General features: G+C 43.0%; 1 protein-coding gene, 5 long non-coding RNA genes and 3 other non-coding genes across 37 annotated transcripts; 4 read left to right on the forward strand and 5 right to left on the reverse strand.

Annotated features, from left to right (window-relative positions):
- The first annotated feature begins 19364 nt into the window (after positions 1–19364).
- LOC129635311 (uncharacterized) lies at positions 19365–20087 on the forward strand. The gene is made up of 3 exons (XR_008706219.1): positions 19365–19484; positions 19756–19830; positions 19983–20087. It is a non-coding gene; the product is annotated as an uncharacterized LOC129635311 (long non-coding RNA).
- An 18112-nt stretch (positions 20088–38199) lies between these two features.
- Positions 38200–43099, reverse strand: LOC129635312 (uncharacterized). Its single transcript, XR_008706220.1, has 3 exons — positions 43002–43099; positions 41200–41371; positions 38200–39331 (listed from the first exon to the last, which is right to left on the reverse strand). It is a non-coding gene; the product is annotated as an uncharacterized LOC129635312 (long non-coding RNA).
- PDCD6IP (programmed cell death 6 interacting protein) lies at positions 41577–110948 on the forward strand. Of its 2 annotated transcripts, none has more exons than XM_055558202.1 (18): positions 41577–41940; positions 57734–57788; positions 59180–59249; positions 67669–67796; positions 70050–70203; positions 71388–71488; positions 73753–73884; positions 82351–82573; positions 83926–84049; positions 89831–90008; positions 95687–95798; positions 96885–97054; positions 101218–101466; positions 101832–101966; positions 103087–103181; positions 107625–107748; positions 109170–109378; positions 110292–110948. In XM_055558202.1, exons 1-18 carry the CDS (start codon positions 41732–41734, stop codon positions 110464–110466), a joined length of 2643 nt encoding a protein of 880 aa, XP_055414177.1. In that variant the 5' UTR covers positions 41577–41731; the 3' UTR covers positions 110467–110948. The 2 variants fall into 2 exon arrangements, with proteins under 2 accessions (XP_055414177.1, XP_055414178.1); XM_055558203.1 differs by having other exon boundaries at positions 73768–73884.
- Positions 110949–126629: 15681 nt separating this feature from the next.
- Positions 126630–164300, forward strand: LOC129635545 (uncharacterized). Of its 6 annotated transcripts, none has more exons than XR_008706361.1 (3): positions 126630–126924; positions 135151–135368; positions 163912–164300. It is a non-coding gene; the product is annotated as an uncharacterized LOC129635545 (long non-coding RNA). The 6 variants fall into 6 exon arrangements; XR_008706358.1 differs by lacking the exon at positions 163912–164300 and adding an exon at positions 148803–149023; XR_008706359.1 differs by lacking the exon at positions 163912–164300 and adding an exon at positions 144603–145224.
- A 23322-nt stretch (positions 164301–187622) lies between these two features.
- Positions 187623–189062, reverse strand: LOC129635547 (uncharacterized). Its single transcript, XR_008706362.1, has 2 exons — positions 188694–189062; positions 187623–188062 (listed from the first exon to the last, which is right to left on the reverse strand). It is a non-coding gene; the product is annotated as an uncharacterized LOC129635547 (long non-coding RNA).
- A 30879-nt stretch (positions 189063–219941) lies between these two features.
- LOC129635544 (uncharacterized) lies at positions 219942–448353 on the forward strand. 23 transcript variants are annotated; one of them, XR_008706346.1, is made up of 8 exons: positions 219942–220196; positions 242046–242169; positions 261157–261311; positions 261428–261583; positions 261690–261754; positions 280585–280752; positions 287426–287484; positions 289266–291688. It is a non-coding gene; the product is annotated as an uncharacterized LOC129635544 (long non-coding RNA). The 23 variants fall into 23 exon arrangements; XR_008706349.1 differs by lacking the exon at positions 261428–261583 and having other exon boundaries at positions 219943–220196; XR_008706345.1 differs by lacking the exons at positions 261428–261583; positions 280585–280752 and adding an exon at positions 268843–268938 and having other exon boundaries at positions 219944–220196.
- Positions 235936–236040, reverse strand: LOC129635657 (U6 spliceosomal RNA). Its single transcript, XR_008706414.1, has one exon. It is a non-coding gene; the product is annotated as a U6 spliceosomal RNA (small nuclear RNA).
- On the reverse strand, positions 303137–303209 carry TRNAE-CUC (transfer RNA glutamic acid (anticodon CUC)). The gene has a single exon. It is a non-coding gene; the product is annotated as a tRNA-Glu (tRNA).
- Positions 331792–331864, reverse strand: TRNAG-UCC (transfer RNA glycine (anticodon UCC)). The gene has a single exon. It is a non-coding gene; the product is annotated as a tRNA-Gly (tRNA).
- Positions 448354–576716: the final 128363 nt, after the last annotated feature.

Below are 576716 nucleotides of genomic sequence, written 5' to 3' on the forward strand. Positions count from 1 at the left end.
CACTTTAAATATGCAAATGTTATGGTATTTCAATTATGTATTCATAAAGCTGTTATTTTGGAAAGGTCATATGTTATGTGACTCCATGTATATGAAATGTCAAGATAGGTAAATCTATAGAGATGGAAAGTAGATTAATGTTTGCCAGAGATCAAGGGAAGATGGAACCAGGAATAATTGTTAAAAAATATGGAATTTCATTTTGAGGTGATTTAAGTATTTTGGCATTAAAGAGTAGGGATGGTTACACAAATTGTGAATGTGTTCAAGACCACTGAGTTGTATTTTTTTTTAAGATTTTTTTTTGAAGTGGACCATTTTTAAAGTGTTTATTGAATTTGTTACAATAAAGAAGTTTCTGTTTTATGTTTTGGTTTTTTGGCTACAAGGCATGCAGGATCTTAGCTCCTGGACCAGGAATCGAACCCCTATCCTCTGCATTGGAAGGCAAAGTCTTAACCACTGGACCACCAGGGAAGTCCCTAAACTTTAAAGTAATGAATTTTATGTCACAGGAATTTTATCTCAATAAAAAAACTAGCTTTTTTGGCTTGTCTGTTTTAGATACAGACAGACTAGTGATTGCATACACTTCTATTTAAAGCGCTAGTGGTAAAAAACCCGCCTGGCAATGCAGGAGACACAAGAGACACAGGTTTGATTCCTGGGTCAGGAATATCTCCTGGAGGAGGGCATGGCAACCCTCTCCAGCATTCTTGCCTGGAGACAACCATGGACAGAGGAACCTGGGGGCTACAGTCCATAGGGTCACACAAAGTCTGACACGACTGAAGTAATTTAGCACATACACTATTCAAGATAAGCTCATTGAGTAATTGATCCGTTCACTAAATTGAAACATATTATCTCAGAAACTTTAAGTAAACACTCTAGTTTTCTAACTTTCCACAGCTCTGACTTACACTGACTATAATTCGCATTACTATGCGTTCTTTAAATGACCATGCTTACTTATAGGAAGAATAAGAAATCCAAGAACTATTCTAGGTTCATGGTTTTAATTACTGTAATTACAAGAGTCTGACCAGAAAGTGAAGAGGAACTAAAAAGCCTCTTGATGAAAGTGAAAGTGGAGAGTGAAAAAGTTGGCTTAAAGCTCAACATTCAGAAAACGAAGATCATGGCATCCGGTCCCATCACTTCATGGGAAATAGATAGGGAAACAGTGGAAACAGTGTCAGACTTTATTTTTTTGGGCTCCAAAATCACTGCAGATGGTGACTGCAGCCATGAAATTAAAAGACAGTTACTCCTTGGAAGGAAAGTTTATGACCAACCTAGATAGCATATTGAAAAGCAGAGACATTACTTTGCCAACAAAGGTCCGTCTAGTCAAGGCTATGGTTTTTCCTGTGGTCATGTATGGATGTGAGAGTTGGACGGTGAAGAAGGTTGAGCGCTGAAGCTTTTGAACTGTGGTGTTGGAGAAGACTCTTGAGAGTCCCTTGGACTGCAAGGAGACCCAACCAGTCCATTCCGAAGGAGATCAGCCCTGGTTTTCTTTGGAAGGAATGATGCTAAAGCTGAAACTCCAGTACTTTGGCCACCTCATGCGAAGAGTTGACTCATTGGAAAAGACTCTGATGCTGGGAGGGATTGGGGGCAGGAGGAGAAGGGGATGACAGAGGATGAGATGGCTGGATGGCATCACTGACTCGATGGAAGTGAGTCTGAGTGAACTCCAGGAGTTGGTGATGGACAGGGAGGCCTGGTGTGCTGCAATTCATGGGGTCGCAAAGAGTTGGACATGACTGAGTGACTGAACTGAACTGAACTGAACTGAGGGTTGTGTCTGATGTCAGTTATTTCTGTTTATTCTTATTCATTTTATCTTGGCTCCTTTCATGTCTAGTTATATTTGATTGTGTGCTGAACAATGTATTTCAAAAATTAGTTATAGAAATAACATCAGGATTATGTTATCTATATAAGAGGATTTTCACTTGCTTCTTCAGGCTCCTGGTACCCCCTGGTAACCTAGGATCACTTTAATCTGACTTTAAAGCTTTGGATTTGGTGTGTGTGTGCTCAGTCACTCAGTCATGTCCAACTCTGTGCGATCCCATGGACTGTAGCCTGCTAGGCTCCTCTGCCCATGGAATTCTCCAGGCAAGAGTACTCGAGTGGGTTGCCATTTCCTTTGATTGGGGGCCACCCATAATTAGAAGCGACTGAACTGAAATGAACTGAATATCTGTATCTATATACCTATGTTTTTCTGGCTGTGCTGTGTGGCTTTCAGGACTCTAGTTCCCCAACCAAGACCAAGTGTGGGCCCATGGCAGTGGAAGAGCCAGAGTCTTAACCACTGGACTACCAGGGAAGTTCCCTTCCATTTACATTAAAAAATAATAATTTATGTATTTATTTTTTGGTTGTGGTTGGTCTTCATTGCTGTGTGTGGGCTTTCTCTAGTTATAGCAGGTGGGGGTTACTCTCCATTGCAATGTCCCTCTTGTGGAGCACAGGCTCTAGGTGCTCAAACTTAGTTGCCCTGAGGCATGTAGCATCTTCTCAGACCAGTTGAGCTATTCCAAATCCTGAAAGATGATGCTGTGAAAGTGCTGCACTCAATATGCCAGCAAATTTGGAAAACTCAGCAGTGGCCACAGGACTAGAAAAGGTCAGCTTTCATTCCAATCCCAAAGAAAGGCAATGCCAAAGAATGCTCAAACTACTGCACAATTGCACTCATCTCACATGCTAGTAAAGTAATGCTCAAAATTCTCCAAGCCAGGCTTCAGCAATATGTGAACCGTGAACTTCCTGATGTTCAAGCTGGTTTTAGAAAAGGCAGAGGAACCAGAGATCAAATTGCCAACATCCACTGGATCATGGAAAAAGCAAGAGAGTTCCAGAAAAACATCTATTTCTGCTTTATTGACTATGCCAAAGCCTTTGACTGTGTGGATCACAATAAACTGTGGAAAATTCTGAAAGAGATGGGAATACCAGACCACCTGATCTGCCTCTTGAGAAATCTGTATGCAGGTCAGGAAGCACCAGTTAGAACTGGACATGGAACAACAGACTGGTTCCAAATATGAAAAAGAGTACATCAGGGCTATATATTGTCACCCTGCTTATTTAACTTATATGCAGAGTACATCATGAGAAATGCTGGACTGGAAGAAACACAAGCTGGAATCAAGATTGCTGGGAGAAATATCAATAACCTCAGATATGCAGATGACACCACCCTTATGGAAGAAAGTGAAGAAAGTGAAGAGGAACTAAAAAGGAGAAGGGGATGACAGAGAATGAGATGGCTGGATGGCATCGCTGACTCGATGGATGTGAGTCTGAGTGAACTCCGGGAGTTGGTGATGGACAGGGAGGCCTGGTGTGCTGCGATTCATGGGGTCGCAAAGAGTCGGACACAACTGAGTGACTGATCTGATCTGATCTCAGACCAGGGATTGAACCTGTGTCCCCTGCATTGGCAGGTGGATTCTTTCCCACTGAACCACCAGGGAAGTCCCCTATACATTTTTAAAAAAGTATCACTGGTATCTGGGGCTGGGAAGATTCTTAACATTTTGAGTAAGAAATTAATTTGCTAATTTAAAAAATGATAATGCCCACTATATCACTATTTTATGTATAAAGTCACTGTATGCAATCTACATTTCTATCAATAGGTAGTATGTTTGACTTATTTGTACAAGGATATACTCTGGCCATAGATTTATATTCATTATCATGAACAGATGTCCAAAATATATTCAGTTCAGTTCAGTTCAGTTCAGTCGCTCGGTCATGTCCGACTCTTTGCAACCCCATGAATCGTAGCATGCCAGGCCTCCCTGTCCATCACCAACTCCCGGAGTTCACTCAGACTCACATCCATCGAGTCAGTGATGCCATCCAGCCATCGCATCCTCTGTCATCCCCTTCTCCTCCTGCCCCCAATCCCTCCCAGCATCAGAGTCTCTTCAAATGAGTTAACTCTTCGCATGAGGTGGCCAAAGTACTGGAGTTTCAGCTTTAGCATCATTCCTTCCAAAGAAAACCAGGGCCGATCTCCTTCAGAATGGACTGGTTGGGTCTCCTTGCAGTCCAAGGGACTCCCAAGAGTCTTCTCCAACACCACAGTTCAAAAAGCATCAATTCTTCAAAAAGCATCAATTCTTCGGCACTCAGCCTTCTGCACAGTCCAACTCTCACATCCATACATGACCACGGGAAAAACCATAGCCTTGACTAGACGGACCTTTGTTGGCAAAGTAATGTCTCTGCTTTTGAATATGCTATCTAGGTTGGTCATAACTTTCCTTCCAAGGAGTAACTGTCTTTTAATTTCACTGCAGATGAAATTAAATCACCATCTTCAGTGATTTTGGAGCCCAGAAAAATAAAGTCTGACACTGTTTCCACTGTTTCCCCATCTATTTCCCATGAAGTGATGGGACCAGATGCCATGATCTTCGTTTTCTGAATGTTGAGCTTTAAGCCAACTTTTTCACTCTCCACTTTCACTTTCATCAAGAGGCTTTTTAGTTCCTCTTCACTTTCTGCCATAAGGGTGGTGTCATCTGCATATCTGAGATTATTGATATTTCTCCCGGCAATCTTGATTCCAGCTTGTGTTTCTTCCAGTCCAGCGTTTCTCATGATGTACTCTGCATATAAGTTAAATAAGCAGGGTGACAATATATAGCCCTGAAGTACTCCTTTTCCTATTTGGAACCAGTCTGTCATTCCATGTCCAGTTCTAACTGTTGCTTCCTGACCTGCATACAGATTTCTCAAGAGGCAGATCAGGTGGTCTGGTATTCCCATCTCTTTCAGAATTTTCCACAGTTTATTTTGATCCACACTGATGAAAAAAGTGAAAATGAGTGAAAGTCACTCAGTCGTGTTCAACTCTTTGTGACCCCCATGGAGTGTCGATGGAATTCTCCAGGCCAGAATACTGGAGTGGGTAGCTGTTCTCTTCTCCAGGGGATCTTCCAAACCCAGGGCTCAAACCCACGAATCCTGCGTTGCAGGTGGATTCTTTACCAGCTGAGCCACAAGGGAAACCCAGTGAAAAAAGCAGGTCATCGGTCAGTATTTGTCAATTAATCCCATTAAAATTCTACAGAGTTTATACTTTCCAATATTTTCTGAATTTTTGCAATGAGTAGTAAACTACTTTCTATCTGGAAAAAAAGATGCCTTTCTTTGTCTTATGCTCTTGAACTAGTAGATGGCATTCATATTCTGAGACTCCTCTGAGCTTACCCACTACGCTTTCCTGCAAGGAAGCTGAAGTAGTATCTCCTTCCTCCATGGCAGCTTTAGAGATGCCAAGTCGGACTTCCCTGGTGGTCCAATGGTTATGAGTCTGTGTTTCCACCGGTTCGATTCCTGGTAGGAGAACTAAGGTCCTGTATACCGAGTGAGGTGGCCAAAAAAAAAAAAGTCAGGCCCAAGGTCACACCAGAGAAGGGCAAAGATGGTCAATTCCAGGGTCAGTTAGCCTGTTGCTAATTGATTAATTCTTACTAGTTCTTATTAATTAACTCTTACTTAGCCCATTCAGGGTTCTTAGGTCGAGGATTGCTACCATGTTTCAGAATTAAGTTTGGTTGACACCCTCTCAGGAGCTAAACACAGGTCACCCCACTGACCTCACTGAGCCCTATGCCCCCCTCAGCCTTGGGGACTCTCTTCATCCCCCAACATCAGTCTCTGCTAAACCAGCCCATCCCACCCCTTCTGTTCTCCCTCCAGGAGAATCCTGCATAGGCTTCCTTCAAGGAGGCTTTAGTAACAGTATGTGGAGTTGGGGGGTCAGGGAGGAGAGCACATGACTCTGTTTCCATCACGGTGCATATCACGGATACCAGAACCATGTATTAAATGCATTTGGTCACCTGGATAAAAAGTTCTTTTCACCTGCCTATTCTCAAGAGGAGAAAGTCCCATCCCTATGATGGTGTTCTGGAAACTTCCAGGATGATAGGGGTAAAGGGTAAGAGGATAGGACATGGTTGAGCTTGACTTAGCTGTGTTAGTCATAACTGTCCCTCCTCCCGGGTGGGGGGTAGGGGGGATGGAAACAGAAAAGAAACGAAAAAAAGAGAATAGAAGGGATCAGATCAGAGTCAGAAATGCCATTTGTCCAAGAATTGTGTGCAAGTCCTCTTATCACTGTTCTTATCCATTGTGGTACCCCTGCTGCTCATTTTCAATACATGTGTATTAAATGTAAATGGAAGTGGGACTTCCCTGGCGATCCAGTGGTTAAGACTCCTTGCTCTCAATGTAGGGGGCACAGGTTCCATCCCTGGTCAGGGAACTAAGATCTGGCATTTCACATCACGCAGTCAAAAAATAAAAATAAATGGGGGTAACATTGACAGGGACTTAACATGAGTTTCCCATACTCAGTTGTGCACTACAGTTAGATCTTGATATACTGAATGTTTGCAAAAAGGGCTCTACTGTAACGAAGTCAGATCCTAATCTGTAAACAGATTGGCCAAATTCATATGTATTAATATGAAGAGGAAAATTGCATCCTACAGAGAACACCAAAGTCCATAATTCTGTAATGGAAGTCAGTATTTATAAAAGGGAAGAAATGTTGAGTGATCAGAAGACATGAGAAAGTGTAATCTGTAAACAGATTGGCCAAATTCATATGTATTAATATTAAGAGGAAAATTGCATCCTACAGAGAACACCAAAGTCCATAATTCTGTAATGGAAGTCAGTATTTATAAAAGGGAAGAAATGTTGAGTGATCAGAAGACATAAGAAAAGTGTGAAGTTTTTTTGTCTCGAAATAGCCAAGCCGGCGCATATTTCACAAAGCTTTGTTACAAAGTGGAATTTGGGTTACAAAGCTGAAAATTAATGCAACTGAGTCCTAGATTATAAAAATGAGGCAAATCTCAAATGATCTATTTATAAGCAGTGTGTGAGTGTGATTTTTCACACTCACTCTGAGGCAGGCTGAAATGAGCAGTGTCTCACTTCAGCTGCTCTGGGTGGCCCACCCAGGTATCTTCCTAGGACTGTACCTGCCATGTGACCGATCATACACTCCTTTCCTATTGCCTCTCCTGGTTAACCTGATATACAGCTCCAGAATATTGCAAAGCAGCCTCTTTTCAACGTAGTGATTAAGTGCATTTGAAGTTTTTGTTACTTTCAGTTTGTTTCTGGGCATGGGCTCCCTCTTGTGGTTCACAGGGTAGGCCTATGCGGTACAAGATCTAAGAAATTTTCCTCAGTGTGTATGCCCAGCAGTGGGATTGCTGGATCATAAGGCAGTTCTATTTCCAGTTTTTTAAGGAATCTCCACACTGTTCTCCATAGTGGCTGAACTAGTTTGCATTTCCACCAAAACTAATACAATTATGTAAAATTTAAAAATAAAATAAAATTTAAAAAAAAAAGATCTAAGAAATTTTATTTTCATTTTTGCGGCTGCAAGATTACTTGGGCCCTGGTAGAAAAAATGATTATAGCTGAATGGATTGATGATTTTTAAGGAAGCATTGCAAAGACCTAAGTTAACTTATTTCAGCCAGAATGATACATGTGTAAAAGACCCAGGGTGGGGCTTCCCTGGTGGCTCAGCGGGAAAGAATCCACCTGCCAGTGGGGAGACACAGGTTCCATCACTGGTCTGGGAAGATTTCCCAGGAAACTGAGCCCGTGCAGCGGGACTGCTGAGCCCACGTGCTGCAGCCACTGAAGCCAGCACACAGAGATCCCCTGCAACAAGAGAAGCCACTGTGAGAGAAGCCCGAGCAACAGAGAGCAGCCCCCGCTCGTGGCGACTGAGAGAAAGCCCGCGCAGTAATGAAGACGCAGCACAGCCATAAAAAAATAAAATACCCAGTATACAGAGAATTATACAATTGAATACAGAAAAAGCTAACTTATTTATTCTCCCCAAAATAATAACTAGCATTTTTTTGAGTGCTTAGGCTTCCCAGGGGCTCCGCGGTAAAGAATCCACCTGCGGTCCAGGAGCTGCAGGAGACGTGGGTTCGATCTCTGGGTCAGGAAGATCCCCTGGAGGAGAGCATAGCAACCCAATCCAGTTTTTTTGCCTGGGAAATCCCATGGACAGAGGAGCCTGGTGGGTTGCAGTCCATAGAGCCACAAAGAGTCAGACACAACCGAAGTGACTTAGCACTGTTTACTAAGTTTTGGCTACTGCTACAAACATTTTATGTCGAGAATTATGTAACCTTTTATTATGGGAAATTTTAAGCTTAAGAAATGAAGAGCATGAAAAAAACCTCTATGTATGCCTTGCACACCATTTTTTATTGTTCTTTTTCTAATTGGAATATAGTTGAGTTACAATGCTGTGTTAATCTTTGCTGTATGGCAAAGGGACTCAATTATATATACATTCTTTTTTACTTTATTTTTTTTAAAGATTTTCCTTCTTCAAAATATATATATATTAAAAATATAGATTTATTTATTTTAATTGGAGGCTAATTACTTTACAATATCGTATTGGTTTTGCCATACATCAACATGAATCTGGGGAACACATGTACACCCGTGGCGGATTCATGTTGATATACATTCTTTTTTAAAATATTCTTTTTCATTATGGTTTATCCTAGGATACTGACTATGGTTTCCCGTGCTATATAGTAAGACCTTGTTGTGAGTTTGCGTCTGCTACTGCTGCTGCTGCTGCTGCTGTTTAGTCGAGTCAGTCGTGTCCGACTCTGTGCAACCCCAGAGATGGCAGCCCACCAGGCTCCCCCGTCCCTGGGATTCTCCAGGCAAGAACACTGGAGTGGGGTGCCATTTCCTTCTCCAATGCATGAAAGTGAAAAGTGAAAGGGAAGTCGCTCAGTCGTGTCCGACTCCTAGCGACCCCATGGACTGCAGCCCACCAGGCTCTTCCGCCCATGGGATTTGCCAGGCAAGAGTGCTGGAGTGGGGTGCCATCGCCTTCTCCAAGTTTGCATCTACCAACCCCAAACTCCCAACGCATCATTCTTGCTCCCCCGACTCTTGGCAACCACAAGGTTGTTCCCCCTGTGACTCTGTTTCTCTTTTGTAGATAGGTTCATTTGACGTAGCACCCGTTTAAAATACATCATTAACATTTTAACATTTTGCCCTATATGTTTTATCTACCACCACTGTTCTCTCTCAAATTTTTTCCTGAAGTATTTAAAGCCAATGCCAGATGTCCTATAACTCATTCATAACTATCTTAAATATATTATTAGTTTTAAAAATATATTAGCTGTTTTAGTCCTTAAAAGCAGATAATCTTATTATTCCCATTTTCCATATGCATAAACTGAGGCAAATGTGATTGGATGACTTAAACCCTGGAGTCTGACTGCCAGCTTCCCCGGGGCCCTGTGCCCTGCCTCCTGATATTGATCCTCTGTGTAAGTTCCCTCATACGTTACACCAGGGTGGATCTGTGAGACCCATGGCATACGGCGGAAAAGATGCTATGTCACTTCTGTGATTGGATTGTGCCTTCTGTCTTGGGTGACTCTCCCTTTGTTGAATTACCTGCCTCTAGGGGAAGCCAGCTGCCACGTCCAGCAGTTCCATGGAGGGTCCCACATGGTGAGGAATGCAGGGCTCAGGTTCGCCAACAATGGCATGAGATAACTTGAAGCCAGACTCCCCAGCCCTATTTGAGCCTTGAAATGATCACAGTCAGAGCTAACAGCGTGCCTGCAACCTCGAGAGGGACCCTGAGCCAGGACCACCCAGCTAAGCCACTCCCAGATTTCTGACCCACAGAAATTATGAGAAAATATTTATTGCTGAAGCTTTCGTGTTTTGAGTAGCTTGTTACGTAGTGCTAGATTATTAACAGTCTGTGTTCTCAATCACTGTTGTATTCTGTCCCCAGATACAAGTCTGTGATAGCTTTTGCTTTGCCACTACTGTGATACTTAAATGACAATGCTGAGGCAATGAACTGAAAGGATATACTTAGGGAGCTTAATATCATGCACACATTTCACTGTTACTCTAATCTGTGAGTGGTGAATATAATAATTAAAAAAACTAGTTAATTAAATCAAATACTGCAACCATGAAATTAGAAGCCGATTGCTTCTTAGAAGGAAAGCTGTGACAATCCTAGACAGTGTATTAAAAAGCAAAGATATCACTTTGCTGACAAAAGTCCATATGAGTCAAGGCTATGGTCTTCCCAGTAGTCATGTACAGATGTGAGAGTTGGGCCATAAAGAAGGCAGGACGCCTTTTGAATTGTGGTGTTGGAGAAGACTCTGGAGAGTCCCTTGGACAGCAAAGAGATCAAATCAGTCAGTCCTAAAGGAAATCAACCTTGAATACTCACTGGAATGACGGATGCTGAAGCTAAAGTTCCAATACTTTGGCACCTGATGCAAACAGCCAACTCATTAGAAAAGACTCTGATCCTGGGAAAGATTGAAAGGCAGAAGGAGAAGAGGGTGATAGAGGATGAGATGGATGGATGGCATCACCAATTCAATAAACGTGAACTTGGGCAGACTCTCAGAGATGGTGAGGTACAGGGAGGCCTGGCATGCTGCAGTCCAGGGGGTCACAAAAAGCCGGACATGACTTGGCGACTGAACAACAACAATCCCACCATTCACATCATTTTCAATTTACTTCCTACTTTTTAAAAAAATGACTACAAAGGAAATCCCCTGACAGTCCAGTGGTTAGGGCTCCATGCTTCCACTGCAAGGGACCCAGGCTCAGGGAACTGAGGTCTTGCAAGCTGTGTGGGGAAAAAAAAAAAAAAAAAGACTGCAGAGTATTTTCTATTAGTTATTACACCAATACCCTATTCATATCCTATTAATTGCAATTTGACTATTTCCAGGTTGTCTCTTTTTTTGCAACTATAAATGATGCTTCATTAAACACCTGTATACATCCTATCTTGATGAACTTTGGCGGGTATGATCTTATGGAATATTTCTAGAAGTGAGCTTGACTGCCCAAGCATATGGGCATTCCCCACTGACAGCAACCCTAAATCACGTACACAAAGGTCCAGCTGTTATAATACTACCAATCCCATGTGAACATCCCCGCCTTCCCACACTTTTGTTAGAACTGGATACCATTAAACTTATCAATTTTGCCAATCCAAAAGGTGTTAAATGGCTTCCATTGTTTAGATTTGCATTTCTTTAACTGTGGCTGAACTTAAGCCTTTTTTTTATGAGTTTATTGATCATTAGTATTTCTTTTTCTCTGAACTATCTGCCGTATAAGATCTCTTTGCAGTTTGGATGTTAGCTTGTCAAATATGTTGTTAATATTTTTCCCGGTCATTTGACCTTTGACTTTGTTTATGATTTATGGTTTGGACTTTAGGTACTACTTAGTAAGGCTTTCTTTATTCTACAATAGCAAATATATGTTCCCATGCTTTCTTTTAGAAGTTTCTGTTTTTCATTGGTTGCATAACATTTTTGCTCCTTCTGGAACTTATTTTGGGTTAAAGAATGAAATAAGGATTCAGTATTTCTCCCCCAAATATATATATAGTAATCTAGTTGTTTTGATGCAATATGTATAATTTCTCATTCCTCATCAATTTGACATGAAACCTTTATGACAAACTAACTCTCCATGTGTATTGGGATCTATTTTGCACCCTTTATTCTGTTCCATGGATCTGCCTATTTCTTTGGAAGTTTTTAAGTACTTTCATTATTATAGTTTCAGTTTGTGGTCGGACCAGTTCCCATCCATACTTTGTTTTGAATGTTCCTGGTTACCATGAGTTATAGAATTGTTTTTCAAGATTAAAAAAATCCACTGTATTTTAATTGGGATTGGATTGAATTAGGATGACAATTTAGGAAGAATTTCTATATTTAACATATTTAGTCCCTTGATCCAAAAAATGTTATGTCTTTCAATTTACTTATCTTCTTTCATGTCCCCAAATAGAATTTTGAAGTTTTCTTCATTCAAGTTTATACAGTTTTTATTTGTGAATGCTAAGACAGTTGATCACTTTATAGTTTTTAAAATAAAATGGCTTCTTCCACTAAATTTTCTCAGAGTTATTAGGGATATGTTGCTCATTTTTATATGCAAAGTGTATAACCTATTTTCATGAATTCTACAGTTGCTTCTAATCAGATCAGATCAGATCAGATCAGTCGCTCAGTCGTGTCCGACTCTTTGCAACCCCATGAATCGCAGCACGCCAGGCCTCCCTGTCCATCACCAACTCCCTGAGTTCACTCAGACTCACATCCATTGAGTCAGTGATGCCATCCAGCCATCTCATCCTCTGTCATCCCCTTCTCCTCCTGCCCCCAATCCCTCCCAGCATCAGAGTCTTTTCCAATGAGTCAGCTCTTCGCATGAGGTGGCCAAAGTACTGGTGTTTCAGCTTCAGCATCATTCCCTCCAAAGAAATCCCAGGGCTGATCTCCTTCAGAATGGACTGGTTGGATATCCTTGCAGTCCCAGGGACTCTCAAGAGTCTTCTCCAACACCACAGTTCAAAAGCATCAATTCTTCGGTGCTCAGCCTTCCTCACAGTCCAACTCTCACATCCATACAGGACCACAGGAAAAACCATAACCTTGACTAGACGAACCTTTGTTGGCAAAGTAATGTCTCTGCTTTTGAATATGCTATCTAGGTTGGTCACAACTTTCCTTCCAAGGAGTAAGCATCTTTTAATTTCATGGCTGCAGTCACCATCTGTAGTGATTTTGGAGCCCCCAAAAATAAAGTCTGACACTGTTTCCACTGTTTCCCCATCTATTTCCCGTGAAGTGATGGGACCAGATGCCATGATCTTCGTTTTCTGAATGTTGAGCTTTAAGCCAACTTTTTCACTCTCCACTTTCACTTTCATCAAGAGGCTTTTTGCTTCTAATAGTTTTTAGTAATTCTCTTGTTTTTTTTTTTTTTCCTTCTAGATATATATTATAAGCAGTGTTTTTTAAAAATATTTATTTATTTTGCTGCACTGGGCCTTAGTTGTGGCATTCAGGATGTAGTTCTCTGATCAGGGATTGAATGTGCCCCCTTCCCGTCCCCAAAGCCCCTGCACAAGGAGCATGAAGTCTTAACCACTGGACCATCAGGGAAGTCAACATTATTGGTGTCCCACTCAGATTCCCTTTACAAGCCCAGCACACCCATCCCCCAGGGGCTGTGAATGTTGATGACTAACTACTGACAGGTGCCCCCTTCTGTGGAGATCTGGGGGTTCCCAGGTGGCTTAATGGGTAAATAACCTGTCTGCAGATGCAGGAAACACAGGTTTTATCCCTGAGTCAGGACGATCCCCTAGAGGAGGGCTTGGCAACCCACTCCAGTACTCTTTCTTGGAAAATTCCACGGAGAGAGGAGCCTGACAAGCTACAGTGCATAGCGTCACAAAGGGTTGGACACAACTGAAGCGACTTCGCACGCTTGCTGGAGAATTGCCTTTGGATGGATGGGAATTGAGTTGCCTGGGAGATAACATTCTCCTCCACCTCAACCAAGCAGGTCGTAGTCAATAACTAATGACTTTAATTTGGGTGAAAAATATAAGCTTACTCCCTTGTTTCAAAATGGTAGCAACTCTGTGGTGCCATTCACGCTCCAGAGCTCTCCAGGGCAGGCCAAGTCTCGACTGCAGCTGAGACCACATCCCTCCTGAGTTCCTCTCCCTGTCTTACCCTGCTGCCCACGTTACCTTTCTCCAAAGAGCACGCCTTCAATAAATAACATGCCTGTGCATCCCTGTCTCAGGCTTTTCTTCCAGAAAACTTTATTGAAGACCATATATAATTCTATGGATTAAACAAATATTTACTAAACCAATATTAATGGGCATTTGTAATGTGCTAGAACTTCTAGACAGGCATCTGAACAGACCAAGTTCCCTGTCTCGTGGAGCTTATATTTTAGTGGGAGACACTGCCAGTGAACAAGTAAACAAAGATATAAATATATAACAAGGAGAATCAGGGTGCCTGCAATAAGGTAGGAGCACTATTTTTAAAAGAACAATGAGAGAAGTTGTATCAGTTATCTTACTTTTGGTACAAGTAAACAGAAAACCCAAGTCAATGTGGTTGAAGCAAAAAAGGAAATTTATTATACCACATAACAAAAATTCTAGAGGCATGAGGGCTCCAAAGTTAGTAAAATAAAGACATCACCAAGGAACCAGGTTCTTGCTGTCTTCTTGCTAAGCCATCCTTAGTGTATCACTTTTGACCTGCCCCCCAAAGAAACAAACAGGGACCTCCCTGGTGGTCCAGTGGTTAAGACTTAGCCTTCCAGTGCAGAGGGTAGGGGTTCAATCCCTGGTTGGGGAGCTAAGACGCCACATGCCTAGTGGCCAAAAGAGAACAAACATTAAAAAAAAAAAAAAGAAAACTGTAACAAATTCAATAAAGACTTTTAAAAAATTGTTTTAAAAAATGAAACAAAGATCCTGAGACAGAGTGAGGTGTTCATACTCCAAAAATACTTTGGAGACAAATTTAGCATGAAGTCATCAGGACTTACTTATCTATCAGGTATAAAAGAGAGAAAACAGCCTTCTGACGACAGGGTACCTTGTCTCTCAAGGGCAAGGGCAGAACCTATAAAGGCAGAAGTCACAAGTGTTCACAGAGAATAATGATTTCTTGGTTTTAACAACTCCTTTGATTGCAAGTTCTAAGTTAGTTATTACAGGAGAGCTTGGCACAGCTGATTGTTATGCCCCAAGTCAGTCTGTTGAGTCTAAATAGTACAGTCACAAATTCCTCACAAGGTAGCTTTTCTACTGATTGACTAGTTTTCTGAAAAACAGTTGCTCTGGTTCCTTCTTCTGGGGAAGCAGTTGCTCTGATTCCTAGCTAATATTACAGGCTCAGGGGTATGCAGTGAGCAAGTCTGAATACATATATTCAAGATTCAGCAAAAAAAAATTTTTTTAATCCCTTTCCTCATGGTCATAAGGTGGCTGCAGCAGCTCCAGAGGTCAGATCCAGGCATACACACATAGTAAAAGGCTGTCTTAGTCATGCTGCAGCATTGCAATTTATCAAGCCTTCAATAACTTGTTTTAGTAGTATACTAGATAAACTGTGCTGGATTCACAATGCAATACTCATTTACCTCCAAGCAATGAAGCACAAAAATACTGGTCAGAATGAGAATCATGGTGACTCATAGTTTTAAAAAGGGCAGGTTGACTCATGAAAGGACCAAAGATTCTAAATAAATTGCCCAAAGAAATACCCAATTATGTTTGCATCGGATTACCTTCTTGACTAAGTAAATGTTTTTTTGGAGCTGTTGATTACATACCGAAAAATCCCTGAACTCAAAGACTTCTTGTATGCCTGAACATTTTAAAGAGCTATACTTCTCTGTGCTGCCTCCCTTAACCAATCCATGTCAAGTTCTAACTACACTACTTAAGGAGGAAGCTGGGCTTTCAACAAGCAAACTTCTGGAAAACAGAGTAGGAAATAAAGGCAAGAAACCCCATCTCTTCTAGGAAAAATACTGGATTTTATTTCAAATCATTGGTGATGCCTTCACTGCTTATAGCCTGGGAAATCTGTCCTGAGGCCAGTGCAATACAGGAATTACGGGTGTTTGGGGAGCTAATTTCAACCTACCACCACTGTATTTTCCTTGAAACGTAAAAAAATAGTCGGGGGGAAGGGAGTGGAGAAAACTTGAGGGATTGTCAGCCTGGAAAAGGGCTGAAGGAAAGAGCTGAGGTCTAGGGATCACACAGACAGACCAATCCAGTTTCACAATCTTTCCTGGGGCCAGGTGGAAATGGTTTACTTTAAAGCTCCTGAAACTGGTTGAACTACCTCGTCTCTGTCTTAACTCCATAATTTCTTTGGCTATAAACTTCATTCATAATTACCACATGGCTTGTCACTAACTAATTCAATTTTTAAACTTCTTAAAAGTTTCTTACTACCTCCACCTTCCTAGTTTGGTTCATGTTTTTGTCTTCTTTTCACATAAACAACACTATTTTTTCAAAAGATATCAGAGCTTTCCAGTCCAGTTCCAATTCTGGTAAACTAGTTATGGAGACTTCCTTGGTGGCTCAAACACTAAAGAATCCCCCTGCAGTGCAGGAGACCTGTGTATGATCCCTGGGTTGGGAAGATCCCTTGGAGAAGGGCATGGCCACCTACTCCAGTATTCTCACCTGGAGAATCCATGTGGACAGAGGAGCCTGGCGGGCTATAGTCTATAGGATCTCAAAGAGTCGGACACTACTGAGTGACTAAGCATGGCACAGGACAGAACAGTTGTGGAGACTACTGGCAGAGCAGAAGAAATAGCTGGCCTTACATTTATTCATTCAAGAAATGCTTGCTGAGTGCCTGCTGTGTGTCAGCAGGGAATGAGATGAAGAAGACAGCCTTTTCTTTAAAGAGTTTAGTGATTATTCTGTATCACTACAGGCTTCCCAGGCGGTGCTAGTGGTAAGGAACCTGCCTGCCAATGCAGGGGATGTAAGAGATGTGGGTTTGATCCCTGGGTGGGGAAGATCCCTTGGAGTTGGCCATGGCAACCTACTCCAGTATTCTTTCCTGGAGAATCCCATGGAAGAGGAGCCTGGCAGGCTACAGTCTATAGGGTCGCAAAGAGTCAGACTTGACTGAGCTATTTAGCACACCTGGGAGTTTATAGATACTAAATCATTTAGGTGACACCATTTTGTAGTCAGTATCCATCCATTAATAAGCTTCATTGTTTGGGGGCTAGAATTCAAAAGAAGAAACATCATGCCAGCTCTTCAGCTTTCCAGGAGAATGTGATACTTTTTCCCAAGGTATTCACCATCATACAGATGGGGCACGGCATCAGGAAGCTTGGGTCTGAATGGAAAGACATCAGGCTGATACCCTGAAGAAATCCGTATACATATCCTTGCTTGACTCAGTCTCCCACCAAATAATGTAAAAACTTCAGTTCATATGTGGGTACTTTCGTTCATTATTTTATTTATTCATCTAAAAATATCTATTAAGCACCATTTGCAGATGGATGAGAACTATCAGGATTGTTCCCAAGATAGAGGCTTTTGGGAAACTGATCATTTCATTTCTGGTTCCTCCACAGGCTGACTGGCTTTAGCTTGAGAGGCTGTTTGCAATAAATGTCATCTCTGCAGGTCTGAGATTTGGGATGGGTCCCCTCAGCTTCCTGCGAATGAGGATTATGGTTGTAGAGAGGAAAATGGGGTGTATCTGACGAAATCTTGAAAATAGGAAGACAATATAACTATTACAACTAGAAAGACATTCATAAGGAAGAAATGATGTGCTGGTTGTTGTGTATTTTCAGGTATTGTCCCTTTTTAAAAATATTTATTTATTTGGCTGCACTGGGTCTTAGTTGTGGCAGTTGGGATCTTCGGTCTTCATTGCAGCATGTGGGATCTAGTTCTCTGAAACGCTGTAACAGAAATGAAGTGTGCCTTTCATGGGCTCATTAGCGGACTGGACAGGGCAGAGGAAAGACTCTGAGCTTGAAAGAAAGTGAAAGTGAAAGTCGCTTTGTCGTGTCCAGCTCTTTGCAACCCCAAGGACCATACAGTCCATGGAATTCTCCAGGCCAGAATATTGGAGTCGGTAGCCTTTCCCTTCTCCAGGGGATCTTCCCAACCCAGGGATCGAACCCAGGTCTCTGGCACTGCAGGTGGATTCTTTACCAGCTGAGCCACAAGGGAAGCCCAGGACCTAGCTCCCTGACCAAGGATCAAATCTAGGCCCCCCTCCATTGGGAGCATGGAGTCTTGGCCACTGGACCACCAGGGAAGTCCCTCGGGTATTACCTCTTGACTGTAATGTCCCTGGTGTCCTCCAAAGACCATTTTCCTTGATTACCACACCCCAAGACCGAAGTTACCAGGTGCTATGGAGACTTTCTGCCACATCTTCCTTCTATTTCTCCTTAGTGTACAAACCTTTGACAACCATCTTCCTCACTCCTGCTGACCACCATCCAAAAGACACAGATGGCCAAACTGTTCATGGGAACCAATCGGCATCCAAACTCAGACAAAAAAAAAAAAAAAAACAAACGATTTATTCACTTAATTGTTTTCTTTTTAGGTTATAAGAGTGAATATCTATTCAATTAATTATTGAGCATCTTTATGTACAAGGCAAAACGCTCTGCTTTTAGAAGCAGTTTCACTGTTACAAGCATCTCTTCAGAACATTTGCTCCTGTATGTGTGGGAGGGTAGCAAGCATCGAAGATGGCCTTCCAGTAATGTTCACCTCCAGGTATTCCCACCTTTGTGTTGCCCCCTCCCATAGTATATCAGGATTGGTCTGAATATGGCAGAAGTCAAGATGGTGTGTGACTCCCACGGCTCAGTCTTAAAAAAAAACATGGTGACTCTGCCTGGCCACCCATAGGAACTATAAGATAATCAGTTTAATTGTTTCAAGCCACTAAATTTGGGGGTAATTTGTTATGCAGCAATAGTTACATCAATATGGAATATGAGGCCAGGACTGATCCATCTGAAGCTTTAAAACAGGGTTTAGTGGACTGACATGATTTGTCATAATAGAATAACAAGTTGATAATTGCTTATCACAAAAATAGTTTAGCAAACTATAGCTTTGAAAAGGTAATTTACCTCTTAATGCTAAAGATATCATGAAAAATGATTTTTTTCTCATAATAATCAACATACAGGAAGTACATAATGAAATTATATATGCCAATTTTATAGGGAAAATTACCTGAAGAGTTTAGAAATTGTAATGAATGGATCCTGCTTTAATGCATTTTTAGAAGATTTTTAAAGCAGTTAGTAGTAAATATGAAAGACCATCAAAAAAGGGAATTTAAGAAAAGTGATTTTCAATTTTTCAAGATTTAAGAATCTATTTTCTTCTCTTAATAATAGCTGTCATTTTAATTAAGGCCTTAAAATAGTCTTGTGAGGAAAGTATTTCTATGCTCAAATTTTAGCTGAGGAAACTGAGGCTTGGACCACTTAAATAAAACCTGTTTAAAGTCACCCAGATAGTAGGCAACTGAGTTAGTATTTGAACCCAATTTTGCCTGTCTCCTAATCCTATACTTTTTCCATTATAATGGACATTTTTCTATGATTAGGTTTAAGGTTTGATATGTGTTGAATATCATCTAGGCTACCACTACATATGGAAAATGACTAGACTTAATTTCTTATAATTTGGGTTTTTAAGAAAGTCTTTACTCTTAAAGACTTCTCTTAAGGGCTTCCCTGGTGGCTCAGAGGTTAAAGCGTCTACCTGCAAAGGGGGAGACCCGGGTTCAATCCCTAGGTCGGGAAGATCCCAGGGATTGAAGGAAATCCCTGGGATTGGGAAGAAGGAAATGGCAACCCACTCCAGTATTCTTGCCTGGAGAATCCCATGGACAGAGGAGCCTGGTAGGTTACAGTCCACGGGGTCGCAAAGAGTCGGACACGACTGAGCGACTTCACTTTCTTTACTCTTACATGAAAAGAAAGAGGTTGGTCTTTTCAATTATTCAAAATGTCTCCATTTTTTATCCATTCCTTCCACTGGTTAATTGCTTATTTTCTTGTTCACTATGGTCAACTGCAAAATTGATAAGAACTTGTTACATAGAGAGGAATTAACCCCTAATTAACATTTAGTTGATAAAGATTCTCTTATATAACATATATAACAAATGACCTATAACTTGCACATAACAAGAAATTATTTCCCAGCTAACATTTAGTTGTTACAGTCATGCTATCTGCTTTTTTTGGTAGCAGATGTGATCTTCGATGCTTGGTAATCCACGCACAAGGAAACCTCAGAAGTGGCCACCTTAACCATGACATATTCATGTAAAGTAACAAACTTTCTCTTGCTTTTTTAGTTTTTCTACTCCGAATATAATAAAACAATGTCCATTCTGTAAATATTTTTGTCCGTAAAATTGTCTATTTAATAAATATAGCAAGACCGTAGTATATATTTTGTGATTCTATTTCTACAGAGATCTTCTCCTCTTTCGATAACGATGAAAATACCCGGAAGATGATGTGCTTTGCTGAAATGTTTCGGTTTGTGCTCACGAATAAGCCTTTACTTTCTCTCAGTGTGTAGCACAGTCTTCTGTATATTTTCCCCACACTACTTTCTCTATAGGAAGAGCATGTATTTTTGCTTTGTTTACATCAGTCACAAGTAAGTACTTTGAAGTACAATATTATAACATAATGTTACTAAAGTTTCGAGAAATAATGCATTTTCACCGTGTTTGAGACCATAAAATGTAATTTAATGGTTTTGTGTTGAATAATTAGAACGTTCATTTAACATGAAACTCTTTTTCTTCCTTACTGCATACTTGATACCTTCTACACGAATCCATCCCTTTCTGCCAGCCTCAGTAGAGGTGCGTGTTTGCTCAACACACAGATCTTTGTGCTTGACCTCCCTTCTCCCTGTAGACTTTGGTTCATCAATTATTCCTTTCATTCCTTTGGCCTCCTTCTCTCCCTCTCTGCTAACTTTTGGCCTGCTGCTTGTAGTTGAGCTCAAAATTCCCAGCCTGATATCAAAATCAAAGCCCTCTTCAAAAATTAACCCAAGAAGATGTAAAAAAAAACATTAACAGGTCAATAACTAACAGAAGAAATTGAAAAAAACCATTAAAGGAAAAAAATCATTAATTAATCATTAATCACAGTAGCTACATTTAATGGCCTTGCTAAACATTTACTATATTTAAGTGCCATGCTGAACAGTTAATATAAATTATCTTATTTAATCCTCAACAACAGTATTTTTAAGATTTTTGTTAAGATTTAAAAAAAAATTTTTATGACTTTAAAAAAGACTTTTTTAAAGTCTTTATTGAATTCATTACAATATTATTTTTATGTTTTGTTTTTTTGGCCGAGAGGCATGTGGGATCTCAGCTCCCCAACCAGGGGTCAAACCCCTACCATCTGTATTGGAAGCAGAGTCGTAACCACTGGACCGCCAGGGAAGTCCCTGAATTCTACTTTAGATATTATCTACCAACTTCCATCTATTATGGTACACGCAAATTTATTCTCTGATAGTATTCCTTCTTACTTATTCCTTACTTATTCTTACTTATTCCTTCTTACTATCCTTCATCTTCTGAATATAGTTATAATATTTGGTCAAATCAATATTCAGTATTTATATTATTAGATATATGCAAATGTAACTCCCAGCAGAGTGTTGTCATGTTTTATGATTAGGTTTTTAACATGTCTTCCAGTTTATCTGCTTGTAAACTCATTCATTTATCTTAACTTTGGTTTATACAGTATTTTTCTCTTGTCAAATTTTATTTGGTTCTTTTATAAATGTGGTTTCTAACATTTTAGAGTTTCCTGTTAAAAATTTTCAGTGTGAGTTTTGCACTCTTTAGCAGGTACACTTGTTTCACTATTTGTGTTTTTTGTCATTTTTATTTTTGTCTTCATTTTAATATTTATTTCTGTGTGTTTATTTATTTGGCTGTGCCGGGTCTTAGTTATGGCACTTGGGATCTAGTTCCCTAACCAGGAATCGAACCCATGTCCCCTGCATTTGGAGAGAGGAGTCTTAGCCACTGGACCACCAGGGATGTTCCATTTGTTTTGATAATTCCAATATTTGGAAGCCTCAGCAATACGTGAACCGTGAACTTCCTGATGTTCAAGCTGGTTTTAGAAAAGGCAGAGGAACTAGAGATTAAATTGCCAACATCCGCTGGATCATGGAAAAAGCAAGAGAGTTCCAGAAAAACATCTATTTCTGCTTTATTGACTATGCCAAAGCCTTTGACTGTGTGGATCACAATAAACTGTGGAAAATTCTGAAAGAGATGGGAATACCAGACCACCTGACCTGCCTCTTGAGAACTCTGTATGCAGGTCAGGAAGCACCAGTTAGAACTGGACATGGAACAACAGACTGGTTCCAAATAGGAAAAGGAGTACGTCAAGGCTGTATATTGTCACCCTGCTTATTTAACTTATATGCAGAGTACATCATGAGAAACGCTGGACTGGAAGAAGCACAAGCTGGAATCAAGACTGCCGGGAGAAATATCAATAACCTCAGATATGCAGATGATACCACCTGCCGGGAGCCGGCGAGAGACATTCCACTCGTGACAAAGGTCATGAGGAAGGGGGCTCGGCATACGCAAAGGTGGGATCGAGCCTCGGGAGTGCCCCCGGATATTCTCGAGCATCTACCCCCCCAAAAACCAGAGTCTGCCTACTTTATTGCTTTGTGCTCTCACCTCTGACTTTACTGGGGGCTGTCCCCCACCACCATCTCACTCTCTCTGTCAAAGAGTTAACTTACAGCTCCAATTAATAAAGTTCCTGGGCAATTAGGAGTGTTTAAATCCAAACCCCTCAGATGGCTCTCTAACTCGCCTGACAAGTTTACCCGGACACCTACAGCTATGCATACGATTGTTTACAGTCTCCCAGCCTCCAGAGGCACGGGAAGCTTAAGATATTCAAATAGCTTAGAGCCTCTCAGAGAATAAGAAACTGTCAGAATAAAACTAGTAAAAGATTTCATTGATGAGCCAATGTTTGTTGCCAAGTTTTCACATCCCCTGAATTGTATCCTTGAATGTGCATTAATTAATATAGTTGGTATGTAGAAAAAATAAGTAGTGGCCTTGGTGTTAGTAACTTTAGACCCTTAAGGTAGTAAATTCTTTTCTTTGTAAACCCATTACACATCCACCCTATAGGAACGTAATCTTATCTTCGGAAGATGGCGCCAAACCTTAAAATAATTACTCTTAGAGAAAATAAGTCTTTGTTGATAAGTCCTTGTCAAGAGTCATAAAATGTTAATAGGCCTCTGGCCAGAAGATGATGTAAATCACCTAAACCATTTGTATACGATAAATTTGCAGGAAAGAAACCCTGGTTTTTGATAAGCATCAAAGACTGCTGATTTTGCATCCCCTATTATCCTCTATGTGTAACTTAGGGTATAAAAGCCCCTGTTGAAAATAAAGCTATGGGCCTTGCTCACCAACGCTTGGTCTCCCCATGTCATTCTTCCCTTTAACTTCCAGCTGAGTGTCCATCTGGAGCGCGGATGTCCTCTGCGACCATTTATTTGCCTGGGCTTCTAAGACCCACTCGAGAAGGTGTCTAAGGTGGGGCACCTTCCGCTATTCGAGAGGGCGCCTGCGGCCTCCGTGGTCAGAGCTAACCTGGTGTCACGGGTTATATTGATTTTCCGCGTAAACCAAGCCACTCAGCTTCTTTTCTCCACTGAATTTTCCTACTGAGCTATCCTCATTCTATTACTCTTTATTATCTCTAATTAACATTTGAATAGGTCGCCTAGCCGTCTCTCCTTCGAATACCCTGGATCAGCTGGGGCTGGACCTCGGCAACCACCCTTAGGGCAGAAAGTGAAGAGGAACTCAAAAGCCTCTTGATGAAAGTGAAAGAGGAGAGTGAAAATGTTGGCTTAAAGCTCAACATTCAGAAAACAAAGATCATGGCATCCAGTCCCATCACTTCATGGGAAATAGATGGGGAAACAGTGGAAACAGTGTCAGACTTTATTTTTTGGGGCTCCAAAATCACTGCAGATGGTGATTGCAGCCATGAAATTAAAAGATGCTTACTCCTTGGAAGGAAAGTTATGACCAACCTAGATAGCATATTGAAAAGCAGAGACATTCCTTTGCCAACAAAGGTTCGTCTAGTCAAGGCTATGGTTTTTCCAGTGGTCATGTATGGATGTGAGAGTTGGACTCTGAAGAAAGCTGAATGCTGAAGAATTGGTGCTTTTGAACTGTGGTGTTGGAGAAGACTCTTGAGAGTCCCTTGGACTGCAAGGAGATCCAACCAGTCCATTCTGAAGGAGATCAGCCCTGGGATTTCTTTGGAAGGAATGATGCAAAAGCTGAAACTCCAGTACTTTGGCCACCTCATACGAAGAGTTGACTCATTGGAAGAGACTCTGATGCTGGGAGGGATTGGGGGCAGGAGGAGAAGGGGACGACAGAGGATGAGATGGCTGGATGGCATCACTGACTCGATGGACGTGAGTCTGAGTGAACTCTGGGAGTTGGTGATGGACAGGGAAGCCTGGCGTGCTTCGATTCATGGGATCGCAAAGAGTCGGACGTGACTGAGCGACTGAACTGAACTGAACTGGACTGAGGGATGTGTCTGATGTCAGTTATTTCTGTTTGTTCTTGTTCATTTTATCTTGGCTCCTTTCATGTCTAGTTATATTTGATTGTGTGCTGAACAATGTATTTCAAAAATTAGTTATAGAAATAACATCAGGATTATGTTTTCTCTCTAAGAGGATTTTCACTTGTTCTTCAGGCTCCTGGTAACCCCTGGTAACCTAGGATCACTTTAATCTGACTTTAAAGCTTTCGATTTGGTGTGTGTGTGCTCAGTCACTCAGTCATGTCCAACTGTGTGTGATCCCATGGACTGTAGCCTGCTAGGCTCCTCTGCCCATGGAATTCTCCAGGCAAGAGTACTCGAGTGGGTTGCCATTTCCTTTGATTGGGGGCCACCCATAATTAGAAGCTCATGACAAGCTGTTTGAAGGCTGGTTTACTGTCAATCTACTCTGACCTCTAGGGTGCAATCCTTTGAGGTCTTAATCCAAAGCAGGAGATTGTTTACCAGGGTACCTCACGCTCAATGGGTGGCCTCTAGCTCTGGGAACCTTTCAAAAATGCAAACACTTAGCCACTCCTTTAGATGAGCAAATGCCCACAATGTAAGTGACATGAATACCGTGCTCACCTTCCAGGTTCCATTCTCTCCTGCATCTACCTTGGTATCTTGTTAGCTCTTTAGTGCCTTAAGAAGGGTTGGTCAATATTCTGTGCAGCTGTTTTATTTCTCTTTGGTGGTAGGGTTGGCCTGAATAATCCAGTCTCGCTACTATCAGACAGTGAAGTCCTCATCTGGTTTCCCTTCTTGGCTTTTTTGTTTGTTTTGGCTGTGCCATTTGACTTTCAAGAACTTAGTTCTCCAATCCTGGGCCTCCCGCAGTGAAATCCCAGAATACTAACCACTGGACTGCCAGGGAATTCCCTCTAGGTTTTTTTCTTGGATATGTTAATTGCTTGAAAATGTATTAGTTTCAGTCATTCGGGAAATGTTTCCTCAAAACTTCCTTTTCTTGTCTCTGTTGGTTGCTCTCTGGATGTTTCTGTACAATCATTATCCTAGGACTTTCTTCTGATGTCAGTCTTGGAATTCTCTTTGTTTTTCTTTTGGGTTAGATTCCCTCGGCCCTTGATCTGTATTTCTATATTTAGATTTATTCTCTGTGTAGTGAAGTTTCATCTATTTAAAAGTAAGTTACATTGGCAGAACCATGGTGAAGACCACCACTGATCCACCTGTCTCTCCTGTCATTGGGTCAATGGGTCTCTTGTGCACTTATCTGGACATTGTGGCTTCATCATCATCATGGAGACTTCTTTCCTTTGCCCTCCTCTGTTGAATCTCTTATTTCCTGTATTCCAAGTCTCCCTCTTTCCCAGATCACTCCCTCATTTTAGTGGAAACAAGGTGAATGGTATAGTAGGCAGAATAATGCTCCTCCCCGCAGATGACCACATGCTTATTATATATAAATGGGATGTTACTCAGACATATACAAGAAGGAAATCTTGCCATTTGTGACAACATGGACCTCGAGGACATTATCCTGAGTGAGGCAACTCAGACTGAGAAGGACAAATACTGCATGGAACCACTTATATGTAGAACTTAATGCTGCTCTTCTCACCATGTCCTTTTGGTACGAGGAGTTTGAAGGTTGAAGAGAAAGGGTCAGCACATTTCCCCAAAGGCTAAGGAGTCTTCTGGGGAGGAAGTTACTGAGATCCTGACATTGATTCTTTGGGAGGATCAGTTTTACTATTTCACCTCCGATGCTCTGAAGTATCCCCAACCTGGGATGGCAGCAAAAGACACCAGGGCCTACCCAGAGGAAATTCACCATGGAGGATGGGGAACCTGGGCCACTCACCCATGCTTAACGTTGCTGGCGAGGAGGACAGGCTCTAGCTCAGCCCTTATACATTTCCCTGGAGCATCAGAGGTGTGTCCTAGGAAAAAGAGCCCTTTGCCACCTCAAACTATTAGAGCAAGTTAGGTTTTAGTAACTCCATCTTGTGACCAGGCGTGATATAGCAGATCATCTGTGTTTCGATAGTGACACCTTGTGGGGCAGAGGTGGGACACTGGGGTCTGTGGGCACTGCAGCAGTTTTATTTTGTCCTTTTACAAACAAACAAAAAAAGTATTTATTTTTGGCTGTGCTGACTCTGCTGCTGCGCAGGCTTTTCTCCAGTTGCAGGGTGTGGGCTTCTCCTGTTGCTGAGCCCGGGCTCTAGGGTGTCCGGGCTTCAGTGGTTGCAGCACGTGGGCTCTGGTGCGCCCCTGGGCTCCAGAGCACAGGCTCAACAGTTGTGGTGCACAGGGCTTAGCTGATCTGTGGCATGTGGGATCTTCAAGGACCAGGGATGAAACCTGTGTCTCCTGCATTGGCAGGCAGATACTTTACCACTGAGCCACCAGGGAAGCCCAATTCTGTCCTTTTTTAATCTCTTATTTTTCAGTGTTTCCAGCCTTATTGAAAAATGACAAAATTGTAGTATTTTTAAAGTGTACAGTTTGATATACATATACACTGTGAGAAGGTTTTCACCGCCTAGTTAATGGTCATCCTTTTTTGCAGGGTGTGGCGGGTGCGTGAACACCTTAATTTTTACTCTCTTGACAGATTTCAATCATACAATACCATACAATTAACTATAGTCACCATGCTGCACATGAGACCCTCAGGCCTTACTTTATAACTGAAATTTGCATCCTTTACCAACCTGTTTCTACTGTCCCCTTCTCTCTTAGCAACCACCATTCTATTTTACAAGCCCAACTCCTGTTAAATTTTTTAAGTTTACATTTCACATAGGAGTGGTACTATGTAGTATTTGTGTTTGTCTGGCTTATTTCACCCTGCTTGGCTATTCAGGGTTTTTTGTGGTTCCAAATTTTAGGATTTTCTATTTCTGTGAAAAATGCCACTGGAATTTTCATAGGAATTGCACTGAATCTATATCTCATTTTGGGCAGTATGGGCATTTAGCAATATCCATTTTCCAACCCATGAACACCAAAGAGCTTTCCATTTATTTGTGTCTTCCTAAGCTTCTTTTATCAATGTTTAGTAGTTTTTTAGTGTACAGATTGTTCATCTCCTTCATTAAATTTATTTCCTAAGTGTTTGTCTTTATGATAATCGTAAAATTAGATTCTTAACCCATAGTTCATTGTACAGAAATGCAACTGATTTTTATATACTGATTTTGTATATTGCAACTTTACTGAATTTATCCACTTTCATTATTAAAGCGAGTTATAAGCAAGATTAAACCTTTGGACTTTTCCTGAGCCTACCATGAAAGTGAAAGTGAAAGACGCTCAGTGGTGTTTGACTCTTTGCGACCCCATGGATTGTAGACTGCCAGGCTCCTCTGTCCATGGAATTTTCCAGGCAAGAATACTGGAGTGGGTTGCCATTTCCTTCTCTAGGAGATCTTCCCAAGGGGATTGAACCCAGGTCTCCTGCATTGCAGGAGGATTCTTTACTGTCTGTGACACCAGTATACATAATTACTGTGTACATCTGCTTTATATGTGTATTATTAAAGACCACAGTACCGGCTTCCCTGGTGGCTGATTGGTAAAGAATCCGCCTGTCAATGCAGGAGACACAGGTTCAATCCCTGGTCTGGGAAGATCCTGAGGAGCAACTAAGCCCATGTTGCCACATCTACTGAGCCTGTGCTTTAGAGCCTGGGAGTCGAAACCCCTGAGCGCCATGGGCGGCAACTGAAGCCCACACGCTCTAGAGCCCACGCTCTGCAACAAGAGAAGCCACCACAATGAGAAGCCCACCCATGGCAACTAGAGAGTAGCCCTTGCCCACTGCAACTCGAGAGAAGCCCATGAAGCAACGAAGACCCAGCACAGCCAATAAAAAAATACAAGTATTAAAAAAAAAAATCTATAGTACCAGACATTCCCATGCATGAAGTGACCAGGCCCAACCCTGCTTAGCTTCTGAGATCAGGTGCATTCAGGGTGGTGTGGCCAAAGACACACCAGTTTAATTTGAATATTAAAAACAGAAACATAGCAAAAGACAAAATGATAATGCAAAACATACAACAAAAGAATGATTTTCTTAATAAACAAAGAATCATTATAAGTCAATAAAGAAAAAGATGAATAAGTCAATAGAAAAATGGCCAAAAGATAAAAATCAGTATCTAACTTAGTTTTAATTTTACTTATTAAACATAAAGACTATAAGCATAATGAATGAATGCTACTTTTCATTTAACAGGTTAATAAATATTTGAAAGTAGGATAAAGCTAGTGTTAGTGATGGTGTGAAGAAATTCTCATAAACTGTTAGTGGAAATAAACATTAATGTAAAATTTTGGAAGGTAATTTATTAACATACATCCAAATGTAAAAAGCACATACCCTGTAATCTAGTAATTCCATTGTTAAATATTTAGGAATATTTTCCAATTATTTTTGTTTGTACATCATTTTGGATGCATTTCTTTGTAAGTAACATGCAATTCAGGTTAAAGAATCCTGGGGGTTTACTAGGCCATGGACCTAGATCTCAAGACACAGAGTGGGCTTATCTCTGGTTTGACTCAGCATTTCAGTGACATCACTGTGGACTCAGTTTCCCTCTGGCTCTCTTTTCTGACCTCTGGCATATCGGTTTCATCTGAAGGTTGATTCTCCATCAAGGCTACAAGACAGTTGCCAACAGCTTCTAAGGTATAGTGGACATATGCTTTCTTATTGGCTGCAAGGCACCTTTGAAACCTTTCCTGGGGTTGGGAGGAATCTCTCCATCTCTTGATTCCTGCTTCACCAATGCAGAATTTAGAAATTCTGTTTCCCAGCCTTTCTTGTAGCTCTACCAATATATTCAAATGGTTCTTGGTGACATGAAGATGCAAAACCACACAGAGACTCTTCTGGCAGAGGAGACAGTACTACCTTCAGAGGCAGCACTGGGGGGATGGGGTGGCATTCAGCTGGGGTCCCTAACGGTCCCACATTCTCTACCAGCAGGGTTGCGCACAATGGGGAAGCAGTAGTGCTTTCTCTGGAGCGATAGGACATATTCTGCCTTGTGTCCTAGGGTTCTCTGGCTTTTCCAGGATTCCATGAAGGTCTGGATATTAAAAAAAAAATTATGTATATGGCTGCACTGTGTCTTAGTTGTGGCATGTTCATCCCGACCAGGGACTGAACCCAGGCCCTCTGCATTGGGAGCTCAGAGTGTTAACGACTGGATATATCCTTCAATATATCCAGTAGAAAGCAATAGAATGGGAAAGACTAGAGATTTCTTCAAGAAAATTAGAGATACCAAGGGAACATTTCATGCAAGGATGGGCACAATAAAGGACAGAAATCATATGGACCTAACAGAAGTAGGAGATATTAAGAAGTGGCAAGAATACAGAGAAGAACTGTACAAAAAAGGTCTTCACAACCCAGATAATCATGATGATGTGATCACACACTTAGAGCCAGACATCCTGGAATGTGAAGTCAAGTGGGCCTTAGGAAGCATCACTACGAACAAAGCTAGTGGGGGTGATGGAATTCCAGTTGAGCTATTCCAAATTGTGAAAGATGATGCTGTGAAAGTGCTGCACTCAGTATGTCAGAAAATTTGGAAAACTCAGCAGTGGCCTCAGGACTGGAAAAGGTCAGTTTTCATTCCAATCTCAAAGAAAGGCAATGCCAAAAAATGCTCAAACTACTGCATAATTGCACTCATCTCACACGTTAGTAAACTAATGCTCAAAATTCTCCAAGTCAGGCTTCAGCAATACGTGAACTGTGAACTTCCTGATCAAACTGGTTTTAGAAAAGGCAGAGGAACCAGAGATCAAATTGCTGTATCATCAAAAAAGCAAGAGAGTTCCAGAAAAACATCTATTTCTGCTTTATGGACTATGCCAAAGCCTTTGACTGTGTGGATCACAATAAACTGTGGAAAATTCTGAAAGAGATGGGAATACCAGACCACCTGACCTGCCTCTTGAGAAACATGTATGCAGGTCAGGAAGCACCAGTTATAACTGGACATGGAACAACAGACTGGTTCCAAATAGGAAAAGGAGTTCGTCAAGGCTGTATATTGTCATCCTGTTTATTTAACTTATATGAGGATGAAATGGTTGGATGGCATCACCGACTCAATGGACATGAGTTTGGGTAAACTCTGGGAGTTGGTGATGGACAGGGAGGCCTGGTGTGCTGTGGATCATGGGATCGAAGAGTCGGACATGAATGAGCGAGTGAACTGAACTGAAGTGATATCCAATTTAAAAGTAAATATTAAAAAAACTAAGATCATGGCATCCGGCTCCACTACTTCATGGCAAATAGAAGGGGAAAAGGTGGAAGTAGTGATAGATTTCCTCTTCTTGGGCTCTAAAATCACTTTGGATGGTGACTGCAGCCATGAAATCAGAAGACGTTTGCTTCTTGGCAGGAAGGCTATGACAAACCTAGACAGGGTATTGAGAAGCAGAGATATTACTCTGCTGACAAAGGTCCATATAGTCAAGGTTATGGTCCTCCCAGTGGTCATGTACGGTTGTGAGAGCTGGACCATAAAGAAGATGGAGCGCCAAAGAATTGATGCCTTCAAACTTTAGTGCTGGAGAAGATTCCTGAGAGTCCCTTGGATAGCAAGAAGATCAAACCAGTCAATCTTAAAGGAAATCAACCCTGAATACTCGCTGAAAGGACTGATGCTGAAGTTGAAACTCCAGTATTTTGGTCATTTGATGCTAACAGTTGACTCATTGGAAAAGTCTCGGATGCTGGGAAAGACTAAGGGGAGAAGGAGAAGAGGGCGTCAGAAGATGAGATGGCTGGAAGGCATCACCAGTGCAATGGACATGAACTTGGGCACACTTCAGGAGATGAGGAGGGATAGAGAGGCCTGTCGTGCTGCAGTCCATGGGGTCACAAAGAGTTGGACATGACTGGGCAATGGAACAACAACATATCCTTTATTACATTCTTTTCTGCTTAAACTATACACAGTTCATTTCTGTTGCACACAAGAACGAACCCTGACGTACAGAAACATGCTTCCTCATCCACATCTAGGGAAGGAAAGGTCACTTTCAGAAATTCTGTCAAAATAGCAAAGACATTTCCTTTTCTGAGACCTCTGACAAACCTCTTTATATCTCAGCATCCAGAATTGGGTCAATTTTTTTTTTTTTCTGAATTACTGGGGCTTGAGGATGGGATTGCAGTGATGAGCTAAGGCCTGAGCCACATCCTTATCCGTTAAGGCCTAAGACAAAGGACAAAAGAAAAAAGGCACATAGAGAGAAGTGAGGCTACCCAGGTGAGGACTAGAGTACTTAGCGAAGGGGAATGGGTGAAGATTTGTGAGAAGCAGGATAACCTCAAAGTCCACCAGATTACAGTGCTCTTTCAGTATCCATGGAGAATTGGTTCCAGGACCCCCATGTATATCAAAATCCAGAGATGATCAAGTACCTCATCTAAAATGGTGTAGATTTACATATATCCTGTGCACATCCTACCATATATTTTTAAAAATATTTATAAATTATTAAAAAAATTTAAAATGTATTTGTTTGGCATCAGGTCTTAGTTGTGGGATGTGGGATCTTCTTTGGGGCACGCAGGATCTTTTCAGTTTTGGCATGCGAACTCTTGGTTAATGGCGTGTGGACTCTAATTCCCTGCCAGGAATCAAACCTGGATGCTCTGCACTGGAGCACAGATCTTAGCCACTGGGCCACTAGGGAAGTCCCCTACTATATACTTTAAATCATCTCTGGATTATTTATAATACCTAATACAACATTAACACTATGTAAACAGTGGCCATTGTGGTAAATTCCAGTTTTGCTTTTTGGAACTTTCTGGAAAATTTTTTCCAAGTATTTTTGATCTACTATTGGTTGAATCCATAGATGAGGAACGCACGGATACAGAGGGTTGACTGCATGACCACATGCTTTTCAAGAGTGACTCTCGCCCTGGGTACAACTGACGTTTTGGGCAGGACGCCTCTTTGTTGCGTGGGGCTGTCTTGGGTGTTGGAGGTAACATCCCTGGCCTCTACCCACTATCCGGCAGTAGCACTCCCCTACCCCCAAAGCTGTGACAACCAAAAATGTGTCCAGACATTGCTAAACGTCTCCTGGGGGCGAAATTACCCGAAGTTGAGAACCACAGGGCTAGAGGAAGACCCTGGGAGGGAGTGTGGTGGGTGAGGGCAGGGTGGGGAACTTGGACTATTCAGATCCTACAAAGTACAAGGTAGGGGAATTAACTCCAGGTTACTCCGAGTTGTAGATGAGATTCTGTTTCCATGAAAGGTGCTACAGGGGACTGTTGAATCACCATCTCCCAAAGGCAAATATTACTTTTTATAGAGAATACAGCCTAACCACAAAGTGGAAAATATATACTTTTTCATCTGCCCTATAATTTTCAAGGCCACATCTCTTATAATGAGGTTACTTTACATTACATAGTATTACCTATTATTCAGAGTGGATTTAACCCACCTACCATGCTTCCAAATGTGTCTTTTTTGCATCATCCCTGAGTGATATTCCTTTTAATTCTCTTAACTACTCAAGCATTTGACCAAAAGATTGAAATTTATTAGTTTGATACATAGATATTTTGGGCTACCTGATACACAGGTATTAAAAAGCTATATTGTAGTTTTAGGTACATTTTTTTTTCTGGACAATTTTATCCTTTAGCATTATGAAGTGTCCTTAGTCATATTTAAATCTTTTTTTGGCTTCAATTGTCTGATATCAAGATAAGAGCTTCTGCATTTTTATTGTTCTCATGTGGCTGGTGTATCTTTGTCTATTTCTATTTATCCTTTCTGAACCACTTTGTTTTAGGTGTACTGCTTGTATGTGGCATGTTGGTGTATCAGTTAGCTTTTGCTGCACAACAAACTGTAATGAAACGATGGGTTAAAACAAGTCTTTTGTTTAACTCATGGTTCTGTGGGTTGGGCATTTGCCATCTAGGCTGGCTCAGCAAAACTGATGGGCTTGGCCATGTAACTAACATCAGCTGGGGGTTGGCTGGTAGCCAAATGATCTAAAAATACCCTAATTCACCAGGTGGAGCTAATTGTAAAGAACCTGACTGCCAATGCAGGAGATGTAAGAGACTGGGGTAAGATCCCTGGATCAGGAAGATCCCCTGGAGGAGGAAAGGGCAACCTACTTCAGTACTCTTGCCTGGAGAATCCTATGGTTTGATCTCTGGGTCGGGAAGATGCCCTGGAGGAGAAAATATGGTAACTCACTTCAGTATTCTTGCCTGGAGAATCCCATGGACAGAGGAGTTTGGCAGGTTACAGTCCATGGGGGTCACAGAGTCAGGCACAACTGAAGTGACTTAGCACATCACACGTGATGATTAGCACACCATTGGTGAGGGCTGGGGGATGACTGGGCCGGTCTTTCATAATCCAGCAGGTTAGCCTACACACAGGGAGGACATGTTTCTAGTGCAGTCAGAAAGGACAAGCTCCAAGGGCTCAAGTGTCTGTCTGCGTCACGATTACTAATGCTCTATTGGCCGAAGCAATTTACATCAACAACGCAGACTTAAGGATAGAGAAGTGAAGTGAAGTGAAAGTCGCTCAGTCGTGTCTGACTCTTTGTGACCCCATGGACTATACAGTCCATGGAATTCTCCAGGCCAGAATACTGGAGTGGGTAGCCTTTTCCTTCTCCAGAAGGATGGAGAAACAGACTCCAGTTCTTGACGAGATGATCTATAACATCACGTTGCAAAGTCATAGTCGAAGGGAGAAGTTGTAGCCAGTTTTTACAATCTATCACATTTGGGTTGTCCTTTTGACTCAATCTAAATTTTTTTTCTTTCAATGTTGCTTTAAACCCAATTACATTTATTACATGACTGTTAGGTTTGATCTCAATTTGCCATATAATTCTGTGCCATATTTATTCTGTTGTTATTTTTATTGTTTCTGCCTGTGCAGTTGATTTGCTCTTTTATTAATTTTTTTGGCTTTAGGAAAAAAATACATATTTTTTGGTCATGCCATGGGGCTTGTGGGATCTTAGTTCCCTGACCAGGGATCGAACTCATGTCCCCTGAAGTGGAAGTGATGAGTCTTTATCTCTGGACTGCCAGGGAAGTTCCCTCCATCCTTAGTGTTATTGATTTCAGCAAGTCTATTTGAACATTTCTACTCCATGCCTCTTTCCCTCTAAGTCACCTCCTGTGACCCCCTGCAACACTTTAAATTTACCCTGAGAGTGTTGAATAAGGAAGTGAGGACACCTCCCTTGCCTTCTGTCCTTTACTTTCTTAGACTCTTCCTCTCAGCAACAAATAGGGCATTCTCTTTCTTGCATTGCATGGGCTTTCCTTACATCAAATCCTTGTCCTATTTACTCTCTCATTTACTATAAAAACTCTTTTCTTACAGTCTTCTGGGCTTGGCTTTTATAAGCTTCTTTTCTCCTCCACAAGGCTCCCACTGCTTCCAAAAACCACAAGCACTTACTTTCAGGCTATTGTTTCAACAAAGACTTGAAAGACTCTATTTTGAAACTCAAAGCTTTTTTCAGCAGGATTCTGTCTATCCAACCAGGATGATTTCCATTAGTTCAGCAGTGGGAGTAATGATGGGCCAGACGAGAACCAGGGATTATCAGGGAGGAAAAATTTATTGATTTAATATTCCCCAAAATGTTACACTGTGGATACACTGTAAGAAATTGTATGGAGTTTCATTACACAGAGGGCTTCCCAGGTGGCACCAGTGGTAAAGAACCTACCTGCCAATGCAGGAACATTAGAGACAACCGGTTCGATCCCTGGGTCGGGAAGATCCCCAGGAGGAGGGCACAGCAACCTACTCCAGTATTCTTGCCTGGAGAATCCCACGGACAGAGGAGCCTGGTGGGCTACAGTCCACTGGGTTGCCAAGAGTTGGACATGACTAAAGTGACCTAGCATTACACAGATGGAAAATCATTGTTATCATAAGTGAGTTTGGAAGCAGTGAAACATCTTCGGAAAGCATCATTAGGGCTCCCTAACATCCAGTTTTCTGGGCCCTCATGGGCATACAAAAGACCACCGCTCCTGGTGTGATGGAGTCATGTGAGGCGTTCTAGCCAATGAAAGGTAATGGAAGTAAAAGGGCTGAGGCAGTGAACAGCTGCTGATGTGACAAGTCCCTTCTGCCCCTTTGAAACGAGTTTCATGATGAGACGGATGAACCGCAGGATCAAACTAGTCTGAACTAAAGAGACACTGCTTAGAGGACAGCTACCTACCCTGGAGAGTTGCTGGTCCCACAGAAGACTCCAAATGAGCAAGGAACAAATGTTTATTATGTTAAGATGCTGAGATTTTTGAAATTGTTTATTATCATGGCCTATGCTTATATACCCTCCTTCTTTGGCCATTGGCCTAATGCCTAATAAATGAGGGTACAAGCTATTGAGGGGAAAGTGTGTGTGTGTATATGTTTAATATGGGCCATTTTCTAAGTCTTTATTGAATTTGTTAAAATATTGTTTCTGTTTTATGTTCTGGTTCTTTGGCCAAGAGGCATGTGAGATTCTTAGTTTCCAGATCAGGGATCAAACTTGCACCCCCTGCATTGGAAGATGAAGTCCCAACCACTGAATGGAAGTCCATGGAAACTGTGTTATTTTGATAGTTGACTTTTTCTTTCTTTTTTTTTGCAAGCAGTGAAACTCGTTCACTCACTCAAAAACATTCAGTGAGTTGCCTGCTGCTGCTGCTGCTAAGTCGCTTCACTCGTGTCCGACTCTGTGCGACCCCATAGACGGCAGCCCACCAGGCTTCCCCGTCCCTGGGATTCTCCAGGCAAGAACACTGGAGTGGGTTGCCATTTCCTTCTCCAATGCATGAAAGTGAAAAGTGAAAGTGAAGTTGCTCAGTCGTGTCCGACTCCTAGTGACCCCATGGACTGCAGCCCACCAGGCCCCTCCATCCATGGGATTTTCCAGGCAAGAGTACTGGAGTGGGGTGCCATTGCCTTCTCCGCAGTGAGTTGCCTACCAAGTGCTAAGAGCTGGAGATTAATAGTACACAAACAAACACAAAAATTTTTTGCCCTTAAAGAGCTTATACAATAGTCAGAAAAAATTAAATCAAGTAACAAAATACTTGCTATAAGTGTTATGAAGCGAATAAACAATGGCTGAGTTGGACCTTAACAAGGGGTGGGGGTTCTAATTTCGATGGTGAGCTGGAGAGGAGGCATTTCTTCCAGCGTACGAAGAAAGGGGTCAAGTATTCCAGGTCACATGAGGAAAGAAAGATCTTAGAGTTTGAGGAACTAAGACCAATGTGACTAAGCAGGAATAAATGAGGAACAAGCAGCAAACATAAAGTTGGAGAGATACCCAGAGATAGATCAGGTTCTATCAGATAAGATCACCTTAATCTTCCTGGGATCAATGCCAGACAACAGCACCAATGTTCATTTCCTTTTTCCCTCCATCTGCCTCAACAAAGGACACATCCCTCATCTTTCTGACAGTTAATCCCTCTTCTTAGACCCTCCCTGCTCTGGTCACAGGGAGACCTTCTTCTCCTCTTTTCATGCACTTGGCTCCTTTGGTCATCCTCTGCTCTTCTGAATCTTCATCCTCTCCCCAGTGTATCAGTCCTGTCAGCCAGTGTACAAAATACTCTTTCTGTCTTAAGAAAGACATAATCTGGTATTATATTTCCTGACAGCTTCTGATCTATTTTAATTTCTTTCATCTTCCTTCCTGGGCTTGCCTGGTGGCTCAGACAGTAAAGAATCCGCCTGCAATGCAGGAGACCTGGGTTCAGTCCCTGGGTTGGGGAGATCCCCTGGAGGAGGGCATAGCAACCCACTCCAGTATTCTCAGCTGGAGAATTCCCATGGACAGAGGAGTGTATTGAGCTACAGTCCATGGGGTCTCAAAGAGTCGGACACGACTGAGCGACTAAGTAGAGCCCTGCACAGCTTCCGATCTATTTCAATTTCTTTGTGTTCCTTTCTAGTTCCAGAGGTTTACAATTAATTTGTATGCTCACTGTTGATTCCTAAATAAGATGTCTTCTTGGAGCTTGAATCTCACATACCCAACTGTCAGTTTAGGGACTCCATTTGAAGGCTTGGTATAAACACTTCCCATCTTCTGAGCCCATCAGTGGATTATCCATCAGTTTTTTGTTTTTCTTTTTGGTCACGTCATGGGGCTTCTGGGATCTTCCTTCCCTAACCAGGGAAAGAACCCGGGACCTAGGCAATGAGAGCAGAGTCCTAACCGTGGGACTGCCAAGAAATTTCTCATTTATTTTTTGTTTTTTTAATATATCAGGAAATGATCCCACTGACAGCTCAGAGGTTCAGGCCCCAAATCTGGGAGCCTGGCTCACTACTGCTGATGCTAGTTTTCATGATCTCGTGTCTGAATTTCTGAAATGGTCTTATGATTTGGCTCCTTGCTTCTATCATGCCTTCCTCTAATGCATTCTCTACATGGCTATTTTATTTATTTTAACCTAGAATATTTTAACTGAAATAAATTTTAAAAAATTAAAGAAACTGTGGCCAAACAAACTTCTATAACAAAAGCAGGATATATGCTGTAAAACTTACACAAAAAGGGGACCTCCCTGGTGGTACAGTGATTGGAAGGAAAATTTCCTTGGAAGCAAAGTTATGACCAACCTAGACAGCATATTAAAGAGCAGAGACATTACTTTGTTAACAAAGGTCCATCTAGTCAAGGCTATGGTTTTTCCAGTAGTCATGTATGGATGTGAGAGGTGGACTATAAAGAAAGCTGAGCACAAAAGAATTGATACTTTTGAACTGTGGTGTTGGAGAAGACTCTTTCAAGTCCCTTGGACTGCAAGGAGATCCAACCAGTCCATCCTAAAGGAGATCAGTCCTGGGTGTTTATTGGAAGAACTGATGCTGAAGCTGAAACTTGTTCAATACTTTGGCCACCTGATGCGAAGAGCTGACTCATTTGAAAAGACCCTGATGCTGGGAAAGATTGAGGGAAAGAGGAGAAGGGGACGACAGAGGATGAGATGGTTGGATGGCATCACCGACTCAATGGACGTGAGTCTGGGTAAACTCTGGGAGTTGGTGATGGACACGGATGCCTGGAGTGCTGCGGTTCATGGGGTTGCAAACAGTCGGATACGACTGAGTGACTGAACTGAACTGAACAGTGACTGGAACTCTGAGCTTCCAGTGCAGGACGCCTGGGTTTGATCCCTGGTCAGGGAACTAGATCCCACATGTCACAACTAAAACTATGCATGCCACAACTAAAGATCCCAAAACTAAGACCCAGCACAGTCAGATAAATCAATGAATTTAAAAATATTACACAAAAAGATAGGCAAAAATAAAGAAAATAAAAAATTAACAAAAATATATAAACATTTTCACTTCCAAAGAGCACAGCTGCTAATGAAATTGTGTACAAGCCCGTGCATCATTTTCTTTTGAAGTAAAAGGCTGACTCAAGAGTTAACGATAGGGAAATGTGATAATGTAGAAACAAAGAATAGCTATTCGGCTGGGGAACTGGTAACAATTTAGACTATAATTCAGCCACATGGCAGAATCACTCAACTCACAGTTTCCTGAAAGATATAGATAAAGGCCTGACACATATTCCTAAAATTTGTAACAGGAAGCATACCCCTTCTAGATGAAAACTGCTGACCAGGAGAACATGGGCTCTAGACTGAACTGATGATGCTTGAAATTTCACCTTGATGTCAACTAGTCCAAGAACTGTCCACGAGCTGATCACACCCTGCTCCCTGGCCACTATCAAACTCCTCACTACCCCCTCCACAGTGGGTCACATGGTCTTGATGACAGAAACCCACTGTGGCTCCCTTTGCCTGGCAAAGCAATAAAAGCTACTCTTTCTGCTTCATCCAAAACTGTCTCCCTGTCTCTGTGAAGAGCTGGCCAAGTTTTGGCAACACAAACAACTTATGTAAAATCCTTCTAGATATTTTTTCATACTACATAAATATACATATGTGCATTTTGTAATCAAAATGAGATATTGTAACATACGTATTGTTTTGTGACTTGCCCTTTTCAGTTAACAAACTCCACCTTTTCATGGTACTGTGTTTCCAGCTCATATTCAGTCCATCTATATCCACATTTCTTCAGTTGTTCTGAAAAGAAATTTCATAGGTAGTCTGTACAAATCAGGATTCAATCCAGACTCTATGTCCCTCATATTTCTTTTAATAGAGGCAGGGGCTTTTTTTCCCTCAACTCTAAATTTTTAAAGAGATGGGACCAGTTTTTCTGCGCAATGTTCCACCTTCTGGATTTGCTTGCTTACTTTGTATGGTATCATTTAGTTTGCTCTTTTATCCCCTGCATTTCTCATAAATTGTGTTAGATGCAAAGAACTGACAGAGTCAAGTTAAACATTTTTGACTGGACTAGATCACAGATGATGATACTGTATACTTCATGACACCCCACAAGGTTGATGCACAGGGTGGTCTTTTAAACACGAATGGTATCATGTCACCATTGCTTAAATGCCATTTATAGCTTCCTACTTATTCTATTAATGGTCTGAAAGATTTGATGCCTTCAGTTCAGTTCAGTTCAGTCATTCAGTCATGTCTGACTCTTTGCGACCCCATGAACTGCAGCACACCAGGGCTCCCTGTCCATCACCAACTCCCAGAGTTCACTCAAACTCATGTCCATTGAGTCGGTGATGCCATCCAGCCATCTCATCTTCTGTCATCCCCTTCTCCTCTTGCCCCCAATCCCTCTCAGCATCAGACTCTTTTCCAATGAGTCAACTCTTCACATGAGGTGGCCAAAGTACTGGAGTTTTAGCTTTAGCATCATTCCTTCCAAAGAACACCCAGGACTGATCTCCTTTAGAATGGACTGGTTGGATCTCCTAGCAGTCCAAGGGACTCTCAAGAGTCTTTTCCAACACCACAGTTCAAAAGCATCAATTCTTTGGCACTCAGCTTTCTTCAGAGTCCAACTCTCACATCCATACATGACTACTAGAAAAACCATAGCCTTGACTAGACGGACCTTTGTTGGCAAAGTAATGTCTCTGCTTTTGAATATGCTATCTAGGTTGGTCATAACTTTCCTTCCAAGGAGTAAGCATCTTTTAATTTCATGGCTGTAATCACCATCTGTAGTGATTTTGGAGCCCCCATAAATAAACTGTGTCCCTGTTTCCACTGTTTCCCCATCTATTTCCCATGAAGTGATGGGACCGAATGCCATGATCTTCGTTTTCTGAATGTTGAGCTTTAAGTCAACTTTTTCACTCTCCACTTTCACTTTCATCAAGAGGCTTTTAAGTTCCTCTTCACTTTCTTCCATAAGGGTGGGTCATCTGCATATCTGAGGTTATTGATATTTCTCCCAGCAATCTTGATTCCAGCTTGTGCTTCGTCCAGCCCAGTGTTTCTCATGATGTACTCTTCCAATATAATTTCATCCAGTCTCCACTTGCTTTTTAAAATTGTTGCCACACTGTTTCCACTCCCTGAACATGGGAAGCTGAAGTGCTTGCCTTCTAGGGCCTTTGTCCCTTGGTCTGGGAGAGCCTCCCTAGCCCCTACTTTCTCCGCTTCTCTTCCTTTCTCCTAAGGTCAAGCATCTTATCAAACTGTAGCCCCCCTCCCCTTGTTAAAAATACACTTCATATAACTATTATTAACTTTTTTTGCCACTTAATTTGGCATCTTCCATCCAACCTGAGCCCCCTGCAGTGGAAGCATGCAGTCTTAACCACTGGACCACCAGGGAAATCCCTCAAACTGCAGATCTTTTAAAGTTCACTTCCTCAGAAAAGCTGTCTCTAATTATTTAATAATTGTAATTATTTAAACTAGCTTCGTTGGAGGGACCCTCATACCCTACATCCCAAGCACCCTGCTTTTTGTACCAAGATACTTTTTCACATTCGCAGGTGATTCTTTACCACTAGCGCCACCTGGGAAGACCCCCAAGATACTTTTTTGGTCCACCTTAGTATCTGTGTCCATACCTGACAGTACGCTGCACAAGAGCAAGGGCCTTGCCTGTTCGACTCACTGTGAACACAGCATCTGTGCACAGCACCCCGCCGAATCAATCACCATAGGTCACAATAGCCCTGAAGCAGCCAGGTCTTGGGCAGGTGGCCGCAAACTCGCGCCAGTGCCAGTAACAGTACTTCCCTGGGAAATTGTTCGAATGCAGGAAGTCATTTTTATGCAAGCGCTCGGCCCAATTGCCGAAACAGTAGAAGGAAAGAGAAAAATTCCACAGGTGGGGCAGGCTGGCACCTCAAGATTCAGCCCAGGACGAGTGGGGCCCAGGTGAGCAGCCGGCTCCCCGACTCCCTCACGTGACCGCGGGCGGCGCGCCGAGTGCGCCTGCGCCGGAGCTCCCGGAAGTGGCCGGACCCGAAGCGCAAGCGGAGCGCACGTCCGTCAGCCCCTCAGTCCGCCCGTCCGCCGGCCCGGTACTCCGCGGCCCTCGGCCCTCGTCGCCGTCCCGTGGTGTCTTTGGCCCGAAGGGCGGCCGAGGCGCTCGCCATGGCGGCGTTCATCTCAGTACAGCTGAAAAAGACCTCGGAGGTGGACCTGGCCAAGCCGCTGGTGAAGTTCATCCAGCAGACGTACCCGAGCGGCGGGGAGGAGCAGGCCCAGTACTGCCGCGCGGCGGAGGAGCTCAGCAAGCTGCGGCGCGCCGCGCTCGGCCGCCCGCTGGACAAGCACGAGGGCGCGCTCGAGACGCTGCTGAGGTGGGCCTGGGGCCGGGTAGGGGGAGGCTGTCGGCGGCCTGCCGCTTGCCCTGCTTCCTCCGCCCTTCCTGACTCCTTCACACCCACGGCCTGGCCGGCCGCCCCACCCCGGCTTGGCCCGGCGCGTAGGTGTGGTCTGCATTTCTTCCTGCTGCAGGCCCGGGTGACCCCACCCGCTTTCCCTGTCTGCCCGCCGCGGTCCGCCGTCCTCGGTCGTCCGAGGCCCGGCCGACCGGCCACCTGGGAGGAACAGTCTACCACGTATTCAGTCTCTCTTGTCACATTTACCCAGAACTAGTTTTCTTCACTTTTTTTTTTTTTTTTTTGCGGGGGGTGGGGGTTGTCTGTGAGACTCCTCCCTTCCTCCATTTTTGCATCACCGCAAAACTTTGTTGGCCAGGTTGGAATTTCATAATAGTAATTTGCTTGAGGGAAGTGGCAGAATTGGGGCTCTGGAACTCATGTTTGTTACTTACTCCATACTGTCCACTTTGAAATGAACCCTCTTCCTAAGTTCATCTCAACCGAACGACCGATGGAGAATTCCATTGGTTGCTAAGTCACTTCAGTCGTGTCCGACTCTGTGCGACCCCATAGACGGCGGCCCACCCGGCTCCCCCGTCCCTGGGATTCTCCAGGCAAGAACACTGGAGGAGGTTGCCATTTCCTTCTCCAATGCATGAAAGTGAAAAGTGAAAGGGAAGTCGCTGAGTCGTGTCCGACTCTGTGTGACCCCATGGACGGCAGCCTACCAGGCTCCTCCGTCCGTGGGATTTTCCAGGCAAGAGTACTGGAGTGGGGTGTCATCGCCTTCTCCGTCCATTGGTTAGGAGCTGCCATTATTTAAAATTTAAACTTGAATGACAGAACGTTCCAGATAGGTTCCTTTTAATCAGTTTGTTCACAAACAGGTATGAACATAATGGAGTAAATTTGTTATCTTAGTAAATGTTTAGTGAACTCAGGATGTATTTAATGAGTTTTTTCTGTAGAACTTTCCAGTTAGGATGGCAGGACATTTTTATAGTACTTTATAGTTAAAAAAAAATTCTTTCGCTCACCTTTTTAATGATCACATTTTCTGTGTCTAATGTAGTCTCATTTCACAGGAAAAACACAGCTATATTAAGACGCAAGTAGGAGCCGCTCAGGTTAAACTAACTGAAAAGGCAACGAATATTGCTTCCTTAGGCATTCCTGGAGATGATTCTGCCTCCAGGATGTTTTCCTCTTAGAAGAGCTTTGTTCCTGTAATCCGGAGAGATGGCCACTGGCTCTCCTGTAATTACGGTGGTCTTAACAGTCAGGATCTTACACAAGAGTGCTTTTCTTCTGTGCCCTGGCAAAAGTCCACGGAGGCCTCTGATTGGATTGGCTTGTGCCCATGTGCAGTGGGAAATGGCCTAATCGCCCTCCTCTGAGTCACTCTGCTGGTTTAACTTCTCGGTGCAGCATGGATTAAAGTAGCATTAGTATGGAGTCAGTTTTCCAGGAGGAGGGTACTGAATAGATTACGACCCCTTGGTGGTAAATTTTAAAACATAAGACTTGGGTTTCAAAGATCATTAGCTTGATACTTAGTATAAGCTTTTTAAAAAGTTAACCTATGAATACTTAGACATTCTTTATATTAACGTGCTCTTACCTAGACTTGAGTCGCGTTCAGTGAGGATTTTTCACTAGCAGTATTTACAAAGCATGGGTCATGGTATGAAATGAAAACAAGAATGCATTGGGTTTGGTCTCAACACTTAAGGAGCAGTGGCGTCTTCAGAGACTTGATAGACAAGAAAGGATAGTGAATATTGGTAATATGAGGTTTAAAACTTTTTTAATTTGTGCATTCTTTTAGTATTTTCCCAGGCGTAAATGTGAGAACTGTTGCTAGGTTTTAGGGCTCTTGCAGACACAGTTTGTTTGAAACTGTTTCTTTAGTCCTCTCTGCATTATCCTCACATTAGCACATTCTTGCTTTTTGGGTGGAGTTAGGGTAAGCTGATAGATATTAGTACAGTGTATTACATTTTGATAATGGAGGTATGTACAAAAGTATTTTTGGTATGCATCCTGTTATGGGGGGGTTCATCCAATTATGCAGAATATTTTACTGTTAATAATTATATTTCGATAATTGTATAAACAGCATTAATTTACATATTTTAACTTAATGAACTTTTTGAAAAAGAAGATTTAAGTTAATTCCTAAAGAATAGAAACTAGCTTCGTAAGTACTGGCACACAGCTCTACACATATAGGTCCAGTGATGGACTTGCCTTTTTGTTTTTAGACGAACTTTTAAAATTTCCTAAAATACACGTTTATGTGTTGTAATATTAAAAGTGAATGTTATCCTTTGTAAAGTGACTTTAAGTACAAATTGGTCAGGAGTGTCTTAGTAAATATTGAATCTGATTACTAGGTGATCAGATGGGATGGTTTTTTGGGCAGGGAAGCTCCAGATAACCAGCTTATACCAGTCTTTTGTGGTGATTAATTTCTTTGTAGAGAAAGCTTAGTCTCCTTCCATGAAAAAGCCTGGTTGTCAGCTTTCTGAAATTTGATCGAAAAAATGGAGGATGAGCAGCATTCATGTATGGACTTTTCTGTGTCAGCCTGTTTTAGTTTTATATCATCTATGTTGCTGTACGAGGGTTGAATTCAGCTGTATGTGGGAGATCTCAGATTATCAGTGAGTTAAATTATGATTTTGGTCTTGTGTAAAAAGTTGGTAGAGGGATAGTTTAGATAGCTTAGGGATGGTATGGGCTTCCCGGGTAGCTCAGCAATGCCGGAGACCCCGGTTTGATTCCTGGGGCAGGACGATCCCCTGGAGAAAGGATTGGCTACCCACTCCAGTATTCTTGGGCTTCCCTGGTGGCTCAGACTGTACAGAATTGGCCTGCAATGCAGGAGACTTGATTTTGATCCCTGGGTTGGGAAGATCCCGTGGAGGAGGGCATGGCAACCTACTCCAGTATTCTTGCCTGGAGAATCCCCAAGAACAGAAGAGCCTGGCAGGCTACAGTCCATGGGGTCACAAAGAGTTGGACATGACTGAACGACTAAGTACAGCACAGCAAAGGGATGGTGCTGTGAAATTTATCAGGCTCAGGCTCCTTTCAGCTATCCGCTCTGTAAAAGCTAGAGTCCTCGTTCCCAGGGTCCAGATAGCAGTTATACTCAACTTTTAGACAAGAGAATGGAGGGAGGGAGGGGGGAGGCAGAAGGCTCAGCCTTTAGGATGTTACCTGAAAACTGCCCCACAACACCCTGCTCGTATGTTATTAGCCATTATGTATGTCCACATCTTGGAAGGGTAGGAGAGGTAAAGGAATTTTTATTAAGGGCATGCATATACCCAGCTAAAATATGTGATTTTCTTAGGAAGGAAGGAGAGGTAATGATGTAGGCAATTAGCACCATCAGTAGGCTCTCTGGTGGCTTAACCGGTAAAGAATCTGCCTGCAATATGGGAGACCTGGGTTCAATCTGTGGGTCAGGAAGATCCCCTGGAGAAGGGAATGGCAACCCATTCCAGTATTCTTGCCTGGAGAATCCCATGGCGAGAGAACCTAAGAGAACACATCTGAGAAACTCACACTTTGTCACTTTGTCTTCACTTTCAATAGGCTCTCAGTTCCCTTTGTCCCCACTTAGCTGCGCTCAGTGCCCACCTGAGCCGCGCTTGCTGTCCTGAACATTTTCCCGAGAGTGAGCCTGTCCTCAAGATTTCTTGCAAAGATCTTCAAATGACCAGGCATGGAACCCACATCCCCTGCAGTGGAGGCAAAGTCTTAACCACTGGGCCACCAGGGAAGTCCCCTCAAGTTTCCTGTCTGGCTTCTTTGCACAATTTGCCTGCTTTCTGTCTAGGCAGTTAGATTTTTCAGCTGTGTCTGCTTCATTTATTCACTTTTCTTTCACCTTTTAGAAAATTTCATTGGAAATTCTTGTATGCTGTTGTGCCCTTTCCCATTCTTTTTGTCCTAGTGCAGTTACATCTTTTTAATTTTTATTGCCTTTCCAGTGGAAGTTTGAGAGAGGGAGCAGAGAAGGTTGTTTATTCAGATCTCTTTGTTTAGCAAATAGCGTATTTGCATTTTCAGCTTTCTTCTGTGTTTATATAAATTTGCATTCTCCTTGGCAAGTAAATTTTTTTCCCTCCACATCCTCAGGAATACTCACTGATTAGTAATCTAAATAAGTTGCTTTTTGCTGAATAGATGGGTGCAAGATGGTACCCAGTTTTAGGTTGCATTGCCTTGATATCTCTGAGAGCCAGCATTTTCTGTTTGCTGGCTGGCCACTTTCTTTTTCTGTAAATTGCATGTCCTTTTTTTGGCCCATTTTCTACATTGTGTTTTCCTTACTGATTTTTAAGAGTTCTGTACATTTTCTGGCAATTTATCCTTTTTCTATTATTTATAGTACAAATATTATCTTTAAATCTGTTTTTTGTCTCTTATGTTTATGGTATCTTTTGTCACACAAAAGTCCTTGCAATTTTTTTTTTTTTTGGTCTTGCCTCCTGTCATGTGGGATCTTAGTTCCCCAAATGGGGATCAACCCTCACCCACTGCAGTGGAAGCTCAGAAGCTCAGAGTTTGAGTAATGAAATCCTGAAAAGTGTTTTATTCTCCTCAAAATCTGTTGTTACAATTTTTTTCTTATTTCTGATGTTGCGTATAATTACCCCCCACCCCCCAATCAGATCTCTTGAAAGTGCAGAGCCATCTTTTTTTTTAAACCAAGTCTGCTTAATCTTTGGATTTATGCTGTCATTCACTTGTATCTTTTTCCTCTTTTTGTATAGAATGATTAGCTTCTCATCTTTTTTTGTTTTTCGAATACATCTCATTTAGGACTGTATGTTTTTTCTGAATCTGCTTTCAGTTGCATTCAACTGGTTTTGGTATGTAGTATTCTTGTTGACATTTTTAAAATAATTTTTAATTTTAGTTTTCTTTAATGTGAGTCTTTTATATAGCTTTTGTAAAATTTCTAAATTTGTGTGTCACTTTTTTGTGGGTTAATACGTAGTTTGCTGCATTATGGTACTCTTTTTCTTTGTAAAATAAAGTTGATGGAACTAGTTTCATAATTTCTGGAAATTTTCCCAAGCACTAATGTTTTATAAATCAAGAAAGAAATATTGCTGTTCCATTTTACTTCTCAGCTGTTGCTTACATTCTGATTGGTGGTGAAGATATTGAGATAATATTAGCCCTAACGACATTGCTACAGTTTGTTAATCAAATAGAGTATGGTGGATATAAAGATAAATAATACTTGACCTTTGATCTCAAGGAGTACCTGTAGTTGCCAGACCTTAGTTTGGCTGAGTTAATTTTATTTATGCTACATAAATGAGTAAACACAAATTTAACAGGAAAAGTTAAAATCTTTGTTTGATAAATAAAGTGGCTTGTCAGGACTGTCTTCATTATTTGTAATCCTGGAGGGAATTTGCTGCCATACTCTACTGCAGCAGTGCTTCTGTGAGTGATTCTTCATGAGATAGATTGGGCAAAGAAGGAAGTGTGAAGATAAGGTGCAGGAGGCATCCACTGGCTCTAATTGATACCTGGCCCAGCGCTCTGGTCTTCTGTATCTGGTTGGTGGGCTTGGAGTTGCCCAGCCTTCAGTACTGACTGGGACTGGATGGCTTACGTGAGTTGTGTTGCGGTATCACTTTCCATGTGGATTGGTTATTCTTGGTCTCCATACCATCCCCCTAAAAAGTTTTTTTTTAATTAGAATTTTTGGAGAAGACTCTTGAGAATCCCTTGGACTGCAAGGAGATCGAACCAGTCCATCCTAAAGGAGATCAGTCCTGGGTGTTCATTGGAATGACTGATGTTGCAGTTGAAACTCCCAGTACTTTGGCCACCTGATGCGAAGAGCTGACTCATTTGAAAAGACCCTGATGCTGGGAAAGATTTAGCAGGAGGAGAAGGGGATAACAGATGAGATGGTTGGATGGCATCTTTGACTCAATGGACATGGGTTTGAGTAAACTCTGGGAGTTGGTGATGGACCGGGAGGCCTGGTGTGCTGCAGCTCATGGGGTCGCAAAGAGTTGGACACGACTGAGGGACTGAACTGAACTGAATGGAAATTTGTTTTATCTTTGGTATATTAAAATAAATATATTCGTTTGCTATTTTTTTTCCCCATGAGATTTAAAAAGTTGAGTTCTTAGTTATTTGCTCTACAGCCATTGAGTTCTTAAAGTACTGCTGCTCCTGCTAAGTTGCTTCAGTCGTGTCCGACTCTGTGCGACCCCATAGACGGCAGCCCACCAGGCTCCCCCGTCCCTGGGATTCTCCAGGCAAGAACACTGGAGTGGGTTGCCATTTCCTTCTCCAGTGCATGAAAGTGAAAAGTGAAAGTGAAGTCGCTCAGTCATGTCCAACTTTTCGCAACCCCATGGACTGCAGCCTACCAGGCTCCTCCATCCATGGGTACTAGAGAATATAAAAAACATTTCTGAATATTTGCAAAATAAGAATCTGTAGCTCCTGTTTTTCCAGCATGTGCTGTGTGTCTGAAACTGTTCATCTCAGGTTGGGACTAGAACCCATGTGCTGGGCCTTGAACCCAGCCAAAACCCACACTACCTGGTTTCAGTTTCGAATGAAGTTGAGGTTCTTCATGTCTCATCGCAGAAAGAATAGAGTGAGAGACAAAGTGATAGGTAAGAAATGAATTTACTGGGATTCAGAGAGAAACACACTCCACAGACAGAGTGTGGGCCATTGAAGAGAGCAAATGCTGCAAAATGTGGCGTGGTTATTAGTTTTTATAGGCTGGGTAATTTCATATCCTAAAAGATGATGCTGTGAAAGTGCTGCACTCAACATGCCAGCAAATTTGGAAAACTCAGCAGTGGCCACAGGACTGGAAAAGGTCAGTTTTCATTCCAGTCCCAAAGAAAGGCAATGCCAAAGAATGCCCAAACTCACACACATTTGCACTCATCTCACACGCTAGCAAAGTAACACTCAAAATTCTTCAAGCGAGGCTCCCAACAGTATGTGAACTGAGAACTTCCAGATGTTCAAGTTGGATTTAGAAAAGGCAGAGAATCAGAGCTCAAATTGTCAACATTCGTTGGATCATAGAAGAAGCAAAGGAATTCCAAAAAAACACGTACTTCTGCGTTATTGACTACACCAAAACCTTTGACTGTGTGGATCACAACAAACTGGAAAATCCTTCAAGAGATGGGAATACCAGACCACGTTACCTGCCTCCTGAGAAATCTGTATGCAGGTCAAGAAGCAACAGTTAGAACAGGACATGGAACAACAGACTGGTTTCAAATCGGGAAAGGAGTATATCAAGGCTGTATACTTTCACCCTGCTTATATAATTTATATGTAGAGTACATCATGAGAAATGCTGGACTGAATGATGCGCAAGCTGGAATCAAGGTTGCTGGGAGAAATCAGTAACCTCAGATATGCAGGTGACACCACCCTTATGGCAGAAAGTTAAGAAAAATTTAAGAGCCTCTTGATGAAAGTAAAAGGGGAGAGTGAAAAAGTTGGCTTGAAACTCAACATTCAGAAAACTAAGATCATGGCATCTGGTCCCATCACTTCATGGCAAATAGATGGAGAAACAATGGAAACAGAGAGTTTATATTTTTGGGCTCCCAAATCACTGCAGATGGTGACTGCAGCCATGAAATTAAAAGACACTTGCACCTTGGAAGAAAAATTATGACCAACCTAGATAGCATATTAAAAAGCAGAGACATTACTTTGCCAGCAAAGGTCCATCTAGTTAAAGCTATGGTTTTTCCAGTAGTCATGCATGAATGTGAGAGTTGGACTATAAAGAAAGCTGAGCACCAAAGAATTGATGCTTTTGAACTGTGGTATCGGAGAAGACTTGAGAGTCCCTTGGACAGCGAGGAGATCCAACCAGTCCATCCTAAAGGAAATCAGTCCTGAATATTCGTTTGAAGGACTGATGTTGAAGCTGAAACTTCAATAGTTTGGCCACCTGATGCGAAGAACTGACTCATTTGAATATACCCTGATGTTGGAGAAGATTGAAGGCTGGAGGAGAAGGGGACGACAGAGGATGAGATGGTTGGAATGTATCACCGAGTCAATGGACGTGAGTTTGAGTAAGCTCTGGGCTTTGGTGATGTACAGGGAAGCCTGGCGTGCTGCAGCCCATGAGGTCCCAAAGAGTCAGACACAACTGAGCAACTGAACTGAACCTGTGGTTAGCAATGTCTCCTTTCTTTTGAAAAGAGTTAGTTTCTTCGTGGAGTTTACTCCATACTATGAAATCAGGTATTAATGATTTCCGGTGACTACTGTACTTACGTTTCATTTTTTCATGCTTACATTTCATGTTATATAACCTATCCTAAAATGAAAGTTGCTCAGTCATGTCTGACTCTTTGTGACCCCATGCACTATACAGTCCATGGAATTCTCCACGCCAGAATACTCAAGTGGCTAGATCTCCAGGGGATCTCCCCAACCCAGGATCGAACTCAGGTCTGCTTCATTACAGGCGGATTCTTTATCTGCTGAGCCACCAGGGAAGCCCTTCCTCCCTTACCAGAGAGTCCAGCCATCTCAACCTGGACAGCTGGCAGAAGATAAGGCAACTTTCTGAGTCACTAATTCCTGGTTCATGTCAGAGTCATGTCACTCTTTGCGACACCATGTACTGTATCTTGCCAGGCTCCTCTGTCCATGGAGTTCTCTAAACAAGAAAACTGGAGTGGATTGTCGTTTCCTTCTCCAGAGCATCTTCCCGACCCAAGGATCGAACCTGGGTCTCCTGTATTGTACGCAGATTCTTTACCATCTCAACCACAAAGGAAGCCAACCTATCCTAAGACACTTATTTTACTTTGAGAATTCCATCACGTAGCTTTTAGGCATTTAAATGTAGGATATAAATGTACTGTTACCCCACACAAGTCAAATTTTGAGCGTTAACACCAAAAGCTTTGGAGTAAATAGATACAAAGAAATTTGGTATGTTCTGTGTAGCCTTTCTTTTTTCCTTGGTCCATTTGCAGAGCAAGTATTTTCATTTCCTCCTACTTCCTTCCGGTTTAGAGCAGAGGGCAGCAAATGAAGGCCTGCCCAGCTGCCTGCTTTTGTGTGGTCTGGGGCACTCTCTAGCGGGTTGGCGCTGGGAGCCTTGGAGAGCTGGGTAGGGTGCTCCCCTCTGCTCCGTCCTCCCTTTCATTTTCAGTGGCTGCCTCCCTGGCTGGTAGCCAGGCCTCACTGCTGCCCAGGACTTGCTTAGGTGTCACTACACATTGGATGTTCTGCTTGGCAGTGGCTTGGCAGTGAATGATGTAATCTTGAACCAGGAATTGGTGACTCAGCAAGTCACCTTATCTCTTGCCAGCTGTCCAGGTTGAGATGGCTGGACTCTCTGGCAAGGGAGGAAGGCGTGCCGGAATTTGAGTGTCACCGGGGCAGAGATCAAAACTGACTGCGTTGACCACTACCCATGTCTTGTCTCCTGGACTTCTCACTGCCTGACTGAATACTCTTTCTTCAGAGAACTTCAGCTGATGGTAGTTAGATACCTGTCCCTAGCGATCCCATCATCTGAGGTGGCTCAACTAGGTAGAAAGGGTGCAGGGCAGGGCAGATGTTTTCTCTTGTTATGTTGTAACAGGTACCTGCATGTTATCCTTGATTTTTGCCTTTGTTCTGGCAAGGCCTAGGATGTGCTCAGTCATGTCCAACTCTTTGCAACTCCATGGACTGTAGCCCATCACGCTCCTCTCTCTGTGGAATTCTCTAGGCAGGAATACCTGAGAGGGTTGCCATTTCCTCCTCCATGGGGTCTGCCCGACCCAGGGATCGAACCCACGTCTCCTGCACTGGCAGGTAGATTCTTTACCACTGAGCCACCTGGGAAGCCCAAAGACTAAGTGTGGGGATCCCTGCTCTGTAGCCCTGTTGGCCCCTTTGCTATGCTGGCTCGCCCTTAGGGGCTGTGGCCTCAGGGTCTCTGTACTCACTTGTCTCTCTTTATGGACACATTCTTTAGTAGTTCCTATTTGTTCTCAAAACAGAGTCTCAGGTTTTACGTTTCAGAGATAAAAAAGTTGCTTTTTGAAAACTTTGCATTTTGCTGATTCTTTTGTTTGGAGCTAGCAATGAAGCTTAGCAAATAAGATCCAGTTCCTGCTCTCAGGGAGTTTAGAACCGATTAATACATAACTGACTGTGGTAAGTTGTGAAGGGAAAGTTCCGGGCCCTAAGTGATTGTCAGTGGAGAGGCGTTTAGAAAAGGCATGACATTGACTGCTGCTGTTGCTTCTGCCACCACCATGCCACCTCCTGACTGCTTCAGTGTAGTAGCTTCCTGACTTCTCTGGACTCCTGCCGTTTGCACACCTGTGAGTCAGTTTTCTACAGAGGGTCTGGGGTGAATCTGAAAATTGATTAGCTCGTGTTACTCTTGTCCACACCCTTTGGTGCTTCCTCCTCTTAAGCAGTAGTAGAAGCCAAAAGTCTTACAGATTGCACTCGAGGCATCATTACTTCCTTGATTTCATCTGCTGTTTTCTCCTGTGCTTGCTCTCCAGCCATATCCTCCTTATTGTGCAGAGGTATTTTCAGGCATACGTTTTTCTCAGATTCCTGGCACTTGTTCTCCCTTCCACTGGTGATGGTTTTCCCCACATCCCATCACTTCCTTCATGCCCTATTATACATGACATTAAAATTTTTTTTTTGTTTTACTTTTATGTAGTCCAGTGACCATGTTATTAAAAAAAAAACTGTAGCCTTCTCACGTCACCCCATACACATGACCTTATCCCTCTCACCTCTTTATTTCTCCCATTGCATTTAGCGCTATGTGCTATTCTGCATTTTTACTTAATTTTGTTTTGCCTCCAGCTCTAAAAGTAAGCTTTACAAGGGTGCAGATTTTTTAATATTTATGTACTGCTGAATTCCTGTTGTAGAACTGTGTTTGGTGCATGGCAGACTGTTAGCATGGGCTTCCCAAGTAGTGGTAAAGAACCCGCCTGCCAATGCAGGTGTCATAAGAGACTTGGGTTCGATCCCTGGGTTGGGAAGATCCCCTGGAGGAGGGGATGGCAATCCACTCAAGTAATCTTGCCTGGAAAATCCCATGGACAGAGGAGTCTGGCAGGTTAGAGTCCATAGGGTTGCAAAGAGTCGGACATGACTCAAGCGACTTAGCACGCATGCAAACTGTTAGTATGTCTTTGTTGAAAGAGTGAATGAATGAGGACGAGAAAAATGGGAAATTGTGATGGGAAAGTTTCTGGGTGAAGGGAAAGAAAATGGGTGAATGCCCTGAGCCAGGAGAGAGCACAGAATCTTAATGCCTACAGTGTGTAGTGAATATTCTTAGTTGAGGCTGGAAAATTGGGTAATGAATGATATCACAATTTTTGGATGGAATTATAAGTATAGTGGGAATCCAAGAATACTCTCCTACATAACCACAGTACAGCTTTCAAAGTCAGGAAATTAACATTGATTAAATATTACCATTTAATCTGTTGTACTCATTGAAATTTTGCTGACTTTCCTATTAATGTTTACAGGTCCAGTATCTAATACCAGATCTTGCATTGCAATTAATTGCCTTTTTAGTCTACTTCAATCTGGAACAGTTCATCAGTTTTTCGTTGTTTTTCAAGACTGGCATTTTTGAAAAGTAGGTACAGGCTGCTTACTTTGTAGACTGTCCCTTAGTAGAAGGGCTTGCCTCTTATTTTCTTGGATTTTATGCATGGTGGGGCTGTTGTACAAACCCAAGTGATGCTGTGTTTTTTTTAATGCACATTAAGAAAAGCATGAGGTTGATTTGTCCCATTGCTGGTAACGTTTGATGTTTATCACTTTGTTAAGATGGTGTCCGCCAATTTTTTTGACCTCACAGTTAATGAGTTATATTAAGTAGTAAGTAACAGTTAGAACTGGACATGGAACAACAGACTGGTTCCAAATAGGAAAAGGGAGTTTGTCAAGGCTGTATGTTGTCACCCTATTTATTTAACTTATATGCAGAGTACATCATGATAAACGCTGGGCTGGACGAAGCACAAGCTGGAATCAAGATTGCTGAGAGAAATATCAATAACCTCAGATATGCAGATGACACCACCCTTATGGCAGAAAGTGAAGAGGAACTCAAAAGCCTCTTGAGGAAAGTGAAAGTGGAGAGTGAAAAAGTTGGCTTAAAGCTCAACATTCAGAAAACGAAGATCATGGCATCCAATCCCATCACTTCATGGGAAATAGATGGGGAATCAGTGGAAACAGTGTCAGACTTAATTTTTCTGGGCTCCAAAATCACTGCAGATGGTGACTGCAGCCATGAAATTAAAAGACACTTATTCCTTGGAAGGAAAGTTATGTCCAACCTAGATAGCATATTGAAAAGCAGAGACATTCCTTTGCCAACAAAGGTTCGTCTAGTCAAGGCTATGGTTTTTCCAGTGGTCATGTATGGATGTGAGAGTTGGACTGTGAAGAAGGCTGAGCGCCGAAGCATGGATGCTTTTGAACTGTGGTGTTGGAGAAGACTCTTGAGAGTCCCTTGGACTGCAAGGAGACCCAACCAGTCCATTCTGAAGGAGATCAGCCCTGGGATTTCTTTGGAAGGAATGATGCTAAAGCTGAAACTCCAGTACTTTGGCCACCTCATGTGAAGAGTTGACTCATTTGAAGAGACTCTGATGCTGGGAGGGATTGGGGGCAGGAGGAGAAGGGGATGACAGAGGATGAGATGGCTGGATGGCATCACTGACTCAATGGACGTGAGTCTGAGTGAACTCCGGGAGTTGGTGATGGACAGGGAGGCCTGGCGGGCTGTGATTCATGGGTTCACAATGAGTCAGACACGACTGAGCGACTGAACTGATCTGATCTGATCTTGTGGGGAGATACTTTGAGATTCTGTAATACCCCGTTTCCATCAAACTTATGTTTTATTTTCTGTTAATGATTTTACCTGAATCAGATATTATGAAAGGGGCCACGTCGTGACTTTGCTCACCTCGTTGTTTCTTCTAGATTCATTGGTTGGCATTGTATATCAGGGTAGAGTTTTCCCTGTTAAATTGTTCTGTTTACTTTAGAATGATCTTATTTTCCTCAGTGGAGTATGATTTGCTATTTGTTTGAATTATTCTGGACTTGGCTAGTGGGGAGCTGCTTTCAGCTAGTTCCTGTGTACTTTTGACATTTCCTCCTCATGTTTTAAGTACTTCCTTAATTTTCTGGCATAGCTGGATGTTTAGGCTTGACTTGAATTTTCTCATTCTCATCCATGGGGTCCTTCATTTCTCTAAGGAGCTCTGTTTATTTGTTAATTATTAATTAATTCATTTATTTATTGGCTATACCTCGCAGCTTATGGGATCTTAGTTCCTGGACCAGGGATGGGACCCGTGCCCCCTGCAGTTCAGTGCAGAGTCCTAACCACTGGCCCACCAAGGGAAGTCCCAACGCTGGCTCCATTTAATGCAGAGCATAATTTATCTGGACTCTAGGTGTGCTTTTTGCTACTTAGTATTATTGTTGCTAGAACCTCTCAGCATATAAATTTAGGAAATACACATACCCATTTATATGACTTTTTGTATCTGTATTACACTGTGTTAAAAATGAGTTCACACTGATACCTCCAGTTCCAGTCCAAAGCCAGTTTCTTCTAGCTGTCCACTATCCCATATTTGTAACTCTTTTTTTCCAAGGCAGTTAGAAACCTGACTCCCATTATCTTCAGTGTACTTATTTAATTGTTCTGTTCTTCCTGTTTGTAACCAAACTTGTAGCCATGGCAGCCATAAACTTGATCTCTGATTTGTCCTATCTGCTCCCACCCCTCCTGAAAACTAAGCTTCAGAAATAACAATTGCAATCAGCCCTGATGACTCGTGGGAGGGGATGGGCAGGGAGGTGATAAGGGGAAGAAGAAAGATTAGAGGCCAGTTAGAAGCTTGGCCTTGGACACCCTCTAACCCCCACCTTGCTAGCTCAAAGGTCACGTTTCATGGTCATTCTGGCTGCTCTATGGAGAACAGATGGAAGAATGAGAAAGAAGAGACAGGGTGACTGGCTGGGGAACTTGTGGATTAGTCTGCTTTCAGGGGAGAGGGGAAATGTTGACAAACTGTGTAGCATTGGTGGAAATGGATGGGGCGGACATACTGAAATATTTGAAAGCTGGTAAACCCGGGCAATGGCACCCCACTCCAGTACTCTTGCCTGGAGAATCCCGTGGACGGAGGAGCCTGGTGCGCTGCAGTCCATGGGGTTGCAAAGAGTCGGACACAACTGAGCGGCTTAACTTTCACTTTTCACTTCCCTGCATTGGAGAAGGAAATGGCAACCCACTCCAGCACTCGTGCCTGGAGAATCCCATGGACAGAGGAGCCTGGTGGGCTGCCGTCTGTGGGGTCGCACAGAGTCGGACACGACTGAAGTGACTTAGCAGCAGCAGCAGCTGCTGCTGCTAAGTCACTTCAGTCGTGTCCGACTCTGTGCGACCCCATAGATCAGTAGTTTACCAGAGGTATTAATTTGTCCAGTGGATGTAAACAATAACCTTAATAAAAAATAGTATTTTAAGAAATGCATTGGTTACCTAGGCAGAGGTTAGTTTGCTTTTAGCCAATAATAGTAGACAAATATTTTTCTTTGGTGCTCAGAGTATTTTGTTAACAGTTTTTTCATTGCATGCATTTTAGCTATAGGTTTACACATTTTAAAAGACTATGTTAATTAATTTTAAAATGGCTGATTGAAATCTAATTTGTGGGCCACTGAAAGTAAGCATGCGTAATTTTAAGTATACTCTTAAACCAGTTGTATTTATATAAATGTGTGTAATATTTAGCTTTGGTAATTTTAGGCTTTGACTGGTTTTTATATTGATCAATTATTTTTTATCGTTCTTTTTTCTTCCTGATTTATGGAAATGTAATTGACACTTAGCTCTGTGTAAGTTTAAGGTATAGTACAGCGTAAGGATTTGATGTTAAGTCATGAATTGGTGAGTACTGTAAGTTTAGTGAATATCCATCATCTTATATAGATACAAAATTAAAGAAATAGAAATCTTTTTCCTTGTGGTGAGAACACTTAGGATTTACTCTCTTAACAACTTTCATATATAATATAAAGCAATGTTAATTACATGTATCATATTGTGTTTGACAGCCCTGGTATCAGTACTTAGTTACCTTATGATTAGAAGTTTGTACCTTTGACTGCCTTCATCCAGTTCTTCTCCCCTCAAGTCCCCACCTCTGGTAACTGAAAATTGGATCTCTTTTTCTGTGTTTGTTTGGTTTTGAAGTAGATTTGACCCACAACACTGTGTTAGTTTCTGTCACACAGCATAGTGATTTAGTATTTCTCTACATTTCAAAGTAATCCCAATATGTTCAGATGCCATTCGTCACCATACAAAGATATTACATAACTATTGACCACATTCCCCACACTGTACGTTCCATATCTGTGGCTCATTTATTTTCTATTAGATATTTGTATGCCTAATCTCCTATACAATAGGGAAAAGACAGCTTCTAAAGTAAATGGTGTTGGGAAAACTGGACTACTTCTCACACCATGAACAAAAATAAATTAAAAATGGATTAAAGACTTTTAGATGTAAGACCTGAAGCCATAAAACTTCTAGAAGAAAACAAAATACACTGTTTGATATGAGTCATATCTTTTTATGTCTCCTCAGTCAAGGGAAACAAAAGCAAAAATAAACAAATTTGCTCTTTTTCAGATACTATGATCAGATCTGTTCCATTGAACCCAAATTTCCATTTTCTGAAAACCAGGTAAGTCATTAATTTTAATTTGTTTTAAAGTTACATGTGATAATGGTAAATCACCCATTTCCTCTTACCCATGGTATTTTATTAAAATAAATGGTGCCTCTTCACTCTCTAGGTTTTTATAACACTTTTAAAATGAAAAACTTTTAAGCCCATCTGTTATGAATCTGTGCTGCTTTGAAGTGTCTCTTGAAATTCTGTTCATGCCGTTCCTCAGTCACTTCTGTGATCACGTAGTGCATTGGATTGCATTTTTCTTCCTGCATTTTTTATCTGTAGGAAGTATGGACCAAGATAATCTGTGATGTCCTTTCCTTTGGTTTTTACAGAATAAAGTAGGAAACTATATGATTCAGGACGTATTTAGTTTCAGTTTATGTGCTTTAAAAATTATTTGCCCAAGTTGCGTTTGCATATAAACTTGCAAATACTGTTATGATTAGGTGTTACACTGTAGGCATGTCAGTCTTTCTCTTAAAAGATAGATATTGAAAGTGCTGATGATTTTGTGCAGTTATATTTGGGAGACTTGTTAAAAGTTTTTAATTTTTGTGACATTTCTAAATGTTAAAATAGTTTGTACAAAATACTTTAAGCATAAAGTTTTTACAAGTCAAATGATGTGGTGAGACTTGTTTTAAAATACCCCAGGAGAAAAAGTATGTGTGTGTTGGTGTTTGGATTGGAAAGTGTGGGTAGATGAGTGGAGAAGGGTAGAAGACTGATGTGTGTATGTGAGTTCCTTGTGTTACTGTCTCTACTTTCAGGTGTATTGAAAATTTCTCTCAGCCATAGTTGAAAAATTTTGTATTGGATTGCAATACATAATTTAAAAGAGGCTAAATTCTTTTAACCTTCACATTGTGGAATAGTTTAGAGTGAGATGCATTTTTTAATTAAGTAAACTTTTTATTCGTGTATAAAACACACAACAGTTAACAAACAGTGTATAGCCTGAGTCATCACGAAGTGAATATACACGTCTGCTGCTGCTGCTAAGTCACTTCAGTCATGTCCACTAGCCATCACCCAAATCAAGAAATAAAAGTTTATCTCATCCTGGAAATTCTCCTACTTAAGTACCTGTTCTGTTCAGGTCACTGTGGATTTGTAAAGATGCGCAAGACCATGTTTTCTGGAGAAGATAGTGTGTGTATGTGTGATTACTGCGGGAGAGCGACCTTGCAGATATCCTACTGCCTGGATTTTACTTTCAGAAAAGAACATTTCATGGTTCACAAAAAGGAAAAGGAGTAGCTTGGTTAGAGAAGATAGTGTTTTAGACAGATTGAAACTTTTGTCCTTTTCTTCACTGTGGATTTTTTTTTGAAAGAGACTTAATGAGATTCAGGAAGGTAATATAATTTTCTTTTTCCCTCCCTCTTTCTATCAAGATCTGCTTGACATTTACCTGGAAGGATGCTTTTGATAAAGGTTCACTTTTTGGAGGATCGGTAAAATTGGGTATGTAATTTTAAAATAAAAACGACAGGAAATTTGTTCTATTTTGGATTGTTTTAGTCTCCAAAATTGCTCTCCTAATGACTCTTTGTAAATAATGAAAATTTTTATGTTTCATTTTCTTTTTAACTTCAATTTCAAATGAAATTTCCAAATACTTGTAGAGAGCCTATGTCTTGCCAGGCACTGTCCTAGTTTTAAAACTGAACAAGATAGTTGTATTCAGTCTGGTTGGAAGATAGCTGATCATTTTAAAGTATAGTGGGAAGTATATTAACCTCTGAAGAAACTTATGGGCACGTAGACAAGGAAGTAGTTAATTCTGCTCTTGAATGCACGTGATGTTTGAATGAATCCTTGAAGGATGAATTTGTTTTTTTCCAGGTAGAAAATAATGTTACAGGTAAAATAACCAAAAGTCAGAAGAGTGAAGGCTTTTTTTTATCTACCAGCTCATCATGTTAACCTTTCTGTGTGTTAATTTTCTCATCTCTGAAGTGGGATTATTAAATGAGTGGAATACATGTAAAGTCCTTAAAACAAGACTCAATAAATATTAGCTACAATGAATAATATTAATATTACATATAACTATAATATATATAATGTGTATGCATTATAGGAGATATACTATATAACGTTATATAACATTATCATATAGTATAAGTTACCATATTAACACACATTAATATAATTATTGGTAAGAGTTGAAACTCTGGGTGATGTGGGAATTTTGGAAGGTGAAGCCATTGGAGAGTAGATTGTGAAGAGTTGCAAGTGTGCTATCAATTTGTGTTCTTCCCTCATAGCTTATTCCGCCTGGGCACTGTGAAAGGTCTTTATACATGTTATCTAACTAAACTCCCTCTCAGCACAGTGAGAAAAGGCACTATTCTTACTAAAACTGGTTTAGAAAGATGAGTGACTTTCTAAGATTTAATGAAACTGAATATGACTCAAAAAGCCTAAATCCAGAGACTAGAGAGAAACAGACCCATTAAACTGGTGAGAGATGAAGAGATTAGACCAAGTATCGTGTCTGTGGGTTGGGGAAAGGATGGTTTTGAAAGAGGGTTCAGAGGTGAAAACCAATGGATCTGCTGGCTCTCTGTCAGAAGGAGTTGATGATTGACTTTAAGATTTGTTACTTGGTTTGACCTGTGGATAATTATTCTTTTCAATAGACAGGTCAAGTTTGACTTTTCTGTGTTATATCTGGGTAGAAATTTCTCTTTGGCATTTAGATGTAATGTATTTAAAACTCAAAAGAGGTGGAGACGTAGATTTAGAACAGTTTCCTTAAAAGATAATAAATTTATCTTCTCTGGTAGACTGTAGGTTGGGAAAAGTATGAAAGCCAAACTAGGGAGTATAACTTTCAGGGGAAATAAGAGGAAGAGTTTCCTGGGAATGAGGTTGAGAAAAGGCTTTCAGATCTCGGAAGAACCAGGGGAAAATAGAGATGGGATTGAATTCCAGAAGAGTTTCAGAGGTCGTGCAGAAGAGTTTCAGAGTTGTGCAGAAGAGTTTCAGAGGTCGTGCAGAAGAGTTTCAGAGGTTGTGCAGAAGAGTTTCAGAGGTCGTGCAGAAGAGTTTCAGAGGTTGTGCAGTCCAGTGGTTCCCAAACCTGGCTGCATGTTGCAGTTACCTGGGGAAAATGTTAGAAATACTGATTGTATTTACAGACAAAGATACAGTATGCCAGATGTGAAAGGAGGACATTGCAGGGTGGGCCACTGGATTTCATCTCTTTGAAAATGCCTGCATGTGACTTTGATGTTGAAACATCGTTGACAGAGTCCAGGTGGAGGTCAAAGAAGGTTGTAAAATTCTCTAGCTCAGTCGATAAAGAATCCACCTGCCATGCTGGAGACCTGGGTTCAATCCCTGGGTTGGGAAGATCCCCTGGAGGAGGGCATGGCAACCCACTCCAGTATTCTTGCGTGGAGAATCCCCGTGGACAGAGGAGCCTGGCGGGCTACAGTCCATGGGGTCACAAAGAGTCGGACACGACTGAGCAACTAAGCACAGCGCAACACAGGAGGAGAAAGAAGTTTCCCTAGGGCAGGCTGAAGTCAGGTTGTGTTGGGTTGAGAGTGGACCGGAAGTTAGGAAATGCGAACAACACATGTGGGTGCTGAACAGCTCAGTTCAGAAAACATGCAGTGACGATTTGGGGACAAAGGGGTCATTATGCTGAGAGAGAGGCAAGATCAAGAAAAGGACTTCCAGTGCTGCTGTGACAAACAGATTCTTTGGCTGGGAGTAAGGAGCAGGTATCCATAGAACTAGGAGGCACTAAAGTGAGATAGTAAAGTTGATGAACTGAGACCCTAGAGGAATTGGGATGGAAAAGAATTGAGCGCACATATAAAACAGGAGGTAGAGATCATCAAGGCATTTCTAGTATCAGTTATGGGGGATTAAATGTCCATCAGTAATGTTTAGGGTAAATGAAGCATGGGCTGCCCATTCCTTAGAATATTGTGTAATTTAAAGTATTAGGAATGATATATATTTGTTGACATGTAGACCTGTGTCCACTGAATCTGAATATCCAATAAAAGACATGTTACAGGTAAGAGCTGCTATATAACTCGGGGCCCCAGAGTTGGTCTCCTTGGGACACCTTTTGTATAAAACCCAAGGTGATTGCTACTTCCTGGATGAGAAATTGTCAAAATAAAATGGCAGACTACGACCTGGGATGATAATGTTTATGGGAAATATAATAGGCTGGGATATATATTTGGTAAAAAAAAGTTTACTTTTATCTGTTGCTTGGAGTATATTTCATTGTTCTTCAAGTCTGCTGATTCATATATTGGATGAGCTGTTGTCATATTTACACTGTCACTTTCTTGTACGGCTCTGTGTGTACATTTACAAGTTTTAATTGCTCTACCAACACATACATTCTGTGCTTTTATCATAGTCTCAAGATTTCCCAAACTCTCAGTCTCATTATTTGTCTCTCTCAACTCCCCTCTTCCAGAGTGGCTCTTCTGTTCCCTTGCGTCTTCTCTTTCTTGAGTGTGAGCCGTTTGCTGTCTAAAGCTTCTCTATGATGCACGATACTGGATGCTTGGGGCTAGTGCACTGGGACGACCCAGAGGGATGGTATGGGGAGGGAGGAGGGAGGAGGGTTCAGGATGGGGAACACATGTATACCTGTGGCGGATTCATTTTGATATTTGGCAAAACTAATATAATTATGTAAATTTTAAAAATAAAATAATAATAATAATAAAAAATATCCTTTAGTTTAGAATCATTGTTTTCTGAATATTGTGTGTTCCTCCTTCACTGGAATATATTCTTTTGTTTTTGTTTTATTTTTAGTTTTGACTGTGCTGGGTCCTGCTGTGTGTGGGCTTTTTGTAGCTTGGTGGGCGGGGGCTACTCTCTGGTTGCGTGCACGGGCTTCTCCTTGCCTTGGCTTCTCTCACTGTGGAGCACCAGCTCTAAGGTGTGCAGGCTGTAGCAGCTGTGGCCCCTGGGCTTAGTTGCCCTGTGGCATGTGGGATCATCCCTTCTGATCACTAAAAACTTTTAGTGATCAAATTTTCATTTCCAGGGGCTTTTTCTTACTCGAGGAGTATTCTTTTTTAATAACATCCTGTACTTGTTTTATGGATGTACTGTCTTTGAATCTCTTTTAAGGATGCTCATGAGGATCTTGGAAATGTTGCTTTCTATTACTGAAATTGTTTTTGTTTATTCTGGGTTCAAATTTTCAGTTCACCTTGATCTTAATTTTTTTGTGTGTTCTGCTCCTGGTTATTGTAGATTGTTAATACATTTATTTAAGAAAGTAGGTTAGAGTATTCTTGAGTATTCTTGCCTTGAGAACCCCATGAACAGTATGAGAAGGCAAAAAAATATGACACTGAAAGATGAACTCCTCAGGTCGGCAGGTGCCCAGTATGCTACTGGAGAGGAGTGGAGAAGTAACTCCAGAAAGAATGAAGAGACAGAGCCAAAGCGAAAACAATGCCCAGTTGTGGCTGTGACTGGTGATGGAAGTAAAGTCCAATGCTGTAAAGAACAATATTGCATAGGAACCTGGAATGTTAGGTCCATGAATGAAGGCAAATTGGCAGTGGTCAAGTAGGAAATGGCAAGAGTTGATATTTTAGGAATCAGTGAACTAAAATGGACTGGAATGGGTGAATTTAAATCAAATGGCCATTATATCTACTACTGTGGGCAAGAATCCCTTAGAAGAAATAAAGTACCCCTCATAGTCAACAAGAGTCCAAAATGCAGTACTTGGGTGCAATCTCAAAAATGACAGAATGATCTCTGTTCGTTTCCAAGACAAGCCATTCAGTATCACAGTAATCCAAGTCTATGCCCCAACTGCTAATGCCGAAGAAACTGAAGTTGAGTGTTTCTGTGAAGACCTACAAGACCTTCTAGTATTAACACCCCCAAAAGATGTCCTTTTCATCATAGGGGACTGGAATGCAAAAATAGGAAGTCAAGAGATACCTGGAATAACAGGCAGGTTTGACCTGGGAGTGCAAAATGCAGCAGGGAAAGGCTAACAGTTTTGCCAAGAGAATGCCATTGGTCATACCAAACACCCTCTTCCAACAACGCAAGAGACCACTCTACACATGGACATCACCAGATGGTCAATACTGAAATCAGATTGATTATATTCTTTGCAGCCAAAGATGAAGAAGTTCTATATGGTCAACAAAAACAAGACTGGGAGCTGACTGTGGCTCAGATCATGAACTCCTTATTGCCAAATTCAGACTTAAATTGAAGAAAGTAGGGAAAACCACTAGACCATTCAGATATGACCTAAATCAAATCCCTTATGACTATACAGTGGAAGTGAGAAATAGATTCAAGGGATTAGATCTGATAGAGTGCCTGAAGAACTATGGATGGAGGTTCATAACACTGTATAAGAGGCGGTGATCAAGACCATCCCCATGAAAAAGAAATGCAAAAAGACAAAATGGTAGTCTGAGGAGGCCTTACAAATAGCTGAGAAAAGAGATGCAAAAGGCAAAGGAGAAAAGGAAAGGTATACTTAATCTGAATGCAGAGTTCCAGAGAACAGCAAGGAGAGATAAGAAAGCCATCTTAAGTGAACAGTGCAGAGAAATAGAGGAAAGCAATAGAATGGGAAAGACTAGAGATCTCTTCAAGAAAATTAGAGATACCAAGGGAACATTTTATGCAAAGATGGGTATAATAAGGACAGAAGTGGTATGGACCTAAGAGAAGCAGAAGACATTAAGAAGAGGTGGCAAGAATACACAGAACTATATAAAAAGATCTTCATGACCCAGATAATCACGATGGTGTGATCACTCACCTAGAGCCAGACATCCTGGAACACGAAGTCAAGTGGGCCTTAGGAAGCATCACTACGAACAAAGCTAGTGGAGGTGATGGAATTCCAATTGAGCTATTTCGAATCCTAAAAGTTGATGCTGTGAAAGTGCTGCACTCAATGTGCCAGCAAATTTGGAAAGCTCAGCAGTGACCACAGGACTGGAAAAGGTCAGTTTTCATTCCAGTTCCAAAGAAAGGCAATGCCAAAGAATGCTCAAACTACCACACAATTGCACTCATCTCACACACTTAGTAGAGTAATTCTCAGAATTCTCCAAGCCAGGATTCAACAGAATGTTGAACCGTGAACTTGCAGATGTTCAAGCTGGATTTAGAAAAGGCAGAGGAACTAGAGATCAAATTGCCAACTTCTGCTAAATCATCAAAAAAGAGAGAGTTCCAGAAAAACATCTACTTCTGCTTTATTGACTATGCCAAAGCCTTTGAATGTGTGAATCACAACAAACTGTGGAATATTCTTAAAGAGATGGGAATACCAGACCACCTTACCTGCCTCCTGAGAAATCTGTATGCAGGTCAAGACGCTTGCTCCTTGGAAGAAAAACTATGACCAACCTAGACAGCATATTAGAAAGCAGAGACATTACCTTGCTGACAAAGGTCTGTCTATTCAAAGCTATGGTTTTTCCAGTAGTCATGTATGGATGTGAAATTTGAACCATGAAGAAAGCTGAGCGCCGAAGAATTGATGCTTTTGAACTGTGGTGTTGGAGAAGACTCTTGAGAGTCCCTTGGACTGCAAGGTGATCCAACCAGCCCATCCTAAAGGAAATCAGTCCTGAATATTCATTGGAAGGACTGATGCTGAAGCTGAAACTCCAATGCTTTGGCCACCTGATGCAAAGAACTGACTCATTGGAAAAGACCCTGATGCTGGGAAAGATTGAAGGCTGGAGGAGAAGGGGACGACAGAGGATGAGATGGTTGGATGGCATCACTGACTCAATGGACATGACTTTGAGCAAGCTCTGGGAGTTGGTGATGGACAGGAAAGTCTGGTGTGCTGCAGTCCATGGGGTCCTAAAGAGTCGGCCATGACTGAATGACCGAACTGGAATGAGGCTAGAGTAGCTGGTGTATATGTCTGCTTTATGCTGCAGAGGCTAGAATTAGGTTGGGGACAAGCTAAAAGCTGGCTGTAATTACAGGGGAGACTACTAAAGTGCTCATAACAACAAGTGTTTTACTTTATGACACTTCTGTATGGCACAAACACACAGCTATAATGTTATTCTGGTTTTCCTGGGTGGTTTTTTCAGTGGTTTTGTCAGAAGCCTTATGATTATTTTGCTTGGTTTTCAATATCTGGCACATTATGTGAGATCTTGAATGTGACTATGATTGAATTTGTTCTTCTGTGTGTGTGTGTGTGTGTATGTGTTTAAAAAAACCCATAACATAAAATATACTATCTTAACCAATTAAAAAAAATTTTTTTCCCGCCTCATTGCGTGGCTTGTGGGCTCTTAGTTCTCTAGCTAAGGGCTGAACCTGGGTTCCAGCAGTGAAAGCACCGAGTGCTAAACACTGGACTGCCAGGGAAGTCCCCGTCTTAACCAACGTTAAGTGTATAGTTCCGAGGCGTTAGGTGTATTCACATTGTGAAACATCTCTGAAATGCTCTGATCTTGCCAGTCTGAAACTCGGTGCTCTTTAAATAACAGCTTCCCTTTTCACCCTTTCCCCAGTACTTGGCGACCACCATTCTACCTTCTGTTTCTAGAAGTTTGACTGCTTTAGACACCTTACGTGGGTGGGATCATAGAGCGTTTGTCTTTTTGTGACTAGCATGTTCTGCTTAGTGTAATGTCGTCAAGGTTCGTCCATCTTATGGTATGTGATCGGATTTCCTTCCTTTTTAAGCCGAATGATACTCCGTTGTAGGTTTATACCATGTTTTGCTTCTGTTCATGAACCAGTGAATTGCTTCCTCCTTTTGGCTACTATGAATGATTCTGATATGAACATGGATGTTCAGATATCCTAGAGACTAAACCCTGCTTTGATTTCTTCTGGTTTTATACTCAGAAGTGGAATTGTTGGATTATGCAGTAATTTTATTTCTAACTTTTCGAGGGATCTTCATATTGGTTTCCACATGGCTGCAACATTTTACATCTCCACCACCAGTACACAACGGTTCTAGTCTATCCACATGCCTGCCGACAACTGTCCCATTCAGTTTGTTTCTCTTTACTCAGTTTTGGTTGTGCTGGGTCTTTGTTGCTGCGAGGGGGCTTTCAGTAGTTGGGGCACGCGGGGGCTACCCTCCCCTAGGTGAGTGGGCTTCTCATCGCGGGGGCCTCTCTTGGGGAGCACAGGCTCCAGGGGTGTGGGCTTCAGGAGCTGCAGCCCGCAGGCTCAGTGGTTGTGACTCATGGGCTTAGTTGCTCCGGGCATGGCATGTGGAATCTTCGCGGACCACGGATTGAACCTGTGTGTTCTCTGCATTGGCAGGCGGATTCTTCCACTGTACCGCTAGGGAAGTCCTCTATTTGGTTTGATAGTAGCTATCCCAATTGATGTGAGATGTGTAGATTCTTAGTCAGAATTGTATTTTAACCAGATAGTCTTCTAGTCCTCTGAGAGATACGTTATTAACATAAGGAAGTGAGACACAGAAGGCCAGGTGGGAGGTACTTCAAATTGGCATAGGTTTGTAGCAAGTGAGAAGCTGGTTTGAATGTCATGGGAAGGTGTCATTTTGAGAGAGCTGATGGGAGAATGGGAAGAATTTATTTGAATTGAATTTGAAATGATGTGAGAATGACTTTTCATTTTGAATCTAATAGTGTGGATGTAAAGGGAAGGAAAGATGAATTTAAAGTCCTTGAGTTTTAGGTGATGAGAATATTGTTGTGGAAATAGATGCCTGCTAGGGCAGCTAGAAATATGGGAGCAGATTATGGGTGAGAAATCAGGTCTGGAAACTTGTTTTTGTGAGAGCCAGTGGGATAGAGGTCATAGTATTTCTCTTTGAAACATTCATTTTCTTTAGAAAAAAATATAATCTGATGAATTTTTCCTTCTCAATCTTTTACAGCTCTTGCAAGCTTAGGATATGAAAAGAGCTGTGTGTTGTTCAATTGTGCAGCCTTAGCTAGCCAGATTGCAGCAGAACAGAACCTGGATAATGATGAAGGATTGAAAATCGCTGCTAAACATTATCAGGTACGCAGAACAGTAGTTACTACCTAACTGTCAACACTGAGTTGGATTGAATTGAAAATCATTTGCGTTTAGGGTTTGTAAATGTTTCATTACATACAGATGCTTCTTTGAAAAATAATGTACTTTTTAATGAATTGATACATTTTTTTGAAGTCCTTAGATAAAAGAACGGACTTGTAAACCCAGCTCTGTTTTCCTCACCATTGTACACCTGGCACCTAGCACAGTGCCTGGCACATAATAAAGGCTCAGTAAATGTTGGGAGAAAAAATGATTAATTGTTTGAGATAAAATCTTTGGCGAGTCCCTTTTAAATGCATGACCTCATTTAAAATATTTGTACATTATTTTTGCATAATTTTTCTTAGTGAGATATAGTTAAAATTTCACCAGTGTCACAAAAATTAAGACCTCTTGGCAAGAAAATTTTACCTCTAAGACTTGTGAAGAGGTCATAGTTAAATGTGGTCAGATACGTAATGTTATTAACTAAATGTAGGTTTTACATACAGTCAGTTACTAATATGGCATCTTATTTGGTGACAGTGTATTGTTGACTCAGCTTTTTTTTGCTTCAATTTAAGGGAAAATAAGTGATTATTGTGAAATGGTAATCTATAATTATGTTTTCATGTTTTCTGTTGCTTTATCATTTACAGAGTACGTTCATGTTCTCTTGCACACTTGGTGATGCACGCTGCATGTCATTCTTGTTTTCCAGATGAGGAGACTAGAGGGCAGAAGTGTTAATGCAGTGGTCCCCTGGGGTTTCAGGGGTTCTAAATTTTAGGGAATCCCAAATGGTCCTTGTACTGTCTCTCATGGTTCTGAAGTTTGCTTGTTTCAGAGGTGGAGTTCGGTCTTTTCCACTGTTCAAGTTTAGGGGAGTTGAAGAATGCTGTTCTAAGAAAGTGAGAGGAAAATGTACTTTAACCACACAACATGCTCCCAGTTTTGGATGGGCACAGGTGACAATCCTGATCCAAATACCTTTGCTTTGTGAGGCTATAAGTGGCAAGTTTTTTAAAATAAGAAAATGAATTAAAATTTTATTTAGTTGTCTATGCATTGTAAACTCCACTTGTTGGCATGTGAGATCTTAGAGGGCATCCTGAATTACTGAGGATACATTCCACTCTTAGACACAGCAAAGTCCCTAGTGTGAGGGAAAGAGATTCTAAGTCTCTTTCCAAGCCATTTGCTGCCAGGACACTCTGCCCTTGGGTAAGTGCTTTAATCTCTGTAGCTCTCCAGTCCTTATTTGTTGAATGGGAGACCAGATCCCGTGCGTTTGTAGTGTGTGATTCTGTTAGTGTACTCAGCGTGTCAGCTGATCGCTCCTTGCAGACATTGATCTAGTTTTATGGTGCTTTCTGACTGCAGCAAATGTGATGTTCACTTCGGTACAGCTTAACCTTGAGTTGGCTCTGTGTAGCTTAACTACATAACCCACAGCTCCTTTTAATCCCAGATTGATGTCTTTCTTTCTCCCAGGGTCAGTTGTTTCATAAACGCAGTTATTTTAGTGTTAACCTCAGTGCAGTGCTTAGTTACGTCTGACTCTTTTGTGACCTCATGGCCTGCAACCCACCAGGCTCCTCTCTCTGTGGGATCCCCAGGCAAGATATACTGGAGTGTAGCCATTTCCTTCTCCAGGGGATCTTCTGACCCAGGGATGGAACCCATGTCTCTTGTGCCTCCTGCATTGGCAGGTGGATTCTTTACCACTGTGCCACCTGGGAAGCTAAGCAAAATATAATTGAGAAGAAAAATCTGATGGGAAGCGTTTTACCAGGGAGCTCTGAAAGCCAAATGAAAGATCCTTAGCCAGGGATCATCCTGCTGTTCCCCAGAGGACTAGGTATCAGTGCTCTTTAATTATCTGAGAGATGAATTTGGAACCAAAGCAAGAACATTTTAGGGCTAAAAACATTTTAATAATATCCCTGCCTCTGTTCACATGTTGGATTTTGAGGAAGTATTTGCAAAAGTTGAATCAGTTTGTCACATCAGTTTACTTTGTTGCTGTTGAATGTCTAATGCATGTTAAGTCTTATTCTGTAGTGTTTTTAGAAAAACATTCTTATTGTTGGTAGGTGAGATGTCTTAGGTCTGTTTTTCATAATATAAGAATTTAAGTACAGTAACTGTTGAACTGAGTTAACATTTGAAGTGGTTTTGTGTGTAACAGTAGAAAATTGTCTTGCTGAGTTCTTACAGATTTTAATGAAATTTTCCTTTTCCTTCCTCTAGTTTGCTAGTGGTGCCTTTTTACACATTAAAGAGACCGTTTTATCTGCCTTGAATAGAGAGCCCACTGTGGACATATCTCCAGACACTGTTGGGACCCTCAGCCTTATCATGCTGGCCCAGGCCCAAGAAGTGTTTTTTTTAAAAGCTAAAAGAGGTAATTCCACTTTGTTCTCCATTTTGTTGCATGGGAAAGAAGTGACAGGCTTTTAAAATAAGGTGATTATAATATGTTCAATGTAGAACTTTCATCTTTGCATCTTTGACCCGTGGTTCATTGAAAAATTTCAACTTTCCTTTTCTGACCTGAAGGTGGTACAAACACACAATTCAGAATGTAGGCTGTTTTTGAAGTCTTTTATGAAATGTGTAGTTACTATCTTAAAACACTGAACCCTGGAGGAGTAGTTATGTAGGTTTGTAACATCTAAAATTCACTCATTCATCAGATATTGTAATTACTGGGTACAGCTGTATGCCGGTCCCTGTGATAGGCTCTAGATGGAATCAGCAGACAGAGAAGATTTCTCTTTTTAGGAAGCTTGCAGTTTATCATGGGGGAGATGATAAACAAGAAAGTAAGTAGCCAAGGTCATTTTAGAGAGAGATAATTGCTATAAACAAAATAAGATGTGATGATGACTGGTGGTCTGGCTGTGGGATAAGGATGTAGGGCGAGTCATGCTGTTTTTAGATTTTTCAGTCAAGAAGAATTTCCTTGAGGAGGTCTTGTTTAAACTAGACTTCAACTAACAAGGAGGAGCCATCCCAGCAGAGTCCCTGGCCCTGTGAATGAGGGGATAGGGACACTTGTTCTAAGGCATGTACATTAGTGTGGGAGATCAGAACAAGGACTGAACGTACAAGTATAGAGGAACGGAACATGAGAGCAGTCCAGCAAGTGGAAGCTAAACAAACTGGAAAAGGTTTTCTTTTAAAATAACAGCTTATACTGAGATAGAATTCATATACAATAGCATTTACCCTTTTAACATATACAGTTCATTGGTTTTTAGTGTATTCAGAGTTTTGCAGCCATCCCTAACTGTCTTACTTTAGAACATCCCACCCCCAAAAGAAATGAAAGAAATGCCACAGGTACTGTCGGTCACTCTCCACTCCTCGTGTACCTTGGCTTCTGACAGCTGCTCATTTATTCCAGCTCTCTGGATCTGCCTATGGAATAATTAACTTGTACACAGGAGAATTAGTTTCATCAACAAGGATTTTGTAAGACAAATGTATAAACTTGTGATCTCAATGTCTTCACTGAGTTACCATGACATCAGATTATTTTATATTTATTTTCATTGAAATGATCAGTTTAATATTTTATTCCAGATAAAATGAAAGATGCCATCATAGCTAAATTGGCTAATCAGGCTGCAGATTATTTTGGTGATGCCTTTAAACAATGTCAATACAAAGATACTCTCCCCAAGGTAAGTTATTGTTTTTTGTAAATACTTGGTTGTTTTGCATGTGGAACTATTCGGACATTTTTGTGTCTTAAGCAAGTTGAAAATTACAATTTCTAAAGAAATTTGAAATTTAAGGGGAGGCATTTGAAGAATATGTTTGTAGAAATAGTTTTTAATTTAAGATGCATGACACTTTCTCTTTCATATTTAGCGAATGCCTTTGCTTCTGTTCTTTACTAAATTTATTTTTCGAAGCTAAAACTCTTTCTGGAAAATTGTGAATACCTGTCTCCAGTAATTTTATCAGATCAGGGCATTGTTTTGAATCATTGGTCCTTTGGTACAGCATGATACTTGAGCATGTTGATTATTCACGCTTTTAATTATTGTCCTGTTTTCTTAAAGATGAATCTTAAAGCACACAAACAGACATAAAGACAAAAGGAAAAGGAAACTTAACAAATTCACCCCGTACTTTGATTAGAATTGAGTTTTGCCAACAGGGACAGAGAATTGGCCTGCTGTTGTACAGCTCAGGAAAACCGTCGTCTAAAACCTCGTGTCACAGGAAGTATTAATTGTTTTGATGTTAACCCTTCTGAAGCAGCATTTGAAGAGACTAGTCAGTGACGAGCATTTGTAAATGATAAAGCAGACAATTAGACTGAGAAGTAAATTCAGTATGCTTAAAAACAGAAGTTTAAGATTGAAATGTCGTAAGAGTCAACTGCTTTCTTTCAGAAATGTTCAAGGAGTTCATTTTGTCTGTATGCTAGCAAATGGTATTTGTTACGTGCTTTTTTTAGGGAGAATGATTTATAAGTCGTTCAGGAATCTTTATAAATTATGAAATTGCAGACAATTTTGTGGCAAAATAAAAAAGCATGAAAGTACATCAACACATGAGTGTTGAGAATGAGCAGAATATGAGCATCAAGGAATTTGAAGTGTGCTGGAGATTTAAAATTCACCAAGAGATCAGTAGAAGAATTTGCCTAGGACTCTTGAGTAGTAATAGTGTTGCTGTTAAGAGACTTGGGATCTCCTCTCACCTTTTCTTCATCTGAAAGACCTCATGATCAGCTGCACAGTGTACTGTTAAATCCTGTGAGGCCGTTAGTTCAGCCCTGTTCTGGCGAGAAGACAGTGTCACCTACAAAGACTTGGAAACTACCTTTGCACCACTCCTGGTATTCCTTGAAAAATCTGTTTAAGTACCCAGTTGCTCCAGACTTAACCTTGAGAACTGGCATGAGTGCAGTTTGAGATTTTAGATGTCTTTTATTTTTGCCTTTTGACTAATAAAGCTCATCAGGTATTTTCATATTCTAGTTATAAAACTGGAATATCTGCAAGTAGTGACCCAGGAAGCTAGGAAATTATTCACTGGGAGACAGGAAAGCAAACAAGGTAGTAATTCAGTTTTCATTTCTCTTATTATTTTTTTTGTCTAGACAGTGATTGTCTAGTATATTTCTTGGATATTAAATGGCATGTACTTCCTAAAAACATTGAGCTTATAGGGTAGGATTTGATATTTTGGAAGACCCTCTACTGCTTTTTTGGTTCATGTTTTTGGATCTTCTAAAATCAGTTTTGGTTGGAACTTCTTTCAAAGCAAATTAGGGCAAAGTAACACTTTATCATTTTAGTTATTAGCTCAGTGCGTTTGTCTGCTATGTGTTTTTGAGTGTATGGTATTGAAATGTTAGTCTTTATGTGATGCTGAGTAATTTTTATATGGCTAAAAATCATTGTTAATAAAAGTCGCTTAGATTGTGAATTTAAGTGGGAACTTACTTCACTGTCTTTTGTCTTTTAAACATGATGAAACAGTCAGCTATAGAGCAGTTTCATTAGTATATGTGAGTAATGGTGTCTTAGTTAACTGAGAGCTGGGTAAGGGCTCACAAGAAAGCTGCTAAAGCCCTGTGCTTGATGTTCCTCTGTGAATGTCCATTCTACTTCTCTTTCTAATGCATGCTTTCCTTTTTTCTTTGTAAACAAAATGTTGACTTCATGGCTTAAAGAGAATTGTAAAAACCTAAATTGGCTACATTTAACAGTTAAAAAACCCAGTTGTTAATTGTAATTGGAAGAAAAAAACCCTGAATTCATTGAATCCAGTCCACGCAAAATCATGTGGTCTTCTCTGTTTACACCTAATGACTAACCTATCTCTAAACTATTAATGGGGTGATTCTAATTTCTGTCTCCTTTTCCTTTTTCTTCCTGCATCCCATGTTGTCTGTGGTGGTTTGTGTGGTTGGACTCTCCCTGGTCAGTATTTTTATTTCCAGGAGGTGTTCCCTGTCCTGGCTGCAAAGCCCTGTATCATGCAGGCCTATGCTGAGTACCACCAGTCTATCCTGGCAAAACAGCAGAAGAAATTTGGAGAAGAGATTGCACGGCTACAGGTGAGTTTCTTAGAAATAAATATTTAAGTCACTTGAATACTTGGATTTCCTTTTTCTTCTTTTTTTCAGTGAGATTCCAACGTTTGCTCATAAAAAGCTTTCCCACTGACTTCACCTGTCCATGAAGATGGGTGATTGTTTTTATTTTTCAGGCTATGAAGGAAGTAGCAACCCACTCCAGTGTTGTTGCCTGGGAAATCCCATGGACAGAGGAGCCTGGTGGGCTGCAGTACATTGCGTCACAAAGAGTTCTGTGTGACAGAGCAGCTGAGCACAGCACAGCGTACCTACTGTGTGCTTTTTGAAGCTTCCTATTTTATCTAAAAATTTCATGTTAACTTTGCATTCAGTTCTCTCTTATTTACTCATGTTTATTTTAGTATAAAATACTCTAAATTAATTGTCATGCTCCAGAAAGGATGTGGAGTGTTTAACTTGTTGCATAGCCTTGGTCTATAATTGGGTCATACAATTCCATAGTTTGAGAAGGACAGTGGTAATCTATATAAATAGATTGTGTAATCTGCAGACTACCTTCTATGCTGCTGTATCTGCCCTAGGTATGTGAGTAACTTGCTATGATATCTGGGTCAACTTTGCAGCAGGGGCGAGCGCTGTTATACAGATTGTATTTTGAGAGTTGGTCAGCAGATGGTAGGAAGAGGACTGTTAAGGAAATTTAAGTATGAACTAGTATTAGAAGATACAATGCAAATCTTACTTAGGAAGTTCAGTGTAATTAGTCTTTTCATGAGAAGAGAAACCCAAGTTCTATAAAAAAAAAAATAAAATATATGCTTGTATTATACTCCACACTGACAAAATCAGAGAAAGGCACACTCAGATTATCAAACATTTATATGTCCAGGGATTCACTTTGATTGTAGTAACTTAGCATCATATGAAAGCAGATGAAAACATATGCTTCTGAGAAAGGGATTTCTAGGGGAAAGTTTTTTTCAGGGTAGTGTATTTAAAGTATCAGGAGTACCGACTGAAAGAAAAGCACACAGCATACGAGTTGGAGTGTAAGTTTTATTCAGGGACTTTACTGAGGACTGTGGCCTGGGAGCTCCAGTACTCTTGCCTGGAAAATCCCTTGGGTGGAGGAGCCTGGTAGGCTGCAGTCCATGGGGTCGCTAAGAGTCGGACACGACTGAGCGACTTCACTTTCACTTTTCACTTTCATGCATCGGAGAAGGAAATGGCAAGCCACTCCAGTGTTCTTGCCTGGAGAATCCCAGGGACGGGGGAGCCTGGTGGGCTGCTGTCTGTGGGGTCGCACAGAGTTGGACACGACTGAAGCAACTTAGCAGCAGCAGCAGTGGCCTGGGAGATGGCCTCTCAGTAGCTCCGAGGAACCTTTCTGAAGAGGTAGGGGAGAAACCCGCTCATATTTGATTTTGATGAGAGAATACCTCCAGTCAAGCATACCTTTCAGTAAAAGATTACTGCTAGTCACAAAGAACAGATATCTCAGGTTAATGATTTTAGTGCTTTTCTGTGTATGGGAAGATACAGGAATCTGGATTCATTAAAATTCTTCCTGAGATATACATCTGTCTAAGGGGCCTGTTTTTCCAGAGTGTGAGGAGTGCGTCATCTTGTATTTTATCCTGAATTCCTCTCTCAGGGTCCACTGTTGGTAAACTGGTCTTTGTTTTACAGGAGTGTAGCTTCTTTATTTTGGGGGAATTCTGGAACTTTTATATTCAAATGACTATTCTCTATAAACCAGTTATATAAGATCTCCTTTTGAAATTTTAATCTAATTTTTAAAACCTCTTTGGAAAAAGGAAGCTATTTCAAACTCACACAGGAGATAAGGACTTCTTTCACTTTTAGACACTTTTTTTAGCTTTAGTCATAGGTCAGAAGTTAACAACATAAATACTTTGATTCATGTCTCCTGGGGCTGTTCCTCTTTCCATTAGGCATGAAATACATTTTTTTTTACTTGATTTGAGCTGAGACATAGGCAAAGAGAACAAAACAGACAAAAACGATGAACAGTAAGTCATAGTCTCTGCAGTCTTTTGCTCAGAATGCCCCATGCATCTGATGGTTGCACCGTTCAGTCAGTTTTGCAGTCATTGTTAACAGTAATGGGGGAAAGCTTATTAGTCATGAGCAAGCCAGAGATAAAAAACAAATCACAGGACTCAGGAATATCACAGCAATACGTAAGATAGCAAAGGGAAAATTGCTGTGGGTAATTCACTTCTGGGGCTGAGAAAAATTGTACCTGGGCTTACACAGCTCAGGAAGTGCGCTTCTTGGACAATATAGTTCATTAGGCTCCAGGAGGTGGGTCTACTTGATCGTCCTGGTGAGTCTCTAAAGCTACCAAGGCTCAATTTTAAAAAAGACATAAACATACAGTTTACCCTTGAACAACACAGATTTGAACTGTCCAAGTCAACTTACATGCAGGTGTATTTCAATGAATAAATACTCGGCTCTCCATACTGGCAGCTTCTGAATTTGTGGAGTCAACCAACTGCTGGTCGTGTACTATGTTTAATCTGCAGACACAGAATCTGTAGGTCCAGAGGGCCAGCGTTCAGATTTTAGTGCCTGTGAAGAGTTCTGGAGCCAACCCCGACAGATACTGAGGGATGCCTCTGTATAGATGTAAAATTGTGACTCAGATAAAATGGATACATATCAGATATTTATTTAATTCATTAATGAGGAGTCTAATAAGATGATAAGACTGACTTTATGAAAGTATTGCTTTTTCTTTGTTAGATACTAGTTTGTAGGTATTAAGGAGAGTGTCCTCATTAGATACATGCTGAGATATTTAGGGATAAAGGGTTGTGATGTCTGGACTTCAGTTTCAAACAGTTATGTAAAAAGAAAAGGTCTGTGTATATGTGGGAAAGAGCAAATATGACAAAAATAACAGTCGTTAAACTTGCCAGAGGAGGCGTTTTTTCTCAATTGTTTTGTTCTTTTAATTATTCTGTGAACTTGAACATTTTCAATATAACAATTGGGGAAAACAGGCATACACTTAGCCGATCTCTACCTTTTCCCTTCTGTTTTATTCCCTACAGCTTCTTCCCCCACTGCCTCATAGGTAATTTTCATTTATTTCTTATTTAATCCTTTCAGTGTTTTTTTTTTTTTATTCTCTTTGAAAATATAAGCAGATATGTACACATGTGCATGCACACTTAATGCATATTCTTAACTCTCCTGTTCTTTATATAAGAGATCATATGCCATGGGTGGCACATTGGTAAAGAATCCACCTGCCAGTGCAGGAGACACAGGAATTGCGGGTTTGATCCCTGGGTTGGAAAGATCCCTTGGAGTAGGAAATGCCAACCCATTCCAGTATTCTTGCCTGGGAAATCCCAGGGACCGAGGAGCCTGGCAGGCTGCAGTCCTTGGGGTTGTGAACAGTCAGACGTGACTGGGCATCTGAGCACATACATGCTCTGTGTAGTGTGCATCTTATTTTTCTCACATTGCATATTGAACGGAGAAGGCAATGGCACCCCACTCCAGTACTCTTGCCTGGAAAATCCCACGGACGGAGGAGCCTGGTAGGCTGCAGTCCATGGGGTGGCACAGAGACAGAGTCGGACACGACTGAGCGACTTCACTTTCACTTTTCACTTTCATGCATTGGAGAAGGAAATGGCAACTCACTCCAGTGTTCTTGCCTGGAGAATCCCAGGGACGGGGAAGCCTGGTGGGCTACTGTCTATGGGGTCTCACAGAGTTGGACACGACTGAAGTGACTTAGCAGCAGCAGCAGCATATTGAAGCCCTCTCCATTTCATACAGCAGCAAAGAGACTTTTCTCATTTGTCTTCAGAGCTGCATTGTACTTCATTATATAAACCACACGTTATTCCTGGATACTTGCGTGTTTACAAGATTTGTTATTACAAACCACACTGCAGTGATTAATTATGTGAATGTGGCATTTTGTAATTCAGTAGTTGTCTTGGCTCAGGTTTCCATAACAAAATACCATAGACTGGGTGGTTTAAACAACAGAAATTTATTTTCTTATAGTTCAGGGGGCTAGAATTCTGAGGGTGTCAGGATGGTGAGCTTACATACTGCTAGCCTGACTTCTTGCTGTGTACTTTTATGGTAGGGAGAGACAGCATGCTTTCTGGCGTCTCTTTTTACAAGGGCACTAATCCTTTCACCAGGGCCTCACCCTCGTGACTTCTCCATGATCTCCCGAAGGCCCCATGTCCAAGTACCATCTCTTGGGAAGTTAGAGCATCAACATACACATTCTGAGGGGGTGGGGGTGGAGACACAGTTCAGTCCACATTAACAGGTATATTTTAAATTCCTGGAAATGGGATTGCTGATATCAGAGTATAAGTACATCTGTAATTCATTGTATATTATATTCAATTCTTGGATCTTTGATTCACTTGGAGTTTATCCTGATAGGTGATGTGAAGGATGGATGCAATTTTTATTTTTTCAAATGGCTACCCAGTTGTCTTCAGATTGGTTACTGCAATGACTTTCTTTACCCCATTGCATTGAGATTTTGACTTTATCACTTACTAAATCCTTCATATGTATTTGGGTCTGTTTTTATTCTGCTACATTGGCCTATTTTATTTGTTCATGTTCCAGCTATACCATTTGAATCATTGACACTTTAGAATGTTTTAATACCTAATTGGTAGTGATCATCTCTCATTCCCTGAATTTTCTTGATTGTTCCTGCTTATGCATCTGTATGAATTTTATTTAAGTATTTATTATGGAAAGCTTCAAACATATATATAAAAATAAGAACCATCAAATATCTATTACCCAGTTTCAGTGATTATCAATATTTTCTCTGTGTCTCATCTGTTCCCCCTTCCTCTTTTTTTTTTTTTGATGTATTTACAGCTATCTCACGTATCATTTCATCCTTAAGTTACTTAAGTATATGCCTCTAATAGATAAGACTTTAAAAAATTAAAACCGCAATGTCATCTTACCTAGTACAGTTAGTACTAGTTTGTAAGCTAGTAACCTAATATTACCCAAACCTGGTTTAGTTTTCTTTGATTTTTTTTCTAAAATGTGCTTTTATAGTTTGTTCAAATAAGGATTCATGTACAGTCCTCACATTGCATTTGGTTGATTGGTCTCATGAATTTTCAGTTTGTAATGGCCTCTGCTCCCCAACTGCCATGTAGAATTGTCTTTACTTTTTCTTGTTTTATATGTTTCTTACAGTGGTTTCTGTGATACCTATTATCCCTTTCATGTTCTTTGCATAAATATTTCAGTCTTTCTTTTCTTAAATGATTTCATATTTTTCTTCACTGAGTTCTTTGGGTCTCATTTCACATTCTGTTGCTATCAGAGTATCACCCACTGTTACCTGAGTGTTACCCGCTGTTATCTTGCTATCTGAATAGCATCTCTGTTCATATTTTGTGTTCTTTTGGTACTGTGATTGCATCCTTATGTCTTTTAGCTTATTTTACCTTTTTTAGTAGGCTGTGTTCTTTGGTTTGTGGCACCATTTCTTTTTCTTTTTTCTTTTGGCTGTGCCGCACGCCTTGCGTGATCTTAGTTCCCTGACCAGGGATTGAACCTGGGGCCACAGCAGTGAAAGTGCAGAGTCCTAACCACTGGATCACCAGTATTCCCTGTGGCAACATTCTCTTTGGTGAATTTTCGTTATCTGTTGAAAAGTTACACTGCTCATTTTCACCCTTTTCCTTGTGGTTTCTTTGTGTTGAGACAGATGGAATGCCTTTTTGGTTACTTGTGTTTGAATGAGCTTGATTTTAGTCAAAGAGGTTCCTGGGTAGGGGAACACCAGGTATCTTTCCAAGCCTTCTTGTGTAGGGCCCTTCCCCTCTGGTTCTCAAAGCCTGGTGTAGGAAGGATTCCACTTTTGTGCCTTTGCTTTTCCAGGTGGTTTATCTGCTGTAACAGTTTGTATTCTGTGGATGTTTTCTGAGTGCTCATCCCTTTTCCTCCTCCCCACTTTTCTGCCCTCTTTTCTGCTTACCCAGTAACCCTGTTCTTGTCGTTTTCTGCCTTGTTGGGTCGAGGCCCCTCAGTATTCTGTTTTTCCATCAACCCTTGTGTGGTTCCAGGAGGCCATTTGGCTTTTCCTTTATCATCAGCTGGCAGCTGTCACCTCATTGCAGTTCATTGTTTTCAGATTTGCTTAACTAAGCACTTTCCCCTCAGGGTGGGCCCTTAGCCTTCCCTTGTTTGTCCTGCTCTGTTGCTTCTAATACCAATTTTGCTATTTAGGAGAATGTTTGATCACATTTACAAGTCAAATTTGATGTACAGATTTAAAAAGTGGTTTAAATTTGTGTGTTTTCCCATCTCCTAGTTTACACTAAAGATGTAGCTTTTGTTTGTTTTGGTTATCCTTATTTCTATTTCATATTAATCTTGCACAAATATTTTAAGATTTCTTTCCATTGCTAGTAACTGGATTATTAGTTTTTGGTTATCTTTTCAGATTGGTGGTGGTTCATCTGTATTTTCTATGTTGATTTTGTATCTAAACTACCTCTTACTTAGAATAGTTGGTTCTTTTAGATTTTTCTGGCATGCAAATAAATATATCACCTGTAAATAATAAATTGTTCCTTTTCTTTTCTAAATTTTACACCTCTAATTTCATTTTTTTGTCTGGTTATTTTTACATGGTCAATGTTCATGATGATACTGGTGATCTTTGTTTTATTCCAACTCTAGGAATATTTTATTTTTCTGCTAAGCATGATAGCAGCATTGAGGGTTAAAATTTTAATGTATTAAGGAACTGGATATTTATTTTTATTTTACTAAGATTTAAGAAAAGTCAAGAGTGAATATTTTATTAAATGATTTTCAACATCTATGAGATAATTTGATTTTTTAAAACTTAAATTTATTATTTGGAGAATTATATAAATAGATTTTCTAACATTAAACCATTCTTATAATCTTGTAATTTTGATGTTTTTACTTTATCTTTTGGTGTTTTTGCTTTTATGTCTTCATGTGGTCACTACAGATGTTCTTTATAAGCCTGAGACTATTATGTATTCTCTAATTGTGGAGTCCAGGATTCTCCATGTCTGATAAATCAAACTCATTAATTGTGTTGTTCAGAACTTCTGTAATCTTAAACATTTTTGGTTTACTTGGTCCATTTATTGCTGAAACAAAGAGTGTTAAAATCATCCACTCTAATGATAATAAAATGGTTAGATTTATCAGTTTTTTATTATAATTGTTTATATAGATGTCAAGCAGTGTATGCTTCTCCGTTCTGTCTCGTCACAACAAAGATTTGGAGTGACAGACATTAAAGCCCTCGGCGTTGCACAGCTCTTGGGTGTTGGACAGACTGTGTTATAGCTCTCAGGTCTCAAACAGACCGTGTTGTAGCTCTTAGACAAATCAGTGTTACAGCTCTGTGTTACAGCTCTATTTTATTTAGATAATAGGAAAATCCATCCTTGAGGCATGAGGTCATGTCGAGACCTCATGAGAAGAGAGGGAGAGAGCCCTTTGGCTCCTTTTTTTATATGTTTTTTCCTCCCCCTGGGCCTGCCCTATGCAAATTGGGCTAGCCAGAGGTTTATTCTACCTGAGGTCCTCACTCTGAACCTTGGACCTTCCTTTGTTCTATTTTTGCGGGCTTTTCCCTTCCTTGTCTTTTAGCCACCGCCATTCTGGACTCCTGTTTCCTATTCTAACTGCCTAACATAAAGGCTTTCAAATACAACATTTGTGAAGTTTATATCTTTCTGGCAAATTGTCAGATGTTAAACATTATATTACTGCATTTATCCTCAATAGCTTTTGACTTGATTATCAATTTTATTTGGTGTTACTGTACCCAATATCACCTAAGTAATTTGAGCCCTAAATTTATATAAGGCTATGTTCATCTTTTGCATCACAAGGGCAACTTTTAAAGAAAAAATTCTGGTTTTTGCTGACATGACATGCTTCTTTGTTGTTTTCCTGTGTTGCAGAGTTTTTTTCTGACCCACCATTTTCATCCCACATGTAGCCCTTTGAGGTTTCTGCCTTCATATAGGGGTGGGGCGGTGAAGGGGATGTTTCTTCTTTCTAATTTGCTCTCTTAGGTAGTTTCAAGAACCCTGTCTTAAGTCTCCCTGAAGGCTTTTAATGCATTTTAATTGCTAGTCCTTTGGATACAGAAATACCCAACAGCCAGAGACAGCTTTCCTCGATGTCAGTTTATAATTTTGATTTCTTTTATTCTCTTGGTAATTCATTCATGTCTTAGAGGGGTGTCTGCTATGTAGTCTTCATTTTTGATATTTTGGTTTTTTTTTGATAAGAGAATTGCTAGGTTGCATTGCTAGGTTGTTCTGTTGATCACAGTGCTAGTAATGCTAGTCTTTAAAGATTTTTTTAAAAAACCAAAGCTTGGATATTTGTTGGAAAAAAAGAAAACTTTTTTTTTCTTTTTTAACATTTTCTTGCTAGCATGCAGCAGAATTGATAAAAACAGTGGCATCTCGCTATGATGAATACGTCAACGTGAAGGAATTCTCTGACAAAATCAACCGTGCCCTTACTGCAGCAAAGAAGGATAATGACTTCATCTATCATGATCGAGTTCCAGACCTTAAAGATCTGGACCCTATTGGCAAAGCCACACTTGTAAAATCTACTCCAGTCAATGTACCCATCAGCCAGAAATTCACTGGTATGTCAGCTATTCAGAGGCACTTTAGTGTTATGTATTTTTTCTCCAGTTTAATCTATTTTTTGTAGCTAAAATCACATAGTTGCAATTGTATGCTTTGAATATAATTTTATTCATGTTAACAGTGAAATTTTAAGATGGACAGTAAATGGTAGTAAAGCATAAAGTATTCAACAGAGTCAGAAAACTTGAAACTGAGTATAAAGACTTAAATGAGCGCTTGTCTTTTGTGCTGCGATTCATGGGGTTGCAAAGAGTCGGACACGACTGAGTGACTGATCTGATCTGATCTGTCTTTTTGTTAACATTTGTTATTTAAGATTCTGGTATTAAGAATAAATGTATATAAGTATGACTTTAAGCATATAAGCTTCTGGAGTCATGGTTGTATCAGATAAGTAAATGTCATAATATCCTTGACTATTGTAGGTCTATGCAGTCAATATATGGTAGCCTCTAGCTGAGACCCCAGGGATCTAATATTTCTAAGTTATTGGATGGTTGTTTTAGAGTTGGCCATCTGTATCTGTGGTTCCACAGCCATGAATTCAAAGCAACTGCTGACTGAAAATATTCACAGAAAAAATTTCCAGAAAGTTCCCCAAAGAGCAAAACTTGAAATTGCAATACTCTACAACTGTTCACATAGCGTTTACATTGTATTAAGTATTATAAATAAGCTAGAAATGATTTAAAGTGTATGAGAGAATATGTGTAAGCTATATGCAAACATTGTGCCATTTCATGTAGGAGACTTGAGCATCCTCAGAGTCTGGTCCCCACTGAGGGTCCTGGAACCAGTCCCCTGAGGACACCATGGGACTACTGTACTTACTTCTGTTTAACAAGCTCAAAGTGTTTACCGTGTGCCAAAAGCTCTTTTAAGCACTTTAAAATATTAGTTCATTTACTTCTCATAGCAGCTACATGAGGCAGGTGTGGTTATTGTCCCCATTTGACTGCTGAGTATACTGATGGAGAGTGGTGAAGTCATTTGCTCAAGGTTGCAGAGCCAGGAAGTGGTAGAGCTGGAAACCATGGTACTATGGTCAGTTTTATCAGTGAGTGAGTATTGTTTTCTCTTGTGTAGATCTTCTTCACCAAAGATCCCTTAAACTTAATGATAAACACATCTTTAAGAAAATTAAGTTTGAGGAAAAGCCTTCATTATCATTGCCTGTGAATACAGTGATCTAAAAATTCTCTTTATCATTGTCCTTTCAATAGATTTAGTTTTATTCTTTAAATGTTTGAAGACTTTTAATGTGAATATTGGAAAGGATATATGAATAGTCACTTTATAGTTTGAGTTTTTGTCTTAAAACTTTATTGAAATTGATTCCTCTTTTTAGATCTGTTCGAGAAGATGGTTCCTGTGTCAGTCCAGCAGTCTTTGGCTGCCTATAATCAGAGGAAAGCTGATTTAGTTAACAGATCAATTGCTCAGATGAGAGAAGCCACCACTTTGGCAAATGGGTAAGTAGGGCTTAACTTTCATAAATTTATCTAAATTTCTGATGCTTCCTGATGGATTATTTATGAACATTGTACTTTTCTGAGCTTAGAACTGAATGTTAAGGATATTTGAAATAGCGAATATAGACACACACACATTTCTTGGGGACACTATATTTACTGAGCCCCAACAACAAAGCAGATATAACTGGAAGAAATTTAACTACTGAAACAAAGTGAAAATATGTGGCCACTGATTTGTATTTTGGGGGTATTTATTTGAGGGAAATGAGAAGTAGAAATGAACTTTTGAAGTTCAGATACATGTACATTCAATATTCTGAACAAGTTCTTGTTTTTGGTGGATTGAAGACAAAATAATTTATCATTTAAAAAAATATATTGAGTATAATTTTACACAACAAAATAAATCCATTTTAAGTGTATAGTTGTTTTTGATAAATGTGTGTGGCCATGTAAGTACCCACCATGATCAAGTAGAGAACATTTCTATCACCTGAGAAAAATTCCCTCACGCCTTTCCATTCAGTGTCTTCTCCTCCACCCTCTAGCCACTTCTGATCTGCTCCCTGTCACCATAGGTTAGTTTTACCTCTTATATAATTTTAATATAAATGTAATCATTATAGTGTGTGCAATATGTAGATTTTATAGTGTATTATATACAGTAAATAGTACATTGCATATATAGTATGATATATACAGTGTATAGTATTGTTATAGTAATGTATAATATATAATATAGCATGTACAGCATGTAACAGTATGTATTAAAAATATCTTAGGCTTCTTTCACTTGGCATAATCATGGTATATGTATCAGTTTGATCCTTTTTATTACTTAGTAGTATTCCTTTTGATGGTCAAATAGTTTGTTACTTTTACCTATTGATGGACATTTTGGTTGTTACGAATATGGGTGTACATATCTTTCTGTGGACATGTTTTATTTCTCATGAGCAAATAACCTAGGATTACAGAATTGTTGAGTTGTATGGTTAGCGTATGTTTACTTCACAGGAAATGGCCAGATGGTTTTCCAGAGTCATTGTTCCTGCGCCGTTTGAGAAGTGCACTTTCTTGGCGCCTCGTCAGAACTTAGCATTGTCAGTCTCTCTGATTTTAGCTATTGTAGTGTGTGTGTAGCAGTGTCTCATTGTGGTTCAGTTTGCATTCCCCCTGATGACCAATGATATTGAGCAACTCTTCATGTGCTTATTAGCCCTTCATGTCTTTTGTCAAGTGTTGAAATCTGTTGCTCATTTTTCTTCTTAATATCTTTAAAGAGTTCTGTAGATATTCTAGAGGTAAGTCTTCTGTCAGATATGTTACTGAGTTTTTTTTTTCCCTAGTCTTGTTTGCTTTTTCATGTTCTTAATTTTGATGAATGAATATGTTTTGACCTCATTTTTCTTTTTCTAGCAGGAAGGCAGCATAAGTTTACCCTAATATTCCTCCCATTATGTAAATGAAATAATAATAGTTACTGTGCCACAAAACAAAACAAATGGAAATTCTGTATTAATATGTATATCAACTATGTCCTCTTGACATTATGCCTAGATGATGTGAAATTGGGTGTTAGTTCTAGAAGGTCTTGTAGGTCTTCAATGAACCATTCAACTTCAGCTTCTTCAGCATTAGTTATTGAGGCATAGACTTGGATTACTATGATATTGAATGGTTGCCTTGGAAATGAACAGAGATCATTCTCTCATTTTTGCACTTGCATCCAAGTACTGCATTTCAGACTCTTTTGTTTACTATGAGGGCTACTCCATTTTTTCTAAAGGATTCCTGCCCGTAGTAGTAGGTATAATGGTCATCGGAGTTAAATTCACCCATTCCAGTCCATTTTAGTTCACTGATTCCTAGAGTGTTGACGTTCACTTGTGTCATCTCCTGTTTGACCACTTTCAATTTGCCTTGGTTCATGGACCTGACATTCCAGGTTCCTATGCAATATTGCTCTTTATAGCATTGGACTTTACTTCCATCACCAGTCACATCCACAACTGGGTGGTGTTTTTGCTTTGGCACCCTCTCTTCATTGTTTCTGGAGTTATTTCTCCACTGATCTCCAGTTGCATGTTGGGCACCTACCGACCTGGCGAGTTCATCTTTCAGTGTCCTGTCTTTTTGCATTTTTATACTGTTCATGGGGTTCTCAAGGCAAGACTACTGAAGTAGTTTGCCATTCCCTTCTCCAGTGACCACATTTTGTCAGAACTCTCCACCATGACCTGTCCATCTTGGGTGGCCCTACAGTGGCATGGCTCATAATTTCATTGAGTTAGACAACGATGTGGTCCATGTGATCAGTTTTGTTAGTTTTCTGTGATTGTGGTTTCCACTCTGTCTGCCCTCTGATGGAGAAGGATAAGAGGCTTATGAAAGCTTCCTGATGGGACAGACTGACTGAGGGGGAAACTGGGTCTTATTCTGATGGGCAGGGCCATGCTCAGTAAATCTTTAATCCAATTTTCTGTTGATGGGTGGGGCTGTGTTTCCTCCCTGTTGTTTGACCTGAGGCCAAACTATGGTGTAGGTAATGAAGATAATGGCCACTTCCTTCAAAAGGTGCCTCTGACCCTGAAGCAGGCCACCGCTGACCCATGCCTCGGGTGGAGACTCCTGGACACTCACGGGCAAGTCTGGGTCAGTCTCCTACGGGGTCACTGGTCCTTTCTCCTGGGTCCTGGTGTGTAAAAGGTTTTGTTTGTACCCTCCAAGAGTCTGTTTCCCCAGTTCTGTTTAAGTTCTGGTGTAAGTCTCTGGGTCCTGGTGTGCACAAGGTTTGTTTGAGCCCTCTGAGTGTGTCTGGTGGGTATGGGGTTTGATTCTGAACTCGATTTTGCCCCTCCTACCGTCTTGCTGGGGCTTCTCCTTTGCCCTTGAACGTGGGGTATCTTTTTTTGGTGGGATCCAACATTCTCCTGTCGATGGTTGTTCAGCAGCGAGCTGTAATTGTGGAGTTCTTGGGGGACTGGAATATAAAAGTAGGAAGTCAAGAGATACCAGGAGTAACAGGAAAATTTGGCTTTGGAGTACAAAACAAAGCGGGTCAAAGGCTAACAGAGTTTTACCAAGAGAACGCACTGGTCATAGCAAACACCCTCTTCCAACAACATAAGAGAAGACTCTACACATGGATATCACCAGATGTTCAATACCAAAATCAAATTGATTATGTTCTTTGTAGTCAAAGATGGAGAACCTCTATACAGTCAGTAAAAACAAGACTGGGAGCTGACTGTGGCTCAGATCATGAACTCCTTATTGCCAAATTCAGACTTAAATTGAAGAAAGTAGGAAAACCCACCAGACCATTCAGATATGACCTAAATCAAATCCCTTATGACTTTACAGTGGAAATGAGAAATAGATTCAAGGGATTAGATCTGATAGAGTGCCTGAAGAACTATGGATAGAGGTTTGTGACACTGTACAGGAAGCAATGATCAAGACCATCCCCATGAAAAAGAAATGCAAAAAGACAAAATGGTAGTCTGAGGAGGCCTTACAAATAGCTGAGAAAAGGAGAGAGGTGAAAAGCAAAGGAGAAAAGGAAACATATACCCATTTGAATGCAGAATTCCAGAGAATAGCCAGGAAAGATAAGAAAGCCTTCCTCAGTGATCAGTGCAAAGAAATAGAGGAAAACAATAGAATGGGAAAGATTAGAGAGCTCTTCAAGAAAATTAGAGATACCAAGGGGGAACACTTCATGCAAAGATGGGCACAATAAGGACAGAAGTGGTATGGACCTAACAGAAGCAGAAGATATTAAGAAGAGGTGGCAAGAATACACAGAAGAACTATACAAAAAAGATCTTCATGACCCAGATAACCCTAGTGGTGTGATCACTCACCTAGAACCAGACATCCTGGAATGCGAAGTCAAGTGGGCCTTAGGAAGCATCACTATGAACAAAGCTAGTGGAGGTGATGGAATTCCAGTTGAGCTATTTCAAATCCTAAAAGATGATGCTGTGAAAGTTCTGCACTCAATATGCCAGCAAATTTGAAAAGCTCAGCAGTGGCCACAGAACTGGAAAAGGTCAGTTTCCATTCCAGTCTCAAAGAAAGGCAATGCCAAAGAATGTTCAAACTACCACACAATTGCACTTATCTCACATACTAGCAAAGTAATGCTCAGAATTCTCCAAGCCAGACTTCAACAGTACGTGAACTGTGAACTTGAAACTGTTCAAGCTGGTTTTAGAAAAGGCAGAGGAACCAGAGATCAAATTGCCAACATCCGCTGGATCATGGAAAAAGCAAGAGAGTTCCAGAAAAACATCTATTTCTGCTTTATTACTATGCCAAAGCCTTTGACTGTGTGGATCACAACAAACTGTGGAAAATTCTGAAAAAGATGGGAATACCAGACCACCTGACCTGCCTCTTGAGAAACCTGTATGCAGGTCAGGAAGCAACAGTTAGAACTGGACATGGAACAACAGGCTGATTCCAAATCGGGAAAGGAGTATGTCAAGGCTGTATAGTGTCACCTTGCTTATTTAGCTTCTATGCAGAGTACATCATGAGAAACGCTGGGCTTCATGAAGCACGAGCTGGAATCGAGATTGCTTGGAGAAATATCAATAACCTCAGATATGCAGATGACACCACCCTTATGGAAGAAAGTGAAGAGGATCTAAAGATCTTCTGGATGCGTGTGAAAGACGAGTGAAAAAACTAGCTTAAAGCTCAGCATTCAGAAAACTAAGATCATGGCATCCAGTCCCATCACTTCATTGCAAATAGGTGGGTAAACAGTGGAAACAGTGGCTGACTTTATTTTTTTGGGCTCCAAAATCATTGCAGATGGTGACTGCAGCCATGATATTAAAAGATATTGTTCCTTGGAAGGAAAGCTGTGACCAACCTAGACAGCTTATTAAAAAGCAGAGACATTACTTTGCCAAAAAGATCTGTCTAGTCAAATCTATAGTTTTTCCAGTAGTCATGTATGGATGTGAGAGTTGGACTGTTAAGAAAGCTGAGCGCCGAAGAATTGATGCTTTTGAACTGTGGTGTTGGAGAAGACTTTTAAGAGAATCCCTTGGACTGCTAGGAGATCCAGCCAGTCCATCCTAAAGGAAATTAGTCCTGAATATTCATTGGAAGGACTGATGTTGAAGCTGAAACTCCAAAACTTTGGCCACCTGATGTGAAGAACTGACTCAATGGAAAAGACCCTGATGCTGGCAAAGATTGAAGGCAGGAGGAAGAGACAACAGAGGATGAGATGGCTGGATGGCATCACCGACTTGATGTACGTGAGTTTGAGTAAGCTATGCAAGTTGGTGATGGACAGGGAGGCCTGACGTGCTGCAATCCATGGTGTCACAAAGAGTGGGACACAACTGAGCGACTGAACTGATGTGAAATTATTAACTATTTAGTGTATTATTTCTTTTATCACTGACAGTATAAGAATCAAGAGTGTGATAAAAGATCGCATTTTTAAAATAGAATTTTTGACTTTTAATTACTTAGAGTAAAAGAAGTAAAGTTTAACCAGTGAGCCAAAGGTATCTAGTATATTTTAATGTAACTTTTAAACATTTTGGCTCTCAGTTCTGAACTGTGAATCTAACTTAATTCTCTAATGTTTTATTTAATTTTCTCAATTCCTGATTTTCTGTTTTTCCTTTGTCTTTGCTTTATGTTTCCATTTACAGGGCTTATCCACATTTTTGGAGTGAGAACTCCGCTGCTAGTGTTTGAAAGAAGGATTAGACCTTTAGATGACATAGTATCTCATTTTTTCAGGGTGTTAGCTTCCCTTAATCTACCAGCAGCAATTGAAGATATATCTGGAGATACCGTACCTCAGTCTATATTGACCAAGTCCACATCTGTGATTGAACAGGGAGGCATCCAGACCGTTGATCAGTTGTTCAAAGAGCTACCCGAACTTCTTCAAAGAAATAGAGAAATCCTCGATGAGGTATGTTTTAAGAGGTTTGCTTTTCAGGTAAATAAAATACTCTTTGGCCCCTTGGTGTCCAGCAGGGATTGGGACAGGAGGCTTCTTCCTGCTGCTTCCTGTGGTTTCACAGCGTAGCACTCATCATTCAGGTTAATTTATTGTGGCCCATAGTCTGCCCTTCAGTTTAAGAGGAATTCTGAGTGAGAATGGGTTCATATGTCTTAAGGGTATATAAGTGTGCATTATGACCATTGTGTGAAACTAGTATACTGTGGGAAATCACCATCACACACACTGTTCAGACTTTTTCATTATTAAGGACTTTTTTTTCCTGTGAAACATTCAGTCTGTGGCGAACAAGGAATCAGACTAAGGAAGTTAGGCCATCATATGTTTTCCAAGCCCACCATGCTCATCTTCAAATGGCAAGGGCATTTTATCATGAGGAATGTAGCACTAACGTTTGTTGGCTAAAGTCAACTATTTGCCAGTGTTATTCTGCTTTTAAGGTGCTTTCGCCTCTTTCTACTAACTGATACATTTGTTTCTTTAGCTATAAATGTGTTCATACTGGTTATTTTGGTTTTTGACAGTTTAGGAGTCATGTCTCTCTTAGGTGACTTCTGTTATCAATGCTTTAATCCATGATGTTTCAATCACTGTTTCCAAATATTTTGGGGCAAAGACAGAGTACTTATATACTATGACAGTGTGAACCTTGGGAAGGAGAATATATACCTTTCAGGGTTACTTACTGCTGCTGCTGCTAAGTCACTTCAGTCGTGTCCGACTCTGTGCGACCCCACAGATGGCAGCCCACCAGGCTCCCCCATCTCTGGGATTCTCCAGGCAAGAACACTGGAGTGGGTTGCCATTTCCTTCTCCAATGCATGAAAGTGAAAAGTGAAAGTGAAGTTGCTCAGTCATGTCTGACTCTTTGGGACCCCAGGGACTGTCGCCCACCAGGCTCTTCCGTCCATGGGATTTTCCAGGCAAGAGTACTGGAGCGGGGTGCCATTGCCTTCTCCGCAGGGTTACTTAAGGGCTTAACTAAAATAAAACAAATATTAATGTGGAAAAATCTCATCTCATAATTAAGGAATAACTGGCTTTATTAGTGTGTATGGTATGTCTGTTGTCTGCCTCTCTTATGAGGTATTTTTATTTTATCTTCCTAACAGCCTGATGAGTTAGACTCATTCTCTTGGTTGTACCTGTAGTTTCATTTTAAGTAAGTTATTAAGTTGTGAAGCTGATACTGTTTTTGAGTGTTTATGTCTCTGGTAGCAAATTTAATTCGAGTCTTGGTTTTCAGATAATTTGAAGTGTCCACTAATTTATTTTTTAAATGATAAATTTATCTTGCTTGGAATCTGTTGGATCCTTTCCATCTTAGATTCATGGGTTCTATTTCTTCAGTTATTCTTTTTTCTCCATTCTCTCCTAATGAATTCCTGTTAGATTGATGGCAGTGCTTCTGAGTCAGTTCTTCACATCTCTTAACATTTCTATTACTTTTTCTCTATGTGGGCAACGGTCTGAGACTGGCCTCCCAGCTCATTGATTGCCTGTTTAGCTCTGCCTTTTGTGTTCTTCAGCCGCTCTATGCATTTTCCCCCCATGTTTTTCATTTCCAGAATAAGGATATTTAATTGGTTCTTTTCATAAATCACCTACATTTATCTTACATGTGTCTTTTTTTCTTTTTGAGGTAAAATTCACATAACATAAAATTTCACCATTTTGATCTCTTTTATGATCCAGTTGTTTTTAGTACATTCACAATATTGTATGAGCACCAACACAGTCTAATTCTGGAACATTTTCATCACCTCCAAAAGAAAGCCTGTACTAGTTAACAGTCAGTCCTCTTTCTCCCATTCCCCTTGCTCTTGGCAACTACAAATCTGATTTCTGTTTGTATAGATTTATTCATTCTGGACATTGCAGATAATGGAATCATGCCTTTGAAGTTTGCCTTTTTCACTTAGCATCTTTTCAAGGTTCATTCATGTCACAGCATGTGTCAGTACTTCATTTCTTTTTGTGGTTAAATATTCCATTGTGTGGTGTATCATTAAGTATTTTATTTATCCATTCATCAGGAATAGATACTTGGGATGTTCCCACTTTTTGGTTATTCAGAATAATGTTGTTATTTGTGAACAGGTTATGTTTGAACAACTGTTTTCAGTTCTCTTGGGTTATATACATAGGAGTGGAATTACTGGGTTGTACAGTAATATTGTGTTTAATTTTTTGAGGAACTGTGAAACTGGTTTGCAAAAGTAGCTGTGCCCTTTTACATTTTACCAACAGTGTATGAAGGTTCCAAATTTCTCCACATCCTTGCTAACCCTTATAATTGTCTTAAAAAATAAAAAAGCCATCCTTGTGGCTATGAAATGGTATCTTACTATGATTTGATTTGACCTTATATGTAGAAAATCCTAAAATTAGTAGGAGTTTAATGAGAATTGTATTGAATGTTTAGATCAATTTGAGGAATATTACTGATCTTTAACAGTATTACGGCTTCCAGTCCATGGATGGAGGCTGTCTTTCCATTTAATTTATTTCATCAGTGTTTTATATTTTTCACTGTACAAGTATTTTACTTCCTTGATTAAACTGATGCTTAGTTATTTTATTCTTTTTGATGCTGTTATAATGGAATTATCTTAATTTCCTATTTGGATTCTTCATTGCTAGAGTATAGAAATACAGCTGATTTTGTGTGTTGATTTTGTTTTCTGAAACTCTACTAAATTTGTTTATTCTCTCTAATAGTTATTTTATGGATTGCTTAGGATTTTTCATATAAAAAGTCATACCATTTGCAACTATAGGTAGTTTTTCCTTTCCACTTTTGGATGCCCTTTATTTCTTACTCTAATTGTGCCAGCCAGTTCAATCCTGGTTTAAGCAGTGAGAGTCCACAGACTTGTCTTGATCATCAGCTTAGGGGAAAACCTTCCAGTTTTTCACTATTAAGCTATTAAGTTTTTCATAGATGGCTGTTCTCAGATTGAGGAAGTTCCTTTCTGTTCTTAATTTGTTGAGTGCTTTTATCATAAAAGGGTGTTGGATTTAGTCAAATATTTTTTCTGTATCTCAAGATAATCACATGGATTTTCTCCCTTCATTCTGCTAATACAGAGTATTACATTAACTGATTCTTCACTGTGAACCACCCTTGCATGCCTAGGGTATCCCACTTTGTCATGGTGTGCTGCTGCTGCTGCTAAGTCGCTTCAGTCGTGTCCGACTCTGTGCGACCCCATAGATGGCAGCCCACCAGGCTCCGCCGTCCCTGGGATTCTCCAACCCACTGGAGTGGGTTGCCATTTCCTTTTCCAACGCATGAAAGGGAAAAGTGAAACTGAAGTCGCTCAGTCGTGTCCGACTCTTAGTGACCCCATGGACTTCAGCCCACCAGGCTCCTCCGTCCATGGGATTTTCTAGGAGTACTGGAGTGGACTGTCATTGCCTTCTCCTGTCATGGTGTAGAGTCCTTTTAATGAGCTGCTAGGTTTGGTTTGGTAGTACTTTGTTGCTCATTTTGCAGTTATATTCGTAAGGGATACTGGTCTGTAATTTTCTTGTTGTGTGTGTGACTTTCAACTTGTGTGTTTTTGTGATTGTGTCTTTTGTAAATAGCATATGGTAATAAGATTTTTCCTTTACTTTTAGCTTGACAATCTTCATCTCTTCCTGGAGGGTTAAGTTATTCATATATTTGGAACCATATTTTTGTACAACAGTTGTCTTACTCTTTTGATTTCTCTGTTTTCTTTCTTTGGTTCCTCCTCACCCTCACTTTTTATGGTTTTATTGAGTTCCCTCCATTTTTTCTCTCCCCCCCCCCTTTAACAGCATGAAAGTTGTATACTTACTTTTCTTGTTTATAGTTTATTATAATGTGTCTGGGTATGGGTTTTCTTTTATTTAAGTTGCTTGATATTCCATTGGATTCAGTGAATTTAAGAAATTGTGTCTTTCATCCATCCTGGAAAGTTCTTAGTTTTCACTTCTTTGAATATTGCTTTTCCCCAATTCTCATTATTATGTCTTTCTCCATCTCTGATGTTGAATCTTCTCAGTATTTTTCTGGGTCTTCCAACACTTGTGTTTTCTGTTGCTCTGTGCTTCCTTCTGCCTGATTTCTTCTGGTTGGTCTTTCAGTTCACTAGTTCTCTTCAGTTATATCCCAGCAGTTTTTTAACTATCCATTAGCTTCCTAATTTTATAATTTCTTTAATTTCCAGAAATTTTATTTGGCTCTTTTTCAGTTCTTCTCATTTTCTTTCTCCTGTCATATTTTTACTCTAAAACATATTAAATATGTTTAGTTTATATTCTTTATCTTATCTCAGGGTCAGTAGTCTTTGTGGTTTGGTTCTGTGATTTGTTGTTTTTTCCTGATTTTTTTCTCATACCGGTTTGTTTCCTCTTATTTCAGTGTTTTTGTTTGTGTGTTTCCTGTATTTTAAAACTTTTTTGGAGGGTTTTGTTTGTGTGTGTGTGTGTGTGTGTGTGGTTAATCTTTTATTATGAAATTCATTTTAGGAGTTTGTGTCATACAGGTAAGTCATTTCCAGTCCTAAATTCAGGCTTTTGGTTAGGAATCTTAAGGTGATATTTTTCTTTTCTTTTCTGTATAGAGCCATGGTTCAGATGGTCAAATTCCCTTCAGTTGGTCAATTTTCCTTTAAATACTCATCCACTGAGTGTCATCTATTTGGAAGTCCCCATTTGAGGGAAGATAGTGCCTTTGATCTGATCTCCTACTCATATCGGCCCCACCTGTGTTTCTTGTCTCCTGTTAAATGCACATTCTGAGCCACTAGAGAATGTGTAGTTGGTGCACTATGGATGGTAGGCCAGCTCCACCTTGTGGCCTGTTTTATATGGTTCACTAGTGAAGGATGATTTTTACCACTTGTAGGAAATGGGTTTGTTTTTTTTTTTAAAAGAATATGTGAGACTGTAGTCCCCAATCCTAAAGCATTTACTCTAACATTGGACACCAAGTTCGCCGATCTCCGCTCTACACTGTCAGGTGTTCACAAGTGCCATTGGCTCTAGCACTTGAGTCCAATGGTGGATTAGCACTTTCTGCCTCTGCTGCCTTGTTTTCTCAGCTCTGCGTTTGAAAGGCTTTTTTTTTAATGTTAATTTTCAGTTTGTTGTATTGGGTTGACATCTAAATCTTCTATTTGTATGAATTAATCAGTTTTCTCTTTGTTTTGTTTATGGCTTCAAAGTTCTAAAGGCTTTCTGTTTATTTAATCTTAAAAAAAAAACCTTGTTTAAAAGTAGTTTTGGTATATGGATGTACATAATTTCTTCAGTTCAGTTGCTCAGTCGCTCAGACTCTTTGTGACCCCATGAATCACAGCACGCCAGGCCTCCCTGTCTATCACCAACTGCATAATCTCTTAGTCATCTTAATTTTACTGAGTACGGTAATGGCTAACTTAGCCTTAAATTTTGCAAGATGTTTTGTTAAGTATATTATGACTTGGATTTCTGCAATGGAAATTATTGTACTAATTTATATTCTAATCAGTACAGTAGGAATAGTCCTAGCTCACTAATTCTCACCTATATTGAGTATGATCATTTTAAAAACGTTTCAAAGTTTTTTACACCAGAAATGATAGTTCACTGTTGCTTTGCCTCCTTTTTAAAAGTCATTAAGGTTGTTGGATGAAGAAGAAGCGACTGACAATGATTTAAGGGCAAAATTCAAGGAACGTTGGCAAAGGACGCCATCCAATGAACTTTATAAGCCTTTAAGAACAGGTAAAAATGTCCCTAAATGACTTTCGCTTGAGTAAGTTCTCATTTTGCTTGATTGAATTAGGCTCCATATGAAAATCCAGGTGTTTTTCTTCAGTTCCATGTAAAATAAAAAATAACAAGGATGTTCATCATGATAAGTTCAGATTCTTAAGAAAGTGAAAATTAAAATGATCCTGTGACTCTGACTTCCTGTTCCAAGCTTTCTGCATGTTGTAAAAAAAGATAAATGAGATATATATAAATATATGCTGTTGTGATTTCATTTCATTTAGTAGTAATACTACCAGGTAGTAAAGGATGAGTTTTAAAATTAACCTGAAGCCAATTATTTTTAAGACTTTGATTATAAAGATTTTGTGCTTGTTCAGATAAACAATATCTGCTGCTGCTGCTGCTAAGTCGCTTCAGTCGTGTCCGACTCTGTGCGACCCCATAGACGGCAGCCCACTAGGCTCCCCCGTCCCTGGGATTCTCCAGGCAAGAACACTGGAGTGGGTTGCCATTTCCTTCTTCAGTACATGAAAGTGAAAAGTGAAGTGAAGTCGCTCAGTCGCATCTGACTCACAGCGACCCCATGGACTGCAGCCCACCAGGCTCCTTGGTCCGTGGGATTCTCCAGGCAAGAGTACTGCAGTGGGGTGCCATCGCCTTCTCTGAAACAATATCTAGACTTGCTTTATTTCTCTGTAAAAAGTATTTAATACTATTGTGATTTTTCTAAAAATGTATCTGCTTTTCTTATAAGTCAGATTTAAAGAGTGATCCTTTGAGACAGGAACTTTTTTGAAATAAGTTGTAACAGTTTTTGGAGTGAATGTTATCTTTCTATATTCATGAGTTGTAGAAAAAGATTAATGTCAATTGGCTTTTATTTAGTGGACTGTAACCACAAGGGTGTTTTAAGGTTATAAAACACTAAAGATGCAAAGACTGACTGACAGGAGCTCAGTTTCTGTCATCTAGTGCTTTGGGGCTGACAGGGAGACAAGTAAAATTGGAGAACAAAATTGAAAGTACAACCAGCTTATGTACTTCACTGTTAAAATCGTTACTGTGCTCAGGTAACATTTTTTTCTTCTTCCACAGAGGGAAACAACTTCAGAATCACTTTGGATAAAGCCGTGCACGCAGATGGACAGGTGAAGGAGCGTTACCAGGCTCACCGAGACACCATTGTGCTTCTGTGCAAGCCGGAGCCAGAGCTGAATGCTGCCATCCCTTCTGCTAACCCGGCGAAGACAATGCAGGGCAGTGAGGTGAGGACGTGTGCTTTGGTGTGGGTGGCCAGCCGCTCTGACAACTATGTTCAAACCATTACATACAGTGAATTGCCCAGTTTTTTCTTACTTTTTTTTTTTAAATGATGATGTACATTGAGGTGCTTGTGTTTAGAGCAACATGATATATATACACTGTGAACGTTATATTACTGTCCATTTATTGAATGCTTACTCTGTGAACTCAGTACTGTATATATTCACAGTGTTTAATTCACATTTGGTAAAAGGGAGCAACTTGGAAGTAAAGGCGCTTCCTTGAGGTGGAAGGACTGGATTGGCCAGATACTCCTCTGACCACAGATTCTTTGTTTCTTGCATCTTTCTATACGCCACCTTCTACCATATTCCTCTGGGACTACCTCTGAAGGGAGGGTTGTCAAGGTGTGCATATTAATAAGTGGATCACATTGGCATGGTATTTCTCCTGGCTACAGGCTCATGGGAGCGTGATTGGCTGAGACCCTAAGGGGATGGGTGTGACTGATCACTGTGAGGTGAGATAGGGGCCCTGAAGCACACAGGAAAGTAAGCCAAAGGGCAAGAGATACTGCCAAAAGCTTCTTGAAAAAGGTGAATTTCCTGTGACAGTAGTTCTCAGAGGTTATCATTGTCATTTCTTATCTGTCTTTGCTCAGAAGCATTTCATGTATCCATTCAGCCAAGGCTTAATGGGCAGCATCCACTGTGTAAGGCACTACGCTCGGCACACACGATGGCCAGCCCGCACTCCCATTCACAAGCAGGCGTAGACCAGGAGACATACACAGAGATAACTGGGGCACGTGGTAGGAACTGAGAGGTGTGAGGGCTTTAGGTGACGGAATTCTGAACGTTCCAGCATTTGGAGCCCCTTGCCTAGGAGGCTTCTTAGGACACTGGCACATTATGAGAACAGTGGACAGGCAGAAAGGTGAACAGGAGTAGGATCCGAGAATATTGAATGAGTGTGTGCAGAGCAGCTACCAGAGGTTGAGTGGAAACCAGCCCCTGAAGTGAAGGGAAAACGGCGTCAGGGATATGCACAGAACCTGCATCTCTGGTTGGGGGCCAGAGAGAATGACCACTGTGAAGTCAGATGCTTTGAGGACGTCGAGGAGAAAAGGAAGGTGGTTGAAAGATTAAATTTGTAAAGAAGAGACTGCACACCCATAGAACAGCAGCATGTTCTGGCTTTTGATTTTAGGAGAACTCTCTTTAATGTCCCCCCTTTTTTCTTTTTAGTGTCACATACATGACTCGGAACTTACATGGTTTTCGTTCTTTGATTCTGCTTTCTATAGAAAAGCAAAAAATTTTTTTTTTTTTTTTTAAATTTGTAATAGCTGCTCTGTTAATCCAGAACGGTATTACATAGGGGAAGAAAAGTTTGACAATCAATATGAAGTTATTTTATTGAAACTAGATTTTCTGCATGGAGGTAACCAACAATTTCCAGTGCTCTCTATATTCATTCAATATGTGTCTTTATCAGAAAAGGCAAGCATCATGTATTAAAGCTCCTTCAGATAGTTGTCACCATAGTTGATGACACTTGAGCCAGAGTTTTTATGAGAAACAGCCATTTAAATTGCTGATTATTAACGTGATACAAAGTACATGTTTTATTAAGAGGTCCAAGCATAATGGGTAGGGCTGTTTTTTTCTTTAATTCTGAAGAGGCTAACTATCTAGTTATTTATCTTTGTTCTGTTTGGGCAGCTGTTTTTAGGTACTGAGAGGATGTTAGTTTCTATACTATATAAGACAGTCTGTTTCAAGATAGTCCTGACTTTCAGCTTTGTTTACTAGACTATTTTTTTTTTTAATTAATTCTGCATATTCCTATTTCTCCCCTAGCTTTATTTCGTTTCTATAAAATTTTCGAACTTCTGTTAGGCATAATATACATATAGAAGAAAATGACATTTCTTACTTTCCTAATGGCCAAGCAACCTTCACATAGGGTTAAAGTCAAGGTTGAGATTCCATTATCAATTTACCAACAGGTAAAGCTATCAAAACTTTTTAAAATTTATATGCTACTGTATCCCCCAACACAAACTGTGTTACGTGATTATAGAAATTCAGCAGAATAAAGGATACTTTAATTCTTGGTCTGTTCCTCATTTTTCCTCTGTTCTTGTCTGAGTGCTTATATGCTTAAGACTCTTTAGTCCACAGTGCATGCAAAGTAGAGAGTTAAACCATGAGACATAACCAACAGTTAATAATAATGGCTCTTACTTACGGAGCACTAGTCATTAGCTCCCTGACAAGAGGGTTAGAAATTGTTAGAAATTACATTAAGCATTTATATGGACTTACTTCAGTCTTTACAACTGTCCTGACATATAGGTACTATTATTATTCTTGTTTTGCAGATGAATTTTCCAGGTAAACTGCCCTTGGTTATATAGTAACTAAGCCCATGATACTCACTAAGGGAGTATAATCAGAGTTGAAGTATTTTTTTCTATGTCGTCATGTTTCACTGTGCTGGACAGCTAGATTCCTTCGTTTCTGTATTGAAGTTTTGATTTAATTTTGTGTTTTGGATGGGTAGAAGAATGTTCATGGTTCAGAAGATTCCTGCAGAGAACTCTCATCCCTGTTCTTCCACCTTATTCCCATCTGCTCTGTGTACGTAACAGTATTCATTGTGTCTGGTCTGTGTTTAGTGCTTTTCTTTTTGTGAAAAATACATATGCACACAGATGTACATAATACGTTATGTGTGTGTATAGCTTTATATTCTGATTTCCCTTCTCATTGAAAATGCGACATACAATGTATATGCTTTTGTACCTTTTTTCATTTAACAATATGTCCTGGAAGTCATTTGCAAGCAAGACTTTGACCTGCTTGTCTAACGTCAGATTCTACTAGGCCCCTTTAATAGACTTTGCTGTGCCCATCCAGCCGTGATTCTTTGTCCTCTTCTTCCTTTTAGAGTGTCTGTGGTTTGATGCTTCTTGGACATCTGTGAGTCACGTTAGAACATGTTAAGAGACTCTGCATTTAAGATAGGATGCCTAGGAGATGTGGTTACCAGAGGCTGAAATGTGGAAGAAACTTGAAGCTTTTCCTCAGGTTTTGGTTTTCACATGGGAAGGTTGCTCTGGACCCTCTTGTCATGGAGCTAATGACTAAGGCCAGGGACTGCAGAGCAGGGCAGAGCTTCTTAGGCATGGGCAGTAGGTGAGGAGATCTCTGGAGCTGAAATTGCTGCTGGTAAGAAGCGAGTCAGGGGTGGAGATGGGGTTCCCTTCTTTGCCCACTTTCTTGCTCTGAGCATTCTTGGTCAAGCAGAATGGGGGCTTGGGGTCGCCCAGGTGAAGTGTGAAGAGCTGTGAGTGAAAGGGAGCAGCTCACAAGGGTCTTAAAGGACACTTGAACCCTGAAACACTGTTACTACATAGGGGTGTTAGGCATTTATGAATCATGGGGCTGTTAGGCAGAGACTGCCTGGACTGAATGAGAGGCAGAACTCATGATGTGAAGAGAGATAGGACCTACCCCTTCTTTCTCTCCCAGGATTTAAAATCAGCGTATGACTTAGAGCTTTCTCTCTCTCTCTCTTGAGTGCTGTCTCCATGTATCATTATCTCTACTTTTATCTCAATGTCTCCCTCTCTCAGTCTATGTTGGCAAAATAGGGTATCTCTTGACAAAACACACCTTCCTCTACATCATGGTGAGGACGCAGTGAAGTATAAACGTGGTTAGAGAGTGGTTTGGAGTCAGGCAGATGTAGGTCTCAGGTTTCACCTCTGCTCCTTTAGTAGCTGTGTAACCTCAGGCAGGTGACTTAATTTTTCTGAGACTCAGTTTCTCCATCTGTGGAGTAGAGGTAATAAATACATACTCTGGGATATTGTAAGGAGTACATTAAGTTTAATCCGTGAAATGTTTAGGACAGTGCCTGGCGCATGATAAATGTTCAGTAAATCTGTTTTCATTATTGCTGCTGCCATTGCAGGCTGAATCCACTGGAAGGTACAGCAGTGTCTCTATGTAAGTAAACCTGCTGTCTGAATTACACTTGGCTCTCTGAGCAATCATCTCTCCCTGACCCTGGTGAACCTTTGTATCATTCCCTTCTGGTAATTGGCTTCTGGTTTTTTGGGCAATTCAGCTAAAAGTTTTTTAAAATTGTATAGGTGGTGAATGTCTTAAAATCCTTATTGACAAATCTTGATGAAGTAAAGAAGGAAAGAGAGAGGCTGGAGAACGACCTGAAATCAGTGAATTTTGACATGACGAGCAAGTTTCTGACTGCTCTGGCTCAAGATGGTGTGATAAACGAAGAAGCTATTTCTGTTACCGAACTGGATCGAATCTATGGGGGTCTCACAACTAAAGTCCAGGAATCTCTAAAGAAACAGGAAGAACTTCTTAAAAATATTCAGGTAAAGTTTATATACTTCAGTAAGATTTTTATTTAAAAAATTACAGAAGGGATAATCGGTATACAGGAGGGATAGTCTGGACTAAATCTATCCATTTAGGATTGTGTTTTTGGCAAGTATTCCATATTAATAGAAACCTGTAAACTGTTGGTTATATTTTCATGCCCACTGAATTTGGGGTAATTTTACTAATGGAAAGCTATAAAGTACTGTGCTTTATAAAGGGAATATATTAGATAAATATCTAATAATAACTCAATATAATCATAGGTGATTTTCATAGTTGGAAAAGTATCAATAAAAATGTCATGAGCTATATTAATTTCATAAATATATATAACTGCATAAATCTTCCTTTTCACAAGGTCTCACACCAGGAATTTTCGAAAATGAAACAATCTAACAATGAAGCCAATTTAAGAGAAGAGGTCTTGAAGAATTTAGCTGCTGCATATGACAACTTTGTTGAACTTGTGGCTAATTTGAAGGAGGGCACAAAGGTATGAAGCACAAAAAAAATAAGAGCTAACTGACCAGTGTGGACATGAGGATATAGTTTGAGAAGTTAATTGGTATTTCCAGTTGGACCAAATCATTCTTCATCTTGAATGCCTTAGCTTTCATGACTTTGGCCCCCGAGAGCTTTGTTATAAGTGGGAGAAAGCTTAAGAAGGTGGTGGATTTCATGGGAACTTTGCAGAATGAGTATGCGTAGACATTCATTTCAGGTAGCAGGAATTAGCAAGAATCAGCAATACTTTGTTACATGATAGAAAGTCAGCCAGTCTGAGTGAATTATGACGGAATAGGAGTAGTAGTCAGAGCTGATACGTGATGGGGAAGGGGGCTGGTATGACCTTCATAGCCTCTGCTGATGGTTTAGATGATGATAAATTTGTGATATGCTTGTGTCTTAGAGTGCTTACTGAATATGTTTCAGTATTTTCTAGACTTTCCTTTAAATATTTTTGGGGAAATGCTTATATTTGGTTTGACCAATTTTGGGGAGCAAGTGATTTTTTAAGTTTTTCAAATACGTAATTCCTTTTGGTACTTTAACTCCACAATGATGACTGAATAAAGTTATCTTGATTTTAATACAGTAGGTATGATGTAAAACCATCTAAAGAGAGCACAGAAATACTGCCGAAACCTTCCAAAGAGAGAGGATAGTAAAATGCCATTTAAATTTGATTTAAAATGCTTTGTTGAAATAGGTAAGCTGAGAAAACTCTCCAGAGTGCTTTTGGGAATCTTCAAAAAGTTTCTGAAATGATGCCTGCGTTTCTGAAGTGAATGTGCAAATCTAATGTTTCCACTTAAATAGGTTGTTTTTATTAAGTAGTTGATTTTTCTCTAGGAATTGGGAACTTGTTCACGATCATGAAACTTAACTTGTCACTGAATTTTTGGTGACAGCACTTTCTAACAATTATTTATTTTTTTCAAAATATTTTAGGTCATATTTAACAATAAGTTACTGGACTTAAGTGGTATGACTGTCTCTCATGCAGAGGGTTTTAGTTCTTTAACTGTTATTGACAAATGAGCTTTACATTGTATTCCTCTTAGATTAAAAATTGTTCTGGTTTATCACTTATGTTTGTTCTTTGCTTGTAGTTTTACAATGAGCTGACTGAAATACTTGTCAGGTTCCAGAACAAATGCAGTGATATAGTGTTTGCACGGAAGACAGAAAGGGATGAACTCTTAAAGTAAGTTTATTTTCTGTATCAAATTATACTCTTGAAGTATTTTTCTTAGGAAAAAAAATCATATTCTTGCTACCTCTTTTAGAAAAATCACATGTGGATACTCTTGTGGTGGGTTGGCAGTGTGAGTTAATTTCCTTCATTTCCTCTGCGGTGGGTGGTTTACAAAGCAACAAGCAACCAGCTGCATGCTTCAAGAACAACAGGATGTAAAGGAGCACAGACTCGATGAAGGGAAAATAGTGATGTCACAGAAGGGATGGCAGCGCAGCTCCTGGTGGCAGCGCTCAGGGAGCGCCAGTAAACACGGCAGTGTACCTTCAAGGGGCAGATGGCTTCCTTAAGTGAAACTGCAGGCACAGCGCGAGGGAGAGAGGATTTATAGCTCAGAAAATGTCAGCAAAATCACTTTCTATAGGGGCCTTACTGGGCAAGCAACATAGGACTCACTCTGTGTGGAGTAATGGAGCGCTGACTCAGCATTGATACCTATTAAGATGAGAAAGAGAGCAAAATTTAACAAAACTGATAGATGAACATTCACCAGAATAACATTGTCATAGAACAGGTGAAAATGTTACTGTGAATTTAAAACAAAGGTTAGGAAAGACTCACTAAGGATTACCACAAACAAAGCCAGTACTCAAGGAAGATGGTAGGAAAACAAGAGGTCATAAAATATGAAGTGTCAGACACAATTGGAAGAGAACAAAACCATCACGAATGTGAGATGAAATGAGAAGGAGCCAAAGCAAGAAAAGACAGTGAAGAAAACACAGGAACAAAGAGTAGCAAAGAAGAAATCAAAGAAAATGAAACCAAAGCAAGGAACAGGATTAAAAGTAGAGAAGGTGGGCAAAGAAGATCTAACATATGTAAAACTGAATTCCCTTCAAAGAAGAAAATCCCAAACAGTGAACAGAACAAATACTTAATGATATTACTCAAGAATATTCTTAGAATAAGTCCTGTTGAAAGGGTATGCATCATTTGGTCAGGAAAAACGAGTAAGAACTGTTAACACTTATTTGTATTAAGGCATATACATTATTAGCCTTCAAAGATAATGACAAAACTTCCCTGATGGCCCAGTGGTCAAGACTGTGCTCCCAACACAGGGGGAATGGGTTTGATCCCTGGTTGGGGATCTAAGATCTCACATGCACATGGTCTGGCCAAATAAATATTCTTTAAAAAAGAAAATGAAAAAAAAAAAAAATAAATAAAAAAGAAAATGGCAGAATCCCATTAAGGCAGTCTGGCAGACAGATCAGCTCCGTTTATAAAAAGGTGAAAAAAACTTATGCTGGCAGCACCGCATGCTGGAAGAGAATGGAATGATTGCTGTTGAAACTCAAGGAAAGCAAATATAAGACAAAGATTTTATATCCGGCCAGCCTGTCCTTCAGCTATATTCAAAGTCAGGTGGTCATTAGTGATGAACATGAAGAACCCAGAGACTATTATACTCAGGAGCCTTTCTTGAGCCCCTCAGATGAGCTGACCATTATTCTCTTCTGTCCATGCTTAAACAGTTTCCTGTAGAAGAATGGGGAGAACTTAAGAGCTACTTCCTTCCAGCCCCAAGATAGAAGGGCCATTTGTTACCAGTTTTTCTACTAAACCTTTAAAAAGCAAATAATTAAAATCTTTAAAAAACGGTTTTAGAGGCTAAAAACAAACCCAAATTAGTTTTACTAGTAGGTAAATCTGAAAAGAGTAAAACAGAGCAGTCTTCGGACCAGTTTTATTTATCAATATGGATGTGAAAGTTCTAAATAAAATGCTTGCTGTTCATATTCTCCATATTCTCCAGTATCTTAATTAATGAAGGAACATGACTTTGACCAAGGAGGAATGGCTGGTTATTCCATGAATACAATGATTGGTTTAGTATTTTTACATCTAAGGAGAAAAAGATGATCTTCATAGATGACGAAAAAGTGTGAGAAAGTTAATGGAGAAACTATAAACATTCCCCCTAAAGATAAGTGCCAGCTATCAGTGCTGTTTATTCAGTATTATATTGGCAGTACCAGCCAGCACCATTAGACAAAGGCAATTAGAGATACAAAAATTGTAAACTGTCACTACTTAACAGACTTTATGATCGTACATCTTGGAAACCTAAAAGAATCAGCAGCCAAACTCTGCAAATAATAAGAGAATTGGTGATTATAAAAATAATTTGTAGCAATCAATAGCTTTCATACAAGTAAAGACATAGAAGATACAATGGATGGAAAGACCTCAGTTAAATAGTCACGAGAAAGCAAAATACATAAGAATAGATTTGTCATATATGAGACCTGTATGAAGAAAGCTTTGAAACACTATTCAAGGACACAGGAGAGGATTTGAGCAAGTTATAAGACATATCATGTCCTTAGATAGGATGAGACAGCTTCATGGAGATGTCAGTTCTAAATAAATTTATCCATTCAACATAATTTTGATTTAAAAAAACCACATTTTCGTTTAAAAGTAGACAAGTTGTTCTAAAGCTCAAGGTGAAAAAAGTCAAGCAAGAATAGCCAGGAAAAACTGCATAAAAATAACAGTAATGGAAACTAATTTACCAGATTTTAATATATGTAATAATTGTCTCTAATTAAAACACAGTGGTACTGGCACATGATTAGGCTAAAGACAGAAGATAGGAATAGATTTAAATCCTTATGTGAATTTGGTGTTTTAAGAAAAAAAAATCCTAAATCATAGAAGTTAAGAGACAAGTGCCTAGTCATTTAGGAAACAAAAGTTATTTTTACAACAGAGTAAGTTCCAAACAGATCATACTTGAAATGTATAAAATGAAATGAAAAGAAAATGAGAGAAATTTTTAGTAAAGCTGAAATAGGAAAGGTCTTTGTAATTCTGACGTAAAATCCAGAAGCCATTAAAGAAAAAAGAGTAAGTTCATCATAACATGATCAGCAGAGTCAAAATGTAATAAGCTGGTGGAAACTGTTTGAAACCTGCCCGGGACAAAAGGCAAATTTACCAAATTTATAAAGAACTCTGAGATACTAATGAAGAGGAAAAAAAAACCCAATAGAAAAATTGGCAAAGGATATGAACAGAAATTCTGCAGATGAAATAAAAGTGACTGTTAAGCATATGAAAAAATACCTCCCCTCATTCAATATAAATATGAGTTAAAATTACTCTGAAATGGCATTTTTCAGACTGTCAAAAATTTGGAAGTTTGTTAGCATGCTTTATTGGCACACTTTGGGGAGCAAGTCTCATTCTACTGCGGGAGTGCACAGTGGGGCAGCCCTTTTGTGAGACCCAGTAAGGTCCGAATTGCAGACCCATACATTATTTAATCCAGCTTTTTTTTTTAAAGGATGTTTTCTATTTACCAATATACAAAAATCTCTAAGATGAATAATTTATGTTAAAAAAATAAGATTACAGACTAGTGTAAAGTATGCTTTTTGTGTAAAAAGGGAGAAAATAAAAATGAATATTTGGATTGGGTTATTTCTGATCAGGAAGCTCTGGACAGGTTCATAGGAAAGAACAGTATAGTGTCTGTGTGTTTGTGGGCCTGATGGTGGAGTGAGAATTTGTAGATAGTGGTCTGTCAGTTTTGTGTGTCTAGTTTATCTTTCACCTGGGATTGTTTTCGAGAGTGAAAGTGTGGTCTGGGGACACTTGCTGGAGTTGTTCCATCAGGACAGCAGGGCCTGCCACAGACACTTGAGGGCATGTCGTGTGTGTTGTTCCGTGCTTGTGAATCAGCACAATAACAAATGTTTCATAAGAGTGTATTTTACTTTAGGGTTTTATCGGGATTTGGGGATAGATTCCAATTTACTGTCAGAGGAGTCTTTAAATTTTTTTAAAAATTTTGATACTGTATTTTAATGGTGCTTTCAACATCTGTCTTTAATGAGATTACCTTATGTGAGGTATCTTTTAACATAAAATATCTCAGTGCTATGTTTTGGATATCTTCAGAAAATTTTCATCAAGAAATATCCATTGTTTTCTGTAAACACTGATATACGGTGATTAAAATATTAGGTAGGTGACTGAACAGTTGTAGTTTTCTGATCATTTTTAGATTTTTATTAGGAGTTTCTCATCTAGGGGCTGACCTCTTACTAGAGGGAGGGCAGTTTCTCAGGGCCACTTGCTCGGTTTAACGTGTCCCTTACTCTGGCTATAATTATGGGCTCTGGAAAAGTTTACCTTTTCCCCTTGTCTTCAGAAATAGAACAAAAACTAACTATTTTACTCAGTAGTAGGAAGAAAGATGATTTCAATTAGTTCTTGCCGAGAGCAGAAATATATAGTATATTTTAAAATACTATCATTGTTTTGATTCTATTTTCTGTGTTTCATGCATGAAGAAAAGAAAGAAAAATATCTGGTATTTTGCAGGTGTTGGTTTTCAAAATTGTGTTAATTTCTAATGCTTCTGTCTTTAATAAGGGACTTGCAACAAAGCATTGCCAGAGAACCTAGTGCTCCTTCAATCCCAACACCCACATATCAGTCCTCTCCAGCTGGGGGGCACGCACCAACGCCACCAACTCCAGCACCAAGAACCATGCCGGTCAGTAAGCAACCCTACCTTTTAAGATTGAAGTTTTACGTGTTTGTGACATTTGCTAGCTGTAAAGGGTAACACAGACTTTACATTGTAGAGGTCTGGTGGTCACCACTTTGATCAGGTGACCAGCCTTCTGATGTTTTGCAGTATAAAGAATATGCATTCTTTATTCATGGACACTTCTGAATTTTTGCTAAAAAATGTTTACCTTGAGTCTAATGAAGTCTTTGGAACCAACTTCCAGTTTATAGCAAAGACAGTGATAAAACCATAAATTAAATCGTGCTGTTAGGAAACACTTGGACAACCTAGAACAGGAACATTCTTTGAGACACTTGGCTTGGTTTTCTAAAGGCGAATGTTATAGAAAGAGAAAAGATAGATGGAGAGGGCTTCTAGATTAAAAGAGAGGAAAGACTCATAGTAATCAAATGCAGTACATGAACCTTGATTGGATCTTGGTTAAAACTCTTATAGGTGTTTTTATGAAAAATAAGGACACTTGAATGTAGGGTGGATATTCAGTAATACTACTACTACTGAGTCGCTTCAGCCGTGTCCGACTCTGTGCGACCCCATAGACAGCAGCCCACCAGGCTCCCCTGGCCCTGGGATTCTCCAGGCAAGAACACTGGAGTGGGTTGCCATTTCCTTCTCCGATGCATGAAAGTGAAAAGTGAAGTCGCTCAGTTGTGTCTGACTCTTTGTGACCCCATGGACTGCAGCCCACCAGGTTCCTCCGTCCATGGGATTTGCCAGGCAAGAGTACTGGAGTGGGGTAATACTAGGGAATAATTATTAATTTTGGAGTAACTGTTAATTTTCTCAGGGTGAATTGGTAGCTTGATTATGTAGGAGAATATTAGGACTTGTATACTGAAATCTGTAAGGCCAGTGTCCTTAAGTTTGCAGCTTAATTTTCAAATAGTTCTGTAAATATGTAGAGATAAATATAAGAATATAATTATAGGTAAAGCAAAAGTGGCCAAATGTTGATAATTAATTAATTTAATTGGTAATTATATGATTATTTATGATAGTACTCTTTTAGGTTTTCTGGTGTTTGAAATTTTAATATGAAAAATCATGGGGCCAGGAGGAGAGAAGAGAGAAAAACACTATCTGACCCATTCCTTCCTCCTCCCTCAAATGTGTGACCACGGATGGGAGCAGTAAATGATTAAACATTGGGCATCAGGAAAAGAGCAGTGCTAGTGTGGATATTTGTGGAATATCCACAAATTGGGGAATTATTTTTCAACTACGGTACATTCCTGGAATGGTGAGCCCACATTTAAGAATGGGAATTAGAAATACATTCAGTTGGATTCTGGAGTTTCTTGTACGCTCTCATTCATTTTAATTGATAGCAGTTTGACAGAAAGCTGACATGTGTTGTAGTCAGTGCCGACTTTTTCTTACAGCCTACTAAGCCCCAGCCCCCAGCGCGGCCTCCACCTCCTGTGCTGCCAGCAAATCGAACTCCTGCTTCAGCTCCGGCTGCAGCTCTAGCTCCAGCCCCGGCTCCGGCAGGCTCTGGGACCACTGTACCAGCTCCATCACAGACTCCTGGTTCAGCTCCCCTGCCTCAGGCCCAGGGACCCCCGTACCCCACCTATCCAGGGTATCCCGGGTAAGACTGAAACTCTGTATGTCCCAGTGAACTGGCTAATGTTTCTAACTCTAGTTAGTCTTTTAAAAAAAAGGTCACCCATTCTCTGAATGGAGGTGTCATATAGGCTACATTGTCAGCTCACATAGAAATATAGTAAGTTATAGTCACTTTGAGCAGTTAAATAGCCATTTCCCTGGTTTATTTAATTTGTTTTTAGTTTTTACATGTTGGGTTTATAGTAAACCTGCCTTCTGTATGGAATTCAGAATGTGCTTCCTTGGTCATCTTTATTTAGGTGATAAACAGATAGGTGCCTTTTCTGGACTTAGCAAGACTGGTAAAGCCTTCTTCACATACCTGTACTCTGACATCTTGACATTCCGATCAGCTCTTGAACCAGGAATCTATCTAATTAGGGCATATACTTAAAGATCAGCTGTCTTTGTTATTTTTGTAATCTTAAAAATCCAGACTTTAACTTCTTTTAAGATGTCTTCCAGACTTAGTAAGTAAATTGTATCTTCCAAATGTTAAAACTGTGAAAACAGTATAAATCTATGAGCATTACAGTTAACATTGAATCTTGTAAAACAGAAATGTACATAGATTGCCACAGTAAAATGAAGAGTCTCTGTTTTTATTCTTGGTAATGGTTGATTATTTAATCTTATTTCCTTCAAGAATCTTTACTTGGATAGTATTACATACTTTTTTCTTTCATTTCAATTAATAACAGGATAGAACTCTATTTTCTAGGAAGTACCTTGGAACAGCTGTTTTTTTCTCTCTCCACTGTTCTGTAATAGAGTGAGAAATAGAGGAAAACGTGATTTTCTTGAAAAAAACTTCATTTTAGAATAATTACTGAATGGTTCATTTTCTAGTATTTGATTTACCAATCTAGCTTTTTTTTTGTTCTTCTTCCCATCAGGTATTGCCAAATGCCCATGCCCATGGGCTACAATCCTTATGCGTATGGCCAGTATAATATGCCGTATCCACCAGTGTATCACCAGAGCCCTGGGCAGGCTCCATACCCGGGACCCCAGCAGCCTTCATACCCCTTCCCTCAGCCCCCACAGCAGTCTTACTATCCACAGCAGTAATATGTCAGCTCAGAAGCTCAGCTGGTTCAGTTCAAAGGGAAAGAAATACCAACCCTGCAATAAGTGTACTAAACTCTACGCTCTGGTCACTATAACGTCCTCTACTGCGCTGAATGCAGTGTGTGAGTTCTGTCTGCGGCTAGAAGCCGTGCCCAGCTCCACACTTGATTGTACTTGGGTGATTTGCTGCTGTTGCAGTGTAAACACTAAGTATAATAGAATTTGAAGTAAATTACATTACCGTTCATAAAAGTTGAAAATGAGAAATTAAACCCACCGGTGAAACGTTTGAAATTATTACACTTAAGTATGTGATTGGAACATCAGATGCTTACAACGATGGTTTAAGTACGGATATACAAGAAAACTAAGTTATCTTTCTCTTTTGGTTTATTGATTTGGTTTGATTTTCCTTACACTATTTTGCATAATCAAAACACTGTAAATCTTTTAATTTAAAAATAAATTCCTTAAGAACAGTTGTCATTGTTATGCTTTGTCATTGATTCTCATTGCTGTCTAATTTCTTCCTGGTACTAGTCTCTCATTTTATGTGTACATAAGTTAAACAGGTCCTGTGTTAAGTGCATGATTAATGCAAGTTAATAGTCAGGTTCAATATATCTTACAGGAAAACCAAAAGAATAATAACCATAATTTATCTTTCATATGCTGATTAGTAAATTAATTTTGACACTTATTTTGAAAAATCTTATAATGTGGAAGAAACACAATTGCTACCAAAGATTCTTCAAATATTCAAGTGAATATGTATAATGTTTTATTACTAACTTCTCCAAGAAATCAATACAAATTCGGGTAAAAAGTTTTTTCTTTTTTTCATAATCTGGTTAAAATAAATACATGTCATTAACAGTACTGTCTAATGTAATAGAATTGTTTAAAGAAAATTTACTGTACCCTTCTGTCCTTTTTTTTACCTTACTGTCTTAACTTAGTAACATTTAATGCACAATGTGTATGAATAGATATGATAAGCCCTTTCATTTTTATGCTCCTAAAAGATTGGACTATTTTATAATTCAGGGAGTACACAAAACAATTGTTGGGAGCATATGCCAATTCTGGAATAGGCTGTGTATTTAATACTAGTCTGTGCTGTTCGGATGACTAAGTGCTGTATAAACCTCAGTGAGACTTGCCTGGTGGAATGCACAGACGTGCATTGTGGAATAAGAAAGTGAGAAAGGAATGAGTTGTCTGACATCCCAATGGGGTCTGTTCTATGTGAGGCTCATATCTGAACATACCAGACATCCGAGCAGAGTTCCAATGAATCTGTTTATGCTTATTTTCACAGTTTTAATGCTAACCTTTTCTTGAATTGTTGTTTCATTTAAATGATGCTGTCAGTTGGTCCATTGTTGTTTTCATTTGACAGTTTGGGTTTATATTTTTAAATGTGGGGCTGAAGGTGTGATTGTAAAGGGAGCTAATTGGTTTAAAATATATGTATATTTAAAAAAAATCTTACTTTGTTGTTGTATGTAGAAAACATGAAGGCATGTTACTTCAGTATAAATGACTTTTACATGCAATACTGAAATTGCTTTAAAGTTCAGTAGTTGAAACCTTGGCAAAATAGTTTTTTACATATCACAGCTGACTTCTATTAATATGGAATCATCAGAATATGACATGGACTTGTTTGACTCTTGTGTAAATGGCACTTAAGTTCCTCCTCCTCATCATTCAAGGTACCATCACCAACAGAAGATACTCAGTGAGATTAGGGGAATCCCAAATTGCTAGTTTATAATTCTCACTAATACAGAAAAAAACAAAAAACAAAATTGGCCTGAATATTCTCTTGGGGAAAGAAGGCACTATTAGAAAAGAGTTAAGTGTGTCAGAGGGCCAAAAGAGAAGTTACAAGGCTGTTTAGCTCATTTCCTGTGCTAGGTGGGCTTGTTCTCAGAGCCACAGGAAGATAGTTCAGAAACTTTAGGAAAGGAGCCTCCCTATACCCTCGTGGCAGCCTCCCCAGCCTACCCAACTCCCTCAGCTCTGTTAGCAAACCCAAGGCTCTTCCCTCTTGTCTGTCCCCTCATCCTTTACAGGATGCAGATGCTTTGTTTAGGTCACTTGTGTCCACAGATGACCAAGTTTTCACAGTCCTTCATTGCTCGATGTGTCTTCATGGAGCTGTCTAGTCCACTAAGGTGACACATGGAAAGTTTTTCTTTCGTCTATTTTGTAACCTAACCTAAGAAGGAAGCCCTCACTGGAATTATTTTTGTTGCCAAACTTTTTTATCCTTTGCTTTCTATGTTCCAGAAAATACCCTACAAAGTTATGGGTAATGCTTTTTATTTAAAGGAAGGAGAGTGTCACTCTGGTTCAGGTATGTTGTACCTATGTTTATAGTTAGGCTGTTTGATTTCCTAAAGCACACTATTCCTGTTTAATTTATTTATATTGGGCTTTGGAATGCTATTTTAAAATGGACTGTAATGATCTGAAAAGCTGATCTGAAGTGGGGAAAAAAAACTAACTTATTTCATACTCTTAGTTTGAGACAGATGGCTTGATTTCTGAGTCTGGTGTCAAATAATGGTGTACTCCTGTGCCCCTCCATCTTTATTCTCATTTAAGAATAATAGTCATATGCCATTGCAAGCCACTCAATCTTTGTGGGATCTGTGTACCCAACTTCTTTGCAATTTCTAGTCTCCCTCTCCCCAAATATAAGTAGAGAAAAAGAGTCACTGATTTTCTATGCCAGTCAGCAACCTTTCTAGTCAGATTTAAGAAATGTTTTCCATTAGAGCTTTACAGTTTGGAAAAGTGCATTGTACACAATTTCTAGTTTCATAAACATGGCAAAATGCACGTCGTTAAGTAGGTTTCAGTTCGTTAATGGGGAGCTTTTTTTTTTTTTTTTTAATGATCAGTATGTCTTAGAAGAATCTGGCTACAACCTAGTGCCATCTCTCTTTTTGTGTGTGACACTTCTGCAGTTAGTAGTTGCTTCACAGTACAGAACAGGATACAAAGTAGGAGAAAAACTGCATTTTAGTTACAAGTTTAAAAATAGAATTTAGAACTAAATGGTTGGTTATAAGATTTACATGGAAAGGCAAAGAAGGAAAAATTATATTTTTAAAGAAAAAGAGAATATTCAGGCTTTATTTCTGGTATGAAGTTTATATTTTTTAAAAAAAATCCTATATTATCACGCCAGAGATTTTAGATTCTTTTCTGGTTACAAACATTGCTGGTAGTTGGATTATATTTTTTATTGTATTCATTTCTCTTAGGGGGAAAATTGTAAAGAAAAGGGTCCAGATGAAATGTATCTTAGAAATAAAAGTTGAAAGATTTTTACTTCCTTGTAGTATGAATTCTTATTTAAAATATTTATCCTTCAGCTTTTATATTTCTCTTAATTTCTTCATTGAACAGTGGGTTGGGAAATTAAAAAATAACCCACTTGAACTAACCACATGAGACTTACAAAAAAGACGACAGTGTTTAAGTGTTTTCTTACAGCTGTCAACCTTGTAGATGATCATGGTTTTCAAATGTCCCTTAGGATTGAACCCAGATCTTTCAGATGAGTAATCTCTTCTTCAGGCTTCCCTGGTAGCTCAGCTGATAAAGAATCCTCCTGCAATGTGGGAGACCTGGGTTTGATCCCGGGATTGGGAAGATCCCCTGGAGGAGGGCATGGCAGCCCACTCCAGTATTCTTGCCTGGAGAATCCCCATGGACAGGAACCTGGCGTGCTGCAGTCCATGGGATCGCAAAGAGTCAGACACTACTGAGCGACTAAGCACAGCATAGCACAGTCTCTTCCTCAGGTGTCATTTTGGGGGTTACTTTTTGGAATTGTTTGGCAAGATGACCACGGTCAATTGGTCAGGGAAAAGGGGATGGTGAATGTGTTCATCTTTGAAAACATTTCTGTTTTCTTACTTTCTTCCCGCTTCTTCCCTGTTTCGAGATCAGATGTAGCTGTTTTACTGTGAAGCTCGGAATACGCAGTTTATCAGAGGATGTGTTGATTTTGTATGTCTCTCAACTATGTTGGAGTTGAACAAACTAGCTCCAGGAATGAGTCGAGAATCTGAATCCCTAATACGTTTAAAATCTTTGTTGGTTGGTTTTCACTTACCTGGCTTCTAGGTTGGAGACCACCAAGTTCTCACTGAGGGGCTTGGGAACCTAGATGCATGGGGTGGGAGGACAAATGGGGATCTAACGGACCCTCCCTGGAACTGGGGTTCACCTGCAGCTGAACGACAAGCAGCTCTGCGCTGCGGCTCTTACGACTGCAGGGCGGGTGGGCTTGGCCTGAGCACTGCCTGTGAGCAGGCGTGAACTTGGCTGGAGCCAGTGCCCCAGAGCGCTCCTGGCCCCTGCTAATGAGGGTCTGCATCCACTGACTGATCTTGCCTTTGTAGTTAATCATCCATCTGGGTCACATCCAAGTCGTCTGCCTCAGCACTCTGCCCACAAGGGACCCTGGCTTGTGTCAGCTCTGTGGCTCCTGAAAGCCTTCCTTTTTGCTTAAAAGTTGCTTATGTCCTTTTTAATCAATGACACCAAGTGAAGCAGGGAAATAGGTCAAGTCTATTACCTTTGTGTTTCTTTTTAAGTTTTCCTGTATTTATAACTGTTTTAGTTTCTACACATTTTTAAGCCATGTGATTCATATGTAATGACCATCTTCCATCTTCACTTTTTAATATATTTTACTATTAATACCACTGTTTTTTTCTTTCTGGATGTATTAGTTATGGTGTTTTTTTTTTTTTTTGGTAATCCAAGAGGAAAGTTTACTTTATAATTTGGTTAAAGTTATTAATATAGTTATGTGATCTTCTGACATTTTGTGTGTTTGGAGTAAGTATTTTTTTCTGTTTCCTTTTCCAATCTTTGATTGCTTGGATTATGTTCTCTTTTTTCTAGTAATTTGGAACACTCCTACTATTTTCTTCCCTCCCATCCCCAGCCATATTTTTTTTTTTTAATATATGTTTGTAAGTAGTGTTTGGACTTAGTGTTAATGTAGTAGTATTCTTACATTATGACCTTTGGATTGTTAGCTTGGTTGCTTCTGGTTTTTGATGATGATGAATACAGCTGTTTCGTGCTCAAGTTTGTTTTCCTCCTGGATTTTGGCTCCAGTGGCTTCTGCTCCTAGTAACCTGTGATGCTGTGTCTTCACCTGTGTCTCCAGTTTGGAGAACTTTGTCCCATGATTTCAAATCTCATCTTTTCTTTCTGATGCACTCTTTAGTAACTCACCTTTCTGTCTCTAATCCACTGCTGCTGTGTTCCATCGATGTCACGGTTGCCTCCTGTTATTTCATGTATCAACTTGCTCAGCATCAAGCTATGTGCTTATTGGTTCTAAGGACTGTACTGAGTCTTTAAGAATTCGTTTGTTGCAGAAGAACCCCATGAAATTAGTATTTTTATTCACACTCACTCTACACAGAGAAGTCACCTTGGAGAAGTTGGGCAGCGTGCCTGTGGCGACACGGCTGCCGAGTGGCTGAGCTGGGGCTCTTCCAGCAGCCGCCTGTGACCTGAGCGACTAATGACGGCCTCTTCCTGTGCTGTCAGTGCTGCTAAAAAGAGCTCACGTCTGCTGAGTGCTCGCCACGATCCAGGCCCTCTTCTCAGCAGTTCAGATCCACCAACTTACTCTAGCTGAGCAGTCAATATTGAGGTGGCCACTAATTTCATTACATTTTGCAGGGCAGGAGGAAACGGCACAGAAGGATTGAATTCCTGGGGCTGGCTGGTGATGGAGCCGGGATCTCACTGAGATGAAATGTTAAAGGCAAAAACAAAAAACAAAAACCCAAAAAACCCACCAAAACAATCCACAAAAACGGAAGGGGTCATATAACATTGTATATATGTGCCACATCTTTACCCATTCCTCTGTTGATGGATGTTTAGATTGCTGCCATGTCCTGGTTATTGTAAATAGTGTTGCTATGAACACTGGGGTGCATACATCTTTTTGAATTGTGGTTTTCTCTAAGTACATGCCCGGGACTGGGTTTACTGGGTCATACAGTAGAAACCAGCACAACATTGTAAAGCAACTATATACTTCAATAAGAATTAATTTAAAAAACCCCAAAAAGTTAAAGGCTTTCTAGAGTTTCTCCTGTCCCTTGGAGTCTTTTTATTTTTAAATTTCTTTATTTGACTGCACTGGGTCTTGGTTGCGGCACTCAGGGTCTTCAGTCTTTGTTGCGGGATCTAGTTCCTTGATCAGAGATGGAACCCGGGTCCCCTGCATTGGAGGGGCTCAGAGTCTCAGCCACAGGACCATCAGGGAAGTCTGGCATCTTTGTTTTATAGGGCATTTGCTCTCATTTCTTACATCCATCTATCCATTGACCTATTCATTTTTTTCTCCCCAATAATTAAAAGTTAAATATCAAAAGGCTATTGACTATGTGCTGGGAATACAGCTGTGCTCTCAAGGAATTTATATTCCAGGAAAGAGTGAAATTGAACTGGGAACAACTATAGGTTTAAGTGTGAATTTGTGGGAATTTTCCCATTTCCTTCTTCCTCCTCTCAGTGCCACAAGGTAGCTTAAATGCTTTGCATGTTTCTGAGCCAGGGGTTGTTTGCTGGGTGGGGAGCAGAAGCTGGAGTCTCTGGGGCCAGGAGTTAAAGGAAGCAGCAACATCCCCAAGGGGATAGGTTTTAGGACAGCATTTTTAGAAGGGTCACAGAGGGCCCAGAGGGTATCATGCTGTAGATGAGGCGAAGCTTCCGTATTTGAAGGGACCATGAGGCTGGACAGCATGGAATGGTAACCCAGGACCTGCCACTGCCTTGGGTGTTAGTGTGGGAAGTCAGTAGTGACTGAGACTGAATTTCTCATCACCCTGTGGGATGGGCCTTAGAGTCGGAAATGACTGACTTCAAACAATAGGCATTTCTTCTGTACCTGTCCTGCTCAGCCTCAGTTCATAGCTGCCTACTGCATTTGGGCCATCTCTGGGAAAGCAAAGGATGTTGATGCCACTCATACTTGCAGCCATGGTCTGAGTGTCCAGGTTTGTGAAGTCTAGAACTCTAGGAAAGGCCCTTCTGATAACACTGCATTCATTTGGTTGGATTGGCCAAGGCCCCACTGGAGAACTGGTGAGCAGAAATATCAGGGCTCCTGGAAGCTTCTTGTTCAATCGTGTCTGACTCTTTGAGACCTGCTGGACTGTAGCCCACCAGGTTCTTCTGTCCATGGGGTTCTCCAGGCAAGAATACTGGAGTGGGTTTGCCATTTCCTCCTCCAGGGGATCTTCCCGACCCAGGGATCGAAGCTGCATCTCCTTCTTTGGCAGGCAGATTCTTTACCTCTGAGTCACTGGGTTCGAAGCCTCTATTGGTGTTCAAAAGAGGGACCTATCTGAATGCTTTCACCTGCTGGTCAGATACGGTTGGCAGGATGGAGAGAAGGTAAAGCACCCATGAGACAGTGCTGAGGATGGATTCATGTTTCTCTGCTTGAATCCTAAAGTGGCCTCAGCCCAGTCATGCCATGTAAGGCCCAGGCCAGGGGGTTGCCTCAGCTGTGGGGAAGCCTGTCATGCTATGGTAGAAATGAGCCCACTGGAAGCTGTGTATGTTGAAGGATGAAGCTCCAACTTGGTCCCAGGAGAAGAGTCTGCATCTCCTTGTGGCTCATTCCTGTGAGGCAGCAGGTTGGTGGCTGAGAAACCATAGGCTTGAATGCAATCCAGGGCCCCCAGGGCCGTGCTCTCAGAACAAAGGAGACTCAGTGGGTGAGGCAGACTCCCCATTAACTTCCAGGGGCTGTACCCTTGCAAACACACAGCGGGCTGCTGGAAAGTGCCCACACCCACCGGTCAGGAGAGGTCAGAAGGGCCTCCGCAGAGCGTTCTGGACTTCACAGACAAACCTGGACACTCAGGACAGGTGCTGACAGATGTGAGTCTGTGTGACCCACGCTCGCCCTCACCCCTTCTCCAAGCACTGATGCTGTAAAAGCTGGTACTAGTGAGTGCGGGGAACCAGGCTCTGCCAGAGGCCAACACACGGGGATGTGTTCAGAACCTCGGGAAATGGGATGGAGCCTGCATCCCAAGTGTAAGAGTGACCCTCGGTCCATCCTCATGGGGTGGCCTGGGCACCCTGGGGAGAGACCTGCTTAGGAAGGACAGCGAGGTGAGGCAGGTAAGGGACACCCTGCTTCAGAAAGAGTGTCCTGACCAGTCCACTGCATGCTGTGGGGGAGACCTGGGACATTAAACAGGTTTTCAGCCATAGACAGAGCTTGCAGTTGGTGAGATGGCCGAGGAGGGCTTGGAATGGTCAGGAATCCAGGAGGAGCCGTCAGAGCGGAGGCAATGGGACAACACTGCTGGTTCTTCCCACTGTGTTCATCCGAGATTTCGGCTCAGATCTTTACGATCATTGCTCTTAACTCTTTGTCAGGTAGATTGCCTGTCTCCATCTCACTTAGTTCTTCTGGGGTTTTATCCCGTGCCTTTGTCAGGAACATACTTCTCTGTGGTGTCTTGCTTCACGTCTTGTGTTTGTGGTCTCTGTTCTGCAGGACGCAGGACTGGAGCTCCTCTGGCTCTGGTGACTACCCCGGAGTGGATGGGCGTGGTCTGGGGCTCCTGCAGACTTCCCGGTGGGCGGGGCTGGTTTCATCCCTCTGGTGGGCTGGGCCAGGACGTCAGATATGTTTGTTTAGAGAGAGCTGCGGGGTCAGGACGACTTTAGGCAGCCTGTCTGCTGATGGATGGAGCTGCGTTCCCGTCCTGTTGGTTGTTGGGCCTGAAGGGTCCCGCACCGGGGCCTAAGTAAGGGCTGTGGGTGCCCGCCAGGTCTCAGCGCCCAAACGGCGGTCTGTGGAGAGCTCACGCTGAGGAGCCTTCCCCGTGGCTCGACCACCAGTGTCTGCTTGTGCCTTCTCAGGACACCCTCAAAGACCCGAGGTAGGTGCGGCGCAGGCTCCTGTGGAGTCACTGCTTTGGCCCTGAGTCCCAGCTCCCAAGACGCCCCGTATGCCCTCCAAGTGTGGAGTCTCTGGCGACTTCCCTGGCCGTCCAGTGATCAGGGCTTCTTGCTCCCACCGTAGGGGTTGTGGGTTCAATCCCTTGGTTGCCCTGGTCGTCGGGGAACTAAAATCTCACAAGCCAGGCAGTGTGGCAACAAACAAACAAAAAACCTCCATAAAAGCAAAACCAAGAAAACCCCACAAAAACCAATGAAGTCTTTCAACCTGCTTCCCCTAGCCCTGTGTGGCACTCAAGCCGCACTGGCCTTCAAAGTCAGGTGCTCTCGGGGTTCCTCCTCCCAATGCCAGACCCCCGGGTCCCTGGAGCGTGACACGGGGCCCAGAACTCTCACTCCTGTGGGAGAACCTCAGCGACAGAATTCTGTTCCAGTTTGCAGGTCACACATCCCGTGGGTGTGGGATTTGATTGTATTGTGGAAGCACCCTTTCTACTGTCTCATTGTGGTTTTGCCTTTGGAGTTAGGGAACTTTTTTGGTAGGTTCCAGTCTTTTTTTGTCTGTGGTTGTTCAGCAGTTAGTTGTCACTTGGGGGTTGGGGGTTTTCCTGACAGGAGATGAGCTCAAGTCTTGCCATCAGCCATTTTATCTCCTCCACCCCTTTCCCGCTGTGTCTAGATGGCCAAGGAAGACCCCTCTTCACCTGTGTGTGTCTGTGTGTGTGTGTGTAGCAGGGAGGCAGTGGTGGGGCCGGTTGGGCAGTGAAGTGTTTATTTATTCATTTTTTGGTGGCATGCAGGATCTTAGTTCTCCCACCGGGGATCGAACCCATGACCTCTGCAATGAAAGCCCGGATTCTTTTTTTTCAGATGTTCTTTATTTCCTTCTGAATTATATTATTCCTCACTATTCTTTTCTTTTCTTTTTGATTTGGGCTGCGCTGAGTCTTCATTGCTGCACTCAGGCTTTCTCTAGTTGCAGCGAGAGGGGACAAGTGTTGTGCAGACTTCTCACGGTGGTGGCTTCTCTTATTGCAGAGCACTGGCTCTAGGCACTCTGGATCACTCGGTGCGGCTTGCAGGCTCTAGAGCAGGGGCTCAGCAGTTGTGGCTCATGGAAAGCCCAGATTCTTAACCGCTAGACCACCAGAGAAGTCCCAGCAGTCAAGTGTTTAGACAAAGGTCATGTGTGGGGAGTCCAGGGGTGTGAAAGGGTGGCAGCGAGAGAGCCCCGCTGGCAACAGAGGTCCCAAGAGGGTTTGGGTAAGAGAGGTGCAGCCATGTGAGGTTTGGGGAGCCCAGCAGGGAGAAGGGATGCATCTGGACGTGCTGTGGAACTGCTTGGTAGATGAGAGGCTTGTGGAAAGTGGGTTGGACACTCTGGACTAGGGGTCCTTTGTTGTCATGCTCTTGGGTCGTTCTCCACGATTGGTTGGGGGAGTCCTTGGCTAACCCGTGGGTCCTGCTCACAGCTGCCCTTCCCAGAGGACAGGCTTCCCCTTCAACTTTTCATTCCAAGTTGGGGTGCTTGACTAACCCCTGGGTTCATTCACTGGGGTCTCCTGGGGTCAGGGGCCTTCTCACAGTGGCTGTTGATTTCACCCCGAAAGTCCCCAATTTACAAACCACCGGCAGCACTGAGCGGAGGTTGAAGGCTGGTTGGTAGAAGCAGCCTGACCTGGGCTGGGTCCTGTGTGATTCTGGGCGGGACCCTGGGCTGTAAGCCTCTGCTTCCCTGATGGCAGGAAAGGAGCAGCGTCCCCAACACCTGCTCGGGTAGGTGCTGCTGGCTGTTGTAATGGTTTCGAGCACAAACTCTCCATCACTTGGGGAGAATTTGGTGAAAGTGTTGGCACTTCTATGGCTTCAGGCTTATTTCTAGTTGGCTGTAATTCACTTCCATTTCTGGCATGTTTAGCCAGGATGCAACAGGAAGCTGGTGTCTTGCTTTTCAGAGTAGTGTTGTTTCACTGGCCATTTTGTCCAGATTCCTCAGTTCTCACACCCTGGAGCTAACACTAGCATTTCTCCCTGAAATACTACAAAACTGGTAAACTCCATGCCTCCTGAGGGTAAACTACTCCATGAATAAATTAAGGTAGATAAACTAGTTGGGCCCCATAACCCCAAAGGGTCCTCAAGGGGATGGAATTCAGGAAATCGAATCTACTAGAATGAGAAAAATTTGGAGCTTTGTATTTACTAAGCTGTCACTGAAATATGGCTTCCCAGGTGGCTCTATAGTAAAGAACCCACCTGCCCATGCAGGAGATGCAAGAGATGGGGTTCGATCCCAGGGTCGGCAAGATCCCCTGGAGAAGGGAATGGCAACCCACTCCAGTATTCTTGCTTGGAGAACCCTGTGGACAGCAGAGCCTGGCGGCTACAGTCCATAAGATAGCAAAGAGTTGGACACGCCTGACTGACTGAGCATGCACACAACTGAAATACAGAATTTCCTTCAATTATAAATGACAAAAAAAGGTCAAATCCTGACCAGTGTGGTGTTACTGGTACCTGTGATATATCTCTTCTCGAAATCCTAGGTATTTGTATATCATATTACAGTTGCCACTGATTTTTCAAAATGTCATTTATACTCATCACTACTTTGCCCTTATAATAAATAGACCTGCCATGAGGTCTTGTTATTTACTGTCAAAAAAGCACATATAATATTAGTATAGACCCCACTTGTTTATAATAATTGGAAAATAAATCTAAATATAATTGGTTCCCTTTGTAATTCTATACATTTTGCTTTATGAATTTAGGAAGAGGTCCATAGGCTTTACCTGACTGCCCATTTGGTTCACAGCAGCACAAGAAAATGTATTAACCTCTAGAGACTGGAAAGCTTTCTGGGTAAGAGCGGCAATTTCCACTTAGACCACAGGAGGGAACTATTTCCCAACAAATGCTTTAAAAGATCACAGCAGGGATTTTTCTCATTCCTCTTTTAACTCTTGTTCTAAAATTGGTTCCAGTTTTTTTCGTAACTGTTAACAATGTAATTGAGGCCCCGTGATGAGGCTCTGAAGCTGATATCCGGCCATGAGCTGAGGCATCTAGGCGTTGTGAGTCTAGGAAGATGTGATAAGAAAAACCGAGTCTCCTACAGATGAGAACTTGTTTAGTGCCCACAGCTTGTTTGCTGTCTCTCCCTATTCCCAACCCTGAAAACAAAACAAAACAAAACACACAACCAAATTTATGAAGCAGAGAGTATACTTGTCTTGTTGTTCTGGTAGGAACAGACCCTCCGTTAGGACAGAAGCAAAGCTGAAGGGTTTTCATTAAGTCAGCGGCTGTCGGAAGTGGCTGCACTTGTGTGTGTCGGGGGAGGGCAGAGGCGGGAGATGGAGTAGGAGGGAGGGACTTTATTATTTATTTCTTTTAAACTTTTTTATTTTATCCTGGAGTAGAGCTGATTAACAATGGTGTGATAGCTTCAGGTGCACAGCAGAGCAACTCAGCCACACATAAACGTATATCCATTTTCCCCCAGACCCTGGGAGGGTCTTTATACAACCAGAACTTTATAGGCACAGAGAGACTGTGATTCTATAACAAATCCCAGGACCCAGCCAGGCCTACAACTTGGTGACACGGTGGTTGCCCCAGGGCTGATTTTAATGGGAACAATCTTACACTACGTCCTTTGACCACACACATCAGCACATAGGTCACTGGATGTATTTAAGGGCTCAGAATGGAGGTCTGAGAGTGTCTCATTGCAAAGCGCAGCAGCCACTTTTACAAATGAGCCTGGGTCAGAGGAACAGCTATGCGAACCCTCACTTGCCCCCACACAGAAGTAGGGTGGGACCGGAGGAAAATGATGTGGTGGGCGGGGTCCCTACCACAGAGGCTGGTTCTGGGCTCCAGCCACCTGCCACAGTGACTCTAAAATTAACGTGTTTGCTCTCTCTCCCTGCTCTTCTGACCTTTAAGGATTGTTGGCTGTTATTACATTTTTAAATTATGAAATATTGCTGTTCTGTGCAAAGTTGCTTCAGTCGTGTCTGACTCCTTGCAACCCCGCATGGACTGTAGCCCACCAGGCTGCTCTGTCCATGGACTTCTCCGGGCGAGAATACTGGAGTGGGTGGCCTTTCCCTTCTGCAGGGGATCTTCCCAACCCAAGGATCGAACCCAGGTCTCCCACATTGCAGGCGGATTCTTTACTGTCTGAGCCACCAGGGAAGCCCTATAAAATATTAGCTTTATTTAATATCACAATATTGAGTAATCTCTAGGAATATGGGTACTCCGTCCCTTTTGGTTCAGTATCAGCACGATTGAAAAAAGTTTTTTTGGAGTATAGTTGATTTACAATGCTGTTAGTTTCAGGTGTACAGCAAAGTGAATTAGTTATACATATACACATAACCACTCTTAAGAGTCTTTTTCCATAAATGTAATTACAGAGTATTAAGTGGAATGCTATACAGTAGGTCCTTATTAATTACCTGTTTTATTTATAGCAGTGTGTATATGTCAATCCCAATCTCTCAATTTATCCCTCACCCTCCTTTCCTCCCTGGTAACCATAAGACTGTTTTCTGTAACTGTTTCTGTTTCATAAATGAGCTCATTTGTACCATTTATGAGGTTCTGCATATGTGATACCATATGCTATTTGGCTTTCTCTGACTTCACTCAGTGTGACAATCTCTAGATTCATCCATGTCATTGCAAATGGCATCATTATTATTTTTTTGTAGCTGAGAAATATTCTATTGTCTGTACATACCACACCTTCTTTATCCTTTCCTCTGTCTGTGGACATTTAGGTTGCTTCCATGTCCTGGTTCTTGTAAATAACGCTGCAGTGAACACTGGGGTGCATGTGTCTTTTTGAATTATGGTTTTCTCTGGGTATCAGTTCAGTTCAGTCGCTCAGTTGTGTCTGACTCTTTGCAACCCCATGAACCACAGCACGCCAGGCCTCCCTGTCCATCACTAACTCCCGGAGTCTACCCAAACCCGTGTCCATTGAGTCGGTGAAGCCATCCAACCATCTCATCCTCTGTCACCCCCTTCTCCTCCTGCCCTCAATTTTTCCCAGCATCAGAGTCTTTTCCAATGAGTCAACTCTTCACATGAGGTGGCCAAAGTGTTGGAGTTTCAGCTTTAGCATCAGTCCTTCCAAAGAACACCCAGGACTGATCTCCTTCAGAATGGACTGGTTGGATCTCCTGGCAGTCCAAGGAACTCTCAAGAGTCTTCTCCAACACCACAGTTCAAAAGCATCAATTCTTTGGCACTCAGCTTTCTTTATAGTCCAACTCTCACATCCATACATGACTAATGGAAAAACCATAGCCTTAACTAGATGGACCTTTGTTGACAAAGTAATGTCTCTGCTTTTCAATATGCTATGTAGGTTGGTCATAACTTTCCTTCCAAGGAGTAAGCATCTTTTAATTTCATGGCTGCAATCACCATCTGCAGTGATTTTGGGGCCCAGAAAAATAAAGTCAACCACTGTTTCCCCATCTATTTGCCGTGAAGAGATGGGACTGGATTCCATGATCTTAGTTTTCTGAACGCTGAGCTTTAAGCCAACTTTTTCACTCTCCTCTTTCACTTTCATCAAGAGGCTCTTTAGTTCTTCTTCACTTTCTTCCATAAGGGTGGTGTCATCTGCATATCTGAGGTTATTGATATTTTTCCTGGCAATCTTGATTCCAGCTTGTGCTTCTTCCAGCCCAGCGTTTCTCATGATGTACTCTGCATATAAGTTAAATAAGCAGGGTGACAATATACAGCCTTGACATACTCCTTTTCCTATTTGGAACCAGTCTGTTGTTCCATGTCCTGGATCCATTTGGCTGTTACTTTGATTACGAGCACTGCTGTTTCTTTCAGTCATTCCTTCCTTCAGGCGTGCATGGGGTGTCTTCATCTACTGTAGCTGGCCTTTCAGGCTCCAGCCTGGATGCTGAAGCCACAGCAGAGACCCAAGGGCTGTGGCTTCTAGTTTCTTACAGAACTCTGCACACTGGGTCCAGGTGACCACTCTGGACATGGTTCTTTCAGATGTATTGCCGCATGCCAGTCAGATAGGTTGTAGATTTGCTCCGAGACTCAGTTTCCTCTTGTATAAAATGAGAAAGGTATTATACCTACCTCAGGAGATTCTTGTGAGAATGAAGAAAACCAAGGGTGTACATGGCTAGCATCATGCCTGGCTATTATCACTAAGGACCATAGCTTTGTCCTCGAGTGTGTGGTGTACTTGGGGTGAGCAAATGGCCCAGAGTATGAACGGCTGCAGCTTCAGCTGGGCTTTCTGGCCCAGGTACTCCAGTAACCCAGGGAACTTAACCAGTGCCCTTCACTAACGTGCCCTGTATTTATTTTGTGGGATAACAGTGTGACACGGTGGTCATGGGCCCTGGGTGGGTATGACACTTACTAGCGGTAGGACTTGAGGCAAATCACTTGGCCTCTGTGATTCAGCTCCCCCAGATGAAAAATAGGTCCAGTAACACTTCCTGCATGAAGTGATTATGAGCTGACACGTGAAAAACTCTTAGAATGGTCTCTGGTATGCAGTGAGTACTCAGAATTATGAGCTATTATGATTATTACTGTTATTGTCCTAGGCGATTTGCTAAATATTCTCTGATGACAAATATAAAGGTTTGCGTGGATCCATTGGGTGGTCTTGACCAGTAGTCAGCTCTGTGGACTCTGTCTCCTTGCAGGTTGACCTGAGAGCTGCCACCCTCTCCCAACTTCCCCTGTCCTTGGGATGTACCTTCCGCCCATGGCCCCACAGGGGAGCCAGTTTCAAGGACACAGCCTTGAGAGAGAGTAAGGTATGAGGATCATCTGGACGGTATATGTGACCGAAGCCAGTTAAGGCCTCTGTTTAAACTTGGAAGATTCTGGCAGGTGGGTGGGGAGATGCCCTCGACTGTGGTGCCCCAGACCAGCCTCATGTGTAAGTTCCCTGGCTTGTCACACCTGCCTCCTCCCCACCTGGAGTGGCTGCCTCTTTCCTTGGTCTTTGTCTGCCCTCTGTGTATAGGGTTAGTTTTTGAAGCAGGGAGACAGGCCTGGGACCCTTTGCTGCAGTGTTTGCACCTGGTCGGGCTTCCCAGGTGGCGCCAGTGGTAACGAATCTGCCTACAAATGCAGGAGACGTGGGTTTGGTCCCTGGGTCAGGAAGATCACCTCGAGGAGGAAATGGCAGCCCACTGCAGTATTCTTGCCTGAGATAGCCCATGGACAGAGCGCCTGGAGGGCTACAGCGCACGGGGTTGGAAAGAGTCGACAGGACTGAGCGCACTTGCACATTTGTACCTGGCCACACCTCTCCTCCAGCATCAAAATACAAAGAAACTATATGGGGCTAAAAATAACTGTGTTGCACATGCAGTTAGGGCAAATTCTGGATGAAAGATACAAAGAGACTGAAAAACCCAACCGCCTCTTTGGAAGAGCCTGGAGCAAAAGCAGGTACTGTGCATGCCCCCTGCACACACCACCTAAAGGGTAAGCAAACCATCTAAGCACCCCTCTTTTCTGACCCCTACCCTCACGCCATGTAAGGAATGAGCTCACCTCCCCCCGCCACCCCGCCGCCCCACCAAGGGAGTGAGAGAGCAAGGGACTGCTGTTTGTTCTTGCCCCACCTCTTCTGCAGCAGGAGCCCCAGTAGAAGAACCTCGCCTGAACTTCTTATCTGGCCTCCGATCAATTTCTATTGATTGAGGAAGGCCAGGAACCCTGGCTGGTAACACTAGCACATGCTCATGGGGATGGGAGGGTGATGCTGGTCCGGTGGGTGGTGATGGGTGTGAGTTGAGTGATGGAGGTCTAGGCAGGGAATGGTGATGAGTGGCTGGTGATGATGGTGGGGCGACGGGTTGGCAGTGATGGTGCCTAGGCTCCAGGAGGGCTGCGTGGTGGGGTAGGAGGGCTGACCCTTCCCTCTGACTCCCTGGAGGCCCTCCACGCTGTGCGATAAAACAGGACCAAGTTCAGGAACCAGGTGTGTCCCCGATTCCAGTGCAGATCAGGTGCAGAGAAACCACACGACACCGGGCAGTTCCCACTCAGGAGCCCGGGTGCTCCCCCCGCCACCATCAGTCCTGGCCGGGCTGGCATTCTGAGCAGCAAGGCGAGTGTGGTTTGAGGGCTAAGACTTGTTTCACTCACTTTTGGACATGCCTACATTGAGAGTCTCACCTCATATTCAGTTTTTTTTTCCTCTGAGAAATCACAGGGACTTTAAAGATATTGTATGAATGTTTCTTATAACATCCCTTTGATGTTAAGGTCAGGTAAGAGAACCCTACTTTCCAGGTGACAAAATTGAGGTGATTCTGCAGGTCACATGTTTCTTAAACTATTGAGAGGCGGCATCTGGTTTACAACCCTTTCCTGTGGCTGCAGAATTAATTTTCGTTGGAAAAAAAAGAGAAAGGGGCCATTTTGTTCTATTTCAACCTCCCCTCAACTATGGCAAAAGAGACGACAAGAAAAAGTCTCTTCTCTTCCAGCGAGTCCTGCTGGGCCCCTTCTCTCCTGTGTGTGTCTGTGACCCTGTTTCTTTTCTGATGAGAGCGAGGTGCTGGGCTGTGGGGTCTGATATTGTACGAGGGAGTGGGGAAATGGGAGCAGAGAAGACATTTTCTTTTTTTAAAAAAATTTTATTGAGGTGTAGTCAATTTATAAGGTTGTGTTAATTTCAGGCATACAGCAAGATGATTCAGTTATACGTATATAGTCATATCCTTTTTCATACCCGTTTCCATTGTAGGTTATTATGAGATCTTGAGTAGAGTTCTCTGTGTTATACAGTAGGTCTTTGTTGATTATCTATTTTATATATATTAGTGTGTATCTGTTAATCCTAACCTCCTAATTTATCTCTCTTTCACCCTTGGTAACCAGAGTCCATTCTCTATGTCTGTGAGTCTCTTTCTATTTTGTATATAAGCTCGTTTGTATCACCCTTTTAAGATCCCACATATATGCGATGTCATATGATATTTGTCTTTCTGTCTGACTTAAGAAGTTTTCATTTTTAAATTTTGGTGAGTGAGTGGTGTTTGTACTACCCTTGTCATCTAGGGAACCATTTCAGAGAGGGGAAAAAACCCCCACCTAAGCTGTCTTTGAAAAAAATATTTGCTCCACATTCCATAAGGCTGAGCAAAATCACATTTTCCTTGTGAAAGCAGTTTCAGTTTCGTGCAGAGAACCTTGGAAGATGGACTGTGGCCGCCTTTCCTGGCAGTGTCCTGTCGAGCCAGGGCCAGGAGAAGTGAAGCTGGCCTGCACGTCCATGTGTTTAAACTGGAAAAGAAATAGAAAGGGGCACTTCAGCAAATGCTGCTCTCCACAAGCCTGCTTCGTGGCACTGCTACTGTGCGTGTTAAACCTCAGCCCTAGGCTGCCAGCAGCCCCTCTGACGCCTCTTTGCAGACACTTTATGGATGTGATTTAATCCTCAGGACTCTGCCTTTCTTTCCTCTGCTGAAGGAGCTTGGTGCTCTCAACTCATTAACTTGTGCTCCTGTTATTTGCCTGCCGTTGCAGTCCTCTTCTTGCAATAACGTGGCGTCTTGTTGTCAGGGGAGGTTCCAGCCACAGAGGCGGCCTCGACGGGCCATCAGCAGTGATGGCAACGTTGCAAATTTAAGAAGAGCGCACATGGCAAAAATGAAAAGCAGCAGGGCAAGTGCTGATGAAGAAAGACTTTCTAATATTCCCGTCCTGTGGTTCCATGTGATGTGTGCACCGGGAAGGGGGAAGAGTTAGGAACATTTTGGTGCTTAGGGTTGAGATTCTTAGAGGCCTAGCCATGCTGCTTTGTGATGCGGGGTCTTTTAAAAGAATATTTATTAAAAAAAATTTTTGGCCATGTGTGGCACTTGGTGTGGGGTGTTACTTCCCCCACCAGGGATTGAACCTGGGTCACTGCATTGAAAGTGCCAAGTGCTAACCTCTGGGCTGCCAGGGAACTCCCAGTGGTGGTTGGTCTAGGGGCATTTGTTTCAAAGACACCCAAGGGACCTGTTCAGTGCAGAGGAAGACGTGGACCTCATCACGAGGGAATGAGCAGGCCTTTTAGGAGAGAGGTAGCAAGACGGCGGAACCAAGGAGAAATGTTACAGCAGAATGTTCCAGATAGTAGGTGTCCATGGGAGGGGAGATTAGCTCTGCTGGATTGGAGCAGATCAAAGAGGAAGAGATTGTCACCAACCACTTGGCAAGGGCCCAAGGAATGCACATGGAGTTGGACTTGGGTTCGTAAGCTGCTACGTGAAGAGAAAACACGCACCCCAGGGAACCGTGCAGTGCTGGGTAAGAATGGCTCGGAGAGGCATCACAGTGGCTTTGGGCTTGTGTTTGGCAATTTGAGTACGAGGAATTGGGGTCTATTCTGGGATAGTGTTGTTAGAAGGAGGAGCAGTTTGATGACTGGGCGTCTTAATACCTTTCGTCTAGGAGATGGGAGGAATGGAGTAGGGAATAGAGATGTTCTTGAAAAAGAAGCCATGGCAGCTCTCTTCAACCCCAAGAGGGGAGATGTGGTCCTTTTCCTGGTTGCACAGTCTCTGTTTCTCTCTCTATTCAGGTATGATATCCATGTGGTATCATTGTCAGGCTTCTCAGCTGGTGTTGATATTCTATGAAATTGTTTATCAAGGGGACGTCACAACCTAGCTGGAAGCAGCTGGGCCAGTGACTAGCTGAAAGTTCCCAGGGCTGCTTTTATTTTTCTCAAAATACTGGCTCTGGGCCCTGAAGTTTTCCAGGTCAAAAAGGGAAGCCATCTCCTACAGGGAGAGGGTGGGACTGGATGAGAGGGCAGTGGGGAGTATCACAAGAGGCTGAGGACTCTGTGGATGGCCTGGGAACCACACAGGAGATGTGTGTGGGAAACAGGGGGAGAAAGGCCCCAAGTCTAAGCCGGCCAGGTGGGAAGGGCTTTGGGCAAGCTATGGAGCTATAGCTACACCTACAGAGCTCAGCTGTAGCCCAGCTACAGAGCTTCGACTTCTCTTTTGGCCATCTTCATCAGAGTGGTCAAGTCAGAGTGGCTGGTGGACAGGTGTTCATGACTTAGGACGACCTTCATTCTTTCTGCATGTGGTTCTTTCCTTCACACCCTGTACAGCCATCAAAGCCCAGAAGGAACACTACCCAAAGCAGGGATATCCTTCGAGGAGTCCAGGCATGCTCTCTTGCAGTAACTCTTGGGCTACTATAGGCACTGAGCCAAAAGGCTTCTCCCTGCACATTTGGTCTCCTCCCCTGCTTCCCCAAGGGGAGCCTGAGGCCACACATGGCAGCATACTGGCTTGAGATTCCACAGCGAATCCTGAAAGGGTGATTGACCTCACATCTCCTGCTGCCTTGTCTCTGCTCTTTCAGAGTGTGCCTGAGTTGATGCTTATTCACCAGAGTAAATATTGGGGCTCCACCTGGCTGGGTCACTGCAGAGACACTCTTCCCCCCACTATACACAAAGATAAAATGCAGCAGCCAGAGGTAATTGAGAAGGAATTCCATTGTGACAGGACCCTGCTGGCGACCTTTCAGGGGCTGTGATTCCTAAGCTCTAACAACACTTCCAAAGGCCTTTTCTTCTCACATGATCTCTGTGCCAACATCTACCTGGCTCCCTTATCGCAGTCTGGGGCTGGGTCTTCTCCTGCTCCTTCCTTCTTCCCATCTACTTCTTTCTGAAATGGACTGGCCTAGCCTTTCTGTCCAAAGCCCCCATCCCATCCTCCTTTTTCTCAACACTCGTCCCACCTTTATATCAACCAGATTGTGTCTGGTTACATGTTGCAGAACCTCACTACAGTGGCTAAAACAAGTACCAGGTTTCTTCTTCTCCCTCCAGAAAAGTCCATTGCAAGGTGTTCTGCAGCTGGAGCAGCAGCTCCTTCTGCTTTTCTGCTCTGCCATTGAGGCCGTGTAGCTTTCTTCATTCTCACAGATGGATGTTGCACCTTCGGGCATCGTATTTCTATTCCAGGCCAGAAGAGGGAAATGGCCGAAGGTAGAAGACATATGCCTGATGAATGATTTCTTTATTAATTTTTTTTTTATTGAAGTATAGTTGCTTACAGTGTTGCATTAGTTTCTGTGATTCAGATACACACACACACACACATAGAGAGAGAGCTTCCCAGGTGGCTCAGTAAAGAATATGCCTGCCAACATAGGATATGTAGGAGACCTGGGTTCAAGCCCTGGGTTGGGAAGATGTCTTGGAGGAGGAAATGGCAACCCACTCCAATATTCTTGCCTGGAGAATCACATGGATGGAGGAGCCTGGGGGGGGTTACAGTCCATAGGGTTGCAGAGTTGGATATGACTGAGCAACTAAACATGCTTATATATAAATATAAATACATAAACATATAAGTATAAGTATATATACATGTAAAAATAAGTATATATATATATATACACATACTCTTCCACTATGGTTTATTACAGGCTATTGAATAAAGTTCCCTGTGCTATACAATAGAACTTTGTTGTCTATGTATTTTATATATAGTAGTTTGTGGGAAAAGGCAATGGCACCCCACGCCAGTACTCTTGCCTGGAAAATCCCATGGACAGAGGAGCCTGGTGGGCTGCAGTCCATGGGGTCGTGAACAGTTGGACACGACTGAGCGACTTCACTTTTACTTTTCACTTTCATGCGTTGGAGAAGGAAATGGCAAGCCACTCCAGTGTTCTTGCCTGGAGAATCCCAGGGATGGGGGAGCCTGGTGGGCTGCCGTCTATGGGGTCGTGCAGATTTGAACACAACTGAAGCAACTTAGCAGCAGCAGTAGCAGCAGCAACTTCCTTCCTTCTTTGGTAACCATAAGTTTTTTTTCTACCTCAGTGAATCTGTTTCTGCTTTGTTCTCAGGTGGCGCTAGTGGTAAAGAACCCACTGCCAGAGCAGGAGACATAAGAGATGTGGGTTCGATCCCTGGGTTCGATCCCTGGGTTGGAAAGATCCCCCTGGAGGAGGACACAGCAACCCACTCCAGTATTCTTACCTGGAGAATCCCATGGACAGAGGAGCCTGGTGGGCTACATAGTGTTGCAAAAAGTTAGACTCAACCTTTGCAAAGAGTCCATAGTGTTGCAAAGAGTCTATAGTGTTGCAAAGAGTCAGACTCAACTGAATTGACTTAGCTCCTGGCATTGTATTTTAGATTCCACCTGCTGCTGCTGCTGCTGCTGCTAAGTCACTTCAGTCGTGTCCGACTCTGTGCGACCCCATAGACGGCAGCCCACCAGGCTCTCCCGTCCCTGGGATTCTCCAGGCAAGAATACTAGAGTGGGTACCTGGAAGTATTATTATATGAAATTTGTCTTTCTCTGACTTCTGCACTTAGTATGATCACCTCTAGGTCCATCCATGTCGATGCAGATGGCATTATTTTGTTCTTTTTGATAGCTGAGTAATATTCCATTGTATATATGTACTACATCTTCTTTATTTCTTAAAATAAAGCATATAGGAACTCAAAGAATCATTGATCCACATTTTAAAATTCAGACTTTGCGTCTGCAAAATTATTTGATGTCCTTTTAATTCTTGTTTGTTCAATCAAGCTCCTGTGCACTCAGCTAAAACGATGTAGAGGAGGACTTTAAAATAGTGATGAAGCCCTTATCCTCAAAAAGCTCACTACAGTTACAAAGGTATGACACAAAACTTCACACAGAACTTCTGTATTTCTTTATATCAGGAAAACAATTACTTTCCCAGAAGCCCTACGCATTAGATTGCCACTTGCCTCTCATTAGCCAGAAATGGTTACATGGCCATCAGTAGTAGCAAGGGATCCTGGGGAGGTAAGTTGTCACCTTCCAACCCTGAGAAGAAAAATCAGGGTCATGTTAATAAAGACAGAAAGAATAGATATTGTATACGAATTTGGCAATGTCTGGTATACACATCCTCTAGAGTTTGTATCACAAGAATTTGGGCATCTAGTTTGGCAGAAACAGGGCTCTTGTCCATGTTGGGTTGGGGGAGGGAAGCTGATGGAGCAAAGTTAACCCACATGTGAATTAGTATTTACTTAAACAAGCATGATTCATTCTAGAACACATTGATTTGTTCTTATTTTGTAACATCTTAATCTTTTAAAAAATCACTTAATTTTTTTATTTTTTAAAGAGAGCTTGGGAATAGGCTATTTAATTAATTATTTGATTATAGCCATGCCCTGTGGCATGTGGGATCTTATGTCCCCACCAAGGACTGAACCTGCACCCCCTGCTTTGGAAGCAGGAAGTCTTAACCACTGGACTGCTAGGGAAGTCCCTTTAGAAATAACTTAGGAATCTAAATAGACATTTAGGATATGTTACCTATAAGAAATGAAATATTTCTTCTTAATGCATTCTACTCAACATCAGGGCTTTGCTCTGAGATAATTCAATTCCAAGAAGACAAGTTGCCAAATGTATTCTACTTAGAGTTGCTTTTCTCTTATTATGCACTAAAATAAAATAGTTACAGAGAACAAAAACACCAAGCTCTTGGTACTATAATATCAATTCTCTTTTTTGTCATTGTGCACATAGGCATTTGATGTTACTACAGTGGGTGCATACCAGTCAGTAGCGATCTGTTCTTTTCCACTTAACATTATCTTATTAACATGGCTTTATGGAGTGACAGTTCATATGATTATTTTTAGTGACAATGTAATATTCTGATATGCTAGAGCTCCTTTAGCTATTCCCCTTTGATCAGATGTTAATATTTAACAACTGATACCTCATTAATATCATTTAGTCAGGAGAGACCAGGCTATAGAAACAGCCTATGTACTTAAGACCCCTGCTGGGCCTGGCATTCGCCCTTGGTTGCTGGTTTGTAGAGTAGCCAGGGGTCTCTTTGCTGCTGGTGGGGGATTTGGTATGAATATTTAGTAACTGATATAGAAGGATGGCAGCAATTCAATGCTGTGCTTGGTCGCTCAGTCATGTCCGACTCTTTGCGATCGCATGGACTGTAGCCTGCCAGGTTCCACTGTTTATGGGGATTCTCCAGGCAAGAATGCTGGAGTAGGTTACCATGCTGCCATTCCCTCCTCTGGAGGGATCCCCCAACCCAGGGATCGAACCCAGGTCTCCTGCATTGCAGGAGGATTCTTTACCGTCTGAGCCACCAGGGAAGCCCAACAATTCAATAACCAGTTGTAAATAGGCTTTTTTTTTGGCTATACTAGGTCTTCGTTGCAGTCTACTTCTCTTGTTGTGGGGAGAGGGCTTCTCTTGTTGCCGTGCTTGGGCCCTAGAGTGCACAGTCTCAGACTGTGGCTCTCAGTCTCTCTAGTTGCGGTGCATGAGATTAGCTGCCCCATGGCAGGTGGGATCTTAGTTCCCTGACCAGGGATAGTGGTAAAGAATCTGCCTTGCAATGCAGGGGACCAGAGAAGCCCCCTGTAAATTAGCTTTAAGTGCATAGTAAGCGATTCCAAAGCATAGTGACTTAAAAAAATACATCCCAACACATTAAGCTCATGATTCTGTGGTTCTGCAATTTGCGCTGGGCTTTGAGCAGTTCTGCTGGTCCTGACTAGGGTCAGTCATGTGCCTGTGGTTTGCTGCTGCTCAGTTAGACTGTCTGCCTCTGGGTGTTGCAGATCCCCTTGGGTGATAGAGGTGACCTGACCGTATGTATTTCATCTTCCAGAAGGCTAGATGGAACTTTGCACATGGCTGGGTGAGCATTCCATAAAAAAGGAGCAAAAAAACACCCAAGGACTCCTGTGGCCCAGGCTTGGAATGGGAACAATGTCAATTCTACCACACTTAATTGGCCAAAGCAATTCCCAAGGTCAGCCTCAAGGACAAAGAAATACTCTCCACCTCTGGAAGGAAGATGCTGCACAATCATCACACTGAAAAGAGGTATGGATACAGGGAGGAGCATACTTGGGCCATTTTTGCAAAAACCAACAGGCTGTTGTGTAGCAGAATGGCAGACTAAGTGTCACTCTGTTAGAAATGAAGCATTTATAGTATGTATTATTCTGGACATTACATATATTACTGCTGTGAATATATTATATTCTTCCTGATGATTTTGGCATTCTTGACATTAGAAGAATGCTTATAAAGGGGATCAGGGTTGGAAGACCTTCACTCATTCTGAATCATTCATTCGGCATCTCTGTGCACAAGGTCGGTGGGGGGGCGGAAGCATTGGGCATATTTGTCTGGAGCCCAGCAGGGAAGATACACGGCGGAGGACAACCCAGCATGGACTGTGGTTTCTGCTCTGGCAGTGATATGTGTGGAGGGGTCTTGGCCCTGGGGGAGGGATGTGGGTGGAGCATGTCTGTGTGTGTGTCTGTGTAAGGCAAGGCATCCCAGGGGTAGGTAATGACTGACTTTATTTTATTTCTTTTTATTTGTGACTGACTGATTAATTGGCCGAGTCGTGAGCCTTGCGGGATCTCAGTTCCCTGACCAGGGATCGAACCTGTGCCCCCTGTAGTGACGGCGTGGAGTCCTCACCGCAGAACCACCAAGGAGTTCCCCGTAATGACTGGCTTTAGATTTGAAAAATGAGTCAGCCAGATGAGGAATGTGGTGAAGAGTGAATTCCAGTACGCACAAGGCGTTTCTTTCACCCAGATAATCAGTGAGGGCACTCTGGGGCAAGGAGTGAGCCAGAGGGGGGTTGCACTGAAAAGCCGGGCCAGGTCCCAAGTGCCTTCAGCCTGCCTTTGACCTTTGTCTTGGAGGCAGTGCAGGGCCGCTGGTGACTGCATGTTTTATTGTGAGGGTTCTCAGGACTGGAGCTGAAGAAGTGACTGACCAGCGCAAGCTATTTGATTCCCTGCGGTTGGGAGCTAGCTCTTGTTCTAGAAGCAAAGGAAGAATCACTTTTTTTTTCTTTTGCTTTTTTTTGTGGCCACGCCTTGAGGCATGAAGGATCTTAGTTACCCCACCAGGGAGTGAACCCATGTCTGCTGCAGTTCTGCAGTGGAAACATGGAGTTCTAACCACTAGACCACCAGGGAATTCCCTAGACTCAACTTTTCTTCTCTGAACACACCTTGGTTCTCTGAGAAATCACACCAGAAGAAATAAACATGGCCTCATTCTCACATCTTCCATCAAGATAAGATAGATGAAACAGCAATTTAAGTATTAAAAAAATAAGGTCATAAAGCATTAGTAGAAAATATGAAAATGGTTTTAATCTCAAAGTGGCCAAGACTTGCCCAGAAGTCATAAGAAAAGAGATGGATATATTTAACTACATAAAGCAAAAATAGAAATAAAAAACACCTGCATTGCAAAAAAACACCATATGCAAAGTAAAAAAAAAAAAAAATACCAGCAGATTAGGAAAAAATATTTGCAATGTGGCAGCCCTGCTATCTGGTAATTTAGTTTTTCCTCCCTGGGTCACGAAGATCCCTGGAGTAGGAAATGGCAACCCACTCCAGTATTCTTGCCTGGAGAATCTCATGGACAGAGGAGCCTGGTGTGCTACATGGGGTCGGACACGACTGAGCGACTAACATGTAACATTATTTTGTTGCAATAATTTTTTTCTTACTGTTTCAAAATATCATCTTTATCGTATGTTAAATGTTTATTTATTTGTAAATCTTTTGGGGAGGGGGCTTTAAATTCTGTTCCTTTAATCTGTCTGTCTATCCTTTCACGTGCCAGTACCATATTAACTTAGTCACTGTAGTATTGTGTGTGTGTGTGTGTGTGTGTGTGTGTGCATGTGCTCAGTCATGTCCAGCTCTTTGTGGCTCCATGGACTATATAGCCCTCCATGCTCCTTTGTCCATTTGGAATTTTCCAGGTTAGAATATTGGAATGGATTGCTATTTCCTACTCCAGGGGATCTTTCTGACCCAGGGATCGAACCCAGGTTTCTTACAGCTCCTGCATTGGCGGGCGGATTCCTTACCACTAGCACCACCTGGGAAGCCCCATAGTATTATAGTGTATCTTAATATCTGGCAGTCTCTCACATTACTTTTATTTTTTATTGAAGTAGAGTTGATCTACAGTGTTGTGTTAATTTTAGGTGTACAGTGCAGTGATTCAGTTAAACATATATACATATAAGTGTATGTGTGTGTATGTGTGTTTCTTATAGGTTACTACAAAATATTGAATATGGTTCCCTGTGCTATACAGTAAGTCCTTGTTGGTTATTTGTTTTATATATAGCAGTGAGTATTTCAGTTCACTTCAGTTCAGTTGCTCAGTCGTGTCTGACTCTTTGTGATCCCATGAATCGCAGCACGCCAGGCCTGGTGGTTGTCCATCACCAACTCCCGGAGTTCACTCAAACTCACATCCATCGAGTCGGTGATGCCATCCAGCCATCTCATCCTCTGTCATCCCCTTCTCTCCTGCCTCCAATCCCTCCCAGCATCAGGGTCTTTCCCAATGAGTCAACTCTTCGCATGAGGTGTCCAAAGTACTGGAGTTTCAGCTTTAGCATCATTCCTTCCAAAGAACACCCAGGACTCATCTCCTTTAGAACGGACTGGTTGGATCTCCTTGCAGTCCAAGGGACTCTCAAGAGTCTTCTCCAACACCACAGTTCAAAAGCATAAATTCTTCGGCGCTCAGCTTTCTTCACAATCCAACTCTCACATCCATACATGACCACTGGAAAAACCACAGCCTTGACTAGATGGACCTTTGTTGGCAAAGTAATATCTCTGCTTTTCAATATGCTGTCTAGGTTGGTCATAACTTTTCTTCCAAGGAGTAAGCGTCTTTTAATTTCATGGCTGCAGTCACCATCTGCAGTGATTTTGGAGCCCAAAAGATAAAGTCTGACACTGTTTCCACTGTTTCCCCATCTACTTCCCATGAAGTGATGGGACCAGATGCCATGATCTTTGTTTTCTGAATGTTGAGCTTTAAGCCAACTTTTTCACTCTCCACTTTCACTTTCATCAAGAGGCTTTTGAGTTCCTCTTCACTTTCTGCGATAAGGGTGGTGTCCTCTGCATATCTGAGGTTATTGATATTTTTCCTGGCAATCTTGATTCCAGCTTGTGCTTCTTCCAGCCCAGCGTTTCTCTTGATGTACTCTGCATAGAAGTTAAATAAGCAGGGTGACAATATACCACCTTGACGCACTCCTTTTCCTATTTGGAACCAGTCTGTTGTTCCATGTCCAGTTCTAACTGTTGCTTCCTGACCTGCATATAGGTTTCTCAAGAGGCAGGTCAGGTGGTCTGGTATATCAATCCCCAAATCCTAATTTATCCCTCCCCCCTCTTTCCCCTTTGGTGACTGTAAGTTCATTTTCTGTGTCTGTGCATCTATTTCTCTTTTCACATGCTTTAAAATTTTTTTTAGATTATTTTTGGCTGCCCTGGGTCTTCGTTGCTGCACATGTGCTTTCTCTGGTTGTGGCGAGCAAGGGCTACACTTTGTTGGGGTGCGTGGGCTTCTCACTGCAGTGGCTTCTCTTGTTGCAGGGCATGGGCCCTAGCATGTGGGCTCAGTAGTCATGGCACACCAGCTTATTTACCCCGAGGCATGGGGGATCCTCCTGAACCAGGGATCGAACCCATGGCCCCTGCATCGCAAGGCGGACTCTTAACCACTGGACTACCAGGGAGGTCTTTTCAAATGTCTACTTTTCAAAAGTCTGCTTTTTAAAGGGATTTCCTGTTTGAGAATATGGTACATTTTCTCATTCGTGCAAGTCCTTTTTTGGTGTGCATCCCTCAGGGGCAATTTAAATTTTGTTCACATCAACTTTGCACATTTAGGTTATTTCTGTATATTTTATCATTTTTGGTTATTACAAATGAGATTTTCTTCCTTAATAATCTAACTGGCTATTAAATTCTTTATATTAATTTTGTAGTCATCCAACCTACAAAAAATTTGTATTGTTTTGGGCTTTTATTAGTTAGTAATCATACCAACTACAAAGACAAATAACTTTGCTTCCACTTTTAAATTCTTTGTACTTTATATTTCTGTTTATTATTGATTGCATTGGTTAGTATTTTCAGAACCCTTGTAAATAATGGGCTTCCCAGGTAGTGTTAGTAGTAAAGAACCTGCCTGCCAATGCAGGAGATGTAAGAGACTCAGGTTCGATCCCTGGGTTGGGAAGATCCCCTGGAGGGAGGGCACGGCAACCCACTCCAGTATTCTAGACTGGAGAATCCCATAGACAGAGGAGCCTGGAGGGTTACAGTCCAGGGGTCACAAAGAGTCGGAAGCCACTAATCGACTTAACATGCATGTACTGTGGTGGACATTCTTGTTTGGTTCCTGGCTTTCATGGAGTGCTTCTTGTGTTTTCCCATTAAACATGAGGCTGGTTTAAAAGTTGAAATAGATATATATCTGTTATAATACATGAGAGAAGCATCCGTCATTAATAGCCTTTGCTGTAGCCAATTCCTTCAGCTAGTCAAGTATCTGTGTACCTTTTCCCTATATAGAGCCTCCCCACTCCTTAACTGGGGCAGAGTCCCATTTGGTTCTGCTTCTCTGTGAAAGGCCAGGATCTCTGGGTGAGGCACGGTCCTGCCCATCAGATCAACACAGTCTTCCCTTGGGACTTCCCTTGTGGTCCAATGGCTAAGACTCTGCATTCCGATGCCGGGGTCCCAGGTTCAACCCCTGGTCAGGGAACTAGATCCTGCATGCTGCAGCTAAAGACCCTGTGTGCCACAACTAAGCCCTGGAGCAACCAAATAAAGAAATATTAAAAAAGAGAAGATAGTCTTCTCCTGATTTGTTTTTCAGAAATTGTCAGATGGTCTGATCTTCATTTTATAAGAGATTGTTTTTTCAACCCACAATGTAAGATCAAGTTTAGAATCATAATTTATTTTGTCAAATTTCTGGTTTTTTTAAAATAAAATTATTATTGAGGTTGTGTCTGAGAGGTAACAATATATACTAGAAGTGAAAATAATGAAGAACTTTAAACTTTTTACAGATCAAATATTCAGCTGTTTATTGAAGAGCTTTGGCTCTGAATGTCAGCACGAATCATACAGACTCACTTGGTGGAGATATCTAAGGACCAACAGAAAGCAGGATGTTTCTTCAGAGCATTTCCCCCCACACCAGCGAAAAAAGATAGTCTTCCTTGATTTGGTGGTCTTTGAACTAAAAAGGAAGTGATCTAATCACAGCATGGACAATATGTAGTAACTCAGTGGACACAAGTTAATACAACATGAACCCCATGTTGGAAAGGGAAAATGGGGAATATGGTAGACACTGGTCCATGGCAGAGATTACACTGGACTTCAGGCTTCCCAGGTGGCTCCGTGGTAAAGAACCTGTTTGCCAGTGCAGGTGATGTAAGAGACTTGAGTTTCATCCCTGTGTCGGGAAGATCCCCTGGAGAAGGAAATGGCTACGCACCTGAGTATTCTTGCCTGGAGAATCCCCATGGACAGAGGAGCCTGGTGGGGCTACAGTCCATAGGGTCACAGAGAGTCAGACATGACTGAGCGACTTAGCATGGCAAATGTTCTCTTTTCTGTCTGTAGAATGCATTTCGTTGGTGAGTCCATTTGGACCACCTTTTTCTGCTCTCTGAAAAAATTCAGTGTCCTCTGAAATTCCCACTTCTGCCTAGGGAAACTTTCTTATCTTTTATTCCTCAAGGCCATAAAAGTACTGACTTCCAGTCAGCTTAGATTGCTGGCCACAGACAAAAAGTCCCTCTCCTAGCAGAATTATATCCCCTTCCATCTGTGTTTGTGACTGGCTGGCTCTCTACTGAGTTCGTCACTCTTGTAACGTTGGGTGGAAGGAGAGAAAAAGACAGCATGTTCTTTTCCCATAGTTTGTATATTAACACATACATATGGAATCTGCAAAGAGTTCTGATGATTCTATGTGCAGGGCAGCAAAGGAAACACAGACATAAAGAACAGACTTTGGACACAGTGAAGGAAGGAGAGGGTGGGATTATTTGAGAGAATAGCATTGAAATGTACACATTGCCATCTGTAAAATAGATGGCCAGTGGGAGTTTGCAGTGTGACGCAAGGAGCCCAAAACCATTGCTCTGTGACAATCTGGAGGGGTGGAGGGTGAGGGAGGTGGGAAGGGGTACAAGAGGGAGGGGACATATGTATACCTATGGCGGATTCATGTTGCTACATGGCAAAAACCATCACAATATTATAAAGTATTACAAATTAAAGATAAAATATAAATTTTATAGAATGGTAATAAATACTCAAAATACAAAAAAAAAAAAAAAAATTGGAATTTTCCCCAGTGCTTTACCTTCACTGGCAGGTTGTCTGTCTTCCAAGAAACCACCAGTGATGGTTTAATGAAGAGCTTTGCATAGAATAGCAAGAGATCAGATGACCAGCTTGTGAGGCCATATTTTATGGAGATATTCATCATTTCTCGGTACCTCTTTTTACTCAACAGTGTTAAAAATGTAAAATATGACACATGGCGATTGTAGTGCGCCCTCGTTGTAAGATGAAAATCAATTTCAGAGATGTTAAAATGGGCAAAAAATGTGCACCTTAGAGTGTGATAAGATACCACGTCTGTACCTTTAAAAAAAATTCTTTATTAAAAAAATCCATTTATTTATTTGGCTGCGTCAGGCATTAGCTGTAGCACATGGACGTTGCATCACGCGGACCTCGCTGGTTCACGCCCTCTCTAGTTGTGGTGCGCAGGCTCAGTAGTTGTGACGTGAGGGCTTAGTTACCCTGTGGCACATGGAATCTTCCCAGACCGGGAATCGAACCCGTGTCCCCTGCACTACAAGGCAGATTCTTAACTACTCGCCCACCAGGGAAGTCCCTCAGGTCTGCACCTTTGCCCTGGGCTGTCCCACCAGCTCTGCCTGGACAACATCTCGTGTATGCTCTGCTACCTGCCGCTCCCCACCTGCGGGAAACAAGTTTTGTTTCAGTTAGGGTGAATTGTTGTTCTGTCATCTTCTAAGCTCCTTCTGCACTTGTGTCCCAGGTGGCTGCTCCAGCACCGGGAGCCGTAACCACTGCTCTGGTAGCAGAAAGGAGGGAAGGGAATATACACGGACATTCTCCTTCCCTGTAAGTGTATGTCCAGGAAGTTTCTCAGACCATTTCTGCTTTATATCCCACTGTGTGCAGCTTAGTTACACACTCACCTGGGAGAATGTAATTATGTTCTAGATTGCCAAGTCCCCTGCTAATATTCAGGCATTTGATTACTGTAGAAGGAAAGCATGAAACTTGGGGACAACTATTTCTTATGGAGTATTTTATCACTGACCTTGTTTATTTTTTTATTTTTTGACTGAGAAGCACAACGTGTGTGTTCTTAGTTCCCTGACCAGGGATTGAACTTGGGAGTCCTGCAGTGAGAGCACCAAATTCCAACCAGTGGATGGCCATGGAAGTCTCTCAACTAACTGTTTCTAAAGGTTTATAAGATAGTCTGTGAAAAAGTTCTTCTCTTTATTACGAATGAAATCATCCTAAGAATGTACGCGTGTATTTGTGTTTAGTCGCTCAGGCGTGTCCTGCTCTTTGTGATCCTTTGGACTCCAGCCTTCGGTGTTCCTCTAGTCATGGAATTTTTCAGGCAAGGATACCGGAGCGGGTTGCCGTTTCCTCCTCCAGGGCATCTTCCCAACCTTGGGATCGAACCTGTGCCTCCCATGCCTCCTGCATTGCAGGCAGATTCTTTACCTGCTGAGTCATCATTAAATGCCTTTTAAGCATCTCTGGAGATGATTAACTCCCAGCCCCCAACTCAGTCTGAGCCCCTTCTCCATAGGACATGGGCTGTCACCCTGAAGTCTGTAGCAGCTTTGCACAGCAGAATCAAGCATTCGTTTCTGTGATTCCTTAGTTCAAATCTGGCCCCAGTAGCAGCGGATCCCACCAGGGCGGCCACCGGGAGTCTAGCACCTAACTCGGAACCTGATACCTAGTGGGCACTCAGTGAATTTCCAAAGAATACCTGAGTGAACGAGCAGTTTGTGTTTTGTGTGAGGTTTTTCAAGAAAATAGCTAATCTTTCTCTGCCCTCTTCCACCCAGCCCCTGGTTCCCTCCCATACACAGCAGCTTGGATGAGATAGTTAACAGGATGGGTGGGCAGCTTCTGGTGTGGAGCCTGCAACATCTCGGCCCACCTCCCGGAGTCTGTGTGGACGCGAGGAGCTTTGCATTAACGGTGGGCTTTGCAGACAGCTCTGGGTGGGGGAGCCCACAGAGCTGCCGGCAGGCTAGGCTGGGGGCTGTTAGCACTGGGGATGGGGCCAGCTCGAGAACTCTCGCCAGTTATGGCCAGCGCAAGTGGTGGGAGGGTGCACCCTGGTTCACACGAGTCCCAGGTGGCTGGCATGTTAGCTCACATGGCAGGCCCAGCATGACCCTCCTGCCTGGTGGGGCAGAGAGAGGCTGGTTAGCATTTTTTGATGCTGGCCGGAGTAGCAACCCGAGCTGAGACATCTTTTCTTGCCAAGTCATTAAGGATCGGGCTGGAGCCGCAGGAAACCTGCAAACTCAGGCCACTTATCAGGAGAGAGGCCCTGAGGCATGTCTTCACCTGCTGGTATTCTCACTTCTCCATGTCTTCCTTCTTGTTCTCTGGGGATTGGGGTGGTGATGCCAGGGCTTACTGGAGGAAAGAGGGTGGGTGGCAGGGAGAAGGTGGCACCCAGGCTGCCTGCCTCCTTGAAGCCTCAGTGACTCCCTGCCTTTCTCAGAGACCCTCAGGTGCGAGGGGCTGCAGATCTGCAGCTGTAGACCTCCTGTCAATCCAGAATGTTCTCTGGCCAAGTTGGTTCAGTGTCACCAGCATTTTTTTTTTTAGCTCTTGTAAAAACGTTTAGAATTTTCTGTATGGCTGCACGGGATCTTTGTTGCTGCACGCGGGCTTTCTCTAGTTGTGGCGAGCAGGAGCTAAGCTTCACTGTGGTGTGTGGGCTTCTCACTGCAGTGGCCTCTCTTGTTGTGGAGCACGGGCTCTAGAGCATGGAGTCAGTCGTTGTGAGGCACAGGCTTAGCTGCCCTGCAGCACGTGGGATCTTTCCGGACTGAGGATGGAACCCATGTCCTCTGTATTGGCAGGCAGATTCTTAACCTCTGGACCACCCGGGACATTCAGCAGCAGTTATGGAACTTCTGCTCCATTCTAGGACCTGAGTGTGGAGATCAGAGATGTAAGCAGATGCTCTGGATGTGAAGAGACCCAGGCCGTGATAGAAGCATATCCTTCACAGCAGGTGTGCCCGGCAGAGGGTGCTTGGGCCAAGACAAGTATCTGGGAAACTTCTAGGGGGGACAGAGGCTAGCGCAGGCTTCACAGATGAGTGATGCATGACAAATGGACAAGGGTTTCTGCACAGAAAAGTCACAGAGGAGCCAAGTAGCACGGCACAGTTTGAGAGCTTCCATCCCTCACGCTGCTGCTGGTTAAAGCATGCTGCTCACTTATCAAACTCCGGGGAAGCTTCTCGGTGTTTTCAATGGTCCATCTTAGTCCTCAGAGAATCTCTGACAATGAAGAACCAGTGTCCCATCTCACTGTTCAGGGCCTGGGGCACTGGGAGGTCAAATGACATATCCAGGATTCACCTCAGTAGGTGAATGTGTAATTAAGGGACTTAACTATCTAAGTAGTTAGTAAGTAGTTTAGAGACTTCCCCAGCAGTCCAGTGGTTAAAGCTCTGTGCTTCCAGTGCAGAGTGCAGATTTGGTCCCTGGTCAGCAAACTAAGATCCCACATGTCACACAGTGCGGCCAAAAAAAAAAAAAAAATTGCAAAAATATTAAATAAATAAAATAGCTTGAAATGGATATGAATATTCTAGAAAAGTAGTTAATAAGCAGTGGACCAGGCTTGTAGAATCTAAAGCCCACAGTGATGATAATGATGATAGCAAGAATTAATCATCCCACTCACTGCATCCTCACTAAATGCCAAATACTGTGCTAAGCGTTATTTCAGTTAGTTTTCAACAGAGGCAAGTCTGCCCTGTTTTATCCCCACCTCATGGGTGAGGAACCAGAGATCAAATTGCCAACATCTGCTGGATCATGGAAAAAGCAAGAGAGTTCCAGAAAAACATCTATTTTTGCTTTATTGACTATGCCAAAGCCTTTGACTGTGTGGATCACAATAAACTGTGGAAAATTCTAAAAGAGATGGGAATACCAGACCACCTGACCTGCCTTTTGAGAAACCTGTATGCAAGTCAGGAAGCAACAGTTAGAACTGGACATGGAACAACAGACTGGTTCCAAATAGGAAAAGGAGTACATCAAGGCTGTATATTGTCACCCTGCTTATTTAACTTCTATGCAGAGTACATCATGAGAAACGCTGGGCTGGAGGAAGCACAAGCTGGAATCAAGATTGCCAGGAGAAATATTAATAACCTCAGATATGCAGATGACACCACCCTTATGGCGGAAAGTAAAGAAGAACTAAAGAGCCTCGTAATGAAAGTCAAAGAGGAGAGTGAAAAAGTTGGTGTAAAGCTCAACATTCAGAAAACGAAGATCATGGCATCTGGTCCCATCACTTCATGGCAAATAGATGGGGAAACAGTGGAAACAGTGTCAGACTTTATTTTTTGGGCTCCAAAATCACTGCGGATGGTGATTGCAGCCATGAAATTAAAAGACACTTACTCCTTGGAAGGAAAGTTATGACCAACCTAGACAGCATATTCAAAAGCAGAAACATTATTTTGCCAACAAAGGTCCGTCTAGTCAAGGCTATGGTTTTTCCAGTGGTCATGTATGGATGTGAGAGTTGGACTGTGAAGAAAGCTGAGCACCGAAGAATTGATGCTTTTGAACTGTGGTGTTGGAGAAGACTCTTCAGAGTCCCTTGGACTGCAAGGAGATCCAACCAGTCCATTCTAAAGGCAATCAGTCTTGGGTATTCTTTGGAAGGACTGATACTAAAGCTGAAACTCCAGTACTTTGGACACCTCATGTGAATAATTGACTCATTGGAAGAGACTCTAATGCTGGGAGGGATTAGGGGAAGGAGGAGAAGGAGACAACAGAGGATGAGATGGCTGGATGGCATCACCGACTCGATGGATGTGAGTTTGAGTGAACTCCAGGAGTTGGTGATGGACAGGGAGGCCTGGCGTGCTGCGATTCATGGGGTTGCAAAGAGTTGGACACGACTAAGTGACTGAACTGAACTGAATGAACACGGATGAGGACACTGGGAAATGGTTAAGTGACTTGTCCTGGAAGAGATGCCCTTGACCAGTGGGTGAAGGTTAGCTCCCAGGCAGCCTTAAGGCAAAGCCCATGCTCCTAATCATTGTGCTTTTCTGATTTCTTTTCCTGGAAGGGTGGAGTGAGGGAAGGCAAGTGGAGCAGCAGGCAGAGAGGCCCCAGACCCTGGAGCACCCAGGCCCACAGCCACGAGGTGGGGCAGTAACAAAGCTGGGCTGTCCACTGCAAGAGCTGCAGTGGAGCCTGCTTTGGAAGGGTGGCCCCAGGGTCTCCTCCACAAGTCCAGCTGGAATCCATTCTCCTTGAGTTCCACTTTCCTCCTCTAACTGGACTGTCCAAATCTCTAGATAGGTGCTGTGCCATCCACCTCTCCATGGTCTCTTCAGGGTCACATCACGATCCAATGGTAGAATGATGGTAGGAGTGGGAGGAACCAGTCTCACTGCTCAGGCGTCCCTGGGTGGCCTTGGTCCCATCCAGAGCAGCCTCTGTCCAATGAATCTCATCCTTCCTGAGTTCAGCACCTTAGCCCACAAGCCTGCCCCTCTCGGCCTCCCTGTCTCAGTAACTGGCAGTACCAGTGCTATGGTTAATTTTAAGTACCAGCTTGACCTGACCACAGGGTACCCAGATATTTGGCCAGTCATATTTCTGGATGTTTCTGCAAGAGTGTTTTTGGATGAGATGAACATTTTCATTGGTAAAGCTGATTGCCCTCTGTAATGTGGGTGGGCCCCATCCAACTGGTTGAAGGTCCAGGGAATAAAAAGGATGGGTGTGTCCCTGAGTAAAAAACTTCTCCAGCAGTTGGCTTTGGACTTCATTGCATTGTCAGCTCTCCTGGGTCTCAGGGCTGCCCGACCACACTGCAGATCTGTACTGGAGTCCTCATAATTTCATGCTCTATTTCCTTATAGTAAATTTCTTTCTCTCTATATATGTATTCACATTCTATTAATTCTGTCTCTCCAGATAAGCCTGACTAATACAGTTGCCTTCCTAGCAGCTTAAGTAGAGATGGAGGCATCATCCCCTCTCATTACCCCCGTTACTGAATCAGCCACCAAATCCTCGGATATCACTTCCTGAAGCACTCTTGTGCCCGTCTTCTCACCACATCACCACCACCTCCTAGGTCAGGTCATCCCCACGCCCCGGTGGCAGCAGCACCCACTAACTGGTTTCTGAGATGGTCCTGCCCCTTCTCCACCCATTGTTCACACAACAGCCAGAGGAGTTCTTACAAAGGCACATCTCACCCTGGCACTCAGCTGTTAAGTCTCTTCAGAGGTGTCGCTTCGTTCTCAGGAGAAAGCCGTGATATCACTTAGATTTTGCTGCCTAACAAATGATGCCAAACGCAGTGGCTGTAACTAACAGGCATTTATGGCTTATGATTGGTAACTTGGTTTGGACTCACTTGAGTGGTTCTTCTGGACCTGTCTGGGCTCACTCATAATTCTGGGGTCAGCTGGTGGGTCAGCTGGGAAGGGGCCGGTCTAGGAGGGAGTCAGCTTGGATGGCTGGACTTTGCTGTACATAAGATCTCATGCTGCAGGAGCTGGGAAGGGTTCCAAGAGAGAAAGAAAGGGTGGGGGCGGAGAGGAGGAGAGAGACAGAGAGAGAGAGAAAGAAAGAGAGAGAGAGAGAAAAGAGGCTCAAGGTACCCAGAAGCCTGGGCTCAGATCTGGCATATGGCTTCCTCTGCATTCTTTAGACTCAAGCAAGAGAAAAGTCCAGGTCAGAGTCAAGGGGTGGGGGAGTGGATTCTATTTCTTGATGGGAGGAACCACAGAACCACGTTGTGGAGGGGCTAGATCCATGTAGGGGAATAACTGAGACCACTTAAATTTTTTTTTTGTTTGTTTGGTTGGTCATGCCAGGTCTTAGTTACAGCATGAGGGATCTTTAGTTTAGCATGTGAACTCTTTAGTTTTGGCATGTGGGATCTATTAATAGTTCTCCCACCAGGGATCGAACCTGAGCCTCCTGTAGTGGGAGCACGGAGTCTTAGCTACTGGACCACCATGGAAGTTCTGTAGCCACTTTTGCAACCGATCACAGCCCCAAACCCTCACCCTGGTGTGTGCAGCTTTTTGTAATTTGGTCCTGTCCTCTCCTTCTCGGCATTCCAGCCCCAAAGGCCTCCTTGCCATCCCTGAATCTGCCCAGCTCTTCCTGTTCCAGAGACTACCCACATGCCGATCCTTTTGCCTAAAATGCTGTTCCTTCATTCAGCTGAACAGTTGGTTCTCATCTTTCAAGTCTCAGCTCAAATGTTGCTTTTTGGGGAAAATCTTCACTGACTAGTCTGGACTGACTAGATGAGACCTTTCAGTTATATGTTCACAATGCACATCATTCTTTACTCAGTACCACTTACAACAGCTGGAATTAAATAATTATTATTTTGAATGTTTGTGTCATATCTGTTTTCTCGAAGCCTGTAGACTCCATGGACTTTAGTTAACTCATCTACTTACCAAATGTTTATTGAATGCCAGTTCTCTGCTAGGCGTTGTGCTGGGGATGTGGGCAGTGATAAACACAGACCCAGTTCCTTTCTCAGGGAGCTTATGATCCGTTGGGGGCACCAACAGTGAGAAGTAACTACTGGTTTTTCCCTGGCAGTCCAGGGGCTAGGACTTTATGCTTGCACTGCAAGGGGTGCCGGTTCGGTCCCTGGATGGGGAACTAAGAGCCAACATCCTGCATGGTACAGCACACACACGCACACAATAAGTAATTACAAAGCAAAAGTAAAATTGCTGTAGAGGTAGTTCTGAAAGGAGGGTTATATGATGCCATGGGGGATTTGATAGGTAGGGAGGGCAAGGAAGGCTTTGCTGAGGGCTGAGATGTGAAAACTCAGTGTCAACTAGGCAGAGGCTGAGGGTGCAGGGTAGACCCTCTGTGACCAGACGTCTGGTGGCAGGGAGAAGGTGGGGTACAAATGACTGACAAGGAAGGCCGGAGGGCAGGGAGAGAGCGGCTGGACTCTGTTACAGTGCAAGCTTGGGGAGTTAACACTGGGGGTTCTCTGCTGAGTGGGGGGCTGCCTTGAAAGAAGTCACTTGATTTAGTTCTGGCTTTTCTGGGTCTTCGTTGTGGTTTGAGGGCTTCTCATTTTGGTGACGTCTCTTGTTGAGGAGCACAGTCTCTAGAGAACTTGTTCAGTGGTAGTTGCGGCTCCTGAGCTCTAGAGCACAGTGGCACACGGGCCTAGTTGCTCTGCAGCATGGGGAACCTTCCTGGATCGGGGATCAAACCCGTGTCCCCTGCATTGGCAGGCTGATTCCTCTCCACTGTGCCACCAGGGAAGTCCTGGGGGCCACTGGAACTTGGCATTGAGCATGATGAGTTTAGGGTAACTTGGAAATATTCAAAGTTTCTCTTGAGCAAGTATTTTTTCAAGTTTGGCATTCAGAGGAAGGGTCTGAGCTAAAGACCTGTATGAGATGGTGGTAACTAAAGCCAAGGTCATATGTTAGTCCCCCAAGGGTGGCAGCGCTTCATTTTCTGTGTCCTTTGGATTCCTTTTAAGGGCTTCCCTGGTGGCTCAGATGGTAAAGCATCTGCCTGCAATGCGGGAGACCTGGGTTCAGTTCCTGGGATGGGAAGATCCCCTGGAGAAGGAAATGGGAATCCACTCCAGCACTCTTGCCTGGAAAATCCCATGGACGGAGGAGCCTGATAGGCTACAGTCCACGGGGTCACAAAGAGTCGGACACGACTGAGCAACTTCCCTTTTTTTTTTCACTTTGGATTCCTTTGGCAGTCTGGGTATGCCTGTGATTTTAAATGTGTGACATAACATGTAGAAGGTAACAATGGAAACCAATTATGTTGAAACGCGGCTATCAAAATAACTAAAAATAAGTTTGTGCTATAGAAGTATAGATGCTTCTTTATTAACTCATTAAATAATGATACCCAGTGGCAGTTCTAATAATTGCTCTAGTTGCAGAGTAGTGATGGATACAGATTTTGAGACAACCGCAACAACTGTTGTGTGGGATGAAGATCCCTGGGATTTTTCTCGGGGATGAGGTGACAGGTCCTGCTAATTTGCATTCAGAATTGAAAGAATTGCTAACTTTCAGCAAGAGGAGAGTGAAAAGGAAGATGCAGTTTTTTTCACATTCAGGTTCACTGACCCCCCTGCAAGGGGCTTGGGGACCCCAGGGTAAGACCGTTGGTCTAGAGCTAGAGGAAGAGAGTACATAGGATGTTAGCGTAGTGTCTTGGGCTAATAAGCAAAGGAGGAAAAGGCTGAAAAGGCCAAGAAGGGAGTCCTGGGAGGTAGGGAAAATGAGTTTTGTCTGTAAAAATCTATGGAAAACCAGTGATTCATGAAAGCGCTGGTCAATTGCATCAAATGCTGAGAAGCTCCGTGACATGAGGACTGATAAATGGCTATTGGACTTGGTGGCTTTGCAAAGAATATTTGTCTTGTTCGTGGCTTAATTCCTGGCACATGTCAGGTCACGTGGTGGGCATTCGGCCTCTATTGAAGGAGGGGAGGAGTCTCTCCTCGACATATCCCGTGGAAACTTGTCTGCCTGGTGGAACAGTAGTGGAGCCTGCAGACACTTGCTGCAATTGGTTTCCTGACAAAGGGCTCCCTAATTTTCAGAGAATCTGTAGGGATCCATGGACCCCCAGAGTTTTGGAGGCTCTCACTGGTGCACCGTGCCCTTGGGATGGAAGGTACAGTGGCTCTGCCCCCTTCAGGAGAGTTGGCTTTGAGGCTCTGGATCTCAGGATGGTATTCACCCTGCTCACCCCCAGTCACTGGGTCCTCCCATCAGTACCTGATACTCAGAGCTGAATGCGTCCCACTGGAGGTGACTTCCTCTGGGAACTCACCTTAGTCTCTGTGTTCTCTGCTAGTGCCTGGTGGCAGTGGGGTGAACCCCTGTATTTGAGAGGTGCTCTGTGTTTGTGGGGAGGTCTGGATTATCACTGTGGATCTAAAGTCACTTGCCCAAGTCTTCCCGCTCGACAGCAGCTTCCTGTGAAGTGGGTCACTTCTGCTCCAGTGTCGTGGGCTGACGGACCCTCACTGAGTCGTGTGGGGTCATCTAAAGTGAAGTGATCATTATGAATTTTTGTCAGGAAGGTCTCACTGTTGTATGTCTGACCTGTTTACAACAGTGAAGCAGCCTGTGATGGTGGCTGAGCTGATGGAAGCAAGAACTTGGCAATGACAATAACATAGCTTGGGATTCAGTGAGGATTTAATACTCTCAGTTCAAGGGGTTTCAGCCTGTGTTCCAGCAATCCCAAAGGGCTCCAGAATGGAGAAAAGAGAGGCCCACCAGGTGGGACTCAGGACCTGCACAACCCGCTGGAGCATCTCCCTTATATATTGGAGCATCTCTTCTGTGCCCTGAGCCCCTCTCCGATATCATTGGTCTGAAGAAGGAATTCTGCTGCTTGAAATTTTGAAAGTCACTGATTCAGCCCAACTCTGTTATTTGATACAAAGAAACTCAAAGAGATAGAAAGCTGAGCCCAAGGGAGTGCAGATAGTTGGTAGCATAACTAACATTGGAACTCAGATCACACAGATAGTCTTTTTTTGTGATTTGATTACAGAAATACTTATGAAGTCATGCATATTACTGTTTATCTGTGTATGTAGTCACCATTCTTATACTTGACGCGTGCACTGTTTCTCCTAATTGCACATCCCCATGGTGAGTTTGTTTGCTCTGAAAGGTGTTCAGGGAAGGGTATGCTTAGGATTCTTAAAATCCAGTAGGTGTTTTTTTTAAAAATTATTTTCTTTGGCTGCACCGAGTCTTAGTTGCAGCATGTGGGATCTTTATTTGCAGCATGTGAACTCTTAATTGTGGCATGTGGGGTCTAGTTCCCCAAACCCAGGCCCCCTGCATTGAGAGCTCTGAGTCTTAGCCACTGGACCGCCAGGTAGGTAGGTCCCTGGAAGCTCTTTTTGACCCTTATGGCTGAAGAAGCGCAGGTAAATTGAGCAGATCTTTGAATATGTCAAGTGTTTTCCACATACAGAGAAAAGAACCCTCAAAGAAAACAGTCTAACTGGGTTGATAAAGGTCCAGCATTCCTTGGGGACCTTGGAAATTAATCTGACAGCTAAAATCTCAGAGAAATGAATGAAAATTGGGAAGCAACAGCTCTGAATATTGAGAAGTCTATAAACAACTCCTGAGCCACCTCCTGAAGCTGTGACAGTCTGCATGCTAACTTCAGCTGCTTTGTGCCAGGCTGGCCCAACCTGGATTTCTTCCAGTTTACATCCAGAAAAGCCCTGCAGTGCCTTCAGCCATGACTGAGAGTTGGAGGGTGGGGGCAGGCACTAAATGGAAGGTGCCTGGTTGTGAATTATGCACCAAATCCCCTCCCACAGCGAGGGGTGTGTGTCTGTGCCTGTGAGAGAGAGAGAGAGAATGTTTCAATGTGTGTGGCGTCTCAGTTGGACTGGAGCATACAGGCATCCTGAGTCTTACAATATTTTTCTTTTGTAATGGGATTTGGAGTAATAGAACATAGTAGGCTCATTTATCAGAGAAGGCAATGGCACCCCACTCCAGTACTCTTGCCTGGAAAATCCCATGGATGGAGGAGCCTGGAAGGCTGCAGTCCATGGGGTCGCTGACTGAGCGACTTCACTTTCACTTTTCACTTTCATGCTTTGGAGAAGGAAATGGCAACCCACTCCAGTGTTCTTGCCTGGAGAATCCCAGGGATGGGGGAGCCTGGTGGGCTGCTGTCTATGGGGTCGCACAGAGTTGGACACGACTGAAGTGACTTAGCAGCAGCAGGCTCATTTATAAGCCTGGGGTTTGTCTTCAAGTCCCTCACTTTTCATACCAGGCCCTCTGTGGACCAGAGAGAGCTTACAGAGTTGGCCCCTTCCTGTTCTGCTCCAACAAAGCCCCATCTTAGCTGGTACTTGTCTATTTTCCTACTATCTTGAGAGCAGGGACTCCTCTCATTCAACATTTTTTTAAAGTAATTTTTTATTGGAGTATAGTTGATTTGGAAAAAGTGGAAAGCGTTATTCTTTCAGTCATGTCCAACTCTTTGAGACCCCATGGACTGTAGCCCACCAGCCTCCTCTGTCCATGGAATTCTCCAGTCAAGAATACTGGAGTGGGTAGCCATTCCCATCTCCAGGGAGTCTTCCAGACTCAGGGATTGAACCTGTGTCTCCTGCATCACAGGCAGATTCTTTACTGTCTGAGCCACCAGGGCAGCCCAATGGGTTAATTTCTGCTGTACAGCAAAGTGATTCAGTTATATATATCTATATATTTAGTTTTATATGTCTATATATATGTATCTTCATTCTTTTTTAGATTCTGTTCCCATATAGGTCATTACAGAATATTGAGTAGAGTTCTCATACTGTAGGTTCTTATTAGTTATCTATTTTATATATAGTAATGTGTATATGTCAATCCCAGTCTCCCAATTTATCCTCTCCTCCCTTCCCCCTTGGTAATCATAAATTTATTTTCTACATCTGACTCTATTTCTGTTTTGTAAATAGGTTCATTTGTACCAATTTTTAGATTCCACATGTAAGTGATACCGTATGATATTTGTTTTTTCTTTTACTTCACTCAGTGTGAAAATCTCTAGATCCATCCATGCTACTGCAAATGGCATTATTTTGTTCTTTTTTTATAGCTCAGTAATATTCCATTGTCTATATATCTTCATCCATTCATCTGTTGATGGACATTTAGGTTGCTCCCATGTCCTGGCTATTGTATATAGTGTTGTGATGAACATTGAGGTACATGCATGTTTGTGAATCATGGTTTTCTCTGGGTATATGCCCAGGAGTGGGATTGCTAAGTCATATGGCACTTCTACTTTTACTCTCTTTTTTTTTTTAGGAATCTTCATACTCTTCTCCATAGTGATTGTTACCAATTTGCATTTCCACCAACAGGATAGGAGGGTTCCCTTTTCTCCATACCCTCTCCAGCATTTATTGTTTGTAGATTTTTTTGGTGATGGCCATTCTTCTTGGTGTGAGATGGCGCCTCATTGTAGTTTTGATTTGTATTTCTCTAATAATTAGTGATATGGAACATTTTTTCATTGCTTATTGGTCATCTGTATGTCTTCCTTGGAGATATGTCTATTATTTGAATCAGTTCTAATGAGGTGGATGAAACTGGAGCCTATTATACAGAGGGAAGTAAGCCAGAAAGAAAAGCACCAATACAGTATACTAACGCATATATATGGAATTTAGAAAGATGGTAACAATAACCCTGTGTACGAGACAGCAAAAGAGACACTGATGTATAGAACAGTCTTATGGACTCTGTGGGAGAGGGAGAGGGTGGGAAGATTTGGGAGAATGGCATTGAAACATGTAAAATATCATGTATGAAATGAGTTGCCAGTCCAGGTTCGATGCACGATACTGGATGCTTGGGGCTGGTGCACTGGGACGACCCAGAGGGATGGAATGGGGAGGGAGGAGGGAGGAGGGTTCAGGATGGGGAACACATGTATACCTGTGGCGGATTCATTTTGATATTTGGCAAAACTAATACAGTTATGTAAAGTTAAAAAATAAAAAAAATAAAAAAAATAAAAGATGATGCTGTGAAAGTGCTGCATTCAAAAAAAAAAAAAAAAAAAAAGATCTTCTGCCCACTTTTTGATTGGATTGTGTCTCATTCAGCTTTGATGCCCAGTGCCTGGCAGAGGGTCTTGGCACACTGAAGGTGTTCAGGAAATTTTTGTTGATGGATTGATTGAATGAGTGAATGAATGAATGAGATTTCTTAGGAGAAATCTTCTGAGTCAGATTTTCCATAAGGAGAGGCAAGAGGTCATGGGAAAAAATTCTGAGCAGAAGTCAAGCACTGTTTCCCCTTTCCAAGTTAAGAAATAATAAAGCTTTTCATTTAATGATTTCAGAAAATGTTCATTTGATCCTCATGATAACTTGCGAGAAATACTGGGAGGTATTTGTTATTCATACTTTCCGATGAGGAAACTGAGGTCCTGGGAGGCTCAAAGCTTGCTCAAGGCCACACAGCTGTTGAGAGGCTGGGTCAAGTCCTCCAGGCATCAGCTGGAGCCGTCTTCCTTATTCCAGAAGCAGGTGTCCTGTCGGACTGTCTTAGGAAAACCTTGCAGGAAACCTCTGAGTGAGAGAAATGATGGCAAGGCGTTTGGTAAAAGAAGACCAGAGTCAGCATCTGTTTAGTGCTTTCCGGACCCTTTGATGAGCTTTGCTCACAAGTCATGTCACTGGTCCCCACTGCACCCCTCAGATGTGTCACTCACTTTGCATAGATAGCTGACAGGCTCAAAGCCATTGATTTGCTTCTATCCTCTTATGGATAAATGATGTGGTTGGAGCTGTGCCCAGGTCCCGTCACCTGAGTCCTAGCTCCAATGACTGTAGGCCAGGCATCAGTCCAGAGGTTGACAGGGGAGGTCTGAGAGCAAGAAGACCTCCTATCTAAGGAGCCTGGAGCCCATTTACAAGGTGGTGGACACTCCTGGACTAACAGCTTGATGCTGGGAAACTGAGGGGTAGGTTTAGAAGCTGAAGATAGGAGTTGAGAGAAGACAAATCCTGCAGATGATGGGAAAGCAAGCAAAACTGGAGGAACAGGGAAGAAATCAGTGATTTTTTTCAGCAGGGCATGGGTGGGAAAAGATGATGTAAGCTAAACATATGTAGAGAAACAGAACATATAGTTCTCCCTGTGAAATGCCTTTAAGTGGCAGAATGTAAAGAGATGTTATTTTTGTATTTGTGACATTTTAGGCTTCAGCTACTTGCAGTTGAAAATGAAAAGAGAAAATCTTGAAGCAGCCTAACTTATTTGTTATCAAGTTAAGGAAAATGACAGAGGAAGGACACAATACTTAGCTGCTAATTACCATTCTTTGACAACCCATGGAGACCATCCTTAGCTTATTTCAAATCAGTATTCTCAGCTAGTCATTTATATCACTGACATCACTGCTGAGGGAAAGGTGGTGAGAAAAGACCATGAAAACACATCAGGAACCGTGAATCACAGCAAGTTGAAGAAAATTGGCAGTATCTCAGAGTGCCAGCCCTGGACCTAACGTACAGCTCAGAGCATCGATTCAGGGCCAGGGCTGGGGCCTCGGTGGGGCTTCCTGGCCGTTGAGTCCCCTCCATCCCCAGATGGGAAGCAGGGCTCCCTCCAGGCCTCAACCGTGCAATCTAGTTCTTCTCTTTGTTTGAGTTTCTGACTGATCTCAGGTTTAATTTTGTCTTCTAGAACTTCTGATAAATCTCTGAGTAGGAAATAATACCTTTCCCCCCCTTTTTCCTCTGTGAGAAGAGAGCAGGACCTTACAATAAATATTTTTGTGAAAGAGGATAAAACCAGATCTTTGGAGGGTAGGAAGGAATTCAAAAGTTATGTCACTCGGTTGTGTCCAACTCTTTGCAACCCCATGCACTGTAGCCCACCAGGCTCCTCCACCCACAGGATTTTCCAGGCAAGAGTACTGGAATGGGTTGTCATTTCCTTCTGCAGGGGATCTTCCTGACCCAGGGATCGAACCCAGGTCTCCAGCATTGTAGGTAGATGCTTTACTGTCTGAGCCACCAGGGAAGGAATTAAAGGATGATGGTAAATAAAATGAGCTTGGTAGCACCTAATGAGTGAATCTCAAACTATCATGAATGGCTGCTATGGTTAATTACTGTCCCCCCCACCCCCCAGTCATGCATTTTGGGTGCATCCCCACCAACTCCTCCTCCACCAAAAAATATTCCTGAATCCTTGGACTTCCCTGGTGGGCCAGTGGTTAAGATTCCACACTTCAAATGCAGGTTTGATCCACAGTCGGGGAACTAAGACTCCAAATGCCATATGGTGCGGCCAAAATAAGAAAAAAAACAAAAGCAATATTCTCAAACCTTCATGTGAATGGGTTCAAATGCAGACTGAAAAGTAAATACTGTCTAATACTATTGAATTTGTCAAATATATAATCTTCAAAATGCTAAAAATGCCAGTCATACCAATATAGAAGGAATATGTGTCCGATTGATTGAAGTCATTAATTAATAAGGGAATCAAAGGTTGTTAAGGGTGTTCCCAAGAGAGGCTGATGATCTCAAGGTCTACAACTTCCCTAGGAAGGACCCTCCTTGGTAACAAGGCTCTGCAGTGTGGTCACAGCTTCTGTCTTTTGCTGTCTTGACCCCTGAGGAGGGGGCAGCTGGGTGGAAGCGGTATCCCCCCACCCCCTGCCCCAGGGTTCAGAGAGCTGCGGGCACCCAGCTTTATCATCCTTAGATTTGAAAGGAGCCCTGGCTTACCCTTACAGCTCTGTGCAGTTGTTATATACCAGATGTAACAGATTCTTCTGAGAGGCAGATGAGGCTGTTCTCTTGGGAAACCTGAGTTGAATGGGATTGATTTTTAGGCGGCAGTTCTTTCTCAGGTGGGTTGCAGATGAAAACAGTCAAGAGATGAGATTGTGAGTAAGCATTTTGAAGTCAGACTTGAGTGCCTTGCAAAGACTTTTAGACACTCACTTGATTCATCTGCACACATAGTAGGTGTTCAGAATGTGCTGAATGAATCATTTCAAGACTGTCCCTCAGGGCAGCAAAGATCCCTTTGCTGGGAGGGGGTGCAGAAGGGCAGGGAGGAAATGAAGGAAGTGTCATGCTCATTGTTTGAGCAATTTCTTGTCCTCTCACCCCCATTTCATATTCCACCTCTTTTAAGAAGATAGATTCGGGAGTATTTCCTCCTATTTTCCTCTCTTTATGATGACATCACTGTCATGATCCCCATGGCTGGCAGTTCTCGGTGACTCACCACTTTGCTATTTTGGTAGCTGTGCATTTCAGGGGATAATTGCCTCCCCCTCCTCTTGAGCACCACACCTGCGCACATTTGGAGGCTTCCAGAATGGCAGTGCCGTGCCAGGCAGCAGCTCCTGGAGCCTGGTGATGAAGGTGAGAGTAATTATGAATGAAGGAGGGAAATGACACAGTGGGTGACAAGACAGGCCTGCTCCCCCAGCCAGGATGTGTCAGTCAGTCCTGACATCACCTGAGGCTCAGCTCTTCTTAGATACGAAGACAAGAGGGAATCTGCCTGGGAATGAAGGCTGCTCCCCTGAAACCAAGCTTGGCGTGAGTGCTCCAAGTGTTGAAATTCTCACGGTTCTCCTGCGAGAGAGAGGGGACCTCTGAGGGAAACTTCCAGAGCATGGTGTTCTGGAGTGTGGTGATGTCCTTAGTGGGAGAGAGGGTTCCTTCCCTTTCTGAAAAATCCCTCCATTTTCAAGGGAGCCCAGGTCTCTTGGTAGGCTGTGTTCAAGTTGGCTCGGTGACCTGAGACTCTGGCTCAAATGTATTTCCTTTCTGACCTGTCCTGCTTGAAGTGACACCAAGTGACCCCTGCTGCCTCCAACTCTCTTGTAATAACCTTCTCTAGAGGCCACAGATGGAGAAGGCAATGGCACCGCACTCCAGTACTCTTGCCTGGAAAATCCCATGGATGGAGGAGCCTGGTGGGCTGCCGTCCATGGTGTCGCTAAGAGTCAGACACGACTGAGCTACTTCACTTTCACTTTTCATTTTCACGCATTGGAGAAGGAAATGGCAACCCACTCCAGTGTTCTTGCTTGGAGAATCCCAGGGACGGGGGAGCCTGGTGGGCCGCCGTCTATGGGGTCGCACAGAGTCGGACACGACTGAAGCGACTTAGCAGCAGCAGCAGCAGAGGCCACAGAAGTAGATGTTTTTCTGGAATTCCCTTGCTTTTTCTATGATCCGACTAAAGAACAACAAAGCGGCCACAGGGTAACTTTAAACATACCTGCTCAGGGTGTATCTTTTGCTGTTGCTGTTGTTCAGTTGCCCAGTCGTGTCCGACTCTTTGCAATCTCATGGACTGAAGCACACCAGGCTTCATTGTCTTTTATTATCTCCCAGACTTTCTTAAAACTCATGTCCATTGAGTCAGTGAGGCCATCTAACCATCCCATCCTCTGTCGTCCCCCTCACCTTCTGCCCTCAATCTTTCCTAGCATCAGGGTCTTTTCCAATGAGTCAGTTCTTTGCATCAGGTGGCTAAAGTATTGGAGCTTCAGTTTCAGCATCAGTCCTTCTAATGTATATACAGGGTTGATTTCCTTTAGGATTGACTGGTTTGATGTCTTTTCTGTCCAAGGGACTCTCAAGAGTCTTCTCCAGCACCACAGTTCAAAAGCATCAATTCTTTGGTGCTAAGCCTTCTTTATGGTCCAACTCTCACATCCATGTATCTTTTATAATGATTTAAAATTCCAGTTTATTTTCTTTTACTGATTTAGAATATTGTGTTAGTTTCACATGTACAGCAAAGTGATTCAGTTACATCTATGTATCTATTCTTTCTCAGACTCTTTTCCATTATAGGTTACTACAAGATATTGGATACAGTTCCCTGTGCTGTACAGTAGTCATTTAACTCAATTCACTGAACTTCTATGTATCTTCCTGGTGCTGTTTCGGCAGCTGGACTGATGCACCAGTCCTGTCATATCTGTAAGCTGGCCCCAGTCACATATTAAGAGGATTGTGTTATTTGGTGAGGTTGGAGAACTTTTCAGTGAGTAGGGATAGCTAATTCCATAACACAGTGATTTTGTCTTAGAGACTGAAAAATCTCCCTAGGTCACAAAGGGTGAAATCCTCTGTTATTAACTTTCCTGACATCTGTGACTTGTCTTCCAGGGAAAGCTGTGTGAGTTTTGAAGCAGGGACAGTGCATTCTTGCTCACTGACTTCCTTGTGGTGCGAGGTACCAGACTTTGCCCACAGGGAGCACTCTGTGATTCCTCAATGGGAGTTGAGGGTTTAGGCTTGATCCTGAATCAACCTCACTAATTCATTCATTCATTCATTCCACACAAATTAATTTAGCATCTACTAAGTACTTCATGGCAAATAGATGGGGAAACAGTGGAAACAGTGGCTGACTCCATTTTGGGGGGCTCCAAAATCACTGCAGATGGTGATTGCAGCCATGAAATTAAAAGATGCTTACTCCTTGGAAGGAAAGTTATTTCCAACCTAGACAGCATATTAAAAAGCAGAGACATTACTTTGTCAACAAAGGTCCATCTAGTCAAGGCTATGGTTTTTCCAGTGGTCATGTATGGATGTGAGAGTTGGACTATAAAGAAAGCTGAGCGCCAAAAAATTGATGCTGCTGAACTGTGGTGTTGGAGAAGACTCTTGAGAGTCCCTTGGACTGCAAGGAGATCTAAACAGTCCATCCTAAAGGAGATCAGTCCTGGGTGTTTGTTGGAAGGACTGATGTTGAAGCTGAAACTCCAATACTTCGGCCACCTGATGTGAAGAGCTGACTCATTGGAAAAGACCCCAATGGTGGGAAAGGTTTAGGGCAGAAGGAGAAAGGGATGACAGAGGATGAGATGGTTGAATGGCATCACCGACTTGATGGACATGAGTTTGGGTGGACTCCGGGAGTTGGTGATGGACAGGGAGACCTGGCGTGCTGCGGTTCATGAGGTTGCAGAGTTGGACATGCCTGAGTGACTGAACTGAACTGAACTAAGTACTGAGCATTGTTTTATTTTTGGTGTTTTTTTTTTTTTGTATGGGCATCAGCTTTAATATGGTGCTGGCCTGTCTGAGGGCTAAGAGAGTCCACTTTGTTTTCTTATTGGGAGCGGAATCTCAGGGAGATTGTCTTAATTCCAAAATGAATTGTGAACTAGGGAGTCATTTCCATTCTTCCCAGTCTCTGCTTGGCTGCTGACAGCTTGGGGAGCTCTTGCTGAACCTGCTGGCCATCCTGGAAGGTCCATTCTAGCAGGATTGGGCCTCGGTGTATGGCCCCAGAGAGAGGCGGCGGGCAAAGCTCTGAGAGTCATCAACCCAGCAGGCACGTGCCCCTCCTGATCCACCACCCCTAAACGCTGACACAGAAGCAGAGAGGTCTTCACCCCCATATCTACATGGAAAGTGGGCATGTCAGGGAGACAGACCAAGGCAAGAACCCCTTAAGCAAAGCCCCCGTGAGCTAATGAGAACAGCAGGAAGAAGGGAAAGGGCAGGGTGGGGAGGTGAGAGGTGCCTTCCACAGAAGATAGCGCTGTGGAGACACTGGCCTGCGGAGCCTCATGACCCGGGTCGGGCGGTGTGACCAGCACCAGGAGTGTCGGGCCTGGCCATGGCCTATGGGAAGCACAGCTTCAGAAGCTGCGTTTGGCTGGAGGATTTGAATGTTGCCATTTAATTCAGAAATGAGAGCAGGACAGCCACTCTATTAGCACCCGGCCCGCCTGGCCTGGTGCCCGCCTCTTGGGAGCCTGGTCAGGGCTGGCCACGCACCCAAACTCTGTGAGCTCCAGTCCTCCGAAGTCCCTGAGAGTCCCATGCAAGAGGGCCGCGTTATGAGGTTGCCATCAGTAATATTCCTTTTTGTATATTTACCACGACTTTCTTATCCATTCGTCTGCTGATGGACATCTAGGTTGCTTCTATGTCCTAGCTATTGTAAACAGCGTGTCACCCTTTTTTAAAAAAATTATTTTATCTGGAATTGCCATTCAAATATAAAAAAATAGAATGGAAAAGTCCTTGGGAAGAATCAAAGCAATGCAAATGTGTTACCTCTCTGCTTCTAATGCTTTGACTTGTGGCTCTTTTTCGTGCTGATTATGGCTTCCAATAACAAAGGGATGTACTAGGCAGAAAACACTTTCAAGCCTCCAAATGAGGAAGCTGGAATTAGGAATACTCTTGGTTTAACAAAGGTTGTGGTTTATATTCCTTTCTGTGGGAATTCTGATCAGGTTAGTCTGGTCAAAAACAACCATCATTTTTTTAAAAGCTTTTTTTGATGTGAACCATTTTTATCTTTTTTTTTTTTTTCTTTTTGGTCACTTGGCATTGAGGATCTTCCCTGAACAAGAATTGAACCCATGCCTCCTGCACTGGGAGCATGAAGTGTTAACCACTGGACCGTCAGGGACGTCCCTGATTTGGACCATTTTTAAAGTCTTTATTGAATTTGTTACAGTATTGCTTCTGTCTTATGTTTTTTATTTGGGTTACCAGGCATGTTATATCTTAGCTCCCTGACCAAGGATTAAACCCGCACCCCTGGCACAGGAAGGAGAAGTCTCAACCACTGGACCCTACCAGGGAAGTCTCTAAACGACCATCTTGAATAAGTGCAGTCCCTGACTCTTCACACTCTCAGTCCCTTGGGGCCTCAGCCTGGGGACTGAGCAGGATTGTCTGCCACCCACCTTTGTCCTGGCACACCCACTCCCCACTTGCTGCTGTCCCCCCTCCAGCCCTTGGCACGAAGCCCCCAGGGCCAGGGGCTTGGTGCCTGCTTTTCTGTGCCATGCATGCCTGCAGGGTGGGAACAAGGCCGGCTGTGCAGAAATAAAAGCCACCAGCACCAAGTAGCAAGGTGGGGAGGGGGTGCACGTGCGTGGCCCGCTGACAGCCCCTGAGCTGGGCCATCAGTTGTCACCTTCCCTGGAGGGCCATTCACAGCTGACAGAGCAGCTTCCAGAGGCTTTAGCAGAAATCAAAAGGCGGCAGCGGTTATTACCTCGCCTGCCTCTCACACCCCTTCTCCCACCTCCCAGCTTTTTTTAATATTAGGGTCTGCTTGTTTGGTCTCTGGAAGCCCGCACCTATTTGAATACTTATCATCTCTTAGAGCACAAATAACAGTCCAGGGACAGCCAGAGAGGGAACTTGAGCCTTCCTGACAATGAACTTGCATAATATGGAGCCACTCATCACCCGCCCTGGGGCGAGTGATTGGTTTCTGCGCGTTCTCTCTGAGAAACAGCACTGACTTCATTTGGCAGAGGAGAAAACTGAGGATGAGACAGGGTCAGCGTCTTTCCCCAAGGCCACACTGTAGTGGTAAAGTCAGGTTTAAACTTCAAGGTCAAGTATAGGACCACCCCCCATATGGCCCTGGAGCAGGGGTTTCCATGGACTGTGGCAAGGGTGGGGGTGTTTGTGCAGCAGGCCTGGGCAATTCAGAAACAGAGCTGAGGACCAACTTAGCTGCTAATGATTAATATCGATGAGTCCCTCTGGCCCCTCTAGCTGCTTGATATTCAGCCTGGTCTCTGGACCAACCACGTCTGCATCACCTAGAAGCTTGTTAGCAGTGCAGAGTCTCAGGCCCCATTCCAGACCTGCTATGTCAGAATCTGCATTTTCCCCAGACCCTCCTGTGTGATTGGAATGCATTTGAAAATCTGAGAAGTCCTGCTCCAGAGATGTCCAGGGGCTTCTTCCAGAACGAAGCCTCAGACAGCGGTGACACCAACAAGCCCCATGCTGTGCGTCCCCACTGACAGAAATTCCCCTGCGAGTGGTGGACGAAGCCAAACCCACTCCTAATATTCTTATCAAGGGAATGAGCAAAATTGCTCAAGGAAATGCACTCAACGACTGCCAGAGTCGGGCGGATCTGACGGCCTGCGGACGCTAGGTGGCAGTGGATGGACAGATTTTGGCTGTACACGGGCGCCGTGCTGTCAACGCCAAGGGTCAAGACGAAATGATAGAGGCGTGGGTGGGGGTGGCTGAGCACAGTTGGGTCGTGAAAGGAGATTGTTGGGATGATATTAAAGAAACTGAAACTTCACCAGCCAGTCTGGGAAAGGCTATTTTGTGGAATGAGAGATTTGGGCAAGAGTAATTGCTTCTTTTTTTGCCTCGAGCTATGTTAAACACACAATCTTCCCACAGGGGAGGGATGTCAGCAGCTGGGTACCGTGAAGCCGAAGGGAATTAAGAGTGGAAAAAAGTTCCCAATCCGCTTCGTTCTGCTCGCTGAGGTCAGGGAGGCAGTGGTAGCCAGGCTGCAGCACGGGTTAGTCAGAGTCCGCCGGTGGGGATTGAGAGCATCCTTTCCCATCATGCACTGGGCTCGCAGGACAGGCCCGCCCGCTGCCCAGATGTTCTAACACCCTCTGAAGGCAGCAGAGATCTGCTTCTTTCCTGTGTCTAGCTATATGGCTGAATCCAGACTGGAGAAAAGAATATGCTGAGTTATTTTGGCTTCTAAGGTTCTTCATCCTCCACATATCCTCTGGAACTAAAGTCTAGGGTGGAGATCTGTGACTCTCGTGTTCAAGGAACTGGAGTCCATCTTTGGTTTCTAAGAAAACAAGGGCAAAAGAAAGTTTTCTGAAATTCCCCAGATTGTGAGAATACTGTATAGACCCTACCTTTTTTTTTTTTTTTTTTAATCCTATAGTGATTGGTTCCAGAAGAACTCTCATTTATTTGGTCTGTAGATCCCAAAGGTTGGAACACTTTGTTGGGAATCCATTCAAGAGAGTCATGTTTTCCTGACTGTTTGGTGGGAGTGCCATCTGAAAATATCTTGAAGTTCAATCAGGTGGGTGGAAACACGTTATTCTAAGAGATTTCAGGGTTTAAGTTCAGGGTCTAGGGGCTTTTTCTAATTATCCTCTATCTCTAACCAAGATGTAGGCTTAGCTGGAAGACTGACCCCTGCAGAAGTCTGCAAGCCTACTGGTAATAGGATTGTAGAATTACAGAACGGATGTTAGAGATCATCCTATCCCTGTCCTGTCATGTTCAGATGGGAAAACTGAGACCCAGAGAGTTCCATTTGGTTTCTTTTGGCAAACTTTAAATGAGGGCCCACTCTGTGCTGGAGACTGAGGCCAAACAAAGAGCCTGACTCACAGTCTCTACCAGTTAATGGATCAACTTATGGCCCAGGTGCCGTGATGGTGAGCGGTGGATACAGGTAGGGAAGAATGGCTTCCTGTCTCCCTCCTCCTCTTCTTTTTTCCCCCTTTATTATATTAGTTTCCCTTTCTCTTTCTCTCTTCCTCTTTTTTTTTGAATTGTGATGATTTTTTCAGCCCTCAGGGGCTTTGTATTTACCAGGCAGAAGTGTGCAGGCAGCAGTATTAGCAATTCCAAGGACATGTTTGATCATTTCTGTCCTTTCCAAAGGCCTGGATATAAGACGTAGTGCTTTCAGAGCCGAGGAAGAAAATTTTATTTTATTTTTTTATTTGTAGGAACTCATCTTGAATTCTGAGGGGAGTGTGTGGAAATAAACCAAGCTAGTTAACTTAAAGACTTTTTTTTTTTGGCCTGAGGAAATACATCTTCTGTAATAGATAAACTCAAAAATATCGTCCAAGTGATACTGTCCCAACTATAATCCAATTGCAGTTTATGGTAGGCTTCTCGAATTCTAAAAAAGGTGAGAACCTCTCCTTTTTTAGGGTTTATTTCTTGAATAGGTTTTGTGGATAGAAAGAAGTGGTGAATTAAAAAATAAAGATGTTACCAACCATAGCTGGAAAAACGGCTAGGGAAAGTCTGTTCTATTACACAGTGATATTCAGTGACATGAAAATCGCATGCAAATGGGCCCCTAGGCTTCCTCACTGTGGCCAAATCTGGTAAAGGCCACTGTCTGAACATCTTGTGTCCTGCTGACCAAGAGGAAGATTTCGAGTCTTAAACATCAGGCTCCTGAAGTTTGCATATGATTGAGCTTCCAGGTCCTTCAAAATCTTACATTTGATTCACAAACTTAGGCATCTGCTACTGATTAAAGTATCAGGGTATAATTATACCCTTTCTTATTAGATATGGAATCTGACAGTTGCTTAGATACAAAATAAGCAAGTGCAGATTGTGTTTCTGTGCCCCTCACGGGCTGGGGAGACAGAACAACAGAATTCTCAAAAGCTTGGCATGAAAGGGTTTCATTGCCCAGAAAATGTAAAGTTCTGAATTATCGTTGGTAGATTTGCCTGGGAACAGATGTTAATCCCATTGCAGGTCTGTGGTTGGAGTTGTAATATCACTTAGTGATTTCCCTGGCTTGGTCCCCTCACCTCTGTCCTGCGCTCCAACTCCCCAACAAAAAGCATCCAACTCTCCCAGGGACAAAGCAGTTGCAGCTTCCTCAGGGAGTTCTGGGGCCAGAAGATCTAACTGGAATGGCAGGGCTGTGTGTCCTGGTCAATTTTGACTCCATGTTGGAAGCTGTTTCTTTGACTTGTTTTTCTTTTTTCTTTAGTTCTACCAGTTTATTGCTACCAACCAGTCTCCTTCCACCCTCCTCATGTATGCGTGCTCAGTCACGTAACCCTTTGGACTATAGCCCGCCAGGCTCCTCTGTCCATAGACTTTTCCAGGCAAGAATACTGGAATGGGCTGCCATTTCCTTCTCCCTTTGACTTGCTTTTCTTTGCTTTTTTTATTGTGACAGTTGACAGTTCAGTCGCTCAGTCGTGTCCAACTCCTTGCGACCCCATGAATCGCAGCACGCCAGGCCTCCCTGTCCATCACCAACTCCCAAAGTCCACCCAGACTCACGTCCATCGAGTCAGTGATGCCATCCAGCCATCTCATCCTCTGTCGTCCCCTTCTCCTCTTGCCCCTAATCCCTCCCAGCATCAGAGTCTTTCTCAATGAGTCAACTCTTTGCATGAGGTGGCCAAAGTACTGGAGTTTCAGCTTTAGCATCATTCCTTCCAGAGAAATCCCAGGGCTGATCTCCTTCAGAATGGACTGGTTGGATCTCCTTGCAGTCCAAGGGACTCTCAGGAGTCTTCTCCAACACCACAGTTCAAAAGCATCAATTAATCATACATAATAGCCTGCCTCAGAGGACCCTGCCCCTCAGCCTGACTGTAAGCTGAAGTGCCTTTGTTCAGCTTGTAGAGAGAGAATCTGACCCTGTCTACCTGTAAATAGAGATTAAAACACCACTTCTAAAGACTGACTCTTCCTGGAGATGTTTTGCAAGACTGAAAACATCCTTTTCTATTTACTTCTTCACCGCCTCTCCTTCTCTATTCTGCCTTTTGAGTTCAGTTTTTCATTGCCTCTCTCTCTCCGACTCTATAAAAGAAACTGGCATCCAGACCCCGACAAGATGGTTACTTTGAGACATGAGTCTGCCATCTTCTCCATCAGCCAGCTTTCCGCAGAAGGTCATATTCCTTGCTTCAACATCTTGTCTCTCAGATTCACTGGCCTGTCATGTGGCGAGCAGAGTGAGCTGTGACACGGTAACAAGTTGACTTTGGCTTCAAGGATTTGGCATCTGGGGGAGCCTTCTAGTCATTTTAAGATATCCTCTCATCCTGCTCAGTTATGTCTTCACAAAATACAGTTAGAGAAATTCCCTGCTGACCTGTCAGCTGTAGGAATTCAGGGATCAGGACTTGTTTGGAACACCCTCTATCTCCAGGGTCCAGCATGGCTCTAGGCACTTAGAAGACGTTCGATACCTAGTTATTGGAAGGATAGATTCTGTTGATTCTTTTATATGCAAGTCCCCATTGGGGAGGTGTTACTTTCAACTCGTGCAGTCACTTACTTCCCAGTGTGTATGACGCCATTGGTTCAGGACTACTACTGCCCCAGAGCTAAATGCTGCCTGCCAACCTGTTTCTGTGTGGCAAGTGAATTGAGAATGGTTTTGACATTTTTAAATGGTTGGTGAAAAATTAAAATAAGAATATTTCATGACACATGAAAATGATATGAAATGCAAATTTCGGGCCCATAAATAAAAGTGTTGCTGGAACAATTATGCCGTATTGTCCTCGGCTACTTTTGATGTAGTGCAGTGGCTGAGCTGGGTTGTTGCAACAGAGACTCATGGTCTGGAAGGTCTAAAATATTCTGGAAAAAGTGAGTTGGTCCCTGGCTTTGATCATTCTGGGAGTTAGCCTTTGATGTTGGGGGGAGTGGGATGCAGGAAAGAGGGTCTGTAGGGACGAGTCAGGGAGGCAGGTTAACTGGGAGGAGAGAACAGCCTGGAAGTCTGGAATAGTACTTCTCCAGCTCCAGCCTTTCCACAGTGGAAGTTTCCAGTTCCTCATTGTAATTCTGATGAATGCCCTCAAGGAACACAGTGATAATCATTTCTCAGACTGCTGCACTGTTCAGATGGATGCAAAGGACTGTATCTTTCTGCTGTTTCTTGGTCGTTGTAAATCCCTAGTTCAGAAATGCTCCTCCTTTGTCAAAGACATTAAATTTTGCCTCTCAGACAGGTGTTTGGGTCATAAATCTGTATGTGTGAGCAAGTGTGAGCTGGAACTTGCCTTTCAAGGCAATTGTCTTCAGTTTTCAGCCACCCAGCAGGCACTCCATGCAACTGCACCACATTTTAGCTTCCCAGAAGCCTTGAGCCCACCACGTCTGTTTCTAAACTCCTATCAAGGGTGGAGCCCTTCCCTTCCAGAGAAGTGCCTTTGTGATTAAGCTGGCAAGGATGCAATCAGCCTAGTTAAAGCCTTGATAATCCACTTGATCCGTCTCAGTTATCCTTCCAAATCCCAGAAGGCATCTTGTGGAACTGAGCCACGTTTCTCTGGGGTTTACAAGAGCATCTCCTGGAGCAGATGGCATCAGACCATTCTCTTATTAGCCATCTAAATTCTAAATTAGAGTCTAATTTTTCCAAACCCTATGCTTTATTCGAAAAGAGGTTTCTTTTCTCTGGGCTAGTTCCAACCTCTGGCTTCCTGGAGGCCTGACTCATCTAGCTCTGGGTTTAATGCCCCATGTCTTCTGATGGTGTGTTTATGGATTGGAGGATAGATTTGCTTTCTGAGTGACAGTGATTAACACTGGCATTGTTTACCATAAGTAAACCTGGGTTTTGAAAATCATAGCCAATAAGAGGATTGCCATGTCTTTTTAAAGGGTTGACTACCAGGGCTTCCTGTAGGAAGCCTTATCTGATCTAAAAGTGCTTATTTATTAAATTAACTTAAATATAGTTGATTTATAATGTTGTGTCAATTTCTGCTATACAGCAACGTGATTCAATTATGTATTTATATAACCTTCCCAGGTGGCACTAGTGGTAAAGAACCTGCCTGCCGATGCAGGTTAGACGAAGATACATGGGTTTGATCCATGGATTGGGAAGATCCCCTGGAAGAGGAAATGGCACCCACTCCAGTTTTCTTGCCTGGAGAATCCCATAGACAGAGGAGCCTGGCGGGCTGCAGTCCATAGGGTTGCACAGGGTTAGACACAACTGAAGCAACTTAGCACACAGCATATATATCTTTATATATATTCTTTTTAAAAATATTTTTTTCCATTATGGTTTACTACAGGATATTGAATATAGTTCTCTGTGCTATATAGTAAGAACTTGTTGTTTATTCATTGTATTGAAAAGGTTTATTTATTTATTTTTTAACCTTTCTTTTGGCTGAGCTGTGTGGCTTGTGAGATCTTTCAGTTCAGTTCAGTTCAGTCTCTCAGTCGTGTCCGACTCTTTGCGACCCCCTGAACCGCAGCACACCAGGCCTCCCTGTCCATCACCAACTCCTGGAGTTCACCCAGACCCATGTCCATCAGTCAATGATGCCATCCAGCCATCTCATCCTCTGTCGTCCTTTTCTCGTCCTGCCCTCAATCCTTCCCAGCATCAGGGTCTTTTCCAGTGAGTCAACTCTTCGCATGAAGTGGCCAAAGTATTGGAGTTTCAGCTTTAGCATCAGTCCTTCCAATGAATATTCAGGACTGATCTCCTTTAGGATGGACTGGTTGGATCTCCTGGCAGTCCAAGGGACTCTCAAGAGTCTTCTCCAACACCAGGTTCAAAAGCATCAATTCTTTGGCGCTCAGCTTTCTTTATAGTCCAACTTTCACATCCATACATGACCACAGGAAAAACCATAGCCTTGACTAATGGACCTTTGTTGACAAAGTAATGTCTCTGCTTTTCAATATGCTATCTAGGTTGGTCATAACTTTCCTTCCAAGGAGCAAGCGTCTACTAATTTCATGGCTGCAATGACCATCTGCAGTGATTTTGGAGGCCAGAAAAATAAAGTCAGCCACTATTTCCACTGTTTCCCCATCTATTTGCCGTGAGGTGATGGGACTGGATGCCATGATCTTAGTTTTCTGAATGTTGAGCTTTAAGCGAACTTTTTCACTCTCCTCTTTCAATTTCATCAAGAGGCTTTTTAATTCCTCTTCACTTTCTGCCGTGGGGTGGTTTCATCTGCATATCTGAGGTTATTGATATTTCTCCTGGCAATCTTGATTCCAGCTTGTGTTTCTTCCAGCCCAGAGTTTCTCATGATGTACTACTCTGCATATAAGTTAAATAAGCAAGGGACAATATACAGCCTTGATGGACTCCTTTTCCGATTTGGAACCATTCTGTTGTTCCATGTCCAGTTCTAACTGGTGCTTCTTGACCTACATATAGGTTTCTCAAGAGGCAAGTCAGGTGGTCTGGTATTCCCATCTCTTTCAGAATTTTCCACAATTTATTGTGATCCACACAGTCAAAGGCTTTGGCATAGTCAATAAAGCAGAAATAGATGTTTTTCTGGAACTCTCTTGCTTTTTCCATGATCCAGCAGATGTTGGCAATTTGATCTCTGGTTCCTCTGCCTTTTCTAAAACCAGCTTGAACATCAGGAAGTTCATGGTTCCCATATTGCTGAAGCCTGGCTTGGAGAATTTTGGGCATTACTTTACTAGTGTGTGAGATGAGTGCAATTGTGCGGTAGTTTGAGCATTCTTTGGCATTGCCTTTCTTTGGGATTAGAATGAAAACTGACCTTTTGCAGTCCTGTGGCCACTGCTGAGTTTTCCAAATTTGCTGGCATATTGAGTGCAGCACTTTCACAGCATCATCTTTCAGGATTTGAAAGAGCTCAACTGGAATTCCATCACCTCCACTAGCTTTGTTCGTAGTGATGCTTCCTAAGGCCCACTTGACTTCACATTCCAGAATGTCTGGCTCCAGGTGAGTGATCACACCATCATGATTATCTGGGTCATGAAGATTTTTTTGTACAGTTCTTCTGTGTATTCTTGCCACCTCTTCTTAAGATCTTCTGCTTCTGTTAGGTCCATACCATTTCTGTCCTTTACTGAGCCCATCTTTGCATGAAATGTTCCCTTGGTATCTCTAATTTTCTTGAAGAGATCTCTAGTCTTTCCCATTCTATTGTTTTCCTCTATTTCTTTGCATTGATTGCTGAGGAAGGCTTTCTTATCTCTCCTTGCTATTCTTTGGAACTCTGCATTCAAATGGGTGTATCTTTCCTTTTCTCCTTTGCTTTTTGCTTCTCTTCTTTTCACAGCTATTTGTAAGGCCTCCTCAGACATCCATTTTGCTTTTTTGCATTTCTTTTTCTTGGCAGTGGTCTTGATTCCTGTCTCCTGTACTATGTCATGAACCTCCATCCATAGTTCATCAGGGACTCTATCAGATCTAGTCCCTTAAATCTATTTCTCACTTCCACTGTATAGTCATAAGGGATTTGATTTAGGTCATACCTGAATGGTCTAGTGGTTTTCTCTACTTTCTTCAATTTCAGTCTGAATTTTGCCATAAGGAGTTCATGATCTGAGCCACAGTCAGCTCCCGGTCTTGTTTTTGCTGACTCTATAGAGCTTCTCCATCTTTGGCTGCAAAGAATATAATCAATCTGATTTCAGTGTCGACCATCTGGTGATGTCCGTGTGTAGAGTCTTCTCTTGTGTTGCTGGAAGAGGGTGTTTGCTATGACCAGTGCGTTCTCTTGGCAGAACTCTATTAGCCTTTGCCCTGGTTCATTCTGTAGTCCAAGGCCAAATTTGCCTGTTACTCCAGGTGTTTCTTGACTTTCTACTTTTGCATTCCAGTCCCCTCTAATGAAAAGGACATCTTTTTTGGTGTTAGTTATAGAAGGTCTTGTAGGTCTTCATAGAACTGTTCAACTTCAGCTTCTTCAGCATTACTGGTTGGGGCATAGACTTGGATTACTGTGATATTGAATGGTTTGCCTTGGAAACGAACAGAGATCATTCTGTCATTTTTGAGATTGCATCCAAGTACTGCATTTCAGACTCTTTTTGTTGACTGTGATGGCTACTCCCTTTCTTCTAAGGGATTCCTGCCCACAGTAGTAGATATAATGGTCATCTGTGTTAAATTCACCCATTCCAGTCCATCTTAGTTCACTGATTCCTAGAATGTTGACGTTCACTCTTGCCATCTCTTGTTGGACCACTTCCAATTTGCCTTGATTCATGGACCTAACATTCCAGGTTCGTATGCAATATTGCTCTTTACAGCATTGGACTTTACTTCCATCACCAGTCACATCCACAACTGGGTGTTGTTTCTGCTTTGGCTCCTTCCTTTCGTTCTTTCTGGAGTTATTTCTCCACTGATCTCCAGTAGTATATTGGGCACCTACTGACCTGGGGAGTTCCTCTTTCAGTGTCCTATCTTTTTGCCTTTTCCTACTGTTCATGGGGTTCTCAAGGCAAGAATACTGAAGAGGTTTGCCATTCCCTTTTCCAGTGGACCACATTCTGTCAGAATGTGAGATCTTTCAATCCTCAACTAGAAATTGAACCTGGGCCCACAGCAATGAAAATGCTGAGTCCTAACCATTGGACCCGGAGAAGGCAATGGCAACCCACTCCAGTACTCTTGCCTGGAAAATTCCATGGACGGAGGAGCCTGGTGGGCTGCAGTCCATGGGGTTGCCAAGAATTAGACATGACTGAGCGACTTCACTTTCACTTTTCACTTTCATGCATTGGAGAAGGAAATGACAACCCACTCCAGTGTTCTTGCCTGAGAATCCCAGGGATGGGGGAGCCTGGTGGGCTGCTGTCTATGGGGTCGCACAGAGTTGGACATGACTGAAACGACTTAGCAGTAGCAGCAGCAGTAACCATTGGACGACCACGGAAATTCCCCAAAAGTTTTATTTTTAAAGTAACATAGGAAATGGTTTGTGAAAAGAAAAATCAAGTTTCAACTTTCTAAATAGTGCCATTTGTTTCATCTATAATGTGCCAGACATTTCTCTAGGTACTCTGTATTTATTTCTTCTAATTCTTACCCAAACCCTGCAGAATAGATGATACTCTCTGCATTTTACAGAGAAAATCGATACTTAAATAAGATGAGTGAGTTGCCTGAAAGTCCAGACAGGAAATGTTACAACTAGGATTTGAACCCATGAAGGGGTGACCTCAGAGCACATTGCATAACATCACGTGACACCAGCCCTCTAAAATGACACTTCAACCAGTTCATTCTTTAAGGACAGGCAGAATTTATTTCTAATCTCATAGCATTGTGATCAGAAAAGATGCTTGATATGATATCAGTTTTCTTAAATTTACCAAGGCTTGCCTTGTGGCCCAACATGTGGTCAATCCTGGAGAATGTTCCGTGTATACTTGAGAAGAATGTATACTCTGTTGCTTTTGGTTAGACTGCTCCATAAATATCAATTAAGTCCAGCTGGTCTAAAGTATCATTTAAAACCTGTGTTTCCTTATTAATTTTCTGTCAGGATGATCTGTCCATTGATAAAATGGGGTGTTAAAGTCCCCCACTATTATTGTGTTACTGTCGGGATTTCTCCCATTTATGGTTCCTAGTATTTGCCTTACCTATTCAGGTGCTCCTATATTGGGTGCATATACATTTATAATTGTTTTATCTTCTTCTTGGACTGAACACTTGATCATTATGTAGTAGGACAGGCAGACTTATAGAAAGAATCAAAATAGAAAGAAGTTAGCAAGCTGGACTGCTAGAAATGCAGACTCAGCAAGCGTGTGGTTATTTATCTTAATTTGTGCAGGGATCATGAAGCCCCATATTTTCTTTAGCTAAATGTTTCCATCTCCTTCGTTACTGGACATTTAAAACAGAGCTTATAAAAGACTTAGTTGAAATTATTTATTAATTGTTTGAATAGATTTAAAATCCAAAAGGCATAAGAAGGCATATTAAGAAAAGTCCATCCCTCACCCCTAGGAGATTTCTCCCAGGCCTGATCCGTACGGCAAAGTGATGGAAATATGGTGGACTGAAAAATGGCTGTAGTTCCTCTCCCTCCCTCTATTCACACCTCTTTGCTTTGTGATCTTGAAGCTTCTCCCAGCAAGAGGTGGAGGGTATTTCCCCACGCCTTGACCCCGGGCTTGCCCTGCAGCCTGCTGTGGCCCATGTGACCCAGCACCAGGCCCCGGCCTAGGCCTTGAGGGGCTTCTGTGCTTCCTTCGTTTCCCTGGAAACTTGCTGAGTTACCACATACGCAAGCTCTGGGTCAGCCTGCTGGAAGGGGAGGGATCCCTGGAATGATGAGTCATGCAGGAAGTGCAAAGGCAAGGAGCACCAAGGATGTTTGACATGTATGGAGAGCGGTCAGGAGGCCAGGCTGAGGGGAGAGTGTTAAGAAATGAGGTTGGAGCCTTGCCAGCTGTGATGAGGACTTTGAGTTTTATTCTTAGTGTGTGATAGTGTTACTGACCAGGGTTCTTGGCCTCCTAAATCAGTAGAAATTGACTAGAGGCCAGACAAGAAATTCAGGCAAGGCTCTACTGGGCCCCTGCTATAGCAGCGGGCAGCCAGACATACAGGTTCCCTTGCTTTCTTGCTCCTGGAGGTGGTGGATGAGCCTGTTCTTTATATGGAGTGAGGATAGGGGTGTGTCCAGGGGTCAGGCAGGAGGGGTGGCTTAGGTGGTCTGCCCACCCCTCTGGTGGTGTTGAGTGCAGGGGGCACGCTCAGAACACTCCTTTACTCCAGGCTCCTCAAAAATGGCAGTTGGGTTTTTTGGTCTCTCTGTATCTTTTGTTGAGAATTTTCCCTAACTGTGCAGGTAGTTATCTTTAGTCCCATACAGTTTCTTTGTATTTTGTTGCTCAAGGAGAGGTGTGTTCAAGTGCAAACATTGCAGCTCTGCAGCCAAGGATCCCAGATCCCAGCGTGTCTCAATAGCAAGGAATGAGCACCTCAGTAAACAAAGAATGCGGGAGTGAACAGTCAACCAGGGAACAAGAAAGTGCTCTGTCCCTAACAGGTACAATGAGCAGCATTGCTATGGACCTGTGGTCCGGGATTTGCAACTCAAAGAGCAAACCCTGAATTGTTCTGTAACGGGCTCAGCTGCCAGTGAGCAGGGCTGGGGCTCTGTTCCTTCTGGTGCTCAAGTCCAGGGTGGCTCCTTTGGGCTTCCTGGAGCCTGACATCTGCCTGGGGAGGGTCATTACCTCCTCCAGGGCCACCCCAGAATAGGTGTGCTCCATCTGCGCTTCTGGGTAATTTGGATTTCTAAAAAGAGCTTCCCACATAAAAAGTCAGATGAGCTCCATTCTCTGGAAAAGCAGGAGATGGAAATGCCAGGGTCTTGTTGGCCAGGAGGAGCCCCACTGAGGATGGGGAGTACTTGACTTTGGCCTTCTGCCCCGAGAGGCCCACAGGATAGCAGCGTCTCCTCTGGAGTGAACTTGGGAGGATGCTCAGCTGCAGCCCAAACCCTCCAGCTGCCCTTTCACCCAGGACTGCTCTACTCTTGGAGAGGAGGCACAGCCAGAACAGGGTCCATGGAGGAGATTGCGTCATCCACATGATGGCCTCCGAGGGCTGCCTCCGTCTCGCCTGTCCATGCACTGGTACCCAGGGAGGCTGAACACCAGCTGGCCCCAGAGCATGGCCCTCAGCTGGCCGATGGCTCTGACCCCTGCCTTCCCTCTGCCTGGCTGTGGGAGCTCGAGACCCAGCCTGCCTCTCACCTGTCTGCTTCCAGGACTCTTGGCTTCCCCTTCTGGTTGAGCAGTCTGTGAACACCTGATAGATACTGGGCTTACCTCCCTCCCTGGATTTGGCAAAATGTCCTGGGGCAGCTCTGAGCTCCCTTCTTCTCCAGAGATGCTGGGTTAGGGAGAGAAGTGTCACATACTGTACAATGGGCTCTTCTCAGCCTTTCTGTTATCATTTATGCTCATATAGAGGGTTCAGAAGGTGATAGAAATATGTGAACTAGGGCAGCTGTCACACCGTCAGGTGTGGTGGGACCTGGGCTGAAATGGAGACGGCATATTCTAGCTAAAGGCCTTTAAGTCCGTTATGAAACATCTCGGGCTAAACCTGCTGTTGGTCATGTCAACAGGCTGCCTCTTAGAGTCCCTCAAGAATTAGAATGAGTTTTGCATGAAACCAGCCTGACTGGCTGAAAGAGACAATCATCAACTTCTTTTTATTTGTATTTTTGGCTGTGGCATGTGGCACGTGGAATCTTGATTCCTCGACCAGGGATCAAATCCAAGCCCCCTGCATTGGAAGCTCGGAGTCTTAACCATGGGACTACCAGGGTAGTGCCACGGTCATCAACTTTTTATTTTAGTAATCTCATGTGAAATTCTTCAGTGGGTCCCTGAACTCCTTTCTCATTCTCCTTGGGATAGGGCTTTTGATTTTCTGCTCCCTGCTGAGAGTGCTTTTCAGGGACAGCCCCTCAAGCAAATGCCACTCATGGATGTTGGCCTGATTGGCTCCATATTTGGTGGTGGGTTGAGACAGATGTTGAGACGCAGGGAGAATTTGATATTCTACAATACCGTTTCCCCTCCAGGGATGGCACAGCTTTCTTCTTGGGGTTCAGAAGTGTATCCTCCATTCCTTAGTCTCATTTTGAACTTTCTTACAGATATCAATAAACTCAAGGAAATTAGAGTGGATGAAGGCATTGGAAGTGGGGATGGAGAGCTGGGTGGATCTGAGAGAATGAAAATGGACTTTGTTATATTGGATGTGGCAGAGAGTGAACTTTCTGGGCTGGTGCCCAGGTTTGTTTTGAGTCAGAAGATGGGTGGTGGTACCATTTGTGAGAGGCGGGCTTCTTAAAAATAGAGAATGGCCACAACTGCCTTGAGTGACTGTTCCTAAGTCATTAACTATCTGGATACACTGTTTCCTCAAGAATAATCACATCAAATGGTCCTTGACAGGAACATACAGAGAAGGCTGGAAGCTCTAAGTATTCACAAACAGGAAATAATTTGGAACCTCCAAAGAAAGGCCCCTGGAATGCCAGGGCTGGCTGCTGTCCCCTACCCTGGGCTCTTTAGCTCAAGCCATGGAGACATCATTGATGTGAGCAAACAAAGAATAAATTAACTTGCTTTGGAATGAGCGATTGGATCCCCCTCAAACTCGAGTGCTTGTGTTTCCTGAAAATCCAATTTAATTTTGGTCTGAGAGAGTGCCTTGCTCTGCAGCACTGATCTTCTCTAATGGCTGATGCCCAGGGGGTGAGGTGAAACCCTTCTGGCTCCAGGAAGAGGACAGGGGTGACACGTGTTTGCCTGGGCCCAAATCTTAGAGCCTGAATCCAGTTTGGCCCTCCCTAGGCTGCCCCAGAAGCCAGCAGCACATAGAGTTCCTCCAGGCACCTGTGGGCAGCCTGTGAGGACACTTCTCCTTGGGCAGGATGTGGGAGAAGGCCCACCATCTTCACCTCCTATGGGCATGGCTACCCACACCTTGGGAGGAACATTTCAGGGCTTTTGTGGAGAGAGAAGTTATCAGTGCAGAAAGAATTGATTTGGGCCCTAGCAGAGAGCTAGGCTTCAACAGTATGTGAACCGTGAACTTCCAGATGTTCAAGCTGGACTTAGAAAAGGCAGAGGAACCAGAGATCAAATTGCCAACATCCGTCGGATCATCAAAAGAGCAAGAGAGTTCCAGAAAAGCATCTACGTCTGTTTTATTGACTACGTCAAAACCTTTGTGTGGATCACATCAAACTGTGGAAAATTCTTAAAGGGATGAGAATACCAGACCACCTGACCTGTCTCCTGAGAAATCTGTATGTAGGTCAAGAAGCAACATTTAGAACTGGACATGGAACAGCAGACTGATTCCAAATCGGGAAAGGAGTGCATCAAGGCTGCATATTGTCACCCTGCTTATTTAACTTACATGCAGAGTACATCATGTGAAATGCCAGGCTGGATGAAGCACAGGCTCAAATCAAGATTGCTGGGAGAAATATCAGTAACCTCAGATATGCAGATGATACCACCCTTATGGCAGAAAGTGAAGTAGAACTAAAGATCCTCTTGATGAAAGTGAAAGAGGAGAGTGAAAAAGCTGGCTTAAAACTCAACATTTAGAAAATGAAGATCATGGCATCTGGTCCCATCACTTCATGGCAAATAGATGGGGAAACAATGGAAACAGTGAGAGACTTTATTTTCTTGGACACCAAAATCACTGCAGATGGTGACCACAGCCATGAAATTAAAAGATGCTTACTCCTTGGAAGAAAAGCTATGACCAACCTAGACAGCATATTAAAAAGCAGAGACATTACTTTGCCGACAAAGATCTGTCTAGTCAAAGCTATGGTTTTTCCAGTAGTCAAGTATGGATGTGATACTATATTGGACTATTTATATTGGACTATAAAAAAAGCTGAGGACTGAAGAATTGATACTTTCGAACTATGGTGTTGCAGAAGACTCTCGAGAGTCCCTTGCACTGCAAGAAGATCCAACCAGTCCATCCTAAAGGAGATCAGTCCTGAATATTCATTGGAAGGACTGATGCTAAAGCTGAAACTTCAGTACTTTGGCCACCTGTTGCAAAGAACTGACTCATTGGAAAAGCCTCTGATGCTGGGAAAGGTTGAAGGCAGGAAGAGAAGGGATGAGGATGAGATAGCTGGATGGCATCACTGACTCAATGGACATGAGTTTGAATAAGCTTCAGGAGCTGGTGATGGACAGGGAAGCCTGGTATGTTGCAGTTCATGGGGTTGCAAAGAGTAGGACACGACTGAGCGACTGAATTGAACTGAACTGAACTGAACTGAGAAGCAAGAGAGTTTGACATACATAAACTTCCCTGCCCTTAAATGAAGAAATTACTATCAGGAAATGAGGTATTTTCAGATAAATGTGTATTTTCTAGAGTATCTCTTTTAAAGTACCTCCTTACGTGGTTGGATTATTTTTTGAAAAGAATGGTTTTAGAATGTATGATGTGATTTCAACCTTTTTAAAGCAGAGTACCTTAAGAGCTGTTCAGTCTTAAACTATCCTTTTTCTTGCTATACCACATGGTTTGTGGGATCTCAGCTCCTGGACCAGGGATTGAACTGGGGCCATGGCAGTGAAAGCCTGGAGTCCTAACCACTGGACTACCAGGGAACTCCTCATAAAATGTCTTTTTTTATTATGGGAGAATTCAAGCATGTATTAATACAGAAGTGAAAGAATCATACTATAAACCCTATGTACCCAACAGCCAGCCTCAGCAATGGTCAATTCATGATGCTTATTTTGTCTATGTTTTCCACGTCTCTCTACCCCGGGTTATTTAAATCTGCCCTGTTTGAGGTGAGCTCAGGTAATCATTAGGACAGAATACTGTGGTCCATGCAGTGCACGTCCCCTTCCCTGTATTTCTTATGTGTGTGTCCTTGCCTTTGCGAGGACTCTCTCTAGTTTGGCTCCTATAATCTGGTCTAGAAAGGAATAGAGCCAAGGGAGTTAAAGTTCTATGTTAAATAAGAGCACCTAGGATTTGCGAGAGTCCGTCCTACCTTGATTTCAGTACTGGGTTTAACTTGGGTGTTCACAGGCTGTTACTGGAAGATTGAGGTTTTGGACCGTTCGTCTCTTAAAAAGAGAAGATGTTCATTGTGCTCTCCTAATGGTCTTTTTTTTCCCCTTTGAAAATGAAGTAATTATTAGTAGGATGTAAAGAAATGGGGAAATATTTATTTTTGAGAAAGGTTTTGAGACCTAAGTGAGGAATTCAGTGTATATGCAATAGACCATTTGTTGCATGGATATGATGGAGCTGGTCTTATTGTGAGGTCCAGAACCATCTCTTGTGGCTTCAGTTGGGAGCCATTTTGAGGAATGGCTCTAAGTTTTGCCCCAAATGCCTTCAAACTGTTGTGTTTTCTATCACCCCTAGCTTTCTATTTGCTGTCTTTTTTTTTTTAAATTTTATTTTATTTTTAAACTTTACATAACTGTATTAGTTTTGCCAAATATCAAAATGAATCCGCCACAGGTATACATGTGTTCCCCATCCTGAACCCTCCTCCCTCCCCATTCCATCCCTCTGGGTCGTCCCAGTGCACCAGCCCCAAGCATCCAGTATTGTGCATCGAACCTGGACTGGCAACTCATTTCATACATGATATTTTACATGTTTCAATGCCATTCTCCCAAATCTTCCCACCCTCTCCCTCTCCCACAGAGTCCATAAGACTGTTCTATACATCAGTGTCTCTTTTGCTGTCTCGTACACAGGGTTATTGTTACCATCTTTCTAAATTCCATATATATGTGTTAGTATACTGTATTGGTGTTTTTCTTTCTGGCTTACTTCCCTCTGTATAATAGGCTCCAGTTTCATCCACCTCATTAGAACTGATTCAAATGTATTCTTTTTAATGGCTGAATAATACTCCATTGTGTATATGTACCACAGCTTTCTTATCCATTCATCTGCTGATGGACATCTAGGTTGCTTCCATGTCCTGGCTATTATAAACAGTGCTGCGATGAACATTGGGGTACTCGTGTCTCTTTCCCTTCTGGTTTCCTCGGTGTGTATGCCCAGCAGTGGGATTGCTGGATCATAAGGCAGGTCTATTTCCAGTTTTTTAAGGAATCTCCACACTGTTCTCCATAGTGGCTGTACTAGTTTGCATTCCCACCAACAGTGTAAGAGGGTTCCCTTTTCTCCACACCCTCTCCAGCATTTATTACTTGTAGACTTTTGGATCGCAGCCATTCTGACAGGTGTGAAATGGTACCTCATAGTGGTTTTGATTTGCATTTCTCTGATAATGAGTGATGAGTGAAAAGATGTTGAGCTCAACATCTTTTCATGTGTTTGTTAGCCATCTGTATGTCTTCTTTGGAGAAATGTCTATTTAGTTCTTTGGCTCATTTTTTGATTGGGTCATTTATTTTTCTGGAGTTGAGCTGTAGGAGTTGCTTGTATATTCTCGAGATTAGTTGTTTGTCAGTTGCTTCATTTGCTATTATCTTCTCCCATTCTGAAGGCTGTATTTTCACCTTGCTAATAGTTTCCTTTGATGTGCAGAAGCTTTTAAGGTTAATTAGGTCCCATTTGTTTATTTTTGCTTTTATTTCCAATATTCTGGGAGGTGGGTCATAGAGGATCCTGCTGTGATGTATGTCAGAGAGTGTTTTGCCTATGTTCTCCTCTAGGAGTTTTATAGTTTCTGGTCTTACATTTAGATCTTTAATCCATTTTGAGTTTATTTTTGTGTATGGTGTTAGAAAGTGTTCTAGTTTCATTCTTTTACAAGTGGTTGACCAGAGTTCCCAGCACCACTTGTTAAAGAGATTGTCTTTAATCCATTGTATATTCTTGCCTCCTTTGTCAAAGATAAGGTGTCCATATGTGCGTGGATTTATCTCTGGGCTTTCTATTTTGTTCCATTGATCTATATTTCTGTCTTTGTGCCAGTATATTTGCTGTCTTTTAAAAAATTATTTATTTGTTTAGAAAGTGCTGTGCAGCATGTGGGATCTTAGTTCTCTGACCAGGAATCAAACCTGTGACCCTTGCATTCGGAGCACAGAGTGTTAATCACTGGACCCCCCAGGGAAGTCTTCTATTTATTTAAAAAAATTTTTATTGGAGTATAGTTGATTTATAATGTTATATTAGTTTCTGCTGTACAGCACAGTGAATCAGTTATATATATACACGTATCCACTCCTTTTTAGATTTGTTTCCCATGTAAGTCATTATCAAGTATTGAGTAGAGTTCCCTGTGCTATATAGTAGGTCTTTATTAGTTATATTTTCTTATATAAAGTAGTATGTGTCTGTCAGTCCCGATCTCCCAATTTATCCTTCTCCCCTTTCCCCCGGTAGCCATAAAATTGTTTTCTACAATCTATTACTGTTTTGTAGATAAGTTCATTTGTACCGTTTCTTTAGATTCCACATATAAGTGATATCAAGTGATATTTGTCCTTCTCTCTCTGACTTACTTCACTTAGTATGATCATCTCTAGGTCCATCCATGTTGCTGCAAATGGTGCTGCCTTTTTAGATTAGGTGGTTGCTCCCCGTCTCCGCTTTTTGCAGTGCTTCTGCTTGTATAAAAGAGGGCAACTGAAGGTCGATAGGTTGACCAGATGGCCACAGCTGTCACAGCTTCAGTCTATCAATGTATGTGAAATTGAATCCCTAAACCACTCTTTGCAAAAAAAAAAAGTGCCTGAGAACTTTCCTGAGCTCAGAGGTGTGTGCCCAGTGACAGGCTCTGAGGACAAAGGTGTAGACAAAGTTTAAGCAGCTGGGGTGTGGTGGGGGTAGTTCAGTAAAGTGGGGTCATGAAGATGGGAAGCAGAGAGCTTGAGGGTCCTCCAGAAACTCTTGATGCCTTGCAGTCAACAGGGGCTAATCCCACCTTACAGCACCTTCTGCACAGGTTTCCACCCCCCCCCCCCCCCCGGAGTGTGTGGAGAGCAAGTCTGGGCATCCAAAGGTGCAAGCATTCCAGCCATTTGGGGGGATGTTTCCAGCATCTTTAATGGAAAAAAACAGAATGCAGAAGCTGCTTTCTTCATCCATCTTCTCTTCTTTGTTTCCTCAATCTCTGCCTTCAGCATTTTCCTTTTTTTCTGTTATCTGCCTTTCACAAATGTTTGGCAAAAACTTTTCTTTCAGGAGGAAAACCTGAAGGCATGCCATGAACCACTGGACCCGGAGGGTGCTCAGATGGGTTTTTCTGGGAAACAAAACCTTTCTTAGGTTATGTAATCATCTGCCATTCATAGGGAACAGAGCCGGTGGAGGGGAAGTTCCAGCGAAAGGTGGAACAAGTATCATAGCAGACACCTCTGTGGGTGCAGGTTTATGAAATGCTTTCTGTCACATTGGGATGGGGTAGCAGGTGGGCGCCCCATTTTTCAGATGAAGAATGTGAGAGAGAGATTCAGGAGTTTGGTCTGGGCATTTCCCATCTTAAGGTTTATCTGTTGTCTTCCTTCCCTAACCTATCCTGGGCCCCCAGAATTCTTACTCTCCCTGAACACCCTCTCTCCAATTCCTTTCTCCCCTTTATTTTTTACTGCACCATGCAGCATGCAGGGTCTTAGTTCCCCAACAAGGGATTGAACCTGTGCCCTCTGCAGTAGAAACTTGGATTCTTAACTACTGGGCCACTAGGGAAGTCTCCCAGTTCCTGTCCTGTGATCCTTCACTCTGCAGACTTCCCATTCCCATGCTGGACTCAGCTTCCTACCACAAACCCACTGTGTGCAGCTGTCCGTCTCTTCAGATCTTGTCCAACTTGTAAGCTTTCAGGTTCCAACCCTCTGGTTTTCAGGTTGAGAACAAGAGGACTTTTTCTAGGTAGCAGCCTTGTGCAGGGAAAAGAGGAAGAGGGGAAATTTCTTGGCTCTTTCAGCGCCATCTTGACTAAAAATAGAACTGAGTTCATCAGAAGGTGCCGGCACAGGGTCTGGAAAGCACCAGCTGTCCTGACTACAGAGGTGTCCCCTTGCCCGGGCTCCATGGATGGGCTTGTGGCGGCGGAGGTGGGGTGAGCAGAGAGCGTGGCTAAGGGAGCAGCCCGGGTCTGAGAGCAGGCCTGGCCTCGGGCCCTCTCTGGGCAGGACGGTCAGGCTGGGGCTCTGAATGGCAGCCGGTAGGAGCCACCGAGTGAGGATGGGGTAACAGCACGAAGTAGGCAGTGCTTTCCTCCCTCCTTCCTGTTTCTAATCCTCTCACATGGAGGAAAATGGATCTTGGTCATCAAAAAGCCAGGGGCAGGGACTTCCATGGTGGTCCAGTGGTTAAGACTCTGTGCTTCCAATGCAAAGGGAACTAAGATTCCACTTGCGGGGCGGCAGGGCCAAAAGATGGAAAAAAAAAAAAAAAAGAAAGATCCAGGGACCTCCTGACCCAGCCCTGAGACTGAGGAAGGTCCCCACGCTGCCCTCAGAAGGTGATAACAGAAGAGCCAAGCATGGGGCTGTTGCGTTGTCGCTGGGAGATGGCGGTGATTCGGAGCTGAGAGCAGCCCTCTGGATCCTTTGAACTCCTTATTTATCTGCATGTTTTGTTTTTATTTATTTATTTTTGGCTGCGCTGGGCCTCCGTTGCTTTGGGTAGGCGTTCTCTGGTTTTGGCGAGTGGGGCTACTCTCTGGCTGCGGTGCAGGGCTTCTCACTGTGGTGGTTTCTCTTGTGGCTCCCCGGCTCTAGGGCCAGTGAGCTTCAGCAGTTGTGGTGCATGGGCTTAGTTGCTCCATGGCATGTGACCAGGTACAGAACCCAGGTCCCCTGCATTGGCAGGTTGGATTCTTATCCGGTGTACCAACAGGGAAGTCCTTTTCTTTTTTTTTTTTTTTTAGCATTTACATTTTACTGAATACAAAGCACATCTTACTTCCTTAGTTTGCAGCTCAGAAATCAAGACATTTCAAGTTATGTACGTTGTCCAGTATCATGCAACTGCAAGCATGGGGTATTAGACTGCTGAGTAGTCATCACGTGCTGGGCTCACGTGATGCTCTGGGCCCTACACACACGACCCATTTAGTTCTCTGAACAAGCCTATGCTGAGGACTGTAATAATCTCCACTTTGTCGTCGTCGTTCAGTTGCTAGGTTGTGTCCTACTCTTACCAACCCCACGGACTGCAGCACCCCAGGCTTCCCTGTCCTCCACTGCCTCCCAGAGTGTGCTCAAACTCATGTCCATTGAGTTGGTGATGCTATCCAACCATCTCATTCTCTGCTGCCCCCTTCGCCTTTTGCCTTCAGTCTTTCCCAGCCTCAGGGTCTTTCCCAGTGAGTTGGCTTTTTACTTCAGGTGGCCAAAGTATTGGAGCTTCAGCTTCAGCATTAGTCCTTCCAATGAATATTCAGGTTGATTTTCTTTAGGATTGACTGGTTTGATTTCCTTGCAGTCCAAGGGACTCTCAAGAGTCTTCTCCAACACCACAATATGAAAGCCTCAATTCTTTGATACTCAGCCTTCTTTATGATCCAGTTCTCACCTCTGTACATGACTACTGGACAAACCATAGCTTTGACTATATGGACCTTTGTTGGCAAAGTGATGTCTCTGCTGTTTAATATAGTCCCTAAGTTTGTCATGGCTTTCCTTTCAAGGAGCTAGCATTTTTTTTTTTTTTTAATTTCATGGCTGAGGTCACTGTCTGCAGTGATTTTGGAGACCAAGAAAATAAAATCTGTCACTGCTCCCACTTTCCCCCCTTCTATTTAAGATGGGTAAACCCAGGCCTGGAACTGCACCGTTTCATTGCTGAGTGAAACTACCCCATTGCTGAGTGCCAGAGCTGAGATTGCAGCTTCCAGGCCCAGGGTCTGGAGCAGCTCTCGCCACAGTCCCATTTCTGAAGCCAGGGCTTGTGGCCACTCTCCCGCTGACAGCCCCAGGGTGTGGTCGGGACAACCAGGTATTTGGCTTCTTCAGGACCAGGGGAGGAAGGCTTTGTGGGAAAGTGAGTTTGTGGGTTGGAGCTATTGGAGGCCTTCACTTAGGATCCCTGTGGGAGCTCTGGACCAAAAGGACCTGCTAGAGGGGATGTTCTCTGGACGGGAGGCTGGCAGGGCTGGATGGGTTATGAGTGTGAGTGAGTGTATGTGTGTGTGTCTGTGCATGTGTGCTTGTCTAAGGGGGTTGCTAACCTTAGTCACCTGACTGACCTCAGTACCTGCAGGTCGAGAACCCCTGGCTATCAGAGGATAGTGCCCTGCATCGGTGTAAATACAGGCAGGGACTCTCCAGGGCCAGGTTTCTGGCAGGTGGTCTAGTCCACAGCTGCGTGCTCTGTTGACTTAAAGAACAAAATCATCTTCAGTTTTGAAAGCCTAGCCAGTTGCACCCGCATATCCCAGACCCAGTGCTGCTGCTGCTGCTCAGGCACTTCAGTCGTGTCCGACTCTTTGCAGTCCTATGGCCTGCAGCCTTCCAGGCTCCTTCTGCCCATGGGGTACTCTAGGCAAGAATGCTGGAGTGGATTGCCATGCTTTCCTCCAGGGGATCTTCCCAACCCAGGGATTGGACCTGGGTCTCCTGTATTGCCGGCAGATTATTTACTGCTCAGCCATCAGGGAAGTCCCCCAGACCCAGGGCTCAGAGAGAAACGGTGGCAACTTTATTTAAAAAAATGCCCTATGACTTAAGCACTTTAAGCAATTAACACCAATCTGGTAACATTTTCATATGTGAAACCTTTGCTCCTGTTCAGGTGTTTGAAGCAACTTCACCCCAAAGGGTTAAAAGAGCCCCTGTTTCAAACAGGACAGCCTTCCTCTTCTCTTATTCATCCCTTCCCTTGGACTCTGCCCTCTTTCTCTGTGTAAAGCAATTGAGAATACATTTGATAGCCAAGATTTTTTCTTGTCCCTCTAAGGAAAGAATCCTGTGTACATGCTCACATTTAAAAGGATAAAGACTCCAAAATTTGGTTCAAAGCAGAAACATAGATCCTGCTGAAAAAGAATACTCCCAATAATGGAGACCTAAAGATGGACTGCATTTGCACTGGAACTGGATTCTCAGATATTAACTGCCTATGTAAGATTTCTCCCAACCTGCCATCTCCTTAGTTTGGCTTACTTCCTGCCTATTGTAACCTTTTAGCAAGACAGACAATTTTGAACTAAACAGTTAGGTAGCAATAACAATTTTTTGAGACACAAGACAAGTCATTTTTGGACCAAGTTTGGATTATCCAAGTTAGTGCTTCTCCTCCATCACAGTTTGTAAACTTGGTTTCTAGTAGCTCAGAGGAATGGGATAAGTTATTGTTTCACTAATGTGTAGACCCATTAACTTAAGTCCATCACCTGATCACATAGTCTCATGCTGACTGGTCATCTCCCACTACCTACCCATTCATCCATCCATCTATCCATCCATCCATTCCTCCATCCACTTATACATCCATCCATCCAGCAACCATCTGAGGGCCCCATGAAGAGCTGGGAGTTCATGGTCTGGTGGAGGAGCCAACAGTCCCCGGGTGTTGAGAAGTTAATTTTCAGCAAACTACTGGAAGGTTGGGACAGTTTGGTAGGTTGGGAGATATTAATTCAAGTTAAATTACACCATGAATGAATTTCAGAAGCTTTTAAAATTTGAGGTTTAATTTCCATGCATTAAAAAGAACAAATCTTAAGTGTCCAGCTTGATGACTTTTTACAAGGTGTGTGACCACTAGAACATTTCTGTCACCTCAGAGAACACCCTTCCAGTCAATACCCACCTCCGGAGATCACCACTCTTGTGACATGTGACCAAAATCAATTTTGACTGATCTTGTACTTCATAGAAATGGTATCAGACAGTCTGTACTTTTTTGGATCTGGCTTCTTTCTCTCCACATGATGTCTGTGAGGATCATCCACATTGTCGCATATGTCAGCAGCTTGTCGTGTTTTACTGAAGAGCAGTATTCCATTGTACGAATACACCACCGCCTGTTTATCCCATCTCTTGTTGACGGACGCTTGGGTTGTTTCTAGTTTAGGGCTGTTTTGAATAAAAGATGCAGTGAGCATCCCTGTGCAAGTCTTTCTGGGGACATGAGCACTCATTTTCAAGTGAATAAAACATAGGACGATAAAGAGAGTCAACAGATTTTCAGTTATTTAATGTGCTGAAACCCTTTATAACAGAGAGAGACATCCAAGGCTGATTGCATTTCAAGACAGGCTGAATATGTCATCTCAGAGATACCTGCCCTTACTTGATTGTGTTCCTTCAGCTTGTGTGAGGAAATGGCCTAATCAGGGTGCCTTCAGCTTAGTGACAGAGTTTCCTGCCACAATGGGGGCCTCCAGCAGACCCCACCTTCAACTTACTGGGGAATCAGAGACCCTTGGGAGTAAGGCTAAGAGATCTCATATTGTGTTCTGAAGAGGGGACCACCTCCCCTCTCACTGTGTCCTGAGTCTTCCTGTTGGTCTGGATTCCTGTTTCCCAGTCATTGTTAGCTTTGAGGAGGAGATGGTAGGTCCTTCTCCTGGCTACTGTGGCTCCAGTCAGCAGATCCGCCAGGGCCGGGGGCTGGCATCTCCCCGGCTGTTGGTCCGCAGCAACACAGGAAGGCTGGCACCCCGTGACAGTTTAATCTCACCTGCCTGCTGTGAGATATACTCACCATCCCAGAGAACTGCAAAGTATAAATTGTCTCTTAACACTGATAAACAGTCAGGAGGAGGACAAGCCTTGACAAAATATTACAACTTAATTGTATTTCTCAGCTGGGCTCAGGAAATCTGCTTCCTCCTTAGGCTAATGCTATTTACCAAGCCTCCCGGACCCGAAATAATGATTTTTTTTTTTTAACCCTTGGTGGGAAGCACCGTCGTGTGGGAAGGGTCCGCACTGCTGAGGCTTTCTGCCCAGGTGCTCAGGTGTGTGGGGGGCGCTGCCTTCATTAAGTGCACGAATCATTGAGCCTTCCGGCTTCTGGCTGGCTTCCAAGGGGGTGCGGGAGGACCGGCCGCCCCTGAGAATAGAGGCTGCTGGGGCCGGGGGTGGCGCCCGAGAGGCTAGACTTTGGCTGGCCTGGTTTTCTAGTGCACAGGTGTTTGCAATTCTAAATAAATGTGCAGTGTCAGGGCTCAGCAGTTTCTCAGCTGAGACTTGTAATGAGGGCTGAGCAGGGAAATAAGGTGGGCCCTCTCTGGGCACCTGTCATTGTGTGGGATGAACCCCAGTTCAGGCCTAATTAAGAAAAATGATAATCTGGGAGAACTGAGTTTGGCAGTGTGTGACAGACCAGGAGGGTGGGCCACCTGTCAGAAACGCTGTGGCTCCTGAGATCCCCCTCCATGGAGCCTGGAGGCTCCTTACTGGGAGCACCATTGCCTTTTCATTTTGAGAGGCATCTTCGTGCTTTCTGGAAACTTTTGAAAAACACTGTGTTTTGAACGTTCATCCCCAAAGAGAGGCCAGGGGCTCAAGATATGAACAGCAAAGCCTTTCCCTTTCACAGAGCGGTGTCCACCGGGACTTGTAAAGGCCGCTCTGATGGTTTTGGCACACGATGGTGGCTGGTTTCACCTGGCTGACCATCCACGCTCACATTTTCTGCTCGTTTGCTCATTTCTTTGTTAGCTGCTGCCTCATGCTTAGTGCTCATTGTACTGTCGGGTTGAACAGTGTCTTCCCCAAAGTGATGTCCTTTCCTGAAGGGCGCCTGGTAATGGACTGTTAGGATGTGAGGAGGCAGAGGTGATGTTGGGGAAGGATCTGATGTGCGCAAAGGAATGGGTCATGGTGCCACTGACAGAGCCAAGGAACACTGCGGGGTGTATGTGCCTGTGTGGTGGTTTAGTCGCTAAGTCATGCCTAACCGTGACCCCATGGACTGTAGCCCATCAGGCTTCTCTGTCCATGGGATTTCTCAGGCAAGAATACTGGAGCGGGTTGCCATTCCCTTCTCCAGGGGAATCTTCCTGACCCAGGGGTTGAACTGGCGTCTCCTGAATTGTAGATAGTCTCCTGCATTGCAGGTGGGTGCTTTACCGCTGAGGCGCCAGAGGAGCCCACACATGTGTGTGAGCAAACCTCAAACCCATGGCAGTTCCTGCAACCCTGCTGCGCTATCTGCCTTCCAGCAGCCTCGGTGGAATGGAGGTGAAGTCTCAGAAAGGGCTTGGATTCTGAGATGGCTTGTGTCCTTGTGGGAGACTGGTATTCTCCAGTGAACCGTGGGTCTTGGAATGCAGACTCTTGGGTGGCCCCTCCCACGGTAACACAGGACTTGGTCATGTGAGTTACTCTGGCCAATGTCACAACAGAAAGCAGACAGAGGCTAGAGAAGTGCTAGTATTCTGAGGACTGGTTCTCTTGGGAGCCTCTCTTGGCTGTCGGCCAGCAGGCTCCAGTTGATTAGCCAATGATGAGATACCACAAGTACCGACAGCCTTTGTACTCAGAGACCATCTTGCAGGGACTTCCCTGGTGGTCCAGTGGCTAAGACTCTGTGCTCCCAATGCAGGGGCCCTGAGTTCAGTCCCTGGTTAGAGAACTAGATCCCACATGCTGAAACTAAAGATCTTCCACGCTGCAGCTAAAGGCCCCACATGCCTCAATGAAGATCAACGATCCTGAGTGCCGTGATTAAGACCCAGCACAGCCAAATAAAAAAATGAAGATTTTAAAAAGAGAGAGACCATCTTGGAAGTCCCAACCCAGCCAAGCACCAGCATGAATGCAGCCAGAGGAGTGACCACAGCTACATCCACTGGAGCTAAACTCAAAACACCCAAAGAACCATGAAGAATAAATGGTTTTGGGTGGCTTGTGATACAGCCACGGATAATGGAAGAGACCTCTTCAGCCAGATGATGTCCGGAGTTGGGCTGGGCTCTTCCAGGTGGAGAGCCTTGGAAACAGCCATCTCTGGGCAGCTCTGCCTGCCGGATTTCTCCCGTTACCTCTTCCTTGACTTTGACTTTGGTCGTAACCTATGGAGGGCAGTCTGTCTCGAGGATGCTGGTGGCCTCAAGGGGCAGTGATGGGCGGGATGACCTCTCTCTCCCTGTCTCTCTACTCTTGGGTTTTCTCCTTTACCTTCCCTTCCCTGGTCCCTGTCTGTGCCTGGTTTTCCTCACTTCCTTCCAGCCTCCTCCTTTCCTACAGCTGTGGGGAGCCCCCAAGCTCCAGAACATTCTGGCACCTGGTTCAGGGTATGCCTCAGTGCCCACCTCCCTATTCTTTTTGTCCCCTGTCCCAGCACGGGAGCAAAATTAGATCTCCTTTGTCTTTTTTTTAAATGAACAGGTTTAACCACTGTAAGCTGGCTATTATATTGGACTGAAGATACTGTTTATAAGCCATAGTCAACCGAGACCTGGGACCAACTCTGACACCTCCTTAGTTTCGTGCCATTAACGAGGTACACGCCGCAGTGAGGGGAGCACTGTGGAGTCGCTCCCGTTTCAATTCTGTGCCGTGTTATATGAAACGCTAATGAGCCCAGAATTCTCAAAGGTCATAATCTGAATACATTTCCTTTTCTTCTTTTGAGGGGAATGGGAATAAGATTCTAAACAATTAAAATGAGATTTACTTCATCATTTGGCTAACAACGTCCTCGACTATACTAATTACGCTGAGATCGGTATTTGTTTGCTGGTCACTTGGATGGATCCGAGTGTGTCTGATTTCTTGGAAGGCCCCATGTCTGAATTCTACACAGCATGGTTTTTTTTGGTTTTGTTTTGTTTTTTAAGCTGCTCACCCTATTGATTATGAGAAATAAATGGGAAAAAAAATCCACCAAAACCCTTACAATATGGAAAGTGCAAATTTAGCAGAACCAGCATTGAATTTTCCAGGGAGTCATTTATCATCCTTACAAAGTTTTGGTTCTTTGCAAATAAAAAAGAGAAAGGAATGGTAATTGCTCTGCTCAGCTAATTGACAGAATTGTGTCAGAAAAGGGAGGCATTTCAACAGTGCCTTGGATGATGACATTTGAAGGTTGTCCCCATTCTCTCTTTGCTGCTAAATTAGGGAATCATTATTTCCCTGTGAATCTTATTAATCTAATGCTGGCTTCTCACCACCCGCCCCTCCTCCCCGCCCCCCAGAGTTGCTATTCAGACAGAAATGTGAACACGAAATGCCGAAGGTCACATGATAGTGTGGCCAGGTCAGGTTGTATTCCCCAGTTTTGGAGTTCAGGGCCTGAGTGGGAGAGGGTGGGGGGGGGATCCATCTGTTAGAAAAGACCCTCTTGTTATGTGTGTGGGACCCAGGTTGAAGTCCCTACTGGTGGATTAGGAGAGCAGGTTAGTCCGCTGAGCGTGCTAGGATAGAGGCAGCAGGGACAGCGCTTCTCCAGTTTTTTAATCTGGTTAGGGGGTGGCTTCAGTGGGAGCAGAGGCTCCTCTATGTTCTTAGGGACAGTGGCAATCTCCAATTTTTCACTGAAAAAAGGGTGCTCATCAGATACAGGGCTTACAATATGGCTTTTGAGGAGACAGAGATAATATTAATAATTGGTTTAGAACATCAGTGCTTGGCTTTCACTAACTGTTATAACCAAAATGCCAGTGTCTGATGGAAACAGACAGAGTAGACACTCTGTTGGCAAAACCAGCAATTCCTCAGGAGGACAGATCGACAGTTGTCCTGGATGATGCTTGAAAATCCTCTGTGATGATAAAGGCAAAACATGCAGGTTATCTCAGTGATGGTGACGTGTTGGTCCAAAATCCTACTCTGTAGAAAGGGAAGAACAGAGTTTCTTTCTTTTTCTTTTCAAATTGGAGTATAATTGCTGTACAATAAAGTGAATCGGCTCTATACACATGTATCCCCTCCCTCTTGGACCTTCCTGCTCCATCCCCTCTCTAGGCCATCACAGGGCACCGAGCTGGGCTCCCTGTGCTGTACAGCAGCCTCCCACTAGCTGTCTCTTTTATACATAACTGTGTGTATATGTCAGTGCCGCTTTTCCAGTTTGTCCGACCCTTCCCTGCCCCCTGTGTCATCTGTACCATTTTTCTAGGTTTCATATGTATATACGTTAATATACGATGTCTGTTTTTCTCCTTTCAATTTACTTCACTCTGTAATGATGGGCTCCTTCTGTAGTTTCTGACTAGTTTGGGGTTATACCTCCTCATCCTGCCTGGCTGATCTTCCTGTCCCTGGGAATATTCTTTTGCCATCCCCGCCTCATGACCTCTTGTCCTTCCCTTCCTCTATAGTTGGGGCTCCTCAGGGCAGCCGCTAGAAAGAGCAACACCCCACTTTCCTGTATGATAGAGCTGAGTATATGTGACTTTTGGGACACGTTCTCACCCCTTCCTTCTAGCTTCCCAAAGAAGAACAGAGTTGATGGCCAGTGGATCCCTGTAGAATCAAAACAAATCCAGAAGACTAATAAATTACCTGTATTGACCTTTGCGATGTTTCACATGTCTTGAACCAGCAGTTCTGAAAACTCTAAATCTTTATTTTAATAATCCTCTTAATTTTGATGTTAATATTTACTATTTTATTTGTTTTCTGTTTTTTGGTTTTAAAATTAAAAATAAAATCATTTTATTTTCTTTGGCTGTGATGGGTCTTAGTTGCGGTAAGAAGGATCTTTAGTTGTAGCATGTGAGATCTAGTTCCCTGAGCAGGGATTGAACCTGGGCCCCCTGCCTTGGGAGGGTGGTGTCTTAGCCACTGGATCACTAGGGAAGTCCCAATACTTGATGTTTTATACAAAAGTCTTTATGAAAAGAGAGCCTAGTATTTTTCTTGTAGACCCAAGAGAGATAAAAATGTCATGTTTTCCTCTGGTAAGTCAGACAGCAACCAATCTTGCAACAATGAGCAGGTTTCAAAGCCTCTGATTCCCACTTGTAGAGGAAGTGGTCTCTGACTGTGTCCTTAGTCAGAAACAAGGTAAAAAAGCCTGTTTTTATGAAATGATGTAGTAAGTGTTAGGGACGCTTCTTCCATTTGATTTTATGATGGGAATAAGTCATTTTCTCCTCTTTGTAAGACATTTTCCTTTGTAACTTCAGTCTTCATAGTGAAGTTCAATAAGCGACATCAAAAATGATAGGAAAAAATCTTCATTTGAAAATGTTCACTAGTCAATCTATTGTTCCAAGAAGGCACATGGAACTGTATTTTTTTTTTTTCTCTTCCTTTTCCCTACCCACCCTCCCTACAACTGCCTTTGTGTTTCTTGGCATAGTTTCCAAATTTGGTGAAAACCCATCAACCCTCTAAAGTTGTCAAGGATTTAAAAAAAAAACAAAAACAGAGTGATGTGCAAGGTTGAGCAGTTAAATGGTGGCATCCAATGCACTTTCCTTGGCCAAGAGTTATTCCATCTTTTACCATCCCTGTGTCCAGGGAAACCTCACTTGGGATGTTCATGGCTTAGCGGCGGGAAGGTGGAGAAAAAGTTCTCGATTTCTATTTTTATTCCTGCAGGCTTCGTTTCAGTGTAACTTTCACATTTATGGACTTGCCCACCAGGAACCTTATATACATTAATCACAGGGCAAGTCTCCCAGCGGATGCATCTGTACGTGTGGCTGCCGTGAAAGGAGTGAATCACACTTCACGCCTGGTTTTGGTAGCATATGACTCATTTTCATGGCCCTAGAACTAAACCGTGGTAGTTAAAACAGCAAAGTGATATTTATGGGGTAATTTTGATCAAGCCTGTCATAATTTTCTTTCCTGGGTAAGTCTATATGTCCTTTGTTATAGCTCTAATTATACTGACAGCTTTCCAGAGGGAATCTCAGGGTAGAGGTTATTTAAATATGAAACCAAAGATTTGACATCAGTTAAGAGGGAATGGTTTTTATTTCCTGACATATGTTTTAAGGTAACGTAAGCTTATGGGCTGATTTTCCTCTCTGAATACTATTATTTTTATTTTATTTCATATTTTATTTTAAAGGTTAAGCTCATGGAGCAGGCTGTCATTTCTGTTGTTGTTTATTTGCCTGCACCACGCAGCATGTGGGATCTTAGTTTCTGACCAGGCATGGCACTTCGGCCCTGGCAGTGAAATTGCTGAATCCTAACCATTGGACTGCCAGGGAATTCCCTTATTTTATTTTTTAAAAATTTATACCTATATATACGTCCTTTTTTATATTCTTTTCCATTATGGTTTATCAGAGGATATTGAATTTAGTTCCTTGTGCTGTAGAGTAGACCTTGTTTATCCATTCTATTTATATATACTAGTTTGGGCTTCCCAAGTGGCGCTAGTGGTAAAGAATCTGCCTGTCAGTGTAGAAGATGTTAAGAGACGGGTTCGATTCCTGGTTTGGAAAGATCCCTTGGAGAAGGAAATGGCAACCCACTCCAGTACTCTTGCTTGGAGAATTGCATGGACAGAGGAACCTGGCGGGTTACAGTCCATGGGGTTATAAACAGCTGGACATGACTGAAGCAACTTATATAGCACTCATATACTAGTTTGCATCTGCTAATCCCAAACTCCCAATCTACCCCTTCCCCACATCATTTATTTATTTTATCCCTGAGGCGGAAGGAGGATTGTGCTGGTCTCTCCTCCCCCTGCCCCTCCTGGGGGGCAGCCTGAAACAGGATCCCTTGGCTAAGACCTGCACTGATCAATGATGGGCTGTTCACCTCGTCCCTGCATCATCTCCCTCCTGAAACTCCAGCTGAGAGCTCTGTTGGGTTACAAATTTAGCAGCACTTCTCCAGTGCCTTTCCCCTTTCCACATCACCCCAGGGATCTCTATTAACTTCACACACTAAAAATAGCACTGCAGAACTGCTAAATGGATGAGGGCGACCAGCAGGGCCCCGGGAAGGCTAAATATTGCTCACGTTGATCAGGAGCCTGGGCCCTGCTCCCATGATGCCTGTGGTTTGACACCAAGCTCATTAAAAACGTTTGTGCATCTGTGGGCTTGGGAGGCAAGCGCATGGAGTGCATCAGGCCCGGGGAGCTAAGAAAGTGAAGATGCTCTTGCTGAGGTCTTTTCTTCCCAACCTGGGGTTCCCTTTTCTTCTGAATTAATGCAGCACTTACGTGAGCCTGTACAGGACCTGTCTTTCCTCTTGGCAAGGGTTCTTGATTAAGAAGAAAGCCAACTCCTACCTTGACTTTAATCCCGGGCAAGATGTAAAGTTTTTCTACTGCAGAGTGTAAAGGTCCCATCAAATAGTAGATGGCCACGTGTTGTCCTTACTTCAGGCTGAGAAGCTGGTGAGAAAAACTTAGGAGTTCTCTGTTTGTGTCTTAGTTCTACAGCATCTTAACTGTGCTCTCTTGGACTAGTTATTGAACCTCTCTGGCCTCAGTTTCCTTATTTATAAAATGAGAATGTTAATTAAAACGAACACTTCTCTCACAGGTGGTTGCAAATTCAGATGGGATAGGATTGAGTGTTTGGAGAACTATAAAAAGCTGAGTACTTCCTATTAATTAAATACCTGTAGTATTAGTGTGATGGTTAATTTTATGTGTCAACTAGACTGAGCTACAGTGGAAGTGAGAAATAGATTTAAGGGCCTAGATCTGATAGATAGAGTGCCTGATGAACTATGGATGGAGGTTTGTGACATTGTACAGGAGACAGGAATCAAGACCATCCCCAAGAAAAAGAAATGCAAAAAAGCAAAATGGCTGTCTGAGGAGGCCTTACAAATAGCTGTGAAAAGAAGAGAAGCAAAAAGCAAAGGAAAAAGGAAAGATACACCCATTTGAATGCAGAGTTCCAAAGAATAGCAAGGAGAGATAAGAAAGCCTTCCTCAGCGATCAATGCAAAGAAATAGAGGAAAACAATAGAATGGGAAAGACTAGAGATCTCTTCAAGAAAATTAGAGATATCAAGGGAACATTTCATGCAAAGATGGGCTCAGTAAAGGACAGAAATGGTATGGACCTAACAGAAGCAGAAGATCTTAAGAACAGGTGGCAAGAATACACAGAAGAACTGTACAGAAAAGATCTTCACAACCCAGATAATCATGATGGTGTGATCACTGACCTAGAGCCAGACATCTTGGAATGTGAAGTCAAGTGGGCCTTAGGAAGCCTCACTATGAACAAAGCTAGTGGAGGTGATGGAATTCCAGTTAAGCTATTTCAAATCCTGAAAGATGATGCCGTGAAAGTGCTGCACTCAATATGCCAGCAAATTTGGAAAACTCAGCAGTGGCCACAGGACTGGAAAAGGTCAGTTTTCATTCCAATCCCAAAGAAAGGCAATGCCAAAGAATGCTCAAACTACCGCACAATTGTACTCATCTCACATGCTAGTAAAGTAATGCTTAAAATTCTCCAAGCCAGGCTTCAGCAATACATGAACCATGAACTTCCAGATGTTCAAGCTGGTTTTAGAAAAGGCAGAGGAACCAGAGATCATATTGCCAACATCTGCTGGATCATCAAAAAAGCAAGAGAGTTCCATAAAAACATCTATTTCTGCTTTATTGACTATGCCAAAGCCTTTGACTGTGTGGATCACCATAAACTGTGGACAGTTCTTTAAGAGATGGGAATACCAGACAACCTGACCTGCCTCTTGAGAAATCTGTATGCAGGTCAGGAAGCAACAGTTAGAACTGGACATAGAACAACAGACTGGTTCCAAATAGGAAAAGGAGTTCGTCAAGGCTGTATATTGTCACCCTGCTTATTTAACTTCTATGCAGAGTACATTATGAGAAATGCTGGGCTGGAAGAAGCACAAGCTGGAATCAAGATTGCTGGGAGAAATATCAATAACCTCAGATATGCAGATGACACCACCCTTATGGCAGAAAGTGAAAGAAGAACTAAAGAGCCTCTTGATGAAAGTGAAAGAGGAGAGTGAAAAAGTTGGCTTAAAGCTCAACATTCAGAAAACTAGATCATGGCATCCGGTCCCATCACTTCATGGCAAATAGATGGGGAAACATTGGCTGACTTTATTTTTCTGGGCTCCAAAATCACTGCAGATGGTGATTGCAGCCATGAAATTAAAAGATGCTTACTCCTTGGAAGGAAAGTTATGACCAACCTAGACAGCACTTTAAAAAGCAGAGACATTACTTTGCCAACAAAGGTCCATCTAGTCTATGGTTTTTCCAGTAGTCATGTATGGATGTGAGAGTTGGACTGTAAAGCTGAGCACCGAAGAATTGATGCTTTTGAACTGTGGTGTTGGAGAAGACTCTTGAGAGTCCCTTGGACTGCAAGGAGATCCAACTAGTCCATCCTAAAGGATATCAGTCCTGGGTGTTCATTGGTAGGACTGATTTTGAAGCTGAAACTCCAATATTTTGGCCTTCTGATGCGAAGAGCTGACTCATTGGAAAAGACCCTGATGCTGGGAAAGATTGAGGGCAGGAGGAGAAGGGGAGAGCAGAGGATGAGATGGTTGGATGGCATCACCGACTCGATGGACATGGGTTTGGGTGGACTCTGGGAGTTAGTGATGGACAGGGAGGCCTGGAGCACTGCGGTTCATGGGTTCGCAAAGAGTCGGACATGACTGAGCGACTGAACTGAACTGAAGACTGAGCTAAGGGATGACCAGAGAGCTGGTAAAGCATTGTTTCTGGGTGTGTCTTTGAGGGGCATCTCTAGAAGAGATTAGTATGTGAATTAGTGAGCAGAGTGGAGAAGATCACCTTCTCCAGTGTGAGTGGGCATCAGCCAACCTGTTAGAGGCTCGAGGAGAACAGAATAGCGGAGGAAGGACAGATTCTCTTTCTGCTGGAACTTGGACATTCATCTTTTCCTGCCCTTCAACACTAATGCTCCTGGTCCTTGCATCTCCAGACCAGGACTGGGACTTACACCTTTGGCCCCTCTGGTTCTCAGGGCTTTCGACTTGGGCTGGAACTACACCCCCAGCTTTCTTGGGCCTTTAACTTGCAGATGGCAGATTGTGGAACTTCTTGACTTCCATAACTGCATGAGCCAGTTCCTCATAATACATCTCTTTCTCTGTATCCCGATGCATCCTACTGGATCAGTTTCTCTGGAGAACCCTCATTAACCTAATGAAGTTGAACCAAAAGAAAATGCTAATAGTCAACCAGTTTTGTGCTATGAGGATGGCCATTTCATAAGGTTCAACCTTCTACATTAATAAGTGGTTCTGCAAAGTCTTTCCTCACTTCTCTGAATTGTCCCCATGAGACAGAAAGATTATAAGCAGTCTTATTTTAGTGCCTGGGGAAATCTAGGTTTCAAACTTTACTTGTACCAAGTTGAATAAAAGTCCATGCGTGGAACCTGTCCTCCCATGACTCAGTCTGTGGTTTCTTGACCTCCTCCTGCTCTTTAAGGTCTTGAGCTGAAAATGAGAAACTGGAGAAAGAACATGATAAAAAGCCATTTTCCCCAGGAGTTTAGCAGAGTGTAATATGAGAGGTCATGACCTTTATAACAAATACTGTCATAAGGAGTGATCCTCATGTAAAGGCCTCATTCTGAAGCTGATGCCAGCTCTCCAGAAATGATGGCTCTTTTCCAACCTCTGCTGGGCTCCTGCAGACTGTTACTTGTGTTTCTTGTTTCTCAGAATCACCAAGATGCATGGCTCAGGGCTGACCTGGGGATCTGAGGATCCGGCTCCTCAGTGAAAGGGTCTGGTCTGGCCTGGTCTGGGTCAGAGGATGGTCCTCTTTGAGTTTGCCTTTGGCTCAGCATCGGAGCTGCTGACATTTTGCATCAGAGAACCTGACCCAAATGAGGTGAGGGCTGTTCTGTGCATTATAGGAACATTCAGCAGCATTCTTGGTCTCTACCAACTGGATACCAGCAGCAGCCTCTCCAGTAGTAACAACCCAAACTATCTCTGGGTGCTGTCAGATGTCCCCCAGTGGGATAGAATGAGCCCCAGCTGAGAAGCACTGCGCCCAGGGGACTTGAAAGTGTGAGTGAGGAGCTCAGTCCACGGTTCCCTATTGATACTTCACTTTGGTGAGCTTCAGCACCTTTGAAAGAATGGCCTTTCTTTTCCTTCCACCTCCCCATGAAAGGTAGTGATGATCAGATAAGAGATGAGTCATGCTTAGGATACTCACTTGCATAAGAATAGGAAGAGAGGGGTACAGAGCCAGGGTCCTCAGGTGGGAAGAAAACCAATCTGATAGAAGACCAGGTTCTCAATTTCCTGGCAGAAACATCTGTCTTCTTGTTTTTCTAGTTAATTATGGATTTTCATGTGCTCACTCAGCTAATCAAGTTTAACGACACTAGACCTAAATCACATTATTGTTATTTTTCGAGGCACTGTTGGCACCTCGCCACATTAACCCGCCAGCAGCCTGGAGACAAGCACAGTCACTCAAACCCCGAGCGGCAAGGCTTTTATTAGCCGCGCACCCAGCCCTTTCATAACATGTCACCACTGAGATTATGAAGACAAAAGAAAAGCAACAGAAAAAAGGACAGTTTCCATAAAGAACACTTTAGGAACTTTATTACAAAGCAGAAACTTTATTGCAAGATGGGCCATGAGACGTGTGTCCTACATTTGTGATATTTATGACTATTTTCAATATAACTTTGGGTTTGGAGAGATACAGAAAAGGAGAGGTCCGAAGTGGATATTCCCCTTTATTTCCAGGTCCCCGATGACAGCTGGATGCAAGGATTTCCTGGCTGGCAGATAGCGACCTACCTTTGATCTTGATGCTGTCTGTGGCTCCATCAGTTGCCTCTTTTTTTGTCCTCAGGAATTCCTGGTGGACAATGGATCTGACTGCTAGTCTTGCACTGCCTCCTGACCCCACACTAGCCCGACCTCAGACGGATAAAAAATATTGTGTATTCAGCAAAAAAGTAGGGTTCTTTTGCCTTATGACTTTACATTGCCTGGAGAAAAATTCGTAATACTTGTCATTTAGCATTTCATTTGGTCTAGGTTACAAACCAACTGTTTTTTTTTTTTTTTTTGAGATGGGGAGGGAGAAGGGGTATTTAAAATGAAATGAAAAGAATTTTCTGGATTCTGCAGCCAGAATGTCCTTTGTCAGGTCTTTGCATTACTTTTTATTTTATTATAGTTTTGGGCAGAAATATACTTTTATTTTCACTAATCTCTACAATTTAGCTTTTCCTTATATTTCAGATGTTGGAAACAAACCATAATAGTGTTCACAGCATCTGTGTGACATCACCAATAGAAATCATTGATATGTTCCTGTTTGATTACAGGCAGATCTTTGCATTACCTTAAGAAAGTATATTTCATCAAAGTCAGTTTATAATGCTATATTAAGTTCTGCCATACAACAAAGTGATTCATTTACATGCATACACACACGTATTCTTTTTCATTATGGCTTGCCACAGGATGTTGAATGTAGCTCACTGCGCTATACGGTAGGGCTTTGTTGTTCATCCATTTGAACAGACTAGTTTGCCTCTACTAATCCCAAACTCCCAGTTCATCCCTCCTCTCCTCCTTGGCAACCACAAGTCTGTTCTGTGTCTGTGAGTCTGTTTCTGTTTTGAAGATAGGTTCATTTGTGTCATATTTTAGATTCCACATCTAAGTGATGTCATATGGTATTTGTCTTTCTCTTTCTGACTTACTTCACCCAGTATGATAGTCTGTGGGTCCTTCTTACGGACAGAGGAACCTGGCAGGCTACCGTCCACGGGGTGACAAAGAGTCAGACACGACGAAACAACAGCAACCATCCATGTTGCTACTAATGGCATAACTTCATTCTTTGCGCGGCTGAATAGTATTCCACTGTACTTATGTATCTTTATCTATCTTCTTTATCTATTCTACTGTAGATGGACATTTAAGTTGTTTCCATGTCTTGGCTGTTTTACACAGTGTTACTATGGACATAGGAGTGCATGTATCTTTTTGAATTATGTTTTTCTCTGTATATATGCCCAGGGGTGGGATTGCTGGATCATATGTTAATTCTATTTTTGGTTTTCTGAGGAACCTCCATCCTGTTCTCCATAGTGGGTACACCAACTTGCATTGTAGGAGGGTTCCCTTTTCTTCACAGCCTCTGGCGTTTGTTATTTGTAGACTTTTTGATGATGGCCATTCTGAGAAGTGTGAGAAAGCAACTTATTGTGGTTTTGATTTTTCATGTGCCTATTGGCCATACTGGACTGGAAGAAACACAAGCTGGAATCAAGATTGCTGGGAGAAATATCAATACCCTCAGATATGTAGATGACACCACCCTTATGGCAGAAAGTGAAGAGGAACTCAAAAGCCTCTTGATGAAAGTGAAAGAGGAGAGTGAAAAAGTTGGCTTCAAGCTCAACATTCAGAAAATGAAGATCATGGCATCCAGTCCCATCACTTCATGGGGAATAGATGGGGAAACAGTGGAAACAGTGTCAGACTTTATTTTTCTGGGCTCCAAAATCACTACAGATGGTGACTGCAGCCATGAAATTAAAAGATGCTTACTCCTTGGAAGGAAAGTTATGACCAACCTAGATAGCATATTCCAAAGCAGAGACATTACTTTGCTAACAAAGGTCCGTCTAGTCAAGGCTATGGTTTTTCCTGTGGTCATGTATGGATGTGAGAGTTGGACTGTGAAGAAAGCTGAGCGCCAAAGAATTGATGCTTTTGAACTGTGGTGTTGGAGAAGACTCTTGAGAGTCCCTTAGACTGCAAGGAGATCCAACCGGTCCATTCTGAAGGAGATCAGCCCTGGGATTTCTTTGGAAGAAATGATGCAAAAGCTGAAACTCCAGTACTTTGGCTACCTGATGTGAAGAGTTGACTCATTGGGAAAGACTCTGATGCTGGGAGGGATTAGGGGCAGGAGGAGAAGGGGACGACAGAGGATGAGATGGCTGGATGGCATCACTGACTCGATGGACGTGAGTCTGAGTGAACTCCGGGAGTTGGTGATGGACAGGGAGGCCTGGTGTGCTGCGATTCATGGGGTCGCAGAGAGTTGGACACGACTGAGTGACTGATCTGATCTGATCTGATCTGATATCTTCTTTGGCGAAATGTCTGTTTAGGTCTTCTGACAATTTTTTTGACTGGGTCATTTGTTTTTTGTGGAGTGCTCACTTTTCATAATGCAATCTCTCTCTTCTGAGGGCAGTCTATAATTCATTTCTGAGCTCCTAGAGTTGTATCATAGACTCTTGCATCTAATACATTAAAGAGAAATTACTCTTTTTCTCTATAGGTCAGTTATTGGTATACAATCTTAGATGGATTTTCATGAGATTCCTGAATATCATTATGAAGTGATCTGGATTTTTTTCAGATATGTTAGAGCATTGGGCTTGAAGGCTTGAGTTTTAGAGTCAGATCTGGATTTGAATCCTGGGTCTGTTGCTGCTAGCTGTGTGATACTGGGCAAGTTATTGATATTTTGCCTTTTTTTGGGGGGGTGGGCTGTACCAGATCTTAGTTATGACATGTGGAATCTCTTCTTGGATCAGGGATTGAATCCAGGCGCCCTGTATTGAGAGTGCAGAGTGTTAACCACTAGATCACCAGGGAAGTCCCAATATTTTGCATTTTAAAGCGTTAGTTTCCTTATCTATAAACATCTTCTAGGAGTAATAATTAGATCATAAAGTTTCTCTAAGGACAGAATGAAATAGTGCATGTAAAATACAACACAGGCTGTATTTTACAGGCACTATTAACTATGACATAGTGAACAGTCATTTGACAGAGGATGATGATATATTTCTTTCTAAGCTGGGATGAGTCCGGTAACATCTGCCTAACTTAGTAACCTTAGCTGCCCTCCTCAATTAATTCCTCACTGTAGTTTTCATGATCTCATCTCCAAATCATAATTCTCAGGGCCCCGTGAGTATATTTTAAGATGTTTCTTGGCCAGAAGATCTTCCATAGTGATTTTGTTACTCATCAACTAGAGAAGCAGATGAGGATTATAAATAATAAGCACTAAAGACAGCAAGTATATGTTCCAGAGTGAGAAGAATCAGTCCTTTGGGAAATCATCTGAACTTTAGAGCGAAAAGATAAAGAATTAATTGGAAGTGTGGGAATAATCATGGAGTTTAAAAAACCCCACTATCTCTGCAGAACTATGGGCATTCATGATGATAAAAATGGGTTCCTGGTTGTATTTGCTCAAAGATGGAGAATGGGGTAAAAAAAGAAGCAAGAACTTTTTTTCAACACGGAATCAAGGCTCTGAATTTTCTTGAAAAAACAAAATAGAACAAAGACAAATAGAATTCTCTCCTGCAAGGCAATTTGACAATGATGACTCAAGGCCCAAACAGATTGATTAGGGCACTAAAGACCTGAATGGACAGAACAAGGGCCTTTTTAAACGCATTTTTAAAAATTTTCTTTTTTTCTATTGATGTTATTTTATTTTTAACTTTTTATTTTGTATTGGGGTATAGCCACCTGATGCGAAAAGCCAACTTATTGGAAAAGACCCTGATGCTGGGAAAGATTGAGGGCAGGAGGAGAAGGGGGTGGCAGAGGATGAGATGGTTGGATGGCACCACCAACTCAGTGGACATGAGTTTGAACAAACTCAGGGAGATAGTGAAGGACAGGGACGCCTGGCATGCTGCAGACCATGGGGCTGCACAGTCAGACATGACTTGGAGACTGAATAACAAGAACATAGCTGATTAACAACATTCTGATAGTTTCAGATGAACAGTGAAGGGACTCAGCCGCTCGTATACATGTATCCATTCTCCCCCAAACTCCCTCCCATCCAGGAGTTGAGCAGAGTTCCATGACCTATACAGTAGGTCAGAACCAGGGTCTTTTAGGAAAATCCCTGTCCCATCTCTTTTCATAGTCCTGGGTTGCAGACATGTTCTTCAGTTGATGAGATCACTGAGAAATTTCTGGTGTTTGGTGGGCTTCAGATCTCACTGAGATGCTATTTGGGTGGCAGACAGGCTGGAGAGGTGGTGGCTAGGTAAAGGTTTTTCTGGAGGTTTCTAGAAGGATTCTTTGCTGACTTGGAGTAAGGATTTGGGGATGAGATGGAGTTGTGTGCATCTGAGGGAATAGAAAATTAAATAAAATTAAGAGAGGATAAGATAGATTTAGGGCTAGGTTTCCAAGGGCTTCCACGTGGGCTAACTCATGTAATCTCAAATGATCCTGGGTAGGGGGACATGATGGTGCCCTATCTGTGCTCCAGGCAACAACAGTGCTTTGAGAGATCAGTGACCTATCAGAGGTTATTCAGCTGGTAGGTGGTAAAGCTGAGATCTGAACCCAGGTCTATAATTCCAAAACCCATGAAAATCAGAATTCTGGTGAGTTTTCCCTCTTCCTCCTCAAGGAAAATTAAGAAAGAAATATATGAAAAAGGGGGAAATGAAATAAATGAATGTGTTAGAATGTCCAAACACTGAGGATTCATATTGTGTGAAAAAAGACAGAGAGGGAATTTGAACCATCCATGGAAAACTCCTTCCCCTAAGAACATCGATGAAAACCAGTAAAACAAAAGAACAACAACAAAAACCCTAACAAAGCAAAGTCTGTGGATATGTCCAAGAAGGTATGAACTAGGGCATTGAGTTTTTCTAGGTCTGGCTCATCCGCTCCTACAATCATGGTGAAGCGGTCGTGAAGTGAAGAAGATGCTGAAAACTATAATGACAGATTTTGAAAAATGGCAAAGATATTGCAAACTGAAAGTGAATATTTCTTGAATAGATTTAAATTTCCTTGTAAAAGAATGGAGCAAATACCAGGAGAAAAGAAATCTGGAGTTGTATGGAGGATAATGAAATCATCAGCAACAGGCAAGCTGAGAGCTGAAAACAAAGAATCTTGCCCCCAAAACGTGATAGCCTCTCACTGATGGAATTATAAAATCAGTGGGCAAAGTGAAAATAAATTTAATATATTGAATATTTGGTAACACATAGGAGCGAGGTGGAGAAAAGCCAGGTTCATTGAGCAGAACATTTCAGCAAAGTATTTGACACTACGTTGAGATGGATTTTTCTTTTAAAAAGTTACTTGAGTTAGACTGAATTTTGTTAGAATTGCTCTCAGCATGCCTGCAGGTGGCTATTCCAACATATTTTGGATATCATAAAGGATCATGACATTATAAAAGGACAGGCGAAACCTCCCCCCTCTTTGAGATTATTGCAAACTAAAAAGAAACTATTCCCATTTTGGTTTGACCCCAGATGGATTGTTTCCTGCTTAAAAGACATCTTATGTAAGACATCTTTATCTCTTAACTTTACTCCTATGATGATATGATAATGTATCCCTAGTTGCTCTTTCCTGGGAAACACTCAAAGCTTCTACTAGTCTTACTGGGAAAACCACAGAAAGAGATCCATAGAGGTCTTGGATGGCGTATTTAGAGCCTAGTGTAGTTTTGCTTCAGTTTGTGACTGATGAGTTTTCAAAAGCAGCTTTTGTTAGAGTATCACTGAACTTTGATGTAAGTGGAGGTGACAGATATAAATGACTTAAATGAAAAACAAGCTGTCCTGTTCTCTATTATATTATAAATCAGAATACAAAGTGCTGATCTTTGTGATAGTTTTCCCTGGTGGCTCAGTGTTAAAGAATCTGCCTGCCAATGCAGGAGATGCAGGTTCAGTTCCTGGGATAGGAAGATCTCCTGGAGAAGGAAATGGCAACTCACTCCAGTATTCTTGCCTGGCAAATTCCATGGACAGAGGAGCCTGGAGGGCTACAGCCCACAGTCCACAGTTTGATTAAACAAACAAAAAATCCCCCACTCATTAGAGGGACAGAAGAAAAGATTATTTGCTGGATTTATTGTCCCTTCCAAATGTCAATATCTTTAACTTTGCATATATTAATAACTTTGGGGAAAAATCCTCAGGTCTGGCAAGGCTGGATTTGGGTGATCAGACTTAGTGAGACATTTGGAAAAAAGGCTCATTAAACCATTTCCTCAGTAATCATCACTGAGTGGTCAATGCGGGCAAAGCACTGTGGTAGGCATGTGAATCCTATAGGATTTGATAACATGCAACCCAAAGAACTCTTTCCTATGATGGACAAAGATGGGCTTGGTGCATTCCTTGTATCTTACAAGGCTTCACACGTGCAGTGATCCAACTTTTCTGTACTCGGGGAGAGTAACTCGAAGGTGTTTTCTTGGGTGATGCAGGTGGAAGATGCAAAGGCAGAAACAGATGCTTTTGCACAGTTCAACCCTTCATCTCTTTGTGCTGATCTAGAGCCAGCTGATTCTGGTTGGTGAGAACTGATTGTGTGCATTTCTTTCCAATTTCTTGTCTGGTGATATCACACTGCTGCTGCTGCTGCTGCTAAGTCGCTTCAGTCGTGTCCGACCCTGTGCGACCACATAGATGGCAGCCCACCAGGCTCCGCCGTCCCTGGGATTCTCCAGGCAAGAATACTGGAGTGGGTTGCCATTTCCTTCTCCAATGCATGAAAGTGAAAAGTGAAAGTGAAGTCGTTCAGTCACGTCCGACTCTTAGCGATCCCATGGACTGCAGTCTACCAGGCTCCTCCATCCATGGGATTTTCCAGGCAAGAGTACTGGAGTGGGGTGCCATCACCTTCTCTGTGATATCACACTAGTAGTTTCTAACTGGCCACAATGAGAGTATTTATACCATATTGGTCAGCAAATACCACACATCAGAGCTTTCCCCCCTTCTCTTGACCTGGCTTACCAACACCACACTGGATGAGAATCACCCTAAGGATGGAATGAAATTGAGGACCCCATAGCTGGTTCCCCTCAACAAAAGGGGATTATAGTTCTTGTTTTCTCAAGGCTGATGCCATGGTTCTAGAACCCCTTAGGTAACCTCCTAGATTTCTCAGTGGAAGTTGTCTCACTTCTCCTGGAAATTTTTTCACTGTCTATGATCCTATTTATTTCTTCTCTAACCTTCCAGCCACCCCAGTGGTCAGGGACTGAGGCCCTAATAGCAATGATAAACCTTCCCCTTACTCGATTTTTGACAAATCTTAGATGCTGGGATCTTTTTCATCGGATGGACATGAAAGCTGGTATCAAGATCATGTGGAAATCTAACAGAGATGTTTAAAACACGGAGAATGACCCTTATCATGAAGTTTCTAGTAGACAAGAGCACGCTTTTATGGGAAGAATTTGGTGGGTAATTATGTCTACAGTAACAGTGAAAACTGCTTAGTAAGTCAAACATTTCCGTCATCAGTATCATCAATTTACATGCATATGTAATCTGGTTAATAGTATTTTTTCTCTGTAGAGCTATGCAGTAGAGGGCAGCCTGGCTAGGTAACTACTATGTGGCCACTTTTACATATGTGTGCACAAGCACATGCACACACATGCACGCGCGCGCACACACACACACACACAGGATGGCAGGGATGCTGTAGTGGGCCCCACAAGCCACATTACGTTAGTCATTTTCTGGAGACACTCAGCTCACAGACACAGAACTGCAGTTTACAAGAAGCCATCCATCTGCTTCAAAGCCATTCAGGAAAAAAATCCATTTTCTTGAATACAAATCCTCTTTGTCTTGTGATGTATAAATCATCCCTTCAGAAGAAGCCTTGTGAGATATCAATTCCAGGCATCCTCTCAAAATACCATCCCTCAGCGCGGCCTCACAATGGAGGCTAATCCTCTGTGGCCACCCAAAGGCAGATTCATCCCACTTTTCACTGAATACCCCATCAAAAGCCCTCTGCTGTCATCTTAGCAATCAGGATGGACTATCAGGATCAGAATGACCTTAGCTGGCTGTGGTTGTCTGAAGAGGAAGAGAGCAGAGTGGTGAGTCTGTCTGACTCAGTGATTTCAAATTAGTGACTCTCTGTTTTTTAAAAAAATTTATTTATTTTTGACTGTGTTGGCTCTTAGCTGCCACATGTGGGATCTCTCCTTGTTGTGCATGGGTTTCTCTCTAGCCGTGGTGGCACATGGGCTTAATTGCCCCGTGGCATGTGGGATCTTCGTTCCCTTGCCAGGGATCAAACCCTCGACCCCTGCATTGTAAGGTGGATTCTTAAGCACTGGAAAGTGCTCTTGACCACCAGAAAAGTCCCCAGTGACACCCTTAATGAACGAACTTACTGAGGATCTTTCTACAGGAGAATGATGTAGCTGTATACACTCAGCTGACAGCTGGGTCCTTACTCCTCCTTGGAGGAGTCCCTACTCATCATCTGGAGGTGAAGGGTAATGGTCAAGCCTCTCTATGTGTAGTGTGGTTGTTAGGACACAGAATATGGTAATGGTCTCTCTCCAGATTCACTGGGTTACATTTTTATCAGTTTTGTTTGCCCATCTTCAGCTGCTAACCTGAGGACTGCTCCCAGATGGGTAGAGCAACCTCACCCAGAGATGCCTTGAAATCATATCCTCCCGCCTTACTTTGGAGCAGCAGATAGTGAAGACTGACTATTGGGGTTGGGTGGGTGGGAGCTTCCAAAATCCCTTTCTCTTGCCTCAAGGTAGGGCAGCCTCCAGGGTCCAATTTATGTTCCAGAGCTCCTTGTGGGGTGGAGTTAAGGATAGATTTCATCTGAAACTCTCAATTTTACTTAGTTTCTGCCTCATCTTTCTCCTCCTGCTCCCTTGTAGGTTTCTTCTGGGAGTTCCTTGTAGACTTCCACCATAAGTCACTTGCACACAAATTGCAGTCTTGGTCTTTGCTTTTAGGAAACCCAACTTCACCAGGTCCATCTCAAGCTGATTGAGTGATCTTGCAGGGAGTGATCTGTTCTCAGAGTGAAGGGGTTGTGGTTAATTCCATGTGGTCCTGAAGTTCAGTTTACATGTGTGATTGAGGGCAATTGCAACCTCTCTGGTCTTGATGGCTGTTAATTTTGTGCATAATGTTCTTGATTGAAACTTTGGTCTAATACCTGTGGTTGCCTGTGTTACATGTGAATTGGGTGCTTCCAAGGAGTCTCTCACAGATATCCTTCTGTGACTTACTGTCTCTGTTCACTGGATGGCTTGCTTAGGCATAAGAAGGCATCTTGCCCTCAAGGAGGCTTCTGTTTAATTGGGCAATGGACATACACACCCAAATGAGGTCTTTTGCAGAAGCAACCTGGTGAATGTATCCACAGCATATGCTCTGGGTAGGAGTTTAGAGGCTTCTGAAACCACTTTGGGTTGAATGTAACAAGGAAGACATTTTGATGACTGGATTTAAATTGGGCTTAGGAGAAGGAGTGAAGGATAAGGAAAGATCATTGGCTCAAGGCTGGAGAAGTCTTTGAGCCCTCTGCCAGCAGTATTTACTACCACACTTGAGAGTAATAAGGTGAAATTCAGCATCTCTTTCATTGCAGAGGACCTTCCAAGAAGGGCACATGGTACTATTGGACTTTCCCACTCCCTTTGAAGTTGACATGGCCATGTGACTTGTTTTGGCCAATGAAATGTGAGGAGACATGCATCACTTCTGGGCACATGTTTTCAGAGCCAGTGTATGGCTCTCCATCTTCCTTTCTCTTACTGCCGTCATCATGGGAACACATGAGGAGATGAAGTCTCTGTTTGAAGCATGCCTCTCTTTTCAGAAAATACTTTGGAAGCAAATATGTCATGTCCCTGGATAAGTCACCTGCCCTGTGACTTATGAAATGATGTGATAATGTGATTTCAAAATGATGAGGGCTGAGCTGCTAGGTTCTTTCTAGCTTTTTTTGATTCTTTGACGGAGGACCAGCATAAACATTTAGCTAGACAGTTGTCTCTTGGAAACACGAAGAAATGGACAACCAGAAGCATCTTCTACAGAAAAGAAATATCAATAGTTCATTGTGATTTCAATGGATAAAAATCTATCGAAATAGGAAAAATACAGTTAAATGTCCTTTGCTTCTGTTATACAACTTTAAGTGTAGACCCTGACTCCATAGAAATTTGTCCTCTCAAAAAGCCAAAATGGTAGTACTTAGGAATTGTGAAAAATTTAATTAATGAACATATTTGCAGCTCAGATGAATATTTCAGGGAAGTCAGAAGTCTCATTTATCCCTTTGGGTGTAGTTGTGTGTTTGATATTGTGTAAACCTCAGTTTCTTTATTTTATTATTTTGTGCAGAGAACCTCTGTTGTTCAGACTCGTTTCTCTAGGACTGTTATGAACATGCTTCTCCAGGCCTATTTTGCTTTCTGTCTTCCCAGATTGAGCCATCAATCTCTTTCTCTACTGCTTTGTGCATCATTAGAAGCCACGCTGTGTGTAGAAATGCTGCTCATGTGTTGAGTTCTTGTTGCTTCTGTGCCATACTTCTTGCCTCCTTCTCAGCCCAGCAGGAAATTACCTTCTGCTCAAATGATCTCCTTTCCTTCCCTTATACCACCATCATTTTAGTAGATTTTTCTCTTTCTGGATGATCTGAAGGGATCCTTATGCTGACAGTTTATGGCAGGGTCTCATGGCCACATAGAGACATAGTTTTCATCTTGAGTTAAAGAAAGGGATCTTGAGCCTTCTGAAATCATCGTCTGTTTAATTATAGAGGACAGCCTTCTGTTACTCCATTTATACCCAGATTTTGTAGAATTTACACTTCTGTTAACAGGGTGTTAAAATAGGACTCTTTCTTTCTTAGTTTCCATAGAGGTGACGAAAATCTAGGCACAGAAATAATAGATGCTACACCTCCTTTCTAAAGTGAGGTGCTAGACCACCTCAGTAGGGTTGTGAAGAGGTAATTGGGAACCAGTGTTGTGATCCTTAATCAACCTCCAACTCAAGGATAAAATGCAATTGAGTTTGAAAAGGCTAAGTGAGAGAATGTCTTTGAAGAAATGTGATGGAGTGCTCTGGCATTTCCCCACTATGTCTCTGTTGGGGGACGGGAAACAATGCCTATGTGTACTGAGAGGTAATTGAAGGAGACCCCTTGGAGCCTTACCATGTATTCTTTGGAATTTAGGGTCCCCAGTGGACTGGTGGCTGACTCATGCCTGAAAGGGCAGCACAGGAGAGGCAGGTGGAGCAGCCTGGCTGGCATTGGAGGGAAGAAAGATTGTGGTTTTGGGAAATAGCACTTCTCCACCAATGTCAGTGGTCATTAAAGTTGCCTTGATGGGGTAGTGGAATTTTGAAGTTCACTCAAGAGGATGAATGGGTTCATGGAAGGGCTGAGGAGCCTTGGGCAGGGTGTGGACCAACTGCCTGGTGCCCAGAGGTGGAGGAAGGAGGAAAGCAGTGCTGCCTCTAGTAAGAGGAGCAATCTAGTGTCCTAGAGTGGAAACTCCCTTGAAACCTATGGGAGAAGTCCATGAGAGAGTAGTTTTTGAGCATTAGTCAGCCACTTGGCACCCTTCTCTCCTTATTAGAGGAACAACTCATCTTTGAGTGACTTTAAAGGGAGGCAGGGGCTGCCCTCCTAGCTCAGTTGGTAAAGAATCCACCTGCAATGCAGGAGACCTGGGTTCGATTCCTGGGTTGGGAAGATCCCCTGGAGAAGGAAATGGCAACCCACTCCAGTATTCTTGCCTGGGAAATCCCATGGACAGAGGAGACTGGTGGGCTACAGTCCATGGGGTCTCAAGAGTTGGATATGACCTAGTGATTAAACCACCAAAGGGAGGCAAGGAAGAAAGTTGCTTTCTGCATGTGCATGTTGAATCTGGTTATATCAGTGTGGTTTTCCTACATGTTGATAATACACTTATTATCATGAATTATTTGTTAGAGTCTGTGGTCTTTTGGAGTTTCTGTTTGTCCTCATGGAAACCCACTTACTAAGCACAACCCAATGGACTGTATGCTCAGATCTTCACCCAGTAGAAGCACAGAAAGATGTAGGTGGGGTTTTGAAATGTTAATCTTTCCATTTTTGTTCCAGCCTTAGTTTCTGTAAATGAGATGGAGCAGAACAAATGCCTAATTCTTTCCTTTACCAAAAATGCAGCTCCGTTTCCCACTGGAAGGCAAAAGTGGCTCCAGTCAGTTTAATTTTACAGAAAAAATATTTATTTACTTGTCTGCACGGGGTCTTAGTAGAGGCATGTGTGATCCAGTTCCCTGAGCAGGGGTTGAACCGGGGCCCCCAGAATTGGAAGTACTGAGTCTTAGCCACTGGACCACCAGGGAAGTCCCACCAGTCAGTTTAGACTTCACATGACGGTTTCCTAACTTCTGTTGTCTGGAAGCAGTGTGAGGAGGAGGTTGGATAGGAAAAGTGGGACCAGACCATGAAGGCCACATGCAAGGGATAGATCTATGTTTTTCACCCGAATAATTTATGATACCCCTAAATTGCCAACATCCGCTGGATCATCGAAAAAGCAAGAGAGTTCCAGAAAAACATCTATTTCTGCTTTATTGACTATGCCAAAGCCTTTGACTGTATGGATCACAATAAACTGTGGAAAATTCTGGAAGAGATGGGAATACCAGACCACCTGACCTGCCTCTTGAGAAAGCTATATGCAGGTCAGGAAGCAACAGTTAGAACTGGACATGGAACAACAGACTGGTTCCAAATAGGAAAAGGAGTACGTCAAGGCTGTATATTGTCACCCTGCTTATTTAACTTATATGCAGAGTACATCATGAGAAATGCTGGGCTGGAAGAAGCACAAGCTGGAACCAAATTGCCGGGAGAAATATCAATAATCTCAGATATGCAGATGACACCACCCTTATGGCAGAAAGTGAAGAGGAACTCAAAAGCCTCTTGATGAAAGTGAAAGAGGAGAGTGAAAAAGTTGGCTTAAAGCTCAACATTCAGAAAACGAAGATCATGGCATCTGGTCCCATCACTTCATGGGAAATAGATGGGGAAACAGTGGAAACAGTGTCAGACTTTATTTTTCTGGGCTCCAAAATGACTGCAGATGGTGACTGAAGCCATGAAATTAAAAGATGCTTACTCCTTGGAAGAAAAGTTATGACCAACCTAGACAGCATATTAAAAAGCAGAGGCATTACTTTGCCAACAAAGGTCCGTCTAGTCAAGGCTATGGTTTTTCCTGTGGTCATGTATGGATGTGAGAGGTGGACTGTGAAGAAGGCTGAGCGCCGAAGAATTGATGCTTTTGAACTGTGGTGTTGGAGAAGACTCTTGAGAGTCCCTTGGACTGCAAGGAGATCCAACCAGTCCATTCTAAAGGAGATCAGTCCTGGGTGTTCTTTGGAAGGAATGATGCTAAAGCTGTAACTCCAGTACTTTGGCCACCTTAAGCAAAGAGTTGACTCATTGGAAAAGACTCTGATGCTGGGAGTGATTGGGGGCAGGAGGAAAAGGGGATGACAGAGGATGAGATGGCTGGATAGCATCACTGACTTGATGGACGTGAGTTTGAGTGAACTCCGGGAGATGGTGATGGACAGGGAGGCCTGGCGTGCTGCGATTCATGGGGTCACAAAGAGTTGGATACGACTGAGCGACTGAACTGAACTGAACTAACTTTATCTTTTAGATAAAAAATTCTCACAATCTCTCAGTGTTGACAAATGATTTCACTGTAATTTAGCCTAAATATATACAACCCTGAAACCAGGCTTAGAGTCATATTTATAAGTCTTACACAACTATGAAACCAAAGAAAATTTGTAAATCGTATTCAAGTAAAACTGCAATCTAAACAGAAAATAAAATAAAAAATGAGTTCTGTGTGTCAGGTCGAGTTGTTTTGGGGAAGCAACATTGCCACTCTCAATGTGACAACGGCGCTTGCGTCAGTCGTGAGCTTTGAACTTGACCTACTTGTACTGTATGTTAGAAATGACTCCAGAGCTCACCATCCTTCTCGACTTAAACACTCTGGAAGCTTAATTTGGACAGGTATGTGAAGTAGTTCAACCTTCATTTGGCCCAGAGGCATCATTTATTCCCTGTTTGTCTCTGAACTGTCCCTCATTAGCCTGGGGAAATCAAACTCCTACTACCTGGAGCCCACGTGATTGTTAACGAGTGCAAATGTGGGCACTAAAATTTCAAGGTAGCGCTTGGGTTTAAAGTGGAAATCCAGATGATCCAGAATGTAATGACATTAAAAATTGTAGGTATTATTAAAATGAAAAGAGGAAAAATATTCTTACCAAGATTTTAAAGTCCTTGTCTGAAGACCTCCAAGGTCTCCAGCCGGGAACTCAGATGTTATTCCAGAGATGATTTAGGTATTTAGGATGCTTTTAGGGACAAGACTGGAAGGTCACCAGATGGAAGGCAGAGAAGAGCAAGGAGTTTGAGACAAGACATCCTAAAGGCCAACAGGGACTGGGCTCAGGTTGGCAGTAGACAGATGGGTGGGAGCTACCGAGGGGGCTTCACCCATGACTGCTCATTATGCTGACACAGCTGTTGGGAATATCCGGTGTCTATGGTTACCACTGTGCCCTCCAGGAATTACCCTCAGTGACCTTGGGAACTGTTATCCCCAGCTGACACCCCACCCTAGGCATCCACTGATGGAATGGCTGATGGGGGATACAAAGACTTCAACTCAGGACAACACTGAAGGGCCATTAGAGCTCCAGAGCCCTGTGTAGGGTCAGCTGAGGCCTCATTTCAACTTGTTTGGATGCCCAGCTTCTCTCTCTGCCCAATCATGTCATTTTCCCTCCTTTAGATGTATCTCCCAAGAGTTCTTCCCAATGAAACGTGTGCTTGCAATTCCTTATCTGAGAATCTGATTCTAGAGCCCCCCAGCTAAGGCGGATATCACCAGAACCCGTGGACAGAACCAGTGGGCATGTTCACTGATGCACCTCAAGCCCTTGGCCCAGTGCCTGGAGAGTGATGGGTGATCTGAAAACACCAGAATGAATGAAGGAAAGATGACTTTGGCAAAATCAAGAATGATTTCCAAATGCACTAGTGGTAGAGAATGTGCCTGCCAGTGCAGGAGATATAAGAGACGTGGGTTCGATCCCTGGGTCAGGAAGATACCCTGAAAGAGGGCATGACAATCCACTCCAGTATTCTTGCCTGGAGAATCCCATGGACAGAGGAGCCTGGTGAGCTACAGTCCATGGGGTCACAAAGACTTGGACATAACTGAAGCGACTTAGCTGGCAAGGATGACGATCAAGATTCTGACTTTGAATACTGATCAGATGATGGGTCACTGTGGGGGAATATGATGACTTTAGATACTACAGGTTCTCTTGTATATGTTCACTGACTCATCCTGCGGTTTCTTCTTGGCCCTGATTTCACGCCCTGTCTCCTCCCCTCTAAATACACATAGTGTGGTTTCCTGGAGGTGCCTAGTGTTTCAGGACATTTCAAATGAAGTGCGGGATGTTAGTGAGGATGAGGTCTGTTGACAGGGCCCTGACGTCCCCATCTAGCCATCTGAGCTGAGATTCCAGGTCTTCTGTTGGCCTGCAGGTGTCTGTGAATCACAGCCTGCACTCTGCAGTGATGAGTCCAAATTTAATGGCCTCGTTGCACAGCAATACATAAAGTGACAATAGTTAGATTGGATGAGGGGAGGAAATGCTCGGTTCCTTGAGCGTTCCAAATGCATTCCAAATGTCATTTCTGGAGGTGTCCGGGGAGTGCTTTCATGGTAGAGACAGGAGCATTACCATTTTAACGAGCCCAGTCTCCCTGTAGTTTATGGCTTCCTTCCACCCACGGCAAATCTGATGGGCAATTGCTTTCCCTCTTCAGGTGGCCTTTCTGGGCTCTGAGATTAGGTCAGACACTCCTCCCCACTGTCAGGCAGCCTCATAAAGCTCCTTGACTTAATTGGAATTCCAGGCCATTAAGTAGTGGCCTAATTTGTTGCCTTGGACTGCTTTTCCTGTTAACTTTGTCAAAGGTAAGAAGTAAACTGGATGTGAGTATGGGTCCTCTCCTGTGTTATGTTTCTTAAAGGGTCAGATTTGTATTTCTAGAAGAGAGAAGCCTTGAGTCTATTTCAAGGGGGAGGAGCACAGGGAATTGGGGTGGAGATACTTCAGTAAAACAGAATTATGGAAATGCGGAGGTGGCTAGGTACTTGTAGAGAATCAGGCAGCCCCTCTCTGCACATTATAATCGGGGTGTGGGGGGTGTTACAAGTATTAAATTATTGGGCTGACTTAGGGCACAGAGTTGACTGCAATCTGGGCCAACTGAGGTTACCAAATAGGAGGTTTTGTAGGAGTTGTGAGGTTTCCCTTTTTAGAACAGGCTCCATTTCCCTTGGCAGTGGAACCCCTGGGCAAGGGATCGAGGGAGAAAGTTAAGCTGTTGGTCCAGGTTCCTTACTTATTTTTCCCTTTTTAAAAATCAGGTGTGACTGTTTTACAATGTTGTGTTAGTTTCTGCTGTACAACAATGTGAATCAGCCGTAAATATACACAGATGCCCTCCCTCTGGAACCTCCCGCCCTCTCCCCATCGCACTCCTCTGGGTCATCACAGAACACCGAGCTGAGCTCCCTGTGCTAGACAGCAGCTTCCCACTAGCTGTCTATTTTACAAACGGTAGTCTGTATATGTCAATGCTGTTCTGTCCAGATTCTCTCTCTCTGATGTATAGGTCACTTGACAAGGCCTGTCACCTTTCCCATACTAAGCGATGTCAGTGAATTACAACTGCCAAACGAAATCTTAATAACGGTATAAACTTCCAAGGTTATTAGGACTAGTTTGAGAAGGGTCTTCAGCCAGTGGAATTGGAGTTTCTGATCACATTCTGGCTGAACGCTAAGCTTTTCAAACACGAGGGACTCACAGAGGACCCAGCTCTCTATAACCTATGACTGTGGTCGTAATTGATGTTCAGGCTGCCTGCTGCAGGTCTTTCCCTGGAGTCTGCTTTCAAGATAGCAGGAGCTCTAGATGGCATTTGGTACCAGCCACTGCCCGTGGACTGTCACTCTGGGTAAATCCCTTAGTCTTCTTGGATCCCTCAAACAAAGCTAATCTGCCATCTGACATCTGGGCTTGTCACCTTTAATTCCAGGCTTCTGTGCTGCTGTCTCCAAGGAAATAAAGGGATGGATTTCTCTTCTGCTCTCACTGTTATTCCACTCGTGGGCTTCTGCCCCAAGGGGCATGAAGCTGCCGTCTACTTTTCTATTTACCAGTGCAAAGTCATTCCTGAGTTTCTGACCTGCCCATTTTGCAGTTTTTAATTTTGGGGTAAAAGAATCCTGTGGCAACATAGCTTCTTCTTCTTCTTCTTCTTCTTTTTTTTTTTTTTTAGCTATTTATTTATTTCACTGCACCAGGATCTTTAGTTGTAGAGTGTGAACTCTTAGTTGAAGCATATGGGATCTAGTGCTGCGACTAGGGATTGAATCCAGCTCCCTGCATTGGAAGTGCTGAGTCTTAGCCACTGGACCACCAGAAAAGTCCCCCAAACAGCTCCTTTTTAGAAGCTGTTACTGTTAGAAAGTTTATGAAAGTTCAGAAAGACTGAAAAAGCAACTGTTTCCTCATGCTGGAATTTCAGATATTGAAGACAGTTGTAGGGGAAGTACTCTGAGGCAGAGGAGCTGTTTCCAGGGTTCCCCTGACTTCTCCCTTCACCCCCTCATTCTGAGGCTGGAGAAGGTGGGTTTGTTCTGTCCTGTCCTCAGTCTTTTGGTGATGCGGCAGATGGCCTGGCTGGGCGATTGACCTGTTTTGTCCAGGGGACACAGTCATGTGTCAGGAAGAGTGTCTGTAAACATGAGTCTCCTCTGGGGCCTTGGGATACTGTGGTCCAGAGGTTAATCAATACACTGAAATGTGTACGCGCCATAGAAAGGGGAAAATGTATGAATCTATTGTTGTTGTTTGGTTGCTAAGTTGTGTCTGACTCTTTGTGACCCTATGGATTAAGTCTACCCATCTACACATATAAATTTATACACACACACACACACATGCACACACACAGTATTCTGTGTATATGTATGCATGTGTGTCTATATATACATGTGTGTATGTGTGTGTGTTTGTGTGTGCTCAGTTACTCAGTCCTGTCAGACTCTTTGTGACCCCTTGGACTGTAGCTCACCAGGCTCCTCTGTCCATGGGATTTCCCAGACAAGAATACTGGAGTGGGTTGCCATTTCCTTCTCCAGGGGATCTTCCCCACCCAGGGACTGAAACCCATCTCCTGCATTGGCAGGTGGATTCTTTACCAATGAGCCACCTGGGAAGCCCGTGTGTGTGTGTGTGTGTGTGTGTGTGTGTGTGTGTGTGTGTCAAAGTCCCTCAGTCATGTCCAACTCTTTGCGACCCCATGGACTATAGCCTGCCAGGCTCCTCTGTCCATGGAATTCTCCAGGCCAGAATACCGCAGTGGGTAGCCGTTCCCTTCTCCAGGGGTTCGTCCTAACCCAGGGGTCGAACCTATGTCTCCTGAATTGCAGGTGGATTCTTTACTATCTGAGCGACCAGGGAAGCCCATATGGGCTTCCCTGCAATATATATGCATATTGCAGTAGAGCAATCTCGCCAGCTAAACCAACTGAGCCTGAGAAGAGTTACAGGAATATGGAATAGTTGGTGTAGGAAAGCTAAAAGTCCATCCCTGGCCTCATGACCAGTGACAGAAACAAGGTGTATAGCAGCTCCTTCTATTTTCTTGCTTGCTCTGTTTTGCATGTATTTACTTTTTAGCCATTTTCTTTCCTTTACTATCCTAAGATGTCTTGCTGGTAGTGAACCACACAGTTTAATCCTCAGGTTACAATTTAACCCAAGGTGGGAACCTGGCAGAACTGAAGGATAGTTGAAGATGGCTCAGTGATGGACGGGGCTTTGGCTCTTCCCTTCTGGGGCGAGGTGAGATGCATCTGTTTGTATGAGAGATAGCTGCTCGTGTTGGACATTGTTGCTGTTGGAAGCTTACATATGTGTCAGGTGTATTTGGAGTGCTGAAGGGGTGGAAACTGTGGTCGGTGGGGTGGATTGGTTCTCTCAATGGATACTTTGCTTTCTTGCCAGATGTAGATGTTGGAAGGTTCCCACCCCCATTCCCAAGACTCTTGCCACCAGTTGGTTCTGAGAACCAATTAGGTTCTGCTGATTAGATGCACTTGTGGAAAACTAGAAGGTGGAAGGGATTCAGAGTTCGTTTTCCTCCTGGCTAATGAGGTCATAAAACTGCGCATGCCTGGAGGCACCAGCAGTTCCACGTGTGGTCCTCAGCTTCTGGGTCTCTCAGGCCGTTGTGGCGGGAGCCCTGAGGGGAACAGCTTCCTGGCCTCTGGGTCACTCTTCCATGGCGAACTCAGCAGTCTTGTGGTAGGCCTGCATCTTCTGTTTCACCAGCACTTCTGGGATTTGGTAAGGTAAGCACCTAATACTCAATATAGTGCATACGGGCTCAGTTGCTTCAATTATGTCCAGCCCTTTGTGACCCACGAAGCTCCTCTATCCATGGGATTCTCCAGGCAAGAATACTGGAGTGGGTTGCTGTGCCCTCCGCAAGTGGATCTTCCCAACCCAGAGATCCAACCTGCATCTCCTGCATTGCAGGTGGATTCTTTACCCACTGAGCCACCTGGGAAGCCCACTTAATATAGTAAATATCTTTTATTTTCTATTTATTTGTATTTCAATATTGTTGATTTACAATGTTGTGTTGGTTCCAGGTATACAACAAAGTGATATATATATATATATATATATACACACACACACACACATATATGGGGAAGGGAATGGCAACCCACTCCAGTATTCTTGCCTGGAGAATTCCATGAACAGAGAAGCATAGTGGGCTACAGACCATGGAGTCACAAAGAGTCAGACATGACTGAGCAACTAGCACAGACATATATATATATATATATATATATATATATATATATATATCCTTTTCCATAAGTTTGCTTCCTACATCTGTGGGTCTATTTCTGTTTTGTATGTCTTAGTACGATCATCTCTAGGTCCGTGCATGTTGCTCTGTATGGCGTATTTTCACTCTTCTTTATGCCTGAGTAGTATTCCATTGTCTGTGTGTATCTTCTTTATCCATTCCTCTGTTGATGGACCTTTACGTTGTTCCCATGTCTTGCCTGGTGTGAATAGCGCTGCTCTGAACACAGGGGTGCATGTACCTTTTTGAATTATAGTTTTGTCTGGATATATCCCTGGAGTAGGACTGGTGGATCATATGACAGTTCTGTTTTTAGTTTTCTGAGGGGCACCCACCCTGTTTTCCGTGGTGGTTGTGCTGACTTACATTCGCACCAACAGTGTAGAAGAGTTCCTGGGCCTGGCCATTTAAAGCAGTGGAGTGAGTCCAGTGGACTGAAGATGAAATGGCAGAGGGAAGCAGATCACGCCAAGCCCTGCAGGCAGGGGAGGGTCTTGGGTTTAAGCCGAAGCACACGGGGAAATCTTTGAAAGCTTCAGGCCTGGAAGTGACATGAAGTCTCCAGTTGCCACAGGAAGAATGGTCTAGAGGGGCGAGCATGGAAGAAGGTACTGCTACTGAGGAGGCTGCTGCAAGAGTCCCGGAGAGAGACGCTGCTTGTAATAGAGATGGAGGCAGGTAGACCAATTCAAGATGAAATTTGCAGGTAGAATGATTTTTTATTGAACCGACCAAATATTGTTTATCTTTTTCTCTTAATTAAAAGACTTCTCAGCATACAATAAAATGGACTTTTTTGGGTGTCTGGGTCAAAATATGGGTCTAAATATTGTAACACCTCTCGATTCATGTGACTAGCACCACACTTAGGATTCAGAACAGCTTCATTACCCCTCACAAAGTCCTTCTTGTGCTAATCTTTTGTAGTCACACCCAACCCCTTCACTCCTGACAGAGCTAGAAGGGTGGGAGACTGAACCCAGACAGAGCAGGTATCCATCTGGATCCCAACTGTCTGACCAGTAGTCCTTCTTTATTCAGGAGCATCCAAACAGGCCTAGCCTTTCTCTCAGTTTATTTCAACCTCTTGGCCCGTCATAGGAGTCCTATGGAGTCATAGTCTCTCTATAGAGAGCCCAGTCCCTCTCTTAGGCAAAGAAGATGCAAGAAAAGCCTTAAGAGCCGCATGAGCTGACCAAAAATTTCCACCTCCTGAGACATATCCACAAAGATAGTAATGGGGGATGGCAATTTATTTTTAGGCACGTAAATAATTTAGGTCAGAATACTCCAGGTAGGATTGCATTATAGCTGAAAACAAACCTCAGTTTGGATGGTGATAAAGTGATTTCAATAAGTATCATTGCTAAAAGCATAAGCATTTTAATTAGCTTGTCTATAACTCTGCAGGGCTTGCTGAGATACAAATATACATATATATTCATAATACAGATTGTTGTGAATATGTCTGTCATTAGTTGCATCTCTCTCTCCTCCTTTCCTCTTATTGTTATGTCACAAAATATCTTCTATCTCTTGAGTGAGAGGAGAGTTCTGTTTACTTATATTCTGGGGTCTTAGAAGATGGACACGATTGTTTTTTCTGGAAAGGGAGAGGGTCCAGGATGGCATGAAAGTGAAAGTTGCTCAGTCGTGTCTGACTTTTTGCAGCCCCATGGACTATACAGTCCATGGAATTCTCCAGGCCAGAATACTGGAGTGGGTAGCCTTTCCCTTCTCCAGGGGATCTTCCCAACCCAGGGACTGAACCCAGGTCTCCCACATTGTGGGTGGATTCTTTACCAGCTGAGCCACAAGGGAAGCCCAAGAATACTGGAGTGGGTAGCCTATCCCTTCTCCAGGGGATCTTCCTGACCCAGGAATTGAACCAGGTGGATTCATTGCAGGCGGATTCTTTACCAACTGAACTATCAGGGAATGGCTTACATTTTCTTAATTCACAAACAAACCTCAAATATCACTTGATCTGGAGTTGCGACTTCCTTGTAAGGAAGCGCTGAGTTGATGGGGTCTTGTCCTGGGTGGAGGCACTAGAGGGCAGGGAAACATGGGCACGTCCCTATGAGATTATCATGTGCATCATGCTTGCCCCATTGGACAAAGGTAGTCATGTGGCCAAATTCAGAGGCAATGTGGGAGAGGGCTGCCCGAAGACATTAATGTGGTTCTTTGGGGGCCATCAAAGTGGTGGCCACAGTAGTAGTCTGCTGGCGCCTCTAAGAATCTGCCCTTCAACCACTGTCCACAAAACAGGGTCCACCGCTGAGCCCCTGTCTGAAGCCTCATGTCCCGCCACAACTTCTTTGCCAAACTCGCTTAGAATGTTCTTTCTGATACTGACTCATCTTTGGCCGGCCAGTTTTACCCGTTAGTCTTAATTCCCTTTCTGGAGGACACTGCCAGGCTTTGCGAGCCACAGAGAAGAAAGAGGAGCCCTGTACCTGTCTTCAGAAGCCAGCTGTCCAAATGGGGAGATAAAGGGAGGGATGGAAAGTCAGAAAAGGAAGAGCTAAGTAGGAACCAGAGCAGAAGGAGAGGGCTGCTTGACTCCCTCTTGCCCTCCATCCCCGCCTCCTTTCTCTTCCCTGCCCTCCTTTTTGTTCTCGTATTCTCCACCCAACCTCTTCTCATTCTCTACTCCTCTCAGGCATGGGATCTTCCCAAGGTGAGAGTGAGTCCGGGTCAACTACTGTATTCATTAGCTAGTACTGTGTAACATATTCTCCTCAAACGTTGTGGCTTGACACAACAATAAATCTTTCTTGTCTTTCATGATTTCTTTGGGTCAGGAATGGAGGAGTGGCCAGACTGGGTAGTTGTGGATCAGGGGTCTTATGAAGCTGTCAGGATGTTACCTGGTGTCCCCAAAAGTCTTGACCTTGGCTGGAGGAGCCCCTATCCAAGATGATGCATCACACGGCCGGCAGGTTGACGCCAGCTGTTGCGGGGAGGCCACTTTCTCCCTGGGAGGGCCTTACACAGGGTCTTTGTGGCATGGTGGCTGGATTCTCCCAGAGCAAGCAAGCCAAGATAGCAAGAGCCAGGTGAAAGTTATCCTTTTTACTGCCTCCCCTCAGAAATCAGGGGCTTCCCTGGTGGTTCAGTGGTAGAGAATCTGCCTGCAATGCAGGAGATGCGTTCAATCCCTGGATCAGGAAGATCCCCTGGAGGAAGGCATGGCAACCCACTCCAGTATTCTTGCCGGGAGAATCCCTTGGACAGAGGAGCCTGGCTACAGTCCATGGACATGCAAAAGAGTTGGATTCTACTGAGTGACTAAACAACAACAAGAACTCAGCTGTCACACAGCACCACTTTCTCCCCATGCCATGAATCCCCAGGTATGACCTGCTTTCATGTGGAGGAGAATTAGCTTTTTTTCCTTAAGGGAGTGGTGTCAAGGGACTGGCAGACACATTAGAGCCACTGTATCTGTAGTTCAAGGGTTCCTCCTGAGGTCAGTCAGCATTCTTTCCCTCTTCAGTAATTTCTGAGGCGGACACAGTCCCCACCCTGGGGAAACAACTCCAGGAAATGCTAGGGAAAATGACTTCTCAGTAACCGAGGCCTTGCTCCCCAGTGTAAGAAAGTTCTCTTCTCACACAGCCTGAAGCTGATGCTCACACTTGCGAGGCAAAAGCCAAAAGGTGTTTGAAAGGACACAGAAGATTTGAGTAGGGAAGATGGCCAGGAGAGACTGCTGTCAGTCAGGTAAGCTGTGAAGAGCAGGCCCTTTCGAAGGATGAACTTTCTGTGACAGTCCCTTGGCTCCCCTTGAAATGAAGTGTATTTAGACTGTGTGCTTATGTTTTCCTTCCCCTTGTGTGCTCTCTATGGAATTCATTATCTCTGATTTAGTAAAGTGCATTACACACCCAAGGAGTCAGTTTAACTAATTCCAGCTCATCAGCTAACATCACTCTCCACCCATTGGCGGAATCTGCAAAGATGAGGTTTGACCTGCTGCTGTGAAAAATAGGGAAAGGAGAAAGATGTAAACCGGAGCAAGGGGTACTCAACTCTTGGAAGGAATTGTCTGGGCTATTTAAGGAATCGGTTTTACTTTTTTTGATCTGTCATCATTTTCTCTGTTCACTGGGACTTGTCGCAGAGCCAGCCTTGCTCAGGTTCGGTTCTGCCTGACCACAGCTATTCAGAATGACAGGCTTCAGCTTGGGGTCTTTGAATCTGGTCACAGCACTAGGCATGCAGGGGACACTCCATAGGTGAGTATGGAGTGAGCAGGTGCAGAAGAAGGCTGGGACTGAATGCCGACCTGAGTTCTAGCTTTCGATCTGTTGCTCAACATCCCAGCACTTGAATCCTGTGGCCTCGATGTTCATTTCTGTGAAATGTGAGGAGAAGAAGTTGATTGAGGAGCCTTGGCATCCCCTGGTTCTGGGACATTTCTGTGTTTTGGAGGGATAAGAACCAGAATCACCAGATGTGACAATATCTAGAGAGATGCTTTAGCTTGAGACCGGCTCTATTGCTGAGGTGATGGTCCAGTCAGAAGGTAGATGCCCTTTGTGAGCTGGTGCAGGTCAGAGAGCCTCTCTGGACCACACTTGACTCATCTCTAGAATAAAAGGATGTGGCTGCTTTTCTGGCTCTAGGTCCTCCACTTCCAAATGTTCCCTCCGTCAGCAGCTATCCTGAGTAAAAATCCTGTGGGATTACTTGGGCAGTGCCAGACTTCGGTGATAGAACACACTTAGCGTGGTCCTGAGGTCCTGAGTCTCATTTAGTGAAGTGGGGCTGTCAGGATGGTGAGATACAGGCTCCTTTTCTATCAGGGAATCTGTAGTTTGAGAATGAGCCAAATTTGGACATTCAAGGGGATATGTATATATATATATATATATATGTATATATATGTATGTATATATATATATATATATGTATATGCCTAGAGAATCTCATTGACAGAGGACCCTGGTTGGCTATGGTCCATAGGGTCGCAAAGAGTCAGACATGACTGAAGTGACTTAGCATGCACACACACACACACACACACGAATATATATATATATATATATATATATAAAACAATTTCATTTTTTTCATGAGCCCCAGAGAGACAGAATGAGCAACAGTTTATCAAATTAATGGTTAAGCTCAGATTGGTCACTTTTAATTGAGTTTCTTCTCCTACAAGGTCTAATTATGCTTTCAAGGAGACAAAGAAAAACCAAATCACAGTTCCAGAGATTTCCAATGCCAGCATCAAGAGGGAGTTGTCTGAGGTGAGGTCCAGCGTAGTGTCTGTCACAAAGTAGGTGCTCAATAAAAACGAGTCAAGACAATGACTGTGAATTTCTAGGAGATAAGTGTTACCAACTCTTTCTTTACTTTTTTTTTGGTCACTCTGTCAGCTTGTGGGGTATCAGTTCCCCAACTAGGGATGGAACCTGGACCCTCAGGTGAAAGCACCAAGTCTTAATCACTGGACAGCCAGGGAATTCCCTGTTACCAACTCTATCAATAGTAAGGTCTACTGTTTGTTTTGTGGATACAAAGTTAGCAATAATTCTTCCAAATCAAATTCGTCATCCCTTAAGCTCCTTCAAGCCTCTTTCTGTAAATACCTCAGAGGTATTTCCCTTTTGTTTATTATTATTATTATTTTGGAGAAGGCAATGGCACCCCACTCCAGTACTCTTGCCTGGAAAATCCCATGGACGGAGGAGCCTGGTGGGCTGCAGTCCATGGGGTTGCTAAGAGTGGGACATGACTGAGCGACTTCACTTTCACTTTTCACTTTCATGCATTGGAGAAGGAAATGGCAACCCACTCCAGTGTTCTTGCCTGGAGAATCCCATGGACGGAGAAGCCTGGTGGGCTGCTGTCTATGGGGTCGCACAGAGTCGGACACGACTGAGGCAACTTAGTAGCAATATCAGTCCCTTTGTCTTATAACAACAAGACCTAGATACATGCATACTATGGCTCATGTGAAAAAACTGGGTCACTTTCAAACTGATTTACGGGACTGGTCCAAGGGCAGTTGTTTGTGAAGTTGATTCAGGATTTTAAAAGAAGATGTGAAGTGAAAAATTATGTATCTTTATTGATTTAGGAAACTGCAGTGTCAAAAGTTATTTGTAGAAGTCTCGCTCCCTTTGTATTCCTAAAAAACTAATTTTCACTGTTATTAAATCACTACTTGTGTCCTAAATAAGGGTATTACAAATTTAATTGATTCTGAACTCACTGATTTTGAAGTTAATGAAATTGTTTATTTCAGTAACTTCACTTTCGTTTCTTTTCTTCGCCATTAAACTTGGTGATATAAATCCCAAACTGATTTGCCTAGCAGCAGAAGGGGCTAAAAATAAGAGATTTCAGTTCTCTGGAAATTTTCCAAATATATATCCTGGGTAATATACCAGTTCAAGACATTATTCTGGCTCTTTCTCTTGAAAGATATTTTCTTTATGATTCCAATTTGTCTTATATTTGAAGAGAAATTTGAGTCCTTGGTTTTCATAGAGAACATTTGATGCCTTCCCATTGTCCCCATGAGAATCCCTTAATAGTATGGGATTCTCAGCGCCTGATGATCTAGCTGCAAACCTACCTCCTTTTCCACATCCCTCCTCCTGCTCCTTGTTGTACAGTTTCCTCCATGTCCCTCAAGTACACGACAAACTTGAGGAACAGAAGTGTATTCGTTATGTCTTGCTGAGTAATAAGTTACCCCAAAGCTTTAAGTGTTGGTCCATGGCTTCTGTGGGTCTGGAATCTGATTGTGGCTCAGCTGGGTTTCTCCTCTCACAAGGCTGCAGTCAAGGTATGGCTGGAACTATAATCCTCTCAAGGTTCAGCTGGATCAGGATCTGCATCCAAGCTCATTCACTTGCTTGTTGGCAGGATTCCTTTCCTCTTGGGCTTGGCTCTTTGGTGGCTGTTGGCCTGAGATCACTTTCCATTCATTGCCAAGGGTGCCTCTCATCCAAGAGAGCATAAGAGCAAGAGAGAGAGAATACCAACAGCCTGGAGGTCACAGTCTTTTGTTATCTAATCCTGTCACCTTTTGCTGTTTCTTTTGGCTTAGAAGCAAGTTGCTAGGGTCAGCATATCCCAGTAGAGAGAGGGTTACACAAAGTCATGAAGTCTATGAGATGAAGATCACTGGGGGCCCTGTCAGAAGCAGCAGACGTGGTATTTATGGTTCACATTTATGAAATCTGTACTGTTCAACAGGCATTCTGCTAAGACCTTTCTCATATGATCCTCACAAAAGATTCTTTTGAGTTGACAATGTTTTCATCTTCGAAGATTTTGAGGCTCAGAAACTTAGTCACTAGAGGCACAGAAGGGTTAGGTAACTAGCAAGTAGCAGAGGCGGGATTTGATCCTGATTGCCAGGCTGCTAAGCCTTGAGACAGGTTTCAAATTCCTCATTTCTCTGTGCTTAGAGGTCAGTGAAGGCTCTGTGACATAGGAGCCTGGGAGGTTCTGAGTGACAGCTGAATGAGTGAATGGGTGAGGCTAGATCTGGGTCACACCGTGGTTGCTTTTGTCCAAACTCTGGTCCTACTCCTGATCCACTCTAAATAATAAATACATCACCATGTGGTTAGATAAAGCTGACTTATATTTAATTATTCAGGAGAGCTCTGAATTTTAGGTTCTGGATCCAAGAGAGGAGATGGGGTTTTATAAATTGTTCTCATGTGGCAAGCAGATTTCATTACTACAGAGAACTTCCAAAGGATATTCAGGAAATTAGAACACCAGAACCCAGGATCAGAGATTATGGAGTTATAGGAGAGACTGCCACGAGTTCAAGAGGAATATTAGTGCAGAAATTGGAAGGGGGAATTGGCAGCTAATTGTTCGCAGGGTTTTTAATCAGACTTCCTCTTTTTAAAGAAGAATTAGATTGAAGCTAGCAGGCACGTGATTAGCTGAACTGGAGATAGACTGGTGGTGTATTTGTGGCGGAATGGGTTAAGGAGGTGTGGGCAAGCAGGGTCTTGGCACAGAAAGATGGCTCTTCCTGCGCCCAGCAGACCTTGACTCCCCAGTCCTTTTTGTAGTTCTCCATGGTCAGGATTCATTGAGGTGTTTGGGCTCCTGTAGGAACAAGGCAGTCGGACTCAGATGTCCTGGCTGTTGGAAAAGCCTGCCCTTATATGGGCCCTGTGATGCTTAGCATTTGAGGGTGTCCATGCAGTACCCAGCACTGAGGAGTAGATCAAGTACTTCCTCTTAGGGTCTTTTTATTTTTATTTTTTTTAGTTTGTGTGTTTATTTGATTATACTGGGTCTTAGTTGCAGCACGTGGGATCTTTAGTTGTGGCATGCAGGCGCTTTGTTGTAGCATGTGGGGTCCAATTCCCCAACTAGGAATTGAACCTGGGCCCCCTTCATTGGGAGCATGGAGTCTTAGTCACTGGACCACCAGGGAGGTCCCTCGCTTGGGGTCTTATTCATGCCTTATAATGAACCTCCAGAGTGAAACTGAAGAAGACTGAACACCCAACTAGCCCCTTCTCCAAGAGGAAACGATGTAGTAATCAATTCATCATGTTTCCCTGCTGACAATGGACCACGATGGATCCCAGTGTTTAACGGCATCAGACTAATACTTGAGCAGCCACCAGGTTGGTGAGCTGTTAGGGCCAGGGTCGCCCGGTCCTGGGATCTGGGCTGTCAGCTGTCATCTCTCTGAACCTCTATTTTCTGGATCCCAAGTGGAGTGCCTGCAGCACCCACCTTCAGATACTTCTTTTTGTTGATGTGATTGTTTGTGTTCTGAATTAAGACCATGGATACAAATGAAGCTAATTTGTTTCTCTCTTTGCAGCTGGCACAGGAAACATTCTGTCTCAGAGGTGCCATTTGCAACTGACCTCATACATTATTTATTGGTTTTGTAATTTAGCCCAGCCTTTCAGATGCATGCAGGATGTCATCTGCTCATGGGTATTATTATCTGCAGTTTATAAATAAGGGAACGAGGCCTAAGAAGTGGGGACAGGGGTTTTCCAGGGTCATGCAGTCAGTCAAGGGGAGACTTGGAGGCAGGTTTTCTGACTCTGGACTCCAGGTTCTTTGGGCTCCCACGCCTGCCCCATGCACGGCTGCCCACAGAGTCACACTCGGGGCTCTCACCATCCTTCTGTTATCATGCAGTGATACCTGGGTGGTGCTCTGCTGTTTGGTGAGGTTGGGCTGTGTGCAAAGGGCAAGCTTAGGGGCCAAGTGAAGAGGTAAACTTAAAAAATGATCATTTATTTGGTTGCACTGGCTCTTAGTTGCTGCATGTGGGATCTAGTTCCCTGACCAGGGATCAAACCCAGGCCCCTTGCATTGGGAACACAGAGTCCTAGCCACGGGACCACCAGGGAAGTCCAAAGAAGAGGTAACCTTAAAAAAAGAAGGAAGCCAACAAAACAGCAGGGTAGAGGGGTTGTGTACCCATCTTCCATCTTGAGGAAATGAACGATTTAGTGACACAGGGGAACTTGCCACCCAGGTGCAAAAACAGGGGAGGCGGTGCCGGGTCCCACTTCCTGGCTCCATCCCCAGGGTAGGTTGGGGCCACATCTTTGTCCATCATCTTTTCTTCACTGGAGCATCTCATCTTGGCTGAGTGACAGAGGCTGCTGTTACCCCATCAACACCACTTAGAGGTGGGGGGCTTGGCGAGAGGCAGTTACTACCCCTAGAGGTCTGGAAGGCAGGCGGGAGTGGCCCCAACAGTGGCATGCATCCTGATCATGTTCAACCTGAAGGTAAATCTGATCAACAGAACAAGAATGTGATAAGGAGTAGTATATATGCCATTCAGACAGAACCTCCTCTGGCATGCTCTCTCTTGTCTTTTTGCCTCCTTGAAGTCCCCTCAGGATGGCCTCTTTGGACCCCAGAAGCCTTGCTCTACTGGAGTGTTCATCGTTACCTGCTTGGTCTTGGCAAGTCTCCACCTCGCCCATGAGTTGGAGGGCAAGTGAGCTGGCGTCTCAGACCATGTCATGTCCAGGGAGCAGGGGGAGAGAGTTGTCTCTTACTTGCACTGGGTCTGGCTGGCTCATTCTCGCTGTGCCACGCGTTCGAACAACCCCCAAACTGAGATGAGCTCTGCCAGGCCAAGACCCAGATTTGTGCCAGACATCCAGCAAATCTTCCCTGAACCCATCCCATGGTCAGGCTCTGGGGCTGGGCAGGTGTTACAGGGGAAGAAAAGGGTGACGTCCACACTCAAGCCCTGGGCCTGGACCTGAGCAGCCCCAAATGGGGCCAGTTCCTGTTCTCCCTCCCTGGTTCGGGGGACAAGCCATAGGTGCACGGCCTCGTGGCGGTGATGTGATGTTGAACTGTCAGTATCCTCAGCACAGGTGTGGGAAAGGAGCGGGGAGAGTTCCCTGGGGCAGTGTAGGCAAATGGAGCAATGACCACACTGCCGGCTGGACTGTACAACAGCTTTCAGAATCCAGATGATGCTCTTCAGCCTTTCTCTAGAGGGAGAGCCTCACCATTTTCCCAGACAACCACCCGTCCTCTGCACTCCGTGCTTATTTATCTGTGTTCCAACATCTCCGTTCCATGCCGCACCTCACTGGCAGCGCCTCTGCATGGCCCTTGAGCACTTGTCCACAAAGAGGAAGCTCTTCCGGCCTTTGTCTCCAGGATCTAAGTACCTTCTGCTGGCTCATCGATTAGAAAAGCAGGGAGGCTTCTGACTTACAGTTCGATGGGAGAGAAAGTGGACAGTATTACCGGAGGGGGACTGACTCGATGCCCAGAGGTCAGGAGGACCAACTTGGCTTCTTTCATAATTCCACGTACTCACCCAAAGGTAGACCCCCTTGAAGGAATCCGGCAAGTCAAAATCTCTCTGAAGAGATTCTGAATGATATTTTTTTACAGATGATGCTACAGAAAAATATCCAGAGAGAAATGACTCATTATTTCCTATTACATTTACAGGGCTCATTCTGGGGTTATAAATAAATTCCTCATCACTCTCTTGAAGGTAATAAAGCTTGTAGAGTTTCTGCTCTGAAGTTTTATGTCCCTTTTTTCTGCCATCCAGCTGTGTCTCACTTTACCTTACTCACCACTGGTTGGTGTGTGTTTAAGGAATGAAAAATAATTTTAATATTTGCCAAGATAAAATATAATTAGGTTGGTAGATCTGCTGTTTGAAAGGGCATGAACAGAATCCTCAGACTAAATAGAAATTATTTTGGGATTGTCTTCTGTTTTTGATTATTTCTATTATCTATCTCTTCTATTACCATGGGTAATCAAGAAATGGATCATGTTTTTTTTTTTTTTTAAAAAGAAAAGCCAAAACAGAACAAAGTAAACAAAAAACCACAACTAGGAAATGAGGTAGGAGGGAAAAAAGTGAACGAACCATATAGGTGCTTTGCCCATCATCAATCTCTTTATCCACCCATCCATCCATCCAGTGTTTCTAACGTGCCTGCATATGGAAGGCATGATTCTGCTGGGACCTGCGTAGCAGAGTAGAAATCCCACAAGCTTTAATGCCACACCGGCCTGAGTTAGAATCCTAGCTACAAATTTGTGCTGGTTGTGTAATCTACAAAACTCAGGCTTGGCCTCGTGTTGCTCAGCTATTAAGGTTTCCAAATCCCTTTCTTATAGTACTATTAAATATCTGAGCAAACACCTGATATCTGAAGGGTTCCCTACACATTGTTTCACTCTTCCTTATTTGGTTCCTGATTTAACTGATATGCACCTTTAAGAAAAGTCACTTTAAAATGGAGCTTGCTATGACCTTCCCATCTTGCCATTTTGTGAAAAGAACTTTCTTTAGAAGAAAGTTCCAGTAGACGACATGGCAAATCAGAGGGCCCAAGGCATCTTGCCTGTTAACGTTTTCCAAGGATTTCTGAGTTCCTCAGAAGACAACACAAACTTTCAGAGCTTGAGCATCCTGGGCGCTGGGTCAGGGCGAATGTTCTTGAGACATCACCCATGCATTCGGTTACACTGAGCTGGTCTCGGGAAGCTGCTGCCTGGAATCTCCATCAGGCTACGTGCGGATTCCTTGGGGAGCTGCCATCGCATTAGATAAGCAGATTCAACTTCAGCAACAGATGTGGTTTTGCATTCCCATGCCAGAAGCTATCAGGACTCATCATGCCACCCACTGGTTTGCTTCAGTGACCGCTAAATGCCTGAGTGTCCTGGCATTCTCTCAACTGGACGTTCATCCCCTCTGGTTCCATTCATCCTCTGTTCCTGGGTGTCTGAGCCCAGGGTTTCTGACACTGTTGACCTTTTGGGTTGGGTAACTCTTTGTTATGAAGGACAGTTCTGTCCATGTTTGGCAGCAGCCCTGGCCTCTACTCACTAGATGCTGGTAATACCCCTCAGTTATGACAACCAAAAAGGTCTCTAGACATTTCCAAATGCACCCTTGGAAATACACTGTTCCAAATGCATATGCCACTGCTCTAGTATAACCTGCATCTGCTATTGTTACCAGGAACCTCATCCTTATCATCTCTGGCTTTTCCTGCTTGACTTCTTTTCTCTGATTGAAACTTGGTTCTCCCTGCGTTGTCTCAGATGGGGACTGTTTCTTCTCCTGCATCTTACCAACCTGAAGGTCAGGAGGTGAAGAAATTGTCCTCCTTGCTTCTCATCACTGCACTGGAACAGGCCTTTGTACTCTTCCCACAAAAATCTGCTCCTCTGAAACTCATGCCATCCAATAGTGCTCTTCTTTCTTCCTATGCATCATCTTTCTCCCTCATCTTGGGAGAATTCAGTACCTGACTGACCCTGTTATTCCTCCTCTGAACACCGTCCTCATTCTTAGTGTCTTTAGCATCCATATTGATGACTCACCCAACACCATGGCCTCTCAGTTCCTGATCTCATCTTTATTGACCTTTTAATTTTCCCAATAAATGATGGAGCACGGATGACTTGCCAGGCACTATTCTAGCTCCAAGGGTTATAGAAGTAATTGGGTAGACAAGATCTCTGCCCTCATGAAACTTACATTATAAATACGCTCAGAGAAGTGCAAGCAATAAGCAAACAAGAAAACTTCATTTTGCTAGTTGATATTAAAGGAATAAAGAGGCTGTTTTGGATAGGGAATAACAGGGTTGAGGGGGCGAGTTTGCATTGAAGGGCAAAGGATGCCCTCTCTGAGATGTGAAATGCTGAATGAGACTTGAAAGGTGAAAAAGGGTTGACCATACAAAGAGCCAGGGGCGGAAAATATAGGAAGATGAAACCAGAAGTCCAAAAAGGCTTTGGAGTGGTAATGAGCATGGGTGTTCAAGGAATAGAAAATTGGCATAAGTGGCTGGAGCAGTGAGTAGAGAGGATGGCACTGGATGAGATATATTTGTGAAGTAGATGTATGCACCTTTGCTGATGTGATTGTATCTTGTGTGCACAAAATTGAATTGATCATTCTCCTCCATTTATTATATCATTGCTGGTCTGTGCCTGCTGTCTTTTACATTTTTAAATATATTATCTCTCATTTCCAATCCAATTCCCCTACCTCCCATATATTTCCATTTTCGTGTATTTATCTTCTGTATATATTATTCCATTCCACTTCCCATATGTCTGTTTATATGCACATATCCATGTTTGTTGTATTTCAAAGTATTTTTATTAGTGGTATTGTGCAGTTGATCTTGTTCTCTTTAAATTTTTCATTCAACTTCAGTTTTTGAGGTCTTTTCATATTGCTGTATGTATCTATTCAATTTCATTAACTAGAAATTAACATAGTATTAATAATATTTGCCACATAATATTCTATCATATATACCTACACCTTTCAATGATCTGGTCTTCCCTTGTGGCTCAGCTGGTTAAAAATCTTCCTGCAATGCAGGAGACCTGGGTTCGATCCCTGGGTTGAGAAGATCCCCTGGAGAAGGGAAAGGATACCAACTCCAGTATTCTGGCCTGGAGAATTCCATGGGCTGTATAATCCATGGGGTCTCAAAGAGTCAGTCATGATTGAGCGACTTTCACTTTCAATTTTCAATAATCTATTTCTCAGTTGGTGGCTACCCAAGTGGTTTCAGATTTTTTGCAATAAGCAACACTGTACCTATGCTCCCCAGTGAGAACTACTCTGGGATATGTCCCCCAAAGTGGAAATGTTGGGTCATAAAATATGAGCATTGTTTAATTTCACTAGTTTGATCTCCTAAATTCTATAGCTGTGTACCCTTCTCATTAGAAAAACTCTTGATGGCTCAGTGGTGAAGAATCCACCTGCAATGCAGGAGACATGGGAGACGTGGGCTTGATCCCTGGGTGGGGAAGATCCCCTGGAGAAGGAAATGGCAACCCACTCCAGTACTCTTTCCTGGAGAATCCCATGGACAGAGGAGCCTGGTGGGCTACAGTGTAAGCAGTTGCAAAAAGTCAGACATGACTGAGCATGCATGCATGTGACACTCTCATTAGCCATGCATAGTTTTCTCCGTATTTATCGCCAGTTTAGCTTAAAGCCCTCCCCAGTCACATTAGCCATTCGATTACTTTTCTTTTAAAAGAAATATCTTCCAGTTTTTGTCCTGCTCCAAACTGAACTGGTTGCTGTCCAGGGCAGGTGTCGTCCAAGGTCTCCCTTCACCATCACTCTGGGGGTTTTCTTCTCTTCTTTCCTGCATTTGTGGGTTTTTACCTCTTCCTCTTTCTTGGGATACTCTCTCTCTCTTTTTTAAAAAATTTTATTGGGAGATCGTTGCTTTACAGTATTGTTCTGGTTTCTGCCATACAGCAACAGGAATCAGCCACAGGTATACGTATGTCCCCTCCCTCTTGAACCTCCCTCTCACCTCCCACCTTCCCTACCCTCTAGGTTGTCACGGAGCCCTGGGTTGAACTCCCTGTGTCACAGAGCAGATGCCCACTGGCTGTCTGTTTCACACGTGGGAATATATATGTGTCTGTCCTACTCTCTGGATTCATCCTGTCCTCTCCCTCCCACACTGTGTCCGCAAGCCTGTTCTTTTATGCCTGCGACTCCATTGCTGCCCTGCAGATAGGTTCATCAGTACCATCTTTCTAGATTCCACACACCTGTGTTAATATACTGTATTCGTCTTTCTCTTTCTGATTTACTTTGCTTTAGGTTCATCCATCTCATTAGGACTCACTCAAATGCATTCTTTTTTTTTTTTTAAAGCCGAGTAACATTCCATTGCATAAAATATATGGAATGCTTCATAAATTTGTATGTCATCCTGGCAGGGACCATGCTAATCTTCTCTGCATTGCTCCAGTTTTAGTATATGTGCTGTTGAAGCAAGCACACGCTCTTGTTTTTGTGGCACACATCCCCCTGTAGCTTTCTGAGAAATGATAGAAATTTTACTGTGAGTGTTCTATATCTGAAAATGTCTTTATAGGACTTTCACATTTAATGAAAAGTTTGGATATGAAATTCTTGGTTGGAAATAATTTCCCTTACAATCCAACAGCATTGCTTATTGAATTCTAGCTTCTACTGATGCTGTTGGGAAGTTCAGGACTCTTCTGATTTTGGTACTGTGTGTACATGTGTGTGTGTGTGTGTGTGTGTGTGTGTGTGTGTGTTTACTGCTCAGGAACTTTAGCATCCTCTCTTTGTCCCCAGTTCTGAAATTTAAAAAATGATGGGTTTCAGTGTGGGTCTATTTTTATCTCTTGCACTGAGAACTTTGTGAGTCTTTCAGTATGGAAACAGTGTGGAAACAGGTTTTCTCCTAGAGTGCCTGCTGTTTGGAGTTGAACTTCTTGAAATTGAAAGTGTTAGTCACTCAGTTGTGTCCAACTCTTTGTGACCCCATAGACTGCAGCCCACCAGGCTCCTCTGTCCATGGAATTCTCCAGGTAAGAATACTGGACTGGGTTGCCATTTCCTTCTCCAGGGGATCTTCCCTTTTCTATATGTTTGCTCTGCTTACTGAGGTTTCCTCAACTTCATCTGACAACACTTCTAGTAGTTTTTAAAAGATATTTATTTATTTGGCTGTCAGTTCAGTCAGTCAGTTCAGTCGCTCAGTCGTGTCTGACTCTTTGCGACCCCATGAATTGCAGCATGCCAGGCCTCCCTGTCTATCACCAACTCCTGGAGCTCACCCAAACTCATGTCCATCGAGTCGGTGATGCCATCCAGCTATCTCATCCTCTGTCGTCCCCTTCTCCTCCTGCCCCCAATCACTCCCAGCATAAGAGTCTTTTCCAATGAGTCAACTCTTCACATGAGGTGGTCAAAGTATTGGAGTTTCATCTTTGGCATCATTCCTTCCAAAGAACACCCAGGACTGATCTCCTTTAGGATGGACTGGTTGGATTTCCTTGCAGTCCAAGAGACTCTCAAGAGTCTTCTCCAACACCACAGTTCAAAAGCATCAATTCTTCAGTGCTCAGCTTTCTTCACAGTCCAACTCTACATCCATACATGACCACTGGAAAAACCATAGCCTTGACTAGACAGACCTTTGTTGGCAAAGTAATGTCTCTGCTTTTGAACATGCTATCTAGGTTGGTCATAACTTTCCTTCCAAGGAGTAAGTGTCTTTTAATTTCATGGCTGCAGTCACCATCTGCAATGATTTTGGAGCCCAGAAAAATAAAGTCTGACACTGTTTCCACTGTTTCCCCATCTATTTCTCATGAAGTGATGGGACCAGATGCCATGATCTTCGTTTTCTGAATGTTGAGCTTTAAGCCAACTTTTTCACTCTCCTCTTTCACTTTCATCAAGAGGCTTTTGAGTTCCTCTTCACTTTCTGCCATAAGGGTGGTGTCATCTGCATATCTGAGGTTATTGATATTTCTCCTGGCAATCTTGATTCCAGCTTGTGCTTCTTCCAGTCCAGCGTTTCTCATGATGTACTCTGCATAGAAGTTAAATAAGCAGGGTGACAATATACAGCCTTGATGTACTCCTTTTCCTATTTGGAACAAGTCTGTTGTTCCATGTCCAGTTCTAACTGTTGCTTCCTGACCTGCGTATAGGTTTCTCAAGAGGTAGGTCAGGTGGTCTGGTATTCCCATCTCTTCCAGAATTTTCCACAGTTTATTGTGATCCATACAGTCAAAGGCTTTGGCATAGTCAATAAAGCAGAAGTAGATGTTTTTCTGGAACTCTCTTCCTTTTTCCGTGATTTGGCTGTATCAGGTCTTAATCCCAGCATGTGGGATCTACGTTGCGTCACTCAGGATCTTTCCTGCAGTGAACAGACTCTCTAGTTGGGGTCCATGGCTTAGTAGCTGTGGCTTGCACGGGCTTAGTTGCTCCGTGGCTTGTGGGATCTTAGACATGGGATCCCTCTGACCAAGGATCGAACCCAAATCCCCTGAATTGCAATGTGGGTTCTTAACCACTGGACAGCCAGGGAACTCCCTCTAATGGGTTTTAAGTTTCTACTGTCATATTTTATTCTTTAAAGGGCTCCTTTTTGGAGTCTCTGAATATTTTAAAATGTATCTGGTCTTGTTTTATAAATACATTTTCTCTGAGATATTAATGATAGTTTAAAGAAAGGTTTTATCTTCTGCATGCTCTCTGCTTCTCTAATCTCCCCCAACCCAATATGTTTGTTTTAATTTTTATTACTCATTTTAGGTTTCCTCAAATTTCTTGTTATCTTTGGTTGTCTGTTAGTCATTAAAAGGAACATGAGAAAGCTCATCTGACTTCTGTGTTGCTCTTCATGGCTTTCACTGTAGGGTGAAGATCAGACTGTTTCACTGGGTAACTGCTGATTGCAGTATCTTTATATTTTATTTTTTTAAGTAAAAATTTTTTTAAATTGGGTAATAATTGCTTTACAAGGTCATGTTGAAATCTGCCATACAACAACTTGAACCAGTCATAACTGTATGTATATCCCTTCCTTCTTGAGCCTCCCTCCCACTCCACCCCCAACTCACCCTTCTAGGATGTTATAGGGCACCAAGCTGGGTTCCCTGTGTTATATAGCAGCTTCCCACTAGCTATTAGCATCTGCTTTACATATGGTAGTTTATATACATCAAGGCTGCTTTCAATTCAGCCCAGTCTGTCCTTCCCTGCTGTGTCCATGAGTCTGTTCTCTGCGTCTCTGTCTCTATTCCTACCCTACAAATAGATTCAGCAGTATCATTTTTCTAGATTCCATGTGTGTGCATGCTCTGTTGCTTCAGTCATGTCCAGCTTTTTGAGACTCTATGGCTGTAGCCCACTAGGCTCCTCTGTCCATGGGATTCTCCAGGCAAGAATACTGGAGTGGGTTGCCCTGCCCTCCTCCAAGGGATCTTCCTGACCCAGGGATTGAACCCACATCTCTTATGTCTCCTGCCTTGGCAGGTGGGTTCTTTACCACTATGCCACCTAGGAAGTCCTAGATTACATATATATGCATTAATATATGGTATCTGTTTTTCTCTTTCTGACCTACCTCACTCTGTATAATAGGCTCTAGGTTCATTCACCCCACTAGACTGACTCAAATTCGTTCCTTTTAATGGCTGAATAATATTCCATTGTATACATGTACTGCAGCTTCTTTACTAAGTATCTTTGAGTGTGTGTTTAGTCTTTTCAGTTGTGTCCAACTCTTTGCAACCTCATGAACTGTAGCCCACCAGGCTCCTCTGTCCATGGAATTTCCCAGGCAAGAATACTGAAGTGGGTAGCCATTCCCTTCTCCAGGATAAGTATCCTTACACCTTTTCTATTAGGCTGGTCGGATTTATCAGGGGTGTTTTAGTCTCCTGGTTGGAGGATTTATCCTGACAGTGTTCTGGAAGCTGAGGCAGGTGGGTAAGTCTAGGGAAGAAAAGTAGAATGTTAACAATCAGTGTGGTTCTCTTAGTTAATGCTCATATTTTGGTACAGTTTAAGTTATCCCTCAATTTTCCTTGGTGTACCCCCATCCAGCGAGACCACTTTTACCTTCTTTAAAGCACTGGTTCTCAAAGTATAGAGATATAGATATATACGGGCCTTTAGGAGGCACTCAGACCCTTTCAGGGGGTCAGCAAAATTAAAACCTTTTTATTCAATATAGTGAAAATGAATATACTACCCAAAGCAATCTATAGATTCAATGCAATCCCTATCAAGCTTTACATACCGATGATATTTTTCACAGAACTAGATCAAATAATTTCACAATTTGTATGGAAATACAAAAAACCTGGATTAGCCAAAGCAATCTTGAGAAAGAAGAATGGCACTGGAGGAATCAACCTGCCTGACTTCAGGCTCTACTACAAAGCCACAGTCATCAAGACAGTATGGTACTGGCACAAAGACAGAAATATAGATCAATGGAACAAAATAGAAAGCCCAGAGATAAATCCACACACCTATGGACACCTTATCTTTGACAAAGATAAGGTGTCTATAGGAGGCAAGAATATACAATGGATTAAAGAATCTCTTTAACAAGTGGTGCTGGGAAAACTGGTCAACGACTTGTAAAAGAATGAAACTAGAACACTTTCTAACACCCTACACAAAAATAAACTCAAAATGGATTAAGGATCTAAATGTAAGGCCAGAAACTATAAAATTCCTAGAGGAAGACATAGGCAAAACACTCTCTGACATACATCACAGCAGGATCCTCTATGACCCACCTCCCAGAATATTGGAAATAAAAGCAAAAATAAACAAATGGGACCTAATTAAAATTAAAGGCTTTTACACAACAAAGGAAACTATAAGCAAGGTGAAAAACAGCCTTCAGAATGGGAGAAAATAATAGCAAATGAAGCAACTGACAAAGAATTAATCTCAAAAATATACAAGCAACTCCTGCAGCCCAATTCCATAAAAATAAACGACCCAATCAAAAAATGGGCCAAATAACTAAACAGACATTTCTCCAAAGAAGACATACAGATGGCTAACAAGCACATGAAAAGATGCTCAACATCACTCATTATCAAAGAAATGGAAATCAAAACCACAATGAGGTACCATTTCACGCTGGTCAGAATGGCTGTGATCCAAAAGTCTACAAGCAATAAATGCTGGAGAGGGTGTGGAGAAAAAGGAACCCTCTTACACTGTTGGTGGGAAGACAAACTAGTCCAGCCACTATGGAGAACAGTGTGGAGATTCCTTAAAAAACTGGAAATAGAACTGCCTTATGGCCCAGCAATCCCACTGCTGGGCATACACACGGAGGAAACCAGAACTGAAAGAGACACGTGTACCCCAAATGTTCATCACAGCACTGTTTATAATAGCCAGGACATGGAAGCAACCTAGATGCCCATCAGCAGATGAATGGATAAGAAAGCCATGGTACATATACACAATGGAGTATTACTCAGCCATTAAAAAGAATACATTTCAATCAGTTCTAATGAGGTGGATGAAACTGGAGCCTATTATACGGAGTGAAGTAAGCCAGAAAGAAAAACACCAATACAGTATACTAACACATATATGTGGAATTTAGAAAGATGGTAACGAAAACCCTGTTTGTGAGACAGCAAAAGAGACACAGATGTATAGAACAGTCTTTTGGACTCCGTGGGAGAGGGCGAGGGTGGGATGGTTTGGGAGAATGGCATTGAAACATGTATATTATCATATGTGAAACAAATCACCAGTCCAGGTTCGATGCAGGACACAGGATGCTCGGGGCTGGTGCACTGGGATGACCCAGAGAGATGGGATGGGGAGGGAGGTGGGAGAATGGTTCAGGATGGGGAACACATGTACACCCATGGCGGATTCATGTCAATGTATGGCAAAACCAATACAATATTGTAAAGTAATTAGCCTCAAAAAAAAAAAGTTTTCTTAATAATACCAACACTTCATTTGCCTTTTGCACTCTTGCTTTTTAATGAGTATACAGTGAAGTTTTCCAGAGGCTATGTGATATGTGATATTACAATAGGCTGAATGCAAGAGTACATAGAAGACTAAATATCTTATGTTAAGCCAACTGTTAAAGGGATTTGAAAAATGTAAAGCAATGCTGCTCTTAGGAATTTTTTTGATTTAGAAAATATAGTTATATTTACATAAAATATATTATTTGGGTTAATGTATAAATACGGTTACCACTATTTTAAATAAATAAATATTTTTAAATGACTCGGTTTTAATTTCTTACATGATAAATATCAGTATATGCAATTCTCGTGAAATCTTTTTGGGGTCCTCAATAATGTTGAAGACTATAGTTGTCCTGAGACTAAGCATTTTAGAATCGTTGTTCTCGAGAACAGTCAAATGAAACTGGGGAGAAATCTGAGGATTCTAACTTGTTTTTGAACAGAAAACCCATTTGCTTTTCTTCTCTTTTTTATCCCTTCCTTTCAGAGGCTGCTGTTCTATAAGCAGCAAAGCGGAGAAACAGAGGAGCCTGTGTCCCTGAAGACATCATTCAGGTGATGAATCAACCAGACCTGAAGGCTGGCTTACCTCTGGAGATGCTTCATGTTTTGTGAGATGATAGTTTTCTTTGTTTGGTTTGATGTGGTTGTTAATTGCGGCTGAAAACCTATTGGAGGCCAAGAGGGGAGAGGGTTTCCAGAAGCCAGCAGTGACGGAGTCTGTAGATGATGGGCAGTGAAGGTGATCCTCGGCTTCGGCTGCAGAGAGGCCCTCGGTGGCCTTGGCATGTCTTTTTCAGTGGGGTGGGTGGTGGTGCAAACCAGGTCAGGTCCTGGCAGATCCTTCTTTGTTAGGTCCTCTTTGTCTTTTTCTCTCTCTCCTTTAATCATCCAGACCACAGGATGCTGGGGGGTCTTTGCAGCTTAGTCTGGGCTTTCTTTTCCCCTGTCTGCATTTTTTGCCTGACGTCACCCTTTCCTACAGGTTCAATGTCATTTTGTGCTGGCATTGCTGGGCCAGGTCTTCGCTGCTTCCCACGGGTTTTCTCTAGTTGCGAGCAGGGTCTGCTCTTCAGTTGCGGAGCGTGGGCTTCTCACTGCAGTGGCTTCTCTTGTGGAGCACGGGCTCCAGGCACGTGGGCTTCAGTAACTGCGGGCCACAGGCTTAGTTGCCGCACGGCATATGGAATCTTCCTGGACCACCAGATATCAAACCCGTATCTTCTGCCTTGGCAGGTGAATTCTTTTCCACTGGCCCCCCAGGGAAGTCCAGTACTGTCTTCTTTTTTTTTTTTTAATTGAAGTATAGTTCCTTTACAATGTTGTGTTAGTTTCTGATATACAGCAGACTGATTCAGCTATATATATATTCTTTTTCAGATTCTTTGCATTATGTGCGTGTGCTTAGTCGCTCAGTTGTGTCTGACCCATAGACTGTAGCCCGCCAGGCTTCTCCATCCATGGGATTTTCCAGGCAAGAATACTGGAGTGGGTTGCCATTTCCTTCTCCAGGGGATCTTCCCAACCCAGGAATCGAACCCGGGTCTCCTGCATTGCAGACAGACTCTTTACCAACTGAGCTACGAGGGAAGCCCCTCTTTCCATTATAGGTTATTATAAAGTATTGAGCATAGTTTCCTTGCTATATAGTAGGAGCACAGTAGGTCCTTGTTGATTATCTCTTTTATATACAGTAATGGATCTATATTAATCTCAAACTCCTGACTTATCCATCCCCCTGCCTTGCCCCTTTGGTAACCAAAAGTTTGTTTTCCATGTCTGTGAGTCTGTTTGTGTTTATAAATAAGTTCATTTGTATTATTTTTTAATATTCCACATATAAGTGATATCACGTGACATTTGTTTTTCTTTCTGTTTCTGACTTAGTGTGATTATCTCTAAGTTCATCCATATTGCTGCAAATAATATTTGCATTCTTTTGTTTTATGGCAGAGTAATTATCCATTGTATGTATGTATACATACCACACCTTCTTTAAAAATACATGCACCCCAGTGTTCATAGCAGCACTATTTACAATAAGCCAAGACATGGAAACCTTAATGTCCATCAAATAGATGAATACCATCTTCTTGACCCAGATTGTGAACATTTCTTGCTTGCATGATTGCAGAAACCTCCTAGCTGGCCCTTCCTTTCTCGCTGTCCTTTACCCAACAATCAGACTGCACTTCTAAAAAAAATACAGGGTAGATCCTGTTCATCCTGCTTTAAATCCTTCCACTGCTTCTGTCCCTATAATAAAATCCAGACCCCTTCCAATGACCCATGAGGCCCTGCCTGCCCTGGCCTCTGTTGTCTTCATGTGCCTGATTGCACATGGCCCTCATCATTTCTCACCTCCATCTAGCTGTACTGATCTTTTTTTTTTTTTTTAATTAATTCATTTATTTGGCTGCACTGGGTCTTAGTTGAGGCACTCAGGATCTTCGATCTTAGTTGTGGCATGTGGGATCTAGTTCCCTGACCAGGAATCAAACCCAAGTCCTCTGCATTGGGAGTATGAGTCTTAGCCACTGGACCACCAGGAAAGTTCCTGTACTGGTCTTTTAGTCTCTTGAACAAACTGCTCATTCTACCTAGAAAGGTTTTCCTCATCCCTCATTGTTTGGTTAGCTCCTTATATTCCTTTAAATCTCAGCTAAATGTCATTTCTTCAGCAAGCTGTTTCCACTGATTTTATCTAAAGTCCATGTTCCACGTGATTTTCTCCGACTTAGCTCTTTGTTTTGTATGATTTTTCAATTCTTTTGTTTCATGGCGTATATAGTAGTTCAGATTTATTATGTAAAACTGTTTTCTAAATAATCTGGGTTTGAATGCACAGTAAGAAGGGTCTTATATTTGTTTGCTAAATGCTCTTGGGTGAAAGATGGTTCCCATCATGGCCTTGGCTAAGAATCTCTTAGAAGATTTCAGTAATTCTTAGTAACTCATGGAAAAAAATTACAGGAAACACCAGAGACCATATTGACTCTTGGAAGTCCAGAATAATTATTTTTGAACTTTCCCAAGTGAACCCATTGGAGTTTAATTTAATAACATTAGATCCCTTCAAAGATCCAGACTTTTGTCTCAGATTTATTGAATATGCTACTGAATCAAATGTCTTGTGACTCCTCATTCTGATTTTTAGTAATAGCGAATTAATAACCTTGTCCTCGTCCTTGGAAGTCTGCAGATAAAGTGTATCTGAAAGGGTCCCAGAGTCTGGGGAGAGAAACAAGGACCCAGTCCTGGGATTTCTGGCTCAAGCCACAGCTTTTGCTGGAAATGAGGTCAGTGGTTGCAAGGGAGCTGAGTTGGTCCCTGGACAGTTGCTCGATGACAGACTCAGGGTGTATTTGCAGCCAGGCATCCACCTCCTTTTCTGGTGCCTCAGCAGGTAGTGTACACGCTTGGTCCCTGACAGGATTCTGGAGGATGTAGCTCTCGGGTCATCTCTTGTGCATGTCTTGGAACCAGCACCAGAAGCAGACAGAGGATTCCTACATTTCCTTCTCTTCTTCCTCTCTGAACTGAATTTTGGTAATCTTCATAGGCAAGAAGAGGAGAGTGTGCTTGGAGGTGCCAACCTGGGAGGAGGTCGCAGGAAGGAACGTGGCTTCGTGTTCTGAACATTTCTTTTTTTAAAATTTTGCTTCAGATATTATTATTTTTATGTCTTTTGGCCACATCACACGGCATGTGGGATCTCAGTTCCCCGATGACGGATCAGATCCACACCCATTGCATTAACAATGGAGGGTCTTAACCACTGGGCTGCCAGGGAAGTCCCTGTTTCAGATATTATTTTTAATTTCAATATTTTTAGTCTATTATTGAAACACAAGCTACAGCCCTCTCATTACTGTCCCTTGGAAATGTAGCCACTGCCTTGAGGTTTGTGTGTTTAATTTTACCACAGACACTTGTGAATGTGACAGTTGATCAGTCGTATCTGACTCTCTGTGACCCCGTGGACTGCAGCCCGCCAGGCTCCTCCGTCCATGGGATTCTCCAGGCAAGAATACTGGAGTAGGTGGCCGTGCCCTTCTCCAGGGGATCTTCCCAACCCAGGAATCGAACCCAGGTCTCCTGCACTGTGGGCAGATTCTTTATTGTCCAAGTCACCCGGGAAGCACGTGTATCCATGGCCAAAAAATATAGGGTTCTGGATTTGCATGTTTTTACATTTTCCATAAATATATTATATATGTTTTTGCATCTTTTTTCACTGAACATTGTTTCCCATATTCATCTGCATAATCAGGTGATGCAGTTAATTAATTTGAACTGTTTTAAAGTACTGCACTCTGTAAATATTACTCAACCATTCCCCTACTGATGAGTACTTAGGTTGCTGAGCTTTTTTTTTTTTTTTTTAATATTTATTTATTTAGCTGTGCCAGGCCTTACTGTGGCATGTGGAATCTAGTTCCCTGACCAGGGATCAAACCTGGGCCCCGTACATTGAAAGCCAGGAGTCTTAGCCACTGGACCACCAGGAAGGTCCTTACTCTTGAGGCAGTATTTCGTACCCCTTGGTAAGTCAGTCATTGGCTGCAGGTTGTCCCTGTGGGGACCCGAGGCTGTAGACTCTTGGACAGGGCAGATGCTTCGGCCAGAGCAAGTCTCTGGAGAAGGCACCTGTGAGCACTTTGCAGTCAGTATTCAGAGCAGCAGGGGTGTGGGAGCACCCATATGGCAAAAAGGATCTGGTTGAGATGCCAGCACATCATGAGGGCTCCTGTCCCTGGAGGGGATGTTTCCTTCTTGTTTGAAGGCTGGGCCATCCAGCCAGAGTTAGCTGTGCCTTCCCCTTAGTCTCTTGGCCATCTCACTGTCATCTTATTGCCACTGACTCTTTTTTCTCTTTTTTTAAATAAATTTTTTTAATCGAATTATAGTTGATTTACAATGTTGGACCAATCTGTTGTACAAAATAGTGACTCAGTTTTACAAATATACACATTTTTTAGTTTCCTTTTCTATTATGGCTTATCACAGGATATCAAATACAGTTCCCTGTCCTACACATTAAGACTTTAGTGTTTATCCATTCTAAATGTAATAGCTTGCATCTACCAACCCCAGACTCCCAGTCCATTCCTCTTCGTCCCTTCCTTGGCAACCACAAGTCTGTTTTAATTAATAGTATAATTTAAGATATTTACATTTATTATTTTACTTTATTTTATTGGCCACACTAATGTGTGGCATGTGGAATCTTAGTTCCCCAACTAGGGATGGAACCCGTGCCTTCTGCAGTGGAAGCATGGTGTCTTAACCGCTGGACCACTAGGGATGTCCCTGTCATTGACTCTTCACTTGCTTATCTCCTCCACCGGCTCCTTGAGGCAGGAACCTGGGCTTGTCCACCTGTTGTCCTTCTCAGCCCCGCAGGGTGGCACCATCCTTGGCATGGAGGAGGTAAGCACAACATTCCCTGAGTGCCCTGGGTTCCCCCACCTCAGGGACCCTAGTTATCTGTGCTCACTCCATGGTCTCGAGTCAAGTTCATTGACTAAAGAACAGCCTTGGGAGACTTTGATGAGACAAATGTGAGAATCAGGCAATCATGGAAGGGCAAGTCTTCAGTGTTCTCGTTTTTTGGTTATATATGCCTTTAAAAAGTTTATTTAAAACAAATTATATGGTAGGTTTCTTCTCCCTACCCCTCAAATGTCTCATGGAAGACAGTTTTGCTGTGCCGTTTTTGGAGGGAGAGAAACGAGGAAATCTTAGAGCTGAGTAATTACTTCCATCAGCAGGAAATCAGTACTCTTTGTGTGAACAGAACAGGTACTGAGAGAGCCTGACTGTTTAATTTCCTTGAAATTCCATTTGCATGTATTCAGGGCTGGGAGGATCACTTTGGGAGTTAGGGACTGGAAGAGAGGTCAGTGGAGAGAAGGGAGGGACAGGGCAGTGTCTCAGAAGACTGGGGAGCAGGTGATACTTAGGAGAGAGATTTCAGAGTTTATTGAGAACTGCTCACCATCCCCACCAGGCTTCTGAGCCGTGGAGAAGCCAGCAAGACCCAGGAGGTGTCAGCTTTGGGGAAAACACTGTGATCACTTCCTGCGCTGAGTGATGGTTGAACATCTCTTGTCTGTAAGAGGAGCAGCTTGGGGACCTGCATAAACTTCTCCTTGCCATCTTTTAGGGCTCTGTGGCTGCAAGGTGGTATTAATAAAGCAATGAATCTGCCCAGAAAACAGCCAGGCGAGGGTCTGGGGGATCTCAGGGATGCTCAGGGTAAACAGGGAGGAAGTGAGTCCTGCAGGGACTCTGGGTGCCCCTGTATTCTTCCTTCCTTGTTAACACCTGTAGGGGTCTTCTCTCCATCTTTTTAAGAAATTGAACTATAGTAGATTTATAATGTTTCAGGCATATAGCAAATGAATCAGATATACTGAGTTGGTCAAAAAGTTTATTTGGGGTTTCCCATATGGACACACTTTTTGGACAATGCTATGTGTTTGTGTGTGTGTGTGTGTGCACACATGTGTGTGTATACATATATATACACATGCGTGTATATATATACACACATATATATACATATATATGCACACACATACATATATACACACACAAATATATATACATTATATATACACTCTTTTTCAGATCTTTTCCATTATAGGTTGTTACAGGCTATTGACTATACTTGCCCATGCTTCAGTCTCTCCATCTTAAAGATTGTTTTAATAGTAGGATTCAATGTTATTTATTTTTTTTAGCTTTCTGTTTATTGTTTTCGGTTGTGCTGGGTCTTTGTTACTGTGTGCAGGTTTTCTCTAGTTGCGGTGCACAGGCTTCTCACCTCAGTGGCTAATCTTGCTGTGGCTCCCAGGCTGAGGAGCACAGGCTCAGTGGTTGTGGTCTGTGGACCTTAGTTACTCCTTGGCATGTGGGATCTTCCCGGACCTGGGATCTAACCCCTGTTCCCTGCCTTGGCAGGTGGATTCTTACCCACTGTACCACCAGGGAAGTCCAGGATTCAATTTAAAAATAAAGTTCAGGCGTGTGAAACACTGCTATGAGCAGAGCCCTTGGCTCGCTGCTGGGGTCTCAGGGATCACAGTTGTATGAAGGAGGCAGGCCTGATATGAGTAGGTGTGGGCACGTGACACCAGATGTCAGGAGGAAGGTGCTCTTTGCTGTGCTGGGGCCAGGGTTAGAGCCAGGAGCGTCTGGGGGTGTTCGACAGGCAAACAAGTTGGGTGAAGGCTTTCTAGGCAGACGGAACAGTTTGTGCAGAGGCTGGGGGTCCGAACAATGTCAGGTCCAGGGTCGTCCGAGCAGTTTAATACACTGGAGAGTGAAGTCAGGGGTAGGGAGTTGACTTGAGGTCAGAGAGATGGCTGAGGAGCTTGACCGAGACCCTGCCATAAAGGCCTTAAGAAGATCAGCCTTAAGAAGGGGTGAAGGTGCAATCATCGCAACGGCAACTGCTGGGAGTGGGATGATGATGAATTAAAATACCCAATGATGGGATTGCAGGAGTCAAAGCAGCAGTGGGTGAGTTTTCTCCTGGGCAAGAAAGCTTCCCTGGCTCCTGCTTTCGGCTCTTCTGAGCTAGCCTGGAATATACCCACTGTGACCAGCCACTATATATTAACTGAGCACCTACTATGTGCTCAGAACAATATGTATGGCTGAGAAACGCTGTGGTGCCCCAGCCTGTGGGCTTCTGTGGCTTCAGTGGGACAGAGTTTTCCTGAGTTCTGCTTATTACCAGCACCAACTGCCCATCACACCCAGCTTCAAACAAGCTGAATTCATTCTTGAATCCCTCGTGCTCAAACCCCAGGATGCATGCTCCATAACAGTTTGATGATTGAATGACTCACACACATCACATCATTTGTGAACACGGGTTGGGCGGAAGTCATTTGTGAATCTGACATTAATAACTATTATCTTCTGGAAGTTGGGGATGTGGAGAGTTGACCTACCCTGAGAAAAATAGGTCTGATCTTGCTTCTTCTCTGAATTGTTTTGTGACCTTAGATAGTCCTTGGCTGAAATAAGCTTCTTTTCAGCATGTTTAAGATAAGAGATTTGGATCAGTGCTTCCCTAATGTTGCTTCTGGTTCAAATATCCGAGTATTTTAAGTCTATAAATAGGAATCCAAAACTCTGGATGGAAAGACGTAAAAAACCGCGAGCCTGGAGGGTGGTGGAAAGATGCAGAGATGCAAGCAGAATACCTGGGGCTGCATTGGCGTCCACCAAGTGCTGGCTTTCCCTCCTTGTAAGATGCAGGCAGGAAACTTTACCGTCTAGTCTGGGGTGCTCTGACAACGAATTAGTTCATGTTTGTGAGGCACAAAAGGGAAAAAGGTACCTGTAAGAAATCATGTAAATGCTAAGCGTTGTTTTCCATCTGATTCTCCTCCAGTCAATTGCACCTTCCTATCAGAGTGTTGAAACAGCCTCACTGAGGGCTCCTCTGGCTAATTGTGCTGCCAAGAAAAGGGGGACGGTTCTCTTAAAATTTTTCATTTTAATTTCTCTCTGTCTATGACTTCCCTCCCCCCTTTTTTTCCAGTGCACTGTTCAGAGCTGCTCCCTGATCGGGGTCAGTACAAGTTAGCGCTTCTGTTTTCTCTCTGTTCCAGTCTAGTCTCCATGGAAAAGCTCTGGAGGATACACAAATAAAGACCCCAAGTGGGTCTCCATCCTCCAGAGGCTCCTATGTGTTCAGGAAGGGCAGAGACCAGTCCCCCCCGACCTGCCGCAGGGAACCGCCATTCAAGGCAGGGTGTGAGAAGCTTGGTGAGGGCAGGGCTGTGGGGTTTCTGATGAGCTTCATAATAAATTGTGGGGTAATTGATCCAAATGCAGCTTCCTCAGTACATCAGTTATCTACTGCTGTGATAATGCCATGTAACAAACCAAGCCAAAATTCAGTGGCTTAAAATAATGGCATTTATTTAAAGAAGCTGCAGGTTGTCATTCAGACCAAAACAAAGCTTGGTCAAGCTTTGTTTTGAAGCTCAAAACAAAGTTTAGTATCTAGAATGACTAACCTGCTGGGCCCCCTAAGTTTTGAGTAGTGTCCCAGAGTGGGTGTCTTCACGGGGGCCCCTCAACCTTGATCTTAACTCAGCACCCAGGCAGTGACGCCCACCGTGTGCTGGCCGGTGGCTGGAGCTCGGTGCAGGGAGGCAGACAACTTCTGCTCAGAGTTGGCCCGCCTCCTCGGCAGTGGAGCAGGATCTCAGGGGAGCGGTGACTCACTGAGAACAGGCTTTGTTGTTGCCCAGGCTGCTCTTTCCTCATGCTCAGCACTGTGGGCAGCTTTAGCTGAATCATTGCATCTTGGCCCAGGAGGCTGTGAGCAAAGGTGGGAGGTGAGTGATGTGGACAGGCTGCAGTGATCCTACAGACATGGCCAGGAGAGGCAGCTCCAAGATAAAACACAAGAGAGACCATTCCAGATTTCACTTGACTTGTTGGGGGTGGGGGTGGAGGAGAGCAGAGGAGAGGAAGGAGCAAGATGAGACCCTGGGGAGGAACCCGGAGGCAGAGATGCAGTCATTTTTTTAAAAAAAGGTTTATTTATGGCTGTGCTGAGTTTTGGTTGCTGTGGGTGGGCTTTCTCTAGTTGCAGTGAATGGTGGCTGCTCTCCAGTCGCAGGGCATGGGCTTCTCATCGCTGTGGCTTCTCTTGTTGTGGAGCATGGGCTCTAGGTGCTCAGTGGTTGCAGCTGTGGGCTCTAGAGTGCTGGCTCAGTAGTTGTGGGGCACGGGCTTAGTTGCAGCATGTGGGATCTTCCTGGACCAGGGATCGAACCAGTGTCCTCTGCACTGGCAAGTGGATTCTTAACCACTGGACCACCAGAGAAGTCCAGAGACATAGTCATTAAGGTCAAAATAACATGCAGATCGCTTTGTGACTTTTTCTTAAAACCACATTTTATTTGAAACTTACAGGTTTCTGATTCTCATTGTTTCCTTGGCTATTGGTCCTTGCTGAGAAATTTTGCTAATGAGGTTTAATTCTCCAGTCAACTGTTTCTCAGTGGCTGTGATCATCTTGCCACTAACAAGTATAAAATAGGCAACTTGCTCAAGTGCTGGGGACAGTTGGGTTTCTCAAAATCGAGGACATTTCAGAGCATGAGTGAATAACTACGGCAAAACATCATCGATGTGAGTGCAATTCCTCGTCTTAGTCCAAGGTCGTTAGTTTCGCCCTCCCTGCCCTTCCTCATTTATTCCTCAAATGTTTACTGAGCATCTCCTATACAGCAGCTGGGATATACAGATAAACAAGACAGGTATGGCCCGTAACTACTCAGTGTTGGTGTGGTTCGAGCTGAGAAATCCCTCATTCATTTATTTGTTCAGTAAACATCCCTGTGGTGCCTGGTATTTGACAGTCCTGAGCTTGGTGTTGGGCCTACGGGGCTGAACAAGAGAGATGTGGCCTATGCCTTTGTGCACGTTAGAATCTGGGTGGGGAGAGATGTCAGGCAACAAAGTTCATAAAATAAAAGTATAATGAACCTTGTTTGGAGGATGCTCAGTGGTCCACATACCAGTGTACACAGGTGTCTTTCCTCATGGGTTCTGGTTTGATGGGTATGTTCAACCTGAACTGTTAAAGTGCACACTTATGTATTAGAATAGCCATGTGCCTAACAAGGAGAGTGTATGTTTCCTTCTTCATTCATTTGCAAGACGGGACAGCTTCCTTGCGAATCACAGATCTCAAGTTAAGGTCTTCCACCCTTTTGGCCACTCTTCCTTATTACCAAGGAGACCCAGGGGCTCACCTATGAGGGGTGGGGAACAGGTCCAAGGCACTTATATAAGTGGAGCTCTTCAAAACTGTTATTGGGAAACCAAATGTCAGTGGGAGGTTGCTATATTCTGGGGCTGGCTTTCAGGCTGGGAAGTGGAAAGGCATCAAATGTAGCTCATGATTCCTTAGTGCCCATTACGTGTGTCAGACCTCTCTGTAACCTCTATATTATTCCCTTAACACGTATTTCCATTTTATAGATGGGGTAACTGAGGCTCAGAGAATTGACGTGGCTTACCTAAGGAGCCAGGGTAAGAAATCAGGTTCCTGGACACCAAATCTGATGTGACTGGAGGCAGTCACTTGGAATTTGTGACCTCAACACAAGATGGAGAAGATACAAGGGCATCCGAGAGTTGTGTCATTTTAATCTTAAAGTGCTGGCAAGCAGTGATTCTTTGAACATGAAAAATAGTGAATTTTTTTAGAACCTGGAAACATTAGAAATTTACTCTCTCCAAGTGATAGTTCTTGGCAAAATAGACTTAAGCAGCATCTTCTTCCTCCCATTTCCCTTCTGTTTGGAGCATGTGTGTTCCTCTGTTCCGGAAGTTTTCCTTGACAGAAGCAGAGCAGTTTTTGACAAACAACTTTAATATTCTTTGAGTCCGTTTGCCAGCTCTAATAATCCCACAAGCTTACAAGGTCACTGTGGAGATTAAATCTGAGTCATTGGAGGCAGATGTTGACACATCATTATTTCTGGAGCTGCTGGGGACTCTCATTCCCTGGAGCTATGATTCACTCTCCAAACGAATACCCCGAATTCCACCTGGCCTGCTGAGCCAGGGATTCAGGATGATAGGAGGGAAACAAGCCCACCTCGCCACTGCCTTGCTCTGTGCGTTGAGAAACCCCTGCTTGCTGCTGGTGTGGAGAGAACACGAGACCTGGGCTCCTAGCTCATCTCTACCACTGGTTGTGGGCTAGCATTTCATCTGTTCTTCACAGTCTTTGCTGTAATTGATGTGTGTGTGTGTGTGTTTGTGTGTGCGCGCACACGCATGCACTTAGCCACTTGGTCATGTCTGACTCTTGTGACCCCATGGACTGTAGCCTGCTAGGCTTCTCTGTCCATGGGATTCTGCCGGCAAGAATACTGGAGTGGGTTACATTTTCTACTCCAAGGGATCTTCCTAACCCAGAGATTGAACCCATGTCTTCTGTGTCTCCTGTATTGCAGGCAGATTATTTACCCACTGAGCCATACAACATTTTTTTATTTATGCAGGAAAATGGATTATCTTGAGTGTCCAGGTTGATGAAATTTTATAAATACATGCTCCAAGTGAGCACCATCCAGATCAAGACATGGAACATTTTCCCCACCCCACAACCCCCCCTCCTGCCCCTTCCTAATCAATAACCCTTCAAAGTTACCCTATTCTGACTTCTGACACCATGAATTAGTTATGTCTGGTCTAGAATTTCACATAATAGCAATCAAATGACATGTGAAAAGTCAAAGTGTTAGTTGCTCAGTTGTGTCTGACTCTTTGTGACCTTTGAGACTGTAGCCTGCCAGGCTCTGCTGTCCATAGAATTCTCTAGGCAAGAATACTGAAGTGGAGAGCCATTCCCTTCTCCGGGGGATCTTCCCGACCCAGGAGTCGAACTCAGGTCTCCTGCATTGCAGTCAGATTAATTACTGTCTGAGCCACTAAGGAAGCCCCACAAAAAAGCAATCAAAGGACATGCACCCTTTAAAAAAACTGTATTTTATGTTGGAGTATAGCTGATTAACAATGTTGTAATAGCAGGTGGACAGCAAAGGGACTCAGCCATACATATACGTGTATCCATTCTCCGTCAAGACATGTATCCTTTTGTGTCAGCTCTCTTGCTCAGTGAAATGTCTGTGAAATTTCTCCAAGGTGCTGTGCTATCAGTAATATGTTCCTTTTAATTGCTGAGTAGTATTTCATTGTATGGGTGTGCCACAATTTGTTTATCCATTCTCCTGTTCACAGACACCTGGGCTGTTTTGAAACTTTGGTTATTATGAGTGCAGTTTCTATAGATATTTTTTAATTTAAAATTTTAGTTGAAGCATAGTTGATTTACAATGTTGTGTCAGTTTCAGGTGTATATCAAAGTGGTTCCGTTTATATATATATTTCTGATTCTTTTCCATTACCGGTTGTTCCAGGATATTCAATATTTTCCCCTGTGCTATACAGTAAATCCTGGTTGCTTATCTAGTTTATATATAGCAGTGTGTATCTGTTAATCCCATACTTCTGATTTCCCCCTCTCTACCTCCCTCTTTCCTTTGGTAACCCTAAGTTTGTTTTCTTTCATATGTCTGTGAGTCTGTTTATGTTTTGTACCTAGATTCATTTGTGCTATTTTTTAGATTCCATATGTAAGTAATATCATGTAATATTTGTCTTTCTCTGCCTGACTTGCTTTGCTTAGAATGATAATCTCTAGGTCTATCCATGTTGCTGCAAATGGTACTACTTCATTTTTTTAAAAATGGCTGAGTCATAGCCCATTTGTGCTGCATCTTCTTAAACCAGTCATCTGTTACTGAACATTTAGGTTGCTTTCATGTCTTGGCTGTTGTAAATAGTGCTATAGCTATTCTGGTACACATCTTTTTGTAGACTTAAGTTTTCACCTTTCTTGAATCAATACTTAGAAATGGGATGGTGGAGTCACGGGATAGGCATACCCTCAACTTTATCAGAAACTGCTCAACAGTTCATACACGTCTCCATGGCAAAAAGTGTCCTTTGGTGTTACCAGGAAGGGGGAGAATGGGGAGCCTGGAATTGGGTGGGTAGTGACCTGTTCTGTTGAAAGAACTCAGTCCTGCTCATCTGGCTCTTTGCTGAGTCATAAGAAGGGAGGAGAAAATGAGTCTCAGGGCTGTTCAGATTTGCCCCTCTTCAGGAGAGTTCTCGAATCTCTCTGAATCTGTTTTCTGTCTGTGAGATGGGAATGACAATGCCTATTTTGAAGAACGATTGGGAAGATGAGAGGTAATCACGTGAATACCAAGCACAGGGCCTGTGATCTAGTAAGAGCCCTACAAACATCCGCTTTCTTCATCTCAAAGGAAGAAAATAAAGTACTTGTTGCCACTGTGGAGTCTTGGTGCTAATGGGCAATGTGGCTGGTTTGCGGGTGACAGCTCTGTGCCTGGGAGCCCTTAGCTCTCCCTCGACCTTATGCTTCCTTATCTAAAACCTGGGAGAAGGTTCTTACCATGATGGCCTCTGGAGATTGGAATGAGCATATGGTGAGGGCAAGATGCATTCTACACATGCCGTTATTTGCTGTGTAGCATTCATGTGAGACTTTTGATGTGTAATTAAAAAAATTTATTTATTTGGCTGTATTAGGCCTTAGTTTCAGTGTGTGGAATCTTGTTCCCTGACCAGGGATTGAACCTGGGCCCCCTGCATTGGGAGTATGGAGTCTTAGCCACTGGACCACCAGGGAAGTCCCTGATGGTCCGTTTTGATGTTGGAATAGGGTGAAATTGAGTTGAAGTTGAATACTCCAGCATCACAATACTGGACTCTTGGCTGCATGGAGAGCTCACATAGCCTGATGCATGAAAGTGTACCTTATAAAATACCAGATTTTCATAATGGAAATATGTATTAGAGAAAAACATCAAAAGCTTTCCTTTCATAATTTTTTGTAATAAAAACTGATTGTTTAAATGTAAAAGTTTAAAGTTTAAAGATGTAAAGTTTAAAAATAAAATAAAATTAAAAAAAACCTTACTTTACCAATAAATGTGTATATTAACTCAGATAAATATTAAAAAAAAACTGTTTATTAAATGGACTGTGGGTTGCTATGGCGACACAAGGGTGCTGAATTAGAAGAGGATTGAAGTGGATATTCTAATGTGGACAGGCATCGCTTAGACACACTTAGACAAAAATACTGATGTTGTGAAGAGTGTTTTATGGTGTCAGTAAAATTTCCTGAGTTTCTGTGTCAGACTGGCCTCTATTTTCTAGGTTACCCATTTTAATCCCCATTATATTTTGTTTCTTAATCATAGTTGAGATAGTTTATTTGTTCATGCATTCGTCCATACATCAGTAAATAGCTTTTGGTAACATATGGGTCCACATTCTGAGGGCTATTCAAAGAAGTAAAACATACAGTCTGTCCAGAGGATTTCACAAGTGCAAAAGCACATCTTGGCCCCTGGCTGACTTTCCTCTCTGAACTCAACTCCATTCAATCACTGTATTCAGTGATTTCAACACTGGGGAAATTTAATGTAAAGAATTTTAAGGCTATGATAAGATAGTATGTGTAAAGATGGGGAAAAAAAAGAACACTAAAAAGTACCCATGGACTGACAGACACGGAAGGGAGGAGTCCAGTTCTCATAGAACTGAAGGTCTGGTTGCAGCACCCTGGATGGTGGGAGAGTTTGCTAGGTTGGAGGAGCCAGAGGTGGTCCATGGTAGCTGGACAAACAGCAACCATCCTATGCGGCATGGGTGTGCTGAGGCTGGAAGTTCAGAGCGCAGACGGAGTTGGGGAGGTGCCACTGTGGGGTGGAATCTGGCATCTGGCAGGGTCTACAACCAGAGGGGCTGCAGGAAGGTGGTCTCTGGGCCTTGGTGGGGGCGGAGGGTGGCAAGGTTGCTGGGGGATGGCCTACTGTGGACATGCAAATAGGGCAGAAGGTGCAAGTGGAGCTAGAAAAAGCAAAACTGAGCAAGTTGAATCAGGAAGAGAAGTCCCCGCCTCCTGCGATGTCCTGGCAGCGCTCTCTACTGGCAAACATTAGCATTGTGCTCACTGTAGAGAACTGCTTCCGTTATCAGAGGGCAGGTATTGAAGAGTGAATCTGGAGCTTAGAAACGATATTTCAACAATGGCCCACCATCTGGGCCATCTTGTAAAATCATTGAAAATATTTGTCTTTCACAACCTTCCTCAAAGAGGCTTCATGGGCTGCGAAGCTGGAAAGATGCACAAAGGGTTCCTTCAAAGAGAATGACAACCTTGTCAGTCCTTCCAGGAGGAAGCTCTGGGATGCAGGCTTGGGTTGGCAGCAACCATTTGTACTCAGTCCTTTCCTGCTGAAATGGAGTTCATATCCATTTGGTTTGCAGACTTGAGATCACAAGGACATGGGCCGGAGCCCCCGTTCTGCCACTCACCAGCCGTACGATTGTGACACGGCAGTGATGTCCTTGGTGGTTCAGACACCAGTGTGTGCCTAATGGTACCCCAAAGTCACAGGTCCCCCGTCATATCAGAGGCTCAGCCACCATGCTGTAAGGCAGAGGCCAGCACACCTTTCCTGGAAGAGGCCGGGTAGTAAATATTTCAGGCTTTGCAAGCCACAATGTCCCTGCTGCAGATATCCAACTCTGTCTTTGTAGAGCAGAACCATCCACAGACAGCAAGCAAAAAGAATGCCATGTCTCTGTGTGGGGACGTGTGTCCAGTACTGGGTCTCACTGTGCTAGGACCAGTGTGCCCGCAGTCACACGCTGGCCCTAATGTTACACTGTCATCTCCCATCCCAGACAAAAGTTTCTTTAAATCTCAGGTTTTATTGATTTTCCCTGCTATGGGTCTTGTTTGGAGCCCCTGAAGTTATCCTAATGAGTTGTCCTGTCTTTGAATCTGGAGCATCATGGATTGGGGTCTTGGGATTGCAATTGAGAAATGCCCCAGTCTTCTTATTTAAACTTGTTATTTAGTTTCCAGCTCTGCAAACCTCAGATTTTGCTGAGCTACTCAAAAAACAAGATGTTGTTAGTTTACAAACAGGAAATGCTGGAGAGGGTGCGGAGAAAAGGGAACCTTCCTCTGTTGTTGGTAGGAATGTAAATTGGTAACAGCCACTGTGGATAACAGTATGGAGCTTCCTTAAAAAACAAAAAATAGAGCTACTATATGATCCAGAAATCCCACTTCTGGGCATATATCTTGAGAAAACCATAATTTGAAAAGATACATACATGCCAATTTCATAGCAGCACTATATACAATAGCCAAAACATGGAAGAACCAAAATGTCCCTCAATAGATGAATGGATAAAAAAGAGTGGTGTATATAGACAATGGAATATTACTCAACCACAAAAAGAATGAAATAATGCCATTTGGAGTAACATAGATGGACCTAGAGATGATCATACAGAGAAAGATGAATATTGGATGATTTCACTTATTTGTGGAATCTAATTTGGAAAATTCTGAAAGAGATGGGCATACCAGACCACCTGACCTGACTCTTGAGAAACCTGTATGCAGGTCAGGAAGCAACAGTTAGAACTGGACATGGAACAACAGACTGGTTCCAAATACGAAAAAGAGTACGTCAAGGCTGTATATTGTCACCCTGCTTATTTAAGTTATATGCAGAGTACATCAAGAAATGCTGAGCTGGAAGAAGCACAAGTTGGAATCAAGATTGCCAAGAGAAATATCAATAACCTCAGATAAGCAGATGACACCACCCTTATGGCAGAAAGTGAAGAGGAACTAAAAAGCCTCTTGATGAAAGTAAAAGAGGAGAGTGAAAAAGTTGGCTTCAAGCTCAACATTTGGAAAACTAAGATCATGGCATCCGGTCCCATCACTTCATGGCAAATAGATGGGGAAACAGTGGAAACAGTGTCAGACTTTATTTTTGGGGGCTCCAAAATCATTGCAGATAGTGACTGCAACCATGAAATTAAAAGATGCTTACTCCTTGGAAGGAAAGTTATGACCAACCTAGATAGCATATTAAAAAGCAGAGACATTACTTTGCCAACAAAGGTTCCATAGTCAAGGCTATGGTTTTTCCAGTGGTCATGTATGGATGTGAGAGTTGGACTGTGAAGAAAACTGAGCACCAAAGAATTGATGCTTTTGAACTGTGGTGTTGGAGAAGACTCTTGAGAGTCCCTTGGATGGCAAGGAGATCCAACCAGTCCATTCTGAAGGAGATCAGTCCTGGGTGTTCATTGGAAGGACTGATGTTGAGGCTGAAACTTCAATACTTTGGCCACCTCATGCGAAGAGCTGACTCATTGGAAAAGTCCCTGATGCTGGGCGGAGATTGGGGGCAGGAGGAGAAGGGGATGACAGAGGATGAGATGGTTGGATGGCATCACCGACTTGATGGACATGAGTTTGGGTGAACTCTGGGAGTTGGTGATGGACAGGGAGGCCTGGCGTGCTGTGATTCATGGGGTTGCAAAGAGTTGGACATGACTGACTGAACTGAACTGCGTTTTAGAAAAGATACAAATGAACTTATATACAAAATAGAAACAGACTTTTAAAAAGCAGATGTTTGGTTACCTAAAGGGAAACGTGGTGTGGAAGTATAAATCAGGAGCATGGGATAAACACACACACATTACTATAACAAAGTAGATAACCAACAAGGACCCACTGGGTAGCACAGGGAACTCTACTCAGTATTCTGTGGTAACCTATATAGGAAAAGAATCTAAAAAAGAATGAGCATAGTTATATGCATAACTGGACCACTTTTCAGTACACCTGAAGCTAACACAGTATTGTACATCAACGGTGCGAGTATGTGCTCAGTTGCTCGATCGTGTCCGACTCTTTGCAACCCTATGGACTGTAGCCCGCTAGGCTCCTCTGTCCATGGAATTTTCCAGGCAAGAATACTGGAGTGGCTTGCTATTTCCTACTCCAGGGGATCTTCCCAAGCCAGTCTATTGAACCCAGATCTCTTATATCTCTTGCATTGGCAGGCAGATTCTTTACCACTGCCCCATACTCCATAAATATAAAATATTAAAAAAAAAAAACCCAAAGCACAAAATGTTGTTAGACAGCCCTTGCAGTGATGCACTGTGGAGCAAAGAAGACCCACTTCCCCATTTAAGGAGCAGCCGCAACAATCCAGTGTCACGGAACCATCCCCGGCTCTGTTGTTTTAGGGTTGCTTTAGCTACGAAAGGTCAAAAGTTGTCATGCAGGCAAAAGATCATCTACTGTTGTCACCTGTGGATTTTCTTGGCCAGAGAAATTGTGCTAAGTGTGAATTTTAATGAAAAGTAGGGGCCTATTCAGTGGAACAATAAACTGATTGCCCTGGTGTTGGGGAGTGGCTGAATCTCCCCAGACTGACATCTGTCAACATGCCTATACCCTGGGCTGGTCTGTGAGCCTGGGTGTTTGACCCCCACCCCAGCAGCTCATATGATAAGGTAACCACCGCACCCTGGCATTTTCCTTGCCTTTTAAAAAAACTCGGTTTAAATTCTGGGGCAGAAGCATTGATACTGAGATACTTATGCCCTTTTGATAACTGCTGCTTAAGCTGCTTCTTTGACAGACAAATTCTAATTAAACAGTATAATAAGTTGCAGAAACACAACAGCTCCCAGTGCTTTTCCTGTGGCATGTCACATCTGAAAAAGCTACATCCTGTAACTTGCAGATACATTTTTAGGTTCTGTTTCCATGAAGTGGCACTCGCTGTTTCTCCAGAGATGTAGGTTAGGCTAACACCCTCTTTTTTTTTCCCCCTCCGTGGAAACTATTTCTAGGCAGCAAATTAATTGTAGGGAAGTTAAGGTCAAAGAGATTTGTATTTCTTTGCAGCAAATTTTGCCTTTGTCTTAGGAAAGTTACCACAACCCCTTAAGTGACTTGAGTTGGGATTTGATCCCTGGGTCAGGAAGATCCCTTCTCTGATATTCTTATCTGGAAAATTCCATGGGCAGAGGAGCCTGGTGAGCTATAGTCCATGGGGTTGAAAAGAGTTGGACATGACTGAGCAACTAACTTTCACTTCTCTTCCCAGGAAAATGAAAAAAACAACAACAACCGTGAAACAACAATAATGAAGCCCAAACCAGGATGCTGGATTTGTGGATCTATGATTTGACTTGGATTTGAGGAAAGGAGGGTCGTTGCAGGGTTGTTATTCTACTGATTGGAAATGCAGGCCCATTTCCTGTAGGTGACAAGTGCAGAGTACAGATAAAATTGTGAGGGTCTTCTGTTTGGGGATTCGTTTTTTTAAATCCAGTGGTCTTTGCTTAGCCTTGTTAAATGGCATTTTTTTTTGGTAGGTTACAGCAGTAGAAGCACTACACTACAGATGAGTCAAGAAAAGCTTCCTATACGGAGTGTTGCTTTTATCAAAACTTGCTGTGTGCCTTTGGGCAAGTCACCGAACCTCTCTGATTCTGGAAACTGAGTCACCAAATCTGAGTTTGGTGGAAGGGGTAGGCATTCAGGCTAAACTGGGCTTGTTCACATGGCAGGCATAGGGTTCTGCGACAGTGAGCAGAGGCAGCCAGGTCTCAACGCCTCCTCTTTCATTTTCTGTAGGTAAAAGCCCGATGCCAGGCAAGGCCAGCCTGATGTGAGGAGCTGCAAAATAACGTTGTGAAAAGGTGAGGGAAGCGACAGAACGATCACAAGCCGTCTACACTGGGTTAGTGCTCATTCTGGGATCTTCCAAGAAGTTGAGTGGTTAATAATGTGGTGGTTTGGGTGTGCGATCTGCCTGAGTTGTGACTTTAACCCGGAGCAGACAGGTTCAAACAACAGGAGAGAACAGAACACAAGGAATCACAGCTTGATCACCATGTGACCTTGGACAAAATACTTCACCTGTCAGAACCTCAGTTTTTTTTTTTTTTATCCTAAGTTTCCCTAAAACCTGTATTAAATCTGTTCTATTCTGGGTACTGGAGTCAGAGACGAGAAAAACGAGCTGACCCTTGCGAGTTTCTGCAGTTGTGTGTGTCAGTGACTGGGGAGTGAGGGAGCCTGGTACCGGCCACTTCTGGTTTGCTTGTGTGCTGTCCAGGGCAGCTTTGAGCCTGGACCCTTGCCTCTCTGAAGGTATCGAGGACTGGCAGGCAAGCGATGTTCCCTGTACCTCCAGCAGGCATTTCCCCATGGGAAACTTGCTCTTGTTAGCCCAGCTTTTGAATTGCTTGACCCCTTTGAGGCCCATGGGTTGGGAAGGGCTTCCAGTGCATCTATATTGGGCTCACTTATCCTGGCTGATTTTCAACTTAGTTTTCCAGCTGTGAAAAACATCTATATGGATGGCAGTAATTGGGAATTTAATAATTTTTTGATGTTTCTTGTGGTGCTTGGAAAATCCACTGAGAATGGTCTATATATTTTCAGCATTTCCCCATTCTGTGCTAAAACTCTATGCTAAAAACTCTGCATGAATTTTATTTTTTCCTTTTCTTTCTTTTTTTTTTCTTCTTAAAGCACACAGCAAGCTAACTTTGAAGTCAAGTTTCGTTTTTAGTCAAGTGTGTGTACTGGGTCCTTATTTTCTCCTTTTGTTTTTATTGCTACCGTGTTCTTTATTACTTTTTTCTAAGTCATTTTAGAAATAAAAAAGATGGGGGAATAAAACCACTAGAGTCAGAGATTCAGACAATCTACGTGTTGTCTCCCCATGAGAATTATTCTCTTGGCTGGCGCGGGAGGCTAGTGTTTCTTTACCTGGTGTTATTTGATTACTAGGTCATCAAAACTTTATCAGCTCTATTACACTGACTCCCAGAAGCTTCAGAGTAACAGAGGAATTGCAAGTAGGGCTCTTATCATGTCACAGAAGCTCTAACTTCATCTTCAAAGGAGGCAGTGCAAAGGAGTGGATTTTTTTTGGAAAGAGCGTGAATGTGTCTGGATGTAAGGCCCAGTTCTTCACCTAAGGCGCTGCTGGGTGACCTTGGGAAACCTGCTTCACCTCTCTGGGCCTTACTCCCTGCACCCTAAAGATGAAGCTGCTTCCAGAAGTTACTGTAAAATGTTTTCATTTCAGATGTAAAGAGGAATCTCTCATGACTCAGTTCATGGATCTTAGATTAGGACTTATTTAGGGCTCTGTGGGCTTTTATCATAAATATTAATATCAGTGATATAGAGACTTTGAAAATGTTGGAAGTCTTGCATGTCTTCTCCCTTCTGTGAAGCCCACTTCCTCCTTTGATGAACTCTAGGTACTGGGATCTTGGACTGGTAACTGCTGTGGTCTGGCTCGGCCCTCACTCATCTAACGAAGGATGATTGTGATGGACCTTACAGAAGAAGCGAGAGAGCCAGGTTGCAGGGGTTGGACGAGGGGTCCAGGTTTTCAGCCTTGGCAGCCTCTAAATGCACAGTGTGGGTCCTAATGTGTCTGCTGGCTGTAGTAGTAGATTCGTTTTTCCTCGGGTCCACGTTCTCCGATGTTCCTATTGACCACACACGTGGCATCACCCGTCATTTAGGGGTGCTTCCCAGGAGTTTCGGGGTGAGACAACTCATTTCCACTCCTCAGTCTACTTTTATTTTGCCCTAGTCCAAAACATGAGTGGCAGATGGAATCTATGCGGTATGGAACAGGGGACTCAAGCAATTAATTATTGTTACTTTTATCTGTCTGGAGAGGGAGGAACACCGTTAGCACATTTCTGGGAGAATTTCAAAAGATGCCCATGAGCAGGAATGCTTTTTGTGACTGCATCTCACACCCTCCTTACACTATTGGGATCTCTTGGACTGTTTCTGGGTTTCTATCCTGGAGGGAGGCTGCATCTTGGGCCCCGAAGTCCAGGAGACACAATGTCCCATGCTCTCACACTTTCTGCTGAAAGGACTCAAACCATACCTATTACTGTTAACCAGCATTTGTTAAGTACTTGCTAGGGCTCAGACAGAGTACATCTACATCTGTCATCTCAGTTAATACTGAAAACATCCCTTTAGTGTGCGTTAGTTGCTCAGATGTGTCCAACTCTTTTTGACATCACGGACTGTAGTCAATCAGGCTCCTCTGTCCATGGGATTTCCCAGGCAAGAATACTGAACTGGGTTGCCATTTCCTACCCCAGGGGGCCTTCCCAACCCAGGGATTGAACCCCGGTCTTCTACATTGCAGGCAGATTCTTGACCATCTGAGCGACCAGGGGAGCTACTGCATAGGTAGCATTACTGGCCTCATTTGGCCAATGTGGGAATCGAAGCACCAGGCTTCTTTTGTCTTTTTTACCCAGATGGTTGGTAGTAGAGATGTGACTCAAAATGAGCCAGGTAGCTTCGAGAATATTCCTCTGAAGTATCATGCTGTGCTGTGTCCACACACACGTATGATCATCTGTGTCTGACCGCCAGGATCCCAGGGATTCAAATACTGCCCACTGGTTCATAGTTCTGCCAATAGTCTAAGCCCCTTTCAGCGCCTTGAGTCAGAGCTGCAGACATGCTTGGAGATCAGGATCTTCAGAGGCCCCCTAAGAATATGCTGTTAGAGCAAGTAGATCGTAGCCCTTCCTTCGTATTACCTACCGGACCTCCGTGTCTGCTCCTGTCTCATCTCCATGTTGATTTCTTGACTATCTTCCCTTAGACTTTTAACATCAGCCATATCGAAAAACACATAGTTCCTGAGTTCCCCATGCCCTCTGACTGCCTGGGATGCAGGCTCCTTCCCCATCATTCACTAGCAATGTTCTCTGTCCCTCCAGACTGACCAGACGCCCAGCCTGGGCATTCTCTTAACATTCTTCTAGATTTTTCCTGGTTCCCTGGAAGTCCTTGCTCTCTGTCAAAAGTGACACCCATGTGGCTTTTATGATGGCAAATCCATATGATCTGTTTCTTGTCTGTTCCCTAAACTTCTGTAGAACCCAAGCTGGGTACCATCCGTCTAGCATTTTCAGAGTCTGGCAGGAAGATCGCTGATACACATTTGGCACATTGCCAGTGCCAGCCGAACCTGGATAATGTGCTCTTTTCCAAGTGAATAGTTAGCTTTTATTGCTGTGTTATTAGATTGAATCACATGAAATTGCTGTTTTCATAAGTTAAAATTGCTCAAATACCGGCATTTCAGATGTATATTTTTCTATTCCCATGAGCATTTTCAATCTGTTCCTCCCCTCTGTTTCTCCCCTTCTGCTTCTGTACACCAAGGTTCCCCTGCATGTCCTAAACTCATCTTTTCCTTTTCCTAACACTGACGGCTAAACTTCCAGAAAGAGTTGGTTACATTCACTGTTTCCATGTCTGCACCAGCCATTCCTGCTTCAGTCTTTTGCCGTCTAACCCTCGCTCTCTCCTCCTGAAGCTGCTTCAGATGTTTTTAAGCAGCACTAAAATTGCTCCACTCGCAGGTTGATCCTAGTCTTCACCCTCTTGCACTTGCTCACAGCTTGAAAAGACTGGGGTAACCCCCTTTTGAAACTTGCACCTTCTGTGACTTCCATGGCCTGACTTAAAAAATCCTGCTGATTTATCCCATATTCACTCCATTTAAAGTTGAAGGATAAAATGAAAACCCATCTTGCCCTTCAGTTGCATACAACACAGAAGTTACTATATCATGACACATATCCTGGTAAAGTAAGTGTAGTTGATCAGTTCTAGACAATTAATAGATAACCACATGTGTATTATTTTAAAACTAGAGAAAATATATGCAGAGCATCTAGACATGAGCCCCCAAAGATTTGAAGTTCAAAGACAAAATTCTTTATAATCTAATTCAGAGTATATATAAACTTTACTTATATTTATGGAACCAAATTAAAGAAGCTATAGAAATAAAGGGCATTTTTTTCCCCTTCATTTCAGGCAAGGCTTTATTGGGGCTCCTGCTGCAGCAGAGAGGATCGAAGACAAACAGCAGTTTCCCTTGCTCACTTGCTCACTCCCCCGAGCGGCAAGAGTGTGGGGGTGGCGAGGTTTTTCCTTATATGCGGCGAGGGTATGGGTGTGTCCAGGGCTGGAGGGCTGGCAGAGGTGGCCCCCCCCGGTGGCGTTGAGTGCAGGGGGCATACCCAGTACCCAGCTTTTGCTCCCAACATCCTGCTTTTGCTCCAGGCTCTTCAAAAGTGCCAGTTGGGATTTTGGTCTCTTTGTATCTTTTGTCCAGAATTTGCCCCAGCTGTGCATGCCCCCAGGAGGGTTTTTATAGAATCAAGAATTGAAACAATAAAACCATGCCAGGGCACTTGTAGCTTTCCTGTCTATCTTCTTCCATGGTGGAGAGCTCTCCTGGCTCCATCTCTCCTGGCCATGTAATTGACTCTTCTGCCCATCCCTGCCTGAGTCCTGCCCATGGACATCCTGTTCCGTCCTCCTCCCCTTGGGAGCCTTGCGCATCTACTATTTGTGAATATCCTCACATCCAGCGGTAATGTGTACTCCAGGCGAGACTCACTCTGGCTTTGGTGTATCAGTAGGATCCAAACCAAGACTGTCGTCCCCCAAATCACCTTCTCTTCCTTTCATTTCCCCTTTCGATGGTCCTCTTTACCTTTTTTGCCTCTGGGTCCACCTCTGTAGTATTTCGACAATTCTTGCCCCACTGTCTGTTTCTTGACTGTTATCTTCCAGCAGCCTAACTTTTCTCTGCCAGTCTGTCAGCTCCACACACTCACATGTGGAAAATAGTCATTAGTGAGCCTGACTTAATCATGTTTGCATTTCCCACAGTGCCCTAGCATTGTGCTCAGGGTAAATAGGCCTTCAATGCATATATGTTGAGTTCAAAGACATTGATCTTGTAAATGACAGGCACAATTGGACTGCATTGTCCTAAGCTTTGATAAATATCAGATGGAGAAAGGGAAAGAATCCCTCATAAATTGACCACCCCAGCACACTGTTCCAGTCACTGGTGTATTCTGTCATGCATTTTCCCCCATTCCTATTTTTAGATGAGGTTGACAACATTTTTATTGTTACCACAGTGGTCCACCCAGAGGACAGAGTTGCTTAGCAAGGGCTGAATCCTAATCATTAATGTTGCTCACAACATTTTTCCAGCGCTCTGCCTTCCTGTTGGGATTGTACTTCACAGTTCCTGGAGGTTAAGTGAGGACTTGTGACCAGAACTGGCCGATGATCATTTAATTGTTGATCCCTCAGAACATCCTCTCCATGGCTGTTCCGCCACCCTTGGTCCTCAAGTGACATCATGACGCAGAGAAGCCAAGAGACCCATGACGGCCATGAAGTAGGAGAAAAAAAGCTTTATTTTCAGCTGTTAACATTTTGGGCCTATCTGTTTCTGCAGCAAACTTTAACTCAATTGGAGATGTAGATTGCTATTTCTGGGAGAGTCTCTGATTTATTTTTTATTTTTTACTTTTATTTGCATTAATTTTTTTGTGGCATTTATTCCCAGGACAAAAGTTTTTGTTTTTTCAGTTTCTCCTGGGATATCTTTTTCTTCTGTGCAGCCTCCTCTTCTGGTTTAGGGAAGAGCTACTCTTTTTCAGTAAGGATCATTTTAGTGTGGCTGTTTGATCTGACCATGAGCTCTGTAAGTCCTCCTCTGTATCTTAGGGGTTTTGTTCGCCTGGATATGTTCAGTGACCAGAGAATCTACATCTAAGCTCTTCAGCATCACTCTCTGCATTTTTGAGTAGGTGTGCAGGGAAAATTCAGCACTCTGTTTAGGTCACTGACACTGCATCCAGCCCCACTGTTTGGACAACCCCACCATTGTATGAGGGCTTCCCTCATATCTCAGTAGGTAAAGAATCTGCCTGCAATGCAGGAGACCTGGGTTTGATTCCTGGGTCAGAAAGATTCTCTGGAGAAGGAAATGGTAACCCATTCCAGTATTCTTGCCTGGAAAATCCCATAGACAGAGGAGCCTGGCGGGCTACAGTCCATGGCGTCGCAAGAGTCGGAGCGACTTAGTGACTATACCACCGTTGCAACAATGGAATGGCACCCTTTGCTTCTTAAAGGGACATCCTGCACTTATTTGGTGGCTTTTCATTTGTTTTTCCTTTTTAAATTGGAGAATCCCCACGGACAGAAGAGCCTGGAGGGCTACAGTTCATGGGGTCATGAAGAGTTGGACGTGACTGAGTGACTAAGCACACACCCAGCACATAATTGCTTTACCATGCTGTGTTAGTTTCTGTTGTATGACCACGTGATTGGTGGCATTTTGGATATGCACACCCTTACAGGCCTGGGTAGTTTCATGAGTGTTCTTAAAGTGAACACGAAGATTTGAACCTCTTGATTTTCATGATTTTGGGGGGTTCCTGGGCAAAGTGAATTGCGAACCATTTTTAGAGGTCATCTCAGGCCGCTTACTAGAAAAAAAAAAGGGGGAGATTCTCTGATTTAACACCATTAACACCATTCCACTTGACAGGGGAAATGACCTAGGTCATAATGAGTGGGTCTTGGCGAGTGGCTGGAGCTGAGGTTGGCTGACTTCCTGGACATTCTCCCCTGTTCACAGCACCCTGGGCCCAGAGGGAGGCTGGCCTTGCAGGATGCTTTCCTGCATTTGCTCTCTGCTTCCTGGTGGTATTTCTGCTGCAGAATGTGTCGGGCCAGACTCTCCCTGGATTCTGGGTCACTGACCTGCTGTACTTTTCAACCTTGACTGGTCATTTGAGAGAGCCCGAGGGTCCACTTTGCGAGCCCTCTGCCGAATGCCGTGACACAGGTGCCCACCTCAGCCCTAGGGCTGCTGGAAGAATGCTTCCTTTTCCAGGTGATGGAGTGGAGGCAGCGGCCTCTCTGTGCAAGTGAAAGTCCGACAATTCAGCTTTGGAATTATCCGAGGGTGACCAGATTCTCGGATTCAAAGGTATGCAGATAATTAGGACTCTTGTTAATCATTCTGGATCCCCTTCCCCACCCCCACCCCCCAGTGACGATTCACACAGATTAATTACTGCCTGCTATAAATAAACGCAGAGAAAAGCAATCTGCATGGCTGAGGCAGAGGGTAACTGTCATTTAATATATCACAGCTTTCCGCACACCTGCTCTCCCTCCGCTGTTGCCATGGAAACCACACTCTATAAGAGAAGCTCTGCATAATTAGCATGGATAGAGGTCTATATCAATCAGAATAATTTGAAAGAATACTAAAACTCCAAAGGAGCAGCCAAAACTACTTGTCTCAATAGGAAGGAATCCGATTTCCACTGTGTGGTAAATGAGGAGGCAGTTACAGGAGAAAATCAGCAAAATTAGCAATTCTAGGTCAGCTGAAAAACCAGGTGCCAACCTTTTCCTCCATGAGAGGAAGAAAACTTTGTCATCGAGTTTGACTCTTTTAAGTGCTCTTTCGAGCCACACAAAGGAGACACAAAGCCAAACAAAGGCGTGAATGTACGTTGAGGTGATGGAGCTCCAGAAGGGTCGGAGGGCTCTGCACACATGGGGCGCCCCCGCTGCAGTGGTGGGCAGGGAGGCTGGGGCTTGAGACTCCAGCTGTGGGAGGGGCTGGTGGCTGAGGGGGTGCTCCTTCAGGAGCAGTGAGCAGCTTTCAGTCAAAGTGTGGGATTTTATGAGTGGCTGGAATCACCAAATTGCTTCTTAGTGGTGGAAAGAATCTCAGAAAGAATCTAGTTCCAATGTGCTAGTTCTGCAGGGAAGAATGGGAATCTTGCAGAGAGGGAACTTGCCTGAAGTTCCAAAACAGCTGTTGGCCAAGCTCTCTGGTTCTCAGCAGAGCTCTTTGCGAAGGCCATTGATTGGACCACCACTGGGTTGGTGGTCCTGGTCAGAAATTCTTTTTTTTTTTTAATTTATTTTTATTTATTTATCTGGCCATGCTGGGTTTTCATTTTGGCATGTGGGATCTAGTTTCCTGATCAGGGATGGGACTCTGGCCCACTGCATTGAGAGCTCTGAGTCTTAGCCACTGGACCACCAGGGAAGTCCCTGATGAGAAATTCTTTGGTTCTTTATTACCAAGGGGATGAGATTGAGTACCTGGCATCAGAAAGCATTTGGACTTTGGCATTTGCAGTCTTTGACAATTTCCCTTTGGGTGTGGATATGCAAATTCATTCATTCATCCATACAGTATGTATACATTAAGTAAAATGGGATCATATCAAGTTCTTTTGAGAAACACAAACTTCCTGCAAACTGGAAATTTCCAGAGCTCTTACTGGATCCATGTTTCTTTTTTTTCTCTTATTAACTTTTATTGGAGTATAGTTGCTTTATAATGTTGTGTTAGTTTTTGCTATACTGCAAAGTGAATCCGTTACATGTATACATACATCCCCTCTTTTTAAGATTTTCTTTCCATTTAGATCACTAAGAGCACTGAGTAGAGTTCCCTGTGCCGGGTCCATGTTTATATTAATTGATAGTCATTCATTCACTCAGCATTTATGTATATATGTAATATATGTAATATGTAATATATTTTCCATTATGGTTTATCACCAGATATTGAATATAATTCCCTGTGCTATATAGTAGGACCTTGTTTTTTTTTTGTTTTTGTTTTTGTTTTTCCTGTGCTATGGGCCTTGAAGGATCTCATTCCGTTACCCAACCAGGGGTTGAAACTGGGCCTAAGCATGAAAGCAGCGAGTCCTAATAACTAGAGCACCAGGGAACTCCCTAGGACCTGGTTACTTATCAGTTCTCAAACTATATAATAGTTTGCATCTGCTAATCCCAAACTCCCAGACAACCCATCCTCCAGTTCCTTCCCTCCTGGCAACCACAAGTCTAGTTTGTATGTCCCTAATTCTGTTTGTTTCATAGACAGGTTCATTTGTGTCGTATTTCAGATTCCATATGTAAGTGGCATCAAATAGTGTTTGTCGTTCTCTTTCTGACTTATTTCGCTTAGTATGATCATTTCTAGGTCCAGCCATGTTGCTGCAAATGGCATTATTTCATTATTTGTAATGGCTAGACTACTCCACTCTTACCAGAAAGGTGGGGAGAAAGGATCTGAACAAGTGTCTAGTTCTGATTCATGTAAATGACTTCAAAGTCGCTCCCCAAACTTCCACTCCTCTATAGTTTAGCCGACTCTTGATTTTCGGCACATTGGGCCTTGTTTTTGAGGTCAGCCTGCAAATACTATTGTCCCTTCTACTTCCTCTGGTCTACGTTCTTCCTCTTAGAATTCATTCTCTGAATATTTATTGTGTTCAGAAGCCACTCACTTCTCTAAGCAGACTTCATCCTTTCCAAGTTTGGTGGTGGTTTAGTCACTAAGTCGTGTCCGACTCTTGTGACCCCATGGACTGTAGCCTGCCAGGCTCCTCTGTCCATGGGGATTCTCCAGGGAAGAATACCGGAGTGGGTTGCCATTTCCTTCTCCAGGGGATCTTTCCGACCCAGGAATCGAACACAGGTTTCCTGCATTGCAGGCAGATTCTTTACCGACTGAGCTACAAGGGAAGCCCCTTTCCAAGTTAAAGGGTTATATATTGTCTTTTTCGTTGTGTGAGGGGGTGCTTTCCAGGTGGCTCAGTAGCAAAAAATCTGCCTGCAATGCAGGAGACACAGAAATAGCAACCTACTCCAGTATTCTTGCTCAGAAAATCCCATGGACCAGAGGAACCTGGTGGATTACAGTCCATGGGGTTGCAAAAGGGTCAGATGCGACTGAGTGACTAAACAACAGCAACTTTTTCTTTCTCAGTAGAGTATTTATAAAAAATGATAAATGAAACAGGGAAAAAATTTTCTCTGAAAGTTGTCCTGGGCCTGCTAATCTTAGTTTTTATGCATCGTTTGTTTGGAAAAATGATTATCCCTTGAAAACTGGAATGGATAATGGGAAAACTGGAGATAGCCTTGAAACTGGAATGGGTGTTTTAGTATGGATGCCAACTTCAATGGTGTTTGTCAAGTAACAAAGTATATCTTGAAACTAGGCATTCATTCCTCTTTATTCCAGAATCTTATCCATGGTTATTTAGGCAAAGGTTTAGCACAAAAGATTGATTTTCTGTTTATTCCTTTGGCTTTTATATTGATTGGACATTTGTCCTGTTGTACCAAATATGGTTACTTATATATATGTACATGAATAAAATATGTTTAATAAGCATGCATAAAATATATGAGCTTGAAAACTGTTCCCTGGTGGAACATTAGTGTCTTGGTTGAAATATCTAAGTGACTTCCAGAAGAAATCATTAGTTCCACTCTGGTGTACTTTGTTCCCATGTAGGAGTTCATACTCGATACAACAATGATGCTTAATTTTTTGTCGTTGTTGTTTTACAAGTCCCCTGAGGATTCTAGTGACTCTTATGTACAGGACAGAGTATGAGCTTAGTTGCTCAGTCATGTCCGACTCTCTGCAACCCCTTGGATTGTAGCCTGCCAGGCTCCTTCGTCCATGGGGTTTTCCAAGCAAGAATACTGAAGTGGGTTGTCATTCCCTTCTCTAGGACAGGACAGAATGGATTAAAACAAAAACAAAATCAGCTGTTGGGTTGGTTCCTAGAGGAGCAGACAAGTCTTTTGATTCGATTCCATTATTATGGTGGAGGACCTTTACAATGAAGAAATACAGTTCTGGGGGTAGATTGCAAAAAGGCTCCCTATTACCCACCTCTCTCTGTGTCTTCACCCCTTGTAAAGTGACTTTGCAACTCCTCTCATTGAGAGATGAAGTCCATTTCCCCATCTCTGAATTTGGACTGGCCTCATCACTCATTTTTCCTGTAAAATTTGGTAGAAATAATGGTTGCCAGTTTTGAACCATTAGGTCTCAAGAGTTCTTGGACTGTCAGCTATTCCTCTTTGGATTCTATCTTCCACCCATGTAGTCAAGCCCAGACTAGTTTGCTGGAGGATGCAAAAGAGTGTGGACTAGAACCAAGTCAGTCTGAACATTTCAGATGAGGCCATCAAAGATCAACAAAACTTTCCTCAGCGGCCAGCTATAGACACATGAGTGAGTGTAGCCAAGTTCCGATAAGCCTGACTCAGATCTGTAGAACCATTAACCTATAGACTCATGAACAATAGTAAATACGCATTGTTTTAAACAACTAAGTTTGGGGATATTTTGTTGTGCAGTGATAGCTAGCTGATACAAACACAAGAAAGTGAGATTTTTGAGGGAAAGACTCATGTCTGATTCTCTAGTTATTATGTGCTTCTTGCATTCTATTATTAAATGTTCATTAAATTTGTGAATACAATGTGATTAATTGGATTTCCTGGATTGGAAGTCTTTCTAGTGGCACAGATAGAGGGATGCTTATTTCCCTCACAAACCATGTGATTTCTAAAGGAGAGGAATGGATTCTGTAGCAGAGATGCTAGTTTTTTCATAACATCTGCTCCTCCTTTCTTAGTTCTAGGCCCTTAGTTTTCAGTTGGACATATGACTTCCTTAAATAAAGATTACATTTTCTGGCCTCTAGCGCAGATATCGGTATGACTAAGTTCTGGCCAGTGGGATGTAAGTGAAAGAGAAGGGGCATGCTTTGTACTTCCTTCCCTCATTCCTGTCCGATGGGATGCAGATGCGTCAGCTGGCATAGGGCAACCATAGTGGAAACTGAGGAAGAAATATATGCTGAGGGTACAGGGCAGCAAATATAAGGATGTTGAGTCTATGATCAGTGTTCTTGATTACTGCCTCCCTCTTCCTTGTAGGAGAGAGAACTCTTCGTTCCCACTCAGTTGTCTATGTCTGAATCAGGTGCATATACATCCATTGACTTATTTCACATTTCCAGATAAGAATGAATAGGGGTGATGGCAGACTAGGATGGACTATTTCAATTCTCATTTCATTTTACATGGACTACCTGCTGTTTGCCTAGTTCTATTGTCCAAGGTACTAAGTTGAAAAAACAATGAGTCATGTTTTCTCTGGATATTAGAGATAAGATGAGTGTGTGTGCCAAGTGGCAAAATGAACTCTCCTGGCACTCCACATTCCCTAGGTCCAAGGGAAGGTTGATCAGGGAGGTGCGGAGTGGACGGCAGCCTCATGAATGAGGTAGACAGGTGTCCTGGATCTTGGGCTCCACCCTAGCTCTTGCCATCTCCCCAACATGACTTTGTCTTGGTGGGAGAGGGCATCCTGCCAAAGAACAAGGGACTTCTGCAAGGCCGGTGGGGATGTACAGAAGGGACCTGCTGAACAGTAGTGAGGCCAACATGGGCAGGGGAGGTAAGATGGGTCCAGAGAGGAGTCCCTTCAGCACTAAGTTGAGGACTTTGAACTGGAATCTGTGGGTCTGGCCCTAGGGGTTTTAGAGGACAGCTGCAATCTAAGAACCTTATATTTTAGTGAGACTAGTTATGTGACTCTGTGAAGGAACTAGAATCAAGTGGGGCCGAAGGAGGAGGACAGAGACTTAGGTACCAGAGGTAGGGGTGGTGATGGTTCCAGCAACATGGCATTCTTATGAGATGGGGAGATGAAGAGGGATAGATTTTGCAAAGAAAGCTGCAAAACAGACCTGGTGTCTGGACATCAGGGCTTAAAAAGATGTAAGAGCTTAACTTGCCTTGTTTCTTTTGGTTTATTCTTATTTTGTTTTCCTTTCTATTGGAGTATACTTGAGTTACAATGTTGTGTTAGCATCTGCTGTACAGCAAAGTGAGTCAGTTACACATATACATATAGCCACTCTTTTTTAGATTCTTTTCCCATACAGGCCATTACAGAGTATTAAGTACAGTTTGCTGTGCTATACAGTAGGTCCTTATGAAATAGATGACTGATAAGGACCAACTTGCCTTCTTTTCATGCATGGAAATGGGAAGATTGGCATTGCCGATGAGAGAAATGGGCCAGAGAGGCAGGCTCCAGTCTGAAGAGGATTGGGACCGATGTCTAGTCTAGAGACTCTCGTCTGTGCATCGCGACCTGACCATCCTCAGGGGATCTGTTCAGTGGGCGGTTGGCGGTGGAGGGTGGGGATGAAGCTGAGCATGGAAGTGGACAGAGCTCCCTGGCTGCTCAGCAGAGGCAAGTGGGCTGGCACCTGGATCATCTCTCCTTAGAATTAGACGGCCAAGTGATGGAATGCAATCAACAAGGGTAAAGACATGTTTATCTGCAGATCTTTTTGTTCACTGCTGATTATGTGGTACCGGGTGTGGAATAGCTGCCAGGCAGTATTCATCTCTGTCCTCACCCTACAGGGCAGCACACCCCAAAGAAAGATGGATGGAGAGAGGGAAAGCTTCAAAGTGGAGCATGCTCCGGCAAGGATGGGGTTGAACGGTTGAGAGGACCAGCTCTGTGACCTCGGGCAGCCACTGGAACATCTCTGAGGTTCTGTTTGCTCGGCATAAAATAAATAAGATAGTGATAAATAAGGGCTTCCCTGGTGGCTCAGATGGTAAAGAATCTGCCTGCAATGCAGATCTGGGTTCTGTCCCTCAACTGGGAAGATCCCCTGGAGAAGGGAATGGCTACTCACTCCAATATTCTTGCCTGGAGAATCCAAGAACAGAGGAACCTGGCAGGCTACAGTCCGTGGTCGCAAAGAGTCAGATACAATTGAGTGACTTCAGATACAATTGAGTGACTAACACTTCCATTTCCAGTGGTAAATAATAGTAAAATCATTAAAAAAATGGAAGTGGTATGATAGTAATTTCTATGCTCTGTATCTATCATGGCATGCATTACTCACAGCTTAATGTCTTAAAAGGCCGATGCTCATTTGTTGTATTTGTGAATCTGCAGTTTGGGCTGGGTCAGGGGGGGACAACATGTCTCTTCTCCAGAAGATCTGAGCCCTGTGTTGGGTTGGCTGGAGAGGCTGGGTGGGTTGGGCACCCCTCTGCTTGGGGTCTGGGGGCCTGCCTGTGTGCTCCCTCCATCATGGCCCCTCAGAGGTCCAAGAGTGAGAGTTCCAGGAGACAGAAAGCAGAGGCTGCCGGTCTATTAAGGTCAAGGGCTGAGAGCTGGAGTAGTTGTACTCCCAGTGGGTTCAATTGGCCAAAGTAGCTCTTGATTCAGGGGAAGGAGACACACCCTTACCTCTCAATGGAGTATCTCTCTTTTGTAATTTTTTTTTTTTTTTTTAAATTTTTGGCTGCACCAGGTCTTCATTGTTGCACGTGGGACTTGTGCAAGCGGAGTTTACTCTGTAGTTACGGTGCTTGGGCTTCCCTTGTTGTGGAGCACGGCCTGCAGAGCACGGGCTCAGTAGTTGCAGTGCACGGGCTTAGTTCCCGGACCAGGGATCGAGCTTGTGTCCCCTGCATTGGCAGGCAGATTCTTAACCCCTGGAGCACCAGGAGTGTGCTGAAGTCCTCTTTAATTGTTGAAGAGTAAATAATATAATGAACACGGAAGGCTTAACATCCCATGGAGAACATAAGAGCTCAGTAAACAGTGGCTATTGTCATGACTCGAGGTTGTGTCAGGATTATCAGAGAATTTCAGGGTTGAGTAGAGGTGCTGGATTCAATGGCCAGGAAGCCACTGAATGAGCAAGATGGCCTTGCTTTCCTGGATGTGGCGGGAGTGGGGGGTGGCCACCGTGAGGGTGGTAAGGAGTGAGTGTGTGGCAACTCCAGAAAGGCAGCACATGGGTTGAGAAGTTGAGTTGCAGAAGGACAGGGAGAGACTGGAGAGTTGCTGTGGATGAGCAGGGGCAGGGTGGCCAGGCGTCCGGAGGATGCTTCTTCCATGTTCAGGGACAGGGTGGCACAGAGTGGGAGGCAGGCATGTGGGGAGGATGAGAAGAAGGAGAGGGAAGAGGAAGAGGGGAGAGGCAGAGGGACTGAGGAAAAGTGTGAATATCTGTGTGTTTTAAAGGCCAAGTTTATTCTAGGCAAGCTATTTATTTAAGATTTGCATGCAAATGAAAACAGCCAGGATATAAGCTCCTGAGAGGAGGGAGTCTGAGCGGAAGAAGGGTTTACAATTCTCATTTCAGGCTGGTAGATAGGCAGCTGTCTGGGCCAGGCTAAAGGCAAAGCTTCAGCTGGGAGGGCATCTGTTAGGGCAGACGGAGAAGTATTAAGCTTTTTGTTATTGGAAGCAGCGGGCGTGGGTTTGATCCCCGGTTGGGGAACTAAGATCCCGCATGCCACTTGGCGAGTCCAAAAAATTAAAATAACGTAGTCAGTAGTTGGGGACGTCGGTTTTATACCTAAAAGTGAAAGATGACATACAATCCTCCACTCTTAAGAGTTAATATGAAACGAAGGCCATATCAAGAGTAATTTTGGATACCCAAAGAGCTAAAATGTGTATGATTTTTCTTCTACTTAATTGAATAAAAAGAAAAAAAATTAAATTATAGTTAGGGTTAAGAAGTCAAGCCAAGCTCTGCTTTTCCACATGACCCTTAATGCTTCTTTTAAAATAGAAGCTGTGAATGTTTTAAAGAATGAAGTGTTGGTATCCTTGCTTTGTGTGAGCCTTAAGCCTGGACTTGGCTAGCCTGGAGGGCAGCCTGGTGTGTGGGCTAGGCCCCGTGTCCTGAATGCTGGCCCTGGTGGGCGACACTGGTCCTGAAATTTCTCCATCACAGACTCAGCTTTTTGGATAAGGGTTCCTCCCAACACACAGCCACCTTGGACAGACCTGGGTCTTGCCTAGCTGCCTGCTGTCCTGTTTATATATCCCTGAGGGTTTCTCCCTGGGAAATTCTCTTGTCTCTGATTCAGGCTTTTGTATGGTGGAGAAGTTTTTGATTAGTTTATTCCTTACTGTGTCCCCAGAGGCTGGCCAGGAGCTGGCACTGGATCATTTGTTGCACGAATGTAAGAACGAAGGGGGAGGGACTTCCCTGTGGTACCGTGGTTAGGACTGTACGCTTCCAATGCGGGGGTGCAGGTTTGATCCCTGGTTGGGGGACTGAGATCCCACCTTCCACATCGTGAGGCCTCTTAAATTAAAATAACATAAAAAGTTAAACGCTAAAAAAAAATAAAGAGGAGAGGAGTTTCTTAAAAAAAAAAACAAAAAACAGGAACAATGAAGGGGCATCATAAGGGGGCTAGGTGTGGAAGGGGAGCTCTGGGAGCAAATCCTGGGCATTTCACAGGCTTGTGGCAGCCTCTGTAGGGGGTGCCTGTCATAGGCTTCCCAGGTGGCCTAGGATAAAGAACCCACCTGCCAATGCAGGAGATGTAAGAGACTCGGGTTCGATCCCTGGGTCGGGAAGATTCCCTGGAGAAGGGAATGGCAATCCATTCTAGTATTCTTGGCTGGAGAATGCTGTGGATGGAGGAGCCTGGCGGGCCACAGTCCAGGGGGCTGCAAAGAGTCAGACATGACCGAGCGACTGAGTATGCACTTTAGAGGTCAGAGTGAAGCAGTTCAGATAAATAGATGGCCAAATCCTTGAAAAAGTGATTTTAGTGTCCTTGGGAGGAAACATGGAAGAAAGGAAGGGTTAGTTCCATGGATCCTGGGTAGTTTTTTTTTTTTTCCCCTTAAAACAACTGAGAAGTTTATATTTCTATTTGAAATGCAGAGTGAAACTGTGTATGGCCCTTTAAAAAAGTAGAACGTATTTACTTATGCACAGACCATATGGGACTTTGGAGTGGGTGTTGATGGGACCAAAATAAACTCCCTGGATTCACAGCCAGGAGCAGTAAGGCTGGAGCAAAGTTTCTCTTTCACCTTAGAAAACTTGAATTTATTTTAAACAATTTAAAATAGAGTGGGTTTTCCCATTATGAAATCAGTGCAGGCCTATTATAAAAATTTGGAAAAAACACAGAAAAGACAAAGTCTTGTGTGAACTTTGCTGGAGTGCAGGCAGGTTGCTGGATGGTGGCTGTGGGGATGATACTTGAGACCTTGGGAAATCAGAACCTTGGGGACATTTTGAAGGCAACCTTGAGAGGTGGGCTGTGGCAGGACCACCTCTATCTTCTGGGGTCTGTAGGTCCTCTGTTGGGCTTGGGAAGGGTCTGGACTCTCACCCTGTCCCTGTAACTCCGAGTCACAGTATTCGAGTTTCTACAATCCCCCAAAGAAGACTGGGTCTCTCCTTGGGGGCAACAAAGCAGACTGGTGTTCTGCAAAGAGCATCTATATTCTGCAACAGCAGCAGCTTCTGGAGTGGGTGCAGGGACCACAGGGACAACAAGGAAGCTGTAACCGACCCTGAAGGCCAAGAGGACTTATCCTTTCCTGCAGTAGCTCCATAGGGACCCTTCTCCATAGCGGGCCCTGAGCTGTGGGTACAGTGGTGCATGAATAGGCATGATGCCTGCTTCCACGGATATTATGGTTTAGTTTCTGTTGGCTGAGTTTTATGCTGTAGTCTCACCATCTAGTCCTATCCAGCTCCATCTTTTAGGAAGGGGTCCTCATCACCTTCATTGAACCATTCCAGAATCTTTGGAGTTCTTGAAATAGTCACTCAGTCGTGTCCGACTCTTTGTAACCCCGTGGACTGTAGTCCACACGGCTCCTCTGTCCATGGAATTCTCCAGGCAAGAATACTGGCATGGATTGCCATTCCCTTCTCCAGGGGTCTTCTCGACCCAAGGATTGAACCTGTGCCTCCTGCATTGCAGGTGGATTCTTTACCATCTGAGTCGTTAGTCATCCCGTATTTACTTTGCCCCAGAGGCAGATTGGAAGGAAGCAGCACAGAGTCTTGGTGGAGATGGGTATCGAATGCAGGCCCAGAGGTCCTTTCCCTGCTTGTGATGAGCAGGGTGGGGAAGCCAGGTCCAGCAACAGGATGAGTGAGAGCCAGCCTAATTAGTGCCCCAGTCCTGCCCACCATGGGACCCTTTGCGTGTCCTCCGTGATTCTGTGTCCACAAGCCTCTCAGACAATTGGTGTTCTCATTATATCTCCTCTTTACCTCTCAGAAATCTTGAATGCGAAGGGGATAGTGACAGTTTAAACTGGTATCTTACCTAGGGGATTTACATCACAAGAAAGATCCAAACACCAAGGCTGGCTTCTCAGTGGTTAGGAGAGGAGTTTGGAGACAATAGTTTGATGGAAGGAGACCCCTTCCCAGGTGGCACAGTGGTGAAGAATCTTCCTGCCAGGGCAGGAAATGCAAGAACATGGGTTCAATCTCTGGGTTGGGAAGATCCTCAGGAGAAAGAAATGGCAATGCACTCCAGTATTATTGCCTGGAAAATTCCATATCCAGAGGAGACTGGTGGGCTACAGTCCACGGGGTTGCAAAGAGTCAGACGAGACTGAGCATGCAAGCACACACTGGAGAACTCTGGATGTAAAAGGTGGAGACTTGGGGGATAAATTTTGTTCACAGTGAACTCATTGCCTCAGAAATTCAGCCCTAAGGAAGCACTTCAAGCATCGCCTGAGTTCCCCATTCCCGTTACAGCACTGTAATGAGAGCTGAGACTAACACAACTCCTCAGCTCGGATTTCCCTTAACAGCTCTCAAACTTTCTGTTGCATCATCCACACAAATCCTGAAAATATTTTAGAAGCACTGCCATTTTGGCATCTAAGTCCTACCACTCATTGTCTCATACCTAGAAGTAATGGAAAACTCTTTTGTCCGTTTATGTTCTATAGAGTTTGGAGAAATACAGCTATTGGATTTTACGTATATAGCACCACGGGCAGCGCTTGGATCACCACCAAGGAAGGGCTATTTGCTGTGTGAATCAGAAGTCCTGGTTGTTCATAAGCCCTGGAATAGCTCCAGCTGCACATAGTCCATCCTGACCGTCAAATGCAGAGGTTCTGAAGTTTGGTTTTGAAAATATATCTTCATAGCTGGGAGGCAGTTCATGTTTTGTAGGGACAAGGACTTCATCCCTGTTTCAGGCTCGCCAGGGGTACTTAGAGACACTGCCACTTCCATTCCAGAAATTGCTATGAGATTTCACACAGGGAAAGTGGGACTTGCCCTTTTCATTTATTATTTTTTCTTCTATAGTGACTGCATTTTTTCCCCCCTCCTCTGAAGACAGAGGCTTTCGTGAGATTGAAATGCAGCAATGGTTCAATTCAGACAATAGCTTAGGAAATAAATGGAGACTCCGGTACCAGTTAACCTAGAATCCAATCCTGGGATTGTTTCTTTGGGAAGGAAGATCCTTCCCTTGGTCAGGAGGTTAGCTCTCACTTGAATGTGGGTCCTCTCACTGAGGTGGGTGGGCCTTGCGAGGCACTGCAGCTGACCTTAACCTATCAGTGGGTCATTCCCGAATTCCTCCTTATACCCCATTCTGGATGCCATTTTGGAAAGTATGTGAATCCATCAGGACTCCTGGTTTTGTTTTTTTACCTGTGGTGGATTCATTTCGATATTTGGCAAAACTAATACAATATTGTAAAGTTTAAAAATAAAAAAAAAAATTTATTATATAAATATTCCTGCAATAAAAGTTTAAGAAAGATGATGTGAAATTAAAAATATATATATAATTATTGTTTCTAAACATTGTCATCATTTTTAGATATATCTCTCTAATCATTTTTTAAAATGATTTTTTGGTGACTTTTGTGAATAGATATCATTTTGCTTTACTTTTTTTTTTTTTTTTTTTTTTTTTAATTTTATTTTATTTTTAAACTTTACATAACTGTATTAGATTTGCCAAATTTTTTTTTTCTTTTACCACATTGAGAGGTGTGCAGGATCTTAGTTCTTGACCAGAGATTGAACCTGGGCCCTGTGCATTGGGAGGGTGGAGTCTTAACCACTGGACCACAAGGGAAGTCCTCCTTCTAATCATTGTTATGTGCATGGACTTTGTTAACTTTTAAAACAATTTTGTCTCTACAGTAAATGCAATTTTCATTGTAAGTTTTTTTTTTTTTACTAAACAGTATAGCATACTTTGTAACTAATATTTGTTACTGACTATTCTCGACTGGAATGCAAAAGTAGGAAGTCAAGAAACACCTGGAGTAACAGGCAGATTTGGCCTTGGAATACAGAATGAAGCAGGGCAAAGGCTAATAGAGTTTTGCCAAGAAAATGCACTGGTCATAACAAACACCCTCTTCCAACAACACAAGAGAAGACTCTATACATGGACATCACCAGATGGTCAATACCAAAATCAGATTGATTATATTCTTTGCAGCCAAAGATGGAGAAACTCTATACGGTCAGCAAAAACAAGACCAGGAGCTGACTGTGGCTCAGAGCATGAACTCCTTATTGCCAAATTCAGACTTAAATTGAAGAAAGTAGGGAAAACCACTAGACCATTCAGGTATGACCTAAATCAAATCCCTTATGATTATACAGTGGAAGTGAGAAATAGATTTAAGGGCCTAGATCTGATAGATAGAGTGCCTGATGAGCTATGGACTGAGGTTCATGACACTGTACAGGAGACAGAGATCAAGACCATCCCCATGGAAAAGAAATGCAAAAAAGCAAAATGGCTGTCTGGGGAGGCCTTAAAAATAGCTGTGAAAAGAAGAGAAGCAAAAAGGAAAGGAGAAAAGGAAAGATATAAACATCTGAATGCAGAGTTCCAAAGAATAGCAAGAAGAGATAAGAAAGCCTTCTTCAGCGATCAATGCAAAGAAATAGAGGAAAACAACAGAATGGGAAAGACTAGGGATCTCTTCAAGAAAATCAGAGATACCAAAGGAACATTTCATGCAAAGATGGGCTCGATAAAGGACAGAAATGGTATGGACCTAACAGAAGCAGAAGATATTAAGAAGAGATGGCAAGAATACACAGAAGAACTGTACAAAAAAGATCTTCACAACCCAGATAATCACGATGGTGTGATCACTCATCTAGAGCCAGACATCCTGGAATGTGAAGTCAAGTGGGCCTTAGAAAGCATCACTACGAACAAAGCTAGTGGAGGTGATGGAATTCCAGTTGAGCTATTCCAAATCCTGAAAGATGATGCTGTGAAAGTGCTGCACTCAATATGCCAGCAGATTTGGAAAACTCAGCAGTGGCCACAGGACTGGAAAAGGTCAGTTTTCATTCCAATCCCAAAGAAAGGCAATGCCAAAGAATGCTCAAACTACCACACAATTGCACTCATCTCACACGCTAGTAAAGTAATGCTCAAAATTCTCCAAGCCAGGCTTCAGCAATATGTGAACCATGAACTTCCTGATGTTCAAGCTGGTTTTAGAAAAGGCAGAGAAACCAGAGATCAAATTGCCAACATCCGCTGGATCATGGAAAAAGCAAGAGAGTTCCAGAAAAGCATCTATTTCTGCTTTATTGACTATGCCAAAGCCTTGGACTGTGTGGATCACAATAAACTGTGGAAAATTCTGAAAGAGATGGGAATACCAGACCACTTGATCTGCCTCTTGAGAAATCTGTATGCAGGTCAGGAAGCACCAGTTAGAACTGGACATGGAACAACAGACTGGTTCCAAATAGGAAAAGGAGTACATCAAGGCTGTATATTGTCACCCTGTTTATTTAAGTTATATGCAGAGTACATCATGAGAAATGCTGGACTGGAAGAAACACAAGCTGGAATCAAGATTGTCAGGAGAAATATCAATAAACTCAGATATGCAGATGACACCACCCTTATGGCAGAAAGTGAAGAGGAACTCAAAAGCCTCTTGATGAAAGTGAAAGAGGAGAGTAAAAAAGTTGGCTTAAAGCTCAACATTCAGAAAACGAAGATCATGGCATCCGGTCCCATCACTTCATGGGAAATAGATTGGGAAACAGTGGAAACAGTGTCAGACTTCATTTTTGGGGGGTCCAAAATCACTGCAGATGGTGACTGCAGCCATGAAATTAAAAGACGCTTACTCCTTGGAAGGAAAGTTATGTCCAACCTAGATAGCATATTCCAAAGCATAGACATTACTTTGCCAACAAAGGCCCATCTAGTCAAGGCTATGGTTTTTCCTGTGGTCATGTATGGATGTGAGAGTTGGACTGTGAAGAAGGCTGAGCACCGAAGAATTGATGCTTTTGAACTGTGGTGTTGGAGAATACTCTTGAGAGTCCCTTGGACTGCAAGGAGATCTAACCAGTCCATTCTGAAGGAGATCAGCCCTGGGATTTCTTTGGAAGGACTGATGCTGAAGCTGAAACTCCAGTACTTTGGCCACCTCATGTGAAGAGTTGACTCATTGGAAAAGACTCTGATGCTGGGAGGGATTGGGGGCAAGAGGAGAAGGGGACGACAGAGGATGAGATGGCTGGATGGCATCACTGACTCGATGGACGTGAGTCTGAGTGAACTCCGGGAGTTGGTGATGGACAGGGAGGCCTGGCGTGCTGCAATTCATGGGGTCTCAAAGAGTCGGACATGACTGAACGACTGATCTGATTTGTGCTTACTAAATACTTTATTTACTTAAGTGTTCCTCAACTGAAGGTTATTCAAGTTGTTTCCAAATTATCATTATTATAACCTGTAATGAATGTCTTTGTGTACATTATGTTGTGACATTTAGGATGATTTCTTGAAAGATATATTCCTAGAGGTAAAAATTCAATAATCTATGGGTTATAGGTGCTTTACTGATGTTTAACATCAATAACATTAAAGTTCTGAATTGATAACATTTAATAACATTAGGAGGATTTCTTAAAGGATATGTCAATAACCTTAAAGTTCTTAATCAATAGCTCTAAATAAATAACATTAAAGTCCATGTTTAACAATTTGTAATTCTGACTTACAAAGCTTTTTTGAGACCATGAATCACTGTGACATAGAACTCCATGACCGTATGTATTAAGACCCTGCTTGTCCATTCATCGGAGAAGGCAATGGCACCCCACTCCAGTACTCTTGCCTGGAAAATCCCATGGACGAAGGAGCCTGGTAGGCTGCAGTCCATGGGATCTCTAGGAGTTGGACACGACTGAGCGACTTCCCTTTCTCTTTTCACTTTCATGCATTGGAGAAGGAAATGGCAACCCACTCCAGTGTTCTTGCCTGGAGAATCCCAGGGACGGGGGAGCCTGGTGGGCTGCCGTCTATGGGGTCGCACAGAGTCGGACATGACTGAAGCGACTTAGCAGTAGCAGCAGTGTCCATTCATTTTCATGCTGGGAAAATTGGGAGAAGAGAGAGCCCTTTCTTAGCCAGATGCTCTTCTCCTTGGAATCTCCAAGCTCACCCACAGGTCTCCTGAGGTCCGTGCCCAGTTCTGCCCAGACAGATGGCTTTTGCTCTCCAGTTATTTGGCAGAAAATGTAACTGGAAACTCAGCCGCCCAAATCTTGTCCAAGGCCTGGTGTTTTCAGATTGCTCAAAGGATATTATCATGGACTCGATGCTTGTGTCCCTCCAGAATTCATATGTCGAAGCTCTAGCTGCCAGCGTGATGGTATGTGGAGGTGAGGCCTTTGGGAGGTGGTTATGTGTATGTCAGGTCGTGGGAGTGGAGCCCTCAAGACGGGTTTGGTGCCCTTGTGGGAAGAGAAGGCAGCCTGTTTTCTTTCCACGTGAGGATACAGTGCAAGCCAGGAAAGGGACCCTCATCAAGAACCAAATCTCTGACTTTTCAGCCTTCAGAACAGCGAGAATAAAGGTTTGTTGTTTAAGCACCCAGTGTATGGGATTCTGTCAGAGCAGCCTGAGCTAAGGCAAATGTGCAGGTCTTCCACGCCTTTAGGATTTCTCCATTTTATTCTTGGATGGAGTCGGACCACCACAGCTTACACCAACTTGTTCTGGGTCTCTCTAGTTATTTTTTTATTGAAAAAATTTCATTGAAGAATAGTTGATTTACAAGGTTGGGCCAACCTGTGCTGTACAGCAAAATGATACACATATATGCATTCTTTCTTTTATATTCTTTTCTGTTCTGGTTTATCATAGGATAATCATTGAATAGATATCATTGAATTTAGTTCCCTGTGCTATGCTGCTGCTGCTGCTGCTGCTGCTAAGTCACTTCACTTGTGTCTGACTCTGTGCGACCCCATAGACGGCAGCCCACCAGGCTCTGCTGTCCCTGGAATTCTCCAGGCAAGAACACTGGAGTGGGTTGCCATTTCCTTCTCCAATGCATGAAAGTGAAAAGTGAAAGTGAAGTCGCTCAGTCGTGTCTGACTCTTCCTGACCCCATGGACTGCAGCCCACCAGGCTCCTCTGTCCATGGGATTTTCCAGGCAAGAGTGCTGGGGTGGGGTGCCATCGCCTTCTCCGCCTGTGCCATGCAGTAGGACCTCATTGTTTATGTTCTGGTTCCTTTAAAATGACTCTGAGTTGTGTTTGGCATGTTGCTCCTAGCCCCCTGGGGAGAGGAGGCTCTAGCTTTCCTGCACTTCCTCAGGCAACAGCCTCTGGAGCAGCTTTGCCACTTCTCAGCCGCCATCTTGTTTTCATTGATGATACCCAACACGGTGTTGCTTAACCAGCCAGAGTTCTTCCCAAAGTCAGATTGTCTTTAGCAGTGGCATAAAACCTCGTATCTTTTTGTCATTTTTATACAGTTCATGCAGATCTCACGGCAAGGATACGGGGGTGGTTTGCCATTCCCTCCTCCAGTGGACCACATTTTGTCAGAACCCTCTGCTAAGACCCATGTGTCTTGGGTGGCCCTGCATGGCATGGCTCATAGCTTCATTGAGCTATGCAAGCCCCTTCACCACGATAAGGCAGTGATCCGTGAAGGGGGACATGGACATGAATTTGGGCAAACTTTGGGAGATGGTGAGGGACAGACAGGCCTGGCACGCTGCAGTCCATGGAGTTGCAGAGTCGAACATGACTGGGTAAAACGGAACAACAACAACATAAAACCTCAGCAGACTAGGTTATCCACCAGGTCCTTCATACACAGTTAGGTGTCCCGAAGACTTATTGCTTTTTCATTTTCTGTATACCCATGGAGAATTTAATAGCAGGACATCTAGAGAAGGAGCTATTTTCCTCTCGATGCAGGATGTACATTTTGTGTTTGGTCTAGTATTGTCTGTGTGAATTGCCTGCCTGGGGATGGGGGACTCTAAAGGCCTTTATCTGGCCTCTTCTTACAGCGACTCTTGTAAACTCACCTTATTCCTGCCTTTATGTTGTCTTTATTTTGTCTCAAATTGTTGATTTATTTAGTTTGATTTGCTGAATAATAAGCACTCTTGTAAGCTGCCTCCAGTAATTTGGGAAACTAGATGGGATCCAAGCATGTCCCATAAAAAGTGTGATTTATTGGGTCAAAAGATGTGAATGCTTTTGAGGCTGTTCTTACATGCTGCCAATTAGCTTTCCTTTTCCTGATGACTTCCCAGGGCTGTCATCTGTTGTTTTTTTTTTTTTTTTTGGACTTTAGGCTGGGGCTAATGTAAGCAGCCTTTAGTGAACTGATACTAATGGGTCTTAAAAAAACTCTTAGCCATGGAATAAGTGAATTAGTGTAGATTGACTTGATTGGAAGATGCCATAAATGTCAGGTCAGTTTTTTTTTTTTAATCCATCTCTGTCTCCCCTCTTTGCAGGGGAAAGAGTGCTCCCTTGGAAGCTTGCTCTGCTGCTGACTGATGCAGGGGGCTTTCTAGTAAGTGCTCTTGGGATCCATACCTGTGGAAGGGCAGGAGCAGGGCTGGGCAGAGGGGGAAGCTGAGCTGCGATGAAGTATCAGTGATCCTCAGGATGGTGCCTCAGGTAGCTCTGAAGCTGGGATCGCCCCTCAGAGTTGTCCCAAGATCGGAGAAGAAGGTTCAGAAGGATCGGCCAGTGGAGTCAGCTGCTCTTAAAAGTATGCGTGACCATGGGCGAGGCAGTCGCCGCAGGGGCCCGAGAGCTGAGCGTGGCCTGCCGGGAGCTCTCCTCCACGCAGGAGGGGGAATGTGTACATTAGTCCTACAGGGAGACAGTGTCTCTCAAAGGAAGCCTTCAGAGATCGACTGATTTGGGGGCGTTGCTAGGCCCATGGGGGATTTTTTTGCAAGAGCATTTCACCTGCATTTGTGAACGTTTTCCCTTCCATCGGCGCTTGCTGCCACCGCCACCTGCGATTTAGGAAACCTGCCTCATGCTTAGCCTTCTGATTTTATAATTACCTTTCCAGAATAATAACCCCATCCAGGTGTTTTGTAACACAAAACAGCAAGGGAAATTAATTTCAATTAGAAGGGGAAAAATACAAATTGAAGTGGAGTTGTGGAAAGAAGCAAACAAAAAAAGTCCAACATGCCTTTCTTTGAGTGTACTTCATTTACGTAATTAAATGCCCGCAATGCGACGGAAGCATTGGCAGTGGTGCCCTTTAAAGATCGACATTTAAAAAATACATGACTCCATGGAATTTGGAGCTGTGCTGGCTGCCTGGCACACATCTGGAGATAAAAGGGATGGGGAGGCAGGAAGGCTGAGTGGGAGCCTCAGAGACACAAACAAGCGCCCTTCTTTTGTGTTCTCACACTTGAATTTTTTTTCTTAGCGTAAGAAAATGAGCCCTATAAAAACGAATTCAAGTGCAGCCACTATGGAGAACAGTGTGGAGATTCCTTAAAAAACTGGAAATAGACATGCCTTATGATCCAGCAATCCCACTGCTGGGCATACACACTGAGAAAACCAGAAGGGAAAGAGACACGAGTACCCCAATGTTCATCGCAGCACTGTTTATAATAGCCAGGACATGGAAGCAACCTAGATGTCCATCAGCAGATGAATGGATAAGAAAGCTGTGGTACATATACACAATGGAGTATTATTCAGCCATTAAAAAGAATACATTTGAATCAGTTCTAATGAGGTGGATGAAACTGGAGCCTATTATACAGAGTGAAGTAAGCCAGAAAGAAAAACACCAATACAGTATACTAACGCATATATATGGAATTTAGAAAGATGGTAACAATAACCCTGTGTACGAGACAGCAAAAGAGACACTGATGTATAGAACAGTCTTATGGACTCTGTGGGAGAGGGAGAGGGTGGGAAGATTTGGGAGAATGGCATTGAAACATGTAAATATCATGTATGAAATGAGTTGCCAGTCCAGGTTCGATGCACGATACTGGATGCTTGGGGCTGGTGCACTGGGACGACCCAGAGGGATGGAATGGGGAGGGAGGAGGGAGGAGGGTTCAGGATGGGGAACACATGTATACCTGTGGCGGATTCATTTTGATATTTGGCAAATCTAATACAGTTATGTAAAGTTTAAAAATAAAATAAAATTAACAATAAAAAAAAAAAAAAAAAAACGAATTCAAGTTAGTTTCCAGCATTTTGAAGGGATATTGAGGGAACTGAGGGCGAATGTTGACTTATGGGCTTTATTGAACGAGAAAAATTTCAAGCTCTTGTCTTCTCTCTCTCTCGAATGAGGAAATCCTGGATCTTGTTTTCTCTGGCTGGCCTGGCTGAATTTCAGAGGAGATCATGTATCACTGGGCAGAGGGAGCCCTCCTCTCGAGGAGCTGGCAAAGCTGGCAGGAAGCAAGAGAGAGACAAGCTCATAAAGGAAAAGATGGACCCATTTCTCAACCAAGACCCATGTCACTAAGAAGCAGCTGGTCCTCGGGCTTCTGGAAGGGGCGGTGGGTGGCATGCTTTGGCCCCTGCTTAATGTTCCAAATGAGCTGACCCACTGTAGATTGAGTGCTCAGGAAAGCTTGGCACAACCAAGGCCTGTTTTATTTATTTTTAAAAATGTTATTGCAGTACAGTTAATTTACAAGTTAATTTCTGGCACATAGCAAAGTGACTAGTTATACACATATATATGCATTCTTTCTCATTATGGTTTATTACAGGATATTGAATATAGTTCCCTGTGCTATAAGTAGGACCTTTTTGTTTATCCATTCTATTAATATATATATATATATTAGTTTACCTCTGTGAATCCTAAACTTCGACTCCATCCCTCCCCCCTAATCCCCTTTGGCAACCACAAATCTGTTCTCTATGTCCATCGAGTCTGTTTTTAGATATGTTCACTTGTGTTTTATTTTAGAATCCTCATAGAAGCGATAGGAGTTGTTTTCTTAAATGGTTAAGTCTCCAGGAGGCTGCCACACCATCTCTCAAACAATTACACAGCCTTCTTCCCTGGAGACTTTTTCTGACTTTCCGGTTCTGGTCTTAGACAGGAAACTGAAAACTGTCAAATTTATTCTTCTTGCTCTGCCCCAAATGTTCCATTCTAACATTAGCTCACACGTAACGAGGGGAGTGCTGACATAGGGGAAGCATTAAGGGTTCAAGGAACTGGGCCTCTCTCCCCGTGGTTAATACTGACAGCTGGGGAGTGGTCTGGCCTGGAAGGACACACATGTGTAAGTCATGCAGAAGATGAGTCCCCTTAGCTGAAGTTTTGTGGGTTGACTTGGGCTTCCTCATGTTTTTGCAAAGGGCAGGAAGCCCACTTTATGCTCTGTATAGGTTCCTATATTTATTTATTAAAAAAAATTAAAAGAGAATTTTTTTTTGACCTTGTTACATGGTATATGGGATCTTAGTTCCCCAAACCAGGGATTGACCTGTGCCCTCCTACATTGGAAGCATGAGGTCTTTACCACTGGACACCAGGGAAGTTACAAGATTCCTACATTTTTTGATGCTTGTCATTATTCTATGAGTTTAAGATTATAGATTGACCATTTTGGAGCTTTTTGCACATCTGTACACCAATCTGTGTAACAGGGCATTGATTAACTTCAGTGCTACTAGAACACATTTTCCTTCTTATTCCTTTGAAAACAAGACCTATCACAAACCTGACTTAACACAGATCAAATTAGATGCTATGATGTACTCATAATGGGGACCTATATTCTTGCCTGGAAAATCCCATGGACAGAGGAGCTTGTCAGGCTACAGTCCATGGGGTCGCAAAGAGCTGGACATGACTTAGTGACTGAGTATGTACGTATAGCACAGGCTGCTGCTGCTGCTAAGTCACTTCAGTCGTGTCCGACTCTGTGCGACCCCATAGACAGCAGCCCAATAGGCTCCTCTGTCCCTGGGATTCTCTAGGGAAGAACACTGGAGTGGGTTGCCATTTCCTTCTCCAGTGCATGAAAGTGAAAAGGGAAAGTGAAAAGGGAAAGTGAAGTTGCTCAGTCACATCCGTCTCTTCACGACCCCATGGACCACAGCCCACCAGGCTCCTCCGTCCATGGGATTTTCCAGGCAAGAGTACTGGAGTGGGGTGGCACAGGGGACCCTACTTAATACTATATACTGGCCTACATGCAAAATAATCTAAAATAGAGTGGATATATGTGTAACTGTGATCCACTATGCTGTATACCTGAAGCTAACACAACATTGTAAATCCACCATACTCAGATAAAATAAAGAAGAGATCTTTGCAACTCTGAAAAAATAAAAGACAGCGAGAGCATATTCCACTTTTCAAATAACCTGTCCACATGGTCAGGGTCTTTTTCTCAAAGTGTGGATTCTACTCATCTGTCATTCTCTAGGTAGAGAGGTCATAAGAAACTTCGGGGCTGTATTCATACTATCTGCGATGTCTGTGGCCCCTTCCTGCCCTGATACCCACAAGCACATGGGAAAGACCTAAGTCCATTTTTCTAGTTAATCAGGATATGTATCCATCATTGTCAGCCATGATTTAATCTAATTTAAAGCCATAGGCTCTTAGGCTTTTAGTCCAACTTTTTCTTTTTTTAAACAAATGAACTGAGTGATTAATTAAACTGTCTTTATCCTGAAATCTGGATCAGCACTTCCTTTAATGCATTACCTTGCATATTCATCTTAGTTCATTTATTCAAAAATATTATGTAAAGTTTAAAAATAAAATTAAATTAAAAAAAAATATTTTTGAGTGTTTATTCTTTACTGTGAATGTCCTAAACTTGCCATACATTTGGGATTTCACACTCACATGGACCCGATAGTCTTAGAACCTCTACAGTTGGGAGTTATGAATTCTCCAGGAGCAGGCTTTTTGAATAAACATGGTTTCCTCACTCAGTTAGGAATTTGCTAACATTTTCCTAGCTCAGTCTCTGGTGGTACCAAGGGAGAAGCTGCCCACAGAATGCATTTCTTCACTTTCTGATTGTATTTTTTCAGATTGTTTGCATCAGGACCGAAGACTTTTCTCCTATAATGGCCATTTGCTTTGCAATTCCATATATATATTCTTTTTAGTAAATAATCTCTGTGAGCATTGGAAGAGCAAAGTTTCTGAGTTGATCTAATTTTATTTTCTTATTTTTCTTATTTATTTTATTTATTTGACTGTACCATTCTCAGTTGTGGCATGTGGGATCTTGCATGTGGGATCTAGTTCCCCAACCAGGGATTGAACCAGGGCGCCTGCATTGGTGTTGTGGAGTCTTAACCACTGCACCCCCAGGGAAGTCCCTAACTGACTGATTTTATAGATGCACAAACTGCTCCCAGAGAGATTAAGGAACCTGGCAATGGGTCACACAGTGGTGAGTGGAGACCCTGATTTCTCAGCTTGGGTTTGAAGTGACTTGTACTCTTCCTCCTCAGGACAAATTTTATAAAACTTTCTAGAAACAACTTATGAGAGGTGTTTTTTTTTTTTTTGGGGGGGGTATTGTATTAGTTACTCTTACTTTATCATTTCTCCCTCCTTTATAGCTTCTTGAATTTTTCTACCTTTAGTTGGCACAATCAGTTCAGTTCAGTTGCTCAGTCGTGTCTCACTCTTTGCGATCCCATGGACTGCAGCACGCCAGGCTGCCCTGTCCATCATCAACTCCTGGAGTTTACTCAAACTCATGTCCAATCGAGTCGGTGATGCCATCCAACCATCTCATCCTCTGTCGTCCCCTTCTCCTCCTGCCTTCAATCTTTCTCAGCATCAGGGTCTTTTCCAATGAGTCAGTTCTTCACATCAGGTGGTCAAAGTATTGGAATTTCAGCTTCAACATCAGTCCTTCCAATGAATATTCTGGACTGATTTCCTTTAGGATGGACTGGTTGGATCTCCTTGCAGTCCAAGGGACTCTCAAGAGTCTTCTCCAACATCACAGGTCAAAAGCATCAATTCTTCGGCATTCAGCTTTCCTTATAGTCCAACTCTCTCATCCATACATGACCACTGGAAAAACCATAGCTTTGACTAGAAAGACATTACTTTGTTGGCAAAGTAATGTCTCTGCTTTTTAATATGATTTATAGATTGGTCATAACTTTTCTTCCAAGGAGCAAGGGTTTTTTAATTTCAAGGCTGAAGTCACCATCTTCAGTGATTTTGGAGCCCCCCAAAATAAAGTCTCTCACTGTTTCCATTGTTTTCCATCTATTTGCCATGAAATGATGGGACCGGATGCCATGATCTTGGTTTTCTGAATGTTGAGCTTTAAGTCAACTTTTTCACTCTCCTCTTTCACTTTCATCAGGAGACTCTTTAGTTCTTCTTCACTTTCTGCCATAAGGGTGGTGTCATCTGCATATCTGAGGTTATTGATATTTCTCCTGGCAGTCTTGATTCCAGCTAGTGCTTCATCCAGTCCAGCGTTTCTCATGATGTACTCTGCATATAAGTTAAATAACCAGGGTGACAATACACAGCCTTGCCGTACTCCTTTCCCAATTTGGAACCAGTTGCACAGTGAAGCTCATTAATTTCTAATCTTCCTTTATTTCTAATATAGACTTTTAAGACCATAGAATCACCATTTTCTTAGTACTTCTGTAACTTTGGATATGCAGTATTTTTGTCATCATTTTTTCTAAAGATTTTATTATGTACATTGCAATTTGTCCTTTGACCATTAATATAGTTTAAAGTGTTTTCAGAATTTCCAAATATATGGGTTATTTGGGGTTATCTTTTTGGTATTGATTTGTAGTTTAATTACACTGTAGTTAGAGATCATAGCTTCTGTGCTGTTCATTCTCTGGGATTTATAGAGCGAATGGCTTTGCAACCTTTCATGTGATCTATTTTTATAAATGTTTCATGCTGCTTGAAAAGAATATGTATTCTCTAATTGTTGGGAATGATGCCTTATATATAGAGCCAGTATGTCAAGTATTTTAATTGTGTTCTATATCTTCACTAATTTTTTATTAGCTTAATTAGATACTGAGGCATGCATATTAAATTTTCTATTATGATTGTGAATTTGCTAATTTTCTTTGAAGTTCTGTAAGTGGGTGCTTCATATATTTTGAAGTCATGCTGTTAGCAAAAAATGCAGAGTTTAGACCCTGGAGCCAGACTGGCTGGGTTTGAATGGTGACTATATTGTTGATGAGCTCTGGATCTTTTCTGTAATTCAGTATTCTCATCTGTATAATGGGCAATGCTTTGGGGATGATTGTGAAGATTAAATAAATTAATATATATAAAAAGTGCTTAGAGGGAATCCCCTCATCCAGTCGCGACAACTCCATACTCCCGATGCAGGGGGTTCAGGTTCAATCCCTGGTCTAGCCACTAGAGCCCACATGCAGCAACTAAAGAGATCCCATATGCCATAACAAAGATTGAAGATCCTAAGACCTGGCACAGATAAATAAATAAATTAAAATGAAATTAAAAAACACTTAGAATAGTGTCTGGCACATTGTAAGTGTTCCATAAGTGTGAGTTATTATTCTTACTTGTGAATTGCCCCTTTTATCCTTATGTAAATGATAACAACTCTGTCTAAATAAGTATATCTCTATATCTGTATTTTTTTGTTTAGTCTTCCTTTTATGATACTCATGTTGTTACACCAGCATTCTTTTAGTTGAATATGCCCAGCATATCTTTCCCATTCATAGACTTCTAACATTTATATGTCATTATATTTCAGATGAGTCTTTGGTAAATAGCATATGGTCAAATGGATAAGCATTCAATCAGTGGATTTCCATTTAATACATTTAATCTGATTAATTTACAAGATTATGAATCTATTTGAAGTTATACCAACCATCTTATTTTCTGTTTTCTATTTACCATGCTTTTTCTCTGCTGTTTTTCTTCCCTGCTTTCTTTTAGGTTAATAAAATATTCTTTATTGCCCTTTTTAGCTTCAACTGTTTTGAAATTTATTCATTCTATTTCTATTCTTTTATTGGTTACACTTTAATTTTTAACGTGCATAGTTAATTAAAACAACAGCTACAACAATAACCTTATCCTGAATAATTCAAGGACTTTAGAACATTTTAATTCTGATCTTTCCTTTCCCCATGCCCATGTTTCTTTTTTATAGAATTTTAGTTCTACTCGTTTTCAGTCCTCCAAATAAGTCCTTACTATTGTTACTCCTTTTATTTTTTCATTCAATGCTTGCATAATTTTACTCATTTATTTACCTGTTTCCATACTTATCCTTGCTTCTTTCTTCCCACTGTTATCTTAGGGTTCATTTCCCCCCACCCCTGTATTATTCCCTTTAATAGATATGGCTACCCACTCCAGTATTCTTGCCTGGAGAATTCCATGGACAGAAGAGCCTGGAGGGCTATAGTCCATGGAGTCACAAAGAGTTGGGCACGGCTGAGTGACTATTTCAAGGACAACTCCAGAGATTCTGGAATGGGTCAGTGAAGGTGATGAGGACCCCTCCCTAACAGATGGAGCTGGGTAGGACTAGATGGTGGGACCACAGCATAAACTCAGCCAACAGAAACTGAGCCGTGATGTCCGTGGAAGCAGGTATCATGCCAGTATTCTTGCCTGGAGAATTCCATGGATGGAAGAGCCTGGTGGTCTAGTCCAGGGGTCACAAAGAGTCAGACACAACTGAGCGACTAACACTTTCTCTTTACTTTTTTTTCTTTTCTGTTATGATACGTAAATCTCAGTCTTTATCTGAAAGTGACTATTTCTCCCTCCTCCTTGAGGCATGTACAAGCTGCATATGGAATTCTGGGGTGATATATAATTTCACTTAGTCATTTAAAGGTTTTTGTTTATTGTGTTCTTGCTTCTGTTGTCACTGGTGAGAAGTCTGCTGTCAGTTTAATTATTGTTCTTTGTTCTTACAGATCATCTGTTTTTCCCCTCAAGTCTCTTTTATGGCGTTTCATTTTGACTTTGATGTTCTGGTTTCATTATATGAGCCTATGGGTAGAGTTTTAAAAATGTATCATTTTTAAAGCTCATTACACTTAAACTGAAGATTCATGTCTTTCATTAATTCTAGAAGAGTCTCATCTATTATCTCTTAAAATATTACTTTTTTTCCTTTTTTGGCGGTGCCACCTGGAATGTGGGATCTTAGTTCTCCAACCGGGAATCAAACCCATAGGCCCTGCAGTGGAAGTTCAGTGTCTTAACCACTGGACTGCCAGGGGAGTTCCTACTTTTATTTTCCACTCTCCTTTTAAAAAGTTCTATTAGACATTTTCTGCCTCTTTGTCTCATTAATTTCTTCATTTCTCTCTCCTCCAGTTAATTAACTTGTCAGTTATGTTTAATCTTCTGTTGATCTTGTACAGTAAAATTTTAGTTTCTAAAAGTTCATTTGCCAATAAGTTTTTTCATATTTTTCGATTTTTGTAGATTTGTATTTCTTCTTTTTAATCATTTAAAAGATAATCATCCAGGAGTCTTTTAAGACTGTTCTTTATCATAAGTTCAGTTGTGGCCATTTTTTCTGTATACTGTAACAGTAAATAGTGAGTATGGCTTGTAATTTTGGATTTTGAGCACATTTTCAGCAAAACTTTTTCTTACTTTTTCTTTCTTTCCTCTTGTGGCAGTTTCATGGGTTATTGATTGTGAAAGAGTTGTTACAGAGTATATTTTCATTTAAGAGCTAGTCTTCTCTTTTATGAAGTTAACAGTTTTTCCATGGTGTGGTGTTAGGGAATAATTTCTGCTTTTGCTCTCTGCTTTCTGTGGATTTAAAGCTTATCACCCATTCTTGCTACTGCTGCTAAGTCACTTCAGTCGTGTCCAACTTTGTGCGACCCCATAGACGGCAGCCCACCAGGCTCCCCCGTCCCTGGGATTCTCCAGGCAAGAACACTGGAGTGGGTTGCCATTTCCTTCTCCAATGCGGTAAAGTGAAAAGTGAAAGGGAAGTTGCTCAGTCGTGTCTGACTCTTAGCGACCCCATGGACTGCAGCTTACTAGGCTCCTCCATCCATGGGATTTTCCAGGCAAGAGTACTGGAGTGGGGTGCCATTATTTAACTATTAAAACACAAGACCCTTAAGGCCTGTGTTCAGTTTGACATCCCTCTCAAGTGTCGTGACTCTGCACATGGTTTTATCCTACTCCTTCATTTTTGGCACCAAGGAATTTCTCTTGTCTTTTAACTTAAGCTGTATATTTAATTGTATTCTTTTGATCTATAAGTTCTATGTGGGTTGTATTGAGTGGAGCTGGGAGAAGGCCTTAGTTTACCCAGTTTCCAGAACCCAAAGTCCTGAAATTTATTTTTTATTACAGAAATACTAAAAAAGAAGCCATAAAAATGTAGCAGGCAAATGACAAAGGAGTGTGATATACAAGATAGAATGGTGACGTCTCTCAATGAGAAAGAGGTCTATAATCTAACAAGAGAAAGATGGACAACCTAACAACAAATTGGATGATTTTAATAAGAAGAAGAGTTTGAAAAAACTCAATCTTCGTGGTAAACACATGCACATTCAAATAGCGAAAGACCTTATTTTGGCTATCAGATTGAAAAAAATTTTGAACATAATGTTAAGAGTTGTTTAAGAGGTGAGAAGGTGAGCATTTGAGTACTGTTGATGGCAGATCAATGGCAAATGACTCAGAGTCATTTTTTGGAAGGACAGTTGGGCAATATGACCTAGAATACTTAACAAATGAAAAGTATTCTTTGACACTATCATTTCTAGGATTTTTTATTAGTAAATGAATCGAGTATGCATGTAAAGATTTATGTATAAAGATGGAGCATTGTTAATAGTGGCTATTAATTGAAGCCAATTAAATATCTGTAAAAGGATAGCATAGTCTGTCCATGCAATGAAATATGATAATTAACTAAAATAATAGCAAAGAAAAACAAGTATTAGAAACAAAAAACATTTAGTATACATTATTTTAAAATTTTTTACCTTTAAACTTTTTTTTTCTTTTTCTTTTTCTATTTTTTTGTGTGTATGTTCTTTTTTTTTTCTGTTTTATTTTTTTTTAATTTAATTTTATTTTTTAAACTTTACATAATTGTATTAGTTTTGCCAAATATCAAAATGAATCCGCCACAGGTATACATGTGTTCCCCATTCTGAACCCTCCTCCCTCCTCCCTCCCCATTCCATCCCTCTGGGTCGTCCCAGTGCACCAGCCCCAAGCATCCAGTATCGTGCATCAAAAACTTTTTATTTTGTATTGGGAGTACAGCTGATCAACAAGTTGTGGTTGTTAAGATGACAAAGTAAGAAATAAAGAATCCACATTTATCTTTATTTGTACTTTTGTGTTCTTAAAAAAATCTAGAGAGGCAATTACCAATATACTAACTTGGTGTTGGCAGAATGCGTGATTCTTATTTCTTTTTTTCTCTTTTTAAAATATGTACTTCAAATATTGCTTGTGTAATGAAATGAAGTCAATTACTACAGGATGTCCATAGAATGAAATTTTTTGTGGCTATTAAAATGTGTAATTCCTTGGTGGCCCTGTGGCTAAGACTCTTCACTCCCATTGCAGGGGTCCCTGGTTCAATCCCTGATCAACGAACTCATGGCAGGAGTGGAGGAGGCCAGGGATGGGCCTCCTGCCTGGTTTGTCTCCCAGACATTCCTCTTCCTTCCTGGGAATCCTATAAACTTAAGCAGTTAAAGCTTTTTACAATTTCTATCTGCAAATGAATGCAATTTATTCTCAGAGACTATTTGAAATGAGAATTGTATAGACATCTGAAAATTATGAAACATTTGCTTTAAAAAATGCCCATGTAAATTCACCCTACCACAAAGGTTTGTGGAGGAAAAGTAGAAACTTGGATGAAGTGATCCAGGCGTCATTGCCCTGGGTTTGTTGAGATTTGCTTTAGTGGTTTCAGGGGAACCAGGAGGGCTCTGAGTGGAACATGGGGATTTCAGTAAAATATAGATCTAGGCTGTATATTTAAGCTTTCTTCATTTGGAGATGACTGCTTGCCTGACAGCTCAAGAGAATTCCGAGAGCTTCTTGGACTTAAGGGCTTCCCTGATAGCTCAGTTGGTAAAGAATCCGGCTGCAATGCAGGAGACCCCGGTCCTATTCCTGGGTTGGGAAGATCTGCTGAAGAAGGGATAGGCTACCCACTCCAGTATCCTTGGGCTTCCCTTATGGCTCAGCTGGTAAATAATCCATCTGCAATGTGGGAGACCTGGGTTCGATCCCTGGGTTGGGAAGATCCCCTGGAGAAGGGAAAGGCTATCCACTCTAGTATTATGGCCTGGAGAATTCCATGGACTGTATCATCCTTGGTGTTGCAAGGAGTTGAATATGACTGAGTGGCTTTCACTTTCACTTTTCACTTTCCTGCACTTAAGTGGTTTGTGTGGCTGGCAAGCAGAAGACTGGGTAGCCCATGTGTGGAGGGCTGGGGGGAGGCTCTCATTCACCAGTATAGTTATTTATTAGCTCTAGTAGCTCTCTATCCAGAGGGGTGGTTGTTTCACTGAATATTAGGGGCTGTGCAGAGGCATATAGCTGGTTCCTAGAGCTGTGGGTAGGGCCCACCTGGGTCAGCAGTCCAAACCACAAGACATCTGTTAAAAAATTGAGTTTTCCAACTTGCAGTCATTCCTGATGGCTGATAGAGGGCTGCCAGACTTCCTTTAATGGTTTCATGGGACTCATTTGACATGAGCACTTTGACTTTTAGAATTCAAATGGATGTTCTTGATCTGCTTGATTTGTAAATGAGTGTATTCTTAACCATTTGCCTGGCAGTTTTGTGTTTTAGAACAGTCTTCATCAATCATGAATCACAGAAGAGAAACTGTTTCTCTACTGTAGTTGAATTATCAGCAGTTGTAGATGGATGCTCGGAGAAGGCAATGGCACCCCACTCCAGTACTCTTGCCTAGAAAATCCCATGGGCGAAGGAGCCTGGTGGGCTGCAGTCCATGGGGTTGTGAAGAGTCAGACATGACTGAGTGACTTCACTTTCACTTTTCACTTTTCCACATTGGAGAAGGAAACGGCAACCCACTCCAGTGTTCTTGCCTGGAGAATCCCAGGGTCGGGGGAGCCTGGTAGGCTGCCGTCTCTGGGGTCGCAAAGAGTCGGACACGACTGAAGCGACTTAGCAGCAGCAGCAGCAGGTGGATGCTACAACTGGTAGCTTGGGAGGAAGTCAGCCTGGTGACTGGTGCACATGCCCAGGTCTCTGGCAGGAGTAGGGAGTCATTCTCTGCAGGAATGCTGTGGAAGGGGCAGGGTGGGGCCAGGTCCACAAGGCATCATCGGGCTGTTAGTAAAGGGAAATTGAATGATCGGGTGAGGTGATACCTCATTGGAGTTTTGATGCGCATTTCTCTAATAACGAGGAATGCTGAGCGTATTTTCATGTGTTTATTGACCATCTGTATGTCTTCTTTGGAGAAATGGCTGTTTAGGTATCCTGCCCATTTTTTTTTTTAATTGGGATGTTTGTTTTTCTGATATTGAGCTATATGAGCTGCTTATATTTATTGGAGATTATCCTCCAATTAAAAAAACGAGAGAAGCTGACTAGAGATTGGTCAGCCACTGTGCCTCTTGGGGAGACTCGCAGGGTGTATAGGCCTGAGCTCTGCACTGGCCCCTGAAGCGCTATCTGCACGCCCACTTCCGGTCTCGAAGCTTCTGTTGGATGTAATTAGAATATGTTCTCTTCTTTGCCAACACACACTATGAAGGAAGTTGAAGTCTTCCTATTGAAGGCAACAGAAAGCATAAGAAATACTATCAGTCAACTGATGAGACTGTACTGAGTATCTTTGAAGTTCTCTTTGGTATTTTCCCCACACTGAAATTGTACCTTAGATGAAATTGTGTCGGTTATGCCAAATTAAGAAGTGAATACACCCACATGTTTGGCACACATGGGGCTTTTATTTCACAATCTGTTTAATCTTCTTGTGTTTTCCAAGGGAGGCTTGTTGTTGGAGTGTGTATATATCTTTGACTTTCAGTCAGGTTATAAAAAAAATCTAGGTCTAGAGTTTGAAAGTACAGAAATAAAAATACTTGAAAAAAACCAGGATAACAAACTTACAAGGCAAGAAAGTGTTGGTTTCAATTTTAATTTTAATTTAACCATTTTAATTTTCTTGCAGAGTTTATAGAGTTCCAAATATCTAGCTCAAAGTATTCATCACATTATGTATATGACTATAGGAATCCACACCATTCTATTTCACATAAAGCTGAAAATTAAATTTCAAGTAAAAGTTTATATTTTATTATTTGGTGACACCTCACTCACCATAGCACATAATCCATAATTTAATAAATTATAGTGCATTAATTATACAAATTAATAAAGATAAGTTATCTTTATCTGCTTTTTCCCTACATGTGGGTCACACTTGTCTATTTCTTTTTATGTCTTATCATTTTTTTGTTGAAACCTTGAAATTTTAGGTACTATATAGTAGCAAAATTGGATTCTGAATTTCCCCCTCAGGGTTTTTGTTTGTTTAGTAACTTTCTTATGAATTCTATCTCATTTGTGGTATGTGGCTATATTTTCTCACTTAAAAAAACATATATGAGTATAACAATAAATTAACATGTTACTGTATTATTTCTAAGCTTGGTTTCCCAGGTCTTGTTTTTGTGTCTGCATGATTTAGTGGCCAGCAAGTGATTCTTCAGAGACTGTGTTTATACACTTTTAGCCAGACAGGTTTCTACCTCATGCTGATGGATCCGTGTGCTGTTTTCAGGATGCTCTGGCTTTTGTTCTTCATAAGCCTCCCTCTGGTCCCACCCCCACCCCACCACGTCCACCAACTCCAGGTCAGCCAGAGATAGGCGGAACGTTATAAGGTACCTCCGTGAGTGCTCACTTCTTGCATTTCCCTATTAAATTTCTGGCTAGTCCGCTAGGCTGATGTTTGCACCAAATAGAACCGCCGCCTCGAAGACTGTTGTAATGCCTGGCCTTCCTTGTGTGGTCACCACTGAGACTGTCGCCTGTCATCCACTGACCACCAGGGTTTCACCTTTAGCTCCAAACTAAACCATCCCGTTCTGGCAGTGAAGCTGCTGGCCATCCAGTCTGTTCCGCCTGTTAGAACTAACTATGCTAACTGATCTGAGAGGGTGAGGGAGCTTGATGGGATCAGCCCTGGGAAAATACACTGTAGATTCCAACTGTTCTCCAAAAACACTGGTTTTTGAAGCATCAGTCCCTGTTGTTTGCTTTCGGTTGCTGTCCAGGGTGCTGAAAGAGCTGTTACTAGCGTTCTGTATTTTAGTTGCTTTCAGGGAGAGGCTTTGGTGACCTCCTCTCATGCCAGAGGTCTACCTTACCTCAATTATTTTTGTATCCTGAGAAACTATTTTCTTATTTGTTGCACAAAGAGTTATCGATGTATAATAATTGACCTCTGATATTTAAAATGTGATTTTCCTTGAAGGTCAATTTCAGGCAAACTCCTTAGGAGGAGAATTTGCCTTCAGAGGAAAAATAGTAGTGGGGCCTCTTTTAAAAAACCTTGACTCAACCAATTCACTGCATCAATCCATAATTTAATTAAATATTATGTAAACCAATGAACATTGAGTATGAAAAGAGAGCTATTTCTATGAAAACAAAATTGCATGCTTTGAAAAGACTCAATAAATGTGAGTTGATAAAAAATTGCTATTGAATTGGGTGTGGGTGAGACAACTATAAATGACTGCAGAAATACAAAACAATTTGGAAGGATTGTGTGTTCAGATTACCTCATAATTGTCCTTAAAATTTTACTTTGCTTGAAAGTAATGGAAACTGGAAATTGTAGATGTGAATTATGAATGTGGCTTTTGAAGAAATTGATGGAGAACTTTTATCAGTGTTCTAATATTCAAAGAAAACATCTTGGCTCCACATTAAAAGTTAGCAGGAAAAAAGCATGTTTATATTTTAAGTTACAATGAGCTATTTAGGGTGTTTGTATCACTTCTTAAAAAGCAATTCCCTGCTTTAGCTAAGTTTTTTTAAAAAAAATATTTATTTATTTGGCTGTGCTGGGTCTTAGTTGCAGCATCAGGATATTTGATCTTTGTTGTGGCCTAAGGGATCTTTCACTGTGACTTGTGAACTTTGGTTGTGGCATGTGAGATCTAGTTCCCTGACCAAGGATCGAACCTGGGCCCCCTGCATTGAGAGTGTGGAGTCTTAACCACTGGACCATCAGGGAAGTCCCTAGCTAAGTTTTTGATTGACTGAATTATTACCATTACCAATCAGAAAGGTAATTTCTCTATGCTTCTATTACTCAGTTAAGACCTTAACTGAGGGCTTAGTAAAGCTCGCCGCCAACTGCCTGCCTCAGATCCTCCCCGAGACCCTGCTGTTGACCTTTTGAGTTAGATCAAGGTTCACCACTTTGTCTCCCACTCCACAATGGAGGGAGATAAGTAGACTAGGCTGGGGATCCTGAGGAGTCTAGAGTCACTGTGTCAAGCCAGGGAAACTTTATAGAGGGGAGCAAAGAACTTCACGATCTTTCAGCTGTTTGGAAACTCTTGGTGCTTCCCTGTTGACTGAAACTGCTCCTGGTCCCATCCTGGGAGGACCCAGGAGTGAGCAGCTTGATACCTTAGGGACAAATATTATCATTCCCTTGACTCTCAAAGGTCAGATGTGAGCATTCTAATGACTGAATTCTGATGCATATAATGGGGGACAGAAATACTCCTATCTGTCCACTGTTGTATGCAGCAGAATTTATGCATCCCATGTCCCATTTCCTTGTGCTAAATTGTTTCCATCATGTCTGACTCCTTGTGACCCTATGGACTGTAGCCTGCCTGGCTCCTCTGTCCATGGGATTCTCCAGGCAAGAATACTGGGGTGGGTTGCGATGCCTTCCTGACCGAGGGATTGAACCTGCATCTCTTACAGTCCCCTGCATTGGCAGGCTGGTTCTTTACCACGAGCACCACTCAGGAAGCTAATCTGAAAATGGATTCCCACTGAGAAGTTAGAGAAGATTGTCCTAACTTCTGACTTTTTGAATAGACCTTTTGAAGACAGAAAGGGATTACACAAATGTGGGGTTTTAGGCACTTATATTAGTTGATAGGGGAGAACATTTTAGTTGGCAAGACTTTCACTGCTACTCAAACAATATTACAGAGGAAGTTGCTCAGTCTTTCTAGACTCCCGACTAAGGCAGAGCTAACTGTCCTGGCCACCACAAAAAGAATGAGGCTCCAAGAAAGTGTGTAAGATTGCAATACTTTTGAAAATCTGCTTATTTTGATAATGGATTGAGAGATCACAGGAAACTTTTTTATGTTTTGTTGAAAGCATTGTGCTTGTTGAAATCTATACTTACACATCCATTAAAAAAAAAAGAGTGGCTGAGGGAGAATTTGAAAGTTCCTTGACTTATTGAAAGTCTTGTAGTTTAGCTGGAATAAGCTTGGTGCTTCTTATTAGCTCCTTGAGTCCAAATCTGGACCTTGATGCTCACACTTGCATCCACAGCAGGGAAACTGAAGAAGATTCGAATGAACAATGAATGACCTTGGGAGGACAATGGGATCCCTCTCTCTTCAGAGGCACTGGGTTCAGGAGAAAAATCTTAATAAGAATGCTGAGATCCTGAAGGGTGTATGGATAAGAGGGTCACAGATCAAGAGGCTTGAAGTTTTCTGTCGAGAATCAGAGCAGGGCCTTTCTGTTTTGTGGGGAGAGAGGAAAAGAGAAATGATTTGATTTACCTCCTGAGACCCCCCCCCCTTTCGCATCCTGCCTTATTCTGTATGTCTCCCCCCAACCCTTCCTTTCTAGCTTTTTGCAACATTACCCAATGAAGAGGGAGAGAAAAAGCCAGTAGAAGAGAGGGGGGCTGCATGAGCTCCTCCCTCCTTCCTGACATGAGAGCCCTCCCTTAAAGGAAACAATGCCATCCCCCTGTCCTGTCTGAAGGCTGCTTTCTCTCAAGCATCATCCTTTCATTTCATCACTTTGTTTGTGTTTCCCTTACAGCTTGCTATTGATAGAAGGTATTTTTATTCTTTCTTTCTCTCCAGCTCTGTCTCCCTCTTTCTCTCTCTAGCTTCTAGCTTTCGTCTGGTCCTGCTGAGAGAACATAATACCGTCTTATTTGTGACTCTGCAGTCATTTCCATGGCAACCGATCCGTGGCCCAGGTATGAGACTGTGCCTTCGCAGTGGGATGGTGCAAGAGAACGTCCTTTGTTAAAGCTGAGAGGCAGCAGGTTTCTTCCTGCAGCCCCAGCCTGGGGAAGAACTTCTGCAGGAGTCAGAGGAGGGATGCAGCAATTCCAAGCAGGGTTCCCCACTTTATCACATTTCCCCAAGCATTCGTGAAGTACCTGTAGACCAGTACACATACAAGTGCACGTGTACACACACACACGCACACACAAACACATCTTCTATTTCTGGACTTTTAGCCACATAGCATTTTTCCCTTTGAAGGGACTCAGCTTCTATACTGTGGCCAGGAACAAAAGCTTGTGTTTGAAATGAGGGCTTCAGCTTCCTGTGTATAGAATGGGGATGGGGGTGGGGGCTTGACAGCAAGGACAAGGATGGATAAAAGGTCATGAGGGTGGTGATGTGGGAATGAGGAAGACATTTCAGAGCTCCTAATTCAATGATGACTAAGAGAGAGAGGAGGGGAAAGAAGGTTTCAGCTGGGGAGTTCTTAACACAGATGCTCAGACAGTACTCATTACTGTGCAGTGGGATTTATACACAATAAAATGATATGAAATGGCAAGACAGCCTCATCTTTCTCCTCACTCATCTCTCCTTTCTTTTTTCTATCCCTTTCCTGTGGATCTCTGCTTTTTGTTCTGTTCCATTTGAGTTTGGGCCAAGGGAATACCATTTTTTGGTTACCTAGTTGCTTAGTCATGCCTGACACTTTACAGCCTCATGGACTGTATAGCCTGCCAGGCTCCTCTGTCCATGGAATTTTCCAGGCAAGAATACTGGAGTGGGGTGCCATTTCCTCCTCCAGGGGACCCTTGCAACCCTGGGGTTGAACCTGGGTCTCTTGCATCTCCTGCATTGGCAGGTGGGCTCTTTACCACTAGTGCCACCTGGGAAGCCCTCACCGTTTGGGGAAGATGCTAGAATAATCCTAGTCAAAGTCCTAAGGCCCCTCTTTGTGTTTCTGCCCTCCCTTCAACAGAGCTCTTGAACTCAGATGAAGAGAAGGCGAGGGAAGGGGTCTCTTGCCCGTTGCTCCTGAGAAAAGTCTGCTCGTGGAAAACAAATGGGACAGGCTGGCGTCCAGAGCCAAGAGGGTAGCCCAGGCTTGCACCGCAACCTGGAGGAGTTTATCTTTATTAAGCAGATGTATAGAGGCCCGGCTCGTTCCCAAACATCTCCACGGTCATCCGCTCCCCATTTCTTTTATTGATCTGCCTGTCTAAATGAATACTTCTAAACTCGGTGGGAGTTTTCCAATTAGATAAAAGGCAATCCATGTCGCCTGCTGCCTCCACGCTGCACTAACAGCCCCAAACCAAGAGAGCATATTCAAGGCTTCTTGGCAGAACAACCTGCTTTAATCAAGGCGGCCCCCTCCTGGGCACCCTCGTCTGCAGGACATTTCTCTTCCCATGCAGAGGCTTTTCTTTATTGGAGGTGGAGGAAAATGGGCTCCTTCTCCAGGAGTAGGGTTTCCAGGTGAGCTGTGTAGTTACTGGAGAAGAGGCGGCGCTCGCTCCCTGGGCTGGCGCTGTCGAAAAGGCCGTCTGGCAATTATTTTTAGGTCAAGCAGTGACTCAAGGGTTTCGTGATCTCTGAGACTCCTGCTGGGAGCTCTGGCCTTGGACCTGCCCAGCATCCTGCCTGTCCCCAGATAGGTCTTGGGGAGCCCAATGTTCTTTGGGCTCTTCCGCATGACAGGAGGGTTGAAGAGAGGATGGGGAATGGGATGGTGCTCCAGAGGTGGGCCCTTCCATCCCAGGATGTGTGTCACTTGTCCATGGGTGAATACAGGTGGCCCAGAGTCTGGACCTCCGCAGGGGCCTCCCGTGGCCTCCTGTAGCTGGCCCAACCCTTCCACCTGAGTTCAAGGTCCTTTTGGCAAGGCAACCTCATTTCTCTTGCCTCTTCATCCTTTTCATTCTGGCCTGGTTCATCTTCCACATGGCCAGGTGACCATATTTTCTGGGTTTTGGTCATCCTTTTCTTCTGACTCAAAAAGCTGTTCTCACCTGAGAATGGGTATCCTTTCTCAGCCAGCATCTTTCTCCTTCATCCAGACTCCTCTCACACTGGTAGTATTGCTTGCTTGCTGTTTTATCACTAATTAGAGTGACTGTGTGTCCTGGGCTGGGTGGTTTCTATGCAATTAACCAAGTCAAACCCTCACAGTGTGACCCTGAAAGAGGTGCTATTACTACCCTCATTTTACCCATAAGGAAACTGAGGCTCAGCACCTTGCTCAAGGCGTGGAAACATCTGGATCCACACCCGTGTGATATCAAAACTCTCAGGTTTTTACATACACAGTCAAGGACGAATAATAATCACAACGGTGATGAAAGTAAGGTATTTGTTTTAGAAGCCACGTGGCGCGGTCCTGTTTGCATGACAAGTAGATGTGACTTAACGACTAAACAACAGCAGCAATGGTCTAGTCACAGTGATCTTTGACCCTGGGATAGACTCATTTCCCAGATAGAATGACTCGGGCCCCAGTCTCTTCTGTCTCTAAAGCATCTGTGCTGTTGCGGGAGCCCAGGAAGCTTTCCTAGAGCTACTGAGGATGCAGGTCTCTGTGTTAGGGCCTGGGGACCCTATTTGGTGGGGAGCAGAGAAGGTCTAGTTGGGCTGTGATTGGCAGAGGATTTGTACCTCTGTTATGCCTTCTCAAGGGAAAACCTTGTACCCTTAGACTTTCTTAAAGCTTTGTCTCTCTCAAAGAACTGGGACCAAATACTGCCCTCAAAAGTGGTCATCTCTGGACTTCCATGATAGCTCGGTGGTTAAGAATCTGGCTGCCAGTGCATAGGACATGGGTTTGATCCCTGGTCCATGAAGATCCCACATGCTGCGGGGCAACTAAGCCTGTGTGCCACAATTATTGAGCCTCTGCCCTAGAGACTGGGAACCACAACTGCTGAAGCCTGAGGGTCTAGAGCCTGTGCTCTGCAACAAGAAAAGCCACTGCAGGGAGAAGCCTGTGCCCTGCAGCAAAGAGTAGCCCTCACTAACTGCAACTAGAGAAAGCCTGAGCATATTAATGAAGACCCAGTGCAGCCAAAAATAAATAAATAAATAAATTTATTTCAAAAAAAGCGATCATCTCTGCCAAACTTAAACCAGTGTTTCAGGAAAACAGCCCAGACCACTGAATTCAGTTCTCCACACCCCCCACCCCCAACTCTAGATAAATCCCTTCTCCTATTTATATTTCTCCCAAAGACAGGAGATGTCTTTGTTCACTCTATTTTTTCAAGAATCGTTCACACGTGAGTCCACAAAACTGCCCTTTGCCATTTTTCCTAGGAGGGCAGATAGGTTTTGTGAAAATAAGACATTTGGAATGATGCTCCAATAAAAATTAGTTATAAAGAAGATTTTTGGTGTCCCGGGCAAGTAGGTCTGACCTATCGAGTCTGGTGTGATGATTGAGTGCCTTAAAATTTTTTTATTTCTTTATTTTTGGCCGTGCTGGGTCTTCATTGCTGTGCAGGCTTTCTCTGGTTGCAGTGAGTGGGGGCTTCTCTGTAGTTGTGGTTAATGGGCTTCTCACGGCAGTGGCTTCTATTGCTGCAGAGCGTGGCTCTAGGCACACCGGTTCAGTTAGTTGCGGCCTGTGGACTTAGCTGTCCCTTGGCATGTGGAATCTTTCCGAACCAGGGATCAAATCTGTGTCCCCTGCATTGGCAGGTGGATTCTCAACCACTGGACCACCAGGAAAGTCCAAGGTGCCTTCTTTACACTTTCACCGCAAGAAGATGATCTTGGCTGGCTCAGTGGGACCTTGAAGGTAGGGGAGGGGCCCAGCTCTTCTGTAGCTCCCACGGTCTGGAGCTGGGCTGGTCTTGTAGATGTCCAGTAGCCACCATCCGCGTCTGTGCATCGTGAACTCAGGACCAAGCTGATGGCTAAGGAAAGGGGTGTGGCAGGGGCCACTGACAGTGAGATGATGGCTTTGCCTGGAGCCACCCCCCCTCCCCACACCTGCATTCCTGCTCCCTGCTCTGCGTTTGCATAATCTGAGCCACTCGTGCTGTCTGGATCCCTAGAGGAGTCTCCGTTAGCTCTCTCCTCCCATCTCCCCCTTCTCCCCCTCGCAGCGCAAGCTCAGAGAACAGGCACAGCTTGGCCCCCACTCACCTGTGTGGCTTGCGTGGACAACGCTAGGTCCTTCTCTGACCCATGATAACCACACTGTCAGCAGGAGGGAGATGGGATGCCGAGGAGTAGACGTCTTGTGAATACTGAGTTTCTGGGTCCTGACTTCTCAGCGGTGGCATCTCCTCTCCCATCAGGCCTTGTCACAGCATCATTTCAGCTGCGCCTGGGGAGGCAGAGCCAGAGAGTGATGGAGCCACATTGTTCAGAAGCCTGAGGCAGCTGCTGCTGTGAATCTCCATGTAACCACTGTGGAAGGCTCTGGAAAGAGGCACTTGACCTTCCCTTACTTGAGAAGAGAGAAGAGCCAGGGACGAGTGTTGGAGTTAGAGCCCATTCTGGCTGGAGGGGTTCACCTTTGGTCTCTGGCAGAAAAGGAAGTGTTTGAAAATTCAATAAAGCTGCCTTTCATTATCCAACCCCAGCAGGACTTTATGATAATTTTTAGAACTTCTTCATTCAAAACTCTGGGTGCTTTGAAGGTTAATAACTTGTGTTTATCGAAACCTCCCTTCAAGGAACTTAGAGAGCTTTGTAGACATTATCTAATTCAGCAGCACTGCAGGACCGGGAAACGGGGAACAGGGAGAGGATGAATAGACAAGATTATTCCACTTTAGGAGAACTGATAATATTAATAGTTCCCACAGGGAGTTTAAGTGAGTTTTTGAAAATCACCAAATAAGTTGTGAGCCTTCCAGGAGAGGACCTCCTCACACTCCAGCCTGAGGTCAGCCTCTGGCTGGACCACTGTGAGCTGACAGTGCTGACCTCTCGTCTCAGTTTCCTCACCTGTAAAATGGGACAGTAAGCCATACCTCTTGGTGCCGTGTGGCACTGAGTGCCGCAGGGGAGTGACGGCACCAGCACAGTGACTGGTGCATCACCAGTGCCCCTAAATATCACCTCCCCTCTCATTCTTTTTTGTCACATGGCTTGTGCCATCTTAAGGTCAGTCCCCTGACTAAGGATCGAGCCCATGACCCCAGCAGTGAAATCTCAGGGTCCTAACCACTGGACTGCCAGGGAAGTCCCCTCTCCCATCTTCTGAAGGAGCTAAAGAATATCTCCCTGGTGGGCTGGAGGGTCCACTGTGTGTCTCATCTGAGCAAGAGGAAGGGGAGAGGGAGGCAGGGGGCTGTCTGGGGATGAGGGACAGGTGGTGTCTCTCTTCTCTGAAGCTCTGACATCTGAAAGGTACAGCCTAGATTTATGAGCAGACTGACACTCTGTTCCCAAAATCTGGAACAAGAGGAATGCATATCCTTGAGTGAATGTGAAATGGAGATTTGAAGCAATTTTATAGTTAATTAGGGGTAAAAAAAAAAGTGCCTCTAGTGAAATTGTCTTTTGGGGGTTGAGTCATTTGTGGAGGTTTACACGCATCAGCAAGTGACACCAAATTTCCCTCTGGCTCTTGCTGGAGAGGAAGCTTCTATGAGAGGGCATGTGGCCTGTGTCTGCTTTCGACTCCAAGATGGCAGGACATTTCCACCTGCAGAGCAGGACATGGCCTGAGAGATTTCTCTCCCCAGGCCCCAACCCACCTGCACTTGTCTTTAGAAGCAATGTCCTTTTTAGGTCTTAAAATTGTATGGAGAAGAGAAACAGAAGGATTCGTACAACCGGGAGATCCTTAGGAGCTTCCCGGGTGTCCGGTGACGGTATTCATGGAGGGCAGGGCGTGTGCTGCCCCACATTCGCTACTGCACATTCTGAGCAGGAACAGGGAAGAAAGAAAAGGGTTCATCTCTTGCTTCCTCTGTCTGTCTCCTACCAGCTTCAGGTCCTGTCCAACCACGGGGATCCATGGGATGACTGTGAGAGGCCAGAGGCTTCTGACTTGCAGTCAGAGGTCTAGGTCCCTCTGGTTCCCCTTCCTGAGTCTCTTTCTTTTTGGCAGCGCTAGCCTTGGAAGGCTTTGTTAGATATCTTGTCATCAGTGGTGTTACTTGAATTCATCTTCTCTTGTCCTGCATCTCAGAGCAAGTGAATTTTGGACTTACACAATTTGCATATGTCAACCAGTGAAAAGAGAAAGGCAGACACTGCCAAGGAAAAGGAGATGGTGGACCACCACCAGATGAAGAAATGGCGACTAGGAAGTGGCTCTCATGGTGCTTAATCTTGGGGCCAACTCGCCTAAAAAGAGCGCAGAATATTTTCCCTCAATTCCAGTGGGATCCACTATCAGCGGCAAGACCATGTCCCTGATGTGTGTGCACATGTGCTCAGCTGCTAAGTCGTGTCTGAGTCTTTGGGACCCCATGGACTGTAGCCCTCCAGGCTCCTGTCCTTGGGATTTTCCAGGCAAGAATACTGGAGTGGGTAGCCGCTCCCTTCTCCAGGGAATCTTCCCAACACAGGGATTGAACCTGCGTCTCCTGCCTTGGCAGATGAATTCTTTACTGCTAAGCCACTGGGAAGCCCACATGTTACTGACACCACATTCTAAACCTGGTGTAGACACAGAAGAGGGTGAGCCCGACTTTTTTTACAGATAACTGGACCCTTCCTCTTCTCTGCAGATGAGAATTAATGCTCAAAGCGTAAAAGAGGAAGCAAAACGTGTCTGCATTCTCCAGCCTCATCTTGGAGCCACACGGATTGCTCTGTCACCCCTCCAGACACATTTCTTTCCTGGGTATCACCAGGAGAGAGATGAGAGCTGCCTTCCTGGGTTCTGAGCTGAGGCCTTGGAGCCAGGCTGAAGGCTGTCCTGGGACACTCACCTCTGAATGTCTCAGTTCCAGGGGTTTTAAATCTCAGCCATAGATGTTTCAGAAGTGCGCTTTTATTTTCAGCACTGGATGTACATCACTGGATGTCAGTGATTTAATGACAAGCCCTGTGACCTGGTATTGCTGTTGCTGTCAAACGAATAGTTCTCCATTTGCAGGTGGGCTTTGTTTTTCGCTATTTTCTGAGGCTTTCACCAGGGAATGTTTCATGGACTGGCTTAACGCACAGGTTCTCAGGACCCACCAAGCAAGTAGGTGGGAGACCCAGGTTTGTTGTTATTTAGTCTCTCAGCTGCATCCCACTCTTTGTGACCCCATGGACTGCAGCACACCAGGCTTCCCCGTCCATCACCAACTCCCGGAGCTTGCTCAAACTCGGGTGCATCAAGTCGGTGATGCCATCCAACCATCTCATCCTCTGCCGTCCCCTTCTCCTCCTGGCTTCAATCTTTCCCAGGTCTTTTCCAGTGAGTCAGTTCTTTGCATCAGGTGGCCAAAGTATTGGGGCTTCATCTTCAGCATCAGTCCTCCCAATGAATGTTCAGGTTACCATCCAACAGAGATGCCCTCCCCAGCTAGGGGTTGAGAGGAGGCTGAGTGAAAAGCAGGACCTGACTCCTCATCTAATGGGCAGTAGGTTAGACTAAACATACAGCGAGTTGCAGTACCTGTGAAAAGGGGGGAGAAAACCCCAGGAAGTTCAAGGCCAGTTCTGAGAATGCGCTGGCAATGCTGCTGGCCCATGAGCACGGCCAAGGTTAGTTGCCTGGTCTCAGGTCCACTGTCTGACTGGTCAGGGAGAATCACCCCATATCTGTTTGCAAGGTGCTTTCCTAGACCCTGGACTCTGTGTGAGGACCTGTGTGTCCTCTGGGTGAGTCCCTGGCTTGGAGGCCACTGACTTGTCCTGAGGGAGAGAGATTTACAAGGCAAGACACCTGTGAGGACTCCTCTCTTCCCACAAGTTCTTTTTTATTAGTTTAGAAAAATATTTATTTATTTGGCTGCCCCAGGTTTTAGTTGCAGCATATGGGATCTAGTTCCCTGACCAGGGATGGAACCCAGACCCCCTGAATTGGGAGCTTAGCACCTGGACCACCAGGGAGGTCCCCTTCCCACTATTTCCTGATTGCTTTCAAAAGAATTGGATGTGGTTTCCCAAAGAGGTTACTATACCTTCACTTATTTATCGAACGCCTTTTGAAAGCCAGGTATGGGACAGAGTATTGGGAATGCAGTGATAAACAGGTGCTCAGTGTTATAAATAAAGAGGCAGAGGCATCTATATTTGCTTCCCACCCGAGAAGGGCAGTTGCTAGGATGGAAGCTGGTACATACAAAGGGAATAGTTTTATGCAGACTCTCCGTGTGTGTGTCTGTGTGCTTTCCAGGGAAGGTTTCCACTGAGAGGTAATGAGTCTCAAAGGGTAAGAGGGGGTTAAAGGAAGAGAGGACCTGGACACAACCTAAATGTGCACCGACAGATGAATGGATGGAGAAGATGTGGTTCAGATATACAACGGAATACTACTCAGCCATAGAAAAGAATGAAATTGGATCATTTGTAGAGAGGTGGCTGGACCTCTAGACTGTCATACCGAGTGAAGTAAGTCAGAAAGAGAAAAACAAATACCATGTATTAATGTATGTATGTGGAATCTAAAAAGGTGGTACAGATGAACCTATCTGCACAGCAGCAATAGAGACACAGAAGTAGGGGATGAATGTGTGGACCCTGGGGTGGGGGGTAAATTGAGAGGGAGTACTGACATCTACACACTACCAAGAGTGGAATAGCTAGCTAGTGTGAAGCTGCTGTGTATAGCACAGGGAGCTCATCTCGGTGCTTTGTGACACCCTAGAGGAGTGGGATGGGGGTGGTGGGATGGAGTTCCAAGAGGGAGGGGATATATGTATACATATGGCTGATTCACGTTGTTGTACAGCAGAAACTAAGACAGTATTGTAAAAGCATTTATACTCTGATTTTTGAAAAAAAGGAGGATGGGAAGCTAGAGGTAGGGATGGTACTGTATTTGTTGTTGTTGTTCAGTCACTAAGTTGTGCCCGACTCTTTGCCACCCTGTGGACTGCAGCATGCCAGGCTTCCCTGTCCTTCACTATCTCCCTGAGTTTGCTTAAACTCATGCCCATTGAGTCAACTCCTCGCATCAGGTGGTCAGAATATTGGAGCTTCAGCTTCAGCATCAGTCCTTCCAATGAATGTTCAGGTTGATTTCCTTTAGGATTGGCTGACTTGACCTCCTTGCTGTCCAAGGGACTCTCAAGGGTCTTCTCCAGCACCACAGGTTGAAAGCACCATTCTTCGGTGCTCAGCCTTTTTTATGGGCCAACTCTCTCATCTGTACATGACTACTGGAAAAACCATAGCTTTGGCTATATAGACCTTTGTTGGCAAAGCGACGTCTCTGCTTTTTGATATGCTGTCTAGGTTTGTCATAGCATTTCTTCCAAGGAGCAAGTGTCTTTTAATTTCGTGACTGCAGTCACCATCCTCAGTGATTTTGGAGCCCAAGAAAATAAAGTCTGTCACTGTTTCTATTGTTTCCCCATCTATTTTACAAAGAGTCAAAGCAAATAGAATAAAGACACAGGCCTATTATCCAAGTGAGCAAAGCCTTGAGCCTTGGGAGGTATCCTGGACCTTTCCAAGAAAGAAGCAGCAGGACCCTGTTCCCACAAATGACAGGGTATGGAGAAGCTTTGCTTGGCTTGCTCCAAGGAACCAGTTGAGTCCATGGTAGAGATGCCAAGCTCAGCAAATAAAAATACAGGATGCCCAGTTAAATTTGAATTTCAGATGAACAGCAAATAATTTTTTTAGAATAAGCATGTCCTAGGCAGTATTCGAGATTTGCTTACCCTAGAAAATGACTCATTGTTTATCTAAAATTCAAATTTAACTGGATACCCTGAGTTTTATCTGGCAACCTGGTCTTCAGGCATCTCAGAATTGAAGATATGGAGGAGGCCCTGAGGGTTTGGATGTCCGAGGGACAGCCACCTTGGCAAGAAGGTGGCCAGAGGTTTTCTGGGTTGTCATTCCCAATCCTGAAGACAGATTTGCAATTTTTATCATTATAGCACAAATGAAAGCATGTCATGTTACATAATTTATAGAGCTAATTTATTCATACATTCACTTTTAATTCAGTCACAAATATTTAATAGGCTCTAGGCTCTGTGCCAGGCACAGTATACACGGTGTGAGCAAAACACAGACTTGGGCCGGTCTTTGAGGCGTTTTCACATACTTTTGACAAATCTATCACATTTCAAGCAGTTGCCATATTTTCCCTGCCGCAACCAAGGAAGACACTTCCTCTCCTGATCTCCCCCCAACCTCCGCCCCCCCTCACCTCCCCCGCCCCAGTCCCTGTGTGGACCCCACGCTCTTTCCCACCCTCCTGTTCGAGCTGCAGTCCTGTTTTGAGTGAGTTAGATGTGGTTGGTGACCTCACTGCTGAGTTTGCTTTGGAGCCACCTGTAGGGTTTGTTCAACCCTGGCTCCTGGGGTCTTTCTCCAGTGTTTGATTCCATAGGTTTGGTGTGAGAACCAAGAATTTTTTTTCTAGCTTTTTTTTTTTTTGATGCAGATCATTTTTTTTTTAAAGTCTTTATTGAATTTGTTACAATATTGTTTCTGTTGTTTGTGTTTTGGTTTTTTGGGTCACCAGGCATGTGGGATCTTAGTTCCCTGACCAGGGATCAAACCTGCATCCCCTGCATTGGAAGGTGAAGTCTTAACCAGTGGACCTCCAGGAAAGTCCCTCTAACGTCTTTTTAGGTGAGGACACTGGGGAGGACCGTGGTCTTCTGTGATGGATTCCTGCAAGGACCTGGGAGAGGAATTAGCCCTGCTGCCCCAAGGCCATCTCCTCCGCCATCTCCCACACATCAGCTTATGCTGATCACTCTGGATTCCCAAGAGCTGAGGGAGAAACAGGCTAATCTGATATTTGGCAGGTCACAGGGGCCACTGTTTTGGGGATGAGGATTTCTGGCTAACTAGTTCCTGGTGACTGAGTGGTAAAGAACCCGCCTGTCAATGTAGGTGATGCAGGTTCGATTGCTGGGTCGGGAAGATCCCCTGGAGTAGGAAGGGGCAACCCACTCCAGTATTCTTGCCTGGGAAGTGCCATGGACAGAGGAACCTTGCAGGCCATAGTCCATGGGCTCACAAAGAGTCAGACACAACTTAGCAACTGAAACAACAATGATAAACATTACAAAGTAAGTTTTTCTGGGATAGAATTATTTCTAAAAATAGTATAAACAAATATTAAAATTATATATGTAATAAAAATTGAATTTAGAAAATCTAGAACAATCCTAAGAGAGAGTTAAACTAAGAAGATTTAAAAAATTATTCACAGTTCTATTAGTATGGAGGTGAAAGTGTCAGTTGCTCAGTTGTGTCCAACTCTTTGTGATCCTGTGGACTACAGCCCTGGAGTGGGTTCCATGCCCTTCTCCTGGGGATCTTCCCAACCCAGGGATTGACTCTGGGTCTTCTGCATTGCAGGCAGATTCTTTACCATCTGAGCCACCAGGGAAGCCCTTTCATTGGTATGCATGTTGTGTGCTAGGTCGCTTTAGTCGTGTCTGACTCTTTGCAACCCTATGAACTGTAGCCTGCCAGGCTCCTCTGTCCATGGGATTCTCCAGGGAAGAATATTGGAGTGGGTTACCATGCCCTCCTCCAGGGGATCTTCCTGACCCAGGGATCGAAGCTGCATCTCTTATGTGTCCTGCATTGGCAGGCAGGATCTTTACCACTAGCGCCACTTGGGAAGCCCCTCTCCATTGGTAAGTCCCTCTAAATATTTTATCTGTATTAAGACCATCCCCAACAAAAAGAAATGCAAAAAGGCAAAATGGTTGTCTGAGGAGGCCTTACAAATAGCTGAAAAAAGAAGAGAAGCTAAAGGCAAAGGAGAAAAGGAAATATACCCGTTTGAACTCAGGGTTCCAAAGAAGAGCAAGGAGAGATAAGAAAGCCTTCCTCAGTGATCAATTGAAAGAAATAGAGGAAAACAATAGAATGGGAAAGACTAGAGATCTCTTCAAGAAAAGAAGAGATACCAAGGGAACATTTCATGTAAAGATGGGCACAATAAAGGACAGAAACAGTATGGACCTAACAGAAGCAGAAGATACTAAGAAGAGGTGGCAAGAATACATAGAACTATACAAAAAAGATCTTCATGACCCAGATAACCATGATGGTGTGATCACACACCTAGAGCCAGACATCCTGGAATTAAAAATCAAGTAGGGCTTAGGAATCATCACAATGAACAAAGTTAGTGGAGGTGATGGAATTCCAGTTGAACTCTTTCAAATCCTAAAAGATGATGCTGTGAAAGTGCTGCACTCAATATACCAGCAAATTTGGAAAACTCAGCAGTGGCCACAGGACTAGAAAAGGTCAGTTTTCATTTCAATCCCTAAGAAAGGCAATGACAAAAATGTTCAAAGTATCACACAATTGTACTCATCTCACACGCTAGCAAAGTAATGCTCAAAATTCTCCAAGTCAGGCTTCAACAGTACATGAACCATGAACTTCCAGATTATCAAGCTGGATTTAGAAAAGGCAGAGAAACCAGAAATCAAATTCCCAACATCCATTGGATCATCGAAAAAGCAAGAGAGTTCCAGAAAAACATCTACATATGCTTTATTGACTATGCCAAAGCCTTTGACTGTGTGGATCACAATAAACTGTGGAAAATTCTGAAAGAGATGGGAATACCAGCCTACCTGACCTGCCTCCTGAGAAATCTGTGTTCAGGTCAAGAAGCAACAGTTAGAACTGAACATGGAACACCAGACTGGTTCCAAATTGGGAAAAGAGTACGTCAAAGCTGTATATTGTCACCCTTTTTATTTAACTTATATGCAGAGTACATCATGAGAAACACTGGACTGGATGAAGCACAAGCTGGAATCAAGATTGCTGGGAGAAATATCAATAACCTCAGATATGCAGATGACATCACCCTATGGCAGAAAGTGAAGAAGAACTAAAGAGCTTCTTGATGAAAGTGAAAGAGGAGAGTGAAAAAGTTGGCTTAAAGCTCAACATTCAGAAAACTAAGATCATGGCATCTGGTCCCATCACTTCATTGCAAATAGATGGGGAAAGAATGGCAACAGTGACAGACTTTAATTTTGGGGGGCTCCAAAATCACTGCAGATGGTGACTGCAGCCATGAAATTAAAAGATACTTACTCCTTGGAAGAAAAGCTATGACCAACCTAGATAGCATATTCAAAAGCAGAGACATTACTTTGCCAGCAAAGGTCCATCTAGTCAAAGCTATGGTTTTTCCAGTAGTCATGTATGGATGTGAGAGGTGGACTATAAGGAAAGCTGAGCACCAAAGAATTGATGCTTTTGAACTGTGGTGTTGGAGAAGACTCTCGAGAGTCCCTTGGACTGCAGGGAGCATCAACCAGTCCATCCCAAAGGGAATCAGTCCTGAATATTCATTGAAAGGACTGATGCTGAAGCTGAAACTCCGATACTTTGGCCACCTGATGCGAAGAACTGACTCATTTGAAAAGACCCTGATGCTGGGAAAGATTGAAGGTGGGAGAAGGGGACGACAGAGGATGAGATGGTTGGATGGCATCACCGACTCAAAGGACATGAGTTTGACCAAGCTCTGGGAGTTGGTGAAGGACAGGGAAGCCTGGAGTTTTGCAGTCCATGGGGTTGCAAAGAGTCAGACATGACTGAGTGACTGAAATGATGTATAAATATATTTATATATTTCATTCATTTATTCATTCATGCATTCACTTGATCAACATATACTGAGTCCCTTCTTGTGTCAGACACTGTTTTAGGAACTGGAGTTTTAGTAATGGAGGGGGCCTGGAAAGATCCCCTCCTTCTAGAAGCCTACATTCTATTGGAAGCAACAGACCATATGCAAGAATTTAAGTTAAATATTTTAGGTAGTGACAAATACTAAAGGATAAAAAAGTTAAATCAGGGAGTGTTTGGCACTTCCAGATGCAAACGATTACATAGAGAATAAATATTAAACAACAAGGTCCCACTGTACAGCTCAGGGAATGATATTCAATATCCCATAATAAACCATAATGGAAGAGAATGCTAGACAGAATATATACATTTGTATAAAATCACTTTGCTTTATGGCACAAACTAACAAAACATTATAAATCAACTATATTTCAATAAAATAAATTTTAAAAAAGTTAAATCAGGAAAGAGGAGTATGAAATGAGGGGGTGGGAGGGTTTGAGGTGATGAGGGAAATTGTCACTGAGAAGGTGATTTTTAAGCTGAGATGGGATGGAAGTAAAGGGGTAGCCATGATGACGTCTGGTTCCAGGCAGGGGACATTGCAAGTGCGGGGGCCCTGAGTGGGGACCAGGCCTCCCTGAGTGTCGAGGGCAGCATGGCTGTCATGGCAGCAGTAAGGGAGGGGCTTGAGGGTAAGACCCCAGGTTACTCAGGGCATTACGGTTTCTAAGGACCTTGGCTTCCCTCTGCATGAGATGGGGCCATTGGAACAGAGGAGGGATACTGTTCCTCCTCCTAAGCAGGACCCCTCGGGCAGCTTTGGGGGGACCAAGTTTAACTCAAGGAGACCACTTGGGAAGTCACTGCAGTATTCCAGGCAAGAATATTGTGGTTTTCTTACATCCTGTTTTGAAATAACTTCACAGGTCATTTAAGTATCAGTTGAATAATCCATCAACAGATTAATTTCAGGATGTTATATTTGAAAGAAAATTCATAGGTCATTGACTCAAACCATTTCATTTCCTAGATCCCCAAGCTGAGCTGTATCATTCATTCACTTATTCAACGATTGTTGAGTGCCTCCTATAGGTCATGTACTATTAACTGACAGGTATGACGGCACCTGGGGCATAGCAGTGAACGAAACAGAAACAATCTATGCTTTTTTAGAGCTCCCATTCTAGTTGAGGGATGCAAACAATAAACAAAAAAAAGAAAAAGAAAGGGGAAAAAAAGAAAACTATGGTTTGGATCAGGATGGTGGTTCTCAAAGACTGAGAAGTAGTCCAGTTCTGCCTTCTATTTTGAGGTAGATCCAAGAGGATTTGCTGATGGACTGGAGAGAGAGTGAGGGAGAGATCAAGGTCAAGCCCCTGGGTGAGTCGAATCAAGCATTCACAGAGAAGGGAAGATGCAGAAGGAGCAGGTTTGGGATCAGGTGCTGCTGCTAAGTCACTTCAGTCATATCCAACTCTGTGCAACCCCAGAGATAGCAGCCCACCAGGCTCCCCTGTCCCTGGGATTCTCCAGGCAAAAACACTGGAGTGTGTTGCCATTGCCTTCTCCAATGCATGAAAGTGAAAAATAAAAGTGAAGTCGCTCAGTCATGTCCAACTCCTAGCAACCCCATGGACTGCAGCCCACCAGGCTCCTCTGTCCATGGGATTTGCCAGGCAAGAGTACTGGAGTGGGGTGCCATTGCCTTCTCCAGGTGCTGGGTGTGGGGCAAATTCAGTTTCAGTTACCTGGAGATGTTGGGCGGGCCATAGGGTTTCTGAGTCTGCAGTTCTGGGGAGAGATGTGGCTAGAGATAGGAACCCGAGGTTGTCAGCATGCAGGTGGTATTCCAGGTCTGTTGGTGCCTCACCCTGACGCCCTTGACTGGGGATCCCAGAGCCCCAGAACCAAATCTTCAGCTGCTGTGAACTTCAGCTTCTAATGGCCCACAGGTGCCCCTGCTTTTAGAGAGTTGTCCTCTGCCGCTGGGGCCACCTTCCCTGGTAGACATGAGAACCCACTCATCCCTGCGCCACGGGAGAACAGTCTCCGGTGAATGATTGACCATCTGTGATGTAATTCCTGCTCCAGAAATTTCTGTGGGATAAGGCTAGCGCTTGTGTCAAGCTGAGACCACAGACATCCTTCCTGCCTTACCCTGACCTCTCTGTTCTCCTCACTGCCCGAGAGTTCCTTCCAAGAGTACCCTCTCAATAAACCCACACCACCCCGCATCTCCCTCCCAGGCTCCTCTGGGGCACCCATCTAATGAGAGAGTTCCTTTTAGATTCTGATGCACTGAGGTGAGTGTGCAACGTGCCTTTGCGCACCATCCTTCGGGAAATGTCTGGGCTTCTCAGGTTGTGTATTATTTGATTGCATGATGAGTCAGGTGGGATTTGAGATGCCACCAGCCTCCCGGCACCCTGTCGTTAACAATGCAGGGCTTGTCATGGGTACAGACGGGAAGGCGGGCTTGTCCTGGGGGGAGGCGAGTCATTATTTCCGCCTGGGTGCATTCTAATCATATTTCCCTCTGTCAAACCGAGCGGTACTTTCCATCTTCCTGCAGTCTCTGCTTTCCTTCTGCTCCGATCAGAAACAGATCAGTGTGATCAAGCCTGGCAGTAGATCATTTAGAGATTTTCATCTTTATTAGTGGCCGCGAGCTGGCAGCAGCTTTGGTGTGTGTGTGTGAATACACGTGTGCCGTTTGCTTTTAAATAGTAGATGGCACTGCCTCTCATTTTGAAATGTTGTCTGTTTTTGCGCTTTCATGTTCAGGATGTATTGAGGTCACAGAGAAGGACAAATCCACATAGAACACAGTTCATAACCGTGAATCTGCCCAGTATAGTGATTCAGGTGTCTGGCTAGTCTTTTATAGTTTTCCTTTATTAATTTATATTTTATTTATTTTTATTCAGCTTATTTAAGCTAAAAAGGGAAAAAAAAATCAGTCCACCCATTTCTTATTCCTTACCGCCTCTGGCAACCAATAATGTTCTCTGTACCTATGAATTTTCTTTTTTTCCATTTTTAAGATTCTATGTATGAGAGATCATACAGTATTTGTCTCTCTTGGTCTGACTTATTTCACTTAGCACAATGCCCTTGAGGTCCATCCGTGCTCTTGCAAGTGGCAAGGTTTTGTTCTTGTTTATGACTGAATAAGGTGGCTCAGATGGTATAAGGAATCTGCCTGCAGTGAGGGAAACCCAGCTTTGATCCCTGGTTTGGGAAGATCCCTGGAGAAGGGAATGTCTACCTACTCCAGTATTGTTGCCTGGAGAATCCCACGGGCAAAAGCGCCTGGTGGGCCACAGTTCATGGGGTCACAAAGAGTCGGACACGCCTGATCGACTAAAACAACACACAATTGTATGTATACACACACACACACACACACACACACACAAAGCAGTTTCTCTATCCATTCATCCATTGATGGAAACTCAGATTGTTTCTGTAACTTGGCTGTTGTAAATAGCGCTGCAAGGAGTATGGGGGTGCATTCGACTTAGTGCTTTAAGTTTCTTTGGAAAAATACCCAGCAGTGGAATTGCTGGATCACATGGTAGTCCTATTTTTAGTTTTCTGAGGAATCACCATGCTGTTTTCCATAGTGAGGTGATGTCTCTTTATGGTTTTGATTTGCTTTTCCCTGATGATTAATGATGTAGATCATCTTTTTATGTGCCTCTTTGCCATCTGTATATGTTCTTAGAAAAATGTCTGTTTAGATTTTCTTCTTGCTTAAAAATTGGTTTGCTTTTTTTTTTTTTGCTATGGAGTTGAGTTGTATGGGATCATTATATAGTTTGGATATTAACCCCTTATTAGATATATGATTTGCAAATATTTCCTTCTGTTGTGTAAGTTGCCTTTTCGTTTTGTTGACGGTTTCCTTTGCTGGGCAGAAGCTTTTGAGTTTAATGTAGTCCCTCTTGTTTATTGTTGCCCTTCTTGCTTTTGCTTTTGATGTCAGATTTAAAAAATTACCAGGTCCTTATTGCTTATGTTTTCTTCTAGGTTTTATGGTTTCCGGTCTTATGTCCAAGTTTTTAATTCATTTGTATTTAATTTTTGTGTGTTCTGTAAGATAGTGGTCCAGTTGCAGTCTTTTGAAGGTGGCTGTCCAGTTTTTCTCACACCATTTGTTAAAGAGACTTCTAAATTGAAGTGTTACAGACATACACTAAAGCAGATACACTATGTAGATACTAATTATAAAGCTGAACGTATTTTTACATATGTGAATGCCCAGGTACCCACTGCTTAGACCAAGATAGGAAGCACCTCCAACATCCTAGACTGTTTCTCTTGTACTTCTTCCCAGTCAATCCTTGCCCTTACCCTAAGTAGCCACTATTTTAATTTCTGTCACCAGAGATTCATTTTTCTGTTTTTGAACCTCAGAGGTTAAAGCATCTGCCTGCAATGCAGGAGACCTGGGTTCAATCCCTGGGTCGGGAAGATCCCCTGGAGAAGGAAATGGCAACCCACTCCAGTATTCTTGCCTGGAGAATCCCATGGAAGGAGGAGCCTGGTGGGCTACAGTCCTCGGGTCGCAAAGAGTCCGACACGACTGAGCGACTTCACTTTCACTTATACATAAAATCATGCAACCCATAGCCTTTTATACCTGGCTTCTCTGATGCATTATTTTGTTGGTAAAACTCATGCATCTATGGTATGTTGCAGTTGTTTGTTCTGTTAAAATTTCCATGTAGTATTTCATGGTATGAATGTACCATTCCACTGTGATTAGACTGGTTCCAGTTTTGGCCACCTTAACATTTCCGAAACTATCTTAGTGTCTATAAACTGATTTAATATCCCTCTCTCCTACAAGGAGCCTGCATAGTAGACTAGATGGGAATTTACAGTCTTATCTTTATCTTCATTTTATGGATGAGAAAACTTCACGGGGAATTTCAAGAACTCATCTAAGGGCACACAGCCCTGTAGGGACAGACCCAGGACCTAAATTAAGGTCTCTTGACTGCCGGTCCAGTGATCTTTTCCCAGATTCCTGCTAGCAATGCCCCTGAAACTCTTGGCATCCAGAGAGCTAAGTGAAGGGACCTCTTAGCTCCTGGGGATGATGATAACAACTGCCTTCCTGCTTGCTGAGATCCTGCTGAGGCCCCTCATTTAGCTGGATCCCCTTTCCTGTTTGAATGAGTGCCATTTTCCCAAAAGCCCTCCAGCCTAGAGAGATGCACTCGACACTCAGGTAGCAACAACAATTAAGTCTCTGTCAAAAGGAAGCTGCTGAAACCTCCGCTTGACAGTGTGTGGCAACCAAGCAGTGGTAAAGCTTACGGCTGTTAGGCTCAGGCAGAGAGCAAGAACACGCAGGGTGGGTGTCGCCTGTGAGAGCACCTGGACGTGGATGCCCTCAGGGCCGCGCTCTGGCTCCAGGGGGCTGGGCAACCGTGATAGGAAACAACCTCGCCCTCCACCTTCCTGCCGGCTCTCTGGAACTGGCGCCGGTGGGGGTGGGGGGTGTGCTAATATATAGGGAGAAAGAGGAAAAGAAGGGTCTCAGAGCAGACGGTGCTCTGAGCTCGTTTCTGATGATTTCTGAACTGAGTGCCCCAAGAAGGAGTCATTTTTATTCTGTCACGCTGCCCCATGTCTCACAGTCATTACTGAAGCCATGCAGGATTCCTGCAGGATTCCTGCAGGATTCAGGAGCGCCCTGAGATAGCGGGCTGCTGGCTGTTGTTGCTGCTTCTGCTTTTCCCTTTTCCTCATTGTTTCTCAATTCTTTCCCCATCTCTGGGGCTTTCCTGCTTATTTTTCCTTTCTCTTATTATTCTCTTAAAAAAGCAAGGCAGCGTCTCTAGGCTGGAGTAGTGAGGATTTACAGCATTTCTGGCACCAGCGAGGCCTCCCATCTTTACCGTCTTTGTGTCTCCGTGCTTGTTAGGTCTCCTCACTCCATTTCCTGACAGACAGATGGGAGCTCGGAGTTTAAGTCAGGGTGGGGGGGGTGGTGGTGAGTTCATCCTGGTTTTCCTGGGACATTTTGGTTTTGGCCCTTGCTGTCCTGCAGCAGGACATCCTTAAGGATCCTGGGAATCCTTCTGTTGTTGTTGTTCAGTCGCTCAGTTGTGTCCAACTCTTTGTGACCCCAGGGACTGTAGCACGCCAGGCCTCCCTGTCCCTCACTATCTCCTGGAGTTTTCCCAAGCTCGTGTCCATTGACTCCACGATGCTATCTAACCGTCTTATCCTCTTGCCCTCTTCTCCTTTTGCCTTCAATCTTTCCTGGCATCAGGGTCTTTTCCAATGAGTCGATTCTTCTCATCAGGTGGCCACAGTATTGGAGCTTCAGCATCAGTTCTTCCAATGAGTATTCGGGGTGGATTTCCTTTTGCTTGCAGATAAACAGGGACAGTTGGCTACCAGAAGGCTGAGTGAGTGCCTCAGCTCACAAGCCTGGGACTTTCAGGGCTGAAATTTGAATGGAAGCCTCTCTGTTTTCCATAGTGCTGTCTTCTCACCTTCCAACACTGACTTTCCCTAATGATCAGTTCAAAACAACGTAGAAGATGCTTTGAGGGACAAGCATGCTAGAGCTTAGCAGAGGCTGGAGGTGATGGGTACAGCCTTGAGGTTTGCTTCATTCTCAGGCAGTCTCAGATGTGTGCCCCCAACTCTCAGCCCGCCTGCATGATCACCCAGACTCAGGCTAGGGAGAGAAAAAAAGCCTATTTATTTAGATCTTGCTGATGAATAGCGAGTGATGGAAATGTGTCCAACCTCTGCTCTTACTGATTTCCTGATCTTGACTCAGTTTGGGAATTCCCAAGGTTTGATAAAGCTTGATGGCTAGTGACCCTACCTGAGTGGTTGTGAAGTGGTAGAGGGAGCCTTTTGAAATATGACCTGCATGTTGTTAGATTCCTAATTTTTAGCCACCTTTTTGTGGCTGTTATCTGGGTTCGATGGGCCTCCAGGCCTTTTTTTTTGGCACAAATTTGCTGTGCCCAGCAGAGCTCCACCCATGTCAGGGGCTCAGCCCTTGTCCAGTGAGTTCCAAACCCTCTGGTCACCAGGGAAAACCAGCTTCTACATGGTCCTCCAAAGGCCAGCACGTCTTAATGGAGAGCTTTCTTTCCTTTGAACCAGCTTGTTCATATTCCAGAATCAAGCAGAATTTTACCCACAGAGAACTTCCTTTCCTTTGAGCAAGCTTGTTCATATCCCTGAATCAAGCAGAATTTTACCCATGACTTAAAACTTTCTCTATTAGGTTTTACTGTACTGTTGGTACAAAGTCATGTGATTCATTTTCTGTTTTACGCCAAAGCCCGCTTCTCACCTGATACCTGTACATTAGTTGGTCCACTAGAGCTTTTCTGCAACAGGGAATCCACTACCACCCCCCGTGCCCCCACACATGAAGGCTGACATCTGCTTTTCTTTTCTGCCCCTGACCAAGCTTAGGTCATTCAAATAGAATTTAAGGGCACACCCTCTAGACACATTTAGGTATAGAGTGTAACATGGGATTCACAGACAAGCCAGCCAAGGGTTATGTCATCTTTGTTTTGAAATTACTGCTTGTGGAGGCGGCAGCATTGTCCACGGAGGGGAAAGTTGTGTGGGGAATGGGAAGAGGCAGGCAGGGCATCAGTGGATAGTCTTCTAGTGCCAGACACATACTGATGTCCTCATGTTCAATCTTGATAACAAAACCTGTGAAATTCTAGGCTTACATGAATGGGTAGGTGACTGTCCCATGTCCCACAGAGTTATGAAATGGCAGAGCCAATAATCTTAACCAAGTCTGACTCCAAAGCCCACTTTTCCTAAAATGCTATAGGAAGAGGAATGAGGGATTTAGAAAAAATTCATTGAGGAATCCTACCATTGGAGGACATTAGGAGGTATGCCTATATACTGAAATATATCCCTATGTTGTTCTTCTTTTTTCCTTAAATTTATTTTTTAAATAAGGGGAAATTGCTTCACTATGTTGGGTTGGTTTCCGCCATACAACAATGCAAATCAGCCATAATTCTACAGATAGCCCCTCCCTGTTAAACTTCCTCTCCCGGCTCCACCACCATACCACCCCTCTAGGTCATCACGGAGCACCAGGCTGGGTTTCCTGTATTATACAGCAACTTCCAGCAGCTATCTATTACACATGATGGGGTGTGTATGTCAATGCTGCTTGCTCCATCTGTCCCACCCTCTTCTTTCCCTACTGGAACCACAAGTCTTTTCTCTACACATAAATGGATAAAGAAGATGTGGTACATACACACCATGGAATATTACTCAGCCATAAAAATGAACAAATCTGAGTCAGTGGTAGTGAGGTGGATGAACCTATAGCCCGTTGTATACAGTAAAGTAAGACAGAAGGAGAAAAACAAGTATCGTATATTAACTAACACATATATATGGAATCTAGAAAAATGGTACTGATGAACCTACTTGCAAGGAAGGAATGGAGATGCAGATGTAGAAAATAGACTTGATTTTTCTGTCTTTTAGAGTAGAGAATACTCTTTGAAGTACTTCTTAATATTTATTTTTAAAAACAAAAGGCTTTTAACAAAATTTGCAAATATGGACTAGACCATGAGCTGGCTTACACAAGCAAATTTTTCTTATTTATTTTTATTGAGATAGTTGATTTTCATTGCTAATTCCTATTTTAAAACAAAATGATTTGGTTGTACACATACATGCATTCTTTTTTAAAATATTCTTTTCCAATATGGTTTATCATAGGATTTTTTTTTTTTGGTGGCGGTGTTGTAGTCGCTAAGTCATGTCCAACTCTTGTGGCCCCATGGACTGTAGCTGCCAGGCTCCTTTGTCCATGGGATTCTCCAGGCAAGAATACTGGAGTGGATTGCCATTTCCTTCTCCAGGGGATCTTCCCAACCCAGGAATCAAACCTGGGTCTCCTGCATTGCAGGCAGATTCTTTACCGACTGAGCTATGAGGGAAGCAATGGAAGATAATCACTTTACAACATCGTGTTAGTTTCTGCTGTGCAACAAATAATTTTAAACACAGGTTGGGAAGGATGGTTAATATTCCAAATCCAGGGCTAGTCAAATTTATTCTTCTGGGTAAAAAACAATATAGAACCATTTAAAAATATATTTATTTATTTTAGTTTATTTATCTGGCTGTGCCAGGTCTTAGCTGTGGCATGTGAGATCTTTAACTGTGGCATGTGAACTTTTAGTTGTGGCATGTGAGATCGAGTTCCCTGACCAGGGACTGAACCCGGGCCCCCTACTGTGCGAGTGCAGAGTCTTAGCCACTGGACTACTAGGGAAGTCCCTAGTATCACTGATGTGAGTGTGAATTCTGATGGCATCTGACAAGTTGAGTGGTCTAAGTCCAGTTCCCAAGCCTCTCTGAGGCTGTTTCATCATCTATAAAATGCGACTCATAGCCCCTACTTTGCAGATTTGGCAGTTTTTCAGTTGCAGAAAGTTGTCAGCAGATGCTAACTTCTTCCTTTCCCAGAATCCCTTGCTTCTTAGATGCCAGTCTTCTGGTGCTGGTCAACGTGAAGAGCCGTTTCATGGAGCACCAGTCAGGGAAGGAGATGAGCTGCCTGTGCTCCCTGAAGAGTTTCCTATGAGGGATGATTTCTGTACTCAGCTCATCCACACCCAGCCTTCTCTTCACTTTCCCTTTTCCTGGCCATCTTTTGGGTCCCTTATGCCCCCTCCATAGATGCTCAGCAAAGAGAGAAATCAATAAATCAATGCTACTGTGTTTTAGCCAAAGGGACATTTCAGTGGGCAGGAATTTCATCTGTTTGAGTATTTGTGTGTGTGTGTGTGTGTGCTAAGTCACTTCAGTCATGTCTGACTCTTTGCGACCCTATGGACTATAGCCTGACAGGCTCCTTTATCCATGGGATTTTCCAGGCAAGAACACTGGAGTGGATTGCCATGCCCTCCTCCAGGGGATCTTCTTGACCCAGGGATTGAATCCAAGTCTCTTATGTCTCCTGCATTTACAGGTGGGTTCTTTACCACTAGTACCACCTTGGACTGTGTGGGATTCCTTTTTGGACTCTCATCTTCACTTCCATCTTGAGCTGTGAGAAATTCCCTGACTTCTGCTGATGCTTTCGTCCCAATGAAACAGGGGCTGGAACTCGCATCTCTGGCAGGATCACCCAGTCTGATGGGGGGAGGAGTCAGCACCCCAGCCATGCACACGCGTCCCCACGCAGGGCGGGGGGAATGGCTGGTGTTTCTGAGTGTCTGGTCCATGCCTTCCTGGCACTCAGTTCTCAGGATAGGGCCTCCCGTGAGTTGGTGGAGCCCAGTGCAGACTTGGACTTGGGCTGAGCAAGAGTAGTAGGGGTGGGGATTCTGCGACGTACTCCCTCCTGCCTTGCCTGGGGGCTCCCACCCTGTGCTCTCCACCCCAACTATTTGGTGGTTTCTGAGCAGTCATTCTTCACCCTGCTTGTGTTTCCTCCACTTTCTTTATCTTTAATATTTGTTCATTTATGTGGCTGTGCTGGGTCTTAGGCACAGCACACACAATCTTTAGTTGCGGCATGTGAACTCTTGGTTGTGGCGTGTGGGATCTAGTTCCCTGACCAGGGATCCAATCTGGGCCCCCTGTACTAGGGGCTTGGAGTCCCTACCTTCTTGCCAGGCTCTGACTCATTCTTCACCACTCACCTATCATATGCCAAGTCCCTTCAGTAGTGTCTGACTCTTTGCGACCACATGGACTGTAGCCCACCAGGCTCCTCTGTCCATGGGATTCTCCAGGCAGGAATACTGGAGTGGGTTGCCATTACCTTCTCCAGGGGACCTTCCTGACCCAGGGATCGAACCTGCGCCTCATGTCTCCTGCATTGGCAGGTGGGTTCTTTACTGCTAGTGCCACCTGGTGCTAGCATCTTGGGGATGCCTTTGCCACTTCCTTCCTGGCATCCTGCCTGGGGGAGGCAGATGGCTTGCTCTGACTCCTTGGTGCTGAATCCTACCTTTTCTTGGTGTTCATCACATGCATTATGGGAGTCTGCTGAGCCCTTAAAGGAAAGGGTTTCACCTCGTCGATAGGAGCCCTCTCTTCTCTGCATTTCTGGCCCTTGCTCATCTCCCCTACTCTGCTCATCCCACTGGGATTTTCCCCTTTTCTAGGTGGGCTGGTGCAGTTACCTCATACCAACTCTCCAAACCAACCACCTGAGTGTCCATCTAGAATCAGATCTGACTGTGCTGCTCCTCTCAGAGGCTTTCAGGGGCTCCCTCCTACCCACAGGAGGCTGCATCAGCCCGAGTAAGGTAGGGTGACCCTAAGACAGAGAATTGAGTGCCATTAGTTTATTTGGGGGATGACAAGAACATAGGAGGAGAGGTGGGGACCTGCGATGGGGAAGGGGAGAATGTGCCTGTGAGCAGATCACCTGTGGGGCACCTGAGGGCTGTGGCATGTGCCACAGAACTGTTACTAAAAGGCTATAAACCCAGGTTTTCTCCCCAGATTCCCATTGGTCATGGGCTGAGTATATTCCCAGGGGTGGTAATTACCTGCCCTGCACCGTGCCCAGTGGGATCCACTGGCCTTGTGGGCAGAGAGCGCAGGTATGTGCGGGGAGAAACTCTATGTGGAACAGCAGGTGCTGAGGGCAGTGGCAGGGTTGCTAACAGGATCCCCCACAGCCTGGATCCTGAGACCTCATATGATGCGACCATTTCCAGACTTCCTAGCTCCTCTACCTGCACCAATGCCTGGGCTGCTATAGGTTCCTGCAGAGCTCAACTGCTTATTTTTTGCCTTCATGCTGTTGCTCATGACATACCTTCTGCTTTGGATGCCTTCTCTCACGTCTTCATCTGGTTAACATCTACATTTTTTCCAGATTCATCATCACCTCCTCCAGAAGTATTTCTGTTTTTTAAAAAATGTGCTTTCAACTATGGTTTATCATAGGCTATTGAATGTAGTTCCCTGAGCTATATAGTAGGACCTTGGTGTTCATCCATTCTGTATATAATCGTTTGCTAATCCCAAACTCCCAGTCCATCCCTACCCCACCCCCTCACCCACTTAGCAACCACAAGTCTGTTTTCTTTGTTTCTGGTTTATGGATGAGTTCATTTATATCATGTTTTAGACTCCATGTATAAGTGGTATCATGGGATAGTTGTCTTTCTCTGACCTACTTCACTTGGTATGATAATCTGTAGGTACATCCACTTTGCTGCACATGGCATTATTTCATTCCTTTTTATGGCTGAGTAGTATTCCGCTGCATATATGTACCACATCTTTATCCCTTCATCTGTTGATGGACATTGAGGTTGTTTTTGTGTCTTGGACATTTTGAACAGTGCGGCAGTGAACACTGGGGTGCAGGGATCTTTTTGAATTATGCTTTTCTCTGGATATGTGAACCAGAGTGGGATTGCTGGATCATATGGTAACTCTGTTTAGTTATTTAAGAAAAGTCCATACTGTCCTCCATAGTGACTACATCCAACCAACAGTCTAGGAGGAGGATTCCTTTCCAGCAAGCCCTTCTTGATGAACTTCTTCCCCAGCCTGATTTAGATTCCTTTTTTGTAGCAGCTTGCATGCATCTGCCTCTCTTACCAGACCTTGGGATCTATAGCACATGCACCCATCTGATTCCTGTTCGAGTCTCTTGTAATGAGTGACTACATGGCCTAGTGCATAGGAGGCCCTTACTAAATAATTGTCGAATTGAACTGTTCATCTGCGGTTCATTGTTTAGCACACAGTTGAGACTCTATACTTGTGTCCTGAGTTGAATTAATCTTTGCCACACTTCCACTTTTCTTTCTTTCATTTTTTTTTTTTTTTGGCCACACCATGTGACTAGTGGGATCTTAGTTCCCTGAAGAGGGATTGAACCCATGCCCTCTGCAGTGGAAATACAGAGTCCTAACCACTGGATCACCAGGGAGCTGCCTCACCCCTCCCATGCACCCCCCCACCCCACCCCGCCCCCACCAACACTTCCTCTTTTCAGAAGCAGAAAGGGAATAAACATGAGTTCTTCCCCTACTCCAGGGTGCTTTTCTACTTAGAGAGATTAAACTGAAATTGGTGACCAAGGAGAGGCCCAGAAGCCATAGGAGACAGAAAGCATCAGGGAAACACACATACACACACACACAAACTCATGTGTACATGTGCAGAGAAATGTAGACAGATTCCTCCCATCCCTCTACACACAGAGAACTCAACAGACAGATGGAGAGGGATTGGGCCCATGTTGTTGTTGTTCAACCTCTAAGTCGTGTCTGATTCTCTGTGACTCTATGGACTGCAGCACGCCAGGTTTCCCAGTTCCTCAGTATCTCCCGGAGTTTGCTCAAACTCATGTCCATGAGTTGGTGATACATACCATCCAACCATCTCATCCTCTGTCGGCCCCTTCTCCTCTTGCCCTCAATCTTTCTCAGCCTCAGGGTCTTTTACAATGAGTTGGCCCACGAGAAAGGGAAAAATGGACTGACAGACAGGAATGAATGGAAGGAAGGACAAAGGAGAGATAGAAAAAGAGAATAGAAGGTGGAGGAGGGAAGGAGAAAATTAGGGCCAATAGTGTGCTAATTGGGAAAGTAGTGAGTAAAAGCCCCACAAGGCAGGCTTCCCACCGCTCAGGGCAGCAGAGATGGAGGCTGGGGCAGTAGCTGTGAGTTCTTCATCCTGTGGCTGATCTAGGGGTGCACGTAGATGCGGGGGGTTAGACATGCCAGGGGCCCTCCAGAGCCACATGCCCTTGCACACATCTGGTGCCGTGGCCTAGTGGCACCTCCTTCAGTGGCGGGTGGTGTGTGCTGTGCCCAGGGCCTTCTCTGCACCTTCTTTCAGAGGCTCAAATCCACAAGGAACAAGCAGAGGGAGGCGGCGGCTGCCACAGGTCTGCCCTTGGCCTCATGCTGTTGGATTTGCGGTGCTTCATGAAAGAATAATCACCTACATCAATTTTTAAAGCTGCCTAATGCTTCGCTCAGCCCAGCTGTCTAGAAGTTTGCAAAGTAGGCAGGCAGCAAAGCTCCCTGCGAGAAAGCCAAGAGACACGACTGAGTGTCAGGTCCGTGGATGTCATTGCCATGGCCCTGGGTGGTTCCTGGCTGTTGTCATGGAGTTGGGGAGGGCAGAGAAGTGGTCCCACCCATTGTCTGGGTCAGAGAGCAGGAGCTGAGAGACCAGAACCTCGTGAGGACTGATGGCCCCATATCCTAGCAACCAGTCCCATTTCTGGCCATTCCGGAAGCTCACTAAGTTATTGCCTTAAGAATTTTATATCAAGATAACAAGTCTTTATAATAAAATTTCTCTGTTAGAATACTGGAGTGGTCTCTGTCTCCTGATGGGAACCTGGCGCATGCTCACATGGAATTCTTGGGAAGCAATGTTAAATCAGAGTGTCTCTTACTTGTGGAGAAAATCCACAATGTTCCACTAAGGAGTATTACCTTGTTTTATTACTGCTATTTTGATCACTAAGGCTATAGCAGCAGCTGCTGCTCAGGTGATAACAATTCCTCACATACCAACAGCATCTCATGGTTCACAAACCATGCCGGCCCCCTTTCCTCTCTTGTTTTCCATGACAGCTCTGTGTGCTAAGAAATGTTATCTGCAGTGACTTCCGGGAAGGACAGTGACTTGCCCACAGTCATAGCTAGTCACAGATGACTGGGTTCCAAAGTAATTTTTTAAAAGAAATTCCAGTTCTTTTTACCTTCTGGGTTTTCTTGAGTTGAATTCACCTGCAGGCAAGCAAAAGTTACTTTCCTTTTCTTTTTGGCTTCCTACCTGGCCTCCCCAGCTTTCCGCTGTCTAATCTTTTGAACATTATCTAGCTTTCCTGAATGAAAATGGACACAGGGATGCTTGGTCTAGGGGAATAGTCTCTCTGGATCCTGTCCACTCAGCCAGACACCTCCTTAATGCTGGCAGGTCTCACATTTCCAGTGAGTTTGCATTTAAACTAAAAGCTTTCTAGAACCTTGGGCTTAGACCTGGTGCACTTAAAAGGCACTTCCCAGAACACTCAATTTTATTAATACCGTAAAACAATCTACATTAAATAGCTGGATCATTTCACATTCAGAAGCCATCTCCAATTTGAACTGCTTTATTTGGATGGTGCCTAAGTATTCCTGTAAATGATGTTGCTGGTTGCATTGAGAGGGCATGCCAGAAAGATGGAGGCCCCTCATTCTTTCTTCCCTTCTACCTTCCTTCCCTTCTTCCCTCTCTTTCATTCTCTGTCTCTCTCCCTCCCTCCCTCTATCTTTCTTTTTCTTTCTGCTTTGTTATGATAGAAGTGATATAAAAACCGCATATATTTAGTGTATACAAATTGATGAGTTTGCACATATGATACACCCTGTGAAAGCATTACTACCAAAAAGTAAGGTGTGTGTTTAAAATATTTGTTCTCTTGTGTTTCTTTGAGTCTCTTTGCTTTTCTGTTGTCGTAGGAATGCTTAACATGAAATCTACTCTCGTAAATTTTTAAGTGCACAGCATAGTATGTTACTTGTTGGCACTATGTTGACCAGAGATCTCTGGAACATGTTCATCTTGTATAACTTTAACTTTGTACCATTGAACAACAACTCCCCATTTCCCCCTTCCCCTGTCCTCTGGAAACCACCATTCGATATAGCTATTTATTTTCTTACAATTTTGTGGGTCGGCTGAGCTCAGCTGGGAAGTTCTTCTGCTTTCCATGGTGTTGGCTGGGGTCGCCATGTGTCTTTGTTCAGCTGGGGGTTTAGCTGCGGCCAGCATGTCCAAGGTAGGCTCTCTAATGTGTCTGGTGCCTCAGCTCAGGCATCTAGAGTGGCTGGCAGCTGGCGAGGGCTCAGTCTCCAGGCGTTCACTCATCATTTCTTCACACAGCTGTTGGATCCTAAGAGAATGAAAATGGAAACCGTCAGATCTCTTGAGGCCTGGACTCCAGAGTTTGTATAACATTACTTTTGTCGTGGTATAATGGTTGGAAGATGTCCCAGGGCCAGACTCAAGTTTAAAGGAAATAGATTGCTCCTCTTGATAGGAGGAGTGCCATCTGGGATGGGCAGACCGCTGGCTGTCATCACTGCAGACAGTCGACCCTAGCTGCACACTTATCCTCCTGCTCCATGTGGAAAGCAAGTTTCATTTTAACCATGTAGCATCTGAGATCATCCAAGAAAATGAAAGGGACTTTGTAGGGGGTTTGAAGGCTTTACCAACACTCAGAGGCTATGTTCCCACTGAAAGCCATGACATTTTTGCCAGAAAATCTGCCAATCTCAGCTCGAGGAAAAGCAAGTAAAAGCAGCTTGCTTGGCTCTAGACAGTACATTTTATTTATTTCTGAGAAGTCAGCTAGAAATGGAACACCATAGGATGTGAAAATATGTCTTTAAATGTGGTGCACTTAAATCCAAAGGCAGGTAATGAATTTTGCTTCATCAGTAAAGCTTCAATCTCTTTGATGAGCACTTGCAACAAAAACAGAAAACAAAAGACATAAAATTACCATGGTGATGGCTAATTGTGGTGAGTCTGCTTCAGTTCACAGAACTGCAAATAACATTCCGGTAGGCTAAAGTGCTAAGATACAGAAAGGATTGTTCTGCTTAAAATGTTGGGAAAATCACAGTCTGCTCTGATTAAGATAACATTAAAAATATTAGCAAATTAAGCATTGTTTAACATTCAAGAGGAAAAGAAAATCATTTTCCCCCAAAGCTATTTGGGAATCTGATTTATGAAGATGGTGTGAAGGGCTGGAATGTGGTTGATATTTGCTCTGTTCTGGAGAGACATTTGAAACATAGTATGGATCTTTGGGGTCCTCCTAGCTCCCTCTCAGCAGCTCTTTTTACGATGGCATCCTCTTTCCCAGATGCCCAGACATCTCCTCAGTAACTGGCATCATTAGGGGAACTAGAGGGAAAACAAAGAGATAGACCCTACCTGTCAGGAGAAATACCAGCCTGAACTTTACTGTCGTGCCCAGGAGGCCTTGACACCTGCCAACTTTGGGCAAACAGTTTCCCTCTGTGAAATTGGTAAGAGCTGTAACACAAATAACACTCTCACCAGTAGTTACAGAAAGTATTGTTCTGTTGAAAAGATTGTGAAAAATAGTCAGCTCCATGAAACTTAATCTCTTCCTTTGTAAAATGGGGAGACTATGTACCTTGAATAGATAAGTGGATATCAAGCATCCAGTACATAACTGTTGATATTGGAAAATGATATTGATATTGGAAAAGGCCAGTGTATGTGAAGCAATGGAAGAGGGAGGGAGGCCCTATAGTGCTGTGTCCAACAATGGTTTAGATTTTAAGTTCTGGAAAGATTTAGGGACTTTCCTGGAGGCCCAGTGGTTAGGACCTTGCCTTCCAATGCAGGGGGTGTGGGTTCGATCCCTGATGGGGGAACTAAGGTTCCCACATGCCTTGAGGCTGAAAAACCAAAACATAAAACAGAAGCAATATTGTAATGAAGTCAGGAAAGAATTTAAATATGGTCCTCATGAAAAAAATTATCAAAATAAATTTAGAAAAGAAGAGGCTTGTGCTGGGCTTGACAGGTGGTGGAGAGGATGCTCTCAGAAGGTATCTTCGGAGGGGAGACTTGGGGCTAGAACACAGCACACTGATGGGCAATGGAGAGACTTTAAAGATTTGTATGAATGAAATGGAGACTCATGTTGGGGTCTGGGGCCAGGAAACCCAGACCCAGGAGTCTACCTAACAAGGAGACTTCACTCTGAATGCCCTTAGGAGACTGTGTCTCTTCTCAGCTCTTTAAGATTTGTGTGATGTTACCTCCCGCCCTGCTCCTGCACCAAAGCCATTTCAGTTTCCTTTTTTTCTCTTTTTCCAAACCACTCTCTCATCTTCACTCTGTAGTGGGCCGTTTATTTCCAAGTGCAATTAAAGGACTGGGCCAGAAAACAAATAGAGCACATCTTGCCAACTCTACCTGTAAACGCATTACATTTGCTTAACTGTGACTCCGATTTGGAATGACCTGAAAAGGAAGGGGTGGCAGTGATTGGGTGGTGGCGGTGCCATCCGTTGCCTTGCTGGGAGCCAGGAAAGGGAGCCAGTGGAACTCTTTGTGGAAGGATGAACCATAAAGCAAACAGCAATTCGAGATGAATACTTGTTCTTCATGCCTGGGTTGTGATTTACAAGTGTTTCGAACGCTCTCACAGCCAGGAACTCATGTAATTTTTAGGGCAACCCTATGAGGTTGTGAAAGTGAGTGGTGTCCTTATTTTACACACGAGGGAGCTGAAATGGGAAGAGGGCTCGCCCAAAGTTACACAGCAGGCAGAGGGTGGAGGGAAATGGAGATTCAGGACGTCTGTTACTTCACCCATCACATGTCTGTTGGGTGTTTACTGGCCCCCTGCCTCCCTGTCCTGGTGGTGGGCCAGAAGATGCTGCATTAGAGAGGGAGTAATTGGGAAACCAGTCAGAAGGCTTTTTTTAAAAAAAAATCATTTATTTATTGGCTGAGCTGGGTCTTAGTTGCGGCACTCAGGATCTTTGATCATTGTTGTGGCATTAGAACTCTTAGTTGTATCATGCGGGATCTAGTTCCCTGACCAGGGATTGAACCTGGGCCCTCTGCATTGGGAGCTCGGAATCTAGCCACTGAACCACCAGGGAAGTCCTCAGAGGCTTTCTTGGTGACCCAGACATGAGGTGAGGAAGGGCCATGTGATTCTAGACCTTGACTCGCTCCCACAAGCCCTCTGGGCGCTGCTTCCTCAGCCTCCTCCCTTACTTCTTCCCCCTCCTTAAGCACCAACATCTCTCAGTGGTTGCTCCTGTCTCTAGTTTCTTTTCAATCTCCGTGGGTGATGCCACCTCCAGCCTGGCTTTTATCCTCAATTCCAAATTCACATCCTCAGCTGGACACATCTCCCAAGCTCAAGATCCATTCAAGACACTTGCATGACTCACAAATCTCACCCTTTCTCTTATGAATCATATAGTATCCCTGATTCCTTCTCTCTCCTGAATTCTAATTCTCCCTCTCCAGTGAATCCTTCTCATTAATGTTTAAAATGCTCAAATTTCTCCTACTAAAACTAAGACATCTAGGACCTATTATATAGCACAGGGGATTATACTAAATATCTTGTAATAACCTAATAATCCTGGACTCTCCACCTAAGTGAATGGCCTGACTGATCACCAGTCGCTCCACTAGGAGTCTCTGTGTCGTCATTGATTCTCTGCTTCCCACCGCATGTGTGTGTTAGTTGCTCAGTCGTGTCCAGCTCTTTGTGACCCTGTGGATTGTAGCCCACAAAGCATCTCTGTCCATGGAATTATTCAGGCAAGAATATTGGAGTGGATAATCATTGCCACCTCCAGGGGATCTTCCTAACCCAGGGATCGAATCCAGGTCTCCCACATCACAGGCACATTCTTCACCATCTGAGCCACCAGTGAAGCCGAATCCCATCTCCTTAATAGCTTTTGGATGTATGCTCTTCTTCTGGACCCTGCTTTACCTATCTTAGTTAAGAGATTCTTTTGTTGGAAGCCTGCCACCCGTTTCTAATTTGTGTTCCTGACTCCAACTTCTTTTTCCTTTCCTTTTCTATAATACTAATAGCCATGTTGTTTCCTTTTCAAAGTTTCCATGGTCTTCTATTTGGGTGAAATATCAAATCTAAAACTCTTAGCATTCCTCTCATGCAGATCATTGCTAACAAGTCCCATTTTCTCTTCCTTTTTTGCTCTCCCCCCTCTCTGTTCCTGACACAATGGTGCTCTTCCTATGGTCCTCAAATGTTGCTAGGCTTTCTTGGGCCACTGTATTTTTATCAAAGCTATAGTTTTTTCCAGTAGTCATGTATGGATGTGAGAGTTGGACCATAAAGAAGGCTGAGTGCCAAAGAATTGATGCTTCAAACTGTGGTGCTGGAGAAGACTCTTGAGAATCCCCTGGACTACAAGGAAATCAAACCAGTCAATCCAAAGAAAATCAATCTGAATATTCATTGGAAGGACTGATGCTAAAGCTGAAGCTTCAATACTTTGGTCACTTGATGCAAAGAGCTGACTCATTTGAGAAGACCCTGATGCTGGGAAAGATTGAGGGCAGGAGGAGAAGGGGGCGGCAGAGGATAAGATGATTAGATAGCATCATTGACTCAATGGACATGAGTTTGAGCAAACTCTGGTAGATAGTGAAGGACAGGGGAGCCTGGGATGCTGCAGTCCATGGGGTCACAGAGTTGGACACAACTTAGCAACTGAACAACAACAGCTTCATCCTCCCTGGGGTGACCTTCTTGTTGACCTGCAAACATTTCCCTATCCTTCTAGCTGAGCTTCCTCACACCACCTCCTTCTCCTGGGGAGCTTTTTTGTCCCCCCACCCCAACTCCCACCCCATAGGCATATTGCACGGTACCTCTTTTCAGTTCCTCTGAACACTTTCTATATACCTGTTTTAAAATGAGTACTTATTTCTGAGTTTGAATTCCCAGTAGAAGGGTATCAGCAATGCTTAGTACAGTTATGCCTGATTGGCATTCAATCAGTGATTTAAAAAATTTTTTTTTTTGACATGGCCCATTTGGAAAGACTTCATTGAATCTGTTACAATATTGCTTCTATTGTTTATGTTCCTTTTTTTTTTTTTTTTTTTGGCCATGAGGCATGTGGGATCTTATCTCTCTGACCAGGGATCAAACCCTTACTTCCTGCGTTAGGAGGTAAAGTCTTAACCACTGGACCGCCAGGGAAGTTCCAGTGGTTTGTAAATATATGGATATGTTTTCCGCAAATGAGGTCATTGGTTGTGAGCTAGAGGAACTCACCCACTTAAGGCTAATTTCTGTAAACAGGGTTTGTGGAAAGGTTCCTGGGAAATCTCATGAAACTGAACTGTAGGTGGGTCAGCTGGGCTTTGCGATGGCTTAGAAGTCATCAGGCAGCTGCTTTCTCTTTTTCTGGAGCTTCATTCCTTTTTTTTTTAAACCAGCACCCTAAACTTTCATTCTGAAATTATCTCTGGCCATGGTAATAAAATGCAACAAATATTCACTGAATAGTCTTCCTCCTGTCATCAGCCGTGGAATACATACAGTGTCATAGAACTGGCCACTAGAATTAAAACCCGCTAGAACATCTTTTATGTTAAGTGGCGAGAGCAGCATCTCACAGAAAATTTTACATGCATATATACACAGCCCACATTCAACCACATTTCACATGTTCTTTCTCGTCTGCTCCTATCTGTATATCTTTGCTCATGTCCTTGACTAGTCTGGAAGTCTCTGAAGCTCCATAACTCTGACCTGCACCCAACTTCGGTCACTGTCTGTCCTTGTCACATGCCGCAGTACCAACTTCTGGGACCTTCAACAGTCCCTGTATCTCACTCCAAATTGTCTAGAAAAGTTGGTTCGTGGCCAGCCAGTGGCATGGCTAGCTTTGAATTGTTTCTGTTCAAAGTCTCTTGGCCTAAAGCTATCGGTTGGCATGAAGACTCTGATAAGGGCTGTGCTAGGGGCAGGAAAACTGATTGGCTGTGAAAGTTGGAGCAGAATCCTAGTTTCGTGACTTGCTTATCAGGACCACTGCAGCTACGAGGGATGTGAATAGCTGAAGCCACAGACAGTCGGTTTTCCAAGCCTTCAGAGTGTCAGAATCTGATGTTGATCTTGGCCCTACACCAACTCCAGCTGCTTCATCCTATTTCTAGCCTTAAGGTCTTTCAACCCAGCAGAACAGCCTCACATATGACATCCAGTAGAAATCAACTGGTAACTCAACAAGGGTGTGGCTGGACTTTGAGGTGTTCATTTGAACTGGGTTGACTTATCCAAAAGTGATTCTGGGAAGACAGCGTGCTTTGTCCTTTTGTAAAATTAAAAAAAAATTTATTTATTTTGCTGCATCAGGTCTTAGGTGCAGCCTGTGGGATCTTTAGTTGCGGCATGTGAACTCTAAGTTACGGCATGTGGGATTTAGTTCCCTGACCAGGGATTGAACACAGGCCTCCTGCATTGGCAGTATGGAATCTTAGCCACTGGACCACCAGAGAATCTCAGTGTGTTTTGTCCCGAACTGTCATTTCTGGCAGAAGTAGCTCTAAATACAGATACAAGAAGAGGCTTCACTCTCTGGCTGGAACTTGCGTTCTCCAACCTTTCCCCAGGGAGTCACTTTTCTGGATTTGAAAGTATTAAGAAGTGGCACGGAGTAGAAAGACCATAGCTGTGGAGTCTGTTTCTCTTTTACTGAGAATCTTTGCATACCTCTATTTTTCCTTCTCTGATTATGCAGAGTAATTTCCTAGGGAACACATTTAGAGAGCTGAGTTTTCTAGGTCCATTTTAGGCTTCTGGTGCAAACAAATCCTGGGACATCTCATTTATTGCCTCCAGCCAGTAAGCAAGTGTGTCTTTTGACTCAGAGCATCCTGAGCCTCTAGGCTATCAGATAAGGACCAAAAAAAAAAAAAAAAAAAGGTATGTGTTTGAGGTCCTGGTACTGGTACTGGTGCTGGTAAGTCGCTTCAGTTGTGTCCGACTCTGTGCGACCCCATAGATGACAGCCTACCAGGCCCCTGTCCCTGGGATTCTCCAGGCAAGAACACTGGCTGCTGCTGCTGCTAAGTCACTTCAGTCGTGTCTGACTCTGTGCAACCCCATAGACGGCAGCCCGCCAGGCCCCCCGTCCCTGGGATTCTCCAGGCAAGAATATTGGTGTGGGTTGCCATTTCCTCCTCCAATGCATGAAAGTGAAGAGTGAAAGTGAAGTCGCTCAGTCGTGTCCGACTCTTAGCGATCCCATGGACTGCAGCCTACCAGGCTCTCCGTCCATGGGATTTTCCAGGCAAGAGTACTGGAGTGGGGTGCCATCGTCTTCTCCAGTTTGAGGTCCAGATGTGGTGAAATTGATGTTACCAAGCTCTAGTTGGACATTTGGATGTAGGACTTTACGTCCAACTAAAGAACTGGCTTTTTGGATATTATTTGGGCATTGAGGGGCAAGAGAATCAGGCTGAAAAGAAAACTTTTCAGGGAAAATGACTGAACCTCTCAGATTCTCAGTTTCTTCCTTTCTCTCTCCTTCCCTCCCTTTCTTTCTTTTAAAAATACTTCTATATTTGACTGCACTGGTCTTAGTTGTGGCACATAGGATCTTTTACTTGCATCATGTGAGATCTAGTTCCCTGACCAGGGATTGAACCCAGGCCCCCTGCATTGGGAGCACAGAGTCTTAGCCACTGGACCACTAGGAACATCCCAACAGTTTCTTTCTTTATGAATTGTGGACCATCAGGAATATAACGTCTTGGGTGTGGAAGCTGTAATAAAGTCAGCTGAAGAAGATGAAGACTGCTGCTGTTCCTTCAACTGTCCCTGGTCATCAACATGGTGAAAACTGTGCCGATTCCCAGGACACTGGAGGACCAGTGAGCACACTGAAGGAGAAGCTTGAATCTGGCGATCTCCACACTGCAGGCAAAAACCAAGCCTATATCAGGGTGCTATACCTGCACCACGATGTTCTGTGGCCATGCAGATAGACCAAACTCTGCCTAGAAAGAAGTTAAGCAGGTTTTCTTGTCATTAAAAAAATTTTACTGCCACACAGGTCAGAAATTTTAATATGCTAATAATATTATTAAATCTGTAGGTGCATATAGTATCTAGTACTTACCATCCTTGTTTTGTGATACAATCTTTTTCCTTCATTTTAGTAGAACAACTTACAAGGCTGTCATTATATGAAACACAGACATAAAATAACTGTGGAACAATTGAGTTCAGTTGCAGGAGATGAGACGGCATTTGTGTACCAGGCAGAACTCCTTTAGAGGTAAGAGAGAGGTTAGAGATTAAGACCCGGCTTTAGCTGGCCTCAGTTAAAGATGAAATCTGTTGACTTAGGGGACTTGGAAGACTGAGGAGTCTTCTGGCTTTCGGTGTAACATAATCAAGGTGTTCAGAGAACATAGTTGGGTTTCTCTGTTCTTTTTACCATGAGACAAGCTCTGTTCATGCACCAACTATCTTAAGTTGGGATCCCAAGAAGCAGATTTTTTTCTTTTAGAATTTGCTTTTCCTTTAAAAAAAAAAACAACTTATTTTTAATTGCAGGATCATTGCTTTCCAATGTTGTGCTGGTTTCTGCTGTACAACAACGTGAATCAGCTGCAAGTGAATATATATATCCCCTTCTTGAGCCTCCCTCCTACCCTACCCCCATTCCACCCCTCTAGGTCATCAGAGCTGAGCTCCCTGCATTATACAGCAGCTTCCCAGAAACTGTCTATGTTACACGCAGTAGCATATGTATGGCAATGCTACTCTGTCAATTTGTCCCACCCTCTCCTTCCCCTGGAAGCAGACTCTTGAATGGAGAGTTGCATAAAGATTTATTGGGCAAAGTTCTTGGAACCTGTACCTGTGGGGAATTGAGAAAGCCATGACTAGGCAAAGAAAGATGCTCACATCTGAAGTGGTTGCAAGCTGAAGCCTTGCCTAATCCTACAGGAAGCTCTAGAAGCCTTCAAAGTGGTCTCCATATTGAAGCAAAGTGTCTATGGCATTGTATCTCTCTATTAGCAGGGCATTGGTTATGAGCCACTCTCTGGAAAGAGATATAACTTTGATGAAGTGTTTCATTGTGGCCGAGAGCAATTCCAGATGAGCAATTCCAGCTCTGAGCAATCAGCAGCAAACACTCTGGCAGTTGGGGAAATGAGTGGCTTTGCTTGGGAAGGGTAGCTGGACAGCGCATCACAGGTCCACTAAACTCAACCAACATGGCCCTGCCAGCTCAGGACAGAACCTTCTTAGTATTTCAGAGGGAGAGATTTTCCTTTCAGGTGCTGTTTGTGAAAAGGGAATTTCATTGCTCAGCCTGGGTTCTTACTGCCTTTGTGATGGAGGAAGTGAAGTCATGTGATTGATGCACCATATGAGGGAGAGAAAATCCCCAAGAGGAATACAGATACATAGATAGTAAAGGGACAAAAAAGGAATGAATTATAGCCTTCAAAATCTTATTGTTCCGAAGGATGAGAAAGCATATCCACAAGTGATGAGTAATAGCACAAAAGATTTTATGGCAGATACTTCTAAAAAGTATGACCAAGGGTCACTTCAGTTCAGTTCAGTTCAGTTGCTCAGTCGTGTCCGACTCTTTGTGACCCCATGAATTGCAGCACGCCAGGCCTCCCTGTCCATCACAAACTCCCGGAGTTCACTCAGACTCAAGTCCATCGAGTCAGTGATGCCTGGTTAAGATGGAGAAGGGAAATTTGTTTCTAATTTGCAATTGCACTTACGTCTAAATCTTTATTATACTCTTTAATTGTGAAGATAATTCTACATATACCATAGTGTAGGCTGGTTTTGAGTTGGTTATGCTATTTAACCATCTCATCCTCTGCCGCCCCCTTGTTCTTTTTCCTTCAGTCTTCCCCACATCAGGGTCTTTTCCAATGAGTCGGCCCTTTGAATCAGGTGTCCAAAGTATTGGCGCTTCAGCTTCAGCGACAGTACTGCAATGAATATTCAGGGTTGATTTCTTTTAGGATTGAGTCTTCTCCAGAACCACAATTTGAAAGCATCAGTTCTTCAGTGCTCAGCCTTCTTTATGGTCCAACTATCACATCCATACATAACTACTAGAAACACCATATCTTTGACTTGATGGACCTTTGTTGGCAAAGTGATATCTCTGCTTTTTAATATGCTGTCTGGGTTTGTCATAGCTTTCTTTCTAAGGAGCAAACATCTTTAAATTTCATGACTGTAGTCACCATATGCAGTGATTTTGGAGTCCAAGAAAATAAAATTTGTAACTGTTTCTGTTTTCCCCCTTTTATTTGTCATGAAGTGATGAGACTGGATGCCATGATCTTAGTTTTTTAAATGTTGAGTTTCAAGCCAGCTTTTTCACTCACCTCTTTCACCTTCATCAAGAAGTCACTCAGTCATGTCTGACTCTTTTCGACCCCATGGACTGTAGCCTACCAGGCTCCTCCATCCATGGGATTTTCCAGGCAAGAAAACTGGAGTGGGTTACCATTTCCTTCTCCACACACTTTCTTTCTTTCACCTTCATCAAAAGCTCTTTAGTTCCTCCTCACTTTCTGCTGTTAGAGTGGTATCATATGCATGGACTTCCCTGGTGGCTTAGACAGTAAAGATCCTGCCTGCAATTCTGGAGACCCGATTTTGATCTCTGGGTCGAGAAGATCCTCTGGAGGATCCTTTGGCTGCTCACTTCAGTATTCTTGCCTGGAGAATCCCATGGACAGAGGAGCCTGGTGAGCTACAATCCATGGGGTTGAAAAGAGTAAGTCATGACTGAGGGACTAACACACACACACACACCTGCATATCTGATTTTGTTGATATTTCTCCTGGCAATCTTGATTCCAGCTTGTGATTCATCCAACCTGGCATTTTGCATGATGTGCTCTACATATAAGTTAAATAACCCTTGTCATGCTCCTTTCCCAGTTTGGAACCAGTCAGTTGTTCTGTTTCCAGTGCTAACTGTTGCTTCTTGACCCACATACAGGTTTCTCAGGAGACAAGTAAGGTGCTCTGTCTCTATTCCCATCTCTTTAAGAATTTTCCACTGTTTGTTGTGATGAACACAGTCCAAGGCTTTAGCACAGTCAATGAAGCAGAAGTGGATGTTTTCTGGAATTCTTTTGCTTTCTCCATTATCAGTCAAATGTTGACAATTTGATCTCTGGTTCCTCTGCCTCTTTGAAACCCAGTTTGTACATCTGAAAGTTCTCGGCTCACATATTGCTGAAGCCTAGCTTGAAGGATTTTGAGCATTACCTTGCTAGCATGTGAAATGAGCGCAATTGTATGGTAGCTTGAAAATTCTTTGACATTACCCTTTGGGATTGAAACAAAAACCAATCTTTTCCAGTCCTATGGCCACTACTGAGTTTTTAAGTTATTGACATATTGAGTGCAACACTTTAACAGTATCATCTTTTAGGATTTGAAATAGCTCAGCTGGAATTCCATCACCTCCGCTAGCTTTGTTCGTAGTGATGCTTCCTAAGGCCCACTTGACTTCATACTCCAGGATGTCTGGCTCTAGGTGAATGACCACACCATTGTGGTTATCTGGGTCATTAAGATTGTTTCTGTGTAATTCTTCTGTGTATTCTTGCCACCTGTTCTTAATATCTTCTGCTTCTGTTAGGTCCATACAATTTCTGTCCTTTATTGTGCCCATCTTAGCATGAAATGTTCCCTTGGTATCTCTGATTTTCTTGAAGAGATCGCCAGTCTTGCCCATTCTATTGTTTTCCTCTATTTCTTTGCATTGTTCACTTAAGAAGGCTTTCTTATCTCTCTTTGCTATTCTCTGGAATTCTGCATTCAGTTGGGTATATCTTTTGCCCTCTCCATTGCCTTTCACTTCTCTTCCTTCCTCAGCTATTTGTAAAGCCTCCTCAGAGAACCACTTTGCCTTGTTGCATTTATTTTTCTTCAGGATGGTTTTGGTCACTGCCTGCTGTACAGTGTTATAAACCTGCTTCCATAGTTCTTTAGGCACTCTGTCTATCAGGTCTAATCTCTTGAATCTATTTATCACCTTCACTGTATAATCATAGGGATTTGATTTAGGTCATTCCTGAGTAGCCTAGTGGTTTTCCCTATTTACTTCAATTTAAGCTTGAATTTTGCAATAAGGAGCTTGTGATCAGAGCCATGGTCAGCTCCAGGTCATGTCTTTACTGACTGTATAGAGCTTCTCTGTCCTCAGCTGCAGAGAACTTAGTGAATCTGATTTCAGTATTGACCATCTGGTGATGTCCACGTGTCAAGTCCTCTCTTGGGTTGTTGGGGAAGGGTGTTTGCTATGACCAGCATGTTCTCTTGACAAAACTGTTAGGCTTTGCCCTGCTTCATTTTGCACTCCACGGCCAAACTTGTCTGTTACTCCAGGTATTTCTTGACTCCTACTTTTGCAGTCCAATCAAGGGCATCTTTTTTTTGGTGTTAGTCCTAGAAGGTCATGTAGGTTTTCATAGAACCCATCAACTTCAGCTTCTTCTGCATAAGTGGTTGTGGCATAAACTTGGATTACTGTGATGTTGAATGTTTTGTCTTGGAAAGGAACAAAGATCATTTTCATCCTTTTTTGAGGTTTCACCCAAGTACTGCATTTTGGGCTCTTTTGTTGACTATGAAGGCTACTCCATTTCTTTTAAGGAATTCTTACTCAAAGTAGTAGATATAATGGTCATAAATTAAATTCTCTCATGTTAGTTCACTGATTCCTAAGAGGTCAATGTTCAATCTTACCATCTCCTACTTGACCATGTCCAATTTACCTTGATACAGGGACCTAACATTCCAGGTTCCTATGCAATAACCAGAGGATGAGATGGCTGGATGGCAGCACTGACTCGATGGACATGAGTCTGAGTGAACTCTGGGAGTTGGTGATGGACAGGGAGGCCTGGCATGCTGCGATTCATGGGGTTGCAAAGAGTCAGACACGACTGAGCGACTGAACTGAACTAAACTGTGCATTCTCTTGGCAGAACTCTATTAGCCTTTGCCTTGCTTCATTCTGTAGTCCAAGGCTAACTTTGCCTGTTACTCCAGGTGTTTCTTGACTTCCTACTTTTGCATTGCAGTCCCGTATAATGAAAAGGACATCTTTTTTGGGTGTTAATTCTAGAGGGTCTTGTAGGTCTTCATAGAACCATTCAACTTCAGCTTCTTCAGTGTTACTGGTCAGGGTATAGACTTGGATTACTGTGATATTGAATGGTTTGCCTTGGAAATGAACAAGGATCATTCTGTTGCTTTTGTGATTGCATCCAAGTACTGCATTTCAGACTCTTGTTGACTATGATGGCTACTCCATTTCTTCTATGGGATTCTTGCCCACAGTAGAAGATATAATGGTCATCTGAGTTAAATTCACCCATTCCAGTCCATTTTAGTTCACTGATTCCTAAAATGTCGATGTTTACTCTTGCCACCTCCTGTTTGGTCACTTCCAATTTTCCTTGATTCATGGACCTAGGATTCCAGGTTCCTATGCAATATTGCTCTTTACAGCATCAGAACTTACTTCTATCACCAGTCACATCCACACAACTGGGTGTTGTTTTTGCTTTGTCTCTGTCTCTTCATTCTTTCTGGAGTTATTTCTCCACTGATCTCCAGTAGCATATTGGGCACTTACCGACCTGGGGAGTTCATCTTTCAGTGTCCTATCTTTTTGCCTTTTCATACGGTTCATGGGGTTCTCAAGGCAGGAATACTGAAGTGGTTTGCCATTCCCTTCTCCAGTGGACCACATTTTTTCAGAACTCTTCACTATGGTCTGTCTTGGGTGGTCTGCAAGGCATGGTTCATAACTTCATTGAGTTACACAGGCCCCTTCACCAGGACAAGGCCATGATCCATGAAGGGGAGAGACTCAATTAAGAGGTTGATAATCATCACCAATCTATCAATCTTTACAACAATTCTCATGAAAGTGCCATTATTGCCCCCATAATTGGGTTGCCATTTCCTTCTCCAGGGGATCTTCCCGACCAGGGATCAAACCCGAGTCTCCCACATTGCAGGTAGATTCTTTACCATTTGAACCACTATGGAAACTACAGAAAGGGGAACTGAGGTTAAATGAATTTTTCCAGTCTTTTATAAGTATTATAATAATAAATGGGATTTGACTGTAAAAGTTGGTGCTTGACCCCCTGTTATGCAGCTTTACAACTCAAGTTGACATTTCTGATTAGATCTTTTAAAAACTAGTCCTTTCTCTAGTAGAAAACTTAATTCATTGATTCTTGTACAATGAATTAAAGAATCTGAAATGGGAAGATTCAGCACAATCATACTCTGTAACTTGTTTCATGAGATGTTTTTATCTGTCTAGCAATCATATCTTCAATGTTTTAACATTAAAATGGATTTTACACATAATATCACAAGAACAGGAAAGATAAAAGAAGGTGAAAAGTTAATCCTTGATAGTAACACCTTTCAGCCATTTTTCTCTTTGTGTCTCCTCATAGGTCTAGTCCACAGGAAGATATTTTTATCTTATATCCATGCAGAACTAAGGTTGAACCATGTGAAATTTTCAGTATTTGGCCATTTTTTTCAGTGCAAAAATAATAACTTCATATGGGTCAGCCTGCTACTTTTCAGCATTAAACTTAACATTTTGTACAATATTAAAATTTTCTGTGTTGCTGGGTAGCTTTTATAGTTTTCATTTCCATGACTGTCCAATATTCTATCAAGTAAATGCTCACTTTAACCATTCCTTTTCTGTTGCCTTTGGTTTTTTAGTTTTGTAAATTAATATCTTCATACAAAGACATTTGTCTCTCCTTTGGGTTTTTCCTTAGGACAAATTCCTGCTGATGGAATTACTGAATCCAAGAAAATATTTATTTTATGGCTTTTGCTATATATAGTTAAATCACTTTAAAAACAGAACCTATTTAAATTGCAATCAGCAGTGTATAAATGTACTAACTTCATCAGAACCTGATTAGCCTTGAGGATTATCATTATTTTCTATAATATAATAGGTGTAAAATGGTACTTAATGAATATTTTAATTTGTTTTTCTTTGATCACAGCAAGGTGGAGCATTTATGAATGTTTATTTACTAATTTCTTTCTTTCTGCATAGATGATCAGATCATATGTTTTGCTCATTCATCTATTGAGCATCTTATTTGCATATGATCTTTTTTTTTGTTTTGACCATACCACATGGCATGTGGGATCTTAGTTCTCCAACTAGGGATCCAACCCACCCCTCCTGCATTGGAAACATGGAGTCTTAACCACTGGATTGCCAGGGAAGTCTCTTATGTGTGTATGATAATTATGCATTTTATATAATATAGATTTTTACCCTTAATCTTTCTTTAAAAAACATTTTACTTCCTCTTTCTCTCCTAATTTTCATTATGTTATTTAGAAGCCACAAAATAAATATTTTATACCATTAAATCTGAATTTTCCCATCAATTAAAGCATAGAAAATATTAATTCCTGTTTATATTTAAATATGTTTAATTTTATTCTTTTCCACATCTTGTAAGATTTAAAAATATTTACTCTTTTAGTGATCTAAAGTTTTATTTTTAAAAATTAATTTATTTTAATTGGAGGCTAATCACTTTACAATATTGTAGTGGTTTTTGCCATACATTGACATGAATCAGCCATGGGTGTACATGTGTCCCCCATCCTGAACCCCCCTCCCACCTCCCTCCCCATCCCATACCTCAGGGTTGTCCCAGTGCACCAGCTTTGAGTGCCCTATTTCATGCATCAAACTTGAACTGGTGATCTGTTTCACATACGGTAATATACATGTTTCAATACTATTCTCTCAAATCATCCCACCCTCACCTTCTCCTACAGAGTCCAAATGTCTGTTCTTTGTATCTGTGTCTCTTTTGCTGTCTCACATATAGGGTCATCATTACCATCTTTCTAAATTCCATATATATGCGTTCATATACCATATTGGTGTTTTTCCTTCTGACTTACTTCACTCTGTATAATAGGCTCCAGTTTCATCCACCTCATTAGAACTGATTCAGATATGTTCTTTTTAATACCTGAGTAATACTCCATTGTGTATATGTACCACACCTTTCTTATCCATTCGTCTGCTGATGGGCATCTAGGTTGCTTCCATGTCCTAGCTATTGTAAACAGTGCTGCGATGAACACTGGGGTACACTTGTCTCTTTCAGTTCTGGTTTCCTCAGTATGTATGCCCAGCAATGGGATTGCTGGGTCATATGGCAGTTCTATTTGCAGTTTTTTAAGGAATCTCCACAATGTTCTCCATAGTGGCTGTACTAGTTTGCATTCCCACCAACAGTGTAAGAGGGTTCCCTTTTCTCTGCACCCTCTCCAGCATTTGTTGTTTGTAGACTTTTTGATAGCAGACATTCTGACCAGTGTGAGATGGTACCTCATTGTGATTTTGATTTGCATTTCTCTGATAATGAATGATGTTCAGCATCTTTTCATGTGTTTGTTAGCCATCTGTATGTCTTCTTTGGAGAAACATCTGTTTAGTTCTTTGGCCCATTTTTTGATTGGATTATTTATTTTTTTTGGTATTGAGCTGCATGAGCCCCTTGTATATTTTTGAGATTAATTCTTTATCAGTTGCTTCATTTGCTATTATTTTCTCCCATTCTGAAGGCTGTCTCTTCACCTTTCTTATAGTTTCCTTCGTTGTGCAAAAGCTTTTAAGTTTAATTAGGTCCCATTTGTTTATTTTTGCTTTTATTTCCATTAGTCTGGGAGGTGGGTCATAGAGGATCCTGCTGTGATTTATGTCAGAGAGTGTTTTGCCTATGTTTTCTTTTAGGAGTTTTGTAGTTTCTGGTCTTACATTTAGATCTTTAATCCATTTTGAGTTTATTTTTGTGTATGGTATTAGAACGGAGAAGGCAATGGCACCCCACTCCAGTACTCTTGCCTGCAGAATCCCATGGATGGAGGAGCCTGGTAGGCTACAGTCCATGGGGTCGCTAAGAGTCGGACATGACTGAGCGACTTCACTTTCACTTTTCACTTTCATGCATTGGAGAAGGAAATCGCAACCCACTCCAGTGTTCTTGCCTGGAGAATCCCAGGGACAGAAGGGCCTATTGGGCTGCCGTCTATGGGGTCGCACAGAGGTGGACACGACTGACACGACTTAGTAGTAGTATGGTGTTAGAAAGTGTTCTAGTTTCATTCTTTTACAAGTGGTTGACCAGTTTTCCCTGCTGCTGCTGCTGCTGCGTCATTTCAGCCGTGTCCAACTCTGTGTGGCCCCATAGACGGCAGCCCACCAGGCTCCCCCATCCCTGGGATTCTCCAGGCAAGAACACTGGAGTGGGTTGCCATTTCCTTCTCCAATGCATGAAAGTGAAAAATGAAAGTGAAGTCACTCAGTAAGTGTCCGACTCTTCGTGACCCTATGGACTGCAACCTACCAGGCTCCTCCATCTATGGGATTTTCCAGGCAAGAGTACTGGAGTGGGCTGCCATTTCCCAGCACCACTTGTTAAAGAGATTGTCTTTTCTTCATTGTATGTTCTTGCCTCCTTTGTCAAAGATAAAGTGTCCACAGGTGAATGGATTTGTCTCGGGGCTTTCTATTTTGTTCCATTGATCTATATTTCTGTCTTTGTGCCAGTACCATACTGTCTTAATGACTGTAGTTTTGTAATATAGTTGTTTTTCCCTTGCTGCTTTTAATATTTGTTCTTAGTGTTTGGTCTTCATCAGTTTGATTAATATGTATCTTGGGATGTTTTACCTTGGGTTCGTCCTGTTTGGGACTCTCTGGGTTTCTTGGACTTGAGTGGCTATTTCCTTCCCCATTTTAGGGAAGTTTTCAACTATTATCTCCTCAAGTATTTTCTCATGGCCTTTCTTTTTGTCTTCTTCTGGGACTCCTATGATTCTAATGTTATGGTGTTTAACATTGTCCCAGAAGTCTCTGATGTTGTCCTCATTTCTTTTAATTCCTTTTTCTTTTTTCTCTCTGTTTCATTTATTTCCACCATTCTATCTTCCACCTCATTTATCCTATCTTCTGCCTCAGTTATTCTACTGTTGGTTCCCTCCAGAGTGCTTTTGATCTCAGTTATTGCATTATTCATTATTGATTGACTCTTTTTTTTAATTTCTTCTAGGTCCTTGCTAAACATTTCTTGCATCTTCTCAATCCTTGTCTCTAGTCTATTTATCTGTAACTCCATTTTGTTTTCAAGATTTTGGATCATCTTTACTCTCATTATTCTGAATTCTTTTTCAGGTAGACTCCCTATCTCCTCCTCTTTTGTTTGGTTTGGTGGGCATTTATCATGTTCCTTTACCTGCTGAATATTTCTCTGCCTTTTCATTTTGTTTAGATTGCTGTGTTTGGGGTGGCCTTTCTGTAGACTGGAAGTTTGTGGTTCCTCTTTATTGTGGAGCTTGCTCCCTGTGGGTGGGGTTGGATGAGTGGCTTGTCAAGGTTTCCTGGTTAGGGGAGCTTGCATCTGTGTTCTGGTGGGTGGAGCTGGATCTCTTCTCTCTGGAGTGCAGTGAAGTGTCCAGTAGTGAGTTTTGGGGTGTCTCTGGGTTTGACATGGCTTTGGGTAGCCTGTATTTTAATGCTCAGGGCTGTGTTCCTGTGTTGCTGGAGAATTAGCGTGGTATGTCTTGCTTTGGAACTTGTTGGCCCTTGGGTGGAGCTTGGTTTCAGTGTAGGTATAGAGGCTTTTGGATGAGCTATTGTTGATTAATGTCCCCTGGAATCAGGATTTCTCTGGTGTTCTCAAGTTTTGGATTTAAGCCTCCTGCCTCTGGCTTTCAGTCTTATTCTTACAGTAGCATCAAGAGTTCTCCATCCATACAGCACCGATGATAAAACATCCAGGTTAATGGTGAAAAAATTCTCCACAGTGAGGGACACCCAGAGAGATTCACAGGGTTACATGGAGAAAAGAAGAGGGAGGAAGGAAATAGAGGTGACCAAGAGGAGAAGAGGGGGAATCAAAACGGGCGAGAGGAATCACTTCCCTAAGTATTCTCCACAGCCCGGAACACCCAGAGAGATTCACAGACTTAAGTAGAGAAGAGAAGGGGGAGGGAGGAGATAGAGGTGACCTGGGGGAGAAAAGGGAGAGTCAAAAGGGGAGAGAGCAATCAAGCCAGTAATCACACCCCTAAGTGAAAATGGATACTGAAGATTCAGTTCTTAAAGGTACAGAATTGATAACAAATACCAAAAAGCAAAGATTAAAAATCTAGAGTAGAGGATAGACTCAAAAATACAAAACAAAATCAATCACAAAAATTATAAAAATATATATATATGAAATTTGCTTTAAAAATAGGGTCTTTTTTTTGCAGGGTAATAGTAGGTTATAAAAATGAAAATTAAAGGAATAATAAAGAACTTAAAAATAAAGCAATTAAAAATGATAATAGTAAAAATATATCTAGGCATTTCTCTGGAGCTGTTGAGGGCAGCGTGGGGTCAGTTCAGTTTCAGATAGTCCCTTGTTCCAGCTTGTACTTCTTTTCAAGGTCTATAGGCCCATTCCAATGCTTAGTCAATGTTAATTACAGGGTTTTAATTTGTTGTACCCGTCACTTCCAGAGCATTCCCTCTTTGTTTATTTATTTATTTATTTATTTATTTTTTTTCTGTTTGCAAGTCACTTCAGTGTCTAATTTCTACCCTGGCACAAGGGGGTGAAGGTGGTCACTTATTTAGGCTCACTTGTTCAGTTGTCTTGTGGGGAGAGAGGAACACTGCAGACAAAAATACCACTGGCATGTGTGGGGAGTGCTCGCACTATATGGACCACACTGGGTTTGCCCCAGCTCACAGTGGTGTGTGCTTTCCGGGTCTACGCTGCTCAGGCTCCAGGGTCTCTGCAGGGGTACTGTCCAAAGCAGACCCTGTGTTCATGCACTTCCCAGGTCTAAGCTTCTCGGGTTCAGGTTCTTGGGTACTCCTAAAGGGCACAGACTCCACTGGGCATGTGTTTTGTATGCTTCCTAGGTCTGAGCAGCTCAGGTGACCAAGTGCTTGGTGAGTACACTGTCCCATGTGGACCGTGTGTCTTAATCACCTCCCCATCCCAGCAGCTTGGTTTCTTGGGTGCCCAGCGAGAGCACCGTCTCAGGTGAGCCATGTGTCTCCTCTGGGGAGCTGATCTCAGGCTGTGACCCTCCTGGCAGATGTTAACCATCCAGGATCCCAGGAAGATGTGATTAGCAACTGGGAGCCTGCTCACAGTTTGGTGGAGGATGCCGGTCTCTGGGGCTGAGATTGCCCCTTCCTTCAGGCTTTGGCTGTCGCATGCCTGCCTCTCTGCCTCCAGTGGGGGGAGGTACCTGTACACAGCTGGCTAGCTCTTCTTTGGTATTCACTCAATGCTTTGTTCTGTGACCGGGCCAGGATGTGCATTAGGTTAGAGCCTTTCGTGGGAAAGTTCTCTCTTTTTTTTCTGGCTATCCCACAGTTTGGGTTGCTATCTCATGTTAGCTTCCTCAGATTGTCCTCAGGCCTAGACTTTACCCTAAGCTTGCAGCCCGCGCCTCCTTGTGCAGCCCCTGCTCACTGGTGGCAGATGCGAGTGTCTGGGCTACTCCACTGGGAGTATTCTGTGGGTTTTTTTTTTTTTTTCTTCTCCTTGTTATGTTGCCCTCTGAGATTCCAAAACTCCCCACAGGCCCTCCAGTGAGAGAGTTTCCTGCTGTTTGGAAACTTCTCCTCCTTCACGACTCCCTCCCGAGGACAGGTCTCCATCCCTAACTCTTTTGTCTCTCTTTTTGTCATTTATATTTTATCCTACCTCTTTTTGAAAAGAATGGGCTGCCTTTCTGGGTGCCTGGTGTCCTCTGCCAGTGTTTAGAAGTTGTTTTGTGGAAGATACTCAGCATTCAAATGATCTTTTGATGAATTTGTGGGGGAGAAAGTAGTCTCCACATCCTGTTCCTCCACCATCTTGGGACTGCCCCAGTGATCTAAAATTTATTTTGATTTATGGTAAGCTGAGGATATAAACTAATTTTATTTTCAGTAAATTTGGAAAACTCAGAAGTGGCCACAGGACTGAAAAAGGTCACTTTTCATTCCAATCCCCAAAAAGGGCAATGCCAAAGAATGTTCAAACTGTGCCATAATTGCACTCATTTCACACACTAGCAAAATAATGCTCAAAATCCTTCAAGCTAGCCTTCAGCAGTATGTGAACCAAGAACTTTCAGATGTACAAACTGGGTTTAGAAAAAGAAGAGGAACAAGAGATCAAATTGCCAACATCTGTTGGATCATAGAAAAAGTAAGGGAATTCCGGAAAAATATCTACTTCTATGTCATTGACTATGCTAAAGCCTTGGACTGTGAGAATCACAACATACTGTGGAAAATTCTTAAAAGATTGGAATACCAGACCACCTTACCTGCCTCCTGAGAAACCTGTGTTCAGGTCAAGAAGCAACAATTAGAACCAGATATGGAAGAAAGGACTGGTTCCAAATTGGGAAAGGAGTATGTCAAGGTTGTATATTATCACCCTGCTTATTTAAGTTCTATGCATAATATATCATGTGAAATGCGAGGCTAGATGAATCACAAGCTGGAATCAAGGTTGCTAGGAGAAATACCAATAACCTCAGATATGCATATGACACCACCCTAATGGCAGAAAGTGAAGAGGAACTAAAGAGCCTCTTGATGGAGGTGAAAGAGGAGAGTGAAAAAGCTGGCTTAAAACTCATTGTTCAAAAAACTAAGATCATGGCATCTGGTCCCATTACATGGCAAATAAGTGGAGAAACAATGGAAACAGTGACTGACCTTATTTTCTTGGGCTCCAAAATCACTGCAGATGGTGACTGCAGCCATGAAATTAAAAGATACTTGCTCCTTGGACAGAAAGCTATGACAAACCTAGACAGCATACTAAAAAGCAGAAGCATCACTTTGTGGACAAAGGTTGATATAGTCAAAGCTATGGTTTTTCCCATTGTCATGTACAGATGTGACAGTTGGACTGTAAAGAAGGCTGAGCACCAAAGAATTGATGGTTTGAAACTATGGTGCTGGAGAAGACTCTTGAGAGTCCCTTGGACAGCAAGGAGGTCAAACCAGTCAATCCTAAATGAAACAAACCCTGAACATTCATTGGAAGGACTGATGCTGAAGTTGAAGCTCCAATACTTTGGTCACCTGATATGAAGATTTGACTCACTGGAAAAGATCCTGATCCTGGGAAAGATTAAGGCAGGAGGAGAAGGGGGAGACAGAGAATGAGATGGTTAGATGGCATCATCAACTCAATGGACATGAGTTTGAGCAAACTCTGGAAGATAGTGAAGGACAGGGAAGCCTGGTGTGGTGCAAAGAGTCAGACATAACTGAATGACTGAGCAACAACAATTTTAAATTTGTTAATCAGATATCTCCATTGTTTAGTGATGTTTCCTCTAAGAATGTAAAAATATTGAATGTGATAGAGTCTACTTCTGGAGCATTTATTTGGTTCCACATTCATTTATTTGATTCTACATTCCAGTACCAGGTGTATTTTAGTACCTAACAGGGTGGTCTCCTCTAATAATTTTCATGTCAAGAATATTCATTTTTCCCCCTGGCTTTGCCCCTATTTTTTCCTTTTTAGGCTAATTCTGCAATACTTCACAATTTCAAAATTTGGTCAGGTTTAAAAAATAGTGTATTGGTTTCCCTTTGCTTTGTAACAAAATAATACCATAAACTTAATGGCTTAACACAACACAGGTTTTTTGCCTTATGGTTCTGTAGGTTAGAAGTCTCACTTGGTTAAAATCAAAGTGTTAGTAGAGCTGCATTCCATCCTGGAGGCTATTGGAGAGAATCATTTTCTTGCCCTTTCCTACTTCTAGAGGCTGCCCATATTCCTTGGCTCATGGACCCCTTCTTCTTCTTCTTTTTTTTTTTTTTTTTGAGTTTTGTGTATTAGAACATCACTTACAATAGAATATTTTGTTTATTTATTCATTCATTTTTGGCTGTGCTAGGTCATTGGTGCTGCATGCAGGCTGCTCTCTAGTTGAGGTGCACGGACTTCTCATTGAGGTGGCTTTTTCTGTTGTGGAGCATGAGCTCTAGGCTTCCAGGCTCAGTAGTTGTGGTGCAGGGGCTTGGTTGCCCCACGACACATGGGATCTTCACAAACCAGGGCATGCACCCATGTCCCCTGCACTGGCAGGTGGATTCATAACCACTGGACCACCAGGGAAGTCCCACCTCTAAAGGTAGCAATGCTGCATCTCTCTGACTTTTTTCATTCTAAGCAGAGCCAGAAAATATCCTCTAATTTAAAAGATCTGTGTGATTAGGTTCAGCTCTGGATATTCCAGGATAATCTCCCCCCATTGCAAAGTCTTCACCCTTAATCACATTTATAAAGTCTACTTTATATATTACATACCATGTATGTAATATATTCAAAAGTACTGGGATTAGGACATGCACCTATTTAGGAAGCCATAAATTTGCCTGTAGATGTTTTTCTGGAACTCTCTTCCTTTTTCCATGATCCAGCAGTTGTTGGCAATTTGATCTATGGTTCCTCTGCCTTTTCAAAAACCAACTTGAACACCTGGAAGTTCACGGTTCACATATTGCTGAAGCCTGGCTTGGAGACTTTTGAGCATTACTTTACTAGCATGTGAGATGAGTGCAATTGTGCAGTATTTTGAGCATTCTTCGGCATTGCCTTTCTTTGGGATTGGAATGAAAACTGACCTTTTCCAGTCCTGTGGCCACTGCTGAGTTTTCCAAATTTGCTGGCATATTGAGTGCAGCACTTTCACACCATCATCTTCCAGGATTTGAAACAGCTCAACTGGAATTCCATCACCTCCACTAGGTTTGTTCGTAGTGATGCTTTCTAAGGCCCACTTGACTACACATTCCAGGATATCTGGCTCTAGGTGAGTGATCACACCATTATGGTTATCTTGGTCATGAAGATCTTTTTTGTACAGTTCTTCTGTGTATTCTTGCCATCTCTTCTTATTATCTACTAAAAAGCATTTTGATGAAAGTGAAAGAGGACAGTGAAAAAGTTGGCTTAAAGCTCAAGATTCAGAAAATGAAGATCATGGCATCAGGTCCCATCACTTCATGGCAAATAGATGGGGAAACAGTGGAAACAGTGTCAGACTTTATTTTTTGGGGCTCCCAAATAACTGCAGATGGTGACTGCAGCCATGAAATTAAAAGATGCTTACTCCTTGGAAGGAAAGTTATGACCAACCTAGATAGCATATTCAAAAGCAGAGACATTACTTTGCCAACAAAGATTCGTCTAGTCAAGGCTATGGTTTTTCCAGTGGTCATGTATGGATGTGAGAGGTGGACTGTGAAGAAAGCTGAGTGCTGAAGAATTGATGCTTTTGAACTGTGGTGTTGGAGAAGACTCTTGAGAGTCCCTTGGACTGCAAGGAGATCCAACCAGTCCATTCTGAAGGAGATCAGTCCTGGGATTTCTTTGGAAGGACTGATGCTAAAGCTGAAACTCCCATACTTTGACCGCCTCATGTGAAGAGTTGCCTCATTGGAAAAGACTCTGATGCTGGGAAGGATTGGGGGCAGGAGGAGAAGGGGACGACAGAGGATGAGATGGCTGGATGGCATCACCGACTCGATGGACATGAGTTTGAGTGAACTGTGGGAGTTAGTGATGGACAAGGAAGCCTGGCGTGCTGCGATTCATGGGGTCGCAAAGAGTCGGACACACCTGAGCGACTGAACTGAACTGAAGTTTGCCTACAACAAGTAGCTTCAGAATTTTGTTTGGGATTCTGTTAAATATATGTTAAATGATCTTGAAAGAATGAGCATTTGTGGACTATTTCGTTTGCATATCCATAGGGAGGTAAGTTCAGACTTCATGATCATCTGGTGACATTTTGAGGATTTCTTTAGTAGTTGTATGAGATTCCCTGGTGGCTCAGATGGTAAAGAATCCACGTGCAATGCTGGAGACCCAAGTTTGATCCCTGGATGAATGACTACCCACTCCAGTATTCTTGTCTTGAGAATTCTATGGGCACAGGAGCCTGGTGAGCTATAGCCCATGAGGTCACAAAGAGTCAGACACTACCGAGCAGCTAACAACACTTTTAGTAGTTCATTTCAGTTCAGCTCAGTTGCTCAGTCATGTCCGACTCTTTGCGACCCCATGAATCGCAGCACGCCAGGCCTCCCTGTCCATCACCAACTCTCGGAGTTCACCCAGACTCACCTCCATCGAGTCAGTGATGCCATCCAGCCATCTCATCCTCTGTTGTCCCCTTCTCCTCCTGCCCCCAATCCCTCCAAGCATCAGAGTCTTTTCCAATGAGTCAACTCTTCGCATGAGGCGGCTAAAGTACTGGAGTTTCAGCTTTAAAGTTTCATTCCTTCCAAAGAAATCCCAGGACTGATCTCCTTCAGAATGGACTGGTTGGATCTCCTTGCAATCCCAGGGACTCTCAAGAGTCTTCTCCAACACCACAGTTCAAAGGCATCAATTCCTCAGCATTCAGCCTTCTTCACAGTCCAACTCTCACATCCATACATGACCACAGGAAAAACCATAGCCTTGACTAGACGAATCTTTGTTGGCAAAGTAACGTCTCTGCTTTTGAATATGCTGTCTAGGTTGGTCATAACTTTCCTTCTAAGGAGTAAGTGTCTTTTAATTTCATGGCTGCAGTCACCATCTGCAGTGATTTTGGAGCCCCAAAAAATAAAGTCTGACACTGTTTCCACTGTTTCCCCATCTATTTCCCATGAAGTGATGGGACCGGATGCCATGATCTTCGTTTTCTGAATGTTGAGCTTTAAGCCAACTTTTTCACTCTCCACTTTCACTTTCATCAAGAGGCTTTTTAGTTCTTCTTCACTTTCTGCAATAAGGGTGGTGTCATCTGCATATCTGAGGTTATTGATATTTCTCCCGGTAATCTTGATTCCAGCTTGTGTTTTTTCCAGTCCAGCGTTTCTCATGATGTACTCTGCATATAACTTAAATAAGTAGGGTGACAATATACAGCCTTGATGTACTCCTTTTCCTATTTGGAACCAGTCTGTTGTTCCATGTCCAGTTCTAACTGTTGCTTCCTGACCTGCATACAGATTTCTCAAGAGGCAGATCAGGTGGTCTGGTATTCCCATCTCTTTCAGAATTTTCCACAGTTTATTGTGATCCACACAGTCAAAGGCTTTGGCTAGTCAATAAAGCAGAAATAGATGTTTTTTTGGAACTCTCTTGCTTTTTCCATGATCCAGTGGATGTTGGCAATTTGATCTCTGGTTCCTCTGCCTTTTCTAAAACCAGCTTGAACATCAGGAAGTTCATGGTTCACATATTGCTGAAGCCTGGCTTGGAGACTTTTGAGCATTACTTTACTAGCATGTGAGATGAGTGCAATTGTGCGGTAGTTTGAGCATTCTTTGGCATTGCCTTTCTTTGGGATTGGAATGAAAACTGACCTTTTCCAGTCCTGTGGCCACTGCTGAGTTTTCCAAATCTGCTGGCATATTGAGTGCAGCACTTTCACAGCATCATCTTTCAGGATTTGGAATAGCTCAACTGGAATTCCATCACCTCCACTAGGTTTGTTCGTAGTGATGCTTTCTAAGGCCCACTTGACTTCACATTCCAGGATGTCTGGCTCTAGATGAGTGATCACACCATCGTGATTATCTGGGTCGTGAAGATCTTTTTTGTACAGTTCTTCTGTGTATTCTTGCCATCTCTTCTTAATATCTTCTGCTTCTGTTAGGTCCAGACCATTTCTGTCCTTTATTGAGCCCATCTTTGCATGAAATGTTCCCTTGATATCTCTGATTTTCTTGAAGAGATCCCTAGTCTTTCCCATTCTATTGTTTTCCTCTATTTCTTTGCATTGATCACTGAAGAAGGGTTTCATATCTCTTCTTGCTATTCTTTGGAACTCTGCATTCAGATGCTTATATCTTTCCTTTTCTCCTTTGCTTTTTGCTTCTCTTCTTTTCACAGCTATTTGTAAGGCCTCCCCAGACAGCCATTTTGCTTTTTTGTATTTCTTTTCAATGGGGATGGTCTTGATCTCTGCCTTCTGTACAATGTCATGAACCTCATTCCATAGCTCATCAGGCACTCTATCTATCAGATCTAGGCCCTTAAATATATTTCTCATTTCCACTGTATAATCATAAGGGATTTGATTTAGGTCATACCTGAATGGTCTAGTGGTTTTCCTACTTTCTTCAATTTCAGTCGGAATTTGGCAATAAGGAGTTCATGATCTAAGCCACAGTCAGCTCCTGGTCTTGTTTTTGCTGACTGTATAGAGCTTCTCCATCTTTGGCTGCAAAGAATATAATCAATCTGATTTTGGTGTTGACCATCTGGTGGTGTCCATGTGTAGAGTCTTCTCTTGTTTTGGTGGAAGAGGGTGTTTGTTACGACCAGTGCATTTTCTTGGCAAAACTCTATTCGTCTTTACCCTGCTTCATTCCATATTCCAAGGCCAAATTTGCCTGTTACTCCAGGTGTTTCTTGACTTCCTACTTTTGCATTCCAGTCCCCTATAATGAAAAGGACATTTTTTTTGGGTGTTAGTTCTAAAAGGTCTTGTAGGTCTTCGTAGAACTGTTCAACTTTCACTTTTTCAGCATTACTGGTTGGGGCATAGACTTGGATTACTGTGATATTGAATGGTTTGCCTTGGAAATGAACAGAGATCATTCTGTCATTTTTGAGATTGCATCCAAGTACTGCATTTCGGACTCTTTTGTTGACCATGATGGCCACTCCATTTCTTCTGAAGGATTCCTGCCTGCAGTAGTAGATATAATGGTCATCTGAGTTAAATTCACCCATTCCAGTCCATTTCAGTTCGCTGATTCCTAGAATGTTGACATTCACTCTTGCCATCTCTTGTTTGACCACTTCCAGTTTGCCTTGATTCATGGACCTGACATTCCAGGTTCCTATGCATTATTGCTCTTTACAGCATCGGACCTTGCTTGTATCACCAGTCACATCCACAGCTGGGTATTGTTTTTGCTTTGGCTCCATCCCTTCATTCTTTCTGGAGTTATTTCTCCACTGATCTCCAGTAGCATATTGGGCACCTACTGACCTGGGGAGTTCCTCTTTCAGTATCCTATCATTTTGCCTTTTCCTACTGTTCATGGGGTTCTCAAGGCAAGAATACTGAAGTGGTTTGCCATTCCCTTCTCCAGTGGACCACATTCTGTCAGAGAAACCCAAGTAAGACAGTAGGTGTTGCAAGAGGGCATTAGAGGGCAGACACACTGAAACCATACTCACAGAAAACTAGTCAGTCTAATCACACTAGGACCACAGCCTTGTCTTTTAGTAGTTGTATAGACCCTATCTCCTTAATTGTTCTCTGCAAGTTTCCCTTTTGTGTGTTGCTATTGTGAACAGGACTTCCCTTTGCTCAGATTCCTCCCTAGTACATTTTTCTAACAAGTTATTGTTTGATGTCCTTTATTCTTTAGGAAAATTTATTCCCTAATGCAATCTTGATTTGGCATCGACTCTACAAGGAGAAACATATGCTGGCAATATGTGGTGCTGCGTGAATGCAGCTCCCAGGGAATTAGCCCAGCTATGCCATATTGAGAATCTCCACTTTCATTATTTATTTGAAAAGATGCAAAAATGCTGAGCACTGAGATGACCTTCAGTGCTTATGAAAGGTTGCTGAATATCGTGTTTGACCTAGTTTGCTCAATGTCCTGAGCAGAAGGACACCCAGCAGTCCAGGAGCTGCCCTGGCAGAGGGAAGTGGCATATGGGCCTGGGGTGGGAGAGGCAGAGCTTTGTTTAGGGACCCTGCACCACCCCTGTCTCCAAATGATTGATTAATTTCTACTTCAGCAGTTTGCAGTTTGTGATCTACCTCCTTTTAAGTTTGATATTCACATTGAAAGCATTCTCATGATGCAGAGGAGGGAGCTTAGGATTGGGAAAAGGGAGGCTTGGTTCCAGCCTTACGAACTTGGTTGAGTCCATATGGTCCTGAGGAGGTAATGTGATTCCTCAGGGGATCAGTTTTCTTGTAGTAATGGGAGTTGGATGATGTATCAGTCTATAAACTGATGGAGATCTTGAAGATGGCAAAAATCCATCTGAAGAAGGAACAAAGTACTGATCATTTTAGTTCCCACTCTTCTCTTGACATTGATTCTACGGTGACACTCAGGAAGCAGAGCTCTTTTGGACCTGTTTACTCTAGAAATATCTTTAATCTTGTGAGCTAATTCTCATCTCAGCCTATGAGCTCTTGCAACATCTCAGCATCCCCTGTGGGGAGTAGGGATGGTGGGACCTGACATCCTTCCTAAATGATAGGCATATAGAATTAAAAACACATTGGTCTTGTAAGATTTTAAAAATAGGGAAATATTGATGTGGGAATGTGAAAATCTATTATATAGTATTATGAGATAAAAAGTACAATGAAAAACTAAAAACAAACAAATAAAAAACCACATTGGTCTTCTGAAACTGGATCCTCCAGCCTCTGTTCTGCAGGAAACTTTTGCTCTTCAAGTCCAAGAGGAGAAACCTGGTAGGCTTGTCTTTAGGACCAAATGAAGTCTGGATGGATTTGGCCTTTCCCAGGCAATCCTTCCCATGGATCTTGTTGACATTCACCCCTCCTACTCTGTATGTGCATTGACATGTCTTCATAGCATGTCTCTTCATCAGCTACAGTTCCCCTTCCCTTGAAGATCAGGGGCTCTGATGTCTGAGGGGCAGGCATTGGCCAATGGGATCCAGAGAGTGCCTCGGAGACCAGAGGGAGAGGGACTGCATGATGGAGAAGGAAATTTGGAGTGTTGTGGAGAAGAAAATGGGGACAGCAGTGCTGTTGTGCAGCCATAGCTTTTGAAAAGACACTGCAGTATTACAGTATAGCATGCTGGAGCAGGAAGAGCCCTCAGCCGGAGGGCCCGAAAGGTCAGAGGGAGGGCCCAGGGCCTCAGCTGCCAGGCCAGATCAGAATTCGAACCACCAGATGTCGCAGATGATGGTGGAAGGGGCCGCCTGCTTTCCCCCAACCTGTGAGCATGGGTGGGATCAAGTTTTATGTTTTCTTATCATCATTTCCATTCAGTTCAGTTGCTCAGTCGTGTCTGACTCTTTGTGACCCCATGAATCACAGCATGCCAGGCCTCTCTGTCCATCACCGACTCCTGGAGTCCACCCAAATCCATGTCCATTGAGTCGGTGATGCCATCCAACCATCTCATACTCTGTCGTCCCCTTCTCCTCCTGCCTTCAATCTTTGCCAGCATCAGGGTCTTTTCAAATGAGTCAGTTCTTTGCATCAGGTGGCCAAAGTATTGGAGTTTCAGCTTCAAAATCAGTCCTTCCAATGAACACCCAGGTCTGATCTCCTTTAGGATGGACTGGTTGGATCTCCTTGCAGTCCAGGGAACTTTCAAGAGTCTTCTCCAGCACCACAGTTCAAAAGGATCAATTCTTTGGTGCTCAGCTTTCTTTATAGTCCACCTCTCACATCCATACATGACCACTGGAAAAACCATAGCCTTGACTAGACAGACCTTTGTTGACAAAGTGATGTCTCTGCTTTTTAATATGCTGTCTAGCATGGAGAAGGCAATGGCACCCCACTCCAGTACTCTTGCCTGGAAAATCCCATGGACGGAGGAGCCTGGTAGGCTGCAGTCCATGGGGTCGCTAGGAGTCAGACACGACTGAGCGACTTCACTTTCACTTTTCACTTTCATGCATTGCAGAAGGAAATGGCAACCCACTCCAGTGTTCTTGCCTGGAGAATCCCAGGGACGGGGGAGCCTGGTGGGCTGCCGTCTCTGGGGTTGCAAAGAGTCGGACACGACTGAAGCGACTTAGCAACTTAACAAGGTTGGTCATAACTTTTTTTCCAAGGACTGTATTAAACTGAATGGAGGAATAGGCGTATTAGCAAAGGACTCCCTTAATAGCATTTTTAAAAATTAATCTTTATTGGAGTATAGTTGCCTTACAATGTTGTGTTAGTTTATGCTGTGCAGCAAAGTGAATCAGGTATACGTATACATATATACCCACTGTTCTGGATTTCCTTCCCATCCAGGTCACCACAGAACACCAAGTAGATATGTCAAGGCTTAGTTGCAGCACATGGGGTCTTTGTTGTGTCAAGCTGATCTTTCGTTGTGATGCATGGACTCTAGCTGTGGCATGGGGGCTTAGGTATTCTGCGGCAAGTAGGATGTTAGTTCCCCAACCAGGGATCGAACCTGTGTCCCCTGCATTGTAAGGTGCATTCTTAAGCACTGGACCACCAGGGAAGTCCCAGGCTGGGTGGCTTAAACAGTAGAAATGTATTTCTCACAGTTCTAGAGGGCAGGAGATTTGATATCAGGGTGCCAGAATGGTCAGGTCCTGGTGAGGGCTTACTTCCTGGCTTGTAGACAGCTGCCTTCTTACCGTGTCCATGGCCCAGACAGATGGAGTTCTAGTCTCTTTCTAATCATGGGGACTCCACTCTTGTGACTACTTCTGAACCTGATTGCCTCCCAAAGGCCTCATCTCCAATACTATTACATTGAGGGTTAGGATTTCAATGTGAATTTTCAGGGGACACACGCATGCAGTATATAACAGCATCTAAGCCTTGCTTTAGCAGGTAGTGACACAGATTAATGACCACTGTGTTCACAGCCTGGAACTGAGGAATTGACCCAGACCATGGGTCCACAGAACACATACTGCCACTCACTGCTTGAGAATTCACTGGGCATATTATTTAGCCTTTCTGAGCCTCAGTTTTTCCATTTGGATGTGCTGGGAAGAGATTTTCTGTACTCTACAGGGGTGCTGGGATAAATTATGCAAAGCAATTCATTTGTAGTAACTAATTGATAAATATTAATTGTTCATATTATCCATGTTCCAAATACATTATTTCCACATGTGTGTGTGTGTGTGTGTGTGTGTGTTCCTTTGCAAACAGAACAAGAAAATGTCAGGAAAGATAATTGACTTTCACAAATAAAAAGCTTTTGAATAACCTCCTGTTGGTTGGGTAGAATTTTCTGCTCATGTTTATTTGCAAGGTCATCATCCAAGTTGCATGACTAGCCATCAGAGAGATATCTGGAAATAAACATTTTCAAGGGCAGGTGGAGATAATGATACCTTGTGGAGCTGGGCTGATAAAAAGCAAAAGAGATGAAGGGGGAGGGATTTATTGATGAGACACTCCCAAGAGGCAGCCGCCTATAAAGATGAAGCCACACAGTCTATGACAGGCCCTGGCTACATACATTCAATGAGCAAAGAAAGGCCTCAGTGATCCTACAGTGCCAGGGAGGGAGTGTGTGTGTGTGTGTGTGTGTGTGTCCTATGTTAATAGCACATCTTGTTTAGGCTGTGAAATAAACCACGGGGGAGATGAGCAAGAATTGCCATTCCATTAGTCTGCATTTTCTCTGATGCCCAGCTGGCATCATTATGATCCAAGAGAAAGTGAGTTTTACTTCCTCCATCTAGCAGGAGAGATCTGAGAGCAGGCTCTGAGCACAGTAGTGATGAGTAAGCAGCCAACCATTTGCTGTACAGACTGGAGGACCAGAAGTGGGACTCAGGTGTCTGCTGCCAGCTGTCTCTCAGATCTAACTCCTTAGCCTGTTTTCTAAGTCTGCCAAGATAGTTGTCCTCAAAGCTTTTGGTTTGAACCAACCAAACCCCTGCAAACATATTTTTTATCTTTTAGAATGTATTAATTAGTCCCATGTGGTTAATTTGTGAATTTAGGAGTTTTTATGTCCCATCTATACTGTTTGTCATGTTAAGTTATGGGTTAAAGAGAAGTGGATTAAAGTCTCCATTAATGTTCATTTTTCCTTGTTTTTGGTGCTTTATCCTGTGGCCTGTTTAGTGCTTTTTGCCCTGAATTCTACCCTGTCTGTGAGGGAGCCTCAGAGCCTCTGCTTTCTTTGGATATGCATTTGCTTGCAAACCTTGGTGCAGCCTCTGATTTCCCATCTTTCTGGGTTAGGCTGTCTTAGATATGCCTCTTGTATACATATTGTTGGCTTTTTCTTCATGACCCAATAGAAGAATATGATCTCCTACTAGATGTTTACATACTTCACATTTATTATTAAAGCAAGTGAGTTGGATGTTAGTTCTGTCATCATATTAGATGCCATCTCTTCTATTTTTCCTTTTTATAATCTTTTATTATATGATCTGCTTCCTTTGTGTTTGTGGTGGTGGGATGGTATGTGTGTGTACTTTCTGGAGATCTGAAAAGTTTGTGCTCTTTTAATTTCTTCAGGTGCTTACATTGGTAATTTCACTCGTCCCTTCATTTAAACTCTATTGACTTTGCTGTAGTCAATTTTGCTTCTCTCTCTCTCTCTCTTTTTTTTTCTTCCATTTTCCCCCTGTCTGTACCCAATTTTTGTCACTTCTTTTTCTTGGGTCAAATTTCCAGGGTTCACATTGATTTCTTTCAATATATTTATCGATTTATCTGTCTTCCCCTCTCCTCTCAATTGTTGTTACTGCTTTTTAAAAATAACATTTATTTATTTGGTTGCACCAGGTCTTAATTGTGGCAATTATGGGATCTTCAATCTTTGTTGTGACATATGGGATCCATTTCCCTGATCAGGGATCGAACCCAGGCCCTCCACATTGGGAGTGCAGAGTCTTAGCCACTGAACTACCAAGGAAGTCCTCTAATTGTTGTTAGTAATATTACTTTTACATTATTATTGTGTATACCATGGACAAAGCCTTTGACTGTATGGATCACAATAAACTGTGGAAAATTCTGAAAGAGATGGGAATACCAGACCACCTGACCTGCCTCTTGAGAAACCTGTATGCAGGTCAGGAAGCAACAGTTAGAACTAGACATGGAACACCAGACTGGTTCCAAATAGGAAAAGGAGTACGTCAAGGCTGTATATTGTCACCCTGCTTATTTAACTTATATGCAGAGTACACCATGAGAAACGCTGGGCTGGAAGAAGCACAAGCTGGAATCAAGATTGCTGGGAGAAATATCAATAACCTCACATATGCAGATGACACCACTCTTATGGCAGAAAGTAAAGAGGAACTCAAAAACCTCTTGATGAAAGTGAAAGAGGAGAGTGAAAAAGTTATCATGGCATCTGGCCTATCATTTCATGGGAAATAGATGGGGAAACAGTGGAAACAGTTTCAGACTTTATTTTTGGGGGCTCCCAAATCACTGCAGATGGTGACTGCAGCCATGAAATTAAAAGACACTTACTCCTTGGAAGAAAAGTTATGACCAACCTAGATACCATATTCAAAAGCAGAGACATTATTCTGCCAACAAAGGTCTGTCTAGTCAAGGCTATGGTTTTTCCAGTGGTCATGTATGGATGTGGGAGTTGGGACTGTGAAGAAAGCTGAGAGCCGAAGAATTGATGCTTTTGAACTGTGGTGCTGGAGAAGACTCTTGCGAGTCCCTTGGACTGCAAGGAGATCCAACCAGTCCATCCTAAAGGAGATCAGTCCTGGGTGTTCATTGGAAGGACTGATGCTAAAGCTGAAACTCCCATACTTTGGCCACCTCATGTGAAGAGTTGACTCATTGGAAAAGACTGAAGCTGGGAGGGATTGGGGGCAGGAAGAGAAGGGGACGACAGAGGATGAGATGGTTGGATGGCATCACCGACTCGATGGACATGAGTTTGAGTGAACTCCTGGAGTTGGTGATGGACATGGAGGCTTGGTGTGCTGCAATTCATGGGGTCGCAAAGAGTCGGACACTACTGAGCCACTGAACTGAACTGAACTGAACTCACCTACCCTCACCCTCCTTTCACAGCGGAGGAAATTGAAGCAAACAGTTGTGCAGTAAATGGTAGAGCAGGATACACATCCAGGCCTTTGGCTTCCAGGGCTGTGTGTGTCCGCCCTCCTGTCACTGTTCCACGGTTCGGCGCGCACCGCCTGAGACTGCCGAGAAGGCTGAAACCAGAACTCACAGCCAGCCCCAGAGCAGCGCAGGGTCAATGAGCCGTTTCTCCTCTTCCTTCTCCCTCTTCTCCTTATATTGCTCCTTCTTCTCCCCGTGCTTTTCCCTGGATTGATCCTGTTTCAAGATAGGGGAAAATACGTCTTTTTTTGTTTGACAAAAAAGGTGCAAAATTATTCCAAGCATTGAAAAGCACTTCTTTCTCCCGAAGGAAAGTTTCAGACGCTGACCTTCCTACTGGAGATACATTAGAAAATGATGAGGAAACTTCAGCTTTCAGTCTTTGTGCTGCTTTTCAAGTATCGTTTATATCTTCAGGCTTTCAAGATGGCAGCCGAGGGGGGCGCCAGTGGCGGAGGGCTGTGGAAGCAGCCGCTGGAACTCGGTGAAGCCCTGGATCTTGCGTCCTTTGGATCCAGGTTGTGAGTCAAAAGAGGAAGGGGAAGAGCCCTGCTGAGCAGCCACACCCTTCTAGAACAGTAAGTGCTGGCTGCTTACCTCAGTGGTCTCTGGCTCTGGTTCCAAATAGAAACTAGGTCATGAAGTGGGTACTTAGGGACCCACCTTGCAAGCCATTCTCTCTTTCCTTCATGGTTTTCTCCCAGTGTTTCCTTCACTCTCACTCTGCAGTCTCTTTCTTAGGGGAGGAAAAGCCTCGGCCTGGAAAATAGGCTTCTTGCTCTGATCTCATACAAACCTTTCAAACCCTGAGAAAGAGAGACAGGAGTGGGAGGAGCATGGAAGAGCCAGAGAAGGGGAGGGAGACCCACTGAACTCTGAACTCTGATTCCACATTTCCTGCGGGAGAATCTGATTGGTTTGGCTTCGGTCAGGGGTCCGTTTCTATCAAAGGGCCCAGGTTGCTGCTGTAGCTGCTGAGGATATAGACCCTCTGAGGAGGACTAGGGTGAAGATGATTGATGGAGAGGGTGATCTTGGACACTAAATGGGGCCTTCCCAGGTGGCGCTAGTGGTAAAGAACTCGCCTGCCAATGCAGGAGAAGTAAGAGATGCGGGTTCAATCCCTGGGTTGGGAAGATCCCCTGGAGGAAGGCATGGCAACTCACTCCAGTATTCTTGCCTGGAGAATCCCATGGACAGAGGAGTCTGGTGGACTGCCTTCCATAGTCGCAAAGAGTCAGACATCACTGAAGTGACTGAGCATGCACAAAGGCACGGACACTAAATTGCTGTGTCAGTCTGCGCCTGGGGCCCTGAGATGGCACCTCCAGTCCTGCCTCCGGCTCCCATCCTAGTCCCCTAGCCTGCCCACCCACTGGCCTGGATTCCCAGTTGGCTGTCCGCCACGTAGTTCCTTTCCATTGTCTGATATGGACTGTTTGCCTTGGCAGTTGCTCTTTTTGTTGGTTCCCATGCCCCCTTCCAAACAGGCTTGTCTGGCATGTCAACTTGGTCTTTTCTCTGCCAGTTGATTTCTTCCTTGAGTGCTTTGCTGTAGCAGCAGAATGCCGTATACCAGACTCAGCCAAAGTCACTTAAAAGTCCTGTTCTGTAAGCAGAGGTGGATCAATCAATACTTCTCCTGCCACTTCCATGTGCCTCTCTCCAAATCATTCCAATCTAAAGAGGGAACCAGACAATCTTGGGGTGGGGGGTGGTGGCATTTCATCCCTACAAAGTTCTCCAAGGAAAGTTCAAAGATGGGCTGTTGTTTAGAGATCAATGAAAACGAAATGGAATTTAAATATTAAGAAGAAAGCGCTTGCCTTCAGGTAAAGCTTGCATTTGCATAATAATGAGAAAGACTAGTCCGATGGAATTGAGAATCTGACTGGAATCTCAAATCCTGGCAAAGGAGGATTCTTGTGCCTGAACTGGCAATAGGAAGTATGCTAATGAGGGGTTTGCTGCTGTCCATCACGTTCCACAGATTCTGAGACAAAGAAATAGAAGGAGATCACAAATGGGAGGTGATACAACTTGACATTAACCTTAATCTGGTTTGTTTTCCCATCAGCCCGTGACAGATGTGCAATTGTGGAAGCCTTTGAAGGGCGTGGGGCGAATGATGCCCGCGAGTCAGAGCTGCCTGACACTGCCATCAGAGCGCTGCCATTGTCCTTACTGTTACTGTGTTAGAAACGACGGGAGGGAGGGGAAGGGAGTGTGCAGTACGATCTGAATCATTATTGAGAACTAATAGGAACATCTGAAAAGAAAAGTAAAAGGAGAAGGAAATAAGGACTCTTAAGTAAATATTTTTGTGCCTTGCTTGTTAAGATAGGGGAGACCTAGTATCTGGGTGATAGAATCAATAATTTAGAAGACACCTTAACTTGGAAACTGGGGAGACATGCTTGTGTTAGCCTGTCCCAGACTTGAGCTGAAATTCTTTTATTTGAGGCAATGGAGTATATTTTGGGGGAGACAGAGAAAAGCTGTGATGGACAAAATCCCAAGAGGGCCTCTGTCATCTTCTCCCCCTACTGTTGTGTCCTGTATAATTAATTCCTTCCTTGAGAGTGTGGGCAGAACTTATGGCTTGCTTCTAATAGAGTCACACTCATGATCTTGTTGTATTATATGACAAAGTTAAGAGGATTTTGCAGGGTTAATTCAGTTCAGTTCAGTTACTCAGTCGTATCTGACTCTGCGACCCCATGGACTGAAGCATACCAGACCTTCCTGTCCATCACCAACTCCTGGAGTTTGCTCAAACTCATGTCCATTGAGTCGGTGATGCTATCCAACCATCTCATCCTCTGTCATCGTCTTCTCCCGCCTTCAGTCTTTCCCAGCATCAGAGTCTTTTCCAATGAGTCAGTTCTTTGCATCAGGTGGCCAAAGTATTGGAGTTTCAGGGTTAATTAAAGACCCTCATTAATGGACTGAGTTAATGATAGGTGAGATTATCATGAGTGGGCTAGGCCTAATTGTTTACCCTTTCAAAGAACCAGTTCTTGGTTTTATTGATTTTTTTCCTATCTTTTTTTTTGTTTTTTTAGTTGGTAGTAACATCGGAGAAGGTGATGGCACCCCACTCCAGTACTCTTGCCTAGAAAATCCCATGGACGGAGGAGCCTGGTAGGCTGCAGTCCATGGGGTCGCTAAGAGTTGGGCACGACTGAGCGACTTCACTTTCACTTTTCACTTTCATACATTGGAGAAGGAAATGGCAACCCACTCTAGTGTTCTTGCCTGGAGAATTCCAGGGATGGGGGAGCCTGGTGGGCTGTAGTCTATGGGGTTGCACAGAGTCGGACACGACTGAAGTGACTTAGCAGCAGCAGCAGCAACATACCAATGTTAATTTCTTTTTTTTTATTTTATTTTTTAACTTTACAATATTGTATTGGTTTTGCCATATCTTTTAAAAAATTGTTTTGTTTATTTCCTCCTTGATATTTAGTTTCCATGCTTCTGCTAACTTTAGATTTTGTTTGTTCTTTTCCTAACTGTTTTAGGTGGTAAGTTAGGTTATTTACTTGAGACTTTTCTTGTTTTTTGACGAAGGCCTGTATCACTATGAACTTCCCTCAGAGAACTGCTTTTGCTGCATCCCATATATTTTGTGTGGTTGTGTATTCATTATTGTTTGTCTCAAAGTATTTTTAAATTTCCTTTTTGATTTCCTCATTGACCCATTGGTTTTATAGTAGCATATTGTTTAGTCTTCATGTAATTTTTTTTTCTAGTTTCTTTTCCTGTGTTTGATTTCTAGTTTCATGTCATCGTGATCAGAAAAGATACTTGAGATAATTTCTGTACTCTTAAATTTTTTGAGGTTAGTTTTGTGCCCTAGGGTATGGTTAAGGGCCTGACCTAATTGGGTGAGTCCTTCAAAAGAGGGCTTTGACATTCTTTGAAATCAGAGACTCTAAGATATAGACCCTCTCCACTTCTGTCTTTAAAGCTGCCATGCAAGCACAAGAAGATGACTTCTTTCCTCAACCCAAAGGCATCTGAAAGCAGATACTTCCCTTGCTGAGCTCTTAGATGAAACCATAGCCTTAACCCATTTTGACTTCAGCCTTGTGAGACCTTGACAAGAGAACCTAGCTAAGCCAGGCATGAATTCCTAACCCCTAGAAACAATGAGATCATAAAATGGGTGTTGTTCAAAGCTGTTGAGTTTGTGGTAATTTGTTATATAGCAATACAAAATGAATACAGGAGTTTATTCTTAAATAAGTCAGTTGGAGCAATACTACGTGCATTAGCCTTTCTGGTGGGGGTTGGGGGAGAAAGGCTAAAGGGGATTTAACAGCTCTGGTGTCACATACACATTTCAGTAGCTGGTTAGATGCCAGTCTAGGCTCTTCTTAACTGCTTGAGGATGTCTCCAAAGGCTGGATAGCTAGTTAGGCCAAGTCTTTGATCTCAGAATTACTATCTGTTCCGTCAGGCTTCTTTTCTCTTCATTGGAACTACCAAAATAATGTGACTCACTCAAGACTACATTTTCAGGGACATGACTAAGTTCATATTATAGTTTCACATATCTATTTATATTAACTATCCTATTTCTTATTAGTCAACTATTTCAGTTCAATTAAAGACAAAATTAGTTGAACATTTACTATATTATGGACTTCCTGTTGGGGTGGGGACAGAAAGTGGGGATGTTATAACAAATACAGAGGGTTGTGGTTCTACTGTGTACTTCTGTATTTTCTGATTGGGTGCTCTTAGGAAAATTACCTACCTGAGCTTCATCTTATAAGTAAGAATGATACAGACAACAGGAATGGTGATTAAGGATAATGATCAATCACTTAGCTGATAATGATAGGGCTATCGATATTGATAATATAGTTTTGAAATCAATTTGATAATATAGTTTTGGAGAAGGAAATGGCAACCCACTCCAGTACTCTTGCCTAGAAAATTCCATGGATGGTGGAGCCTGGTGGGCTACGGTCCATGGGGTCACAAAGAGTTGGACACAACTGAGCGACTTCATGACTTTGAAAATTAAATGAGCAAAGTACATGCAATGCTGGCATTATAATAAACTCTCAATGTATGTTGCTGCTGCTAAGTTGCTTTAGTCGTGTCCGACTCTGTGCGACCCCATAGACAGCCTCCTACCAGGCTCCTCTGCCCCTGGGATTCTCCAGGCAAGAACACTGGAGTGGGTTGTCATTTCCTTCTCCAATGCGTGAAAGTGAAAGTGAAAGTGAAGTCGCTCAGTCATGTCCGACTCTTAGCGACCTCATGGACTCTAGCCTACCAGGCTCCTCTGTCCATGGAATTTTCCAGGCAAGAGTACTGGAGTAGGGTGCCATTGCCTTCTCTGCAATGTATGTTAGTGTTCTAATATTACTGTTTATGAAGGAAGTAAATAAGGAAAAACATCTTTTAGGAAGGAATCTTTTAATGAAGCCTAAAACTACGGGTGATATTTGATGGGAGAAGATAAGGGACGATTCCAAGCAGAAGGGCCATCAATGATCAAAGACCTTGAGGTAGGAAATGGATAAAAAGTTTGGAAGACAGTTGCTTCCTACAGTATTTCTATTACACTCTTCTTATTTCCCCCTAAAGAACTTGACAGGCTCTTTCTTTCAGACTGGAGCTTGGATTTTACAGTGGCCTCCAAGTTCCCATGAAGTTTATTTTTCCTTCTGATTGTGGTTGAGATTGAACCCTGACACTTAGGAGAATAAGGACAATATATGGCTGGTTCATACTTTTCAGAATGGCACAGTCTTAGTTCGGAGCATGGCCTGCTTAGATAGCAAACTAGAGTGGGTGGGGTTTAGCCACCCCAGCCTTTGGGGAACGAGAGAGTGTACAGTGTCAGGTGTGGGAGGGTCCATCAGTCATTAATTTCAGGTGGAAAAGACCTGCAGGAGCCCCACAAAACTAGGTGTGGCAGAGGAGGTTTCTTTCCTTGTCCTCCCCGTGTTTTCTTTTACTTCTGTACTCCTGGAAGTCCAGGCAAAGAGGCCAAGACTCACAAGTTATACTAAAGAACGGATCAGCATTATCCTGAGAAAGATTTTGTAGATCTTTGAGCCTATAAGCTTTAGGATTCCTCTTATAAATGGCAGTAGGCTCTTCCCTCTGGCCTATTAGGGTGGACCCAAGACCCTGGGGTGAGGATAGAAGGTCAGAGGTAGAAATGGAAGCATAAAGGAGGAGGGAGATTAGGGAGAGGAGGGCCTTCTGGATGCTCATATAAGGTGGATTGTGTGTGGGATGAAGGGCAAATTGATGGCAAAGAAGAGCAGTGCTGTGCCATCTCCTGGATCCTGGAATTGTTTATGACAGTCTACTGCCCATTGCAGATTCTTACCTGTGTCTCTCCTGCATTGCCCAGAAAACTCTGGGATTACTCTGGAGGGTGGGTTTGAAATTGTTTGAAACTGCTCCATGTGACACAGTCTCCCGTTTATTCATAAGCATCAGAAGGTGAATAGGAAACATGGCAGCTCCCTGTTCCCTTGAACTAGTTCTGCCTCGAGTCTTACTGTTGAAAGTACTGGTGAAGTGGCAAATTCATCACAAAGGCCAAAACGTTATGGTCAGTTCGTTGCCCACTGTAGTTGATATCGTTACTGGTTTTGCATGTTCAACATTACATGGTACAGGAAGCCCAACTCGGTGTTCCGTGATGACCTGGATGGGTGGGAGGGAGGTCCAAGAGAAAGGGGATATATATATATATATATATATATATATATATATAATACAGCTGATTCACATTGTGCAGAAGAAACTAACACAACATTGTTAAGCAATTATACTCCAATAAAAAACATTATGTGTTGTTTGCTTCAAAAAAACATGCTTAGGAAACTTGGTATTTGGAAACAACACACACAAGACTCAGAGTCTTGAGCTTCAACGATCTCCCTCTGATGTACAGTGGACCTGGACTAGTTAAACCTCCAGCACTCAGGTCACTTGTTGTTCTGAAGGCTTGGATGTCAGTCTCTTCCGTCAGAGAATGGACCACCATTTAGAATTTATTGATTGATTGTCTTCTCTGGGCTGTGAGTTTCCTGGGGACTGGATTTTGTGGCTTCCCTATAGCTTTATTCTCAAGTCCAGCACAGTGCCTCACATTGTCAAGGCAAATTTGTTGAATGCGTGAATGAATCTCAGTGACACTGCTCTGACTCCATGAATACATGTTATTTAATGACCAGGTACACTAGTGTTTGTAAGGTTACTGGTTTGTGTCCAGGGTATCTAGGGCTACAGAAGGATGGGCTCTTTGTGTGTTGGTTGATGTTCCTCCTCTTGCTGAACTTGACTGCTGTTTTCTCTCCTCAACCTGTGCTCCTGCATCCTTTCACAAATGGTTTTACTGCCTTTCTCTGTAGTCTGTTTCTTTGGATGACCGTGTCATTGGGGAGCTAGAGGCTGGTTCTGCCTCTTTGGTGGGAAGTGCAGCGTGCATAGTTGCTCAGTAAAGGAACAGAGAGGGCTTCCAGCAGCCCAAGCAGGGCAACTGTAGAGTGAGGCGGGAGCAGACGGGGTGCCCAAGCTTCAAAAGTGATGAGGAGGAGTGCTAGGGAGTTCTCTAGCTAGAGCACCATGGTCTTGACAGTGCTCAGGTTGAACACTTTAAGTAGCATCTACCATAAAAGAAGCACAACCCTCCTTTCTTGAGGTGCCCTGGGAACTTCCATTGTAGGGTTCACACCTTAATTAGTGTTTTCCTGGCATTAATATATTTGGGTACATCTCAGCAGGTGGCACTAATCGTAAAGAACCCACCCCCAAGACAGGAGACACAAGAGACGTGGGATTGATCCCTGGGTTGGGAAGATCCCCTGGAGTAGGAAATGGCACCCCACTCCAGTATTATTGCCTGGCAAATCCCATGAACAGAAGAACCTGGTGGGCTAGTCTATGCAGCTGCAAAGAGTTGGACGCAACTGAGCGACTGAGCACATGAGCACAGCTCCACTGGGTATCTGGGATACATTAGGTATCATAGTCAGAGTCCTCCAGAGCAGGGGTCCCCAACCTAATAATGTCTGATGATCTGAGGTGGAACTGATGTCATAATGATAGAAATAAAGTGCACAATCAGTGTAATGCACTTGAATCATCCCCAAACCATCCCCTGGCCCTCAGTCCTGGAAAAATTGCTCCATAAAAATGGTCCCTGGTGCCAAAAAGGTTGAGGAGCGCTGCTCCAGAGAAACAGAACCAATATTGTATGCGTGTGTATAGAACATACATACAGTGTTTTGCCAGCTATCTGGGCGTCCTTTAACCAATCAACTTCACCCTTGACCATCAAAACTAACAATTAACCATCAAACTGGATCTTGCTACAAGTCTGGATGGAAGTAGAACAGCCATGTTCATGGTCCCGGGAACCAGATCGGGTGGGAGAGCAGGGCCCTCAGACCCAGGCTGTCCCACTGCAGAGCTTCTGTGCTGGAAGAGGAGGGGCACCATCGCAGTGATGTGTTTGTGGCCTGAGCTTTCCTTTTTACTTTCTGCAGAGTAACACCACTTGCTATTATTAACTATAATAATGACATTGTATCAGTCACTTTGTAACTAACAAAGTCCTTCTGACCAGCCAGAGACTTGGAGTACACTTCCCAGAGAACACCAAACTGGCTCTGAGCCATTTGTCATCCTTGTCATTGTCTTCCTGTGGTTCTGATCATTACTAATAATGATGATCATGATCATTAGGCTTAGGAAGAAAATAATGATAAAATGGCTCTAATTAAGCATTCTAAATACATCATGTTCTTATCATTATGTTGTCTAGTATTAATTATAATCACTATAATCACTCTTAATGTGAACTTCTGCTTGGGTTTGTCTTCTGTGTGATCAAAGCCTTGAAAGACATGCTCCTGTTAGCTTCCCTGGCGTACTGGCCAAGGGAGCGCCGGTTTCCAATCACGGCCCTGTGTGTGGAGTAAGTGTGGATCCCTTCAGGGGATGTAATAAAGAACTCCAGGAACCAAAATGCAGCGAAGTCAACCTTGGGCAGATGTGTTATGGAAGTGTGTCTGATGTGGGATGAAATAGACTTCAGGATCTTCAATTTTAATTTCAAAGTGAAGTTTGTCTCTGCCATTTCCCAGCTGTGTGACCTTGAGAAATCTGCTTTGCCCCTCTGAGTGTAGAGATTCATAGTGCTCTATTCCTGTATTGCAAATAGAGGTAGTATATATTTTCCGGTTTCCCTCCCCCTCTAGTTTATGCAATAAGGGAGTGTAGAGTAGAATGAGGTCCTAGGCTGTGAACTCTTGAAAGAAACCAAATGAATAGTCACTCTAGCACCTGACACAGTGCTTGGCATATAGTTGGTTTGTACTGAATGAATGTTGCCTGAATGAGTAAAGCTATTAAAGCATTGATAGCTTTATATAATTTATAGCTGGAAGAGATTTTCAGTTGAATTGTTAATTTCTGGTTCTTAAATTTCTGAGCTGCCTTAAGTCAGAGCTCATTTGCCCTTTGCTTGGATCAGCTGCCTTTCTCAGGCTCCAAGGTCTCCACTCCCATCAGCTCCCTCCAGCAGTGGGAAGACGAGGTCTCTGGGCTGTAGGCATTAAACAAGATGAACACATGGCCCATGAATGCCATCCATTCCACCCGTCAGCCCACCTCCTCTCCACTGCAGCTCTCCCTTCGGGGACTAGCTGACCCTGGGCTCCTCCCTGAGCCTAGGCCCCTTTCTTAACTCACATACCAACATCATCCACTGTGACTTGGACCTGGGCTTAGAGGATCTCCTGTTTGAGGAGTCCTGAAGTTAGCTCAATATGGCACGGTCTTTTAGCTATTCCCACATCCTCCTGTTCTGTGTGATCCACACTCTAATTTGCATTTAGAAGATGTGCTGACCACGGTAAGCTCAGTTTTGTTTCAATTACTAGAAATGCCTCATTCGTAGGAAACAACGAATGAACTCTTAGTTGTCTTATTCAAGTACCCAGCACCAAGACTTAACACACTGCTTCAAGTGCCCTGACTTCATTTACTCTTATCAACGCCAAAGACTGGGGACTTCCTTGGTGGTCCTGTGGTTAGGACTTGGCATTTTCACTATTGTGGCCCAGGTTTAATCTTTGGTTGGGGAACTCAGATCCTGATATTTAAAAAAAAAAAAAAGGCAAGAGCCTTGCTAGTATTGTCATATCCAAAGGACCCTGCTGGGCCTGTCTGCAAGTCCTTCTGTGCAATCGGCCACGCTCTTGTTCTCTCCTAGAGCAGTGGGCTCAGAGATCATGTGTGGGTAGAAGGACCCCACATCCTCTTGGAAGAGCGGAACCAAGGACGCACATGAGAGTATGTCAGGACATAAATAAACCTCCACTGCCTCAGGTCACTGAGAGGCAGGGTGTTTGCTGCAGCAGGTAGCGTGTTACCCTGCCTACCGCAGACATGGACAGAGACATTCCTGGAAAGCAGGATGTTGAAGAGATGGGCGTCCAAGGGTCAGAGACGCCGCACTCGGTGGGCCCAGATTTCTGTGCCTCTCTTCAGCCCTCCATTACTCTCTTTCACAGCCATCCCAAACATCTGTCTGGGAGTTAGCAGCCTGTGTTAGCTTCCTCCTGTGACTCCCACAGATGAAAAGTGCTGGAAAATGATGTCCCGGGAGGGCCAGCATCGGGCCAAGCACGCCCTGCCCCAGCTTTGCTGCAGTGCCCCTGTCCTGCCCGTGGGAGCACGTGGGTGAGAAGCCAGCTTCTCCATAAGGTGCTTTTGTCCCCCTGGATCCTGTCCCCGGTCTCTGCCCGTGGGGCTGGAGGGAGGGACAGAGGCTCGGACCCGCAGGGCTGAAGTGTGAGTTGGCCACGATTTCAGGCTAATGAAGGCGCTGCAGGCCCTTTTGCTGGCTGCCAGTTCCCGGCTTTGTGTGCTGGAAACATCTTGAACAAAATGTCATGGAGAGCATCTCGGCAGTGTCCTGCTGACTGAGGACACGGGGCTGCCGAGTTTGCCATCTGCCCGCAGCCTCTCCGAGGTAATTATATCAGAGTCTCTCAAGTCCTGGAACAAGGTGGATGTCAAATGCACTTTCCTTCCTCTAGGAAGGTAATTTTCATTTTCTCAGTTCATTTGGAGATGCACATCATTATTGTCTCCAGGTGTGAGGGAGGTGCAGGGAGAGAAGATGGGGGACTGTGTGGAGTCAGGAAGGGTGGCAGGAGGGGGGAAGGAAGGGGGGTATGGTTGAGGGAGGGGCACAGTCACTCTGAGCCCAGAGAGGGGCATGGATGCTAATTTTGGCAACTTTTAATTAAACGATAGGCTGGAAAAATTCCATTATTATTACTGCTCAGCTTTCTGACTGGAGTGGCTTAATGTCTTCTTTATTAGTGTAATAGTCTGAGAGCATTTTCTTTCTTCTCTGATTGCTAATTTGCACTAGGCAGAGGAAACGTGTCTGATGGCTCTTGGAAGAGAAATGTTTTCAAAATTTGCCAAACACAGAGCTTTTATACTCTTTCCCTCTGCCCCTCCTGTGATCCTGTGATTGCTTTTTGTTTGGGGTGGGAGGGAGAGGGGATTCAGTTCTACACGTGAAGCCTGTCACTTGGCAAGGGGAATGCAAAGCTAGTCCTCACTGGAAATATGCTTTAAATGTGGAGGCCCCTTCTCTGGGATATGGGTCTTCAGATTCCTCTGACTTTAGACAGCACTTAGGACTGTTCTGCAGGAGGGCTGGCAGCACCTCTTCTTTAATGGACTTGCTTACAGAATCTTTATAATGAGGTTAATGGCCAAGATCATAAGGGCACGGGAAGCCAGGCAGCTGTCCAGGTGCCCTGGGGTCATGGGACAAAGGTTTGTAGACATTAAAAAGTCTACATTAATTCCATTGTTAACACAGCAGGTATACAAATTAGGCTTTATTTTTATCATTTTGCAGTCAGAGACGTGGAGTTTATAAAGGAAAAAGGTTATCTAGTAAGTAGACTGGTGAACAGTTTGCATTTTCTTGGGACTTAGTGAGCTCCTGGTACATGGGACTGTCAGTGTTACAATGGGCTGAGTCGAGGGCAAAATGGGGTGAATTGGTCACCTTGTTAGTAAGTTCAATTTTCGGTTTTCAGATCCAAGAACAGGATTCTTTCTTGTTCCTCACAGCAGCCCCCAGTATATGCACTGCATTAATTGTGGTGTTAATTGGCTTTATTTAGGCTTTTATTATTTTGCATATGGATGCAAACTACCCTATCAGGGAGCTCATCTGGCTGACTTAGGGCTGTACTGGAGAATGAACACACCCAATGTTAATAGTATTGGCTTGTGCCTTTTGAAAAATTGTCTTTGAGAGGGTGCATATTACTCCATCACTCAAAATGTATTTGGAAATTCCAAATCTTCCAATTTGTCACCAGATCCAATTTTCAGAGCCATTCAAGAGACAGAGTCTTATTATTTTGCAGTTACATTTTGTGGCAAAATTACCTTTTAGTAATGTGCCTCTTGTTTCACCTCTCTTGCTCTTCTGCTGCTGCTGCTTCTAAATCGCTTCAGTCATGTCCGACTCTGTGTGACCCCATAGATGGCAGCCCACCAGGCTCCCCCGTTCCATGGATTCTCCAGGCAAGAACACTGGAGTGGGTTGCCATTTCCTTCTCCAATGCATGAAAGTGAAAAGTGAAAGTGAAGTCACTCAGTCGTGTGCAACTCTTAGCGACCCCATGGACTGCAGCCTACCAGGCTCCTCCGTCCATGGGATTTTCCAGGCGAGAGTACTGGAGTGGGGTGGCATTGCCTTCTCTGATCTCTCTACTATATGTTATTATATCCTTCCACCAGCTTGTTTCAGTGGTCATGTATCTGTAACAGCAGAAAATATGGTTGATTATAAGTACAGTTGGTGTTTGATGACCACCAGTGGTTTTAGTGAGTAATGAGAGCAAGTAACACCTTGAATACTGAAGATATCACTAACTAATATGTGGTAGCATTTGACACATTGTATAAATATAATGTAAAGTTAGCAAGGATCCAAAATTTGGTTATTAAAAAGCAAGCATTGTTATTGTGCTATAAATGAAACCTCAAGAAGGTTTTAGAAAAGGTGTTTGGAAGGATGCACTAGAGGAGAACCGTAGCCACAGGACATACACTCTGACCATAGACTCAATATGTAATGAAAAAGTAAGCTGGTAGGGAATATCAATTTCTCTTTAAATTTAGTAGAATTATTACAAAAGCCTATTCAAGAGAGCAAAAAAGCAAGGAGCATTAAAACAATAAGGAGCATTAAATACTCTTCCCCAGGAATATTTTATCACTTTTCAACCTTCATTTCTATGTAGCATTAGATGAAGTATTAGGTTTAACCAATAGTAATTTTTTACCTCAGAAATGGTTGAGTATTGGCAATTTTGTATGGTTCAAACTAACATGGCTATTTCTATATTGCTGATGGAAAAATGGAATTTATTACCGAGACAGTGAGTTATTGGAAAAACAGGGCAGAAAGCCCTCTGATCCCCAGTATAGAGCTCTTTCTGTTTTTCTCCTCTGTAGCTCCAGATCCACTGGCTCCCACAGAGCAAAAATGTGTGTGATGACTTTTGAAAAATGGCTATAAATTTGTTGACACTCTTTACATCAAGAGAGTCTCTGTCCTTACCTCTTAAATCAGGCAATCTTATGATTATCTTTTTTTTTTTTCAAACAACTTTTCATTGAAATATAGTTGATTTACTTATTAATATTGTGTTAGTTTCAGGTGTACAACAAAGTGATTCATATATATATGTATGTATCTATACACACGCATACTTTTCCAGGTCCTTTTTCATTATAATTTATTACAATATATTGAATATAGTTCTTTGTGCTATACAGTAGATCCTTATTGATTATCTAGTTTGTATATAGTAGTGTGTATATGTTAATCCCAAACCTCTATTTTATTCCTCCCACCTTTCCCCTTTGGTGACCATAAGTTTGTTGTCTATGTCTGTTTTGTAAATAAGTTCATTTTTATTGTTTTTTAAGATTCCACATATATCATAAGGTATTTTTCTTTCTCTGTCTGACTTAATTTAGTATGATAATTTTTGGGTTCATTCCTGTTGCTGCAAAAGGCATTTTTTCATTCTTTTTATGGCTGAGTAGTGTCCATTGTCTATAGGTACCACATCTTCTTTATCCCTTCATCTGTTGATAGACGTTTAGGTTGCTTCCATGTCTCGACTATTTTAACCTAGGGTTATCTCGACCAGTGGAAGTGATACTGTGTGAACCTCAAGGGTAACTCACAAGAGACGATACAATTTTTGCCTGGTTCTCTTGGAATGGTCATTCTTGTGCCACTCACAGCTCTGTTCATGTGGTGAGAAGCCCAGGTCACATGGAGAGGCCATAGTAGGTGCATCCACGTGTTGGTGAACATGTGGAGCCTAGACTTTGAGTCATGATGCCCCAGGCACCAGACATGGAGTCAAGGGACCTCCAAATGTGTCAGCCCCCAGCCACTGGCATCTGCGCGACTGAGGCTCTGGACGCTGTGGAGCAGAACCAAGCCACGTTCTGCTCAGATTCCTAACCTGCAGCATTTGTAAGCCTAATGAAATGATCACTGCTTTAAGCCACTAAATTTGCAATTGTTTGTTATTCAGCAATAGGTCCCTGAAACAATGTGACAAGAATGTGTCCTTCTTGTCTAGAAAGTTGGGCTTCATTTTCTGTTCCAAGCAGTCCATCTGAGTTCCAGTCAGATGCTGTCCTTCCCCTGGAAGCTCATGCTTGCTCTTGACCATGCAGGAGCATAAACCAGGAGTGTCAGGGTGACACCATCCCTAATTAGCCTGATGCTCTGAGAAGTCTGAGGGAGGTTTCTGTCTAGTGTGGGAATCTCAGCTTGCAGACAGTAGGGTTTGTCAGAAAAGCCTCTTGAAGAAGGTGCTCTCAATTGGGTTCAGATGCTGCAGGAATGCAAAAAGATTCTTCACATGTGCATATCTTTTCATTTAAAAATAACTTTAAAATGTATTTTGAAAGGAGTACTGCATATTCATTATTGCATAAATTGAAAATTCAGACAAGGCAAAGAAAGAAAGTAAAAGACATCTATAGTTTCCATCCAGAGGCAAGTGCTTATTACCACCTCCTTTTCTGGACATATATCATGTGATCTATTTGTATATGATGTCATGGAATGTGTGATTATTACCATAAAACCTATAAAAATGTACCATACACAATTTAACATATGAGATTATTCTATCCATTTTATTCTATAATTACTTTTTGTTTTACCAAAATATTATTAACATTTTTCCATGCCTGTTTATAAAACTCTAATTTATTTCTGTACACTGATTGCATAAGATGAATTGTGTGATTGCACTGGTAATGGATGTTTACACTTATTCCATACTTCTTTGTACAAATTATGCTGTATCACCTTCTAAAGAGAGTGCTTAAGTGTCTTAGGCTGGCTATTTCTTGTCTTTTGTGCAACCCAGGCACATTTCTAATAGAAAATGTTTACCCATATCCTCTAGGTCTGTCCTCGCTGCCCACTGACCCACCCTGACACATTTTTGCACACATACACAACACACCCATGAATTCAGTAGGAGGACATATGTACACATAGGGGAATTCCACAGAAGATGGCTGTGGGATCTTGAGATCAGACCTTTTCAAAAGGGAGCAGGCATTTTTGTTCTCAGACTTTGTGCAAGGTTGCAACCAACATCTGCTCCTCCAAAGAAAGAAAGATTTAAAGATGCTGTGGGAAGTAGGTTAGGCTGAACATGAAAGGTTTTTTTTCCTCTCCCCTCACTCTTGTGTTTGTAAGTATCTCCCCTGTGGGTTTTGCAGTGGGGAAATGTCAGCATAAATATGGAATAAAAATGGTCTGGTCAGCTAGTTGGTGTAGGTTTTTTAAAATGGAGGAAATAAAGTACAGATTTCAAGTGGCATCTACATGGATTAAGCTCCTCTTCATTTTTTTTTTTTTTCCTTTGTCTTCAAGGAAAAGGTCCAAAAGGACTCACTTGCTTTCTGTTAGCTGCAAAGCAGCAGAGTATAGGTTTTTCTTAACATTCTTTGCTCGAGTAAGCTACAAACTTTTCACAGGACAATGGCAGTGTTTTTCAAAGGAACACTTGGGATTTCAATACAACGGGAGAAAACGAGGCTGAGTGGAGTTTGGCTTTCTTCTGTTCCTCTCCAATTCCTTGGTGGATTCCACAGCTTGAACAATGAACCTTGAACTGGTTGAGTTTTTGCTAAGAGGGCAAATGTGGAGACTGGGGGTAAACTTAGGTTTTGCTGTCAGTTAGATTGGAGAAGGAAATGGCAACCCACTCCAGTATTCTTGCCTGGAGAATCCCAGGGACAGAGGAGCCTAATAGGCTGCTGTCTATGGGGTCCCACAGAGTCGGACATGACTGAAGCGACATAGCAGCAGCAGCAGCAGAGTTAAGTTAGAGCCCAGTTTCATTGCATCTGAGACATGGATATAATTTGAACTTCAGTTCAGACCACAGATGGTTGTCTTTGCTGGAGAGGTAAGGGGTAAACATAAAGCAATTGTACATAATAAATATTCGCAAATGCTGGTTTCCATCTCTGCCCATGACACCATTTTGTCTACCAGGGTGTACTGAACTGGAGAAAGTAAACTTGACTGGAAGTCTTCTCCTGACAGAGTGAGAGGCATCTTTGAGAGAAAGGATTTTTAAAGGAACCTAGGGCGGCACTAGTTACCTGCCTCTTCTGTCTCAAGGGGCCAGGGTATATTCTAAAAATGTCTTGTGTGGTGAATGGAAGAGATTGTTTTGTTGCTTGCTGTAGGGGTTCTGAGAGTGAAACCAGCAGATTCTGGAAAGATGTTTGTTTTGTGAGGTAACCCATCTCCATGTGTCACCTGGAGTCTTCAGGAAGCCTACCCCGATCAAGAAAATACTTGCTTTAAGTGATGATTTTCTTTTGGAAACTGGTAAAGAAACTAAGATTGCTGTGGATTTAAAGGGAGCCAGATTCAGAGGTCCCTGGGTTGGGAAGATCTAGAGGAGGAAATGGCAAATCTCTCCAGGATTCTTGCCTGGAAAGTTCCATGGACAGAGGTGCCTGGCTGGCTACAGTCTGTGGGTTTGCAATGAGTCAGATATGACTGAGCAAACACACACACACACACACACACACACACACGGATTCAGAGGTAACAGAGTCTGAGGAAATGAGCTTTCAGTCGTGCAAATGTTGTGGAGAGGACTTACGACTGTTACAGGTGATGGAATTGGGAGTCAGGACAAGTTTCACTGAGACTCTCAGTGGCAGGTTGACCTCTGGGTTACACTTTTTTCTCCTTAAGTATGTTCCTCATTTGTGATGAATGTTTCTATTTACATCTCTTTCAGATATTGAAGCAAGACTGATTTAACAAAATCACAGTGAAATAAAACCTTTTCATTGGACTTTTCTGCTCCCCAGATAGTTTAAAGGATCCTTTGGCCTTTTAACGTTTTTATTGCCTTGTAAAATATTTACTGGTTTTCCTCACAAATCTTGGTGTCTCACTTAGAAATAACACAACTGGCAGTAGGGCTAGATATAATCTAAAATTATTGTAAGAGATATACTTGTTTGCCCAGAATGTAATTTCTTTCCATTCTGGCTCATTCCACTCCCACCCCTCACCTAGATCTTGGGCTTGTGTTTGTCGCGTGTCTGCAATTGTATTTTATATTCTACAGTCTTTCTTTTTTACAGACATAGGCTGTAATTCAAGAGCTACAGTCAGATTCCAAAGTCTGGGCATAGACCATGCAGGGGCGGAGCTAGAGAACAGATTTCAGGTGGAGATGACCAGTAGGGGAACTATTCTAATAAATAGAGATGGATGGTCAAAGCCTTTGCTTCCTCTTGGACTTAACTGTCTACATTCAACAAATTGCACCTTTCTTGATATTAACAACTTTACTATGGTAATTATTGGAGAGAAAAAAAGATTAGCTTTGTGCCTGGCCTTTCATTAGATGTTTAAACATAGACTATTTGTGTAATAAGTCCAAGTGCTCCAGAAAGCATTGTAAGAAACTTTTTCATTATTAATAATAATGAAACCCATGCATTCAGAGTTACAGCTGATAATAAGGATACGACTAATATTGGATGCAGGATGATAAACTTAGGGCTTGTAATCTCAGAAAAAACTATTAGAATAGTAATTGGAATGACTCCTTTCAGTAACATATTACAAGACTCACAAATGCTACTGAATGCTGAAGCTATTCTCCAGAAAAGATTACTTGGGGAAAAGGATAGGAATACTTTTGAATACTCATAAAGTGCCAGATACTTACATGTTGTTTCCTTGGATACTTGTAATAATTTTGAGATGAAAGTATTATTTTTACAGCTAAGTACATAGAGGGTAAAGGAGGTTAAGGATTTCACTAATCACATATGGTGTGTGCATGTGTGCTAAGTTGCTTCAGTCGTGTCTGACTATTTGTGACACTATGGACTGCAGCCAGCCAGGCTCCTCTGTCCATGGGATTCTCCAGGCAAGAATGCTGGAGTGGGTTGCTGTGCCCTCCTCCAGGGGATCTTCCTGACCCAGGGAGCCAACCCATGTCTCAAGTCTCCTGCATTGGCATGTGGGTTCTTTACCTTTAGCACCACCTGGGAAGCCCACTTTATATTTACACACACACACACACACACACACACGTATATAAAATCTCATATGGTAAGTGAATGCAAATGTTGGCTCTAGAATTCAGCCCCTACATGTATGCCCTTTCCATCAAGGGAAAGATTAAACGTGTTTAACCTGTAGTGTTAAATGTGTTTGATTCAGAAGGTGCTTTACTTCAAAGTCAAACATAGAGGGGCAGAACAGTTATCCATAAAGCCAAGAAATGAAAAGTTTCAACTTCACATTTATTGGCAGTTGGCAAACGTCCATCTTCCATTGTTACTCTAGCCTCTTGAAGAAAAAAAATATACATTCACCAAGTGTAGTGAGAAGAATGCTTCTTGGCAAGGTGTTTTCAGACACAGAACTTTGAGAGTAAGATAAGAATTGAGGAAGAGTGAGAGACTGGCTGACTTCTTAGAGGGTTTGCAATGTCAGAATGACAGTGGGTTGTCCCAGAAACGAAACTCGTCAGTGCCTTGGATTTAACCAGGCTCTGAGAACTGATTCATGAGTATAGAAAACTATTTATTAATGTACAAGCTAAGATTTCATCTTCTGTGACCATATAATGGTACTCACCCCCAAGGAAATTTTTTTTGGTACTAAGATAATAGGTGTACTGAAGGTTTATTAGTGAGTAGACTTAGAAGGAATGGTTTGGGTGACCATGTGGGTATTTTCTTCAGGCCACAGATGAGAGTAGGTATGTCTAGTGACCAGAACATTCTCCTTGGTTCAGTAGTAACTATAACATTCATGTTCTTTTTTTTTTCTCCTGGATTCCACTCTTCACTCCTTTTGTAAGATTCAGTAATTTAACTGTTTAAACAAGTATCACACAAATATATACTCAAGTAACCTTAATTGGATCCCCACAAAGCCCTGCAATGCATGACTCTAAAAGTGGAAAACCCATACAAATATATACTCAAGTAACCTTAATTGGATCCCCACAAAGCCCTGCAATGCATGACTCTAAAAGTGGAAAACCCAAGACCAGTTTCTCCCATTAATATGGATCTCGTTTGTTCTACTTATTCCAAGATTTGATGTCAACTTGCTATAGCCACCACATATAGTCATTAAAAACACAAAACCCCTCTCAACAGAGCTGATTTAATGTGACCTGAAATTCATTAATGAAATGGAATTTGGATAATCATTCGCTAGAGATTAGAGTGTAGGAAAAGAAAATATAAGATGAATTTGTGGCAAGATTTCTGTAAATAATAATTAATTGAAGAAGAAATGAAGTATATAGGAAGGGGTGGATATTGCATTTTATTTGGGGCAAGAGAGAAACTAGAAGGAATATTTCCTGGGAGAGAAGCTACAGTTCTGATTATCATTTTCATTAAGGATGACAATAACATGAAAGGCTCATGTAAATTAAGCATTACTATTTTCAAACATACTTTCAAAGTTTCTTTTCAATCATTCAAGGGTAACATAGCATGGTTAAAGTTCTGTTTATCCCAATTATGGTGTGTTTCTCTTTGTATAATTGAAAGCTATCTAATGAGCACTCACTGTGTAAGAGGTGACTGCAAGGTGATATGAATAAACAGAAAGGACGATCGTTTCCTTTAAGGAACAATTGTTTTGAGTTCCGTCATTTCAAGTCTTCACGTGGGAAAGGGTGATTGACAGCTAAGGACTGTATATGCTTTATGCCCGACAGTTGGCATATCCCACCATTGGGAAGGACTGGCATAACGTCCTGGAGGTCAGGTCAGGAGCTGGGAAGGTAGCATTAACTTTGATTAGGAAAGTTCATCTGTGATATTTGCTCCCTTGAAGAGATTGGGTATTCCCTTTACATCAGTGACCCCCGACCTTTTGGCACCAGGGTGCAGTTTCATGGAAGACAATTTTTCCCTGAATCAGTGGGTGGGGGAGGTGGCTGGATGGTTTCTGGGTGAGTCCAAGTGCATTGCACTTATTGTGCACTTTATTTCTATTATTATTACATCAGCTCCACCTGAGATCATCAGGCATTAGATCCCAGAGGTTGGGGACCCCTGCCTTACACGAATCTTCAGTAAACTCTTCAAGTTTTCCAAGAGTTTATTGTTCTTATTTCCAGTTAGGCCACCTTTTAAGGGTAGCAGTTCTCCATTTAAATGGCAGCATAGTTGTCTGTGTTCAAGTACTTTCCAGGGGCACATTCTGGAGTTTACAGCTGTCCAGTAGTTATTAAAATTGCAGTTGAGGGGGGAAAAAAAACATTAAGGATGATTGCATAAAGGATGTGCAGATAATTCCTTCTTTTGAGATGCTAACATTTCCTTCCAGACCCAAGAGCTGTGAACCTCAACTGACTAGTAATGGCCCACCAAAGATTTGCAGGGTGGGTGAGTCATGAGCTTATGGTGAGGAACACTGTGAGGAACAGCCTTCAGAAACACCTTGCGCAGGCTGTGGAGAGAATGTTCCTGAGAATATCTTTTATAATTTAGGGCAAAGCATAGAGAGGTTTTTAAACCTACTGTGCAAGTTACCTAGTCAATAGTCCAATAGGCTAGCTCATCAACAACGCCTCCATCTTTAGCCTTTTCAGTGTTACTTGTCCCTCTGTGGTAGTAAAGGCAGAAGCAGAGAGAGTGATGGAAGCTGAGATCTGCCCCTACTGTGAGTACTAGCTCCTGTTAGGAGAGTGGGCAAATCACCATTAATGAGAAGAGAATTACCAAGATGGAGAAAGTGACCCTACATGAAATTATTTCCACTTACTACATTACATGATTTTTAAAAATTTTCTTTATTTTTAACTGAAGGATTATTACAATAATGTGTTGGTTTCTGCCATATATCAACATGGATCAACCATAGGTATACATATGTCCCCTCCCTCTTGAGCCTCCTCCTCACCTCCCACCCCATCCCACCCCTCTAGGTTCTCTCAGAACTCTGGTTGGAGTTCCCTGCATCATACAGCAATTTTCCACTGGCTATCTATTCTACATCTGTTAGTGTATATGTTTCCATGCTATTCTCTCCATTCATCCACCCTTTCCTTCCTACCCCGCCCTCCAGTCCATAAGTCTGTTCTCTATGTCTGTGTCTCCATTCCTGTCCTGCTAATAGGTTTATCAGTGCCGTCTTTCTAGATTCCATATATATGTGTTAATATATGATGTTTTTTTCTTTCTGACTTACTTTATGCTGTATAATAGGATCTAGGTTCATCCACCTCACTGCAACTGACTCAAATGCATTCCTTTTTGTGGCTGAATAATATTCCATTGTATATATGCTACATTACATGATTTAAAAAATTTTTATTTTATTATTGGAATATAATTACAGTGCTGTGTTAGTTTCTGTTGGACAGCAATGTGAATCAGATATATGTATACATATATCCCCTCCCTCTTACATTATATGATTTAATTTGCCCAGATCTGTGCTGTTCAATAGGGTAGACACTAGTCACATGTGGCTATTTACATTTGCATCCAAATTAATCCAAAGTTAGCAAAATGAAAAATCCATTTCCAGTTTCTTGGTTATACTAGTAACATTTCTAGTGCTCAGTAACCACATATGGCTATTTGGCTACTATAATGGACACAAATGGATAGAAAATTTCCTTTACTGCAGAACATTCTACTGGATAGCATTGGTCTAGAGCATAATAAGGAGAGAATGAGCCAAGCAGTGAAGTCCATGGTCTGTTTTACAAAGCAATGTATCAGGGTATTTTCTATCTTTTTATTGTTGTACTTACCACATTACATTATTAGTAGCTACATTATTGCTACATTATCTTTGAGTTGGTACAAATGGATCATGCTTACTCAGTTATTCTAGAATAAGGGAGTTTCCCCACTAGCCAAATGTATGGATTCATATTTGTGTGTATGTATATTTATCAGCCCTTTCTATACATCTGTGTATCTATGTATCTATCTATCTGGGCTTCCCTGGTGGCTCAGATTGTAAAGAATCTACCTGCAATGCAGGAGACCTGGGTTCAATCCCTGGGTTGGGAAGATCCCATGGAGAAGGGAATGGCAATCCACTCCAGTATTCTTGCCCAGAGAATTCCATGCACAGGGGAGTCTGGCGAGCTACAGTTCATGGGGTTGCAAAGAGTCAGACACGACTGAATGACTATCACACATACACACACCCACACACACACATCTATTTATCGTCTAGCTAGGTACATCTGTCAATATATTCTTTCTCTTATTGGCTGTGTAGAATTTCTAAATTTAGTGCATCAGCATAGATACTTTTATGATCTGTGGAATAATTCTAACTGAGAAAGTTGACTCAAGGTAATGATTTAGGAAGTCTTGAATAATTTGTAGATTTAAACATTTTTCTCTGTACCTGCTTCCTATTATCAAAAATAAACAAGAGTTAGGTGTCATTTTTATTAATAAGAAGAGTTGGGAGAATGTCTGACAGATGGAGAAGGACAAAGGAAGGAGCAAATAGAGATGAACAGATGAATAAGAGGAGAGACATTTATGGTATCCTGTGGACCTATTACTAGGCGAGGTTGTTCTGTTTAGTTCTTAGAATAACCCAGGGAAGTAGATTTTGTCTTGATTTTAGAGGTGAGTAGACAGGCTCAGAGAGGGATTTCATTGCTCAGAGTTCACACTAGTTAATGTAGACGGTACTGCTGACATTCAAACTCAGTGTCTTACTCGAAGAATCCCTCGTTTCCCCCTCTATCAGCTGCTAAGTTATCTCTCTTTCCTGAGAGCTGACAGCTTACCCTCTATCTCCTTCCGTTGTTTTATATTTTATCTCTTATCTTTGCTTCAGATTTTTTCATGTGAGGAATTTTTGTTCTCTTTACTTGAAAATAAAGGGCAGTGTGTCTAAAAGATTTTTTCCTTTTGCTTACCAGAGTAATTCTTTTTCTGAATTGTGTTATACCCGCTTTTTTGCTCTTACAGCTCTTCCAGTTTTTACCAGAATACTAAGCGATGGCCCATGCCATTTCATTTCTAAAGGTTACATCTTTCATTGGGGGTGATTTTGTTTGGGTCTTTGATTTGCTCATTTAAAATGTTGGAGATGGGTGAGAGGTGTGAACCAAGGCTGTAACTGCTTCAGTTTGGTTATATTGTCTCCAGACTCCTCGCTAAATCTGCTGCATCCTCTGTTCTCATTGGACCATCTTTTAAATTTTGGCATTCTGCTCTTCAAACTAAGCAGATGTTTAGCTTATTTTCATTGAGGCTGAATATATCACCAGTCTCTTGTGATTTAATATGAACAACATATACATATACGTATACAGTTAAACAAATAATATAATGAAAATAAAGTGCCCATTACCCAGTTTAAATAATTCAGTTGTTCAAACTGCAGTTCCATGGAATGGGGAAAGCTGAACTATTGGCTTGCTTTTCAGATAATGTTAAGGTAAAAAAGAATAAGCGGTAAGAATAGTTGCAATTAGTAGCAGTAGTAGTCTTAGTCACTCAGCTGTGTCCAGCTCTTTGCGACCCCATGGACTGTATGTAGCTCGCCAGGCTCCTCTATCCATGCAATTCTCCAGGCAAGAATACTGGAGTGGGTTGCCATACTGTTCTCCAGGGGAATCTTCCCGACCCAGGGATTGAACCCAGGTCTCCTGCATTGCAGGCAGATTCTTTACCATCTGAGCCACCTTACTGACAAAATAAGGACAGATACCTTCTGGGTGTTTGCATGGAGTATATCATTTATTTCTTACCCCTGGAAGCAGATGTTGCTACATGCATTTCATGGTTGAAGAAACCAGGGTTCAAAGAGGTTAAACAACTTGTCCAAGGACGTTTAGCAAGTAGGTGGCCAAGCTAGAACTTGATTCTGGTTTTTCATTTATGTTAGTGAGAGATTTGGGAAAAGAGCTTCACTCATTAGACTCTCACTCTGTTATTACAGCAGTTTGTAAATGTTGGATCAGGAGTGCTATGGAAATTATGCAGCTATTACAGAGGAGGAATAATTAGATGATAACAGAGAAGTGGTTTGGCTACAAGGATTGAATAGAACGGTGTTACCTTTCCTAGAAACAAAAAATCTCCTCTCTTGCAGCAGGAGACCTGGGTATAGAAGGGTTGGGTGTTCTCGTGATTAAAAGGGATGAGAAAAGGAGGTCTTTGGTGGGAGCTGGGGGCTCTCAGTTGGTGAGTCCTGACCACACCCAACTGAGTGAATAAATTCTGCAGATATCTCTATGGGATGCTTTCCTCCCATAGAGGAAATGCTTTCTTCCCTTCATACCCACTAGCCTGCATATGATATGTTCAGACTGTCCCACCACAGAGGGTTCTACTCTTAAGGCAGTGGTTTTAAACTGGTTGAGATGTCCTCTGGGGGGAAATCTGATAATATCCAGAGATACTTTTAATTGTCACAGCTGGAGAGGGTGTAGATGACAAAGATGCTGCTAAACAGCCTTTAATGCACAGGACAGCTCCCTGCAGCAAAGAATTACCAGCCTCAAAATGTCAGTAGTGACAATGCTGAGAAACCTTGCTTTAAGATAAAGCGAACAGATGGCAAACCTTTTGTTCTCTAGGTCTTGAAGGCGACAGTGTGTAAGAGGGTATGAGGTTTGGCTAGAGGGAGGAGCAATAGACACTGCTGCTGCTGCTAAGTCGCTTCACTAGGGAACCTTCAATATCTGAGTTCACATAGGTTGGCTCCTAAAGGGAAATTAAGGAATTCACAGCTTTGAAATTCAAGCTCATGTTTTCTGATTCCAAATCCAGTGATTTCCAGTTTCCATCATCTTAATTTAGCAAGTGCTGCACAATATCATAAAAGTTTTCTCTTGCAAAGACTATTTGGTTAGAAAATAACTCCAGGGGAGTTAAAAAATATAAATATGTTTGTTAATGATGAACATTTTTTAAAATGAAGAGTTTTCAGTGAAGTTGCATTAAAGTTTCAAATTTCAACTTCCTATAATTTTTGAAAAAAAATTACCTTTGAGAACATTGTACAAATGTGTGAGTGTCTATATGACAGTCTCAAATATACTTTAGTCAACTGGTGATAAAATTGCTGTTAGAACAAATATTGGTCTATGGTATGCATTAAAGGGATTCTAGATTTCCACAATGTTGGGGAAATTGTTGTAGGGGTCTGTGACTTTAAGTATACAGTCCACTTTTATTTATGTATTTAATTTAAAAAATTTATTTTACAGTTGAGCAAAAAAATAGTTTCATTAAAAAAAAATTGTGTATTATCCTAATTTTTGTGCATCAAGCAACCTCCTGATGATGTCATAAACTAGGGAAAGTTCCTTACCAGATAAAACACATTTATATGTATAGAAAATAGAAATCTTGACCTTGCATCTTTAAAAATTACATGTATTTCTTTTTAATGGAAGGATAATTGCTTTACAGTATTGTGTTGATTTCTGCCAGCCATGAACATGAATCAGCCATAGGTATATCTGTGTCCCCTCCCTCTTGAATATCCCTCCCACCTCTCTCCTCATCCCACTCCTCTAGGTTGTTTGCATTTGCTGAGTCATACAGCAAATTCCCATTGGCTATCTATTTTATACATGGTGATGTATGTTTCCATGTTACTCTCTCCATACATCATGCCCCCTCCTTGCTTCCCGCCTCCCCACCCTTTCTCCTTAAGTCTCTTCTCTGTCTAAGTCTTCATTGTGGCCCTGCAAGTAGCTTCCTCAGTACTGTCTTTCTGCTGCTGCTGCTGTTGCTAAGTCACTTCAGTCGTGTCCGACTCTGTGCGACCCCATAGATGGCAGCCCACCAGGCTCCCCTGTCCCTGGGATTCTCCAGGCAAGAACACTGGAGTGGGTTGCCATTTCCTTCTCCAATGCATGAAAGTGAAAAGAGAAAGTGAAGTCGCTCAGTTGTGTCCGACTCCTAGCGACCCCATGGACTGCAGCCTACCAGGTTCCTCCACCCATGGGATTTTCTAGGCAAGAGTACTGGAGTGGGGTGCCATTGCCTTCTCCGACTGTCTTTTTAGATACCATATGTATGCGTTAAGGTAAAGTTGCTCAGTCGTGTCCGACCAAGAGTACTGGAGTGGGTTGCCATTGCCTTCTCCAGAAGGAAATATGCGTTAGTATACAGTATTTGTTTTTTCCTTTCTGACTTACTTCACTCTGTATAATGGACTCTCGGTTCATCCACCTCATTAGGACTGACTTAAATGCATTCCTTTTTATGGCTGAGTAATATTCCATTGTATATATGTACCACAGCTTCTTTATCCATTCATCTGTTGACAGACATGTTGTGTCCATGTTCTAGCTAATGTAAATAATGCTGCAATGAGCTTTTTCAATTTTGGTTCCTTCAGGGTGTTTTATTAATTAATTTTATTTGTGTATGACCCAAGTTTACTTTTATTTATTTAAAATATTTTTGTTTATGAAAAACAATAAAGAAGGTAAAGAGTGAAAATTTCTCTTTAATTTTTCTTCCCATCTTCCCAGTTTCTCTCCTTTCCCCCAAAGAAACTATTAGTTTCTTCTGTTCTCTTCCAGAGTTTCTTTATGCATATTCAAGCAAATAAAAGCATGCAAGTTTTATAGACTTGTACTGCTTACAGTGTTCTTTATCTTATTTTCTCATTTAACAACATTATCTGAGAGATGTTTCCATATCAGTACATAGAGAACTTTCTCTTTTTTGGTGTGTTTTCACAACTACATGTTAGGATGAGTCATAATCTACTTAACTGATTGTCATTGAAGGACGTTTGTTGTTCTCAAACCATTATTATCAAGCTTACACAATGTTTGAATGCCAGTTCAAACATTATGTAGATATGTCTATGAGACAGTTTTTGAGAAGAGGAATAGAGGGCAAAGTGTATATGTATTTTTATTTTTGAAATATATTGTGTTCAGTGAAAGAGCTACATTCCCACCAGTGATAGACCGGAGAGGCTGTTTCCATATGAATTCATTAATAGAGTATGCTGCTAAAATTTCAGGTTTTTGCTAACAGAATGAGTCCATGTTTGGATGCTTAGAGAAAGTTGTATTTCCATTTTTGTAAACTGCCTGTTTATGCTGTTTGCCCATTTTTCTACTGGGTTGTGATATTTTTTGCCTTTATTTCTAGGAGCTTCTTATGATGTTAAGAATCTGTATCCATGAAATAAGTTACATATATATTTCCCAGGTTTTCATTTGTTTTTGGAACCATATGATGTATTTTGCTATTCAGAAGATTTAAAAATACCTTTATAGGCAAATTTATTAATCTGATTTTATAGCTTTCAGATTTTGAACATAGCTAGGAAGACCTTTCTAGCTAGTTGGGGAAGGAGTGCATCAAGGTTGTATATTGTCACTTTGCTTATTTAACTTATATGCAGAGTGCATCATGCAAAATGCTGGACTGGATGAAGCACAAGCTGGAATCAAGATTGCAGGCAGGAATATCAATAACATCAGATATGCAAATGACACCACCTTTATGGCAGGAAGTGAAGAGGAACTAAAGAGCCTCTTAGAAGAGTGAAAAAGTTGGCTTAAAACCCAACATTCAAATTCAACAAATTTCATCATGGCAGCAAGTAGATAGGGAAACAGTGGAAACAGTGACAGACTTTATTTTCTTGGGCTCTAAAATCACTGCAGATGGTGACTGCAGCCATGAAATTCAAAGGTGCTTGCTCCTTGGAAGAAAAGCTATGACCAACCTAGACAGCATATTAAAAAGCAGACATTACTTTACCAACAAAGGTCCATCTAGTCAAAGCTGTGGTTTTTCCAGTAGTCATGTGTAGATGTGAGTGTTGGACTATAAAGAGAGCTGAGCGCTGAAGAATTGATGTTTTTGAATGGTGGTGTTGGAGAAGACTCTTGAGAGTTCCTTGGACTGCAAGGAGGTCAAACCAGTCAATCTTAGAGGAAATAATTCCTGAATATTCATTGAAGGACTGATACTGAAGCTGAAGCTCTAATACTTTGGGCACCTGATGTGAAGAACTGACTGATTGGAAAAGACCCTGATTCTGGGAAAGATTGAAGGCAGAAGAGAAGGGGATGACAGAGGATGAGATGGTTGGATGGCATCACCAACTCAATGAACATGAATCTGAACAAGCTCCAGGAGTTGGTGATGGGCGGGGAGGCCTGGTGTGCTGCAGTCCTTGGGGTCACAAAGAGTTGGACATGACTGAGTGACTGAACAGCTAAGGCCTTTCACTCACTGAGACTATAAAGGAATTCTCCTTTGTTTTATTTTACCACTTTTCTGTTTTCCTTTTTAAATTGATATCTCTTCTCCATTTAAAGTTTCACTGGCATGATGTTGTTTATGGCTCCAATTTCATTTTTCCTACAAAAGGCTAGTAATTGACTGTTTAGCAAGTAGTCTATCTTTCTCCCACTGATGTGACTTGGGAATTTTCTTAAATACTGTTTTCTTCTCCTTTTTTGTGTCATCTTGGAGATTTTTGTATCAATGTTATGTTTACTTCATAATTTATGTTTTCTGTGTTTTGAAACACTTAGTGTTGGCTATCTACTGTTCAAGGTTTTAGTATATTTCCACTGTGAAACCAGTAGGGCCTGGTGCTTTATTAAAAAGTAGCTCTTTGGTAATTTTTCTGTTTCTTCCATGGAAAACAATATGTTTAAATTTTCTATTTTGTTTTCTGGGATCAGTTTTGGTAAACTCTATTTCCCTAGAAAATTATTTATTTTATCTGGATTTTCAAGTTTATTTGTGTGGAATTTCATAAATCGTTCTCCATGATGCTTTAATTTTCTGTGCATCTTGTCATTTTTTTCTTCTTTGTATTTGTGCCTCCTTTAAAAAAAATAAGATACAGAATTATTTATATATTTTTACTATTCTTCCCTACATCCTGTAAGAATCATATTTTATTTTATTGGATCCATTGTTTTCCTAGTTTTTAATTAATCAGTTTCTGCTCTTAACCTTTATTAATTTCTTTCCTGTGGTTTGTTATTGTTGTTAGGCCACTAAGTCATGTCTGGTTCTTTGTGACCCTATGGCCTATAGCTTACCCCGCTCCCTTGTCCTCCACTGTCTCCCAGAGTTTGCTCAAACTCATGTCCACGGAGTCAGTGATGCAATCTAACCATCTTATCTTCTGCCACCTCCTTCTCCTTTTGCCTCCAATCTTTCCTAGCATCAGGGTATTTTCTGATGAGTCAGCTCTTTGCATCAAGTGCCAAAGTATTGGCGCTTCAGCTTTGGCATCATTCCTTCCAGTGAATATTCAGGGTTGATTTCCTTTAGGATTGACTGGTTTGATCTCCTTACAGTCTGAGGGGCTTGCAAGAGTTCTCCAGCACCACAATTCAGAAGTATCAATTCTGTCATATAAAAGTGGAATATATACTTAACTATTTTACTATTACTTTAGTTGACTAGGTTATTAACTATTAAAGTTATTATTTTGTGAAAACTATTTTAGCTGATTTTTACAAGTTCTATATTTTTTTTGTCATCCATGCTTTCTGGAAATTCTGTGATTTCAATTTAGTTCTCTTGGATTCAAGTGTTAAGAGAAAAAGCTTTACTTTTAGGTGTAGTGGGACCCTTTTGTTTTCTCCTTTTGTAATTAGATTCTAGTTTTAGTCCATTGTGATTGGAAGACCTTCCTGTTCTATTTTTACATTTTGAAATTTGTTGAATTTTACTTGTGGCCTAATACATGGTCAAATTTCATAACTATTCCATGGGGACTTAAAATGCATTTTTATTTTAGGGTAATGGATTTGGTATATATTAATCAGGATTACAGGCCTCATTGTATTGTACTTTGCTTTACTGCACTTTGCAGATACTACTTTTTTTCCCCTTCAAGTTGAGGGTTGTGGCCATGTGTGTTGAACGAGCCTGTTGGTGCCACTTTTCTGATAGCATTTGCTCGTTCGTGTCTCTGTGTCATATTTTGGTTCCCTCTTAGCTCAGTCAGTAAAGAATCTACCTGCAATGCTGGAGACCCGGGTTCAATGTCTGGGTTGCAAAGATCCCCTAGAGAAGGAGATGGCAACCCACGCCAGTAGTCTTGCCTGGAGAATCCCATGGACAGAGGAGCCTGGCAGGCCCCAGTCCATGGGGTCACAAGAGTCAGACACGACTTAGTGACTAAACCACCATCACCACAATATTTCAAAATTTTCATTATTATTGTGTTTTTTGCGATGGTCTGTGACCAGTGATCTTTGTTGTTATTATTGTCATTGTTTACAGAGGCCATGAACCTTGCCCATATAAGCTGATGAACTTAATTGATAAATGTGTGTGTTCTGACTGCTTCACCAGCCATTCCCCATCTCTTTCCTCTCCTTCAGCCTTCCTGTTCCCTGAGATGACAATATTGAAATTAAGCCAATTAATTAATAAACTTACAATGTTCTAAGTGGTTAAGTGAAAGAAAGAGTCATATGTCTCTCAGTTTAAATTGAAAACTGGAAATGATTAAGCTTAGTGAGGAAGGCATGTTGAAAACCCAAACAAACTAAAAACTAGGCCTCTGGTGCCTGTTAGCCAAGTGGTGAATAAAGTTCTTGAAGGAAATTAAAAATCCTACTCCAGTGAACACATGAATGATAAGGTGAAACAGCCTCATTGCTGATAGGGAGAAAGTTTGAGTAGTCTTGTGGTTCACAATAAACTGTGGAAAATTCTGAAAGAGATGGGAATACCAGACCACCTGACCTGCCTCTTGAGAAAGCTATATGCAGGTCAGGAAGCAACAGTTAGAACTGGACATGGAACAACAGACTGGTTCCAAATAGGAAAAGGAGTACGTCAAGGCTGTATATTGTCACACTGCTTATTTAACTTATATGCAGAGTACATCATGAGAAATGCTGGGCTGGATGAAGCACAAGCTGGAATCAAGATTGCCAGGAGAAATATCAATAACCTTGCAGATAACACCGCCTTTATGGCAGAAAGTGAAGAGGAACTAAAAAAAAAGCCTCTTGATGAAAGTGAAAGAGGAGAGTGGAAAAGTTGGCTTAAAACTTAACATTCAGAAAACGAAGATCATGGCATCTGGTCCCATCACTTCATGGGAAATAGATGGGGAAACAGTGTCAGACTTCATTTTTTGGGGCTCCAAAATCACTGCAGATGGTGATTGCAGCCATGAAATTAAAAGACGCTTACTCCTTGGAAGGAAAGTTATGACCAATCTAGATAGCATATTAAAAAGCAGAGACATTACTTTGCTAACAAAGGTCCGTCTAGTCAAAGCTATGGTTTTTCCAGTGGTCAGGTATGGATGTGAGGGTTGGACTGTGAAGAAGGCTGAGAGCTGAAGAATTGATGCTTTTGAACTGTGCTGTTGGGAAGATGCTTGAGAGTCCCTTGGACTGCAAGGAGATCCAACCAGTCTATCCTAAAGGAGACCAGTCCTGGTCATTGGAGGGAATGATGCTAAAGCTGAAGCTCCAATACTTTGGCCACCTCATGTGAAGAGTTGACTCATTGGAAAAGACTCTGATGCTGGGAGGGATTGGGGGCAGGAGGTGAAGGGGACAACAGAGGATGAGATGACTGGATGACATCACTGACTCGATGGACATGAGTTTGGGTAAACTCTGGGAGTTGGTGATGGACAGGGAGGCCTGGCGTGCTGTGATTCATGGGGTTGCAAAGAGTCAGACACGACTGAGCGACTGAACTGAACTGAACTGAACGGATAGAAGATCAACCCAACCACAGAATTCCCTTAAGCCAAAGCCTAATCCAGAGCCAGGTCCTAATTCTCCTCAATTCTATGAAGGCTGAGAGAGGTGAGGAAGCCACTGAAGAAAAATTTGAGACTAGTAGAGGTTGGTCCATGAGGTTTAAGGAAAGAAGCCATCTCCATCTCCGTAACAAAAGTGCAAGTGAAGCAGCTGATGTGGAAACTGCAGCATATTCTTCAGCAGGTCTAGATAAGATAATTCATGAAGGTGGCTACATTAACCAACAGATTGTCAGTGTAGGCAAATAGCTTTCTATTAGAAGAAGATGTCATCTAGGACTTTCATAACTAGAGTGGATAAGCCATTGCCTGGCTTCAAATCTTCTAAAGATAAGCTAATTCTCTTGTTAGAGGCTAATGAAGTTGGTGACATGAAGCTGAAGCCAGTGCTCATCAGCCACTTCCCAAATCCTAGGGACCTTAAGAATTGTACTAATTCTACTCTGCCTGTGCTGTCTAACTGGAACAACAAACCCTGGAGGACAGCATATCTGGATGGGCTATTGCTCCAAAAAAAAAAAATACCCCTTTCAAAATCTGACTACTCATTGACAAGGCTTCTGGTCACCCAAGATCTCTGATGGAGATGTGCAAAGTCAACGTTGTTTTATCTCTGGTGCAATGAACATGAACTTGGGCAAACTCCGGGAGATGGTGAGGGACAGGGAGGCATGGCATGCAGCAGTCCATGGGGTCACAGAGAGTCAGACACAACTGGGTGACTGAACAACAACACAACTTTCATACCGCAGCCCGTGGGTCAAAGGGTCATTTCAACTTTGAAATCTTACTATTTAATAAGAAATATATTTTGTAAGGCTATAGCTGTCATAGATAGTGATTCCTCTGATGGATCTGGGCAAAATAAATTGAAAATATTTTGGGAAAGATTCACCATTCTAGCTGCCATTTAGAATATTTGTGAGAAAAGATAAAAATACCAACAGTAACAGGAGTTTATAAGAACTGTTTACTAATATCAACAGTAAGGAGTTTGGGAGAACAATTTAGAAGGACATTCAGCCCTCATGGATGACCTTGAGAGGTTCAAGAATCAGTAGAGGAAGTAATTGCAGATGTAGTGGGAGTAGCAAGAGAACTGAAATTAAAAGTGGAGCCTGAAGATGGGACCGAATTGCTGCAACCTCATGATAAAATCTGAATGGATCATGAGTTGCTTCTTAGGGATGAGCAAAGAAAGTGGTTTCTTGAGATGGAATCTACTCTTGGTGAATATGCTGTGAAGATGAAATGACAACAAAGGATTTAGACTATTACATAAACTTACTTGATAAGGCAGCAGCAGGGTTTGAGAGGATTGACTCCAGTTTTGCAAGAAGTTCTCCACTAGGTCAAATGCCATTAAATAGCATTGCAGGCTGCAGAGAAGTCATTCATAAAAGGAAGAGTTGATCTGTGGAGCAAATTTAATTGTCTCATTTTAAGAAATGGTCACAGACACCTCAACCTATGGCAACCAATACCCTGGTCAGTCAGCAGCTATCAACTCTGAGGCAAGACCCTCCACCAGCAAAAACGATTACTATTCACTGAAGACTCAGATGATGGTTAGCATTTTTAAGAAATAAAATATTTTAAAATTAAAGTATGTATATTTTTTAGACATAATGCTATTGCATTCTTAATAGACTACAGAATGGTATAAGTATGACTTCTATATGCACTTGGCAACCAGAAAATTCATGTGACTCACTTTATTGCAGTATTCATTTTATTGCGGTAACTTTCTTTTTTCTTTCTTCTGGAACTGAACCTGCAGTTTCTCCAAGGTCTGCCTCACTTCATCAGCTTTCTTATTTAGGTTTTCTATCTTTGTCTCTTGTTATGCTTTTTTGGTCACTTAACTGTTGAGAGCTGACAGAAACAGTGTAGCCTTCTGTTACTAGGGCATTTCTTTATATCTCCTCATAGTTCTTGAAATTTCTGATTTGTGAATATTGCTGCTAAATTATTTGATCTTCATAACTTGAACATACATTTTGACAGCAACCATTACCAATTGCCCTTCTTTGTTTCATATAATGCTTTGTTTTAGAGCAATACTTCTACCTGGTCTAGGGTTAATATTGTGATCCCTGCTTTGTGTAATTCTTTGTATTGCGTGATGCAACTACTCAGGCTTCTTTTCTGTTTTTTGAATCACTTTTTAAAGATGTGTCTAAAAACTAACCCAATCAACAAATAGGAAGAAAATCTCAATAAACATTTCTCCAAAAAGACATACAGATGGCCAAAAAGCACATGAAGAGATGCTCAACATCATTAATTATTCAGTTCAGTTCAGTCACTCAGTCATGTCCAACTCTTTGCAACCCCATGAACTGCAGCACTCCAGGTCTCCCTGTCCATCACCAACTCCTGGAGTCCACCCAAACCCACGTCCATTGAGTCGATGATGCCATCCAACCATCGCATCCTCTGTCATCCCCTTCTCCTCCTGCCCCCGATCTTTCCCAGCATCAGGGTCTTTAGAGAAATGCAAATCAAGACTGCAACGAGGTATCACCTCACGCAGGTAGGAATGGCATTATAATCAAAACGTTTACAAACAGTAAATGCGGAGAGGATGTGGAGAAAAGGGAGCCCTCCTACACTGTTGGTGGGAATGTAATTTGGCCACTATGGAGAACAGTATGGAGTTTGCTTAAAAAAACATAATTCAAAAAGATACATGCACCACTACCTCAGTGTTCATGGCAGCACTGTTAGTAATAGCCAAGGCATGGAAGCAACCTATGTCCACTGACAGATGAATGGATAAAGAAGATGTGGTCTGTGGAAACCTCATCCAAAAAAATGTGTCTTTTTAATTTTGGCAGAGTTCAGTTTTGCTTTGTGAGCCACTCTGAACATTTCTTTCTTTTAATACATACGTTTTCTCATTTATATTTTTTATATAACAGATGCATTTGATTTGATTATGTTAAATTATTTTACATTTGTTTTCTCTTTTCTTAAAAAAGTCATTCACTATGTAGTTTGCTCTTTTTCTTTGTTGGTTTGTAGTTCTGTAACTTATAGTTTGAATTTTTATTTTAGTAGTTACTTCCATACTTAGAATTTTCTATGGCCACCTACTTTCTTTTTAAGATTTTTTTTTTTTTTGATCTGGACTATTTTTAAAGTCTTTATTGAATTTGTTACAATATTGCTTCTGTTTTATGTTTTTGTTTTTTTCACCTCAATGCATATGGGGTCTTAGCTCCCTGACCAGGGATCAAACCCTCAGCCCCTGCATTGGAAGACGAAGTCTCACCACTGGACTGTCAGGGAGGTCACTGCCTACTCTTCCGGGCATCTATTACTTCCCAAATAGGTGCTCAATATAAATTAGTATTATCTACTTCCTAAAATTTTCTCTTCTTTTATTACCTGATATTAGCCGATGAATTGAAGAAAGTGCTTTCTTTGTACAGTTAAATGTGTCTCTACTTAGCAATGGCCTTAAGAAAAACTAATGTGAAAGAACAATATTTCTGTTGTTTCATCATCTTTTTCCTTGAATTTCTCCACTTTCGCATTGTGGTCCTTATTCAGTGAGGTATTTCATTAATACTGAATATAAATTCTGGTAAAACGCTTGGTCACCGTTTCAATCTGCTCTGTGGCACCATTTTTCTCATAAAGGTTTTTGTCTGTTGGTAAGTTTTGCCCCTCTCTCCTGTTTTTCTTATAGTAAGTTTGTGTTGATACCTTTTCTATATCGCTTTACTATTCGTATTTAAATCCGTTTTATTTTTCTGGATGAGCTCCTGGTGGCAGCTCCTTGGTGGCGGTGGGAGTGGGTATTGGATGCCTAGAGTAGACTTCCAGATGTCACAACCCAAGGGTCTTCTTTGTTTCGCTGCAGCAGAGACAGACTGCTTCCTGAAAATACAGTTTTTCTGTGCCTTTTTTTTTTCCTTTTTTCTGAGTATAGCCTCATTTCCTCTGTTTTTCCAAATCAAATTGAGTCCTAGAGGGCTTTTTCTTCCTGGCTGTGTACCCCAGTTTCTGCGCTCTTTGTGACAAACATGAGATGTCATTTGCCTCAGGAGGAGTCCTCATATCCAGGAAGCATATCTTTTTACTGGAACTTTCTGAGATTGGCCTCTGCTGGCCCTTTTCACCCCATGCTTATTCTTGTTACCTCTTGCACAGCCTCTGCCTCATTTCAGGGGCTTTTGGGGGCCCTTATGCAGATTTTTTGGAGTCTGTAGATTATAGCTGTCCTGGTTTTACTGAAAATGGAATTTGTGACAATTCTCAATTTTGCTTTTGTAACGTTTTCAGTAGGAGAAGTACTTATCTTGGAATTCAAATCCAATTTTATTTTATTTTATTTTTTTTATTTTATTTTATTTTATTTTTTTTTAAATTTTATTTTATTTTTAAACTTTACATAACTGTATTAGATTTGCCAAATATCAAAATGAATCCGCCACAGGTATACATGTGTTCCCCATCCTGAACCCTCCTCCCTCCTCCCTCCACATTGCAGCGCTGTTTGAGAAGCACAGGTCAGGGGCAAAGTGAAGTGCTTCTGCGATTTGTCAGATGTCCTGCTTCACCCACACACTTCTCAGCCGCTGTAAACATGGAGAGAAGCGGGAAAGCTTCTGCAGTTGTCCCCTTGGTGTTTTGTTTGTAATTCTAGCCTTCTTTCTCTCATCCTCAAGGTCTGGTCATCTCTGTCAGACAGCTGGGGATGTGTTTCTGAGTTTCTTTAAGACAGTGACATTGCTCCGATTTTGGGGTCATGTGAGGGACACCGAGGCAGTGCTCAGACCTCCTGTGTGGCCCAGTGTTTGTGTGAAGTTCTGTCCCCTACATGGGGGAGCCATCTCCCTGCTCCCACCTGCTTACACACAGACACAGCTGCAGGGGATGGGTAACAGAACTGTGGGTAATAGACTGGTCTTCTTAAAACCACAAGTCATAGTATAGAATCGATGAGCACTGCAGAGAACGGTGGGTCACTACATGGAGAGCCGTCTCTGTTTCTGGGTAACCTGGAAGGTGTAAGCTTTCCGTGAGATTTGATATGTTCACTCACATAACATCACACCATTCCTATTGCCACTTTCAGAGGTCAAGGACAAGGTTATCTATGTATTCTTTTTATTATTATCTTTCACAGTTATTTAGCTGCTTAGCAAAACTGTAGTGTATTTTGTGGGTTATTGGTCACATTGAAGGAGGAATTAGCTGGGGGATGGGTTGAATGGTGATCACAATGAATATGAAAAAGATTTAAAAAAATAAAGAGCACTTTACAATACATTAAGTTCCATGTCATTGGTGATACAAAGCTGAATCAATCATCTGCCTCATATGCAGATGGAAGGCTGCAGACTGGCATTTATTAAGCACCTGTGTGCGTGCTCAGTCACTCAGTCATGTCTGACTGTAGGACATGTGGCCCCATGGACTGTAGCCCCCCAAGCTCCTCTGTCCATAGGATTTCCCAGGCAAGAATACTGGAGAGGGTTGCCATTTCCTCCTTCAGGGGATCTTCCCAACCCAAACATGGAACCTGTGTCTCTTGTGTCTCCCACATTGGCAGGCAGGCTACTAGCACCACCTGGGGAGACCAGTTAAACCCTTAGGTTTGATCCGGGGTTGGGAAGATCCCTTGGAGAAGGCACTGGCAATCCACTCCAGTATTCTTGCCTGGAGGAATTTGATGGACAGAGGAGCCTGGTGGGACCCAACGCCTCAGTCCATTGGATTGCAAAGAGTCAGACACAACTGAGGGACTATACTCTATGTAGTAAATATTGGGATAGGCATTTTACTTAGTTCTTTTGACAACTCTCTTGTGTGGGCGTTACTAGCCTTATCTTCAAGAGGAGCCATTTGGAGCTCAGAGAGAAGGCATAGAGCCCAAACTAGGATCAGTGACCTCAAAGCTCACCCTCCTTCTATTGCACCACACTGGTTCCATTTCCGTAGATGGAACAGGCATGGGTACCATTTCCTGACATGCGAGTGATGGGCTGAGACCGGAAATGAAACCAGTCAGCCTGAGGGTTCCCAGTTTAGGTACCTGTGTTAAGGTGCTATTGAAACCTGGGTCCCAAGATACTCTGAAATTCTGTTTGTGTCTGAGGCTAGAGGCTGGGATGGAAGGGAAGTTTGGGTTGAGAGATTAAACACTCTGGGGATGCTAAATGCCAGGAAGATTAAAAACTAATAACCAAACATACATATTATCCAGAACACCTTGTTTCTTACTCCGAAAAATATGTAAGCCAAAAGCAAGTCTCTTTTCTTTAAAGTTACGAGATTATATTAGTAAAAGTGTGTCCCATACTTCTCTTTAGGGGCTGTTCTCACAATTCCTAGCTTGTAATTGGTGTGGGAAATGCAGTGCTCCCTGGTGCCATACTGCTGGGAAATTCAATACCTGTCCCTGGGTTGGCTCTTTCCAGCCACCTCCATTCTCATGGCTTCACCAAGTCAGTTATCTTTCCACTTGACCCTCATGGGTCTGTGTCTTGAGCCCACTGTATTATCTTCCTCACAGGCATTTGCTCTCTGTGCAGAAATTTGCCGTGTGCCATTTCCCATGTCATGTGATGATAGCATGTCTGTGTAACTCAAAAATTTGGCAACAGTGACATTTCTGTGTTTGTGCTGGAATGATCTTGATATTACCAGGGACTGAAGGATGCTGCCACCTGCTAGGAACATATGCTTGTGTTTGAGCAAAGGTTAATGAGTCTATTCAGAAAATGACTCAGGTGCGGGCTCAAGAGCAACTTGCTATGTTCTAAGGTAACTGAGCTGTGTGTTCTGAGAACTTGGTCCCTTTGGGGTAAAGCAATTTGAAAGTTCCTTTTAGGGAGGTGGTGGATAGAGTAGTGGTTTGATTGATAATTTTCATCTTACACATAAGACGGATGTTCTCTGGCTTGACTACATGTTCTGCCTTGCAGGTCTGCATGCAGATATTAATTCTGTATCAGATTATACATTTGTAGGGGTGCAAAAGTCCCTTTATCTTAATCTCTGTGTATTTGTCTTTTTGTAGGCTCACTGCTTTGCACAAAGGTGGCAGCCACTGTTAGGGTATACACAGTGACTTGGATTGTATTTATTGAATATAAACATAGGTTGATAAATTTGATACCATTTAATCACACTCACCCTTCATATCAATTCTCCATTTTCTGGAGGTCTTACTTAGTTAAATGTGATGGCCAAGCTTTTGAGAATCTTCTAAATCCATGAGCCTTATTTTTGGATACCTATTTGTTGAGGTGTTTTTCTCTTGGATTTACAAAGAGCTGTAGCACACCATTCAAAATTGCTCTCTGGACAAACAAGACATCCTTCCCCAATCAGGATGGTGGTTTGACCTGAAGGAGCCTTTTCACCTCCCAGAAAAGCAGAGCAGTGAAACTTGTCTCTTAGTTAACTTGTCTTACTTTAAGAAAGGACTTGTTAGTTTAAAAATAGTCATCTTTTATTCCCCGCCTGTCAGGGCCTCTCTGCCTTCTCTCAAAAGCCAGCATTTACTGATGTTCTTTGATTGACACCCTCCTCAGTACTAAAAGGGAACAGAGAATGGGAGAAGGTTTCACTTTATTGACAGGCGCTGAGCCCTTGTCAGGGACAATTGCTTAGCAACCTCTATGGTGCCACTCTGGGGGAAGGGGGAAGGAAAGGGCAGAATTACATATAAATGAGAGGAAATCATGTGACAGAAGCCAACTATCATAAAACACTGAGTATTTTCTTTAAGTAGGTCTTTTAAGTTAGCAATGTAAGTTGTAAAATCTGCACAAATTATCTCTGCCCTTCCCCTGGGTTGTTGGATTACTGCAGAGTAGAGCTAATGTTAGGTTTTTGCAAAATGCACATTGATGTGGGGAAGAGAAAGGGAGCTGAGTTCAGAGAAAGCAAAGCTGGGTTCCTGTCTTGACTCTCCTTCTGGCTGCTTGACTCTGTGTGGGTGGCTTGACATTCCTGAGCTTTCTGGGTAAAACTGGGAAAACCACCTTGTGAAGATTAAACAGACATATTTAGAATTATAGGTTTACATGTGTGTGGGAGGGTCTTGAAAATTGTCAAGCACCTATAAAATAAGGAGTTCTTATAATTGTGCTATATTGAGATGCAGTGTATGTATTAAGATGGTACACTAGTGTAAGTTGGACGTAAATATGATTTTATTGGTGTGGAAGGAACACTGGCTTATGTTTATAAGTACTTTTCAGAGTACCTTTGAAAATATTATATCATTTGGTTCTTATAGTTCTGTAATACAGAATAACTATCTCCTTTTTTTAGGTTAATCATTATTAAACCCATTTCTAGAATTTGCCTACAACTAGTCTAGGGGTTGAACAGGGACTTGATCAAATCAATTGGTGCAAAAAACTGTGGCAATTTTATTCTCTTTTCAATTTCTGTCACTACCTTCAATTTCTTTTGTATAAGATTATGTAAACTAGCTTTTTTCCCAGATAACCTGTGGTAAACAACTGGTTTTTTAAAATTCTAATGTGTCACACATGGATAGTTTTGTAAAATACTATGAAAATGAAATATTACAGTCAGTTTGGACTATATGTTATATTTGGACTGTATGTTATATGTAATATTACAGTTTGTTTGGACAATATGCTAGAGGAAAGATGATTCCATCAGGGAAGCTGGGCAAAGAGTACATGGGGACTCTATACTATTTTTGTAACTTTTGAGCTTTTGTGAGTCAACTTCCTTTACAAAAGTTACTGAGAATAATTTATTAGAAAATAAAAATAAATACAATTCCTATATTTCAATCATTGGTGTAAACAGACATAAAATTACTCTGTCAAATTGTTATAAAAGTTTCTAAATGTATACTCTGGATTTCTATGCTTATTTTGTGGTGGACCAATAACAGGTCCACCGACCACATGAGTGTGAACATTAATAAAAATTAATTTCTTCTTTGTTTAAATAAGTCATTCCTGAAGGGACTGCAACTTCAACGTTCAAGTTCACTGAAGAGAGTCTAATTGTCATGCACCTTGTGTCCAGTCAACTATGGCAGGGTGGGAGGTAGGACCATGCCAGGATCCAACTTACCAGTGAGCATCCATTTTCAGAATAGTAGGGATGAAAAGAAAAGCTCAGGAAGTAACCAATAAATGACTCAATTTGTGTCTAATTCTAGGGAGGCAAAGACCAGCCCTTGGTGGAAATAACTGTAGATCACTGTCTAAAACTGCCAATTGCTTAAATACTGCAAGTTGGGGAAGAGGAATTATGGGAATTCAGAGAAGAGAAAATGTCTCCTTGGGAGATGACAGAGTTTCTTGAACTGAGTGGCATGTAAGTGGCTGAAATAATCCTTGAAGTAAGTGTGAGGTCTGATGAGAGATGAGAGGGGAAAGTCATTGTTAAGTTTTCTACAGATTGTTATTTTAGGAAAGTCAATCATTCAGTGGTGGGGAGGATGGATTAGAGTTAGGGGGTGATGAAGCCAAGGTCAGGGAGTCAGCTGTCAGGCTGATGCTTGGGAAGCATTGAAACAGTGGTTGTGGAATGGAAAAGAAGTGGACACAAGGGAAATTCCAGGTGAAAAACAGAGCAGAGAAACTGATTCAATGTGGGACATTAATAGTGAGAGGTACAGGAAGAGGAACACATTTGGGAGGAATGAGTTTCAGTTGTACTGCTTTTGAGGGGCTGGTGATGGTTTAGATGGTGGTTTCTTCCCTGGTGGCTCGGATGGTAAAGAATCTGCCTGCACGCAGGAGACCTGGGTTCTATCCCTGGGTCAGGAAGATGCCCTGGAGAAGGGAATGGCTACCCATTCCAGTATTCTTGCTTGGAGAATCCCCACAGACAGAGGAGCCAGTGGCCTACAGTCCATGGGGTCTCAAAGAGTCGATTGAACGACAACACTTCTCCTCAGTCGAAAATCCAAGTGTCCAAATGATCAGGAGGATGCTTTCACAGAATCAGAATCTTAAATACTGCCACTCACAAAGATGCATTCCAATCCTAAGTGTGGGCGTCTTGGGGACAGGGGCTTTGAAGATGGAATGAAGGTGAGGTTTCCAGGTGAAATCGTCCTGGATTTGGAGTGAATTACCCTTGGAAGAGAAAAGAGAGGAGGGTTCACGCTTGGAGATGCACAGAGAAGGCCTAGTGGAGACAGGCAGAGATTGGCGTCATCCTGTCACAGGCCAGGGAACGCTGGGAGCCCCCAGACCCCACCGGGGGAGACTGCACAGGCCGCCCCACCGGAGCCTGGGGTGGGAGTCAGGCCTCACACTGTGAGCCACACTTCCAGCCTCCTGAAGTGCGACAGAATATACTTCTGTTGTTTGAAGCCACCAGTGTGTGTGATTTGTCATGGCAGCTCTAAGAAATGTATACCTCTCTGAGAAGTCTGTATATCACGTTGTTCTTGTGTTGTGAGGTAGAGGGAAAGCGAAGTTCCTTATTCATCTCTATTGGTGTCTTGTTTCTGGGTGTTTTCAAAGGTGGCTTTTCTTGCAAGTTACCAGAGGTAGAAATGATGTCATTCAGAAGAATAAAGTTTAGGACACCTAAAGTGTGAAAGGATTGGTTTACAGACCAATCCACCCCTCCCCATTGCATTGATTTAATTACTTTCTTCCTTTTTTTCCCTCCCTTCCTCCCTCCCCCCCACCTCCTTCTCTCATTTTTGTCCTTCTTTCTAACAGAATCTCCCTATATTGGAAGATTTCCTGCCATAAAAAGAAAACACAATTCAGATTCATTTTTCCATTTCTAACTTCCAATCTGAACTTTAGAATAACCAGAGTTACCACATTCACACATGTATACCTGTGGTGGATTCATTTTGATATTTGTCAAAACTAATACAATTATGTAAAGTTTAAAAATAAAATAAAATTAAAAACAACAACAACAACAACAACAAAAAACAAAAGTAATCAGCGTCCTATACACAGTCAGTCTAGTCTTATTCTGGTTAAAGATGTGATTATTTTCTTCTTGGACCTTTTGAAATATTGAAAACTAACTTGCAGACCCTCTAACTTCATTGCTACTGTCAGTATTTGGTTAGAGGTTATTGCCTCGAGAGCAGGGTTTCCATTTGGGCTCACTGCCTAACACAGTTTCTGGCACAGACTAGGCTTCCACATAATGTTTGTTGGCCTGAACTGTTGACTGAAGGATTGGATTTACTGGCCTAATACTGCATAATTCTTAAAGTGAATTTCCCTCATGAGATTAGAAGCATTTAAATGTGTCCTCAGGCTTGTGTGAAATTGGGAACCACCATATGTTTGCATATCAATAAGAGTACCCTCCATTGGGAGTGTGGAAGAACACAAATCAGTCTGGTTTCAACAAAGGGAATGTATTGGCTTGTGGAATGTAAATTCCAGAAGTGCTGACTTTAGGTGATGGTTGATCAAGGAGCTCCATGATGCCAAGAAGGGATGAGTTTCTTTCTGGTTTTGTTATTCTGTCCATGGTGTCAGCTTTATCCTAAGGTGGGGCCCCCTTTTGCCACTAGGAAGGCAAATGATATGAAAAAAGCCCCACTTGCTTGTTAGTTAATATCACTGGAAAAGAATATCTCTACCTAAGCTGTCAAACAAAAGTACTGAACGTTCCTCTGATGGGACCAACTAGGGCACATGTCTGTCTTTGAGCCAATCTCTATAATGATGAGTTATAATTATGCTACAAGAAAGACCTCATTGCTGGTTTAAGAACTTCTTGGCCTAACTAATAAAGGAAAGGATAACTCAGTTCCCCTTTGGTTAGACAGTCCTAAGTTTAGAGAATCACTAGTCCAGGCTGTGTTAGCCAAGGAAGGCTAAGAATGATAAAAGGTTATATTTGTGTTCAAGTATATTGCACTGGGACAGGCCCTTTATTTATATTGCATATTATATAATCTCAGAAGTGATTTTGTACAACTGACCCAAATGGTGGAGCCCCAAGACCTAATTAGAATAGCTTAGCTGCAGAGCAGTCCCTGCCTTATTTATGGAGTGAGGTCGAGTATCTAAAATCCGATGTGACCTTACTGTCTCCAGTTTACCATCTGTAATTGGGGGTGCATGGAAGAACTGTATAAAAAAGGTCTTAATGAACTGGATTACTACAATGGTGTGGTTAGTTACCCAGAGCCAGACATTCTGGAGTGCAAAGTCAAGGGGTCTTAGGAAGCACTGCTGTTAATAAAGCTAGTGGATGCAATGAAATTCCAGCAGAACTATTCAGATCCCTAAAGGATGATGCCATCAAGGCTGCATTCATTATGTCAGCAAATCTGGAAGACCCAGCAGTGGCCACAGGACTGGAAAAGGTCAATCCTTATCCCAAATCCCCAAGAAGGGTAGTACCAAAGAAGGTGCTCAGCATAGGACAATTGTACTTATCCCCCGTGCTAGTAAGATCATGGTTAAAATCTTGCATGCTAGGCTTCAGCATTACGCGAACCAAGAACTTCCAGATGTCCAAGCTGGGTTTAGAAAAGGAAGAGGAACTAGAGATCAAATTGCCAACATTCACTGGTTTATAGAGAAAGCAAGGGAATTCCAGAAAAACATCTATCTCTGTTTCATCAACTATGCTGAAGCCTTTGACTGTGGGGATCATGGTAAACTGTGAAAAGCTCTTAGAGAGATGGGAATACCAGAGATGGGAATACCAGAGACGGGAATACCAGAGACGGGAATACCAGAGATGGGAATACCGAACCATCTTACCTGTCTCCTCAGAAACCTGTATGCGGATCAGGAAGCAACAGTTAGAACCCTGTATGGAACAACTGATTGGTTCAAGATGGAGAAAGTACGACAGGGCTGTCTGCTGTCACCCTGTTTGTTTAACCTATGCGCTGAGCACATCATGAGAAATGCTGGGCTGGATGAGTTACAAGCTGGAATCAAGATAGGTGGGAGAAACGTCAACAACCTCATATGTGGATGATACCACTCTCATGGCAGAAAGCAAAGAGGAACTAAAGAACTTCTTGATGAACGTGAAGGAGAGTGAAAGAGCTGGCTTAAGACTAAATATTAAAAAAACTAAGGTCATGACATCCAGATCCATTACTTCATGGCAAATAGAAGGGGAAAATGTGGAAGCAGTGACAGATTTCCTCTTCCTGGGCTCTAAAATCACTGCAGATGGTGACTGCAGCCTTGAAATCAGAAGACGTTTGCTTCTTGGCAGGAAAGCAATGACAAACTTAGTATGTTGAAAAGCAGAGATGTTACCCTGCCAACAAAGGTCCGTATAATCAAGGCTATGGTCTTCCCAGTGGTCATGTACAGTTATGAGAGCTGAACTGTAAAGAAGGCGGAGTGCTGAAGAATTGATGCCTTCAAACTGTGGTGCTGGAGAAGACTCCTGAGAGATCCTTGGACAGCAAGGAGATCAAACCAGTCAATGTTAAGGGAAATCAACCCTGAATACTCATTCAGGAAGGACCGATGCTGAAGTATTTTGGTCATCCGGTGTGAACCAATGACTCATTGGAAAAGTCCCTGATGCTGGGAAAGATGAAGGGAAGAAGGAGAAGAGGGCGTCAGAGGATGAGATGGCTGGGCGGCATCACTGATGCAATGGACATGAACTTGGGCAAACTTTGGGAGGTGGTGAGGGACAGGGAGGCCTGGTGTGCTGCGGTTCATGGGGTTGCAAGGAGTCAGACACGACTGGGCAACTGAATAACAACAGCAATTGGGGGTTTATTGTTTAGAAGTTTATAATTCCTTTGGAAAAAAAGTTATTTAAAAAAAGTGACTTCCCATTTGGTCCAGTGGTTAAGACTCCACACTCCCAAAGCAGGGTTCCTGGTCAGGGAACTAAGATCCCACATGCTACACTGAGCAGCTGGGATTGGAGGAAAGTTATTAAAATGAAATTGGTAATTCCTTTGGAGAATATTGTCCACCTCTCTGCTGTATGCTTTTACCACCCCGACTTCCTTCTGTATCCTTCAGTTAGTAAACCTTATTTTATTTGCCCAAGTCAAGGCCAGTGTTGGTCTTACTCAGTGCATCTGAGTTACTCTTGATGTTTGCTGCTTCAGTGGTTACCCAGAGCTAACTGTCTTGGGCCAGTTCTGAATTAGTCCTGGAGCCAGGGCTGGGCTTAGCCCGCCTAAACCACATAACCTTTTATAGTGGCTAAAACTGATGCAGGGAGAGGCTATCACCATGCCTACTTATTGGCATTGTCTGTCCAACTTATAGCGGGTATTTCACTTGCTGTCACAGGGACCATTAATGTCTTCCTACTGCAAATGAGAAGACTGTGAGATTTCTGTTTCTAATTTGAGTTCTTTATCAGTCTAATATATATTGTTTATATAAAGAATATTTGGAGGTACAGGAAATGTTACTGGATCCAGTGGGTCATAAGAAGATGGTTTGGGTTTGTGCTTCCTGGAGACTCGGGGCTTCCCCGAGATTCTCATAGCTGAGCTGAACGAGGAGCAGTGAAGCTTTGGAGGCCAGCCCTGCTTCAGTCACAGTGGTCATGTGTGATTTCATTTAAGATCTGGTGCAGCTAACAGGTAGGGTTGAAAACCACTACTCCATCCTAGCTCTGTGACCTGGAAAAAAAAAAACCCTCCCCATCTCTAGTCCTCAGTTTCCTTTACTTGTAAAATGAAGGTGCTAGATGAGAAGTTCTCAAAAACCCCTTCCATCTTCCACAGTCTATGATTCTATGACTTGCCTTTAGCCAAGTTGCATGAAAACTGATTAAATGACTCCCTTCGAAGTTATTAATTCGGCACAGCTTCCCCATCTTAGTGAGTTTTCAGCTGGCTAATGCCAGATGACAGTCATGAAATGCCAGCCTTGCTGGTGTGGGATGGAGTTAACAGTGTGAGGTTTGCTGAGTGTTTCTGTGTGATCAGTGTGAAAGCAATCACATCTCCAGAGCGAGAAAGGTCAGTGTCCTGTCGCTTCCAAGCCTTGCCACGCTAAGGGGACATGAAGGGGACTGCCACCCGCCGAACGCAAATCAGGCTAAAAAATGAATGCCCTCTGCAGTTGCAGTCTGCTAGCTCCGAATGTCAAACGATATTACTTTGGGAGCCTGTTAAGCCCCCTTCTCAGAGCACAGCAGTGTCTAAATCCCTTCATCTCATTTGATTAATCTGAGAGACTATAGAATATGTTATTAGGCATGGAAAACATGCCTGCAGTGTGATAGTCTGCAGTATTACCAAGCATGGACATTCTTTGAAGGCCTGATGATCTTTCCTGGTTCTGGGTTGCTTGGAAGTAGGGGTGGGGAAGCTCGTTGATCTTAGTGAATTAGCATCCGATGTGAAATAATATTAGTGAATATATCCGTACATTAAAAAAACAACAACAGGGTGGAACATCCCTGGAGGTCAAGTGGTTAAGACTTAACTTTCAATGCAGGAGGCTCGGGTTCAGGCCCTGATCAGGAAGCTAAGATCCCCACACACTGTGTGGAGTGGAGCGGCCAGGAAAAAAAAAAAAAAGGATTATAGAGTGAATCATAACCCTTATAGGAACAGGACTCTTCTACCCCAAAGAGGGGACTCTTTCTTTGTCTGTCTTTCCCTGAAATAAAGGGAAAGTGTTAGTTGCTCAGCTGTGTCTGAGTCTTTGTGACCCATGGACTATAAAGCCTGCCAGGCTCCTCTGTTCATGGAATTCTCTAGGCAAGAATACTGGAGTGGGTTGCTGTTTCCTTCTCCAGGGGACCTTCCTGACCCAGGGATTGAATCTGGGTCTCTTGCACTGCAGGCGGATTCTTTACCATCTGAGCCACCAGGGAAGCCCCACGCCTTAAGCCTTGAACATACACCCGTACTTAACAGGAAGGAGACCATATATTTAACAGTGGTATTTCTCATCGGTAAGATCACAGATGACTTCTTTTTTCTTATGTTTTTGTATCTTACACATTTTTACCATGGGCACATTTTTTAATAAGAAAATATACTTGAAACCGTGTGTTATTTCAAAATACATTTTCCTTTGTTTGTTGTAAGGTCATTCTTTTCCCGAGAAATGTCCCTGAATACTGTCTTTTTTCCCATCCTGCTAAAATGGAGGAAATGCTCTGTGAAACAGATGAACTGAGCCCTTCCTGGGAAGCATCCCGCATTTTCCTTTTCAAGACCTGGAGCCACTGTGTGGCCTGACAAGCAGTAAGAAATGTGATAATAAAGACGATGAGCCACTCCAGGGCTGGGTTTCATTTCCAGCTTAATTAAATCCTAGAAACACACCTGACCTCCAGCTTTGAAGGGCTGCCACAAAAGCCAGGTGCCCTCATCAGCTAGGGCTCACCCTGCGGTGACGGTGGGAAGGCGGCCTGAAAGGAGAGGGCAGAGGGAGGCAGAAGCCGTCGGAGATGAAACAGTGGAGTCAGGAGGCAATATTTCAGAGGAAGCTGTTTCATCCTGTGGGTGATCTCTCTGCCCCTCTGCTTAAAAAGCTGAACAGCAGCACTAACCTATGAATGTCCTGAATTGAAAACTCTGCCAATGGCTCTGCTGCCCCTGCCACCTGGCCCCCCAACCAGTCCTCGACCAGCTCCCTGCCCCCACCTGTCGTGGTAAATGGGGTACAAAATGCACTTGGTTGGCACAAGTCCTGACATGCTCTCTGGGCCACGCTGGTTGACTGGCTCCTGGGATGACAAACGCCTGGCTGCTTGTGGTCTGTTGGGCCCTGCAGCTACCCAGGGTCTCTGTATTCAATATCTATTTCAAGACCAGAAATCCTCCTGAAATCTAAATGATGTGGGGGGGAGGGGAAATGCCATGATTAATTGAGCCCAGAAATTGTACAGTGATCTTGAATGACATATCAGCTGGTTTTCAAGACCACTTGTGACACATGATGAGTTTTATATGTGAGGAAACGAGGCTCTGAAAGAGTAGGTAATTGTCATGGCTCTCAGAAGCAGAGCCTGAGACAGGAGTTGGGCCCCTGGTTTTATGAAGGGGCTGCTTTTAGGAGTGGAGAAGGCGATGGCACCCCACTCCAGTACTCTTGCCTGGAAAATCCCATGGACAGAGAACCCTGGTAGGCTGCAGTCCATGGGGTTGCCAAGAGTCGGACACGACTGAGCAACTTCCCTTTCACTTTTCACTTTCATGCATTGGAGAAGGAAATGGCAAGCCACTCCAGTGTTCTTGCCTGGAGAATCCCAGGGACGGGGGAGCCTGGTGGGCTGCCATCTCTGGGGTTGCACAGAGTCGGACACGGCTGAAGTGACTTAGCAGCAGCAGCAGCTTTTAGGATAAACTTAGAATGAGGCAGGGGGCAGGAGAGAGGTGGGAAAGGGTAAGTAAGGATGTGGTCTCAGGACACTCAGCTTGGCCTGAACCAGAGGCAGCCCTGGAGCATAAACTTCATCATGGAATGATCCCTATCCTGAGGCCAGGAGGCTGACTGACCTCCACTGGTCCTTGCTGGGAGTCGTCCCTGGGGTGGGGACACAGCTCCTCAGGCCAGGAGGCTCATATCAGCTGAGGGCAGTTCGCTGAAGGAAGGTGCCATTTGAAGCTCATGACAGTCAATACTCATAATATCTGGGGGACAATACCAACCTGCAAAGGGGCCCTGGCCTGGCGTCACCAACTCCTGCTCATCCACAGTGAACCCATGCTGGTTCTTTTCAGAACCGAAGGATGGCTCTGGGGGTTGGGGTGACCCAGGGGTGTGGCTCTCATTTTTGTAGCATGTGAAGATGGTCACAAATGTGCATGAGCCATGCAAATCATGGGAGATACTTTATAATCATTGAAAAGAAGAGTCCTTTGACCCTCAGTTGTGAATATTTCTTGCTCCTCTTTGATTTTTGAACATTTTGTACCTTCACAGGAGCTGCCATTATATTCAGAAAGTAAGAACATGTCTATCTCTTTGACTCAAGTGGGAACTTCTCAAGAGAAGAAATCTTGCCTCGTTTCAGGGGTAACACGCCCGCTTATACATGTCTTGTCCATAGTAGGCTAATCAACACTGATTGAATTGAGCACTTCTTGATTTTGGGAGGTGGGGAGTGGCTTCCTGGTGCTATTATTTTAGCCTGTCAACCACTCAAAGTTCATTCAGTGTCTATTAGTTAGCTGTGACCAGGTCAAAGGGCACTGTGTTGGTGCCTGTTTTATTTCCTATCTGTCCAAGGGTCTCAGAGTCCATTAAACAGCAACAGGAAGGTCATTCTAGGGACCAGGAAGAAAGGCAGCTCCATTTTGAAGCCATGTAGAAAAAGAGTGTGTCTCCTGGAGTCAGGAGACTTGGAACACCACTCATTAGTTAGTTTTCGCATCTGTAAAATGGGACAGGCCACCGCCGGGTTGAATGTACAGGGCTGTTGTGGAGGATCAAAGGAGGTAATACAGGTGAAATCCACAGACTGTGAGAGAAAATTGATGAGCTTGTAAGGACCAGTGATGGTTCAAAGGCAAGGGTGAGAGACAAAGGGCTTGGAGCCCCTCTCTGCAGTTCAGGTGCTGAATTCCTGTGTGCTTAGAATTCACAGTCTCAGGGAAACAAAAAAGGGAAAGGAAAATCTGCTTGCTTCTCTCTTCCTCTCCTGACTTTAGGGAACTGCATATGCTATAATTAGGGCCTCAGCTTATACCTCCAATTTCTGAAAGTTTCCCACTTATTTTTAGAAGAACATACACACTTTACAATGCCTGACACCTGCTCAAGCAAGCAAATAATTGTTTTGACACTGTGACAGAGAGTATATTTTAACACTTTCTGAAATCTGCCAATGGAATAATTAGAGTCTAATTCTCATTTGCCAGGACAATGAGCTCTTGAGGCCAGATGACTCCCTGATGGCAAACTGGCCACCTTTTCCTGGTTCTCATTGGCTGGTAGAGATCTAGTTTCACATAATTGTCTCCATCCTTACTGATGACTGATTTTTGACCTTTAATGATAATTAAAGGTTTCTTTGGATGGGTATTTTACTATAATTCTCGTTGCTTGAAAGATAGCTTTGATTTAATAGTTGGACTATTAAAGATTTCACTTTCCTTGTGGAGTGACCTCCTAGCTGGCCTAAGGCAGTAGGGCAAGGGGCCACAGAGAACTAGCACTCCTTCTCTGGGCAGAGGCGGCCAAAGAAGGAGGGATGGCAAAGAGAAAGTGTGGATATGAGGTAAAACTAGTGAGAACTGGCTAGAAGCACTGTCTTATGTTCTAGCATCAGATTTAGGAAGGATCTTGGAGATGCTGGGGATGGGGGAAGGGGTGTGGTTTCTTTCCTGGACCATTGGGATGTATTGCTGGACCATGGACTTGGAAGCTATGAGGATGCTGAGTCAGGCCAGGCAGCCTTCCAGAATCCTGGCTTTGATTTGGGATCCCGCAGAGTCCATCCTATAACCCTATGTAGGCATGGAGCCAAGCCTGCTACCCTGCCCAACTGTTGAGCCTTTGGGCCCACATAACTCAAAGGCCCCACATAAGAGAGCCTTTGAGTGCAGCCTGTGGTACTGCCCTGCAGTGGAGTCATGGAGCCCAGCTTACAGCCTTGCCCTGCCACAGATCCCAGTCTATGGCCCCACCAATGGCTGAATATAGCCTGAAGCCTCTCCAGGGCAAGGAACCCAGACAGTGATCACCCAACAATATAGTACAGTTTCTAGCCCCACCTAACTGCAGCCTACAGCTGCAAGCCCAGCTGGGCCTTGCCCAACAGCAGAGCACAGATATTGGCCTGTGTGATCACGATACCCAGCCTGTGGCCCCATCTGTCTATGAAACCCTGCCTGCAGCTCTGCCTGAATATGGAATCCAACTGGTGGTACCATCCCATTTGGGTAGCATAGCCTGAGACCCCCATCTGATCAGAAGCAATCATGGTGCCCGGTCTGTAGCCCTGCCCAGTTGCATAGTACAACCAGCACCAACCTACTAGGAAACATAACAGTGACTTTGTAAAGCTGGTGGCAGAGACCAGAGAGTGCCTTCAACTGTGGAGCCCAGCCAGCAGCACCCCTTCCTAACCTCAGAGCACAGGAAGTGGCCTCACCCAACTAGAAATCCTGATAGTAAGCCCCACCTGCCTATGGACACTGCCAGCTGACCTGACCATTACCCCGAGCTGAGCTGACTGGTGAAGGATAGGCCCTGATGAAAAAACTGGAAGGGGAGACTGCTTACTCAGATGCTCAGATACCAGCACGAGGAATCAAAGATCACAAAGAATCAGGTAAACACAACACCACTAAGAGAAACTAAAAGGGCTCCAATAACTGACCCTAAAGAAATAGGCTGTTTATGCGCTGTTTGACAAAGAATTCAGAATAATCAGGATTCAGAAAGTAAATTGGTACAGCCATTATGGAAAGCAGTATGGAGTTTCCTCAAAAGATTAAAAATAGAATTGCCATATGATCCAGCAATCCCACTTCTGTGTATCCATCTGATGAGCATGTGAGAAACTGCTCAACATCATTAGTCATTTGAGGAATCCAAACTAAAACCACAGGGAGATACCAGCTCACACCCACTGGAATGGCTAGAATGCAAGACTTGCAGTGTTGCTGAAGATGTGGAAACACTGGGAGTCTCAGACATTGCTGATTGGAGTAGAAAATTGGTACAACCACTTTGGAAAAGTTTTGGCAGTCCCTTATAAAGGTTAAAAAAAAATCTAGTATACTGTATTGGAAAGCCAATACAATATTGTAAAGTAATTAACCTCCAATTAAAATAAATAAATTTATTTTAAAAAAACCTATGTATCTTATGATACATAGTAATGCCACATACAAGTATTGCCACATACAAGTAATGCCACAGGTAAGTATTTACCTAAGAGAAGTAAGAACATATGTCTACAAAAGGACTTGACCACAATGTTCATAGCCCCAAACTGGAAACAACCCAAATATTTCCTTGATTTATTTCTCAGAAGTATTTCTCACTGTGGAAGAAATTGAAGGAATTTCTGCATAGACGCAGGGTGGACCTCCCCAGCTCCCATGAAGAAGTGACATCACAAAGGGAGCAGATGACAATTTCTCAAACTTCAGATTTACAGCAAGGACCAGCTGTCGACGTGATTCCGAATCACCACTCCAGGTGATGAGGTTTTTCTCCTCAGTGGTCCGGGTACAAAAGCTCCAAGAAAGAGGTCCCTGCTTTTCCTGCTTTGGCTCCTGTCCTGTTCCTGGCATGCTAACATGAAAGCTGATTGTGTCTCTCCCAACTCTGCATCCAGTGATGTCACGTTGATAACATAAAATCAGCACAGTGAGAGTATTTGCATGATAAAAACCAGCATTTCATCTCCCATTCCACATCTTCTTGCAAAGCCAGTGGTTAAACACTGACCAGCTCATCCTTGTCTGTGCCTTCCCCCTTCCCGCCTGGTGATTCTACTCTGACGAAATTAATCATTCTTTCTACTTGATCATTGTCTAGCACACACTGTTGTATCCCCAGGAAAGGACTTCATATGCTTTCACTGTTTCCTGATTCTGCTCTGGAGTCAGTGGGTGACAGTTTTCTTCTTTCTCAGAACCCAAAAGAGGGGCCTTTCTTCCCTACTTGGTGAGTGAGGACGGTTTCATGAGATGATTTTACTTGTCCATAGTTTTCAAAACATCCAGGCTAAACAAGAAAGAGCAACTTATGAGAAGATCTCACACAAAATGTAGGGGATTTAAGAATAATGCGTCCAATAAGAGGGTCAGGCAGGAATGTGCGAACTGTCTTTTAAAGGGACAGATAGTAAATATTTGAAGCTTTAAAGGCCAGGAGGCAACCATGTAAGTATTTATATAACCATTTAAAATGTAACCGTATAAAAATTAAAAAAAAAAATCTTGGCTTATTAGCTATGAAGAAACAGGAAACTGGTTGGCTTTGTGGGCTGCAGTTTTCTGAGCTCTGCTATGAGGACTGACCTGGGGAATGAGAAAGGCAAGGTGGTCAGGTAGGAGGCTGGCAGATAAGGATGACAAGGGAGGGTTAATACTGGGATGATGACAGTGGGGAGGAAGGAATGGGGAGAAATAGGTCAGAGGGAATGTAAATATCTAATTAGTTGTATATATAGCTGATACATGAAAAGACGAATCACGTGTGATCCAGAGAGCTGCTTGCAATTTGTTACTCTGTCTTGGAGATTCACAAACATTAGATAATTAGAAGCTCTGAGAAATCCTTCAGTAAGTTAAGCTTTCTTTGTTCAGTAAGTAAACTTTCTTTGTTCAGTCTGTCATTTCTCAAAATTATTTACCCATGGAGTCCTTTATTCATGGACTACCTACTAATTGATGCCCCCACGAAGTAATGTATCATGGAATGTCCTTTCATAGGTTCACTGACTTAGTCTATAAGTGCAGGTCGGTTCAGTCGCTCAGTTATGTCCACCTCTTTGTGACCCCATAGACTGCAGCACGCCAGGCTTCCCTGTCCATCACCAACTCCCCGAGCTTATTCAAACTCATGTCGATCGAGTCACTGATGCCACCCAACCATCTCATTGTCTGTCGTCCCCTTCTCCTCCCGCCTTCAGTCTTTCCCAGAATCAGGGTCTTTACCAATGAGTCAGTTCTTCACATCAGGTGGCAAATGGAGCTTCAGCATCAGTCCTTCTAATGAATATTCAGGACTGATTTCCTTTAGGATTGACTGGTTTGATCTCCTTGCAGTCCAAGGGACTCTCAAGAGTCTTCTCCAACACCACAGTTCAAAAGCATCAGTTCTTTGGCAGTCAGCTTTCTTTATCGTCCAACTCTCACATCCATACATGACTACTGGAAAAACCATAGCTTTGACTAGATGGATCTTTTTGGCAGAGTAATGTCTCTGCTTTTTAATGTGCTATCTAGGTTTGTCATAATTTTTCTTCCAAGGGGCAAGCATCTTTTAATTTCATGGCTGCAGTCACCATCTGCAGTGATTTTGGAGCCCCCCAAAATAATGTCTTTCACTGTTTCCATTGTTTTCCATCTATTTGCCATGAAGTAATGGGACTGGATGCCATGATCTTTGTTCTTTGAAAGTTGGGTTTTAAGCCAGCTTTTCACTCTCCTCTTTCACCTTCATCAAGAGGCTTTTTAGTTCCTCTTCGCTTTCTGCCATAAGGGTGGTGTCATCTGCATATCTGAGGTTATTGATATTTCTCCTGGCAATCTTGATTCCAGCTTGTGTTTTATCCATCCCAACATTTCCAATGATGTACTCTGCATATAAGTTAAATAAGCAAGGTGACAATATATAGCCTTGATGTACTCCTTTCCCAATTTTAAACCAGTCCATTGTTCTATATCTGGTTCTAACTGTTGCTTCTTGACCTGCATGCAGATTTCTCAGGAGGCAGGTAAGGTGGTCTGGTATTCTCATCTCTTTAAGAATTTTCCACAGTTTGTTGCGATCCACACAGTCAAAGACTTTAGCATAGTTGATGAAGTAGATGTTTTTCCGAAATTCTCTTGCTTTTTCGATGATCCAATGGATGTTGGCAATTTGATCTCTGGTTCCTCTGCCTTTTCTAAATCCAGCTTGAGTATCTGGTAGTTCCTGGTTCATGTATTATTGAAGCCTAGCTTGGAGAATTTGAGCATTAGTTCACTAGCACGTGAGGTAAGTGCAGATGTGCGGTGGTTTGAACATTCTTTGGCATTGCCTTTCTTTAGAATTGCAATGAAAACTGACCTTTTCCAGTCCCGTGGCCACTGCTGAGTTTTCCAAATTTGCTGGCACATTGAGTGCAGCACTTTAATGGCATCATCTTTAAGGATTTGAAATAGCTCAGCTGGAATTCAATCACTTTCACTAGCCTTGTTCAAAGTCATGTTTCCTAAGGCCCACTTTACTTTGCACTCCAGGATGTCTGGCTCTAGGTGAGTGACCACACCATCGTGGTTATCTGGGTCATAAAGATCTTTTTTGTATAGTTGCCACCTCTTCTTAATATCTTCTGCTTCTGTTAGGTCCAAACAATTTCTGTCCTTTATTGTGCTCATCTTTGCATGAAATGTTCCCTTGGTATTGCTAATATTCTTGAAGAGATCTCTAGTCTTTCCCCTTCTATTGTTTTCCTCTATTTCTTTTCATTGGCCACTGAGAAATGCTTTCTTATTTCTCCTTGCTATTATTTGAAACTGTGCATTCACATGGGTATATCTTTCCTTTTCTCCTTTCCCTTTCACTTCTCTTCTTTTCTCAGCTATTTGTAAGGCCTCCTCAGACAACCATTTTGCCTTTTTGCATTTCTTTTTCTTGGGGATGGTCTTGATCACTGCCTCCCATACAATGTCCATAGTTCATCAGGCACTCTGTCTATCAGATCTAGTCCCTTGAATCTATTTCTCACTTCCACTGTATAATTGTAAGGGATTTGATTTAAGTTATACGTGAATGGTCTAGTGGTTTTCCCTACTTTATTCAATTTAAGTCTGAATTTTTCAATAAGGAGTTCTTGATCTAAGACACAATCGGCTCCTGGTCTTGTTTTGCTGACTGTTTGAAGCTTCTCCATCTTTGGATGCAAAGAATATAATCAATCTGATTTTGGTATTGACCATGTGATGATGTCCATGTGAAGAATCTTCTCTTGTTTTTGAAAGAGAGTGTTTGCTATGACCAGTGCACTCTCTTGGCAAAACTTTGTTAGCCTTTTTTCCTGCTTCACTTTGTACTCAAAGGCCAAACTTGCCTTTATTCTAGGTATCTCTTGACTTCCTACTTTTGCATTCCAGTCCCCTATGATGAAAAGGACATCTTTTATTTTCTTAGTTCTAGGAAGTCTTGTAGGTCTTCTTAGAACTGTTGAACTTCAGCTTCGTTGACTTTAGTGGTTGGGGCATAGACTTGGATTACCGTGATATTGAATGGTTTGCCTTGGAAATCACCAGAGATCATTCTGTCATTTTTGAGACTGCACTCAAGCACTGCTTTCTTGACTGTTTTGTTAACTATGAGGGCTACTCCATTTTTCCTAAGGGATTCTTTCCCACAGTAGTAGATTTAATGGTCATCTGAGTTAAATTCGCCTATTCCAGTCCATTTTGGTTCACTGATTCCTAACATATCGCTGTTGACTCTTGCCATCCCGTTTGACCATTTCTAATTCACCTTGATTCTTGGACCTAGCATGGACCTAACATTCCAGGTTCCTATGCAGTATTGTTCTTTACAGCATTGGGCTTTTCTTCCATCACCAGTCACATCTACAATGGGGCATTGTTGTTACTTTGGCTCAGCCTCTTCATTCTTTCTGGAGCTATTTCTCCACTCTTCTATAGTAGCTTATTGGTCACCTACCAACCTGGGGAATTCATCTTTCAGTGACATCTCTTTGCTTTTCTTACTGTTCATGAGGTGGTTTGTCATTTCCTTCTCCAGTGGACCACATTTTGTCAAAACCCTCCAACATCACCCATCCATCTTGTGTGGCCCTACATATCATGGCTCGTGGTTTCATTGAGTTAGACAAGGCTGTGGTCCAAGTGATCAGCTTGGTTAGTTTTCTGTAATTCTGGTTTCCATTCTGACTGCCCCCTGATGGATGAGGATAAGAAGCTTGTGAAAGTTTCCTGATGGGAGGGATAGGCTATGGGATAATCTGGATCTTGCTCTGATAGGGGGGCCAGTTCAGTTCAGTTCAGTCGCTCAGTCGTGTCCGGCTGTTTGTGACCCCATGAATCGCAGCACTCCAGGCCTCCCTGTCCATCACCAACTCCTGGAGTTCACTCAAACTCATGTCCATCGAGTCGGTGATGCCATCCAGCCATTTCATCCTCTGTCGTCCCCTTCTCCTCCTGCCCCCAATCCCTCCCAGCATCAGAGTCTTTTCCAATGAGTCAACTCTTCGCATGAGGTGGCCAAAGTACTGGAGTTTCAGCTTTAGCATCATTCCTTCCAAAGAACACCCAGGGCTGATCTCCTTTAGAATGGACTGGTTGGATCTCCTTGCAGTCTAAGGGACTCTCAAGAGTCTTCTCTAACACAACAGTTCAAAAGCATCAATTCTTCAGCGCTCAGCTTTCTTCACAGTTCAACTCTCACATCCATACATGCTGCTGCTGCTGCTGCTCAGTCGCTTCAGTCGTGTCCGACTCTGTGCGACCCCATAGACGGCAGCCCACCAGGCTCCCCCGTCCCTGGGATTCTCCAGGCAAGAACACTGGAGTGGGTTGCCATTTCCTTCTCCAATGCATGAGAGTGAAAAGTGAAAGTGAAGTTGCTCAGTCGTGTCCGACTCTTCAAGACCCCATGGACTGCAGCCTACCAGGCTCCTCCGTCCATGGGATTTTCAAGGTCCGTCTAGTCAAGGCTATGGTTTTTCCAGTGATCCATACATGACCTCTGGAAAAACCATAGACTTGACTAGACGGACCTTTGTTGGCAAAGTAATGTCTCTGCTTTTGAATACGCTGTCTAGGTTGGTCATAACTTTCCTTCCAAGGAATAAGCATGTTTTAATTTCATGGCTGCAGTCACCATCTGCAGTGATTTTGGAGCCCCCAAAAATAAAGTCTGACACTGTTTCCACTGTTTCCCCATCTATTTCCCATGAAGTGATGGGACCAGATGCCATGATCTTTGTTTTCTGAATGTTGAGCTTTAAGCCAACTTTTTCACTCTCCTCTTTCACTTTCATCAAGAGGCTTTTAGTTCCTCTTCACTTTCTGCCATAAGGGTGGTGTCATCTGCATATCTGAGATTATTGATATTTCTCCCGGCAGTCTTGATTCCAGCTTGTGCTTCTTCCAGTCCAGCGTTTCTCATGATGTACTCTGCATAGAAGTTAAATAAGCAGGGTGACAATATACAGCCTTGACATACTCCTTTTCCTATTTGGAACCAGTCTGTTGTTCCATGTCCAGTTATAACTGTTGCTTCCTGGCCTGCATATAGATTTCTCAAGAGACAGGTCAGGTGGTCTGGTAGGTGGGGCCATGCTCATGTAAATCTTTAATCCAATTTTCTGTTGATGGGTGGAGCTGTGTTCCCTCCCTGTAGTTTGGCCTGAGGCCTAAAGGCCTCATAAGTCCTTCAAGAGGAATTATGCCAGCAAGATGGTAGATTGGGCAAAATGGAAAATAGGATCTAAAAGTGCATTCATTGCCCAAGGCAGTGTCTCTCTCTTCAGGAAAACAGGAACCATATCTGGTATTTTACCATAGACAATTTAATATAGGGGATTAAATCGCTAAACAGGTGTTTGGAGGATTGTAACTGCAGAGAGATGTAGCAACTGCAGGAAACATCCACCACCATTAGAGCTGGGAGAACAAAGGGAAGAGGTCGGGTTAATTAGAACCTAGAGACTTAGAGTGAAGGCCTCCAGAAAGCTGAGACCCAGGCCGTGAAGCAGGAGGTGCCACCTGTCTGGTGCTGGTGTCCCTGAGGGGAACCCCAGGAATCTGGCTCTGAGTGTATGGATGAAAAAAACCTGGAATCAGCTGCTACCGCTGCTAGCATGGGGCACTGTTGCTGAGGTGACATTGACAGGAAGCGGAAGCAAGGAGCAATTCCTTTCTTCTTCCTCTAGTCTTGCTGTCTCCCTCTAGCACCCTTTATTGGCAGATCCTCACAGGAAGCCAGATGGCAAAGGAAAAATTTTATCCCTGAAGTTCAACCTCAGGATCATAAAACAGACAACAGATGGGTGGGTGGTGCTGAGAGACAATAGCTTAATAACCAGCCCAGATCCTAACATACATGTATGGTCAGTTTCCAAACAGCCTGAGTCTGAATGCCTCAAGAGGTCTCTTCCTTCTTCCAAGGACTAGGACAATCACAGGTCCCTTTCTGAGGCTTTTCTTTTTTTCTTAGACTGCAGAAACTATTCTCAGTTGAGTAGAGAAAATCAATGGTTTTACTTACTTTTCTCTTATAATCCAGAAGAGTTAAAATAAAGAGAAAAGAGATTTTGGCAAAAAGCAAAACAATTTGGCAGCCTGTTCTAAACTTTTTCAGCATCCCTAGATTCAGCTGTTCCTAATCCTGTTCTTATGTGCTTTAATTTTCCATTTTAAGTCCCAGAGATTTAGAGGTACCTGCTTTATTGCTGGTGGTGGGTACTTAGGGATGACAGGGCTGAGTGCTGAAATGAGATACACAAGTAATGAAAACAAAGAAGCACTCTGTTCTCCCAAAGACCCCTCTTCTGGGAGGCGCAGTGTCAGGCATCTTTCTGGAGAAGCTGAAGCATCCTGGCATCTTCTCTTTTTATGTTCCAGTGCTGACTGTAGAATGGTTTTCTTATACGTGAAACTGCTCCGATATGAAAGTCTGACAGAGCGATGTACACAGTTTGAGAAAGTATCTGGTTTGAACCCAGTTCAATCTCTTACTATGTCCTGAGATACTTCACTTTATTACTCACTTTATTATTGATCATAATTGTACCTGTCCTGCTCTCTTTTTTTGGCTCATTCAGAAGATCAAAAGAGATGGTAACTCAATATGAAAACATATTGCAAATAGTAAAAATGAAAGAAATACACCAGGAATCAACAGTCATGGGGTTTGAGCTGTATTATTTCCATGGCTCCTGACTCTGTAAGGTTACAAAGAGAGATGTCTCTGCCCTCCCCACCAAATGCCTTTATATGTTAGCAAAATTACAATGTATACACCTATCTGGGTTTATGCAGCATATTTTTCCCTCATAAAGTCTTTATCTTGAATATCACTATCAGCAAAGCACCCAATGTGTAAGTGAAAATAAGCCCAGGACAGATATCTGTGTTCCTAGACCAATTCAGTTTTCTGTGCTTATTACTTCCACTTTTTCTTGGGATCAAGATGGAGTAGATGTTTCTGAAAATTTTGTTTGAATCTAGGAATCAAGTACTACTATCATAATTTCTTCCTCTCCCCGCCCTCCTCCTCCTCCTCCTCCTAACAATAGTAGCATTTGTTGAGTGCTTAGTGTATGTCGGACACTTTAAAAGATTTCTTATTTTGGCTGTGCTGGGTCTTAGTGGAGGCATCTGGGATCTAGTTCCCGGATCAGAGATGGAACCTGGGCCCCCTGCATTGGGAGTCTGGAATCTTAGCTACTGGGCCACCAGGGAGGTCCTTGGACACTTTAAAAGCACCTGTACTATATTGTCTTCTTAAAAATAACCTTATGAGGTAAATATTGTTTTCATTATCACTTAATATTAGGAAAGTGAAGCATAAACAGGTAAAGAAGCTTGCCTGAGATTACAGACACTTAGTTATGGAGTTGGGATTTAAACTCCATAAACTAGTTCCAAAGTCTAAACTTAAATCTACTCAAGAAGTGTATTCAATATTTTATTTTTTAACTTTAAAATATTAAAAAAAAGAAGTGTATTCAAGAAATACTTGTGCATAAATTGTGTAAATCAGAGTTGCCTATCAATAGCTTTTATTTTTGACATAGAAGTATTGTTTATTGAACACTTAAAAAGTAGTAGATTGAGTTATAAGATTCTCTATGCATTGTCTTATTTAATTCTCACAATATTTAAAAATCATTGTTCTTATCAGATGAAGAAACTAAAGTTCAGAGAATTTAAGCAATTTGTGCAATCACACTCCTACTTTTAATAATTGTTGAAACACATTGAATTCAGGTCTATATGATTCAAAATCCCATGTTTTAGTGTAGTAGGTCATATACCTCTTTGTTTATCAAAAATACATATTCTTCCTATTTTCAGTGAAGGCATCCCTCAAACTTCCCTGAACATTAGTGTAAAACTTATAATGGGCAAGCTGAAATAAAGCTAAATGAAGGTCAGAAATCATGTGGTATCCTTAGGGACCAGGTAATTTTACCAGGAAGCTGGGTCGAGGGGCAATGAAATAGAGCAATGCTCCAGCTTTGAGCTTCTTAGAAGACAAGACTCCCCCCATCCCCGCCCCCATCCTGACACACTTAGACCAATTTTGCACAAGCCACAAACTTCCCTTAGTGCTCAAAGTCAAGAGAAATTTATCTTAAGTCTTGTATTTGGACAACAGCCATAGTTTCTAGGGACCTTCATGAAACACAGCTTGGTATGAATGAATAGTTGGTGAAAGACAGAGACTGGAATTTATATTGTAAGTGAGATAGATGAAATATTTGTGGAGTATCTTTAAAGGGGAATGAATTATAGATGTATATCCTAGTGTGACATATCAACTAATGTTCTTAGATCTGTCATACCAACTCCATTGGTAAATGTGTTTACCAACCTCATAGAAGGAAATAACTTCATTTATGTGCTAAAACTCAGTTGTTTACTTCTTAAAATTTTGGAGGAAAAAGTTTACAACTAATTTAGAACTTGTTCAACTTCAACTTAATGGACGGTCTCTATTTTCTCCTTGCAAGATCTGGTTGAGACTGAGGCTTCCTTATTCATTTATTCATTCAGCCTTTAATTTGGTTCTCTGTTAGTGAAGGGGAACTTCAGGCTTGACTGACACCCAGGCAGAAGAAACAAGAGAAGAAACGTTGGCCAAGAACTTGGTAGATCTCAATGGCCTGTGGTACATTCATGGGTCCTATGCACAACTGAGTCAGTTGAGTCCTACCTGTTAATGATATGCTGGAGCGAACCATTCAGGAAGGTAATAAGACAGGGGTACAATCAGCAAACAAGTCAGAGTCACTGATGTACATGATGTAGTTTCAAGACCAAGGAGGTAAAGATACTCAGAACTGGGTTTGCATTCAAGTGACCACAGCACAACATTCTTGAGCTTGAGACAGCCTTTCTTTAGTGAACCACAGTCTCACCCACATGGGCGTGGGGAGTACAACTCCTCATACTTGATGGATAAAATCTCAAATAGGTTAAAGATGAAATGAAAAGCCCAGGGGATGTATGATCATAGCTAGGTTCTAGGGTATTTTTTAAGTTTTTATGGAATTTGTTACGTATTGAATATTGCTTCTGTACATGTTTTGTTTTTTTGGCCGTGAGGCATGTCGGATCCTAGCTCCCCAAACAGGGATCAAATCAAAATCCCTGCATTGGAAGATGAAGTCATAACCACTGAACTGCCAGGAAAGTCCCAGTTCAAGGGTTTTGCTCAAATATGACATCAGCATATCTCCATCTCCATCCATCCATCCATCCCTCCATCTCTCATTTATTTGATATAATTATGTCTATTGACTCAGAAACTAAAACTAGTTCAATATTAATGGAAATGAAAATTAAATTAGGTTTCTTTATAGTAATTAAAGAAATGCACTACAAATGGCATCAAGTATTAGTCACCTATGCATTAATTTGTAAGTATAATAGACATTTATTAAAACACTCTTACAGACCAGGAGTTGTGGTAAGAGCTAGGGAGAGTATATGGATAAGTAAGACAGAGGCTTGCTTTTTAGATCTTAGGATTCACAGACTAGTAGAAAGTCATCACATCCACCTCTCTGACCTCATGTCCCATCCTCTTACCTTCACTCACTCCACTTTAGAGACACTGTCCTCCTTCCTTTTTCTAAAACATACAAGCCTCTCTTTCCTCAGGGCCTTTGCACTTGCAGTTTCCTCTGCTCAGACTGTTCTTTCCCTCGATATGCAGTGTCGAGTCCACACTTCCTGCTGATGTCTGCTCCCACATGAGCCTCTCAGTGAGGTCTTCCCTGAGTATCCCATACAGGGTAGCAATTCTCTTTCACCCAGGACACTCTGTATCTCCATAGGTCTGAACTACTTTTCTTCCTAATCATCTATATTGAATTTTTATATGTTTGTTTGTCTCCCCTTATGCCCAGTAGAATACATGTCCCTTGGAAATTAGGGCATTTTTACATTCTACACTATCCTTGTGTCCAGGGAGGAGCTTGGCAAGAGTCGATGTTTAATAACTATTTTTAAATGAAATAATGCAAAGAAGAAAAAGTAACGTTGTTTGACAGCAATGGAGAAGGAGTGATTATTTTGGATCGGAGGTATGAATTTTGATCGGCTTATGAATCCTTGAATAAAAGGTTTTTACTTTGAATAGTAAAGTCCACAAATGTGGGACGACTACATGGCTAAATTCTAAGATAGATATACCCAGCATTTCAGGAATCAAGGTGCTGGTTAGATGTGATAAATGGCCATATGATGCCTGAAAATTTTCCATTACCCTGTGCATTTTTTTTTTTTTTTTTGGTTTGGAACCATCTGGAGATAAATGGGTTTGACCTCATTTCCAAAACTACTTGTGTAACCTGTTCCTGGTAACCAGGATCTAAATCTTCACTCATTGGCTGTCTGTACCTGATTCTATGCTCCCAATCCTTACAACTCTGACTACTCATGGGACTCAAGAGAACTCTGAACATTTTCCTTGTCACAAAAACCATCACTCATCTGAGATGTGGAACAGGGAAGAAGTCTAAAATTCATCGGAATGGCTCAGGGCAACCTGGACTGCCAGAGAAAACAGGTGTTCTGGAAAACAAAGTTGTTCCAGTGATGAATGGAACAACTTTGAGGCACAGAATCCAAGCTGTGCTTGGGCCCTGTGACACTTTTCCTTGTCTTGCTTGTGGATGTCAGACAGGTAATTGAGGTCTCTCAGGCAGCCAGAGAGTCCCCCATTTGGGGGCAGTTTTTCACTTATTCAATTGAGCTTCTTCCTGGTATAAGACTCAGAGCATGACCCAGTCTTGATCTAACCAGAAGTTCTCCCTAGTAAGTTTGTGGGATTTCCCCCAAGGGTTTCAGGAAGCTTTCTCTTGAGATTGTTTTAATCAAAGAGTATTTTTGAAAAACATTATTTACTTATTCATCTGCGCTGGGTCTTAGTTGCAGCTAGCGGGATCTTCGATCTCCTTTGTAGCGTGTGAGATCTTTAGTTGCAACATGTGGGATCTAGTTCCCTGACCAAGGATGGAACCCAGGCCCCCTGCATTGGAAGCTTGGAGTCTTAGCCACTAGACCACCAGCAAGTCCTAGTCAGAGAGTATTATTTTCAGGAAGGAGAAGCTCATTCAAACAAGCTTCTTTAAAACATAGGAGAGATGGGAGAAATTTTCCAGAGTTTAAAAGCAAGAGGTGGTGGATTCATTTTGATATTTGGCAAAACTAATACAATTATGTAAAGTTTAAAAATAAAATAAAAAACAAAAACAAAAACAACAACAACAACAACAACAAAAATAAAAGCAAGAGGTGGCAACGTGTTAGCTCATGGCATGTTTCTCTACAGGGTTCTAATTCAGTTTTCTTTCCTTGGATCCGGTTCCTCCAGTGCTCTGTTCATCAGGCCAAAAAAGACCATTTCTGACCTGGCTGGATCACTGTCCAGCAGCATGTGAAGGAGGCTGTGTGTTCCATTCTAGATTCCTGGAAGAAAGAACCCAAGTGGCTCAGCTGTATCTGGGATCTTCTTCTGTGCAATCAGACATAACCAGAGGGCAGGGTCCCGTGGCCTGGTGTCCACTCAGCAGGGCGGTGGGAGGTGGCTCACTCAGAAGATAGGCTGAGGATACGGGCAGGGTACAACTGGTATCTCTAGTGCAGACTGGAAGTGCTGTTCAGAGCTAGAGACCTGTGCATTTAGTGGGACCTGAGGGGACAGAGCTGTCATGGACAGGAGCTATTAGTTAGACACATGGGATGGAGGAGGGGAAGTTCAGATACCAAGAAGGAATCCTGGATACCAAAGTGCAAATGATGGGAAGAATGAGTGCCTGGGCTGTGCCAAGATGGCCTACCTTGTCCCCTCATGCCACTTGCTGTCCTGCAGCTGAAATAGGGGTGAAAGAGAATCTCCTGGATTAAGGAGGAGCTGCTGCACCAAAGGGGTTAATCAGTGTGTGAGTGACTCACATGCCCTCGCCTTTCTTGCACCTGGGTGGATTTTCCTGCACACCTGAAGTCTCAGTTTATTGCCCTAAGACAGGATTCTCAGCTGCAAACAAGAGGAAGCCTGCAGATTTGTCTTGACTGCAGTGTGTGACGGAGAAGGAAATGGCAACCTGCTCCAGTATTCTTGCCTAGAGAATCCTGTGGACAGAGGAGCCGGGTGGGCTGCTGTCCGTGGGGTCGCACAGAGTCGAACATGACTGAGTGACTTAGCATGCAAGCATGTATTGGAGAAGGAAACGGCAACAAGCTCCAGTATTCTTGCCTAGAGAATCCCGTGGACAGAGGAGCTGGGTGGGTTGCTGTCCATGGGGTCGCACAGAGTCGGACACGACTGAAGCGACTTAGCATGCATGCATGTATTGGAGAAGGAAATGGCAGCCCACTCCAGTATTCTTGCCTGGAGAATCCCAGAGACAGAGGAGCGTGGTGGGTTGCCATCTATGGGGTTGCATAGAGTCGGACATGACTGAAGTGATGCAGCAGCAGCAGCAGTGTGTGAAAGGCAGAAAAGTTCACCTCTCCTACCATTTTAAGGAAAAGGACAGAGACCATTTATTGAGGAATAGTTATGTTCCTGGATGCTATAGGTATTCCATCCAGGCCTCCTGGGTCTCCCTTGCCCTGTCTGTGTATCCCCTTCCAGTTTCAATGGGCATGTGCTTACAGACACCCTGCCTTGGGGTCTGTTCTTGGGCAGATGGTGTTCTGCAGGGGGGAGCTGCTCTGCTCACTGTGTCTGTGAATGTAGGTTTCCCTTCTTGCCCCCATGGAGACTCTTAGCTCCTGATGGACAGATGCAGGATATGAAAGTCTTGCCCTCTTGCCTTCAATGGAGACAACCTCTGAGGTGTAACCCACACTCCAGAGTGCCCCTGCACAGTCCAGCTGAGGCCACCCTCTGCAGGTCTCTCCCTGAGACCAGTCCTCCCCAGCCATCCTCCTCTTCCCTGTCCTGCTCCCTCCTCTCCCTTGCTGGTCTCACTGGGGGTGTTTTCTTAATCAGTCACTTGCACAAGAATCTCAGCCTTGAGTCTGCTTCTGACAAACCTGATCTAACTTGCCCTGCTTTCATTTGGGCCTGACAAAACCCTTGTGAAGGACACATTATTATCTTCATTTTACAGATGGGAACCTGAGCCTCAAAAGGTGGTAGGATGGCCAGAGCTAGTGATTCAAATCCAGCTCTGTCCAACACCATGAATTCAGTGCCCTGGAAGACAATCAGCATTTAGATGAAGCTAAGCCAGTGGTCTCCTCAAAAATGCAGTTGCTTTCTGAAAGTCACAGAGAAGATTAGCCTCCTGCATTGCATCAGGAGTTGTCTGAGGTCTCAGGCCTATATGGGTGCTTTCACTGACTGTCTTCCTTCCTCCTTTAGCCTGTGTGGTACTTACCCATCTATTTCATCTATCAGCACTCTGCTTTGAGGGTCTGCTTTCACCTATGGCTCTTAATAAGCCAGTAAGCTGGTTGAGGACCAAAACCCTTGCTACTTATTGCATGAAATCCCCAGAACCTAGCGTGGCCCTTGGCACAGAAGAGGTACTTAAATGAATATCCCTTCAGTTAAAGGGGCCCGCCACAGGCAGTGTACTCCATGGAAGGTCTGCTCTGGAGAAATCAGTTAAATCAAAACGAAGGGATTTCTCTGAATTCTTGAAAAGAACTGTTTCTCACTCTCTAGTGCCTACATTGTGGTTTAGTGCAGAGACCTCACTCCAGTGCTGTCTGGAGTGAGGACATAGTGAGTGTCCCTCCTCTGAGGTCTCCTTTCCAGCAACAGTAGCTAATTCTGTCCAAACGTTTTTACTCAAGATACATTTTCAGATTATATATATATATATATATAGATATATATATAGATCAATGACTTTGACATTAATTCTGGGAAATTATGAATCCCTCTTCTTAATTTTGGAGAAGGCAATGGCACCCCACTCCAGTGCTCTTGCCTGGAAAATCCCATGGGTGGAGGAGCCTGGTGGGCTGCAGTCCATGGGGTCGCTAGGAGTGGGACACAACTGAGCGACTTCACTTTCACTTTTCACTTTCATGCATTGGAGAAGAAAATGGCAAGCCACTCCAGTGTTCTTGCCTGGAGAATCCCAGGGACGGGGGAGCCTGGTGGGCTGCCATCTATGGGGTCGCACAGAGTCGGACACGACTGAAGCAACTTAGCAGTAGCAGCAGCAGCTTCTTAATTTACTATACAGAAATCAAAAAGCCAAGACAGCTATATTAATACCAGAAAATTTCAAGGCATAAATTGTTTCCAGAGTCCAGAGATAAAGAGGGATATTTTACAGTGCTAAAAGGACCAATCCACAGCAGACAAAGCAGCCCTAAAATGTCTGCACCCAATTAACGTACTTAAAAGTACATAAAGCAAAAATTAAGAGGTAAAAACAGACAAATTCACTGTCGTAGTCAAGGTTGACAACTCACACAGAGAAAGGAGACATAAGCAGTTACATCAATGTTGAGATACAAAGCACATTAGAGTAGTTGCCCATTGGTGGGAGTGGAGGGGAATAAGCAAGTGTAAGAAATAGGAAAAAAGGCAAAAATTAAAATCAAATTAAACAGAATGAAGCCTGACATAAACTGATGATAGGATCCCACATATTAAAGGTATGTGTACCTCAGTTCTCTAGACAACAGGGGTAAAGTGAAAACTAAGAATAAAGTTTATTGGAAAATCCTAGTATTGAAGATTTGTTTCTTACCAGCATCACTTTTGAATTCATCATTCTCCCAAGGTTATCAATGGAGCAGACACTGTCTTGATACCATGAATCACAGTGTAGGTAATTATACATTCCAAAAGCATGCATATGTTCCAGTGTCTATTGATCATCTTGAAGTTTTACTTCTGCCACAGCTGAAATAGAAGGAAAATAAACATAAACATCAAGAAAAAAGAAATCTTCCACTAAAGTCAAGCCTGATCATTATATTGAACATCAGACATGAGTAATGCATAGGGTATGATTTAACCAATTTTGAGTGGTCAAATAATGGCATTATTCTCTTTTAAATTGTGAATCAATATTAGAAGCCCTTGTATTTTTCTGCTGATGCTGCTAGCAGATTTTCCTCACCGTGCTTTTATCCACCCTCCCCTCAGTGTACCAATCCAGATAATAATTCAGATGGATATTATGGCTCATGGTTCCTGGGATTTTTTTTTGAAAGGTGCGTGGGTGGATTTTGTGATTATGTAAGCACAAAGCTAATAGGATTGGCGGGCGCCCCAGCTGAGAACAGGCAGGTGCCCCGCAGTCTCCTCCCGGCCTTGCTCTCCCTGGGTGTGGGCTGGTGCTGGGCCGCCTCTGTTACAGAGCAACCCCAGCATCCCCGCCTGCTGTGCCCTGCCACGCTACAGCTCCTAGCTAGAACCAAGAAATATGGACACTGACTCTTACACTCCAGCAGCCTTTAAAGTCACCACTACAGAAGGAGCTTGGATCTAGAATCAGAGTTTGTAGGTTGCATTGGGAGGAATCCATGGGCTGAACTGGGTGCACTGGGTGCTTACGTTAACCGATGAAATTTATGGAAAATAATGTTTTGGCCTGTGTTTCAGGTACCTGTCACTGCATAACAAACCAGATGAAAAGCTTCGTAGTAGAAAGTATCATGACTTTCTATCACAACATAACCAGGAGGGATGGAGCAGTAGGGATTGAATGTCTGTTTCACTTGTTTCTGCTGGGCTGGAGTATGCAAGATGCTTTCTTCACTGACATGCCTGACACTTGGTCAAGGATAGTTTGAAGGGCTGGGCCTTGGCTGGGATAGCTTGACTCGGTACACGTTTGCCTTTGAGTCTTGCTCTTGGCTGCTTCCCTTGGTTTCCCTTTCTGTAGTTTCAGGGTCTCTGTCCCTCTCTTCAAAAGGCCTCTCCTTGTAGTCTCTCCAGCAGGGTAGTGACAATTCTGATGTGAGCACATAGAGCTTCCAAGAGTGCAAAGGCAGAAAGTCAAGGGCTTTGGAAGTCTTAGGCTCAGGACAGGCAGAGACTTGGTTGTATTATACTCTTGCTAATGTCTTTATTTTGGCTCAGATCCAAGAAGGGGGAACTTCTCAAGGATGTAAGGACTAAAGGTATGATTTTCCCCCAGATCCACTGATGTAAGACTTCTGCAGCATGGTCTGGGGCATAGAATAGACAGAGGCTACTGAGGTTTAAGAAGTGCCTAGGACTGCCAGATAAAATACAGGCTACTCAGTTAAATTTGAACCTTAGATGAACCATAAGTAATTTTTTAGGATAAATATGTCCAGTGCAAGCAGCATAGCATGCAATATTTGAGACATCAGTTCAATTCAGTTCAGTTCAGTCGCTCAGTCGTGTCCGACTCTTTGTGGCCCCACGAATCCCACTACGCCAGGCCTCCCTATCCATCACCAACTCCCGGAGTTCACTCAAACTCTTACCCTAAATTGCCTTGTTTTTCTTTCCTGAAATTCAAACTTAATAGAGCATTCTGAATTTTTCTTTACTGGATTTGGCAACCCTAGGTGAGAGCCCAGTGAGCAGAACCTAATAGCTGTTTATTAGTCTAGTTGCAAGGTGGTTTCAGGGCATGTGAGGACAAGAAGTAGAAGGCAGGTCTTTGAGGATAGCAGAGGACTGAGGCTGAGTGTTCAGACAGTGGACCAGAGTGGCTGAGGTCAGGACAGTGGAATCAGCAGACCAGAGAGGAAATCTCAACTCTGCTCTGAAAACTGTGTGTGTATGTGTGGTGGTGGTGGGGTGTTTTAGGCTTTCAAATAAGGCACATAATATAGTGCTACTCAGTAGGGTTGTGGTGGGGATTAAACATGGGTACCTGGAATGCACTTGGCGCAGCGCCTGGTATGTTGTAAGCTCCACGAACAGGTTAGTGTAGTCAGCCTCAGAGCAGCCATTGCGGCAGTGATCATAGCGTTGTGGGCATTGAAGCTGGTGCACAGGGAGTGGGGAAGAGGCACGGAGGAGGCTAATGTTCCCAGAACAGAGGCCAGGCTCTGTGCCTGCTGCTTACCTTTCTCCCTCTCCCTTAATCATCATAGCCTTTGCAGGGACAATAAATCAATTTTAGAGATTAGTGAATTGACTTGGAGGAACTACTGTTTGCCTGAGTGGCAAAGTCAGGTCTGTCTGATTCCAGAATTTTTTTCCTATTGAAAAAAAGACAAGTTAGTATAGTTCATTCAGGTGGACCTCAGTTTGGGTACTTCCTCTTAGTGTCCTAAGGCCCGTCTTTCCTTGACCTTGGCATCTGTCGCTTCAGCTCTGAGCCTTCCCTACTCCATTGGATGATAGAAGAGGAGCACGCACTTGCTTCTCCCACAGCCCGTTGCAAACATTCACTGTGGTGTGAAGACATGTGAAAACTCTAAAGTGCCCCACAGGTGTTGAGATTGTTTTATAAACCCTAGTTCATCACGTGTCTGTGGAATTGAAATATAAATCACATATTCTGCTAATTCTAGGCCTTGGCAGGATGGGAAGCTCTGCTTTCTAGAAGGCAGTGAGGAAGGGGATTGGGGAGGTAGGAAGAAAAGAGAGGTGAGTCTTAGGCTGTGGTGTGTTTCCCTTGGAACACTCTGGCAGAAGATTTTGAGGATGTAGGATTTAAGGGCAAATAGTTGAGCAGGACATGAGCCATCCCTGTGTGGGCTGCGTATCTCTCCCTCTGGCTTATTGCTTTTAGGAAGCCTCACAAATAGCTCCTTACCTGAGGCACAGGGAGGTGTAATCAAGAGATTGATGAAATGCCAATTTCATGTTTCTTTCATTGTCTGCTGTAGATTTGGAACTTATTTACAAGGCCACTATGAACTTTCAGACTTCCCCAGAGAGGAGCAGCTTAGAAATATGTGGAAGTATTGTCATTATCTATTTTATGGGTGAGCATGATGTAAACAATGACTGACAAAGCCTGAGTGAGCTGGGTCGTGCCTCTGGCTTGCGTTTTCTCTTCTCTAATTCACTCTGGGTCTGAATTTCCATCCTCCCAGCACTCCGGACGTGCAGCTGCATTCATTATACTCACGAACTCTGCCCAAATCTGCCACATAAGGCACACAGTGGTCTACAACCACAGACTCATTTCCCGGGCAGTAAATTATGATAACGTGACAAGAGAAGGTTCTAGTTCTGACACATATTTTCCACGTTTGCCAGAGGTAACAGCATAGCTGGTGGGGTGTGTGTGTCTGTGTGTGTTTGTGTTTATGTGTGATGGGGGAGGAGTGAATGTGTGGGCTTCTGAAAGGCATCTTGCGAATGCCACAGTAGAAGGAGAGGCGAGAGTGCTCTCTGCTTGGTAATGAGATTCAGTGTTATGGGGCTGTTATTTTTAGAGTTTAAACTATGAAAATCTCATTCGCTCCCGAGAGCCCTCCTCTCTGCCATTCTTTAGCACATCAGGTGAGAAATCAAGTGTCATCTTTAAAAAATGATAACAGATCCCAAGTTAACTTGTAAAAAATACCCCTTTCCCCTAATTCTAAGTGTTTGGTATGGCGAGAATCATCTTATAAATTGGAATTCTGATTTGAGATGAGCAGGGAGAGACAGGAGAAGGAAGATTAGAGATAGAGAATTAAAAATGGAACTTGACTTTATTCTTTATGAATAATTAAGCACAAATGCTCACTGCAGGCGTGTGTGCTTATTTGTATACTTGACTTTTTATACATATGTGTACGTATAGGTAACTTGCGACTTCCATACCTGTGTGTATATGTATGTGTTTCAGACATGCTTTTTGATATATTCTATGAATAATTTTTGATGATCTTTGTCTAAATTCTCTTCTTTGGTTATCCTTATATTTTATCCTCACATTTGTTCCCATCAGATTTCTTTAGCAGAACTAGTAAACTGGTTGCAATCTTAAAGGTACAAAGGCATGTCTCCCTTGATCATATAAGCTCCAGAGACAGAAATTTCTATTGTTTTTGCATACATCCAGTCAACCAGTAAAATTCAGGAGACTAAACAAGAAGATGCTCATTGCTTTGAATTCCAGCTATGTGGGTGATATCTTCCAAATGTGTATCTCGGGTATTAACTTTTCCCATGAGGCTGGGCATCTCAGAATTGATGCTTTAAAACAGTGGTGTTGGAGGAGACTCTTGAGAGTCCCTTGAACAGCAAGGAGATCAAACCAGTCAATTCTAAAGGAAATCAACCCTGAATGTTCATTGGAAGGACTGATGCTGAAGCCGAAACTCCAGTATTTTGGTCATCTGATGTGAAAATCTGACTCATTGGAAAAGTCCCTGATGCTGGGAAAGATGGAGGGAAGAAGGAGACGAGGGCCTCAGAGGATGAGATGGCTGGGCGGCATCACTGATGCAATGAACATGAACTTGGGCAAACTTTGGGAGGTAGTGAGGAAAGGAGATGACTGGTGTGCTGCAGTCCATGGGGTCGCAAAGAGTTGGACATGACTAGGTGACTGAACAACAACCACAATGATAGATTTATTCCTTGTTTTTTAATGGAATCTCTGTACTGTTTTCCATAATGGCTGTATCAGTTACCTTCCAACCAACAGTGCAAGAAGGTTCCCTTTTCTCCCCATCATCTCTAGCATTTATTGTTTGTAAATTTAAAAATGATGGCTGTTTACTGGTCGTAGCAAATGCCCTCTTACAACAGCACAAGAGGCAACTCTATGCTTGGATATCACCAGATGGTCAAGACTAAAATCAGGTTGAAAATGCTCTTTGCAGCCCAAGATGGAGAAGCTCTATACAGTCAGCAAAAATAAGACCTAGAGCTGACTATGACTCAGATCATGAACTCCTTATTGAATAATTCAGGCTTAAATTGAGGAAAGTAAGGAAAACCACTAGATCATTCAGGTATGACCTAAATCCCTTATGATTATACAGTGGAAGTGATGAATAGTTTCAAGGGATTGGATCTGATATACAGAGTGCCTTAAAAACTATGGACAGAGGTTCGTAACACTGTACAGAAGGCAGTGACCAAAATCATCCCAAATCAAAAGAAATGCAAGAAGGCAAAGTGGTTGTTGGAGGATGACTTACAAATAGCTGAGAAAAGAAAAGAAAGGAAAGGCAAAGGAAAAAGGAAAGATATATCCATCTGAATGCAGAATTCCAAAGAATAGCAAGGAAAGATAAGAAAGCCTTCCTAAGTGATCAATGCAAAGAAATAGGAAAACAACAGAATGGCAAAGACTAGAGATCTCGTCAAGAAAATTAGATCATTCCAAGGGAACGTTTCATGCAAAGATGGGCACAGTAAAGGACAGAAACAGTATGGACCTAGCAGAAGCAGAAGATATTAGGAAGAGAAGAATTACATACAGAAGAACTATACAAAACAGATCTTAATGACCCAAATAACCACAATGGTGTGGTCACTCACATAGAGCCAGACATCCTGGAGTGTGAAGTCAAGTGGGCCTTAGGAAGCATTACTTTGAAGAAAGCTAGTGGAGGTGATGGAATTCCAGCTGAGCTATTTCAAATCCCGAAAGATGATGCTATTAAAGTGCTGCTCTCAATATGTCAGCAAATTTAGAAAAATCAGTAGAGTCCACAGGACTGGAAAAGATCAGTTTTCATTCCAATCCCAAAGAAAGGAAATGAAAGGAATGCTCAAACTACCACACAATTGCACTCATCTCACACGCTAGTAAAGTAATGCTCAAAATTCTCCAAGCCAGGCTTCAGCAATACATGAACCGTGAACTTCCAGATGTTCAAGCTGGTTTTAGAAAAGGCAGAGGAACCAGAGATCAAATTGCCAACATCCACTGGATCATCAAAAAAGCAAGAGAGTTCCAGAAAAACATCTATTTCTGCTTTATTAACTATGCCAAAGCCTTTGACTGTGTGGATCACAATAAACTGTGGAAAGTTCTGAAAGAGATGGGAATGCCAGACCACCTGCCTTGCCTCCTGAGAAACCTATATGCAGGTCAGGAAGCAACAGTTAGAACTGGACATGGAACAACAGGCTGGTTCCAAATAGGAAAAGGAGTACGTCAAGGCTATATATTGTTACCTTGCTTATTTAACTTATATGCAGAGTACATCATGAAAAACACTAGGCTGGATGAAGCACAAGCTGGAATCAAGATTGCCAGGAGAAATATCAATAACCTCAGATATGTAGATGACACCATCCTTATGGCAGCAAGTGAAGAACTAAAGAGCCTCTTGATGAGAGCGAAAGAGGAGAGTAAGAAAGTTGGCTTAAAGCTCAACATTCAGAAAACTAAGGTCATGGCATCTGGTCCCATCACTTCATGGCAAATAGATGTGGAAACAGTGGCAGACTTTATTTTTTGGGGCTCCAAAATCACTGCAGATGGTGACTGTAGCCATGAAATTAAAAGATGCTTACTCCATGGAAGGAAAGTTATGACCAACCTAGACAGCATAGTAAAAAGCAGAGACGTTACTTTGCCAACAAAGGTCTGTCTAGTCAAGGCTATGGTTTTTCCAGTGGTCATGTATGGATGTGAGAGTTGGACTATAAAGAAAGCTGAGCATCAAAGAATTGATGCTTTTGAACTGTGGTGTTGGAGAAGACTCTTGAGAGTCCCTTGGACTGCAAGGAGATCCAACCAGTCAATCGTAAAGGAAATCAGTCCTGAATATTCATTGGAAGGACTGATGCTGAAGCTGAAACTCCAATACTTTGGCCACCTGATGCGAAGAACTGACTCCTTTGAAAAGACCCTGATGCTGGGAAAGATTGGGGGCAGGAGGAGAAGGGGATGACAGAGGATGAAATGGTTGGATGGGATCTCTGACTCAATGGACATGAGTTTGGGTAAACTCTGGGAGTTGGTGATGGACAGGGAGGCCTGGTGTGCTGCAGTCCATGGGGTCGCAAAGAGTGGGACACAACTGAGTGACTGAACTGAACTGAATTGAACTGATTTCATTCCTTTTGTTACAGTGGTAGATGGGATTGTTTCCTTAAGTTATCTTTTTGATTTTTCATTGTTAGTGTATAGGAATACAAGGGATTTCTGTGTGTTAATTTTATATTCTGTGACTTTACTAAATGCCTTGATTAGCCCTAGTGGTTTTTTGGTGGCACTTTTATGGTTTTCTACTGATCCGATCTGATGCATAGTATCCACTTGCATGACCAGGGAAGTCCTACCTCCTTTTTTATTTATTTTATTTTTAATTGGAGGCTAATTACTTTACAATATTGTGGTGGTTTTTGCCATACATTGACGTGAATCTGCCATGGGTGTACATGTGTTCCCCATCCTGAACCCCCCTCCCACCTCCCTCCACATCCCATCCCTCAGGGTCATCCCAGTGCACCAGCCCTGAGCACCCTGCCTCATGCATCGAACCTGGACTAGCGATCTATTTCACATATATTAATATACATGTTTCAATGCTATTCTCTCAAATTATCCCACCCTTGCCTTCTCCCACAGAGTGCAACAGTGTGTTCTTTACATCTGTGTCTCTTTTGCTGTCTCGCATATAGGATCATCGTTACCGTCTTTCTGAATTCCATATATATGCGTTAATATACCGTATTGGTGTTTTTCTTTCTGACTTACTTTGCTCTGTATAATAGGCTCCAGTTTCATCTACCTCATTAGAACTGATTCAAATGCATTCTTTTTAATGGCTGAGTAATATTCCACTGTGTATATGTTCCACAGCTTTCTTATCCATTTGTCTGCTGATGGACATCTACCTACCTCCTTTCTTGATGAGTCACCACAGACATTATTTTGGAGAGCTGACTTTGGCAAGAATTCTTACCCTTTGCCTGCTTCTAAGCCAGTTTTTCCAGGATCCCATCTCCTGGCTCTGGAGTGAGTATGGGGTTCCAACGGGTTCCATCCTGGCCATAGGACAGTGTAGAGGAGAGGTAACTTCTCCTCTACCCTTTATGAGGAGTCCTTTCCTGAGACACCCTTTTCCCTACGATACTTCATAAGTGGATAAGCTTCTCTAGGGTAAAATTTTCCACTGTAGCCACTGTAATTCCAGATAATCTTTAGTAAGTTTAACCTGCCTTTTCAGCCTTGAATCAAATTTTATTCATCTGGGACCTCACACTAGACTCAGTTCCACTTAGGTTGGCTCCGGTCCAACCCCAGACCTGATCTAGTTTCCAAGTTGGAACCATTCTGATGCTGAAACTGGTCTGGTTTCTAAGCTGGACCCATCTGACCCCAGACCCAGTTTTTAAGTTGGATCCATTCTGACTTGGCTGATTTCCAGACCCAGTCCACAAAAATAAATGCTCACGTGAAGTCTGAAAGCTCATAATGCAAAGGCTGTGGGGAGGAAGTGATCCCCAAACCCCTCACCACCCCTCACCAACATCCAGGGCAGCGAGCTCAGGAACTCAGTGGCGCCTGCACCTGATTGCTCGTGGCTCAGGGCCCCTGGGGCGCTCCTTTAATTCTGTCTTCTGACACCACAACTGTTAAGAGATACTAAGGCACATTACAATTTTTAAGAGTTTATTTGAGCAGAAATCAATTTGAGTTGGGCAGCATCCAGTCTTGCAGATAGAAAGGAGTCCAAGGAGCTGTGCAAAATAAAAGGCCTTTTGTACAGGAGCAGAATGAGGAAGTGAAATGAGGCTAAAAAATGGGTTGACTATTGCAAGGTTTCCTTCCTTAGTGGGGCTGGTGGGGACCCCTCAGACAGATTGTCCAAGTAGTGCTGATCAAGTGACTCCTGAATGACTCTTAAAAAAAAAATTAGAGTATAGTTGCTTTATAATGTTGTGTTAGTTTCTGCTGTACAACAAAATGAACCTGTCACACATACACACACCGCCCCTCTTCCCTGGATTTCCCTCCCATATAGGTCACCACAGAGCACCAAGTAAAGTCCCCTGTGCAGGACAGTAGGTTCTCTTCAGTTACACATTGTTGCTGCTTAGTCCTGTCTTTGTGACCCCATGGACCATAGCCCACCAGTCTCCTCTGTCCCTGGGATTTCCCAGACAAGAATACTAGAGTAGGTTGCTATTTCCTTTTTCAGGGAATCTTCTTGATCCAGGGACCGAACCTGAGTCTCCTGCATTGGCCGGTGGATTCTTCACGGCTAAGCCCCTAAGGAAGCCCACTTTATACATAGTATTTTATACATAATAGTGTACATTTGTCAGTCCCAGTTTCCCAATCTATCCCACCCCTTCTGTCCCTCTTTGGTATCCATCCTTTTATTCTCTAAGTCTGTGTCTCTATTTCTGCTCTGTGGATAAGTTCATCTGTACCATTTTTCTAGATTCCACATGCGTGCTGCTTGACTCTGGAAGATCCCGTTTCTGAAGGAGTTGATGCTGTGCTAAGGTAAGTCCTGGTTTGGGGAGTGGAGCTTAGCCTAAGCAGCTCCATTTTGGGTCTCTTGTCTTGTTTTCATTTTAATAATGTATTCATTTATTTTTGGCTGCACTGGGTCTTCGTTGCTTTGCTTGCCCGCTCTCTGGTTGCAGTGAGCCTGAGCCACTCTCCAGCTGTGGTGCACGGGCTCCTCCTTGAGACGGCTTCTCTCGTTGTGGGGCACGGGCTGTAGGTGCATTACGGCCTTCGGTAGCTGCAGCAAGCGGGCTCAGTGGATATGGTGTGCGGACTGAGTTGCTCCGCATCGTGTGGAATCTTCCCAGACCAAGGATCAAACCCAGGTCCGCTGCACTGGCAGGCAGATTCTTCTCCACTGTACCACCAGGGAAGTCCTCTTTTCTCATTTTCTGAGTGCGTGTTCCATTCACCTTTGGTTGGCTCTGCCAGGATTCTTTAATTTTACAATCATGCACACCCATCTCCTGCTCCATTTTGTCTCTACGTAAATGCCACCTCCTCAGAGTGATTATCTTTAAGCATTTAAAATAAAATACTGCTCCTGTACCCTATCTTCCTGACCCTGCCTCCTTTAACCTATTTTATCTTTATTCATAACACTCATCATGGTCTGACATTATATGCTTATTTATTTGTTTCCTCTCACCCCTATGTAAGCTTCCTGAGGAAGGGTTTTTTGTTTTTTTTTTTTAAATGCCATTTTTCCAGTGCCTAGAACAGTATCTGCCATCTAGAAATTGCTCAATAATTATTTGTTAAATAAACAAGTGAATGAGTTCCCTGGAAAGATTTCTACCAACATTCTGGTAAATTCTCTCTAGTGTTAGTGCAATTATTTATTCTGCTGCTCTGGCATGTGATACAGGGAAATGGACCATAATGATAGTTTGAAAGTGGAGGTTGTCTATCGCTTCTTTCTTGTCACCCACCAAAAACTCCTTATTCCAGGGAAGTTGCTGATTAGGGCAGTGGGATTTTAAATCCAGGAAAAGTGTGGAGTGCTGGCTTCCTTCTCTCTTTTTGTAAATATCCTGAGAGTTACTTCTTTGTAAAGTCATTTTCTGGGAAGAGTTAAGTGCTTTCTGCGGGGAGCTGAGCCCTGACAGATCCCTGGTGACCTTTTGAGCCAACTTGAGGCAATGGCACCCCACTCCAGTGCTCTTGCCTGGAAAATCCCATGGATGGAGGAGCCTGGTAGGCTCCAGTCCATGGGGTCGCTAAGAGTCGGGCATGACTGAGCGACTTCACTTTCACTTTTCACTTTCATGCATTGGAGAAGGAAATGGCAACCCACTCCAGTGTTCTTGCCTGGAGAATCCCAGGGACAGAGGAGCCTGGTGGGCTGCCATCTATGGGGTCGCACAGAGTCGGACACGACTGAAGTGACTTAGCAGCAGCAGCAGCAGTACTTTTTACAGAAACACAGAGGAAAATCTCCTAGTTTTGATGCTATTTTGCAAAACTAGAAATAAAAGTTGAAACCAAACTATTTTCTAAGTTTACCCTCTTGATTCGTACATTTACCTGAGTTCTTCTCTCTTTTCCTAGTCAACCTCTGCAGCTCAGCTGACACAATATTTTGCTTTTATCTTACAAAATATTTCTCCTTAAAACCTGTTTCTGTAAAGAGAAGAATAGGTGGGATGTGGACTTCTTAAAAATATTGTACCTGAAAAATATCCTGAACAGTAGAATGGTTGCAAACTTACATAAGATGCTGTGTTTTCAACAAAGTCAGGAATGGTATGCCACCCTGAATCCTTGTCACGTGCAATCTGACAGATGAAACCCTCTCACCCTGATTTTGTCCCCAGGGGCCAGGATATGGATTGTCTGTGTCTCCATTTTCCAGGGGGCTCTCCAGGCCCTGAGTCACATCTGTATGGACTTTGTCCACACCTGTGAGGCCCCAGTGGTATCTGACAGGAAAGCAAATGCTTTCAGAAGAAAGCTGCCGTTTTCCCCAATTTTGATATTCTTTTCCATTATTGCCTGTAAAGCTAATCCAACTCCACATGATGACCTCTTGTTTTGGAGTATTTCCCTTTCTGGTGTCTCCTCCTATGTGGTGTCTGTGGGTTGGTGGTGCTGGTGGTGGGGGTCTCAGGCCCAGTGGGGAAGGAAACAGCGCCCCCGACTCCTTCCTATCAGTGGAGCATTTGGTTGACCTTGACTGCTGGGCTCACTTGGTGTTGCAGTGGATTCTTGAGGAATGAACCTACCTGGGCTGCCTCTGTTGCCAGGCTGGGCATCAGGAAACATCTGGCTGAGGTTACCCCCTTCTGTAGGTTGAGAGGTCATATGATCCCCAGCTGCTGTGCTCCTTCTCCAGTTCTGGGGTCTCAAACCAGATCCTCTTCTTCTTCTACCTTTCAGAGTTCCCCTTTGACTGTCTCTTGAGTTATTTGCAATGTTTATTATGGTACTTGGTGGGGGAGGAGTGGGCAGGGCTAGAGGACGTCATCTTGTTGAGGACAGGAGTTGTCAGGTTCTACTTTTAAAAATGAGTTTTAGTTGAATACTTTTGTCATCTGGAGGAGAAGGCAAAAACTGCTGTATTTTAAAATTTTTTATTTATTTAAAAATATTTTTTATTTATTTGACTGCGCTGGGTCTTAGTTGAGGTGTGCAGAATCTTTAGTTGCAGCATGTGGAGTCTAGTTCCCTGACCAGGGATGGAACCTGGGACCCCTGCATTGAGGATGCGAAGCCTTAGCCCCTGGGCCACCAGGAAGCTTCAGAATTAGGTGGGCCTGAGTTTGAGCCACAGTTTCACCTGTTATTTGCCATGTGACTTCTGGCAAGTTCATTAACCATTGTTAAGTCTCAGCTTCCACATTGGTAGAGAATAACCGTATTACGTTTCTTTCTTTTTTCTTTTTCATTATGGTTTATCACATGATACTAAATATAATTCCCTGTGCTATAGAATAGGACCTTGTTGTTTTATCTATTTGTCCATTGGATTCTCCAGACAAGATTACTGGAGTGAGTTGCCATTTCCTACTCCAAGGGATCTTCCCAGTCCAGGGATCAAACCCACATCTCCTGCATTGGCAGGTGGATTCTGTACCACTGAGCTAACTGGGAAGCCCCCTGTTGGGTTTCTTAAATTTTAGTCAACGAGAGGCCTGACTAGCTTGAGAAAAAGAATCAATGCAATTCCTTGAGAAAAAGGAATGCACTAGAAGGTGAGTCAGTTGGAAAAAGAGAAGCCATTCCAGTTATTTTAACACAAAGGGTTTAATAACTTGTCTGGATTAATTGGGTGTTGGAGGACTGAAAAGGCCATTATAGAACATTAGGGTTAATATAAAATTAGTAATTTCAAGAATCAGTCCCACTGCTAGGGCTAAGGACACAGAGGGAGAAAATTGAGGTGATCAGAACATAGAGACTCGCAGGTGAGACCCTAATGGATCAGTACCTTGACCTCTGCAAAAAGGCTCTGCCTGGTGCTGGTAATTTGGGGCTGAGAGGAGGGACAATGAAGCTAGTTCAGAGAGTGTGGAAATAAATGATTAATAGAAACCGTGCCACTGGAACCCACTGTTTGTGGAACCAGTTAGTGCTACTGGGGTGGAGAGATGCTATCCAGGTGTCACTGAAAAACTTTGTGTTTGTTCAGGAGGAGCAAGCTCTTCCTCCTGTCTTCCAGTCTCCCTCCCCACCATTTGTGGCAGAGTTGACTTGAATCAAACTGACAGAAAAGAACAATGATTTGCATAGGGCTGCAGTCCATGGGGAGAAGGCAATAGCACCCCACTCCAGTACTCATGCCTGGAAAATCCCATGGATGGAGGAGCCTGGTGGGCTGCAGTCCAATGGGGTGGCTAAGAGTCGGACACGACTGAGCGACTTCACTTTCACTTTTCCCTTTCATGCATTGGAGAAGGAAATGGCAAGCCACTCCAGTGTTCTTGCCTGGAGAATCCCAGGGATGGGGGAGCCTGGTGGGCTGCCGTCTATGGGGTCACACAGAGTCGGACATGACCGAAGTGACTTAGCAGTAGCACCCTAGCAAAGTAAAGCAGGGTGTGGTTTGATCTGAGAACCGGTCACTTAATAACTAGCAAAGAAGGATACTGGGCAGTCCATAGAATGAAAGATCTTAGAAAGGGCAAGAGCCAGGCCTGATCCGAGAAGTTTGAAGTAGAAATTCACTAAACTGTTAGTGTGCAGACACTGCAGAGGAATTCTTTACGGTGTTGCTCAAATCACTTTTGACCCTTTTGTGTCCTCAGTCGGGAGTAAAATATCTGGAATAGAGACAGAACTTGGCCAAGCTTGTTATATGCCCATTCTAATGGTCAAAAGGATCGAAAGGATGGGATCCCATAAGTGGCAACCCACTAGGATCATGTGGAGGAGGGAAAGGACCATCTCCAAAGGAAATAATGCTGAAGGAAAAGAGATGAAAAGTTATATACTGCATTAATTTTCTTGCCATAGACATCTGGCTGGTCACAGGATGTGTGATATCAGGAACTAACCGGTGGGTGGTGTGTTTCTATTTTTACCCTACAGACTTTTTAGACTTTTTATATTGCTTCTTTTCATCTCTTACCATAATTTAAGGTAACTTTTATGTATCTTTTAAAAGCATTATTTTTGTTTGAAAATAATTAGGAAATGGTTTTGATGTAATTGCCTTAGTCATTCCTCTATTGTTGCTTTTTTTCTTTAACTTTTGTAATATAAATAATTCTGTGGTAAGTGTCTTCATACACAAATCTCGGGCTGTGCATTAACTGTCTTGACTGGAGAACCCATAAGAATTCTGGAGTGTCTTTCATATTCCTGGTGTGGAAGGTTGAGCAGGTTGTTTAACAGCTGATGCAAATGCTTCTTCCTAATGGAGTGCAGTGTGCAATCTGCACATCCATATATGGCAGCCCTGAATCCTGCTTATGCCACATATTTACTGTGTGAACTTGTGCAAGTTATTTTTTTTTTTGCAAGTTTGTTGCCTCCATTTCTATAGAGAAAATAATACTTACCTTCTAGAGTTATTGTGAGAATTAAATGAGTTAATATATCTAAAACCCTTAGAACAGGTCTGGAACATACTAACTGCTATGCATATTTATTATGATTATGTGATGATGTTATTATTATCAGTGGGTATGAACATTTTAAGATGTTGGCTGCAGGCTGCCAAATGGAAACTCATCTTAAAATGACTGAAGACCTCGTATAATCTTCTGAATCTGGAAGCCTGGCAACTCTAGTTGATGTCATGATTGGATTCAAGGCTTCAAGAACTGTAGACTACGCTTGCAGTCCTGCTGAGAAGAAGCTGAAATATGAAGCCACATTTTCCAGAGATGAGATGAGGCACAGAAATGGAAGGCTAATTGGCCCAAGAGGAAGCATGTGATGATGGAATCATGATTACAGAAAAGGAAAAACCAGTGAAGAAAGCCAGTAGTGGGGAGTTTATTGGAAGAGAAGCCACTTATCCCTCTGTGGGGAGGACAGGTGACTGCAAGCTCTTCATGAGCTGGTGGGCCAGAAATCTGGGTCCCACCAGACGGGATGCTCAGGAGCAGTCACCATTAATTCTCAGTTGGGGTGTCCTGCTTACGTTTGGCTTCATATGGCATTGCAGTCCAGATGAGAGTCACAGCTTGGATCTCTTCTCCCTCTCTGAAAATTTTCCTCTAGAATAATGGTTGCCTTGTTAACCACCACCAACAGTTTTCAAAGGAGTACTTTCAGAAAGATGCAAAGGGCAGCAGAATGCTTGACCAAACCCATCTGGTTTCAGAAGCCTGTCTCTTCTCAGACATGTCACTTTCATTAAGACAAACCATGAAGATTCCCATGCCTGCAGACAGAGGCAGAAAAGCTCTACTGCAGGCAGTTTCAGAGACATCTCCATGCAGAATAAGCAAAGTGAAGGTTGGGCCGGTCTCTCACTGCACTGAGTGAGCTGTGGGAGGTTTTCTGTTCTCTGACTTCATACTTTTACCTTATTTGTTGGGGAAGGAGAAGCCAGTCAGGCTGTGTGGAGGCCAGGATATTCTTTGGGGCCACATTGAACCAACAAGCAAGAGGAGTGAGTGAAGTCGCTCAGTCGTGTCCAACTCTTTGCGACCCCGCGGACTGTAGCCTACAAGGCTTCTCTGTCCATGGAATTTTCCAGGCAAGTGTACTGGAGTGGGTTGTCATTTCCTTCTCCAGGGGATCTTCCCGACCCAGGGATCGAACCCAAGTCTCCCGCATTGCAGGCAGACACTTTACCATCTGAGCCACCAAGCAAGGGGAAGCAGACCCCGAAACAGGATTTTGAATATAGATAGTTTATTCTCAAGGTGTGAAAAGAACTCAGGAAGTGGGTGAAGAAGTGGGACAGGGAAGGAAAGTCAGCTTATAAATGGTGTGTTAGCCAGTTACCACCATGGAAAACTGGAGCTTTATCCCGTATGGACACTCTTGGGAAAGAAAGGAACACAGGACTCAGACATTTCCTACTGTGGGGCAAAGAAGCTGAGGTATTTATACAACAACTTTCATCAGTTATCAGTTGAGGGCTGCTCAGGGAAATGTTAATTTCCTGGTGTTTCCAAGACTCAAAGGTCTGCTAGAAGTGTTGGAAAAAGCCCTGGAAGAGATGCAGATACTGGTAGGTGGGAATCTGCCTCATACACAATACGGCCAGATCTGAGGATTATGGGTGGGGGCACTTCCAGTGTCTGTTACATGTAGCTTAAAGGTCAACACCCAAGCTCAGGTCTTCCTCTGGTCCTCTTTCCTGTGGTAAATCTCGGCAGATCAATGTGTCCTATGTGGGTAATAATTAAAAGTCTAATTAATCACATTAAAACAGGAAAATTGTTAACCAATATTTATGGAAAATATACTTCTGTATGTGATCATGCATCTGGGATTATTTTGCATGATATATTCTGTTGGTAGAAATAGAATATAGTGGACAAGTTGGTTGAGAAGTAGAACAGGTCTTGGGAAACAAGACATTTGTAGTCACAGTCCTGTTTCAGAGGAAGAGACTGCAGAGTTTTGATATTTTTGTAACTGTGCAGTAGGTCTCAGTAGAGAAAATATCTTGAAATTCTATTAGGAAGGGTTGAGTTGGGGTGAAAAAGGATACACTAATCTCATGAGCTTCAGAACATCCTGGTAACAGCACAAGCCTTGCCTTCTTCCCACTGGTGTGGTCACTGCCAAGGCACACCTGCCAAGTCTGTAGGGAGCCCTGCTGCTTTGTACTTTCTTCCAGCCAGTCGACTGTGTGGAGAAAACTCTGAGCTGAAGCATGTGGAATCCATTTTCTGATGGATTTTGTGAGTTGGTTTGGGTTCCTTTTATCACTGTAATGCAGTATTAATTGGAATCATTCTTTCCTCACGAACATCTTTGTAAAAAAATTAATCCTTACTTCTTGGATGATGTTGTAGGGAGATTTCATTGCTTTTCCAGTCATTTTGAGGAAATCAGATCAGTTTCATTTGCAAGAGTAAGAATTCCAATCTAATCTAATGTCAAAACTTCAGACCCTCCAATACCCTTTTCCTCCAAAATCAGACGTAACTTGTGACTTGAGGCTCGGCAGGAGAAGGGAGGGTTGTGGTCCATTCTTTCCGTCTTCTTGTCCCACCTCTTTTTCAGTTAACTCTGCTGAATTTGGCTTCTTCAGAGCTGGAGAATATGGAGTGGGGGCTTTACAAAAGGCAGAGGCAATGTTTTTAATTGTGTTGTCTTTTAATGGTATGGCTGTCACAAGCCCTCTGTTAAGTATAGGCATCCAGTGGGTGGTTCTTTGGGGTATTCTCAGAGACCTCCAGTGGGGACCTCTGTACCTCACTCTGTCTTGGCCAATAGACCCGCTCTCTGCTGACTTCTTACAGCTCTTCCCCTGTTCTGTAGCCAAGGCATGTCACTGGGAATGCTTTGTCTCTATGGGCAGTCCTTTTCAATGAGGTCCTTTTAAACAGCTTAAGAATGGATTAAATTTCACAGGGTCCACATGGGAACTTAGCTTCCTTGATCCACTGAATTCTCAAAGTGAAGTTCATTTCTATTCTGTGCTGAGGTGATGCTCCAGCTAGGCCCTTGCTGTCATATCTCCCAGAGAGCCTGTATCAGTTTCTGCAGATAACTCTCTCACATTCCAACCTCATCACAAATTTATTGGGCTCTATATATACCATCAGCCAGGGAAGAAGATTCTACTTGTTTCTCCTGTCAGACAGTCTAAAAATTAGTTTTTGGGATACCCCTACTTGTTTGGGGATAAAAGAACGTGTAATAATCCTAATGATTCTACTTTTAATTAATCCATCTCATTTTATGTAGTTGTCATTCAGTCATTAAGTTGGGTCCTTCTCTTTGCAACCCCATGGGCTGCAGCACGCCAGGCTTCCCTGTCCTTCACTATCTCTGAGTTTGCTCAGACTCATGTCCATTGAGTTGGTGATTGCCGGGAGCCGGCATATTGCATATTGAGTGCATATTGCATATTGCATATTGAGTGCAGCACTTTCCACAGCATCATCTTTCAGGATCTGGAATAGCTCAACTAGAATTCTATCACTGCTGGGAGCCAGCGTGAGGCACTCCGCCCATGGCAAAGGTCATGAGGAAGGAGGCTCGGCATAGGCAAAGGTGGGATCGAGCCTCAGGAGTCCCCCTGGAAATTCTCAAGCATCTACCCCCAAAACCAGAGTCTGCCTACTTTCTGCTTTGTGCTTTCACCTACACCTCTGACTTTACGGGGGCTGTCCCCCACTACCTCTCTCTGAAAAGAGAGTTAGCTTACAGCTCCAGTTAATAATTCCTGGGTGTGACAGCGTTTCAACCTACAAACTCCTTTGGAAGTCCTCTAGCCTGCCTGAATAGGTTTTTCCGGCCACATGTGATTGTTCAGAGCTTCCCAACTGTGAGAGGCAGGAGATGTTCTAAACTGTCTAAACACAGATTCTTTTGAGTAGTTAAAAGATTGATTAGAAATTGTATTGGTGAAGGATTTTTCACATATTGAGCCAATGTTTGCTGCTAAGTCTCCATACTCCTTACCTACTGTGTCCTTGGCAGTGTATTGATTGATATAATGGGTGTATAGAAATGTAAAATGCAGCTTTGTCTAATGCTTTTTGGAAGGCTGGCGCCTGACTTTGGAATAATCACCTTTAGAGACAAGTTTCTTAAAATGTTAACAGGCCTCCGGGCCAGAAGATGATGTAAATCACCTGAACTTTTGCATATGATAAGTTTGAAAGCCTGGCTTTGATTAGAACCAGGAACTGCTGTCCTTGCATGACTCCACCCCTTCCCCCATTATCCTCTATGCATAACTTAAGGTATAAAAACTACTTTGGAAAATAAAGTGTGGGCCTTGTTCACCGAAACTTGGTCTCCCCATGTCGCTCTCTCTCTCAAATTCTGGCTGAGTCTCCATCTGGAGTGCGGAACCCGCCATGCTTGCTAATTATGCCTGGGCTTCTAAGATCCGACCGGGGAGGCTTCAGTGTCTCCTCTCCTTCGGGAGAATGGAAGGACGCCTGCGGCCTATGTAAGTGGTGCAAACATCTTGTCTTGAAGTTTTATTGGTCTCCCGCATAAACCAAGCTACTCAGCCTCTTTTCTCCACTGAATTTTCCTACTGAGCTATCCTCATTCTATTACTCTTTATATCTTTGATAAATATTTATAAATAAATAGGTCACCGACGCCATCCCCACTTCGAATACCCTGGATCAGCCGGGGCTGGACCCCGGCAGGTGATACCATCCAACTGTCTCATCCTCTGTAGTCCCCTTCTCCTCCTGCCTTCAATCTTTCCCAGCATCAGGGTCTTTTCCAATGACTCTGCTGTTTGCATCAGTTCAGTTCAGTTCAGTCGCTCAGTCGTGTCTGACTCTTTGCAACCCCATGAACCGCAGCACACCAGGCCTTCCTGTCCATCACCAACTCCCGGAGTCTACCCAAACCCATGTCCATTGAGTCGGTGATGCCATCCAACCATCTCATCCTCTATCGTCCCCCTCTCCTCCGGCCATCAATCTTTCCCAGCATCAGGGTCTTTTCAAAGGAGTCAGCTCTTCGCATCAGGTAGCCAAAGTATTGGAATTTCAGCTTCAACATCAGTCCTTCCAATGAACACCTAGGACTGATCTCCTTTAGGATTGACTGGTTGGATCTCCTTGCAGTCCAAAGGATTCTCAAGAGTCTTCTCCAACACCACAGTTCAAAAGCATCAATTCTTCAGTGCCCAGCTTTCTTTATAGTCCAACTCTCACATCCATACATGACTACTGGAAAAACCATAGCCTTGACTAGATGGACCTTTGTTGGCAAAGTAATGTCTCTGCTTTTTACTATGCTGTCTAGGTTGGTCATAACTTTTCTTCCAAGAAGTAAGCATCTTTTAATTTCATGGGTGCAATCACCATCTGCAGTGATTTTGGAGCCCCCCAAAATAAAGTCAGCCACTGTTTCCACTGTTTCCCCATCTATTTGCCATGAAGTGATGGGACTGGATGCCATGATCTTAGTTTTCTGAATGTTGAGCTTTAAGTGAACTTTTTCACTCTCCTCTTTCACTTTCATCAAGAGGCTGTTTAGTTCTTCGCTTTCTGCCATAAGGTGGTGTCATCTGCATATCTGAGGTTATTGATATTTCTCCCAGCAATCTTGATTCCAGCTTGTGCTTCTTCCAGCCCAGCGTTTCTCATGATGTACTCTGCATATAAGTTAAATAAGCAGGGTGACAATATACAGCCTTGACATACTCCTTTTCCTATTTGGAACCAGTCTGTTGTTCCATGTCCAGTTCTAACTGTTGCTTCCTGACCTGCATACAGGCTTCTCAAGAGGCAGGTCAGGAGGTCTAGTATTCCCATCTCCTTCAGAATTTTCCACAGTTTATTGTGATCCACACAGTCAAAGGCTTTGGCATAGTCAATAAAGCAGAAATAGATGTTTTTCCGGAACTCTCTTGCTTTTTTGATGATCCAGTGGATGTTGGCAATTTGATCTCTGGTTCCTCTGCCTTTTCTAAAAGCAGCTTGAACATCTGGAAGTTCGTGGTTCACATATTGCTGAAGCCTGGCTTGGAGAATTTTGAGCATTACTTTACTAGCTGTTTGCATCAGGTGGCCAAAATATTGGAGCTTCAGCTTCAGCATCAGTCCTTCCAGTGTATATTCAGGGTTGATTTCCTTTAGGATTGACTGGTTTGATCTCCTTGCAGTCCAAGGGACTCTCAAGAGTCTTCCAGTACCACAGTTGGAAAGGATCCATTCTTCAGTGCTCAGCCTTCTTTACGGTCCCAGTTCTTACATCTGGATGTCAAAGACAGGCTGAATGGTTTTGGTAACTAGTGGTCTAAACTGCACAGATGTGCTCTAACCACAAACCCAAATCTCGGTGGCTTCAAACAAAGGAATTTTATTTCTGGGTCATGTTATTGGCCAAAGTAGTTTGGTGTTTGTTGGGAGGAGGTCTGCTCTGTGCCATTGTTGGATATTCAGGTTTCTTTTCCTAGTGTCTTTGCTATCTTCTTTGTGGAGAGTCTAGTTTGGCATGATGGCTTCCTTTGATAGTCTGGTGACGCTTAGGGACCCTTTCTCAGGATAGTATTTTTAAGTGAATAGAATACAATAGTCAAAATGTTAATAAAGTGTGTTGAAAGTAATAGATGTGCTTCTTTATTACACATTAAATAATAAGACTGAGGCGGCAGGTCTAACAACTTATGTACTTTTGAAGTAATCATGAACAAAACAGTATTTTGAGATACTGTAACAACTGGAATATATTAGTAAACATCTGTGACTTTTGTTGGTGACGATGTCACGGGTATCGTATAGTGTTTGTCACATTCATAAACTGAAGGAAATGGTAACATCCGTTTGAAATTAATTTATATTGCTGAATTTTTTTCTCTCATAAACTTCATGGAGTTCCTGAAATGAATCCCTTGAAGATCTGTGAATGGTGGTTTAAGAATCTTTATAGAGCCTCTACATGGAGAAGGCAATGGCACCCCACTCCAGTACTCTTGCCTGGAAAATCCCATGGACAGAGGAGCCTGGTAGGCTACAATTCATGGGGTCGTGAAGAGTCAGACATGACTGAGCGACTTCACTTTCATTTTTCACTCTCATGCATTGGAGAAGGAAACGGCAACCCACTCCAGTGTTCTTGCCTGGAGAATCCCAGGGACAGAGGATCCTGGTGGGCTGCTGTCTATGGGGTTGCACAGGGTTGGACACGACTGAAGCGACTTAGCAGCAGCAGCAGCAGCAGAGCCTCTACAGCACCTTTTATGGTGTGTTCTATAAGATTTGACCACAGTTATGAAAAAAGGCCTGGGGAAGCTGCTAGGTACCCTGCCTTGTATCCACAGTCTTGGCAATTTGGCTTTGTAGTTCTTTCATCAAAAGGCAGAGTCTGGATACTTGTTTCTTCAGCCTGCAGTGCCTTTATTTCTTGCTTTGGGCCCATAGAGTGTGGTAGGAACGACACCGACCCAGTTCTGATCCTGGCCCTCAGGAAGCTTCTGCTTTTTTCCTGTGAACCCTGCCATTCCCATATGAACAATCTGGATCTGTCTGCTAGATGATGAGAGGCATGTGCTCAGCTGTTCTGTCCGTTCCGCCATCTGCCAGCTAACTGCCAGGAGTACAGGGGCCAGCTGACCCACATCACACTGCAAACACGGCAGGCATCGGCAGTGAGATGAGAAGTACCACCCTCTGTGTCCCGCCCAAGTTACCAACTTGCCCAGTTGTGCCTGAAATAAATGGTTGTTGTTTTAATCCACTGAGTTTGAAGCGGCACTTTCAGTAGGAATAACTCCTCATGCAGGAAGATGGCATCAGTAAGTACTGATGCGAGGAGGATGGCCCCACTTTTAACTGATTTGACTAGGTGGTGAGATTGTTTCTCTCCCTTACATTTTGTTGTTGAAATCTAATTATAGGGCCCTACCTATATACAAGCAAGAGATATTGTAAAATGTAGTCCAGTGTCATGTCCAGGAGAGGGCGACAGAGATATTGGTGCATCTCTGTCAGAAGCACTTACTTCTCTCTGTTTTGGAGCCTCAGCTGAAACTGCTGCTCAAGGACAGACAAGTGTTTGTTAGTTGCTCAGTTGTGTCTGACTACTCTGTGCAGTCCAGTGGACTGTAGTCTGACAGGTTCCTCTGTCCATGGGATTCTCCAGGCAAGAATACTTGAGTGGGTTGCCATTCCTTTCTCCAGGGGATCTTTCTGAACCAGGAGTCAAGCTCGGGACTGTTACTACCTTGCTCCCATCTGCCTCCAAAGAGGATAAGATTCTGGTTTAGTAGATTCTGGCCCTGGTCATATTCATTTGAGGCAGAGAAAGGAGAAAGCATGCAGGTTGAGCCATGATATTCAATTGCATTTTTAAAGCACATATACCTTCTCAAGGAAATCAACCCTGAATACTCATTGGAAGGACTGATGCTGAATCCGAAACTCCAGTACTTTGGCCACCTGATGTGAACAGCTGACTTACTGGAAAAGACGCTGATGCTGGGAAAGATTGAGGGCAGAAGGAGAAGGGGGCGACGGAGAATGAGATGGTTGGATGGCATCACCAACTCAATGGACATGAGTTTGAGCGAACTCTGGGAGATGGTGAAGGACAGGGAAGCTGGTGTGTTGCAGTCCATGGGGTCACAAAGAGTCAGACAAAATGAGCAAGTGAACAACAGCCAAAACATACCTTCTTGTGTATAGTTCCTTTGGGACCCCACGGGGAGGAGGCTTCATGCCAAGATTTATATATTCTTACTTTGTGTGTTGTGGTTGATTCTATCACAGCAACATCGGCATCTCTGTTCGTTGCTCTCTTAGGGTGTTGTATACAGTCTAGTGTATATAGGGTCTGCTGCTGCTGCTGCTAAGTCGCTTCAGTCGTGTCCGACTCTGTGCAACCCCAGAGACGGCAGCCCACCAGGATCCTCTGTCCCTGGGATTCTCCAGGTAAGAACACTGGAGTGGGTTGCCATTTCCTTCTCCAATGCATGAAAATGAAAAGTGAAAGTGAAGTCGCTCAATCGTGTCCAACCCTCAGCAACCCGTGGACTGCAGCCTTCCAGGCTCCTCCATCCATGGGATTTTCCAGGCAAGAGTACTGGAGTGGGGTGCCATTGCCTTCTCCGTATATAAGGTCTAGTAACGTGATTTATGATCCACAAGTTTGAACGAGGAGTCCTAAGACCACATAGTTAACGTGAAGTGTGCTGGAGGAATTGTACTGTATTCCCCACACCCAGGTTTCAACCTCTTCTTTCTAACTTACTAATTATGCAACCTTTTGGGAAAATTCCTTAAGTGCAGGCACTGTTTCCTTTTTGCAAAATGTAGACAATCATAGCAAACATCCACGTTTCTTGTGAGCATTACCTGAAAGAATGTGAAAGTATTAAATACTTCATACTCGTTCTACAAATACAAACCGAATCTAAAGGATGAGTAGGCTAGTGTTTTAAATAATAATTTGAAAGGTAAATATAGGACAGAAAGTTTTGTTAATCAGCACAATGGAACCATAAGCCCATGTGAGGCCCCTATCTAGTATGGACTCAATTATTTAATTTCCTCTTTATCCTTTTTCCATGGTTTCATTCATCTTTTGCTTTAGATATCCATTTTCATGTACATTATGCATATTCCTTTTTTGGTGGGCTGCACTGCGAGGCATGTGGGATCTTAGTTCCCCAACCAGAGTTTGAACCCTTGCCCCCTGCATTGGAAGCATGGTGTCTTAACCACTGTTCCCCCAGGAAAGCACACCATATTCTTAAATTCATTTATATTTGGAAAATGTAGTATTGTTTTGTATGTATTTGTGTTTTTAAATTTATGCAAATGGTATTGTGTTCAAAATTTTTTTTAGCCTTTTGCCCAGTGCCTTGTTTGAAATGACTGCCCACGGTGCTGAAAGTGATCTCACTCATATTACTTTAAGGGTAAGTAGTATTATCTAAGTATTTTCTACCTTTAACTTATACATTCTCATTTGTTGGACACTCGGGTTGTTTACAATATCAAAATCATGCATTAAAAGCAACTTTTAAAATAGCCACTTTACTAACCTGATGGAAAATTTCTCTGGGATGAATGCTTAAGAGAGGACTAACAGTAACAGCGGAGAAGGAAATGGCAACCCACTCCAGTGTTGTTGCCTGGCAAATCCCATGGATGGAGGAGCCTGGTGGGCTGCCATCTATGGGGTCGCACAGAGTCGGACACGACTGAAGTGACTTAGCAGCAGCAGCAGCAGCAGCAGGAGATCATGTGGAGAAGGAAATGGCAACCCACTCCAGTGTTCTTGCCTGGAGAATCCCATGGACGGAGGAGCCTGGTGGGCTGCCATCTATGGGGTTGCACAGTGTCGGACACGACTGAAGTGACTTAGCAGCAGCAGCAGCAGCAGCAACAGTAACAGAGTGTGTGCACACTACATTTTACCAAGGACAGCTAAAGTGACTTTCCAGAGGTCTTTCCAGTACCAGTGTATATACCCACCAGGACTGCACAGGGAGCCTGTTGCTTTTACATCTGCACAGTTTTTCTAAACTTTGTATTTTAATAGATGTGAAGTCTTTAATTGTCATATGAATTTTTATTTCTCTCCTTTCTTGTGAGAGTATCTTTATGTGTGTGTGGGCCTTTCAGGAATCCCTCCTCTGCATCATTCCTTCATATCCTAGAGAATCCATTTTCTCGATACCACGTACCAAGCAAACCTCCTCTCCCCGTAGCTTTGAAGAGTCACCTTTCAGCTCAGTTCAGTCACTCAGTCGTGTCTGACTCTGCAACCCCATGGACTGCAGCACCCCAGGCTTCCCTGTCCTTCACCAACTCCCAAAGCTTATTCAAACTCTTGTCCAGTTGAGTTGGTGATGCCATCCAACCATCTCATCTTCTGTTATTCCCTTCTCCTCTTGCCTTCAATCTTTCCCAGCATCAGGGTCTTTTGAAATGAGTTAGTTCTTCGCATCAGGAGGCCAAAGTATTGGAGTTTCAGTTTCAGCATCAGTCTCTCCAGTGAATATTCAGGACTGATTTCCTTTAGGATGGACTGTTTGGAACTCCTTGCAGTCCATGGGACTCTCAAGAGTCTTCTCCAGCACCACAGTTCAAAAGCATCAATTCTTCAGTGCTCAGCCTTCTTTATAGTCCAACTTTCACACCCATACATGACTACTGGAAAAACCATAGCCTTGACTAGAGAGACCTTTGTGGGCAAAGTAATGTCTCTGCTTTTTACTATGCTATCTAGGTTGGTCATAACTTTTCTTCCAAAGATCAAGTGTCTTTTAACTTCATGGCTGCAGTCACCATCTGCACTGATTTTGGAGCCCCCCAAAATAAAGTCTGCCACTGTTTCCTCTGTTTCCCCACCTATTTGTCTTGAAGTGATGCCGTGATCTTAGTTTTATGAATGTTGAGTTTTAAGCCAACTTTTTCACTCTCCTCTTTCACTTTCATCAAAAGGCTGTTTAGTTCTTCTTCGCTTTCTGGCATAAGGGTGGTGTCATCTGCATTTCTGAAGTTATTGATATATATCTCCTGGCAATCCTGATTCCAGCTTGTGCTTCATCCAACCTGGCATTTTGCATGATGAACTCTGCATACAAGTTAAACAAGCAGGGTGACAATATACAGCCTTGACGAGTCATCTTTAGTATGTGTCAAAGTCACGTACAAAATGGGATCTACTTGTTTTTTTAAAGATTTTTTTTTGATGTGGACCATTTTTAAGTCTTTATTGAATTTGTTACAATATTGCTTCTGTTTTATGTTTGTTTTTTTTTTTTTTTAGATATATATACATTTTGGTTTTTTGGTTGTGAGGCATGTTGGATCTTAATTCTCTGCTGCTAAGTCGCTTAAGTCGTGTCCAACTCTGTGCGACCCCATAGACGGCAGCCCACCAGGCTCCCCCGTCCCTGGGATTCTCCAGGCAAGAACACTGGAGTGGGTTGCCATTTCCTTCTCCAATGCATGAAAGTAAAAAGTGAAAAGTGAAAGTGAAGTCGCTCAGTCATGTCCGACTCTTAGCGACTCCATGGACCACAGCCTACCAGGCTCCCCTGTCCATGGGATTTTCCAGGCAAGAGTACTGGAGTGGGGTGCCATTGCCTTTTCTGCTTAATTCTCTGACCAGGGATCAAACCCCATACCTCATGCATTGGAAGGCAAAGTCTTAACCACTGGACTGCCAGGGAAATCTCAAGTGGGATGTATTTCTGAGGTCTCTATTCTGCTCTACATTTGTTCTGTGTATCTTTTTGTATGCCAGTCCATACAAAAGTCCAATGGCCTTTTCCTGTATCTCAATATTACTTGTAGTAAACTTTCTGCTCCCATCTTTCCTCTTCTGTTTTAAAACAGACTTAGATCTTCGTGGCCTTTGTTCTTCCTTTTTATCCTCTGTGACAATTAATTAGTCTATCCTCTGAATACAATTTATTGAAAGGGCTAGCTTTTTGCTGTTTAGCACAGGGGAAGCTCAGCTCAGTGCTCTGGATGACCTAGAGGGGTGGGACTGGGCGGGTGAGAGAGAGTCTCAAAGAGGGAAGGGGTATATGTATGCATATAGTTGGTTCACATTGTTGTACAGCAGAAACTAACACAACATTGTGAAGCAATTATGCTTAAACAGGAAAATAGAGAGAGATAGCTTTTAATAACAAATTCATAAGTGAACTTAATCATGAATCTCCACTTCTAAGAAATGGTATGTGTATTCTTATTTTTGTTCCTTTTTTTTTGAGTAGTCACTTTCATTTTCCTTCAGCCAAAGAGCTTTTTGGAGAGTGATTTTTTTTTTTTAACATTTTCAAGTGGCCTTATTTTAGAATTAACATGCTCTTATTGATTTCTGGCTTTATTGCATTTTAATTAGAGGAGGTGGCTGCAGAATACTTTTTAGAACTCTGGATTGTCTTTGTGATCCATTGTATGATTGATTTATGTGAACGGCCCATGGGCACTAGAAAGCTATTTTCCATAGAGTTAAAGTTGGTAATTATTAAGCCAATCTTTCTGAATTATTTATTTCAAATCCTTTAATCTAGTTTTGTTAACCCATAGGGGGCCCCAGAGAAGTTTACAGATGGGCTTCAGGGGATTCCTAAACCCCCTGACATGTACGGAATATGTACATGTTTCTGAGTAAGGAGAGAGCTTTCATGAGACTCTCGTAGGGATTTGAGAGTCTAAAAAGATAAACAGCCTCAAGATCTTGAGTTTTGTTTCATGGTTGTTTGTATCTATGATCTGTCAATGCCGTACAGTTCTTGTACAATTTTGTCTTGTTTTTCTGCTACTTTTCATATATTGACACAATGTTGACTGATGCATAAAATTCATGGAAATTTATGACATTTCTGTGGATTCTATTATTTATCAATATAAAATGATAATTATAAAATCATTAAAAATCCCTTTGATAATGTTTGCTTTGAATTCAGCTTTATCTGATTTTATTATTCCAGTTGTAGTTTTCTGTTTGTATTTGCTAACTCTGTGCTTTGTCAAAAAATTTCAGTTTTGTGCTTCTTGCTTAATTGGATTCTTTTTGTATCAAGCATGTTTAATATGAAATTTTATCCCTTTTATGCTTATTGCAACAACTGATATATTTGCTTCTAACTTATGTCATTTGCTTTTATTTTGTTGTTGATATTCATGGTTTTCTTTGTTATTGCTTCTGTCTTTTGTTATATGGATTTGTTCTCATTGGTTTGCTCTTCTTCAGTGGTTTGTGAATTTCGGTTGCAGTCTATTTTGAAACCACATTTTTAATTCTTTAGACGTTTTTCCAAATATATTCTTATAGACATCTATTTAATGTTACAATTGGTGTCTTTCCGTCCCATTTATGGAGAAGGCAATGGCACCCCACTCCAGTACTCTTGCCTGGCAAATCCCATGGACAGAGGAGCCTGGTAGGCTGCAGTCCATGGAGTCCTTAAGAGTCAGACATGACTGAGTGACTTCACTTTCACTTTCCACTTTCATGCATTGGAGAAGGAAATGACAACCCACTCCAGTATTCTTGCCTGGAGAATCCCATGGACGGAGAAGCCTGGTAGGCTGTAGTCCGTGGGGTCGCACAGAGTCGGACACGACTGAAGCGACTTGGCAGCAGCAGTCCCATTTATACTATAATAAGAATTAGAACTTATTCTCTTTTCCTCTTCCATTTATTTATACAAATTTACTTTTCAATTCAGTTTTTTTCAATTCCACGATTATTTTTATATTTTAGATCTTCATGAGTGTATTGTCATTTTTTATATTCTTTTTAGTCAAATAAGAATTAAGCCAATTTATATTAATTGCTTTCAGGAGTCTAATTTTGTTGTGACTTCTTCCTTGGCTTCTTAATTTTGCTTTACTTTTTTCATTATTTAATGTTTTAAATATTATTTTTATGAAAACTTGTTTTAAAAAGTATATTTTCAGATCCCTCCTATCCCCAAGATTGTCTTTATTTGCCCTCCCACGTGTGACAGTGAATAGGAACACATCAACTGGCAACTTCTACCTAAAAAAACACATCAAAAAATTAGTGACTTGAAAAATAATCATTTATGTAGTTCACAATTCTACAGTTTGCCAATTTGAGCCAAGTTCTGCTGAGAAGTTCTCCTCATCTAGAATGGTCTCACTCATGCCTCCATGGTCAGCTGTTAGGTGGGTGGGTGTTGGCCTCGTTTGAAGTGGTTTAGTCCTTAGGTGGACCTTCATCTGATTGTAGGCTGTGGGCATGGCAGCTGGGTGGGATTCCAAGAGAGAGCACAGAAGCATGCAAGCACAGCTCCTTTTATATTGGCACAGCAGGATTTCTAACACATTCTGTTTTCCAAAGGAAGTGACTGACACTGCCAGCCATTCTTGGTGGGGTGGAGAGATAGACTCCCCTCTTGATGGGAGATGCTGCTGTCCCATCACAAAGAGGAATTCATCAACAAAAGGATGCTTATTGCCATTTTAGCAAGTCAGTCTACTATAGTATATAGAACTTCTGACACAAGTCTGTAAAAGATTCTTCTCACCTCATCAGTTAAAATATTTTAAAAAGTGTGTGTGTGTGTATATATATATGTGTGTGTGTGTGTGTGTGTGTGTGTGTGTGTGTATGCTACTCTGCTTAGTCACTCAGTTGTGTCCAACTCTTGCCAACCCCATGAACTGTAGCCCACCAGGCTCCTCTGTCCATGGGTGTTCTCCAGGCAAGAATATAGATCAAACCCAGGTCTCCTACATTGCAGGCAGGTTCTTTACTATCTGAGCTGCCAGGGAAGCCCATATATATATAGGGGCTCAGCGGGTAAAGGACCTGCCTGCCAATGCAGGACAATCGGAAGACGTGGGTTTGATTCCTGGGTCAGGAAGATCCCCTGGAGAAGGGAAGGGCAGTCCACTCCAGTATTTTTATCTGGAGAATCCTGTGGACAGAGAAGCCTGTGGGGGCTACAGTCCACAGGACGCAAGAGTTGGCCATGACTGAAGCGACTAAGCGTGCATGCACATCTATATATGCACACACATATACACGGCCTCTTTCCAGAAAATTTTATTCTGGACTGTAATAGGTTATTTCTAGGGACATTGTGCAACCTCTGAGTGTTCTTTGTTTTTTCCTTTGTTTTATAGATATTTGAATAATTTCTTATTTATTTTTCTTAATGAGTAAATCAAGGTTTATCTAGAATCATTTTTCTTTTTTTTTTAAAGGTAAATCTTAAAACTGTATTATTAAAGTGATATATTCATAGGTTAAAACATCAAGCAGCAAAGAATGGTGTAAAATAAAAAGTAAAGTCTCTTCTCCCACAACCTAACCCCTTGCTGGTGGTAACCATGATCAACAGTTTGCTGGCATCCACCAGCAATATCTTTTCCATACATATGGAACACACACATATGTCACTCAAATAAGATAATGTTTTCACATTGTCCAGCACCTTTTTAGTTTTCCACTTAATATATTCTGAAGCTTTTCCTATGTCAGTACATATAGAATTATTATGCTTGTTTTTAACAGCTCAAAAGCTGTTGATGTAACTCTTTAATTGTAGATGTTTTTACCCATACGTGAATGTACTTGGATTAATAAGTGAATCTACATGTACCCACTTCCTAGTTCTAGCTGTTATCAGTATTTGGCCAGTCTCGGTTGCAGTATTCATCTCTCTTTACACTCCAAACACTGATTTATTCCTTATTGATAGCTTCAAAGTAATTCCCAGATATCATATCAATTCATCCTTAAACTATTCATTATGCATCTCTAACTGATAAGAACTTTGCCCGTGTAATCACCATGCCATTACCACCACATTAAAGGAAAATAACAAGTCCTTAGTCTTATCTCATTTCCACTCCATAGTCACGGTTACCTGATTATCTCAACTCTTCTTCTGAAGTTGGATTGCCTGGATCAGGATCTTCACAAAGACTCACACATTTCATTTTGGTTTTTATATGATTCTTCAAGATGTACAATCTGAAAACTGATTTTGGATGTCAGCTGAAATATTTATTTTCTCTATTTTCAAATTTAGAGTTTGCTTTTTTCCTTTAGGATTGAACCGTGTGTGTGTGTGTGTGTGTGTGTGTGTGTGTGTGTTTTGAATGTGTGAAGCATTTCTGTTGTTTAGGAGTTTAAAGGATGTAAGAGTGAAATGCTCAGAAAATCCTTGCTTTTGTGCCCCTCCCCTTCATTCTATTACTCTTGCCATTACCCCTGACTTCTACAGGTAACCATCCATTCTACTTGTTAGTAAGTTATCCTTCTATTATTTCTCTCTCTCTTTTTAAAAAATATTTATATATTTGGCTTTGCTGGGTCTTGGTTGTAACATGCAGGGATGGAACTGGGGCCCCCTGAATTGAAAGCATGGAGTCTTAGCCACTGGACCACCAGGGAAGTCCCCTGGTATTTCTTTTGACAAAAATCATTGTGTGTGTGTTTATGTGTGTATTTCCTGGTGTTTCTTGCACAGAAGGTATCATATTCTATACACTGCTTGAACCTTGTATTTGACGCTTAGTTTTTCTTGGTGCTCACTCTGTATTGGTCCAAATAACATTTCCTCATGCCTTTTGTGTGGTAGCAGAGTACTCCACTGGGTGGAGATACCCTGGCTTGTCTAACCAGTCCTCTGAATAATCTTGAGCACATATTGTCTGGTATTTGTGCAAACGTATTTTCAGGGTAGACTTCTGAGATGTGAAATTGGTGGGTCAAAGGGAAAATGCTTATGTAATTTTGTTAGATATTGCTATCATAACATAGGATCATTTTAATACTGTATTTTCTTTCAGACCAGATTTCAGCATTTTTTCAACAGCCAGGCTTTGGTTATATTCTCTGTCCACTTGTGCTTTGGTTGAATTTATCACAGACATTCAGTTAACTGGCAAATAAATCTGTATAGTAATGGTTCCAGTTCTTATTTCTGGCAGCCTTTCACTTTCTTTATTGGGGTAGTGTCTTTGCCTCACACCCAAAGGATTGGGCTCTGAATAGTGCATGTGAAAATCTACATTCCTGGAATGTAGTGCTACAGGGGTCTCTGCCTCTGCTCCTGCCCATGACGTTTTTCTGTAAAACTCCTCCTGCCCCAGATGTACTCAGACACATACTGCTTTAGCTGCTAGTCAGGTCATTTTTTTGGTGGTGTTATCTTATCCCGGATGTAGAAAAATGGTGCTTCGTTATTTGGGGAGTGGGTAAAGGAGAGGATTACTATTTTGTTTTCATTGTGGAAGAATTGGGGAGCAGACAGAGGCAGTAGAGGGGTTGATCTTCAATTTTCAGTTCTGTTGTTACTAATTTTTAGGTGGAGTTTTCTCTGGATTATATCTGTTCTTTTCAGATTCATGGATTGCCTTTCAGTCTAAGTTTTCGGGATAGTACAATTTGTTACCTTTTGCTGTATTTTCATTGGTATTTCAGTGAGATTATAGATTGGAAAACTTGAATTGGAGCTGCTTGTCAAAAATATTTTTAAATCAGAAAACTCATTGGTTTTTTCAGTATTGTATCTGTCCGTTCTTGCTGTGTAACCAACCACCTTCAAACTCTGGCTAATACTAATACTACTAATAACACAGTCTCACCCATTTATGGTTTGGCAGAACACCAAGTAGTCTAGGCTGGGTTTGGCTGGGAACTCTGCTTTAGTTGTTGGTCTTATTGGGTTTAGTTCCTCACTGCAGACTGCGCTCAGGTCTGCTCTATATACGTATTTAACACAGGCTGAAGTGTCTGGAAAAGCTCACCCCATGCTGAAGAAAGAAGTTGAACCAGCTTCTGGTTCAACTGGTTCAACTGTGTGTGGAACCAGCACATTGTCACTGGGACCCAGTTTCATTGGCCAAAGCATGACAGATGACTGAGCCCACGTTCCAGGAACAAAGAAATTATGCCATATCTTGTGAAAAGGACAGCAAAACCACATAGCCAATAGCATGGGGAGGGAGCCCAGAGTGTTTATTGTTTGGGGGTACTATGCCAAATCTTTCCCACAATTGTTTGTATCTCCACCTTCCCCTAACATGTTGAATAAAAATAGATTTCCTTTTGTTTCAAAATGAGGAAGCTGTGATTGAGGAATCTTTAGGAACTTCCTCACCATTGAACACCTTTTCCAGGATTTAGTTGGGATTTCAAACCAGGTCTCTATCCCTTTTCTGACTCTGCTGTTCCAAACTGACTTTCTTTCCCCTTCCCCTCAGTTCTTCAAACACACAGTACTCAGTGAGGAAAATCAGACACAGAACCAGTTATAAGCCACCCGACACGTGAAAAGCTGCACCCACCAAAAGTTCCCTTATACAGGAGGAGGTAAAGGAGGCACCCTTGGGAAGAGCCTCGATTTAGTTGATGGAAGGGAACTTGATACCAGGGATCAATTAAAGGCTCTGGTTAACCTTGCCACTTGGTGCTGGCTGGATCACAAGGCTTGGAAGAGTGGTGCAGAGAAGACCTCGAGAAAAACAACTGCAGCCACACCAGCCATCCCATGATTAACATTTTGAAATCTGCTGTACAGAACAGGTTAGCACAGAACCTCAGCCTTGGAGGCATATATATAATAATGACTCACACAGTCATTAGTGTGTGAACCCCAGGCAGGGAGCTCACATTTCCTATGAGAGAAGAGTTTTGTTCAGTCATAAGCGCTCTCCTACTGGGTCTGGAATTGCTCTCTGCACCAAAAATGCCTGACTTCATTTTCTTTGAATTTAAAGAGACCTTCAAAAACATTTTGGCTTAAATATAAAGAAAATCTTTTTATAAAGGAAAAGAAATTAGAAAAAAAAGATGAGTAGACTGTTAACGAAATGAAAATAGTTTCATTGAAAATGCCTCGAACGAAAGTGAAAGTCGCTCAGTCGTGTCCAACTCTTTGCAACCCTATGAACTGTAGCCCACCAGGCTCCTCTGTCCATGGGATTCTCCAGGCAAGAATACTGGAGTGGGTTGCCATTCCCTTCTCCAGGGGATCTTCCCGATCCAGGGATCAAACCCAAATCTTCTGCATTGCTGGTAGATTCTTTACCATCTGAGCCACTTAAGTCACTTCAGTCGTGTCCGACTCTGTGTGACCTCATAGACAGCAGCCCACCAGGCTCCCCCGTCCCTGGGATTCTCCAGGCAAGAACACTGGAGTGGGTTGCCATTTAGGGAAGTCCAAATATAGTTAAAAATATTAAGAATATGCTCCCATCAGTACCATCTTTCTAGATTCTATATATATGTGTTAATATGTGATATTTGTCTTTCTCTTTGTGACTTACTTCACTTTGTATAATAGGCTCTAGGTTCATCCACCTCATTAGAACTGACTCAAAAGATACAATACTGTTTCCATGAATGAGAAAAAAGGAAAAGAAACCTGATAAATATAAATTACTTTTATTTTGCAGTGAAAGTGAAAATAGAAGTATATTTTAAAATCATGTTGCTAAAATAAACATTACAAACTGTTTTTCAATAGCACAAAATACTATAAGCAGCCCTGAAAAGGAAGAATTCAGAGTTTAGGCCTCAAATATCAGCCCTGATGGTACATTATGTATTCATCTGTCTCCTCTGGTCTTTTCTCATTCTCACCTGAACTTCACATTAGTTATAACTGGCATTGATACCTAGAGTTTGTCTCCTTTTGCTTGTAAAAAGATCAGCTTTGACACTTTTTCTTACTGGTTACAAGAAGAAAGAAGCAGGGGCTAGTTTGCACATGTGGACCCTGAGACTTTCTTGCTGTTCCAACCAGAAGACATGGCAAAAGCATTAAAGGTTGGGAAGTCAACTCCATAATTAACAACATATCCTTTCTTTCTTTCCTGCCTGGGGGAATGCAACTCTAGACCTTTCATTGGGGAGGGTAATCTTACTGGATTATGACCTGGGGGAAAATAAAATCATCTTGAAAGAAGGCAAAACCATCACAGGAGCTCTGTCACTCTTTTTCATCTCATTTCAAGTTGTGTTCTCCAGCCCTTGAACCTTCAGGGAAACTCCAGCCAGAGACTATTTGTGTTTGCCATGCCTTTGGTAACATAATAGGGTGATGAAGTCTTAGGCAGGGAAGACCTTCAGTCTTAACATTACTTGCTTCCTGCTAAACCTCAGGATCTATATATTTTCTGTTGTGTACATGAAAGCTTTTCTTTTAGAGAATTTTTTTGTAATGGGAAATGGCTCAGAGTTGTAGAGTTGATTATGGTTTCTTCTTGACTAAGAATAAGTAACTGTCTGTAGCAAAATCTGAAACTCTTCACTAAGTTCTTCTCAGAACCAGTAATGGGCAAAACTGAAATCTGAAAAATTCATTTTTACTAGGATTATATTGCCAGTTCTTTGTTTCTCCAGCATGAGACCTCGGAAGTTATTACCTGCTCCTAACCTCAGACGGAGAAGGCAATGGCAACCCACTCCAGTACTCTTGCCTGGAAAATCCCACGGACGGAGGAGCCTGTTAGGCTGCAGTCCATGAGGTCACTAAGAGTCAGACATGACTGAGCGACTTCACTTTCACTTTTCACTTTCATGCATTGGAGAAGGAAATGGCAACCCACTCCTGTGTTCTTGCCTGGAGAATCCCAGGGACGGGGGAGCCTGGTGGGCTGCCGTCTATGGGGTCACACAGAGTCAGACACGACTGAAGTGACTTAGCAGCAGCAGGAGCAGCAACCTCAGATGATCTCAGTTGCCCCACTAGTGTTTGCTCTCTGGCAAGAATCATAAACTGAATCACAAAAAGATGTAGGCAACTCTTAGGAGAAAGCGATGCTTTTTACAGGAATGAATGAATATTACCAAGATGTTGGTGGCTTCCAACCTGGGATACCTGAACCCCAAGATTCTGTGTAGATAGGGAAAGAAATATCTTTGAACTATTTTCAACATTGAAAAGACATTTACCCATGAGACAGTCATCAGCAGATAAATCAAATTTCCTTCTTTGAACTTTAATTTTATCAACTCAGTGTGGTAATTTGAGTTAACATGTACTGAAGAATAATTTATAAATACCAAATATTTGTTATTCAAAAATCCACCAGAGATGTGATTCATGGGAGAGATTAAAATCAGTTTGAAGGGTAAAAAATCTGAATTTTCTATTTAGAGAAAAAAAGATTTAATAGCAGTGTTTCCAACATCAGCTTGAAACTGTTGATAAAGTAGAGAAGGATATAGAGAAAGTATGCAATGAGCATCTGCTCAGGGTCTGGTCGGACACTTTTACACACAGTCATTCTTTGGGTGGTGGGTATCTTCATGTAGAAGCTGTGGTTTATCCCAGTCTTTCCCTAGGGCTGAGTGCAACAGTTACTTTTTCTGTGGAAGGTGTTTCCCATGCGTTTATGAAATGGGATGGAAGATGAGAGAACTCCTCCGAGAACACACATCTGAGCTAGAATTAGGATCCAGGTGTGTCTCAAGAACTTCCACTTTTTTCAGCTGCACCTTGACTTTATATCAGTGAGATTAAGAAGAATCATCCTAGATGTCCTGAAGTCATCTACACAGGAAAATGCATACTGTTTTCTGTAGATTCACCGTCTGTACATCTGTCCATCTTGGAGCTACTGTTTTTTGTGATGTGGCTGTCTGTCTTGAATTGGAAACCTTTCTGCTTTGCACAGTACTGACTGTTTCTCCGTATCACTCTAAATAAAGAGTAGTGTTCAGAAGGAATGGCTTAGGTTAGTTTGCCCGTCCTGTGCCCTTTTGGACACAGAAGGCTTGTGCACAGGCTGCGCTGAGGCTCACGGAGTCTGGCTTTGAGCTGCCCATCTGGCTGGGTGAGGGGCTTCTTCTCTCTTGGGTCTCCCTTGTGCTGCCCTCCAGGGCCTGCCTACCAAGCTTGGTTTGCTCTCATTTGAAAGCTGAAGCCTGGGTGCAGCAAGTCCGGGTGCAAAAAAGACGAAAAACTAAACAAACAAAAACTGAAGCCCACTGATAATGTGAACCTGGAGAAAAAGACTCCCTTTCACAGTCATTGTCTGGTCTGTCAGTCAGCCCCAGGACTCCTCTGCAGGACCAGGAAGACATAGTTGAGAAAAAAGGATGTGGCTGACGATGGAACACACACACACATGCATGCCTGTGCTCAATCACACAACACAGGCATGCAGAAAAGGAGGGAGGGAGGTATGGTGATCATACCTTGTGTGTCAAGGATGCGAGATCTCTCCGTTCACAGTTGCATTCTTTTATTTTCAACAAACATTCATGGAGAAGCCAGTCCCAAGGAGCCCTGTAGCAGCACTCTGCAGGCTCTGAGTGGGATACAAAGCCACTTAACACAAGTCTCCACCCTCACAGTCTAGATGGAGAAGCATAAAACCAAAATGAACAGAAACCAAATAAAAACAGCCCCCCTCCCCCAATCCACTAACTCAGGAACCAACTTGAAAATTTCCGAGCACTTTCACAAACATCTCATTTAGCCACACATGCAAGGTGGGTGAGGCAAGTGTTATCTGTGTTTTATAGGTGAGAACAAGGGCCTTGTTGAAGATTGCAGAGCTAGCAAGCAGCAGCCCCAGAATCCAGGTCACCTAGCTCCTGATTCAAAGCGTTCCCACAATGCGATGCTGCCTCTGTGTAAACACTTGGTCACAATACAGCACTCTGTTAGGAGAGTACAAAGGAAAATAAATGATTAATTCTTCCGGACTAAGGGAGATGGAGGATCAGGCTTCTCAAAAGAAGTAATTTGCCACAGGTAGAGGAAATACAGATTGTTGTTTGCAGAAAAACACAATGGGATGGGGAGGTAACCAGTGTTCCCATGTAGAGCAGTGGTGAAGAGGTTGATATGTTTAATCCAGACTTTACTAAGTGATCAGGTCTAAGTCCAAGAGAAAACAGTCAGATACATGAACGCATCTGCCTGCAGCTTGCCTCCTGGATTTTCAGCTCCTGTATGAGGACCATCAATTTCTCAGGAAATGGTCATGAGGCATAAGGAACCCTCTTCATTAGCCCTGCTGCTGCTGCTGCTGCTAAGTCGCTTCAGTCGTGTCCAACTCTGTGCGACCCCAGAGACGGCAGCCCACCAGGCTCCCCCGTCCTTGGGATTCTCCAGGCAAGAACAGTGGAGTGGGTTGCCATTTCTTTCTCCAATGCATGAAAGTGAAAAAAATAAAGTGAAGTTGCTCAGTCGTGTCTGACTCCTAGTGACTCCATGGACTGCAGCCCACCAGGCCCCTCCATCCATGGGATTTTCCAGGCAAGAGTACTGGAGTCCTCCTCTAATCCTCTGACTTGGTACACCTCAGGGTGGAGATCCTGTCAGTAAACTATGGAATATCTTCTTGTTGGTCTACTCCAAGGATGTGAGATTAGGATTCAAGGTATTGTTTTGCTCCCACAGAAATGCTTCATACATCCTGTGTGACTTGCAGCACATCATTTGGTGCCTGCAATCATATTTCTTCATCTGCAAAATGGGGGTAATTATATCAACCATGAAGGGTGGCTGTGGTTATCAAGTGAATTGATTTTTATGAAGCCCATGGCACAGTTCCTGACTCACAGATACCTGGTTATAAATATGAGACATTTCTGCTACTATTTGACATGAGGGAAAGGAATTGGTGAAGATCTGTTACATGCTGACCCTGCTTCTCCTCCATTCCAGGTTCCTGTAGGGCCAGCATGACCAGAGGCTGAATGGCCTCCATTGTCATAATCAATGAGGTCCTTCAAAATGGGGTGCTTTGCTGAGACTTGTGTTTCATGGGTTCATGGAGAAGAGGAAGAAGGAGAAAGCCAAGTTTAGTTTCTAATCTGGCTGAAGTAGTGCATCTGTGTGTTTTGAAAGCAGTGGTTTTGGTTTGGGTGGTTCACTTTGCCAATGAGATACCATAACAAGCAGATGATATTCAATATGTGGTGAGGGAATAAAGTATGGTTTTGCAAACCCACCCATTATGAGTGACCCCAGACAGCAGCTGGAGATGGGCAGGGACTGGGGCCAAACCAAAAGAGCTGGGACTTGAGCAGGAGTGGCAGAGTGGAGTGACATCTGTGTCTTCAGGGCAAAGGTGGCATTTTCAGGGGAAGAGACAGCTCTATGATAACTTGGACCTCCATGGCTCATTTCCAGTTCATCAATTCCTAGGTCTTTGGCAGCACAATAAAATCCAGATCCCCATGGAATGGCATGGCTGAGTCTGTCTTGCACCTTGTAGCCTTATCCGGATGGGCTCAGCATTTAGGCATGATGGGGTGGGGAGATCTGGGACTGAGCAGGATGGGAGAAGAATGGAGCTGAAGCCCCCATGAAGCTCCAGTCCCTGGATGTTCATTGCTGGCACCTGAACCCTTTACTGCCTCTGGATTTTGCTGATGCCACAGGATCTTTTGTCACCTGTTGAAACAAGCATCTGATACTCTGGCCATACTCCACTTGTATGTCACCATCCCATCAGGTACGTCTTCCACACTTACAGGAATTAGTTCCACATTTGCAGGAATTAATATCTTCAGCTAGGAATGCATTTGCAACTCTGGAGACTCTTCAGTGTAGAGGAACTATAACAGGTAATGGGAAAAAGCATGAGTAAGAAAAGCATATCCCTGGCTTATAAATGGGTGATATTTTTTCTCAATGGTAGAAGTCAGGGAACAGTGCTTGGGAATTTTAATTTCACTCAGTGGTCACTCATGACTGTGGCTGACTTTGCTGAAAGTCAATTCTATCTCCTGTGGAACAAATGGAATTTGGACTTTATTTGATCTGATTCTATGCAGGTAATAGGGATAGAAAAACTCTTGATTAAAAGTAGAGTTTAGTTCAATAGTTGTGAATTTCTCAGTGTAGTGAATGCACCATTTGTAGCTGATAATATAGTTAGTGTGGCTTACTCAGCACCCTTTTCACCCTCCTTGCTATAGCTGCTGCTGCTGCTGCTGCTAAGCCGCTTCAGTCGTGTCCAACTCTGTGCGACCCCATATATGGCAGCCCATCAGGCTCCACCGTCCCTGGGATTCTCCAGGCAAGAACACTGGAGTGGGTTGCCACTTCCTTCTCCAATGCATGAAAGTGAAAAGTGAGTCAAGTCCTTGCTATAGAGAATGAATCAAATGCTAAGAACTACATTTCCCAGACTCCCTTGCAGCTAAGATTTTCCTGTGACTTAGATTATAAGGCAAGCGCCCTTGCAATAAGCCTGGGGGCAGATGAGAATAATGTCAGGCACCAGTCATGCAGAGATATATACAATTTTCTGGAAAATGCTGTGGCAGCATATTCTTTCTTTTAGGTTCATGTTCTTGTTTCATAGAAGCTATGTCTTCTCTTATTTCTCTCAAGGTAACCAGCAATCTACATTTTTATGAAAGTTTGTTCTCTCTGCAGAGATTTTATTTTTTCTGAGTTGCTTCTTTTTATATGTTGTTTGTTTTGATCATTATATTTTATGTTAGAGGTTTACCTAGAAGGCTAGTGATTCTTGATTGTGTGTTCATCTATCTATCTATCTATCTATCTATCTATCTATCTATATCTATATCTAAGAGGTGGGGGCTAAACCCTTGGAAACCCTGAGCAAATGAGTTGGTTTGAAGACTGAGCATCACTGTGGGTCATCTTACTGGGGAAGCTCGACGTCAGTATCTTCTGGTCCTTCCTCTGGGGCTAGGCAGAGGGTGACGGTCTGGCTGTCAGTGTTCTAAGAGCCTAGAGAGGGAAGAGAACTGACCTCTGCATTCAGCTCACATAGCCTTACTTGACTCCACTGCTTTGGGTTGCATTGCCCACTGTCGTCTGTGCCAGCATGGGAGTTTCCTGCTTACCCCTCACCTTCTCAGAGGGAGACTTCCAGATTTCCCCAGGTGGGAAGTCTCGTGCAGTGTGGGGTGAGCACGGGGCCTGGAGCACTATCTGACCCTTCATCCCTCCTTTCCGATTTGACTTCTCTCTCATTCACCCCATTGCCGGAAATACTTAATGCTCACAGTACTTGAGCTTTTTGACGATTCTGTTGTGTTATTCAGGCTGGCCTTGGATTCCCTGCTGCCTTTTTAAGATTCAGTTTTTGAGCAACATTGAAACATATACATTACCGTATGTAAAATAGATAGCCAGTGGCAATTTGCTGTATGATGCAGGGAGCTCAGACGCAGTGCTCTGTGACAACCTAGAGGGGTGGGATGGGGTGGGGGGTGGGAGGGAGGCTCAAGAGGGAGGGGACATATGTATGCCTGTGGCTGATCATGTTGATGTATGGCAGAAACCAACACAATATTGTAAAGCAATTATCTTGCAATTAAAAATAATCAAAATTTTCTGTTTTCAACAGTTTACTAAGTCAGTTACCCCTTGTCCATCTTTCATTCACTTTGCAATTTTCAGCATTTTCTTGCTATCTCCTCCCCTGCTCTTTCCATCTTTTTGAAATTATAGCTTTAAGAAAAACCCTCTAACTATAGCTTTAGTGAGGTTTTAGAAAAGGAGGAAAATCAGATATTTTCAATCTTCTGTCTTTATGTACAGCTGTCCACATATTTCTTTATATTCAGTTTCTACCATTTATCCAATATTCACAACACTAGTAGAAATGATTGTCTACTTAAATTTATTACTATACTATAAGCACAATTCATATTATTCTACTTTTGCAGACACTTTCATTAGCTGTATGTTTTAGAGCGTAGGTGTACTTTAATTTCCATACTTGAATGGGAGAATTCTAGATACACAGGTCTCAGTGGTTCCTTCCCAAGAAGATCAAAGTGAAAATCCAAAGTATCAGGCTTTTACTTAGAGTTTTACTTAGATATTTTCTTTGTTTCAGTCATTTCAGTGTTATGATGAATATCTTTGTACATAAAGTTCTTCATGATTTAGGATTATTTCTTCAGGCTTGATTCCCAGTAGTGAAATTACTAGATTCCAAGCTATAAACATTTTTAAAGCTTTGGATTCTCACTGTCAAGTTTCCTTCCAAAAGTTATGGCATATTTGCTCAACAGAGAGGAACAATAGGTCAGAAATCTGTTTGGTACACCCTTGCGAAGCCATCCACACAGCTCATCTCAGGAGTCAGGCACACATATAAACACCAAAAAATCTTGGCAGTTCCTCCTTTGCCCACTTGTGATGCCAGTTTCTTGGTCATTATGACAGGAGCCAATCCCAGACTTTCCCTGCTACTTAGGATCCTGCCATTTGCGATTCAGGAAGCACTTGCTGCATGCTTAGGTTGCCCCCAAACACACAGGAACAATTCTGTGTGGCACCTCCCAGTTTTAGCGAAACTTGGAGAAATTCCAAACAGGAGACCGGTGGCCTTGTCATCGTCAGAGCCCCTCCCGCAGGGTCCCCGTCTTTGCTGAGCTCCATGAATGGGGCCAGACCCATGGAAATGGCGTTTCGGGGGCAATGAGAGAAGGATGTTCACTGGGACTGGAAGGTCTCTGTAGCTGTCTCCCCTGCACCAGGGAAGTGTGTACTATGCGTCTGACCTTTTCCTTAATGGTGTATCTCCTTTCATACATGTTATTTTTCTTTAAGCAAACATGTAAAACAGAAAAGGCTTGAATCAGCTTGAAGAGAAAAATGGGTCCTCATTCCCAAATGAGGACCACATCCTTTACCATCCCACAGCAGTCAGGCCAGGGGTTGCTTGACTAGAAATCCCCCAGGGCCCACAAATGGACAGAAAGCGGGGCCGTGTCACAAACAAACTGAAGCCCAATTCATGGCTTTATTGTGTGAAGGGTGTGTGTGTGTGTGTGTGTGTGTGTGCATGTGTGTGTGCAAACATGTGCACACGCACTAGTTTAGTGTTTGGGAAATAACAGCTGCTGCTTGTTACTTATCATTTTTCAGGGATGGTACATCCTATACTGGGCTTCCCTGGTGGTTCAGTGGTAAAGAATCCACTTACCAATGCAAGAGACGTGGGTTCAATCCCTGGGTCGGGAAGATCCCCTGGAGGAGGAAGCAGCAACCCACTCCAGCATTCTTGCCTGTGTCTCTTTATGGACAGAGAAGCCTGGTGGGCTACAGTCCGTGGGATCCCAAAGAGTTGGGCACAATTTAGCAATTTAACAACAACACACGCTGTAGTTGTTCTGGGGGGTGATGGGGAAGGTGATTGTGTGCAGGGTCCTCAAGAGGGAACTGAAGATTTGTGAGCATCTTCATCCATAGGCTCTTAGGACCATAAGGCAACCCTTTGAGGGGATCCCAGAAGCCTCCTCAAGGACTGATGCTTCGAACTAATCTTTGGACAAAGCAAGTCTGTCTCTCTGACTGGCCCCTGTTCACTGACTATTGCAATGGTTCTGGTAATTTTCCTTTGTATTTTATTTCTGCATGAAATGTCACAGAAGACAGCACCTAAAAGCTACACATATTGTAAAAAAAAGCTTCTCTTTTAATGTTTGAGACAGTTGAATTCTTGATTCATCTATCTGACCATCAGGGTTTTCCACGTTTGAAATGGGATCATGCTTCTTAGCTCATAAGGTTGTTGTGAGATTAAAATGACCCTTCTTCATGCATCGGGCACAGCACCTGCCCACAGTTTATGTTCTATGTGCTAATTCCCTTCCTTGGTCTCAGGAGAGATGTGCCTTTGGTGGTGGTTCCCAGTTAGAGACCTTTCTGGACAACTCATCAAAGACAGAGTTCCTGGATCTTCGCTCCCATCTGCTTCCATGTGGATCAAGTCATTGACATGCCTTTGCAAATCTCCTTTTACGCTGCCACCTTCTCTCATTTCATTAGCAGGGGTTCTCAAAGTGTGATCCCTGGACCAAGAACATCAGCATCACCTGGGAAGTTAGAGATGCCACTTCTCAGGCCTCAGCCTGAGCTACTGAATCAGACATTCCAGGGATGGGGCCCAGCGTATGTGTTTGAACAAGCCTTAGAGGTGATGCTAGGGTAGACTCAGGTTGGAAGCCACTGGTCTAAAGACACTGAATTCTCATTATCTGCCATCACATTTGGTCTGCTGACTGGGCACAGTCCACCTGCCTTACGACGGTGAAATTGGCTGAAATCTCTCCCGTGTCTCCAGCAGAGGCAGACCCTGTAGTGGAGTCTTTATTTTGTCTCAGTGACGGTGTTTCTTCTCACTTGTCAGTGCCCGGGCCCAGCTGGGGTCCTGGAGCTTGGCCGGGCCTCAGCCTGTGGCAGAGGAACCTGTGCTCTTAGCTCTCCTGCAGCCCTGCATCAGGATTACGAGGCATAAACTTCATTGTAGTTTAACTTTTACTTCGTATTTTACATTCTATCAGTTCTTGAAACTATTGCATTTCACCAAGTGGAGAGGAAAAAAAAAAAAAAAAACACCTTAAAATGTTACCGAACACTTTAATAGTCTGTTTTCCTTGATCAGAGGTTCAGAGCATTTGCCAACATTTTCTTCATTTTCCACTTCCAAAATTCTGTCATCCCTTTAGTACTTTGGGGGAAATTCTCACTATGTCAGCAGGGCACTCAAAATCTCTATAACTGTAATCTTTGGAGTCAGGATCCTGAATATTGCCATCAAATCTTCATTCTGTGTTCCCCAGTGCTCAGCACAGGCTGAGGGTTTTATCCACCGAATGGACAAGCTCAGTGCACATCTGCCCTCCTCTACAGAGCCTACAGGTCTCGCTTGATCAATTGCTGGCCTATTTTGAATGTTATTGAATTAAGACTTCCTTGAATAGGCTTGTGTTTATCCTGCAAGGAGCTCTGCCAAGATGAAATTAGATTTTATAAGGTCCCGGATGGTTGCAGGAGCCATAGCAAGGCTTTAATATTTCAGAGAGCAATTATGTTGGGCTTGATCTCAAGTTCAAGTTAAAATTTGCAACATCTTCTTTGTGCAATAGTTGGTTGGAGGTTATCAAGCATAATGGTGAGAGGCCTCAGACAGTACCCTGATCTTCATAGTTGTTTTGAGTTTGGCTGGAAGTGGAAGTAACTCAGTGGTCCAAACAGAGATTGCTGTGGGAAGGATGTCTGCTTTCCAAGCATAGGGGCTTGGTGCTTGCTGTACCCTCTGTCCTGGAGTGCATGCCAAGATCTTCTCAGGTCGTATTTCTTTATAGCAGTTGCTAAGAGGCTGTATAGGGCAGGAGCTAAGGGCACAGACTCCAGAGCCAGATTCTGTGGGTTAGCATGCTGCCTCCCCCCTGGCTAGCTGTGCGACCCTCAGCGCATAATCAAACCCTTTGCTGCCATGGTGTCTTCAGCAGTGAATGGAGATAGTACTGACTTTATGGAGTTGTTGGGAGGGTTAAAATAATTCATACATGGCAAGTGCTTTGAATATCTCTGGGCGCCAAGAAAACCCTCCATCGTTGTTAGTTAATACTATTATCATTCAGGTTCAGTTCCCAAATGACCTGTCCTGAGAGGCCTTTCCTGACCACTTAATCCAAAACAGTTCTCCCCACGTCACTTTAATCATCATCAGGCCACCACGCTACAGCCCTAGTGACATTGCCTGATATGAGAGCTTGCTCTGTTTCTTTCATGTCCTTCCAAGCCCAGAACATAAGTTCCACAACATCAGGCCTTGTGCCTTGGTCACTGCTGAATTCTCAGCACCTAGAGTACTGCTGAATCACCGCTGGCATTCAGTCAAAATGTGCTGAGTGAGTTATGGCTTCCGGAGCTCACCCACTTCTGACCAACTCAGAGAGGTAGCCCTCCTGCAGTGTGGAGAGGGAGGCCTGATCTGGGGCCCACACACCCCTTGGAGGCCAGCTCACCACTTGCAGTTTTTGAGACCGTGGGCTCTACTTTGGGGGAGTTCAGAGTCTGATTCATTCCAGCATCTTCTAAGGCCCGAGAGATGTGCACTGCTCCATAGGAGCACAGTGAAATGGGGGTATCTCCAAAGACTAAAATGACTTGGCCTTTCTAGCCCTCTAAGGACCGAAAATAAAATGAGGAGTTTATGTTTATATGGAGGAGGCTTGGCTGGCCTCATTCAGACTCAGGGAGATGTATGAAACCTGGCCACACTGCTCATCCTGCCTCTTCCAGTAGACGCCTGCTCACTTGCCATGAGGTTTCGCTGCTCCAGGATCGGGTACACTTCACAGGCAGCCTTGATGTGACAAAAGTCTTGTTTTTCTTTTCCAGACTTGGCCAAGGGTGCGTAACATTTGGATGCCCAAATCTGTAATTCTCAGTGTTGTGCTTCTCTACTTACTATTATTATTTTTTATTTTATTTTTATTATTATTTTTGGCCATACCACATGGCCTATAGGGTCTTAGTTTCCCAGCCAGGGATCGAACCCATAACCCCTGCAGTGAAAGTGCAGAGTCTTAACCACTGGACCACCAGGGAAGTCCCATGCTTCTCTATTTTATAAGCAGATTTATTTGTAAGAATGCAGCCAATCTGGGAGTGCTTGCTCAAGACCCTGTTGGGATCAGGCACTCGATGGCTCAAAGCTAGGCTTGCCCACCTGGTTCCCAAGTTTGTTTTCCATTCCTCCCATAGTAATCAGGACAGGATAGGCTATGCTGCAGAAACAAACAATCCCGTTGTCTCAGGGACTTGATGCAAGAGAAGCTTACTGCTATTGCTGTGTCTGGGGATTCTCTCAGATTCTCATCCAGAGAGTGACTCAGTGAATCAGGCTGCTCTCGTTATGAAGTGGCCCCCAGGGTCCCTGCAGAAGGAGAGGAGAAACCCTGGAATAGTACCCAGATTCCCCCACTTCCGCTCTGAGGTGATGCACTTCCCCTCTGCTTCTCTTTCATTGGTTGAGCTGGTCACATGGCCCAGCCACCTGTGAAAGTCTGCAAGTGTGATCTTCCACGTACTCAGTTATTTCCTGAGAGAAAATAACTGTTATGCAGAAAGACTGAGGCTGCTCACTTTGCACCTACTATTTTTATTCCTTCTTTCTTTTGGCAGCCACATCGCATAGCATGGGGGATCTTAGTTCTCTGACCAGGGATCAAACCTGTGCCTCCTGCATTGGAAGTGTGGAGGCTTAACCACTGGACTGCCAAGGAAGTCCCTGCACCTACTGTTTGAAAGGACATTACCCCAGAAATTAAAAATATATTTGTTTTCTCTACCAAGATAGTAGCACAACTTGAATCTTCACTGTCTAGAGGAGAAAAATAAACTCACATATTTAATATTTAGTGGGGTTACCCTCATGGTAGCAGAACTGTTAGACTGTGACCCAGTAATGCATAGGATTTGCATAGAAGAAAAAAGCAATATTTCAAGGACTTGGGACATGTAAGCAGTGACTCAGAGACAGGAATGATTATGAATAGTACCATTAGCATGAAATTAGAAAACTGCTCAGACGTGAGAGTCTTTGAAAGAGAGGCTAACTACCCAGAAGACTTATTCTCTAACTTCTCAGGATTGGTAATAATATACAGGGATGAAATATTCAGGTCCTTGGATAGAGCTGCCCAGGCATTTATCAATTACTTCAAGAAGGTGTGTGGATGCCTTCTATAAGCTAGACACTGAACTAGAAAGGGACGTGTGTATAAGTAAGACATGGTTCAAGCATTCAGAAAACTCATGGTCTGATGGGGGATACCGATTAACGAAATAATAATGTCTTACAACATGGGAATTGTAATACAGAGGTGTGTTCAAGTGAAATGGTGGCTTGTGAGGTCAGAAAAAACTTCAGGCAGGGGGCTGTGCTTAAATTCATTCTGGAAGAATGGATAAACAATAGTCAAGTAGATAAGGGTGTGAGAGCATTCCAGAATACTGTGTAAAGACAAGGAGGTGTGGAACAGTAAGATATAATGTGGACTGGAGAATACATACATAAGTAAATAAAGTATGATTAGAAAATGGGGTGGGGATGGCAGGGCATGTGATGTGGCTGGAGTGGTCATCTGGGCCAGGTCACAAGGAGTCTTCTTTGTCGAGTTAAGGAGTTTGGGTCTTATCTTGAGGATAACAGGGTGCCTTTGAAGAGTTTTAAGGCAGGAGCATAAGGTACTAATGACCCGGTTTTCTTTGGTAGTGGGCAGGAGGATGGGTTAGAGATGATGAAACCAGAAGCAGGCAGACTGGCAGGGAGACTGATGAGCTGGTCCAGGTGAGAGGCAGTGGGATCTGCACGGGACAGGATCCCCTGGAGATGAAGGTGAGACCTAGTGGGTCTGGCATTGTTGCAGCAGAGATGAAGGAACGGCACCGTGCACTTTTAATGCTCCTCAGATTAGGTACGATGAACCCAAGAGAGCGCACGATGAAGGTGGGATCCATCAAGAACTGTATGACGTTTCTAACTGTGGTCTTGCCAAATGTGACAAATGCTGTTGGTGCCTTGTCCAGATCCCATTCATCACGCTCGGATGCCCACCCTCTAGGCTGCTGAAAGCTCAATGATGTACCTCTTCTGCAGAGAATTGTCTTCCTTTGCCGGGTGCTGCCTGGCCCTGGTCATGCACATGGGAAGCCTGCAGCCCGTGATGGATGCATGTCGGAGCACAGCAAAAGTTGGACCTAAAGAGGGCACAACTTTGCATTGAAGTTTCTCTCCAGAGCCTCTATGCTCAAATCACAGCTGGATTTTACCCGAGACCTCCGTCCTTGCTTGGCTCCTTCCTCTGCTTTATCCCGCTTCCCTCCCTCCCTGGTTTCTGACGGCACCCCCTTAATATGTCACGTGCACCAGAATCCTTGTCACAAGCTCTGCCTCAAGAAAAACCCGTCTGAGATAACAGGAAATGTTGGAGATGGATGTTAATAAAAGACTGGAAAATAAAACCCCCATATGGCTAGCCATCTGAGGACAGTGAATTGGAAAACATAGTCAGAGAATAAACGATGCAGTGGCACTGAAGGCAGACCCCCCAATCCTCTTGCTGAGTTTATGAAAGAGAACCCTGATTCTTCAACGTGTGCGCGTATGTGCTGCCCTTAGGGATCAGGGCCACAGCTGCCGAGTTCCAAGCCCCATTTGATGCTCATCTGCCTGCAGAGCAGATGCGGGAGGTGGTGGACAGCAGAGTGAGGGTCTGAAGAAGCGTTCTTTTGTTTCAGTATAGGGAAACCTTGGCAGGGAACCTGTCGGGGCTGGGCTCCATTGGCCTCATCTGGAAAGGGAAAGGTGGGGCCAAATAACCTCAGCTTCCCCCAGACCTTGCTTCAGCACTGTCCTTTGAGATGGAATTGCAAATGCCAATAACATCTCTCTTCTTTTTTCTTTTTTCCCTTGCCTGGATGGCTCTGAAGGCTGAGGGCTGCAGAAATAGATAAAATGTGTCCCTGGCTCACTCCCCTCCTTTTAAAGCCACCTTTACAAAGCCCATGGCTCCCTCCTGTTCTCTTTATGTTGAAAAACACTACTCACGTGGGCAGATGTCGTTTTTAGCCTGTACGTCTGGGTCGAAGGCTCCGAGCCCAGTTTTCCCATTGTTTTGCTGTCTCCTGCTCACAGCGGCCCCCGTCTCACTGGGGAGCAGGCGGGCCAGGAGGAGGCCGGGCCGGTGCTGCGGGTGGCCTTGCAGTTACCCTCCTTCCAGGGAACATGCGTCAAGTCGCTGGCACGCAGACCAATACTAAGAGGGGCTGGCTGGGATTTTTATTTTTGACTTCCCTTTCCAAAAATCTCTGCTTTATTTTGGCATGGGGACAGAATGCAACTACCCCCTCTGCAAACACTGTAAAATGATCTCCAGACCAAACCTCCCGTGGTGCTTTAATCAGGCAGCTGTAAGGTACCAAGGCCAGTTGGATGCTGAGGGTTTGTGTGCAAGGATAAAGTGCTCCAGGTTATCTGAGACCCTGTGGGCGGTTGTGACTTGTCTTTTTAGTGCTGGTCTTATGGATGGACTGAGGGAGGGAGTAAGAGAGGAAGTCAGGAGAGAGTGGTCAAAAAAGACAGAGAGAGAGTAGGGCAAAGAGAGATAAGTGGGAGGAGATGAGAAGAAAGCCATTGAGGGCTGGGGAGAGAGAGATTAAAGAGAGGGAATTAAAAAGAGAACTAGAGATAGAGAGACAAAGAGACACAGAGAAGAAAAAGGAACAGGAGAGGAGAAAAGTGAGGGGAAGAAGAGTAAAGAGGGGAGAATCAGAAAGAGAGAAAGGTAGAGATGTGGATGAATTAAAAAGAGTGGGGGATTCTTACTCATTGAAAAGAATTGGAAAAGGGGGGTGGGTCATGGGCTGAAGCATAGTTGGGCTGAGGCATAGTTGTGTTGAGGAAGGGTAGTTATGAGTGAGGAAAACTGATGAAAAATTCTGAAAAACCATCTTGGCAGGCCCAGGATTGGGAGGAATGGGGATACATTACATGAGGCCACACTGCTTTAGGTCCAGGGCACACTGGCTCTTCCTAGGACTCTGGTCTTCCCAGCACATCCCCATCTGCCCAGGCATGGGCTGGTATTCCTCAGCTGCCCTTCTCTAAGAGGAGCGTGGCTAAGGATCATGACCTTCTTTCTGACTATACGCTGAGTGGGATAGGAAAGCAGGAATGGGCTCCATTGGCCTCATCTGGAAAGGGAAAGGTGGGGCCAAATAACCTCAGCTTCCCCCAGACCTTGCTTCAGCACTGTCCTTTGAGATGGAATTGCAAATGCCAATAACATCTCTCTTCTTCTTTTTTTTTTTTCCCCTTGCCTAGATGGCTCTGAAGGCTCTCTGATGGCTCTGATGGCTTTCTGGCTTATCATCCCCCAGTTCCAGTTCTGCCCTGACCCAGGCTTCTTGTGCTCATGAGGCTGCCCACTCTTCAGTGTACGTCAGGCAGAGGCCAGAGACTTGGCATTGCCAGAGAAACACTATACATGGTCCCATTTAACCTGTTGAAATTGATCAAAGGAATGGCTCCAGGAAAACGATTAGGGTGATGGACAGAAGCTTAGGGCTCAGGGTTCTGCCTCTGTCCCCGGCCAGTGTGCAGCCTTTGGTAAAGCCTGACCTTTCCGAGCCTCCATTCCCTCATATGTAAAATGGTGAGGGCAGAGGTCCTGATGGAACTGGGTCTCTGTCCAGTGTAGGCGGTCCCTCGTACATGGCTTTCTCCCCCTTCCCCGTGACATTTCTTAGTGGACTTCTCTGAGTGAGGGGAGCTTTGGGTTTCTTCCTGACACAGCTTGAACCCCCTGGGCTCCCAGGAGCAAGGTCCCAGGAATAAGAAAAAAGCCCAGGTTGTAGCCTCTGGCCAGGCGTAGAGAGACCACTCTGGCAGCTGTGAAGACTTGGTTTGGTTTGGCCTTTGCCAGGGGGCAGGTTTGTGACAGTGTTTTATGCCCAGCCCACTTTTGGACCCTGGAAGCCTTGCACGCTTAGCTGTTTGGGGGGTACTGGGCACGCTAATGACCTTGGTGGTCGGGACGAAGCTGGGGAGTTGCATCCACCAGGTTCTGCTCAGCCAGGGTGAGAGGGCATGCAGCCCTGCACTCTAATCCACCGGGAGTGAAATAAAGTCAGTGAAACGACTACCTTTCCCAGGCCGCAATTAGAGACGGGTTTTTCTCTCCAACTTGTTTCATTGTCTTTTTGGCTTTCTGGCTTATCATCCCCCAGTTCCAGTTCTGCTCTGACCCAGGCTTCTTGTGCTCATAAGGCTGCCTGCCCTTCAGTGTACATCAGGCAGAGGCCAGAGACTTGGCATTGCCAGAGAACACTATGCATGGTCCCATTTAACCTGTTGAAATTGATCAAAGGAATGACTCCAAAGCCAACTCTGTGAGTTGCTTTCCTAATGCCATCATTCACCAGACCCAGGGGCCAGGCTCCACTGCAGACATCTCCTCCTTCTCCTCACCATCCCCCCTGAGGGTGGCAGGAATACAGCACTCTGTGTTTCGCTGCAGATGTGACAAAGCTCAGAGACATGAAGACCCTGCTCCCAAATGGTGGGGCCAGTCCTCCAGACTCATGGCCCCCAAGCTCCCAGGAGGACCATGGATGGGGGTGCTGGGTGGAAGACTCTCATAGGTGAGGGAGGGGCAGCCTGAATCAATGTGGATGGACAGGAAGAAGCTCCCCTTGCCCTTGGCAGGGGTCAGAGTGGTGGCAGAAGGTTCCCTCTGCTGAGGTTAGAAAAGGTAAGGATCCTGACTTGGTCATCACCACTCTGCTAGTGTTGAACATTTAATTGGAAATACACCCCAAAAGGGGGTGGAGGAAAACTTCAGACTGAGATGACTTTAGTCATAGAACTCTAAATATTTAGTTTCAGTTGTTGCATCTTAGTAATTAAGGGTTTGAAAGGAATAGACAGGCTTTCCCTTGGTTTGCAAATGTGTGCACCACCATACACACACACACACACACACGCGCATGTGTGCACATCACTGCCTTCAGATTCAGAGAGAGCCAGCTTGCACTGCTGGGACAGCTGGGGAAGCCTCCTTGCCTCCGTTGCCTAATGGCTTTCAGGGCCCTGGCAGGAGGACCCCACCTGGCATCCTAGCCATCACCTCACGAGGAAGGGGCAGGTACCATATCCTGCAGCAAGATGCCTTGTTTCTATGCCTTTTCCCTGCCTGGACTGTTGGGTTCTCTGCTGGGGCTGGAGAGATTAAGGCACTATTGTGTCCCTGTGTTCCCTTGGGCTCCATGGTGTCCCCAGGCAGTTGGCTCAGGTTGTTCTAGAGCTCTGATCTGTTTGCAGTGCGAGGATCTGTTTCCAAGGCTGCCTTCCCCACTGCACCGTCAGCTCCCACTGAGCCCGGGGCCACGCAGGGTTCATTGTTCTCTCTGAGCACAGAATCTGCTGTTGGAGCAGCTGGAGAGAAGGCCTTGAGGACAGAGTTCAGTTCACTTCAGTCGCTCAGTCGTGTCTGACTCTTTGCAACCCCGTGAATTGCAGCACGCCAGGCCTCCCTGTCCATCACCAACTCCTGGAGTTCACCCAAACTCATGTCCATCGAGTCGGTGATGCCATCCAGTCATCTCATCCTCTGTCATCCCCTTCTCCTCCTGCCCCCAATCCCTCCCAGCATGAGGGTCTTTTCCAATAAGTCAACTCTTTGCATGGGGTGGCCAAGGTATTGGAGTTTCAGCTTCAGAATCATTCCTTCCAATGAACACCCAGGACTGGTCTCCTTTAGGATGGACTGGTTGGATCTCCTTGCAGTCCAAGGGACTCACAAGAGTCTTCTCCAACACCACAGTTCAAAAGCATCAATTCTTTGGCTCTCAGCTTTCTTCACAGTCCAACTTTCGCATCCATACATGACCACTGGAAAAACCATAGCCTTGACTAGATGGACCTTTGTTGGCAAAGTAATGTCTTTGCTTTTGAATATGCTATCTAGGTTGGTCATAACTTTCCTTCCAAGGAGTAAGCGTGTTTTAATTTCATGGCTGCAGTCACCATCTGCAGTGATTTTAGAGCTCCCAAAAATAAAGTCTGACACTGTTTCCACTGTTTCCCCATCTATTTCCTATGAAGTGATGGGACCGGATGCCATGATCTTCGTTTTTTGAATGTTGCGCTTTAGACCAACTTTTTCACTCTCCTCTTTCACTTTCATCAAGAGGCTTTTGAGTTCCTCTTCACTTTCTGCCCTAAGGGTGGTGTCATCTGCATATCTGAGGTTATTGATATTTCTTCCGGCAATCTTGATTCCATCTTCTAGGCCAACATTTCTCATGATGTACTCTGCATATAAGTTAAATCAGCAGGGTGACAATATACAGCCTTGATGTACTCCTTTTCCTATTTGGAGCCAGTCTGTTGTTAGAAGCTAGCATTGCCCTGGCAGCCTTACCACAACTCCAGCTCTGTCCTTCCATCTGCACAAGCAGAAATCCAGACCTGCCCGTGAACCAGAATTTCAGGAATTCCTAAGAAAGTGGGAAGCTGGGCTAGCAAGTAACGTGTTAGTTTTGCAGTAGGACATAGAATAGGCCAGAGCAGGGCCCCTACCCGCTTGAGAACAAATCTGCACTGGATACCCAAGGCATCCAGTCAAGTTTGGTTCTCAAACTTGAAAAAGCATCAGAGAGGGCTTGTTAAAACACAGAGGGCTGGGCCCTGCTCCTGCAGTTCTTCTGAATCTGGAGTGGAGCCTGAGAAGTGCATTTCCATTATTTTCCCAGAGGATGCTGATATGGTGATCCAGGGACCCCAACTGTGAAAACCATGGTGCTAGGTCAGTGTGAATGGGGGAGGGAAACATGGCCCCTTGTGGTCCCCAGACCCTGGGCATCTGCAGGGCTGTCTGGGTCACTGCCCACTACATTGCTTCCACTCTTCTTTCACTTGTCTCCCCCTTGTAAAAACAATGAAACCAAAAGAAAAAGTCTTCACAACAGTGAAAATGATCCTTAACAATAATAACAACTACAGCGAAAAAATAAGGTAGAAAATGCATCCTGGCTGTTGTGAAATGTTTTTGCACAATGTCCTTAGTTGGAAATGCCCCCCAGTGCAGGACAACAAGGAACTCTGGCTTGGTCTCGGTGGGCTAGAGTTTGCCAGCAAGATCCTCAGCCCAAGGGCAGGAGGCAGGTCAGGTGATGGCCCTGCTCAGAGGAAAGCATGCCAGAAAGCTGGTGCGAGGAGGAGCCGTCCTCCCCACCTGTTCTCGCCTAAGCACAGCTTCTCCTAAGGCATGGACGCCTCACCATCTGTGCTTTTAACGTGCGAAACACATTTTTAAATATACTATTTAATTAAAAATGATATTTGTCAGCTTACTGCTGTGCCAACTCCCTTCCCAGAGTTGTGTTGTTGCCGGGGCTTCAGTACAAGAGAAGAGTCGACTTTCTAGGGAGCAGAGGTTGGGTGGCAGGGTGGCAGTTCAAGGCAGAGCTGCAAAGCTTTTCAGAGCCAGCAATAAGACTCTTGCATTGTTCTCAGAGATCTGAAACCCTCCAGAGGTCAGGGTACTGTTGTTTCTGGAAGGGATGGGCATCTTCACCATCCGTGAACTTTCCTCCCGTTTGCAGAACAGACCCTGTAAATATTAATCTATCAGTATGTCTACCAAAAAAAAAAAAAAAAATTCCAGTAATATACAAGCTACACATCCCTGCGTAGAAGCTGCCTGGGTACCCTGGGTGTCATAGCTGGCATGTCCTGTCTTCCTCTTTCAACGTCTAAATGATACCTCTGTTGAGCCGCTCTGCTTTGCTCCATTGTGGAAATTCGGAAGATTTTTCACATCACGAGCATGACAGGCCGTTCCAGCTGTGCTATGAACTCATGCCTGCTCAGCTGGTACCGCTTTCTCGTCGTGAGGAGTAGGGGTGTTGTCCTGGGCTTTTGGCTGTGCTGTCAGCCTTGGAATAAATCGTACCCATGTCTTATGGCAGAAGGGAAAGGGTGAGGAAGGAGGAAAAGAGAGAGAGAAGAAAGCAAGCCTAATTCTGCACGGATATGTTTTCTGATCAATCTCTAGAAAAATCTTCCGTGTTCACTGTGTGCCCCAAACCTAGGAACGGTAAATGATTTTTTTTTTTTACCAAGTTTTGCTTTTAGTCTAGCCTATGGGTTGAAGGCAGAAGGACCACCAGGTGGGGCTAGAGAGAGGCTTGTTTGGGATGAGGCACTAGCCAACTTATGGGCAGAAAACAATTAGTCCTGAAAGAGCTTACTTTTCATGTCTTAAAATGGAAGTTAAGTCCTAATGAGTCTTTGCAGCTCATGATTCTTCTGTAGAAGGCTCTGTGCTTTTAGCAGTGCCAAGCATTGTCCCTTCAGCCTCAAAACAGCAGCAGGCAACTTCTTTCTCTGCTCTCTTGCTTCCTGCCTCTCCCTGTTCTTCCTGCCGTCCTCCTGCTCTCTCCTCCCACTTTCTGCTATGACCATTCAAGTGTCTGTGTTGTAAAGCACTTTTCAGAGGCTCCATGGACTCAAGCTAAAGGGCAGAGCGGCTCAGCCTCTCACATCTGATCTTACTGCTCTAGACGGATTAGCATTATTACTTTGGAGAAATTCCTTCAGCAAACTTCCACTAAATATTTGTGTAATACCTTCCAGGGATTACTAATAGCTCTCAGAATACTCTGGCAGTCTCATCTCACTCGTGATCTGTCCTTTTCAGTGAGTTCTTTGGAACTCCTCCCCTGCACTAGAAAGCATATAAGATAGTTTTAGCAGTCATCCTTTTAAAGATAAACATTTTCAAGTTCAGAGTGCAGAGATGATAAATACATAATGCTCTAAGTTTTTGGATTAATTGGTAATTAATTTTTGCAAAGAGCTTTGGAGATTAAAAAGTGTTGCCTGCCATCTTGTCAAATTAGTGCTGATTACAGATTTTTAAGTTTAACACCGTGTGGATGTAGGCTTTTTCAGACCTCTTATATTGTGTTTCTGGAACAAAAGGGCACTTCTTTGAAATTTTACATCAATTATCGAATAAATGAGAGAGAGGATCAGTGAACTCGACAAATCAGCCATCAGTCTGATAGCAGACGCACACACACATGTGCAGGCCCGATAAGAATTTTGACGGCATTGGAAACGGCATTCTGTATCACATTATTCTCATCCAGACTGGAATGAGGAAAAATGGTGACGACAGAATGGGTTATCGTGGAGTCTGAAGATGCACTTCTTCTTGATTTCAGTTGGAATGAGATGATGAAGTGAATATGCTGATTATAGCCCATAAAGGTCAAAAAATAAACCCAAACAGAAGACATGGGGAGGCTGACAAGGCCTCAGGAGAGTACCCCATAAAGGGGTGCCGCTGAGCACAGACCTGCTGCCTGGTGGGACCAGCAAAGCCAGGGAGTCACTCCCTGTGGACTCACTGCTCATCAAGCTGCCCTTTGGTTACTTAATCTGGGAATAGGTCCCTGGGTCTCAGTGTCCCCTCTGAAAGATGGGATAGCCATATCTGCCTCAGAGTTGTTTTAAGTGGCAAATGAGGTCCATAGTGCTTTGCAGGTGGTGTTTTCCGTAAGTGTTATCCTAGGTACCATGATACCTAGGGACGCCCAGCTGGGGTTCCCCAAATTGTGCTGGTGATCAGGACCCTATAGGGTAAGAGTATTTTGAGCCACATGGAGCAATAAAGACAGCTGACATTTGCATTCAGCTTTGGGTTTATAATTCACCATCACTCTTGTTCTTTCATGGTGTCCCCACAGCCTCCTTGTGAGGAGGTCAAGGCAAGCAACATTTCCCCAAAACCAGAAATGAGAAAGTTGAATGATTTGTCTACTCAGATCTTTTGATTCCAAGCCCAGAACAATTCAGCGGCATCTCTGAAGGTACCAACAGTCACGGCAGGGAGTGAAAAGAAGTGGATCTTATAATAGTGTGGCATAAAGGAACCACTCCTCAGATAGAGGGAGGGGACCACCACCTCCTCATTCCTGTGGCTCAATGAGTGTGAGCTTGTACATGCACATGCACACATACACTCACTCACACACACACACACACACACACACACTCTCACACCCCTGAAGATAGCCAGACAGCCAGTTTAAAGCATCTGCCTACAATTCTTTAAAAAACGAAGATGCCATTTCCAAAGGCTAATCCCACTTTTTTGGAGGAAGAAAAGGAGAAAGTCTGATTTGGAGACTAGCAGGATGAGGGCGAGACCTGCTGGGCTAGCTGGAGAAGTGTGAACGTGGGGTGCTAGTCTCAGTATTAAGGTACTCCAAATTTAATTCTTCTCCACAGCTTTACACGAATGTCTTTCTGATGCGTGCCTTCCGTCTCTTCTTATGAAACAATGCTGGCAAACGCGAAGGAGAGGACTTTTATTGTGTTAAAAGGAGCTTTATTTGAGACAAGTTTCCATAACGACAGACTTTTTATATATAGAAGCAACACTACCTGCTTTTTTAAAAAAAATTCTTTTGGAATCACAGTCTGAGTAAAATCTGGTAAATTCTTAAGATATTCTAGGGGTCGACAGAAAGGGTCCACAGACACCTTGAAATCAGTGGGTTCACGGGCAGTTGGGCTGCAAATTGCTTTGCCAGTCCTCTGTGGACCCACTGGCCTGACCCTGGGCTGCAACCTGTACCGAGAAGGCTGGAGAGGATGCTGGCAGCTTCCCCAGCCCTGTCCAGAACGAGTCCATCTCCCATGTCTTCCTTATTCTCTCCTCTTCCCTCTTTCTATTTCCTCACTTCTTTTCCTTCCTCTGACTTCCCAGGTTAATAACATGCTGGGATCTTGGCCATAAATAGATCCCAAGTTTTGCTTCATGACCCAGACACTTGGGTGGGCCAATTAAACTATAGATTCTGGGGGCCTCATCCCATATTCCCTGAATTAGACCAGAGAACCTTCATTTCTAAGCTTCTCCCCAGGTGACTCTGAGCCCAGCACCCTGCCCTGAATCCTGCCAGGAGAATAAGGAACAAGGTTAGGTCACACGGAGCATTGTTTATATGTGAACGTTAGACCCTTGTCATTGCCCCAGGACAGATGCTGAAGCTGAGGCGTAGGGAGCTTAAGAAATATGCTTCAGGGTAACTATTCAGTCACTTCTTCATTGAATCACTGAGTGACTTCTTCTTTTGTCATGGTTTTTTGTGTGTGTGAAGGAGGGGGCAGACCCTAAAAAATACGTAGAGGAATAAAGCACAGTGGCTCCTCTCAAAAGTGACTGTAATGAGGAGGGTCACCCTGCTCATTGCTGCTGGAACCAGAGTGCAAAGCTAGTTTTCTGACCCAGGATCTTGTGTTTTTAGAAAACCTTTTGTTTTGAAGTAATTATAGACTCACAAGAAGTTGTAGAAATAGTACCGAGTTCCTACATACCCATCACCCAGCTTCTTCGAAAGGTACCATCTTACAAAGCTATCATGCACTATAAAAACCAGGAAATTGACACTGGCATGATACAACTAGGCAAACTCCAAGCCTTACTCAGATTTCACCAGGTTTCAGCATGGACTTTTTAATGACATGCAAGGCCACAGATGGATCTGTAATCCTCCCTTAGCCTTGATGTTAGTTCGCAACCAAACTGGCTTCTGTTTCTGAGATGACAGGAGCTGATCAGAACTTGTAGAAGACACAAATCACACTCTGGGTGAGTTTGCCTTTCACAAAATAAAAACATGTATGATATCCAGTGGACACTATTGTTGCTGTGAACTGTTTCTGCGCTAGCATCTCCCAGCTGCTCTTAGTGTCTGCTGCCCCTGGCGTATAGTTGATCCTTCTCTGGACAGGTGACCCTCAGCCAAGCAAGAGCAGCCTGGCAGGGGTAAGATATCCCAGCCCCTCCTCCTGCAGCCGATAATGGACTGCCATGGTGGCAAAGAAGCCAATTCTTAGGATTATGGCGGGACCAGTTCTATGACACAAGTCACACTCCAGAGCTCCTAGAGGGATGGGCTGAAGCACTTTCCTGCTTAGCTACTTCCTGTGTCCCATCCTGAGCCCCCCACCCCCTTTTTCCTGAGGACACCCCCTCTGTAGATCATGTGCCTCTGAACCCCCATGTCAGACTCTGCTTCTAGGGAACTTGAGCAAAGCCACATTCTTGTTTTGTTTTCTTTTCTCCGTTTTTAATTTTGGAGAAGGGCCATTCTAGATTCACAATAGATTTCCTTGTTGTACTTTGGAGCACCCCCATGCCCCCACAGACATGCCCAGATGCCCAGACACACACATACAGACTCGTACAGCCTTATCGCCACCCGGCTATCCTTCATAAACACCATAACTAGGGCTGCATGGCAGGGGGTGATGGGGCAATCCTGAGCAGCCATTTTGGGCCCTGCATTGTGTGTATAAACAAGTTGAAGCCCAAATCAAAGATCGTGCATTTCATGTCAAATTGCATTTCATTAGTTTCTGGACATTGCTTTGAGATAATCAATACAATGTGATCAGAGTGCAGTTTTATATTCAGCACAATGTCTTCACTGGAAATTCAAACTACTGTCTTCTGCTTCCCTGTTTACACAAAGGTAACTTTAAATTAGACTGATTGGACTGAACTGATCATTTGTTTTCCCTTCAGTAGAGAGTAACATCAATAAGGCTGCTTTTTATTTATTTTTTATTTATTTATTTATTTTTTAATAAGGCTGTTTTTTAGACCACCTGGGTGCTCGTGGCAAGCCCATAACTATGGGGAAGTGTTGCAGTGTTTTAAGAGGTACCACTCAGATGATAAAGAATCTGCCTGCATTGCAGGAGACCTGAGTTCAATCCCTGGGTTGGGAAATTCCCCTGGAGAAGGGAATTGGCAACTCCAGTATTGTGGCTGGAGAATTCCATGGACAGAGGAGCCTGGTGGACTACATTCCATGGGGTCCCAAAGAGTTGGACACAACTTAGAGATAAACACTTTCATTTTCATTTTTTTCACCAAGCTCAGAAACTAAGATTCAGGAGTCTTGGGGTCTTCCATGACTTGATAGCTGGAAATACTGGGCATGTTCCTTTTAAAATCTCTGGGTTATTTTCCAATAATATGGAACTAATATAACCTCCCTTGCCTGTCCCAGAAAACAAGGATAAAATTATTTAAGTGAAGGTGCTTTGTAAGCTAAAAAGTACTCAAGAGAGAGGTAGGTGTCAGTTTCCAGGGCCTCATCCCTGAATTTGTGCATCCCTTCCTCCTTTGGTTAACAGTCCTGCCTCCTTCTTAACTTTATCCCAGACCACCCCCACCGCCACCACCCAAAGCCTTTATGACTTCTTGGAGGGACCCTGAGTCGCTTAGAATTCTCTTTCCTTGTGAAATCTTACCAAGAAGATGTAATCTAAGAATGCTCTGATGTGGCTGGAATTTTACAGGTGCATTCATCACTCGCAATGCCCCCAAATCTGGATTAAAACACAGAAAACAAAATGTGTCCAGTCTTTTGACTTTGGCTTATTTTGCAACAGGATTTTGTAGTATTGCAACCAAGATACAGAACAGGTTCTGGTATTTCTCCACGAAATATCCCCAAAAGGTTCAACATTTCTTTTGTGGGATGTTTCCAATGGAAGAATCAGTCTGTTTCAAATCATCCTTCGGTCTGCTGTGATCACGCAGCCATGAAGGGCTTGGTGGGCATGCAAGGAAGAGGGTCGGGGAGCATGTGGTGACGAGGCCAAGGCTTCGAGGTTTGGAGACTACCTCCTCTGAGTTCAGTTTTCACTTTTTCTTGCTTCCGGAAATATACTCTTATTTCTCTCCTTCCCACTTGATATCAGATATTCACACCCTCCCTGAAGACTGCCTCCTTATGGGGTGCAAATAGCATCAAAATATAACAGTTCAGGGTTTGTATGTTATAAAAATATAGCACTTATTGACGTGAAGTTAATTACATTGGAGTACACCAGAGGAAACAAAAAGATTAAACTTCTACCCAAGATGCTCCATTTCTCCAAATTCATGTCAATGACCATAAAACTTGTTCAGGAGACATGGTCTAAGCAGTGTAATAGCCCAAGGAACAGTTCAGGGTCAGAGTTTTCTGGAAGTTATCAGTGACTGTTTTCTGAGCCCGCCTGGCGGTCTCCAGGGAGCCCTGGTTGTATCTTACTGGCGCAGTTGACTCTGGAAATGCATGGACTGTTCTACTGGGTTTGGCCTGAGCATTTTGAGCTTTTCTGCTTATGGAATGGTTAAGCTACAATCATGAATGTTTAAGTGCATTAGAATGTCATCTCTTGATAATAATAATAATGATAATAATAATAATAAAACAGCAGGAACAAGTACTGTATTCCTTGTTGAGTGCTGATACAGTGAAGGGCACCTCTGTCCACTGGTTCTACCAGCCTCCAGAGATCACCTTGAACCTTTATTCTTAATTCCCGTGCCTAATCCTTCACCAAGTGCTGTTGATTCCACTTCCATATTTCTTCTTCTTCTTTTTTAAAAAAATCTCCTGGAGTATAGTTACTTTCAGGCTTCCCTAGTGGCTGAGGTGGTAAAGAATCTGCCTGCAATGCAGGAGACCTGGGTTCGATCCCTGGGTTTGGAAGATCCCCAAAGTAGGGCATGGAAACCCACTCCAGTTGTTCTTGGCTGGAGAATCCCCATGGACAGAGGAGCCTTGTGGGCTGCAGTCCATGGGGTTGCAAAGAGTCGGACATGACTGAGCGACTAAGCACAGCACATAATTGCTTTACAATATTGTCTCAGTTTCTGCTATACAGCAAAGTGAATCAGTTATACATATACATATATCCCCTCTTGTTTGGGGTTTCCTTTCCATTTAGGTCACCACAGAGCATTGAGTAGAGTTCCCTGTGCTGTACAGTAGGTTCTCACCAGTTACCTATTATATCTCACTTCCGTACTCTTTTAAAAAATTAATTATTTGGCCGTGCTGGGTCTTCGTTGCTGTGCACTGGCTTTCTGTAGTGCAGTGAGCACAACCGCTCTCGAGTGTGGCGCCTGGACTTCTTATCATAGTGGCTTCCTTTGTTGAGGAGCATGGGCTCTAGATTGCAGGCTCAGTAGCTGTGATGCACGGGTTTAGCTGCCTCACAGCATGTGAACTCTTTACTGGCCAGGGATCGAACCCATCCCCTGCATTGGCAGGCAGACTCTTAACCACTGGATCCCCAGGAAAGTCCCTTCCATACTTCTTAATAAATCTTTCCACTCCTCCATTGCTGCTGGCCCCATCTGAACCTAAGGATCTGTCTTATCACACCTGCATTATCACAAACATGTCTTTTTGAAGCCATTCTTGCCTCCCTCCAACCCATTCTCCTGTAAACATGCACGTCTGGTTTCAGATTTCAGATGGCAAACTTATATATCCAGCTTTCCTTTCTCCCAAAACTCCCCTGGAAGGACAACGGGAGACTTCAAAGAACAACAGTTCAAATACAGCAGTGTTGGAAGGTTAAGGACAAAAGCCAACAGCCACAGAGAAAGTTAAACGAAATCCTGTATGAGAAGAGACAGGTGTGATCGGTTTGATAAAGACAACAGATCTGGAAGAACTGCAACGTGAAGCACCCAGCATGAGAGCAACCTTCTTCAAGGGGCAGCAGAGGAAGCTTCCAAGGTTGAGGATGATGAGTGATGGTTATGGGGTGATTGCCAGGATTAGCAATCAAAAAAAAAAAAAGAATTTTTAACAGCCAAGTCTCCAGGAAGTGTCCTCTTTCATCCTCTTCCCCTCATACACAGAGCATGTGGCCATGGCACAAAACCCAAGAGCTAATCTTGAAAGAAAGTGTGTGATCTTTCTAGGAAGGTATCTTCCTGTGGTTTGGGGATCCAGAGAAAAGCTGGGCTGATCAGAAATGAGCTCATCAGAAATCCGCATTAGAAAGAGAGAAATAAAGGCATCAAGAACAAAGCAGCTCCACCCAAGAGGTCATTCTGACCTCTGTACAGGCCCTCTGTACATGGCAGTTGTGAGATGCTGCCTGCAGACAGCTCCCCAGCTCTGTCCCCACAGCAGAATCAGCAGGTCGCCAGCCCTTGCTTCCTCATGAAGCCTGCCTTCCACTGTTCCACTTATGGAAAAGCTTGTTAGGGAAACAAATCTACCCCACTGCAGAGGAAACATTACCCTTTACTCGTGAACGTGAATTCTCAACCAGAAACCAGATATTTAAGGAAAACCAGTAGCACAAATGGAAAGACTAAGTTAAAAAAAAAAACAAAAAAACAAAAAACAACAACAACACAAATAAAATAGAGCAATCCTATGTGGAAGAGACAGAAATAATTGAGAAACAAAAAAAGACCTCAAAAGTTCTGAACTGTCTTTAAAAAGAGAGGCAAGTGGATACTCTCTATTTTCTCCTCTTTAATAAACAAAGAACAAGCTATTCCATATAAAAAAGAGCAAGTAGCAAGAAAGGAATCCCTGTAAACTAAAAATATGTTCAATTGAAATGAAAAAAAAAAAAAAAAAAAAGAGATCAAAGGACTGACTAAATAAGACAAAGCAAAGCCGGGGTTAAAGACCAAAGCTAGGAGATAAGTCAAAGAAATCTCCTGCAACAGGAAACAAAAGTCGAAGAGGTTATCCTGTCAACAGTAGAATGGCCAGAAATCAGAGTCTCTTCCCATGTGGAAAAGGATGAGAACAGTGCAGTGCTGCACACAATGTGGATGACCATCAGGAACACTGGGGAAAAGAACCAGCCCCAGAGAGCTTGTGCGGTATTATCCTGTGCGTGTAATGAGTTCAAGGACAGGCACAAATGCTCCCAGGCACTGAAAGGAGAGTGGTGGCCCCTGGGGAGGTGGTAACAGGAGGCCACATGAGGGGGCTTCTGGATACTGGTAACATTCTTTTTCTTGATTTGAGTGCTGGCTACATAGGTTGTTCAGGCTGTGCAAATTCATAAGTTCGTACATATGGGTTCATTTTTCTCTATGTATACTATACTTTGATAAACATTATCAAAAAAGAGCCAAACAAGTATAAAACGTCATGCATTTGAATTTATCAGTGTATCCTTGATGGTTCTGGGTCTGGTATTTAATATCATGTTCAGAAAACTCTCCCCTGGTCTGAGATTACAACCTTGTTTTCCCTGATGCTGTCTTCCAGTACATTTATGGTTTAATTTTGTTTTGGTTATTATTTAAATGGCATGACCATCTAGATTTCTTTCTGTAGATCATCATTAAAAAAAAGACGACTCCATGCATCACCAACAAATGTGTCACGATGCATTTAATGAGTCCTCTGTTGTTAGGAAATAGGTTGTATTTAGTTTTCACTATTTAGAAAATAATAAAATATAGACAACTGGGTAATAGGGAGTTAAATATTCATCCATTAACAGTTCAAGCAAGGGGATGTGATAACAGAGGGAACAAAACCAATGGAAAACAGGTTTCTCAGAGGTAAGGAAAGGAAGGTCTTTAGAGTGTCATGGCCTAATCCACGCTGAGCAGAATGCTGAGAAAAAAGTTCACACTTAGATGCAACGAAATTAAAGTGGAAAACTCCAAGGATAAAAAGAATATGCTGAAAGTTTCTGTAAAGAAGAAGCAGGTTACCTGAGATGCAATCAGCTTGACATCAGATTTCTCGCCGTCAAGAGTGAAGATACATTATTTAAAAGAAAATGACATGTTTCAAGTTCTGAATATGCCCCCAGCCAAACTTTCAATTAAAGGTTATTTCTGAGAAATCAAGCACTCAAAGTTTTTACCACCCAGGTAGCCAATTTGAACATAATTACTTGACTTGAAGAGTTTTTCTGAAACATTCAAAGGAATATAAGAGAATGACTATGTCCTGGTTCTCCACAACCTCTGTTTGGACCCCAGACTCGTTTGCTTCAGTGTTCACAGAACCTCCATGCCCCCTCTTCAGGACACACAGAGTCTTCTGAGTCTCCTGCTCACCACACACCAACCGTAAAGAATCAAAGCTGCCACCTCAGGTCAATTTATTTAGATAACTCCCTCCACCTGTGTTGTAGCCATTTTTGACTTTGTGACTGGCCGAATGGAGGGCTTTTCCGAAAGCACTGTGGGCTCCCTCAGACTGTGGTCTGGAAAGTGGTTTGCTGGCCCCCGGGGGTCTCATGAATCCTCTTGCTAGCTGGAAGGTTACCACTGTGTGCAAACTCTCTGGGATCTCAGCCTGGAGGGAGGCCAGGACACATGTTTGCTTCTCCATCTCTTTCTCTTCTCCATGCTCAGCACAAAGCCAGAAAGACTGGGCTTTCCCATGTGGCAGGGGTCTTTTATAGCCTGAATGCTCTCTTTCCCTTTAGCTTGTAGCTCAACTCCCAACCCTCGAGAGCCCAAGAAATATAGAAAATTCCCTCCTCTCAATGTGGCAGTTTCCTTGATAGGAACTTGAAGTCCTTTTCAAATCATTGACAACTATGAACTCTCTTCTTCCCTATCTGGGTGATAAGTATTCAACTTCATCTATTCTAAGGACAACCAGCACTTCCTTGATTCCTCCCAGTGTAAGCCTTGTCTGCCAGATCTTGCACAGGACATAGGAGTTATCATAATTATTTGCGTCTATCTGGTTATCACATGGCTCCCTCCAGATCATTCACTCTATGAGAGAAATGCCTCTAAACCAGCTGTCCTCAACCTTTTTGGCACGAGGGGCTGGTTTCATGGGCTTCTCTGGTGGCTCAGATGGTAAAGAATCTGCCTGCAATGCAGGAGTCCCAGGCTCAATCCCTGGGTCAGGAAGATCCCCTGGAGAAGGGAATGGCAACCCACTCTGGTATTCTTGTCTGGAGAATTCCATGGACAGGGGAGCCTGCAGGCTACAGTCCATGGGGTTGCAAAGAATTGGACATGACTGAACAACTGAATACTTTTTAAACACCAGTTTCATGGAAGGTAATTTTTCCTGGGGTGAGGGGATTGTTTTGGGATGATTCGAGCACATCACATTTATTGTGCCCTTTATTACTTTATTTCTCTTGTTATTACATCAACTCCACCTCTGGTCATCAGGCATTGGATCCTGGAGGTTGGTGACCCCTGCTCTAAACAAGTCTATGAAGTTACTCTGATTTGGCCAGTTAAGGTGGATTTGTTTACACTCTCAGATCTGCTTCTTAATCACGAATATCTTTTGAGTGAGTTTAAATGACTTCTTCTGGGTTAAAACCAATGGCCAGAGGTGATCCTTGAGGAGGACCCAAGGATAGAAGGAGGTGAATCTCCTAATCATGAGTATCCAGGACGCAAGACTCTGAGACAGTGCTTGTCTCTCCATCTTCATCCCAGCCTGCCAGTGCCCTGTTTTGGAGGCAGACAACTGGGCTGTCCTGTGGAAACTGCTTTTGGAGTGCTTCTGGAGTGTCCTCTCTGGTTCCAGGTGCCCTTAATGTTAGTGTTTTTGTGGATGTTAATGAGGGGACAGTCATATCCGTGCACATAAGCTGGCCCAACTCTCAGGCTCTAGATTCAGGACATGAGAAGAACCACCCCTGTAGGGCATCTTCCAAAGACGAGGCGAGCTGACTCGGGCTGGAAGTTCTCAGGAGCAGTTGTGCTGGGAATTGGAGCCCTTGCTCTTTCTTCTTTCCTCTTTCTCTCCTTTCCTCCCTCTTAAGGATGTATGAACAATGCTGTTTGCAGGAATACCTGCCCCTTTCCCAGATTCTCTTTTAGATTATGGTATATCATTTGCTTGCCTTTTAACACACACACTGTGCACCATTTTTCATTGCTCCCTTAGTTTTGAAATATGTATTTCCAGCATTTCCCTTGGGAGCCAGGAGGCTTGGTCTTAGCCTTGCTGTCTGACTGTGGGAAAATTAATTGCCCCTGCTGGGCCTCTGGTTTATCCTATGCAACAGGGCTGAGAAGGACCAGATAATGCCAGCACTTCTGTCAGTGATGGCATTCTAGGGCACTTGGCTTTGAAGCCGAGGCAGGACTGACATATGATGGCATCTGCATGTGATCGGTGGCTGTCAGCATTCCACTCGGAGAGGTTTCACGGGTACGTGGACTCCTGCTCGGAACACAACTGCCTAGAAGGAGCAGAGACAAGTGTGCTGGCAGAAGTGACTGTCTATTAACACAGCCAGTTGTTGATTAATGAAGGGGAGAGAGCACAGAAAACTGAAATCCACAGATGATTGTCAAACCTTATCTTCAGCAATAATTTTATCCTCTTCTCTGATTTCATTGAAAACAATTTTTTTTTGCTTCCTCTTAGACCAAAGCTGCTAACAAGAAAAAAAATGAACTGATTTAAATTTCATCTTCTTTCATTTTCTCCGTGCCAGCTGAGGTAGAGTGCTAATGAGCAGTGGAAAGACCACAAGGGTTCATCAAAGGGTGGGAAGAAAGAGTGAAGAGGCCAGAGCCCCTGCCCACAGGGTGGGAGTTGAGCGAGTGAAGGTCAGCATTAGAGGGTTCAGCACAGTGTAGGTTTGCCCTCGAACATGCCGCAGCCCTTGTCACAGTTGGTGGTGATGCTCTGCTCCATGCAGCCACTCAGGAACCCAGGATTCTTCCATCCCTTGATGCATCAGAGACCTCTACCAAATTCTCTGCATCTGGCTTGAAGACAGAGGAAGAGAGAGCATGGAAGATTGTGAAGGAGGTCTTATGAGTGGAGCCTGACCACAGAGAATCCAATCATATGACCCTATCTGACTCTGGGGGGAGCTGGGAAATGTAGTCTGGCTGCGTTCCCAATAAGTAAAGAAACAGGATGAGTGAACACGTTGCAATGTCTTTGCCATCAGGTCTTGGTCTATGCTGGCTGGTTGTTGCTCTTATAGCTCTGAAGTGGGGGGACACTTTTCTCATCAGTACCTGAGCTCATTCATGGTCTTACTCAGGGCTTTTGTGTCATCCCTTCTTTTCTGGAATGCAGTCAATCCCCAGCACCCAGATCACAGCTTCTCCTGGTCAGGGAAACTCTCTGATGGTACCCGACTCTCTCTGAAGAAAGGAAGAGGAGACTATTTCCTTGTATTCTCATGATTAGGGACCAGGCTCTAAGCCCTTTGGATCTGATTGGAATCTTTACTATGTTATTCACGTTTCTGGACCTGAGTTGTTCCAACTGTAAAACAATAATTAAAAACTTTTGTCTCATAAGATTTTTGTGATGTTGAGAGTAGTATTTGGCATATTTGCAGGTTTAATATATTAATCTAAAACACTCAGTGGATTCAGAAGGGGAAGAAAATGTTCAGACTTTGCTTCTAACCCCAATAACTCTAGGGAAGTTGTTACTTTAAAAAAAGAATGAAGTTCTTTTGTGCTGTCTCTTTCTTGCTCATTAACCAACAAAGAATCTAGTTATGGCTTCTTGTCATCAAGACTGCAGGGTAATGGTAAAGAATATTCATTTCTCCCAATCTGTAACAAAAATTAGGTGTGGTAGGGGGTTGTCCAAGTGTCTGTTCTGTCATCCTTAGACCATCAAAGGACCATGGGATGACTGTGGATCTGTATTGGGGAAAAGTAGAGTTGATGGAAGTAATTAGGATTGATTTTGAAGTTTTGGAGCTTAAAAGACCTTTTGAACATCTTTTCTTCTGTCTCCCATGGAAATAAAATTTTTAAAAAATCTTAATTCTTCCAGTCCAAAGTGCCTGTTTCTGTTTGTACTTCCCTAGGAGTTCAGGGACCTTGATCATAATCCTAATTACCATAATACTGCAACTGATTTAATGGCATTAAACAAATGTCTGTACTTAGTAGTTACTATATGCTGGGCATATTCAAACTTGTTTGTTCCTTTTGTCTTGGCAGGCATAGGATTTGAATCCAGGACCAGGTGGCTGCAGAATCAAGTCTTTTCTACAATATGGTGTTGTCTTTTAGATTATGTAGACATTGGTGGTATAATCTGATCAAGTTCATAATTTGACCAATCTTGAGCAACTTGATCAAGTTCATGAACTTGAAGAACTCGATGACACACTGGTGCCTTTATTACATTGCACAGAAATTATACTGCCTGGTAATGGTGGTGGGGGACTGTCTCCAACATATTTTGTTAGGAATTTGCAGTATTTCAGTTTTAGTCTAACAGATAAAGTAGGCTGTATAGGTCCAACTCCCAAAGAACTCCCAGTTTCATGGGTCTAAGTGGAGCTGGGTGTCCAACGTTGTGTGTCCAGGAACAAGGTTCCCAAGGGAGTTCACAAAGGAAATTCAAAGTTCCAGCGAAGGTCTGTGGGGGACAGGGAGGATGACCCGGGAGAGCCAAGGGGTAGAATAGGGTCTGGACCTGTCAGATGGGTCCTAGCGTCTTCTTGGGAGTTATTTGGTGTCCAGGGCATGTAGAGGGGTCTCAGAAAGACCTTGGGTTCATCACCCTGATGAGAAAACCTTCATCCACTTGCATGTTCTGGGAAGGGGGTAACCCTGGTAGATAAGATGTGTCAAGGGTAGCTGTGGGCTCTGAGACAGAGGTTGGCTGATGCTGGGGCAGCCCTCCCTCTATGCCCTTCCCTAAGTGGGGGAGTGAGGACCCCCATGCAGATTTTATTTCACAGATTCCCAGGAAGTGGAAGAAGAACAAAGGCTGACTCTGGCTTGACATTTCTGCTGCTCTCTCCTTTCCTTCCACCCTACTCAGGAATTCAGAAGTATAGGAAATTACTTGGTTAACCAAATGGAGAATTTAATGAACCCACGGATACTAAAAGAAAAATCTGCAGTATCTTTATCTGTGTAATTAATTATCCTCTGTCTGTGAAGTGTTCTGAGCATGTGATGTGCCATGGATCTCTTGTGTTATTAATTATCATCATGCATGGGAAACATAACTGGATTTCTTGACCTCTGTGCCCTTAACAGCCCCTGTTTAATGGTGCGTTAATTGTAGCTTTTTTTGATCAGCTTTGATTCTCTTTAGGTGGTGAAATACTTTTTCATGCCTTTTAAGAATTTTTCCTTAGAAGATCAAGTTTCAAAAGTATGTGTGCAAATGTGAGTATCAGTGAGGAGACACTGAAAGTGTCTGAGGTGGGAGGAGCTTCAGGGAGGAGCCGGTGAAAGCACAGGAAGCAGATCTCCTAGTGTCAGATGAAATTTGAAGGAGGAGAGACTGGGAGCAGGAACAATCCTGCTCAGGCATGAAGCAATGGAAATTTAGGAATTAGGGATTGTATGGAGGAGAGAAAAACTTATTATTTTGGAACTGTTGGAGACAGTGTCATAATGGGCCCTCTGGTATGCTGGGGAAAGACCATAGGTAGCTTAATACCTTGTGTTAAAAATGCCAAAGAATTTGGGAGCTGGAGGTAGTCTTGAGACGGATAGATGCGAGACAGATTTGGAAGGAGGGAGCCACAATGAGAGTCCTGTGGACTTGAGGACGGAATCCTCTGTGGTGAGTGAGTGGCTGTGTGCCCTACAGCAGGCATGGCCCAGGTCCTGAGTAAGCGCGGGGCTGGGTAGCAATAAGGTTTGTCTTCTCATCTGTACTTGGATGCAGGGTAATACTCACCTGTCTTCAGTGTGGTGGGAATGGTGTTCTAGAGAAGTCAGAGAGTGCCACCCTGGGCTTAGCAGCGAGAAGAGGGAAGGGGAGGTTGGGAGAGGGCAATGCAAGTTAGGTGGAGAGTGGTCCTCCAGCACGGACTCTATTGACTCCAAGAACAAAAAGCCACAGTGGGATTCAGTAAATTCTTGAGCTGGGCCTGGATTTCCGAGAGCATGTGAGATGGGGTTAAGTCAATTTGATTTGATTTTTCAAAACCAGTGTGACCTCAGCTAATATCATGATACCAAAAGGAAAGACAAATCCTAGCTACTCTGCAAATTGAGGATCATATGTTGAACCGTAAGAAGACCAAAGTCTCTTGCCTTCCTCTCTCCAGCTTTGACCTTGTATTTGTCTTTTAGTTACATAGTTATGTCTAACTCTTTTTCAACCCCATGGACTGTAGCCACCAGGCTCCTCTGTCCATGGGTTTTCCAAGGCAAGAATACTGGAGTGGGCTGCCATTTCCTCCTCCAGGGGATCTTCCCGACGCAGGGATCAAACCTGTCTCTCCTTCACCTCCTTGCATTGGCAGGTGGATTCTTTACTACTGAGCCACCAGGGAAGCCCCTGTGTATCCATTCATTGTTTTACTACTTTTCTCGAATAGTCGCCTGTATCTCATTGGGACAAACTATGTTTTTAGAGCTTTCAAAAAATCCTTTTTTCTGGAGCCACTCTGTTCTGGATCACTTTGGGCTTTTAATGAGATAAGGTCTAGATAACTGTTCTGGATCATTCTGGACTTTTAATGCGGAGAAACCCAGAGACACTTGTCTCAGAGCCAGTCTTGGTTCTTAATGAGGCGAGGCCTATGGAAACGCAAATATGTGAATGAAGTCTTCCAAATTGCTACCTTCTTTCCCCAACTCCTCTCCTTTGTTGTTTTTCATATTACTTTTTTTTTCTCCCTGAGTATGTGTGTGATAATAGGCATTATCAGTGGACAGGTGGAGGTCTGAGTATCTATTTGTGATTCTACGCCTGGACTGCCTTCGTCGCTAAATAGCTATATGAGCCCTGGCAAGTCACCCAGTCTTTCCTTCTCTGCCTATGTCTGGCCTTCTATAATCCACTGTTTCCTTTTCATGAGATTGCCCTGTTTAGTTGTCTCTATTGGTAAAATGCTCAGGCCAACTGATCATTTCATCTACCAAAGCAAAAAAAACAAAAATACCAAAGGTTCCATAGCCAAGATATGCAAACAACCTAAATGCCCATCAGTGGATGCATGGATAAGGAAAATGTGGTGTGTGTGTGTCTTATATATAGAGAGATATATAAGACAAATGATTTGTCTTTCCTTTTGAGATCATGATATCACATGGGTTTGGAAAATCAAATAAAATTGACTTGATCCCATCTCACATCCTATATATAAGGGAATACTACTCAGCCATAAGAAGATGATATCTTGTCATTTGAGACAAAATGAATGGACCTGAAGATACTATGCTAAGTGTACTGAGTCTAATTAGGAAGGACAAATGCTATATGGTTTCACTTATGTGTGGAATCTGAACAAACAGACAAAATTAATGACCAAACAAACACATAAATAAAAAGAAGAGAATAGTGGTCGGAGAACTGATGCTTTTGAACTGTGGTGTTGGAGAAGACTCTTGAGAGTCCCTTGGACTGCAAGGAGATCCAACCAGTCCATTCTGAAGGAGATCAGCCCTGGGATTTCTTTGGAAGGAATGATGCTAAAGCTGAAACTCCAATATTTGGCCACCTCATGCGAAGAGTTGACTCATTGGAAAAGACTCTGATGCTGGGAGGGAGGAGGAGAAGGGGACGACAGAGGATGAGATGGCTGGATGGCACCACTGACTCGATGGACATGAGTTTGGGTGAACTCCGGAAGTTGGTGATGGACAGGGAGGCCTGGTGTGCTGCAATTCATGGGGTTGCAAAGAGTCAGACATGACTGAGCGAATGAACTGAACTGAACTGAACTGAATGGGAAAGGAGGCAGACGGAAGGGCAAAATGAGTAAAGAGAACCAGCTGTATGGTGATAAGTGGAAACTGAAGTTTTGGTGGTGAGCATGCTGTGGTGTATGCATATGTGAAACTTATAATATCATAAGCCAATGCTACCTCAATTAAAAGAAATAAAGTGTTGTCTTCTACAAATACTGATATAAGATACTCCATAATGGCTAACTTGAATCACTCTGGGTTTGAGAATGCCTTCCTGGCTTGGCCAGGTACTCACCTGTGAAATGTTTGAGTATTGGAGTTGCAGATGTGGTGGGAGAGACATTTCTTTCCCTGTGGAAGTTACCACACCCAGGCAAGCATGCAGGTCATGTCAGGGATCCTGGGCAAGTTCTCAGTATGTCTCTAAGATACATTTCATTCCTTGTGTTTCTTGTGTTGCCATTCTGAAATGCAAACAGGTTGAAGACAGGAGCTGTCTTTAATGGAAACTGAACGGTGCCTAACCTCTGTGGATATCCACTGAGTGTTGAATAACAGCAGTGATCATGTAATAAGGACACCGGCTCACTCAGGAGAGAATACCAAATAGCCTGGAATTTTCCTGTTGCTGGCAGCAGGGCCCAGGAGCATCCTGAGGTGAATTTAAAAACCTCAGCGATTCAAATCACATTTCCCATAAGAAATCCATCTTCTAGCTTGGAGTAATTGTTCAGCTCATTGCTGGTTTACTGCGTGATTTGTTAGTCCTTGTTTGAATCCTCCAGGTCTGGAAGAAAGATATTGTGCTTTAATGATAAATAATCTCAAAAAGAGGAAAAAACATCCAACCAGCTCCCTGGCCAGTACCTTTCTCTTTTTACCTCATCCAGTATTTTTTTTTCCAACTGCTTCAGTTGTTCTGAAGTAAATTATTACCGTATGAGCTCCATTTAAAGAGCTGCTATAGAAAACAAGCTGCCACAAGCTATTAAGAAAATAACCCTATTTCAGTTTTGAGTGAAAAGGAAAAGAAATTAGCTCCACTCAAGATACATTTTTTCCCCGCGTGGAACCAGAGTCTTTCTCTACAGCATCAAAGAAAAGAAACTGTGTCCTTTTTCTATCCTCCCTGCTTTCTTCAATTCTACCCCCAGTCTTATTCCAGAGAATCCTGAAGAAAGCTGTCAGAAGTCTTGGTTAAAAGCTTTCTGATGGAGACACTAATGATTGGTTTGGAAAGACCCAGGGTGAGTGGGCACGAATGCAGCTCCCCCTGCAGATGTGTAGTCTGTGCCCAGCACAGACGTCTTCCCCAGCATGGGTGCTTCAGCGTCACTGGGGCACTGCTGGGCTTGAGGTTCATGCATTCACTCATTGTTGGCCCACAAGTGCCACACGTCTTGCCAGATGACCAAGATATAGTAAATAAGACATAGCCACGCCCTAAAATGACCTCACTGTAGATTAAAGAATGATGGGTTCCCCGGATACGTAAAATGACAGTGACAGGCATGACTTGGAGGTGGGTTGTGGGACCACAGCTCAGAGTACTTACTCCGTCTTAAGAGGAGTCACAGAAACTTGCCAGACGAGGTGATACCTGAGTTGTTTTGAGAGACAAATAGGAATTTTCCAGTTGTAGGAACGTCCAGGAAAGAGCATTTCATCGTCACACCTTATTTGCCCTCTGCCCTTGGAACTTTAGAAGTATTTCACCCCACATTTCCAAACTTTGTTGAAGTTCAAATAGGGGCCATTTCTGCTTCTCTGTGTCTACTAATTCTCTCAGCTATCAAATACCAACAGTGGAGCTAATGCTGGGTGCTTTGTAATATCTTATTTGTCTTAACTTTACTCCTATGTTTATAGATGAGGAGGCTATAGTCACGCAGCTGATAATTCAGATAGCCTAGTCTGTTTTCTAAAATATAAGCTCTTCTCACTAGAGCATGCTGCAAGTTAAAAAATTCTGTATGGTCTAAGTGGAAAGAATATTTAAGCCTGACAGCTACACTTTCTAGCATGAAAACCTGCAGCACATTTATAGTATTTGCCTGAGTAGATAAGTCTCATTGTTATTGTTATTATTATACATGAACTATATTATTTGTTGTGCTTGGTTTTTGTTTTTCCATATTGTCAGGCTTTGAAATGTACATTTTTGCAAGGAGATCCAACCAGTCCATTCTGAAGGAGATCAGCCCTGGGTGTTCTTTGGAAGGAATGATGCTAAAGCTGAAACTCCAGTAGTTTGGCCACCTCATGCGAAGAGTTGACTCATTGGAAAAGACTCTGATGCTGGGAGGGATTGGGGGCAGGAGGAGAAGGGGACAACAGAGGATGAGATGGCTGGATGGCATCACTGACTCAATGGACATGAGTCTGAGTGAACTCCGGGAGTTGGTGATGGACAGGGAGGCCTGGCATGCTGCAATTCATGGGGTCGCAAAGAGTCGGACACAACTGAGTGACTGAACTGAACTGAACTGATAGCACATTTACATTTCTTATGAACAGGTATTTCCATGTTTCTGTAGTATTTGTGGACACCAAAATACTTGAACTGCTGAGCCAGTTGCTAGTACACTTTAAGAAACACCAAGCTGGGCTCAGTGCCCTAGCAGAAAGATTGGAACCTTCAACGTCTTCTGCCCCTGTGTAGACATAATGATACATGAAACTGGATTCTAAAGTGTCTATTTACGACTTTATTTCCTCTTACGCAAAAGAGAATTTTAGGAAGTTTTGAGTTGATCATTGTCCCTGGTGGCAAAGACCACTGACTGTATGAAAATTCTAGGGCTAGACTACATTTCCCAACCTTCCCTTGCAGTTCAGCATGGTCATGTGACCGGGTTCTAGCCAATGGGCTGCAGGACTCAGTGATGTGTATCCCTGCCAGGTTTGGCACACAACCCTCCCATGCAAGTTCTTTCATGCTGTGCACCTTTTACAACTGCCTGAGACAGAGATGACTTTCAGGGTGACCTTGGAAGCCATGTGTTGAAGATCCACGATCAACCATCTGCCTGAATGACTATGTGGAAGAATCCATTCTCTGTCAAGAACTCTTAGGTGAACACGGAAAAAACTATCATGTTTCCCTTTTTTATTTTTAGACTTACTTGCTGCAGCAGCCAGTGTTACTCTAAACAATGTAGATCATCATCATCCCTGGAGTCTTTATTGCCTTAAACTTAGTATCTGTGGCCTGAATCTTGCAGTTTCCACTGTAGAGAACTTAGTAGGGAGAGTTGGAGGGCTTTGTGAGGCTTTAAATGGGAGGAAGGCACACAGGTTAAGTCATCAGGTCCCATCCCCGCTTGTCTCTGCTGAGCTGGGTGTGGCCTGTCCCCTGAGGGCTCTACGGGCATGGAGGAGAATGTTCTGGCTGTGGTCTTTTCCCTTGGTTGCTTTATCAACATAGCTTGTTCTGCTGCAGGGTTCCTGATGAGATTTCTGTTTGCCAGGGCCTGCCATCTCTCTGTCTTTGTTTCATCCTTCTTTTCCTGAAGAGTTGTCCATTGCAGTGACTTCATTAGCTCTATCTTATTTCAAAATTTATTCAAGTGGAGTGAGGCGCTTCCAATTCTCAGAGCTGCTGAGTTTGGAGGACGAACAAAACTTGCTCACGTGTATTAGTGGAAGGTGCTGGCAGGAACCCGGTGTTGGTGAAACATTTTTTATAAAACACCAACCTAGTGTTGAAAAATAAGCATATATCCTGTCAGTGTTTCTAGAGGTCTTCCTGAGTCTAAGTTCTGGGCACAGTTTATCTGGATAGATTTGGGGAACTGGGTTTCTACCACCACTGATGCTGTATCTGGAACCCATCAGCTGGGAACATCTGTTGCTGAGTAAATCCACTTCTCACTTTATTAAAATGTCACAGGGCATGACCCACAGGGAGTGGGCAGAGTGGTGCATGACCGTGTTATCATAGACTTCAGGGTCTGAGGACTAGGTTAGATGCTTGCTTTCTCTGGGATTCCACATTGCTGTTTCCTTCTTATTCTTTTAGATGTGAGAAAGCTGAAGCAGGAAGGATTCCTGTGTATTGGACAGCAGCCCACAAATGGTACCTTCAAGACATACCCCTCTTCTATTCCTGTAGAAATGGGCAGGGATAAGATGACTCAGCATTTAGGGATTTTGAAGGTAGGCATATTTAATATTATATACCTAGCTTTTATATCCACATTTCTAACTTAACCCAGACTGAATTTGATAGGATTTTATGTATCTTTTTAGACAGATGCATCTCATTTTACTCTGGGTAGACTTCCTATTGTGGGCACTTATAAATAGGACATTTCATGATTTCTCAAATATTTACCATTAACCTGTTGTTTACTATTATTTGGAAAGCCCTCTGAGCATCTTTCTCCTCTCATCCAGAATGCTTTGCCACCATCCCAGAGCACCAGTGATAAGCTATGATACTTAGGAGAGCTCATAACTTGGTTGCTTTCTTCAAAAATAGTATGTATAACAGAGGATGAAATGGTTGGATGGCATGACCGACTCGATGGATGTGAGTTTGAGCAAGCTCCGGGAATTGGCGATGGACAGGGAAGCCTGGCATGCTGCAGTCCATGGGGTCGCAAAGAGTCGGACACAACTGAGTGACTGAACTGACTGATAAATAATTCCAACTTTCTAACCCCCATTGATGTTCCCAATTTGATTATCCCATCACAAACTCTCCCAGGGAAGTTGGAGTAGTTCTAGTAATAATTTATATCATCTCGAACTGTCTCAACTTTTAAGTTGTAATGACAAATCCCAGTTACAATTAAAATTATACTTTTAACTCAACCAGGGGTGAAAATATCTATTATACATGCCATTAAAAGGTTCCAGTTGCCTCCTAAACACCTTGTTTTTAGAGTTTTGTTTTTCTAAGTCTCTGGGGAAATGGGGAGAGTGAAAATCTCTTACTTGAATGCATTATTCAAGGGAAATCTTGTGCCAGATAGAACTTGCTAACAGGCAGTATTAAATGCCTTTAATTCTGTCTTGATAATTTCCAATTGGAGGATTGTGTTAGTTTTCTTCTTGAGATCAGGTTGACTTTGTCATATTTATGAGAAATCACCATCAGGAGGAAGACTTTATTTCATTTTTTTAGGTGGCTACATGGTGTCCCCCCCACTGCTTGCCCTCACAGGGCTAAGGACCTAAGGGAGAGCCCTGTACAAGGTCTCCTGGGCCTGGGAAACAGACGTTGTCTTTAGCATAATCAAGAGAGGAGGGGCACTGGCAGGGTGGTCATTAGCTCGCGGTGTGAGCTTCTTTGTCTGGACTCTGGCCTCATTCTCACACTGAAATCAGAGTCAAGTAGTGGCCCTTTCCTGCCTCCTTCTCCTGCAAGGTAGAACTTCTCCTTCTTTTAAAGCAGCAATGTCAGTGGTGACAGGTAGAGACTGTCCACCCCTGTTAGAGGCCAAAACCAAAAGAAGTAGGGAGAGAAAGGAGCAATCAGTGTGGAGAGAAAGGGCAGGTCTAGAAATGATGTCCCATGTCTGATAAGATGCTTTGTCCCCAAGGAATAGGAACTGCTCGCACAAAAAATTAAGAAAGGAGGAAGCTTACTTCATGTGGGGGTGTGTGTGATGTGTGTGTGATGGCGCCAGCTTCCTCAACACTCTGGGTTTGTCCTCAGATTGGAGGCCTGGTGGCCTCAGCAACCCCATGTCATCTGGACACCACAGCACCAGAGGCAGAGGACAACCTTTTCTGTGGCTTTCTCTTTACATTGAGAAAACTTGTCCCTGAATCTCCAGGAGAGTCATTTCTCATGGGCTGGAGTTGCGTTAAATGCCCATTTCTTAGCTACTAATCCATAAGACAATGGAATTACTGTGATTGGTTTAGACTAGTCTAAATATTGGGGGGATTAGGCACTATGACACTCAAGGTTCCATACGTGTGATGTCTCTTATTATCTCCTATATGTTATCAATTAGATATATTAATTGCACCTAGATATTTAAAGCATTTAATGACTGGTGTATAATATAAAAAATAAAAAGTATACCCTATTTATTTGTATAACTAAACTATATATATATGTACTATGTATAAATTAAATTTAAGTAATGCTTAAAATTCTCCAAGCCAGGCTTCAGCAGTTTGTGAACCATGAACTTCCAGATGTTCAAGCTGGATTTGGAAAAGGCAGAAGAAACAGAGATCAGATTGCCAACATCTGTTGGATCATCGAAAAAGCAAGAGAGTTCCATAAACCATCTACTTCTGATTTATTGACTATGTCAAAGCTGTTGACTGTGTGGATCACAACAAACTGGAAAATTCTTCAAGAGATGGGAATACCAGACCACCTTACCTGCCTCCTGAGAAATCTGTATGCAGATCAAGAAGCAACAGTTAGAACTGGACATGGAACAACAGACTGGTTCCAAATCAGGAAAGGAGTACATCAGGGCTGTATGTTGTCACCCTGATTATTTAACTTATATGCAGAGTTTATCATGCAAAATGCCTGGCTGGAGGAAGCACAAGCTGGAATCAAGATTGCCGGGAGAAATATCAGTAACCTCAGATACGCAGGTGACACCACCCTTATGCAGAAAGTGAAGAAGAACTAAAGAGCCTCTTGATGAAAGTGAAAGAGGAGAGTGAAAAAGTTGACTTAAAACTCAACATTCAGAAAGTTAAAATCATGGCATCTGGTCCCATCACTTCATGGCAAGTAGATAGGGAAACAGTGGAAACAGTGACACTTTATTTTCCTGGGCTCCAAAATCACTGCAGATGGTGACTACAGCCATGAAATTAAAAGATGCTTACTCCTTGGAAGAAAAGCTATGACCAACCTAGACAGCATATTAAAAAGCAGAGACATTACTTTGCCAACAAAGGTCCATCTAGTCAAAGCTGTGGTTTTTCCAGTGGTCATGTGAGGATGTGAAAGTTGGACTATAAAGAAAGCTGAGCACCGAAAAATTGATGCTTTTGAACTATGGTGTTGGAGAAGGCTCCTGAGAGTCCCTTGGACTGCAAGGAGAGCCAACCAGTCCATCCTAAAGGAAATCAGTCCTGAATATTCATTAGAAGGACTGATGCTCAAGCTGAAACTCCAGTGCTTTGGCCACCTGATGTGAAGAACTGACTCACTGGAAAAGACCCTGATGCTGGGAAAGATTGAAGGCAAGAGGAGAAGGGGACACCAGAGGATGAGATGGTTGGATGGCATCACCAACTCGATGGACATGAGTTTGAGTAAACTCTGAGAGTTGGTGATAGAAAGGGAAGTCTAGCGTGCTGCAGTCCATGGGGTTGCAAAGAGTCAGACAGGACTGAGCGACTGAACTGATAAATTATATCAATATATACTACGTATATATATTTATATTGTATATGATATATGTCTGTTATATACTATAGTATATATTATATATTCTATATTGTTACTATTTTTAGAATGTGTGTATATATGCATACACAGACTATTTACACACACATAAGGTAAACTTCTAAAGTATAATCTAAAAGCTGCTTTCAAAGTGTTGTATGTTGTAACACAAACCCTTTATCACATCAAAATAATAATTTCCTAGTTTTTTGTTGCACCTTTGAAATTGTTGGTCTGCAGTAGCTAAATGGTGCTAGTCAGAGCCACCTAGTCAGGTTTGATGGTGCTTCAGACTTGTCCAGCATCTTTCTCATTGCACCGATAGTCACTGAGAGACGATTCTCATCAGAACCTGAGTGGGGCCTGCACCTTTCTCCATCTTAGTGTTGCGCTCTCTAATGGTCTCCAGGCCTTGAGTCCTCTCCTTCCATCTTCTCTTGCCTGCAGTTAGTCAGGTTGGCACTGGTCCTGGGCCCATGCAGGGGGATGGGGCTCCAAAGGGACCAGAAGAGAGGAGGAGGCAGGAGTCCAGGATGGTAGGTGAGGAGCAAGCTGGCTCTGCAGTAGCTGGACTGGGATCTTTGGCTGGCTCTTTCATGGAGGGAAAGGAACTCTGAAGAACCATGGGCCCCCCACACACCAGTCACAGGAGAGTGGGCACTGTTGGGAAGGAGGCAGCTGATTGAGGGCACTCTCCACGAAGTGTGTCAAAGTGTGACAAAATTCAGAGGATGAAGGACAAAGAAAAGGGACATGGGCAAAAATGAAGGCGGAGCTGTGGTTGTTGATGGGCTTTTGGGTGGATGCTGTTGGGAAGCCCAGTACAAAATAGCCGGTTGGAGGAAGTCCTTGGGAAAATGGCGAAGGGTCAGAAATACCCCGGCTTGGTGTGCTCGGGCAGAAAAACATCTCCTGCCTTTGGTTATGCCTGGTGCCAAGATTTAATGATAAATATTAAGGATGTTGCTTGAGAAAATGGGTTATGGGATAAGCACATGGGTCACTTAGAGCGCGCTGTCCTTAGAAATATTTTTACTGATTAGGTGTTAACCCCGTATGCGCTCTGCTGGCTGTATACTCTAAGCTCTTTGTTCCTACTTCTATAAAAAGGCTTGACTGCAGAAATAAACTTGTCAGTCCTTGCAAGAGGCTGTCTGAGTGTCATTCTTTCAGGTTCGTCGCTTCCAAGTCCCGGGGAGAAAATCCCCAACAGATGCCATCTTCCTGTGGGAGCATGTCTGTGTGGGAGAGGTGAGTAGGGTGAGCCTCCCCTGCCCAGAGGTCACTTGATGGGGTTTGGGGGGGCTCCACGGCCACTTGCTGGGGTGTCTGGCAGAGTTCCCTCCAAGACTGGTTCCCAGTGTCTGGGATGGCTGCTCCCCACTGCGGACAGCTCATCAGCTAAAGCAGGCTCACCAAGACACCCCGTACTGACATCTGACTGTGCCCATGGGCCCTGGCCAGTATTCAGCCACTACCTGAGCCCAGCAAGGTGACGTGTCTCTTCTGGGTGTGTATAAATAGTTCACACCCAGCTTGTCTGAGGGGCCTCCTTCTCTCGCTTTTGAACCAGGAGGCAAATTTTCAGTTCATTAAAAAAGTAATAGTGGACTCCTGTGGATCCATATCCAAAGAGGAAGGACATTTTGATGCGTAGTAATGTGTGGTTTACCGTGATAAACCATATGTACTAGAATTTACATTATGAATTAAGCCTGCATATGGCAGTTGTACTGTTTACCAGCCAAAACAGAGGTCCATAAATATTTGAATAGCTTATGATGCTGGGTACCCCCTGAATACACGGTGTGCTTACATTTCTTCCCATCCCCGAGAGGTGGTTTCTGGAGGTGGGTATTGAATTATATAGCTTGAACCTGAATTAAACATTATTGAGTATGTTAGGGTTGTGTAGTTTTTTATGATGGAGGGAGGGGATAGGCCACCTCCTCACCCTTTACAGGAGTAACCACTCCAGTGCGGAAAGAAGGGCCCTTGACTTGACTGCTGGCCAGAAAACTGACAGCTCCTGAGGGTTCCCCTCCCTTCCCCTCCCCTTGGAGTGGAGCACATCCATTGTCTGTTATACTTTTTTTTTTTTAAAGTAACATATTCTCTTCTGCTCAGGAACTCAAAAGTAGATATTCTACAGAAATGTGAACTGTGAAAGTATATCCTGTAATTTGCAGTCAATGTGCTTTGAAGGTGAAAAACACCCTCTAGTCATACAACATCACTGTAGCTTCTGTCTGTCTTTTTATCCACTTCTTTTCCTCCTTTGCTGGCTGACTCAAATCACCTGCAGAAGAGATCTGAAGAGGGAAGGAGAAATGAAGAAACACACTGGAAAAAATTCTTCATTTATTATTAACTTAAACCTCCAATTGACTTGCCTCCCTGAGGGCTGGAGACTACCATAGGAGTGGGGAATTGGTCCAGTTAGCCTCAGACATTCAGAGAAAGAGATCGGTGTCGTGGAAAGATCAGTGAACTGGGAGAGAGAAGAGCTAAATGCTAATCGTGGTTTTCTGAGCCCTTTAACTTCTCATCCACTCCGTTTTTACTTTACACACCTTGTTCTCTCTCTTGTTGTCTTTTACTTCTGGCAGTTTTCTGGTTTTCTTTTCTACTTGCTAAGGCCTCAGAGCATAGCAGACAGGAAATGCCTTGTACTGTGTAATTGTTAAAAATCTCATCCTGCAACTTTGTTAGTTCGTAACGCTGTAAATCAAAAGATGCTTACTCCTTGGAAGGAAAGTTATGTCCAACCTAGATAGCATATTCAAAAGCAGAGACATTACTTTGCCAACAAAGGTCCGTCTAGTCAAGGCTATGGTTTTTCCAGTGGTCATGTATGGATGTGAGAGTTGGACTGTGAAGAAGGCTGAGTGTTGAAGAATTTATGCTTTTGAACTGTGGTGTTGGAGAAGACTCTTGAGAGTCCCTTGGACTGCAAGGAGATCCAACCAGTCCATTCTGAAGGAGATCAGCCCTGGGATTTCTTTGGAAGGAATGATGCTAAAGCTGAAACTCCAATATTTGGCCACCTCATGCGAAGAGTTGACTCATTGGAAAAGACTGATGCTGGGAGGGATTGGGGGCAGGAGGAGAAGGGGACGACAGAGGGTGAGATGGCTGGATGGCATCACTGACTCTATGGACACGAGTCTGAGTGAACTCCGGGAGTTGGTGATGAACAGGGAGGCCTGGCATGCTGCGATTCATGGGGTCGCAAAGAGTTGGACACGACTGAGTGACTGAACTGAACTGAACTGAACGCTGTGAAGCGGCCAGTTCCTCTGGCCTGGGCTAGCTCAGCTGGTTGTGGCTGGTTCGCTCACACGTCTGCTCTCAGCTGGCAGGTCTGCTCGATGATCTACCATGGCCTCCCGGTGTGTCGAGTGGTTGGCAGGCTGGCGGCCAGGATCCGGTTGCCTGTTGGTTGTGGGGCTCCCTGGGGTGCCTTGGTTCTCTTCCACATGACCGTTCAGCCTCCAGCACACCATCTCAGACTGAATCACATGATGGTCTCTGGGTTCCAAGCTCAGCAAGTCGACCAGCCAGGGTGCGTAAACACTTTCCTAATCTCTGATTATATCATCTTTGCTAATCTCTTGTTGGTCAGAGCAAATCACATGGCCAATCAAGATTCAAAGGGAGGACAAATAGACTTCGTGTCTGGATGAGAGAGAAGAAATTCATGACCATTTTTGCAGTCTATCAGAGACTGTATTTTAAGACATCTGAAAAAAGTGCTGACTGGCAGAGAGCAACTGGGTGATCAGTGGGTGCAGGACATTCACTAATCACTGAATTCACGTGATGTCGTGATGCTGGACAGTATCGTGTCCTCATGATGCCACTGTCCTCATCAGTCCTACGGCTTTGGTGCTTCTGTTTAGAAAAGTCACTATGCCAGAACCCTGCTCTCCTTTACATAGCAGATGTGGTGTAGAAATGTTCCTTGTACATAGACATTTTTGGAGCTTGAATTATATTTTCAGCACAATAGGGGAGTTGGCTATTTCAAGGAGCCCAGTCGTGAATCTTTTATGAAAGTAACGAATCCTTTTGTAAGACCCCAAATCACCTTCTGGTTTAGCTGCTTGGCAGGTCAAAGTAAAGGGATTTTAAAATATAGATGATGTCAAAAGGGTTCCGACTTTGCACTTGAACTGCCCAAGGTTCAAATCTTCCTGACTGTGTGATCTCAGGCAGGTACTTTAATTTCCCTAAGCCCTATTTAAAATTTTTTTTTAAAGTAAAATGCTGTTAAAAGATATCTACATCCATTGGATTATTGGGCGGATTACATGACAAGTGGAAAAAAATATAAAGGGCCAGATAATTACAGAAGTTTGGTCAATGAGCATGATGATTTCTTCCATATTATCAGATGTTAGATTTTGTGTAACTACCTATCCTGTCATCTCCCATCATAGATAAGAAACTTTTGAAATATTTGTTTTTCAGCTTTGAGGTTAGTTTGGCTTGGTTCCCTTTGTCTGTTCTTCCAAAGTCTTGCCATAAAGCTTTATAGCCATTTTCATTCCTTGATCAAATTCAAGAAGGTAGATGAGGAAATGAATTCATAAGTTTGTAGACATCACCGGGTAAAAAGTCTGTACTAAGTCAATTTAAAATAAATTAGCTGAGAATAAGGCAGGTGCTACCTCATATTGTCTGCAGAGTTATCTTTTAACCTGATCAGCAGAGAACAGGAAAACAATTAACAAACTGAGAAGCCATCCCAGGGTATCTGAGGGCCACCAACCACAAGGTGGTCGGTTGAGTGATTGTCAGTGGGTGGATGTGCCGTGTCAGCACAAAATCCTGACCTGGGGTGGCCAGTCTTCCAGGGCTGTGAGAGCATCACAAGGAATTTATAGCTGGTGAATTACAAAAACAGCTCTAATTAGCCCCGAGAGGCAATAGCATAAGAACTACTGCAGACTCACATTTGCTTCCTTCTCAGGATTTTATATGCGAGCTTGGTAATGAATGTTCTTTAACAATAGGAGCTGGGAGACTTTAGCTCTAATAGGCCTCCTAAGGATCCAGCCTCCTTTATTTGCAATCCTGCAAAGATTAGTGGGATGCTATTGTTAAGCCCTGAATCGCCCCCCAGTTTGCATTGTGGCTTCAATCAGAAGGGTGGAGCACTGGAGAAGAAATTTTCCTTAACCACTGCCCCCTCTCCACGCAGGAATAAACAGTAAATAATTCAGCACTCAGAGGGGTTGGAATGCTTGGTGGAGGACCAGCACAGTTTTAAAAGGAGTTTCAGGCACAAAGGTTGTTTTGTTTGTTTGTATTAATAAAGAATAATGTCTCTCTGACATAGGATAAGATACTGTTTCTGAAGTCAGGGTTGCTTTGGCCAGATATTGTCACTGCCTCCCTTGGTCTGCTTTTTCTACATCTCAGTGAAAAGGTACTCATAAATTCATTCTCTGGTTGACGTTTGGGGGTGTGGCTCAAAAAAACCCCCTCTGTTTTTTCCCTTGCTCCACTCAGTAAATATAGAGAGAGCCTTATATGCAACAGCCTCTGTTCTAGGTCCTGGATATGTACTGGGGTTGAATGAAAGATCTCTCCTGAAACCTGAGCACTGTGGTGTTTTGGTAATGGCAACCCACTCCAGTACCCTTGCCTGGAAAATCCCATGGATGGAGGAGTGTGGTAGACTGCAGTCCATGGGGCTGCAAAGAATTGGACACGACTGAGTGACTTCACTTCACTTTAGAAGTTCAGACAGGTAGCTGTAGGGGTCTTTAGGGGTAACAGTGGGGATCCAGCCATATTCCCATGCTTGTAATTCCTCAGTCAGGTGAGAATCCAGGATGGGGCAGAAATTCAGTGCTGTTTTCCTCAGCTTGTAATACAATTATAATGGATTTCAATGTAGGCAGTTCAAAAAGGGTAGAAAAAAATAAATCATCATTTTCATGGCAGTTTGGTTCTGAACCAAACATGTTAGCCCGTTCCTGGTGGATGCTGATATGACCAACTTCATCCAGGTCAAGGAGATGGTTCAGCTTCGCTGACCAGTGACTTCGGAGCTTATTATAATATTGATTTCTGGGTCCCATCCAGGAACTTCTGAGTCAGTGTGTCCAGGGAAGGGGCTGAGTCTCTTGACTTTTTAAAAAGAACTCCTCGGATGCAATTCTTGGCTACAGATCTCAGGTGGGCCCGTCTGGTTTACGTGTTCCACGTTAAACCCCGCCACCTTCTGGCAGGAGCAGCACTTGGCTTTAGAGGACCACTCTCCTCATCCTGTGAGGAGTAAAGAAGAGTGTGATGGTTGGTCTTATACCATTAGCTCATGCAGTCAGATGCTGCTTTTCCCAGAGTGAGGTCAGACTAGGACAATGATCTGGAGCCCATTGATTCCTCAGTGGTACTCAGAGTAGCTGGCTTTAACTTCTGCGACTTGAGTCCTCAGAGCTGCTCTGGCCCCAGATTTTGTTCAAGTTCAGTCCTTCAGCCATTTATGGTTTGGGGAACCTTCATGAGAGCCTTTAAATGGATTTTTCCGGGGGAGGTAGCAGAATTGTTCTGTTGTTATCACTGAAGAGGCAGGAAAGAACATGAAATAATAACATGGGATTGGTGTTCTGGCTTTGGGTGGATGGCATGTTTAGGAAGAAAATGCAGATCTTTCTTCTGTGTGGTCCATGAAGGGAAAGCCTGCCCTGCCTTCTGCCTCCTCCTGAAGAGGAGCAACATGCCTCTTCTCTTTCTTTCAGCTAAGGCAACTATGCTGAGAATGTATTTTCTATGTATCTATTTCTCCTCCTAAACTCTGAGGACAAGAACTGTGTCTTATTTTTGTCTGTGATTCCAGGGATTAATGGAAGGCTTGGCGTATAGAAGACTCCACATTTGGCTGTGAGACGGGATTCTATCCTGGACCTGAACCGTGATGCAGGGACTAGGCCTTGTTTGAGCCTCAGGCTTCATCGTGAGCCCCACCTGGGTGTTTAGAATCTGTTTCTCTCTGCCTTTGACCACTCCTGTGCTTCCTAAGAAAAAAATAACTGCCTCCATATGGGCCATTATCCTTAGTTTTTAAAGTCCAAAGATCTGTCATTTGCTTAGGAATCGGTATGTTTCTTGGATTAATTTCTTATATCTGGGACCACATTTCATTTTTTGCCCCTCCTGAGTCTGTTCTGTGCTAATGGCATGATAGACAAAAGAAGCGTATTTGTCTCTAATCTTTCCAGGACCTCAAGAGATAAGTTTCCAATTAGCATTCTTTCCCTGGCAGCTCCACTTTGTGATTAAAGAGCTTCATTGGCTTTGGACAGTTTTAGAAATACAACTGAGTGCTAACAGAGACCCAGGGGCAAGACCTCATGAGTGGAGGCCAGAGAGGAGAGAAGCCAATGAAAGGGGAGAGGAGGAGGCCGCTGTTGCTGGAGAGGCAAGGAAGGACAAAAACAGCCACGGAGATAATTCGCTCTCCCGAAAGTGGAGTCAGTGGCCAGTTCCACTGAGGCGGCGCAGTTTTGGGAGTCAGGAAATTTCAGGGAGCTCATCTTCGTTTCTACTTTGTAAAATGCTACTGAATAAATCCAGGAATCTTGGTTTGTAACTCCTTCCTCTAGAAACTCACTTTATCTAGATATGTGCTGAAATATTGCTTTGAAGGCAACCATGAGGGAGATCAGAGGTCAGCTTAGTGTGGAGAGGTGGCATGTGACTGGCTGGATGTTGGGAGACATCTGGGCATCTGTCTGGTTTCTGTCATGCCCCACCACTGCTCATCCCTCTGCCCAAGCTCACAGCTGTGCTGTGTTGTTCTGGGCTCTCTCATATCCATGCCTTTGCACCATTGTTCTCTCCATCTAGAACATTCTTCTCCCTGACTTAGGTTTTCTAAAAGCAGAAAGGAAGCCAGGGATTCATATGGTTTCTTAAGGGAGTGGTGGCAGGAGAAGGGAAGGGAAGGAAGACGTATAGGGTAAGGAAGGAGTATAGGGTAAGGAGATGAGCAAGAATGTGAGCTCAGCTGTTCCTACAGGGAGCTCTGAGTGTGAGTTGCATCACAGAAATGGTCCCAATTTCAGGCAGGGCCCCTGGACCCCCATGAGAGTGAGTCATTGCAGAGGGGATATCCCTACATATAGGACTTGACTGGTGGCTCAGACAGTAAAGGATCTGTCTGCAATGTGGGAGGCCTGGGTTCAATCCCTGGGTCAGGAATATCCCCTGGAGAAGGGAATCTTTCAATATTCCACTCCAGTATTCTTTCCAGGAGAATTCTATGGACAGAGGAGCCTGGCAGGCTGCAATCCACGGGACCACAAACAGTATGTGACTAACAGTATTGCTGTGTATGAGTGAGGTACCTCCCCCTGGCTGGGGCCAGCTGTCCTGAGAATGGGGTCAGTGTGAATCATAGTGATTGAGATGTCTACATAAGCTGGATGGTGGGAACCCTGCCTGGCAAAGGAGATCCTGGTGGAGTGTTAACAGCATCCTCTCCACAGCCATTCTTTACCCTGTTAAGTTTTGTTAGCTGATTTTTCAAGACTTGGTTCCGGTCATACATTATTTGACCACCTCTTTCCTTTCTAGCAGGTTAGATAGCCCTCATCTGTATTCAGTAGCCTCCTGGACTTACTAACCTCCATATCATCTCACTGTACATCAATGGGCCTCCTCCAGTTATCTCCTTGGTGATACGGGATTACCTTTCCCATCTTTATCTATCATGCTTACATAGTATGTGGGGCTTCCCTGGTGGCTCACAGGGTAAAGCCTCTGCCTGCAGTGCGGGAGACCTGGGTTCGATCCCTGGGTTGGGAAGATCCCCTGGAGAAGGAAATGACAACCCACCCTGGTACTCTTGCCTGAAAAATCCCATGGAAGCCTGGTAGACTACAGTCCATGGGGTCGCAAAGAGTTGGACACGACTGAGCAACTTCACTTTCTTTCTTTCACATAGTATGTACAATATAATGCATGCTAAGTCACTTCATTTGTGTCTGGCTCTTTGCATCCCCACGGACTGTAGCCCACCAGGCTCCTCTATCCATGGGATTCTCCAGGCAAGGATACTGGAGTGGGTTGCCATTTTCAACTCCAGTACAACATAAGGATGTTCCATAAAATTGTGTTGAGTGGATGAGTGAAATCTTGAATCCTCCATTAGTTTACTGTGTGATTGAGGTCATAACTTTTGTGAGTCTAAATTCCCACTTTTTAAAGCAAGGTATAGTATGTGCCCACTGGTCTGTTAGTGTTGTTAAGAAGGTCAAGCCACCCAGCCTGGTCTTAGCCATGAGGCATGGTATGAAAACCAGATTTTGTTTTGTCTGGCTCACCCTGGTGCAAGAGTCTACTTAACAAAGAAAAATGATGTCCCTCCCACCTAGTTCCTCTCTTGGTACCTTGGACAGTTCCAACAGATCTTCCCTATATAATACAAGGCTGAACTCTTGAGCTTCTCTTGAGCTTTCAATTTGCCTCCTGAAGCCACTCAGGATGTCAGCTCTGTGTTCCACAGGACAGTCCTTATGATTCGATTATTTCAGGGAGTGTTGTTGCCTCATCTGCTGTTCTCACTTCTTGATGACAGTTGTAGCCAAACCTTTGAAGGTTGAGTCTTGCTTGTCTCCTTCCTTCCTTGGTTGTCATCAGCTCCTGCTGTTACCGAGATGAGATGGAGAGAGTTGGACTCTCAATGTTGGTTAAGTTCCCAGGAAAAAGATCCTCAGGAAAGTCTTCTGAGGACATGCATGGAATTTTGTCTTGATTTTTTTCTAATCATGCCAATTCAAAGGGGGACATTTCTGCTTAGAGGGATCCTACACTCCTCTATTTGAGCAAACATAGGGAGATGGTGAGGCATAGGAAAGCCTGGCATGCTGCAGTCCAAGGGGTTGCATAGAGTTGGAACAACAACAACACTCCCCTATTTTTCCTCAACAAAATCTTGATGATAAATGACATCATATCCATAATCAATTTTGGTTTTCCTGAATAATGTATGATTATATTAGGGTGATGTGGACATACCAGTGCACCAGGGGCTGAAATACTTGGGTCCTGTTTCCGTGGCCATTAATTAGCTGTGTGACCTTAGGCAACTTTATCTCTTTGTTCTTGAGGGGCTACAGCAGCTCTCCACATGTGAGAGGAGTGAAGACAGTGCACAGAATACACAATTACTGAAGGGCCCAAATTAACAGGACTTACTGATGGTTTTGATGGAGAAGTAAGGGAGAAAGAGCAATCAAGGACAACTCTCAAGAGTCTATAGGGGCTCTAGCAAGTTGGATAGGGAGTGGGAACCTGCAGAGAAAATAGAGGAGCATCCAGGGAGATGGGTGGGGGGAAATTGTGGGGTTGAGGAGTCCTGAGAGCCCACATAATTCCAGAGAAGAGGTATGGTCTGCACCACTGCTGAGGTTTCAGGTAAGATGAGGATTAAAAATTATGCTTGGGCTTTAGCAGTAAAGAGGTCGCCTGATGATCACAGAGGCTTTTTAAAGCCTGTGATGGGGGTGGAAGATGGATTGGAGTGAATTGAGGAGTAAGTGGGAGGGGAGCATATGGAGACTGCAGGGAGAGATAACTTTCTGGAAAACTTTGGGGTGTGAGGAGGAGGAGAGAGGACTATAGCTGCAAGAAATGTGGAGTAGAAGGCAGGTATTTTTAAGTCGGGGGAGACTCGAGCCTTTTTAAGTGATTGAGAGGAAAGGTTTGGCTTCTGCGTAGAAGAGAAATGGGCTAATTGATATCCTGAGAAGATCAAGGAAGAGGTCCAAAACACAGGAGGAGGGACCAACCTTGGCAGAGAAGGGCACTGTCTTGAATGTCACGCCAGGGATACATGTGTTGCTGTGGAAACCACACTCAGATTCACTGGCCAGCTGCTGTTTCTGCTTCCCTCACCGCGACCACAGTAGCTGCTGGATGCCTTTTCTCTAGACCTCAGTTCTCAGCAGCCTGAACTCCATGTGTGTGTCCATTGCGGGAAGGAGAACATCCCAGGACCGCACGGGCACATTCTTGGCCGTTGGGACTAACCCCCTTCCTGCCTCTGTTCATTCAGTGTCTGATCAGGAGTGAGTCACACCCAAGCTTCCCTGCACACTCACCCCTATCCACGCATCCATTCTCACCTGATTTGCAAGTTCACATCCTGCAGACCCCACAGTCAACTCCCTCTCTCCTCCTCGCAGATGAACTAGACAAGCTACTCTTGCTGAGAGGATGATGGTCTCATTTCCCATGGTCTGCCTCAGGCTCCTCTGTCTGGGTCCAGGATGAGTCAGCATTCTCTAATACTCTTGGCCAAATCTACTTTTCTTATAAATGAAATTGTTGTCTTTGTTTACTTGCTAAGTTGTGTTCAACTCTTTTGCAGCCCCATGGACTATATAGTCTGCGAGGCTCCTCTGTCCTTAGGATTTTCCAGGCAAGAATACTGGAATGGGTTGCCATTTCCTTTTCCAGGAGTTCTTCTAGACCCAGGGATTGAACCCATGCCTCCTGCATTGGCAGGTGAATTCTTTATCACTGAGCCACCAGGAAAGCCCATAAATGAAATTATTGTTCCCAGTTTCCTTGTTGATAGAGGGGCCTAAAGGAGTCTACTGCCCTCCCTATGTGTGTTAAGTGGCTTGTGTGTCAAGATGTATGACTAAATTCTAGATGTGTTAATAAAATACTGACCCTATAAAAAAATTCATGTCACATTTTAAAACAATCCAGGAAGCAATGACCAGAAACATCAATTAACTGAGAGCTTTAATATGCTTATGTGTTTGTACAGAACTAGCTTTCTAAAGGCCTGAAGACAGAAGCACAGACTTTTTTAAAGCAACAAGCAATTGCAAGTCAATAAACATCCAGCTCCTCCTCTGCTCATCCAGCCTGATGATGATGAAATGCACACCGACAGGAGCAATAAGAAAAATAATAACATTATCACAGGATCAATGTCTATTGCTGGCTTCATAAATAAAGGACTTGGCTTCCTATTGATGTTTAATTTTTGTAAATGCCTCTGGAAATTTAAGTAGCAGTAGGAAAACATTATCCTGAGATAATGTTCAATTTCTCCCAGCATAAGCTCTTAAACCTTGGACGTGTTCAGCTTTCAGTCTGGGACAAATTCTGGAGAACAAATTTCCTTGGAACAGACGGTGGTAGGTTGATTTTAAATAGGCTGACCTTGGTGCTCTGGATTTAGGGGACAGGAGAGTAGACGATGGTTGGAACAACAGAGGCAGAGAAGGCCTGGTGTTCCTGCTTCTTCCATGGCTTGTTCTGAGGTATCTGTCAGCAAAATGGGAGATTCTTTCTCCTCCATTTATATCCCACAGCCAGTGCAGCAGCTTGTGCCAAATTTGTGAGTCCTGGGGGACAAACGAGGCTCGGAAGGAAGGGTTCACCTATCTCTGTGGGATACCGTGATGTCTTGTATCCTGTTACCTCTTGCTGTACATGAAGTACATTGGGCGCCTGGCTTGAAAACAAATCAACGCCTGCCAACTTGACCCTAGCAGAAGCATGAGAATACTTTGAAGGTGAGAAATCATAGATATTAAAGCTGAAAGGGAGCTTCCTCAAGAGATCTTCTAATCTAGGCTTCCTCAGCCTTCAGGAAGGTAAGCATGAATGCCCCCATTCCTCAGAAGACGTTCTGAAAATTGAGCTAATTCGAATAGAGGGCAGGGAAGTGATTGTCTTCTATCCTGAGAGCAATGTTTCTCTGACATCTTGCACAGAATCACCTGGCTCTTGTTAAAACACAGATCCCTGGACCCCCAACCCCAGCATCTCTGATTCTGTAAGTCCGGGGGTAGGGCCCAGGAGAGTGCATTTCCTTTTTTAAAAATTATTTCTTTATTTATGGCTAGGCTGGCTCTTGATTGCATCATGTAGGATCTTCTGTTGTAGCACAGACTCTCTAGTTGAGGCTCACGCGCCCAATAGTTTCAGCTCTCAGGCTCAGTTGCCCTGTGGCATGTGGGATCTTAGTTCCCTGATCAGGGATCAAACCCTTATCCCCTGCAGTGGAAGCCAGATTCTTAATCACTGGACTTCCAGGGAAGTCCCCAGTGTGCATTTCTAATGAATTTTTAGGTCCTGCTGATGCTCTTGGTCTTGGTCTTACTTTGAGAATCACTGGACTAGAGTCTCCTTTCTTGATTTCATGACCCAGAAGCTGGGCTGTCTTAAGCTAACAAGTGAGTTGTTCCGTAACCCATTGTGTCAGATAGGAGCAGAGAATATGTATGTTAAGCTTATTACTTAATCTGAGACTGCAGAGTCTTTGCTCGAGTAAGAGCAAGCTTATTTTTCTGTGACTTTAAGGCCGGTTCCAGCTACTCCAAAGACACGTGGGCTTGAAAAGATACAGGGATTCCTCAGGTACCCCAGTCTCTGACCTGGTTTCTTTTAACTTGAGAAGAGCTGTCACTTTCCTGGGAATCTGAAGCAGAAAGGCAGGTTTGTAAAGGCCTTTCTGACTCCAAACAGCTGGATTTGCACTCACCATGGTGATCGCTCAGTGCCACACAGACCTGACAGTGATGAAGGATGCTGGTTCCACTGGAATTCCATCAGAGCTGCGGGGTAGAGACCCCCGTCACTGAGCCCGGTGCCCTCTGGCTCTTCCCCATCAAGGTTTGAAAAGCTGACATGTAGCAAGGAGGCCGGTGGGAAAGAGGCATCAGTTGGGTGTGGCAGCTTTGCTGTTTAGCAGAGGATGCAGTGTTAGGGATAGGGGATCAGCGGGAGAGGAGGGAACGAGAGGGTTTTCTTCAGTCCCAAGAATTCCAGACCCTTACCTGACCTCCCTTCTTCTCTGATGGAAGAATCTCATGAGAAAGTATACTTGCCTCAGAATACAGTCCCAGCCCCACCCCTACCTGAGTCATAGCAGTGAGAACAATTAGGCTCTTCACGGGGTTATGTGTTCTAAATATCCTACTTGCCTTATATTTCACGTAAGGGTTAGAAAACAGGAATGCTGGAATTTTGAAGTCCTTGTCCTGCTTCTCTCTGTCCATTTCTAGTGTGCTGCCCTTATAAGCATGTCTCCCTGTTGTTTTAATTGCCTCCATCCTTTTCCTTTTGTATTCTTTCTCACTGGTTCCTCTTCTTTGTTTCTCTTTGAGGAATTGAGATTTCTATTCCTCCATTCACCTTCCTGTCCAGTCTTTGACTTTTAAGAACAGACTGAGTAGGTGGTTATGAAACACAAGGGCCAGTTCTGAGAGCCACTTCTTCCCCAGCAACTTGCATTTCAGGCAAAACAAGCCCACGTTTCACTTCTAGTTTGCTTAATGTAAGTGTTACTGAAATGCGACATGTATACGGAGAAATGCACAAATCATACATTTTCAGCAGATGGATTTTCACAACATGAACACATGGAGTGACCAGCACCCAGGTCATGAAACAGAAAATGCCTGGTACCCCCCAAAGCCCCAGTGCTCCCCTTCAGCAATCTCCTGCCCTCCAGGATATCACTGTCTTGACTTTTAACAGATTAATTTTGACAGTTTTTTAACTTTGTATAAATGGGAGCATTCCATATACACTCTCAGATGCCTGGCTATTTTTCTCAATTTTGTGTTTGTGAAATCCACTGATGCTGTTACATGTAGTTCATTTCCCCTATGCTCTCTTCTCTGTGTAATGAGCATATCACACTTGATTCATTCAACTATTAATGGAAATTTGGGCTTTTCCAGTTTGAAGCTCTTATAAATGTTGCAGCTATTCACATTCTTTTACATGTTTTTCTGTGAACCTACATCCTTTTTTTTGTGTGTGTGTGTTGAATCTATAAATGGGTGGAATTGCTATTTTATAGATTGGCACTTATTCAGCTTTGGAAGATACTACTGTATGGTTATCTATAGTCGCTCTACCAATGTATACCTATACTACTAAGTCGCTTCAGTCGTGTCTGACTCTGCGCGACCCCATGGACTGCAGCCTACCAGGCTTCTCCATCCATGGGATTCTCCAGGCAAGAACACTGGATGGGTTGCCATTTCCTTCTCCAATGCATGAAAGTGGAAAGTGAAAGTGAAGTTGCTCAGTCGTGTCCAACTCTTAGCGATCACATGGACTGAAGCCTACCAGGCTCCTCCATCCATGGGATTTTCTGGGCAACAATACTGGAGTGGGGTGCCATTGCCTTCTCCCATTTATACCTATACTCCCACCAGAAAAGCCCAAGAGCTGTAGTTCCTCTGCAGACCTGCCAACATCTAGTATCTTAAATTTAGTCATCTGGTAGCTGTGTGATTATGAGGGATTGTAGATTTAATTTGCATTTCTTCAAAAACTGATAAAATTGGGCAGCTTTTAATATGTTTACTGGTTGTTTGAATACCCTCTGTGGTGCAGTACCTGTGAAGTATTTTGCCCATTGTAAAAATCAGACTGTTTGCCTTTTCTTGTTGCTTTGCAGAAGTTCTTCATAATTGTGGATATGAATATTTTGACAGGTACTCTGGAGCAAATGTCTTCTTCCAGGTGCCTTTGACTTGTCTTCAAACCCTTTATATTATGATTGTCAAACTGATGCTTAAACTCCAGCTCAGATGTCATCTCACTGGTGACCTAGGCTCCATCTCCTTTCTCTTGGAGTCGTCACCTGCCCCCTGTCCTGCCACAGCGTCAGCCTAACTCCCTCTCAAAGCAGTTGTCATGTTAGTTACAATGACCTCTTTTCTTCCCTCTCCTTTCCCAGCCCCAGGGTACCTGAGGCACAGACTATTCTAGATGGAAACAGTGGCAGTCGCTTTTGTGGAGGTTCTGGGTGTTTTGTTTCTTTCTGACTTTGTAATCTTCTGTGTCCCAACTTTCTCCTATGTGTACGCATTATGTCTATAATTATAAAAGGTATTAATATATACCTTAATACTGTGCCCTTGATCTTGCCTCACTGTGTATTGGGTGTCTTTCCAGAGAAACTTTCAACTCAGTGTGGTAAAACATGAGCTTCTTGTTTTGTCTTTCCATCTCAGCCCAGTTTCTTTCCTGGCCTTTGCGATGGATATGGGATAGGATCACACAGAATTGCTCTAACTTCAGAAATTATCTTTTAGTCCTTCCTTCAACATCCAAACTGTGATTTCCAGCTCTACTGTCTTTGCCTCTCTCTCTGTTCTGTTGGAAAACTAATGCAGCTTCTAAATTGTTCCTTTGCCCACCTTTGTCAGCTCAGAATTGCACTTGATGGAATTAAGCAGATAAGGAAGACTTTATTCAAGACTGTTGTTATAGAGGTCAGCTTCACTGCCATAGGGGAGAAGGGCTGACCTCAATGCCACTGAAACAAAAGACAAGGAGTTTTTAAGCAGTGGGGTGAGCTAGTAGAAAAGTACTGTGGGACTCAAGGGGGAAGGTAGGTCAGTATGATTAGCTCATCTGTGTCTGCTAATTGGTGTTTATCAAAGTTAGGCTTCCACCCTCCCACAGAGACAGAGATGACTGTAATCATCTCTCTTGATGATTCTATTTCAAAAGGCTGGCTCTTCAGTCCTTGAGAAAGACTCAGGATTCTTGGGCTGTAATTGGCTAGGAGAAGAGTTGCATTTCAAAAGGACAGAGAAAGAATTTATAGTTTCCTAAAGTAAGTAATGAAAAAGTAAAGTAAGTCATGCTTTGAGGAAAGGGAGCCTACAGTCAGGAGGAAGCCTGTCTAAAGTTTAGCGAGAGCAACACTAAGGCCATCTTGCTCACCCTCACTCCAATTTAAATGCCATAATTTAAATTTGATTCTGACATTCTACCCCTGTGTTCTAAAACATTCCATGGCTCAATACTGCGTGATCTGTAAACTCAGGCATGTATGGAAGAGTCTCCATGTCCTCGCCCCAGCCTCTCCTGAGTCTCATTCCCTCCACACTGGAGGTGAAGTCACCATGAGCATTCTGAAAATGGTCTCAGGAAACTGAGATTGAGGCAGGTGAATTTCAAAGCATCACAGGATATGAGTGACTAACTGGGGGTGGGTGATTTGAGTCATGGGTTGGATGAGAATGGAGCAGGAGAACCAAGACCAAGTAACGTCCAAAGTCATGAGACTCCCAGCCAGGTGCGTTTCTGGGACGATGGGCATTTCCTCACCGGTGGTGCTCAGAGAGTGACCTGCTCAGACTCCTCAGCTGGGGCCCACCTGCCCTTCAAGGGCTTTCACCTGAGGGTCAGTTTAGCAAAATTTGGCGACTTTTCCTCATGTGGAAACCTTCTGTTCTCTATCAAGGTCAATGGGCACAGTGGGGCAATCGTGTCTCATGCCCATCCTCTGAAGGTCAGCAAGGTGGGCACTGTCCTCTTAATGTCTCCTGAATGACAAGGGCAATCTAAGATTTTCTACCTTCCTGCTCCACTGAACACGCAGAACTCAATTGAAAGGCCACAACACATTTAAGTGTCTGAAATTAAATCTGAAGTCGAAGCAGCAGCATCTTATTACTTTTAATCAGTGCAGTGCATGAAAGCCCCTTTGGAGAAATCATTATTTTACCTCTCTGCATGGAAGGCCGAACTGCTTCCCTGCTTCCTCTGGTCCCTGAGAAATGACAGGGACTCTTTACTCTGTGCATCCATCAGATTTGGGGCTGCTTTCAGCTTCTGCTGTGTCCAGGGCTTGGGTCAGATTTCATCCTTAGAGCTGCTTATTTTGAGTCCCTCTTTCTCTGCCTCTCAGCTATACTTTTCTTAATAAAGGGACAAGAGGCTGAGGGATTAGTAACTATAGTTACCATGTATTAAGCACTTTCTTTATCAGTTAAGGTGTTTAGTAGCAAACAATCAAAACTGGTTTGAGCAGAAGGTAATTGATGAAAGGATATTGGGTTGCACACAGAATCTCCAGCCAAGCTAAGGAGCAGACCTGGGAGCTGTACTGCTGAAAAAATGCTCAGAATCTCACCGAAGAACTGGAGGCAATGTTGACACGTGAGCTGCCCGCCCAGGCACAGCACTGCAGGCTGCACTGCCGATGCTGAATGCTGGAGGCCACGTCTGATCTTCCCCGCAACGACCATGAAAGGCAACTACTACTCTCTTCATTTTGTAGATGAGGTCATGGAAGTTCAGAGATGGTAGGTAGCTTATTCCCAAGGTTAGCTATAATAGAAATCCTTGACTGTGTGTTCACTGAGCATGGGGATTATATTGGTTTTGCTCACTATTTACTGTAAGCTCAGAACCCAGTGCCGTGCTGGGTCAGTAGGTACTAGATAAACTTAGGGAATGAATACATGGGGAAGTGGTGGACAGATGCATTGTTATGGTGTTTGTGGTAGTCTCACTGTAATGTGAGCTATCTTCTCCTACCTTGCTTTGGGGCCATCCTGCATGTTCGTGGCCAGAGGGTTGGGTGAATGAGTGCGGGTCAGGCAGTCATAATATATCCTCATGGCCATGGTGATTGGTCCCAGCGTTTGAAGGTTGTGAGTCTGACCAGATGGCCCAGCACCTGGAGTAAGACTGACTTGCTCTAATATGTAAGAATAGAGCTGACATACAGAGAGGAGCAAAGACAGGGTTTATGATTCGACTTTCCTGCATGTTACTAATATTGGCCTTTTATAAGCAAGCAGTATCGCTCCAGTCAAGAAAGGCAGATCGAAAGTGGTGACTTCTCTCACAAAAGGGCTTTTACTTTGGATGCCACCTCCAATGCCCCATTAGATGGATGGGTGTGTTTCAAGAAATATTCTGGAACTGGGTAAAAATGGACGTCTTCTCAATCCTTCTTCCTCTCTCCTTGGCAAGCCCCCCAGGTGTCTTACCTTATATACAGATTTTTAAAAAAAATTATATATATAGGTACTTATTTTTGGCTGCACTGTGTGTTCATTGCTGCTTTCGGGCTTTCTCTACTTGTGCCGAGCGGGGTTTCTCTGCATCACAGCGTGCTGGCTTCTCATTCTGGTGGCTTCTTTTGTTGTGGAACATAGCACTAGAGCTGGTGGGCTCAGCTGTTGTGGTGTGTGGGCTTAGTTGCTCTGAGGTATGTGGGATCTTCGCAGATCAGTGATTGAACCCATGTCCCCTGCGTTGGCAGGTGAGTTCTTAACCACTGGTCCACCAGGGAAGCCTTACCTTATCTCTAGTTGAATGGAGTCTTTTTTTTTTTCCCCTGACAGTTAATCCATCTCCAAGCCCTTGTTCAGTGAACATCTCTGACATATGTTTGTTGGGACAGCTGTTGGGCAAAGGATGTGATGGTTGCGGTGGTGTGAGGAAAGCAGACCTCAGGGGGACAGGTTCTGGTGACGGTTGTGGGTTTCAGGCTGGGCATCCGTGAGAGCCCTTCTCCCGGAGCAGTCTGCTGTGCAGGGCGCTCAGGCGGTCGGGTAAGGAGCACTCTGTCAGGGCAGCGCAGTAATGGGACTGCCGTGAAGTTGTCAGTGCGCTCATCGTGTTGACATTGCATTGTCCAGAGGCCTTGCAGAACCAGAGCTGCAGCTTGGATACTCTGTGGATACTGGGATGTGATGTAAGAATTAGATGTTTGCTCTATGCTGGTAGCCTTGGCCTCAGGCCGTCTTGGCCGGTCCTGTAGCACCAGGGCTGCTTCATTATCAGGGCTCCGTTATCCTCCTTTTGTTCCCGCTCCAGCTCCAGCGCTGTCAGACTGATCCTTTCCCTCATGACTTCCAGGGACCACCAGCCCGCAGAAAAGACATCCCTGTGGGGCATCTGAGCCGTGCTGACCTCTGTCCTTGATGGATAGAGCTGTGGCCGTGCTGTCCTTCCCCGTGCACCCTGGACCCAGTTCCCGACTCAACCCTCTCCTCTCCAAAGCTTTGATGAGTCACTTTTCAATTCCCAGGTTGTGTGTGTGCCCGTTTTGGCTGAAGACTTTCCATAGAATGTCCAATCTCTGTGCCTTTATTTTCCTCCTGTGTCATAAGGAGAGCAGCCTGCTGCTGCTCTGCCCCCTCGCTGCTTGCCTTAGTAACTTTCTTTTTCCTAATGAGGCTTAATTATAAGTTTTATTGACAGACTTATGTTATGCCATAGGAAACCATCTTGAATCAATTAAAATCAATTAATCACACTGTGATTAACTTTAATTGTGGGATGTTTCCTACATCCAGCAAATAACCATTCACATATGTTCCAATTAATATTTTTACCCCCCCTTTGTTGACAAATGAGCTATTGTACTTAAAATTAATTATATGTTAGCATGGTCCCAATTAACATTGCGTTAACCTGAAAAAAAAAAAAGTCTTTATTGTCAATCCTGAGCAAAATCTGTGACAATCTACTACTTATAATGCACAATATATATAAAACACATGGGGCCTAACCTTTTGCCAAAGTAGTGGATGATCTGGACAAAATATGAGGCCACATTGAAAATCTTGAGGTTTTTGGCTGTGACTTGAGATAAGCAAGGAAAATAAATGTTGTCTGCCTAGAAATAGTTGCCTATCTTTTTCTGTGTTTTGCTAAACCAAGATTTAATATCTCTAGATTATCAGTACTTTATATATAGGACCTTTTTTTTTAACTCAGTATTTTTTTTGGCCTTTTTTTTTTTTTTTTTTATCTCTAAAGTGTCTCATTCCCCTGTATCTTGAATCTTTCTTTACCTAATGCTATTTATTGTGCTGTAAATTCCAAAGTGTATCTTTCATTTTTCACCCAGTCTTCTGTCTTCTGAGACTCCTCTAAGTAGGTTATGTGGGTCTGTTTTATATGCAAACATTGTTTATCCATGCTCACATTGATAAGTGTTCAAATTGTTTCCAACTCTTTGCTTTTATAAGCACTGTTGGGAAGAGTATCTTAGTGTATCTGAATTTGGGTCTGTTGAATCCCAGGACAGATACCCCAAAATGTGTCTCAATGACATATTGATTATTTTAAATTAAAGTTACTGAAGAAACAACCAATACAAGAGGAACACTCTGACTCTTTTTTTCTGCCTCCCTGGAGGCAGGGAATGAATCTCTCCTGTGAGAGTTACATTCCCTGCATCTGGAGAAGGGCACCCTTGCTGCCCAAGACAGAATCCAGGGCTGAGAAGCCCACAGAGACAAATATTGTGACTTCTGTTTACTCCCCCAAGCCCAACCCTGTTTAGAATCTTCACTAATTGGCCACCCCAAACCTAAGCTTCTTCGTTCTGTGAATTCCTCACAAATTTATTGTTTCCTTGCCAAGGACAAAAGCCACCTGCTTTGGCCACCTCTTAGGTCTCATTTCGATGGGACTTCAGTGCACATGAATTGGAATGTATTTCTTTTTCTCCTGTTAATTTGTCTTATGTCATTTTATTATTAGACCAGCCGCAAGAACTCAAGAGGGGTCGAGAGGGAAAACACCCCGTGTTTTATATCTCAGGTACCTGTCTGAGATATAGTCCTAGGAAAACAATTGTTGGGTCACAGAGCAAATGCAAACTGCACTCTGGAATTGATCCTCTTTGGCACAGGAGGGAATGGAGATCTGGAAAGGTTAAGTAATTTTTTCAAGGTCAAGTCTACAACTAGGCTTGATTTCAGATCTTCTGAATCTTAGTGAAATATATATTTTGCAATAGGCTACCATCTCAATTTCCCTGAATTCCCTGGAATTGTCTAAGCAAAATTTCCCCAGTATGATAGTTTCATTGTCTTATAGCTTGGAATCATCCTCCTTGGGTTCTCCTTTAAGAGTCAACATTCAATATATGTTACAACTGACACAGAAACGTATACAGCTATTATCAGGCAATGAGACTGGGAATTTAGGTCTAACCTGCTCTCTTCAAGAAGATCTGCTTTTAGGGAATTCGCTGGCAGTCCAGAGGCTAGGACTCTGGGCTTCTCACTACTGATGGTGTGGCTCTAATTCCTATTTGGGGAACTAAGATCCTGGCAAGACTCGCAGCCAAAAAATAATAATAATTAATTTAAAAAAACTGCTTTTGTTATTGAACAAAGACCTATAAATATTTTAGGATAGGTGATAGAGATATCAAGATATAATAATGATCAATCAGAGATTTCAAAGCTCTTCTCACACAAGGGGGCAAAACACTGCTTCAATGATTAAAAAACAAAACAAAACATAAATCCCAGGTTTATCTTTACAAGTAAGTTTGCCCTGAAGGATGAACATGAGAGATAGGAAGTGATACAAGTTTTCAAAGCTTTCAAGTTGTCTTTGGAACTTTGTATTTCTTAGGGGGTGTTCCTAGGATTGACCACTGGAAGGCAATCCCTGGATACATGATTCTCCTTCCTCTTTCCCCTGTCTCAGTTCATATTAATTCCTCAAGGGTTAACTGAGCAACTGATGAATCCGAGAACAATATACATTCCTTGTCCTTATAACACAGGATAGAGGGAAATGAGTAACAATTCTGAGTGCTGAGCCAGGTGCTGTGGGTAACCTGAGGAATGAGGCACTGAATCAGCGAGTGAGTGGTGAGCAGGGCGGTGAGATCTGAGCTGGACTTCAGCAGACGTGTAGGAGGTGGTCTTCAGGGGAAGGAAGGATCCTAAGTTCAGCTTCCTCTAGTTCTCACACCCTCACCCTCTGCTCCTCCTGCCCCCACAGTAGCCATGTTCAGAAACAACCCAGCATCCCTGAGGGAAGAGGAACAAATGTTCTACATTGCACCATGCTAAGCATCCCCCTCCAGTCCCTGTGCCTGTGAAATGCATTTCACGCCTCATCTGTTCCCTAAATGAGATGTGAAAGCAGTTTACACCTCGTTTACATTTATGCTGTTTTACCAAACAGCATAGATACAGCTCCATCCCAAGTCCTGAAATGAGGTCAGACACCCTTTCTCTCCTTGGATTGAATCCACCCAACGCTCCAGATCATCTCGGGCAACCAGGCATCCCCCAGGTGTTGAGAGAGAAAGTGCAAGCCTTGGCGGAGAGGTGTGGGGAGCAGTGAGCAAGGGGTGTTCAGGTCCTTTTAGGTGAGGGGAATGGCTTTTTTTTAAAAGCCAATTGTATTCTTAGTAAAATTTGCTTAGTGAAGTGAAGTCGCTCAGTCGTGTCCGACTCTTTGCGATCCCATGGACTGTAGCCTATCAGGCTCCTCCGTCCATGGGATTTTCCAGGCAAGAGTGCTGGAGTGGATTGCCATTTCCTTCTCCAGGGGATCTTCCCGACCCAGGAATAGAACCTGGGTCTCCCGCATTGCAGGCAGACGCTTTACCGTCTGAGCCACCAGGGAAACTTACTTAAGCAAAATGCAAAAATCATAGGTGTACACTTAGAAGAGCTTTTAACCTTTGCACATACCTGTGTAATCAACACCCAGATCAAGACATAGAACATTTCTCTCACTCCTGAAACTTTTCTCATGCCCCCTTTCAGTCAGTAGACCCCTCTCCAAACAGAACTGCTAGATTCTGACGTTCATCGCCACCATGGGTATATTGTACCTATTCTAGAACTGAATATACGTGCAAACATATAGATGTGCTGACATCTCTTCAGATAATGTCTGTTGATCCATGTGTGTTGCTGTATCAGTAGCTCGTTCCTTTAAATTGTTGGACAGGATCCCACTGTATGAATAAGACACTTTAGTCATTTCCCTATTGATGGGCATTTGAGTGGTGTTCTGTTTTTGCCTATTATAAATAAAACTGCTATGAATATTCTTGCACAAGATTTTATGCACATATACACTCATTTTTTTTTTTTCTTGGGAACACAGCTAGGGGTGGAATTCCTGGGTTGTAGTGTAGATGCATTTTAACTTTATTAGAAACTGCAAAACATTTCTATGAGGTGATTGAACCATTTTCCACTCCCACTGGCAGTGTATGGAAGCTCTGGTTGTTCTGGTTGATTCAGGATAATGAAAAAGTGTTGGCAATCAGTGTAAAGTAGCACAAGTTCATCTAAGGAGCATGGCATAAAAGACAAGATTAAATATTTCAGAAGAGAACTAGAACATGAAAGGCATTCCTATGCATGAATCTTTATTGTCCCAAAGAGTATCTCTCGAATGTCCTGATTTTGTCCAAAACTCACTGTATTTAAAAATGCACAGCACATTTTGTCTTAATCAGACTACATACCTGGGAATACAAGAACAATGTGCTGGGAGTCATATACCAATAATGCACATGAAGTTCTTTGCTCATTTTCACCAAATTAGACTAATAATGTTTGTCATTTTCGCTAAACTGATAAAAAATATTTATCTCTTCTTATTTAATATTTTGTACCTTGATAATTAATAAAGTAAAGCATTTTGCTTGTTTATGGATATGTGTATTTTTTTCTTAGTGAATTTTGATGTTCTTTGCCCATATTCTCCAGTGTTTGTCTTTTTCCTGTTGATGTTTGGGTGGCTTAACTCTGACAACTGGTTGTTGTATATGTTGCAAATGTTTCTCTTTTTTGTTGCTTACCTTAAAATAAAAACTGCTTTCCTTATTTTTAAAGATCCTACTTGGTCATTACAAAACATTTGTACAATTGAGAAAATATTACAAAAGATTAAAATTCTTCCAAATCCCACTTTGCAGAGATAAAACAACAACAAAAACAGAACCAAGAATAATCAATAAAATTCTGATGAAAATCACTGCAAGCATCTCTCTATGCATATGTAGAGAAACCTAATGAGATATGTACAATAGGTAGAGACTTAGAAGAACGCTTTAAATATGAGAGTTCTAATCACATGGCTACACTTAAGATAAAAGTTTGTTTATTGCAAAATATATTAATCCTAAAATGATCCTATTATTTAAAACTTCATGAGTTTGGAACAATATTTGAACAACATAATTTAACTATGGCCTGTACCTTTGCGAATCTTTGCTATATACAGTGAAAAAAATTAGCAAACTTTTTTTTTTCTACTCTCTGGCATGTCTAGTTTCATTGGTTACTCAGTGCTTTGATGTTGTCAAGTTTTATAACATTTATAACCTTTTCTCTCACTGTAATTCTCAGAATTGTCAGTTTTTCTTCTGTTTTAAGCACATCGTCAGCATTTCTTTTATCCTGGCCTTGTATACATATTTTCTTTATTTTGGCTTTTGGCTTCTTATATTCATTTTATTATTCCAATAAATTACTTTTCACGAAGGGCTTGTAGGTGTTAGTTTTCTTGAGTTCTTGCATATTGCAGGGTATTTCTCAGTTGCATTTGCACTGGAAGGTTTACTGGGGTAGGGACATGATTATTGGGCTATTCCTTCTTTTACTCAGAGCTTTACAGATATTGCACCAATGTCTACTGTCATTAAATGTTTGATACAAAGGTCCATCTAGTCAAAGCTATGGTTTTTCCAGTAGTCATGTATGGATGTGAGAGTTGGACTATAAAGAAAGCTGAGCGCCAAAGAATTGATGCTTTTGAACTGTGGTGTTGGAGAGACTCTTGAGCGTCCCTTGGACTGCAAGGAAATCCAACCAGTCCATCCTAAAGGAAATCAGTCCTGAATATTCATTAGAAGGCTGATGCTGAAGCTGAAACTCCAATACTTTGGCCACCTGATGCGAAGAACTGACTCATTGGAAGACTCTGATGCTGGGAAAGATTGAAGGTGGGAGGAGAAGGGGACAACAGAGGAAGAGATGGTTGGATGGTATCACCGAGTCAATGGGCATGAGTTTGAGTAAGCTCTGAGAGTTGGTGATGGACAGGGAAGCCTAGCATGCTGCAGACCATGGAGTCACAAAGAGTCAGACACGACTGAGCAACTGAACTGCACTAAACTGAAAGTAGAGATCAAGAGGACCCTCATCAGCTCCCTCCCCAACACACACACTTACATACTCTGTAAAGTCTACGTATGACTTTCTGCCTAGATGTCCATATATATTTTTTTCTTTTAAAATATATATCTTTTGGTGGTTACTCTAGTGATTACAACACACATCTTTGACTTATCAAAGTCTAATGTTACTTGGAACTTTTATCCTCTTCCAGGACAATGTTAAAATATTTAATTCCATTTAACTTCCTATCAACTTATATGCAATGTCATATGTTTTAGTTCATTATACATTTTAAACCATGTAAAACACGATTGTAACAATAATTATTATTGTTATTGTTTTGTACAGAAAGCATTCATTTATTCATTTATGTCATTCATTTGACATACATATCTAGCTTTTTATTTTTCTTCTCTTCATTCCTTCCTGCACCTCTAAGAAAACATATGCGATCATTTTCTTCCTGCCTAAAGAACACCCATTGTTATTTCCTTAAGGGTGTTTGGGATGTGCTGCTTATGAATCATTTTGGTTTTTATTTGTCTTATTTCACCCTCATTCTCCACATGTGTTTTGCTGAATATCCAGTTCTGGATTGACGCTTTCCCGCTTTCAATACTTTGCAGGTCTGTGTTCACTGTCTTCTGTTTGAATCTGTTGTTTCCAGGTAGAAGTCCAGTTGTTACTCTCTGTGAGGAGGTGTCTGACTCCAAGTTTGGATGTTTAGCTGCTGACAGCTTTTAAGCTCCCTCCTGCTTCGTTTCCTTCTGCCCCACATCTGGACCAGCTGGTGAAAGAGCCTGGGTGCTCCCTCCTTTACTGCTGGTGGGAGAATCTACCCACACAGGTCCCTGCCTGCATGTGGGAACCCTCACCCCGGGCCTACTTCCCAATCACAGTGAAAGCCAGGCCAGTCTCTTTTGGTTGCTCTCTGAAGTCACCCTGCTCTCCCCATGGATACACGCATGTAAATAGCAAACTTTTCCACAGCCTCTTGATGTGTGTGGCATCTTCATTCTTTTTTTTTTTTAATTTTATTTTATTTTTAAACTTCACAAAATTGTATTAGTTTTGCCAAATATCAAAATGAATCCGCCACAGGTATACATGTGTTCCCCATCCTGAACCCTCCTCCCTCCTCCCTCCCCATACCATCCCTCTGGGTCGTCCCAGTGCACTAGCCCCAAGCATCCAGTATCGTGCTTTGAACCTGGACTGGCAACTCGTTTCATACATGATATTTTACGTGTGGGAGAGGGAGAGGGTGGGAAGATTTGGGAGAATAGCATTGAAGCATCTTCATTCTTGATGTTAGAACCAGACTTTGGGTGGAAGTCCTGTTACCTTTGCAGGTAATCGTGACACCTTGACTTTATTTTTAAAATATTTTTTTATTTATTTTACTATGCCAGGTCTTAGCTATGGCATATGGGATCTACTTCCCTGACTGGGGGTGGAACTCAGGCCCCCTGCATTGGGAGCATGGAGTCTTAGCCACTGAACCACCAAGGAAGTCCCATGAGACTTTTAAAAGTCTGTTTTGTTTAGCTGTCATTAATTTCATCCTGAGGTATTTAATTTTTCTTTATTTTATTTTTTTATTACTTTGCTTAGGCCTTCTTGAACTTACAGCTTGATTAAAAAAAAAATAGTTTTGAAAAGTTCTCAGCCATGATACTTCTGTCCAATTTTCTGTAACCTCTCTTTCTGGGACTCCAAGTCAGTCTCCCCAAGTACATCAGTCTTTATCACTTCTCTCTGAGCATTTTTTTTTTTTTAATTTTTCATCCTTTTATCTCCCATGTTTCACTTTTTATATTTTCTTCTGATCTTGCTTCCAATTCAATAATTCTTTTCACCAGTGTCTAAGCCCACACATTAAGTTCTCGATTTAGCTAATTGTATTTTTAAGAATTATAATTTTTCAGGAAGAGTTCACATATGAACTAAAATATATTCTTGTAAAACAAAATGTCGCCTTACAGTTTGCCCTCTTTCCCCGTTTCAGAATTTAAATGCAAATGAATATCCCAAGTGGTCACACGAAGTGATGGAGTTAAAGTAACCCACACACACAAAATGCTTTCATTTAGTTGTATTTATAATTGCTAGCTGTCTTCCAAGATCTCAGTCTTGTGTGTTTCTCCATGAATGTGTTAAGGATGGTTATTTTAATGGACTTTGGGAACATCATTATCTTAGACACCCATAGGCTGTTTCAGTTTTTTATTATTTCTCTTGATTTTTGTTTAGGTTTGTTGCTTCTTCATTTGTTTGCTTTTTAATACTTGCATGTCCAGGGGGAGAATTGGCCTGAATTTACCTAGTCTGCTATAATCAGAAGTGGAAGCCGGAGCCTCTGACTTATCTTTATTCATTACATTCACCATGAAACTTGTTAATGAACAGTTCACAATGAAGTATATATAAAGTATATGCATATAATACACTTATTATATATATATAGTAACTATATATATATATTTGGTTCCTTTTTTTTTCTTAGAATATCAATTATATATTTGTTGATTTTTCTTTTTTTATTTTACAATCCTCTTAATAATTCTTTAAATATGTGTTCTTTTTCTTATTATTTGAGTTATTACCTGAGCTTTGTCCAGCCAGGGACCTGGCTATATTTTTAATTCTATATAGTCAACAGTTTTCTGCTTCAAAAAAGACTAATTTCTGTAATGTTTCCATTTTCCTCTTACATTTCTACCTGCACTTTGTCGGCTCACTTCCTTGCTCCTTTTATTATCCTAAAATCTCTTGAAGATTTTCAAGCCTTCAGTTCTCTTTTTGATGTCATTTTTGAAAAGAAAGTTCCATGTAATTCTTTGAGGCCCTGAAGAATCATTTGATGAGGGCTTCATCTCTTTCTTTACATACACTTTTTTATCCTGTGTTGTTTTTCATTTTTCTTCTTTTCTTTTATTAAATGTATGAGTTTGGTTCCTTTTCATTTATGGCTCTTTTTCACATGGGCACAAACAGGTACTATGCAGGGAGCGACTTGGGTGAAGGTTGGGCCAAAGACATTTGTAGCTTAGAATCAGGATTTGTGGCTTTAACCATGCTCTCATTTAATCTGCCTTCTGCTTTACCCAGAGCTCAATTCTCCCTTTGGTTGTTGAAGGTCAGTGGTCAGTGTGGGCCAGAGCACATCCCTTTCATTCACTGGCTTTCCAAGATATCACCTGGGGTTTGTTCTTCCCACCTGCCTTCTCTTTGCTTTACTCCTGAAGCACCGTTTGGTTAAGAGTCTCACACTGGTCAGATTTGAAAAAAAGAGAACTGGTGTATTGTTCCCACGACGATTGGGATTACAGCTTAGGCAGAGTTTAAGCAGGAGCACAGCCCAAACCTAAAGGTAGGGGTTTGTTTCCAGAGCTGGTGATGAGCTGCCGGTAACTCAGGCACTGTCTCAGGACAGTGTGCCTGTCGCAGCAGCTGCCTGCTGCAGGGTGAGGACCCTTGGAAGCTTCTTCTCTTCAGGCCCAAAGCAGGTCTTTGAGCTGACTGTCCAAGGTGGCTCAGAGTTCCTAACAGATGATTTGGAAATTACCTATCAGTCTTACCAAATGGAGTCTTACCATCATGGGCAAACACCTCTCCTCAGAGTGTAACGTGGAGAAGTGATGAGAACTCTGGCTCGAAATTAGGACACACGCGTCCTCCTCCTACCCCGCACATTGAATGGTTGATGCACTTGGTAACAAGCAGTTAGCCTCTTCAGGCTTTAATCTCTTCAATTCTGCTATACCTGCCTTGTGATCTTTCCAGGTGGGGATAGTCTGAAAAAGGTCTGCATATTTCTGCTTCCAAGAGAAAATGCAAATTAGCAGTTTCTTTCCTTCTGATTGCTCGTGTGCTCAGAACAGAAGAATGACACCTAGATAACACATTTCTGCAGACTTCTGCCATTCCCTAAGGGGCTCCCAGGATCTTTAAGCTTTCTTAGGTTCCTTTGAGGTCTCTCAGCTCAAGGACTGTCTCCACATGTCCTCCATCCTGTCCACACTTCCAGCAGGTGTGTGTAGGTGGAGCTCAAATTTAAAAACAACTCAAGTGAACTCACATATCTTTTTTTTTTTTTCAACTTTCTGTTTCAGTGGAAGCTCTTAAAAGTTGTCAGCATTTTTCTTAGTAGTTAAACAGAACTAGAAACACAGACAGTAGCCACTCATGACCACAGTGTGCCTCCAGCTCTCATCCGTAGACCAGCCTCCTCAACAGTCATAGCAGCAAGGTGATACGAATTTTCTGTACATGTAAAGCAACAAGGGTATATAATGTTCACAATGTGATCCTTACTGAAAATGGTTCCAAAGTTGAATCACATGCCATCCAAGCAGGTGTAACACTAATGAGTTGTTTAGCGCATAAACTTCAGCAAATTGGCTATGTAGCTTCAATACCTTAAATAAAGGAGCAGCATGGCTTTAGAGTCAGGGCAAGTTTGTCACCTTGGAAAAGTCAGCTCAGTTATTTGGTGGTACTTACCAGCTGATTCCATAGTTATTTAGCTATTGGAGACCTTGGAGATACCAGGGAGAGCTTCAGAAGGAGGGAATGTCTGCTAACGTGTTCAAATAAGAGGCTGTTTTGTCATCCCAGGTGACTGAAGGCTTTTGAGTTGCTTCAGAATCCACTGAAATAGCTACACACTAGAATGGATTAGAACAGAAGAGTGGATTTCCTCCAACTTCTGGACTATTTCCTCATGCTTTCACATCCCCATAAGTATGATCCAATAACAAAGAAATGTCTACGTCGTAGCTATGAACTAGCAAGTACTGTCCTCCTAAAACTTCTAGGATTTTTGGCAAGAAACAGTAGAGATGAGAAGGAAGAACTTGTAAGTTCCTGTTCTTCCTATAAACAGGAATAACCTACCTAGGAAGCTAAAATGACTTCTGGCAAACAAAACAGAACAAATGCACAAATAATTCAGTAAAATCCTCTTGTCTGAACTGTCAGGGGCTGGAAATGAAAATTGGTTATCAGCAGTTTATGGATGTATAGGTGAATGACGATCATTTCAGAGTTCCAAACCAAGGTGTACAAGGATCTATACAGAGCAGGAAAAAATCCCAAGAGGGTACCCCAAGTGTCTGGAATGTGGATGATAAATGAATGGTCATGCAGACAGTGGACTGACTTGGGATGAAGACTTCTGCCTTTATGGACTTTCTGTTGTTTTGTTAGGTGGAATGTGTGGGAAGGAAGGAAAGAAGGGGTTCAAGGGTTAGAGAGAATATTTAACCCCAAAGAATATTTCTGCCCAAGCCTTCCTCCTTTTGTCTATATTCATCAAAATATCTCCACACCATCCCTCAAAAGATTACTGTTTCTCAAGAGATTAAAACCTTTCCTTTTTCTCTCCACCTTTTTCTAAAGGTTTGAACACTATTATATTTGAGCTACAGTTCAAACAGCTCCCTGTGCTGTGCTTATTTGCTCAGTCATGTCCGACTCTTTGCTACCCCATGGACTGTAGCCCCCTAGGCTCCTCTGTCCATGGGATTCTCCAGGCAAGAATACTGGAGTGGGTTGCCATACCCTCCTCCAGAGGATCTTCCCAATCCAGGGATCAAACCCAGGTCTCCCTCATTGCAGGTGGATTCTTTACCATATGGGCCATCAGGGAAACCCAAGAGTACTGGAGTGGGTAGCCTATCCCTTCTCCAGGAGATCTTCCAGACCCAGGAATCAAACCAGAGTCTCCTGCATTGCAAGCGGATTCTTTACCAGCTGAGCTACTAGGGAAGCCCCCCTGGTCAACTCCTAAAGATAAGACAGACATACTACTATGACATAAGAATGAGTAAACATTAAAAAAAACATCCCTAGTGTTTGTACATATAGCAGCTGCAGCTGTTTCTAAATATCTATCTACCTAATCATTAGTAGAAATTAAAGCAATCACATGGACAAATGGTACCTTTTAAACAAAGTTACTGCTATTAATAGATAAATAATAATATTCAATGAAATCCCAGAGGACATTAAGTCCATAAACCATAAATAGAGAATCATGAAAGAATTTCATTTCATGGAAAGAAGAAATTGTTCTTAGGGATAAAAAATATAATGGAGGTATTTAAAAAGTCCTTAGAAGAATATTACACTATGATTTCTGGACTAATCCAAATAATGTACTGGCCATGTATTTCCCTCCCCACAAGCCTTCCTACAGGTTTATCCAAATGGAACTCAGATGACACATAAATTTACTAAGAGAGAAAGAGTCCCGATTGTTTGGGGTTGTAAACATAGAAGGAATATGTGCCCCAGTCCCTGGCCAGTAAAACCACAGAAGACAAATACGTTCTCTAAGGATGGTGGGATAGTTAGACCATGAGCTGCTCTGTGAGAACCCTGCTTCTCATCTGCAGAGACCAAGGAGGTATGGATGCATTAGTCAAATACAGCAATACTGTGCTTTGTATGTGCATGTGTGCTCAGTTGCTTGAGTCATGTCCAACTCTTTGCAACCCCGTGGACTGGACCATAGCCACCCCCCCCCCAAGTCTCCTCTGTCCATGGGATTCTCCAGACAAGAATACTGGAGTGGGCTGCCATGCCCTCCTCCAGGGATCTTCCCAACCCAGGGATCAAACCCATGTCTCTTACGTCTCCTGCGTTGGCAGGCAGGTTCTTTACCACCAGCGCCACCTGGGAAGCCCTTCAGAGTGTACAGTTTAGCCCTTTTAACATACTTGTGTTCCCTGCTCTTGTTCATCAAAGCAGGTCTAGATTTGCACTAATTCAAGAAATAGTTTTCGATGGCTTGGATTCTCCTATGAATAATTGGAGGAGTGGGGTCCAAGTATTCTTAACCTCTTTGTTTTTATAAGGAGACAAAATTGACTAATGAATGATTAGGGTGACCACATAATTTATATTCCAAGCCAAGACCTTTCTGGGAATGAACATAGGAGTTGTTAATAATTGTGTTAGGACAATGGGCAAAATGGGATTCAAGGGTCCCCTGCTTATAGTTAAAATCAAAATATATTTCTAGCTAGGTTTAAGCGATTTTTTGCACATTTAAAATTAAAACACACTTAATATCTAATACACACATGGCCACCTGATTTTTCTTTAATTCTTCATTGAGGGGAAAAATGCAATAATCTATTGAAAAATACCCTATATACTCTCACACTTGCATTCTTTATTTCTGATCTTCCCAAGGTTAGATAATCATTAATAGAACTTAAATAAATCTATTATATAAAACAATGAACAATGATGAACCTTGCAGAAAATAGATTTAGGAGCCTGGAGAATGTCAAAAAAATATTCGTGGAGCTCAGAGAAAAATGAAGACATTCAAGCTTTATAAGAAAAGGTAAGATATATAGGGAACAGATGGAAGATATCTGCTATCCTTGCAGCAAGACTTAGAGAAAGACAATGTTCTGTTGTTCAGTTGCCAGTTTGTGTCCAACTCCATGGCCTGCCACCTCATGGACTGCAGCAGGCCAGGTTTCTCTGTCCCTCACCATCTCCCAGAGTTTGCCCAAGTTCATGTCCATTGAATCAGTGATGCCATCCAGCCATCTCATCCTCTGTCGTCCCCTTCTCCTCCTGCCTTCAATCTTGCCCAGCATCAGTCTTTTCCAATGAGTCAGTTCTTTGCATCAGGTGTCCAAAGGATTGGAGCTTCAGCTTCAGCATCAGTCCTTCCAATGAGTATTCAGGAATGATTTCCTCTAAGATTAACTGGTTTGATCTCCTTGCAGTCCAAGGGTCTCTCAAGAGTCTTCTCCAGCACCACAGTTTGAAAGCATCAGTTCTTTGGCAGACAAAGCAGGCTGTAAAAACAAAAATTAGGAGGAAAAGGGACTTCCCTGGTGATCCAGTGGCTAAAACTCCTCTTCCCAGTGCAGAGGGCCTGGGTTCAATACCTGGTCAGGCATGATGCAACTAAGACCCGGTACAGCTGGATAAATAAGTAAGTAGAAAAATTACCAAGGAGAAAGAAGGAGAGAAGTACATTTCCCTAGGATTGAAAACAAAATAGAATCCCACCAAAGTCCTAAGTCAAGAGATAAGAAAAGATTCACTAAGGGCCAGACTAGATGAATGAATCCATTCCCAGATAGAGTCTAATGATATTATGGAACCTTGGGAATAAAGAAGAAACAATTCAATAAGCATTGATGCAGAAAAAAGGAAAATAAAAAGTAACCAATCATGCATTTATTCAACAAGTATTTGTGGAGTACTGTGGTAGATTGAGGTGTTCTCAGTTTGCTGCCCTGCCTCTAAGATGATCAACACATCTCTTTTCTTGTTCTATGTGACTTGCTCCCCAACAGGAGAAGTGTATTTCCCCATTACTGTCAAGCTTAGCCAGATGGCTCACCGCATATGAGTTGGGTGTTACGTGCTGCGTCTAAGTAGAGGGTTTAACAGTGAAACTTGTATATGGTTCTGCTGCTGTCCTTTCCCTTCTGCTAGGAGAAGAAATGCTCAAGGTAGGATCTTCTCTATCAGCATGGATTCTGGGATAAAAAAGATGTAAAGAAAGCTACAGCTATGGAGTAGAACCTCAGCCTACCTTTATGCAGCCAACACATAATGTGATCGAGAAATAAACTCTTGTTGGTTAGAACAACAGGGATACTAGGGTTTTTGGCCATAGCAGTATAACCAAGCAGAGTCGACTAATGGAAGTGCTAGTAACTGGGGCTTCACGGGTGGCGCTAGTGGTAAAGAACCCGCCTGCCAAACAAATGGGACCTGATTAAACTTAAAAGCTTTTGCACAGCAAAGGGGACCATAAACAAAAAGGCAACCTACAAAATGAGAGAAAATATTTGTAAATGATGTGACTGACAAGGGATTAATCTCCAAAATATGTAAACAGCTCATATAAGTCAATATCCAAAAGCCCCCCAGACAACCGAATCAAAGCATAGGCAGAAGATCTAAGCAGAAATTTCTCCAAAGAAGACATACAGATGGCCAAAAGGCACATGAAAAGATGCTCAACATTGCTAATTATTAAAACTACAATGAAGTGTCACCTCACACTGGTTGGAGTGGTCACAGTCAAAAAGTCTATAAATAGTAAACGGTCTATAAATATAAATAGTGTGGAGAAACGGGAGCTGTTCTACTGTTGGCGGGGATGTAAATTGGTGCAGAAATCTAAATTTCTTCAGAAAACTAAAGATAGAGTTACGCTATGATCCTGCAGTCCCGCTTTTGGGCATATATCCAGAGAAAACCATAATTCAAAAAGATACATTCATCCCTGTGTTCATTGCAGCAATATCCACAATAGCCATTGCAACTTCCTGTGTGACTCGGGACAGCCTCAGTGTTATATTAATAGTTAATGATAGAGGTTGGGTCAGAACTCATCTTTGAACCAGGAGAGAAGCAGCAACAGCCATATTCTACTCTTAGACTCGGTAAGGGAGCTTTTTATTAGAGCTTCATTGACATGGAGTTTGGCTTTGTGATTAGGAAGTCATTTTCTGTATAATCTCATGCCATGCGAATCCTATACAAATGAATAATAATTATTATTCCCACTGAATAATAATAGTTTCATTAGTTCTCATTTTGAGACCTTTAGAACATATGGTTTATTAATGAGGCAACATAACCAAAGTTTAATTAATAATTAAAAACAGGCATCTGTATTTCAGATGAAAATTTAGCCATTTTTTAAGTACTCCTCAGCCAGTGATTCATTACTGGGAGAAACTAAATGTTTAGAATCACTTGAAGTACTAGTTCCTATAATAGTCACCAAATCTTCCAGTTAAATGTGATCACTCTTGGACACACCCTGAACCTAAGAATTGTGTGTGTCTGATTGAAAAGACCTATAGCTCTCCAGAACAGATCAGCAACCTCTGTGATGTTTCCCAGCACCGCAGACACTGCCAAACCTCCCCTGCCTGTCCTCACTAGTGCTTATCACTGGAGGAGAGGTCTCACCCAGAATCAGACAATTGAAATTCAGAGTCGGTCAGGTCTGACCTTCTTCACTGCTCAAGTTTGCCATTTGCCTCAACGTGTCCGAGCAAGGGAGAATTGAACCCGAGCGCACCTTTGAGAAAAGGCCAGGTTCAAACACTCCATCTTTAAGGAGCTCAGGCCGTCCACACTGGTCCCCTCGGGCTTGTCTTGACGCCTTCTAAAACTGCTCCTCCGCCTCCAGTCTCATCCCTTGCTGTCGTGACTCCTCAATCTCGCCAGAGTGAACTTTTCAAAAGGCAAACCTGAAGGTGTTCCTGGGCTTGCAATCTTACCTGTGTTTTCCGGGTGTTTTCTGCACCCTGTGGTCAAGGCAGCTGAGTGTGTTGCCCTTCAGCTTTCTGGGTAGCAATGTGAATGCCTTTCCTGACGTGGCCTGCCTTGAGAAACTCATGCATCCATTAGGGTTTTTCCCAGCCTTCATGTTTTTGAGATGCCTTTCAGAATACCCACAGGCAGGCTTGAGCTGCGTCAGCTCGGATCCCAGAGTGTCTTGTGCAAATCTTACTAAAGCTGCAATCAGTTTCTCTTGTGGTTCCCGTCTGTGTCCCTCAGGACTCTGTGACTCTCTTCTGCTTCTCATTGTGTCTTCAGCACGTGGATGAATGGGAAGACTACTGGATAGGGATCTACAGCTTAGTGCTTTGGATTCCATTAAATTAGAATGTGGGATACTTTATGTGAATTGACTGGATGGGATTCCCAATGGGTGGGACACGTTTAAGCCTTTTTCTTTTCTTCCATGGGCAATCACCATGCTTGAAACATTAAGGATAGCTCCCAAAGAGTAGGGGTCTTTGCCTGAACTGACAGAAGAAACAAAATTGCAACAAGATTCTTTAATTAATAAAGAGAGAAGAGTGCATAAGCACTTTTGTATCAGTATTTTGAAGACCTTAGTTTTCTCAGTTAAAACAGGGTTTTGATTACATATAGTACTTAAAATAAGTCTACAAGGCTTTATTGACATTCTTTTGATCATTTTTCATAAATAGAAATAATGCAGTACCATGCATTTAAAAATGGTCTGTGTTTTCGTTTTAAAACTCTGTCTGCTTTCTTTATTTCCTTATTCACTCAGAAATGATTAAGGCCTGTGCTCCCTTAAGAGAAATTTTAAATCTGTCCTAAACTTTAAACTCATTTTGATTAAAAGCTTCTCTTACTAATATATATGTATGAGCTTCCCTCATGGTTCAGATAGTAAAGAATCTGCCTGCAATGAGGGAGACCTGGGTCTGATCCCTGGGTTGGGAAGGTCTCCTGGGGAAGCGAATGGCTACACACTCCAATATTCTTGCTCAGAGAATCCCATGGACAGAGGAGCCAGTCCGGCTACAGTCCATGGAGTCGCAAGAGTCAGAGTGACTTTAACTTCACTTACTAATATATATAATCATACATACTAGTACTGTATGATTATGAGTTAAAAGCATCATTGTTTTAATCAGGGCAACTTTTAGGGACATATACATACATACATATCAGGACTTTCATTTAACACTGTGGCATATGAAGGAGTCACAGTGGTCATTCACCTTTTTCCTTCATATTTTTCCCCACTTCCTCCTCATTATTATTATGAATAACATGTTTAGACCAGAAAGCTGTGTCCGCCAGTCTGCAACAAAATGAGAAAACACTCCCCCCCACCAAAAGATTCTTATCCTTAATTCAAGAGCTGCTGACAAATTTTAAGCAACGGAATAAGGAAAACTACAGTTACATTTTGGGAAAGATTCAGTTCAGTTCTGTTCAGTTGCTCAGTCGTGTCTTACTCTGTGACCACATGGACTGCAGCATGCCAGGCCTCCCATCACCAACTCCTGGAATTTACTCAAACTCATGTCCATTGAGTCAGTGATGCCATCCAACCATCTTATCCTCTGTTGTCCCCTTCTCCTCCTGCCTTCAGCCTTCAAGCATCAGGGTCTTTTGCAATGAGTCAGTTCTCCCCATCAGGTGGTCAATGTGTTAGAGTTTCAGCTTCAGTGTCAGTCCTTCAAATGAATATTCAGGACTGATTTCCTTTAGGATGGACTGATTGGATCTCCTTGCAGTCCAAGGGACTCTCAAGAGTCTTCTCCAACACCACAGGCCAAAAGCATCAATTCTTTGGCACTCAGCTTTCTTGAGAGACCAACTCTCACATCCATACATGGCTACTGGAAAAATCATGGCTTTGACTAGATGGACTTTTGTTGGCAAAGTGATGTCTCTGCTTTTTAATATGCTATCTAGGTCTAAATGATCTGAGCCTTAGTCAGCTCCCAGTCATGTTTTTGTGACTGTATAGAGCATCTCCTTCTTTGGCTGCAAAGAATATAATCAGTCTGTTTTTGGTGTTGACCATCAGGTGATGTCCATGTGTAGAGTCTTCTCTTGTGTTGTTGCAAGAGGGTGTTTGCTATGACCAGTGCATTCTTTTGGCAAAACTCTATTAGCCTTTTGCTCTGCTTCATTCTGTACTCCAAGGCCAAAAGTGCCTGCTACTCCAGGTGTTTCTTGACTTACTACTTTTGCATTTAGTCCCCTATAATGGAACAAAAGAAAAGAAAGTTAAGTCACTCAGTCATGTCTGACTGTTTGCGACCCCAGGGATTGTAGCCTACCAGGCTCCTCCATCCATGGAATTTTCCAGGCAAGAGTACTGGAGTGGGTGTCTATTTCCTTCTCCAGAGCATCTTCCTGACCCAAGGATTGAACCCAGGTCTCCTGCATTGTAAGCAGATGCTTTACTGTCTGAGCCACCAGGGAAGTCATAATGAAAAGGACATCTTTTTTGGGTGTTAGTTCTAGAAGATCTTGTAGGTCTTCATAGAACCATTCAACTTCAGCTTCTTCAGCATTACTGGTTGGGGAATAGACTTGGATTAGTGTGATATTGAATGGTTTGCCTTGGAGAAGGAAATGGCACCCCACTCCAGTACTCTTGCCTGGAAAATCCCATGGACGGAGGAGCCTGGTGGGCTGCAGTCCATGGGGTCGCTAAGAGTTGGACACGACTGAGCGACTTCACTCTCGCTTTTTACTTTCATGCATTGGAGAAGGAAATGGCAACCCACTCCAGTATTCTTGCCTGGAGAATCCCAGGGACGGTGGAGTCTGGTGGGCTGCCGTCTACGGGGTCGCATAGAGTCGGACACAACTGAAGTGACTTAGCAGTAGCAGCAGCAACCTTGGAAACAAACAGATCATTCTGTTGTTTTTTGAGATTGCATCCAAGTACTGCATTTTGGACTCTTTTGTTGACTATGAGGGCTACTCCATTTCTTCTAAGGGATTCTTGCCCACAGTAGTAGGTATAATGGCCATCTGCATTAAACTCACCCATTCTAGTCCAGTTTAGTTCACTGATTCCTAAAATGTCAATGCTCACTCTTGCCATCTTTGACCACTTCCAATTTGCCTTAATTCATGGACTTAACATTCCAGGTTCTTATGCAATATTGCTCTTTATAGCATCGAACTTTGCTTCTATCACCAGTCACATGCACAACTGGTTGTTGTTTTTGCTTTGGTTCTGTCTCTTCATTCTTTCTGGAATTATTTCTCCACTGAGCTCCAGTAGCATATTGAGCACCTACCGACCTGTGGAGTTCATCTTTCAGTGTCCTATCTTTTTGCCTTTTCATGCTGTTCATGGGGTTCTCAAGGCAAGAATACTGAAGTGGTTTGCCATTCCCTAGAGAAGGGAATGTGAAAAATTATCTGAATGTGTTCAGGTTGAATCATGCCAAAATTGGAGGCTGTTCTACATCCTCAGTCTTGTGTATTTCTTGGTCTGGCCAGTGGACCGCCATTGTAGCCTCCTCTCTGCTCTCTTCCTTTATCTCCTTGAATATGCCAGAAGTCATGAGCGATTAGGCATTTCCCCAAAGGTCCCACTCTCTCTGCCCTTTTCTGTACAGGGCAGGTTTATTCCACCTCTCACCTCTAGGGGGAGCGTTCCCATTCTTCAGCCTACACAATGCCCCACTACCAGGGCTAGTGCCTTCCTAGCATCTGTCAGAGACAGGTCTTGCCTGGAAAGTTATTACCTGGAACTTTAGCCTGGTTGGTAGTAGGAAACCCATTCATGTGATCAGTCATTCATGTGGCCTCAGTGTCCTCTCATACTTGGTTCCATGAATGAGGTGGAGAATGAACGAGTGGGTGAGAATAGAAGCAAAAAGACTAGGTAAGTAGCTGGTCTGATTGCTCGATCATTTCAACTTGATTTTGGAAATGATGAGAATGTGGTTTGGAGGGTGTTTGGTATTTCAGGCGTGGCATTACAGTAGTAGGACTTCCCTGGTAGATTAGGTGGTAAAGAATCAGCCTGCCATGCAGGAGACCCAGCTTCCATTTGCTGGGTTGGGAAGTTTCCCTGGAGAAGGGAATAGCTACCCACACCAGTTTTCTTGTCTGGAGAATCCCATGCACAGAGGAGTCTGGTGGGCTACAGTCCACAGGGTCGCAGAGTTGGAAATGACTCAGTGACTAACACACACATGTATTACAATAGCAACCCCTGGCTGAAAATCAGGTGCGATGGAGAAAAGAGAATCACAGATGATAGAGCCTTTTGGTTTGCTTCAGAAGACTGCATGTTCTAGGAGTGGAACCGGGAGGGGGGGAGGGGAGCAAGGAGAAATAATTTTAAGGTTAAGAACCAGCGATTTTATAGAAGTTGAATTTAATAAAGTACATTGGTGTTGTTCAGTTGCTAATTCATGTCTGACTCTTTTCCAACCCCATGGACTATAGCCCACCAGGCTTCTCTGTCCATGGAATTTCCCAGGCAGGAATACTGGAGTGGGTTACCATTTCCTTCTCCAGGGGATCTTCCCAACCTAGGCAGGGATCGAAGCTGCATCTCCTATATTGGCAGGTGAATTTTCACAACTGAGCTGCCAGGGAAGCTCAACAAAGTACACAACACTGTAATATTAAGATAACTTTGACTTTTTTCTATCTGAAGTTTCTTCTATTGAACCTAAATTTTCAATATGTAATTTATACCCAGTTTGGTACAAAATTTTCTTCTTTTCTTAGATTAGACTCCTGAATGAATGTGTTTGCTTTAAAGAGAGAAAGAAATATTTGAAAAGAGTAAACAGTTGAAAAATTAAAATATGAATAATTTACATGCTGTCAGTTATTTTGTTGATTGTTAAATTATGTGTTCATTGAATGCTGACAGTGTTTAAATATCTCCTTCAGTGTTGCTAAGGGAAACATCCTTACCTGACTTTTGTGTGTAGACTTTTGTTTATATTGTTCCCAGTTTATTTTTATTTTTGAAAGAATAATAACTATTATTGTTCATAAATGTATATGTTAATTTTTAAATAAGAATGCAGTAAAATAGGGCTTGCAAAGAAGATCAGATTACCTAAAATCCCACTGCCCAGAAACTACTGCTTTCAATGTTAGGTAAACTGAATTTCAGATATCCCTATATTGAAATACATATAGATAGATAGATAGATACAAGAGACAGAGACAGAGAACAAAGATTGGATTCATAAAGCACATAGTATTTTGACTGAAAATATTAAACATAATCCTCCTTTAATTTGCAGAGATAAATTGGCAATGACATTAAAGGAACCAGTGATCTCAAATTCTCACAGTTGTTTAGACTAAGTTTTTTATTTAAATGAGTTTAATACCAACTACCAGTGCTTATTGTATGGTTTCTTCTTTCCCGTTGTGTATATTTTGATAGATTTCCTTGCTAGCAGAATCTCATCCTCTAGTAGTTTTCATAAGAAAGGCACACAGGTGCTTGATATTCTAAGTTATTGCCTACTCAAGAATGTGTATCTGTTGCTTCTGTACTTTCTATTTGAAGGAATTCTTGTGGAGTACTTTCCTTTCAGAACATTTGAACTGTCTGTCTACTGTTTTTGGGCTTTGATAGTATTGCTTTGTATAAATCTGAATTCAGCTTTTTTTTTTTTCTACTGGGATGCTGGTTTGATATTCCTTTTTAACCATTGTGTTTTGAACTGCAACTCACAAATAGAGAAATCCACAACACACAGAACAAGTACTTATGTATCCCTCACCCAGGGTAAGAGGGAACATTGCCAGCACTCTACAGTATCGTCTTGAGATTTGCAAAATTTTCACAAGACAAGTGGCTTCTCATGGAGGGCTTACCTCCGTGTATCTTTGGCTTTTCCCAGATCTTATGGCATGACTTTCTTTTCTACCTTATTCACCTTTCATTGCTGTTCAGCACACTTTTAAAAAATATTTTGTCCTGCTTTTCCATTAGTTGTCATCCGTGGAAGGGTTATTCTGAATTACATACTCCACCACAAGCAGAAGTTGAATTCCCTAATGTAGCTGTTTAACTTTGAATTTCAGTGATTGTGGTAGGATTTGATTATGGTGTTCAGTGTTATTTATTTATTTGAGGGAAGGGAAGGTCAATGCCCAGTTTATCTGTAAATTTAATCCTTTATGTCTGGAAATTTTTCTTTTCAATTATTGAATTCTTATTGTGCATCTGTTCCTTCTATATTTATCACTATCTCTATAACCAATTTTTAATATCAACATCTTATTGAAGTGTTACATATATATATGTGTATATATATATATATATATACAGAAAAGTTTTTAAATTTTAGGTGTATTATGTGACAAATTTGCACACACTTGGTACACCCATGCAATAAATGCTCAGTTGAAGAAATTCAAACTTCCCAAAAGCCTCTCGTGATCTTTGTCTCCTATCCACCCTCTCCAAAACTATCCCCTATTTTAACCTCTAACATCATAGACAGACAGGGAAGCCTGACGAGCTGCAGACCATGGGGTCGCAGAGTCAGACACGACTGATTAACTGAGCTGAACTGAACCATAGATTAGTTACATCTGATTGTGAACTTTCTGTAAATGGAATTATACTGTATATTATCTTTCAATTTCAAACTTTTTACTCAATAAAAAGTGAGTTTCATCCATGTTACTGTATGTAGTTGTTTATTATTACTGCATAGTATTGCACTGTATAACTCTATTATGATTTCTTAACCTCTGTTTAATAGGATTAGGTGTTTCCAGTTTGGGGCTATTTAGTGAAGGATGTTGTTACGAACATTCTAATACGTATCTTTTAGTGAACAGTTGTACATTTTTTTTTAGCATATTTTAATCAGGGTGGAATTGCTGGCTCATAGAATAGGCAGGTGTACAGCTTTAGTAAATATCATGAAATAGTTTTCCAAAATGTTTGGACTATTTTGCATTCCCACCCACAGCATATGCTATGAGAGTTCCAGTTTTTCCACATTCTAACCCTCACTTGGTAATGGTTCTTTTTTGTCTTAATCATTCTGGTGAATGGGTTTGTAATCAACTTTATTTACTTCTGATTTATGTTCCAGATTTCTAAGGGCTTAATTCTGTGCCACTCACTATAAGATCTCTCTTTTCTGGGTGTCAGTTCTTTCATCTGTAAATTAAATATACTACCCTGAGTGGCAAGCACATTTCTAAGCTTCATATTTCTCCCTTTCACATCTAAAATTCTCTTTATGAATTTCTCAAATAGTTTTTTGGTGTGTGTGCTCAATTATCATGATGCAAATTTCCTTCCAAGTAAACGCAACCTATATTTTTCTGACTTCTTTCTCGAGACAACCTGGGGGAGATGACAAGTAACTCTGTAGCTTGACAGCGTGCTGGCGCTTGGTTGGATCATCCTGGAAATGCTGATGACCCAGTATCATCAAATGAACTTTTAGGTGCATCTTCAACTGAAATCTGACCTGAAAAAATGGCTGGTGAGAGCGGAGTGTCAGTGTTGGAGTTTGAATCCAGCCTGCTGTGACTACCTTTCATTTTCTTTCTCTTCTTCTTATAGGAGGCAGCACTTTGGTTTCCTGAATACTTCGGTGCATAGGGCTGTGTGCAGTATTTTATACCTTCTTGTTAACCTTCACTGAGAAGCTGTGTAAATAAAACACAACTCAGCTATAGGGAGACCCTGTTTGAAGCTCCAGAGGGCTGTGTGATGATTATCCTACGGCTCCTTTTCAAACAGGAAGAATGCCTCCCAAAGGCAAGCAATCAATCTGCTCCTTGGCACATCCTGGAGCCCTGGGGTTGCACGATGTCAGGAAATTGCTGCCCCTTTGTTTCTTGGCTGAGAATGGCTCTGCCTGTTTCTGTTTACCTGCATTTTCGTTCCTTTCAGAGCTCAGTCATTGCTGATACTGCTGCTGCTCATACTAACAACAAAGAAGAATCTACCAAGTTTTTGCTTTGCCTGTGTTTCTTTTTAAAAATTTTTTGTTTATTTATTTTTGGCTGCGCTGGGCTTTTGTCACTGTTTGGGGGCTTTCTCCGGCTGTGGTGCTGGGGCTTCTCATTGCAGTGGCCTTGCAGAACACAGGCTCTAGAGTGCACGGGCTTCAGTATTTGCAATGCGCGTGCTCAGTTGCCCAATGGCACGTGCGATCTTCCTGGACCAGGGAGTGAACCCATATCCCCTGCACTGGCAAGCAGATTCTTAACCACTGGACCACCAGGGGAGTCTTGCCTGTTTTTAAGTAGCAAAATGTACATAGTGATCTTGTTTGTGCCTGAAACAAAGAATATTAGTGACGTAGCGTCACAAGACTTCATTCATAGGGATTCGTTTCTAGCCATAATTCTGAATGATGGGTTTTAAAGACAGAGAGATTTTAGTTCCTGACTACCTTGGTCTCTGTATGAAAAAAATGTCTCACTACCCAAGACCAGAGAGGAGGTAAAACTTTTCATTAACCCTTCTAGTTATTTGAATGCTAGTTGCTCTTTGACTTGACCTATCTTGTCCCCTTAGCCAAGGTGGAGAAATGGGCTCTGTCAAGGATTAATGGGCTTATCATCAGCATGTACCTCAGGAGCATCTCTGTTAGAGGGACATGGAGGATGAAATATTTGTGCCCTCTAACAATACGGGAGCTTTCCTCCTGAAGCATCTGTGCTAAATACCCATTTGAGAATTTCTTACAAACCTTCGAGACTCGAATCAATAGTGTCTCTTGAAATCTCTCAGAGGTAAGAATATGCAAGCCCTGGCTTCATTAGCCTGGCAGTCTAACAGCCTCAGTGGGGGGAATGGATGGGGGAAACAGCCCTGTGCATCGTGTGTGCAGGCCCAGCTTTACCAGGCAATGTCTGGGCATCATGGGGGCATCTTGGAAACTGATCGTGGTGTTTCAAAGCTGGGATGAAGCTGAGTATCCGCAGTGTCCAGGGGCTGAGGCTCAAGGAAGCAAGGTGGGCTTTGTCTAGCTGTGAATGGGCTGTGTGTGACTTCGGAAGAGGGATGAGAACACAGACACAGAAAGCAAATCAGGCTTCACGTGAAATGTTTGGCAGCGTCAGCACCTGCACTTTTGACACGTGCGGGCGCTGCTCCTGATCTCACTGGCTGCTGCTGCTGCTGCTAAGTCGCTTCAGCCGTGTCCGACTCTGTGCGACCTCACTGGAGAGAGTATAAAAGAGAATATCTCTCTGGCTACTTCCTTGGATTGTGTTTTTTCCGCTTTCCTATTAACCAGGCTGGAGAAGGAAATGGCAACCCACTCCAGTACTCTTGCCTGGAAAATCCCATGGATGGGGGAGCCTGGTGGGCTACAGTCCCTGGGGTCATTAAGAGTCAGACATGATTGAGTGACTTCACTTTCACTCTTCACTTTCATGCATTGGAGAAGGAAATGGGAACCCACTCCAGTGTTCTTGCTTGGAGAATCCCGGGGACGGAGGAGCCTGGTGGGCTGCCGTCTATGGAGTCGCACAGAGTCGGACACGACTGAAGTGACTGAGCAGCAGCAGCAGCAGCATTAACCAGGCAGCATTCGGGAACACATGTCTGACTTCTCAATTCTTCCTGCTTCTTGAACATGGGTATAGGGGGCGGGCCATCAAAACCTGCTGCAGGAGAGAGGAATGCATCTAAACTCTTTAAGAGGTGGGTTTTATTGTGCTTTGATGAGACCTGCATGGAACACCTGTGCCTCATTCAGTCTTTATCATATCTCTTGGTTTCATATTGACTACACTGCATATGCCATAAAACAATTAAGGAGAGACTGGTGTGCAAAGCAGTTCTTGATAGAGTACTTAGGGGCTTTTGGAACCAGGCCATAGCAGAATGATGGCTGCCGGTAGCGTGATGCAGGTGAGATGGACCCGTGCCAGTGTGGGCTTCTCCTAAACTGCCAGGCTACCTGCCACGGTAGATTCTGTGGGAGCAGCTGCCCTCCCGAGGCCACAGGTGTGTGAGGATGGCTCTTCACTCACAATGTTCACTCCCAAGATGCCCACTGACATCTGAAATATATTTAAGCGTTGTTTTCCTGATACTATGACTATAGGCTGATTGAGCAGGTGAGTGCAACTTTCAGACCATAAAAAGTGGAAGAGAGGATGCCTAAGAAATGTTAAGTGCTTCCTAACAAGGGCAGTGGATTAAACTTGGTTTCCAAAATCCTGTGTGACTATTCCAGGGCTGACTTAAAATATTTCTTCCTTTAAAAGAGATATATTTTTATCCCTTGCTGGAGAAAAGAAAAATCATATAGTTCTTTTGGATCTATTTTTTAGTAAACGAGTGGGGAACAGGTGTGTTCTGGCTCCTCATCTGTCTGCCCTCATGGATAGCTGGTCTTCCTCTGTAGGCAGGAGAGAGAATTTTTCCACGGAATACTGCCTTGCAAAACAGCCCTGTTTTGGCAGCATGCTTCAGGAAGGCCAGATTTCATATCTTCTCTTTGGCAAGACATAGTCTTTGTCACTCTTTCCAAAATCAGATCCAGCGCAGTCACTAGGGTCTGGCAGGCAGTTGGCCAGGACCTCGTGTCACGGGAGACCCTGCTGCGTTCTCACCTCTGATGGATGAGGTGGCTCAGCTGGGAACAGCGGAGGGAAGTTCTTGGAGGGGAGGCTTCAATGGGGTTCAGGCAGCCCAGAGAAGTAGCCAGCATGAGCCACTAAATGTGACATCGTGGCTCTGGATGTGGAAAAGAGTTGATAGACATATCACAATACTATTACAAATTTGATTATTCAAAGAGACTCAGGCAAGCCACGATTGTTTATTCATATATTACCACTGGAGACCTCTAGGTACCAGGATATAAAGCGAAAGTCTGCTGCCCCTAGAAGCATAACCTGTCACCAAGTCTTAAGTTCATTCTGGTATTTAAATTAGCTTTCACCTGTCTTTCTCAGTTTCTTGAGCTTGTCTCCCTGTGCTGACCATGTGCCGCTGCCTTCAGGGGACAAATGAGAGCTCACTATATTTTACCCGTTCTGAGCATAGGTACTGTGCTGGACGCCTCTGTTTGTAGAATTGAGAAGCTAATGAACATGTCTCAGGAGATAGGTGGGTTTTGTTTTTTTTTTTTTGGCCTTTGTTGATTTCTTGTGGTCACTTTTTAGTCTCTTTGGCTTCAGACTGCACACATGCCATATGCATACACACATGTACAATTGCATATACACATATGTACATGAGCAGTTGTACAGAGACTTGAGTGTGCACTCCTACTCTGATTTTAACTGGCATTTCTCATATTTTACAATTGTCTTGCAGGATAATAGAAGATAAAGATATTTAGAAGAATTAAACCTCTATGTCATATGTAAATGTGAAAAACTAGAATAACTTGAAATCTAACTATACAAGTTTACAAGTAGAAACTCCTAAACAAATTGAAGAATAAAGCTTAAAAAATGAGGGGATGGACATATAAATACATGCAATTTTAAACAAAAGGGAACAGAGTTGATAGTAGAAGAAATAAATTATATGAAAAAATTAAATGTGCAAAAAGGAAATAATCTAAATTCGCTGATGATATAGATCCAAACAAGAATATAATAATCACAAATCTTTAGGTAGTTAATCACACATAGTTGGACAAAATAAAAAGGGGAGAAACTTGAAATGCAAATAAATAGTAGGAGGCAATATTTTAAATATTAAATATGTAGCAGAATAAAGAGAAATCAATAATTAGATTGACATGCTTTTCTTAATGGTTGTATTTTGAATTGTGTCCTATCCAAGGAAGAATTCAATGAAAATATGAGGAGAAATTAATATGTATGAAAATAATAAAAATGACAAATTAGTACTTTTTTGTTCTTTTCATTTCTTGTCTTACTTTTCTTTTTTAAAAAGAATCAAGGCCAACAAAACAGGTGGAGTGCTCTTAAAGGTGATCAGGGAAATAGAAAAGAAGTAGCCATGTGCTTTATTAGGAGTAGTTAAGGAGATGTAGTTAAATAACTGTATGTTTATAGAAAAAAAATAGAATTCAGTGTCAATACATGCCAATAGAGATAAATACATAGATGAAAGAATAATCATATAGGGCACTATTAAAAAAGCAACTGATTATCGAACAAGTTGGAAAAAATTAAAAAGAACCTGAATAAAATTATGAAAAATGTCTAAAAGTAACCCCTGGAAGGATATCAGATCTGTATGAGTGAGTGAGTTCCTGCAAACAATTTTGGAACACAGAATTCGTTTTTTTTTTTTTTAGTTCTTTTATTTATTTTTTACAATGTTCTGTTGGTTTCTGCCATAAGACGACATGAATCAGCCATAATTATACATACGTCCCCTTCTTCTTGAACCTCCATCTCCTCCGCCCATTCTACCCATCTAGGTCATCACCAAGCACCAGGCTCGGCTTCCTGTGTTATATAGCAACTTCCCACCAGCTATCTGTTTTACACATGCTAGTGTGTGTATGTCAAGGCTAGTTTCTCCATTCATCCCTCTCTCTTTCCCCTCATGTATCCACAGATCTGTTCTCTATGTCTGCATTTCCATTCTTTCCCTGCAAGTAGGTTAATCAATATCATTTTTCTAGATTCCATATATATGGATATGTGTCAGTATGCAATATTTGTTTTTCCCTTTCTGACTTTCTTCACCCTGTATAACAGGCTCTAGGTTCATCCACCTCACTACAACTGACTCCGACTTGTTCTTTTTTATGACTGAGTAATATTCCATTATATATACATACCACATCTTTATCCATTCTTTTGTCGATAGACATCTATGTTACTTCTATGTCTTAGCTATTGTAAATAGTGCTGCAACGAACACTGGGGTATATGTGTCTTTTAGAATTGTGGTTTTCTCAGGGTATATGCCCAGTAGTGGGATTGCTGGGTCATATGGTAGATTTATCCCTATTTTTTTAAAGCAGTCTCCATACTGTTTGCCATAATGGCTATATCAGTTTACAATCCCATCAACAGTGTAGGAGCGTTCCCTTTTCTCTACATCCTCTCCAGCATGTATCGTTTGTAGATTTTTTTTGATGATAGCCATTCTGACTGGTGTGAGATGATACCTTATTGTAATTTTGATTTGCATTTAATAATTACTGATGTCGAGCATATTTTCATGTCTTCTTTGGATAAATGTCTGTTTAAAGCTTCTGCCCATTTTGTGATTGGGCTGTTTGTTTTTCTGATATTCGGCTGTATGAGCTGCTTATATGTTTTGGAGATTAATCCTTTGTCAGTTGTTTCATTTGCAGTTATTTTCCCCCATTTTGAGAGTTGTCTTTTAATCTTGTTTATTTTTGTTTCCTTTACTGTGAAAAAGCTTTTGAGTTTAATTAGGTCTCATTTGTTTGTTGCTGTTTGTATTTCCATTACTCTGGGAGAAGGGGTCAAAGAGGATCTGGCTGTGATGTATGTCATAGGGTATTCTGCCTATGTTTTCCTCTAAGAGCTTTATAATTTCTGGCCTTACATTTAAGTCTTTAATCCATTTTGTTTATTTTTGTGTATGGTGTTAGGGAGTGTTCTAGTTTCATTCTTTTATATGTAGCTGTCCAGTGTTCCCAGCACCATTTATTGAAGAGGCTGCCTTTTCTCCCCCATTGTATATTCTTGCCTCCTTTGTCAAAGATAAGGTGTCTTAGGTGCACGGGTTTATCTCTGGACTTTCTATCTTGTTCCATTGGTCTATATTTCTGTTTCTGTGCCAGTACATACTATCTTGATGACTTTAGCTTTGTAGTGTAGTCTGAAGTCAGGAAGGTTGATTCCTCCAGGTCCATTTTTCTTTCTCAAGATTGCTTTGGCTATTCAGGGTCTTTTGTGTTTTCATACAAATTGTGAAATTTTTTGTTCTGGTTCTGTGAAAAATATCATTGGTAGTTTGATGGGGATGATTGCACTGAATCTGTAGGTTGCTTTGAGCAGTATAATCATTTTGACAATATTGATTTAAGAACATGGTATGTCTCTCCACCTCTTTGTGTCATCTTTGGTTTCTTTAATCAGTGTCTTATGGTTATCTACATACAGGTTTTTTGTCTCTTTAGGTAGGTTTATTTCTAGGTATTTTATTCTTTTTGTTGTGGTGGTGAATGGGATTGCTTCCTTAATTTCTGTTTCTGATTTTTTTCATTGTTAAGTGTATAGGAATGCAAGAGATTTCTGTGTATTAATTTTATATCCTGTGACTTTACTATATTCATTGATTAGCTCTAGTAATTTTCTGGTTGCATCTATTAAGAAGATCATATGGTTTTTATCTTTCAATTAGTTAATATGGTGTGTCACATTGATTGGTTTGCATATATTGAAGAATCTTTACATCACTGGGATAAAAGCCCACTTGATCATGGGGTATGGTCCTTTTAATATGTTGTTGGATTTGTTTGCTAGAATTTTGTTGAGGATTTTTGCATCCATGTTCGTCAATGATACTGGCTTGCAATTTTCTTTTTTTGGTGGTATCTTTGTCTGATTTTGGTATCAAAGTAATGGTGGCCTCGTAGAATGAGTTTGGAAGTTTTCCTCCCTCTGCAGTTTTCTGGAAGAGTTCTAGCAGTCAGCTGTTCTTTAACATTTTGGTAAAATTTACCTGTGAAACCCTCTGGCCCTGGGCTTCTGTTTGTTGGAAGATTTTTTATCACAGTTTCAATTTCAGTGCTTGTGATTTGTTTCTTTATATTTTCTATTTCTCCCTGATTCAGTCTTGTAAGGTTGTACTTTTGTAAGAATTTGTCCATGTCTTCCAGGTTGTCCATTTTTTGGCACATAGTTAGCTGCTTGTTGTAGTCTCTTATGATCCTTTGTATTTCTGTGTTGTCTGTTGTAACTTCTTTTTCATTTCTAACTTTATTGATTTGAGTCTTTTCTACTTTTCTTGATTGGTCTGGCAAATGGTTTGTCAATTTTGTTTATCTTCTCAAAGAAAAAGCTCTTAGTTTTATTGATCTGTGCTGTTGTCTCCTTCATTTCTTTTTCACTTATTTTTTCTCTGATCCTTATGATTTCTTTCATTCTATTAACTTTGGTCTTTTTTGTTCTTCTTTTTCTAGTTGCTTTAGGTGTAAGATTAGATTGTTTATTCAGTGCTTTTCTTGTTTCTTGAGGTAGATTTATATTGCTGTCAAATTCCCCCTTAGCATTGCTTTTGCTGCATCTCATAGGTTTTGAGTTGTTTTGTTTTCATTGTTATTTGTTTCTAATATTTTTTAATTTCCTCTTTGATTTCTTCAGTAACATGTCGGTTATTCAGAAGGGTATTATTTAGCCTCTATGCATTTGTATTTTTTACATTTTTTCCCAGTAGTTGTTATCTAATCTTAACAGTTTTGTGGTCAGAACAAAATGCTTGATACATTTCAGTTATTTGAAATTTACTAAGGCTTGATTTGTGATCCAAGATGTGATATGTCCTGGAGAATGTGCCATGTTCACTTGGTAAAAAAAAGGAAATCTACTGTTTTTTGATGAAATGTCCTTTAGATACCAATTAGGTCTTACTGGTCCAACATATTGTTTAAAGCTTGTGTTTCCTTATTAATTTTCTGTCCAGATGATCTGTGCATTGGTATGAATGAATGTGGTCCACTGGAGAAGGGAATGGCAAACCATTTCAATATTCTTGCCTTGAGAACCCCATGAACAGTAGGAAAAGCCAAAAAGATAGGACACTGAAAGATGAACTCCCCAGGTTGATAGGTGCCCAATATACTACTGGAGATCAGCGGAGAAATAACTCCAGAAAAAATGAAGAGACAGAACCAAAGCAAAACCAACACACAGTTGTGGATGTGACTGGTGATGGAAGTAAAGTCTGATACAGTAAAAAGCAATATTGCATAGCAACCTGGAATGTTAGGTCCATGAATCAAGGCAAATTGGAAGCGGTCAAACAGGAGATGGCAAGAGTGAAAGTTGATATTTTAGGAATCAATGAACTAAAATGGACTGGAATGGGTGTATTTAACACTGACGACAATTATATCTATTACTGTGGGCAAGAATCCTTTAGAAGAAATGGAGTAGCCCTCATAGTCAACAAAAGAGTCCAAAATGCAGTACTTGGATGCAGTCTCAAAAACGACCGAATGATCTGTTTGTTTCCAAGGCAAACCATTCAATATCACACTAATCCAAGTCTATGCCCCAACCAGTAATGCTGAAAAAGCTGAAATTGAATGGTTCTATGAAGACCTACAAGACCTTCTAGGACTAACACCCAAAAAAGATGTCCTTTTCATTATAGGGGACTGGAATGCAAAGGTAGGAAGTCAAGAAATACATGGAGTAACAGGCAAATTTGGCCTTGAAGTACAGAATGAAGCAGGGCAAAGGCTAACAGAGTTTTGCCAAGAGAACGCACTGGTTATAGCACACACCCTCTTCCAATAACAGAAGAGAAGACTCTATACATGGACATGACCAGATGGTCAACACCGAAATCAGATTGATTATATTCTTTGCAGTCAAAGATGGAGAAGCTCTATACAGTCAGCAAAAACAAGACTGGGAGCTGACTGTGGCTCAGATCATTAACTCCTTATTGCCAAATGCAGACTTAAATTGAAAAAAGTAGGGAAAACCACTAGACCATTCAGGTATGATCTAAATCAAATGCCTAATGATTATACAGTGGAAGTGAGAAATAGATTCAAGGGATTAGATCTGATACACAGAGTGCCTGAAGAACTATGGACATTGTATAGGAGACAGTGATCAAGACCATCCCCACAAAAAAGAAATGCAAAAAGGCAAAATGTTTGTCTGAGGAGGCCTTACAATCAGCTATGAAAAGAAGAGAAGTGAAAGGCAAAGGAGAAAAGGAAAGATATACCCATTTTAATGCAGAGTTCCAAAGAATAGCAAGGAGAGATAAGAAAGCCCTCCTCAGTGATCAGTGCAAAGAAATAGAGGAAACAATAGAATGGGAAAGACTAGAGATCTCTTCAAGAAAATTAGAGATACCAAGGGAACTTTTCATGCAAAGATGGGCACAATAAAGGACAGAAATGGTAGGGACCTAACAGAAGCAGAAGATATTAAGAAGAGGTGGCAAGAATACACAGAAGAACTATACAGAAAAGATCTTCATGACTCAGATAATCATGATGGTATGATCACTCACCTAGAGCCAGACATCCTGTAATGTGAAGTCAAGTGGGTCTTAGGAAGCATCACTACAAACAAAGCTAGTGGAGGTGATGGAATTCCAGTTGAGCTATTTCAAATCCTATAAGATGATGCTTGAAAATGCTGCACTCAATATGCTAGCAAATTTGGAAAACTCAGCAGTGGCCACAGGACTGGAAAAGGTCAGTTTTCATTCCAATCCCAAAGAAAGGCAATGCCAAAGAATGTTCAAACTACTGCACAATTGCACTCATCTCACACGCTAGCAAAGTAACGCTCAAAATTCTCCAAGTCAGGCTTGAACATTACATGAACTGTGAACTTCCAGATGTTCAAGCTGGATTTAGAAAAGGCAGAGGAACCAGAGATCAAATTGCCAACATCTGCTGAATCATTGAAAAAGTAAGAGGATTCCAGAAAACCATGCATTTCTGCTTTATTGACCATGCTAAAGCCTTTGACTGTGTGGATCACAACAAACTGTGGAAAATTCTTAAAGAGATGGGAATACCAGACCACCTGATCTGCCTCCTGAGAAATCTGTATGCAGGTCAGGAAGAACAGTTAGAACTGGACATAGAACAACATCCTGTTTCCAAATAAGTAAAGGAGTATGTCAAGGCTGTATATTGTCACCCTGCTTATTTAACTTATATGCAGAGTACACCATGAGAAATGCTGGGCTGGATGAAGCACAAGCTGGAATTAAGATTCCTGGGAGAAATATCAATATTCTCGGGTATGTAGATGACACCACCCTTATGGCAGAAAGCGTAGAAGAACTAAAGGGCCTCTTGATGAAAGTGAAAGAGGAGAGTGAAAAAGTTGGCTTAAAACTCAACATTCAGAAAACTAAGATCTTGGCATCTGGTCCCATCACTTCATGGAAAATAGATGGGGAAACAGTGGCAACAGTGAGAGACTTTATTTTGGGGGAGCTCCAAAATCACTGCAGATGGTGACTGCAGCCATGAAATTGAAAGATACTTGCTCCTTGGAAGAAAAGTTATACCAACCTAGATAGGTAATAAAAAGCAGAGACATTACTTTGCCAACAAAATCCATCTAGTCAAAACTATGGTTTTTCCCAATAGTCATGTATGGATGTGAGAGTTGGACTATAAAGGAAGCTGAGTACTGAAGAATTGATGCTTTTGAACTGTGGTGTTGGAGAAGACTCTTGAGAGTCACTTGGACTGCAAGGAGATCCTATCAGTCCATCCTAAATGAAATCAGTCCTGAATATTCATTGGAAGGACTGATGCTGAAGCTGAAACTCAAATCTTTTTTTTTCTTTTTATTTTATTTTTTTAACTTTACAATATTGTATTGGTTTTGCCATATATCAACATGAATCTGCCACAGGTATACATGTGTTCCCATTCTGCACCCTCTTCCTTCCTCCCTCCCTGTACCATCCCTCTGGGTCGTCCCAATGCACAGCCCCAAGCATCCAGTATCGTGCATCAAACCTGGACTGATGACTCATTTCATATATGATATTATACATGTTTTAATGCTATCCTCCCAAATCATTCCACCCTCTCCCTCTTCCATAGAGTCCAAAAGACTGTTCTATACATCAGTGTCTCTTTTGCTGTCTCGTATACAGGGTTATTGTTACCATCTTTCTAAATTCCATATATATGCGTTAGTATACTGTATTGGTGTTTTTCTTTCTGGCTTACTTCACTCTGTATAATAGGCTCCAGTTTCATCCACCTCATTAGAACTGATTCAAATGTATTCTTTTTAATGGCTGAGTAATACTCCATCGTGTATATGAAACTCCAATCTTTTGGCCACCTGATCTGAAGAACTGACTCACCGGAAAAGACCCTGATGCTGGGAAAGATTGAAGGCAGGGGAAGAGGGCAGCAGAGAATGAGATGGTTGGATGGCATCACCGACTCAATAGACATGAGTTTGAGTAAACTCCGGGAGTTGGTGATGGACAGGAGGCTTGGAGTGCTTCAGTCCTTGGGGTCGCTAAGAGCTGAACATGATTGGGCGACTGAACTGAACTGAACTGATGAATGCAGTATTAAAGTCATCCACTATTTTTGGTTACTGTTGATTTCCCTTTTATAGTTGTTAGAATTTGCCTTATGTATTCAGGTGCTCCTATGTTGGGTGCATATATATCTATGATTGTTTTATCTTCTTCTTGAATTGATCCCTTGATCCTTACAGTGTCTTTCCTTGTCTCTTGTAACATTCTTTAAAATCAGTTTTATGTGATATGAGTATTGCTACTCCTGATTTCTTTAGGTTTTCGTTTGCGTAGGATACTTTTTTCTATCCTTTCACTTTCAATCTGTATGTGTCCCTACGTCTGAAGTGAGTCTTTTGTAGACAGCATACATAGGGATCTTGTTTTTATATCCATTGAACCAATCTGTGTCTTTTCGTTGGAACTTTTAGTCCATTTATTTTGAAAGTGATTATTGATATGTGATTTGATTGCCATTTACTTTATTGTTTTGACTTTGTTTTTGTAGGCCCTTTCTCTTGTGTTTCCTGCCTAGAGAAAATTTCTTTATCATTTGTTGTAAAGCTGGTTTGGTGGTCCTAAATTCTCTTAATTTTTGCTTATCTGTAAAGTTTTTGATTTCTCCATTAAACCTGAGTGATATCCTTGTGGGCAGAGTAATCTTTGTTGCAGTTTTTTTCCCTTTCATCACTTTAAGTATATTCTGCCACTCCCTACTGGCCTGCAGAGTTTCTGTTGGAATATCAGCTGTTAACCTTAGGGGAATCGCCTTATATGTTGTTTGTTGCTTTTCCCTTGCTGCTTTCAATAGTTTTCTTTCCATTTAATTTTCATTAGTTTGATTAATATGTGTCTTGGCATGTTTCCCTTTGGGTGTATCCTGTATGGGACTCTCTGGGCTTCCTGGACTTCAGTACTATTTCTTTTCCCATCAACTATCATCTCCTCAAATATTTTCTCATACTCTTTCTTTTTCTCTTCTTCTTCTGGGGCCCATATAATTTGAATGTTGGTGTGGTTAATGTTGTCCCAGAGGTCTGTGAGGCTGTTCTCATTTCTTTTCATTCTTTTTTCTTTGCTCTGCTCTGCTTCAGTTATTTACACCATTCTATCTTCTATCTCACTTATCTGTTCTTCTGCTTCAGTTATTCTGCGTTTGGTTTCCTCTGGCATATTTTTTCATCTCAGTTACTGTGTTGTTCATTGCTGATTATCTATTCTTCATTTCTTCTAGGTCCCTGTTAAACATTTCTTGTATCTTCTTGATCAATGCCTCCATTCAATTTATCTGTGCCTTCATTTTATTTCCAAGATTTTGGATCATCTTTATTATCAACACTCTGAATTCTTTTTCAGGTTGATTGCCTGTTTCCTCATCATTCATTTTGTCTAGTGGGTTTTTAGTGTGTTCCTTCATCTGTGGCATGTTTCTCTGTCTTTTCATTTTGTTTGATTTACTGTTTGGGGCCTCCTTTCTGCAGGTCATAGTTCCTCTTATTGGTGGAATGTGCTCCAGTGGGTAGGGAGGGACCAGGGCCTTGCGATGATTTCCTGTTGGGGGAACTAGTGCCTGTGTTCTGGTGAGTGGAGCTGGATCATTCTCTCTGAAGGGCAGTGCTTTATCCACTGGTGTGTTTTGGGATGTCTGTGGGCTTGGTATGACTTTGGGTAGCCTGTCTGCTAATGGGTAGGGTTGTGTTCCTGTTTTACTGATGGTTTGGTGTGAGGCATCTGGCACTGGAGCTTGCTGGCCTTTGGGAGGGGCCTGGTCTTAGTGCTGAGATGGAGACCTTTGGGAGAGCTCTCACTAATTAATTTTCCATTGAGTCAGGGCTTGTCTGGTAGCACAACATCCTGGACTCAGGTCTCCTGCCTCAGAGATTCAGGGTCAACCCCCTGCTGTAGCTACCAACACTCCTCTGGAGAGATTAGCTTGCCATTTTGGAAGTCGGGGGTCTTCTGCCAGTGTTCAGAAGGTGTTCTGTAGGATTTGTTCCACATGAAGATGTATGTTTGATGTATTTGTGGGGAGGAAGATGATCTCCTCCTTTTACTCCTCCACCATCTTGAACTTTCTCTGAAACACAGAATGCTTGTGCCACTTGAAATATTTCTGCACAAAAAGATAAGTTTCTCCTTTTTTTTTTGCTAAAGCTATGGAGAACCACAGACTAGTCTCTCTTAGAAATGGAAACACCAAATCCTAAACACATGACGGCTCTGTGAAGTCAAGTGTGTTAAAGAAATTCTGTGTTATGAATAAGTAGGCTTTATTCTAGGAATTTAATGATGGCTCAGTAATAAAAAGAGATATTAATGATAATCATTGTTAGTAAGGGAAAAACATATGACTATTTCTGAATTAGAGTAAATTAGGGATTTCCCTGCTGTTCCAGTGATTAAAAATCCACCTTCCAATTCAGGGGATGCAGGTTTGATCCCTGGTTGGGGGAGTAAGATCCTACATGCCATGGAGCAACTAAGCCCATCTTCCAAAAATACTAAGACTGCACACTGCATCTAGAGAGAAGCCTGTGCACTGCAATGAAAGATCTCACATGCTGCAACTGGGACCTGATGCAGCCAAAAATACATAATTAATGAAGGTAATTCCAAATCACTAAAAAATTAAGTTGCAGTGAAATAGGATTAGAAAAATAACTTCTGTATGTAAGAAAAAGATCTCTGACCAAAACATGCCTGTCACACTTAAAATGCAAAAAAGCACTGTGAACTTTTTAGAACCATCTTCAGAGTTTCCTCCATTGTAATAATCTCTTTCCAGTAACACCACGACTTGGGAGTAGGTTGGAGAGTATTGATCTTGCTTCTCTGTTTTCATGACCAAAACACACACTTTAAAGGCAGAAGCACTAGAGCTCTGAAACGTCCTCATTACAAGACAAGATGGTTTGCCTCCTTGTTGGACTACAGTTTACGCAATGTATACAGAAAGTACTTCAAATCAACAGGATAGAGCATAGATGTTTGTTAATATTTTCCAGAAA

The sequence above is a fragment of the Bubalus kerabau genome, chromosome 20 (assembly GCF_029407905.1).
Source record: "Bubalus kerabau isolate K-KA32 ecotype Philippines breed swamp buffalo chromosome 20, PCC_UOA_SB_1v2, whole genome shotgun sequence".
NCBI classification, from domain to species: Eukaryota; Metazoa; Chordata; class Mammalia; order Artiodactyla; family Bovidae; genus Bubalus; species Bubalus kerabau.

Coding starts and splice junctions, on each gene's coding strand:
- PDCD6IP (XM_055558202.1), top strand. CDS start 41,732: ATGGCGGCGTTCATCTCAGTACAGCTGAAAAAGACCTCGGAGGTGGAC. Junction 57,789..59,179: donor TTCCATTTTCTGAAAACCAG/GTAAGTCATTAA, acceptor CTTTCTATCAAG/ATCTGCTTGACATTTACCTG. Junction 107,749..109,169: donor CAGCACCAAGAACCATGCCG/GTCAGTAAGCAA, acceptor TTTTTCTTACAG/CCTACTAAGCCCCAGCCCCC.